At 52.3% G+C, this 550,647-nt stretch overlaps 25 protein-coding genes, 2 long non-coding RNA genes, 1 other non-coding gene and 1 pseudogene across 72 annotated transcripts; 11 read left to right on the plus strand and 18 right to left on the minus strand.

Annotated features, from left to right (window-relative positions):
- The first annotated feature begins 556 nt into the window (after window positions 1-556).
- Window positions 557-33,446, plus strand: MYO15B (myosin XVB). The gene is made up of 64 exons (XM_043582651.1): window positions 557-3,246; window positions 3,651-3,714; window positions 3,967-4,076; window positions 4,245-4,319; window positions 4,653-4,749; window positions 5,012-5,115; window positions 5,287-5,350; window positions 5,543-5,656; window positions 5,788-5,949; window positions 6,771-6,884; window positions 7,003-7,061; window positions 7,137-7,269; window positions 8,241-8,336; window positions 8,589-8,720; window positions 9,141-9,266; window positions 12,709-12,786; window positions 13,079-13,194; window positions 13,286-13,331; window positions 13,452-13,576; window positions 13,998-14,115; window positions 14,322-14,491; window positions 18,394-18,487; window positions 19,042-19,098; window positions 19,405-19,462; window positions 19,671-19,801; window positions 20,511-20,606; window positions 20,720-20,955; window positions 21,039-21,217; window positions 21,370-21,442; window positions 21,791-21,952; window positions 22,199-22,299; window positions 22,401-22,477; window positions 22,595-22,679; window positions 22,844-22,942; window positions 23,067-23,176; window positions 23,276-23,455; window positions 23,682-23,760; window positions 23,922-24,026; window positions 24,106-24,364; window positions 24,443-24,533; window positions 24,650-24,851; window positions 25,306-25,418; window positions 25,618-25,677; window positions 26,245-26,320; window positions 26,436-26,554; window positions 26,737-26,855; window positions 26,936-27,077; window positions 27,270-27,381; window positions 27,494-27,660; window positions 28,058-28,209; window positions 28,380-28,440; window positions 28,527-28,599; window positions 29,014-29,090; window positions 30,307-30,380; window positions 30,473-30,588; window positions 30,681-30,775; window positions 30,890-30,967; window positions 31,083-31,179; window positions 31,363-31,505; window positions 31,703-31,818; window positions 32,153-32,286; window positions 32,463-32,596; window positions 32,709-32,849; window positions 32,973-33,446. Exons 1-64 carry the CDS (start codon window positions 1,190-1,192, stop codon window positions 33,030-33,032), a joined length of 9,093 nt encoding a protein of 3,030 aa, XP_043438586.1. The 5' UTR covers window positions 557-1,189; the 3' UTR covers window positions 33,033-33,446.
- Window positions 33,447-33,449: 3 nt separating this feature from the next.
- Window positions 33,450-68,769, minus strand: RECQL5 (RecQ like helicase 5). Its single transcript, XM_043585293.1, has 20 exons — window positions 68,584-68,769; window positions 67,971-68,105; window positions 66,795-66,916; window positions 65,339-65,857; window positions 64,527-64,632; window positions 63,952-64,063; window positions 62,592-62,754; window positions 54,799-54,878; window positions 37,853-38,071; window positions 37,500-37,599; window positions 37,327-37,363; window positions 37,146-37,204; window positions 36,992-37,065; window positions 36,529-36,622; window positions 36,109-36,243; window positions 35,255-35,790; window positions 35,013-35,103; window positions 34,563-34,787; window positions 34,270-34,339; window positions 33,450-34,177 (listed from the first exon to the last, which is right to left on the minus strand). Exons 2-20 carry the CDS (start codon window positions 68,089-68,091, stop codon window positions 34,077-34,079), a joined length of 2,964 nt encoding a protein of 987 aa, XP_043441228.1. The 5' UTR covers window positions 68,092-68,105; window positions 68,584-68,769; the 3' UTR covers window positions 33,450-34,076.
- On the plus strand, window positions 39,927-49,426 carry SMIM5 (small integral membrane protein 5). 2 transcript variants are annotated; one of them, XR_006297975.1, is made up of 4 exons: window positions 39,927-40,521; window positions 46,381-46,574; window positions 47,034-47,542; window positions 48,557-49,426. XR_006297975.1 is itself a non-coding variant. In XM_043585298.1 (3 exons), exons 2-3 carry the CDS (start codon window positions 46,448-46,450, stop codon window positions 47,141-47,143), a joined length of 237 nt encoding a protein of 78 aa, XP_043441233.1. In that variant the 5' UTR covers window positions 39,927-40,521; window positions 46,381-46,447; the 3' UTR covers window positions 47,144-47,600. The 2 variants fall into 2 exon arrangements, 1 of the variants encoding a protein (XP_043441233.1); XM_043585298.1 differs by lacking the exon at window positions 48,557-49,426 and having other exon boundaries at window positions 47,034-47,600.
- Window positions 49,468-52,773, plus strand: SMIM6 (small integral membrane protein 6). Of its 2 annotated transcripts, none has more exons than XM_043585300.1 (2): window positions 49,468-51,681; window positions 52,278-52,773. In XM_043585300.1, exon 2 carries the CDS (start codon window positions 52,284-52,286, stop codon window positions 52,464-52,466), a length of 183 nt encoding a protein of 60 aa, XP_043441235.1. In that variant the 5' UTR covers window positions 49,468-51,681; window positions 52,278-52,283; the 3' UTR covers window positions 52,467-52,773. The 2 variants fall into 2 exon arrangements, with proteins under 2 accessions (XP_043441235.1, XP_043441234.1); XM_043585299.1 differs by lacking the exon at window positions 49,468-51,681 and adding an exon at window positions 51,723-51,916.
- Window positions 56,608-57,514, minus strand: LOC122485904 (annotated as a pseudogene).
- A 103-nt stretch (window positions 68,770-68,872) lies between the features above and the next one.
- Window positions 68,873-105,740, plus strand: LOC122485903 (SAP30 binding protein). 3 transcript variants are annotated; one of them, XM_043585295.1, is made up of 12 exons: window positions 68,873-69,031; window positions 70,899-71,008; window positions 73,262-73,309; window positions 91,183-91,305; window positions 91,912-91,954; window positions 98,032-98,120; window positions 100,372-100,463; window positions 101,244-101,304; window positions 101,779-101,830; window positions 102,695-102,753; window positions 103,746-103,830; window positions 104,082-105,740. In XM_043585295.1, the coding sequence occupies exons 1-12, from the start codon at window positions 68,926-68,928 to the stop codon at window positions 104,261-104,263; spliced, it is 1,050 nt and encodes a 349-aa protein (XP_043441230.1). In that variant the 5' UTR covers window positions 68,873-68,925; the 3' UTR covers window positions 104,264-105,740. The 3 variants fall into 3 exon arrangements, with proteins under 3 accessions (XP_043441230.1, XP_043441231.1, XP_043441232.1); XM_043585296.1 differs by lacking the exon at window positions 91,183-91,305 and having other exon boundaries at window positions 68,874-69,031; XM_043585297.1 differs by lacking the exons at window positions 73,262-73,309; window positions 91,183-91,305 and having other exon boundaries at window positions 68,874-69,031.
- A 7,525-nt stretch (window positions 105,741-113,265) lies between these two features.
- On the plus strand, window positions 113,266-144,064 carry ITGB4 (integrin subunit beta 4). 4 transcript variants are annotated; one of them, XM_043585301.1, is made up of 41 exons: window positions 113,266-113,548; window positions 116,991-117,079; window positions 117,956-118,038; window positions 118,286-118,387; window positions 118,541-118,745; window positions 119,321-119,417; window positions 119,594-119,765; window positions 120,779-121,042; window positions 121,379-121,468; window positions 121,781-121,903; window positions 122,479-122,643; window positions 122,832-122,908; window positions 123,749-123,951; window positions 125,976-126,079; window positions 126,199-126,297; window positions 126,400-126,529; window positions 127,134-127,256; window positions 127,352-127,458; window positions 128,578-128,611; window positions 128,789-128,980; window positions 129,267-129,370; window positions 129,673-129,731; window positions 129,869-129,892; window positions 130,563-130,711; window positions 130,807-130,986; window positions 131,833-131,981; window positions 134,525-134,729; window positions 135,562-135,719; window positions 136,113-136,293; window positions 136,434-136,571; window positions 138,457-138,639; window positions 138,730-138,861; window positions 140,092-140,310; window positions 140,934-141,179; window positions 141,328-141,486; window positions 141,913-142,062; window positions 142,615-142,803; window positions 142,888-143,043; window positions 143,127-143,291; window positions 143,386-143,496; window positions 143,604-143,866. In XM_043585301.1, the coding sequence occupies exons 2-41, from the start codon at window positions 117,001-117,003 to the stop codon at window positions 143,741-143,743; spliced, it is 5,646 nt and encodes a 1,881-aa protein (XP_043441236.1). In that variant the 5' UTR covers window positions 113,266-113,548; window positions 116,991-117,000; the 3' UTR covers window positions 143,744-143,866. The 4 variants fall into 4 exon arrangements, with proteins under 4 accessions (XP_043441236.1, XP_043441237.1, XP_043441238.1 ...); XM_043585302.1 differs by lacking the exon at window positions 141,328-141,486 and having other exon boundaries at window positions 113,269-113,548; XM_043585303.1 differs by lacking the exon at window positions 140,092-140,310 and having other exon boundaries at window positions 113,270-113,548.
- Window positions 144,065-144,178: 114 nt separating this feature from the next.
- On the minus strand, window positions 144,179-150,222 carry GALK1 (galactokinase 1). The gene is made up of 8 exons (XM_043585305.1): window positions 149,599-150,222; window positions 148,495-148,684; window positions 147,968-148,087; window positions 147,645-147,780; window positions 147,339-147,520; window positions 144,735-144,885; window positions 144,473-144,635; window positions 144,179-144,380 (listed from the first exon to the last, which is right to left on the minus strand). The coding sequence occupies exons 1-8, from the start codon at window positions 150,220-150,222 to the stop codon at window positions 144,309-144,311; spliced, it is 1,638 nt and encodes a 545-aa protein (XP_043441240.1). The 3' UTR covers window positions 144,179-144,308.
- A 285-nt stretch (window positions 150,223-150,507) lies between these two features.
- LOC122485910 lies at window positions 150,508-151,034 on the plus strand. The gene is made up of 2 exons (XR_006297977.1): window positions 150,508-150,618; window positions 150,915-151,034. It is a non-coding gene; the product is annotated as an uncharacterized LOC122485910 (long non-coding RNA).
- Window positions 151,035-159,729: 8,695 nt separating this feature from the next.
- Window positions 159,730-163,247, minus strand: LOC122485915 (histone H3.3A). The gene is made up of 4 exons (XM_043585317.1): window positions 162,960-163,247; window positions 162,367-162,504; window positions 162,110-162,263; window positions 159,730-162,015 (listed from the first exon to the last, which is right to left on the minus strand). The coding sequence occupies exons 2-4, from the start codon at window positions 162,492-162,494 to the stop codon at window positions 161,887-161,889; spliced, it is 411 nt and encodes a 136-aa protein (XP_043441252.1). The 5' UTR covers window positions 162,495-162,504; window positions 162,960-163,247; the 3' UTR covers window positions 159,730-161,886.
- Window positions 163,248-167,020: 3,773 nt separating this feature from the next.
- Window positions 167,021-199,997, plus strand: UNK (unk zinc finger). Of its 5 annotated transcripts, none has more exons than XM_043585309.1 (19): window positions 167,131-167,243; window positions 170,985-171,239; window positions 171,543-171,707; window positions 171,816-171,892; window positions 186,118-186,327; window positions 187,163-187,339; window positions 187,478-187,608; window positions 188,067-188,202; window positions 188,793-188,910; window positions 189,870-189,954; window positions 191,192-191,334; window positions 191,761-191,961; window positions 192,544-192,609; window positions 193,087-193,261; window positions 194,092-194,193; window positions 194,340-194,528; window positions 196,657-196,838; window positions 197,455-197,712; window positions 198,534-199,997. In XM_043585309.1, exons 3-19 carry the CDS (start codon window positions 171,699-171,701, stop codon window positions 198,687-198,689), a joined length of 2,415 nt encoding a protein of 804 aa, XP_043441244.1. In that variant the 5' UTR covers window positions 167,131-167,243; window positions 170,985-171,239; window positions 171,543-171,698; the 3' UTR covers window positions 198,690-199,997. The 5 variants fall into 5 exon arrangements, with proteins under 5 accessions (XP_043441247.1, XP_043441246.1, XP_043441244.1 ...); XM_043585308.1 differs by lacking the exon at window positions 167,131-167,243 and adding an exon at window positions 167,265-168,206; XM_043585310.1 differs by lacking the exons at window positions 167,131-167,243; window positions 171,816-171,892 and adding an exon at window positions 167,653-168,206.
- LOC122485916 lies at window positions 181,920-185,623 on the minus strand. The gene is made up of 2 exons (XR_006297979.1): window positions 184,862-185,623; window positions 181,920-182,944 (listed from the first exon to the last, which is right to left on the minus strand). It is a non-coding gene; the product is annotated as an uncharacterized LOC122485916 (long non-coding RNA).
- Window positions 199,998-201,061: 1,064 nt separating the features above from the next.
- On the minus strand, window positions 201,062-214,976 carry UNC13D (unc-13 homolog D). 3 transcript variants are annotated; one of them, XM_043585306.1, is made up of 33 exons: window positions 214,831-214,976; window positions 214,323-214,533; window positions 213,575-213,610; window positions 213,190-213,297; window positions 213,013-213,072; window positions 212,855-212,921; window positions 212,429-212,609; window positions 212,047-212,091; window positions 211,841-211,909; window positions 211,596-211,665; window positions 211,302-211,406; window positions 211,099-211,191; window positions 210,921-211,024; window positions 209,214-209,331; window positions 208,985-209,109; window positions 208,759-208,849; window positions 208,620-208,676; window positions 208,443-208,540; window positions 208,286-208,337; window positions 208,074-208,207; window positions 207,875-207,995; window positions 207,383-207,526; window positions 207,086-207,184; window positions 206,776-206,982; window positions 206,545-206,613; window positions 205,594-205,673; window positions 203,939-204,044; window positions 203,793-203,864; window positions 203,303-203,386; window positions 203,086-203,206; window positions 202,736-202,859; window positions 202,103-202,299; window positions 201,062-201,338 (listed from the first exon to the last, which is right to left on the minus strand). In XM_043585306.1, the coding sequence occupies exons 2-33, from the start codon at window positions 214,437-214,439 to the stop codon at window positions 201,217-201,219; spliced, it is 3,276 nt and encodes a 1,091-aa protein (XP_043441241.1). In that variant the 5' UTR covers window positions 214,440-214,533; window positions 214,831-214,976; the 3' UTR covers window positions 201,062-201,216. The 3 variants fall into 3 exon arrangements, 2 of the variants coding, with proteins under 2 accessions (XP_043441241.1, XP_043441242.1); XM_043585307.1 differs by lacking the exons at window positions 214,323-214,533; window positions 214,831-214,976 and adding an exon at window positions 213,746-214,312; XR_006297978.1 differs by lacking the exons at window positions 202,736-202,859; window positions 214,831-214,976 and having other exon boundaries at window positions 201,266-201,338; window positions 214,323-214,741.
- Window positions 214,977-215,613: 637 nt separating this feature from the next.
- Window positions 215,614-223,137, minus strand: WBP2 (WW domain binding protein 2). 3 transcript variants are annotated; one of them, XM_043585314.1, is made up of 8 exons: window positions 223,004-223,137; window positions 220,787-220,895; window positions 219,520-219,655; window positions 218,557-218,649; window positions 217,773-217,907; window positions 217,458-217,580; window positions 216,918-216,994; window positions 215,614-216,811 (listed from the first exon to the last, which is right to left on the minus strand). In XM_043585314.1, the coding sequence occupies exons 1-8, from the start codon at window positions 223,060-223,062 to the stop codon at window positions 216,758-216,760; spliced, it is 786 nt and encodes a 261-aa protein (XP_043441249.1). In that variant the 5' UTR covers window positions 223,063-223,137; the 3' UTR covers window positions 215,614-216,757. The 3 variants fall into 3 exon arrangements, with proteins under 3 accessions (XP_043441249.1, XP_043441250.1, XP_043441251.1); XM_043585315.1 differs by lacking the exon at window positions 223,004-223,137 and adding an exon at window positions 222,618-222,743; XM_043585316.1 differs by lacking the exon at window positions 217,773-217,907 and having other exon boundaries at window positions 223,004-223,136.
- Window positions 223,138-236,105: 12,968 nt separating this feature from the next.
- Window positions 236,106-240,710, minus strand: TRIM47 (tripartite motif containing 47). Its single transcript, XM_043585318.1, has 6 exons — window positions 239,947-240,710; window positions 238,743-238,838; window positions 238,227-238,457; window positions 237,873-238,041; window positions 237,322-237,396; window positions 236,106-237,068 (listed from the first exon to the last, which is right to left on the minus strand). Exons 1-6 carry the CDS (start codon window positions 240,631-240,633, stop codon window positions 236,428-236,430), a joined length of 1,899 nt encoding a protein of 632 aa, XP_043441253.1. The 5' UTR covers window positions 240,634-240,710; the 3' UTR covers window positions 236,106-236,427.
- Window positions 240,711-247,261: 6,551 nt separating this feature from the next.
- TRIM65 (tripartite motif containing 65) lies at window positions 247,262-251,569 on the minus strand. 6 transcript variants are annotated; one of them, XM_043585322.1, is made up of 6 exons: window positions 251,084-251,569; window positions 249,733-249,828; window positions 249,246-249,422; window positions 248,954-249,125; window positions 248,753-248,818; window positions 247,262-248,218 (listed from the first exon to the last, which is right to left on the minus strand). In XM_043585322.1, exons 1-6 carry the CDS (start codon window positions 251,525-251,527, stop codon window positions 247,644-247,646), a joined length of 1,530 nt encoding a protein of 509 aa, XP_043441257.1. In that variant the 5' UTR covers window positions 251,528-251,569; the 3' UTR covers window positions 247,262-247,643. The 6 variants fall into 6 exon arrangements, with proteins under 6 accessions (XP_043441257.1, XP_043441256.1, XP_043441255.1 ...); XM_043585321.1 differs by having other exon boundaries at window positions 249,246-249,479; XM_043585320.1 differs by having other exon boundaries at window positions 248,753-249,125.
- Window positions 251,570-253,102: 1,533 nt separating this feature from the next.
- Window positions 253,103-258,292, minus strand: MRPL38 (mitochondrial ribosomal protein L38). Of its 2 annotated transcripts, none has more exons than XM_043585614.1 (9): window positions 258,057-258,292; window positions 257,771-257,950; window positions 256,282-256,416; window positions 255,988-256,196; window positions 255,389-255,461; window positions 255,203-255,248; window positions 254,037-254,195; window positions 253,661-253,797; window positions 253,103-253,456 (listed from the first exon to the last, which is right to left on the minus strand). In XM_043585614.1, exons 1-9 carry the CDS (start codon window positions 258,121-258,123, stop codon window positions 253,320-253,322), a joined length of 1,143 nt encoding a protein of 380 aa, XP_043441549.1. In that variant the 5' UTR covers window positions 258,124-258,292; the 3' UTR covers window positions 253,103-253,319. The 2 variants fall into 2 exon arrangements, with proteins under 2 accessions (XP_043441549.1, XP_043441551.1); XM_043585616.1 differs by having other exon boundaries at window positions 253,103-253,404; window positions 258,057-258,192.
- Window positions 258,293-259,833: 1,541 nt separating this feature from the next.
- On the minus strand, window positions 259,834-283,085 carry FBF1 (Fas binding factor 1). 11 transcript variants are annotated; one of them, XM_043585610.1, is made up of 31 exons: window positions 282,792-283,083; window positions 282,334-282,389; window positions 281,729-281,814; window positions 281,149-281,176; window positions 279,967-280,008; window positions 278,593-278,686; window positions 277,765-277,825; window positions 276,760-276,810; window positions 275,100-275,241; window positions 274,544-274,621; window positions 273,866-273,985; window positions 273,375-273,513; window positions 273,105-273,238; window positions 271,697-271,796; window positions 270,187-270,645; window positions 268,790-268,888; window positions 268,342-268,430; window positions 268,120-268,178; window positions 267,165-267,320; window positions 266,941-267,041; window positions 266,610-266,816; window positions 265,730-265,837; window positions 265,511-265,650; window positions 265,301-265,419; window positions 264,166-264,288; window positions 263,895-264,080; window positions 263,072-263,248; window positions 262,844-262,981; window positions 262,636-262,753; window positions 261,622-261,731; window positions 259,834-261,030 (listed from the first exon to the last, which is right to left on the minus strand). In XM_043585610.1, exons 3-31 carry the CDS (start codon window positions 281,729-281,731, stop codon window positions 260,947-260,949), a joined length of 3,465 nt encoding a protein of 1,154 aa, XP_043441545.1. In that variant the 5' UTR covers window positions 281,732-281,814; window positions 282,334-282,389; window positions 282,792-283,083; the 3' UTR covers window positions 259,834-260,946. The 11 variants fall into 11 exon arrangements, 10 of the variants coding, with proteins under 10 accessions (XP_043441545.1, XP_043441536.1, XP_043441538.1 ...); XR_006298016.1 differs by lacking the exon at window positions 282,792-283,083 and having other exon boundaries at window positions 259,834-259,966; window positions 260,563-261,030; window positions 262,636-262,981; window positions 278,593-280,008; window positions 282,334-282,726; XM_043585601.1 differs by having other exon boundaries at window positions 262,636-262,981; window positions 278,593-280,008; window positions 282,792-283,085.
- A 382-nt stretch (window positions 283,086-283,467) lies between these two features.
- Window positions 283,468-308,475, minus strand: ACOX1 (acyl-CoA oxidase 1). 3 transcript variants are annotated; one of them, XM_043585611.1, is made up of 14 exons: window positions 308,208-308,475; window positions 307,756-307,915; window positions 296,054-296,214; window positions 293,747-293,854; window positions 292,590-292,709; window positions 292,328-292,443; window positions 291,772-291,941; window positions 290,475-290,637; window positions 289,844-290,034; window positions 289,404-289,583; window positions 289,162-289,267; window positions 288,844-288,987; window positions 288,491-288,697; window positions 283,468-287,379 (listed from the first exon to the last, which is right to left on the minus strand). In XM_043585611.1, the coding sequence occupies exons 1-14, from the start codon at window positions 308,314-308,316 to the stop codon at window positions 287,329-287,331; spliced, it is 1,986 nt and encodes a 661-aa protein (XP_043441546.1). In that variant the 5' UTR covers window positions 308,317-308,475; the 3' UTR covers window positions 283,468-287,328. The 3 variants fall into 3 exon arrangements, with proteins under 3 accessions (XP_043441546.1, XP_043441547.1, XP_043441548.1); XM_043585612.1 differs by lacking the exon at window positions 296,054-296,214 and adding an exon at window positions 303,434-303,594; XM_043585613.1 differs by lacking the exon at window positions 308,208-308,475 and adding an exon at window positions 303,434-303,594 and having other exon boundaries at window positions 307,756-307,869.
- Window positions 308,476-308,763: 288 nt separating this feature from the next.
- Window positions 308,764-330,385, plus strand: TEN1 (TEN1 subunit of CST complex). Of its 2 annotated transcripts, XM_043585618.1 has the most exons (5): window positions 308,764-308,876; window positions 314,079-314,183; window positions 315,817-315,937; window positions 320,638-320,792; window positions 329,971-330,385. In XM_043585618.1, exons 3-5 carry the CDS (start codon window positions 315,849-315,851, stop codon window positions 330,198-330,200), a joined length of 474 nt encoding a protein of 157 aa, XP_043441553.1. In that variant the 5' UTR covers window positions 308,764-308,876; window positions 314,079-314,183; window positions 315,817-315,848; the 3' UTR covers window positions 330,201-330,385. The 2 variants fall into 2 exon arrangements, with proteins under 2 accessions (XP_043441553.1, XP_043441554.1); XM_043585619.1 differs by lacking the exons at window positions 314,079-314,183; window positions 315,817-315,937 and having other exon boundaries at window positions 308,767-308,876; window positions 329,971-330,234.
- A 75-nt stretch (window positions 330,386-330,460) lies between these two features.
- CDK3 (cyclin dependent kinase 3) lies at window positions 330,461-334,436 on the plus strand. The gene is made up of 7 exons (XM_043585617.1): window positions 330,461-331,143; window positions 331,472-331,549; window positions 331,632-331,752; window positions 331,845-332,015; window positions 332,111-332,212; window positions 332,477-332,680; window positions 333,728-334,436. Exons 1-7 carry the CDS (start codon window positions 330,875-330,877, stop codon window positions 333,851-333,853), a joined length of 1,071 nt encoding a protein of 356 aa, XP_043441552.1. The 5' UTR covers window positions 330,461-330,874; the 3' UTR covers window positions 333,854-334,436.
- A 336-nt stretch (window positions 334,437-334,772) lies between these two features.
- EVPL (envoplakin) lies at window positions 334,773-352,774 on the minus strand. The gene is made up of 22 exons (XM_043585599.1): window positions 352,452-352,774; window positions 349,356-349,455; window positions 348,880-349,034; window positions 348,646-348,772; window positions 347,740-347,865; window positions 347,470-347,508; window positions 347,171-347,332; window positions 346,970-347,077; window positions 346,697-346,792; window positions 345,596-345,721; window positions 344,976-345,122; window positions 344,595-344,749; window positions 344,328-344,425; window positions 343,843-344,015; window positions 342,340-342,518; window positions 342,104-342,242; window positions 341,804-341,997; window positions 341,210-341,360; window positions 339,581-339,664; window positions 339,367-339,477; window positions 339,167-339,259; window positions 334,773-338,481 (listed from the first exon to the last, which is right to left on the minus strand). The coding sequence occupies exons 1-22, from the start codon at window positions 352,547-352,549 to the stop codon at window positions 335,035-335,037; spliced, it is 6,108 nt and encodes a 2,035-aa protein (XP_043441534.1). The 5' UTR covers window positions 352,550-352,774; the 3' UTR covers window positions 334,773-335,034.
- Window positions 341,507-341,651, minus strand: LOC122486286. The gene has a single exon (XR_006298124.1). It is a non-coding gene; the product is annotated as a U4 spliceosomal RNA (small nuclear RNA).
- An 8,190-nt stretch (window positions 352,775-360,964) lies between the features above and the next one.
- SRP68 (signal recognition particle 68) lies at window positions 360,965-407,303 on the minus strand. 2 transcript variants are annotated; one of them, XM_043585632.1, is made up of 17 exons: window positions 407,298-407,303; window positions 404,814-404,819; window positions 396,328-396,394; window positions 394,363-394,476; window positions 392,443-392,638; window positions 391,563-391,645; window positions 391,144-391,253; window positions 390,706-390,788; window positions 388,019-388,159; window positions 374,816-374,914; window positions 372,209-372,273; window positions 366,525-366,681; window positions 365,799-365,893; window positions 364,348-364,477; window positions 362,710-362,785; window positions 362,238-362,290; window positions 360,965-361,767 (listed from the first exon to the last, which is right to left on the minus strand). In XM_043585632.1, exons 4-17 carry the CDS (start codon window positions 394,422-394,424, stop codon window positions 361,540-361,542), a joined length of 1,578 nt encoding a protein of 525 aa, XP_043441567.1. In that variant the 5' UTR covers window positions 394,425-394,476; window positions 396,328-396,394; window positions 404,814-404,819; window positions 407,298-407,303; the 3' UTR covers window positions 360,965-361,539. The 2 variants fall into 2 exon arrangements, with proteins under 2 accessions (XP_043441567.1, XP_043441566.1); XM_043585631.1 differs by lacking the exons at window positions 404,814-404,819; window positions 407,298-407,303 and adding an exon at window positions 397,918-398,110.
- On the plus strand, window positions 402,646-405,255 carry GALR2 (galanin receptor 2). The gene is made up of 2 exons (XM_043585633.1): window positions 402,646-403,104; window positions 404,426-405,255. The coding sequence occupies exons 1-2, from the start codon at window positions 402,737-402,739 to the stop codon at window positions 405,222-405,224; spliced, it is 1,167 nt and encodes a 388-aa protein (XP_043441568.1). The 5' UTR covers window positions 402,646-402,736; the 3' UTR covers window positions 405,225-405,255.
- Window positions 406,017-409,667, plus strand: ZACN (zinc activated ion channel). The gene is made up of 9 exons (XM_043585634.1): window positions 406,017-406,696; window positions 406,782-406,906; window positions 407,035-407,079; window positions 407,222-407,328; window positions 407,554-407,723; window positions 408,260-408,384; window positions 408,524-408,734; window positions 408,849-409,019; window positions 409,480-409,667. Exons 1-9 carry the CDS (start codon window positions 406,585-406,587, stop codon window positions 409,665-409,667), a joined length of 1,254 nt encoding a protein of 417 aa, XP_043441569.1. The 5' UTR covers window positions 406,017-406,584.
- A 983-nt stretch (window positions 409,668-410,650) lies between these two features.
- Window positions 410,651-427,405, minus strand: EXOC7 (exocyst complex component 7). Of its 10 annotated transcripts, XM_043585620.1 has the most exons (21): window positions 427,252-427,386; window positions 426,992-427,057; window positions 425,695-425,879; window positions 425,399-425,504; window positions 423,029-423,251; window positions 420,783-420,950; window positions 418,253-418,345; window positions 417,265-417,333; window positions 416,192-416,337; window positions 415,773-415,925; window positions 415,434-415,532; window positions 415,064-415,126; window positions 414,740-414,806; window positions 414,034-414,072; window positions 413,266-413,331; window positions 412,851-412,971; window positions 412,524-412,619; window positions 411,557-411,620; window positions 411,307-411,348; window positions 411,065-411,198; window positions 410,651-410,825 (listed from the first exon to the last, which is right to left on the minus strand). In XM_043585620.1, exons 1-21 carry the CDS (start codon window positions 427,309-427,311, stop codon window positions 410,723-410,725), a joined length of 2,163 nt encoding a protein of 720 aa, XP_043441555.1. In that variant the 5' UTR covers window positions 427,312-427,386; the 3' UTR covers window positions 410,651-410,722. The 10 variants fall into 10 exon arrangements, with proteins under 10 accessions (XP_043441555.1, XP_043441559.1, XP_043441557.1 ...); XM_043585624.1 differs by lacking the exon at window positions 418,253-418,345 and having other exon boundaries at window positions 427,252-427,385; XM_043585622.1 differs by lacking the exon at window positions 417,265-417,333 and having other exon boundaries at window positions 427,252-427,385.
- Window positions 427,406-449,467: 22,062 nt separating this feature from the next.
- On the minus strand, window positions 449,468-454,001 carry FOXJ1 (forkhead box J1). The gene is made up of 3 exons (XM_043585636.1): window positions 453,923-454,001; window positions 452,725-453,390; window positions 449,468-450,917 (listed from the first exon to the last, which is right to left on the minus strand). Exons 2-3 carry the CDS (start codon window positions 453,220-453,222, stop codon window positions 450,162-450,164), a joined length of 1,254 nt encoding a protein of 417 aa, XP_043441571.1. The 5' UTR covers window positions 453,223-453,390; window positions 453,923-454,001; the 3' UTR covers window positions 449,468-450,161.
- Window positions 454,002-455,257: 1,256 nt separating this feature from the next.
- RNF157 (ring finger protein 157) lies at window positions 455,258-540,051 on the minus strand. The gene is given in 20 exon segments (XM_043585635.1): window positions 455,258-457,976; window positions 463,414-463,524; window positions 465,339-465,387; window positions 466,405-466,470; window positions 466,747-466,934; window positions 467,374-467,485; window positions 469,379-469,487; window positions 470,203-470,441; window positions 473,032-473,109; window positions 473,111-473,145; window positions 473,301-473,460; window positions 474,175-474,246; window positions 476,626-476,673; window positions 477,039-477,082; window positions 477,382-477,448; window positions 477,919-478,036; window positions 478,474-478,620; window positions 484,915-485,003; window positions 516,188-516,306; window positions 539,889-540,051. Coding segments are annotated over 20 exon segments (2,061 nt in total). The 5' UTR covers window positions 539,977-540,051; the 3' UTR covers window positions 455,258-457,854.
- Between the last annotated feature and the right edge of the window lie 10,596 nt (window positions 540,052-550,647).

Below are 550,647 nucleotides of genomic sequence, written 5' to 3' on the forward strand. Positions count from 1 at the left end.
GTGACCTTGGGCAGATGACCTCACTCTTGTGCTCTAGTTTACTTACCTATAAAACAGGGCATAATCATAGGGCCTGCCTCAGAGGGTGGTAAGGATTAAATGAGAGTCTGTAAAATCGCTCGGCACCTTAACACCCAACCAAAGGAGGTGAAAGTTACCAAGCTACGGTGGCTGGTGGTAGGGGCCAGGAGAGGAGGAGACGGTTCCCGAGGGAGGGAGGGAGAGTGGAGCATGGGCAGAGGAGGACTCACACAGACTGGAGGAGCAAAGCAGGTGAAGGAAAGAATGGGGAAAGTGGGAGCCAGAGGTGAAAGCTGGGCTTGGAGGGAGAGTCCCCTCTCCCTGGGAGGCTCTGGGAAGACAGCTGGCCACACCCACGCAACTGAGTGAGCTACAGGCCCCGGCCTGGATCAATAGGGCAGAGAGGAGGGCACCAGGAAGGCAAGAGATTGGAGATACATCAGATACGTTGTAATGGGCCAACGAAAGTCAAGTTTACTGCTGATGGTAGCCCCTCACACCTGTTCTCCAGCAGGCCTTGGGAGCCAGACTGCTCGGGTTGGCGTCCCACCTCTGACCACCACTGACACTTGGCTGTGTGCCTCAGTCGCATCGGCCATAAAACGGGAATCCTTAGGGCACCCACCTCTTAGCATGCTTCCAAGAATTAAACGACTCCATAGTAAAGTGTTTAAAACAGTGGCTGGCATATAATAAGCCCTGAAGTGTTAGCTCTTTGCTGATACTATTGAGGCCAAGGGGACGAAGGAAGGAGAGTGGGTATCCCTTAGAGTCCCCAGGATGATGGCCCAGACAGGCTCATTGAAAGGGGGGCAAGCGGTGAAAGGGGAGCAGAGCACGTGGGTCCCTGCAGCTTGGCACAGTGCCAGGCTGGCCTGGCTGGCAGTGCCTCCCAGGTGGCACAGTTGCCCCGTCCTCGGCCTTTGATGCTGAAGCGTCTCCTCTTTCCTGGGCGGCCTCCACTCCTTTGTTGGTCTAAGGGGTCAGGACCCCGCGGCCAACTGCATAATTAATGCTCTTGAGTAAGGCTGGAGCCCCCAGGGGGTAGACTGCCAGTAGAGCCAGAGCAGAACGGGTGTGGGCGCTGCCAAGAGCTGAGGGCACTGCGGGCTAAGGTCTTCAGGGCGAGGACAGAGACGCCGAGAAGCCCCTCTTCACTGGGCCCGCCATGGGTGGGAGCAAGGGCAAAGCGTCCCAGCGCCAGGAGGGCCCCAGGAGACCGGTCGCAGGGGAACAAGAGTCCCCGTCGGGCAGCGCCCACTGCGCGCCCAGCCAGGAAAGCGGACAGGGTCGCCGTAAGGCCCGAAGGACCAGACCGGTCTTGGAACCGGTCACTGCGGGAAGCCACAGGACCCACGCTGGCCGCGGGAAGCCCACCGCAGAGCAGAAGGGCGGCTGCAGACGGTCAGGGGCTGGGCCGCCAGCAGAGGCCCAGGGGAGACTAGGCAGTGCGCGGCGTCGGGGACGCGGATCTAAGGAGAGCCGGGAGCCCCGGGAGGACCGTGGCGGGCGCCTGGAGGAAGAGAGTCTCTCCCGAGAAGGGACAACGAGTGAGCTCTGCCGCCGCAGGAGGAGAGGAAAAGGGCGGGGACCCTCGGCTCGGCAGGGCTGCCGGGAGACTCGGAGCCCGCATGGGGACACGTCGGGTGGAGACGGGGGCAGCTCTTGCCCGGACAGCGAAGCCCGCGAGGCCCAGGAGAGCGACAGCCAGAGCACTGGGGCCCCAGAGCTGCGACCCAAGCCGGAACAAAAGGACACGGTCCCGGGAGACACCCAAACCGAGTCGGAGCCAGACCTGGAACCCGGCGAACGCCCCAGCAGCGACGGCGGGGGCAGCGCTGAACTCCGGAGCCGGGAAGGGTCGTCGGGGGTGGGACCCCAGGGAGAGAAGGAGGATTCCGGGACAGTCACGGAATCGAGTCTGGAGGGGGCCGGACCTGGAGGGGGCCCACGGACAGCCCCAGGAACGGCGAGCCAGGCCACCGAAGCCGAAGAGACTAGGCCGGGCAAAAAACCCAAGGCCCCCAGGCCCCTCGAGGGCAGCCCAGAGTGCGTCTCCCGGAGCTCGAGGGCTTCTCGGGACCCCAGGCTGGCCCGGGACACAAGAAACAGCGAGGCGCGGCCGGAGGCTGAGTCGCAGGGCGCCGAGCCGGGAAGAGCCGAGGCCTCCGGGACTCGGCGCCTCCAGGTCGGAAAGGCGGTGGGGGAGGTGCAAGTGGCGGCAGGTGAGAGCGAATCTGGGGCTGGAGGGGGAGACGGGCGCCGGGACCCAGCGCCGCTGGCCGCCCTCGTGGCGCTCCGCAGGCTCCGCGTGAAATCCCCGGCAGGCCCCGCTCCCCAGACCGCCGCTTCGGCTCCCCGCCGCGCCGGCCTTAAAGAGCGGCTGCGGCGCGTGGCGCGCGCCCTGGGTCTGCTGCGGTGGCTTTGGCTGCGGCTGCGGCGGCCGGAGGGCGAGGGCCGGGGGGCGGGGTCGCGGGCGGCCGGGGGGCGGGGCCGCAGGCCGGGACCCAGGCGCCGTCTCGCGCTGCGCCTGGCGGGCGTAGCGAGACTGGGGGCGCGGCCCAGGCCTCCCCCTGGCGGCGGCTCGAGCTCCCCACAGCCTTCGAAGAGCCCAGCTCCCGAGGGCCCTTCTGAGGATGAGGACCGGACTCCGGATCCCAAGTTCGCGGTCGTGTTCCCCAGGATGCACAGGACCGGGAGGGAGTCGAGCAGTCGGAGCTCAGAGGAAGCGTCCGCGGACGCCCCAGCCCGGGGGGGACGCGTTTGGCCTTGTGAAGGGGCTTCGGGGGACAGGGAGGGGCGCAGGGCGAGTGGAGAAAGTGTGGCCGGGCCCCGCCGGGGCTCTCTCCTCGGCCCTGCTCCCCGCGACGAGCCCCCACTGGACGAGAGCGGCTCCAGCAGTGAAGCGGGGCCGGAAACCTTGGAGGCCGAGGCTCCGGTCCACTGGACTCAGAGCTCAGAACCCCGCGAGGACCCCGGACTTGACACCGACGACGCGCTGCTGCCTCGACTCACCTTGGAGACGCACCTGCGGTGGGAGAGAAGCCCGGGCCCCTGCGGGCCTCCGAGGGGGCGGTGGGTGCCAGAAGATGAGGCTGAGGAGGCGCTGGAGAGGGACCTGGAGCTGAGCCTCGGGCCGGGCCTGGAGGTACCGCCCTCCCTGGGAGCGGAGGGCAGGAGCCTTGCGGAAGGCCTGGAAGACACGGACGACCTGGCTCGGCTGCGGTGAGCAGGCGCAATTCCAAACCTGTCCTGTCTGGGTCAGAGTTCCTCATATGTCACCCCTACCTCCATTTTTATAAATTGTATCCTCAGAGACGGTATTGTAACTCACAAAAGGTCTTCCCGCGGGAAGAGGCGGGTGAGGGGTGAAAATCAGGTGCCCCCGCCTGGGACTTTCTTCTCTAACTGGCACAAAGCTGCCCTCTGGGTCAGCGGCCTGGTCCTGCTTGTAGCCCCCATGGAGCGGGTAACTCACTGAGCGGCCACACCCCTGTGTTATGGTCGGGGGCTCAGGGAGGATGCACGACTTGCCCAAAGTATCTCTCCATCCGGTGACAGCGCTAACCTAAGACCTCCTTCTGCCCCCCCCCCCCATTCCCTGCCTCTCCCTCCTGCTGTCCCCACAGACCAGTGTGTAACAGCTCTGTGCTGCTATGCCTCAAGAAGAGGTTTCACCTGGGCCGAATCTACGTACGGGGGCACCTGGGGAGGGTGGGTGGGCTGGGATTGCCTGTCCCCTGGGATCAGAGGGCTCTCTGGCACTTCTAGAACTTCTCCTTCCTTCTCCTCCCTGGGCTGGGTGCTGAACCCTCTCTGGGGACCTGCAGAGTGGGGGGGGGGGGGGGGGCTGGGGGGCTGGGCTGGGGAACACAGCAGCCCCACTCCATTTGTAGCCCCTGCTTCCTCCATGCTGTGACGACAGCATCTGTTTTTTTTCCCCAGACATTTGGGGGACCCTTTCTGCTCTCCCTGAACCCCCGCCGGCCCCTGCCTCTCTTCTCAGCTGAGGTCCTGGCCAGCTACCACCCCAAGAAGGCCCTTAACACCACCCCGTACGTGCCTTTGCCCCCATCAACCCTCTGCTCACCCCCTGGGCGGCTAAGCCCCAGCATGTGCCACTGATTGAGATCCTGGGGACCGAGGGCATGTCCTGCCTACGTGTAGGAGGGCCCAAATGCCCATCTCTGGCAACCTCATTTGCTCCCACCCTCTTCCCTCAGACACATCTTCGCCATCGTGGCGTCAGCCTATCGCTTGTCTCAGAGCACTGGGCAGGGCACATGCATTCTCCTCGGGTGAGCGGTGGGGCCCTGCTGAACCTACGGGCCACTCTGAGGGCTGGGAGGCAGGGACGTGGGGTCTGCATTTGAAGCTGTTGGCCTGGTGCCCTGCTGGGTGGCACCGCTGGACTTTGTAAGGGCTGTGCTCCTGGCTGAAGTCACCGCACGTGCCCCTTGACTCTGGCCTCTTGGCATCATCCTTCTCCTTGGTCTCCATGCCCTGGGTCTACCTTTCCACATTTCCGGGGGTAGGAATCACTTTCAGGTGGGCATGCCCCAGTTCCTGGGCTCCATGGGGTGTCCTATGTGCCCCTTCCTGAAAACCCTGTCAGCCCCTCCCTCCCACAGTGGGCACAGTGGCTCAGGGAAGACAGAAGCTGCCAAAAAGATTGTGCAATTCCTAAGCAGCCTGGAGCAGGAGCAAACAAGGGACAGAAGATGTCAGGTGAGAGGCAGCTGGGCATTTCCCAGGGTCCAAGAGGAACCATCCTTCTCCTTTGGGCCAGGTGGGCGGTCTTCAGGCCTCTGGCTTCTCCTTGGAGGCAGCCCCAGGCATTGCCTCCTGGAGGGCAGGGTGAGGTGGGGTGGGACTGACCCTCTCCAAGGACGAGCACAGCCCCTAGGCACAAAGCATCCTCAGCTGGGATGCCTGATCATGGACGCGGCTACCACTCCTGGGGATACTTGAGTGCCCCTCCCCCATGCAGCTGGACGGTGTGCTGCTGATGCTTCGCAGCTTTGGCCACGCCAAAACAGTCCTCAATGCAAACGCCAGTCGCTTCGGCCAGGTCTTGCATCTCTGCCTGCAGCGGTGAGTTAAGGGGGTCCTGGTGGGCACAGGGGGGCACCCACGATCAGTTCCCTTTACTGGGAACCAGAGGCTGCTGCCCTTGGGTCCAGCCCATAGTGGGTCCCATTCTGAGCAGGGCCCCTGGGTCACATGCACCCTGGGCACCCCCCGCCCACTGTCCCGTGCCCACAGTGGGGTCATCGTGGGAGCTTCTGTGTCACATTATCTGCTGGAGGCCTCGAGGGTGGTGTTTCAGGTAAGACCCGTGCTGCTGCTCGCCTCTCTCCAGCTTCCCAGAGTAGGAGAGGGAGAGGGGCCATGCAGGGAGTGTGGTTGCTAACCCCCTTGCCCCCCACCCTGCATCCCTGCCTTTCCCAGGACTTGTCCTTGCTCCCCTGAGGCACAGGACCAGAGCCCTGCTCCCCCTAAGCCAGTCCTTCTCCCCAAGGCCCAGGCTGAGCGGAGCTTCCATGTTTTCTACGAGTTGCTGGCGGGGCTGGACCCTGTGGCACGGGAGCAGCTCTCCCTGCAGGGGCCGGAGACCTACTACTACCTGAACCAGGTGGGGGCGGGGCTTGCCTGGGGAAAGGTCTGGGAGCAGGGGTCTAAGGAGTGGCCGGAGTGGAGGGAAGCTATGGGCTGTCAGGCCCTGCCCCCTCACCCCTGCTCCCTCACCCCTGCTGTGCTCTCCAGGGCCAGGCCTGCAGGCTCCAGGGCAAGGATGATGCCCAGGACTTCAAAGGGCTTCTGAAGGCCCTGCAGGTGCTGGTCACGCGCCCTGAGGAGCTGACCGCCGCCTGGGCCATGCTGGCCGCCATCCTGCAGCTGGGCAACGTCTGCTTCTCCTCTTCAGAGGTGGGCTCCCGCTGTGGCCAGAGGCCAGTCTGGACGCGGCTTGTTTGCACGGTCAGGGCAGTCATGATACCGAATACCTGTGGGCCTCCCTCCAGGCCTCACGGCTGCCCTGGGAAGCAGGCGGGTTCGTTGTGTAGATGCGAGAACAGAGACCTGGGTCGTCTATGCCAGTGCCAGTGCCACCAAGCTGCCACCCTGGAAAGGGAGACCTGCACTAACTGAGTAGCTCCTATGTACCTGGCTCCGTCTAAATCATTTTATATATTTGTTTTCTTTTTCTATTGTTTTTAAATGCTTATTTATTTTAATATAATTTATTGATTAATAGACAGTGTGCTCTTGGTTTTAGGGGAATGTTTATTTTTGAGAGAGAGAGAGAAAGAGAGAGAGGGACAGACACAGTATGAGCAGGGGAGGGGCAGAGAGCGACGGAGACACAGAATCCAAAGCAGGCTCCAGGCTCCCAGCTGTCAGCACAGAGCCCCGCATGGGGCTCGAACCCATGGACCGTGAGATCGTGACCTGAGCTGAAGTCAGACGCTTAACTGACTGAGCCACCCAGGCGCCCCTCTATCTGTTTTCTAATTCGGTTCTCACGACAACGCTGGAACTTAGGGTCGTTGTTTCCCCTTTAACAATAAGACAGTGGAGGCTCGGAGAGGAAAAGTCTTGCCAGAGCCAGCCAGCTAGTGAGGAAGTAAAATTAGGACTCGCACTCAGGGTCCCAGGCTCCAGAGTCGGCTCCTACCTGCCCGGAGCTACCTGTGGGATGTGGCCATTCCCCCGCAGAGCTGTTCCTGTTCCCTCCCTTCTCTGTCCAGCGGGAGTCCCAGGAGGTGGCTGCTGTGTCCAGCTGGGCCGAGATCCACACGGCAGCCCGGCTGCTGCTGGTGCCACCAGAGCGCCTGGAGGGGGCTGTCACCAGGAAGGTCACGGTGAGCCCCGGGGCTCCTCAGGAGGCAGGGCCAACCCCCACCACCCGCAGGCTTGGTGTGGGCCCGTGTCAGCCTCAGACCTGATGTTCTGCATCTACGTACCTCCCCTGCTCTCCAGGAGACAGCCTATGGCTGGGTCTGCAGATCTCTGCCGGTGGAAAGCGCCATTGATGCCAGGTGGCCCCAGGGGTGGGAGAGAGCCATAGCCGGGCCCAGCTCGCTACTGCACTGGCTCACTCACCACGCCCACAGGGACGCCCTGGCCAAAGCCCTGTATTCACGGCTTTTCACTTGGCTTCTGGGGAGGACCAACGCGCAGCTGGCACCACCCGGGGAGGGAGAGAGCATGGACACCGTCACCGTCGTGGACGTCTATGGCTTTGAGGTCACCCCTTGGGGTGGGGCCCAGGACCGGGTGCCCACCTCATCCTGATCATTTCTGGGGTCAGCTCTCCCTGAGGGTGGCACTCGTGAGCTCTTGCCTGCCTCGCCACGAGACAGGACACAATCCATGGGTGTGGCCTTTCTGCCCTGCTCGGTCCAGCCCTGATATCGCTTCTGGAGAGTTCTGTCCTGCTCGGCCTTGCTGAGTCTCACAGGAGCCTCTAAGGCAGCCGGGAAGGCACAGGCCCTAGGATGGGTCTCACCTCCTGTGCACCAAGAGGAGCAGGAGAAGGGACAGTGCCCTGAATGGCCCTGAGTTTTCATAATCAGGGAGGAGGGGGCTTGGGCAAGAGGAGGTGGCCTCTTTCCCTGGTCGGGCACTGTTCACTGCTCCCTGCTCTCTCGTCTCCAGCGTGCCCTGGGGGACCATGCCCTCTCTGAGCAGGGGATGCTTGTGGCAAGTGTGGGTTCTTGTGTGTGTGTGTTAGAGCGTGGCAGGGCTCTCCGTACAAAGCTGCGTGGAGCGGGGGCTCTTCCGGGCTTATGAGTGAAGTGCTGGGGGGCACAGAGGAAGGAGCCTGTAATCCTTATGGGAGGAATGCTGGAAGGTTTCGGGAGGCAGCAGCCTGGGGCCCTGTTTATGAGGATGTGGGATTCTGAGAGCCAGCGAGCTACTGGGCCATAGGAAAAGGCACCTTCCAGGCCACAGGATGGCTGTGACCAGAGGCCTGGAGGCTCACAGTTGTGCTGAGGCAGAGGGAAGGGTGTGGACTGAGGCGTGGGCACTCTCTGTGCCTAGGCCTTTGGACTTGACCCTGGAGGTTGCAGCATCAGCCTCCGGGCACCACTCCTCCCTGAGTTCTGGGAGGAGAATGAAGGACACCAGGCCCACGTGCAGCACCGCCCCTCACGGCACCTGCCCCATGCCCCCACCTCGTGTGGGTGCCCACCTCACTGCCCACATGCCCCTAGGCCCTGCGGGTGAATGGCCTGGAACAGCTGTGCAATAACCTTGCCAGCGAGCGCCTGCAGCTCTTCACCAGGCAGACGCTGCTGGCCCAGGAGGAGGTAAGAGGAGCTGGGCCTGGCGGTGGAAGGGGGCACCCAGGCGTTCCCAGAGCAGAGGCCATCCTTGGGAAACCGAGGGCGCTGAACTGAGAGCCCTGCCCCTAAGCACCCCCTGCTGTGGGCCATCTCAGCCTTCCTGGGCCTCCTTTTACTCATCTGTACAACGGGAGAGCCCCCCCTGCTCTGGCTCCGATGAGCTCCCCCGTGAATGTGGGCATGCCCTGTGACTGGCCCAGTGCTGGCTGTTCCCAGGAGGCCTGTCAGCGAGAGTTGCTGCCCTGGGTGCCCGTTCCCCAGCCTGTGAGGGAGACCTGCCTGGACCTCTTCGTAGACCAGCCCCACAGCCTCCTGAGTATCCTGGATGCCCAGACGTGGCTGTCCCAGGTGAGCCCCCAGTGGTAAGGACGAGGTGGGGGCCCTAGTGGCCAGGCCAAGGCCATCAGGGTCTCCCAGAGGAGCAAAAAAGTGATGGGGTCCAGAAACCCTGCCTATAGCCTCTCAGCAGAGCTTGGGAAGGCAGTGGGCAAACTAGGTTCAAATCCTGTCTCTGGGTGACCTTGAGCAAGATACCTGACCTCTCTGGGGTTCTTCAAGTCCTTGCTGCAGAAGGGGCAGGGTGGTGGCGACTGCACAGGGCCTATGTGGGGCCTGTAGGGGTCCCTCAGGCCTCCAGCTAGTAGAGGGCAAGCCTCAGGGCTGGGGTACAGCCATTCCACAAATACTGATGGACCCGGAAGGGATGCACAGTCCAGGCAGGGTGACGTCACGTGCAAAGGCCTGAGGAAAGCTCATCTCTCTTATCAGGCCACAGACCACACCTTCCTCCAGAAGTGCCACTATCACCATGGCAGTCACCCCTGCTATGCCAAGCCCCAGCTGCCCCTTCCTATCTTCACCGTGAGGCATTACGCTGGGACCGTCACCTACCAGGTATCAGGGTAAATCAGAGACAGACTCCCGTGTGAATCAGTGGTGTCTGCTCCCCAGAACTGAGTCACCAGACAGGTAATAGGAGCAGGTGAGGGGAGGCCCCTTCGAGGGCTTGACTGTTAGGTTTCTACCTGTGCCCTTGGCGCTACGCAGTGTTTTCTTTTTTTAAAAAATATTTTTTGAAGTTTATTTATTCATTTATTTATTTAGACAGGGAGGGGCAGAGAGAAAGGGAAAGAGAATCCCAAGCCCGATGCAGGGCTTGAACTCACGGAACTCAGGAACCGCGAGATCGTTACCTGAGCCCAAACCAGAAGTCCAACAGTCAACTGACTGAGTCACCCAGGCGCCCCAATGCTACACAGTTCTCAGCGTGACTTACTTACCTCAGGCTGAGCACGATGGGGTAGAGGCAGTGGAGGCCTTGGGAACCTTAAGACCAGGAAGGGCAGAGCAGGCGTGTGGGACCTGGCTCTGATAACCTCAGGCTGTCTGTTCCTCCTTTTTTTTTTGTAATGTTTGTTTATTTTTGAGAGAGCACAAGCAGGGGAGGGGCAGAGAGGGAGGGAGACACAGAATCCGAAGGAGGCTCCAGGCTCTGAGCGGTCAGCACCAAGTCCAACGCAGGGCCTGAACCCATGAACTGTGATTTCAGGACCTGAGCTGAAGTGAGACACTTAACAGACTGAGCCGCCCAGGCGTCCCTCTGCTTCTCCTTCTGAGCCTTCATTCTCTCAACTGTGAAATGGGAGTGGGAATCTGTCCTATAACATTGTTGTGAGGATTGAATGCAATAATGTGGAAATGGTCAGGCAGCTGCTAGGTGCCCACCAAAGGCACCCTCCTTTCCCCCTTCTGAGTTTCACGGAGGCTGGGTAGGGGCCTGGTATATAAAAGGTAGGACCATGTGACTTGTTTGAAGTAGGGCAAGTCAGGGAAGGCTTCCTGGAGGAAGTGACATGCTTTGGTTGTAGAAGAAAACACAAACTATCCAAGAGTTACACAAACCCAAGGGACTTATGTCAATTATACCTCTCCCCGCCACCCCCCAAAAAGCCAATCATGTCTGGGAAAAAAAAAAAGAAACACAGGGAGATTGAATAGAGAAAAACCACAAACTATATTGAAACTCACAAAAGAAAATCTGAAAAAAGAGGGTCAAACCACATTGCTGGTGGGGAACCCTAATACCGTTCCTCCTTTCTCAGTTAATCTAGAAAAGCAATACAATTCCAGACAATACCCCAGTCGGGTTCTTATGGGAGGAGGAGGAACAAATTTTGACAAAATTATTCTGAAGTGTTACCTGAAAAAGCATTGCATGAGAATAGCCAATAAAATAATGAAAAACAGAAGGTTAGGGAGGAATTTGCTCTATCAGATATTAAAACATAGTCATTGAAAGAGTATGGTATTGATAAGGAACAGAGCCATCAATGGGACAGAATTGTTCCAGATAAGTGAGATCTTAGTGTGTGTGTGCATGCGCGTGCACACACACACACACACACACACAGTGCTTTTGTGTCTGACTTCTTGCACTAAGTATGATATTTTCCCAAGGTTCATCTATATTGTAGCACGTGTCTGATTTCCTTCCCTTCCATGGCTGAATAATAATCCGTTGTATGGATGGACCACATTTCATGTATCTGTTCATCAGTTGATGGATACTTGAGTTTCGGCTTTTTTGGCTTCTGTGAATAACGCACGGCTGTGCGAGTCTCTATTCGAGTCTCTGCTTCCAATTCTCTTGGAGTATGTACCTAGGAGTGGAAGACCTGGCTCAAAAGTAGTTCTAGGTTTACTTTTTTTCAAGGAGCCGCCAAACTGTCTTCCTCAATGGCTGCACCATTTCATATTCCCATGAGCAGCGCGTAAGAGCTTCAGTTTGTGTCCTTGCCAGCACTTGTTATGTTCCGTTTTTAAATTTTTTTTTTTTAAGTTTATTTATTTGTTTTGAAAGAGAGCGTGAGCTTGAGCTGGGGAGGGGCAGAGAGAGAGAGAGAGAGAGAGAGAGAGAGAGAGAGAGAGAGAATCCCAAGCGGGCTCCACACTGTCATCACAGAGCCGGACGCAGGACTCGAATTCACAAACTATGAGATCATGACCTGAGCTGAAATCAAGAGTCAGATGCTTAACCAACTGAGTCACCTGGTGCCCCCTTATTTTCCATTTTTTAAAATGATAGTCCTCCTAGTGGGTGTGAAATGGTGCCTCACTGTGGTTTTGATTCATGTTTCCCTAATGGCTCATGATGAGAATCTTTTCATGTGCTTCTTGGCCAGTGGTGTGTCTCATCTGGAGAAGTATCTATTCAAGTCCTTTGCCCATTTTCGAATTGAGCCGTTGTTGTTGTTGTTGGGTGTAGGAGTTCTTTATATAATCCGCATATTAATTCCTTATCTGATACATGATATTTTCCCCTACTCTGTGGGTTGTCTTTTTGTTCTGTTATCTTTTGAGGGGCACCTGGCTGTCTTAGTCCATTGAGCATCTGACTCTTGATTTCCACTCAGATCATGATCCCAGGGTCTTGAGATCAAGGCCTGCATCAGAGGTGCACTGATCGTGGAGCCTGCGTAAGAGTCTCTCTCTTTCCACCTCTGCCTCTTCTCCCTGCCTTGCACATGCATGTATGCACTCTGTCTCTCAAATAAGAATAAATAAAACAAAAATGTCTTTTGATGCACGAAAGTTTTAGTTTTTAAATTAATTAATTAACTTATTTAGTCGTCTCTAAACCCAACATGGGGCTCGAGCTCACAACCCCGAGATTAAGAGTCATATGCTCCACCGACTGAGCCAGCCAGGTGCCCCACAAAAGTTTTTAATTTTGATGAAATCCAGTGCATCTATTTTTTTTTTCTTGCCTGTGCTTTTGGTGTCCTATTGAGCAAATCATTGCCAAGTCCAATGTCAGGAAGCTTCTCCCTGTGTCTTCTTCTAAGAATTTTAGAGTTCTAGGAGTTCTAGGTCTTACATTTAGATCTTGTTTTTTTTTTTAATTTTATTTATTTATTTTGAGAGAGAGCAAGCAGGGGAAGGGGCAGAGAGAAAAGGAGAGAGAGAATCCCAAGCACGATCCACGCTGTCAGCACAGAGCCAGACGTGGGGCTCGAACTCACAAACCGTGAGATCATGACCTGAGCTGAAATCAAGAGTCCGGCGCTTAACCGACTGAGCCACCCAGGCTCCTCTTAAATTTAAGTCTTTGATCCATCCATTCATTTTGGGTTAATTTCTATATCTGGTGTGAGATAAAAGCCCAGGTCCATTCATTTGCCTGGGGATTTCCAGTTTTCCCAGAGGCTCTAGTTGAAGAGACAAAGGAGGCCCTTTAGCTCAGTGGGGAGAGGCTGGGTTACGTCACCAAGACCCCAGCCTCCACCCCAGCCTCCCTCCTTGGCTTCCCCTCTGCTCCCCACATTGTCTCTTACAGGTTCACAAGTTTGTGGACAGAAACCGGGATCATCTTGACCCTGCCGTGGTGGAAATGCTTGCTCAGAGCCAGCTCCAGGTGTCCCTGCCAGCCTTCTCTGGGCCCCCACCCCTCCACACTGTGGCCCCCACTCTGCCCCGGACACTCTTGCCCAAGGGGCAGCCCCTGGCACTTTGGACCATGGGCTGAGCTCTCCAGGGTCTGGATGCTACAGACTGCTCCCTGCCCCCAGTTCTGCAAAGACAGGGCTCAGGCCCACTCCAGTCCCGCAAGGGGCGCAGGCCCACCCCAGCTCCGCGGGGACGGGGCACGGGCAGGGCTATGGAGAGGCCTGGGGGGCAAGCCAGCTCAGCCTCCTCTTGCCCTGCAGCTGGTGGGCAGCCTGTTCCAGGAAGCAGAGTCCCGGTCCGGGGATGGGCGAGGCAAACCCACGCTGGCGTCTCGCTTCCAGCATTCTCTGGAGGACCTCCTAGCCCAGTTGGGCAGGTGAGAACAGTGCCCCCCCCATAGGAGACCCCAGGGAGTTGAATGGAGGGGGGCTGGTCTATGCCCAAATGACCCCCTTTCCTCCCATCAGGAGCCATGTCTATTTCATCCAGTGCCTCAACCCCAACCCGGGAAAGGTGAGCTCCCCTCCACCCCATGCATGGCCCTGGAGCCTTCCCATCCACCTGCCCCGCCTTTCTCAGTGGCCCCTGCAGCTTTAAGCCCCAGCTTTCATTGGCTCTTTCCCACGGCCACAGCTTCCGGGTCTCTTTGATGTAGAACACGTGGCAGAGCAGCTGCTCCAGGCAGGCATCCTGGAGGCAGTGTGTACCCGCAGTGCCAACTTTCCTGTGCGTGTGCCCTTCCAGGCTTTCTTGGCCAGGTAGGGCCCCAGGATGGGGGCGGCCAAGGGCCCGGGGACCTCCGGGCCCGGACCCACAGGGACGGCTGGCAGACCCGGGGTTCCTTTGGGGCGGAGATGGACCCACTTTCTTAGGGACCTTAGGCCTGGCTTCTATCTTCTTCCTTGAGCTGTTCTTTTTCCTTCTCTCCCTCCATCCCTCTCTCCTTCCCTGTTCATTACCCACCCCACCACCACCACCACCACCAAGCCTCCATCTGTCCCTCCTCCATACAGCAAAACCCTGCTGGGTGCCTGGCACAGAGTAGGTTGTTTCCCAATCGCTGTTGAATGACTTAGGGACTAAGTACACTCTGGGGGGGGGGAGGGGGATGGTGGAACAAGGGGGGAGGGAGGTCCTCGCTGTGCTTGTTCTGACCTCAGCTCTCCATCTGAGGGGCAGGTTCCGGGCCCTGGGGACAGAGGGGCAGGGAGAGTCCTCAGACCGGGAGAGGTGTGGCGCCATCCTGAGCCAGGTGCTGGGGGCTGAGTCGCCCCTCTGCCACCTGGGAGCCACCCAGGTGGGTGCACGTGTGCAGAGAGGCAGGCATGGCTGGAAAGGGAGAGGAGTGTTCGGGGACAAACTTGGGATTTGGAGTGGGCCTGGGTGGCAGGTGTCCTGGGCTCCCCACAAGAATGGGTTGTCCTGCTGGAAGGGAGGAGGCTGAGGCCTCAGGAGAAGAGCAGGGTGGGCCCTGGCTGCCCGAGCCCTCCCCTTTGCCCCCAGGTCCTGCTGCGGGAGTCCGGCTGGCGGCAGCTGGAGTGGCACTGGGCCCGGCGACGCTCCCAGGCCCTGCTCGCCCTGCACCGCAGCCTGCGCGCATGCATCTCTCGCCAGCGCCTCCGCCTCCTCCTCCTGCCGCGGATGCAGGCGCGCGTGCGAGGGCTCCAGGCCAGGTCTGCAGGGGTGGGATGAGCAGGGGGCAGGGGGGCTTCTCAGTTGGTGGGGCAGGGTGTGGGAGGGGTAGGGCCTCACGGCAAGTCTATCTGCCCCAGTGCGGTCCCCGCCCATACCCCTGCAACCTCTGCTTGAATGCCCCTACTCACAAGAAGCCCACTACCTGCTAAGGCCACCCAAAACTGCAGTCTTGACTCCTTGAGTGTTTTTTAGTCTGTTCTTCACTCCGCTGCAAAAATGCTCTTTTAAAAGCATGAATCAGGGGGCGCCTGGGTGGCGCAGTCGGTTAAGCGTCCGACTTCAGCCAGGTCACGATCTCGTGGTCTGTGAGTTCAAGCCCCGCGTCGGGCTCTGGGCTGATGGCTCGGAGCCTGGAGCCTGTTTCCGATTCTGTGTCTCCCTCTCTCTCTGCCCCTCCCCCGTTCATGCTGTGTTTCTCTCTGTCTCAAAAATAAATAAACGTTAAAAAAATTAAAAAAAAAATAAAAGCATGAATCGGGGGGCGCCTGGGGGACTCAGTCGGTTAAGCGTCCGACTTCAGCTCAGGTCATGATCTCACTGTTCATGGGTTCGAGCCCCACGTCGGGCTCTGTGCTGCCGGCTCGGAGCCTGGAGACTGCTTCAGATTCTGTGTCTTCCTCTGTCTCTCTCTGCCCCTCCCCTGCTCGCACTTTGTCTCTGTCTCTGCCTCTCTCTCAAAAATAAATAAATATTAAAAATTTTTTAAATAAAATAAAAGCACGAATCAGGCTGTGTGAGGCCCTGCCTGCCTCTCCAGCCTCTAGGTCAGAGTTTTATACTCCAGGCTCTTTGGGTTTCTTGATCCTATAACACTCCCTCCCCCTTCTCACATAATTAACTCTCATTCACTTTCACAGCGTGTCTTTGCTCTTCACCCAACAGCTGTTGGTTGACCTCCTCCATCACCACCCACCCCAGCCAGGCACGGGGACACAAGGATCAAGGCAGAGATAGTGCCTACCGGGCTCACTGGGGAATCAGGTGCAGAGGGCAAACCAGCCACCAGGCACCCCAAAGGTGGTGTGAAAGTGCTGAGACAAAGTAAGGGCAGTGTCGTGGACACCAGGGAAGCCTTCCGAGGCGGGGCACCCATCAGCGCTATCCGTTTCCAAAAATGTTTTCATCACCGACAGAAACTTTGCATCTCTTACGCAATTATTCCCCACTTGCCTTTCCCCCAGTCCCTAGTAACCTCCAGTCTACTTTCTGTCTCTACCAACTTGCCTGTTCTAGATATTACGTGGAAATTGACTCATACAGTATTTCCTTTTACACCTGGCTCACTGCTCTAACTATAATGTTTGCAAGGTTCATCCATGTCGTAGCCGGTATCAGAACTTCATGTTTTTTAAATCTTTAAAGAAGTTTTTATTTTTGAGAGAGAGAGCATGAGCAGGAAAGGGGCAGAGAGAGAGGGAGACGTAGAATCTGAAGCAGGCTCCAGGCTCTGAGCAGTCAGCACAGAGCCTGATGAGGGGCTTGAACTCACAGACTGTGAGATCATGACCTGAGCTGAAGTTGGACACTCAACCGACTAAGCCACCCAGGCACCCCTCATTTCGTTTTTTTTTCTTTTAAATTAATTTGTTTATTTTGAGAGAGAGAGTGTGTGAGCAGGGGAGGGGCAGAGAGGGAGGGAGAGAGAGGGGATCCCAAGCATGCTCCCCGCTTGTCAGTGTGGAGCCCAGTGTGGACCTTGAACCCACCAACAGTGAGAACACGACCTGAGCTGAAATCAAGAGTCAAGTCAGCTGCTTAACCGACTGAGCCACAAAACTTCGTTTCTTTTTTATGGACGAATAATGTTCTGTCATGTGCACAGACCACACCTTGTGTATCCGCTCATCCGTCAGTGGTCACTTGGACTGTTTCCACTTTTTGGCAACTGTGAGGAAGGCTGTTCGGAACGTGAGCGTGCGAGTATCTGTTCAGGTCTCTGCTTTCAATTCTTTGGGAATTGAAAGGAGTGGAATTGCCGGATCACGTGGTAATTCTCTGTTTCGTGTTTTGAGGAGCTGTTTTCCACGGTGGCTGCCCCGTTTCCTGTTCCACCAGCATGAGCCAGGGTTACGGTTTCTCTACAGCTTTGCTGATGTTTATTTCGCACTATTTATTTATAAAGTTTATTTATTTATTTTTGAGAGAGAAAGAGAGCACGAGCAGGGGAGGGGCAGAGGAGACGGAGACAGAATCCGAAGCAGGCTCCAGGCTCTGAGCTGTCAGCACAGAGCCCAGTGCGGGGTTCAAACCCATGAACCACGAGGTCATGACCTGAGCCGAAGTCGGACACTAAGCTGACTGAGCCACCCACGCGTCCCTATTTTCCACTTTTTAAATTAGAGCCATCCTACTGGGCGTGAAACGGTACCTCATTGTGGTTTTGATTTGCATTGCCCTAATGACGAACGAGGTTGAACATCTCGCTTTTCGGCCAGTTGTGTATCTTCTTGGAGAGATGTCTAGTCAAGTCTTCTGTCTGCCTTTTGATTGTACAGTTTGTCTTGCTGAGTTGTAGGAGTTCTTTATAAATCCTGGATATTAAACCCTTATCAAATCTGTGATTTGCAAACATTCCCCTGCCTGGTCTGTGGGTTGCCTTTTCACTCTCTTGATAGTGTTCTTTGAGGCCCCAAAACTATACATTTATTTTATTTATGTCTTAAGATTTTATTTTTAAGTAATCTCCACACCCAACATGGGGCTCGAACTCACAACTCTGAGATCAAGAGTCACACCCTCCACTGACTGAGCCAGCCAGGTGCCTCCTATTTTTTTTTTTTTAAGTAAACTCTACCCCCAACATGGGGCTTAAACTCATGACCCCAAGACGCTCTACCAGACTGAACCAGCCTGGCACCTCAAAACTGTACATTTTTTTTATTTACAAAGATTTTTTTAAATGTTTTATTTATTCTTGAGACAGAGAAAGACAGAGCATAAGCAGGGGAGGGGCAGAGAGAGAGAGAGGCACAGAATCCGAAGCAGGCTCCAGGCTCTGAGCTGTCGGCACAGAGCCCAATGCAGGGCTCGAACTCAACAAACCGCGAGATCATAACCTGAGCCGATGTCAGACGCTTAACCGACCGAGCCACCCAGGCACCCCACATTTTTTTACTTTTTAATGTTAATCCTGCTTGTGACTCCTTTAGTGAGGAGTCTGGTCTTATATCTGGAAAATTCTCAAAGACACAATCTCTTCTGCGATGTCTTATTGGATTTCCAGTGATGGTATTTTTTTTTTTCATTTTTAGAAGTTCTTAAATAAAAATATGTCAGGGGCGCCTGGGTGGCTCAGTCGGTTAAGCGTCCGACTTCGGCTCAGGTCACAATCTCGCGGTCTGTGGGTTCGAGCCCCGCGTCGGGCTCTGGGCTGATGACTCAGAGCCTGGAGCCTGCTTCCGATTCTGTGTCTCCCTCTCTCTCTGACCCTCCCCTGTTCATGCTCTGTCTCTCTCTGTCTCAAAAATAAATAAACTTAAAAAAAAAATTAAAAATATGTCAGACTCTTCTCAACATGTCGGTTGATTCAGTTAATCGTGTGGTGGGGCAGGTATTACACGAATCCTCATTTTGTAGATGGTAGGGATAAAACAGAGAGGGAAAGTAACTTCCTCATGACCGCGAGGACTAAACAGGAGGGAAGTGAGCCCAGTGGTCGGCTCTGCTAAGACCTTAATCTCCTTCGCTGAACACCTGCTCAATGCACCTGTCCTTTCAAAGTGTCCTGTCCCTTCCCTGCTGCTTCTGTTAAGCACCTGGGGTGGGGGGCCGCTGGCCCGGGGTCAGTGTTTACGTTCGTGTCTTGGCTGGGGGATTCAGGTACTGGACTAAGGTTGGACTCCTCACCACGCCCTCCTCCCCCACCCCCACCGGCCTCTAGGAAGCGGTACCTCCGGCGGCGGGCGGCTCTGGGACAGCTGAACACCATCCTGCTGGTGGCCCGTCCCCTGCTCTGGAGGTGGCAGAGACTGCAGGTGCAGCTTTTGGGTGGGGCAGCTCGCGGTAGAAGTTAGGCCGCCTTGCTGGTCCGGCTCTTCCCATTCCCCGCTGCCTGCTGTAGGCCAGTGCCTCCTGGAGGTCGCTTCCTTTATCCCTGCCCGTCCTCCAGAGTCTGACTCTCCCCTGTCCGTCTGGGGTGCCTTCCTATCCCCTCCAGGCCTTCCTTAGGGCCTGCCAGCTCCCCTCTTTTGCCTGATGATTCCAATGTGAGGGCCATAAAAAAGCTCAAAGGTCAGTGTCCACATACTGCTCCCCTGGGGCCCCTCCCTGGATGGACTTTGTCCCCTGGGATCATTTCTTCCTGCCCTCTCCTCAGTGCCCTGGCAGACGGGCAGCGACGCCCACAGCACTAAGGCTGGTGAGGGCCCTGGAGGGCCGGTGGCAGGTGGCCGGCCCCTTAGGGTCTGTGCTTGTTTCTCTGCTGGGGGCTGGCGGGGGCAGCTGAACTGCCGAGGCGGGGAGGAGCTGCTGGGAGGTTTGAGGAGACTCCTCCCTGGGACCCCAGCATCTCCTGCGTCTCCCCGAGCAGCTTGGGCGTTGGCGTGGTTGGCACAGCAGGAGGACCTCCGAGAAAGCGCCAAGCATGGTAGGTGGACTGGAAGCTTGAGGGCGTCCGCTGGGTTATGAACCCACTGAACCTGGCGTGGCTCAAGGGAGAGTGTGGGGTCCCAGCTGAGCCACCGTGGCTCCTAGCTCTCAGGGGCATCCTACGCACCCCCTAAGAAGAGCCCTGGGCTGCCCTATTTTCCCTCCTTGGGCTCCTGGGGTCTTATTTGTGTCCAGGATCAGAACCCTCGGTCTTTGGAGATGTTTATAGTCCTGGGGGTGAGGAGGGACGCTGGGTCCCCGTAGCCCCTCCCTTAGCACCTTGTCAATTGCTCCTCTGTGCCAGGAGCTGGGACGCTTGGAGATCCCGGCTGAGCTGGCCGTCATGCTGAAGGCGGCAGAAGGTGAGTTTTGATTAGTGTCACTCTTGCCGTGACCCCTCTCCCCACCCGGTCTGTCTGCAGTGTGGTGGCTCTGACCCCACGGTCCCTCCCTGTGATGCGTTTGGCTCCCCTGAGCTCCCTCTGCCCCGGGGGCTGGGGGCTGATGGTGAGTGGGGGAGGCGGTGCCACAGCCCGGTGCCTGACCTGGTATTTCCCGTGCTGTCCCCAGGCCGTCAACATGTTTTGGCTGATAGCATCACGGAGTCGATGCCCCCGGAAGTGCCTGTCCGGCCCAAGCTGACCCTCCCCCCCGACATTGACCAGTTTCCATTCTCCAGCTTCATATCCATTAGCTTTCAGGTGGGTTCCCAGCCCTCGGCTCTTCCCGGCTGACCCCCACGGCTCCCCTGATGTTAGCCCTGCCAGGCAGGGGCTGTGTCTCTTCTTCCTTCTCCCCTGCAACACACCCAACCTCTCCTGTCACGGGAGTGATGGGTGTGGCTGCACTTCTAGGAGACCATCCGTTGAACCTAAACGCCTAGCCCTCTAGTGTCACTTAGACCCACGATGCCTCACCTTTGTTACCCCTGTGGCCTCCCCCCGCCGCTCCCGTTGAGGTCCTCTGGTTAAAGCGTGTGTAATGACGAGGCAAACGTCTGGGCTGCAGTGTTGGATGCGAAACAGGATTCGAAACTGCACTTGGAGTATGATCCCAATCTTGTTGACAGTGATAACAGGTGTGGGAGGGTGATGTGTGTTATCTATGCATAGAAAGTAAGACTAGAGAGACTAAAATGTCAGCTGTGGTCACGACGGGCAGTGAAATATTAATGGTGTTTTTTTATTCTTTATCCTTTTCCATGTTTTCTGAGTTTCCTGCATGCACGGGTGTCAATTTTCTAGCCAGAAAGAACAATTAAGATGCACGTTGCAGGTGGTTTTCCTGCCTTCCTGCCGGGCCCCCTCCGCCCTGAGGGCGCTCGCTCCTGCGGGCTCTGCCGGGGGCTGTCTCCAGCAGGTCAGCACAGACCAGCACCTGCTCAGGCACTGTCACCCTCCTTGCTTGCAGGAGCCATCCCTGCCCCACCCTGGGCAGCCACTGACCAAGCCCCTGACCCAGCTGGTCGGGGAGAACCCTCAGCATGCCCTGGATATCAACAAGGTGGTGAGTGGCACATCGGGGAGGGGACGGGGTGAGCCGGGCCCTGGCTCCTAGGTGCTGGCTGAGCACAAGGGAGGTCTGCGCATCCTGCACTCGTCCCCGCTCTGTGTCTACAGCTGCTGCGGCTCCTGGGGGACGGGTCCCTGCCCTCCTGGCAGGAGCAGACCATGGGCGAATACCTGGTGCGACAGGGGCAGCGGCGACCAGGGCTGCGGGACGAGATCTTCAGCCAGCTCGTGGCCCAGATCTGGCGCAACCCGGACGAGCAGCAGAGCCAGCGCGGCTGGGCCCTCATGGCCATGCTGCTCAGCGCCTTTCCCCCAATGCCCACCCTGCAGAAGCCGCTGCTCAAGTAAGGGGCCTGCCACGCGGGGGCCCAGTGACCGGGGTCGGTGGGCTGCCCACCCCCACGGCAGCCGCGTGCTGTCCCCACAGGTTTGTGTCCGACCAGGCCCCCACAGGCATGGCAGCACTGTGCCAGCACAAGCTCCTGGGGGCCCTGGAGCAGACGCGGCTGGCCCCCGGGATGGCACGCGCTCACCCGCCCACCCAGCTCGAGTGGACAGCCGGACGGCGGCGGGGCCGCATGGCACTGGACGTCTTTACGTTCAATGGTGATGCTCACCTTCCGCTCTCCAGTGGCACCTCCTGTGACCCTGATCTCCCTTCTGTCCTGCTCCTGGAAGCCCCGTGGGGACAGCAGCCCCTTCCTGTCAGGGAGGACCTGCTGCCGCTCACGCGGGCCCCCCACCCCTTGTCCCTGCAGAGGAGTGCTACTCAGCCGAGGTGGAGTCCTGGACCACGGGGGAGCAGTTCGCTGGGTCTATTCTGCAGAGCAGGTACTGGGGCCCGGGGTGGGGAGTGTGGCCAACGCTGACCACTGTCCCATCCTCCTGTGTCCCGCCAGGGGCCTCCTGCAAACCCAGGGCCAGAGCCTGCTCCCCCGAGGAGTGAGGCTGGGCGGGGGTGGGGACATGGAGGGGTAAGTGGGCTCCATAAATAAACGAGCATGTCAGAGCCGATGTAGAGGTAGAAGGCTGTGAGGTGCAAATGAAGGAGAGCCGTCTGAGGAAACCCAGTTCCTAACCCAGGTTCCGCCAGCCACCTCCGCTTGGCCCGCACTCAGGTCCTTGCCCCTTCCCCGGGGGGTCGTCTTCCTGGCTGACCACTGCCTCTGTCCTTCCCAGAGGCCTGGAGGTGCCCCCCCGTGGCTGGTCCGTGTCACTGCACTCCAGGGATTCCTGGCAGGATTTGGCGGGCTGTGACTTCGTGCTGGACCTCATCGGCCAGACTGAGGACCTGGGGGACCCCGTCAGTCCTCACAGCTACCCCATTGCCCCCCGTGGCTTGTAGGTGCCGCCCAGCGCCCCTGTCCCCAGCCTGTTCCTGTCTCAGATCTGTCATAGGTGACCCCCCGTAGCTACCCCATCACACCCTGGGGTTCATAGGACCTGCTACAGGGCCAGCCCCCCTCCAACCTAACCTTCTCCCACGACACGGGGATGACCCCCCACAGCGGCTTCTATCCTTTGCCTCAGCTGGGGCACCACCCCCATCCGAGGCACCCCCTTAGCTGGGCCCTCTGTCTCCTGCAGACCTGAAGATATCCCCCCCGCCCCTGGCATCCAGGCCCCCTCACTGCCCCCAGATCCACCTCCGGGTCCGCCCCCGACACTGTCCAGCAGGAGCCACACAGGTAAGGCAAGAATGGACACGGTAAGGTTGGCACGTGATGGGAATGGGGGTGCAGGAAGCCCCATACCCTAGAGTGACACTAACCCGCCTCTGGCCCCACAGCCGAGTCTCAGGTCTCAGGGAGTCTGGACGGCTTCCTGGACCACCTCTTCGAGCCGGTCCTCTCCCCAGGCCACAGCGTGAGTGTTCTGCACACACACCCGACCCCCACCCGCCCCTGCCCCACTCCGCTGCCTCTCCCATCTCTCCCAGGGCTCCAGTTCTGACCCCACAGCCTATGGCCTTTGTCCCTTCAGGATCTGGAGCAAGGCTGGGCTCTGAGCAGCCGCATGAAGGGAGGGGGCGCCATTGGGCCCATGCAACAAGGCAGCTACCCCATGGGTGAGTGCAGGGCTGGGCACCTATCCGGGGTCTCCCCAGGCAAGCATGGCCTGGGACCCCGCAGGAAGCACCCGTGGCCCCTGCTCTTCTTGTTGTCTGGGGCTGGAGGGAGGTGGTCGTTGGGCCTAGATAGGAATCGACCTGGGAAGGCCCTGTGCCCTCAGTTTACCCAGGGATGATGCAGATGCCCGGATACCAGCCGGCCATGATGCCTGCAGCCATGCCCATGATGCCGGCGGTGGGCGCAGTCCCTGCCATGCCAGGTAAGGTGGAATCCCGGGTCCCTTCTCGGGTAGGAGCCGGAGGAAGGGAGGTCCGACCAGGGTCCCGGAGGGGACGGTGGGCGGAGGGCCGTGAGCAAGCTTGGCACTTGTATGCCACTTGCAGCCATGGTGGTGCCGCAGCAGCCGCAGCCGCAGCCCCTGCTTCCCGGTGTGGACCCGAGGCAGCTGGCGGCCCAGCAGCAGAACTTCATCAACCAGCAGGCGCTGATCCTGGTGAGGGTGGGCAGGGCCCGCAGATTGCCTCGTGGGGACAGGTCCGCGGGGCAGAGCCAGACCAGCTCTCACCGGGCCCACTGCCCCCTCCCTCTTCAGGCCCAGCAGATGACCACCCAGGCCATGACCCTGTCGCTGGAGCAGCAGACGCATCAGCATCAGCGCCAGGCAGAGGCCCAGACCCGTGGAGCTGCTGCCCCGACCTCACCCCCAGCCGTCACCCCCAAGCCCAAGAAGCCCCTGGTTCCACGGGAGGAGCCGGAGCAGGAGCTGGAATCGGTGGGTGCTCGTCTGAGGGTGAAGAGCTGAGGCCAGGCAGGTGGCATGGCCTGGGGTAGAGACAGCGGGCTCCAGGACTGAGTGGCCGGGAGACCCCACGGGAGCAGGAAGATGAGGAGAAGATGCCCGGGGCCCTGGCCCCAGAGATGGGGTGGGGGTGCAGGTGCTGGGAGAGTGGCGCCTTGGCTGGCCAGGCTGCTCCTTCACTCCCCCTTCCCACCCACAGGAGAACTCCCAGGAGCCCCGAGACAAGCCCCGGAGGCCCAAGAGCTTCCAGCAGAAACAGGACTTTTTCCAGAAACTGGGTGAGGGCGCTCGAGGTGGCAGGCCTGTGCAGAGACCCGTCCGCCCCAGCCGGTCCAGGGCATGTGGGGCACATTCTCCTCCCCTGCGTCAATGTAGCCTGTCCAGGAGGCCGATGGGCAGGCCAGGTGGAGAGTAATAGGGCCATCTGGGGCACTTTCAGGGCAGCAGCAGATCAAGGTGAAGACAGTGAAGCCGCCGGCCAAGATACAGATCCCCCAGGAGGAGGAGCAGGACGAGGAGCAGGACGAGGAGGAGCCCAGAGCAGGTGGTGGGGAACACGGGGGGTGGGCAGGGCCCGCCCTGTGGGTGTGCACAGGGTCTCACCTGTTCCTTCTCCTGGCCAGTGCCATCCCCTCCTCCTCCCCCTATAGTGAAGAAGCCACTGGCACGAGGGGGAGCCAAAGCCGCACGAGAGGCTGAGGCTGAGCCGGCCCAGGAGGCGGGGCCTGGTGCTGATCCAGAGCCCGCACAGGACAGAGACCTGGTCCGCAGCTCGGACCCCGCGCCCCGACGGCGGGCAGAGCCCAGCAGGGAGATCCGCAACATCATCCGCATGTACCAGAGCCGCCCGGGCCCTGTTCCTGTGCCAGTGCAGCCATCCAGGTGGGTCCTGGGGGTGACCAGGGCTGCCCACTCCCCAGGGAGTCACCCTGTGGACTCGTGACCTCTTCCTTCTCTCAGGAGGCCCCCAACGTCTTTCATGAAGAAAAACAACCCCAAGGATGAGGCTCTGGCTAAATTGGGGATCAGTGGTGCCCACACATCCACATCGGTGAGGCCCTATCCTGTCCAGGGCATGGCTTCTCACCTTGGGAGTCCAAGGCTCTCTGGGGCAAATTTAGCCTCACCCCTAGAGCCAGCTGTGCAAATTCTCTGTGCCTTCTCCAGGTGCTGTCCCCCAGCCCAAAGAAGGGCCCCCCGCCACCTGTGGCCCCTCGACCCAAGGTCCCAACACAGCTTGGGCCCTCCAACTCCATCAAGGAGGACCAGGGTCTGTTTGGCCAGACTCCGCCCACTGCCCATGCACCCCCACCTCCTCCAGCGCCCCCACTGCCTGGGGAACCAGGGACCCTTTCAGCGGAGCCCCGTGGTGAGGAACCTCTTGTCCCTCGGTGGTGGGCTTCGTTGAGACGGCTGGGTTCCGAGCGGCCTGTCAGCACTCAAGGCTGAGGTCGGCCGCTCGGGGTGCTCAGGCTTCGGGACTTTGGAGCCCCAGCTTCCTCATTCCCATCCAGGGCGGGGCCCGGGCACTCCTGGCGCCCATGTGGCCCTGAGGGACTGTCACAGGGTGGTGTCCTCAGTACAAACCTGGCAGCTCCATCAGGAATTTAGTGGCCCTGCTGACCTGGTGAAGGACAGCAGGGAAGATGAGGGCTGGAGACGGAGGCAGGAAATGGGACATGGGCAGGACGGAGGCAGCAGAGGTCGAGTGGGCAGAGCCCTCGCAGGGCCCCAGGGAGGTGAGGGTCTTCTGTCCCCATATCCCTGCCATTCGGGCTCTGGCAGCTCCTCGCCTGAAGCTCTCTGGCCCTTCCCTCTGCCAGGCTTGATGGAGCCCATGGGGGACCAGGGGGTCTCCACCCAGCTGCTCGTGCCCTCTGGCAGCGTGTGTTTCTCCTACGTCGGTGCGCCCTGGAGGCTGTTCCTACGCAAGGAGGTGGGCGCGGGGGGTGGGGCGTTGGCCGCCGCGGAGGGGTGGCAGGTGGTGGGCGGGGGCCCAGCACACGAACACTGGGGCTGCCTCCCCACAACCCACCTCCTCAGGCCTGGTTTTCCTTCTGGGTCTGAGAGGAAGTGGGGGGGGCCAAAGAGGGGCACCGTTGCCAACTCTTTTCCATCCCCATGCTCTCCGACAGGTGTTCTACCCCCGGGAAAACTTCAGCCATCCCTACTGCCTCCGGCTCCTCTGTGAGCAGGTGAGGGCCCGGGCCACCTGCAACATGGACAGACAGACTGCTCCTGCGTCTGGGCCAGGTTACCGTCAGTGCAAGAGGCAGGAGAGCAGCAGTACTAATGGGGCAGGTGCTGTGTTTCGAGCCCTGCCTTTATTTAACCTCCCTAAGAGTAAGGACCACTACTGGCTTGTAAGGAGGATGCAAAATCAAGCGTATACAGTCCCCAACATGGGCTCCGGCACCCGGCAGACGCTCCCCGATGCTTCTTTGCCACCGCTGAGTGCTCCCAGGACCCTAGCTCTTCCCCCAAATTCCAGAGCAGCCTCCCCCAGGTTCTGTTCCTTCAGGGGGAATTTATCTCAGGTGACTGAGGAACAGCAGCCCGCTCATGCAGGTGGCTCATGCAGGTGGCCGTGGGGAGGCGAGTGGGAGCTCCAGGTGGAGGTGGCCCTGGGCTCAGAAGTCCCACGTCCCTCCCTGCTCCACCCATGCCCATGGGGCTCTTTAGCTTTTCCTCCGCATGTGGCTGCTTCCACGGTGAGCTCTGGCTTTGGGATCTGGTGGTGACCACTTGGCTCTGCCCCCCAGATCCTGAGGGACACCTTTGCCGAGTCCTGCATCCGGATCTCCCAGGATGAGCGGCACAAAATGAGAGAGCTACTGGGTAGGGTCCAGGGACCCTGGAGTTGGGGAGCTGAAGAGCTGGGGGGGGGGGAGAAAACTCTGGGGTCCCCCTATGAAGGAGCCTGAGGACAGTCTGGGGCCGTTCCTGCCCACAGGAGACCTGGATGTGGGCCTAGATTCGCTCAGTACCACCGAGGACAACGTCAAGAAGCGCATCGTGGTGGCCGCTCGGGACAACTGGGCCAATTATTTCTCCCGAATCTTCCCTGTCTCGGTCAATGAGGCTGAACGTAGGGCTGGGGATGGCAGTACCACAATCTGGCTCCTAGCGTGGCCTGTGTGGGCCTCTGTGGCAGGGATGAGAGCTGGGGGTGGGGTGGGCACAATGGAAGGACCCCCCGGGGCATCTTGGATGGCGGTGGGGAACCGGGAGCCTGTCACCTTCCTTCCGGGCAGGATGAAAGTAGCAATGACGTGCAGCTGCTGGGCGTGTCCCACCGGGGGCTGAGGCTGCTCAAGGTGACCCAAGGCCCCAGCGTCCACCTCAACCAGCTGAAGACTCTCTGCTCATACAGGTGAACCTGGGCTGGGGGCGGGGCTGTGGATGGCCCCCGGGGTGAGAGGGCTCCCAGCTCATGCCTCCACCTGTGCACAGCTTTGCTGAGGTGCTGGGCGTGGAGTGCCTGGGCAGCTCCACTCTGGAGCTGTCACTAAGGGCTGAGCAGCTGGTGTTGCACACGGCCCGGGCAGGTGCCATCAAGGCCACGATTGAGCTGTTCCTGAGTAAGCTCAAGAAGGCAAGCACAAGCTGGGCAGGGGGCTGGGTGGGGGCAGGGGCTGGTCAGCGGAGCTCCCTCAAGCCACCAGGGGTCCTCGGAACTCTGGAGTGCCGGGTGGCGGGCGAGGCCAACAGGGGGAGCAGGTGAGGCGGGCAGGACCGGGGCTACAGGCAGCCTGGCTCCCTTACCTGCCCGCCCTCTTGCCTGCAGGACTCTGGCTATGTCATCGCCCTGCGAAGCTACATCACCGATGACCACAGCCTCCTCAGCTTCCACCGTGGGGACCTCATCAAGCTGCTGCCAGTGGCCACTCTGGAGCCCGGTATCCTTGGGGGGCAAGCAGGGTGGCTGGCTCAGGGAGGGCAGCCCCTGGCAGAGCCTCTGAGGGGCAGAGGGGCCAGGCGGGTGAGCCACCATCCTTGGGTGCCTTCCAGGCTGGCAGTTCGGCTCCACCGGGGGCCGTTCTGGACTCTTTCCCGCCAACATGGTTCAGCCAGCTGCTGCTCCAGACTTTTCCTTTTCGCCAGAGAGGAGTGGCCGGCACATGAGTCAGCTGCAGCACGGAGAGCCGGGGCTGGCTCGGTGGGAGAGGGCCACGGAGGTGAGGAAGATTGGGGGGAGGCGGCGGGGGGAAGGCGAGGCCTAACTAGGAGTCGAGGAAGCAAAGGGCTTGATTGCCCCTGAGTGGCCAGGTCCACCTGCCGCCTGGCAGGTGGTGCTTGGTCTGATGCTGCCCCTCTGCCCTCTCCCAATTTCTTGCCTGGTCTCCTCAGCAAGGCTGTGAGCTCCTTGCGGGCAGGGCCTGGGCCGTATGGCCTTTGTGTTCCCTCGCAGCGTTGGAGTGGTCCCCTAGAAGATGCTCAGTAAACACCTCTTGACCCTCCTGGTGGTGTGCTCCCTCCAGCTGCTCTCCCTGGGTTGGGCTGGGTGGGGGCTGGGCATGGCCTCTGGACAGGCCCGTGGGCACTCGGGTGGCATGAGACGCCCTGCGTTCCCAGCGCCATGCCCACCCCCGGAGCCGGACACACAGTGACAACTCCGAGGCCACCAGCTCGACCCAGTCTGCGGCCTACCTCTCTCTGTCCACGGAATCCCACAACTACACCATGCAGGAATTTGCCCTGAACCACTTCCGGAAGCCTCAGACCTTGTGAGTGTCCCGGGCCCACCCTTCTGCTTGCCCATCCTCAGTCTCCCGGAAGTAGGCCTTCCTGCTCAGAGCCACCAGGCCCGTGCTTTTAGCACTCTCCCTACACAGCCTGCGATGGGGGGGGGGGGGGGGACAAGCAAGCAGGGCTGTCTTCCCCTCTGCCCCCTCAGGCTGGACCAGACACATGGAGATGCTAAGAAGGCCATGGCCAGCCTGGTGCAATACACCAAGGTGAGGGAGACAGGTGGGGAGGAGGCGGGCCAGCGGATCTGCCCTCTGGCCCCCACAGACCCCCAACCCAGTCTCTTTGGCCGCAGGCTCCCATACAAGAGTCGCTCATCAGCCTCAGTGATGAGGATGCCAACAGGCAGGCTGTGGAAAGCTTCCAGGGTGAGTGGCCACAGCACCCTGTGTCCCCATATCCGTGGTGCCTTGGACCTAGGTGCCAGGTCTCCTTCCCTCCTCGAGTTTGTCGACTCAGGGAAGCTCGCTGGTGGTTACTGTACCTCAGAGCCCTCACCTCCTTCTGCACACACCCAAGGAGTGGCGGGTCGCGTATGGTCTGGACAGACAGGCAGCAGTATGTTCAGCGGGCTCTGGGCCGTATGCAGCCACAGGTGCCCACGGCACCCCTCTCTCTCAGAGCCCTGTCTCCTCATCGCTGATGTGGAGATTGCTCTGCTCTGCCTGGCTCCCGTGCATTTTCGAGAGCAAGGCAGGAGACGATGGGGAAAGCCCTGTCTGGTGACAGGAGCCAGGGCCAGGCCCCCCACCCAGCTCACCAGCTTCTCCTCCTGCCTGCAGTTCTGATGCAGTTCATGCAGGACCAGCCCAAGCCCCGGGGCAAGAATGAGTCGGAGCTCCTTTACGAGCTGCTGAGGGTAAGCTAAAGCTTGTGTGCTGAAAGCTGGTTGGGGGTCGGGGGCGGGTACCACGTGCCCAAGGGTCTGTTCCGGTCTTCATGCCCGGGCCTGAGTGAGTTCCCCTTTCCCTTGGCCACTAGTCTTTCAAATGATCCAAAATTTACTGAGTCCCCATTACATGCTGGGGGCATGGCCGTGAACCAAGCAGGCCAGGTCCTCGCAGAGCTTACAATCTGGTGAGAGAGGACAGTCGCAAAACCATGACACAATGTATCCAAGAGTTCAAAGTGCTGTGGGGAATGACACAGCAGGGAAGGGGCTGCTACAATGCAGAGGCTTGGTGACAAGGTGACACCGGAGCAGCGATCTGAGGGAAGCCGGGGAGAGAGGCACGTGTGCATCCGGGCAACACATGCAGGCGGAGAGAGGGGCAGGGGTGACGGTCCTGATCAGGGCGAGTCTCTAGCACCAGCAAGGCCAGCATGGCTGGAGCCCAGCGAGCCAGGTCAGGGTGGAGGATAAGGCCTGGGAGGGGTGGCAGGTCCAGGTCATGGCAGGCCATCGTAGGCTATTACTGGCACTCTGATTTCTCAAGAGGAGGAGCACTCGAGGAGGTTGCAGAGGGACTGGCTTACACTTTGAGGTGGCTCTGGCTGTTTGCCACCCCTCCCAGGGGGGTGTAAGGGCCAGAGGAGGTTATGGCCACGATCACCAGGTGAGGGCGGTGCTGCTGGCTGAGCCCACAGGTAGCAGCAGAGGGGAAAATGCTCAGAGCAACAGGGTTTGCTATGAATTATATGTGGGGTGTGACAGAGAGGGGCCAAGGGTGTCACCGAGGCCCTGGGCAGAGCCCGAGGGAGGAGCAGATCTGGGCTGGTGCAGGAATGTTTTGGGCATGTGAAATCTGGGGTCCACTCTTCCAAGCAGGGGGCCTGGGTTCAAGGGAGAAGTCTAGGCTGGAGGCAGGCACTGGCAGACAGCAGGTGGGAGCAGCTGAGATCATCAGGGCGCGTAGAGAGAGGCCCGAGGGCACGGTGTTCCCTAGAGGTCAAGGATAAGGGGAGCCAGCAGAGAAGACAGGGCCGAGCATAGCCCATAAGCAGACGAAAACAGTGATTTAGAAAGTGACCACTCGGGCACAAGCTGTGACAAAGACCAAGAGCTGGCCGCCTGCCCGTGGCCGTTAGCAGGATTTCTCCCTGACTTTAGACCCCATGCCACCCTGCCCCCACAGCTGTGTCGGGAGGAGAACCTCAGGGATGAGATTTACTGCCAAGTCATCAAACAGGTCACAGGACACCCTCAGCAGTGAGTATGCTGAGCCAGGGGGAGCAGGGAGGACAGCCCGGTGCTGAGGCCGGGATCTGGCCAGCCTGAAGCCCATGCTCTCTGCCCCGCAGGGAACACTGTGCTCGTGGCTGGAGCTTCCTCAGCCTCCTCGCAGGCTTCTTCCCCCCGTCAACCACGCTGATGCCCTATGTGACCAAGTTTCTGCAGGACTCAGGCCCAAGCCAAGGTGCCTATGGGAGGGACTTCCAGCCTGGGGTCTCAACAGCTTGGCGAGGGGTTTGGAGATGCCTGTGACCCCATCCTGCTTCCCCTCTGCAGAGCTGGCCCAGAAAAGCCAGGAGCACCTCCAGCACACAGTCAAATATGGGGGGCGCCGGCGGCTGCCCTCTCCGGCTGAAATTCAGGCTTTCCTGGTACTGGGGGGGAGGGGGGTACAGGTGGCTGGGCATTTTGGGACTCCCTGGTGGGGGATAGGAAGCTGGGGCCTCTGGCCACTGGAAGACTGACCCTGCAATCTGTCTTGGCAGAAAGGGCAAGCAGTCCGCTCACTTCTCATTCACTTGCCAGGGGGTCTGGATTACAAAACCAGTATCCAGACTTTCACGGTGAGCATGGGGCTGCTGAGGAAGAAGGGCTGGAGGAGATGGGAAAGCTGTGGCATCGGGACCGCCCCCCCCCCCCAAGTCCCCTGCCCCCCCATGGCCCTGTCTCTGTGCCCAGGTGGCAGCAGAAGTGCTGGAGGAGCTGTGCCGGCAGATGGGCATCACTGACCCCCAGGAAATACAGGAATTTGCCCTCTTCCTCATCAAAAAGGAAGGTGAGCCCCTTGCCTGGGGAGAAATCGGCGGGGGAGGGGGGGCAGGCTGGATTCCAGGAGGTGGCTTACCTGCCAGCTGTGTGCCCGTGAGCGAGGCAGGTTCCCACGCTGGGGCTGGCAGGCCTGCGGGCAGGGTTGACCCTGGACGGCAGGGCAAGCTGTGGACCTGGGTTCCCCACTCAGGCGAGCTGGTGCGGCCCCTGTGGCCCCACGAGTACCTCAACAGCGTGTTGGATCAGGACGTGAGCCTACACAGCCGGCGGCTCAGCTGGGAGACCCAGCTGCACTTCGATCACCCCACCTACATCACCACCCACTACAAGCAGGTCAGCTGCCACCCCTGGCCCCCACCCAGCCCCGGGCAGCAACTTGCAAGCAAGCCCCTGCCGGGGTGAGGGACCTCCAAGCCTCCCTCCCCTGGAGAAGAGATGGTGACAGGACCGAGCTCGAGCCCCAGGAGCCACCACCGAGTGGGGGCTTTGAGGCACAGCTGTCCCCTCCCCTCACTGCTGTCCCTCCTCAGGTGCTGCGGGACTATCTCCAGGGGAAGCTGTTGGTCAGTCCCCAGGCAAACGCCCAACTGGCCAGGCTGGCCGCCCTGCAGCACCGCAGCCAGACCCAAGAGGACCGGCTGTCAGAGTGAGTGTGAGGGTGGCCCCACACCTCCCGTCACCCCTCGTCCCTGCCGGTGCCGAGGCCCACCTCAGCATGCACCCAAGGGCCTCTCCTTCGGCCCCCCACCCGGTCCTCCAAGGCCAAGGCCGCTCAACTTGCACCTTCCTGGCCTCAGTGTGATGGGCCTGGAGTAGTGGAGGCTGTGTACACCTGACTTCCCCATCCCAAGCTCCTCAAGGGCAGGGCCCAGACGTCATTCGTAAGACCGGATTCCCAGCCTCACCTGCCTGTAGTAGCCTTGCTCGTTTATTTAGCACCTGCTGTACACCCAGCCTCGACTGACCAGTCTGTGTCGTAGGCAAGACCTGTTGGCTTACTTGCCAAAGCCGCTGCAACGGTTAGTGAGCACGTCAACCATAAAGAACCTGATGGAACAGGAGTTGAGGTGGATGCAAGCATGCAGCTCCCAAGAAGCACAGATCAGCTTCATTGGTGGGTCTGGGGCCCTGGGGGTTGCGAGGGCCGGAGCAGGAGACCGTGAAGGGAAGGGGTGAAGGTGCAGGGCAGCTTCTCTACCTGCCCTGCCTCGCTCATCCAACCTGGAGGCCGTCGGGCAGGTCCCAGGGCCACAGTGACCAGAACTCCTATCCCGGCCCCTCCCTTCCCAGAGGCTGTGAGCCAGCTGCCCCTCTTTGGCTACACCGTCTATGTGGTGTTGCGGGTCAGTCAGCTGGCCCTGCCCGGACCCAGCCTCCTGGGACTCAACCGCCAGCACCTCATCCTCATGGACCCCAGCTCCCAGGTGGGCCAGGCTCCTGCCCCGATGCTGGCCTGAGCACCTTGCGCCACTCTCCCACCATCCACGGTGACCCCTCCCGAGAGGGTCCAAGCTCTGCTGTCTCTACTGCCCCCAGAAACTGTACTGCTCCGTCGCCCTGAAGGACCTGCAGAGACTCCACCTGCTGAGCCCCCTGGAGAGTGATGGGCCCCCTGGCCTGGAACTCAACTACGGCTCTGCCGACAACCCCCGGACCATCTGGTTTGAGCTGGTGAAGGTGAGCGGCCAGGGCCTCCGATGACATCCTGGGAAGGCAGCGCACGCGTGACCCAGGCCTGGCGTGGGGGGGGGGGGGGTGCAGAGCGGGGAGCCCTGTCCTCATGTGCCTGTGCCCTGGCAGGCCCAGGAGCTGAAGCACACCATCGCCTTCCTGAAGGACAGCGGCACTGCTTCCCACTAACGGCTGGCCTCCCCCAAGAAGAGGGGGAGAGGGGAGGAGACGAGGAAGGGGCCCCTGCCACATCCAAGTCTGACTGGGAGGGTCTCCCTTGGGTGCCATCAGGCCATTTTGGTTTGGACTCCACTCCCCCCCCCTCCACCCCCGGCTGTTCTGGAACCTCCCACAGCACGGAGCTCCTGGCCCACGTGGAGGCCATGAGGCAGGAGCTACTACGGTGACATCAACTGGGAAAGAGAGTAGCAAGACTCCCCCCTGGGGGTTCCCGGAGTGGGGGCTGCAGGAACTCGCCTGGGCAGCTGATGCTGCCTACCCTGGGGGAGATGCCCGTATGGTGCCAGGCCCTGGCTCAACACCAGAACGATCCCAGGCCTGGGAGAAGCAAATGCTGAGGAAATAAAACTCCCAAGAGAAAAAGGCTGTGTTTGTGTTTGGCGGGGGAGGGGTGTCAAAACCAACAGGACTTTTATTTCTCAGGTACGTCTCAGTCCGGCCCGGCCTTCCTGACCAGGAACTGAGCAGAGCGCAGGGTGTGGAGGCTGCCCTTCTCCTGAGCTCTGCACCCAGGGCCAGCCTGGAAGCTGGCCTCGCAAGGGAAGGGGGGAGTGGCCCAGGACCTGAAGGGGCCAACGCCTCAGACGGGTGGGCTTCACCCGGGTGGGCTTCACCCGGGCTTACAACTTGTTAATAAGAGGTGGAGGGACCACGCCTTCCTCCTGTTCCCCTGGCAGCAGCGACACCGCCCCACTACCTCCTAACCTGGGGATCTGGCTCAGAAAACCCAGCCAAGAGAGGAAGGGAGGCTAGGAGGAAGAAGACCTCAGATTTTGCAAGCAGAAAGGTGACTGGCCTCTGGCCTCCGACCTTGATTTAGGAGGCATCTGGGGCCATCTCCAAAGCAAGCATGGTTGGAGGGGGGAGGGACCCTGAGCAAAGAGGATGCTCCTGATGGCTGCGGGCTTTCCACCTTCCCATTCCTGAGCGAGGCCCAGGTTGGCCCCCGGTTGAGGCCGGAGGAGCACTCTGGCCCTAGTGGGCAGCAGCCGGTCATCTCTGTGGGTCACACAGGCCGTGCCAATCAGCTTCACTCTCGCACCGGGCCCGGCCATGGAAAAACTGCTTGATGAAATGCTGGGCCTCTTCCTTTACTACAGATTTGAGAAGGGGAACATGAGGGCCAGTCCCCTCCCCACCACCGAGCCCCGCAAATGCTCCCTGGCCTGGTGATGCAGGCACTCACCGCTCTTTCCGGGAGGAGTCTTCTGAGTCAGCAAGTGTGAGAGGTGGCGGGCGAAGGCTTTAAACAATTCCTGGAGGCGGAGGGTGACAGGAGCAAAGGGTGCAGACCCCTGCCCTGCCCCCACCAGTGGCCCATAGCCATGACCCAAGGGCAAGGCGGACCCAGGGAAGCAGGCAGCCGGCCTTAGGACCTAGCCTGCTTCCGCCCCACTTTGTCCTGGCTATAGGTAGGACCTGTCCTGCGCCCAGGTATCCCAGGCCCAGGAGAGGGCAGAATCCACCCACCTACCCTACCTTGGATGCAAACTTGCCCTCCTTGTAGAAAGGGGTCAAGCATTTGACCACAACATTTGCAGCCTCTTTGAGGGAGATGCCAGGGACTGGGAGAGGACAGGAGCCTTGGGCTGTAGGGTTCAAGGTGTTCTGATCGCTGGCCGAGATGCTGTCCTCAGCTTCAGCTAAGATGCAGGCGTTGGCTGAGAGGCAAGGCCTCTTCTGAGCCTGGTTCTCTGGGCTCTCCTGTGCAGGACCCAAATGGAGCATCACTCTCGGGCTCCCTGTCACGGCCCCTCCCCTCCTTCTGGAAGACTGGGCCTCAGCATCCGCTGGCTCCCTCCAGCCCAGCCCATCTAACTCTGGGATGTAAAAAGAGGGAATTTTCCCCAAATCCCTAATCGGGAGAACAGAGCAGACACCAGCCTGGTCTGTAGGCCTCCTCCCCTGTGGTCTCATCCCTGTCAGTACCTGCTGGGTTCTGGGCCGCTTGCCCGTGTGCGTCTCCTTCGTGGGGGTGGGCTGGCCTTCAGGGGACCCCTGGTTTCTGGGTGGGCAGGACCTGGCCAGGGAGGAGAGCAGGCGTCAAGGGCTCCAGGCACCAGCTGCACCCTCAGCTCAGCTGGCCCAGCAGAGCACACCCTGGCCAGGGCTTCAGAGATCCAGTTAGCAAAAGAGATTCCAAAGAATTTCAGAACTATCAGAGCCCTTACCTTGACCTCTCACTGGTGCACTCCTTGGTCTGGGGGGATGCAGCCAAACACCCCAGGGCTCCATCCTCCCCTGCACACTTCTCTGGGACTGCTGGGGGTCCCCGCATTCCCTCACGGGAAAGGCTGGCACCTCCTGTCCCTGGTGCTGAGGTGAGGGGAGACGGGCTCTTGGCCCTTTGGCAGAAGCGGGCGATGTTCTGAGAATCTTTGAGGGCTGCTGCGGCTAGGAGCTGCTGCTTCTTGCTGGCCCGGGCCTTGGCAAGGGGACCGCCCTTAGAGGGACTTGTCGCCTTCCTCTCAGGGGAGGACCCCCCACAATGAGCACTGCTTCCAGGGGCCTCTCCTCTGGGCCTCGGGAGGCACTCACTGCAGTCCTCACTCTGGAGGCTGCGGGGCTGGCTGGGGAGCTCCCGCTCACCTCCCAGCACAGGCTGGGGGGCTTGCTTCTCGGCCCGCGTCTTCTCCATCAGCTCAGTGGCCGTCTGGAATGGGCAGGAGCCTTTGGGAAAACCAGCTCCCACTCGCTTGGGTTTCGGCTGTGAAGAAGAGGAGAGAGGGTTCTGACCACCAGGTCCTCGAGGACACTCACGGGCTGGTCTGGAATGGCTCTTGGGAGCGGAGGAGGGAGAAACCAGGCAGGACACTGCTAGGGGGTCAGGCTGATGAGAGAAGATCTGTGGGGGCTGCAGAGGTACAGCTGGGAGGGCAGGGAGGCTGGAGGGCCTGCCCCAGGGTGCCTAGGGCCGGGGCTACGGCGCCCAGAGAGGGCCAGTGGCCATACTGTGGCTGAGGACAAGGGGAAGTGATGCCTTTCCCAGACCCAGGTTTGGGGTGGATGCCAGGACACCACTCACCGAGTACACTTGGGAGGCCGGCCGGATGTCATACTCGGTGGGCTCTGGGGGCTGGGCCTGGGCATTGTGACTTCTGGTGTCGCCTCCCACGTCATAGAGCTGCCCCTCCTTGGAGGCTCTGTGGATCTCGGCCACCTGAGTCATGGACAGGTTGGGATGCCGTGGCACCCACTAGCTCCTGAAAGCCCCAACCCAGGCTTTCCACAGGTGGGATTCTGGGGCCTGTGGCTGAAGGTCACTGGACACTGGACAAGTTCTAGTCCTCAAGGGGTTGGCTAGAAACATCTTCAGCTGGCAAAGACGGGAGGTCAGGCTCCCCTGTGTATGTGGCTGCCTTGCAGGGGGCAGGCAGACAGCCTGGGAAGGTAGAGGGGCCGCCTCTCCCACCCTAGCCCATAAGCGTACCCTGCCTGGGCCCACCTTCTTTAGCACGCTGGCCTTGTACAGGTTGGCCACCTTGGCATTTCGGAACATCTCATATTCCAGCTCCACAGCCCTGGGCTGGAGATCGGGTCTGAGGGTAAGAATAAGCATAAGGCGTCAGGGGGGCCTGAGCCCTCTCTCTGTTGAGCTCCTGCTGGATTCCATCTGGGGACCCTGGAGATGGCTTCACGGCCTGGTGGGACTGGCCTTGGGCACAGGGATTCCAACCCGGACTCTGGGCACCCTGTGGCTTACTGCCCTTCAGCAGGCGCTAGCAGCCCCTTAGTCCTAGCTAAGCCTGCCCCCTGGTGGGGCAGTGAGACCTGCTGCCACTGGGAGCAGGATGCGTCACGATCCGGGGAGGGGGTAAGTAAGCCAGGAGGGATGGGGGCTCTTGTGGTCTGCAAAGGAACAAGGGCTCGGAGAAGCCTCCTAGGCCTCCGTGACCTGAGACACTCACCCATCGGCGGTCCCTGTGACCTGGCGATTACTGCTCAGAGCCTCTTCCAGAAGCCCCAGGCAGTGCTCACGGGCCTACACAGGGGAAGGAATTTTGTCACTCAAGCCTTAAGATTGGGGGAGGAGTCTGGGGGACAGAGTTGCCCACCTCTTACCTTCACAGTGAGCCTGGGGATCTTCTTGCTGGAAGCCTCTTTCAGGGGACAGTCCTCATCTGTGGGGAAGAGGGGTGGGTCACTGCACTCTACTTTCTGCTTTGTGGAGTCCCCAGCCCACCGTGAGGCATCTACACCCTGGGAACAGCCCCAAAGTCCCTGAGGACACTTCGGTACTGACCTGGAGGTACGAAGTCTTCTATCTTGGGGTCTTTGCCCTGGAAGGTGACATGAAGGGCCTATGAGGCATCTTGCTTGGCTGCAGGATGGCCCCCCATCCAGCACCAGGGTAGGGGCCGAAAGAGTGTGAACGGGGGGCCACTGGAGACCCCATCAGGCCCCCATCCCCTTCACCTTGCGTAGGCTCATCTGTCTCTGGTAGAAGAGATTCCATTCCCGCTTGTGGGCCTCGTCTCTGCCCTCGTCCCCACTGCCTCCAGACCCTTCGTCATACCTAGGGGACAGACTAGGCGTGAGCAGCCCTGGGCCTGGGCTCTGCCCTCCTGTCATGCCTCTCTAGCGGGGCACTGGTTGTCTCCGAGAGCCTGGCCTCCAGCAGCAGCATCAAGCTCCTGGCTCCACCACGGCCCCCAGGGGCAAGGGGTGAACTACGACATCGGGGCGCCTCTGGTCTGGCCTTGGCACGAGGAGGAGAATGCCAGCCTATCTGCAGTGGGTTGGGGGCCCCTGACTCCACGGCCCCTCACCTGCTGAAGCCCCCATAGCCCCGGCGGCCTCCCTCATACAGCTCAGGGTCAAAGCCATTCCCCTGGGAAGGCCCGATGCAAGTCTTGCTCCAGCTGCTTCTGTGCTCCAAGGCTTCCAGCTGCTTCCGCAGGGCCACAGGGTTCCGGCAGTGGTCACAGCCCTTGGTGCAGGCAGGAGGCGCATCCCCAAAGTACTTGGCGATGGCAGCATGGCGGCACCTGGCAGAGGCAGCACAACAGAGGCAAGGGGTGAGGGACCCAGACAGGCCAGTGTTCACTCGCCCGCTCCCTAAACTCTGTCTGAGGAGCGCTACGTGCTGGGCACCACACTCAGCATCTCGTACGCCTCCTCTTGTGCGAGCCTGACAAGCAAGGCACCATTTAGTTGCCCATTTTACGGATGAGGGCAATGAGGTGAAGTGTTCCCAAGGTCGTATAACATATGGGGGAATCCGGAGAAGACAGGGTGGGACCCCCACTCCGTCCTGCTTCTCTATGGCTTCCTCCCCTCGGTCCCGGCCTCCCGCTCTGTGCTCTGTCCTCTGGCAGTGGGGTGCCCCGGGAATAGCTCCAGCTCTGGGTACAGATGCTGACTCTGCTGCTGAGGCTGCCTCCTTAGGGAAGGCATTTGACTTCCCAAAGCCTACACGTCCTTGGCTGTGAGACGCGGCAAGAGCGCCGGCTCCATGGCCGGGGCGTGGGGCGTGGTGCCTGGCACACACAACAAGGGTTCTTTTTAGCACCTTCACCCTTGCCCGGAGGTGGGGGAGGGAGGGACCAGCACGAGGTAGCCCTACCCCAGCCTCAGCACTCGGCTCTGCCATCTCTTGACGGCCTCTTCCTTGTCCCCAAGAAGACTGTGCGTGCGTACGCAGTCTCGGGCCGGGGGACCGCCCAAGAGCTGGAACCAGCAGCACTGAGAGCTGCCAGCGTATGTTGGTCACTGCTGAGGGCAATGGGAGACCAGCCTTGGCAGGAGTCTCGTCACATCGCCCGGCACCTCAACTCCACTGCCACGGCCCCGCTGCTGGGGTACCAGACTCCAGCTGTCTCTGACTCCCAGGAGTGGGGCACAGTTGGTCCTTGAGACAGGTGCAGAGGCCCCCAGGGTGGGGGGTAGGGTGCAGATCTAATCATGGCCCTTGCAAAGGGCCAGTCTTGCCACAGGAATGTAGCAGGAGGTGGGAGAGCACGAGAGATTGGGCAGCAGAGGCAGGGCTGTCCAGGCGCCATGTCCCGAGGACAAGAATAGGTGGTGTCACCCTCCGGCCAGAATGCCTCTCGATGTGAGCACCGCCAAGAAACACTTTGAGGAGCTGAGACCCTAAGGGACAGGCACCAGGAATGAGAGCTGATGTTACACAGATCCTAGGAAGTGGGGTCTGGCTGCCTTGTTTAGAGAAGGCAGCTTTGAAGGCAGCAGATGGCAAGGAGGCCCAGGCAGCCACCAGGGGGCGCTGTTCCTGCCAATCCTAAAACCAACATGCGACACCTTCCACTGCCAGTCTGTGCATCTGCACAGTGGCCGCCTGTCCAGCCTCTGGGAGGCTCCGGCACCCAAGTGGTGTGGCTACACGGTTGGCTTCCTTCCCCCCCCCCCCCACCCTCCCTCAAGCCCAGATTCACTGGGGTTTTGTGCTCACACTCAAAGGGCTCCATTGAGAGCTCACAGATGCGGGCTGGGGTCAGCTCCTGTCCTGCTCCTGTCCTGCTCCGGGCACAGCCTGGTCTGCTGGGGTGGCACAACCAACCAAATGTCAAAGGGCCCTGCCAGCCACTGAGCTCTGGAGCCGGTCCCTGACGGCCAGGGCCAGGAATGAAGAGACAGCCCCAGCACTCTTTGGAAAGAAGGACATCGGCAGTGTCCTCCCTCCTGGGGTGGTGGAGCACCAGACACTTCCCCCGGCAAGCAGGCCATTCTCAAGTCACCCCTAAGTTCCTCCCCAAGGGCCTGGCCTCGTGGGTGGTCCGGCAGCTCCCCCAACTATTTACTTCCTAGGAGGGGCCAGAGGGCGGGACCAGCCAGGGAGTCTCGAGAGAGACAGGTTGGCTGGTCAGGCGGATGGGCTCAAACCCCTCCTGAGGGTAGGGAGGGAGCCAAAGAACTTGAGCGCTGTGGGGCGTCCCTCCCTCCTCACTCCACGGCTCAGGTGGAGCCTCCCAGAGGGCATCTTTGCCAGGGAAAAAGAGAGCCGACCTCTTTTATCAGCTCTCCGCCCAGGCCCAGCCCACGACGGCTTAGCACACACCCGCCAGGAGGGAGAGGAGAGGAAGAGGAGGCACAGAAGAGACGGGTTCGCCCTTGCAGACCTCCCAGGGGCAGGGCAGCCACAGAGGAGTCTGAAGACACCCGCGGAGGTCCCAGCAGGGATTCACTCGGCTGGGCAGGGGCAGCGGTGGCACTGGCTCCCCTGCTTCAGTGGCCGCCCCTTGTAATTTGACACTTGGATCTCCAGGACGACCAACAACAAAAAAGCTGAGGCCGAGACAGCAGCTGGCTGTCAGCAGCCAGGAGCTCCACTCCTCTGAGGAAGGCGCCCAGCAGCGGGTCAGGAAAGAGGCATCCGAGAAGGAAGGAAGAGGTGGTGGCCGGGCGAAGCCAGGCAAGGGAGGCTGCCGGGCTCCCCAGCATCCGCGGTTGCCCCTCAACCCAACACCTGAGCTCCCAGGTGAGTGGTGCCGGCCACAGATTTTGGGTGAGGGGGCCAGCCAGGGCCCCCTGCCCCAAGGGTGGAGAGCCACAATCTAGCACGATCACAGGGGCTCGTGGGGGTGCACTCGGTCAGTCTCCAGACAGCCCCATTTCAATCTGGGCTCTCCCTTCTTTTGTGGGGACCCAGCACTGGAGGGACACAGGCTGAGGCTGCAGCTCTCTGCTCAGAGTGCTTTCCTCCCTGCTTGCTGAGCAGGCAGAGGGGCCCCGAGTGCCTGCTTACTCTGCAAGTTAGTTTAAGCTTTTTCTATTCAGGGGGCTTAAACAAGGGATTTGGCTGTCCTGGCCTGGGAGAGAAGGGCTGTCTGCTCTCTGGGCCTCCCTTTTTCCCAGGATCAAGGCAGAGCCCTCTGTCCCTGCTTTCTCCCAGCAGAGGAGGCTCAGGGCAGGGTCTGCCCCGCCACTTCGTGCCCCTCAGGATGTGGCAGGACCCACAGCAGCTCTGCCCATCTGTGTCCTGCATCAGAGTGGCAGCTGCCACCCCTTGAGAGGGGCTTGGCCCGCTCATTACCAGGTGTTCCTAGCTCAGAGCCAAGCCTGGGTGCTCCTCCCTGGAGCACCATTTAGAATCTCCTCCATTTAGAATCCCACGACCCCCCAGGTCTCTCCAAATGCTGTGCCAGAAACATGAGGGCCTGACCCTGAACCCAAGGTGGGGTGGAGGAGGAGGCGATGGTGAAACTGAGGCCGGTGAAGGACGCACCCGGTATGTGGCCCTGCAACACGCCATTGGAATGCTGACCCCAGCATGGCTCTCTAGCAGCCCCGGGAGCAGCCCGCTTGGGCAGGGCCCCATGAACGGAGGCTGCCTGCTCCTCCTGCCTTCTTGTCCTCACACTAGGGCTAAAGTCTCCCTTCCCCGCCCCCCAGATGTTTCCCCCAAAGCAAACAAACTAGTATCTACTAGGAAAGAAAAACAACAATCCAGGGAAAAGTGGAAACCAAGAATCAGTCCAAGTGTTCTTGGCTCAGCAGAGTCTGTGAGATTTGGCCTGAGTCGGTGGCTGGAGAGGCTAATGCCCTGCAAAAACGGCCATGCAAGGCAGAGAGGGGACAGGCGCTGGCCTGTGTTGGAGGCAGCAGACAGGACTGGGTAAGGGACGGGCACAGTGGTGAGCCCAGGGCTACCCCTGCTGGCTCTGATCTGTAAGACGGCCCAGGCAGGCGTGCGGGCGGGGATCAGAGTCCCTGCGGCCACAGGACATACGTGGATGGGGTCCCCTGAACCCAGGCCCTGAGCTGGAACGGGAGGGTGATACCTAGCTTCTGGGGCTACGGGAACCATCGCTAGCAGCCGGAGGTGCCTCCTCCGGTCCTGGAAAGCAGGACTGCTCTGGGTTCAAGCAGCTACTTCCCAACTTGGAGCCAAGGCAGAAAGGGGCATCGTCTGAAGGCCTGATGTGGTCAGTGCACAGTGGACATCTCTGCCTTGCTGGTCAGGCCCCCAGACACCGAAAATCTGCCACAACTGTCAGTTTGCCTCATGACAGCTGTTTCTCAAACAAGACAATGCCCTGTGGAGCAAGGGTGGCTACAACTTTCCATGACAAAATGACAGGGGCAGAGCAAGAAACCCTTGGGGCCCTGAGCCACCGATACACCACTTATCAGTCACAAACACACCCGCCTGCCGCCTGTTCTCTTCCACAAGGGGCCTCTGGAATTGAAGTATCAGTTTTGCAAGGAGGAAACAGGGAAGCTTCAGTACCAAATGGCAGTTGTCTGGCCTGCATGTCACCCGCGTGCCCTGTCACAAGGCTCCCTGTGGCAGGAGATGCCACACAAAGGAATGTTTTCTGGTCCCTCCAGCCCCTCCAGCCTTCATCTCTGCCTGCTCACTTTCCCTCCTCCACTGGCTGCCATTCCAGCCACAGAGCACCCTTCACAGGCTCCAGGAAGGGCCATGCAGGCAGCCAAGGTTGCTCTCTCTTCCCGGGGCCGTGGGAAGTCACTTGCTTGGCTGCCTCTGACCAAAGTACTCCAGAGCACAGGGCCGGCAGGGACTAGGATTTCCCTGATTCACGGGCAGGAAGTACAGTTTTGGAAGGAGTCTGGCAGAGCGAGATAAACCAGAAAGATATATACAATATCAGTATATACGTACTGATACGTACAATTATCAGTACCCCTCTGGGCTTCCCTGCCTTCCTCCCTCCAAACCTGGGAAAGTAAAAGAGATAAGAGGCAGCCAGCCTCAGAGCACCCGCTTTCCCCAGACCACAGCTGGGAACACTCACTCCCCACAGGGCAATGGCCAAGGAACATGCCGCAGGGTCACCTGACGACTGCTGGTTATATTGGGCACCAGGCGTCAGGCACCCCCTGGGCCTCGCTTTAAATAGCCCACTGGGAAGAGCGCCTGGGACCTGCTGGAATGTGCCTCCTCCCTCTTAGGAGCACAAGGCCCCTCCAGCTCCCACGGGCCCCACTAAGGCTTCTTCTGCTCAAGCCCGAGCTGGAAATGGCAAAACATCAACTGGAAAACAAAGGGCGTTCCCCTTCAGCCTTTGGGGCAGAACATCAGCGCCCAGTGGCTCCATTCCAGTTCACAGACGGACGGAAGCAGTGGGCAGCCCTGGGTGAGACCCCAGGGCTGGTACAGCTTGCCAATTCAGCTCACCAGAGGCACCCTGGGTGCAGAAGCATGATGCCATCTGTCCGCAGCCATACGGCCTGCCTCTGTGTGGACGGGCACTCCTCCCGGAGCGGGGCCTGGGCCCCTGGGTGTGACTGCAGCATCCCCACTACACAACACCCGGAGGATGGCCGACTTCAGAGCCGAAGCTTCTGATCGACAAAGTCCACCTTTCCCGTACAGCAGAGCAACCTCGGCTCCACCTGCCTCCTCCCTGCTCTGGAGATCACACCCCTCAGACCGACAGGGTCCCCACACCACTTCTCGCTCACAAGTGGAGGCCTCCCCTCTATAACCCCTCCCCGGGGCTTTGGATGTGGAAGCACAAGTGACAAAGCTCCCGCTGCCCGGCTGGCCTCCGCCCGCTTCCTCTTTCAAGGAGTCTCTGCTGCTACATTAGGCAATGCAGGCACGGGGCCAAACAGGCTGAAAACGCCAGACCAAGTGTAGACGGGGAGGAGAAGAGGAGCCCAACTCCTGAGCCCTGTGCAGACTCTCCCCCAGGGCCTTGGCTGGCACTTCTGTTCCCTCCTCCAGGAATGCGGAGGAATATTCTCCTGGAAACGGGAAGTGGATGAGCAGAGAGGCTCCGGAACGAGAGGGGACTGCCCTCCTTGTGCAAGCCAGCTTCGTCGGTCAAAGAAGGGGGGCGCTGCTCCATGTGACCGGAGAAGAGGGGCACCATGCCCGGGAAGGAGTTTGGTGAACCTGAGACAGACACGTGCCATCTGTCCCTTTGGCAACAAGTCACATGTGGTTCCCAAAGAACAGGTGTGGCCCTGGCCTCGTGAGTGATGTGCCTGAATAAAGACAGTGCCCCAGACTCCTGAGCGTGGAATGGGGCTGATCGTGCAGAGCACACCTGAGTTCAAAGAGTTCCGGGGCCCTCGTCCCTGCACTGGGCCCACCGCGAGGGCAGTGTCCTCAGAAAGCTGCTCCGTGGGCTGACTTAACCTTGCGAGCCACAGAGCAGGCTGCCTGAGACAGGTCTCCATCAAGAGACAGCATGGGGAAGTAGGGGGAGCCTGGCTAGGCCCCCATCCTGCTGTGCAACCTCAGAGGAATCACTGTTTCCCATATGTAAAGGGAGGCAGGAATGAATGACGCATGGGATTCTAGGATCTCTTGCCTCTTTGTATACTTGAAAACTGGGATCTTGATCGCCTTTACAGAAATGTGCTAACCCCGGGATGGGGCATAAGAGAAGATAGAAGGCTCTAACAGGAGACTCCCACTTCTGACAGGAAGCCCTCTAATCCTCCATGGACCCATCATCTGCCGGCTACCCCCAACATTGCTTAAAATACAGCTCCCATCTCCAGCTTGCCCCCTCCCGCCCCCCCACCTTCCTTTACCTTACATACCACAAATATCCTGGGAATGAAAGACACAGACGAAACTCCCCAAGGTGTTTGGGGAGGGTCTTTGACGGTGTACAGGGTGGGGGTGTGACTGTCCCCAAAGGCTTCCTGTGGTGGCCAGACCCCCGTCTCCACAGACACACACCGCAAGAGGGGAAGCCCACCTGCTGGGCACAAACGTGTGCCAGGATCTGTGCTTCCTGCCGCTGTGCTTCCGGGTGTCAATCCTCCCAACAGCCTTGAAGGATGGCTATCTCATCTTATGTAAGATGAGGAAAAGAAACAGACTCAAAGAGACAAAGTGACGCGTCCACGTCATGAAAGCAGAAAGGGGCAGGCATTCAAATCCAGGATGACCCAATGTTCCACGGGGTGCAGGCGACCTCGTGGAAGAGGAGACATAGGAGGCACATGCCAGCTGCCATCCAGGTCCGGAAGGACTATGAGGCAGAAGGTGGGGTAGAAGCATCCTGTGTGACCACAGGCAGGACCAACGAGGTCAGGAGGGGGTTCCACCTTCCAACGATCAGCACTGCTCCAAGGAGGAACAGGGCAAGCTGCCGTAGCAGATGGGACTCCCCATCTCACCCGGAGGGGGCTCAAGCAAAGGCTGCACACCAGAGGGAGTGCAGAGAGCCAGGTACAGGGTAGGGGGTTCAAGCAGATGACCTTCAAAGCAGTTCTAAGACAGCTATACTGTGGCGATAGTACCAGGAGTGACCAGCTTCCAAAACTGCAGTCATCTCGGAAGAACCTGCCTGGCTGAGACCCAGGACAAGGCGGCAGTAATTAGATCCTGAGGTCTGGCACAAGACCTTGGCCACCTGTTACGCTCCCTTGGATTAGAGCTGCCTTGGTGAACAAGTTCAGGCTGGGTTGGCACCAGGCTGTCCCTGGTCCATCCCTGAAGAGGCACTGGCTCCCTCATGCCCACAGGGGAGGCAGAAGGGGAAAGAAACTCCTGATGTACAGCTGGCCCAACTCACAGACTCAGCCTGGACCTTCACCGTCAGCCTATTGGGCACCCTTAGACAGGAAGAGGCTCTCAGTCATCACCTGGAAGGCTGAGTTGCTACATACCTGGGGCGAGGGTGGGGACACAAGGGACTCTCCTGGTCAGGCCAGAGGAGCAGGTCTGAGCCAGCAGAGGAGGACCTGGTAAACCAGCCATGGGATGTGTGATCCCGTCCCGAGAGGCCTCCTTGGGGAAAAACTGCAGGGTACACAGCATCATCTCTGCCTCTTCAAAGAATACCATATGAGTAAAGAAACTGAGCTGGTGGGAGAAGTGGAGGGCCCTGGAGGGGCTCAGACCACCTCCCCCAGTTAGTTCTCACCCAGCTGACCCCTGCCAGGAGCCCCATGTGCCCACTCGAGGAAAAGCCTGACTCCTTCTGCCCCACATATGATGAAAGGCAAGAGCACCAGGCTGGAATCCTAAAGCCCGGTCTCCCCACTGGGAACCCAGGGGAGGCACCAAAGTCCTGAAGGACCCAGGAGTCACCAGGGGAGCCGTGCCAGCCCAAGGCGCTCAGCAAACCCAGGAGTAGGACAGTGAAGCCACCCCACCTCGAGGTCGGAAACCTTGGCCAACCGTGGCCAGCTGGCAGACCTCTCCTGTGTCTGGCAGTGCCACGCAGCCTCCGGCGGCAGGGCCTCAGGCTCCCTGCCATCACCAGCCTCCCTCAGTCCGGGTGGTGCCAGGTGGGTGGGGGCTGAGGGCCACCACTGGGTGGAGGGCCCTGATGGCTCCCTCCCCAGTCATGAGCCACCAGGGGTACAGGGGTGAGACCCGACTAACTCGTTCCACTGGCTGCAGGTGGGTGGGGACTCCCAGCCCCGTCCCGGTGAGGCCTGGCAGGAGCCCGGCAGGAGCCCGATGCACCATGGCAGCCGCCAACTTTGTGCAGGAGATGCGCTCCATGGGCGAGAAGCTGCTGCTCAAGCTGCAGAAGCTGCCCCAGGCCGAGCCTGTGGAGATCGCGGCCTTCTCGGTCATCCTCCTTTTCACAGGTAAGCTGAGGCTCTCACGTTCTCCCCAGCGCCCCTGGTTCTTCCTGGCATCCGGGAAAGGTGAGACCACAATGCTGGCCAGAGCGCTGGCCGAGGTGGCTGGGTGTCCCCCAGACAGAGGAGAGGCAGATGTCCCTGGGGGGGAGCCAGAGGATTTCCCGAATCCTTGACAATTTGCTGATGGGGTGCAGAGGCAACCCCAAATCCCAGCCAGGGGTGAAGGGAGAGAAGCTCAGGGCAGCAGAGGCGGCATGACAGGGAGGTCAGTGCCTAGTGGCTGGCACGGGGACGGTCGACACCTCTTGCCAGACTCTCAAGTATTTCTGACGAAGCCAGATCTCTGGCTAAAGGCCCTTCCCACACACCTCGGGAGGACTTTATTTAGAAGTAAGGCGTATGTTCTTTCTCTTCCCTGCCTGAGCTTCCCGTGCTCTCTGCTTCTCTCTCCTAACCCCCCAGCCACCGTGCTGGTGCTGCTGCTGATCGCCTGCTGCTGCTGCTGCAGGGACTGCTGCTGCCCTGAGCGCAGAGGCAGGAAGGTCCAAGTGCGGCCCATGAGCCCATCGTGAGGGACAGAGACGAGGAGGAGAAGCTGGAGAGGAGGCTGCCGAGCCATGATCCCACGTGCCAGCCTGGCCCCAGCCCTGGCCCTGCCCGGGAACCCGACACCTGCAGCCTTATCAAGGAAACAAGGGCTGGTACGGCCACCAAACTCTCACCTGCCAGCGAATACTGGGTGCCAAGGAGGAGTCACCTGTTTAAAACCCGAGGAAACAAAAACTGGGGATTCTTTCCCAACTTGCACTTTCTAACAAAACACAGAAGTGGGGGCCCCATACCTGGCAGGAGAACAGCCTGCAGCGGTGGGGAGCCAGCCCAGAGGAGCAGGCCAATCAGAGGGGCTCTGTGCAACAGCTACTGGACCCCAAGCTTCCCACCGGAGGGGAGCATGTCAGTATTCTATTCCGGTATTTGCCCGTTTCTATCTCAGTAAAAGCTTTCTGGTTGTGTTTCTGCGGCGCCAGACTCCCTGGCCTGGGCTCTGTGCTTCTGAAGGGCAAGGTGCCAGAATTCCAGGGGTGTGGCCAGTGACTGTCCTTGCCAGGCCTCTATTCTCCCTGTGCCCACGAACGCTGGAAAAACACAGGCAGGAATGCCACGCAAGAGGGAACCAGGGGAAGGAGAGGGTGAAAATCCATCAGCACTGGCTGCTACCAAACTCTGGCTACAGGTGCCCCCGCTACAGTGATGGGGCAGCGTTTGCCCAGGTGCTAGGCTCAGAAACGCCACTCAACAGCTTCGGCTGCCATTTACTTTAGCTGGAACACCCCACACCCACAGGCTCAGGCCCCTGGGTCTTTCCAAACTTCTAGAGTAAGAGAAGTCAGGCCCCTACTATTGCCTGCATATATATATAACCTGCGTCCCAACCCCTCTGTCCTTTCCCCCATTGTGTCCCAGGCTGTCTGGCCCCAAATCCTCACCCTGCCATTCACCAGCTGCATGAACATAGGTTAGTGACTCGACCTCCCAGAGCCACGTTTCCTCCCCTGTGGGTCGCAGCCAATCCCGGTAGCTGCCTCCTCGGGTGAGCTTATGAGGATAAACTAAGGTGACCTATAGGGAGTGCTTGGCACGGCACGGAGCGTATCCTACCTAGTCCTTATCTGCTCCTCTAAACAAGAGGGGCATGGACCCCAGGAATTAGGGTAGGGGAGGCAGAAAGCTCCCGTAGTACCTCCCCCTCCTTCCGCAGAGAGGTCTGCAGTTTTTACATGCCTCCGTCATCTTGCCCTGCCAGCCCGTGCTCTGGCTGCCTAGGGGCACGGCCTGGTCTACCCAAAACCCAGGGAGCGGAGAGGGGGATGCCAGGCTCTGCCCCTGCCCCTCCCCCCATCTCCAGCTGGCAGGCAGGTGAGAGAAACTGGCTGGCTGGTTTCACTTCCTGGTGTCCACTGACTTGTCTGACGGGTTTGGTTTAGGTTGAAGAAGCAGAGAGGAAGTTCTTCCATACAAAAGAAAAGAAATTCAAGAACCGGCTGTACCCTCCACCCCACACCACCCTACAAGAAGGGGATTCAGAATTACAATGATACCGTTGATAATGATGATGATGAAGGTGTGGTGAGGATCAAGTGAGTGGAAATTTACTGAGGGCTTCTGTGTGCTCCGCCACCACCTAAAGTGCTTCATGCAGGTGATTCCGTATAATCACCACAGCCTCAATGCCATAGATACCATCATTATCCCCATTTTGGAGATGGGGAAATTGAGCCCTAGCAACAATATGCAACTTGCCTAAGTTCAACCAGCTAAATACGGCAGAGCCAGCCTCTGGGCCCAGCCCAGCACAGCCCATCCAGCTGCAGAGCCCCTGCTCACCACACCGAGGGCTGCAGTGCAGATAAGGCGCTGATCCCATTATCCTCCATCAACCAATCCTAGATCCCACACCCTAAAGTGTGCTAAAATCATCTCCCGGTGAGTGGGTGGAGCCCAAGAGGTAAGAGCTAGGGTGGGGCCCAACTAGGTCTCCCTCCCAGAAGAAAAACAGGGAAGGCGGGAGGGACTGGATGGGAAACCACTGCCCTTTTCAATCCAGGCACCAATAGCTTAACAGCTGAGTCCAAATACGATGGATCCCAGTAGGCATCAAACTGGTTCACGCTGAGCCCTGCCACTAATGGCTCCCCACAGCAGTCCTGGGCAGGTTTCCATCCCATTCGGCTCAACAAACCACATCTGTTCCAGAGTGACAGCAGCCTGGCACCCTCCCAGCAGAGGTCTTCTCGGAAAGAGAGGCATGGAGAGGAAGCAGCAATCTTCCCATTGTGGGCAAGGACAGAGAGGTATAGCCATGGTGGCCACGGAACGGGAGGCCAGTAGGCTGTCTGAGCCCCAGAGAGCATCTGGCTATCACAGGTCTCCATTCCTGCTACGAGCCGCCCTGCAACGATCTCCCCTCGACGTCTGCCTGTGCTCACTGCCACACTGGTTTCCCAGCCTCTTCAGGCCTCCCCTCCACAGTAGTCTCTCAGTTCCTCCAAAGGTCTGCACTGGAGATCTGTGCATTTTACCGTCTGTATATTCTGCCTTATCAGAAACCACAGAACCGCCAGGGCAAGAATCTCATTAGCAAAAACTGGCAGAGAGCACATGAAACACTCTTCCCCTAAATCTGTTTTATCAAGCATTAACATTTGAGAGCAACCTACAATAAAAAGTCTTCAGGACATATTTGCATGCCGGTAACACAAATCCAGACCACACAAAACGGAAGACAAATTAATTTTGTTCTTAAAGGTTCCTCACCCTCCTCGGGACCCGCTGCCTGCCATGAAACACTGCGTCCTAATCCTACCTCTCATGTAGTCTTCACATCTTGACCTAAACCTCACTCCTATAGGGTTTCCTTCAGCCCCCCAGGTCAGGCTATGCCACATATACTCCAGCGCCCTCCACCTCTTTCCATATCATTCCCTTTGTGATACTCATTTCCGTAGAATCTTCCGATCAGGGCCAGCAATTGACTGAGTTGGCTAAAGCAACTTCTGTGTACGTGACACATACATTCCCCACACATCTCATTTTAAATAGAAACATATACATGCACATTCCTTGGCCAATCTTTTTGATGTAGGGCCAAGGTCTTTTCTCTGAGTGTGGGTTTGCCGGCCAGAGTTCTTAAGTTGTCTATTTGCTAACTGTGGTTACTGTAAAGCAGAACAAGAACTTAAAGACATCCACAAAGAAATCGGAGTGTGAAATCCTGGATTTTTACAAAACGTTTCCATTTGTCTTGCCACATCTGTTTTGACAGAAATACTGAGTGATTCCAAAGTCACTCCAAGTGGTCAAATAGGTGCTTTTAGAAATAACGCTCTCCCTCCACTCCCTTTGAGGTGCAGCACAGAGCTTCAGAGTACATTCTGCAGCAGAGCTGAACAGCTGGGTTTAAATCCCAACACAGTTACTTCTTAGCCGTATGACCTTGGGCATGTTGCTTAACCTCTGTGCCTGTTCCCCAGCGGTAAAACTGGGGTTTCAACTATTACTGTTGCTCCATTTTCTTGTTTTATGTAATGTTAAATGCAATTATGTAATATCAATAACAAGTACAAATGCCACAAACAGGTTTGGGAACAAACTACTGACTCCTGACAAGCATCCAACTTAACTGAAGGAGGAAGTACGTGGGTGTGCTAGCGACCAGCCTGCTGGCTGGGAGCGCTCAGCAGTCAAAGGCATTAGTCAGTAAGTTTTAAGGAGGGAAACTCGAAGCATCAGGTAGGACCATGATAGGTAAAAAGGACTTTACTGAACTTCCTTGTCATCTGTCTCCTCCAACCCTGGATGTACGTTAGAATCGCCTGGCAAGCTTTACAGAGACCGGGGCTCTGACGTGCCCACACGGAAAGAAGTGGTACCAGGGAGGGCCTGGGCACAGGTATTTAGAAAAGCTCCCAGATGATTCTAATGAGCAAGGCTGAGGACCCGTGTGCTAGAACGGAAATCTGGGCAGGCAGGACCTGCCTCCCTTGGTTCACAACTGACACGCGGTACCTGCCGCAGTTCCTGGCCACACCAGGCACTTCAAGCCTATCTTTTATGGAATGAATGGTGGCTACCAGCTTCCCATTCCCACTTTCTAGCTGCCCATGCAGCAGCTGAGGTCATGCCTGGGAGGCCAGCAAAGGCACTAGGGAGAAATTAAGCCTCCAGGACCCTGGGGCCTTAATGGTGGTAAACACCTCCACAAAAAAACTCGCTCCAGGAGGCACCAGCCGGAGGCTTGTTAATCATTCACCAGCACCCTAGCACCGCAGGGAAAAGCCTGTGTGCGGCTCCAGCCCAGGGCTTCCCGGAGTCCTGGGCTTCCTGCGCTCTGGTGGGGGCCTCCCGGTCTACAGGTCAGCAGCTGGACAGAGAGGAGAGAGAGGCAGGACCCAGCCACAGGTGAGGCGGACGGTGGCTTGAGGCAAAGGTCCTGGATCCAGTCTCCTTCCCCACCCTACCCCAAGCCTGACTTCTCTGAGGACGCCAGAACATAGGTACCCTGAGCAACCCCCAAAACGACATCACAAAAGAACAGAACGCAGCTGAAGAGGTAAGTATGGAAGGCAGAGGAACACAGTTGCTAGGCAACAGGCCCTGGCCCACCTTTGTTCGCTCTGGTGACTGCGATGAGGTCTGATCAGGGACACTCGACAATGCCAACACCTTTTCCTCCCAAGAGTTGCTTCTTTGAGTCAGGGCGTGGCTCGGCCCCCAAAGTGCAGGGCCTGAAGGATTACCCTGATCGGCCCACTCTTAGGACACAGGAGTGTTAACAGCAGAATCAGGTAGTGACGCCTGCCTTCTTGCCATTACTCCCTCCAACTGGCTATCGGCCTGCAGCCTGCCGACTTTAGCTGTTTCAAGATTAGCTGGTTCTGTTTCCACCTGACTCCAAGGGAGTTTACCGAGGCCTCAGCTGGAGTCAGTCCACCCCTCAACTCCTATGCCGATCTCTCAAATTTCTCCCCAAATGTTTGGCAATTGAGGCAGGGAAAACAGCAAGGATCTGCAGCGGTGCATTTTAGATCCTAGCTGAGTAGATCTCAGGGATGGTCAAGTTCTGGCTCACACCAGGGCTGTTCAAAATACAGAGGCAGTCTCTGGGAGAAGCCCCTGCACTCAAGGACTCTGTCCCCTCTTTTCCAGGTTCACATGGACAAACTGATGACAAAGCAGGACATCTGGAAAGATGAGTTCTGGCAGAACCCCTGGGACCAGGGAGGCCTGGTAGTGATCATTTTATTCATCACCACGATCCTGTTTCTCATTGTGTTTGCCATTGTATTTGGTTTTCTCCCTCCGCTTGAGAACATCAACCAGTGTGAAGAGTTGTGACCTGACTTTCTGGAGGCCAAGAAGGGGACCACCTGTTAGATACTCTCGAAACACCATGTATGTTTTCTTCAAAGCCTTTTCAGAGTCTGCAATTATACGCTTTTATTAATGTAATTAATTAATTTGTTAACTAATATTATCTGATAAGTGCCTGCCTTCCCCACTGGACTGAACACCACAAAAGCAGGTGATGGGTTTCTGCTCACCATTGTATGCCCATATCTGATGTGCCTCACATACAGTCCATTTCAAACAATATTTGCTGGTTGAATAAATGAATGAATGAATAAACGAGTAAACAAATGGATGAACAGAAGGGTGCTGGGCTGTTGGCTCCCCTAGACCACAGCCCCCAGATGGACAGAGCCCAATTCAACTGAGGCCTAAACACAAAGCTATTCTGTCTCAGACAAGGTACAGAAAGGCCTCTTAGCTGGAAGTTGCTTCAAACCTAATTACTGTTCATTTCAACACTAAAAGGTACAGGGCGCGGTCACGAAGGAACAGATATACCTCACGGCCACAGTGCAGACAAACTAGCTGCACGCAAAGAGAGGAAAACCGCTGGATGCCCCACCTTGACCCCATTCATACTGAGTGTCTTTTCTGTTGGTCCCAGAGCTGCCTGTGCACCCCAGACCCTACAACGGCACTTTTGTAGAAATGTACCTGCCTCCGCCAGAGCCACCATAGTGGCCTGCCCCTTGCTGCCAGGTGCCCTCCCTTAGCAAACAGCTGCTTCAACTTTAACCACACACCAGGACTATTCTTAGAAAAGGAGCGAATATGTGGTGGAGAAGGGGCGATACACCATTTATGTAGTAATGAAATGTTCCTTTTTACTCAAAGAGCAATTCCACATTCAGCTACACCAGCATTGTTTATGCCATCCTGGGAAGTCCTGGAATCAGGAACCCTCGCACATAGCAAACAAGGTAGGAGAAATGAGGCCGCACGTGACACAGCAGGAGGCGCACTGATGCCCAGACCCCCTGAGGCACTAAGGGGCCCCAACTCCCGAGTGTGACACAGGAGATATAAAGGCAGAGCCCCCAGGAGGACCTGTCCTGCTGTCTGGTGGGCTGCTGCAGCCCAGAGGGATACGGCAGAGCTGACCCTCCAGGCAGCCCTACAGAGCCTCCAACTCATCCCCAAAAAGAACCCAGCAGGGTTATTTCCAGCAGAAGGGACTCTGACAATTAGCAAGGACACTCGGCCCTTTCATTACGAGTGCTTTCTTCAAGGAGCCCGAGAGAGCCTAGTTTAACAACTCCCTGTACTAGTGCCTGAGAAGGACTCCGGTAGTAATCGCTGTGGGCAAGGGTGCCAACCACCTCTGCTGGGCACGGCTGTGCCACAGAGGCCCAACGAGAGACTCAGTCCGGGAGCCACCAACTCTTTGGTGAGTCGGAGGGGATGGGAATCAAAACATGTGGCCCAGCCAAGTACCTCTCTGATTTCCAGAGAAGAGCCCCAAACATCTGTTAGATACCAGTTCTATGTACCTAATCAGCTCCATGCTTCAAGAATCTAGTCTTGCAGAGACCAAGATGGGATTTGTATATGAAATGTGCATGTCACTAAAAATCAAATACCGGGATTAGTGGTATCTGTCTACTGTGAGCTCTATGACTGTGACCTCACTGGGTATTGGTCTGTTCATTTCAAAGTCTGAAGCAGTCCCTTCTGCCTCATCTACCTCACAGGATTTTCCAACAAGGTCTGACCAAAGGGCTGCACACATGCAAAGTGCTCCCAGCTTGTCCAGAATCTTCCTGGGTGTCCCTTGTGTCCAAAACCTGTCCTGCCACAACCTGCCTGTCACTGAGCAGCCATCAGGCTCTTTTATTCCTCCACCACTAGCACATACAGATAAAATACAGAAATGGATTCCAAGTGGGTGGGCTGGCATTACGACAGAAAAGCTGACTTCTATTCAAGCTTATTATCCACCTCCAAGACATAAGCTGGGCCATGCGGCTCTGTTTGGGTCCAGGATAAGAGTGACCCCTACTCAGTGGTCCAGTGGCAAATGGTGATCACATGCTAATGGCACAGGACCAGTCACATGATTCATGACTGAGCCACCCATGGGACCAGCCACTCCAGAAGTGGAACATAAGGTCGCCACACTGCCAGTTTCTGGGGCCTTCCTAGGAAGGGTACTGACTTCCAGGCTGCCTGATGGGCAACACCCCACACAGTCGCCTTCAGCAGGTAGAGGTGCCTTAGTCGCCCAAGAGCTGCCCTACATTAGCTGGTTAACTAGTAGGTGCTGGGGGAGGAAAGAGCTCACTAACACATGGCTCCACATATGAAATAAGTCACTCACCCCAATTCTTCACAGAAGGCCACCAGGGCATCAAAGGCCAAGACAGCAGCTTTATCAGATGCTTTGCTCCCTCTCTTTTCCTGGAGACAAGAAACGACCACTTAGCAAAAGTCTTACATAATTGACGTACCTTGCAGCCTAAAAGATGATGAGGGAGAAAAATATCAAATGACAGTAAAAAGGTCACTTATAACATGGTGTCCCCAAACCTGACCATGCATCAGAATCACCCAGGTAATTTTTCTTTTTAAACGTTTATTTATTTTTGAGAGAGACAAAGACAGAGCATGAATGGGGGAGGGGCAGAGAGAGAGGGAGACGCAGAATCCAAAGCAGGCTCCAGGCTCTGAGCTGTCGGCACAGAGCCTGACGTGGGGCTCAAACCCATGAACCGTTAGATCATGACCTGAGCCGAATGAAGCTGGATGCTTAACCGACTGAGCCACCCAGGTGCCCCTCATGTAGGGCCCACACCCAGACCTAAATTGAACTTTCTGAAACTGGAGCTTTTGGGAGTTTATTTTCAAAAACTGCTCAGGTGGTTCTCACGCAAACGGCCCAGAGACTGGCATTTGGAAACCACTGTGTAACATGATCTGAATTTAAACATTTTATTTTTAAGTAATCTCTACACCCAAAGGGGCTCGAACTCACATCCCCAAGATCAACAGTCACATGCTCTACGTACCTAAGTCAGCCAGGCGCCCCAATACAATCCAATATAATAGTAAATTTAGTAGTAAATACACACACGTGTGCGTACTTAGATTTGAAGGAACACACATCTATGTGTGTATGGAAGGATGAATACTACAGTGTTAGAAGTGATCTCTGGGCACCTGGTGGCTCAGTATGTTAAACATCCGACTTCAGCTCCAGTCATGATCTCACGGTTCGTGAGTTCAAGCCCCACGTCGGGCTCCATGCTGACAGCACAGAGCCTGGAGACGGCTTCGGATTCTGTGTCTCCCACTCTCTCTGCCCCTCCCCCATTCATGTGCGTGCGCGTGCACTCTCTCTCTGTCTCTCAAAAATAAACATTAAAAAAATTAAAAAGAAGTGATCTCTTGTGTTGGGATTGTGCATCATTTGCCTTTTTGTACATGTCTATTTGTCAAAGATTCCTTTCAAAAAAAATGTGAAATTTTTTATACTACAGAAAAAAAAAAAAAACCCAAAAAGTAAAGAAAATAAAACAGATACTGATATCTGAGATCTATTGACTCTCTGCTTCTGGAAGGTGGATCATCCCCACCTCCCAAATGCACACAAATACGTGTACTTCTTTCATTCTGCCAATCTGTTTATATCACAATTTCTTCTTAATTTTCCCTACAGTGAGGAAACTATGGCAACATTGATCAGAGCTAAACCATTTACATTTTTACATTTTCCATGATCACATATCCTTTCTTGTACAACTTTGTTCCCTAAAATTAATAGCTGTTTCATTTTTTACTTAGATTTTAGTATATTACTACTTCACCCCCAAATGTTGTGCCATCATGAAAACTGCATGTCGACAGGGTCAAAGATAGTAGGTTCCACTTTTATTTTTAAAAACTCCTCCCCTGGAGCCCTTTTGTCCCCCCTGATTCAACCCGAACTGCTGTCCTCTAGGTCTGGAGCACAACTGAGACTGCCCTTCAGTGTCGTTCCAGGACATTCCTCTTGACTCGCTGGGGGTCAGATCTCTATCTTTCCCTCTCCAATTACTGCCTCTGTGGTGGGGGACATCCTTCAGTAGCTTCTCCACAGGAGGGAGCTTCTTGAAATCTTGTGTCAGAAAATGTTTTTTTTTCCCCCTTAATCATAAAGTCTAATTATGGTTCAGAAAAAATTGAGCAAATAACTTTTTCTGAAAACATATACTGACTGTGTGTAGACTGCAGTTATTTGGGAGAAGGGAGCTGGTAAGTTAAACCACCCTATTTTCTATTCTGAAAATCATATAAAGTCCCAATTCCCATCTGCTTATAGAGATACATGTGTCCAAAATGGCTGAGAATAAATACAACAAGAAAGATAAAAGCTGCAAAGCTAAGAGCATGTAACGGGCTCCAAGAGAAAGTCTCAGAAATACCCAAAGTGGCAACAAGGAACGTTTGGCTGGAACCTGAAGTTCTTTTCAGTCATCCTTGTCTTTGGCTCCGTGTTTAACGATGGGCATGAACTCAGTGGAATTGGGATGTCCCTTCTTGTCCACAGCTGCTCCTCCGTGTAGCTACTCCACTTCCACACCTATAACCCAGCCTCCCAGCATTGTCTGCAGCCCTCAGGTAATTCCAGCTGGGGCCAGTCACTTCTTCATCAAAGCAAGCAAAAGCATTTCTTCTGGATCTGTGCCATTTAACTTTTCACCGAATACAGTGAGGAACGTGGTGAAATTTATGGGCCCTGGAACCTCATTCATCATGGCATCCAGATACTCATCAGTTGGATTCTTCCCCAGGGAGGCAAGCATATCATGCAAATCTTCCTTGACAATGAAACCATCTCTGCTCTGATCAATCACGTTGAAGGCCTCTTTGAATTTCTGAGTCTGTGACTGATCAGACGTGGCGAACATGTTGGATTTTGCACGCTGCGGATGCTTCTTGGTGGTCTTGGTGTTTGCCTTTCTGCTTGATATGGTGGCAGTTAAATCCCTGCACAGCCTTGAGAATCTGAGCACTTCCGTAACACCCCCCCCCCCCACCATTATCAACACCCTTCTATTCCCAGAGCTTCTAAAAACAAACACTTCCAGCCTCTGCTTAGCAAACCGGAAGTTGAAAATGTCTTTAACCTGCCTTCACACTAAACTGGCTGGCTGAGTAGGAAATTCTAGGTTGGAAACAGCTTATTTTCTAGGTTGGAAGACACTGCCTCATAGTTTCTCATTTCTGGTATTATGATGGAGAAAACTGGTGCTGTTCTGGCCCCCAGTCCTCCACATATCACCTCTCTGGGAGCTTTCTGATCTTCTCTTTGACTCAAATGTCTTAATAATGAGTCTAGTGTGAGTTCTTATAACTCACTGTATAAGTTTTAAATAAATACCTTATACCCAATCACCTTACTAAATCTTTTCCTTGTCTAATTTGAATTTCAGATAAAAGGGACAAGTTAATCACACCCCCTTTGTTCATGGCAAAGTATCATTCTTGGTCCTTGCAAAGCCCCTTCCTTCCCAATCCCTACTTGCATTCACCTTCCCTCCCCATTTATTCATTTATTTATCTATTCAAAAAACATTTATCATGCATTTACCATGTTCCCAGCACTGACCTGGGCATTACAGATACACAGGAAACTAAAGGTCCCTGCGCTCATGGAATTTACATTTCAACAGAGCAGATACAGAATAAGCAAATCTACAATGCCAAATCATAAACATGATTTACCTTAAGTGACTTTTTTTTTTTTTTGCTTTTTAATAGTAGTTTCAACATTTTACTATTATTTATAATAGGGTTTGTTTTCACAAATTTAAAAAAAATTTTATTTAAATCTAACTTACTTGACACAGAGTGTAATAATGGTTTCAGGAGTAGAATTTAGTGATTCATCACTAACATGTAACACCCAGCGCTCATCCCAAGTGCCCTCCTTAATGCCCATCTTCTATTTAGCCCATCCCCCCACCCAGCACCTCTCCAGCAACGCTGTTTTCCGTATTTAAGATTCTCATGGCCTCCCTCTCTCTTTTTATCTTATTTTTCCTTCCCTTCCCCTATGTTCATCTGTTGTATTTCTTAAATTCCACATGTGAGTGAAATCATATGGCATTTATCTTTCTCTGACTTATTTTGCTTAGCATAATACACTCTAGTTCCATCCACGTTGTTGTAAATGGCAAGATTTATTATTTTTGATTTCCGAGTAATATTCCACTGTATATAAATACCACATCTTCTGGGGCGCCTGGGTGGCTCAGTCAGTTAAGCGTCCGACTTCAGCTCAGGTCATGATCTCACGGTCCATGAGTTCGAGCCCTGCCCTGTCAGTTCAGAGCCTGGGGCTTGCTTCGGATTCTGTGTCTCCTTCTCTCTCTGTCCCTCCCCCACTCAAGCTCTATGTCTTTATCAAAAAATGAATAAACGTTAAAAAAAATTTTTTTAATAAAAAATAAAAAATACATCTTCTTTATCCATTCATCAGTCAGTGGACATTTGGGCCACACTTTGGCTATTGTTGACTGTAAACATTGCTGCTGTAAACACTGGGGTGCATGGGAAACGTTGTTGTTTTTTTTAAAGCAAGATACGAGCTCTCCTGGGCCCTCAGCTATGTCTATGGCCCCATAGTGAGCATGTACTATAATTTCATCACTGCTTGTGGCTGGGTATTTAATTTGTTCCCCAGCTGCAGTCCTCATGACCAATGCTACCACACGGGCCCTTGAGCCCATAAGCCTGTGCATTGCCACTTTTATTTCAGGTGATCTGATCCCAGAAACAGGGTATCTGGGGTCAAGTGTACCTGTATGCTTCCCCCAAGACTGCAAACACTTCCTTTTTCTCCTGGCAAAGTGCAGGCCCTCTCCTGCACATGCCCCAAGCAACAAGTGTTAGAGCCCTTTCACAAGTGTGAAAGGGCTTTAATTTGCATTTACCTGATTATTATTGAATTTGAACATCTCTGGACGTGCCGTTTGGCTGAGCTTTTCTGGGAACTTGCTTTCATACACTTTGCTTCTTCCTGTTAGTTGGTGAAAGCTCTCCATTTATCCTCAACTTCAACCTCTGGTATGGGTTTTACAGTAACTAGTTTTCCAGATCTGTTTATCTACGGGCTTTGTTTATGGTACCTTTTGCCACATACATTCTTTTTCATGGGTTGAGGATTTACAGAAGTTCAAGAACTTCAGTTGAAATACTTTTTTTTTAAGATAGATTTCTGAGTTTCTAATTTTCAGTACAAAACTATTTCAAGCCTAAGGTTACACACTGGAATAAAGTCTCTTGTAAAATATTGTTTATTTTTTACATGTAGGTCCTTAATCTGCCTTCTGTATAAGGTGCCAAATGGAGCACTTTTACTTTACTCCAGAGGGATGTCAGCACCACCCACTAGACAATCCCTTTGTTTTCCATTAAACTGAACTATCGGCTTCACCAAATATTAAACTCTCACATGTTTTGGGACTCATTTCTTTCATCTTTAACATTAATTTTTTTTTTTTTTTTTTTAGAGAGAGAGCGTGCACAAGTGGGGAAGAGGGGCAGAGGGAGTGAGAGAGAGAATCTTAAGCAGGCTTCGCACTCAGCACGGAGCCTGATGCAGGGCTTGATCCCACAACCCTTAGATCATGACCTGAACTGAAGTCGAGTCGGATGCAGGGTACCTGGGTGGCTTAGTTGGCTGAGCATGTGGCGGCTGATTTCAGCTCAGGTATGATCGTGGGACCAAGCCCTGCATCAGGCTCCACGCTGAGCATGGAGCTTGCTTAAGACTCTCTCTCCCTCTGCTCCTTTCCCCTGCTGGCTTGCTCTCTCTACAGAAAGGAAGGAAGGAAGGAAAACTGTATCAAACATAAAAGTAATTTTTTTTAAGTTTATTTATTTGAGAGACAGAGCATGTGAGTGGGGGAGGGGTAAAGAGAGAGGGAGAGAGAATCCCAAGCAAGCTCCGAACTGTCAGCACATGGGGTTCAAACCCACAAACTGTGAGATCACGACCTGAGCTGCAATCAAGACTCAGACGCTTAACCAACTGAGCCACCCGGGCGCCCCATTCTGGGACTTATGTCTAATTCTCTTGTCTGTGCTACCGCTTTAGTCTACTACATGGATTTGGTTATAGCCGCATCCCAGCATGTTCTGACACTGGGTTAAGCTCGTCGCCTTCACCATTCTTGCTCTTAAGACTTTTCCTGGCTGTTCTTGGGCTCTTATTCTTTCATACAAATTCTAAGATTCTACTTCCCAACAGAAGTCTTTTGGGATTTCAACTGGAACTTCATTTATATTAACTGTGAGGAGAACTGACAGTTTTATACTTCTCACTCACTTCTGGTACCTGCTCAGAGCTTGTTTTCTTTCAATGAGATACCAGTTTTCTTCAAATCAGTAGTCCTCCTCCCTAGCTATACATCAAAAGCACATGAGAAGCTTTAAAAAAAAAAAATGTCTCTTGTTAACGGCCTGTAACATTTACTTCTAGGTATTTTATAAGTTTCATTTTTGCAAACTAAATATTTTTTCATTTCCACTCCTAGATATTCATGGTAATGTGGAGAAAAGCTAGGCTTTTTAAAGTATTTCCCTTTCATTCAGCCACTTTGCCAGGTTTCCTTATGAATTCTAATAGATTTCCAGTAGAGTCTGGGGTTTTCTAGACAGACATCTGTTGATATTTCTACCTGCTGGTATCTTGTCTTTTGTTCCCCTCGTCCCTGTGGGTTTATATATATTTTTGTCCTCTTACTGTCATTTGGTAGACATCAGACAGAAGTACTTGGGTCCCACAGTTCTTATGAGGAAAGTCTACATGTAGCCATTTGTAGCCTCACAAATTATGCTTTGGGTGACTTTATCCATGTTGATTAATACAGATTTACTGTGTCATTTTCAACTGCTCTAGACTATTCCGCTGTGTGACTAAGCCTATTTATCCCATACCCTAAGGAGGAAGAAAGAGTTCATTATGCGGGAGTTGCAGTAAACGTCCCTGTATGGCCTTGTACACGTACATCCTTGTACACATGACAACTTGTCTACCTAGAAGTGGAATTACTGACTCACAGAGCACCAGTACCCTCTCGCTATATGTATCACCTCGTCTCTCTTCAAAGCAGCCATACCAGTTCATCTTCCTGACATCATGCGTTCCCCTTTCCCCACATCCTCGCCCGCAGTGATTATACAGATGTCGCACGTTTTTGCCAGTGTGACAGGCATAAAGCGACAGCCCATCTCCTTTGCATTTCTCTGATTCCTAAGGGAGGTTGAGCGAGTCTTTATACCTTTGTTAGATACCCTGGTTTCCTCTTTTTGTGAAATTCACACTTTTTGCTCTGCAGTTGTCTGCCTTTTACAGATTTACCTGTAGGACTTCTCTGTGTATTCAGTCAATTATGTACATTGCAAATCTCTTCCCCGACAATGGATCATTTTTTTTCACTTTGTTAGTGGTATCTCTCGTTACGTGGAAATTTTTAGTTTGAGTTGAGTCAGACAGATCACATCTTCCTTCATAGTCTCCACTTTTAAAATCTTGACATGCTCTTCCCTTTGTCAAAGGAACAAAGATATTTTCCCCCAATTTTACAGCTTTTTTTTGAATTCTTTAATCCACCCATAACTTATATGTGTATGGTAGAGGAAATAAGTATCTGATCTTCTCTTTTTCCAGCACCAATCATTCAACAGTTCATCCTTCTCCTGTTGATTTGTAATGCCACCTCTCATACATCGAGCTCACTTATGTACTTGGATCTATTTCTAGGCTCTGTGCAAAACGTGTACGACCCGTAAAACAAAACAAAACAACTGAGAACAAAAACAAAGAACTTTCAACAATATGGGAAAATGCTTGTGTGACAATGCTAATTAAAGCAGGATTGATCTTGACTATGTGAAATAACAGGCACACAAAAGGCTGCGCATATAAATGGAAAGGTCTAACCTAGCTGTTGCAAGCTGTCTATTCGCCAGTATACCATCCCCCCCCCCCCCCCCCGCTATACCTTCTAACCCCAGGAGCACCCCTGTAGCTTACACAAGCTCTACCTGGGTTCAAAAAAAAGCTACATCAAACTGGAGAGCGGGGGGTTTGGATGAAAAGGGTCCAGGCTGCCCAGGACCTACCTGGAGTTTTGCGACTTCCTTTCTGATCAGAAAACTGACTTGGTCCCTGTCATTCCTGGAGTAATAGAGACGGCACCAGGAAGGCTTCCCGTCCCTGCCAGCCCGGCCGGACTCTTGGTAGTACCCAGCCATAGACTTGGCAATATTCCAGTGGGCAACAAACCTGTAGGATCCAAAGGGATGAGCGGCATGAGCTGTGGCAGAAGAGATGAGGGGAAGAGGTCTCCACAGTGACCAGGAGCAGGGAGGCTAGCAGCTTCCAAGTAAATGTGGCCAAGACCCCTGCACCCCATCAGCAGGCCTCCCGGCCGTGGAACGGCTCAGGTTAGAGGCCACAGCAGAGTTAAGGGGGGCAATTCCAGCACATGAGAAACCAAAAACACTCACAGAGGCCCAGAGGCAAAAGCACTGGGCTTAAAGCAACAAGAGTAGGCCACTAATGAGCTGCCCAACCTCGAGTAATCCTTTAACCTCTTTGAAGAGAGAAAGGGATGACATTATTAAACACCTACTATGAGCCAGTTTACCCATTTGTCTCATTTAATTTTACAGTTACTACCAGGTGAGGTAACCCCGTTTTATAGACAATGAACTTGAGATTCAGGAAAATGTATACGAGGTGAAATAGCAAGGGGACAGCAGGGGTTAAGATTTGGGCCTAGGGGTGTCTGACTTCAAAGTTGGCCCCCAACAAGCCACCGCAGCCCCAGGGTCCAAACTCAGATTCCAAAGCCCGCGTTCTCTCAAATGTAAGCGCACAGACTCATTCCTCCACTGACCAACTCAGAGTCCCTGAGAGTCTTAATGAGATCATGTATGCCCAAGTGCTCTGTACATCATACAAAGCATTATTGTTGGTGTTAATGAGAGCAGACGGCTTTAGGCTGTAGCGCAAAATGTCTCTGGAAGGTTGGGGGGGCTAGAGATAAAGACTCCCCAAGAGTTGCCAGGGTGGGACTAGAAGGCTGGGTGGGGTGAGCCCCACCCATCTCTTCTAGACTGTCGAAAAGCAGTAGCAAGGAAGGCTGGGAATAAGACACTGACTTCGATATCCCACAGGGAGCAGCTTAAGCCAGTTCATTCCACCCCCTCACAGGGACCATGTGCTAGATGCACATGCTGCGTTACGGATGGGCCTGATGGCCTGTGTGCCGCCCTCTCCTGGGGGATGACAGAACCCTGCGATGCAGTCACCTGGGAGGAGGCTGCACAGCACCTGTCACCATGTGGGCTGTGCACCAGGGACTCTCTCCTGGGGCCCTAGAAGGAGCCTATGGACTTGCTCCTTGAGGCACAGCACCAGGCAACCCACCTGAGCCAGGGCCTTGACTGGGAAAGAAAGGCAAGAAGCATCACTCACCTGACATTGGCTTTATCCACTCCCATTCCAAAACTAATGGTTGCAACAATGACAGGAACCTTCTCCTCCATCCAGTCGTTCTGCACCAGTGTTCTCTCAGAAGGCTTCAGCCCTGTAAATGAGGGCAAGGTGTCAGAGGGAACCCACATCTTCCTTGGGATCTACCTTGGGCTTGACCCTGCCCTGGGTGCTGCACACACACCTTCAGTCCATCACTTACCAGCTGTGTGGCACACAGCGCTCAGTAAGTGTTAAGCCAAGATTCAAACCTCAGTCCACTGGCCTTTAAAACCTGTGCTCTCTCTACGACACCAATACCTAGACTTAGAAAAACTCATCACTTGCTGCTGGGAGGGCTCAGGGTGAGAAAAGGACTTCAGGAGTCACAGTCCTCATTTTAGATCTTATTTGTGTCTAGACTCCTTTTTGTGGACGTAAGTGAATTGCTTTAGCTCTGTCTGGGTATCTGGAAAAAGATGACGGACCATCTGATTATCCAGGATCTTTAAAGAACAAGAGACCCACTGAGAGGCCTCTGAGAGGGAAGAGGAGCACATGGCCCAGGCGCCCCTTACCTGCGTGGTATGCCTTGGCATTCACACCCCTGTGACTGAGCTCTGTTGCCAGCTGCTCGCAAGCCTCTCTGGTCCTGCAGTAGACAATGCCGCAGCCAGAGAGTGACTGAATGAGGAGACATGGGAAGACAGCATTGAGAAGAAAGAACAATCTGCCCATTATATTGTGGACTGCTTTAAAAGAAGCTTTTGCTCTGGAGTGCCTGGGTGACTCAGTTGGTTCAGCATCTGACTCTTGATTTCAGCTCAGGTCATGATCTCACAGTTCGTGAGTTCGAGCCCCTCAGAGCCTGCTTCACAGAGACTGCTTGGGATTCTCTTTCTCCCCTCTCTCTCTGTCCTTCCCCTTCTCTCTCTCTCTCAAAAGTAAATAAACATTAAAAAAAGAAGAAGAAGAAGGTTTCCCTCTTTCTCATGTCAGTCTCACAGGCTCCTCTGAGGCAGGCCACCAGCAGGGCTCTGCCACTTTGTAATCAAGCAGCTCAAAACCATAACCCATCTAACTCCTCTGCTTCTTGTCTTGAAGCCTTGGATACGTCTGCAAAGGCCTCACTCAGGGTTGGCTGCTCACCTCCCACAGGAGAATGTCAGGACAAGGGGACTCCATTAAGAGGAATAATGCCAGGAAACCAAGGAACAACTCTCAGAGTGCAAGTTTTAAGAGGCGGCAGCTAGTTCTGGCTAAAGCAGCGAGAAAAAGCAAAGGTCCTAGAAAACCAACATCCACCTCTACACTGCAAGATACCAGCTCGGGGCTCTCGAGGCATCTTGGCCCCCCCCTCTCCCCACCCCCCCGCCCTCAGGGCCCTCACCCCTTTAGCAGTCTTCTGTCCAAGAGCCTTAAGACAGAAGTCCTTCAGGTTTCCATAGGGATCAGAAAGCAGTTCTTTGAACTGCACATCATAGAAGAGGTTGGCCCGAAAGCAGGGAGTCTTGAAAGTGGCAACCGGCTGCTTCAGGTGCAGGGCAGCAAACACATCCTCTTGGACCTGCGGGGTGGCTGTGGCAGTCAGAGCCACACACGGGGCATGTGCCAGGCGGGAACGGAGGGTACCCAGACGCAAGTAGTCAGGACGGAAGTCATGCCCCCACTGGGAAACGCAATGAGCTTCATCCACCACCAGGTAGGAGAGCAGGTGGCGGGACAGCAGTGAGTTCAGGGTAGGCTGGAAGGAGGCTGAGGCCGCCATCTCCGGTGTGATGTACAGAAGTTTGGTCTGTGGCTTTTCTTGCTCCAGGTCCGAGAGCAGCTCCTTCTTTTCCTGTGCTGAGAGCTTTGAGTTCAGAGAACTCACTCGTACCTTCAGGGCCAGCAAGTGGTCCACCTGGTCCTGAGGGTAGAAGGGAAACAGGCCACAGAGCGGAGGACACAGTGGTAAATGTCATCTTGACTCACTGGGCATTTCCCAGCCATAAATGCCCTCCCCCCAACCTCCAAGGTCTTCTCTCTGCATACAAAAAGTTCAGAGGGTGAAGTGGGTGACAGCACAGGCTCTGGAGACAGACAGACCTGGCTCATTCCTGGCTCACATGCTCTTTGACTGGCTCTTAGCCTCTGACACTCAGTTCTCTCTCTCTCTCCCCATCCCTCCCTCTTGTAAAACTGGTAACTATCTAATAGGATAGTTGTTAGCATTAAGTGAAATTTTACACTGCAAAGGGGAAGTGAGTGCACCTAAGGCACTTAGCACAAAGCCTGAGACCTCGTGAAACTCACGAAGCACTGTTATTCCGTTTCTCTTCATGGTGGATGACTCTTAACCACACAGCCACACTTCCTCATTTCTGATTCTATCAGCCCATCTGCAAGCCTTAAACATAGCCAGAGGGGCAGAGCAGATGCTGACAACATCCCAATCAGTTTATATCATTTTAGCTCTCTACCCGTCTGCATCTTCTATCCTGTCAAGAGTGCCCATGTGTGTACACGACACAGTGTCTATGTGTATACAGATACATTTCCACACTCCTCTGGGTGAAAGGTAACAAAGGAGAGACTCTGGGCCATCAAAATACAGAAAACTCATTCATGACCTGCCAGAGTGATATGCACTAGTGGCGACGATGACACATTTGGACAATTCAGAAACCCGATACAGAAAGGGAAATAGGCAAATCAAAGGAAATAAGAGGCAAAAGACCAAACAAATGAGACATGACATTCCCAGCTGGAGAACAAAACAAAACCAAAACCAAAACCAAACAAACAAAAAGGCCCACCTTCCCCTAAACTTTCTGGGTTACTATCTTCATCCCCCTAAGGCTCACCTGAATCAAAGCAATGAGTGGAGAGATTACAATGGTGATGCCTTTGGCCAACACAGCAGGAAGCTGATAGCAGAGGGATTTTCCTGCCCCTGTGGGCATGCACACAAACACATCCTTGTCACCTGAAAAAATGCAAGATAATGATATCTAAACGCGTCCTGCCTTTTATCTTTTTCCTTGTCAAGGCTGCTGAACACTAAATGAGACTGTAGGGAAAGCGCCTAGCAGAGCGGCACATGTAAAGGTAATAACGCTAATTTCCTTCCCATCCTTCTTGTGCTAAGGGCAGAGATCCAGAGAGATTTGGAAATGGGCACAAACCATTTCTAGTAATGGCAACGACAACCATAAGGGTGAAAAGTCCGAGTCTGTTGGGAGATGGATGATTGAATTAAACAGCCATGAAAGCTGAATACTTCTAGATGGAGTGGGTATACCTGTGGAGACATGGAAGCCACATCACTTAGAAGACTTTTGCATAGGGACGCCTGGGTGGCTCAGTCAGTTAAGCGTCCAACTTTGGCTCAGGTCACAGTTTGTGGGTTCGAGCCCCGCATCAGGCTCTGTACTGACAGCTCAGAGCCTGGAACCTGCTTCAGATTCTGTGTCTCCCTCTTTCTCTGCCCCTCCCCCACTTGCTTGCGCTCTCTCTCTCTCTCTCTCTCTCTCTCAAAAATAAATAAAACGTTTTTAAAAATTAAAAAAAGACTTGCTTATAAATGTTACAATGTAACTAATGTTACATTGTTACTACCCTCTTGATAATCTCCATTGTCAATAGGTATCAGATTTATAATATTATTACTCCTTCCTTCCCTATTTGGGACGGAGACCACTCAATCTTCAACAAAGGGTTTAGAAGGTCAAAGACTGGATTAGGCCATTCCTGCCACTCCCACTACTGCCTACACACAAACGAACGTGAACTGAAATCTATGAACTGCTTTCAAAGACAATCTGCAGCTCTAGCTATGAAATGTAAGAACCAGAACAGCTGGGTGATTCTGCCAATAAAACCGCAAGTTTTAAGTGACAAATCTACAAGATTTCCAGCAATAATTATGGACCAAGAGTGGGGAGGTAGGAAGGGTCAGAAAGAGAGTGTTGGCACCCTCCATGGCAATGCTACAGTATAGCCAGCACAAATGTAAACACAGGTAGTTTTAGCAATGTTACCTTTCACTACAGCCATGGTCGCACTCTCCTGTAATGGTGTCTTAAAAGAGTCAAACCCAAAGACCTTCTTCAATGTGCTCCGGACTCGACGTTCAGGGTCAAAAGAAGGGTGGGTGCTCATCTTAGCGACAGACAGTGGCCAAAAGTTAAGGCATATGGTTGCGATGAAAACCCCCTGTTCTGCTTTTAAAATACTGCTTTTCTCTAAGTAAAATTTGCTTTATTACTCTCAAGCAGTATATTATTTCCAAGTAACATAGCTCCAGGTGAACACCCTCAAGCAACATATTCCTGGGCAATTAACATGTCCACTTCTATGCTGAGGAAAATAAAAAACATTGAACTATTCTATGCCGCGGTATGGCACGGAGCTAGAAATCAGATCACGAGAAGAAACACAAATGTCTTTGGAATCCTTTGGAGAAGATGGAATTGTTTTTCTAAAATCCACCTTCTGCTCCTTTTATAAGTGCTGCTATCACGGCCATTCTACCCCGACCCCTTCTTCCCACCTCCTGGAGGAGAGCTCATCGCTTTTCTTCCTCTGTTAAACCGCCGTTAGCTCTTTTCTCCCTTCCCCAGCCGAACCCTCCCTCTCTTCACCCCAAGATATCAGAGCTGGCGGTGGGCCACCCCGGAGCGAAGGACTCTTGCCGGGCCGCTGCTGCCCGCTGGTCGGGAACTACTCGAAGACCCCCATATACCACCCCAAACTCTGAGAAGCCAAAAGGCTGGGGATTCAGTGTCAGCTAAAACCCACACAACCTTACATCCGTCGCGCAGTGATGATGTCACGGCAGCCTGGCGGGAGGGGCGGGGCCAGGCCCAGAAACGGCCGTTTTGATTGGTTTCTGGTCAGGAACCGGCGCGGGTTCTCCTGGGATAGGAAAAAGTCGCCTTTCCGCACGGAAGTCGGCTTCTTTGAGTCATAAGACTGAGGCGCGCCGGGAGTAAGATGGCGGGGAAGAAGAATGTTCTGTCGTCTCTGGCAGTTTACGCGGAGGATTCAGAGCCCGAGTCCGACGGCGAGGCTGGCGTCGAAACAGCGGGCAGCGCGGCTGGTGAGGCCTGAGTAGGGAGCTGGAAGGGGAGAATCAGGTGTCTGCTCGGAAAGCTGCTCACCTAGCAGGGCGGGAGGGAAAGAGATGGTCGTTGTGCCCCAGGTATCGGGCCCCGGAGCCCCGAAGCGCGATCGAAACCCTGGTTGGGACAGAGTGGACGCCCTGGAGTAAGAATGGACCATCTCCTTCCGTTGATTCGGTTATTCTGCCGTAACTTAATGAAAGTCTTCTCCATGCCGGGCGTCGTGTTGGGCATAGGGATGGGCGAAAGATGGAGAGGATCCAAAGCTACGGATCCACCACCTGTTCCTTCTGGGCTCGTTGTGTAATGGGGGGAGCGATGCGTAGAACGTACGTGGAGGGTGGTAAAGGTTGTGTCTTGTTAAGTTTATAACTTTGCATTAGGAATGTGCCCTAGACTCATTGGAGCTTTTAAAAATCTGGTCTCGCTGGCAAGAGTAATTTGTAGATTTGGGGTAGAATCTGGGCATTTTGTAGCTTTTTAATACTCTTCAGTGATTCCAGTACTTTGTAGGCTGTTGAAGCCCATCAGTGATTTTGTTGCCCTACTCAGGTTGAGAATCACAATGTTAGGAAATGGGAACAGATTTCTTTGGCATCATAGAAAGGGCAGCAAGCTACCTAACATATCTGGGACTTCCTTTCCTCATCTGGAGGTTAGCTACTCTCAGTTTTGCATGCCCTCTTCCAGTCAAGAGGTTCTCTGGTGGTTTCCCAGTAATTGTAGCATTTTGTATTTTTCTTGTTGTTTGTTTTGGTTTAAACATAGAAGACTTTGCTTGTCAAGTAGGTATGATTGGGAACTCCTCTCAGTGCCCCCAGTTAAAATTCCTGTTCCTAAAGGAGAACACAAAAATGACGGCAACAGGGTCTTTATCTTGTATAAGAAGACAAGTTCTGGTGCCTCAGATACAAGGTAGAGATACACATATCAAAAGAGGTTTTCCAGGGGCACCTGGGTGGCTCAGTCGGTTAAGCACCCGACTTCGACTCAGGTCATGATCTCATGGTACATGGGTTCGAGCCCCACGTCGGGCTCTGTGCTGACAGCTCAGAGCCTGGAGCCTGCTTCGGATTCTGTGTCTCCCTCTCTCTGCCCCTCCCCTGCTCATGCTCTGTCTCTCTGCCTCAAAAATAAATAAAAACATTTAAAAAAAAATTTTTAATTAAAAAAAAAAAAAAAGGTTTTCCAGGCCCCTGAGTGGCTCAGTCGGTTAAGCATCTACTCTTGATTTCAGCTCAGGTCATGATATCAGGGTCATAAGCTCAAGCCCTGTGTAAGCTTAAGATTCTCTCTCCTTCTGCCCCTCCCTTGCTGTCTCTCACCCTAAAGAAAAAATAAATTAAAATTAAGATAAAGAGGTTTTTAAACAATGTGCAGTATTAGTTCAGAGAAGAGAAGCCTTCAGTTGGCATACGAGGTGGATTAGAAGCATGAGAGAAAGGGGGTGCCTGGGTGGCTCAGTCGGTTAAGGATCCAACTCTTGGTTTCAGCTCAGGTCACGATCTCACGGTTCATGAGCTTGAGCCCTGCATCAGGCTCTGCGCTGACAGCACAAAGCCTGCCTGGGGTTCTCTCCCTCTGCCCCTCCTCCACCCTGACTCTCAAAATAAATAAACTTAAAAAAAGAAAAGCATGAGAGAAAGGATTTAGTAGTTGGTTTTCTTCCATGTTCTTTTAATGACTTTATCTATTGTGCTCTTTCTGAAGGCAGTTTCTGGGCCTATTCACGGGAGATTTAGGCTCCCCTTTGATCTTCAGAGATAGTTCTGGCCATTCAAACCACTGAAAGGTTGTCTTTCATTTTTGTATGCATTTATTCATTTTTCTTTTTCCCTCTTTCAGAGGAAAAAGGTGGATTAGTATCTGAGGCCTATGGAGAGGATGACTTTTCTCGCCTTGGAGGTGATGAAGATGGTTATGAAGAAGAGGAGGATGAGAATAGCAAACAGTCGGTAAGTCAGTCTCTTCCCAAATCCAGAGTTGTTCAAAGCACCATTTCATTTGTCAGAAACTTTCTGAACTGTACCGACAGTGTTCCATTCCATGGCCAACGTCATTTCCCCCTCTTCCCCTCCCCCCCCCCTTTTTTTTTGTTTGGTATCAGTTGAAAACTGAAAACGAAATTTGTTTTCATCTGGACCATTTTGTATTAACTTTTGAATTGAAATTGGGGGGAAAAGACAGTGGACTATTCTGTTTAACCCAGATATCAAAGAATGTTTCATGTTCATTTTCTTTGCTAAGATAATTTATTCCATTTGTGACAACACATTCCTCCTAACCGATTTATTATGTATATCTGCAAAAACCTCTGTGTTATTTTTTAATCTTGGTTTAAATCTTTCAGCTTATTAAAAAGATTAGGAAGGAAAACTGTTTAGCTTTTTATTTTTGGTTTGATCCTTCTGAACTTCTTTCTTGACATCTTACCTGGCACTTTTTATCAGAGTGCCTTTGGTTCTTGAGCACAAATCTTGCCTGACATTTAATAATGTGCTGGCTACAAAGAAATCTGTCTTAATTAACTGGAAAGCCTGTTGATATACTATCACCTGAACCTCATGAGCCAGAATTTAAAAGGAGAGAGAAAACAAGGGTTCAAGCGGGGGCTTAGCACAAAGATACACTAAGTGAAATCTGGATATAGAGTCTGGCTCTTTAGCAACACCGTTAATTGAAACAGTGTACTTTATTATTTGTTTGAAAGCTTTCTTATGCATTGATATGTAATTGTTAGCGTTAAAATGCTTTCTAATGAAACAAAAATGCGTTTTGTATTTGATGCTCTTTTGGAAGATATTTTCGTGCCCTTAGCCCCACCATTAATGCTGATAATTCAGAATTGACTAAAATTGTTTAGAAAAGCTTTGCAAATTGTTTTCTTTTCCTGACTTTCTCACATGCACACATACTGGCTTAACACCATAACTGTTTTCTTCAATAATTTTGCATGATGTGTTTCTGAAGTGTTGTTCCACATTGGCTTTGCTTAGAATTTTCATCATATTTACACTTTATTTCATATCCTGGTAAAGTCCTCTCATCAAATTCCAATATAGACGTTCTAAAATGTGATTGTCTTTGGCTGAGCTGCTTCTCTGATTATTTGGTGTGACTGATTTCATTTTAAGGAGATCATGGAGATTGCATTTAAACCCTTGGACTCACTGGCACCTGACAGGACAATTCAGTCTCAAACTCATCAGTATAATCTGTTCGAGTCTCGCGGGTGATGTTTATGTTAACATCTGGGGCGCTATTTATGCTTGGGTTAAGGTGTAGCTCGACTGAAAAAAGGAATTTCAAATGAAACTTAATTTTTTTTCCTGGGTGTTAACTTAAAAGGCTTCTGTGCATTGGGGTGTTCTGGGAGCAGATGTGGATATAGCTACCTGATAGGGTAGCTGATCGTTGACCTTCACTGGCCTTCAGTGGAATGGTGGGCTAGCTTGTGTGAGGCCAGTGCACGCTTTGGAGAATGCCTTGTTCACATGGTGCTTTGTGTCAGGCAAGCTGTTTGGATCAGGAGCAAGACTGGGGAGAACGGGTCAGTGGCAGTTCTGTGAGAGCCTGGATGGAGGCAGGGTCTGCTCAGCTGAGACCCAGGAAAGGCTGGCTGTTGCTCTTTAGTCCTTCCCTGGGTCACTTGCCCTGGTCCTTTGATGCCTGTCTTCCTGCTGTTCATGTAGCTGTGAATGTTCCTGGGCTGGAGTGCCGGGGTGTAGTTATACGTGGGTCATGGCACTCCGACCGTGAACAGTGTCACGGTAGATCTGAGTCCAATGTATTTGTGTGTGTGAAAGTCAAAGAAGGAAGAAAGGTTCACGTTCCTGGTTTTAAATAATTGACACTTCATTGAAAACACTGTGCCCTTTTTATCCTGTGGGGCCTGGTCTTCTTTTCTGAAACATGACCGCCTTTTTCCATTTTTATATATGTGATTTTTAATCTCGGGCATTTTCATCGCTGTAGACTGTGACACTGCTGGAGTAACGACTTTGAGCTGCTAATGTCCTCCCTCCCCACCCCCGGAACATCTCCTTCTCCCCTGCTCTTTCTCTATCTAGTTCTGGGTCATAGGGCAGGGGAGGGGTTCTTGGTGGGATGGCCCAGGCTGGGTAAGTTACTCCAGCCCCTAGTTATGCATGTGAGAACCCTCAGGCCCACTCCTTTAAGCTTAATCCTCTAAATTCTTTGTCTTGTAGGAAGATGACGATTCAGAGACTGAAAAACCTGAGGCTGATGACCCAAAGGTATTTGGTGTTGGCTGTGGTGGGGTGGCTGGATGCGAACAAGGCATTGTAACATTATGTCTCAGTTCCTGTGTCTGGTCAAGATTGGCCCCACTAACACACCCTGCAACCACGTGTAAATATTCTGGGATGAAACTAGCTTTCTAAAGAAGCCTGGAGGTCACCATGGAATGAGGAAGTCCTGAGGCAGTTTGGATTTCCAGAAGCACAGATAGTGCCTTATCTCCAGACTAGAAAGGGGAGAGGCCTCGCTGAGTGTAGCCACCTGCCTGTGCTCTACAGCCAGGTGAGCTTGGTGGGGTCACTGTCCCTGCAGGTGGGTTAGACGTGGGACTATTTCTAGAATCAGGAAGCCCTAAGGGCTGCCATTTGTACTCTTTAGTCATCTAGGTCAAAGTGAGGTCTCCCCAGCTGTTGGAGAAGCTGCACCTAACTCTTACTTCCTCCGGCTGGTACCCATCCACTCTTGGGTAAACAGAATGGTCTTTCAGGTGTATCCTTCTGAGAGTTCCTTCCCAGTAGCAGCTGAGAGTAATTAAAGACATTTCCTGTCATGCTCCCTGACCTATTGTGATGATGGCTAAGATCTCATTCCCCGTCCCCTGCAAGTAGGCTTACTGTGCTATGCACTGGGCATCAGTATAACTGTGCTTGTTAAGAACGCCGTCTTTAGGAAACATTTCTCTTTCAAAGAGGAAGTCTTAATTCCATCACTCTAGGCCTGGGAAATATGGGCCGACTTTTGTGATTAAAAACTGCTTTGAAACCAACTGAAGCCTTCAAGGCAATGTAGTGAAACTCTAGAAAATGGTCCCAAATTGTAATCAAAATGGTAGTATGTCCAAAAATACAGTTCAAATTTGAACTGGTTCTGTGTTTGGATAGAACTGTGGCGACCATTGGAATAAAACCCGTGAAAAGTTGTGGATGATGCAGATAACACATTTCACCAGGAAAGGAAGTTTGGGCAGCAGCATGCAGAGAGAAGAGAATATTGAGCCCTAGGCACAGCAAATGTCAGTCCTTTCTGTGCCAAGTAAGGAACCCAGGCTTAACTCACGCAAGCACTACGAGCAGGAGGGTGAACGTGTGGCCTGGATCACAGGTGGCCATACCTCTGTTTGGGCTCGCAGAAGGAAATGGCCAGTAGTAGCAGGAATCTTCTGTCTTGGTAGTTGGGAGTGTGTGGGCCTTAGAGCCCACGCGTGAAGTGAACCCGAGGAGCTGCCAAGTGCTGGGGCTTCAGTGTGGAGGGAACGGAGACAAAAGGCTCAAAGGCCTCCTGGGGAAGTTGGCTGGAGAGGAAGGTGCAGGTACTTTACTGTCAGCCCTTCTGGAAAAAACAGCAAATCCCCTGGGAATGAGGAAGAACAGCCAGGGCTGGGGTAAGGTGGACAGAATTGGGAAGTTTGTTGATGTGTCTTCTGTTCAGTCTTTCTTGGAACCACATGAAGGTTGGAAAGACACGTTTATACTTAACCCCTTGACTGATGTGCTTTACTGTATTTCATTCAGTCATTTGAATTTTTAGTCTGGTTGTAGAATGAAAAGCTTTCTGAGACAGTTCTTGTTCTTAGGGAGCCCTTGGAGAACAGGACAGAACCTACTCTCACAGTAACTTGACATAGTTCTTTTGGAGGCTGAGTGTGGAAGGGGTCAGACAGAGCTCTCCTGCTCAGAGATCCTCAAGTCCAAAAATCATGAGTGTTAGTGGCATCTCCAAGGACTAGAAACAGTCCCCAGCATGAATCTTCTGTGCTCCCATGCCTTAGTCCTGGCGTTGGCTTCCTCTCTTGCCCTGAACTGGCATCAGACTATCTTGAGGTGGTGGCCTAGACCTCAAATGCCTCCCAACCCTCCCTCTACTCCGGATCTTTTCTGGCGCATTTAATTGGCTTTTAACAATATTTTTATCTTCCACATCTTGAATTTTGAGTATTTCTGCCTTCGGTATGTGAAATTTCTAACAATAAGAATATGTCACCAGGATGGATTAGGGGTGTCATTTATTTTGGTTGTGAATGGATTGATGTCATAACTGTCTTTTCCACCAGATGGCACTCCTTCCTGCCTTGGCCTTTTTTTTTTCTTTTTTCTTTTTTCTTTTTTCTTTACTTTGAGAGGGTGCAAGCGAGGGGGGCGGGGGCAAAGGGAGAAGGGGAGAGAGAATCCCAAGCAGATTCTGCACTCTCAGTGCGGAGCCCAGCAAGGCCTTAACTATGAACTGTGAGGTCATAACCTGAGCTGAAATCAAGATTCAGACGCTTAACCGACTGAGCCACCAGCCACCCCAACTGCCTTGGCTTTTTAAAATCTGCTTTTGATTTTTTACTATAGCAGTTCTCAAAACATTTTGGTGCCTTTACACAATTAAAAGCTGAGGATCCCAAAGAGTATCACTTCATTTAAAATTGAGAAACATTTGGGATCCCTGGGTGGCTCATTCGGTTAAGCGTCCAGCTTCGGCTCAGGTCATGATCTCGCGGTCCATGGGTTCAAGCCCCACATCAGGCTCTGTGACAACAGCTTGGAGCCTGGATGGTGCTTTGGATTCTGTTTCTGCCCCTGCCTCACTCGTGCTCTGTCTCTCTCTCTCTCTCTCTCTCTCAAAAATAACATTTTTTTAACGAGAAAAATTTTAAGTATTTTTAATGTTTATTTTTGAGAGATTAAATAACATTAAATTTTTTTTTAATTGAGAAAATTTTTAAATATTTTTTTAATGTTTATTTTTGAGAGAGACAGAGACAGAGCATGAGTGAGGCAGGGGCAGAGAGAGAGAGGCAGACACAGAATCCAAAGCAGCATCCAGGCTCCGAGCTGTCAGCACAGAGCCTGATGCGGGGCTCGAACTCACGGACCGTGAGATCATGACCTGAGCCGAAGTGGGACACTTAACCGAATGAGCCATCCAGGCGCCCCTTAAATATTTTTTTAAGGTTTATTTATTTATTTTGAGAGACATAGAGTGAGCAGGGAAGGGACAGAGAGGAAGAGAGAGAATCCCAAGCAGGTTCCACACTGTCAGCACAGAGCCGGATGTGGGGCTCGAACTCACAAATTGTGAGATCATGACTTGAGCCAAAACCAAGTCGGACACTTAACTGAGCCACCCAGGTGCCCCATATATTTATTATTTTAAAATAATTAAATCCATTACATGTTAATATAAGTCACATTTTAACAAAAAATATTGCTGAAACCAAAGAAACTGAAACTGAAAACACAAAGACAGGCATTGAGTCTCCTAAAGGTCTAACATCCAGTTTAACGGACAGCCAGCTAGGTTCTCTTAAGTGCTTCTGCATTCGGTCTATTGCAGTGCGTTGTTTTGGTTGAAGTAGTTGAAGAAAATCTGGCTTCACACACAGGGCATTAGAAAGAGGACTAGTATCTTAATAGCCCTTTAGGTGATTGTGAATCTTCTTCTTTGATACTAGATCAGAACTCAACAGGCAGTGGTTTCCTAAAAATTAGCCGCACTGTAGGATGTGAACCCTTCTCAGTGAACTTTCTGTAGTCTGCTTCATTAACCTCCACGGGTCTGCCTTGCACTGTCAGTGGCTCTTTTAGCCACACTGGTATTGCATCCTCCGGCACTGGTGACATGGAAAATGTTGGTTCACTGAGATCTCCAGTGATGCATTTTGTCTTGTAATATCCAAAAAATTATATTTGTTAATGACATTACCTATCTCATCGGACAAGCCATTAAGTATTGGAAAGCTGTCTGCTCCCAGTGGGGATGTATACATTTTCTAAGATGCTAGTTTTTACTTGAGATCTTGAATTGCTTCATTTTTTTAGGAACCGTCTGCCAGTTACTCAAATCTGACTAAGCACCGTCATTCTTTCAAGTAAAAATGGCATTCCGTGAAGAAAGCAACTAGATCAGCTTGTAACTCCCTCACTTAAGTGCTTTTCCTTGAGGTAACCATTGGACCTCAGTGAGCAGCAGAGGTGTTTATGTGACCTCTCATGTCATCACACAAAATGCAAAAAAAAAATAATAATTAAATTTGTACTCAAAGGTCAAGACTTAATAAGGCGAATCATTTTTACTGCTTCCCCAAGGCTACATATATATATATATATTTTTTTTTTTAAACTGTATTTATTTTGAGAGAGAGGGAGAGAACCAGCGGGGAAGGGGCAGAGAGAGAGGGGACAGAGAATCCGAGGCGGGCTCTGCCCTGACAGCACGGAGCCCGATGTGGGGCTTGAACTCAGGAACCCTGAGGTCATGACCTGAGCCGAAGTCAGAGGCTTAACCGACTAAGCCACCCAGGCACCCCAGCACCAACGATATTTTTAAGTGAAATTGGCTTTTTTGGTAACTGAGAGTGTCCCCACGGCCAAAACTCAGTGCAGCTGCCTTGATTTGTTCTAAAAGGCCAGCAGTTGCCCCCCATTGCTCCTGCCAGCGTAGAACAGTGAAAAAGGCAAGTGATGTCTTAGTACTAGGAAAGTAGTTTTGACCTTACAGACCTCCAGGGGTCCACAGATCAACTTTGAGAACCACTCTTCAGAAGCCAGAATCTTGGGTCAGTCATACTAAGTAGTTGTTTGGTGACTATTTCCACTGCTCTGTAAGTGTCCAGTGAGCTGTCAGCCCTGCGGGACCTTGAGCTGCCGTGAGGGGGGTAGCATATCCAGAGTAAGACAAGACAGCCCCTGTGGGGTGGAAGTTAAGGTTCTGGAGTCATAGACCTGAATCTGAATTCCAGCTCTCCTTGGAGAAGTCCCTTAACCTCAGAGTTTGCCACCTGGGAAATAGGCTTTTTTTTTTTTTTTTTTTAACATTTATTTTTGAGAGAGAGAGAGAGTGTGAGGGGGGGGCAGAGAGAGGAGACAGAGAATCCGAAGCAGGCTCTGCACTGTCTGCGCAAAGCCCAACACAGGGCTTGAACTCACAAACTGTGAGAGCGTGGCCTGAGCCGAAATCGAGAGTCAGTCGCTTAACCAACTGAGCCACGCAGGCGCCCCAAAAACAGGCATCTTAAGAAAATCTGCCTCATTCATTTTACGTGAGTTAACTGAGTAAACCTGAGTTGGTAATTAGCTTAATGGTGTCGGCATGTCCATGTTCAGGAGCATTCGTTGCAGTGACCTATGCTTGCTTGCCAGGCTGGTCACCCTGTCATTGGGCTTGTGTGGGAATATCGAATTCCACATTTGGAAACTGGAATGCACTCAGAGGAGAGCAATCATGAAGGTGAGGGGACTGGAAACCACATCACATGAAAGGTTTAGGAGCTGGGAGAGGCAACCAGGGAGGAGCCTGCAGTGTATCTGTTGTTTGGAGGTCTGCTAGAGGGGGAGGGGAGGTGGAAGCCACGTGCTGAACTTGAAGCAACATACAGAAGAATTACAGGGACCGCGTTTGTCTTCACATAACGAAGAACTTTTTGTCATCTCTGACCAAACGTGGGCTGAGCTGCTTTTTAAGGTAGTGAGCTCCCTGTTTCTGGACCTTTTTCAAGACAAATTTTTGGGGGGTTGAGTAAGAAGTGATAAGTTGAGTAAGAAGTGATAACTCCTTGGGTGCCTGGGTGGCTCAGTCTCAGGTAAGCATCCAGCTCTTGATCTCAGCTCAGGTCTTGATCTCAGGATCATGAGTTCAAGCCCCATGTTGGGCTCTGTGCTGGGTGTAAAGCCTACTTAAAGAAGAAAAGAAATGATAACTCCAGACCCACCTCTAGAGGAGAGCCTTTGGTCCTGATCCATCCACCTGAGGAGGAGGGATTGAGCTCTGGGTGGCTGAGTTTGCCCTTAACTAGAGAAAAGAAGGTGGCTGAGCATTCCACGGGAGGCAGAATGCTTCGACACTTCTGTTCCGTCATGTCTTTTCCTCTAACTTCAATTTTCTGGTCTTACCTCCTCAGTAAGCAACCCGACTCAGATCTGACTACTCAACAGAAGGTGGCACTGCTGTCCTAGAAAAAGTCAGAGTGGAAGTGGCAGACCTCTGGTCAGCTCTTTAATGCAGGGACAGGGGTGCCAGATGGCTTAAGTGTTTCCTCCATCTGTTTGCCCTTGGCATATGGGCTTCCTTTTCCCACTTTCCTTTGTCTGTGTTCTACCTTGGTTGCCCTGGAACGTTTTCCCTTGTTTATTTTTTTCCCCACTCCCACAGTTCCTGTGGATGAAGGTATTTCCACTGGCTTACTGTCTCTGACACACCCTTCCTTTGAAAACAAACACGGGCATTGATGACCTGGCACGGGAAAGCTGGAGCGGCCCATTGCCAGCTAACTGGGAGGGCTGGCTTCGCTATGTAGGGTGGGAATGCCGGCCTCCCTGAGGTGTTGCAGTCCCAGCTTTGACCCAGGGAAGGAATCCTCTTGGCCCAAAGAGCAAACATCTGTCAAAACAAAATAGCCTCTCTGGGTCAAGAAGGTGGCATCGGGTGGGGGAGAAATGGTTCCGGCATTTTTTAAAAGATGTGCATGCATAATCCTAGTTAAGACAAAACATTTTTAAGATTCTTGGACCCTGAAATTAGTGCAGAAATGTGAGTTCACACCTTCGAACCAGGCTAGTGGACTTGGACCCAGAAGACCTGGGTCGAGCACAGGCTTGGCTTCCCTCCAGCTGTGGGACCACAGGCACATAGCTTCGGCTGCCCTCGGCTCATCTCTGATGCCCGCTTTACCAGGTGATGTGATAGCTACAAGAAAGGATGCATAAGGCCGTGTTTTTCACAGTCTAAAATGCAGTTGTTGGCACTCCTTGGCCTTTTAGGCAAAACTGAGTCGGGTCAGATGTCCTCATCCTGTGTGTCAGAAGTTGCCACATTTTCTCAGTTCGTAGCACCCTTGGCGTCTCAGGAATTTTTCACAGAACTCCTAGGCCAGGGGTGCCCTGCTGGCTCAGTCAGTGGAGCGTGTGATTCTTGATCTCCGGTTTATGAGTTCAAGCCCCATGTTGGGTGTAGAGATTACTTATAAATAAATCTTTAAAAAAAAAAAAAAAAGAACGAACGAACTCATAGGCCAAAAGAAATACCTAACAATTAGCTCTAAAGAATCAACACGACAATCCTCAGAATTTGATAGCCACTTGAAAAAATACACATGAATTTGTGTGGTATCTGATAGATGTTGAATAATGCTGTGTTTTCCTTGAAATTTCATGTTGTGTGCACCTTTGTGAATTTGCTGTAGCTCCCTGGGGGTGCCTTGATGGCAGTTTAGGGACTGTGTTGGTAGATCGTCTCTGAGTTCCAGAGCAGAGGGACTTGATGAGTCCTCACTTACCCTCCCCAGAGACCTTGGCTCGGCCAAGTAAGTGGGTCTCACCTTTGGTGACTGTACATAACACACTTGAATTCCTTTAAGAAGGTCAAGTGTCTCAGTCGCCAAGTGTTATTAATTGGCTTGCGGTCTAGAGGAAGGATCTGCTTTGGGGTAGAGCTGACTCCGTAATCTCCCGCTGCTTCTCTTCTCCAGCCTCTCCCCCTACCCAGCATTGTTACTGATCTTTGCAAGTTTCAGAATGCTACGCCTGCGGACTGAAAACTGCCCAGGGAGCTTGTTTCCGACGAATTCGTTACAGACCACTGATTTTTTTCGGAGAACTTTCAGGAGCCTGCCGGCAGTTGCACGTGGGCAGCGCTTCCCGTTGAAACCCTCGATTCTCTGTATCAACCATGTAAGGAAAGAGGCTCTGGAACATGTGCCAGCTTCTTCAGGACTGCCGCAGCACACGTTTTCCCATTTGGGCTTTGAGCGTGTTCACTCAACCTCCAGGACTTTGAAATCAGAGAGGGAGATGCTCAGGCTTTTCATAAGCAAGCAGCATAGGGTTCTGTTCATCATGAAGGACACCCAGAGGGGCGGGTTGTATGGTGTGGTAAAGGATCCACGAGTCCCTTTGTAGCCTTCACGCGTGGGTCATCGTGTACCTTTGCTGGGTGAGCTCTGGGAGAACCCACACTTGTGGAATGGCCTACTGAGAATTATTTTTCAGGATGGTACACCGAAGGTTATCTGTTAGAGCATAAACTTGGGCTTTTTCTTAGAGTTCTTTGACTTGGAAAGAATTGCATGGTACTGTTTTTCTGGTGGTTACCTTATCAGGGGTTTGTTTTGATTTTATTGTCAAATTATTATAATAGCAAGAATTGAAGATTTTGAAAAAAATACCACCTAATTCCACAGTCCTCTAACAGGTGTCCCATTTTCCTTCTTCCATCTTTTTGTTTGTCCGTATGATAGCGTACATGTGTTTCTATCTGAATATTAAATGTTTTCTGTGTTGTTACAGTCTGAGCAATTATAATAACAGGACATAACTGAAAAATTAAAAGCTAAACACTTAGGGGTGCCTGCGTGGCTCAGGTGGTTGAGCGTCCAACTCACAGTTCAGCTCAGGTCATGATCTCATGGTTCCATGGGTTCGAGCCCTATGTCAGGCTCTGTGCTGACAGCTTGGAGCTTGCTTGAGATTCTCTCTTCCTCTCTGTCTCTGCCTCTCCCCTATTTGTGCTGTCTCTGTCTCTCCCAAATAAATACATACATACATACATACATAAATACTTTGAAAATTAAAAAAAAAAAAAAAACTAAACACTTAAAGGGTCACCTAGATGGCTCAATCAGTTAAGCTGCCGACTCTTGATTTTAGCTCAGGTCATGATCTCACAGTCAGTTTGTAAGTTTGAGCCCCCATGGGGCTATGCGCTCACAGCGTGGAGCTAGCTTCAGATCTTCTGTCTCCCTCTCTCTGCCCCTCCCCTGCTCATGTGCGCATGCTTTCTCTCTCAAAAATAAATATTTTTTAAAAAACCTTTTTTAAAAAAGCTAACCACTTAAAAATTGTGTGGGATGTGAGTTATATCTCAGTGAAACTGCTACAAGAGAAAGGTTTTTGTTTTTTTGTAATTTTCTAAATACCTTTAAACGGGAATAGTAAGGAAAGGTTGCGGTCCACCAACTTTTTTTCTAGAAGTGAGACCAGTCATTAAAACACTCTTTTTTTTTTTTTTTAAAGCTTATTTACTTCTGAGAGGGAGAGCAAGAGAGAGACAGAGTGTGAGTGGGTGAGGGGCAGAGAGAGAATCCGAAGCAGGCTCCATTCTCTGAGCTGTTAGCACAGAGCCCGATGCAGGGCTCGAACTCAAGAACCACAAGATCATGATCTGAGCCAAAGTCGGTAGCTTAACCGACTGAGCCACCCAGGCACCCCTACACTTTTTTTTTTTTTTTTATATGTTTACTTATTTATTTTGAGAGAGCACGAGCAGGGGAGGAGCAGAGAGGATCCCAAGCAGGCCCCACGCGGAGCCTGACATAGGGCTTGATTTCACGACTGAGATCACAACCCGATCCAATATCAAAAGTTGGACATTCAACTGACTGAGCCACCCAGGCACCCCATCAGCACACTTTTTCACATCAATTCCCGTGGAGCTAGATAGAATAAAACCAGAGTTAGTACATTACAGTAGCAATAAAAGTATTTGTAGCTACTATCGAATAAAATACCATGTAAGCAGTTTCTTTCCAGTTAGACTCTGGTGGACGGAATACACGCCGTGCTCTTTACGTGGGTCAGAAGGAATAATGAGTTCCCATTACAGTCATCACGATTGTTCACCCAGTACAAGATGAGGGCTTAGTGGTAGTCAGGATTTGGTAACATTCCTTCTGTCAGCACCCCGGAAGTCCCCAGGCTAAGGACAAGGGTGGTGGCACCCACTTGGTTGTATGATTAAGTTTTCAGGACCAGTTGTTCCATTCAGATCAACTCAGACATTACTCACTGGAGCAGTAGGGCCTCTGGAGCTGTTGGCCCTGATCATTATAGTTAAAAGGTAATAACTTCTGGCTGTCTTCCCCTTAAGTTGAGAGCTTAACACTTCGTTTGCCCTGTGACCTGCTACAGAGTCATCCCTGAAGAGGTATTTTTCCTTCTTGGTCTTTGATGTTGGCTTCCCCGGTGGTTGAACCAGAGGCTTCCTAGAAACTGTCATTATCTGCCGCCTCTTAGTCGAGAAGGAGATCAGAAGTTGGGGAGCAGTTATGACTAGGCTTTAGAGTCAGACAGACTTGGGTTTGGGTCCCAGCATTGCCACTTCCTGGGCAAGAAGCTGCTTTGTTGTGCTTTGCCTCGGTTTAGTCATCTGTAAGATGGGAATAATAACATCTGCCTCGTGAGGTTACTGAGAGATTTGGATAACGTATGTTAGTTTTCAGTGACTTCTCCTGTTTAGGGTGTGTGAGCGAGAATGTGTACTTGGTCCCTCCATCTTGGTTTTGTTATCCTACCTTCTCCCGTGTGCTGCTTCCCATATGTACCCCATAATGCTTTTGAGTGCTGATTAGAAAAAAAAGTTACAGCATGACTCACCCAGGACCAGAGAAGGAAATGGCCCTTGACCATTGCTGGATTGGGAGCCATCCACTCTTCTTGCTGGAAGTTGTAATGTGACCTTTGAACTGCTGAGAATGCTCAAGCCTTCTTAACATCTCACGTTTCCTCGTTCTCATCCCGATGAATGGCCAAATGGCCTTCTTTAATCAGGCTAGGGTCGCCCTTGCACAGGTGGGAGACAACAGAGTTTCCATGCTGAGGAGAACACCCCCCAGTACACGCTCCCGGCCGGGGTCTGTGGTTCTAAGTGGTGACCTGATAACAAGAAGCAGACACGACTGAGGTTGGGAGAGGAGGAGGGTGCACGCTATGGAAGTAGCCCTTTTGTTGTCCAGACTGAAAGGATTCCAGGCTAGGTCCTGTGTCGAGCTGCCTTCCAAAGAAGGCCTGGCTGCATCTTAAGCTGAACACTGCTGGCAGAAAGGGAATCGCTGCAAGTGGTCTCCGGCAGAGGGCAACGGCCATTGGTCTCCCTCTGCCCTCCCCTCTCGGCTCCACCGAACTGCCAGCAGGGCCCTCTGGACTGCACTCGCTCCTAGTCACCTGAGGATCAGACCCCCAGCAGCCTCACGCCGCTCCTTGTGGTTCTGCAGCCGGGGCCTGCGCATGCCCGGTCGGCCCGCCTTCGGCCATGCAAGCCCCAACATCGTTCTCCCCTTCGGGCCCACATGCCATGGATTACTAACCAAGGTGTGGCTGGCTGCCTCCTTCCCTAGTCAAGATTTATCTTTTTGAAAAATTCTCTGATGCAGAAAGCAAGCTGCCCGCCCTTCGGGATCCAGCACTTCCCACCTTCCTTCTGTGTTCTGATCCTTGTCTCCTGAAATACTGCTGTGCAATTTCTGGGTTCAGTGTTCAGTAGAATTTTGCTCATTTGCATTCCTAACTTTGGAGTTAGGTACATTTTTTCTAAGCAGTGCCTGAAAGATACTGGCTTTCCTTTTAGCCCCGTAGATGGTTCATTCCTGTTCCTGCCAGTGTGTGGATGGAGACCAGTTTGCATTTCTAATCTCCTGGCTTTCTGATATCTCAGTAACTTTTGCCTTATATCTTAATCTCACACCTCAGTTTGGTGGCTGACCTCTCAAGCAGGATAGTGCCGTTGTGATTTGGTGGCCGTGTTATGTGTCACAAAGACTTCACTTTTCTGTCCCCAGCCTCACAAAGCTGTTTCCCTTTGTCTTGGCTGGCTCCAAGTCCTCCCACCCCTGCCCCCAGATAACAACCTGAAGCACAGAGACACTGTTTTTGTGGAAAACCTTTCAGAAAAAAGTGCACCCTGGCCCACCACTGAAGGCTTAATTCAAAGTCTTGATGTGAGGTGACTTCTGTACCTAAGCACAAGCCTACCCAGACACGCTAGGTGTTAAGAGAGGAATGGAATGGCCCTCTCTGAACATCTTCTGCAACTTTCAACAAACCCAGAATCTTCACGTCTTGACTCAAATGTGAGATTACACTTGGGATAGTCAGATAACAAAGGCTCCCCTTTGGAGATGGCTGCTGGCCAGAGCCTCGCGTTGACATCGAAGTCTGGTTGGTTCCACGTGGCAGAGCGTCGCACCACACAGCAGTGTCGGCTTTGTTGAGCTCGATGTTTCAGAAGAAACCGTTCCCTCTTTTCTTCAGTCTACGAGGCCAGTTCTAGGGCTGGCTTCATTTGTCTGAGCGGGTGCCTCTTTCACCCTTTCCTGTAGAAACCTCTGCTAGGGGAACTGAGTCTTTCCCATCAGGGAGCTGGGGGTGAAGGTGAGTCTGTTGGACCCAAAGTGACCCCACCAACTTGCGCCCATTTTTCTGATAAATTGAGTGTCTCCATCCCCAGGTAGGCAGTGTGCCGTGGCAGTGACCCAGTCCTGGCCAATAGGATACACCTAAAGGAAACGTGCTGGCGACCGGCTTTCTCGAAGGCTCCCCTGTGTGGGGTGGGGGGTAAAACAGGGCACGGACGCTGGGCATCCGTGCCATGGAGGGCTGTCTCCTTGCAGCGTGGGGCTCGGTGACTTCTGCTGAGCCTGGGGATTACTGACAGCCCTCAGCACGCCCCACCCTTGTCTGTCAAACCACAGTAACTTTTTTTCCTGCAGCTTGGAGGTGTTTTGACAAAAGTTCCAGCGTTGCTGCTTTCTCGGCACCTGAGCTGACTCCCACGCGTGTGTCAGTTTGATGCCGTCAGGGGGGCTTCCTGGGCCCACTAGTCATATCTGAAGCCGCAGCGTTGTCCACTCACACTTCATGGGGCTGTGGTGACAGTGAAGTGATGTTTCGTTGAAGTACTTAGCGGAACACCCAGGATTTCTCCCCAAGATCGGGTTGTGTTCACATCGTATCCCCAGTGTTTGGCCCGTTGCCTGATACGTAATAAAGGCTCAATCGATTATTTGTGGAACAAATAAACGGACTAAATTCTGTCTTTTGTTTCAGGATTGGGAGCGACAAGCTAGATTTAAGGGTTTTTTAATTCAGTATTAACGCCCCCACCACCTTCTTCCTTCTGCCTGTCATTAGCCTTGTATCACACGTCTGGCCCCTTCTTAGTTCCTGTCCTGCTGCCTCCCTTTCCGACATTGAGTTGCACGTTGGAGCTGACTGGGGGCCTCACTGGAGTCTAGGGGGACAGCGCTGCAGCTGAAGGTGGCTGTGGAACACCTAACCTGGGCTGAAAAATGGACCACTGGCCACTTAGAAAGGAGAGTATGTCTTTGTACATTGTGTGTGTGTGTGTGTGTGTGTGTGTGTGTGTGTGTGTGTGCGCGCGCGCGTGCGCGCGCGCACGCACGCACGTTTCATCAGTGTTTGAGCACCTGTTGTGGGCAGGGCATTAACCTGCAGGTGCTAGGGACACAGTGATAACTAAGACAGTGAGTAAGAGCCCAGAATAGAGCAAGGTCCTCATTGGCCCGGTGCAGGTGGGGCAGATAAAGGCTTCCTTGAGCCGAGGACCGAGGTCTGAATAGGGCTTACTTTCAGCAACAGTGGGGAGGAGGTGTTCCAGGGAGGGCCTTTACCTGGGCCCTGCTCCTGCTCTGTGCTAGGAGGAGAAGGAGGCTGAAAGGGCCTGTTGGGAGTCTCCCAGGGCCTCCGGCCACAGTAAGGAAACTTTTTTTTTTTTTTTAAGTTTTATTTATTCTGAGACAGTGAGAGGCAGAGAAAGAGAAGGAAGGAGAAAGGTTCCCAAGCAGGCTCTGCACTCTCAGTGCAGAGCCTGACACGGGGCTCGAACTCGTGAACCATGAGATCATGACCTAACCCGAAATCAAGAGCCAGACTTAACTGACTGAACCACCCAGGCGCCCCAGTGAGGAGTCATTTTTAAGTGAGATCTCACTAAGACTTAATAACTACTTGGGAAGTGCCAGGTCTGAGAGAAGAGAAGATTTAGAAGGCGTTGTTTTATTAATCTGTCTCCCCAGCTGCCACCTGCTTTTAAGATGTAGGATTACATCGGGGCGCCTGGGTGGCGCAGTCGGTTAAGCGTCCGACTTCAGCCAGGTCACGATCTCGCGGTCCATGAGTTCGAGCCCCGCGTCGGGCTCTGGGCTGATGGCTCAGAGCCTGGAGCCTGTTTCCGATTCTGTGTCTCCCTCTCTCTCTGCCCCTCCCCCGTTCATGCTCTGTCTCTCTCTGTCCCAAAAATAAATAAACATTGAAAAAAATTAAAAAAAAAAAAAGATGTAGGATTACATCATCTATCAGAAAATGTAGTCCGTAGCGTTCTTCCCCCAGCAGCACGGAGAGACTGCCCTCTGCCCTCTGTTCAGAGTACTTCCTCTGTGCCTGATGCTTCCAAAGCTGGGGCAAAAAAAGCAACATTTAGATTTGGCAGAATCCAGCTGCTGGAGGCCGCATTGCTTTGTCTCCAGTTGGACGCTGGACCTTTGAGCGTGCTTTGTGGGGCTGGCTCGGGAAGGATTGACGAAGTGTTGTTGGCTGTAAATAAACCTCCATTCTCTCTACCAGGATCTGGTACTTCTCTGCTGAGCAAATCCTCCCAGCTCAAATGGCAGCTTATCCCGTGTCATGGAGCCATATTGTTTCTACTTCCTTCCTCTGCTCCAGTCATAGTTTCTGGATGGCTGGACTTTTTTGTATTCTCTGCAGGGGAACCACATTCCAGACTCTACAGTCCCTGAGAACGAGGCCCCTGTTGTGGCTGCTGCGTTCTTACAGGTCTCAGACATAATTGATTAAGGAACCAAAATTGGCAGGTTCAGATCATTGTTCTTCGGGGCCATCCCTGGCCGGTCAAGGCCACTTCATGTCCTGCACCGTAGTGAGGCTTTAGGCTCAGGTGAAGCCTGGGGAGGCTGGATGGGTGTGAACAGTCGGGAGGTGAGGCCTTGCCTCAGCATTTGTTTCTTTGACCAGCTCAGCCTTCCTTTCGTGCCTTTCCCGTGGTCTCACTTGGCTTCTTCAGAAGCTGTGCGTTTTGTTTCATTTTTCTTTTTGTCTTAATTGGACTTGAACTGGAGCGCTGAAGTGTTTACCTGGCCTTTTTTCCCAGGAGCTGCTAGGTGAGATGCTTTGTTTTTGCCTGCCTAGTGAACTGGGGGGAAACCTCTCGGCCTGCTGAGTCTGGGGGCCAAGCTCTCCTGTATACAGGTCTGTCCAGGTCTCTGGGCTGCAGGTTCCATGCCTCCCAGCTGACTCAGACTACAGTCTGGTGCATAGATCTGGCTGAGTTCATGACTTAAACCAACTGGGAATGTCCACCTGGAGGCCAGAGGGTTGGATTCATACAAGTCAAGACAGGCACCCCCTGTGCGTTCCAAAACACCGCTTTGGGGCAAGAAAAAGAACAGTGGTTTCTTGTTGCTTTTTACTTATATCCTAACTGTTCCCTTCCTGCCTCCTTAAGGGCATAGTGAGAACCTATAGCCAATTTTTTAAAACTGCTGTCTCGAACGGCTGGCAGTTTAATAATGTGGACCTTCCATCTCTCTCCTTAGCTCTGTCTTAAGTGCTTCATCAAATGGTTTTCTTGGCTGGCTGCCAGGGTAACTAGCATGGGTGTTTGGTTCGTTTTGTACTGAATTCCTGGTATCTGAGGCATGTCTGGTAGGAGGGTGCCTCTCTGGGTCTTCATCTCAAGTGTGGACCACCCTCTGCCCTCAGTCCTGTCTTCCCCTGAGGCTGCTTTGATTGGATGAAACTTGCTTCAGTGGACAGTTGAGCGTAAATGGTCCTGAAATTTATGCGTCTCTGGGGTATTTGACAGCCATCCTCCGTGGTCTCACCAGACACCCCAACTCTCCTTCCTTGCTGACCTTCCTTCAGCATTGTTTGAAGTCCTGGAATCATCCCCCTTTGAAGAACCCGTGAGACTGTGGCTCCAGGCCCTTTATTGTGGAACTTAATCAAGCCTCCTTCTCATGCTCAGGGCAGGATGTGGGGTTAAACTGCTTTAGGATCCAGAAGAACCTGGCTTGTTGGCTTTCTTCTTTGGGGGCACCTTTGCACAGTGACACGTGTCCGGGAGCTCAGCAGGCTCACAACCCAGCTTATTTGCGTCTGAGGAAAGAAGAATTATATTCTAAAGCCTAACAAGATGTGGCCACCAGGAGGCACAGATTCCCGTGGTCTCATCGTCCGGGGCCTTAGGAGTCCCACCAGTGTCTGTGACATGGAGGAGGGATCTGAACAACCACACTTTCCAAAGTCTTTCCAGGAGAACTTTGTGCAGAACTACATGGCTTCCAGTCCATGGTGGCTCGTTTATGTTGTCACTTTATAAACTTGATTCTCTTAAGGCCAGAGAATCTTGCACTCGAGTTAGATCGATGGTTCATAGGTTGGCACTTTGTTTGGAGGGATCATGGGGCTGAATTCCACTGCGGGGAGGGGGTTGTCCCTGGGGATGCTGAGTTTGGGATCGAGTAAGAGCCCATAGCTCCATGGGGCTCCAGGTACACTCTGGACACACCCCATCCGTGTATGTGTGTGCATGCGCACACGCGTGTTGTAACATTAAAAAAGCAAAAGACTAGACTAGTTAGCAAGTGGAAACCCACTATCAACTTTATTCCTTTTTGTATTTGTGTAAAATGATCGATTTGAGGAATGAGGAACTAAGCCAAAAAAGGAAAGTCTGAGAGACGAAGGGATACCTCCCCGCTGGTGACTTTGCTCCATCTTTGGTTTTCTCCCTGAGACCTGACTCAGCAGCCTCAGCTCAGCCAGGCAAGAACCTTGTGAAACGTGGGAATCCCCGTCCCTCCCATTGCTGGGGGCACAAGCTTTAGGAGGCCGCAGTGGCTGACAGCCTTTCACCCTGCCCAAGGAGCCTTTGGGTAAACAAGTATTTTCCTCTTACAAGAGATACTTCATGTTTGGTGACTAACTTCCTGTGCCTCTGGAGTAGCCCCGGTAGCATTCCCACGTGGATATCATGGATATCGTGCCTCCTTCCTCGGGCCGGGCTGGCTGAGGGGCTGGCGCCCTGCGGTGCTTTGGGAAGGAGCCCCCAGGGAGCCTTTGAATAGTTAACGGTCAGTCCTTGGATGACCAGCCAACTGGCCACGGAGGGGAGGTAGGATGTACCCAATTGATGTTTTCCCACAATTAGTACCCAGAAAGCTGTCCCCTAGAGGGAAAATTTAAGGACCTTTTACAGCCCCACGTTTTGTTGCTGCCACACTCTTTTAACATTGGTTCCTCCGGAGTCACTGCTACAAAGGGATTGTTGTGGGGCCCCTGGAGACGGGCACTCTCTGTAGAGCAGCTGATTGATGACCAACCTGAATTCGGCATGGCAGTCTTCCAGGCGGCCTCCCAACCCTTCTGTTCCCTAGCTCAGGCCTGCCTCCTCTTTGCCCACCTGACTGGCAGGGGGCGAGTAGCTGGAGGAGACAGGTTGCTAAGCAGCCTGGCCTGGACGCTATGCCTGTTTCGGTCGAATGAATAGCTGCAGTGTTCAGAAGAGCGAGGGGGTTTGGGCCTTTCCCAGAATCAGGAGACACTTTTTGGGGAAGGGGGCTAAGAACTACCATTCTTAGCACAGAGCCATTGCATAGGAGGGCTTCTGGCATCTTCCTTTCTGAAATGTTAACTTGCTGTAACATTTCTTCCCGGAAGTGAAGTATCCAGAGCCCTGCTGCTGACTCCATGTGCCCATTTTGTTCCAGAGTCGTTACTGTCTTAGACACCTCCTCCCCCACCAACCAAAGAGAAAAGAAATGAGGTCCAATAGCTTCCCCCAAGCGCAGTTTCTGCCACTGTGATCATTAGCATATCGTGCACTTGAGGCCCCTGATCTGAGCGTGTGTGAGGGGCCAGGTTTCCCCAGAGACGGGGAAGACAGGTATGTTGTTGCCGTTGGACATTTGGGGCAGTGGGATCAAGGGTCGGCCTTCCTCCCCACCCTGCCCAGGCTTGCTTCAGAGGCTGGGACCTTCACCTTCTCCAGGTTGATCAGGTTTAAATGAAGCACTTACTCTGAGCAGTGAAATACAGAGCAAGTCCAGCAAAACGTCTGATAAGAAACCTTTGCTCTTAAGTTTCTGCACTCGGCCAGCACTGAAGGACCTGTAGAAGTGGGCGTTGCAGGGCGGAAGTTTGCACTAAGGATCAGAGAATGCTTTTCTTTGGAGAGATACAAAGCCATTGTAAAGAGCCAAGAGGTGAGCCAAGAGAGAAGCTGCCTCCGTGCTAGGGCCTTTCTGGGGGCCTGGTTCAGTCACTTGTTAAAGGCGCAGTACATGCCTGCTCCAGGGTTCCACAAGCTAGCCCGTTATGATAAAGTCTCTCTTTTTTCCTTAGACTGAAAGTAAGAAAAATCTCTTGGGAGCAGGTAGTCTTTTGTGCTTTAGTCTTGGGATTCTCATGTTACAAAGTTGCCACCTCTTGCTTCCTCAGTACTGGGTAGGGGTAGCAGTGTTCTGGGATGGCTGACCAGGCCCCAGGGGAGACAGCGGGCAGGGTCCAGGTGTACAGGTGACAAAGGCTGGCATTGGCTCTGCTTGGCATTGGGGGATATTGGTCCCCACTGGGGGCCGCGGAGGAGAGCCTGAAGCAGGCATCCAAAGCATCTTGGCTGCTCTGATAAAGGGGGATTAGGAGGTTCAGGGGTCCCAGAAGGCCGCCAAAGCATCGGCTCACTCTTAGGTTCTTTGTGTTGCTTTTACCTTTTCTCCTCCCTTAAAATCCTGAGTGGTTTCAGTGAAGAAAGTAACTGTGTGGGTCAGGAGCCCCGGGCTTACCTCCTTGTATTTATTTCTCTTCTGCAGGATAACCCAGAAGTAGAAAAGCGAGATCCTCAGGAATTAGTTGGTGAGTACCCCAGGGGGAGCCTCGGAGGCGGATTTCTGAGCCTTGCCCGGAGCAAACTGGCTTCCAGCCATGCAGGGCCTACCCCTGCATGGGGCTTCTCTCTGCTTCAGCCAAGGCAGCCGTTCTGCTGAGAGCCTGGTCTCTTCATGTGCTCTCTCAGGGCCTTTGACATTTCCTAAGATGTCTGAGTAAGACGCCCAGGGAACAATTCTTCTTTGAAAAACATATTCATGGTGCATTTCACTGGGCTGTGGTCAGTTGCCAGTGTTTTCAAGATGGATTTAGGGCCCCTTTCAGCTGGGAGCTCGTTCCAGTTGTGCCCTAGGCTTGTCCTCTGTCCTTGTACGCCCCCTCCCCGCTTTGCTGGCATATTCATGTACTCAAGAAGCAAATATGTGGCCTCTGCTGGCACTTTGCTCTGTCCCCAGGAGGGAACATGCCTCGTAGCCCCAGAGTCCAAGACCCTTTTGGCTTGTGGGGCAGGGCAGTTCTGTTTCCGAAAAGTGGCATCCCAGTCCCTATGCTAACTCTGGTCTCTTAATCCTTTTTTAGAAAGTACCTCGACTCTGTCAGTTTGGTCACGGACTTTGTAACAGCTCTGCCAAAGCCTGTGCAAACGTCATGGAGAGGGCGACCCTCCCTCCGTGTGGTTAACTGTGACCGTCTCTCCCTGCCTGCTCTGTTAATCTTCACAAAGCAGGGGTTCTGCTTCAAAGGCAGCCTACGGAACCTTCCCCTGTGCTTCCAGATGGAGGCTTTGTGGCCTGCAGGCCCTCGAGCCCATCCTTTTTTTGGACAGGATCCTCTCACGGGATATGGGAGGTGGAAGCCTGTCCTGTGTTCCTAACTAAAAGGATGAAAATTACCCCATTACATTTGTTCTCTGAGCAAGGATTGGATAGGAAGGAACCCTCAATAAGCAGCCTCAACCCTCAGCAGGATTCTGCCTTTAGCGCTGAGTGTTGTGTGTGATGAACACAGTAGGAGTCTTTCAAATCCTATAAAACCCAGAATTTTCCTAGACCTCAGAGTTCACTGCTTAGAAAATGGCCGTGTAGGGGACGTGCCAGCTGGCTTTGCAAACAGGGGAAGCAGAGCACAGTGTCCTCCCAGTGGGTAATGCACGGGGGCATGTATGGATCAGAGTCTCAGTCTCCTGTTCCTTCCTGGCCTTACCAGTCCCTGCTGTAAACTACCGAGAAATGGGGGCTAGGGGTCTGTGGGGTCAGAGTAGCCAGGAGCCCGATGCAGCAGTGAGCTCTGCCCACAGTGCTCAGCAGTCAGTGGAACTGGGGAATCAGCCACCTCCGCCCCAACTTCCACCTTTTCTCTCCTTGCCGTTTTGTGAAAATAGTTTTGTTGAGGTGTAGCTTACATAGGGTGAGGTTTGCCAATTTTTAGGGTGCCATTTGGTCAACTTTGACAGATGCGTGTAGTCACCTATAAACTATCAACTCTAACACCTATAAACTGTAAAACACTTCTGTACAGGGGTGCCTGGGCAGCTCAGTCTGTTGAGCATCCAACTTTGACTCAGGCCATGATCTTGCTGTTTGTGAGTTCAAGCCCCACATTGGGCTCTGTGCTGACAGCGCAAAGCCTGGAGCCTGCTTCAGATTCTGTGTCTCCCTCTCTTCTCTGCCCCTCCCCTGTGTGCGTGCTCGCTCACGCGCTCTCTCTCTCTCTCAAAAATAAACATTAAGGGGCGCCTGGGTGGCTCAGTCGGTTAAGCGCCCGACTTCGGCTCAGGTCATGATCTCATAGTTCGTGAGTTCGAGCCCCGTGTCGGGCTCTGTGCTGACAGCTCAGAGCCTGAAGCCTCCTTCAGCTTCTGTGCCTCCCTCTCTCTCTGCCCCTCCCCTGCTCATGCTCTGTCTCTCTCTGTCTCAAAAATAAATAAACGTTAAAAAAAAAATTTTTTTTTTAAATAAACATTAAGAGAGTTTTTTAAGATCCACTTCTTTGTAAAGTTTTTTTTTTTTTTTTTTAATATTTGTTTTTGAGAGAGAAGAGTGCATGAGAGCAAGGGAGGGGCAGAGAGAGAGAAGGACAGAGGATCTGAAGCAGCTCTGCACTGACAGCAGAGAGCCCAATGTGGGGCTCGAACCCATGAACTATAAGATCATGACCTAAACTGAAGTCGGACTCTTAACCAACTGAGCCACCCAGAAGCCCCATGAAACACTTCTGTCGCTCCAGGGACGCCTGGCTGGATTGGTCAGTGGAGCGTACGACCCTTGATCTCTGAGTCATGACTTCAAGTCCCACACTAGGCCTAGAGCTTACTTAAAAATTCATTGATTAATTACTGTTTAAAACAATTAATTTCCTTCGCTCCAAAATGTTCCTTATACCTCTCCTCACAGACGATGTCCTCCCTGGGCCTCTGGCAAGCAGTGTTGTACCTTCTTCACTACAGTTTTGCCTTTTTTAGAATTTCATAAAGATCAGGATTTCTCAGCCTTAGCACTATTGATCTTTTGGACCGGATAATTCCTTGTTGTGGGGGCCTGGCCTGTGTTTTACACGGTGTTTTAGCATCCTCGGCCTTCTGGATGCCAGTGGCACTCCCCTCCCTCTGCCACATGTGACAAGGAAAAACGTTTCTAGACATTGCCTAATGTCCCCTCGGGGATTGGGGGGAACGTAATTGCCCCCAGTTGAGAACCACTGACAGAAATGAAAGTGCCATCTTATTTTTTGTCTGGCTTCCTTCGCTTCCCATATGGTTTTGAGATCCTTCTGTGTGATTGAGCGTATCCGTAATTTCGTTTTATTGCTGAATACGTTATTTTATTGTAGGATTACCGCCACAATTTAATCTGTGCACCACAGTAGGTATTGGAGCCTCGTAGTCTTGTTTGCTCCTACTGTTTCTCACTCAGGAGGTGGTACTTGAGGTCTGCCTGAACTCAGCTCCTTTTGTTAATAAAATACCTCTGGAGATAGGCCTCTCGGGTTGCTCCCCTGGTATGGGAAGCATTTTCCTATATGTAGGTGGCTCCAGGTTTTGTTTTCTTTTTTGCAATTAAAAACAAATTTTTATGTGTTTTATTTTCTATTTGAGAGAGACAGAGCACGAGCAGGGAAGGGGCAGAGAGACAGAGACAATCCGAAGCAGGCTCCAGGCTCCGAGCTGGTTAGCACAGAGTTCGATTCAGGGCTCGAACTCAAGAGCAGTGAGATCGTGACCTGAGCCGACGTCAGACGCTTAACTGACTGAGGCACCCAGGCACCCCTTTATTTTTTTATTATTATTATTTTTTTTAAGTGTATTTATCTATTTTGAGAGAGAGAGTGAGCAGGGGAGGGACAGAGAGAGGGAGAGAGAATCCCAAGCAAGCTGTGTGCCATCAGCCCAGAGCCCGATGCAGGGCTCAAACTCACGAACCGTGAGATCATGACCTGAGCCGAAACCAAGAGTCGGACACTTAACTGACTGAACCACCAAGGGGCCCCTAGGTGGCCCCCGTTTAATGGAGCAAATGAAAGCAGAGCAGCTGACTCGGGTTCCTCCGACACTGTGGCCGCTTGACAGCACTGAGCACGCGTGGCCAGTCTGTCCCCTCCAGGCAGCCAACGGATGCCCCCTCGTCTTGCCTGGAACTGTGGCCTGAGGCGGTAATCCAGTCGGCTTCTCCGTGTCTCTGGTGAACTAGAGCGCACTCCACTGCCTCCTCCCCTCCCCACAGTACCCCCCCCAGGCACTTCTCTCCCCACCGTTACGTAAGCCCAGTAAGCCCAGCCGACTAGCTGGTCCTGCTCAGGTTCGTACCTGGCCGTCACGGATACCATGACCGTTTTTGGCTTGGATGTGCACGGGGTGAGTCACCGAGGTAGACTTCTCAGATCCTGAGTACGGCTGCCCTTCTAGAATGCCCCCAGTAGACCCCAAGGGCAGCCACAGTACTGGGAGCTGCCCCCAAGGGCCTCGGCACCTTTCTCCATGGATTTCCTGGGAGGATGGTTTGAGGCCTTGTGGCCGCCCACATCACCATATGTAGGTGGGGTTGATGTTGTCTACTTTAGATCATCCTGGGCCTTAGGAAAGAATCGCTGAAGGATGGCTCCTGAAATCACTGAAGGAAGCTGTGGGAAAACTTTTATCTAATTTTCTGACTATACCCCTTCACTTGCCAGTTACTGCGGAGGAGTTCTTTTGTTCTAACCGGGGAGCTCAGGAGGGGCCCTGTCACACTATATACTGTTTGAGTCCTAGTGTGGTTGGGTTGCTGTGGCAACAGCGTCACACCCTGTTTTTCCAAAAGGCTTTCCTGGCAAATGCCAAAGGGCATTCTTTGTCTCTCCATCACATGCACACATACATTCTCCACCCCTTCTTGTGCCCAAAGCCTGCCCAGGCCCTCCTTGCTTTTGCCGTCCGGAAATAACGAGGGCCAGCTCACCCCAGCTCATTCCACTCTCGGCTGGCCTCTGCAGCCCGCGTGAGCCTCAGGCTGAGACGGAGGGAGAAGCCAGGACGAGACCTGAACTCTAGCCAGATAATGGGTGCCACCATCGCTGCAGGCGTCAGGAGACAGAGGTGCTGGGCAAAGAGGAGCACGTAGTCCCCTGGCGGAAACCGCTCCTAGGCCGCACCGGTGTCCCGGGTCCACAGCAGGACGTGTCACCCCATGTCGGTCCTCGGGCCTTCACCCAAAATGGCACGCCTAGCGCTCTGTTCTCGGGGCACATCCAGTGAGAACCCACTGCTGGCCATGGGAGTCTGCACGTGTAGTGCGTTACGAGACTCCGCCCCAGCCTCGGTGCAGGGTGTTTCGTAGCAGTTGAGACTGGCAAAGCCCGTGGAGCCATACCCTCAGCCCTTCTCAGCACTGAGTTCTTCGTAGTAACAGCACAACTCAGTGGAGATCGGAGCACCTTATCTGCTAAGAAAACATTAACCCAGCCCCGGTAGAAAAGAAGGCGAAGGCTGTGCTAGGCTCTCATCACGCCGTCCCGGCAGCCACTCAGGGCTAAGAGATAGTATAGCCCCGGGCCTGGCACACAGTGGGTACCCAGTATGTACTTGCTGGGTGTTCTTGGTGCTGGTTTGTTCATTCTTTCCCTTCATCCTGCCCCACCCCACTCCGCCTGCTGTTCTCTCATTGTATGCTCCTTTTCATGAGAGAATGTTTTCAAGAGCGCAGACAGAATCTTACAACAAACAGTGCATTGTCTGAGTGACCCAGAGCACACTCTGCGGGCCCAGGGTGGCCAGAGGCTACAGGGAAGGGAGCGGAGAGTGGGAAACTTGGGTGGGCAGTGGCCGATTGCTGAGGGAACTAGCCCTCGGGAGTTGTGGTTCTTCACATCAGAATCAGGCCCTTTGTTCCCGAGAACTAGGCAGACCAAAAGAGAGTTGATTGGTTTGTTTTTAAAAGACTAAGCTAATAAGCAGCAGGTAATGTTTGAAATATTTATGCACAGGGCGGTTTTGAATGCTTTGAATCCCACAGCCCAGGGAACCCCGAACTCTGTTTCTCCTGTATCTTGGGTTGGATGGCCTAAGGTGAGAAGGATGACATACCAAGCAACTCTGCGAGTTTCCAGAATCCTGGGATGGTGTTGTAGGAACACAACCGGGCGGGCTGGAGCTGGCTCACTCCGTGAGCCAGTGATGCGCCCCCCACCTGGGCCTCGGTCCAGCGACGAGAGAACGAATACCCCGGAATCTGGCAGACGCTGCAGATCACAGCTCTTCCCCTGCTCACCTCCCACCCCCCAGCTGGCTGTTAAACATTCACCAGCACACCCTGCACGTACCCTTTCCTTCAAAGTTAACTGCTGGACGTAGTAGCATGCATTCTTGACACTTGTCCCCTCTTCCCCCGGGTTGGCACATGCTGGTTCCTTCTGGTCATTTGATCTCAACTCAGATGACACCCGCGGAGAGGCCACTAGGAACACCATTGTACCGTTTCATAGCCTTTATCTCTCCCGGAAAACGTATGTGCCCTTTTTTTTTTTTCTTTTTTTCTTTTTAAACTTCATGTCTGGCCCTGATCCTTCCCCCGCCCGCAGTCATCCCCTGACATCCACACTCACAGAATTTTTCTCTCTCTGTCCTCCCACAGCCTCCTTTTCTGAAAGAGTCCGGAACATGTCGCCTGATGAAATCAAGATCCCACCTGAACCCCCTGGCAGATGTTCAAATCACTTACAAGTAAGTACAGAGCTCGGCTGATGAGGCCTGTGTAGATGAGAAAGCCTGGGTCACGTGTCTCGTTTGGTCCGACTTTAAGAGCCCTTCCGTAAAAGAAACAGCCAGGTGGGCAGGAGCGTGCAGTCCTGGTTACCTCTCTTAGCCTGCCATCAGGAGTTTGCTCTGTCCCCACCGCCACCCTCTGCCTCATCACCTGATGCTGTTCTAGCTGGGACCCCCTAGCTCGCCCTCAGGTCTGAAGCCGAGGCAGAGAAAATAAGGTACCTTCCATGCAACCCAGCTGAGCCAGTGGGGACCTTTGCCAAGAAACTGAGGGACCATTAAAATGTAAAATAAACAAGGTAGAAACACCAAAACACAAGCATTTCTGTGCCTGAGATTCCTGTGCTCCTATTCCTGACGTGGCAGTTCACTAGCTTGTCTGACAGAATCGCAGACAGACGTGGCCTGAAGTTCTGAAATCCCAAGGAGGTAGACTATTTCGTGCAGTTACTCCGTTGAGAGCAGGACCTCAGGGGGGGAGGGGGGGCGGGCCCTGGGGTTTGCACCTCCTTTTCAGCCCCTCTGATTGTTTCCCCTTGTCCTCTGGGGGTTCCCCTGTGTGTGGAACCTTGCGACAGACCATGGGGCGGACACCCAGGGCTGCCCACTAGTGGCATCGGGTCCACCTGCCCCACCTCTCATCCCACAGATTCTGCTGGTGCCTCTGGCCACACCACAGGCCCACAGCACCATCCTGACGGATAGATGACTAAGGGGACCCGGGGCTCTGGAATGCAGCTGGCTGGGCAGGGCCAGAGTCGGGGTTGGGGGCACAGTAAAGATTCTCTTCCTTTCCCAGAAGTCTCCTCCCTTTGCTGAGTTGTCCACCCCCCCCCCCCAGGATAGCATCTCCCCTCCCTGCCAGGCAACAAGCCGCAGCCTGTAAGGACAGTCTGGCGATCTACCAGACAGAGACAACCGGCTGGCTCAGCCTTCAAGTTCAGTGTATTTCTCATTTTTAGATTCTCCTAATCGTGGAAACCACGACATCAAGTGAACGCTTTAGTTGACTTGAAATGGGAGAACCCATCTGATGGCCCAGAAAACCCAGAAAAGTAATCTGTAAGATACAGGTCACCCTCCATTTGCCAGGTCTTCTGTGGAAAGCCTCCCTTTGCCCTCGAAGAGATAACGTTGAAGTTTGTGGCTCTTGGTTGTCTCTTCCGTGGTAAATGTATTACAAACCTCTCTCTGCACTTCAGTGCTTCCTCTGGCCAGTCTCGGCAGAAAGATTCAGCCTCCTGACAAAGGGAGTGGATCACCTCTCCTGATGTTCCCAAAGGGCGTCACACAGGACCTCCGGCCCTGCCCACCTCCTGTCGCAGGTGAAGAGTGCCCCAAATGTTTTCCTTCTGGAGAGTCTGTGCCTTTAGCCGCCACTAGTGGGGGAGGCTGCAGAGAGACCTTGCCCTGGGCCAGCACCAGCCTTGCTGGGTAAGACTGGTCCACCTCACAGGTGGCTCTGTCCTGAGACTCGGGTGTCTGGGGCCTCTTCACGCGCTGGAAAGTGTGGAGGCCATCTGCTGCAGGGATCATCTGTGGATCTTGAGATAACCTGTGGGACTGGTCTGCATTCCTGCCAGATGACCCTCCTATTGCCGGTTGAAAGCCAGAGAGCAGGGGTTTTGGGGGCGGGGGAGTTCTAATGAGATGAGCTCTTGACCCCTGACAGTGCCTCTTCATAAAGTGGTGGGGACTGGCCATCTGTGAGCCTCCCTACAAGGGACACCGTAGGAAGCTTATGAGACCAAATCCAAAAAACTCTACTCCTGCCTTCCTCCGCAAGAACTTAGCCTTCCCAGGTCTCCCACTGAGGACTTGACCCGGTGTTTAAATTCGAAACCAGCATGGAGCCCCTGCCCATCCACTCTTTGCCTGAATCCTCTTTGGATGATTCAGGAGCTGATTCACAGGTGGGGATACGTTCGTTGTCTTGTCCACGGTTTCTCTTCCTCGACCTTTTACCACCCCCTCTCCCAGCCATCCAGAGGGAGGAAGCAAAACGAAAACAGACTGATCTCAGTCTGTCTTATTTGTGCTCCGCGCCGGTCACAGGCTGGGTGGAGAAAGACAGTGTGGCTGGAGTAGGGCTGCGCATGGTTCTGTGGGTCTCCTGTGACCAAGTGTCCCCACACAGCACGTGTGACCACAGACTGGGATTGTTGGTGGTGGGGTGGCGTCATAAGTGCCCTTCTGTTTCTCCGCCTAGGACAAGATCCAGAAGCTTTATGAGCGGAAGATAAAGGAGGGAATGGATATGAATTACATTATCCAAAGGAAGAAAGAATTTCGGAACCCCAGGTGAGTTTCCCATGGGCCTGCAGGGTCAGTTGAGTCGCTGATGTTGGACTGGGGACTGGGATGCCCCCGTGGAGGTGGCAGGGTGAGGCTCGGCTAAGATCCCCCCTCTGTCCAAAGGGGCCATCGCCCAGACTGCAGTTAACACGGAAGCCAGGGTGTGGAGTGGATGCTGAGAGACCTGAGCTGGGCTGGAGGAGGCCTGGCCGGGTTCTCTTGCTCGCCCTACTCCTAAGGCACACAGCCTCACAACGTCTCAGTTTCCTCATCTCTATAATGAGGGAATTGGACTAGGCAATTCCCGTGGGTTCCTCTTTCACTTCCAGAATGTCACTGATTCTGCGTACAGGTGACAGGTTTTGCGAACAGAGCTGTGTCCAGGGTCTGAGCAGGTGGCGCACCTGGGAAAGTCTGGTATGGTGGTGACCTCAAGGACGTGCCCCGGCCCTTATGTGGGCCCAACCCGGCCACACAAACTGAGGGTCAGATGTCTAGATAAGACCAAAAACAAAAACAAAAAAAAAGCCCACGGCCCTTACCTGGACACCATACCCGTCCTGGCTAACGGTCCATCTCTCTGGGAGTGGGGAGGACGACGAGTGACTTCGTGTCAGGCCAGTGGACGTTTCCCGTTCTGTCGGGAAGCCTGTTTACAACAATTCAGCTGGGTTTAAAGGGTTCGTCTGGGCCCAGGAACTAGACCGTTCTGGCCTCTCAAAATCAGGTACCACACAGTCCACGGGACTAGGGCCTGCTCAGTGCCTTCTGGCATTTTTCTTTCAGCATCTATGAGAAGCTGATCCAGTTCTGTGCAATTGACGAGCTCGGCACCAACTACCCAAAGGTACGTCCCGTGTGCAGAGGCTGAGGGTTGAGGGGAGGGTACCCAGGGCCCTGTGCTCACCTCGCTGGATTCAGCCTGGAGCTGCTGAAAGGCCCGTGTAGCGGCAGTGCTGGCTGAAGAGCACAGTTCCCTGCTCCCTTGTCGGGAGTCCCCGCTGCTCTGGAATAGTCCGGGGAGAGATTGCGGTGACAGACCCGGCCCCAAGCCCCAACCGGTCAGTGAGGGTGGACTTGGCTGTGCTCTGATGGCACAGCCCGTCAACAGGCTCGTCCCTGCTTCATATTCCCAAGAGCAAATCGGCCACCACTTTGGCTAGAAACCCAGGATAACATCTGAGTCCCTATGCCCTTAGAGCAGGGGGAGTCCAGGCCAGGAAAATCCATGGAAAGATTCGGGGAGAAGGGACTTGAGTTTCTAAACCATTGGTCATCCAGTGACCCTTGCTGGCTGCAGCATTAACTCTTTATTTTTCAGGATATGTTTGACCCTCATGGCTGGTCCGAGGACTCCTACTACGAGGCATTAGGTAGGTGGCCATCCATCCATCTATCCTGTCTGTTCATCCAGTCAGTCAGCCAACATGTATTTCAGGGTCCCCACTGTGTCAGGCCGTGTCGGAGGAGGTAGGTACACAGTGTTGAACAAGACAGACCCGCTCTGACTCAGGAGGCTTATGATGCAGCACAGAAGGCAGAGCGGTCCTAGCAGTGAGCAGTGTTGGGGGAGAGCGCCCAGGCAGGGCCGTCTAGCCAGCCGAAGGGGTGGGACGGCCTTGCTGTGGGGGCCGTGTTCAAGACGAGGTTTGAAGACGTACAGAGGCCAGTCTGGCAGATGCAGACAGTGTCCCAGGCAGGGGGACGGAGTCTTCTGAGGCCGGTGAGAAAGCATTTTCTCAAGGGTCCCAGTAGGGAGGACTGGGAGGAATTACAGAGCCCAGGCCCTCAGATGGCAGACCTGAATCGGCAGCCCGTGGGCCAGGTCTGGCCTGAAAATGTGTTGTGTTTGGCCCACACGTCTTATCTTGTTTTAACTTGAATCAGTTGCCAACGTTTTACCTAAAATCCATAACGCAGCTGCTCTTGGTCAGTGGGAAGGTATTCCACCCTGGGCTTGCGTCCCCGTCCGCGCACAGTGACAGTCAGCTAGGGCTCAGGGGCAGCTCACCCCTCCAGACGAGGTCCTTTACATCTGAGGCCTCTGCTCTGTAGATCTAAGCCCGCTTCCCTTTGCTGGTCACAAAAGGACGGTGAAACTGTGCGGCCTCGAGGCCACCTGCGCGCGGGTGTGGGGGCGTGACAAGTGCTGTTGTGGGGTCCCTCCGCCTAGAGTGTCTCTTCACGCGGGAGCTGTCCCAGGGCTGCTTTTGTTACAACTTCTCTGGTCTCTGTAGCTAAAGCCCAGAAGATCGAGATGGACAAACTGGAAAAGGCCAAAAAGGAGCGAACCAAAGTAAGTGGTGGACAAGGGTCCTGAAGGAAAAGGCAGGTGTCTAGGGTGTCGTTTCCCACCACCCCCCACCTTCAGCTTGAAGGTGCCTCTCGGTTACTTCCATTTGGTTTCTTGGGGTCTTGTGGTTTGCTGCGCGATGTCCTCCTTGGCCTCCCCCTTCCAGCTGCAGAGCCCCGGTGGTCTCTCTTTAGTGTCACCAGTGTCCTCCCTGAGAGGTGTATTCCTTCCGAGAGTACTTACTTGGCCCCCAGATCTGATCTGCACAGTCCGCCTCGGAGCTTCCTTGTAGGTCCCATGTCTGGTGGCCGGGTGACCCCTCGTTTTAGGGCTCTGAGCACCACTTCTTCCCAAGCAGCATGTTCTGGATCCTTTGGGGAACGGAAATTTGGCTCTGAGACTAAATGAGACTTGTGCCCTTTGTGAGCAGTCTCCGAGACAGAACACTGGGCCTCGGGGCACCAGCTCTGCCCACCCTTGGTTTGGTCTGACCTCCTGCAGCAGCTGTGGCCTCCAGGATGTGCCCCTGACCCCTGAGCAGAAAGGCTGCCAGCCCTCTGGGAGCCGGTGCAGGGGCGATCGGGTCTTGTCGTTCTTAGCGCTTGGTGAACTGCCCCTCTCTCTCTTTCCCTCCCCATTCCAAACCCCAGGCTTAGTGTGGGACGTGTCTGCGGCCCCTGGGGACCAAAGCTGTGCTTCTCCCGTGCGGGTGGGTGCGCCTCCATCCCGGGTGCCGGGCGCAGTGGCGGGCCGGGGTGCCCTGCTCGTGCAGAAACTTGGAGACACCGGGAGCATTCCGTGTCAGTTTGGAGGGCTCTCCTCAAAATGGTAGAAGTCCCTCCAACGCCTCTCCCTCCCTCAGACAACACGACAGGGCTGCCTCCCAGTGCCTCCTGTGTATGGTGCCGGACTCTGCCGCCCGGGAGCAGACGCTGGCAGAGGATGCGGATAAACAGCTTGGCACAGGTTTTCTCTCTTTCCTCTTCCCCCTCCAGATCGAGTTTGTGACAGGCACCAAGAAAGGTACCACGACCAACGCCACGGCCACCACCACCACCACGGCCAGCACAGCGGTTGCAGGTAGCAGGCTGCCTCGTTTGGGGGAGCAGAGGCCATGGGGATCTGGGCCCAGGTTCCACCTTGCTGTGCTTCTTTCCTGACCCCAGAGTTTGTGAGGCATCTTGGGAGCCTGGGGTGGGGTCCCCGGTTCATCGGCTGCCCCTCGCACTTCCGTGGCAGGCGGCCCCGAAGCTCTGACCGCTGCCTGCTAGAAAAGGCAGCGTCGCTCTTTGGTCTGTCTTGATCCTGACTCATCCCTTGCCTTCCTCCAGATGCCCAGAAGAGAAAGAGCAAGTGGGATTCGGCCATTCCGGTGACAACGATAGCCCAGCCAACCATCCTCACCACCACGGCCACCCTGCCAGCTGTCGTCACGGTGACCACCAGTGCCAGCGGCTCCAAGACCACGGTGATCTCTGCCGTGGGCACCATCGTGAAAAAGGCCAAGCAGTGACCCGAAGGAGCAGCCCGGGTGGCTCGGACACTCTCCCTTCCATCGAGGGGAGGGGCCGCTCCAGGACTTGATGAGAGTGCGCGACCCGGGGACCGACGCGGCACAGAGGTGCCGCTTTGTGTGTTTCAGGACTGGGATCTGCTCCCGCGACGCCACCCCAAGAGGAGTCTCCGTGTGTCGTTCCGGCCAGGAAAAGGACATAGCCACAGAGGAGTCGGGTGCTCCGGAGAGCGTCCACACACCGCTTGGGGTCTGGTGCCCTATTAAAAGTGCTGTGTTCTTACATCTCAGCATCTTGGATGCAGTGGCCTCTGCTGTGGTCCGTTTTCAGGCACATGTGGAAGTTCCAAGTGTCCTCTCCTCTTCCCCGTTGGGGTTATTACCTCAGGGTAGGTAACGGAGTGGCCGAAGCCTGTGGCGCTAGGGGAGGCCCCGTGTCCCGGCTGTCTGCTGCCCTGATCCTGAAACCCAGCTGGTTATCAGATGAGAGCCGAGGCCTCTGCTCCCTTGGGGGCAACTGAGCCCTCTGGGACCACTTTTTGGACACACCCAGGCTTTTGAAGTCAGCCGGTTACCAGAAGGCCTGGGTTTGATCCCCAACCCACACAGCCAGAGGGGCCTCAGCGCCTGGCCAAGGTTGCCCCGGTCCTTCAGTGCCCGCCGAGTGCGGCCAGCAGGCTCCTCGCGGCGCGGGACATGACTCACCTCCTGCGCTGGCCGGCGGCAGCTCATTGTTTACGTGCGAGCCAGGCTCCTGGGAGGACCCTGCCACCCCACCTTTCCTGTGCCTGTTATCTCTGCCCCACAGCAGCATCTGGGCAGCGCCAGCGGCCGCCGGGCTCCTCTTGGGGCCAAAACAGATTTCCCAGCCGCTGTCGGCCCAAAAGCCGGGAGGAAATTCGCTTGCCTTTCTTGCTGTTTGGCAGCTCTCCGGTCCAGCGGAAGGGCTACGTGTCAGAGAGGGAAGCCGGGCCGTGAAGAGCCGGGTTGCTTCTGTGGCACGGGCAGAGCTTTAGAACGATGGTCCTCAAAGTGCACCTGGTAACTGTTGCATGACCAAAGGAGTGTGGTGATCCTGCCCTGCCGTCCCCGAAAGAAAAGGGGACTCACATTGGTCCCTTCCCCCGTCCCCCCAGCCACACACACTTGGGCACCAAGGGAGGTCCATTGTCCCCCTCCCCTCCTTTGCTGGGACTTCGCGGCCCCGGAGAGGAGCTGCTGTGCCCTGAGTCCCAAGAGGGTCTCTGAAGGCTGGCTGCCCTGCAGCCTCCAGCAGGGGCACCTCCGTAGTGTGGGGGCTCTGGGGCTTGCGCGGGAGGCTGTGTGGCACAATGGGAGTGGCACTGGACGCAGACTCGGCCCCTCTGCCCTGGATCCTGGGTTAAACTTGAAGTTGTGTGTTGGTTGGTGTGTCTTGGGCCATTGTCTCTGTGAGTCCCCTCTGTCAAATCACCGTAATAAAGCTTTGTAAGGTGGTTGTGAGGAGTCCGTGAGCTGATTCGCGCAAGAGCTTTATAAACTGTAAGGGACCCTGCAAGTGTGTGTCGCTGGCCTGTCCAGCGCCTTCTTGCTTTAGACCAAGGACAGAAACTCCACAGCTGATAAAAAAAAACTCCAAGGTCATGGCCCTTTGCTGTCCTCTGGGCACCCACTGCCCTCCCATTGAGCAGTAATGACCACTCACCCAATGAGTTGGGCAGCCCCAGGGTAGCCCCCCGGAAGCCTTGTGAGTTGGGTCAAGGTCTCTAATCCCTCTGAACTTTACTCTTTTTGTAAAACAAGATCAGTGCCTGCCCACCTTAGTCCCACTGAGGGTGGCCCGGGGTCAAATGACCAGTTTCTTTCCGTGGAAACGGTGTCACAGGCACGAGGCACCAAGTGGTTTCTGCCAGGTCAGCCGAGCCCTCCCACCCACCCGGGCATCCCTGCTTCTTCCTGTGCTTCTAGGAGCACGACCTTATGATCTGTCCTGGGCCAAGAGCTCCACACCTGAGATCCTGTGCCGTCCCCACATGTGGCGGGCCACTTCGGAAACCCCTCTCCGTCGCCATCACTCCTGCTTAGTTCCGGCCCTCGTCCCTCTTGTGGCAGATTGCTCCGACCTCGTCCGTGTGTTTTCTCGGTCTTTCCCGCTCCCACCCAGGTTCCATCTGGCCACCTCCTCCTACACCCCGTCATCACAGGACTCTCGCCAGGTCGCGTGGCCCCTGCTTTCCCCCTGAGAGTCCCCCTTCAGTGTGGCACGGGAAGGACACCAGTGGCCTCGTCACCACTCCCAGCCTCCCGAGGCCTCCAGCTCCTTTTCTCCACTGCCCTTTGACCATCCCCACCTCTGCACATGCGGCACTAACAGATGCGGCTCAGGCCTTCCTTCCCGGTCTCCCCTGGGCGTTCATCGCTCCTTTCTCCGTGCCTTGTAACGGCTGAGCACACGTTGGGGGCCAAGACCGCTCGTGTCTCCCTGTTCTCCTTGTGAGTGGAGACAGAGTGGTCAGCCACCCTGTGCCCCAAGTGCCCAGGTGACTCGAGGGACAGGGATGGAGGGAGAGGTGGTTCCTGCCCGCTCGGTCACTGGTCTGAAAGCTCCCAACCCTCATCCCACCCGCACGGCCTTCTGTTCTGGATTACCGGCACGTTGGCAATTGTTGAGGCCCAGTGATAGGCACAGAAAGGTTCATTCACTATCCCCTCCGAATTCTGTGTATGTTTAAAATCTGTTAAAGAAAAAAAAAAAAAAAAAATGAAAGGGCCGTTGAGCCAGAAAAGAAGAATGAGGAAGATCTCCATGGACAGATCTGGAGTGATCTCAAGGAAGGAGAAAATGACAGGGGCAGGGTGCAGAACACCGCGTGCCATACACTGCCTGTTGTGAAGAAAGAGAGCAAAGAGGTAAAAGAATAAACTCCCAAGAAATTAAGAAAATTCTCTAATGTTTGGGAAACATCAATATGAATTCATGACTCCAAAAAAAAAAAAAAATTTCCCAGCTATGTCCACTGGAAGGACCCGGAAGCAGTGGCCCGTAGGAGCAGTCAGTACAAGCAGCACCCAGATCTTGACCTCATAATGCGACTCCCCACAAAAAGGAATAGGGCTCCTTAGAGAAAGGGCTGATCCCGAAATCTAAGTGGGACTGGGGCAGTTTATTACAGGAAGCCAGGAAGACTGACAGGAGTGTTCCAAAGGTCAATTGAACCGGTTTTGAAGGGATCTCCCCCTGGCCAAATGGGATTAAATTTGAACCTTCAGAAAGAATGCAATTATTGGGGCGCCTGGGTGGCTCAGTCGGTTAAGCGTCCGACTTCAGCCCAGGTCATGATCTCGCGGTCTGTGGGTTCGAGCCCCGCGTCGGGCTCTGGGCTGTCAGCCCAGAGCCTGGAGCCTGTTTCAGATTCTGTGTCTCCCTCTCTCTCTGACCCTCCCCGTTCATGCTCTGTCTCTCTCTGCCTCAAAAATAAATAAATGTTTAAAAAATAAATAAATAAATACATAAATAAATAAATAAATAAATAAATGCAATTATTGTCAAAAAGGAAAAACTCTCGTTCCCTGCACACTACCACTCACAACACCCCCAGAACACTTCTGACACCAAATGTGTAGGCTTTTCACATCCTGTAATTTCTTAAGTTTATTTACTTAGTGGGGAGAGCGAGCACGTGAGCAGGGTATACCAGGCAGAGAGAGAAGGGAGAGAGAATCCCAAGCAGGCTCTGGGTTGTCAGCACAGAGTCTGATGTGGGGTTTCAACTCATGAATGGTGGGTGAGACCATGACCTCAGCTGAAATCAAGAGTCGGACACTTAACTGATTGAGCCATCCACGCAGCCCCCACATCGTGTAAGTCTGACACCAACTGCTTGTAGTTTGCGCAGACCCCAGGTTAAGAGCTTAGTACCACAAGACTGCCCCCTGCTCAAATGCTGATTGTAGGGCCAGGCCCCTGGCACTTCTGACCAACTGGTTATAAATTGGGAGTTCCCATGACCCCCTCTTCAGACTCAATAATTGGCTAGAATGGCTCACGGAACTCAGGAATAACAGTCGACTTATTAGACTAGCTTATGAAAGGGATACAACGCAGAAACAGCCAGATAAAAGAGATACATAGGGGGCTCAGTAGGGATTAAGGAGTATGGAGCTCCCACGCCTTCTTTGGGCACACCACCCTCCCAGCACACCAGGTGTTCAACAAGCTGGAAACTCTCTGAACCCCCTTTGGTTAGGATTTTGATGGCGGCTGATTCAGTACGAGGTATGGTGGATTAAATCACTGGCCATTGGGGATGGAACTCAATCTCCAGTCCATTCGCCCCACTCCCCAGAGGTCGGTGGGGGTGGGGTGGGGGTGGGGAAGGGTTGAGGCTTGAAAGTTCCAACTCTAATCATGCGGTTGGTTCCCCTGACAACCAGCACCCCCATCCTTAGTGGCTTTCCAAAAGTCACCTCATTAACATAAACTGGTGTGATTGAAAGGGACTTGTCATGAATAACAAAAGACACTCCTTTCACCTCTATGGCTCCAGAGCTGCTCTGGGAACCATGGACAATGACCATTTATAGATGTCTTACTATATCACAACATCACCATTGTACACTATTGAGTAAATACAAAATTATTCATGCAAAAAAAATTACTCATGCATAGTATTTGAAAAAAAAAATGTAGTCGTGGACCACTGGAATTGAATACCTTAACTCTTTACTCTGAAATTGATAGTTAAAAGAATTCACCCTTTGGGCATTCCTGATGGAATTCTAAAACGGCGCAATCATTCTGGAAAATAGTATGGCGGTCCTCAAAAAAGTAAACATGGGATTGATTACCACATGATCCATCAATCCCACTTTTGGGGATATATCCAAAAGAATTGAAAATAGGGTGGAGAAGATTTATTTGCACACCCCTGTTCATACAGCAGCATTATTCACAATCTCCAAGAAGTGGAAACAACCCAATGCCCATTGACGGAGGAATGGATAAACAAAATGTGGTATTTAGATACTAAGGAATATTATTCAATCTTAAAAAGGCAGAAAACCTTGCCTTATGACAAGTGAAATAAGTCAACCACAAAAGATAAATGCTGTTTTATTCCACTTATATAAGGTATCTAAACTAGTCAGATTCATTGAGGCAAAAATAGAATGGTAATTAACCAGGGACTAGAGGAGGAGGAAATGGGGAACTGTTTAAGGGGTACAGAGTTTCAATTGGCAACATGAAAAGTTCTGGAGACCTCTTGCCCAACAGTGTGAATATACTTGACACTATTTTTATGCCATGTTTTTACCCCAAGTGAAATCTGTTGGGTTGTTTGGTAATCTTAATAGTGATTTGGGGGCGCCTGGGTGGCTCAGTCGTTTAAGCATCCCACTTCGGCTCAGGTCATGATCTCACAGTGCGTGGGTTCAAGCCCTGCGTCGGGCTCTGTGGGATTCTATGTCTCCCTCTCTCTCTGCTTTTCCCCTGCTCATGTTCTCTCCCTGTCTCTCAAAAATAAATAAATGCTAAAAATTAAATATATGCTATATATGGATATATATATATATATATATATATATATATATAGGGATATACATATAGGGATATATAGAGAGAGAGGGATATATATATATATATATATATATATATACACACACACACATAAGGATATATATATAGGGATATATATATAAGGATATTTTAAAGGCTCTGTCTTGTTTGATTTTTTTAATATTAGAGAGAGAGCGAGTAGGAGAGGGGCAAAGAAACAGAGACAGAATCTGAAGCAGGCTCCAGGCTCCAAGCTGTCAACACAGAGCCCAATGCAGGGCTTGAACTCACAAACCGTGAGATCATGACCTGAGCTGAAGTCAGATGCTTAACCGACTGAGCCACCCAGGCGCCCCTCAGGGTTTTTTTTTAATTAATTTTTTTTAAGTAGGCTCCACACCCAATGTGGGGCTTGAACTCATGACCCTGAGATCAAGAGTCACACGCTCTACCAACGGAGTCAGCCATATCCTATATTTTTGGAGGCACATAGTTCATTCCCTGTTGATGAGCAGAACTGATTTTTTTTTTTTTAATCAGAGGATGCATTCTATTAATGTAGAAACAGGAAATCACCATTCTTCAATCCCAAAATTCAGGCAAAGATCAACAATGGATCTTTGATCCAAAAATGGATCCACAATCACCTTCACTAAAACCCTTCAGTGAAAGTTTGTGGGGAAGTGGGCAGGGTGACAAAGCATCATCACCCCGTCTAGATTACTTCTTAATCACAAAGTAAATAACGTATTTTTACAATGGGGAAAGATGGCAGTCGTTTCCTTAATAATTACTAACAGCCAGACAGCTGACATCATGTGCCACCCAATAAAACACACCCAACACCATCTATGATCAGCCTTGCCAAAAATGTTTCCCATAAATCTAATCAGGCCTTTATACATAACTTCCAGTTTACAGTAGACTAAAAAAAAAAAAAAAAAAAAAGTCCAATGACACCATGAGGAAGCAATCAGACAAATCTGTACAGTAGGACATTTTACAGATCTATTGACCCTTTGCCCTTTGTGGGTTGTTTTTGGTTTTTTTTTTTTTTTTAATGTTTATTTATTTCTGAGAGAAAGAGAACACAAGCAGGGGAGGGGCAGAGAGAGACACACACACAGAGTCCGAAGCAGGCTCCAGGCTCCGAGCTGTCAGCACAGAGCCCGACACAGGGCTCAAACCCCAGAATCGTGAGATCACGACCTGAGCTGAAGTCGGACGCTTAATCGACTCAGCCACCCAGGTGCCCCAATTGGCCTGTTTCTTTGAAAGGTCAGTGGTGTGGTGGGTGGGGGTGAAACTGTTTTAAAGCAGGAAAGAGATAAAACAGTCAAATGTAATGGGTGACGTGGATTGGACTCAAATTCAAAAGGAAACAATTTTTTAAAAGTCAAAAAAAAAAAAGGAAACAGTTATAACAGACATCTTTGGCACAATGAAGAAATTTTAATATGGACTGAATCATAGATAATAGGACATCCCTGTTCATTTTCGCTGGTGTGAAAAAGCTATTGTGGTTATGTGGGGGACTGATCTTGGGAGAGGCCTGCCTAGATGAAATGTCATGGTCTCTTCAACTTAAATTCAAATAAAAAGATATATAGGTGTTCCCGGGCGGCTCAGTAGGTTCAGCGTCCGACTTCGGCGCAGGTCATGATCTCGTGGTTCATGGGTTCGAGTCCTGCGTCGGGCTCTGTGCTGACAGCTCGGAGCCTGGAGCCTGTTTCGGATTCTGTGTCTCCCTCTCTCTCTGCCCCTCCCCTGCTCATGCTCTGTCTCTCTCTGTCTCTCAAAAATAAATGTAAAAAAAAAAAATTCAGATAAAAAGATATATAAATACATAAATAAAGCAAATATGGCAAACGTTAACTCTTGGGTTTAGGTGATCTTTGTACAATACAAGTCATCTTTATACTCTTTTTTTTTCAAACTTTTTTTGTATGTTTGCAAATATTCAACATAAAAAGTCGGGGGTGGTGCACCTGGGTGGCTCAGTTAGTTAAGCGTCCAACTCTTGATCTCAGCTCAGGTCTTGATCTCAGGGAACTTACTTAAAAGTAAAAAAACATTCTGGAGTAGCTCAGGTCCTCAGGGTGCTTGTGCTGGCCTGGAACACCCAGACCTGAGTGCCTCAACCAAACCGGGACTCCTGCCACAGTGCTTCCAAATCCAGGAGCCAGCCTCTCTGAGTTCCTGGCAGGTCCAGAGCAGCTCTCAAAGACGACTGGGCAAGCTGGCGGCAGTGACTGTGGCTCACACAGTTGCAGTGAGCACTCGTGTGTCCGTGGCACCTCCATACCCAGTGCCAGCTACTCCCACGATCACTCTGAGAGTTGCCAGTGTGCAAGCCTGTTTACACATGAGAGCACCGACGGTTGGGAGGCTTTGTGGCAGTCCCATCAGCTTCAGCCACACTTTCGCTGAGCACCTGCTCCGTGCCAGGCACTGCGCTAGGAGCTGGAGATAAAAAGGTGTGCTAGAGAGCGTTGGTCCTCAGGGTTCACAGTCCAATGGAGAAGAAAGACCCCTAAACGGATCATTTCAAACCCATGTGGCAAACGGCATGAAAAAGTCACGCCCTGGGGGGCCACAGGGACGCGTAACCCAACCGAGGGTGCAGGGAGGTCAGGGAGACTCTCTGGAGCAGGCCACATCAGCACAAGGCTTTCAAGTAAAAAAGGGATAAACCAGGCTGGTTGGGGGCAGGGATTGGGAAGGAGAACCGAGCTATCTGGAGCAGAGCCCAGCCTGGGGTTAAAGCGTGGTGGCTTGAAGCTGCCTGCTTTGGGCAGGGGGCGCTGCTGGCCATGGGTGTGGTCTGACATTGTTGGCAGGTGGGACTCGAGAAGTAGACCAAGTCCCGGGGACTTGAGAGGCTCCAGCTTGAGCACGTGTGGACCTTGAAGGACTGCAGGCAGAGGACTGGAGGGGTCAGATTCGTGAACCCGCTTGTCAAGAACAACTATAAGCACTTGAGTGCCTACTCCATGCCGGGTCGAGACTGGCCACTTGATGGGTATTACTCAGATTTTAAGGAGCTTTAAGTACCTTGCTTGAGGACACTCAGGGAAGCGGTCCTTCTCGGCATCTCCCTCTGGACACACGCGGAGGCCGAGGGTGGGGGAGGCTGAGAGGAGGACCCGGTGAATGACAGATCAGGCTTGGGTCATCCCTGGGCCCCTGCCTCGCGCAGGACAGAAGCCATGAGCACAGTCGATTGCCGTCGGGGCCGCGGGGCTGCTCACCGCCTAGCGCCCGCAGGTGGGAGAGCGGCGGCCGGGCAGGGGGTCTACGAGGCCACCCCGGGCCGGGCCCGACGCATCCGGGCAGCCGAGAGTCTGCAGGCTGGAGGGGTGGGGAGGCGCCGCGCCCGGGGCTGGACTGGAGAGAGAGAGGGGAGGCTCCTCCCCTGCCCCCGCCGCCGTCGGTCGGGACGAGGGGCCGGGCGCCGCGGGAACCGCAGCCTTTTCCGGGGGGCGGGCCCGGCGACGGCGGCGCCCCGGCTCCTGCCCCGACAGGTGTGCGCCGCGCGCAGGAATGCGGCCTGCCTGACTCACCAGCGCCTCCTTCCCACCTGCCGCCCGCCCCATAAAGCGGTCCCCTCCCCGCGGCCGCCGCCCGCCGCCCGCCCTCCCTGCCACCCGCCCTCCGGGCAGTCCCCGGACAGTCCCGGCTCGCCCGCGCGCTGCAGCCGGAGCGGCCCAGCGGAGCCCAGCGCGGGGAGGGCGCGCGTCCGCGCCAAGGTAGGTCTGGCCTCCGACCGCGGCGGGCGCCGGGGGGCCTGGGCACAGGGCGGGGGTGGGGGTGGGGGAGCCGGGGATCGCCGGGCTGCACCCCTCCTGCGCCTCCAGTGCCCCTGGCGGCCTGAGCTGGGCATCCATTCTGGGACTTTGGAGGAGAGGAGGAGAAAGTGAGTGCCCACCCCGCCCCGGCCAGCAACTCAGGGGACCCTGTTGGGAGGGCTGGGTGGCTTTTTGTTTCCTCAGCTCTTCCCTTCCTAAAGGCTGGCAGGCCTTGGCCCCATCCTGCCCCTGCCGGTGCCTGGCCTGCCAGGGTGTGCCCAGATGGCAGCTGGGGGCAGAGGGGCAGTGGAGCTGGAGGAGGCTCTTGCCTTCAGACCTCTGAGCTAGAAGAGGGAGCAAGGAGAGAGGCCTGGGAGTCCGGTGAATGTTTGAGAGAAGGGGGCAGAGGTTAGGCAGTGGCTGGCAGGCCTCCTGGGCTGGGCCCCTCTGGGGGTTGCAAAAAAAGTAGAGGGAGCAGCCACCCGGAGGCAGAGATCACCCTGTTCGCCTGGGCCGGGCCTGTTACGTGCGGCGCCATAGTCCTTGCGGAGTCTGGAGAGTCCCTGACTCTCCTCTTGGCCAAGCACATGCCTTCACTCCTCCCAAAGTCGCCTCAGGACACCCTTTCTCCAGGAAGCTCTCTTGACCTCATTCCGCAGCCCCGGGGGCTGTGCCCACCACTGAACCTCCTCCTGTGCTTGGCCCCTTCCTCACCTGCTCAGCCTCTGGGCGGCCCTCTGGCTGTGGTGCAGGGCCTTCCAAGGACTTCTGATAGCAGGGCTTGGGCTCTTCCTCACCTCACCGTGGCCTTGCCACACTCTGAAGCCAAGGATCTGACTGAGCTGGAAGTGAAGGCTGAGGGTCTCCATCCTGGGCGCTGAGAGAAGAGAGCGAGCTGGATGACAGCAGGGAAGGGGTGCCTGTCTCCTTGGCCCTGATTTCCGTGGGTGATAGAGCAGCCAAGGGGCCAGGAGATGGGAAAGCCGGAGGGGTGGGGGCTGTGGTGGGCAGGTGCATATGTGCTAAGCAGGGGTCCCGCGGGATGGGGTGAAGCGTGGGTTCTGGGAGAGCTCCCAGGACTGGGACGGTTCCTAAAAAGCCCCAGCAGTCTGGTGGGGCCCACGGTGTCCTGGAGGGTGCGTGTCCTGAGTGCCTGGCCCAGCCTGTGGTCGCAACTTCCGATAAGCCCACAGTCTTAACCTTTATGTGAGATTTCGTTGTGTTTAACATTGACAGCTAGTTTTACAACTTTTTAAATACAAGCTGAGTCAGACAAGACATTCTTTTTTTTTAAATTTTTTTAACGTTTTATTTATTTTTGAGACAGAGAGAGACAGAGTATGAACAGGGGAGGGTCAGAGAGAGGGAGACACAGAATCTGAAACAGGCTCCAGGCTCTGAGCGGTCAGCACAGAGCCCGACACGGGGCTCGAACTCACGGACCGCGAGATCATGACCTGAGCCGAAGTCGGCCCCTTAACCGACTGAGCCACCCAGGCGCCCCAGACAAGACATTCTTGAGTGCATAACTAACCCCCTAATGCCATCTTATGGCCTCTGAGGATAACGTGGAGGTTAAATGGGGTCTGGACTGCCCTGGTCCTGTGCGGGCTGCCTCCCTACTGACTATGGAGAGAGTAAGCCTTGCAGCCTTCTGCCTCATATCCATTCCTCCTCTGGGAAATGGGGGTAATGCCATCACCCCCCACTGGGTTCCTGCACAGATTAAGTAGCAATCATGTCTGTGAAGCGCTGGGCACATGCCCGCTATGTGCCCAGCCTGTGGGCACGGGAAGGTGAGTAAAAGCTGAGCTCAGCCCTTTAGTTCCTGGACCTGTATGTGTAATGGTGCCCCAGAGAGGTCCAAGTCTGCAGCCTGTATTCCGTAGCATGTGGGTGTGGTACCTATGCCCCAAGGCTGCAGGAAAGTCATTTTCCCCAGGGAGCCTCCCCTTGGCTGGCTCAGGGCTCCCCTACCTCAGGCCCCTCCCCAGCTCCCTCCGCCTGTGGATGTGTTGGGACTGCCCTGCTCGTGGCCTCCTGGGAGCTGCATGCGTTAGAGGGAGGGAGGCAGTGCCTTCCTGCCCCCTTCCACAAGCTTCCCCAGCCCTCGGGGGGGAAACTTGCAGGGGAGGCCTTAGCTCCCCACACCCTGGAGCTGCCCCTGCCCCACAAGCCAAGGACTGGGGAAAGGTCCCAGGAGAAAGGGCCAGTGGGCATGTGGACACTGGCCCTGGAGAAAGAAGCCAGGGCCCTAAGGTCTGTCCTCAGCTCTGCCCGGCTCCTTCTCTTCCCGAGGCAGCAGGCCACCTATCTTTTAAAAGGTCTCTTGGGGCGCCTGGGTGGCTCAGTCGGTTGGGCGTCCGACTTCGGCTCAGGTCATGATCTCGCGGTCCGTGAGTTCGAGCCCCACGTCGGGCTCTGTGCTGACCGCTCAGAGCCTGGAGCCTGTTTCAGATTCTGTGTCTCCCTCTCTCTCTGACCTTCCCCCATTCATGCTCTGTCTCTCTCTGTCTCAAAAATGAATAAACGTTAAAAAAAATTTTTTTAATAAAAAAAAAATTAAAAAAAAGGTCTCAGGGATGCCAGTGCCCACCCCGAAGTTCACTGGTGAGCTGAGACAGTGTAATAGTGAGCCAGAGGCAGGCGGATTCCTGGGGAGTCTGGCACACTGTGTGTGTGTGTGTGTTTGTGTGTGCATAAGTGAGTGCGCAGGAGAGGCTTGTAATCTACTCCGGGTTAACTTCTGAAGGGGTGATATGCTCAGGGACCCCAACAACCCAACTCTGGAGCAGGCGGAGGTAGGAGCTGGGGCAGGGGACCCCACTTCTGATGGGCCCGCAGTCATTACAGAGCCTAGCTGAGTGCCACAAGCTCTCTCCTCCCCTCCGCAGGCCCCAGATACTGGAAGGGGCCCCTCTCCTCGTGGCCACACCACCTTCATCAAAGGGCAAATAGGCCAAGACAGGGAGGGGGCAGGAAGGGAGGGCCAGGCCCTCAAGGGGTGGCGTCCCCGTTGGGTGAGACCAGACGCAGGCCCACTGGGATCTGAAAGCAAAGGCAGAGTAAACCCTGCCCTGCCCTCAATGAGATCAGCATAAGAGCCCGGGCCCTAGGGCAAGCTCGGAGCCCAGAGTCCTCAATGACGAGAGGATGGGCCCTCCCCGGGCAGGGTGCAGGCCGGCAGGCCATCTGGTCACTCCAGGGATGGCAAGGAAGAGGACAGTGGAAGAGAAGAGTTGGGGGCCCTGGACCAGTGGCCTTTAACATCACTGAAGGTCTCAGGGCCTCGGTTTCCACGCCGGTGCAGTGAGGATTCTAGACTTCCGACGGGAGCCCAGTGAGCTGATGGCCGCGACCTGGGCTGTGAAAGCGTCATATGTCAGTTGTGGTTGTTACGCAGGAGGAAGAGGATGGCAGGGCTGCGTCCCAGCCCATGGACCAGCCTGCTGCTGGCAGCCCTACTGAGTGTCAGCTTCCCCGGGCAAATGGGTGAGTCTGGCACACGTCTCCAGCAGCCTTCTGGGCACGGGCATCCCTTTCAAGGTTGTCTCCCCCCCGACACTCACTTGGCCACTCAACGAACAACCACGGCCCATTTCGAGGGCTGGGGAGCGGTGAGCCTGAGCCATGCGGCCCAGAACACGGAGGGAGGAAGACTTGCTCTAGAAGAGAGAGAAGATGCCCACTCAGAGAACTGAGGCACTTGTAGGGTGTTCTTTTTAGGAATCGGGAGGAGAGGGGGACTGGTGAGTCGTCACCTGCCCTCTCTGAGTGCCTGCGGTCTGGAACCAGCTCCTACCGATGAAATTTGGCCTGTCGGAGGAGGCTGTGTTGATAGCCTGAAATAGACCGTGGCGGGAATATGGGCAAATGCTGCAAGGCAGGGCTCCTGCCTCCCCAGAGCCCCTGTTAAACACTGACAGTGCACCTTTGCCCGGATCCCAGGAGGCCAGTCACTGTGTGCCCTGGGTGCACACAGTAGGTCCTCACTGCGACTTTTAACTGAACAGAACCCAAGGGAATGCCCATAACCTTTGAGAAAACTCGGCAGTTTTCCTTCATTCGTTTACGAACAATTTGCTGGTGTGCCAGGCTTGGGCTAGCCATGGGGGACACAGCGACAAACAAGACAGACACAGTCCCCTTTACCCTGGAGGAGCTGGAGAGGGACAGCCAGGCCGTCCCTGCCAGGTGTGAGATCTGGCTCTGCCCTAAACTGGGCAGATCGGCTACCGGCTGGCCTCCATTTCCTCCTCTGTAAGATGAGAGACAGTCCCATCTCTCTTCGTTGAGGATGCACGTTGGGAAAGGGCTCGGTCACCGGTGAGGTTCATCTCAGCGGGTCTGCTCCCCTCTGCCCTCCAGCGAACCGCTGCAAGAAAGCCCAGGTGAAGAGCTGCACCGAGTGCATCCGCGTGGACAGGAACTGTGCCTACTGCACCGATGAGGTGAGCTGCTGTCACCCGCCTGCCCTCCTGAGCCCAGCACCGGCCCAGCCCCGTTCCCCAAAGTGCGCGCCCCACCCCGCTGGGCCCCACCCCTGGGCTCTGGCTGAGTCCACACTTGCCACACCCTCAGCCCAGCCCCAGGCCGGGGGCGGGTGTGGAACAGGCAAGGGTCAGGATAAGTCCAGGGTTGGGACAGCCAGGGGAGGGGATGGGCACTGCCCCCCGTGACCTCATCTCCTTTGACCAGATCTTCAAGGAGCGGCGCTGCAACACCCAGGCAGAGCTGCTGGCTGCGGGGTGCCGGCAGGAGAGCGTGGTGGTCATGGAGAGCAGCTTCGAGATCACAGAGGTGCCCAGAGCGGGGGCTCAAGGGAGGTGGGCCCTCCATGCTCGAGGCGGGCTGTTCACAGGGGTCCGCTGTGTCCGCTGCTTGGGCTGAGAGGCTCCCCATCAGGTCTCCGGAGTGGCCCTCCAGCCAGCTGTCCCCCTCCCCTGGACACAGGAGACCCAGATCGACACCACCCTGCAGCGCAGCCAGGTGTCGCCCCAGAGGCTGCGGGTCCGGCTTCGGCCAGGCGGGGAGCAGCACTTTCAGCTGCTTGTGTTCGAGCCCAGCGAGAGCCCTGTGGACCTGTACATCCTCATGGACTTCTCTAACTCCATGTCTGATGATCTGGACAACCTCAAGCAGATGGGGGAGAAGCTGGGTATGGCTGGGCCAGTGTAGAGGACCGTGGGGCAGGGGAGAGAGAGGGTGGCCTCACCCAGCTGGCTGGGCACCTGCTCGGGAGGCCAGGGCTCAAGATAGCTGCTCCCACCCCACAAGGAAGGATAGGACATCTGAGCCCCCCGCCAGGAATTTCCTCCTTGCCCATTCTCGGGGCCGGGGGTCACCGCTAGACCCCACTAGCCAGTCGGGACTTCACAGAAGGCGCAGGCTGGGGGGGGCAGCAGAGCCCTCTGGCCCTGACAAGGAGCACACCCATGGCCGTGAGGCTCAGGCTCACGCCAGCTCCGCAGCCAACTGGTCCAGTTCCCCCGCCACCCCTTCCGGCTTGCTCCACGCTCGAGTCCGGGCCCCCCGAATCCCGTCTCCCCTATCTGTGAACAGGGACAAGGGCTACTGTGAACATGAACTGATGTTCACATGCAAGGTATTGACAGGGGGTCGTTCTCCCCTCTTCCTCCTTCCCGAGCCAGCCCCCCACCCCCGCCCGGCCCCCTGCACTGATGTGGGGGTGTTGGGGCTCAGCTGCCCCCTCTTTTTCCTGTTGACATCCAGCTGAGGTCCTGAGGAAGCTCACCAACGACTACACTATTGGATTTGGCAAGTTTGTGGACAAAGTCAGCGTCCCTCAGACGGACATGAGGCCCGAGAAGTGAGTGACCGAATGGGCGAGGGTCCTGGCCACGGGCCCCGCCTCCTCTCCACCAGGGCGCTCTCCAGTGTTCTGGTTGAAGCAAGCCAAAGGGGCACTTCCAGAGAGGGTGGGCCCAGGGATATATGGGGTCTTCGCCCCTGACTCTGTCTCTGTCTCCCTCCACCTCTGCCCAGGCTGAAGGAGCCATGGCCCAACAGTGACCCCCCCTTCTCCTTCAAGAACGTCATCAGCCTGACAGAAGACTTGGCTGAGTTCAGGAACAAACTCCTAAAAGAGCGGATCTCGGGCAACCTGGACGCTCCTGAAGGAGGTTTTGATGCCATCCTGCAGGCGGCCGTGTGCACGGTGAGTGCCAGGGAGAGACCCGCCTGCCTAGACCAGGGTCGTGTTCTTCTGCAAGGGCGTGAGCTGCCCACTGGCGTGCTCTGGTGCCAGGCGGAGACCCCCATGCGCGAAGACAAGCCCAGAGTCTCCGGGTGGCCCTCCATGACAAGCCGGGTGGAGATGTGCCGGGATCCAAGATCCCCCGGCCTAAGCAGTCATAGCCTGCTCTTGTATCAGCCAGCGAAGCAGACGTGAGTTCTGAGGTTCTGGAATCTTCCGTGCCCTGAAGCCAGCCTACCACCCATCTCCATGCGAATGCCAGTCTTCCAGGAGCCAGTCTCCAACTGCACTGGGCAGCTGAAGAGGGCAGTTTTTATGTGCATATCAGTTTTTTTTTTCATCTTAAAAATAATACACCCATCTTATAAACAATGTGGGAAACAAAGGACAGAAATTGCCTACAGTGTCACCACGGTTGGCCAGCCCGCCGGCCATGTGATATCTCACCGGCATATTTTGTTCCCTTTCCCTGATTTTATACAGCTGGAGTCGGTGTACTTATAATTCTGAAATTTGCTCTTTTTTTTTTTCTACTTCACGCTATCGTGAGCATTTCTGCTTGTAATACAGTTTTCCAAATCACCCCATATATTTTTCTAACAAACTGCCGTGCCCAGCTGTCATCTGTTTCGGCCGGCCTTTTCATGTAACATTGCGTGTGTACGTTTTCCGACGCAGTTGAAATTTTCTCGCCTGGTGGTTAGGAAGCTGGGAGAGCCGGCTGGATGAACCTGGCTCAGATCTTGCCTGGTGGCCGCTGTGTGGACAGACCCTGGCTGCATCTTTCTTGCTGTTTTCTGCTGCCCACCGCCGTCGCTCCTGTGCTGTCTGTCACGTGATGATGGCATGCCGTGAATCCCGTGGTTTAGCTGAGCTCCTGTCGGGACCCACTTTCTCAGGCACGCGTGATGTGGCAATGCATTATCTTCAGTAGGCAGCTTGCTCGAAGGGCCTCCCTTCTTTGTCCTTCCCAGAGGGACATCGGCTGGCGCCCCGACAGCACCCACCTGCTGGTGTTCTCCACGGAGTCTGCTTTCCACTATGAGGCTGACGGTGCTAATGTGCTGGCCGGCATCATGAGCCGCAATGACGAGGCATGCCACCTCGATGCCTCGGGTACCTATACCCAGTATAGGACGCAGGACTACCCGTCAGTGCCCACCCTGGTGCGCCTGCTTGCCAAACACAACATTATCCCCATCTTCGCCGTCACCAACTACTCCTACAGCTATTACGAGGTGCGGGGCCGAGGCCTCACTGGGCAAGAGGGGGGGCGGGAGGGGGGTCCACAGAACTTCTCAAACATTCCCTCCCCTCCCTCCCCCCTTCTCCTTCCTTCCCGAAACTTTTGCCCCTCCCAAAGGGCCAAATGCATCCTGATGGAAATGGGAGGTCCTGTGCCCACCCGCCAACCCAACTCCCAAACAGGCAGGGGTGGGGAGGGCAGGCTCTAGAATACCCCAGGCCTTGGTTTCCCCATCTGCGAGGTGAGGATAAGCTCAAAGCTGTGGTCCAGATGCAATGAGCCAATACTCGCTGAGGGCTTAGCCCCGGGCTGGCATTGTCTCCCACAGAGGCTGCGGACGTATTTCCCGGTCTCCTCGCTGGGGGTGCTTCAGGAGGACTCCTCCAACATCGTGGACCTGCTGCAGGAAGCCTTTCAAGTGAGGGGCAGTGTGGGCTCCAGTCTGAGTCCTTCTGGGGCAGGGCTGGAGAGGGGCAGAATGGGCAATGGATGTCCCAAGGAAACGCTGAGGAACAGGACAGGCCAGGGAGGAAGGGTCTCTGCTGTTCCCTGAGGACGCTGAGGAGCCCGCCTTAGCCCGGCCCCAGCTTCCTGAGGGCTCTGACACCCGGAGCACCCTCTCTTCCACCTCAGTCCTCCATGCACGGTGGGTGGAGCTCGGCCAGGCCTTCCAGAGTGGGTGAGCCCAGGGTCCCCCACCCAGACCGTTGATTGCTTGCTCCTCCTTTAGCGCATTCGCTCCGACCTGGACATCCGGGCCCTGGAAAGCCCCCGGGGCCTGCGGACAGAGGTCACCTCTGAGATGTTCGAAAAGACGAATACTGGGTCCTTTCACATCCAGCGGGGGAAAGTGGTACGCCTCTGTGGGGCTTCGGGGCAGGGGAGGGTGGGCACAGGGACCCGTACTGGAGGGAGTGGTCTGCCTGAGCAGAGGTCAAGGGCGTAACGTACAGGAGCACCTTGCTGGCCGTGTCGGTGGAGCATGCGGGGTCATGAGTTTGAGCCCCACGTTGGGCATAAAGATTACTGAGTAAAAAAAAAAAAAAGTTTTTTAATAATAAAAGAAAAAGAGCGTGGCCTTCAGAATCAGACAGGCCTAGGTTCGAAGTCCCCTGAGTCAGCCACTCGGATGACTTTGGCACCTTCCTCACCCCGTCCCCATCTGCGGAGTCGGGATTCATCAGTACTGAGCTCAGAGCGTTGGTCAGATGAGTGAGCGGGCCATCTGTGCCTCTTGTCATCTTTGGTGCTGTTGTTGTCCCGACTGTGCCTAGAAGGAGCAGGTTTTTAGTCGTGAGGAGGGGCAGCAGGGAGCCGGGTACCAAGGTTCCAGGCACATCCCTGAAACTTGAGGGCTAAGAATCTTGGCACAGCCACTCCCTGCTTGTCCAGCCGCGTCTCCTCTGGCTGACGGTGGGGTCTCTGCAGGGCACCTACCAGGTGCAGCTGCGGGCTCTGGAAGAGCTGGATGGGACCCACGTGTGCCAGCTGGGAGAAGAGGACCAGAAGGGCAACATCCATCTCAAGCCCTCCTTCTCGGATGGCCTCAGGATGGACGTGGGCATCATCTGTGATGTGTGCCCCTGTGAGCTGGTACGATGTGGCTCCCCCAGGCGGGAGGGAAGCGCTGGCCGACTGCCGTGGGGCCCTGAGGAACGAAGCAGAGCCTCCGGTGGCCATAGCTGCCTTGCGGGGCGCCCGGAGGGGCAGAGGCAGCAGAAGCGTCTAGTGGCCCCGTTTCCCCAGTGGCGCTGTCACGCCTTGCCACAATCTCGTTCCAGCAAAAAGAAGTGCGTTCAGCTCACTGCAGCTACCACGGAGACTTCATGTGTGGACACTGTGTGTGTAATGAGGGCTGGTGAGTGTGTGGGGGCCAAGATGGCACCCGGGATGCCCTGGCCGCTGCAAGGCTCTGATGGGGGCGGGGGGGGGGGGGACACACCGTGCATGCCCAGATGAAGAAGGTGGGATGGTGGGTCATAGAAAGGCTCAGAAAGGGGCAGGCCCGGTTGTGAAGTGGATTCAATCCAAAGCCCTTCAAAATGCATAGATACAAAGGACGTCTTTGCTTTTTTGGTTTTTTTTTTTTTTTAATCTTTTTTTTTTTAACGTTTATTTATTTTTGAGACAGAGAGAGACAGAGCATGAACGGGGGAGGGTCAGAGAGAGGGAGACACAGAATCTGAAACAGGCTCCAGGCTCTGAGCTGTCAGCACAGAGCCTGACGTGGGGCTCGAACTCACGGACCGTGAGATCATGACCTGAGCCGAAGTTGGCCGCTTAACCGACTGAGCCACCCAGGCGCCCCACAAAGGACGTCTTTGGGAAAAGATGCAAGGATCAGGACGGTGGTGGCCGGCAGGGCGTGGGGACTAGATGTTGGGGGACAGACACGAGGGGGACACTTTGTGCCTCTAGTATTCTGAACTACGCGCACGCATTACCTGATCAGAAACGAGCTCCTAAATAAGGGGTAGTGAGGGCTTTTAAGGCTTCAAGACACTGAACATGTCCATCGTGACTCAAGGAAGGGACACTGGGAGGGATTGAGACTGACATTTGAGTCTCAGCTGAGGTGCTGCTGTCTGTGCGTCTCTTAGGGCGTCAGTTTTCTCATCTGTAAAATGGGGGGGGGGGGGTAAAAGCCCCAGCCCTCCCTCCTCCCAGGCTGTGGGGAAGTGACTGAATCCTTCCTTAGGAGCGGCAACACGTGCAGCTGCCCCACCGGCTCACTGAGTGACATAAAGCCCTGTCTTCGCGAGGGCGAGGACAAGCCGTGCTCTGGGCGTGGCGAGTGCCAGTGCAGCCACTGCGTGTGCTACGGTGAAGGCCGCTATGAGGGTCCGTTTTGCGAGTATGACAACTTCCAGTGCCCCCGTGCCTCTGGGTTCCTCTGCAATGGTGAGCTCAGCAGCCCCGGCGGGGGGTTCGGGACAGCAAGGGTGACCTGGGTGCCTGGGCCCTGACCTGCCCCTCACTGGCTCTCCCACCCAGACCCAGGTGGGAGGGCCAGGCCAGGAGTCTGAATCCCCAAGTTTAGAGGCAGCCCCCCTCCGGGCTCTCTGAGTGCCTCCCCCAAGGCTACTCTCAACCTGGACCTCTCTCCCCTCTACAAACCCGATGCCCAAGGCCCCTGCCAGTGTGTTATCCCACTCATGGTCAAGACCACTCCCCCGAGGTCCTGTAGCCCATGCCCACCTCCATTCTCCACTCTCCCAACTCATGAGGGTGAGTCCCATCCAGCTGAATCCTCAGTGGTTGGCGGTACACGGCATGGGGGTCTTTCCTGTCTCGGAAGACAGAACATTTGTAGCGGGCAGGGCCGGGAGTTATGTGTCCAACATGGCCCCCCGAGGCTTCCAAGCAGGGGCCACAGAACCCAGACAGGGGCCACAGATAGGGTTGAGTGGTTGAATGGAGGAGGATCAATGAAAATCCAGGCACTAAATACTTTTTTTTCATATATATATACATTTTTTTCACATACATATATATATATATATTTTTTTTTTATGAGACAGAGAGAGAAAGGGAGGGGCAGAGAGAGAAAGAGAGTCTCAAGCAGGCCCCTCACCATCAGCGCAGAGCCCAATGCGGGGCTCAAACTCACAAACTGTGAGATCATGACCTGAGCCGAAATCAAGAGTCAGACGCTTAACCGACTGAGCCGCCCAGGCGCCCCATAGGCATCAAATACTTATTAAGCCTCAACTGTATACTTGTCACTGGGGGTCAAGCCCCTGCTTTTCTACCTTTGCTCCCTTTTTGCTTTCGTCTGCCATTTCTCCTCTTCAGCTGTCCATCCCAAAGTGTGCTCAGAGACGTGAAAGAACCCTGTACATCTGGAGAAAGGCAGACATTTGGCACAGGCAGAGATTAAGAGAGCTGCTGGAGAAGGAGGCAGGAACAGAATGCAGGGCTTTGGGGTCCAGTCCGGTCTAGTCCCAACTTTTTCTTAAAGGGCCAGAAAGTACATATTTTCAGTTCTGTGAGCCATTTGGTCTCCGTCACAACAACTGAGCTCTGCCACCGTAGCAGGAAGCAGTATAGACCATATGTAAGCACACGAATGTGGTGTATTCCAATAAAACTTTAGCAAAAACAGGTAATGAATGAGTTGGATTTGGCCTGCAGGCCGTAATTAATCACGACCCTTATTCTGGTCTAAGGGTTTTAGACTTTATCCTTTGGCAAAAGAAAGGCGAGATTTTGATTTCATTTTCTACCTATTTGCATATTGGCCTTGTATCCAGCCACTTTGCTAAAAGCACTTATGAAATCTAATAATTTATCTGAAGATTCTTTTTTTTTTTTTAATTTTTTTTTCAACGTTTATTTATTTCTGGGACAGAGAGAGACAGAGCATGAACGGGGGAGGGGCAGAGAGAGAGGGAGACACAGAATGGGAAACAGGCTCCAGGCTCTGAGCCATCAGCCCAGAGCCCAACGTGGGGCTCGAACTCACGGACCGTGAGATCGTGACCTGGCTGAAGTCGGACGCTTAACCGACTGCGCCACCCAGGCGCCCCTCTGAAGATTCTTTTTGATATTTTGTGACATGTTCCTAATACTTACAATAATGGCAGTCTTGTTTCTTACTTCCCAACGCTGACATGTTTTCTCTGTTTTTCTTACCTTACTGCTTTGGCCAGAACTCATTAGAGGTTCTTACGCCGGGGAGCCACATGATTGGATTTGTGTGTTAGGATAATGACTGTGGCTGCAGAGTGGAAACTAGAAGGCAGAATGGAATGGGAAAGAGACGGAGGGAGAGAGCTTCCAAAAAGTGGAGGAAATGGCTCTTTCCCTGGCTGGGGAAGTCCTAGTTCAGGCTCAGCAACCACAGGCCCTCCCTGGCAGATGTGGGCGGCCTGGGCGCAGGAGTGAATGTGGCTCTCCTCTCCCGTCCTTCTCCCTCTCTGCAGACCGGGGACGCTGTTCCATGGGCCAGTGTGTGTGTGAGCCTGGCTGGACAGGCTTGAGCTGTGACTGCCCTCTCAGCAATGCCACCTGCATTGACAGCAACGGGGTAGGCCTGGGCACGAGGAGGCAGTGCAGGGTGGTAGAAGGGACCCTAGCCAGGACCACCCGCCCTTTCAGGCAGGGCTGGGGTTACTGGTGGCTCACTGGTGCCTCCTCCCGCCCTAGGGCATCTGTAATGGCCGTGGCTACTGCGAGTGTGGCCGCTGCCACTGCAACCAGCAGTCGCTCTACACGGACACCATCTGTGAGATCAACTACTCGGCGGTGAGGCCAAGATCACTGGGCTGTGGGCGTGGGAACCCCAGGCACAGGGCGAAGCGGACAGCCACCCAACACAGTCCTGGTTTCCCCTCCTCTCCCACCCAGATCCGCCTGGGCCTCTGTGAGGACCTGCGCTCCTGTGTCCAGTGCCAAGCCTGGGGCACCGGGGAGAAGAAGGGGCGCATGTGTGACGGGTGCAACTTCAAGATCAAGATGGTGGACGAGCTTAAGAAAGGTGTGAGGCACCCCGCTGAGGACGGGGGGGTGCTAAGAACCCAGGCAGAGGGCCTCTGATGGGGAAGGGGGTGTCACTCACTGCAGCAGGACTATAGAGCTGGGCAGAGGGTTGATACTCCAGGTTGAGGTCATGCAGGCCAGAGAGAGGGGTTCTAGACCTGGGAGAGGTCCCAGAACCCAGACAGGGCACACAGACCCGGGCACAGGCACACGGTCTGGCCAGGACACAGAGACCCAGGCAGGAGGCACAGCTGAGTTGGGACCAAAGAGTCTGGGGAGGGGGCACCTGGCTTGGCCAGGGGGTAGATAGCTGGGCAGGGATATGAACACATTAGGGGCACATAATGGGGCCATGAGGGCACACAGCCTTCTCTCCTCTAGGTCAGGTAAATGTCCTAGGAGCCAAGTTCCTGAGTGCACCCGGGATGGGGTGCACAGAGGTGCAGCCTTTGATGCTCCTGGGCAGGGACAGGGCAGCTTCCCACCTCACCCTGGCCCTGTGCCAGGGTACTTGTGTCCTCCCCCAGGGAGGCGCCTGTGGGCCCCAGAGGAGGGGACACCTCCCAGGCGCAGGGTGCCCTGCTGACCATGTGTGGGTGCAGGAGGCGAGGTGCTGGAGCACTGCTCCTTCCGGGATGAGGACGATGACTGCACATACAGCTACACAGTGGAGGGTGACGGCACCCCTGGGCCCAACAGCACTGTCCTGGTGCACAGGAAGAAGGGTGAGTCGACGGACGGGGCAGATGGGCAGCCTGGCAGACCCTGGTGGAAAAATGGGCATCGCCTCCCTCCTTTTCTCCCTCCCCTTCCTCCGTAGACTGCCCGCCCGGCTCCTTCTGGTGGCTCATCCCTCTGCTCATCTTCCTCCTGCTGCTGCTGGCACTGCTGCTGTTGCTCTGCTGGAAATACTGTGCCTGTTGCAAGGTGGGAGCTTCCCCAGGTCCCCACCTACCCCAGGGCCCCACCCCCCCCAGGGCCCCACTTCCCACCAGGCCCCCACCTCTCAGGTCCTCACCCCCGCCAGGTCCCCACCCCTTCCAGGTCCTCACCCCCACCGATCCCCATCCTCCCCCAGGTCCCCACCCTCCCCAGGCCCTCACCCCCCCACCCCGGGTCCCCACCGCCACCAGGTCCCCCCCTCCTACCAGGTCCCCACCACCTACCAGGTCCCCAGCCCCCACCAGGTCCCCGCCTCCTACCAGGATCCCCAGCCCCCATCAGGGTCCCCAGCTCCCACCAGGGGCCCAGCTCCCACCAGGTCCCCAAATCTCACCAGGGTCCCCACACCCCCACCAAGGTCCTCATACGTGGAGAGGCCAGGTGAAGCCATGTCTTCTGTCCAGCTCTAGTGTCCTTCCTACCCCAGCCCTTCGCCTCTGCCAATCATCAGTGGCCTATACCTGAGACCACCTGCCCTCAGGTCAGGCACATGCAAAGGGCCATGGGAGCCAACAGAGAGAAGAAAGACCTTGCCCACCAGGAGCTGGTAGTCTCACTGGGAAGGAAAGATGAGAGGCAGGAAATCATGGGGGATGGTCTGGCATGGAATGCTGAATTGTCGGGGCAGAGGAGAAACTGCATAGTAATGCCAGTGTTAGGGGCTATTATTAGTGTGTGTTACAGAGAAAAAGAGGTCTGTGGTCAAATACATTTGAGAAACAGGCTTCTCTGCGGGACTTCTCAGAGCCTTTGATGTAATTGTATGCATAGTGAAACTGTGAGAAGGGCACAGGGAATGAAGTCAGTGCTTCTCAAATGGGTTTGATCACAGAACCAGTACTTTACAGGGCATCTTGCAGGACCAGGGTCCCATGGTACAAACTTTGGGAACCCTCTGCCCCCACCAACCTCTGTACTCACCATAGGTGCTCCACACCTAGATCCCTTCAACTTCCTTGATACCTTGGTGTCTGGGGAAGGCAGTGTTGCCGCTCTGGACCATTGGCGTGGGGGGGGAGGGGAGCAGGTGGCAGGTGGCCGGAGGGGCTTACCTGGGCTGGGGCAGTTGTCCCAGCCCTCATCCCCGCCCACCTTATCTCCTAGGCTTGCCTGGCACTTCTCCCTTGTTGCAACCGAGGTACGGGCCCAGCATGTGCGGGGTGGCAACGGCTCTGACCGCTCATTCCCCCAGATAGGGTGGAGGAGGAGTAGGGGTGTGTGTGGAACGGAGGCAGGAGGCCTAGGGTCCCACCCTGAGGGGGTGTGGCTGGGAGGGCCCAGGGTGGGGCCCCATGCTGAGCACCCTGTCACGCAGGGCACATGGTGGGCTTCAAGGAAGACCACTACATGTTGCGGGAGAACCTGATGGCCTCAGACCACCTGGACACGCCCATGCTACGCAGTGGGAACCTCAAGGGACGTGACATGGTCCGATGGAAGATCACCAACAACGTGCAGCGGCCTGGCTTTGCCACCCATGCCTCCAGCACCAACCCCATGGAGCTGGGTGAGGACTGGGGCTTGGCACGGTGGCTCTTGGGAGCGCCCATGGGGCCTGGGGCACATTCACCGCTGGCCCTGGGTTCAAATCACACCATTCCTGTTTTCTCTGGGCGTTGGGGGCAGACACAGGCTTGGCCACCTTCTGCCCTTCCTGATGGTGCTACAGGCCTCAGGGTCTTGGCCAGCAAGTTGCCCCGCCCCTGCCACCATCCTAGCATGGGTCTTGGAGGGGGCTTCTAGAGTGCCCGGTGTGCTGGAGGCTGATGACCCCCATCCCTGCCTGCCCCTAGTGCCCTATGGGCTGTCCCTGCGCCTCGCCCGCCTTTGCACTGAGAACCTGTTGAAGCCTGACACTCGAGAGTGTGACCAGCTGCGCCAGGAGGTGGAGGAGAATGTAAGGGCCAAAGAAGCTGACCCTGGGGCCCCCGGCATCCCTGGGCACGGGTGTGATCCAGGTAGGGGGAGAGCAAGGAGAAAGCAGCTGCGGAACCTGGATTTTTCCGAGTAGGAAAGAGGGGCTTCCTTGGACATGTGCCTGGTGTGGGGTCATCCTGTGAATGTTTCCAGAAGGGGACAAGGCAATGCACATGGATGGCCATGTGCTTGTCCCAGCCAACCATATCCTCTGGGTCTGGGTGGCTCTGGGTAGAGAGGCTTACCCAGGGTGCCAGCCTCACGCCTTTCCTTGCCTGGCAGCTGAATGAGGTGTACAGACAGATCACAGGTGCACACAAGCTCCAGCAGACTAAATTCCGGTGGGTCCTGGGTGCCCGGAGGTGGGGGCGGGAGCTGCCCCCACTACCCACTCTAGGGCCCCCCCCCCACACAAGCAGGTCCATGCTTCTATCCCAGAGACTGTGTGGCTCATGCTCCCTTCTTTGTCCCCCCACAGGCAGCAGCCCAACGCCGGGAAAAAGTGAGTTGAAGGCACACGGGGTGGGGCAGCCCTAGGTCAAGTATCTTGCCCAAGATTACCTAGTTACTAAGAGACAGAGCCAGGATTTGAACCCAGGCAGTTTGACCTCAGCACCCTTACCCTTAGCATCTTTTTTGTACGGCATCTATTGCTGGAATCCCACCTGAAGAGGTGTGGCTGGGAGGGTTTAGGGAGTGGCCCCATTTCATAGATGAGGTGGGCAGGGTAGCCCCATTTCATGCATGAGGACCCCGAGGCTCAAGGAGGCACAGTGGCTTGGCTGAGACTCAAGGTGAGGTGGGGGGGGGGGCAGCATGCCAGATGCTCTGTGAAGTAATGGTTCTGTGATCAAATCCATTTGAGAAGCACTGACTTCGTTCCCCACGCCCTTCTTACAGTTTCACTATGCATACAACTCCCTCAAAGGCTCTGAGAAGGCCCGCAGAGAAGAAGTCTATTTCTCAAATGGAGTTGATCACAGATCTCTTTTTCTCTATAACACACACGAACGGCCTGTAACACTGGGGCTACTTCATGGTGGCACTTTTTGCTGCCAGGCGTCTTGTCCCTTAATGGGGAGAGGACAGGCAGGAGGGTGGGGGCTGGGGGGACAAGTGCCAGCATCCGTGGCCAGCCTGACACATCCCCACCTACCCACCCCCCACCCCAGGCAGGACCACACCATTGTGGATACGGTGTTGATGGCGCCTCGCGCGGCCAAGCAGGCCCTGCTGAAGCTGACGGAGAAGCAGGTGGAACAGGGGGCCTTCCATGAGCTCAAGGTGGCCCCCGGCTACTACACCCTCACTGCAGACCAAGGTAGGTGGGCAGGCTCCCTGTGCCACTTCCTTATGCCCCCCACCCCTGGGCAGCCGCCTGAGCCACGTCTGCCTGCCCCCCCAACTCCCACCCAGATGCCCGGGGGATGGTGGAGTTCCAGGAGGGTGTGGAGCTGGTGGACGTGCGGGTGCCCCTCTTCATCCGGCCTGAGGACGATGATGAGAAGCAGCTGCTGGTGGAAGCCATCGATGTGCCCATGGGCACTGCCACCCTCGGTCGCCGCCTGGTAAACATCACCATCATCAAGGAGCAAGGTGGGTCAGGGCGGCGGGAGCAGGGGGGCATAAAGGGGGCTCCTCCTAGCATCTGAGGGCAGATGGGGCCTGGCCGTGTGGCCTAGGCAAGTCACTTAACCTCTCTGAGCCTTGGTTTCTCCATCTGTAAAATGGACGTCTGGCTCTCAAGAGGGGTATGTGGCTATGCATCTCAAGAGGGGTATGTGGCTATGCATCTCAAGAGGGGTATGTGGCTATGCATCGTTGCACAGTGCCTGGCGGTAAGCACTCAATGTGGGAGCTTCTGCTGTAATTATAGGGTGCCGTGTCCTCCTGAAATTGTCCCCCACGCCTCCCCTTCTTGCCCCTGTGGCCTTTGAACGTAGGAGATTGAATGGACCTCCCCGGGATGCCAGGACGTCAGAGCAGGAAGGGCATTGGGAGTTCATTTCACCCGAGCCTATTTAGAGGGGAAGCAAGGCATCGCACCACTGACACCCAAGTCGCCTTCCCTTCTGGGGACCCCCGAGTTGTTGATAAGCATCCTTTCTGCATCCGGAGGGTCTGTTGTGGTCCCTGAGCTCTCCTCCCCACCTGCCCCTGCACCACAGGCCTTTGTCCTGCTCTGTCCCAGCCCAGTCTGAAGCCCCCATCTCTGGTTCTGGCCCTACCTGGCCTCCTTTCTCTGCTCTGACACTTCCAGGATGTCAGCTGGACACTGTGCCAGCCCCTCCACCTTTTCTGGAAGAATTTTCCATCCCCTCCCTCGAGTGGGGTGAGGAATGACAGGCAGACTCCTGGAGGCGGGGGTGGGCCCAGAAAGAGGGTGCGTATTGCAAAAGGACTGAGGGCCGGCCGCCCTGACTGGTGCCTGGGTCCTTGCAGCCAGCGGGATAGTGTCATTTGAGAAGCCTGAGTACTTGGTCAGCGGCGGAGAGCAAGTGGCCCGCATTCCCGTCGTCCGGCGCATCCTGGACAACGGCAAGTCCCAAGTCTCCTACCGCACACAGGATAACACCGCACAGGGCAACCGGGTAAGGCTCTGCCATGAGGTCACAGGCACCTCCCAGGGGCCCAGCGAGAGCGGGACACGGCAGCTGCCGGAGTCGCTGGGATGCTGGTGGCGCCCCTGGCCAGCCTCCCAAGGACATGTCTGCCTGCTCCTGCCACTCATAATAGATGTGTCTCACCAAAAGTGCCGGTGGTGCCCTAGGTGAGGCCTCGTCGCTACCAGGGACATGTCCAGATCACTCATATCTCCCTTCCAACAACCCAGTATCTGCCAGGGCAGCCAAACCCTACGTAGTGAGATGGATTCCGTCTGCCCACGTCCAGGGGCTTTGGGCTTCTTGAGGTGGGAGCATAGGCCTCATGTCCCTGGGCAGACTCTCGAGAAAGGCTGTCACAGTTTGGCCCCCTGCCACGCCTGTGAGCCCACATCCCCTTCATCACTGGACCCCAGTCTCAGGGAAGAGCCACGTCCAGGTGTTGGATGTGCTTCTGAATTTATCAACATTTACAAACTAAAAATATTCATATCAGCAATTCAGCCGGAGTAATACAATCGAGTCTCACTGGGCCCACAGGCCAGTTTGGCGAATGCCGGCAGCCTGGCCACGGCGTGTTCTTCCCTTCCTTTTACTGGAAGGAACAGTTCTCATTACTGCTCCGGGGCCCCCGATAAAAGTTCCAAAGAAGAATTTGTATGTCCATAAATCTCACTGAACACACCGTATTATATAAGGGATTCCAGCTACCCTGTTATGCTTTTATATTTTGGTGTTTAAGTACTTTTTAAAACATTTTTATTATTTCCCAACTTTTTATTTTGAAAAACTTCAAGCCTACAGGAAAATGAAAAGACTAATGCCATTAACACCCATTTACCCTTAAATAATTTTTTCAGTGTTTATTTATTTTTGAGAGAGAGAGAGAGAGACAGAGTGTGAGCAGGGGAGGGGCAGAGAGAGAGGGAGACACAGAATCCGAAGCAGGCTCCGGGCTCTGAGCTGTCAGCACAGAGCCCGACGCGGGGCTCGAACTCCCAAACTGTGAGATGATGACCTGAGCTGAAGTCAGAGGCTTAACCGACTGAGCCACCCAGGTGCCCCAGCACCCATTTACCCTTTACACAGAGTCACCAATTAATAATAGTTTTCTTGTTCTCCTTCTATATAGATATAAGAAGAGATGCATCTATCTAAAGATATATATGCGTATCTGTATCTCTTTTCTAGAACTGTAGAAAGACAGGGTGGGGAGAGAGTTGTGTTTCATTTCATTGTGTTTGCTCAACAAAGTAAGTTATAAGACATCACATAGACCCTAAAGCTTCTGGAGGCACCTGCTGAGAACAAGGGTATTCTACATAACTACAGCATCATTACCAACCTTAAGAAACCTCACATTATAGGGGCACCTCGGTGGCTCAGTCGATTAATTAAGCATCCAACTCTTGATTTCGGCTCAGGTCATGATCTCACGGTTCATAAGTTCAAGCTTCACATCGGGCTCCACACTGACAGCACAGAGCCTATTTGGGATTCTCTCTCTCCCTGTCTCTCTGCCTCTCCCCTATATGGGTGAACACACACACACACACACTCTCTCTCTCTCTCTCTCTGTCTCGAAATAAATTCTAAAAAGCATTACCTAATAATTGGTTCATATTCAGATCTCCCCATGTTCACATGCCCCAATAGTGTCCTTTATAGCGGTTTTTTTGGTTTTTTGGTTTTTTGGTTTTTTTGCTCCAGTCCAAGAACCAATCCCGGATCTGGCATTGCATTTTGTTGTGTGCCTTAGGTGTCCTTTTATCTAGGACAACTCCCTGGCTTTGCCATTGGTGACTTTGACTTTTGGAAGAGTTCCCCCCCAGCTCAGTCTCAGTCGTCTAGTGGGTAACTCCTGCTTTTCTGACACTGACTGCAGTGTCTCTTTCTGGGTTTGTAAGCTGTTGGGTTTGCCCCCTGCTGGGCCTGAACTCGAAATGTTAGTGTGCATCGCCACCTAGTGGTCTCATGTGAGCACGCTACATGTATGTTGACACGGACACACTTCCCCCGGGTTGCTCGGGAGAGCCCTGGGGCACTGAAGTAAGAAAACTGGAGCTGATGGGGGCACCCTCCCTAGGAGGCAGGGCCTGGGGCCTGGTCGGATCCCAGACTTCAGAGCCGCAGTGTGGGGCACGGTTCTTCCCTCCCTGGATGGGGTCTGCTTGTGTGAGACTCTTCTGGATCTGCTATACATCCCCATCTCTGGGCCTTGGTTCAAACCTCAGCTCTATCACAACTGCCTGTGTGAATTTGGGCAAGTCTCTCCACCCCTCCGTGTGCCTCAGTTCCTCATCTGTAAAATGGGGACAGTAATAGCTCCACCTCACATTGCTGTGAGGGTCAAATGAGCTAGTAAGTGCAAAGTGCTTGATGCACGGGAGGTGCTGCGGAAACAGGAGCCATTTCGTGTGCAGGTGGGATGGTCTGGGTGTGGTGCTCTCTGCCGTATCCAAGAGGCTGGGGTGGAGCGGCATGATTCATCCTCCAGGCCTGGTCTGACCCTGAGCCCTCCTCCCTCCCAGGACTACATCCCTGCAGAGGGGGATCTGCTATTCCAACCTGGGGAGACCTGGAAGGAGCTGCAGGTGAAGCTCCTGGAGCCGCGGGAGATAGACTCCCTCCTGCGGGGCCGCCAGACCCGGCGCTTCCACATTCAACTCAGCAGCCCCAAGTTTGGGGCCCGCCTGGGCCAGCCCCACTCAGCCACCGTCGTCATTGGAGACCGAGGTGGGCAGAGCCCCTTCAGCAGGTGGGGAGGGAGGGCTGGGGGCCTCTCCACTAAGGCTGCAGTATGGGCAAATAAAATATAGGATTCCCTGTTAAATTTGGATTTCAGGTAAACGAAGAACAAGTTTTGTATAAGTATGTCCCACACCTCAGTGGGATATACTTATCCTATTTGTTATTCATCTTAAACTCTGGCTTAACTAGGGGTCCTGCATTTTATCCAGCAATCCTGCTCTCAGCCAAAGAGGGTGGAGTCACGCTGTGGCTACCCAGCCTGCTGGCGGCACCATGAACCCCACCGTTAGGTCTTAGCCCTTTGATTTCAGCTTCAGTTCCAACTAAAACGCAGGTGTTTCCTAGAGGGGCGAAACAGTTCTTACGGGTCCTTAACCTCCAGTATGGTGGTGTCTATGAGCCCACCCCAGAGAAGCCTTACCTGGAAGATAGGAGAGGAGGGGGGATTCTCAGAGTAGAGTGGGGAGCACGCTGGGGAGGGGGGCATAGAAACAAACGTTCTGACCTGGAACATTCCTTTGGCTGCCAAGGGAGAAAGAAGGGCAGACGATCTCCCTCCTCCTTCTCATTCCTCCAGACACCCCCTGCCTCCGGGTCCTCCACCAGGAGGGCAGGATGCCCTCTGTAGCACCAGTGGGGGCACCAGCCCCCCCAGAGTCCTGGGTGCTGAGTGCTGTCAGTTGTCAGCGGTCAGTTGAGGCGGGGAAGAGTTGGTAACTGAGTCTCTGGAGCCCCCTGGTGGTGAGGGTGGATCCCTGCTTCACTCAAAGAGGGGGTGTCTGAGCTGTCTGACCCGCGCTGACTCGGCCCACTGCAGATGAACTGGACCGGAACTTCACAAGCCCGACGCTGTCATCATTTCCACCTCACCCTGGTGACCTGGGTGCCCCACAGAACCCCAATGCCAAGGCCGCCGGGTCCCGGAAGATCCACTTCAACTGGCTGCCCCCTCCGGGCAAGCCAACGGGGTACAGGGTAAGGTGGGAGGCAAGGAGGGAGGTGGACGCGGAGGGCTGGTACCCACTGGGGAGACGGGCCACCTGAAGCCAAAGGGCCCCCGAGGGGGCAGAGAGGGCACGCTTGGCCCTGGGGAGCCAAGCACAAGTGGACAGGGGGCACCCCCATCTGTCTGGGGAAGAGCGAAGGCCCGTCCCTGAAGTTTTCAGACATTTGCCCTCCTTCCTGGAATGCGGCCCCTCCCCCCACCCAGAAGACACCCGAGTTCTGCCCCAGCCCTGCCGTGTGAACCTGGCAGGTCACCAACCCCTCCGTGTCTCATCGGTGCAAAGGGGACAATAAGGGCAGGAGGTCAACGAGCAGCTCTGGCGCTTGACGCCTCCCGCTGACCAGTTCCTCCCCTGGGAGCAGGTGAAGTACTGGATCCAGGGTGACTCGGAGTCCGAGGCCCACCTGCTCGACAGCAAGGTGCCCTCGGTGGAGCTCACGAACCTGTACCCATACTGCGACTATGAGATGAAGGTGTGCGCCTACGGGGCACAGGGCGAGGGTCCCTACAGCTCCCTGGTGTCCTGCCGCACCCAACAGGAAGGTGAGGCCTCCCCACACGTCGGTCCCGGAACCGCCCTGATGCCCCCGTGCCCAGCTCTGCCCGCTCTACTCCCAGAACCCTGCCCTCCACCTGCTGCTGCTGACAGCTTTCTTCCTACACTGCCCCCCCTCCTTCCCTAGTACCCAGTGAGCCGGGGCGTCTGGCCTTCAATGTCGTCTCCTCCACGGTGACCCAGCTGAGCTGGGCTGAGCCAGCTGAGACCAACGGAGAGATCACGGCCTACGAGGTCTGCTACGGCTTGGTCAACGAGGACAACCGTAAGGACGTGGGCCCCTCCTGCCCCTAGGACAGCAGGAAGGGGAGGGAGCAAAGCGCAGGAGGAAGGTCACATCGTCCCGGTTGGTGGACGTGTCCCATAGGTCTGGTTGCCCGAGGCATCATCAGGTTTGTGGTCAGGTTGGGGCTGGTTGCATCCCGAGACCAAGCCCAGAAGCTCACAGGGCAGGTGGGGATAGAAGGCATGAGAAGGCTTCCCATACAGCAAACCCGCACGGCTCACTCTCACGCGGTTCTCGTAGGGCCAAAGTAGAGTTGGTAGGATTAGCAAATAGGGGATGCCCTGAATTTCAGAGAAACCATTTTTTTTTTAAGTACATCGCAAATAACAGCCCAAAGCCGGAGTGCGTGGCAGCACTGTTACTTCTTTCCAGTCCTGGAAGGGAGGGAAGTGTGGGCACCCCTTGCCAATGGCCAAGATGAGGAAGTGAGGGAAATCGGTTCCACCTGCCGCCTGGTGCAGGGACCTCCTCCTTGTGCCCTCACTGCTGCTTGCTCCGTCCCGGGGTTGCAGAGCTCACCACCCCATATGACCCATGGACCTTAACGTGGGTCAGGCGCAGCGCTTCTGGGATGGCCCAAAAGGGCAGAGGGCCCCAAGATTATTCTAGACATCAGGCTCGTGGCTCTTTACCAGCCAAGCAGACCACATGCAACCTCAGCAGCTACATCACACCTTTGGCCTGTTCCAGGTTTATAACACCTAGTCTGCCCATGGACCACTGTTAGGAAGTGTCCTCTGATCCCGCCTTTCATCCCAGGAATGATACGTACTCTGTCCAAAGTTCATCCCTGATGATTTCGGGCATGGCTTCAGTCTGCTGAGGTCTCAGCTGTGTCCTGGAATGTGCTGGATGGCCCTCCTGGCGGAGGGCATCAGCACTTTGGTGGGTGTCCCTCTCCCCTGTTCCCACTAGCTGAAAGAGATGTGAGGGGTGGGCGGAGAACAGTGCCCACCTTGGCAGCTAGAGACCTCCCGCAGGCTGATGGGCCTCCACCAATCAATTCTTTTTAAGCATAGTGGTTGGCTGGGGGTAGACATCAAGCTTATCAGGTAGCACTTTCCAGAACCCTCCTTTGGACCTCTTCGGAAACTGGGACCTTTTCTGGCCTCCATCCTTCTGGGCCTTCTCTGGTTTCCCAGAAGCCTTCTAGCATGGCAGGGCACTTCTTGCTGTGTCTGGGCCCAGGTGCCGTCACTTGCTCAGAGCAACGAGGGTCACTTTCTCCTTTCTCCCAGGGCTGCATGTCTGCCCTTCTGGGTGTGAGTGGAGGAGAGCTGCCTGGCCTCTGCTCTCTGCTCACCTGTCACTGCTGGCCCTCTTCTCCACCCTTCTCCCCACCCCTTAGCTCTCCGAAGCCTCAGCCTGCCCGGAGGTGCAGCTTCCCTGAGCCCACCCCTCTATTCCAGTCCTTGCTCCGGTGACCACAGGGCAGCTGGGGTGGGTGTCTGGATATCTCCACTTTCACTTCCTCAACAGAGCACTTGGGGTCTGGTCGTGTGGACAATGAGACAGAGGCACCCTCACTGCCGGAGTGTGCCTCAGGTGGAGGCGCTCTGGACACAGGATCGTTTACCAATCCGTAGAGGTCACAGTGGGGCCACCTGGAGTCTAGTCCTGGCTTTGCCACTTAAGGATGAGCCAGCCCTTCGGAGAGTTGGTGACCCTTCCTTAAATGAGGCACACCCAGGTTCTCAGGGCGCGGCACGACACAGGAGTTCCGATAGCTGCTTGCTCTCTGCCTTGTCCCCTGCGCCCTCTCCGTGTAATTCAGAGACCACGCAGCGGTGCTGTTACATCAGAGGCGGGGCTGGGCCAGGCAGGAACGTAGAAGGACCCCTCTGAGGCACTCTCCCTGCCCCAGGACCCATCGGGCCCATGAAGAAGGTGTTGGTGGACACTCCTAAGAGGCGGATGCTGCTCATTGAGAACCTGCGGGAGTCCCAGCCATACCGCTACACAGTGAAGGCGCGCAACGGGGCAGGCTGGGGGCCCGAGCGGGAGGCCATCATCAACCTGGCCACCCAGCCCAAGCGGCCCATGTCCAGTGAGTGGGGGGTGGGGGTGGGGCAGGGCACAGGGTGGAGAGGGGAGGACAGGGGGCTGGGTCCCTGGCTCACCTCTCCCCCCCCTGCAGTCCCCATCATCCCGGACATCCCCATCGTGGACGCCCAGTGCGGGGAAGACTACGAGAGCTTCCTCATGTACAGCGACGACGTACTGCGCTCCCCGGCTGGCAGCCAGAGGCCTAGCGTCTCCGACGACACCGGTGAGTGGGCCTGGGATCCATGAGAGGAAGTCCTGGGTAGGAGGTGGGGCTGTCACTGGTGTCCAGAGAAAGCAAAGGGGCCGATGACCACTGGGCCTAGAGGTCAAGACCAGAAGTCCCTCTCAGCTCCAGGTGGATAGCTGCAGAGCCGACCATCTGGCAGGCATCATACTGGCACTGGGTACAGAGGGGACAAAGCCAACGTGGCCCACATGCAGTCGTGTGCACATCTGTGTATAAGCACAGGCAGAGACTTGCTTGGGAGCAGATGCACACAGAGTCATGTAGGCTCATGCACATGGGACCAGTGTGGAAACACAGCCTTGCTTCTGGAAGGCTCACCAGCTGTGCCATGGAGTCAGGGCATTCAGGCCACCTCCCAGGGACAAGGTGGGAGGAGGCAGGCATGACCCAGAAGCTCAGAGCAGCCACCTGCCCAGGGTCAGGGAGGCAGTGTCCCCTGTCCCGTCCACTGGTCCAGTGCTCCTCTTCCCTCCTGATTCCCTGCAGTGTGGTACAAAGGGTCCTTGGCTGGACTCCCTGGTTCTCAGTTTTAGCTTTGGCTCTGCTGTGGGACATCAGATGAACTGCTCGCCCTCTCTGTGCCTCAGTTTTCTGATCTGTAAAATAGGATGCCAGTCATACAATGCCACGAGTGAAGGTTCTCTGGATTTCTACTTTCTTCCACCCTTGCCTAAGCCTCAGGCCCCCTGTGAACACCTACGTGCCCTGACAGAGCTGAGCTTGGACTTCAGGAACCCCAGCCCAAGGGTCGCGGGGGTTTTGAGGGTATGAGAGAAAGCTCAGCTGTTAACACTATCTTGTGACGCGCTCTGTGGCTTCTGGAACTGTCCCTGGGAGGCAGGCAGGGGAGAGATTACTCTCTCCAGTGTACAGATGGGAAACCGAGGCTCAGACCAAGAGGCCTCACATCTGGTGCCAGAGCCAGGGCTACCCCTGGGGCCTGTCCTCCCCAGCTGCAGCCCGGCCAGCTCTGGCGCACACGGAAGGCCTCCTCTTCCGTCGTGCGGGCCGAGGGGCCCGCCTGTCGCCTGCTCCGCGACCAACCTCACCCCCCCCCCCCCGCCCCCTCCCCGCCCCGCCCCGACACACTTGGATTCCGGAGAGCCGAGGACGGGCTCACGTCGCTGGCCTCCGCCCCGCCGCGCCCCCTCCCGGAGCCGCCCGCGCCCGCCGGCGGTGCCAACGCGGCCCTTCGTTGTTCCCAAGGCGGCAGCTGGAAGTTCGAGCCCCTGCTGGGGGAGGAGCTGGACCTGCGGCGCGTCACGTGGCGGCTGCCCCCGGAGCTCATCCCGCGCCTGTCGGCCAGCAGCGGGCGCTCCTCCGACGGCGAGCCGCCCCGCGGCCCCCCGGAAGACAGCGCGGACGGGGGCGCGGGCGGGGAGGGTGGCGGCCTAGCCCGCGGCGCCACACCCAGGCCCCCCGGAGGTGACGGGCTTGCCCGGCGCGCCCCGACCCCGCACCCAGCCAGGCGCGCTCGTTTGCCGCCTGCGTCCAGCCTGAGCCCCCTGTGGTCAGGCTGCCCACTAATGGCCCCCTGCCCAACCTGGGGAGGTGCTACGGCGCGGAGGCGGACCCCCAGAGCCGAGGGACCCCCCGGGGCAGGCATTCGTGATCTCCTCAAAGCAGGACTGCCCGCAGGAGCATGCAACTTCAGAAGTTCGTCGTGCCCAGGGGCAGGCGCTAGTACCCAAGGAGACCTCCCCAGAGGTCTCAAGGGACACGAGGGCAGGCATCTGGGCTCTCCCCCAGGCAGGGCTGACGGCAAGGGCAGTAGGTCTCCCAGCTGGGGTCAGCGGTGCTCACACGGTCCACACTGGCATCTGCAGGACTGACAGACATGGGCTGCAGAAGCCTGTGTGGCCCCTTGGACTCCGCCAGGAACACTGAGCTGCTTTCCCTGGTGGGCCAAGAGAGGCTGGTTTTCTTTATGCCAAGCACCCCCCACCCCCTCCCCTCAGAGGGTAGGTAAACCTAGGAATTCCCAGGGCCACAGCCTGCGTCTGGGTCTGGCGCAGGCCTGTCCGAGTGACCCTGCTCTCCTCCCACAGAGCACCTGGTGGTGAACGGGCGGATGGACGTAGCCTTCCCAGGCAGCTCCAACTCTCTGAACAGGATGACCGTGGCCAACACCGCTTACGGCACCCACCTGAGCCCACACCTGCCCCACCGGGTGCTGAGCACATCTTCCACCCTCACGCGGGACTACCACTCGCTGACCCGCACGGAACACTCCCACTCTCACTCTGCCACGCTGCCCAGGGACTACTCCACCCTCACCTCCGTGTCCTCCCACAGTGAGTGTCCGCTCCCAGCCCTGCTTCTCCCACTGACCCTGCCTCTCCTCCAGCTCCAGGAGGCTGGGTTACTGGCCGGGCTGTGCCCCGCTTCCCATCCTCCAACACGCACACTTCCTGCCCTCACTCTTGTTTTGTCCTGCCCTAGGCCTCCCTCCCATCTGGGAAGAGGGGAGGAGCAGGCTTCCGCTGTCCTGGGCCCTCGGGTCCCTGAGTCGGGCTCAGATGAAAGGGTTCCCTCCCTCTGGGGACTCCCGAGACACTATAATCCTGGCTGGGCAGCCAGCGGCGCCCTTTCGGGGCCCAGGTAGTACAGGGGTGGCCATCTCGGGTCTCCACAGCTGTCCCGCTCCATCTGTCACCCATCTGTTCATCGCAGCCACTGCCCAAACCCAGCACTTCACCCTCCATTTTTCATCTCCATCAATGCTGATGCCTAATATAGCCTCTGCCCTTCCGGGGGTGATGGGCTGGGGGAAGAGGGGCGGCCAGACCAGCTGAGGGGGAGGGGGCGGCCAACTTCTGGTGCTCACCCTCTCCAGGCACAGGCAGGGCCCGCAGCCACTCTGAGTTGTCCAGGGAGGTGCTGGGTGGCCCGGCCAGGGTGTTGCAGGCTGAGTGAGCCGCGAGGCCAGCGGCCAGCAGAGATGAGACAGCCGCGGGAGGTCAGAGGGAGGGCTCCCGCCCAGAGACCCCCCCCTGCCAGAAACTGACTGTAGCCTCCCGTCTTCAGGCTCCCGCTTGGCTGCAGGTGTGCCCAACACACCCACCCGCCTGGTGTTCTCGGCTCTGGGCCCCACGTCTCTGAAAGTGAGCTGGCAGGAGCCACAGTGTGAGCAGGCGCTACAGGGCTACAGTGTGGAGTACCAGCTGCTGAACGGGGGTGAGGCACAGCTGCCGGCAGGCTGGGGGCTTGCAAGGCTCGGGCACCCAGCTGCACAGGAACCCACCCAAGTCCCTTCAACACTAATGATCCCCACCAGGCGTTCTGAGAGGGCCTCACTTGCATGCTCCTCGCTGCCCGTCACTGCCTCCTCTCCTCTGAGTCATCCAGCTCCCTGGGCCTCTCTCCAGGTCATTCCCTCTGCGAGACGTTGCCTAACAAGGCTTCACTGACCTAGGGACAGACCCAGGGCCTCCGCTGGCCTGCGAGATGCTTTTGTGGGAACCGGGAAGTGGTGCTTCCCTGGGAAGGCAAACTCGCAGCAGCAATGACCTGGGCCCGCAAACAGGCAGAACATAGGTGGGATTTTAGGCTCCACTCATCCCTCGTGTAGCATACCACCTAAACTACCAGCCACACCATACCAGGCTGATCCCCACCTGTACCCAAACCGCAGCGAATCCTGGGTGGGATGATCAGTGGCAGCCTAGGGCAGGGGTGGGATCAGGCCAGGGGTAGGAGTAACACTGACCCCCGGTCTGCCCTCCCCAGGGGAGCTGCATCGGCTCAACATCCCTAGCCCCAGCCAGACTTCGGTGGTGGTGGAAGACCTTCTGCCCAACCATTCCTATGTGTTCCGTGTGCGGGCCCAGAGTCAGGAAGGCTGGGGCCCAGAGCGTGAGGGTGTCATCACCATTGAGTCACAGGTGCACCCCCAGAGCCCACTCTGCCCCCTGCCAGGTGAGTTGACTCCCCACCCCGTGGCTGCCCCCATGTCGTCCCCTAGCCACCCACACGCTGACAGTCTTGCTCTGCTGCCCCCAGGCTCCACCTTCACTTTGAGCACACCCAGTGCCCCGGGCCCGCTGGTGTTTACTGCCCTGAGCCCAGACTCGCTGCAGTTGAGCTGGGAACGGCCACGCAGGCCCGATGGGGATATCCTCGGCTACCTGGTGACCTGTGAGATGGCCCATGGAGGAGGTGCTGCCCGTCCCCACCTCAGGGGTGGCCAGGGGAGGGGTGGAGAGGGAGCCACAGAGGCTAAAGGCATCTTCCCTGCTCAGAGCCAGCCACCACGTTCCTGGTGGATGGCGACAGCCCTGAGAGCCGGCTGACAGTGCCGGGCCTCAGTGAGAACGTGCCCTACAAGTTCAAGGTGCAGGCCAAGACCACCCAAGGCTATGGGCCGGAGCGTGAGGGTATCATCACCATCGAGTCCCAGGACGGAGGTGAGGTGGCTTGCCCGTTCTTCACCCCTACCCCTTCTCTGGCCACATCTTCCCCTGGCACCATCCCTGACTGGCGCTCATCTGCCCATGCCAGGCCCTTTCCCTCAACTGGGCAGCCACCCCGGGCTCTTCCAGCACCAGCTGCCAGGCGAGTACAGCAGCATCACCACCACCCACACCAGCACAACCGAGCCTTTCTTCTTGGGTGAGTTGCTGGGCAGGGGATCCTAGTTCTCGTGGGTGAGCACAGCGCTACCAGAGCAGGACAGACAGGGACCCAGGCAGGGTCCCTCAGTGCTTTTTTCCCTGCAGATGGACTGACCCTGGGGTCCCAACGCCTGGAAGCAGGTGGCTCCCTCACCCGCCATGTGACCCAGGAGTTTGTGAGCCGGACACTGACCACCAGTGGGACCCTCAGCACCCAGGTGGACCAACAGTTCTTCCAGACCTGAGCCCCCCACCCCTACCCGACAGTGTCCTGGAACCTGGGCCCCCACCCTGCCTCCCCCTCCTGGCTCTGCCTCAGCTACTCCATCCTCGGACCCCTCGCAGCCCAGCACACCCCCATGCTGATCACAGGGCCAGCACGTCTGGCTACGGAGCAGAGGGTAGGTGTCCTCTGGGAGGCGTGAAGGGAGCAGAGGTCCCAGATGGCCCTTCTGGCCACTACTCCCTTACCCCAGGCCCAACCCCGTTTGTGCGTAACCAAAGAGCTGGGACCAGCATGACAAGGACCCAGCTTTGCTCTGCACTTAATAAAAGATTTTGCTACCGCTTGGCTCTGCCCTGTCTGTTCTTCCAGGGAGTGCCAGCACAGAGCAGGCGAGCGGTTCTGACACACGCTTCTCTGATCCCCAAGCACACACCCACCTCTAGAGGCAGGCGGGTTATCGTGGTGGGAGGCACAAGTTTATTGAGCACCCAGATGCAGAGGGCAAGAGGCGCCAGAGGCCTGGAGCTTCGTGACGTGCTGCCTGGCAGGCCCCGTGCCCACCGGGTGCTGTCCCGGGGAGGGCCTCACCAGTGCAGCACCTTGGCACCGTCGGCCGCCTGAGAGAGGTAGAAGGTGGCGGTGCCGCTGTACTGCTCCTAGGGGAGAGGCAGGTGGGGTCTAAGCGTGGCAGGGCCCTGGGAAGCCCTTTCTCCATCCCTCCCACCCGCAGGCACCGGCACCCACCCACCTGTATGTGCTGCATGGCCTGAGGAACGGAGGCAGCCTCCAGCAGGGTCACGGTGCAGCCACCGAAGCCACCACCAGTCATGCGGCTGCCGTAAACCCCAGGTGCTGACAGCGCGGCCTCCACGAGCTGGTCGAGCTCGGGGCAGCTCACCTCATAGTCATCCCTGCGGAGAGGATACAGGAGAGGGCGGGCCTAGGCCTGGTCCCACCCTGCCCTGGGGACAGCCTGTGCCTGGGAGATACAGGCACCCAGGAGTCCTCACCTGAGCGAGTGGTGACTCTCTACCATGAGGCGGCCAAAGGCTCTGTAGTCTCCGCGGCTCAGGGCAGCCGCGGCCTGGGCCGTGCGCCGGATCTCGCCCACGACATGTCGTGCCCGCCGGAAACCCTCCTTGCTCACCAGCTCTCTGCCAGCTGGGAAGGGAAAGGGCTCAGCAGACCTGCCACCCCACCACCTCTGGGCCCGTGCAGATGGAGGGATGGGGGCACCAGGGTGATGAGGCTAGGGGGCAGGGGTAGGGGTGGAGGTGGCGGGGGGGGGGGGGAGGGAGGAGCCTCCAGTCTTAGACCTGGTTCTGACAGAGCTGTAAGCAGAACCTGGCATTGGTGACTAAAGTTTGGAGCCTTTCCTCCTCGACTATAAGATGGGATCCCTATGTCACTCTCTGGGACCCACTATGCACTGATTGGGCAACATGCCAGCAGAGTGCCCGGTGCACAGTGGGTGCTCAATAAACAACAGGGTAAGCCCCAGACTCTTGGTGCTTCCAAGGTGAGGGGGACACAGGAGTCCACAGTGGCACAAGAGGGAGAAGAAATCCTGCCGCTGTTTACGCTGGAGCATCAGTGGAGCCCCTGAGAGCTGGGGCTCCAGAGTTGGGGTATAGCCCAGGCAAAGATCAAGAGGCAGGGCACAGGGCCCACCAAGAGTAGGCTATCCTGCTGGCTAACGCTGAGGTGGGGAGAGCAAGCCGAGTCGGTAGCAGCAGCCCAGGGTACCGGGGGACTCTGCTACTTAATTCTGGATGCCACACAGGTTTTGGAGCAGGGAAGAGCTGGAGCTGAGCTCTGGTGGACAAAAGTGACTGCCTAGGGCAGAGGGCCCAAGCTGGGAGAAGCAGGAACCAGGAACCCAAATAGCAGTTGTTAAACAGTCAGAAACCAACGAGGGGCCTGATGTGGAGGAAGAAGGAATGGAGGGAACAGAGATTGGAGACTGGGGGTGGGGGGGTGGATAGTGAGGACACAGGGGACCGAGGTTTCAAACAGAAGTGACAAGGGTGAGGAAATCACAGATAAGGGGAGCTCAGCAGGAGAAGCCTATGGGGGACAAAGGATGATGAGTTCCCTTGGGAATCGGGTGGAGGCTCCAGGACTGCAGGTGGAAATGGGGCCGGGGGGGGGAGGGGGGGGCTCCAGGCAGGAAAGCAAGGGGCTGCAGGCTCCTGTCTGAGTCCTAAGCGGAGCAATGGTGGCTGGGGCTGTGCACTGAGGACAAAGCCTGGGGCAGGCACACACAACAGGACTGAGAGCGCGGCGGCCGCTGAGGGGGAGGGAATGCAGGCTGTGGGTGTGTGCGGGGAACCCCCCCGGGAGCACTGCTGTGTCCGGCGGCAGGAGCAAGGGGCAGGCCGACCGAGAGGACGGAGAAATGAGTGGAGATGAGAAAATGGGGGCCAAAAGCATTAGGTCTTCTTCCAAGATGAGCACAGGAAAAAGACTCAATTTTAGAAGGGAAGAAAACCGACCAGGTTTCCAAGCAAAAGGGGAAGAGCCAGGCAGAGGACAGGAAGGAGGGAAAACAGGGCTTCTGGAACAAGACTCTGGAGAAGGCGGAGGACAGCACTGTTTCCAAGGTTGGGGGAGACCCCCCCACACACACACCCCAGGAGTGGTGGGAAGGGATACGGTGGAGAGGAGGGACAGCCAAAGTGTCCAAGCGTGAACACCTCCAATAAGGTCACCTGCACAGAGCAGGTGGGGCAGGTGTGAACATGACAGGTCACCAAGAAGGACACGCTGGTCCCACCAGGCCGGCCACTGTCCTCCAAATGGGAACCCGCACGCTGCCAGAGAGGGCACAACTCCCAAAGCCAGCAGCCTGGCCCCGTGGCTGAGAGTACGGGCTATGGGGGGTTACCTGCCTGGTTTGAGTCTCACTCAGCACTGCCACTTACTCTAGCTTCCTCATCCAAAACGATGAACGGAATAAGACTATCTGCCCCACGGGTGTGACGGAGCGAGATGGAATTTGACCCTCAAACTATTACATATCCTCTCTTCCTGGCCACGTGTATCGTGAACCTTTAAAATACTTGCACCTTTTGACTCTGCGATCTTACGCCTAAGAATCTACTCCTAAGAAGATAACGAGAGAGACTCTCTTGCACGAAAACATTCACCGCCGCATCACGGGATTATTAGAAAATGATTAACTTACGACACACCTGTATGCTGCAGTGTTAGAAGCCTTGCTGATGAAGTTGCCCCTAATGGTACAGGAAAGGGCTCTAAGATGTAATGAAAGAGAAAGCCAGTGACCATATGGCCTATACTGAACTTGGTAAACGCAGACGTAGAGAAACACTGGCGGTGTTAGCGGTGGCTATCCCTGGGTGGTGGCCCTCTAGCTCACTGTTTTCCTCTGTGTGTTTTCCTACATCTTCCACAGCAGAAACGTAATCCTCCTCTTAGAAAGAACAATGTTAAGATTTCAGCAGCCCTGCCGAGGTTGGAGCCCTAGGTCTGCAGTCTTAGGGGGAGTGGGCAGAGCACAGCACAGGCCCCCGGAGAGGAGGGGGTAGACAGGAGGGTCAAGCCCACGTCAAGGGCCTGGCAGCCCCACCGGATGCCCAGCCAGCTCTCACCCTCCAGTTCCTCCAGCTGCACCTCTCGAAGGCTCTCCTTGCCCAGCGCCCGGGCCACTTCTTCACACTGGCGCCGCCGCAGAGGGTACTCGCTGGAGCCCAGCGAGTGGCGGACGTTGGAATTGGTGATGAGCACGGCCAGCTTGGGTTCTGACAGCGGCACCAGGCTTGTCTCCAGGGACCTGGCATGGAGTCGGAGTGGGGAGATGACAAGCCCAAGGGTCTGCTTGCCACACCAGGTGGTGGGCACGCTCCACCCAGAAGCTCCTCATGACGAGGTGGGAGGGTACAAGGGGAGCCCCTGACCTGCAGTCAATGAGCAGCGCGTGGCCTTTCTGCCCCAGCAGTGCGATGAGCTGGTCCATGATGCCACAGGGCACCCCTGCGAAGCTGTGTTCGGCCCGCTGACACACCTGAGCCCGGGCAGCTATGGACCCGGAGTCTGCGGCACAGGGGGAGGTGAGGAGGCTGGGGCCCAGGAGGGGGGCACGTGGGAGTGGGCGAATGGGAGCAGTGGGACCTTCGAGGACACGCCAGAGCGATTCCCCACCCTCCTCCGGAAGCCACAGTCGAGGAACAGTCTCTGACAAGGAAACCTCAGGGAAGGAAGGCTGGGGTCTAGGAAGTACCTGGGCAGAGCTGCTGCAGGAAAGTGTATGTGGCCACTTCCAGGGACGCCGAGCTGGACAGCCCGCCCCCCAGGGGCACTGAGCTGACCACCACTGCACTGAAGCCAGGGAGGGGAGCAGCTGGAAAGAAGGGGTGATGGTAAGATGGGCCATCTGGGAGGATGGGCCCACGAAGGGCATGAATTTTGTTATGCAGGGAGGCAATGCCTGATAGCTGCTTCCAGGGCTGTGTCTCCATCCTCCTACCCTGAGGTTCCTGGGACACAGTCTTCCCAACTCTCCTCCTGGTTTAGGGCTCTGGAGGCCAACAGGCTAGGGTTTGAATCCTGGCTCCGCTAATCATAAAATGGGCAGCTCAGGACAAGTTCTGGAACCTCTCAGGGTGTCAGTTTCATCATGTGTAAAACAGGGATACCCTCCCCTATACGTCACCCCATGGTGGATTAGACGAGCTAAGGGGCTTTGCAGCTGAGAGGTGGTGCTCCTATACTACCAGCATGAACTTGACTCAGCCCTAGTCCCCATACCTGGGTAGTGCTGAATCACTCCCTTGACATAGTTGGCCCAGCGGGGGGTCCCGGGCTCCAATGACCGCTGGGCTGTGGGCAGTGGAAATTGGAGCCGCCGGGGCTCATCAGCATCTTCGGAGGTGGTCAGGAGGGAGACGAGGCCGTCTGCCCGGGGGCTGCCCACCAGCACAGTCACAAGCTCCAGTGCCTGGCAGGAAAGACAGGGATTATGTAAAGCTTTTGCCAGGCGACCCATGGATGAGGCTTCTCTGATACTAAAGTTCTGAGAAATAAAAAGTTTCAGACAGATTCCTTTTAAGGCTCAACAGGAAGGAATTGGGGGGGGGGGGGTCTCAGGGAAGAACCTGAGTGCGGAGCTGGCCCTGGGGGCTTGGGTTCTGCCCTTGGGTCTTGGGGGGGGGGGGGGGGGGGGCGGGGGGCGCGCAGGGCCAGTGCTGCAGAAGTGTAGACCTGGACTCTGCCCTGAATATGGGCTCTCAGCTGTGGGGCACGGAGCAGGATAAGAGAGTAAGAGGAGCTCCAACTGACGCGTTCCCATTTTGGAGTGGTCTCAGGTGCACTGTACCCGCTCGCTTGCCAAGCCGCACCAGGTGGAAAGAGCTGAGAGGCCTGACTCCAGCCCCACCAAGAACCAGCTGTGTGACCTTAAGCAGATCACTGACCCTCTCTGGGCCTCAGTTTCCTCCCGAACGGGTAGGACCAGGAGGTCTGAGGCTAGTTCCCCCAGGTCTGCGTTTGGGGCCCCCGGAAGCCAAAGCCCGAAGCGCCCCCGTTCCGCAAGCCACACTGGAGCCGCACAAGTTGAGGTGGCTCCCAGCGTGATGGGGAGGATCACGTCCACAGAGGGCGGGCTTGAGCGAAGAGGCGCCGGCACACCCCCTCCTAGTCTACTTCCTCGCGGATCCCCCGCTTCCTCCCTTCCAACGTGGGAAATACCCCGTCCCCGGGTCTCTCCGACGTGCTCGTCCCCCAAACCCGGGGCAGGATGGCTAAAGTTTGGCGCGGCCGCCCAACATCCACGCAGGGACCAGGCACCTCCCCGCGCGCCTAAGGCCGGCCCTGCCGCTGGGGAGGCTCGAGGCTCCCCGCCCGGCCCCTCACCATGGGCAGCACCAGGCCCTGGTTGTAGTCCGTGTGCTCCCCGATCAGGTTGACGCGGCCCGGCGCCGACACCGCCAGCTCGGGCTCGGCCCCGAACTCCTCCCGGAACGCTCTACGGGCCTCGGCCAGCAGCTCCCCGGCCTGGGGCTGTCTCCAAGCGGCCATGATGCTCACCCTGCAGCGAGGCCAGGTCGGCGCGGGATGCCCGGGGCGGGGCCGCGCGGGGGCGGCGCGCATTCCTGCACGCGCCCCCCGCCCCCACCGCAGGCCTCCTCCCGCCCCCGCCGCGCCGGGCCCGCCCCGGCGCGCCTCGCGGCCCAAGCCACCTGCTGGGCGCTCGGGGTTGGGATCTCCCCTACACCCCCACCGCGGAAGGATCTGCCCCGCACCCCCACAGCGGCGGGCGGCGGACTTTGGAAGAGACCGGCGGGTGCCCACTCGAGTGGTATTGGCTGGACTGGAAGATCTGAGCTGCCCTTCCCTGGCCCTGGTGCCCCTTTCTCTGCTACCAACACCGGCCAGGCCATTCACCCACAGCCAGAGTAGCAGGGCTGGCATCCAGCCGACCTGAATTTCCCAAAGGGCTCTCCCAGGTCCTAGAGTCCTGCCGCCGTGAGAGGTCATCAGACCCTGATCTTGGGTCTCTGAGAGGGTGGCCTGGCACGATGCGTAAATTGAGATGAGGAAAGCCAAGTTTGGGTGGTGACCAGGGAGTCGCTTTCTACAGGCCCTTTTCTATAGTGGCCCCGCTATCATAACTGCTAGCAACGGAAGGAGGAAGGAGTGGCAGTTGGACAGCAGTGGGCCCAGCCTCCACTGGAAGGACCCACCGGGGCTGCCAAGGTAGGTGGGGCTGTTGGCCCCAGCAGGTGCTTCCTCAGTCCTGAGCCTTGGACGCAGCATCTGACACTCACCACCTCCTCTTTCACCAGACTGCGTCCTGAACCTTCAAGCTGTCCCTGCCTGGACGCCTGTCCACATTTGCATCTATATGAAACCGTGAGGCAGAAACGCTGAAATGTAAGCAGCCTATTTGGGACTAGGGTGGGGGGCTTTGTGGAGAGTTGTGTCCAGGTTTAGAGCTTGGGGTCTGCTGGGGGGGTTGCCCAAAGAGTGGAGTAGTGCATTTAAAATGCATCTCCGATACTCATGATGAGCCCAGAGTAATGTATAGAATTGTTGAATCATTATGTTGTACACCTGAAACTAATATAACACTGTATGTTATTTACACTTCAATTAAAAAAAAAAATGCAGCTCTGGGGGTGCCTGGGCGGCTCAGTGAGTTGAGCCTCCAACTCTTGATTTCCACTCAGGTTCTGATTCCAGGGTCGAGGGATCGAGCCTCCAAGCTCAGCGTGGAGCCTGCTTAACATTCTCTCTCTCCCTCCCCCCCTCTCCTGTTTGCGCGCTCTCTCTCTAAAATAAATTTATTTTAAGAAAAATTTTAAAAGGCACCTCTGAAAACTTCTAGAAATAAATATAGGGATAAATCTTTGGGACCTCGGCAGTGGCTTTTTTGATATGACACCAAAAGCACCAGAGATAAAAGGAAAATAGGTAAGTTGTACTTCATCAAAATAAGATACTTTCCTGCATCAAAGGACACAATGAAGAAAGTAAAAAAGACAACCCACAGAATGGGAGAAAATATTTGCAAATCATATATTTAAGGGCCTTGTATCAAGAACACATAAAGGACTCTTACAGCTCAAAAAAGACAAATAAATTTAAAATAGGCAAACGACTTGAACGTTTTCCCCGAGAAGATTACAAATGGCCAATAAGCACATGAAAAGGTGCTCAACATCATTAGCATTAAGGAAATGTAAACCAAAAGCACAATGAGGTGCTATTTCACACCCATTAGTCTGGCCAAAATGAAAGACAATAGCAATTACAGCAATGTTGCTGAGAATGTGGGGAAATCAGAACCCTCAGTCTCTGGTGGGAATGGAAAACAGTTAAGCATTTCCACCAAATGCTCAACACAGAGTGCCCCTGTGACCCAGGAATTTCACTCCTAAGTACGTACACAAGAGAATTGAAAACGTAGGTCCAGGGGCGCCTGGGTGTCTCTGTCAGTTGAGCGTCTGCCCTTCGGCTCAGGTCATGATCTCACGGTTCGTGGGTTCCAGCCTTGCATCCGACCCACTGCTGTCAACGTGGAACCTGCTTCAGATCCTCTGTCCCTCCCTCTCTGTCTCTGCCCCTCCCCCGCGCCTTTCAAAAATAAATAAACATTAAAAAAAAAAAAAAACAAACATAGGTCCACACAAAACTTCTACATTAATGCTCATGGTAGGACTATTCACATTAGCCAAAAGGTGGTAACAACTGAGGGCGCTTGGCTGGTTCAGTTGGAGGAGCATGCGACTCTTGACATTGGGGTCATGAGTTCGAGCTCCACATTGGGTGTAGAGATTACTAAAAAATAAATATAAAACTTAAAAAAAAAAAAAAAGATGTTAACAACCCAAAGGGATAAATGGATAAAGAGAATGTGGCATGTCCATAACAATGAATTTTGCTCAGGCATAAAAACAGTGAAGTGCTGATACACAGTATGGAACTACATGGTTGAGCCTTGAACGCATGGTAAATGCCGGAAGCTAGTCACAAAAGACCACAAGTTGTATGATTCCAGATACACACAATGTTCAGAGTAGGCAAATCTGCAGAGACAGAAAGGAGATTAGTTGTTGCTTAGGGCTGAGGGAAATGGAGGGGATAAAGAGTGATAACCAAGGGTACCAGTTCTCTTTGTGGTGTGGAAAGTATTCTAAAATTGCCCGTGGTGATGGTTGCACAGATCTTCAAATATACTAAAACCACTGAATTTTATACTTGGAATGGGTGAATTGTATGATATGTGTAATGTATCTCAATAAAGCTGTTTTTTTTATTTTTTTAATGTTTATTTTTGAGAGAGACAGAGACAGAGCACGAGCGGTGGAGGGGGGGGGGTGGGCAGAGACAGAGGGAGACACAGAATCCGAAGCAGGCTCCAGGCTCTGAGCTATCAGCACAGAACCCGACGTGGGGCTCGAACTCATGAACTGTGAGATCATGACCTGAGCCGAAGTCAGACGCTTAACCAACTGAGCCACCCAGGCACCCCTAAATTTATTTTTTCATTTAAGTAATCTCTACACCCAATGTGGGGCTTGAACTCACAATCCTTAGATCAAGAGTCGAGTGTTCTTTTGACTGAGTCAGCCAGGCACCCCTCAATAAAAGCTGCTTTTTAAAAAAAAAACCTTGGGGGGGGGGGCACCTGGGTGGTTCAGTCAGTTAAGCGTCTCTTTATTTAGGCTCAGGTCATGATCCGAGAGTCGTAGGATTGAGCCCCCACCTTGGGTGTAAAGATTACTTAAATGAATAATTAAATATCTAATTAAATAATCGCTTAAGTAGGCTCCACGCGAAGGCTGTATCTCTCCCTCTGCCCCTCTCCCCTGCTCTTGCTTGCTCTCTCTATTTAAAAAACAAAAACAACTTGGGAAATGAAACTATCCCAAATTCCATCTGATGGCCTGCTCCCTTTGAGCACTCCTCAGTAAAGCATTTTTTAGCCTAGGCAAAACAAAAGACAAGACAATGAGTGGCCCTTAGGGCTGGTTGAAATGGGATTAAACTCATAAACCATGCCTCCCATCCAGGCACCACTCTCAGAGACGCGTGGGACCAGGCAACCGCTTCTCTGTGAATGCTTTACCCACCTGAGCTCTGACACCCAACAATCCTGAGCCCAAATCTCTGCTCTTACGATCTCAGGCAGATGACTGCACCTGAGCCTCAGTTTCTCATCTGTACAATGGGGGGCTAGCGATTCCTCCCAACAAACGGTTATAAAAAGGAACTGAATGAGATCATTTTCATAAAGTGCCCAGGCTAGCACCTGGCACTGGTAAGCACAGAATAAATATTTGCTGTTATTATCAGTCATCCATTAATTCAACAGACATAAGTGGACTCTCCTGTGTGCAATTGGCCAGATAAAAGCCCCAGGCTCTCCTGCTCTGGGTGGGAGGCAGACACCATCCGGCCCCCTCTGGCTAAGTGCTGGGATGGAGGAGGAACGCTTTCTAAATAAGGAGAGAGAGAGCGGAGGGATCCCAATGCCTGCCAGGCCTACACCCTTGTTTTTATTTCCATTGTTTCATTTTGATTGAAAACATATCCATTTGCCCTATACTCGTCCTTTGTATTGTTTCAGTCTTAGAGAACCTGGATTTGATCTAAGGGCAAGTGTTCCTGTTTGTTAGGTGGAGGAACTCTGAAACATTGATTTTATTTGGAAGATGTGTTTACTCTGTTTCTGAAGCCCATCTAGCGGGTTACATGAAATTTGTTCAGAAGTCTGCCTCTGACCTCTGACCCTCGCTCCCACTTTCCTGGCCAGATGTCACAGGGTTGGCGGGAGCGGGGCGGGGTGGCACCCTTATTGGTCTGTCCTCTGCTCTACTGGCTGAAAAACTCACTCGTACCAGCACAGCCAGAGCCATCTGTCACACGGGACTGCGGTATTGTGACCAAATTGCCAGTGATACCCACCACAGTGATGGAAATACCACAGTACCAGCCAGATGCCCAGTGGCTGAGGCAGGCCTAGAGGCTGCTGACCCACATCTGTCCAGGCGATAGTGAGAACTGGCTCCTGACTGAAGACAGGCACTCTAGAGGTGCCTCTTCCCTACCAGAATCTGTGTCCTTCTCTGTGCTGTTCTTAGCCTTTGGGTCCTTCCTGCTAGACTCAGTTTTTCAGGGCGCCTGGGTGGCTCGATCGGTTAAGCATCCGACTTCGGTTTCCGGTCATGATCTCACGGTTCATGGGTTTGAGCCCAGTGTTGGGCTATGTGTTGACAGCTCAGAGCCTGGAGCCTGTTTCGGATTCCGTGTCTCCCTCTCTCTCTGCCCCTTCCTCTGCAAATGCTCTCTCTCTCTCTCTCTCTCTCTCTCAAAAATAAACAAACATTAAAACACACACACACACACACACACACACACACACACACACACACATTTATTTTTGAGAGACAGAGAAAGAGTACGAGCCAGGGAGGGGCAGAGAGAGGAAGACACAGAATCCCAAGCAGGCTCCAGGCTCTGAGCTGTCAGCACAGAACCTGACGCGGGGCTCAAACCCATGAACAGTGAGATCATGACCGGAGCCAAAGTCGGACGTTCAACTGACCAAGCCACCCAGGTGCCCCCAAAATAAATAAATGTTCAAAAAAGGTTTTTTTAGACTTGGTTTTTCTTCATGCGATTGAGGGGCTCTAAGCTCTGTGTAGCTCTCGCTTCTCTGCTGCAGTCACAGCCTGGACCCCTGATGGGATTTGGGTCCACATCTCCCATGCTGGTATCTACAGACAGCTTCTCTGAAAATGTTTGCTCTCGGCAGATGGCCACCCTCTCACTCATTCTGGGAGTTTCTCTTTGTGTTTGTTTCCAGAGGGCTAACCTATCTTCTGATTTGGACCCCCTTTGCCCTGCTGTAACATGAATGATAGCAGCTTCTGTAATATTGGTAATACTAACCCTGAGCTCGTGGTAAGCCCTGATATGGGGGCTGTACTCAGCCAGAGGGCAGTACTGGTTGTTTACTACTACCAGTCTGTGTTCTGATTGGTCAGTGCCCTTTACTTCTGCTGTCAAATATTTTTAGTCACCAGGCTTTGCACAGATTATGTCATTAAATCCTTTCAAGCCTATTAGACACTGCTTTTATTCCCGTTTTACAGATAGGGAAGCACAGATGGGTTCGGAAACTCATCCACATGGGGGAGCTGGGCCTTGAACCTGAGCCTGGCTGACCCTGAGCCTATCCTCTCAGCTACCACCCTGTCCCCAGCAGCATCCTGACCTGCTATAGCTTCTGCTTACTGAAGTGTCAAGACACAAAGCTCAGATTCTTTTTTTTTTTTTATTTAAAAAAAATTTTTTTTCAACGTTTATTTTATTTTTGGGACAGAGAGAGACAAAGCATGAACAGGGGAGGGACAGAGAGAGAGGGAGACACAGAATCGGAAACAGGTTCCAGGCTCTGAGCCATCAGCCCAGAGCCCGACACGGGGCTCGAACTCACGGACCGCGAGATCGTGACCTGGCTGAAGTCAGACGCTTAACCGACTGCGCCACCCAGGCGCCCCATAAAGCTCAGATTCTAATAAGGGACGGGAGGGGGCAGCTGTTCTCGGGGACCACTGGAGCCCCAGTTTCTACATGGAACACTCCCAGTTTGGAAGCCAGGCCGGTAACCAAAGCTCTTGGGACTTTGGGCTCATTCTTTGCCACCCATGCCAGGAGCAGATCCAGCCAGCTGTGCTGTGGGCTGCCAAGGCCATCCGGGCTGGTCAGCAAACACGTCTGGAGCGTCTGCTGTGCACCAGGCACAACTCCAAATACAAGCAAGTCTTAGGCCTTTCCTTCAAAGCACCAGGAGCTTCTTGTCCCTTCCTGGCCTTGGATGCTTCTGCCAAGAGGGGCCAGCTTTAGGCCTTATCTTTATTTGGTGCCCCCACCATGCCCCTGAAGTTCCTGTTCTCTAGGCTGATGACCGTCATGCCAATGGCCAGGGAGAAATCCAGACTCCCAAGATGCAGGGGACAGCTTAGGGCCGCAGGCCTCTCTTCTTAAGTTTTTAAGTTTGAGAAAGAGAAAGCAAGCACAAGCAGGGAAGGGTCAGAGAGGAGGAGAGACAGAATCCCGAGCAGGTTCTGCACCAACAGTGCAGGGGCCTAAACTCATGAACTGTGAGATCATGACCTGAGCCGAGATGAAGAATCTGATGCTTAACTGACTGTGCCACCCAGGCACCCTTTTCTTATTTTTTGATGTTTTTATTTTTTTAATGTTTGCTTTTAAGAGAGAGCAAGAGGCTGAGCAGGGGAGGGGCAGAGAGAGAGAGAGAGAGAGAGAGAAACAGCATCCAAAGCTGTCAGCACAGAGCCTGACACGGGCCTTGAACTCACAGACCGCGAGATCGTGACCTGGCTGAAGTCGGACGCTTAACCGACTGCGCCACCCAGGCGCCCCTAATGTTTGTTTTTGAGAGAGAGAGAGAGAGAGAGAGACAGCATCCAAAGCTGTCAGCACAGAGCCTGACACGAGCCTTGAACTCACAAACCGTGAGATCATGACCTGAGCCGAAGACCGCTGCACATCCAGACGCCCCACAGCAATCTGTTCTTGCACCTTGCACTGGGCACTGCCCACCCTCCATTCCACTGTATATATTCCTGAACTAGGGTTGGCAGCTACTGGATGGAGACAAGACCCCAGTCCCTGGCACCCTTCCAAGTCATGTGTGGCTTTATAGCCCCTCCAGGGACCACAGCCTCACCAAAGCCCCTGCCCTTGCTTCCCTGGTAGTGAGGGTGACTGCAGAACTCTGAGCTTCCTCTATGGAGAAGGGTGATGGTGTACGTGGGGTGGAGGAGGGTCCTCTGCTCAGGGCAGAAAGCTACATGCTTCTCCTGGGTGTGCCTGACCGACAGTCCTGGCCCCTGATGCTCAGGCAAGGGGCACATCCCAGAGAAGTTCCATGATCCTGCTTGGAACAATGGTAGTATCCAGGTGGGATCCCTCACCGCCAGGGGGCTGCTGGGCAATTAACAGAGCCACGGGGAGCAGACACCCCCCAGGGGGCAGGACACCAGGCCCTGGCTCCACCTCACGGCACAGCCTTCTTCTGTGTAAACTCCAAGCTGACCCAGCTGCATCACCTCAACCTACAACCTTGCTCATTCCCCACACGTGCTGACAAAGAGGTGACAAAGGGGTCAGGGAGCCAAAAGGCCAGCCATCTGGCCCAAGGGGGCATTTTTAGCCTTCTCCGTGGGGGTGCTGCGGGATTTGGGCTAGCAGCCTGGGCAGGGACTTGGCCCTTCCTTCCTTCCCCTAGCCTTGTCCTCAGGAAGGCAGCTAGACGGCCAGCTGCCTGTGCTGAAGTTGCTGACCAAAGCCAGGCCCAGCTGGACGGACTCCCCCTGAGGAATGCCCAACGGGGGCAGGTGGGACCACCACTGGGCCGAGGGAGGAAGAGGCTGTGGGGCCCAGGCACGGCACAGCCAGCTCAGTGGTGTTCTTCGGTCGGTGCCTCAGTGTCAGGGCTGAGGGAAAGCAGGCTGTGATGGCCACAGTGGGATGACGGTGAAGCACTCCCAACCCAAGGGATGGGGAGGCAGGGGTGGGGACCGGAGGCTCAGGGTGGGGGCTCAAGATTCTCATGCCCAGTAGACCACAGCACCACCAGTGAGACAACAGCTGCGGACGGGTGTGGTGAAAACCACACCTCGCCCTTCCCCGATGGCGGGCTGGGCTGGCCACAGGCCTGAGGTTCTGCTCTCTGGCCCCCTCTGCTGTTGCTCCCGGACACAGGCTGGCCCCGTCTTGTGGGAACCGAAGGGCGAGCCCAAGTTTCCTGCTGACCCACTGGCAGACAGCTGACTGGACTGTGTCGACCCTCTGCTACCCTACCTGAAAGTGATCCAGAAGGGGCCTGCTTTCCAAGTGCTGCACAGGCCCCAGCCCCCATGCCCACCACCAGGCAGGAGGCAGTGCTTGCAAGGAGCCAGCTACGGAGAGCCCCGGGGAGAAAGCTGAGGAATGACTGAGGAACCGAGTGGAAAAGAGTAAATTTCCAGTCCAGCCAGTTAGCTCAGAGCTTGCTTCCCTACACTCTGAGCCCCCCTGGCTGGGAAGCCCCCGCAAGGGGTATGGGGTGGCCATTGCTGGCCTCTCCCGGATCTGTCCTTCCTTCTCGCTGAAGTGTGAGGACGACCCAGTTAGCTATTTGACTAAGGGCACATCTCTGTAAATAAGTTGGGTTCGGGGCACCTGGGTAGCTCAGTGGCTTGAACATCCAATCCAGCTGGATTTCGGCTCAGGTCAGGATCTCACAGTTGTGGGTTTGAGTCCGTTGGCCAACAGTGCAGAGCCTGGTTGGGACTCTCTTTCCTCCCCCTCCTCTTTGTCCCTGGCCCACTTGCACGCTCTCAAAAAATAAATAAGGAAAAAAAAAAAAAAGGGGGGGTGGGAGGGGCAGAAAAAAAAAATAAACAAGGAAACTTAAGATATATTTAAGTAAGTTGGGTTTGAAGTGCTTGCCTCTGTTTTCATACTACCTTAAACTTTGCCGTTTTTATTTTGTTTTAATGTTTATTTTTGACAGAGCGAGCATGAGTGGGGGAGGAGCAGAGAGCGAGGGAGACAGAATTTGAAACAGGCTCCAGGCTCTGAGCTGTCAGCACAGAGCCCGATGTGGGGCTCGAACTCACCGACTGAGATCGTGACCTGAACTGAAGTCGGACGCTCAACTGATTGAGCCACCCAGGGGCCCATTTGTTTTTTTTTAACGTTTATTCATCTTTGAGAGACAGAGCACAAGAGGGGAAGGGGTAGAGAAAGGGAGACACAGAATCCCAAGCAGGCTCCAGGCTGTCAGCACAGAGCCTGATGCCGGGCTCGAACTCACGAACCTTGAGATCATGACCTGAGCCGAAGTTGGGACGCTCAACTGACTGAGCCACCCAGGCACCCCGCCACCTTAAATTTTGTAAATAGAGTGTAATTTCTACATGTTGAATAAATGATCTGGTTTTACACATACCAGTTTAAGGATGAAGCAGGGGTTATTTCAGACTAAGAAACAAGGGCCCACAGGTCCATAATCACTATTAGCCTAGCAGGGAAAAAGGGGAATGCAAGGACAAGCAGGTGTGGAGGAAAAGCAATGGGGGCTACCTCACCAGGGTGGACCTGGCTTTTGGCCAGGCTGAGGGCTTCAGGACAAGGGCAATAAACAGCTTGGTTCAAAATCTCCTGGTAGTCAGAGCCCGTGCAGGATGCAGACACTTCCGGCCCTCAACGGGTCTGGCCTAATCAAATCCATCGACAGTCAAGAAATGCACCATTAATCCACAGGCTCAACAGGCATAAATCTGCAGCCTTGAGCCAACTGTGACACCTTTCAAAAGGGGGTCTGCCTGTCCTTTCTGAATGCATTCCCCCCCCCCCCCCCTCAGCTGAGTCAGAAGGCAAACCTTTCCGGGCATTTCCCCACAAAAACTTTTATTTGTGAAATAGATGTTATCAATTCAAATGAAGACCATTAACAAGATGAGATAATCTCAACTTCAAAAAACTTTATTTTTGTCTCATCCATCAAGGGCACAGGATACCTTCATCAGCTCCAGCTTTTGCTTTTCTCCTTACAGATTCTGTTCCATCACCTAAAACCCAGGGTTATCCTGTGTGGGCAGCTTCCTAGAACCAAAAGATACTTTCGACTGCTGGGCTAAGTATGCTCACGCACACTGTGCAAGCACAAGCTGCACTATTTAAAGCAGCAAGATTCCAAGCTGCCCAATAAAACCCACAAACGTCTACATCAGGATGTACCCAAGTTGTACTGGGGGGAAAAGTCAAGTTTCACCCCACTTGGGTTATCACAACCAGTAAACTCAACAAACGGACATCACCATAGTTAAGTCTACTACTCAGACACTGCCAGGCACCCCACAGCACATTCCCATGTCCAAGATGGCAACGTCCTTCAGAAACAATGTTGAGATCATCAGAACTGGGAAGTCACTGCTCCAGAGCAGTTACTGGACTCCACCCTTCCACCTTCAGTGCCTCGTGAAGACTCATTAAGCTGCCAAGAATCAAGCCTATGTATCCTGATTTGCATCTCTTCATAAGCCCCTTGAATGTGAAAGAAACCCAAACTTTTTTTAAAAAGCTACTTTATCAGGGCACAACTATCTTTTCTATAGCTACTAGCTTCAAACACACAAAATGCTCATCTGATGACCAGTGGCCATTGTGCCCATGGTCTTGCTGACTAGATCTAGATACTAACAAGCTTACAGTGGACCATCACTGGTCAATTAAACTAGCTTCATACTGAAAAAGTGGCTTAAACCAAGGTACTCTGTACTTGTGGTGAAATGACTGGTCTTAAGGAAATTCGTCATTATTTTCGTATACAAATGGTTTGTCTACCAAGCAAAACCAGATATAGACCAAGCTCAAGCTTCAAGATACAAAGAACCTAAATAATGGATGTATTTCTCTGTATATTCAATGTAGGTTTTTGACACTTCGTTGAATAAACAAGTTTATTTGTAAATTTAGTCAACATACATAATTGACCTAAAGACTTCAATAGAAGGTTAGTTTTTAAAACCACTTGGAAGGCCACCTCTATAAAGTGATTTTTCCAGGACCATGGATCAGATGTAACCTAACCCGACACCACCTTAACTGGCAGAGGTTCAAGAAGCTGGAGTTGTGTGCCCCTCTCCCACAGCAAGTTTACTCTAAGGGTTATTATAATACAAACTCCACAAGGAAAAGAACTTCGGTATGGTTTCCTCTTTGTAGAGAAAAAACCTAGTTATGAGACCAATCACAACACAAAGAAAAGCTGCACTAACTAGTATAGAATATTAGTAACAGATGATGCTGGTGTGAATAACTTGTATTATATTCTAGAGCCCTTATAAATAAAATCCCCCCCTTAGTGTTTGCATTAATCAGCTAGAGGGTTAGTTAACATGTGGTAGAATGAGGACTTATGCAAGGTATAATTTGCAAAGCAGTTTACTCTCATGAAAACAAGTGCAGTCTAGTTAGGAGAAAACCAACTGGACTTTAAATTACACACACCTTAATGACAAGACTCCCCACCACATGTGAATGTAAAACATTTAATTTAAAAATGTTGACACTACAATATATAAAATAGCTATTATAAATGCACATAGTGTATTCTATAGCTGCCAGTTTTACTTTTTTTTTTTTTTTTTTTTTTTTAAGGAAACTGTAAGTTACACTGTGGTTAAGACTTGTATCTTCACCCTTGAAAAAGCCCACATTCTATCACAGTGATGTATGGTCAGACTTAACAGCCCCAATTGTTAAACACTTGGATCAAGTCATAACCAGTTTTATTGCAAAAGGACCCTGTACACATTTATCAATTCTAGTACCTTAATAGCTACCCAACAAGTCATTAACATACAGAAACATGCATCATGAGAAGCAAGAAAGATCACCCATCCCTTCTGCATATTAGCAACTTGTCACTCCTGAGCAACAGTGCTCACATCACTGAGGTCTGTGAACAGTCACTTTTCGCATTCATCCTGAGTGAAAGATGGAATGACTTAAGTACAAATGCAACATATTATAAACAATTTCTTACAAAAAAAGTCACAAATTAAACCAAAGTATTTTACAGAATTTACTACAAAACACCATAAAAACTGCCTTCACTTAAGCTCTCTCTCCCCGTATCCGGCGAGCCAACTGGATGTCTTTGGGCATGATGGTGACTCTCTTAGCGTGGATGGCACACAGATTAGTATCTTCAAATAAACCCACCAGGTACGCTTCACTGGCCTCCTGTGGAGCACAAGAGCCACACCATTAAACTGTCTCCGAGGACGAGAAGCCACGCAGAAGCCCTCCGACCCTACTCCAGCCACGCTCGTCTTACCTGCAGCGCACCAATGGCGGCACTCTGAAACCTCAGATCGGTTTTGAAATCCTGGGCGATCTCCCTCACCAACCTCTGGAAAGGCAGCTTCCGGATCAGAAGCTCGGTCGATTTCTGGTAACGACGGATCTCTCGAAGCGCAACGGTCCCGGGCCTGCAGCGGGCAGGAGAGTGTAAGCGGATCCCCGAGAGCGGACAGCGCTCCCGCTTGGGGGCCGCGCGCCGCCGGGTCATTGTTTTCCTTCCCACTCGCCTACCTGTAGCGATGAGGTTTTTTCACCCCGCCAGTAGAGGGAGCACTTTTCCTGGCGGCTTTAGTGGCCAGCTGCTTACGGGGCGCTTTCCCACCCGTAGATTTACGAGCAGTCTGCTTGGTTCGGGCCATTTTCTTTTACCTAAAGAAGACACCCGTGACTCTCGGGCCGTAGCGCTAGCCTCCCGGGGGCGGAGGATAGGACGGGCTCGGCGCCCCTGCCCTTCCGCCTCGTTGCCGCGGCAGATGGCCCGGGGCCGCCGCCTCCTCCCCCTCCCCTAATGACTCAGGCTGCGAGGAGCGGCGGCGGCGGCCTCCCCCGGGAGGGGGAGCGCGGGGAGGAGTCACTTCCCCTCCTCGACGGGCGGAGGCCCCGCTTGCCCGGAACCCGGCGTCGGGACCTCTGAATCACCACCGGGAAAGAGGCGGAGACGCGGTTCCGGAACGAAGCCCCAAGGGAAAACCTCCCGGCCCCCACACCCGACACCAGCGGCCCGAGCGGCCCGCACCGGCCAGCGCTCCGTTCCCAACGGCTGCGGCCCGCGGCATCAACGGCTGCCGGGGCCTCGAACAAAGAGTAAAACCGCCAACACTTACCCAACGCCGAAGTCTTAGGCCGCTTCTCCGATCGTCGCGCCGCTCCTGCTCCCCAATGAAGAGCCGCAGTCGCCGAGTAAAGAAAAGAGGACCCTCCAACGAACGACCAAACCGCTCTGTGCTCCAAGCCCCCCCTTTGCCTCCGCTTTTATACCCACGCTTCACGCTGCGTCTCTGCGTCATAGGGGCTTCATTTGCATACACCAACGACTTTTTCTATTGGCGGGAGCTTTCGCCGACGCGCTGACATCCCCGACACAAAGGCCGTGCTTCGGCCCCGCTCCCGGATTGGTGGGTATCTAGGCCGCTGATTGGCTGTTAAAGTGGCCTGATGATTGGATGAGTGCAAAGAGGAATGGGCGAATCAGAGGTTAGCACGAAGCGGCTCTTCTGATTGGATAAAATGAAGCTATGTTTGGATCCTTCCCTTGGTTCCAAAGCTCTACAATAGAAAGTCAATGCAAATGAATTGCATTGGTCTCTATCAGGGCTTAAGGGTACGGGATGGACAGGAGCCTAACCATAGATGCATCTCGCTAATAAAATGCAGGAGGAGAAGTTACTTTAAGGAAGTTTTTGCAAATATTTTCCATTGTAAAATAAAATGTGTTCCCTGTGATTATTTACTTTCACGTTTTGATAGTTATGTACACAGTGTAAAAACTTAGAATTCAGCAAATCATATTACATCACCAAGTATTTTAGACATCACGCGTATACATTTTAATCAAAAGGCAGTTCTTTTGTTTGGTGGTGTAGGCAGGAGTAAATAGTAGATACAAAGAAAAATGTCAATAAATGATTTTATGCTTCCTGTTCTGTATGTTCTCAGACCATCACAAATTACATTACATTGTAATTTCAACATGCTTAAGAAGTAGCCTACTAAGCAGCATATTTTGAATTACGTAATTCAACTGAATGAAACGACTACAGCCAGAATGGGAATAGTCCCAGAACAGCATTTGCATGTCCATAAAGAATAAAGAAAACTAAATTAAATATGTGTCCTTGTATTTAATGGTATATTCTGGTAGATATTTCAAGAAACGTGACAAATGTATAAAAATGGTAATCCCTACCTTTGCCTAAATAAATGCCTTTGATGCTTTGTAATACTCAGTTCTCCTGATGACACAGGTATATAAAATATCAAAGCAGGCTTAAGGTTAAGACCAGCCAAACAAAGCTCAGAAAATTGAAATAGAGCTTTGGGCATTTTACTCCATTGTTCCTACTCTGGCTTCACAGAATTTTTTTCACAAAGATTTTATTTTTAAGTCATCTCTACACCCAGCGTGGGGCTCGAATTCACTACCCTGAGATCAAGAATCACATGTTCCACTGACGGGGCTAGGTAGGCACCCCTGAATATTTTTAAATTTACCAAAATAAAAGGTAGCAAAACCAAGTATGTGTAGATGTTAACCAGATAATTAGTGTACATAAAGACAAATACCTCAAAATTTTACTTGTGACACTGAAGGTCTCCTCTCAGTATCAACAGTGAGGGGGAAAATGCACAATTTGAAACATCAGGTATGGCAAAAATGGCTTTGACCCAATCTCCGGTATCAAATCCCTCTCATTTCAGCCCTCTCAATCTTAACAGATACAATTTGTATTTAATTATCACATACCTAAACTTTTATGCGACAATTTGGTCAACCTTAATTTCTGCATTCTTCCCAAAATTTACAGTAGGGGAAAAATTAAGCTTTCTGTTTCATTCATGTGATGCTGAGAAACCAAGATGGAGGCTCTCGCCCTGTCCTCAGAACCTGTGTAAAGCCAAGAATCAAGGTACTGGTTAGATCCCACATAGAAAGCCGTCGAATGATCTGGGATGTAACCAGAAAAATACCCTGCAAGGGTTAACTTTTTTTGACCGCCCAAACGTACTGGAGAAGAAATGGGCTCTCAAGTTAACAATCCTTTTGTGTTCCAAGGATTTTCTAAAAGATCCAGAATCCTGTCTGTCCCAAGCCTCCAGAGGACAGACACTCCGGTTTTGTTTTTCTTTTTGCAGTTTTGTTAATTACCAAAGGAGAACTAAAATTGCTCCATGAGAAGCTAGGTATAGATTTACATTTATCCATTTAGAGGATGGTTAGTGAAAACAGTTTGTCTTTCTTCCTCGGGCGGTTATACAGATTTCTTTTTTTCCTAAATTGGTACCGGGGCAGAAAAGGCAACACAGGAAATGGGGAAGAACTGAAAATGTTTATACAATCAAAACAATGTACAAGTGATGCAGCGTGTAAGCTACTAACTTAGTTCTTGTTCTGCCATGTGCTTGCTGAGTAACTCTGTGCAAATTCTCTAAGTTTCGGTTTCCTCTTTTGTAAATAAAGCAGTTTGGATGATATCATCTCCCAATTTTACCAGTACCCACTCATTCTGAAGTTTATGGTATACACTTACTGAAAGCCTAGTGCTATGAACTGTATTTCTTCATTCAAATCACACTCGGGAATTTGGGGAATAACATACAAACCAATTACCTGGATTTAGTAACAGGGTTAAAGCAATACTACAACTTTTATTTGTCCTTTTGGAATTTTTTTTTTTTTTAATCTTCACACGCCCCTAGTGGTTAAACAGTTGATTTGGGCTGTTTGGGAAATACCAGTTTCTCAACTTTGTAGGCTGACAATTTGGCTTCTGATGTGAGGCTGTTCGGAACTAAATAAAATAAGTATGTGTCATTCTTAAGCATTAACAATTTTCCGTTCACCCCACCCTCCGTCACTCCCAAGATTACCGGGAATGTTTTCCTTTACGTGACAATCATTAGGTAACAAAATCCTATCTAATCATGTATAAATCGGTCTTAAAAACAATGGATTTAAATAGACTCAATACGGAAAACAAATTAATTAATGTATTTATTTTGAGGGAGAGAGAGAGAGAGAGAGAGAGCGAGAGCACACGAGATGCGGAGAGGCAGACAGGGGCTCCAGGCTCTGAGCTGTCAGCACAGAGCCAGACGACGCAGGGCTCGAACTCACTAGTTCTGAGATTATGACCTGAGCCAGAGTCGGATGCTTAACCGACTGAGCCACCCAGGTGCCCCTGGAAAACAAAGTTAAATGACAAGTGTCAATGCATCACGAAAAGCTTTGTAAAGCTCACAGAGTGCCTAAGTCAGAGAAATTGGATTATTTTACAAAATCCACGTTGTGAACTTCGCTGGACTAGCGGGAAGCAAGGACGAGAAACATAGAAAGCCTGCCAACCGGAGCACAAAACTGTAGTGGATTATTAATTGCCCCGCCCCTACTCAAACCCAAGATCTGCCTTTGGACCCTGTGTGACACTTCTCAACGCCCCTGCAACTTGCCAGTGTAACTGAGACTGTTCTAGACGGAGATTAAATTCGTCTTTGGCCCCTAATGTACTGGAAACAAGTTGGTCAGGCCAGGTGTCAAGTTGAGAAGGGACCCAAGTGGAGTTCCAGGTTTCAGGGCGGGTAAAGGTTTATGAAGCGCCTCAGCAAAGACGCGGGAATACTATGCCGTGTAGCGCTACTTTAGCAAAGATTTCTAAGACTGACTTCTAGTAGGCACACTTTCTTTCATGCCTCCCCAGCTAGGCCGGCCCCAAGAATAAGGATGTTGGAGAAATACTGCAGGTGCCTGCAGCACAAAGGCCCAGAGCTAAAAACGGACAGTACAGGTTCTTAAGCACACTGTTGGGGCCGGCATCAGAACTGAGCCCAAGCTCTACTAACTCCGGTGGCGAAGTAATCGTTACACTGTAGGCGATGAAATTATACTTGAGACTGTTTCACAGAAGTCGGTAGGGCCTCTGTAGCTCTGAGCGCCTTCTACTCCAGGAAGTCCAGTTTCGAGGAAAGCTCCTCTGAGAAACTGGAAACGCACTGGCAAAAAGAAGAAACGGCACGGGACTGCAATCCCCACAAGTCGTGGCGGGCCGTCAGCATCCGGGACACCGTCTGCAAAGATCCCTGGGTATTGTGGTCCATTCCTTTGGCAGCAACCCTCTGCCGACGGTAAAATTCCTACCGAACCGAGGACCACAACTCCCAGCAACCCTTGCTGCCGTGCGGGGGGTCTTCACGTTCTCGTGGCGCGGCGCAGGCGCACTAGGTCCTCGGCGCGGACCGCGCAGACTGAATAATAAAAGGGGAGCGGCGAAGAGGCAGGAAGACAGGACCATGTCGAAGGGCCCCGGGCCCGGCGGCTCCGCAGCTTCCTCGGCGCCCCCGGCCGCTACCGCTCAGGTGCTGCAGGCACAGCCCGAGAAACCGCAGCACTACACGTACGTAGAGCCCCCCCCGCCGCGCGCGCACGCCTGACGTCAGCGGCCAGCGTGAGTCACGCGCGCAGGGAGAGCGCGAGGCGGCCTCTCCCTCCCCCCCTTCCTCCTCCGGCCCGGCCCAGACCGGTTCCAACCTGCTGGGGCCGGTCCCAACCGCCTCTAACTGCCACCAACCCCTGGTCGGGCCGTGGGGCGGGAAGCTCGGTCCCCGCCGCTGAGTGGGGAAGGCGGGAGCGCGGGGTGCGGAGAGCACACATCTCAGGCCAGGCCTTTGAGGCCTAACTGTTCCTCAGACCGTAAAACCACAGTCTCAGGCACTCGCGGGGGCGATAAGAAGCCCAGGACACGGCCAGGACGAGTGCCCTGGGGGCCAGCCCTAGGGCCGCTGTGAATGTCGGTTGGCGCGAGGTCCTGTCAGGCGCCCCGCGCACTCTACCCCGGAGGCCTTTTGTGTCCCCGAAGCCCGTGTGTTGCGTACGGCGGCCCCTCTTGCTGGAACTCGCGGGGACAGCTGACCCGGCCTGAGTCCGGGGCCACGAGGGCGACGGGGTTCGAGCGTGTCCCCAGCCCCAGCACTCCCACCGCAGGAGTCCAGCGAGATGGGAACCTGCTGGTGTCTGAGCGGAGGTCCCCGTCTCCTCTTTATGTCCTTTCAAAGCACGCTCAGCGACCACCTAGCGCTAGGTGCCTCGGAAGAAAGAGCTACAGAGGCGGGCCCTCCTGTTTAGCAAAATGTTGGTTTCCAATTTCCCTGATGCTCTTCGAGTGCCTCCCAGGTGCTGTGTGTGTTTAGAAGGATCCCCAGGTGGACCTGAGGCTGGCTGGAGATTTGGAACCTGGGGGTCGAAAAACCCTTAAGAGCCACACAGTAATGCCGCCTGGTGAGCCGAGCGCAGGGAGCCCCTGTTGGAGTAGAAAGAATTAAAACTAGACAGGAGGAGCTCCTGTTTGTCACTCACAGAAGTAAGCCCCATTGGGAAACTGTTCTGGGATTGGGGGACATCGGCTTTAGAAAGTGTATTGGTTTCTTTGTGAGATTCCCTGCTATTGGTTGAAAGGAGTGGAAGCTTTTTCTTGGCTACAGTCCGACTCACGTTAACCATTACTTTTCTATTGAGGCCATTGCTTTGCTGGTCCTTTATTACTGGAGTTCTTTCGGCCATTCTTCCATTGGTTTTGGTGAAATGCTCTTACCTCCGAGCATACGGATCAAGTTGAGTGATGTGGTCAAGCAGCAGTATGGTTTTGATTTGAAAATCTGCAGATTTCACATAAACTGGAGCGTCTTTATATAATCTGTGGTTGCTTGGATCATATTTTTCCGTAGAATACGTATAATATCTTGAGTAAGGTTTCGGCAACCTCTGTATGTTGTTACTGAGTATGCTGTGGAATTTATATTGGAAGGGCTTTCTTATAATTTTGAGTTGACAGATGAAACAAGGTAACATCTGTGTAAGTGTTAATATCTGAGTTTTTGTCCTATAGACGCTCATTTGTTTAAAATCTGTCTTCCCATTCCTTGTTGGGTAAGTGCAGAGTAATCATCAGTCTTGGCTGTTGCGGTGGCTTAGTAATCAACAGAAGTAGATGAAACAAACGCCCAAGCCTGATTGGGTGGATTGGAGGTTGTAGGTGTTGCATCTTTTATTTCATGTTAACTGTTCATTTGTGTGTATGTTTGTTTTCATCACCAAAAATCAGAGGTGGACATCTGTTGTCTTCCTTGGTAGATTTATGGGCATTCAGAAGCTGTGATGATTTGGAAAACTTCATTCCCCTGTCATGCCAGGTCTGAGTTGCAGGGAGCTTGAGCATACAGATGATGGCACCTGTACCCTTACTGACACTGATTTTTTTTTTTTTTTAAGGTGAACCCATTTGTTATCCCTGGGGGTTAGAATACAGGAATATTTTTATTTTAATATTTGCTTTAAAAATTTGAGCTGGCCAGCATTTTTAAAAATTCTTCCTCATAAGCATGAACTTCCAGAATTTATACCAATCTGAATATGGCCTTATGTTGCATCGATCCCATTGTGGAATACAGATACAGACCCTTTGTTTTTTTAAATGTCTGTATTTAACTTTTTTTTACTTTTTCAAACTTGGACATAAAGTACACTAACTTTGTGTATTTTTTGTGCCTGATATTATTTGAGATTATGTGATATGCAATAATCTGGAAGAAATATGTGTTAAAATTGACTGCCACTCAGAACACCTGGCTGGCTCAGTTGGAAGAGCACGTGACTCGTGATCTCGAGGTCGAGAGTTCGAGCCCCATAATGGGTGTAGAGATTGCTTAAACATGAACAAACTTTAAAAATTTTTAAAAATTGAGTGCCATTCATCATAATGGCAGACAATCTTGGCAAACACAGTTGAATCCACCAAAAATAAATATTGCCTTTCCGTAGGCTTGTCTTCTTGCCCCCACAAAGTCCTGGAGTTTAAACTATCTTTTTCCTAAACCAAGAAGATTATTCGTGACATAGTTTGAAGAATAATTATTTTGTTGGTCTTTTTTTTTTCTCTAAATTTGTGAATAATCTTGCTTTACGAAAAACTTTGAAATAATTCTTTTAGCAAATTGGTGTGGTAGGCACTTGTGCTAGACTTGAGGAATCCTATCCTTTAGAAAATGCCTATATTAGTTAACTCTTTTGTACAGCTTCAAGCATTTGATTAGCATGCAGTAAAAGGATAATGTGCACGTAGTAGTCCTCTTCTACTTGACATCTTGCTAGGTAATTTGTTTTATTTTCAGAACAAGTCCATCTTGTATATTGTAGTAGAATTTTATAAAGGCAGATTTAAGAATGGGAAATTTCAGAGCAATTAGGTTCCAAAATGTATCTACTATTTACCTAACTTTGGACTTTTTGCTGTATAACAGTTACATTATTAAAAGTATATAGTTGAATAAAAAGGAAAAGTATACAGTTGAAAGATCACCAAAAAACCTGCCTTCCAAAATAACCGGGTTTCTGACTCATTATTCTGTCCCTGTAAGAGGTTGTAAGCCTTAAAGACATTAGATCGTTTTTGGATTCCTTCACCTGCAGTTGATTCTCAGACTTCTTAATACCTTTGGGGTAAAGGAAAATGAAATTCTAGTTCAGTGACAGTTTCTTGGAGTTTCTGGCCACTGGGTGATTTCTTCTAGGTAGACAGAGGATAAGTGCTTTATGACCTCATCTAGCCACGTGTCATTTTAACTTAGGACTGTTCCCTGGGCATCTTTAAACAAGGATAACATAGCAGTATTTCCATACATAACTATTTTGAGGCAAATTTGTTAATTTATACATTGTATAAATGTCATGACTTCACTTGATTGCATCTGACTGTGTTTTGGAAAATCCAGGAAATGAAATTGTATTTAAATCATTATTGCAAATTGCAATAAAATTGTAAATACATTAGGAGAGTGCGACTTGTTGTGCAACAGAAGTCACTGGAAGTGTTGCTAAGCAACCTCAGCAAGCATGAGTTAAATTACCAATAAATATTTCTGTATCTTGTTTACTTGTTTATCAAGTAGAACTAATTTCTTACAGGACAAAAATTAAGAGCTCGTTGTGGCCATCAGTCAAGCCCACAATATCCCCATTAAGAATTAAGTGCCCATGCTAAGGGTAGAGTCAAGCATAGCACCTAGTTGATATTTGCTATGATCTAAAGTAATGATTAAAGTGAAGATTTGCTTAATGGTTAAGTTTTTTTGTTTTAATCCAGCTATGTTAGATACTAAAGAAGGCTTCCCCACAATCCATTTGCATCTGCTTTGACTGGTGGTTTCTATCAACCTACAAAGACTGACTTATTGGTGAGGGCAGCTGGACAACTCTGAGAGCAACTTAGAGAAATCCATCTTGGGCACACTCTATAAAGGAGCTCCTTCTCTGGAAATAGCACCCCAGATAAGTGCACAAAAGCAAGACACCCTCGTGGACCTACTTCCTCCCGCTTTCAACACCCTGATGCCTGAAGGTGAGGTCTCCTTCCTGTGTGTCTTAGAAGCCATGAGCTCACTTAGGTAATAAGAGCCCTGCAGCAGCCTGAGCACCACACATCTGCAGGCTTTCCTGCCAGACCTTTGCCTAAAGGTTATTTTTCTCATTAGGAGAGGCTCTAGGTCACAAGAATGATAAAAGTAAGGTTGCATTTAAAGCTACATTACTTTAAATACTGGACTGGTGTAGGGATTATTTTCCCAAACGGGGCAGTATTTGCTTAATGATTAAGTTTTTCGTTTTGTTGTTGTTGTTTTTGTTTTGTTTTGTTTTGATCCAGCTATGCTTGATACTAAAGGAGGTTTTCCCACATTTGCATCTTCTGTATTTTGAAATTGCAACTATGGACAGTTGTGGCTAATCCTAGTAGATTGTCTTCCCTTCTTTTAACATCTTGGATGAATTTGGGGCACACTAATGTGTTATGTGAAGATGGATGTTGAATGTAAGTTTCTCTGCCATTCTTAGACAATATATAAAAATTACATTAGTCTGATTGCTAAAAATGCCAAGAATTTGGGTTCAGTAGCCTTTCTGTTTTCTTATCGTATAGATACTGTGTAGATTCACCCCAGCCTGCCATCTTAAAATACCTGCATGGGCCACAGAATATCTGCGGAGAAAGTTTGGGTAAAATCAGTGCATATGATGATAGGTATGGGGTTTATTTTGGGGGTGATGGAAATGTTCTAAAATTAGGTAGTGGTGGTAGTTCTACATTATGGTGAATATACTAAAATCCGCTGAGACATACACTTTAAAATGGTGAATTTTTAATGTTATGTAAATTACATCTCAATTATTTTTTAAAAAGGGTTAAAAACCAGCATATAAGAATCTATCAGGCTCATATGGCCTGTCAGGGCTTGGCAGCATCGTTTGGTATGGGAAAGCCTGCAGTTTGTGAAAAGCTCCTTGGTGCCCTTTTCCCAGCCATTCTAGGTGAATGCCCCCCTGTTCTGAGTCTGTGGAGAAGTGAATACTCAGCAAGTTTGAGACTCCTAGTTGTTGGTAGTTGTACTTCAAATTGGCTCTGAATTGACAGCCATTATAAGGAGCAAGCACGTTTTTCCCAGTGCCTTTGTAAAAATGAACAAAGTGGGTGGGAGGTAGAAGAGAAGGTTGCTCTTCTGCTGAAAAGTAATGAATAACGTTCTCAGGTACTTTATGGTTGTTTTAATGTTCACATAGACATTTCTTTAAGGACAGGCCATGTGTTTTAGGCATTTTTAATTGTATTAATAGCTATAATATTTTAGTTCAAATAATCACAAATTTTTTATTATTTCTCTATACAATCCCTCAACTTTCACCCCTTTTTTCTTTGCCAGTGTGTAGAATTTGACAGCAGTATCAAGAGCTGATGAGGAGGAGAAGATGGAAAGGAGTCTAGCGACTTAAAAATCTCATAGCATTCTCTGTGAGGTGATCTTTTTCCTGTCGGGGGCTCAATTTATTTAGGAGATAAAGAAGATACTCAGACCTGTGACAGTATCATCATGTCATATCTGAGCTTATTGAAATGTTTCTTCCCTTTCCTTAATCTTTATATCACCGTTTGCTTTTTGTGTTCTTAAGTGAACTCATTTGTTTCTCCTAGTATTTGAAACATTGTACGGCCACTGTAAGTTTTAACAAAATGACTTCTGACGAGGAGGGGAAAGGCCCACGTTCCCATCTTCCTCAGAAATTTTGGCCTACTCCCAAAACTACCCCCATTGAGGAGAGGTAGTCACACTTAGGAAAGAAGTGATGAAAACTTTTGGCTTTGTGTTTTGTGACTTAAAAGTTTTAAATACTAGTTTTTATACCTAAGTTTTTTGTTTTGTTTTGTTTTGTTTTGTTTTCATTTTGGTAAGAACATTACTATCTCTTTTTGATGTAACTTTCACCGCTTAGAAGTGCCAGGTATTTGGTAGCCTGCCATATTAGGATTTGTGTAAATTAGTCTGTCAAAACATGACAAATTAGAAAACCGTACCTGTATTTTCTTATCTAAAAAAATCTAAAGCTTAAATTTTATTATTGAACTAAGAGTACTTTATAATGGGGGCACCTGGGTGGCTTAGTCAGTTAGGCATCAGACTTTAGCTCAAGCCATGATCTCACATTTCATGGGTTTGAGCCCCACATCAGGCTCCGTGCTGTTAGTGTGGGATCCCATTTGGGATTCTTTCTATATCTTTCTCTCTCTGCCTTTCCTCCACTTGTGCACGCGTGCTCTCTCTCCCAATAAATAAACTTTAAAAAAAATTAAAAAGGTATTTTATAATGAATACATAAGGTAATTACTAAATATTTAGTAGAGCATGTTAAAGTTAACATTTTTGTTTTTTATTTTTATTTTTTTAATGTTTAAAAAAATTTTTTTGATGTTTATTTCTTTTTGACAGAGACAGAGTACGAGCAGGGAGGGTCAGAGTGGGAGACATAGAACACAAAGCAGGCTCTAGGCTCTGAGCTTCAGCACAGAGCCTGACGCGGGGCTCGAACCCACGGACTGCGAGATCATGACCTGAGCTGAAGTCGGATGCTTAACTGAGCCACCCAGGCACCCTGATTTTTATTTTTAGTAACTTATTTTTTGGTTATTATAATTATGGCCTGTCAAAATCTTCCTGACATATTTTGAACAGATTCTGGAGAGTCCACTTATGCATATTTGCTGTTACTCTTGTTTTTCTTTCTAGCTCATTTAAGGGAAGCAGAGTTAACAGCATGGTGTTTAAGAGTACTGACTCCAGGGCAAGACTGATTGGGTTTGAAGGCCAGCTCTGCCACTTACTAGCTGTGTCTTAGGCAAGTGAGTTCCCCTTTGTATGTCAGTTTCCTGAGGATACCAGTACCTGCCCTGTGGAGTTAAGGAGGTCTAAGTTAATATATGTAAAGTGCTTAAAATAGCGCATGGCATTTAGCACAGCATATGTACCATTCTTACCAACATTTGACAAGCCCAAGTTACTGCTTTCAGTTTCATTGCTACCTCCTTCAATAGCCTTAACCAAGTGCCATCTTTAGCTACATCTACACTAAAGTAGATTCTTCAGAGTGCCCCTAGGCGGCTCAGTAGGTTAAGCGTCCAACTTTGGCTCGTCGGATCACGATCTCACAGTTCGTGAGTTCAAGCCCTGCATTAGGCTCTCTGCTAACAGCTCAGAGCCTGGAGCCTGCTTCGGATTCTGTGTCTCCCTCTCTCTGCTTCTCCCTCGCTCATGCCCTGTCTCTCTCTTAAATAAATATACATTAAAAAAAATTTTTTTAAATAGGTTTTTCAGTTCTTAGGGCACATGTGGGTCATTGTTGTCTTCAGTATACTCCTGTTCTCCATATCCATTCAAATTTTACTTCAGTTGCTATTCTTCGTGTAGCCTTCATCAGGCTACCTGTATCTTACACAATGGATTTGTATTTAAAACTAAACAGATGTGCTCTTACAGGCCAAAGCCTTTGTTCCGCGGAAGTTTACAAAATAACACGTCAATTCAAACGTTTATGCTAGAACATTCATCAAATTGGAGGATTTTTTAGGCCAGCTGTGTACAGCAAAACTTTGAATCAAATCACAGTGTTCTCTTACTTAGGGAAGAATGATCCAGGGTTTCCAGTACTCCTCACATATATTCTACAAAATCAGTGATGTGAGTGAACCTTCTGTGAACTTTCTCTCCTCAGTTTTTTTTTTTTATCAGTTCCAAAATCTTCAGGCCAAGGAGACAATCATAGGAAGCAGGGACATGTAGGACTAGTTACACACCAACGTTGTATCATTCATGTTAGTTCTTGGGGCCAGGATGGCTCACTGGTGTCAGACCTTTCCCAATGAAGAATGCGCTGCAACTATTTACCTGTGAATGGTTCCCCCACCTGGGAACAAAGCGTTTGCTTGCTTAAGTGCCTGTAGCACTTGTATTGTAGGCTCCTGTGTATGTTTCTGTATGTTAGGACAGTTCTGTTGTATCTAGGAGGGGTCATACTGGCTCTGAGGTCCTACGATATCTGCTCTGGCTAAAAGCCAGGTATAGAATCAAAAGCCTACATTGAACGTTCAGACACACTCAGAAATTCATCAGACACTTTATTTGCCTGAATAATGTTTTAAACCAGGATCATTTCAGATTTGGAAACCAAATGTCTGTAGCCGTATAGTGCTTTTTCAGAATTGTCCAAATATTTGCCAACCAAGTTTTAGCTTTATTTGGTCTTGTTTTTTAAAAGCCATTTTCTGGCAGCTCCCACTGGTAAGGTTATTGTTACACGGTTGTATGGTTTCTGGGTTATGTTTGGTGTCAGAACAGAATGTGTATATATATCCTTATAAACACTTAATCTAGAACTGTTAGTACTTTATCTTAAGCTCTTCAAAAATTAAAGATTTGCAGCAAATTGTAAAATGTGTGTGTGTGTATGATCGTATGCATATTTGGATAGTAATTTAGGATTCTTAATCTGCTTAACAACTCTTAAGGTATTCACCTTGGAATTAAATATTTTATTTTCAAACTTAAAAATGAAGAATTCTGATAAGCCGTGGTCTATGACCTCTATGACTAAAATTGTTTAGGAATTTTGTATGGGTAGGGGTAATATTAATATGGAAACTAGATTACAGATGAGTATCATTTGAGGCTTTGCATACGACAGTGTACTATTTGACAATGACTGGCGATTTTTTTGTTTTTTCTTTCCTTTGTTAGTTGCAGAATCCTATCACTTTGTGGTTAGATTTCAGTAAAGAACGTTAAAGAACAAGGTGCCTGGCTGGCTTAGTCAGTAGAGCATGTGACTCTTGATCTCAGAGTCCTGAGTTTGAGCCCCACATTGGGCATAGAGCTTACTTGCAAACAATGGTCCTCTTCTTCAATATTTTTTTTTTTTTAAGAGTCTGTTTCTATGGTTGTTGTTGTTTCTATGTTTGAACATATGGTTGTTCTATGTTTCTATGGTATGTTGCTTGAAAAAGATGCAATTCGGGGCGCCTGGGTGGCTCAGTCGGTTAAGCGTCCGACTTCGGCTCAGGTCACGATCTCACTGTCCGTGGGTTCAAGCCCCGCGTCGGGCTCTGTGCTGACTGCTCAGAGCCTGGAGCCTGTTTCAGATTCTGTGTCTCCCTCTCTCTCTGACCCTCCCCCGTTCATGCTCTGTCTCTTTCTGTCTCAAAAATAAATAAATGTTAAAAAAAAAATTAAAAAAAAAAAAGAAAAAGATGCAATTCAGTGTTTAGGAGACTAGCTGTAATAAAGATGAATATTTGTGGCTCATTAGAAATGTGTGCATATCACATTCCCCATGTGAGGCTTATGAACAGTCATCTGACTGGCCAGGAGAGTAGTGGGCTCTCCAGGACCAAGTGCTTCCTCATGGCCCTCCAGGGTCATGACCTCCAGGTTGGGGGTGTGAGTGGCAGTGTCTGGAGTTTCTTCTGTTGGCTCAGTCTTTGGCTTGTTGCCCCCTTTTTGTTTGGCTCACATATTGTTGTTCACTATGGATATTGAGCTTTATCAAGTCTTTAGCAAATCTGGTCTCCCTGCACCATCTCCTCTATTGCTTCACTATTTTATTTGCAGTTTTACTCAAATCTAACCACTTTGTATATGTGTCCAAATCAGGTTCTTGCACATCATAAACTGGATGACATTCAAATAGTGATTTACTTTGCAAAAATACTTACCACAGTTCACTTTTAACTTAAAGGAACTCTTCTGGCTTATTAGCAACATCTTTCATTTAATTTGGGGTCAGGATAGATTCTCTGTCAAGTTGTCATTAATATGATGGGTTACGTTTCCAAAAGCTTTTTTTAAATTTTTTGTTCTAAAAGCAATCCCAATTCAATAAAGAGTCCAGGTAATCCTTAAAATCAATAATACTGGATGTATTTTTCCTTCTAGTTTTTTTCCCCCTGTTATAGTCTGGTGATCTACTTCTATTATTTTTCTGAGTAAATCTTTAGTTAAGTACCCAGTTTTTGCCAAATAGTCATCATAATACCCCTTAGTTTTTGGAGGAAACAAAAAAAGGATTTAATGCATCTCTAGCGAGCTCCACACATTCCTAGGAATTACAGGGCAAGCCATCCCACTGGTTGCTTTTCTAGTCTGCATGTGAGGCTGATCTCAAAATTAGTGTTCAGGGTGAAGAACAAGGCTGTACAGACATTGTGGGGAAGGTAGCTAGAGAAGTTACTGTTCCTTAATTGCCAGGAGAAGCATGTAAATCAGAGATTGGAATTGCTTCTCTTGGTTTTGTTGGGTTTAGAATATAGCTGCTATGGACCAAGCTTGTACCATTTGTGATGCTTTACAGCTTGGCTGTTTCTTGGATAGACAGACATATCTGGAACGCTTGCTGTGAGCCAGCTTGCAGAGGTGCAGAGATGAGTAGACATGGCTACAAACAACTATGGTGGGGGCTATATGGGCTGTATTCATACATTGCAGTGGAAACATGGAAGGAAGGTGATTAACACCTGTGGGCAGAGGCAGGGAACCCTCCTGACGTGAAGAAGCCAAAAAGGTGATCCAGACACCGGGAGTAATATGCTCAAAAGTATCGAGATGTGAGGGGAGGGTTATGGTGTGTTGGGGAATTCCAGCTCTTCAGAGCAGAGGTTGGCAAACTACGACTTGTTTGCCACATCCAGCCTGCCACCTGCCTTTGTATGGCCTGTGAGCTAAGAATGTGTTTTACATTTTTAATTGTTGAAAAAGAATATTTCATGACACATGAAAATTATATGAAATTCAAATTTCAGTGTCCATAAAGCTTTAATGGAACCCTCTCCTTATTGGTTTACGTATTGTTTATGGCTGCTTTTATGCTGCAAGATGCAGCAGTGTGACAGAGACCATATGTGGCACTCTCCTTGCTTGGCATTTCTGTTCCGTGTACTATAGGTTGCAGTGACAACAGTTATAACTTGACAGCGTTTCCAGTACTGGGTGTATCAGCATATCAAAATGTTTTATTTATTCTTTATTACCAGTGCCTACCAATTATGTCAGAACAAGAGAGGAAGAGAAAAATGGACTTTGAATGTCATGTCTTTAGGGCACAGTAGAGTGTGAATTATTTTGTTATCAAACTAGGTGGCAAAGCTGTCTTTAATAAAAGCTGTGCTGGGGTGCCTGGCTGGCTCAGTCAGTGGAGCATGCAACTCTTGATCTCCGGGTTGTGAGTTCGAGCCTCATGTTGGGTGTAGAAATTACTTTAAAAAAAAAAAAAAAAAAAAAGGCTGTGCTGAAAGGACCCATCCATTAACATTACCAGACTAAATAGTTGTCAAAATAATCCCAACTCATAGAAAGGCAATGGTCAGAAAAATTAGAAATTTTACACTTGATCTTAGCCAAAAGGCCGAGAAGCAATAGAAAAATTAGAAATTTTAAAGGGACTGAGTCACCTGGGTGGCTTAGTCAGCTAAGCATCTGGCTTCGGCTCAAGTCATGATCTCACAGTTTGTGAGTTTGAGCCCCACGTCAGGCTCTGTGCTGACAGCTTGGAGCCTGGAGCCTGCTTCAGATTCTGTGTCTTCCTCTATCTCTCCCTGCCCCTCCCCTGCTCACTCTGTCTCTCTCTCTGTCTCTCTCTCTCTCTCTCTCTCTGTCTCTCTCTCTCTCTCTCTCTCTCAAAAATAAACATTAAAAAAAGAAATTTTAAAGGGACTGTTTCATCACAGCAGCATTTCTTCACAAAAATGAAAATGAGGCTACAACTGAAGTAAGTTTCCCGAGTGGCTCATTTATTAGCTAAGCAAGGGAAGTCATTTACCAATATTGAATTAATTAAATTGTGTTTGATTGCAGCAGCTGAAGAAATATGTCTAGAGAAAACAAACTTGTTTAAAAGTGTTAGCCTTTCGACAAGAACAATTTCTCAAAATGTTGAAGTCCTTGGGAGCAGTATCAGTAGTCAAAAAACAAGGCAAATGATTTCACGTGGTTTTCCTTGGCTCTAGATGAGTCAACAGATCCTACTGTTACTCTTGGTTTCTTCATGGAGTCAATGTCTCGTTTGAAGTGACTGAAGAATTAGCATCAATGAATAGTCTATTTAAAACAACGACAGCTGAGAATATTTTCAAAAAACTGAGGACAACCTGAAGTATGATCTGCTGATATCTGTTACAACTGATGGTGGTAAGAATATTGTGGAGCAGAAAAAAACCTCACTGGACAAATTTGCAAAGCTTATGAAATTGTAAGGTGTTTAAAGCCTGTGGTTGGTTATTCATTATATTATTCATCAGGTTCTTTGGGGAAAAATACTTGAATCTATCATGTGTTACTGAACCATTAGAATCAGCAGTGAACTTCACTCCCTCTTGTGGACTTCACCATGATCAATTCCATGAATTTCTGTCAGAAAAAGAAACTGAATATTCTGATGCCCTACCACACAATAGTTTGATGGCTCAGCAGTGGTGAAGTTTTCTTGTAATTTTCTGAGTTCAGGGCTGACATCGAAACTTTCCTGAATGAGAAGAATCATTCTCAACTACTACTGAACACTGAATAGCTTTGGAAATTGGCTTTTGCTGCAGACTTGATAAGGTTTTTTAATGAATTCAACCTAAAATTACAGGGCAAACAGCTTGTTTGCAAACCTTAAATTGTAGTTCAGTCATTTCGACTACTAACGTTTGAGTCACGTCCAGTTACTTGGTATACTTCCTGTGTACTGTCAGAAGTTGAAACAAAGGCAAGATCTACATTCCTACACAAAGGTCCTGTGGATATGATTTCTAAAGAAAAACTACAGTTCTAACTGATTTTGCAGCTCGGTGTGAATGCAAAAGAAATTTCGTATTTCAAAATCCATTTACCTGTGCAACTAAGGAGTTTACACCAAACCTTCAAATGGAAGCGATTAAAAGGCAAATATCAAGACTCCAATATAATCCTACAAGTGTCTTCTAAGAGAAGGATATGCTCAATTAAAATCATGCTTGTGGAATGATAACGGCATTTGGCCATAACTATCTATGTGAAAAGACGTTTTCAAAGGTGAAATATATAAAATCTTGTTACAGAATCTGCATTAGCAGAGGAACATTTATAACCAATTTGATGCGAGGGACCCTTAACTTTACAAATATTATTCCACCCACCCCCCAAAATCTGGTCTCATTAGACCTTTATTGTAGCCAACTATTATATTTTGAATTTCATCAATAAAAATGGAAGTTTTGTTTTTTCTCTCGTTCCATTAGTTCATAATATCCTCGATTTGGCCTCTTGGCCTTCAGAGTCTAAAATACTTGCTATCTAGTCCTTTACAGAAAAAGTTCATTGATCCTGCTCTAGAGTCTGGTTTGTTGTTGGGGAAGGGAGCAGGTCAGTGGCAGTAGGCAGGTAGAGTCAGTGAGACCACAAACACACTGTTCTACAAGCAGTGGGGGACTAGATTTGGATTAGAACAGCAGCTCGTTTCTCCCCATTGCCTCTAAACTTATATTCTTTCTGTCACCTCTGATAGTTTTCGGTGTATTCAGATTAATTCTTCCTCACACTTCTCCCCAGAAGAGAGTGAAACACCCAAATTGATAAATCTATTAAATGAGAAAACTTGGAATAGGATTTAAAGTTTAGTTAGAAATTGAACTGGTAGCAGTTTAGCGCTTGATTCATCACCTCCTTTAGAGTGATATAACGTCTTGTTAATCCCTCATGTGCTATCACTTAGTGGGGCAAGTGATTAAATTTAGATTTCCAATAGCCTGCTTTTTTCTGTTATTTAGAATTTTGGAAAATGAAAATAATCCAGTAAGCCTTGGAAGTATTTGATTTTTAAAAAATTTTTAATGTTTATATTTGAGAGAGAGCACATGCACAAGTGGGGAAGGGGCAGAGAGGGAGACACAGAATCCGAAGCAGGCTCCAAACTCTGAGCTGTCAGCACAGAGCCCAGTGTGAGGCTCACATTCACTAACCAAGAGATTATGACCTGAGCCAAAGTCGGAGGCTTAACCGTCTGAGCCACTCGGGTACCCCAGTATTTAATTTTTTTTTTTAAGTGGATACACATATTTGATTTTAAAAGATTTTAGGGGCACCTGAATGGTTCAGTTGGTTGAGCATCTAACTCTTGATCTCAGGTCATGATCTCAGGGTCGTGAGTTCAAGCCCTGCATTGGGCTCCATGCTGGGCATGGAGCCTACTTAAAAAATAAAAATTGGGGTGCCTGGGTGGCTCAGTCAGTTGAGCGTCTGATTTTGTCTCAGGTCATGATCTCATGGTTTGTGAATTCAAGTCCCACATCGGGCTTGCAACTGTCAGCATGGATCCCACTTCAGATCCTCTGCCCTCTTCTCTCTTTGCCCCTTTCCCACTCATGCTCTCCCAAAGATGAATAGACACTAAAAAATAACAAAAGCAAAAAAAAAAAAAAAAGTTTTTTTTTTAAATGAAAGCTTTTAGAGAAAAGAATAGTTGTGTAAAGCAGTTTAACAATATGGTAGATACATAATGATTAAATCTGTAAAAATACTGAGAGAAAACTTATTACCAAAAGGCTAACATTTTTATTGATGGGATTAAGGGCAATTTTTGCCTTTTCTCCACTTTCCAAATTTTTTTGTAGGTGGGCATGTGACTTTCATCATATTTTTTTTTACATGTATAAATAAACCATAACTAGGATAATTTGATGTCCTGAAGAGAAGTGAAAGATAGCTTTTATTTAAGCTTAGTTCCCAATTGGGCACATAGGAAGGCACTGTTTAGGAAAGATGAAGCTCTGACCATTTGTGTGTCCCTCCAAGCTTTGTTGATCTTTCTACCAGTTGAAGGCATGACTTTGTCTCAGAGCTCTTACTTCCCCAAGGCCTGTGTGGTTTCTGGATTCATTCTGGCCATAGTAGCAGCTCGTTGAGGCCTTGCAGTTAGGAACTATTCTGTGTTACTGCTTTTACCCTTGAGTGGAGGTCTTCCTGGGAGGTGAGAGTGTGAAGAGTCTTGGGGGCCTTGTACCCTCCTCAGAGCTTGGATGGGAGTGGGGGGAGTGAGTAGTTGGTGTGTCTGCCTTCCTCCGTTAGACCCTAGGACTTCTTGGGTTTCCTGAGAACCGGTTGTATTAAAGAGTAAGTTTCAACATATTTCGTTTCTTAGATTTGTACTTTCAAACCTTTAAGATGAGATGGATTGGTACTTAACAGCGATAGTTATGCATTTCCACTGAAAATGTGTTTCATTTTAATCCATGAAAATAGAAAAGTGATCCCTAAGTGGTTTTCTCCTTGCTTTCTGGGTACTGCATTGGCGGTTAGCACAGGGTCAGAGTGGGAGAGGGAGAGTGGGACGTTCTGACCAAACGTTTTAGTTCTTAGGTAGCAGGTAGTACAGTTCCATTAATGACTTTAGCAAAAGGTTAAAAATTTCTCTCCTCTGATTGTAGTTGGTTGAAGGTGGGCTGTCTGCCTGCACTAAATCTTGTCACTCAGCCCCTTCTCACGAGGGGCTTTTCTGCAGGAAACTGCCCTATCTGCTGAGTTACGGGTTTCCTGCAGTGTGATACTTTTCACGAGGGCATAGGATTAGGCTTTCCGCTCTCAATGCTTTGCCTGCTGGCAGCATCCCAAAGCTGTTGCTGTTGTTTTGTGGGCTTTGCTCTTTCTGTGACCTCATTTCTTGTATTCATTCAGCAAACTGTACTTAGCTTTTACTTGCTGTCAAGGATTTTATAATCTAATAAAAGAAAAAAATAGGAGAGAAAAATACACACATTGTTAACATGCAATGCAGGATAAAGGCTACAAAAGTTTCTAGAGAAAATGTTGGCAAAACAGAGAGTATAACTTAGCTGGGGATATGGGCAGAATGGGGAGGATAGGTGGAAGTCAAGGAGGGTGTCATGGAGGTGGTGACATCAGGTTTCTTACCATTGAATTCAACCTTGAAAGATTTCTACAGGTAAGGAAGGACATGACCAAAGGCAGGGAAATTAAAGATCTATTTGCAAGACACCAAGGACTCCAGTTTTAGCAGGGGAATGGAGAGTAATCAAGGGAACTATGGCTGGGAAAAAATATTGGGCCAGATGTATAGAGCTTGGAATGCCAGGCTGAATAGTTGGTGTTTATCCAGGGCTACTGGGGGAAACTAAAGGCTTTTAACAAAGTGAGAATTAAGTTTGTGCTCTCTGAAGAATATAATGAGTGCTGTGTAGCTTAACTCGGACAGGGGAGAGGCTGGGAGCAAAGAGACTAGTTTATTAAAAGGTACCAAGTCCCTGGCCTATGACTTAAAAGGTTATTTGTTGCTTCCGTATCTGTCCTCTGTGGCATCCCTGCCAGGCTGAGAGCCCTTGTGGAGCCGTGGCTTCTGTGTGTGACACTGTGGACATGACTCCCCCAAGCAAGCAGCCTTGCCAGGACTCTTTTCTCAAAGAGGACAGACTATGCCCAAAGTCAGGGTGACCACATCTTAGAGTTCTTCCCCTGGCTGCCTCCCTGGTTTTTCGCTGAGGCACTGATATACCAAGCAGACAAGCACCACTCAGGGTTGCCAGATTAAGCAAATAAAAATACAGGATGTTAGACTGGAATTTCAGATAATGGTTACATTTTTAGTATAACTATGCCCTGTGAAATAATTTGGTTTATCTGAAATACGATTTAGATGGGTGTCCTGTGTTTAATCTGACACTCCTAACCACCTTCACTCTTCTCTGCTCCTGGCCCTAGACTCTGCTTCCTCCTCTCCCATTTTCCATCTGTCACCTCCACCTCCTGAGTTGGTCTCCTAGTGAGTCCAGAGTCAGATAGACTATGTGCTGTCCAGGAGGGATCAGCCTAGTCATTTGGAGGATGGGTGTCCCAACTTAGGGCCAGGTTTTGGGACATGTGTGCAGCATGAGGTGCCGCTTTCTGTCCAACCAGGCAGGAAGAAAGGTCTTGTGTTCCAATGCCAAAAGGGACAGGAGAACATCAGGCCCTCGGGAGACTTCCAGGTTTCTGCCTGGTGTCTCACAATGTCCCTGGGGCCCAGAGATGATGTCCCTGCAATTTGGCTCCTCTCACACCTCACCTTATCCTCCTTTCCCTTTTCCAGTTCCTGTCCCATCTACTCACATCCCACAAATGTGCCTGGAGCTCTTGGACCCAGACATCCTCTTTCTGAGCTCACTCTTAGCCCTTTGCCTAAAACGCCCTGCCCACATTCTTCATCTACCAACACCTCCCCGTTTCCCTTCCTCTGTCCCAGCCTGGGCCCCTGCTCTGGGCTCCCAAAGAACCCTCAGCAAACCTCCTTCATAACCTTTTCCACACTTGATTGATTCTGCCTGTTACTTGTATGTCTCTCCCATAAAAGTATGGGCTAACAAGGACCTGGTTCTTCATTGGTGTCCCCAGTGCCTACCAGCATGTCTGTAGCAACTGGATGCTCATTAGATATGTGCCAAATGAACAGCACACTCTATTCCGAATTTTTACTGCCCCTTAAATCCTTGTTTGTGTTCCTCAGGGAGTACCCAGTTCCAGCTTCCCCTGGCCCAATACGTACACCTGGACATATCACACTTCAAGGCTGAGTGGATTTTTCAGCACATTTCATTAAAGCATTAAAGAAAACCTATCTGGAAAATCTCAGCCCTCAACTTACCTGTCCCTACACCTTCCGTATGCCCAGACAAGGAAGGCCCCAGGTGTCCTGGCCTGAGCCAAAGACCTGGGCTGGACCCTCTCGCCTTCATCTGGTGCCTGCTAGCTTCAGGCGCTACTCCAGGCCTGGACAGTTGCTTCAGGTCAGGTTGTTCCTCACTCCATGCCCTCTTCTGCACACAGTCTTCTGTGCCTTCTGGAACCATCCTCTTCGCTGGCATCACGTGCCCCTTATCAGGTCATTTATTGCCTGCATTGTTAGGGCTTGAGGGAACGAATAAAGAAAACTGTGCTGTCTGCCCCCAGTGCCCCCCCCAGATAGAGGCCCCCAAGCCTAAGAAACCCTTCACCTGGATACATAGAGTGAGCAAAGCACAGATGGATGGCATGTTCTTTCTGTAAGGGGGTAAGTGGGTCTGGGGCCCTCCACTGGGTAGTGCCTGGGAGGGTGACGGGTTGGGATGTCTTGGCCATTACATGAAAAGCAGAAGAGAGGGACAAAGGTTGGAAGGAGGCCCAAAGGACAATGCCCCGGATCCCCAGGTTAGGACGTAAACAGCCCCATCTGCTGCAGGTGCTCAGGTATGAGAGTACTGGGGGCAGGCAAGGCTGAGAGGGGGAGTCTCTTCAGATGCTGCTGTAAAAAGGAGCTCTTTCACAGACACCTGTGTAGTGCTAGGAAGTGTCTCTGAGAGAAGGTAGGCAGACAGGACAGTAATTTTCTGACTCAGTAGTTTAGAGGGAACACTCCGTGACTTGGGCTTTCAGCTCCAAAGCATCAGCCCCCCCCCCCCCCAGCCCTCAACCTGGAGCCCCAGCCCCGCTCCTGGGACAGGTGAGACCTCCAGGGATCGGCAGGCAGACCTGGGCACAGAGGACCCTGCAGGAAGTTTGGGAGAGGCCCCCCTTGTTCTTGTTTGCAGCCCTTTGTCTGCGATCGGTGGTTTGGTCTTAGAAGCCTCAGAGAACTAAGCCACTGATTAAGCCCTCCGCTGGCAACCCGGCAGACAGCTAGCTGACTGCTGAGGGCCCTTGTAGCCTATGATTCCTGCTCTTCAGGCTGCCTTGGGACCTGGGTGCTGGGAAGGATCTGGATACTAAGGTCCACCCTTAGCTCTGGGCCTTTTTTTAGTGTCCTAATGGAACTAGCACCCCAGAGTAGGGCCCTCAGAGAACTTGGTGGCTAACTTGTTGCTCGGAAGCAGGGGTCTTAAGTCTCTGCTCCTGGCCCACCCTACGTGGGGGCTCTCCCTGCAGGTACCTGAAGGAATTCCGCACGGAGCAGTGCCCACTCTTTGTGCAACACAAATGCACTCAGCACCGACCCTACACCTGCTTCCACTGGCACTTCGTGAACCAGCGACGTCGCCGGTCCATCCGCCGTCGGGACGGCACCTTCAACTACAGCCCCGACGTCTACTGCACCAAGTACGACGAGGCTACGGGCCTCTGCCCGGAGGGCGACGAGTGAGTGTCCCCCGCCTCTTTCCCCCTCAGCCCTCCCCCCCCCCCCCGCCGCGTGCCCTCAGAGGAGCCGCATGTCTCCTGGGTCAGGTGCCCTCAGAATAGGCCAGGCAGAGTCTGAGAAGCCAGCCATTAGGCTGCTTCTGGGGAGACTGCTGCATCGTGGCACACCTTCCTGTGGCCTGGACCTGGGCTCAGACCTTGCCATCCCCTGGGGGAGGCCTCTTCTTTACCCACTTTTCAGAAACCCTACACAGGCTTCTCTTCTGCTAAGCAGAAGTATAGAAAGGGCAAACCTGAGGACCTCACAGAGGGAACGCTTGTTGACCCTGCTTGTTTGAACCTTGCAGAGGCGGTAACGGGAAGCACTGTCGGGGGTCTATGGGTACAAATCACTGAACTGCCCCTGCACTTCTCCCAGAGGTCCAGGTCTTGTTCTCCCTCCTCCGGCCCCGGCCTAATATAGCACTGGGGCAGGAGAGGGTGTGCCCATGCTGTGAGCAGACTGTTTCTCTGTGGACCTCTGCGGATCCAGCCAGCACTTGCTGTCCCAGGAGTGTCCCCCTCTGGAACTTCATTCAAGTCAGCCCAGGGCCCTGACCGTACTCAGTCTTTGGGAGGACTTGCTGAGCAGGCTGAAGTGGGAATTCTGGGCCCTGAGGGCTACAGCATCCAACAGATGGTGGGACGGTGGTTCTGTTACGTCAGCAGAGCTCACTGCTGCTGGCCTCCTCAACCTGCTATCCGTGCACCACCTGGGTGGTGGGGAAGGGCGGGGACTGATCTCCCAGGCTGTAGGGGCAAAGGTGAGTGAGCCCCCTCCCCCCCAACGTTTCAGGTGCCCATTCCTGCACAGGACCACAGGGGACACTGAGCGCAGGTACCACTTGCGTTACTACAAAACTGGAATCTGTATCCACGAGACAGACTCAAAAGGCAACTGCACCAAAAACGGCCTGCACTGCGCTTTCGCCCACGGGCCCCATGACCTCCGCTCCCCTGTCTACGACATCAGGTGGGCTGATAGCTGTGGGCTGGGGTGGGGGCCTGGCTGGAGGCCTGGCTGCTGACCCGATGAGTCCCACAGATGGAGGGCAGGGCTGGCACTCTGCTCTTCCCCTCATGCCTCGTCCCTGCTCGCCTTTCCTCCCAGAGAGCTCCAGGCCATGGAGGCCTTGCAGAACGGCCAGACCACAGTAGAGGGCAGCATAGAGGGCCAGACGGCTGGGGCTGCAAGCCACGCCATGATAGAAAAAATCCTCAGTGAGGAGCCTCGGTGGCAAGGTAAAGGTGGTCCCACAAGTGGCCATGCCTCCTCCTGTCCTCTCTTTTCTCCTGCCCATAGTTGCCCTAAGGATTTGGCCCACTACCGCCCTTTTATCCCACCTTATATCCAGCCACAGTCCAGTCACTTGGGGGCACTTCTGGAGAGTTTCCCTAGATATACCTTGCCTTCCTCTCATCACTTCAGTGCTCCCCAAATTCTTCAGGGGACTTTCCCATGTGTGTACTTATGAATATTTACATATACATACACACGTGTTCTTGACCCTCCTGAGAGTGCCCTTTTTTACCCTGTGTGCTGTATCTCCAGTAAGGGATGGTTCTTACCTCTCTCCTGGGTCTCAGTCTTGGTGTTGGCACATGAGGAGGTGGCCTGAGCTCCTGGACCCCTTCCCATGTGGCTTCTCCTTCCCCTTCTGCTACATCTGCCTGACCCCTGCCTCTGGCTCCCTGTGCAGAAACTGCCTATGTGCTGGGGAACTATAAGACGGAGCCGTGCAAGAAGCCCCCGCGGTTGTGCCGCCAGGGTTATGCCTGTCCCTACTACCACAACAGCAAGGACCGGCGGCGGAGCCCCCGGAAACACAAATACAGGTCCTTTGGCCCAAGCAGGCCAGCCATGGGAGGGAGGGGTGGTAGGGAAGGGATCATGGCGGGAGCTGCTTCCACTGTGTTCACAGCGAGGCAGGGAGACCAGCCCTAGGGATTACAGAATCGCAGGGCCCAGGTACAAAGGGAGGGAATAGTGAGGACAGCTGAATGATGGCGAGTCCACTGGGATCCTCTTTTGCCATAAAATGAGGTACTTGGGTCAGATGATCTCTGAGGCCCCTCCAGTTCTGATTCTGAGGGGTGATTTCTGGGGATAAGCCATGGTCTGGAGATTATGGTTCTGGCTATAGCCTGGCTCTCCTGGGGCTGCAGAATACCTGACACGAGGACCCAGCAGAAGGGGACCAAACAGTGTTCTTGCTGATATGGCCATACTGCTCCAGAGAAGCAGAGCCTGGCTTCTGGCCCCAGTAAGGTTCTCACTCTGGAGTTCCTCTTTTGTCTTTGTGAGCCTGGCCCTGTGAAGCAGGGAGACCAGAGAGGAGCCTTTAACAGGCATCTAGTTGGCATTCCCCAGATCCCAGTGTCTCCCTCTCTGGCATCACTCTGACCCCACCATCTCCTTGGACCAGGTCGTCTCCATGTCCGAACGTGAAACACGGGGATGAGTGGGGAGACCCCGGCAAGTGTGAGAATGGAGATGCCTGCCAGTACTGCCACACCCGCACGGAGCAGCAGTTCCACCCGGAGGTGTGCCTCGGAGCAGGGGCTGGGCCCTTTGAGAGCTGTGGGTGGCTTAACATACCCTCTTTGGGAAGCCAGGAAAAACGAAAAGAAGGTCTGGGCAGATGTGGGCAGATATCACGCTGACACCATCCAGGCCTCCCTAGGCAGTGCTTGAGGAGCCCTGAATCCTAATTGGGTAACTTGCCTTGTTCTGAGCCCACGGTCACCAAGCAGCCCCCTTGCTCCCAATTTTGTTTATTCCCCTCACCCCGGGCCTCCTGTCAGGGAGCGGCATGGACTGGGCATAGTTACCTGGCCATTCTGGACTTGGCACCACTCATGGTGCTTAGACTCCAATGACCTCAAGATTTAAAAAAATAAGAAAGCCCCTTCCAGCTGATGTGTTTCAGATCAGAGTCTCTGGTACCGGCAACCCAGCCCACTGGCCCCATGGTGTAGCCTTGAGCCATGTCAGTGTGCCAGGATCTGGAATAGGGTACATAGAGGCACATGCTGTCCCTGCCCATGGGTTCATGGAGGCATAGACATATGGGCAGAGGCCACCTTGTACGGGTTGCAGACAGCAAGGTGGAAAGTTAGATGTAGATCCCAACCCAGGGTACACGTAGGTAGAGGGATGCTGCCTCTGATCTTGGCTCCCTTAATGTCCCAAGAGACATTCGGAGGTCACAGCCCTGGCCAAGACCCTGAGTGGGGAAGCAGCATAGAGAAGATCCCTTTGTGAGGGCCTAAGCAGGGCTGGTTGAACCTGTGACCCCAGAAGGGGGGGCCGTCCTTAGCATGAGGGTGGTTGTATCTGCTTCAGGAGTTTGAGTAAGAAGTCAGTAGGGAAAGAGTTAGGGAAGTGGCGTGGAATGGGGAGGAGAAAAGAGATTACTAAGCTAACCCTCCCATGTTGAAGGCACCCATGCCTGCCTGTCCCTCTCTGCCTAAGCCTGATGTGCCTCTGCTCTGCCCTCCAGATCTATAAATCCACCAAGTGCAACGACATGCAGCAGTCGGGCAGCTGTCCCCGAGGACCTTTCTGCGCCTTTGCCCACGTAGAACGTATGCTGTTCCCATTCCCCTCTCCACCCTCTCCTCCCCTCACGCTCTGCTCAGGCTCAGTCAGAGGAGTGGCCTCTCATCTGCCAGCCAGCAACAGGCTCTGTCCTTGCTGGAGGTTCCAGTCCCCCCTGCACACACACCCCGGAACTGGCCTTAAAGCCCTGGAGCTTCCAAGGTCGTGAGACAGAGCAGGACCAGGTCCCTGGTCGGGCACTCACAATCACAGGCAGAATGAAGCACCCTTCCAGAGCCAACTAGGCAGATCTCAGCAGCCACCCCATGCCCCATCCATGGCAGACATCCCTAATTGAACATGGCACTCTGTCCTGCTGAGAGCAGGGCTGTCTGATCAAAATGTAATGCAGCCCTTCTTGTGTCATTTTAGATCTTCTAGTAACCATGTTAAAAAAAAAAAAAAAGGCAAAAGAAATAGGTTAAATTAATGTTAACATCCCTTTACTTAACCCAGTGTAAAATGTCATTTCAAAAATAATTACTGTAAAAAATCAAGATATTTTACTTTTTTTTTTTTTCGGTCCAAACTAAGTCTTTGAAATCTGTTGTGTAATTGAATAACTGCAGCACATTTCAGTTCAGCCCTGTTGTGAGTGCTTGCTAGCCACATGTGGCTCATAGCTACTGGATAGCGAGGTGCTCAGTTCTCGCACGGCAGTCTAGACCGCCAATACCCATCTTAGAGCTGGAGCTCAAGTCGGAACCCTTGTCAACCACAAACCGCTGCTCTGGTTGTCCTTAACGTCTTCTCAGGCTCAGGCCTTATCTCTGGGATTAGGGTCAAAAATAAGCTGAGGGCCCTAGGAAGGGGAATATTCTTGGCACAAAGATCGTCGCCAGCCATGGGCAACTGGGACCACCTATTGAGGCAACACAGGGAAATAATTAATGGCTCAGGCTTTGGAGTAGTACAGATCAGGGTACAAATCCCAACTCAGCTCCGTCACCTAGGGAGATTACTTCTATGAGCCTCAGTTTCCTTATCTGTGAAATGGAGACTCTGATGTTATTTGTATCTTCTAGTCATTGTGAAGATTCACGGTGAATACAAAGTGCTTGGCACAAAGTAAGCACACAGTACACAGTATTAATAGAAATAAGGGAGGAGCTTTCCCTTTATATACAGAGGGTGCATGGTCTCCTTTGAAAAAGATCCCAATGTGTGTTTGGAGGGACAGAGTTGGCAAGGAGCCTGCTGACAGCCTGACTCTGTCTCTTGCAGAGCCACCCCTCAGTGACGACCTGCAACCTTCCTCAACTGTGTCCAGCCCCACTCAGCCGGGTCCTGTCTTGTACATGCCATCTGCTGCCGGAGACTCCGTGCCCGTGAGCCCCTCCAGCCCGCATGCCCCTGACCTCAGCGCCGTACGTGCCTATCCAGGGAGTGGGTGGGCACCATGCCTAGCCAGGAGTCAACACCTGCCTCTAATGCTCCCAGTGCCCTCTCAGCCTGTGCTTGGAGGAGGGGGCCCTGGTATTTTGCCTCAGGCCAAGGAGTTCTGCCCTTTCTGCCCCAGGGTTTTTCTATCAAAAATCTAGTGGTGGGGTGGGGTCCCCAGAGCCTGTGTTGGTCAGCCTGGGTAGAGCTGGTAGAAGGGACAAAAGCCTTCGGTCACAGTTCCCCCATAACTTCCTCACGGAGACTACCCTGCGTGGTAGTTGCTGCCCACTGGCAGTTGAAAATAGAACTGAGCCCCTTGCTGAAGAATCTCCCTCTGTGGAGGGGACAGAGGATGGGCCATGGCCTAGCCCACATTTTGCCCACCAAGCCACTCCCTTTCTTCTCTGCAGCTCCTCTGTAGAAACAGCAACCTAGGCAGCCCATCTAACCTCTGTGGCTCCCCCCCGGGCTCCATCAGGAAGCCCCCGAACCTGGAAGGCATTGTCTTCCCTGGGGAGTCTGGCCTTGCCCCTGGCAGCTATAAGAAGGCTCCTGGCTTTGAGAGGGAAGACCAGGTGGGAGCCGAGTACCTGAAAAATTTCAAATGCCAGGTAAGGGACGCAAGGGGAAGTCCAGTGAGGTTAGCCTTCTGCAGGGGGCAGGAGAAGCCCTGGAGAGCTGTCCTGGCCTGGCTGTGGGGAACATGACTGGGAGCTGGGAAGCCCCTGTCCTCAGCCTCTTTGACCCTGAGCAGAGTGAGGGAGCCCATCCCATTTTACAGATGGAAACAGGAAAGTTAGTGTGGCCAGGCACCTGACCCTCTCACAGACCCAGTTAATAGAGGAGCAGGGACTCCACCCTCGGTCTCCTGTCCCACCATCTGGTCTTTTCCCTGGCTTATGCTGCCTTGATAGAGTGGCAGGGCCTTGGGGAACAGGCAAGAGTGTCCCTCCCTGGACTTATCTGAGGCTTGGAGTCACCAGGGAGGAGGGAAACAGCTCCCCTGGTTCCTAGAGTAGGGAATGGAGTAGGGGTGGGGAGGGAGAGCAGGGTATGTGTGTGGAGGGGGACTGTGTGACAGGTGCCTGCAGCCTCAGTGGGCCATGGCAGGTGGATGCTTGGGAAGACTCCTGTACTCAGGGGCCCTTCCTAGCACCACATGAATCCCGTGCTCCCTGACTTTTCTTTCTTAGGCCAAGTTAAAACCCCACTCACTAGAGCCCAGGAGCCAAGAGCAGCCTCTGCTTCAGCCCAAACAGGTATACAGCTCTCAGCCCCCTTCCTCCCCTTCTGGAACCCCTGCTGTTGACAGGATAGGCCCAGAACCCCAGGCTTTGGAGAAGGGGGCCGCTGCTTTCCCCATAACCTGAGGGCCGAACTAAGGTGGGGCCCCAGCCCTAAATCCAGAGAGGTAGGGGTCAGGCCCTGCAATCCCTTACCTCCTGGACTCACTCATGAGTTAGTCAAAAAAATATTTCTTGAGCGTCTGTACTGTGTCGGGCGCTGTACTCACTTCTGCCTTCCCCTACTGCAGGACTCTAGGGTGAGTGGGCCCTGCAGCCTGTAAGCCACAGCTGTCCCAACTCCAGCCTTGCAGCAAGGTGTTGAGTGGGTGGGGTCCCATCTGAGCTTGGGGGCAACTGGATGAGCCCTGGTTTGCACCATTTCCCTCCAGCCCGTGGCCATGGCTTCCATGAGCGGGCATCCCATTGTCTCTCCTCATTCTCTCGTTGCAGGACATGCTGGGCATCCTTCCCGTGGGCAGCCCCCTGACCTCAAGCATCTCTTCTAGTATCACCTCCAGCCTGGCAGCTACGCCCCCTAGCCCTGCTGGCACCAGCAGCGTCCCTGGCATGAATGCAAATGCTCTGCCCTTCTATCCCACCAGCGACACGGTAGAGTCAGTCATAGGTAATTAGGCCATTTCTATTGCCAAGATCTGGACTGGGTCTGGAGTCAGAGAAACTAGCTCTCGAGTGAGATCCAAACCAGGGTGCTTGTCACTGTAGACATTTACCTGGGAGAGTCAGAAGGTGGGCACTCTGAGCCCTTTGACCTAAAGGGAACATGAGCCCAGGGTGTAGGGCCCTTATAGCTCTTATAGCAAATTAGCTATTTCTCTGTTGTGGAAATTAGGAAGAGCCGCCTCTTCCCTTGGACCAGTGCAGCCTCATTCCACGATATAGGTCCCGTGGCCCTCATACTCTCACTAGGTACCCTTATGTAGCAGACAACCTACACAACTGCCCTTCTCTGTCAGCAGCCCTTTATGGGTGGCACTTTGTGGCAGGTCGTGTTTCAGGCACCAGGCTGGCAGAGATGCAGATAGGGTGTTCCTGCCCTCGAGGAGGGACATTGTTCCCAGCCTCCCAGCCTAGTTCAGCAGAGGGCAGTGGGTGTTTGTCAAGCACCTACTGTGCATTAGCCACTGAGGGTCCAAAGATCTGTTTCCTGCCCTTGAGAGCTCAAGGATGAGACATACAAGCTGTAACATCAGGAGAGGTATCAGAAGGCTTTGGAAGAGAGCCATCTGAGCCGGACATGGCAAGGCACACAGCACAGGGTGTCCATGTTGGCAAAGGAGCAGCCCGACAGGCAGAGGCTTGAGAGCCTGGGTCTAGTGGGGCCGAGCATGAATAGGAGGCAGTAGAGGTGGGTCCTGGAGACGAGGCCTGGAACCTCAGGGTTCTGTGGCCCCTTGGGAGGCAAGGAGGTTTACGCACCAATCTCTGTGTCCCCAGAGTCTGCCCTGGATGACCTGGACCTGAATGAGTTTGGGGTGGCTGCCCTAGAGAAGACTTTTGATAACAGCACGGTGCCCCACCCAGGCAACATCACAATTGGTACTGGGTAGTGGGTGGGCAGCGCATGAGGGAGGGCTCCTAGGGGTCCAGCCTGGCCCGGGCTGGGCAGGCGAGCCTTCCCCTGCTTACGTGGCTCTGTGTAGCTTGCCCCGCCTTCACTGGGCCCTCTGGGGCCTCTCTTCCAGGTGGCAGTTTGCTGCAGAGCTCTGCACCCGTGAATATCCCTGGCTCCTTGGGCAGTTCTGCTTCCTTCCACTCAGCATCCCCGTCCCCTCCTGTCAGCCTCTCCTCGCATTTCCTGCAGCAGCCCCAGGGCCACCTGAGCCAGTCCGAAAACACATTTTTGGGGACCTCAGCATCACATGGATCTTTGGGTAAGAGGGGGTGTGTCTCTCAGACCTGGGGCAACAGGGTCTGGGCTTTCAGAAGTGCTTTTGGCCACTTTGTCCATAGCCAGAGGCAGCGCAGAGTAGAGGTTGGAGCAGGGACTCAGAGCTTGGAGGTGGGTCAGGTCCCTGTCCCACGTTTCCCTTAGCTGGGTACACCTGGACAAGGTGGCTTAGCCTCTTTTAGTTTCCTGTGCTTTAAAGTTTGTAGAAATAATGGCATCCTCCTCCTCATAAGGAAGGTGCAAGGCTTAAACGAAATAATGTGAGGGAAAGAGACGAAGGGAGAAGTCTGCACAGGCTTGCCCCAGGCTCAAGGTGGCCTTCCTAGAAGAAGAGGCACCAGGCAGACCCGGCTGTGACCCCAAAGGCTGCTGAACATGAGAACCGGAATGGGATGGACTGGGGGGTTCTAGAGGGCACATCACATGACAGTGGCTAGAAGCAGGGCCTGGCGAGCTGCAGGCTCCACCGCGGGCAGGGTACCCTCTCGTGGGCAGGCTGGCATGAGTGTTTACTGAGGTAATGCGTAAAACAGCACAGTGCCCAGCTCGCTGCCTCTCAAACAGCAGCTGCTGCTCTTAGTCCCCCCCCCCCCCCCCCCCCAGCAGCTGTTTGAGAAGATCAAGAAATAACCTCTCCTGAGGGTGCTGGGCTTCCTGGTCACACTGAGTCTGAGCCTGTGAGCCAACCTTTGACATTCTGACCAGAGATCAGGGCAACACGTTGATCTCTAAGCATCTTTCCAGTTTTGAAGATGGCTGTTCCATTTTATGTTGGCTCTGTTAGCTTCAGATGCTTTGTGTCACATTTTTCTGGCTTGTTCATATTCTGGAAGCATCTTGACTGTACCCCTTCTTGCCACACACTCTTTCATTCCTTTCATTCCTCTCCGTGTAGTTATCAAGCAGGGTTTTATAGAGTGTGAGCTCAACAGTCCCTCCTGCCACAGAGCCGTGGTCTAGTCAGAGAGGCAGACCTTCATGGACACTAGAGCCTATTCAGAAACTGTCACTGTTGTGTGGAGTTAGAGGCCTGGCTTTGTGATTCAGAATAATAGAGGGAACCTGACCTGGACGTGGTCAAGAGAGAAAGTGCCACCTGAGTGCGGAGGGAGGTGCATGGGAAGAGCTCACTGCCAGGATGACATTTTGTTGGTCGTGAGTTCCCACCTCTGGGGACAGGGCAGATAGGCTCATCGATAGTGCACATCTCAGGATCTCTACATAGGATGACATCTGTCATAGTTTGGGTGTATGTGTTGCTTGGAGGAGAGAAAGAATCCTTTGATTTCTGGAAAATCCTTGCTGGATTAGTGGGAAGGGAGTGAGAAAGAAGTTATTCAAATGAGAAGTGTGGGCAGAATGAGGCCAGAGGTGGGCATGGGTCCCCCTCTAGAAGACAGGGGCTGCCCTGGTGGCCACAGAGCGAGGCACATGGTGTGAGCAAACATCTGTCAAAGGAGTAAACGAATACATGGCTGGGTGAGCACGCAGCCCAGCTAACTGGAGAAAGTAAGCCTTTGGAGTTAGATGCCCTGACTGTATATCGTCTCCACCGTTTACCGTTTGTGTGATTCTTAGTGACACCTTTTTTTTTTTTTTTTTTTTTTTTTCCTGTTTACTCATCATAAACCAAGGAGAATGAACCAGGGTTCCCTGAACTTTTCCTACTACAGTTCTGCCATCATCTGAGGCTCTGGGCCACATTTTTGCCCCCGAATTTCCTCCCTAGCCTCACAGCAGGTGTAAGGGGGTTCTCCCCTCTCTAGCCCAACAGTCAAGTCACAATCACAAATTGCCACCTTTACAGACTGCTGTCCCTCCAGTCCTTCCCAAGTCCCCTGAATCACTGTGAGGCAAGTGATGGGAACCTCACTTTACAGATGAGGTTGCTAAGCCTCAGAAGTTAAGTGCAAAGTGTTGAGTAGCAGGTGATGCTACGGTAGGTCTGATGCAGCTGCGGGGCCAACACATCCCTGTAAAATTCCCTGGCCTGATATTGCTGAAGCCTTGCACAGCTAGCCCCTGGAAGCCTCCAGGCAGGGGTGGATGGGGCCCAGGGTCTGGGTCTGAAGCCTTCCAGAACCCTGATGTTCTTCCATTTCCTGATGCAGGTCTGAACGGGATGAATAGCAGCATCTGGGAGCATTTTGCCTCTGGTAGCTTCTCCCCAGGCACTTCTCCTGCCTTCCTGTCAGGGCCAGGGGCTGCTGAGCTGGCCCGGCTGCGGCAAGAGCTCGAAGAAGCCAACAGCACCATCAAGCAGTGGGAGGAGTCCTGGAAGCAGGCTAAGCAGGTACTGGGCCCCCACACCCACTTGCCTTCCCAGGGCCTGATGGCATGCAGCCTTCGCCCATCTTACACAGAGGAGGCGCAGGGGTGGGAGGCCCAGGGTCCTGGAGGACAGAGCAGAAATTTAGTTTTGTTCACTTTCTTTCCCTGTGGAAACACTTGCCTTGCCAGTCAGGACCCTGGGCTGGCTGGTGTCCCGGGCCCGGAATTCCCACCATGAGTTGCTTATTTGGTTTGATCCCACAGGACTGCTTGACTCTCCCCAGAAACCCTGACTTTCCAGGGTGTTCTAGGCTCTGAGATGGTCCCTCTGTCCAGGTGCAGCCTGGCTGCTCCTGCAGGTGCTGGCCAACATGCCCAGCTCTGCCTAGCGCTCCTCTGCCGTGCTGGCTTCAGCCCCCTTCCTGACACACACAGGGTCTCTTGCAGATCTTGAAACCTCCCTTGTCTGCAGGCAGTGTCAGCCCCCTGCCTGTGCCCTCCCCAGACAGTTGACCCAGCTCTCCAGTAGGCCCCGCAGCCACGGTGGTCCCTGCAGGCTCCCAGAGATGTATTTGCAGGGGGGAGGGTTGCAGGGCCAGGGGGCCATCAAGATGAGGTGCTGTGTGTTGGGCCCACAGGCTTGTGATGCCTGGAAGAAGGAGGCAGAGGAGGCCGGTGAGCGGGCCAGCGCAGCAGGTGCTGAGTGCGAGCTGGCCCGGGAGCAGCGGGATGCACTGGAGGAGCAGGTTAAGAAGCTACAGGAAGAGCTGGAGCGGCTGCACTCAGGCCCCGACCCACAGGCCCTGCCCACCTTCTCCGACCTGGAGGCCCTCTCACTCTCCACCCTCTACTCCCTCCAGAAGCAGCTGCGGGCCCACCTGGAACAAGTGGACAAGGTCAGCCCAGGAGGTTAGGGGAGCGCTGGGTGGGGGTGTCCAGCAGCCTCAGCAGCGCTTGGACTCAGATGGGTCCACGCTGCCCCAGGGACAGCCACCCTTCTGGGAGCCTCTGCCCAGCTGCTGGGCTGACACAAAATGCTGCCCTCTCGGAGGAGAGGTAGGAGAAAATGTCACTTGCTGGGAGGTGAGAAAGCTGGAGACAGGGAGGCGTCAGTACCCACACTCCCCCCCCCCCCGCCCCCACCGCCCCAGCCCCCACAGTTCTGAGGGGGCTGCATTACTGCATTACTGCAGGCGTTACTAGGCTGCATTACTAGGCCTGGGCCTTCGGTTACATTGAGACGCTTCTCCTGTGAGCTTGCACATACCAGAAGACATTCCAGAACAGTTAGGTCCCCAGGGCTACTTTCTCTGCATTCCTAGGTGCCCCACTGATCCCCAGGGAGCATGGCACAGCAGAGAGTGCATTCTTTTTTTCACCAGGCATTTGCAGCCAGGCCCCATTGTTCTCGTTTGAGGACTGAGGGTCCCTGTGAGAGCGAGACAAGAGGCAGAGGCTTTGTGGGAGAAAGAGCCCGTCAGGGTGGGGGCTGCAGAGCAGCACTGGCCCTGCCCTCTCCCTCCGCACCCCTGGAAGCAGACATTGGGAGCCCTGAGGGCATCAGCCTGGACTCTGACTCTGCCCTCTCACTTGGCAGCCATGCTGCTGAGCTCTGTGCCTCTGGTTCCTCATCAAGGGAACCAAAGAGAATGTTGAGGAAAGCTCCTTGTCTAACTCCGGGCCAGGCTGGTGACCATGATGTCACTTTCTCCCGCAGGCCGTGTTCCACATGCAGTCGGTGAAATGCCTTAAGTGTCAGGAACAGAACCGAGCGGTGCTGCCGTGCCAACACGCCGTGCTGTGTGAGCTCTGTGCCGAGGGCAGCGAGTGCCCGGTCTGCCAGCCTGGCCGGGCCCACGCTCTCCAGTCGTGACCCCGCAGCCTGGCCCTGGCCTGGCTCAGATCTTCTTACCTAGGACTTTTTAAAGTATATATATATGTATGTATGTATGTATGTATGTATATGTATATGATTCTGTATATGTATACATTTCTGTATGTGTGTAGGTATGCGTGGGCGGCAGTGTGTGAACAGTGTCTGTGTGTATATCTGTACATAGATATAGACACACACTTTAAAACAGACTTACCAAGCACTTTTTAAAAGAAAAAACTATTTTGCAGCCCTCCCCTTGCCCACTCCCTCCTTTTCCACTGCAGAGACAAAGTCCCCTCTTCGCCCACTGGGCTTCAGCAGGGGATACGTTTCTGTCTCTTTTTAAATGTAGGGAAACTAACTAGTTTTAACTTCTTCCTGGGGCCTGAGCGGGAAGCTGGAAGGGGCTGAGGGGAGGGACCAAGCCTTCAGGGCAGGCTCTGTTCACTGCACCTCCCCAGGCCAGGGAGAGAGCCAGGGATGTGGACATCCCCAGGGCATACCTGGTTCCCAGCTGTGAGGCTTGAGGGGGATGTGCTGGGGTCGAAGCCAGCCTAGCTCCTAGGTTTACCAAATGTGTATTTAGTCTGGGGCTGGCAGGCCAAAGCTGCAGGGGCCAGCCCCATTCCCACCCCTGGGCCCTTGAAGCTCCTTGAGGGGCAAGGCCCAGGAGTTCTACCCCTCAGGTTCCTGAGGCCAGGGATCCACCTCAGTCCTCTCCCTCTGGGCTCCCAAAAGCAGCCTCCCTGGCCCCAGGGCCACCTACCAGACTGGCACTGCCCTCTTCATAACCCCCCAGCTGCTGTCAGCTTCCCCCACCCCCACCCCCATTTCCTCCCTTCCCACTGGCAGCTAGCAGGGCAATTGGTGGGGAGGAGCTACGGACTGAGGACCAAGGTAGGGCTCAGGCCCTGCCCTCCTCACCGGGAGGGGCTCCGTATGCATTCCTTGGTGCTCTCTGAGTGCAGCTGACGTCCTGCCCATTTGGAGCAGACGCCTGTGTACATGTGTGTGCGTGCCTGTCCGATGTATATTGTGTCTTAGCTTCCATTTTAAAAATTGTTCTGTACAGAAAGATGCAGTGGGTGCGGGAGGGCAGAGCGGGTGGAGGGAAGCCACCCTGCTCCCAGCGCTGGGGGTCTGGGGTGGGAGCAAGAGGGCTGTGAAGGGTCTGGCCTGGACCAGGCTCTCCTTGGGCTCAGCACGAAAGGGCTTTCAATGAATTAAGTGAAAACTTTTTTTTTTTTACGAAAATGCAAAAATCAACAAAGCTCCAAACCTATTGGAAATAAAATATGAACTTAACAGTGGTAGCTTGTTTACATGAGGGTGAGGGAGATCCAGCCCCACCTGGGCTATAGAAAGAGCTTATGCCCCATCAGCTGGGACCCATTCACTTACTGTTTTGCAAAAGACAACAGGGCCCCTAGTAGTTTCTCAGAGGAGGAGGACTGTCTTCTCTCAAAAGCACTAAAAGGAAGGTTGAGGGTCCCAGCCTTTGAGCCACCTCTTTCCTCCCCCTGCTCTTAGCTGGCCTAGTAGGTAGCTGTGAAGAAACACAGCTAATGGGCGCTCTGTATGGATCTCAGGTTCAGAGCTGAAAGGAGCCTTGCATGATCTCGACTGACCCCCTTCACCACCCTCCCCCATCATACTTGTGTGGGCTCAGAGAGGGTCACACAGCTAGATAGGACAACCCGGCCTTGGGCTCTCTCAGCATAGGGGCCACGTCCCCCCCAGGCCAGGCTGCAACTCCATTCCTCTCAGCCCTTGAATAGACACACAACTGAACTCCTGGGAGACCCCCACTTATGGTGCTCCCCTTGGGAGCATCAGGCCCTTGTGCTGACTGTAATCTCCTGGACCCCGATGCAGGGCAACAGCATAGTTCCTTAGAGGACAATGAATTGTTTTTGGTTTTTTATTTTTGCTAAGAAAGTTTCTAAGTGGCAGGTACTGTCCCAGGGAGGGGTCCGCAGTAGACACAGTTGACCAAGCTGTCCTTCCTGCTCCTCTATGCCAGCCCCACTGCCTGCCAGTTCTCACCTCTTCAGAGCCAGAAGGTTCCCAGTAGCCGCCTCAGGAGAGGAGCCAGGCTCCCTTCATTATAGCTGCCACCCTCCCTCTCAGGGCAGCGGTAGCCCCAGCCCCAGTGAACCAGGGAAGGAGAGCTAAAGAGCAGGCCCCAGGGAGCCTAGCCCCCCACCCCAGTGACTGGAATAGGCAGGCTAGAAACTCAGGGAGACAGCTCTGCCAGAGCAGGGCCCCCTCCCCCTGGTGCTGAAATTTGGTAGAGAATGCTGAGGCCAGGGCTGGAGGCAGGGGGAGGGAGTATAAATACCACAGGGGCCCCGGCCCCAGCACCCCGGGCCCCTCTGGTGGGAGGACCAGAGAGGATCCACACTCTGGGCCTTCTGCACACCGGGGTTCCCCAGACTTGCAGGGCCCTAGCGGACTGTTAGGCCAGGCTGGTGGGGAGAACCCAGATCTTGCAGGCACCCAGCCCCCTCCCCAACCTCCACTGCTACCGCCCTGGCTTTGGGGCATGCTGGGAGGCCTGCTTGGCTCGCTGCCTCCGCAGCCTCACAAACACCTGGGCCTCCCGATCACCCTTCCGGCTCTCCAGCAGCTGCAGGATAGGATCCCCTGCGAAGAGAGGCGTTTGGGGGTCAGCCTGTGGCGCCGGGGGTGGGGGTAAGCAGTGCCTGGCTAGTGGTGGGGGTCACAGCACTGACCCGTTCCCCAGCCATCCTGAAAACTAGTGATGGACACACACCAGCCAAGCTCACAAGACAGCCTGAGGTTATCCCCTAGCACAACTGCACTGGCACAGACACGGACCCAACTGCATTGGAAGAGGCTGAGGTGCGTTTCAGGCTGCAACTCTTGCCTTTTTGCATGAGAACCTTAGGCTAGGGAGTCGGCCTCTTTGTGCCTCAGTTTACTTATCTGTAAAACAGCAATACCACCTGCCACACTGGGTGGTTGTAGGATTGAGAGTTAATATGCGTCAGGTGCTTAAAAGTGGCTCATAAGTGCTTGGACATGTGACCTATTCTTACTATCCAGCCTGGAGGATGCTTGGGCTGTGCCCCCTGGTCAGAGACACTCAGGCCCTCTCCCCAAGTAAGCCTGTTAGTGACCTTCCTCCACTAGAGGGTCCCACCACACTTGGGCTAACAAATTTCCCTGGTCTCTTGATTAGACTGAGCTATCTACTCAGCACGAGCCACCACACAGACTCCACTGGCTTCCACATCCAAGGAGGGATTTCTCTGACCCCGACTTCATTTGCTTCCCTGGGGGCCACTGCCTGAGGTTTTACAGGCTGCCCTTCCCCTGCACCCCCAGTGCTGGGCCTGGCCCTGCACCCGAAGCCTCACAGCCTCTGCCCTGGGGCTCAGGCCTACCGTTGAGCGCAGGGTAGGTGAGGGGCAGACGGGTCTGAGGCACCTCGCCAGGCTCCTCCGTCCCAGTCAGGCCCGGCACTGAGCGTAGTGGCAGAAAGGCCTCCCCTTCCAAGTCATCAGCCCCCAGCGTGTCATGGTCCAGCACCGTGAGCAGGAGGCAAGCTCCGTCCTTCCGGCACGGCTCAGCAGGCACCAGGCTGAGTGGGGGACAGAGTGGGGCTCAGCTGCCGGCTCCCCCACCCCACGGTCACTGGCACCCACCCGCACACACAGTTCGCCCCTGGATCTTGAGGACAGGACAGGGCTGAGGGCAGACAGGTGGGAGTTAGGATCGCAAAGCCAGTTCTCAGCCTAGTATGTCCTAACTCCTCCTCTGTGGGCTGATACTTCAAAGCAAGGGCCTATGTCCCCAGACCTTCCCTGGAAGCAGAAGCCTCTCAGCCCAACAGGTGGGGGTCTTCCCCTCCAGTCCTGCTCCTCCTCCCGGGGTTCCAGCAAACCCCTGTGCCGGGTGCCCCTCCCTGGGACCCAAATGCGGTCATCTCAGGGGAGCCCATCGGCCTCAGGTGGGAGGAGCAGGCCCGAGGGAGGTCCGGGGCTAGGGAAGGGTGGCAGGTACAGGGACCCACTCACAATTCAAAGGTCTCATCAAACAGAGGGTGAAGGTCCTTCTTGTGCTTTTGGGTCTCCCGGGGGGCCAGCTCAGGGAACTCGTGCCTGGGCTCCAAGGTCAGTTGGACAAAGGGGTCGCTGGAGCCTGACAAGTGAGGAGGTCACCTGGGGAGGCCACGTTGCCAAGGATACCCCAGCTCCCCGCCTCGTCCAGGCCCCTGCAGCCGTGCCCTGTTCGGCAGCATTGCCCCCTCCTGGCGATCTGCAGAAACTGCACGCAGTGCTCCCGCTCGGGAGAGAACTGCCAGAGACGCGGGGGAAGGGGGCCTGAGCAAAGACTCGGGAGCGGCCAGTGGACAGCCTGCACTCACCATTGGAGTCCAGGGGCAGCAGGCTGGAGGCGCTGAGCAGTTCCACACGCAGCTTCTGCTCAGAGGCGCGGTAGGAGACTTTGACTGTGACCGCCCCTAGCTCCTCAGAAGCCGCTTCTGCCTAATAAGGGTGGGGCGCATGGGCAGTGTCGGCTGGGGCAGAGTGGAGGCGGGGCTCCAGGGACACAGGGAGTGCAAGGGAGGAAAAGAGCCTCACCTGCTGCTGGATCCGGCTGCAGAAGTACTTCTGGATGAGCTCCCTGCTAGAAGCGGCCTGCAGCTCCAGGTCTTTCTGCAGAGCCTGGGAACGGGGCACAGCTGAGAAGTCACCTGAACAGTCACACTCAACCGCAGCCCAGGGCTGCCCTTGGGGAACTTGCCACCAAGAGGGGATGTCAGTTTGATATGGAAAGCACTGGGCGTTCCAGAACCTCCGACCGCAGAACGCACCCTCAGGACAGACAGGGTGGGCTTCACAGGCGTGCTCCCCCTGCAGTGGCACAGCCACCCCCTCACCATGCTTAAAAAACCTGATGCTTGGTTTAAAACACCAAAGCTCTGCTGTGGCTGCCTTTAAATTTTCAATTTCTGAAAAGGGGGCTCACATTTTCTTTTCGTGCTGGGCCCCATCCGTGATGACACAGGTGAGCACAGAAAGGCAGGTGTCCCCCCCCCCCCACCCAACCAGCTCACCAAAAGACCCCTACCTGGAAGGTGGCTGTGTGCAGGGCCTCAGGTGGCAGGCCACAGCCCTCTGCGTAGAAGCAGATCTCCAGATTCTAGGGGGTGAGACATCAGAGGTGACCCCGGGCAGCCTCCCACCAGGATTATTTGTGGTCACTGCTATTATTACCTGAAGTGCAATCTTCAGCCTGCTAGAGGCCAGGGGGCAGCTCCGCTGGGAGGCGGCCACTTCCACCAGGACGGTGAGCGTGTGGGTCCAGAGCAGGGTCAGAAGGCTGGGGTGAGGTGCAGAGGGACATCAGTCACAGGATAGGAGGGTGGAAGGGCAGGAAGCAGAGACACTCTTGAGAAAGGGACCCAGACCCACCCCCAGCTCCTCCCCACCCCCACCCTCCACTTCTACCCTCTTCTCAGGTAGGGCTGGAGCCACAGGCAGGAGTGGGGCAGGGAGGACAAGGGGTGGGGGGGCAGGTGGGCGGGGCCAGTCCCAACCAATGTGTCTCATAACCTAGCAGAGAAGCCTGCTCAGTAGGATTATCAACCCCCAACAAACAAGGTGGGGAGGGGAGGCTGGTCCCCCAGTGACAGAATCAGGATTCAGTAGAGGAGTGGCCAGAATGAAGAAGATTCCAGCATGGATAAGGATGGATAAACTGTCAGGAGAAAAAAATAGCAACCAAGCCACAGTCCTACTAACTACCTGAAAGAACTGAATTTTGACACGCCAAAGTAGATTCAGGCAGTTAAGTACAAAAAAAAAAAAAAAAATTGGGTTGTGTAATTAAGAACGGGGAAGGTCATACTAATTAAAGGTAGTTAATGTAGTCAACATATTTGGGTGCTTATTATGCCCCCAGACAATGTTCTAATGGCTGTTGAGACAGCAGTGAGTGAAATCCCTGGAGTGGGGCTTTAACTCTGTTTCAGCTGAACAAATGGCATGTTGTGGCCTGAGAAATGAAGAAGGCGGGCTTCCCGGGGGCCGCTGCACCAGGAGTGGTACGCGGGGAGCAAGGGCAGCAGCCTCAGAGCCCGGATCCCATGGGGAGGACCCACGGTCATCGGTCTGCAGCGCGCCAACCACTTCCTTTGCACAGGCGCTACATTCGACACCCCACGTGACTCACTTGGTCCTCATTAAAGGCCAGAACTATGATCATGTGCACGGAAAACTTGAGTAATCTGTGCACTCTGCCCACCGAGCAACAGCAAAGCTAGAGTCTGAATTCAGGTGGGCTGGGGCCCACACCCTTGACTTCTAGCCATGCTGCCCAGGCCCCTGCTCGAAGAGAGACCCTAACTAGGGGCACCTGGGAGGCTCAGTCGGTTAAGTGCCCAATTTCGGCTTAGGTCATGATCTGATCTCACCATTCGTGGGTTCAAGCCCCACATCAGGCTCTGTGTGGAGAGCCTGGAGCCTGCTTTGGATACTGTCTCCCTCTCACTCGGCCCCTCCCCTGCTCACACTCTGTCTGTCTCTCTCTCTCTCCCTCTCTCAAAAATAAATAATTTAAAAAAAATTTTTTAAAGGCACCCTAACTAGAAGTTCCCCTGAATCATGGGAGAATACCCATTGCCTGTAACGTTAGGAGGGGAGATGAGCCAGCAAGGCCCACAGACAGCCCACGGCTAAAGGAGAAGGCAGCTTTCTGCTCAGCCTAAAGGGAAATGGGATAGTGTGTGAGGAAGTGAGCCCCCTGTCCCTGGAGGTGAGCCTTGAAGCAGAGGCTGGTTGCATCCTCCCCTGAGAATGGATGCTGAGGCCGGAAAAGAGGGGCTGGTGGGAGGCGGTGGGGTGCCGCAGGGTGGGAGGCTGCCGCAGACCTGTTGAAGTTCTCCTGTACCAAGTTGGTGTTCATGTAGCAGAGCTTCACTTCCAGAAACTTCATCAGGGGCAGAATGGCCTGGGGAGAGGGGTGGGCAGCACGTCTGGTTCTGGCCCATTCCCATGCCCTGACTCGGAAGGGCAAACAGGACCGGGAGCTTTTGTGCACTTGCTTTGGGACATCTGCAGGAGCTGACCCCTGCCCACAGCCGGCTCCAGCCTCACTGGCCTCCTGTACGCACGGTCCCGGCTCGGGGCCCTGGCCTTTGCCGTTCCCTCCCCTGGAAATCCTCATGGCTCCTTCTCTGGCTTCCTTTAGGTCTGGGCTCAGCTGTCACCCTTGAGGAAGGCTTTCCCCAGCCACTGTCTAAAAATATCTCCATTTTCTCTAGCACTTATTATCTAACATGCCATGTGTGTGCACGCACACACACACGTACGTATAGTTTTAGTTACATACATGTACTTGGCTCTTCCACCTCCCCTACCAGAATGTAAGCTCTAGGAAGGGCAGACTTTTCGTAAGTTTTGTTCATTGATATATAGCCCAGTGCCTAAATCAGTGCCTGGGACAGAGTGAGTGCTTCAATAGTTGATGACTTAATGAGTCAGCGTCTCCCAAACAACCAAAGGTACGCATCACTGTGCCCCCTGACACGTGAGGATGCTCGAATCGGCTGGCTTGTGCAAACAGGAGCTGAGAAGGATGCACGCCCAGATCTGTCTGGCTGCAAAGTCCAAGCTCTCCCCGACTGCAGTCCCCACACTGATGCTGGGAGAGTCTGTGGAATGACCCAACCCTGCCCCCTTAGCATCCAAGGAGGAAACCGAGGTCCAGGAGGGAACATTTCTGGCCCAAGTCTGGGGGACTCATCGCTGACATCCCACCGACTTCAGCTCCCTGCCACCCTAAACCCCTTTGGCAAAGCTGAGCAGGGAGGGCCACTCACATCCTCAGGCAGGACAGACTCCTTGACACTCACGAGCTTCTGGATGTGCTTGGCAATGCCCACCTCCAGCTGGGGACACAAAGCAGGAGGGAGACCAGGGCGTAAGTGTGGGGAGGACGGGGTGAGGCCACTTGGAGCCTGGGTTTAGGTTCGGGAAGGGGTAGGGGCCGGACGTCAGCCCAAGTCCGGTGGGGGGCGGGGGGGGGGCGCCCTGCGGATCAGACAAGGTACCTGCTCGGCCAGGGTGCGGACGCCAGTGCGGATCTCGTGGCCCAGCCCGGCCAGCGCGCCCTGCAGCTGGGCATACAGCGTGTTCTGCAGCTGCCCCTGCTCCAGCACAGCCCCTACCCGCTGTTCCAGCGCCTCCCATGCCAGCTGGGTGGGCAGCTTGCCGATCACCAGCCGCAGCTGCTCCATGTCGTTCACCACCACGCATAGCTGAGGGCAGGCACAGGCGCAGGAGGCAGAGCTTCCGGAGTTGTGCCGGGACTGGCAGCCCCTACCCCCACCCCGGTCCCCGACACCCAGGTCCGGCCCTTACCATGTTGGCCGCCTGGCCCTGGTCCTTCTGGCCTGCGGAGAGCTCCCGGGCCCGGGCTTTTATGAGGCTGCAGTACACCAGGGCCAGCCGACAGGTATCCTGGGGTGGGGAGAGGAGGATCAACGCGGGGGGAGCCCACGAGGGGGTCAATGTGGAGAGGCACGGAAATCTCGGTGACTTGGGGACTTAAGACACAGGCCTCGGAGGCTGCTGGGGCAGGAGGAGCTGGGGAGAAAGAGGGTGAGTGAAATGGGGCTGTCCTAGAAAGGAGGGGAAGGACCCACGAAGACGCCGCACCTCCACAAACTTGACGGTGATCATGAAGGCCTCCTCTGGGTCGGGCCAGTCCAGCTGCCGGGCAGTATGGCTGATCTGGGCGAAACAGGTGGACAGATCCACGGCTGATGTGCTGTGCTTGGTCAGTTCACCCAGGGGCACCAACTGGGGGATGGGAGAGGGTGCAGAAAGGAGGGCTCAGGCCTTGCCAGATTCCTGCTCCTCCCTCCCTCCTTCCTTCCGCAAGCATGCAGGATGGGGCGGGGCCGGGGGGGAGGGGGGCGGACTACCAGGGGTGCGAGCGAGGCTCCCCACCCAGGGACCCCCCGGCTGCACAGATCAGTCTGTGAAGGAAAGCCACGCTTTACACCAAGGATATCAGGAGGCGGCGTTTTGCACAACTGGCTCCAAGAGCCGGTTACCAGCTTCTGCACATCCTGGAGGTACAAGCAGAGCCCCAAGCCCCACCCCCAAGGCCGGGACCCCATCCGTGGTCTCGGGCCCCGCCCCCACCTCATCCATCTGCACAGCGCGCTGCACCCGCGCCAGGGCCACACTGTATGTCTTCTGCAGCCAGGAGGGGACGGCGGGCTGGAACCAGCGGTGAAAGCCATCCAGGGCCAGGACGCCATCCCTGGGGAGGGCCGGGGCTCAGCCTGGGAGCCTCTCCTCCGCCCTCCTCTCTCTTTTGTGCTGACCCGCCACTGCCCACCTCTCTGCGGGGACTGGGCCCAGCTGGCAGAGCTCCTTGAGGCTGACATAGAGCTGGAATAGACTCTCGCCCACCTCCGGGGACACGGGGCTGCCCGCCACCGCCGCCGTGTGGTCCTGTACCCGCTTGGCCACCTGCGGAGGGAAGGCGTGGGGACAGGGCTCCAGAGCCAGGGTAGAGGGCACGGCCCGGAGACGCGGGGCGAGACTCACCAGCCACTGAAGCTCCAGGAAAGCCATGGAGAAGAGGTTGACCTTGAGGGCACTGGAAGGAAGGCGACAAGTGTGACCTGGTGGCACACACAGGGGTCCTTCTGGTCCCTCTTCTGAGCCCCCGCCGCACTACCTCCCAACCCAGCCACCTGCTCACTTCTGGAAGATCTTGTTCCACGTGCGCTGGCACTGGTGTAGGTCGCCAATGATGTCCTGCACCAGGCTCAGCAAGGCCTTGCCTGCCTGCAGCATGCCCTGGCAGGGACAGAGGTGCGCTGAGCAGGGCTGCAAGGGGCGAGCACCCCACCCCGCCGCCCTGCCCGAGCCCCCTCACCTGCACCATGGGCTGATGGTGCTGCTGCTTCAGGTGGAACCATTCGACGGTGCCGGTCTGCGGGCAAAGAGGGGGTGAGCAGGGAGGGTCACTAGGCTCAGGCACGTGCCCTCCTCGTCCCCAGGGTGAGTACCCATACCCGCAGCGCCTCGGTCACCAGGCGGGGCAGGGGGGCGCTGTCGGGGCACAGCTCCCTAAAGGCCTTCATCTTGCACATCTGTACCAGGACCCTGTGGGGACAGACAGCTGGGTCCAGGACGCCCGCTGCCCCTGTACCCCCCCTCCCATCTCCAGCAGGCTGCCGCATCCCTGCAGGCACCCTCGTTCCTGGCCTCACTGAAGAAGGGGAAGGGGTAGCCGCTGACCTGAGAAGAGATTGCAGCCGGGCTGGGGAGTCGGGGACAGAGAGGGGGAAAACAGACCGGAACCTCCTGATGAGGGAGAGGCCGTAGGCCAGCAGGTTGCGGAACGAGGCAGCCAGCTCTTCTTGCTGCAGGGCCAGGCAGAGTCGGGAGCTGCTTTACGGGGCCCGGACCGCCATTCCCGCACCCTGAGCTCTGCCTGCCCAACACCCCTCATTCCACCCCAGCCCACCTGTTCTGCCTTGAGCCGGCCCTGGATCCACTGGTACTCGATGCTGGTGATGGGGTGCAGGAGGCAGCTGCTCGGGAACTCCAGGCTCTGGTAGAGACGACTATAGGCCAGCCACTGCCTGCAGCGGACAGGAAGCCCTCAGCCCCGCCAGGCGGGGCAGCGTCCCTCCCGCTGCTCACCGGCCCTGGGGAGGGACAGCGAGGTGCCCTGCCCCCGAGACCTCCTATGGACCCCCATCAACCTCATCAAGTTGTTTTTCAAACATGTAAATGAATCATCTGTTCCTCAAATTGGGATATCTGTGACTTAAAGATTCAGGATCTCTCGGGGCGCCTGGCTGGCTCAGTCTGTCAAGGGGCGGACTCTTGATTTCAGTTCAGGTCATGATCTCACGGTTGTGAGTTTGAGCCCCGCGTCGGGCTCTGCGCTCACAGTGCGGAGCCGGCCTTAGATTCTCCGTCTCTCTCTCTGCCCCTCCCCCTGCTCATGCGTGCTCTCTCTCTTTCTCAAAAATAAATAAACGTTTAAAAAAATTATTTAATATAAAAAAATAATAAGAATTCAGGATTTCTTGCTTCTTTCGAAAAAAAGATTTGGAGACTTGAGCCTTCATGCACACGTGCCAAACATCAGCTGGGACTGCCCCATACACAGTTTAGGGGACACTGCACAGAGGTGATGACCAAGCTGAAATGTGGCCCAAGCGGGACTGTGAAGGAGGACGGAAGAGAAGAGCAGCCCAGGGACAGGCCTCGTCCTGACCGGGACACCGCACTGCATGCTCGGGCCCCGCAGGACCCTGGGCCCTCGCTGTGGGTGCCCGTTCCCGGGCCCAGCCTCACCCACATCCCCTGTCCACCTATCTGGGAATACCCACCTGCCCAGGGTCCTACAAGCTGCCCTTCTCCCCCAGCCCCCTTCCGGCCCCTACTCAAGTGCCAAGTGTCAGCCGTGGCCCCGGGGCAGCCGGCACCGTCATTCCTCCTGGCCTGGCCAGCGCCCGGGGTGCCCCCAGTTCTGTACTCCTCACCCGCACAGGAACATCTGAGGACTCGCGCGTGCCCCTTCCCTCGTTCCCACAACCTCTTGGGGCACAGGGGATGGGACAGGCCCTCAACACAGATCTGGCAATGCTGGCGCGCAAGTCTGTTGACTCAAGGGTGGTGGTGCCGGAAGACGGGGCTGCCGATCTGGGGCAGGGGTGGCGAATTCAAATGCCAGGGAGTGACATGGGCCGATGGCAGCCGTGAGGGGCCGGGGAGGCCGTGCGCTCCGCCGTGGCCAGCTACAGCCCAGCAGAACGACAGCACTTAGGGTCCGTGGGATGCTGGACACGTGACTCCATGTGGAAAACCTCCAGACTTGTAAAAGTGGGCAACTGACTCAAAACTGAAAACACAGGGAGACCGCCTGGGCGGCTCAGCCGGAGAAGCGTCCAACTCCTGATTTCGGCTCAGGTCGTGATCTGAGTTCGAGCCCCGCATCAGGCTCTACGCCGACGGCAAGGAGCTTGCTCAGGCTTCTTTCTCTCTCTCTCTGTATGCCCAACCCGCGTCAATGAACCCGCGTAAATAAACTTAAAACAAAAACAACTTAGAACACACAGTTGGGGCCAAACAGAAATCTCCCGAGGGTTCGACTTTGAGCTGCCAGCCTGTAGGAGGACAGGTGACCCTTCCGGGTGCTCCGGCTGGGCCGTGCACTCACGCCATGGACTGGTGGAAGTCGGACAGGTCCTTCTGCGTGGCATGGAGAAAGAGGATGGTAGCAGCCTGGGGACTCAGCGACCCGTCCCAGGAGGTACTGCCCGCCTGCGGGGACAGGTGGAGGGGTGTCAGGACCCAGCAGGCGAGCCCCGTACCACCCGGCGCTGGGAGGGCAGTACCTGGTGCTGGGTGACCTCGTGGGACACGAGCTGCTGCAGCAGGTGGAGGTGCACCGTGTAGCTGGGCTGGGAGCGGCTGGCCGCGGTGGCTCTCTGCAACGGGGCCAGCACGGCGGTGAGTGGAGGGCCCCGCGGCCGGTGCGGCCCGTCCGGCCACCCCAGGCAGGCCCCTGGACGGTCCCTGTACCCGGCCCCCAACCTACCCGCTTGTGAATGAGCTGGAACTGGAGGTGGCACTGACCGCGGTCGGGGTAGGTCTCGGTGCAGGGCTCCAGAGGGTACCACTGATCCTCTTGGCAGCGTAGGTCCTGGCGGGAAGGGCGGGCAGGGGGTGCCCGTGCCCATGGGTGGCATGAATCTCACACAGTTGGGGGCAGAGGAGGCAAGAGGAGGGAGACCCCAGGCCCTGCTTGGTGTGGACCCGGTACCGCTCCCCTGAACTCCTCGTGAACCCCCGTTCGGTCTCTCTCCTGAGCCTCTTTCCTGACCCCACTCACCTGTAGCCTCAGAACCACGTTCCCCAGAAAATCATCCTGGCCTTTGTCCTTCCGGGCCTCCTTAAAGATCCTGTTCCAGACAGGGTCCATGAGGGGGATGGGCCAAGACACTGAGGGGTCAGGCTGGGATCCGTCCCCATCCTGGGCCCAGACACAGCCTGCAGCCCAGCAGACAACCCGCATGCACGGGGAGGGCAGAGGGGCCCACACGCCCTCCCCAGGAACCTGCTCCCCACGGCATTCACCTCCGCAGCCCATGCAGATCGGTGAGTTCCCCGAGCTTCTGTCTGACAGACTCCACGGTATCCAGGTCCCTGAGGGGGGCAAAGGTCTGAGCAAAAGGCAGGGAGGGTGTCCGGGGAGCCCCTGACCCCTTCGGGAGGAGGGCCTACCCCACCCCCACTCGCCCCCTTTCTCTCCCTGACCCCGCCAGGCAGGGGACGCCCCTCACCACATGTCCAGATGGAAGCTTGAGTTGCTTATGTCCTCAAACTCCCTACAGGGAGGAAAGGGCACGGCTGAGGGCCTTGGAGGGCCGGAGCCAACCGGAGCCTGTCCCTGGGAGCTCCCTCCCCCACTCCGCCACTGTCCAGTCCGACCCCTCCTAGCAAACTGCTCCTCCGTCCTCTAAGGCAAGGCTTCGGCCTACCCCCCAGACCAACCCTCCACACCCCGCCTGCACACATGGGCCACTGCTCTGTCCTGTCTGGCCTCCCGTCTATCTCTGGCCCAGGGAGCAGGCTCCTCCTCCGGTCAGGCCGAGTCACCTCCCCTGAGTCAGGAAGTCCTGCTGATCTCACTGAGGGAATAGGGGCTGGGGCCGGGCCACGTACAGGATGAAGGTCTCCTCCCAGACAGGGTTGAGGGTCTGGGTGATGACCTGGGTGCGGTGGGTCTGCTCCTCTGGGATGGTGTGCCTCACCACAGCCTTCTGCCGATGCCGGGACCCAGGGCTGCCTCCCGGCGCGCCCACCCCCTGCTCAATGCCCAGCAGGCAGTAGGGGTCACTGAATCCTGGGGAAGGGGGGGAAGGACGAGGCCACCAGGGTGCTGGCCAGGCTCCCTGGGAGACTCCCTCATCACCCCAGGGGCAAAGCCCCAGCCCATCCACAGACTCGAAGGGCCCGGGGTCAGCAGCACCCAGGTGAGCCCCGGGGGACGCCTGGGAGATGGGAGCTCCCTCCCAGTTCTGGGACAGCCTGATGGGGAGAAGGAGATGTTGGCAAGAAGGCCCTCAGGGACCCTCACCCTCTACTCACCACTGACGTCTTTGCCCAGAATGCCCTTGGCTTGTTTCACCGTTGCCTTCAGACAAAATATTGGCTTCTGGAAGGACGGGAGGGTGAGCCTGACTCCTGGAGGGAGCTGGGCTTCCCGGCCCCTGTCCTAGCCTAGGGCGGTCCTGGACCAGGGTTACCTCAAGCTTCTGGACCTTCTGCAGCAGCTGCTGGTGTTCCTCGGGCCCCATGTGGAAGGCCTGGTGGGATGGGAGCGTAAGAGACTTAGGGCACAGGGCGGGGACGGCCGGCGGGGAAGAGGACTCCTGCCTGAGTCCAGGCTGCAGGATGGCGGGCAGAGTGGGGGCTGGGCTCACCTCCTGCAGGTATCGAAGCAGCTCTGAGGCCTCCTTCACATGGTTGGGCTCGGGCTGACCCAGGCGGTGCAGGATGGTGTAGAGAGCTTCCTCGTAGAGTAGGGCCCGCTGAGGCACAGCACAGTCACCTCAGGGACCCCTGTCAGCCCACTGCAAGGCGAGCCCCCCCACCCGCCCCCCGCCATCCACCCCTGGCACCAGCACTGCACTCCCAAAGCTGGGACGAGGCACCCCCAACGTGTGGGGGATGGGGGGGGGTTAAGACCCAGAAGTCTCCCTCCCCTGCTGTTGCCATCAGCCTTGGCCAGTGGCCAAGGAGAGTGTTCTGAAGAATGTGGGGCTGCCTCCCACCACCTCACTGCCTCCCCAATACTCTGATTCTTACCTCTTCAGGGGAGAAGTGGTGGGATGGAGGCTCGATCTGGGGAGCAAGGTGAAAAGACAGATGTCCCCAAGGCCTGGACCAGGGCTCAGACAGCAGGAACGGCTCCTCACCAAGCAGGCCCAGGCCTAGGGCTGCGGGGTCCCCGGCCTCCAACCCACCAGGGCCGCACACCTGTTCCCACAGCAGGCCTCCCGGGAGTCCAGGCCCCGGACCGCCTTCCTCGTCCCCTGGCCGGCCGCGGCTGAAGTCCATTGGCGCTTGGCTGCCCCAGCAGGGTGAGCTCGCGGCACCCGTGGCCCCAACCTCCCTTCCTTCCCCAGAGGAAGCAGCACCGCTTATCGGGTCGGCCACGCTCACACCCTAGCGGCGGAAGTGAGGCCCAGCAGTGGAGGTGGGAGACTGGGGGACATGCCAAGCAGGCCTGGGGGCCACTCAGCTGGTCCCCACCCACCCCCCCCAGCACCCCAGCCCACGGCAGGGCCGCTCCCTAACAGCTGGTGACTTTGGAGCTGGAGGAGCAGAGGATGGGGTGGGTGGCCCCACCAAAGGCACAGGCTCAGAGAGCCTCAGACCCCAAGACCTGAGGCCCAGGATGGCCCAGAGAACACGCAGCAGCCCCCGGTCTGCCAACCCAGAAGGTCCTGCCCAGGTGCTGCGAAAGGCAGGGAAGGGACCACACCCTTAGCCCCAGCCCGTGAGAGGTGGAGCCCCGCACCCTGGCCACTCTCCTCACTGAGGTCAGTCCTACCTCCTGAGCCGTTCGGGGCAGGGGATCCTGCAGATCTCTGACCCTGCGGCGCCTTATCTTGATGGCCTGGCGTAAGAGGGGAGGGCGCCGCTGGGACTGGGAGAGGTGTGTCGCCATGGTGGCCCGTTCTGCCCTTCCCCTCTGCCGAGCCGCTGCCGCAGGGTGACGATCACGAAGCCACAGGATTATGCAAAGAGCACCGGGTGCCACCCTGCGCGAGGGAGGGGTGGGGGCCGCGGGCCGGGGGAGGTTCCGGTCAGGGTTTCACCACCTCTGAGGCCTGTACCTTCCTCCCTCCGGCCTGCTGGGGTCCTGGGAGGAACTCTCCCAAACTGGAGGCAGGTGGACCCGGTGGGCGGGTCCGGCTCCACCCCACCCTCCCACAGAGGCCGGGAGACGGGGGAGGGGGGGGGCGTCAGCGCCACCCTGCCCCCTCCCAGCTGTGCACCCAGCTGGGCCAGGGGCCGAGGGGAGCTGCCCCGTGTCGGTGGGGTTCTCACCCACAGACCTAGGGCGGAGCTGGGCAGGGCACAGGGTGGGGGCTCCAGAGAGGCATCTCCCCAGGGGGCAGCCAACTGCTCAGCCTGCTCCACTCCACAGGTGACATTCCACCAAGGTGACTGGGCCAAGCTGTGCTGGGCGGAGACGGCCCTGGGGCCCCTGCCCCCACAAGGACATCAAGAGGGTGCTCCCTTCACATGCCCTTGTAGGGGGTTAGCCAACCCCAGGGACTTCTGGGCGGGGCTGGCCAGAGGACGAGGCTGGAGAGACGGTGCAGCCCAGCAAGAAGGGACAGAAAAATAGGACACTTCAGTACTGGGCTTTCTGAGCTCCCAGAGGCACGGATGCCACACCCATGGCCTTCCTCCAGGCCAGGGCCCAGGGGGGTGCAGGCCTGGGCACGGAGGTTGGCTCTTCCCTGCTCCCAGGCACGGAGCTTCACAAGGAGAAGGCACCCGCAGGAGGGGCCACCTGACATGTCCCTCCCACAGGCACCCTTCCACGAGGTGGTGAGCACAGCAGCCCGGCCCCTGGTTCTAAAGCTCTAAAGCTCCCAGCCCAGGACAGCTGCTGGGCTGCCCCAGGCCCCAGGGGACCCCGTGGGTGGGCGAAGTTGCCGAGTAACCACCGTGGAATGGAGACGTGGGAAGCCGGAGTGGTCCTGGGCCCCCATGCGCTGTGGGAACAAGGGGCTCTCACACGGGGCGGGAACAGTCTCCCCAGGGCCCTTAGCAGCCAGTTCTCTTTTTCTAAGAGATCATGCTGGTCACCACACACAGAGCCAGACAGGTCCAGTCACTTCATTTTTACTACTTCACATTTTCAGCAAACAAATCAAGGTGCAAACAGGGTTTATTTCACGTTAATATATTAACTGGTTGTTGTCTTTCTCTTTCCTTTTTTTTTTTTGTCAAATAAATAGGGAATTCTCTTTAAATAACCATCTCCTCACTTCACGGCCAGTCCAGAAGCAAACGAGAGCAAATTTTAGTGCATCCAGGGGGCGTATCACCAATTAGGCATGAAGCTTAAAGGGAAGAGGGCAGGGTGAGGGGCTGGTGAGAGGTCACGGTCAGCACACAGGTTCAGGCCAGGCCCCAGGGGTCAGGGCCTTTGTTCCAGCCCACCCAGCAGCCCCCAAATGGCATGATGGGATGGATGAACACGCATCCAGTCTGAGAAGCCCCTTCTAGAGAGAAAAGAGAGAAGGCAAAGGGAAACAAATGCCAGGAACACTCGGGGGGGAAGCAGTGGGCTCCCTCCCCATCGCGGCGGCCTGGTCCTGAGGCGGCCCACCCCCTGGAAGCTCACGTTAAAGCTCCAAAAAGTCACAAAGCGGTGGCGACAGACAACAGACGACCGAGGACAGGACAGGACAGGGAGGGGAAGAAGAGTGTGACCGGGGCTGGAGGCTGGCTGGGATTGGAATGTGGGCTGACAGTCCGGTTTCCATGGGTAGGCACAGACCAGAGTGGAGGGAATGTGAGGGGGGCCTGGCAGGGGCCCTCAGGAAGACCCGAGGCTGGTCTGAGGGAGTTCACGAGGCCGAGTATAAAGTGGATTCCAAAACGAGGGAGCTGGACTGCGGTACAGGAGGTGGCCAGAGAGTCTCCGTGGGGAGAAACTACTAGAGCAAGACGGGAACGAGGTGGACGCTCACGCTCCTGAACAGAGCCCCAGGCGTGGCGGGAGGGAAGCACGACCGAGCGGCGCCGACTGAGCGGGCTCTGAGCTATAGCTTGAGAAGCTGCGAGGCACGGCTCCCGAGTCAGGGGGGCCCCCCCTTCCCTCAACACCAGTCCTTGGGAAGTGTTTTATAATCACACCTGGAGGAAGAACAAGGCCCTTCCATCACCCCCCCGAACCCCAGTCTCAGCCCCAAGAGGAAGGGAAGGGAAGAGTGACGAGGGGTGGGAAGCAGGGGTGGGAGGGGTCTACTGGGTCTTCTTATCTTCCGGGGGGTAGTAGGGAGGTGGCGGAGGCTGGGTCTGAGGAAGGAAGGAAGAAAGATCGCATTAGAAGGTTCACAACGAGACCAGATCTTCCCACCCCTAACCCCCTGCATCTGGCCGCCCGCGCATGGGCCCTGCTCACCGTGGGCATGTAGACGTTGTGTGGGTTGCCCGGGTTGTAATAGGCGCTGGCAGCCGCTTCTGCCGCCTTGGCTTCAGCTGCGAGAACAAACACGCTTGGGCTAAGTCCCAGCGACAAGCCCTCCCCTCTTCCAGCTGCCCCTGGAGCTGTACTGAGATAGATGCCCCCCGCCAGGCATCCTCCCCCCACAGCTAGTGCTGCCTGGTCCAGTTTGGTTCTGTCCAACTCCTTTACCCCTCTCTCCCCATGATCCCGCCAGGTGGTACCGCCACCATGCGGTTACAGAAGACAAGACGATACAGGGAGACCGTCCCAGCCCCCGGGCACAAGGCTAGTCGGGGAAGAGGCTGGAGGTGAGGGTGGAATGTAGACCCTCCCCAGGAGCAACCACACTGCTAGTCCCCGGGACTAGTCCAAGGCTCGGGGTCATTCACCAGGTGGAGCTCCCGGCCGACCTCTAACCGTTCTCTGAGGCTCTCCACACAGCCACGGAGAGGGGAGGGCTGGCCCCCCAGGACTGCTAGCAGCCCAGGGCCTCACCTGCAGGAGTAGAGGGGACATCAGGGCCGCTGACAGGAGGTTCCATGGGCCCAGGATAGGGCGGTGGTGGGGGCTGCACATATCCCATGGCCCCGTCCATCATGGGGGGTCCTGGATAGAACTCTGCTCGGCAAGAGAGGAACAGGGGCCAGTGAGCAGCCTAGCCCCTCAGCTGGCAGCTCCCGGGCCTCTCCACCTTCTCAATTAGTCCTGAAGCAGCTTGAAGAACAAGTCTCCCCTCTACAACCCCCTGGCCTGGGTGGGGTGGTTAGTGGGTGGGTGGGGTGAGGGGTGGGCAGCAAAGGACACACTCACCAGGTGGGGGCGGTGGATAGGGGTAGCCAGGAGGGCAGGGGTACATTCCATTGGCGACTGGCGGGGGAAAGACATAGGCCCCGCTGGGCATGTAAGAATACCCATAGGCTCCATTGGGGGCTTCACCTCGGGAGGCTATAAGTACAAGGGGAGAGAGAAATGAGTGTCGCCTACCGAGGGGAGCTGCAGGGTCCCTGGAATGTGCACAGCAGACATGCCCTACCCCGCCCCATTCCACTCCCCATCCACGCTGGAGCCAGCCTTGGTCAGGGAAGAAGTGAGGAGTCTGGATGGGGAGGCAGGTCAGAGCCAAGGCAGGGGAGGTCAAGGGCAGCGGGGAGGGGTGGGCAGAGGACAGATGGACAGAAAGAGGGAGGTTCGGGGATGGGGTACCAGCCGGAGCCGGGGTGAGGCTGGGGGCGACGGGAGGATGTCTGCCGAGCACAACCCTTGGGGATTTCAAGTGTTAATGGTAGCTTAAAGGTTGGGTTTCACGTTTGTTTTTATGAGGCCACAGTAAAATGTCCTTGGGTCCAAAGAGCTTTGTCAAGATGTCCTATACCTGCTCCAGACAGGGCAAACCCAGCCTTCGAGGTACAGGCCGGAGTGACGCTAATTACAAGCTTTCTTCTCAATTCCCAGCCCCGGCAGGCCCGGGGCCCAGAGACTTTCTCTCTCTAGTGCTTAAAAGATCAGAATAAAAAGTAAACCAAGTCAAATGCACAAACTAAACCCACGCGTGTCAGTGTGTCCTTCGCCCCGGGGGCTTTCAGAGCCTTGATACCTTGAGATGCCACCTGTAGCATCCGTTGTCCAAACTCGATGGCTCCCCCTGCCGTAAAGGTCAACTTGTATGGCGCAGAGCCTTCCCAGCCACCTGGGAGGGGAACATTGCGTCAACAGCTCAGGAAAAGAACACAGCCTCAAGAGCCTCAAGGGACGGCTCTCTGTTCTCTTGGGGTCTCTGGCCAGTGACCTGGTGGCCTGCGGGGCAAGGGTTGGCTCTGCAGTGCCCGCCTCCTGCCCGTGCCTGCTTCGCTCTTTGGAAGAGGCGGCTCTTCTTTCTTGGAACAAGCCTGTTACCCCACCCCCAGCCGTGGAAGTCCATCAGCCCTAGAGCCTCCCACCCCCACGAAGCAGCCTCCCTAGGGCAGGTTCACTCAGCAACAAGTGACATTCAAGTTCAGAGCAGATCTCCCCTCCTGAGGGGCCTAAGGATGGACCCCTGGCCCCTCGAACCTGGCTTCTGCCAGAGGGGAACTGTGAGCGCCTAGAGACCAAGCTTCCACTTGGCTGGGTGTGAGGGGAAGGCCAAGTTCGACAAAGAAGTCTCTGGTGTCTGCACAAAAGCCGGCCACCAAACAGGGCGTCTCTGGTGGCAGAGAGACAGCTGGCTCTTCCTGGCTCTAGGGAAAAGGCCCCTCCCGAGAACCTGACAGCTAAACTTTGCACACATTCCCCAGGTCACGATAAGCATTTTTTTTCTTAGTTTGCAGTGACATAGCTGATTTTGCTCTGAGAATGTGATCTGAGTTGCTACCTTTCACGCCAGCATCTCCTAGCCCTTGGCCAAAACCCACCTCTGCTGAACAACTGGCAGCCTGGGTGTTGGGCTTGGAAGCTAACCCAGAGCCAGGAAGAGGACAAGGCCCGGGGGTGATAAGGGTCCGAAGGGGACGTCTAGCAGGGGCGCGGCAGAGCACCTCTCTGGAAGCCCCATCCGTGGCCCGGAGCCTTCATCACCCACCTCCTGCTTCAGCCTTCACTGTTCCCTTGATGTAGTTCGCACCAAACACAGGTTGCTTGATCTCACAGTCCTTCATCAGATAAAAGGGCATCATGAAGGACTGCATGGCATCCTTTCCTTTGGACAGAAAGACAACCTGCAGGCAGAGAGGACGGGAGCCATCAGCGCCCACCCCACGGCCCGAAGCCCCCCTTAGCTAGCACCTCCCGTGCGTGAGGGGTCTGCTCCCCCGGCCAGGGCCCAGCAGCCCCAGGGCGCTCTGCACCCAGGAAGCTTCTGGAGAGCACTCTGAAAGTGAAAGGTCCCACGTGCAGCCTGGCTGGAGGCCGAACGTGGGTGTTTGTGAGAAAAAAGACGCCGTTCACAGCGTGTGTGAGAGGAACAGACCGCCCTGCCGTTTGAGTGGCGGTGAGGGGGTGGCGGATGTGGCACAAAAGTGCAGAGCGCTGGGGCAGAGAGGCAGGGGTAGGCAGCGCTGGCTTCCAGAGCGGGGAGGTGTAGCCCGACGGGGTGAGATCCTGGGAGAAGGGGGCTGCCCAAAGAGCAGCAAGAGCTTCCCGTCCCGCACTTGGGACAACCCTCTGTTTTAAACCCGTGACTTCCATCTGTGGCTGAAGATGACAGAAAAGGCGTTTTGAGGCTCCCTTGTCTCTCTGCCAAGGCCCGTTGATAAAAACTTGAAGCTACGCCCCACTTCCAACCGTCTTTAAATCTAACTCTTGGTAGCTACAGGCAGCGAACCTTTTTCAAGAATGGCCATTTGTCTTTCTCTGGAAGGCTCTCAGAGTCGGCCTGGGTAATTCTCAGGCCAAGGCCCATTCCGCAGTCTGGCACTTCTCGCTCTGCAGGGTTTTGCCGGGCTTTCTGCCCAGCTGGAGGCTGTGGCCCTGCTACTGTATCCTGTTTACCACATTTGTCACTTTGGATGTACACAAAGGCCTCGTGGGCTACTCTGACGGAAATCAAAGTAACAACAGCCTCTACTCCAGGCTGCAGTCATCCCAGCAGCGGGGACTGACCCAACAACACACAGATTTTACAGCAAAAGATCTGGAATTTGCATGGAGTCAACACCCAGGGGTCAGTTCAAGCTGCACAAGCAGTCTGATGGTTCTAGCACCCAAGAGCATGTGACAGAAACACGTGGAGTGAGGAACGAACATTCACCAGGTTCAGAGGCCACTGGACTCATGACGCTGACCTAAAACCCCCATCAGCGTCCAGGAAACACAAGCTTTCAAACCAACCATCACACTGTGCAACTCACCCGGTAAGGGGTAAGGTAGACGGTGCCTTTCTTGGTCCCTTTGAAGGCCTCGGGCACGTTCTTCATATCATTGAATGTAAGTTCCACATGGTCATAAGACATCAGGATGCTGTGATAAGAAAGCAGGAAAAGCCCTGATGAGCCAGTCTGGAGCCATGATCTGGTTTCCCCAGGGACTGCACGCCCCCGGTAGGCAGGTGTCCAGCATGTCGCATCTCTGTTTTGACATTGCTGCAAGGAAACCATTAATATAGCCCTGGAAGGGAGGAGCAAGGCAGAGGTCTGCAGAATTTCCCCAAGCCTCGCACACCCCCCCACACCCAGGTGACCACACCAGAGGAGCTGAGGGCTTTAAAGCCTTAACCCTGTAATCCCTCAAATCAGGTTAGATTACCTGGGTTAACTCTCCCATTTTCTTCTGAGTCCTTATTATAGGTGTTTTCTGTTTTCGCTGGTTTGTTTTTGAGTCCTAATACACAAACCCTTTAAGACGTGGCTCTATGCATCCCCAAAGGGCTTTACTTCAGGGCTCCTTTAAAGCTGGATTTCCAGACCTGGGTTGGCTGGGGTTTTAGGCCACGAAGCCCTTGAGATGATGGTGCACATGCATTTTTCTCGGAGAATCCGTGGCTTTGATCACTCTCAAAGGGATTCGTGGCTTAAAAGAGCAAGGCTATTTTACACATGAAATTTTAAACGTTAAACTTCAATTACTGTATACGCAATTTGGGGGGAAACGGGGCCAAAGCATTTTCTCAAACAAGGCACACTATTATTTAGCAAGCAGAATGGAGCCCTAAGCCAGGTAGGAGGCCCAAGCAGGATAGATACATTCTTGTCCCACAAAGTCCCACTGAGAAAGAAAGAAAAATAGTCCCAGGAGATGTTACCACATGGCATCGAAAGTGTTTTTCCAGGCCGGAGACTGGCTCTCACACAGACAGCTTACAAACTGGGAACAATGTGAGATTTCTCTGATTATAAGATAACAAGGTCCAAGTTCACATGGTTCCATTTGTCTTCCCCTTCCTCCCAAATACCACAACTTTTTTCACTGGGGAGGGCTAAGTGGGAGAGAGGACTAGTACCAGAAAAGAGAAGGACAACTCAGAGAAAAGAGGTCATTACTAGGAACAGGCTGGTCCAGCAGACCTGAGCACGTAAGATAGAGGGGAAGTCAGTATTCTGAGGCTGGGAGCACCCCAGGCTTTCTCCTGACTCATCAAACATTTCTGGGTGCTGGCCTTAGCAGGCTACAAAACTCTGATCGCACCAAGTCTCTTCTGGTGACTCAGACTCCTCCTAAACGCCTTCTGCCTTCAAGAAGCATTTCAGAGTCAGCATAGCTCAACCAAAGCTGGATGATCCAATTCTCAGTGCCCAAGGAGCCAGAGAGAAGCCACTGAGAGGTCCAGAGATGGGGAGAGAGACAGAACTGATGGGAGGGGTGGGAAGAAAGAACTCTTAAGTTGGGAGACCTCGGTTCTGGGAGTAAACCAAGTCAACATGCATTGGAAAGAAACAGACAAGGACGGACACCCTGCCGGGAACTGTGTTAGACATTTGACAAGCGCTACCTATTTAACGGCACCTCTGGGTCTCAGTTTCTCATCTGGAAACTCAGCAGTTCTGGAATATACTAAAAGGCTACATACTGATAGTTAAGCCTATCGACTTACAAACTGGGAACAATGTAAAGTCACCTTTCCTGGAATCCCATCTTGGTTATTTACAGCTCTGTGATCTCAGGCAAGTTACTCAACTTCCCCGTGCCTCACTTTCCCTACGTGTAAAACGTGTATAACAGTATGCTCTGCCGCGCAGTACTTACATATTAAATAAGATAGGAGAGAAGCAGGGCCTGACACGTACTAATGTAGTAAACGCCCAAGAAACGGCAATTATTTTTGTCTAAGGCTGTTCCCATCTCTTGAAGTCATCGACTCTGGGAAGGGGGCTCAAGAACGACCCCGGGGTCCTGTCTCCCCAAGCCCTGTCCCCGTCCAGCAGCCCCACCCCCACCCGACGGCTAATCGCAACCTCCTCCTCGACCAGCCCCCCTCCCGCCGGCCCCGCCTCCAGCCGTTACCCCCCCCACCACCGCACCCCATCAGTTTCCCCTCTTCACGGGCTTATCCCCCACCACCTCCCCGCCCCCCGCCCACGCCGCCCACTCCCTCCCTTCGTTCCTCTAGGATCCTTCCGCAATGTTGTCACCTCTCTGTGTTGTTGACGATCACTCCGCCGCCCTCCGAGTGATTCTTGTTGAGCGCCATAGTCTCTCGGAGAAGGGTCCCGAGACTCCCAACGCAGTGCGCTTGCGCCTCCCTAGCGCCCGCCCCTAGTGGCGTCGTTCGTATTAGAGTCAGCCAATCACAGCTCTTGCGCGGAGGCTGTCCCCACCACCTGATCTCGAGCGTCACGTGGTCATAGTTTACTCACACTCCCCCTCCCCTCCGAGCTTCGCCTGCATCACAAACAAGCTGAAGACTACAATTCCCAGAAGGCAATGCTCCTTCAATCGGCCTTTCTCTACGCTAGTGGAAGGATGTATTCTGGAGTTTGTAGTCTCCCAAAACGTAGGCCTGGGTTGACTCCTTTTATTGCTTGACTCAGCGGCCTGCGCGTTCCCCACTCTCCATCCCGTCTTCAAAGAGACCCAGAATGAACAGCTGAACACGTCACAGGGGAATTTATCATAAAGGCCCTGAGCTCAAAAGTGCATACTCACCTAATAGGGGTATAGGAACCTAAACCTGGTGTGGGGAATGCTGAACAGCCACTTGCTGGCGCATCTTTATTCACTCAACATTTATGGAGCCCTGAGTCTGACTTTGCCCCGGATTAGGGTAGTCCCTAGCCTCATAAATGAGTGCAGGACCCAGTTCCAGGACATGGTGGCGGGCTGGCAGAGAGGAGCCAGGAAAAACTTCCATCCATGTCTTGAAGTCAGACCCACACTCTCCGAGTTGGGGGTGAGAATGTCCGTGCGGGGGGAGGGCTCGATGCCCGGACCTGACGCCTCCGCCAAACCCACCTTCTGAGCGGTAGCCACCCCACCTCCTGGCCGCCTCCACTGAGCTGGCCTCGCGGTGGCGCTGCTACTCCTGGAATGTTCTAGCTTACAGTCGGGCCAGCCCAGCAGCGTCCCAGCTGGAAGATTTAAACAAGACAGTAATTAAATGGAACTAGGCATAAAGCGAGACCGGCAGCCCCATTATATGGCTTACAAAAGAGAGCTGACTCATCTCAGCTTAGGACCCAGCACTGGGCGGCGTCCACTGGGCAGCTGTAGTTATTATGTAAACTACCCCCACCTCTGAGTGGATCTTGAGGAGGAATCAGGGGGGTCTCACTCCTCACGTGGCGGTGCATCATTAATCTTACAGGATCAGAGTTTGATTTTATTTATTTTTTTTAAGGTTTATATTTGAGAGAGAGAGAGAGAGAGATAGAATCCCAAGCAGGCCCCGCGCTGTCAGCATAGAACCTGATTGCCAGGCTTGATGCCATGAATTGTGAGATCATGACCTGAGCCAAAATCAGGTGTTGGAAGCTCAACTGACTGAGCCACCGAGGTGCCCCTGGCCTTCTGTGAAGACTTGTGCAGAAGCAGGTGGGACTTTGCAGGACACGTGCATGAATCACTGCATGATGGACATGATATACTCTGCCCTAGTAGTTAAATTAATTTTGGCACATACAGTCTATGCAGCTGTTTGAAAAAAAAAATTGAAGACAAATTCCATGTGCAGATACAGAAAGAATGCCAGTTTGTTAAGTACAAACCGGTGTATAATCACTTCTCGGCCTTTTGGCTAAGATCAAGTGTAAGTACAAACTGGGTGTGTAAATATGCTTCAAAAAAAAAAAGCTTCTGCTTGTATTTAAATTAGGATCTAGATCTAGATCTAAAATTTCTGGAAAGAACCACTGGGCATTGTTTTTGGATTACCCCACTGAGGCGTGGGTCTGGGGAATTGGGCAGGCTGGTGACTCTGTGCATTTGTTGTCTACTTTCTTGTAATGTTTAATTGCTTGTTGTGCACATTCTAAATATTAATAACAAATTTCAAAAAGAAAGTGAAATCCACCCAGTAAAGGGTATGCAAGAATGGCAGCTTTGAGGACCATAAAAGGGAAGGTGGGGAACCAGTACAGTCCCATCCCCCGACCCTTTGCGGAACTTGATTGGTCACAGAGGCAATTGGAGGTTTTGTGGGGCCTAAAGCTTTTGGAGGCCTTGCTTAAAGAACTAAAATACACAATCCTGAAAACACAGTATGTGGCCATGGTTAGGCCTCTGGACAGGAGAGGAAATGTGTTGAAGAGGAAGTCAGAGTGGAGAAGAGATAGCAGGCTTAGTTGAGTCCAGCTTCAATGTTTGACTTTTCCAAATTTAATGAAAACATATGACCACGAGGCACCCAGCTGGCTGGGTCAGTAGCGCGTGCGACACTTGGTTCCCAGGGTTGTGAATTCGAGTCCCACGTTAGGTGTGGAGATTGCTTAGAAACAAAATCTTTAAACATAAACAAAATACTTAAAAATAATAATAATAAAATAAATGCATGACATATGAACATAGTGTTAGAATCTCCCAACTGTGAAAGGGGCCAGTGGTTTCCAGCACCCATGCTGGGGGGCTCGAGGGCAATTCATTGCTGAACCAAGTCAGCAGCAAAGTGCCCCGTGTCTGAGCCCAAGTCTCAGAACTCAGACTTCTGCCTTCGAGTCCACACAGGCTCTGCTTGTTTCCAGAAATGATCGCTCTTTGCTGAGCTGTAATCCCTCCTGATCTCCAGCGAGGAGGAGCTTTTTTTTCCCCCCAGAGGGAAGCTTCTTGAGTGGTGCGCTAAGCTAGGGCCCAAGTATGCCTGCCATACTGCTCCCTTCGCCCCAGGACAACCCCGTGGTGGCCGGTCACCTCTGAAGGCCCAGAAAGCATCATGCAGTTGCCCTAGTGAGCAGGACAGATCCTATTTGTTCTGAATAAATAATCATTCTCTATACGTGCCACGACATTACAAAGTTTGGGGAGCAGTTTACCAGATGATGATTTTCTTTTTCTTTCTTTTCTTTTCTTTTCTTTTCTTTTCTTTTTTCTTTTCTTTCTTTTCTTTCTTTCCTTTTTTTTTTTTTTTTTTTTTTTTTTTTTTTTACCCCCGACCCCATAGTAGGAAATACATCTTAGGAACATCTGGGTGGCTCGGTCGGTTGACTTTGGCCCAGGTCATGATCTCAAGGTTCACGAGTTCAAGCCCCTCATCAGACTCGCTGCTGTTAGCACAGAGCCTGCTTTGGAGCCTCGGTCCCCAACCCCCCACCCCCCTCCCTCCCTCTCTCGTGCTCTCTCTCAAAAATTAAAAAAAAAAAGAAATACATTTTATATCAGGACAGAAGTACACACAGATGTATATTTTATAAGTGCAGCTGGAAGAGGAAAAACCTGTTTGGGTCTGAAAGAGTAAAAATCAGTTCAGACTAAAACAGAAAAGAGTAGCCCAGCAGTCAGGCTGGGAGGAGAGACACAGATAAAGCCTACAGCAAAGCTAGCAGAAAGCATGGTTTTCGCCCAAGGTCATGCAGCTGTTATAAGACAGCTTGATGATCCCCCTCGGTGACTGCTGAATCCTTATCAGGGATACCCCTAGACAGGCTTTGCAATTTCCAACAATTAGTGGGTGTGCCCCAGATCTAAGCTGCAGGGGGAGCGGCAGAGAAAAGAGGAGAGAGAGAATCCCAAGTAGGATTCTCACCATCAGCCCATGGAACCCAGCTTACGTGGGACTTGATCCCCCGAACTGTGAGATCATGACCTGAGCTGAAAGCAAGAGCCAGACGCTCAACCAGCTGAGCCAGCCACGCACCCTCACTGGGCTCCTGACTGAAGACAGCTGGGTTGGGTAGGTGGGTAACCAATTTCCCAGAACAAATCTTAATGCTATTAAAATTTATCTAAAAATTGCTTAAGCATCTTATCATGAATGCTATCTCCCCCCTTCCCCCAGGAGACAGAATTACATCAGCTAAAAACAAAAAAACAAAAAGCAAAACTCTGATTTTCCCTAGACCAGCTTTGGGACAGTTTAAATTTGTATGATTTGATGTACTCTCAAACTTTCTATTTTATTTTGTAATTTTAAAAAATTGCTTGGCGCCTAGGTGGCTCAGTCCGTTAAACGCTGACTTTGACTCAGGTCATGATCTCACAGTTCCTGAGTTCGAGCCCTACATCGGGCTCTGTGCCAACAGCTCGGAGCCTGGAGCCTGCTTCAGATTCTGTGTCTCCCTCTTTCTCTGCCCCTCCCCTGCTTGTGCTCTGTCTCTTTCTCAAAAATAAATAAACGTTAAAAAATATGTTTTAGGGGTGCCTGGGTGGCTCAGTCGGCTGAGCATCGACTTCAGCTCAGGTCATGACCTTGCGGTCCGTGAGTTCGAGCCCCGCATTGGGCTCTGTGCTGACAGCTCAGAGCTTGGAGCCTGCTTCGGATTCTGTGTCTCCCTCTCTGTGCCCCCCCCTGCCCATGCTCTGTCTCTCTCTCTCTCTGTCTCTCTCTCTCTCTCTGAAAAATAAATAAACTTAAAAAAATTAAAAAAAAATTTAGGTTAAAAAAATGCTAATTGTTATGCATTAAATTGATTATGCAATCTTCAGCTTGAGAACCCCTGTTTCAGAAGAAAGGATGAGGGTGGGGGGGTGGGATGGGAGGAGGAGAGAAGGCAAAGGGAGCGTTGAAGTTGAGGATGGCAACCCCCACCCCCACCACCGTGGGGACCTGCATTCTCCCCACTCCTGAAGCTGATACTGTCTCATATTTAGGATTCCCAAATCAGTATGCTAAAGGTTGCATCGGGGTGATTTAGGTAAGTCTCAGCCTCTTTGTAAAGCTGAGCAGCTGTTTAGATATCACCTTGTTTCTTCACTCTTTGTGCGGTGGCTGACTCAGACTGAGAGGCATTTCTCCTCTCTCAGCCAAGAGGGTAGACAAGCCTTCTTGTTCCCAGGGTGGGTGGGCTTCTGGGTTCTCTAACAGATGTTCTCAGTGCTGGCTGAGCCCAGAAGTTCCCACATCCTTCTAAGAAAAAAAAGGCCCACTGTGTGCAGCTGGGGCCGGAAGGGCTGGAGGGCGAGAGAGGGTAAATGGCTGGACCCGCAGAGGGGACGGGGTACTTCCCAGAGCCCAGGGACAGAAGCAGAGTTTGGGGGATCCTCTAGCGGTAACCCACTTGCCTTGCTCCCGTTTGGCAGTCCCAAGAGGTGGGGCGTGGCTGCCGAGAGCAGGGGTGCTGGACGACGAGAACTGTGGTTTGGGTTGTGTCAAGGGGTCCAGTCCGGAGACGAGCCACAGCAGCTATGGGACCAGAGAGCGTTTACTGTGAAGAAGTAAAACAGGCATAAAGCTAGTCGTGTCGCTGGAGAGTTAGGTGGCGAGGTAACTGAAGAGGTTAAGCAAAGGATGCCAAGGTGTCCGGAAGTGCTCGAAGCTGCCACCGCTGGCGAAGAAGACTTCCCTTGATGTTGGGGTGCCCGGAGCCCCCAGCAAGTGCCGTTTCCCTCTCCTCCTAGAGCCCTGCAGGCCCTCTAGCGCCCCCTGTTGGCAGAGCCCCGCGAGGAGATGCCGGACAAATGTGGCCCCTAGAGCCCCAACCCCAGCATCGGGAAGCCCAATGTAGAGGGTGGGCGTCATGGGCTGAATTGTGTTCTCCCCAGATTCACGTGTTGAAATCTTAGCCCCTAGTACCGCAGAACGTGACCTTAAGTGGAGTGGAAGTAGGGTTGTTGCAGATGTAATTCGTTAAGATGAGGTAATTAGGGTGGGCTCTAATTCAGTATGACTCTTGTCCTTATAAAAAGGGGAAGTTTCTTCACAGGGAGAAGGCCATGTGAAGACAAAGGCTTCTACAAGCCAAGAATTGCCAAATAGTGTCAACAAACTGCCAGAAAACAGCGGCCTTGCTCATAGATTCTCCGTCACAGCCTCAGAGGGCACTAAATCTGCCAAGACCTTGGTTTCGAACGCCGGCCTTCAGACCGGTGAGACAACGGTTTCTGTCGGTTTTAAGCCACTTACTTTGTGGTACTTTGCTCTGGCAGACTACTACCGTGGGTTTGGAGCAGAAGGACAGCAACTGGGCACCATCCCCGACCCTCGCTTGGCCCAGGGGAGAGAAGGCTCGCCATGCAAGGACCACTTGGGCTCAGACAGTGGGCGTCTCAAGTGCCATCCGTGTGGAGTGAAGATTCCCACCCCACGGAGAAGCTCTCCTATCCAGCGGACAAAGGACCAAGGACAAAGACCACCACCATCCTTCCAAGCGTGCCTGAGGTTGGATATCTTACCCTCTTGGCAAAGGGCGGCTCATAATCAAATTTTATTTGATTTAGGAAAAATACTGACGGTTCTCGTACCTGAGTGTTATCGAATAAACCCATGCTTGATATGCCAGGTTTTTTTCACTCCGCCGGTTGTCATCTTTCAAACAAGCCAGTGAGAGAAAGACTCCTGGTGACCTTCAGCTTTCAGCCACCTGCTGCTGGTTGGGTGGCCACAATGTCGGAGTGGCAGGTGCCACATGAGGGGCTGGTGATGTGGAACCGAGCTATTCCGGGCGTGTCATTTTGCCTGTGGGTATTTCAGTAACACAAGCTCCTCCATCAGAAGGCAGAGCCAGGGCCTGGCTGGGGCTGTTTCTGGTTGCTATGGAGATGAGCCCCACCCCAGGTTCCCAGTCCAGACCTCCCTGCTCTGTCAAGTTCAGTCTCCCCAGACGCAGCTGTAAGGCCTATTCTGAGCAGTTCCTGCTATGGCAGTGTTTACCTAAGCCTCCCGCTGTCCGTTCCCACTTCTGTGCCTCCAAAGCCCTGGAAAGACATGGGCGTCACCTCTGAAGGTGTCCCCACCCCGGCAATGAGGAGCCACGCCTGGAGGGACCCCTCTGATGCGGGGGACTCAGGGAGAAGAGCGACCAAGAGAGGCTGTTGCAGATGTGGGCCCCTCCCTGCTATTCTGGGTGCTCTTTCCCAGAGCTGGCGAGGTTCCTCTCCTTCTTCCTGGAAAGATGCGAGGTGGGGCATTCGTAGTCCCTCTCGTCTGCTTTTCTCTCCTTAAGCCCACTTCTCATCTAAATAACAGAGTGATTTTATTTTATTTCATTATTAAAAAATAACTTTATTTTTAAATGTTTCTTTAGTTTTGAGAGACAGCGAGCATAAGCAGGGAAGGGGCAGAGAGAGACGGGGACAGAGGATCCGAAGTGGGCTCTGTGCTGACAGCAGAGAGCCCGATGCGGGGGTCAAACTCATAAGCTGTGAGATCCTGACCTGAGCCGAGGTTGGACGCTTAACCGACTGAACCACCCAGGCGCCCCATGAGTGATTTTAGACTTTCAAATCTGATTGCATCGTTTCTCAACGTGACACCCTGACTTGGCTTCCCATCGCTCCTAGCAAAATCTAGAATCCTCCTGACCAGGCTCTGCCATGTCAGACCTGGCTGGTCCACCTCATCCTGTTCCCTACCCTTATTACACTCCCTGACGGGGAGAGCTCAGGCCAGGCCCCGCCCACACCCGCCCTCTTTATCCTTGGCCCACAGGCCTCAGCTGTCCCTCGAGGAAGGTCATCCCTGGAAATGCCCCTCCCCAGCCCTATTAGGGTCCCTTCTCATGGCCACTGTCCTTTTCTTTCTTTCTTCTTTCTTTCCTTTTTTTTTTTTCTGTCTCTGGGAAAACGTGTTTTGTTCTGTTTTGTTTCATCGTGCTGTAGGGGAGACAGAACTTTCCCTCTGCCTTCGTAGGGTCTCTAGCCGGACCTGAGAATCAAGTTGACATCAGACAGATTAACAGGAGAAAAGGCAGCAGATTTGATTTTTCCATGTAGGCGGGAGCCTTCACAGGAAAAAGAAGACCCCAAAACTTAGGCCCGAGTGCTCATATACTAGGTTGAATGAAGAGGAGTAATTGTGGCAGAGAAGGCCAAAGGAAGTTACGAGTTATTTTAACAAGGCTGGTTTGTACAGATGTCTCTAGGCCTCAACATCCCCTCCCTGGTGATAAGCATGTTTTTTTTTCCTTCCTGGTTTGAGAGAGCATCTTTCACGTGGGAGTTTTATCTTCTCTTTTCAGGAAGAAAGGGGGAGGTCAGAATGCCTTTCCTGTGTCTGCTGTTTTTGGAGTCTCGTTAGCACAGGAGGCGTGTTCTGACCCCCGTCAGTGGTAAAATACACATAAACTGTACTGTTTGGGGGGGCGCCTGGCTGGCTCAGTTGGAAGAGCATGTGACTCTTGATCTCTGGGTCCTGAGTTCGAGCGCCACGTTGCGGGTAGAGTTTACTTTAAAAGAAATTTACTGTTTTAACCATTCTAGGGCGCGATTTGGTGGCGTTCAGTACATTGTTAGGCAGCCATCATCACCATCCATCTCCAGAACCTTGTCATCGTCCTGAACTGAAATTCTGTCCCCAGTAAACGCCGACTCCCTACTTCCCCTCCCCCGCCCCTTTCTGTCTCTGCGAATTTGCCTACTGTAGGAACCCCATATAAATAGAACCATATAAGATTTCTCCTTTTGCTTTTGGTTCATTTCACTTGATGTAACGTCTTCAAGTTTCATCCTTGTCGTAGCAAGTGTCAGAATTTCCTTCCTTTTGAAGGCTGAATAATAGTCCACTATATGTAAATACCGCATTTTGATTATCCATTCATCCCTCGGTGGACACTTGGATAGCTTCCACCATTCGGTTGTTGTGAAAAAGTGCTAGGAATATGGGTGTGTAAGTTCCTGGTCAAGTCCCTGTGTTCAGTTCTTTTGGGCGTCTCCTGAGAGGCGGGGCCGTGCCCTTGTATTCACAAACAATGATCGTTTGTGAGGTTCCTATGAGGACAGGGGCATCTCTGTTTAGGTCACTCACCCCTGTCTCCCTAGCACTGAGCACAGCGCCCCACACTGAATAAATACTGTTAAGTGAGCGAAAGTTTCCAATCTTAGCGACTGGGGCGTGATGTAGTGTCCTGGCAAACTTAGGTCTGGGCTAACCTTAGCTCCTGAGGAACAGATCTGGGGATCTCCCAAGGATTCACACATCTTCTAAGAACATTGATTTTATTTGGTTATACTGGGGAATAGTAACAACATTAACTATTACTACGACAACAACACTTACTGAAATCTCGCTGTGCTCGGACTTGTACCAAACGCTTTCCCTAAATTATCTCTTTTCATCTCCAACATAATGCTGCGCAGTTCTACTCTTATCCCTATGTTACAAGTGAGGAAACCCAGGCACGGAGGGGCTGAAGTACCTGCCCAATACCTACAGTTAAGAAATGGCTGAAGGAAAGTTTTTAGCCAAAACTTTCTGATTCCAAAACTCACGCCCAAAAACATTCTCACTGCTGGGGCAGAAAAGCATTGCTTTTGTGTGCTGAGTGTGTGTGTGTGTGTGTGTTTTGCTTTGTTTTGTTTTAAAGTTTAATTTATTTTGGGGCGCCTGGGTGGCTCAGTCGGTTAAACGTCTGACTTCAGCCCGGGGACGTGATCTCGTGGTTAATGGGTTCGAGCCCTGCATCAGGCTCTGTGCTGATAGCGCGGAGCCTGGAGGCTGCTTCGGATTCTGTTTCCATCACTCTGCCCCTCCCCTGCTCGTACTCTCTCTCTTTCTCTCTCAAATATAAAATAAAACAAAAATCAAAAAAAAAAAATAAAGTTTATTTTGAGAGAGAGGAAGACAGAGCATGAGCAGAGGAGGGGCAGAGAGACAGAATCCCAAGCAGGCTCCACACTGTCCGTGAAGAGCCTGAAGTGGGGATCAAACCCACCACCCGTGAGATCGTGACCTGAGCCAAAACCAAGATGCTTAACAGATGGAGCCACCCACGTACGCCTTGTTTTGTTTTTCATTTGTCTGTTTGTTTTAATTTTTTTAAATGTGTATTTATTTCTGAGAGAGACAGAGTGAGAGCGGGGGAGGGGCAGAGAGAGAGGGAGACAGAATCTGAAGCAGGCTCCAGGCTCTGAGCTGTCAGCACAGAGCCTGATGTGGGGCTCGAACTCACGAACTGAGAGATCATGACCTGAGGGGAAGTCGGGCACTTAACCGATTGAGCCGATTGAGCCATCCAGGCACCTCTGTTTGTTTGTTTGTTTGTTTGTTTAAGTAGGCTTTACACCCAGCTTACACACTAGCTAGACCTGAGCTGAGATCCAGTCGGATGCTTAACTGACTGAGCCACCCAGGCACCCCAAGCATTGTTTTTTATATTAAAGCAAAATAGGAGATCTTACGGAATAAAATTCAAAATTGGAATGTCTTTTAAAGATAAAGTACACAGAATACCAAAGCGGACTTCCTGCCTGCCTCAGTGCTCTGCTCCAAGTACCTCTGAGCCGTGTAACCCCAGCTCCTTCTCTGAGGGCCCTAGGGAAGAAGGTTGCGGGCTCCGCCCTGGGGGGAAGCCCCTGAGGACCTCCCAGGGCCTCCTGCAGTTCCTACGAATCTTCTGGAAGATGTGGCCCTGCAGCGGGTGAGTGTCCTCATGTTCCACGTTTTACGTGGTAGCATCAAATGAGAGTGTTTAGCCACAGTCCCCGTCCAGCCTCACCCGGGGCCTGGGAGGAGGGGAGGTGAAAGAAGGCACTTCTGTGAGTGTTCCTTGGGAGGAGGGGGATGAGAAAGGAGGGAAGAGGGTGGTGAGCCTCTCCCCTCCTGGACTGTGGGGAGGGGGCAGGAGACGAACACAAAGGAGTAAGGTTGCAAGGCGGCTGCCAAGACAGCGCGATGCTTAAGGCCACTGCTCAGTCGGTTGTTTGGAACTCCGGAGCTCATTTTCCCACAGAAACAAAGCTCAAGTGGAGCTCAAGGTTGGCTCCCCGCCTGGCCCAAAGGAGCCAAGATTCAGCTAATAGCAACACAGCCTCAGAAGACCCTTCACACTCTCTTCCAGCGCCGGTGACCAGCAGGGGCTCTGGCGGGAGCCTGGAGACCACAGGCCCTTGGGGAAGCTCTGCCAAGGGCTCTGGCAGCCATGGGAACTGGGGCACCGGGAGGGCAGTTCTTCAATAGGGGACAGTGCTGGGAAGCACGGTGTGTGTGTGTGTGTGTGCGCGTGTGTGTGTGTGTGTGTGTGTGTGTGAGGTGTGTGTGTGTGTGTGTGTGTGTTTACACATTTCTAAGCACAGGACATACCTAAACCATGGAACATGGAGCTGGTGACCTGGACTGGGTGGCCTTGGGCAGCGCCTGCCGGTCTCTGTGCCTCAGTTACTTTTCATCTGGGGAAAAAAAAAAAAGGTAGAAGGTTTGGACTAGATTGGTGGCTTTCTAACTTTTTTCTTTCTTTTGTGTTTAAGTTTATTTTGAGAGAAAGAGAAAAGAAAAGAATACGCAGGGAAGGAGCAGAGAGAGAGAGAGAGGGAGGGAGAGAGGGAGAGAGAATCCCAAGCAGGCTCCTCTCTGTCAGCACGGAGCCTAATGCAGGGCTTGAACTCATGAACCGTGAGATAATGACCTGAGCGGAAGTCAGACACTTAACCAACTGAGTCACCCAGGCACCCATATAACATTTTTTTTTTAAACGGGTTCCCTTTTTGAGCAAACTGGATGAAGTATGTACCATCTGCTCTGATTGAAGTGTTGGCAGGGACGGTGAGGGGCTGGCCCCCTGGCTTACTCCTCCTGCTCTGCCAGCCTGCCCTGCCTCAGTGTACCTCCTCGGAGCTCGAGATCTCAGAGAATCTCATGCAGGCGCCAGCCCTCCAGCGCGAGCATCACCCCAGAGTCTCGGAGGAAGTGCATGGTTGCAGATAACGCTCCAGATGGGATGACACTGAAACCTGGAGCCAGCCCCTTGCCAGCTGTGCAGTCCGGTGAGCCAATCCCCTGCTCTGAGCTGTAAAGCCGTAGATGCTGGGATTTGGCGTTAAGGTGCACAAAGTTCCATGAGTTGTGCAAGTTGGGAATCGCTTCGCAAGTGGCAGGGACTGCTGTGGCCGCGGACTTGGCTAGTCAGGCCCGAATTCCAACCAGGCAGCACCAGTCCTGTGCAGGGGCCTCCGCTGCGTAGCTCACAGTCTGTGACATGCCAGGGCCCTGCAACGTCAGGTACCCGAGGGGAGTGTGTGGGGAGGGAAGTGCCAAGCTGGGGGAGGAAGAACTGAGCGCACGGGGTGGGGGGTGGGGCTCTGTGAAAGGTGGGAGGCTTGCAGCTGGTAAGGGGACTGGAGCAGGCGGCCATCTGTCCATGTTTGTGACGGTGACAGGAGCAGCCTTCCCCATTCTGGTGAGCTGGGGGCCCTGGCTGCCAAGGAAACCGTTTGAGAACACAAAGCACCAGGAGCAAGGGGGCCCCACCCGGAAAAACAACATCCTGGCTGCTGGGGCAGAAGCAGAGCTCCGAAGGAGGGGCTATTTTTAGCTGCTGAGGGAGGCAGGCAGCAGACAGGACTTGTATGGCCTTGCTGTCTGGCTGCATAACTCACCCATTGTCCCGTCTGACCTTGGGCTAGCGCCGGAGAGGCCACAGTCTGCCCCTGTCCTCCAGGCATGGAGGTTCACCTGGACCAAGGAGAACCCAGGGAGGAGGGGCTGGCCTGGAGACACGCCTCCTCGCTCCAGGAACAAGCTGAACTCAAATATTCTCTGGGAGCTGGCTGAACTCGGAATGGATATCCAGGACCAGGCTGAAGGTCCTGGGGTAGCAGTGGGGCACTGGACCTTCCTGGGAGAGAAGCAAATAGTCTGCGGGGGCTTCGGGTCTGGGTCTCCCCAGCGCGGAGCCCTGTTCGGGCCACAGGGCTGGGTGGGTGTGGAGAGGTGAGGCGGATTCCGGAGGAGGACAGAGACCCCTTTATTGTAGAAGTTCTCGCCTCCAGCCACACCCTGGGGCCTTCTCAGCCACAAGCCTCCCCGACTGAGAAGGTGGGTGTGTGTGAAAGAGGCTCTAGGTCTCAAACGTTCTTGCCCACACCCAGGAGCGGTGCCCTGCTCTGGGCAGTGTGCTGTCTGTGTTTAACCCTGGGCACAGACACCACGGGCAGGGCCAGGATCGGGCTGTGGCTTCAAGGGATGAAAATAGCTGTCGAGAACCAGGCCACAAAGCCCTCAGGCAGCCAGAATGACTGGGGGGATCGGCCCCCCTCAGAAGAAGCCACCTCTAGCTGCCCCTGCCCAGAACTAGGGAGTCGGCTGCCCCTCCTGCTGGGCCAGGGCTCTCCCCACCAACAGGAACACTGGCCCCTTGCCATTCAAGACCAGCTCTCGAAAGATGAAAAGTCCTAGGAATTCTCGGTGGGTGGAGAGAAGGATAGAGAAAGGAGTCATTCATTCAACACATGTTTATTCAGCACCTATTATGTGCCAGGCACTGTCCTAGGAACGTGGAAAAAGAAGAGTTGGGGTGGCCTGGATCTGTCCCAGCTCTGGCTTTCTGTCCCAGAAACAAGGCCCATAGGGAGACAGGGTCTGAGGGCACTTCCAGGGGCCTGGGGGGAAGGCCAAGTATACTGAAGGTGAGGCCTCCAGGGAGGAGAAGCCTGGGGATGTGGGGGACCCCAAGGTGTGTTCACTGGGGCAAGATGGGGGTGCAGAGAAGCAAGCTTCCCAGGAGCTGGGACACGGCAGGAGGCCCCATGCCCCCCTGCATCACCTCCTCTTCAGCACAGATATGCAGGATTTCTTCAGGGGCCCCATCTGCAGATGGGCGTCCACACTCTCCAGGAAGAAGGCAGGCTTTAGCCTGCGAGTGAAGAGCCCTGCAAAATGGCTGTCCAGGCGGCTTTGGAAGGGGTCAATGGAGGAGGACAGGGAGCTGCTCCGGCGGGCCCGGGAGGCCTTCAACCTCCGAAGAAGGTTCATCTTGCCATCCCGCACAGCATAGAAGGCCAGGGCTCGGTCGGCATATTCTAGGCAGATCCCGACGGTGGGCGAGAACGGGTGGGGCAGGGGCGCCTCCAGCCCGTGGAACCAGACGGAGAAGCTGCGTCCGTTCCACTGCAGGCAGCAGGAGTGGGCATTGCGGCCGAGCCGGCCCCGGTCATAGGGCTCTTGTGGGGAGAAGTCTTCGGCCATGACCCCCACGCTGACCCAGCCTTCAATGATCTCTACCTCCCAATAGTAGGTGCCCCGGTCCAAGGCACCCTCACCCAGCACCTGCTCGCAGTGGGTGAAGCGAGTGGGTGACTCGGGGTAGTTGATGGGACACAGAACCCTCTTTACACCTTTGGTTCCGAACAGCTGCAGGTACTTGTCTGCCGTGTCGCTGTCCAGGTCCACGATGTAGGCAACTGCTCCCATGGATGGGAGAGAGACGCAGGCTCAGGGCCAGGCTCAGGTGGGACAGCCCCTCCCCTAGGTGCGCACCTCCCCTCCTTAGCAGCCAGCGCGACTCAGCCCTGCTACAGAGCACCGAGAGTGAGCTGACCTAGTTCACCCTAAGAATGAGGGAGGAGAGTCCAAGCCTTCCTGTGCTAGAGCCCAGCCCAGCAGCCTCGCGAGGGCCCAGTGTAAGCAGAGGGGAGAGCCCAGGTGTCTACTTACACTTGAGGAAGTAGTCCCTGGGAGCCTCACTTTCCAAGTGGTTGGTGCTATCGGGGTCTTGGGACTCAGCATCGGCTGCAGAAGAGGAGACAGTGGGGGAGGGGTTCTCCCCAGCTGTTGGTGGCTGGGCAGCTGTGCCAGGTGCTCCCCCTCTGAACCTGGGACCGAAATCCCTCTCCCTTTCCTTCCTCCCAGCATCCCAAGCTCCCTGGGGACAGGCACGCCCCCCAAATATGGCAGGCACTCTGTGTTCCCCGAGCAAGCCAGGTCCCCGGGGTCGGGCCCCCTGCTCCACCTCCTCCCTGCCCAGGCCTCAGCCACTAGAGGGCAGGCCAGGAGAAGCCCCCTCAACCCCCCAGGCTGTGTGTGGCCAAAGGGGCGGACTGGTCATCCCTGCGCGGTGGCCCCACTCACTGGTAGGAGTTGGGTCCCCACCCTGCACCAGGCACAACACTGTTTCCGTCCTCCACTCCTGAATGGGTACCAGGCCTGGGGGCCTGGGTGGGGACGCTGGGGCAGGGTGAATCACTCGGGGGGCGTGGGGCACCCACCTTCTGTGCCCAGCCCCCGCAGCTGCTCCCACTGGCTGGCACAGGTGGCCGTTAGCAGCTCTCTCACCGCCCGCACGGCTTGGGATGATCTGGTGAAGCTGAGCTCCCTCGGGGGGCCGGGCCCAGGGCCGCACCCCTCCTCCAGGGCCAGCCTGAGTGCCAGGAGCTCCTGCGGCAAATCCAAATCCGTGACTATTAAGGCCCTGCTGGCTACAGTGCCCCTGGCCGGGATGAGACAGCCCTGCCGGGAGGACGGCGCAGCCCTGGAAGCCTCTCTCTTAGCTTCTTGCTGACCCCCCCCCAACCCCCCCCCCCCCCCCCGTGCCCTCTCAGGCCCGGAAGAGCTGCGCTCACCTGCAGGAAGCTGACTGAGTCGGCTTCAGGGACCTGACTGAGGTTGTGGCGGGCCCGGCTGAGCCTGCTGCGCTGTTCCTCCTGCCGCCGCAGGTCCCCCTGGGAGCGGCCCAGCATGGTGGCCTCGCCCTCCTCGATGAAGCCCAGCACCTCCGTCTGGAACCCCTGCAGGATGGCTGCAGCCTCGGCGAACAGCCGGCTCACCCTCTCCCGCTCTGCTGCGGCGGCGCTCTGCACAGGGCCACACAGAGGCCAACGATGAGGGCGAGGAGAGCGTTATCCTGGCCCCATCCTTCCCGGACCCCACCTTCCCACCCTGCCCTCTAGTGGGGACAGAGGGACTGGCCGGAGCTGCCCTGGACCTATACTAGCTCAGGGGAGCGGCTCATGCTCAGCGGGGCCAGGCAAGTCCGCGAGCACAGGCTTGTTTGGAGAGGACCACCCCATGCCGCGAGCTCACACTGCCAGCAGCCTCCTTTAGGACTGCATGGGGACCGGGTTAGGGTGGGGGCTGACCTTGATGAGGGCCACCGTGCGCCGGGACTGTGCAATGCAGGCGCCCAGCTCATCCATGCGGTCCTCCACAGCACTCAGGACTTTGGACTGCTCGGCCTGTGGAAGACATCCTTAATTAGCACGCGGGCTGGCAGAGGCCACAGGCCCACACTGGGGCACCAGGCCTTACCAAGGGGGAGAAGAGGGATGACCCGAGAGTGGTATTTGTGCATGGGGGGGGGGGGGGAGGGGACGCTGAGAGTGGCTAGGATACCCCATAATAATGCCAGAGATGCCTCAAGCCCAAGCTGGTGCCATTCCCAAATGCCCGCGGGAGCACAGGCTGGCTGGCTTGTGTCCCCTCTTTGACCAGTGGGCAAGTACAGGGCCATCCGGGCTCCTCAGTGTCGCTCACACTCACTGGAGAACCTCCTTCAGTGAGGAAGGCACAGAGAAAGAGAGCAGGGTAGGTGCTGCAGGAGGTAGGTGCTGCAGGAGAGGGCATTCAGCTGTCTTGGGGATCACGATCCCCAAAGAGTCTGTGCCCCCAATCCAGGCCTAAAAGATGGGGATTCCGGGCAAGTCCCCTGGGTCTTATGAGTCACTGCTCCAGGCAGGAGAGACGGAAAATCCCAAGGCCAGAGGCGCCAAGACCGGGCTGGAAGCCAAAGGAAACTGGGGGCGGAGGTAGCGGACCCATCGCGGTGCACATGCTCACACCACGGGCCCCCGGAACAGCTGGACAAGAGCGGTCTGTGTGCTCGGTCCACCCTCCGCCACACTCCTGTCGCCTGCCACACCCATCTAAACCCGGTGCCTCAGCCCAGGGCAAATCTGAGCTCCGACCGGCAAGGACCCGGCCTGGCGCAACAGCCGCACTGCCAGAATCGGCCGGCCGGGACCGCGCGGGCCTGGCTCTGCTCCCTCCTGCCTTAGATCCCCATCGGCCCAGGCCCGGGCTTCAGGCCCCCTGCTTCCCCTTCGTGTTCTTTTCGCGTTCACACTGGGCCCCCACAACCCCCATTCCCGTCTCTAGCAGAGCGTTCCACTGCGACTGGACGGATGACAGTGTCAGTACTGGAAAAAGACAGCAAAGAGCCTCAGGTTAGAGGAGGACATTAAGACCCTACCGGGAAAAGGGGTGGGTGGGGGGTGGGATCCAGGGCCCTCGGCGGGCTCGCGCGGCCCTCACCCGCCCCGGCGCGCCCCCGGTGCCCGTGCCCACCTCCTGGAGCGCGCGCTCCTGCTCCAGCGGCACGAGCTCGTGGCCCTGGTGCTCCTGGGCGGCGCAGGCCTCGCACAGGCACACGCGCTCCGCGCGGCAGTAGCGCTCGAGCGGCCGCAGGTGGCGCGGGCACAGGCTCTCCTCCAGCCGGCGAAGCGGCGGCACTAGGCGGTGTCCGCGCAGCGCGGGGCTGCGCTCGTGCGGGCCCAAGTGCGCCGGGCAGAAGGAGGCGAGGCAGGAGAGGCAGGAGAGCGCGGCAGGCAGGGCGGCGCCCTCGGGGCACGCGTCGCAGCGCACCGGCTCTTCGCCCCCGGGCCAGGGCTCGGGCGCGCAGGGAGCCGAAGGCTCCGGGGCGCTGGGCGGGGCGCTGGGCGACGCGGGCTCCGGGGCCGAGGCCGAGGCCGGGGCCGGGCCGGAGCCGGGCCCGGGCGCGGAGCCCGAGCCCTGGCGGAGCTGCAGCAGCTCGGACAGCGTGTGGTTCTTGCGGAGCTGCAGGCCGTCGGGGAAGGGCTCCTGGCACAGCGGGCAGCGGGCCGCGCCTCCGGGCCCGCCGGCGCCACCCGCGCCGCGGTGCGGCCAGAGCGCGCCCAGGCAGGCGAGGCAGAAGTTGTGGCCGCAGGGCAGCGTCACCGGCTCCCGGAGCGGCTCCAGGCAGATGGGGCAGCTGAAGGGCCCGCTGCCGTCCATAGCTCCGCGGCCGCCCGGGCACCGCCTGTTCTGCTCCCGCCTGGGAGGGACCCGGCCGGTCCGCGCTGCGGCGCCGCCCCCTGGGACCCAGGCCAAGGGTCCAGCCCCCTCCCGTCCCGGGCTCGGACCGCCCCCCAACGCCGCAGACCCGCCCGCGGGTCCCCGGACACAGGGCCCTGGCCTAGACTGCGCGGGCGGTCTTCGGCCCCGTGTGACCCCGCGGGGCTCCTGGGCGATCGCCCCTCCTGGTCGGAAGGGAGGGCGGCGGCGGGCAGAGAATGCGAGGGGGGCACCCTGGAAGGAAGCGGGGAAGGAGTTCACTCCTCCATTACCCCTCAACTCCCCCCAGGGCCAGGCCCCCTGGCTCCAGAGGGGTCTGGCGTTCCCACCGGACCAGCCAGCCCCTTCCCGCCCCAGACCTTGTCCGAGGCACTTGTTAGCAAAATTTCTGAGCTGCTGACTACAGAGAAAATGAACTGCTGATGTGTGCGTGTATTTGCCCCTTAGCGACTCTATTTACCCCTTGTGGGGAACTTGGGCTTTTCTAAACCTGAAAGGGGAAGTTGAGGTGACCCTCCAAGTCGCTTGTCTGCGGGAATTCAGTTCCCCTCCAGGGGGCCCCCCGCGGGCAATCTGGTGTGCCTGGGATTAGGGGTGTCGGGACATTTGAGACTCATCCAGCCGTGCGCTTCATGGTGTTTTAAATAAAACGGCAACAAATTAAAGTAGCACTGGCTTATAACCCAAAGTATAAAATAAACATCCATGAGTTCATACTGATATAAATAAATGACTGGGTAAATGAATGGGGGAGCATAGACAGATTTCCCATTCAGAATTCTAAATAATTTTTGTAGATACTCCAACATGGAGTGTAGCTTCCCACTCAAGTGTGGGCTGGGCATAGTGACTTTTTTTCGAAGGGAGCAAAAGAGTCACTTTACAGTAGTGAAGCCTGGCGAGCGTGACCTCGTTAGGTGATCAAGGTCACCACCAATGGTGATAAGTCATAGTGATAGTAAGTACCCTTGATGATATGGTCTTTCTCCCCAAAACCCATAACCCAGTCCGATCGTGATTAAAACATCACACAAATCCCAGTGGAGGGACAGTCTACAGCATACCTAACCAATACTCCTCGAAACCTTCAAGATCATCAAAAAAGGGCAAAAACAAACCAAAAATGGGGAGAGGTCGAAGTCTGAGAAACTGTCCTAGCCATGAGGAGCCTAAGGAGATGTGATGAGTAAATATTATGTGTATTCTGGATGCACTCCTGAGAGACAAAAAGGACATTAGGGAAAACTTAAAGGCATTTGAATAAATTATGGAATATAGTTAATAAAATGTATCAATATTGGCTCTTAATTATGACAAATGCACCATAGTCATGTAAGATGTCAATAAAAGGGGAAATTGGGAGTGAGGTATTTGGGAACTCTGAGTTCAACCTTTGCAACTTTTTAGTAAACTTAACAACTATCCTAAAATTTAAAGTTCATTAAAAATAATTGAGGGTGCCTGTGGCTCAGTCGGTTAAGCATCTGACTCTTGATTTCGGCTCAGGTCATGATCTCACAGTTGTGGGATCGAGCTTTGGGCCAGGCTCTGTGCTGACAGTATGGTGCCTGCGTGGGATTCTCTCTCTCTCTCTGCCTCTCTCCCTCGACTTGTGCCCTCTCTCTCTCTCTCTCTCAAAAAAAAAAAATATATACATATATAATAATTGAGACAATTCTTCCTACTGTCCCACCAGGCTCCCTGTTGGCAAGAGTCCAAAGTGGAAGGAATAAAGGGGTGAGGGGCATTCCATTCAGAAGTGGGGCTTAACCTTTCTCATCATGCCAGGGCCCCTCTCGAAGCCTGGTGCAGCCCTTTCCAAACTAATGCTTAAAAAAAATTTTTTTTTAATGTTTATTCATTTTTGTGAGAGAGAGACACAGCGTGAGTGGGGGAGGAGCAGAGAGAGAGAGGAAGACACAGGATCTGAAGCAGGCTCCAGGCTCTGAGCTGTCAGCACAGAGCCCGATGCGGGGCTCGAACCCACGAACCGTGAGATCATGACCTGAGCAGGTGTCAGACGCTTAACTGACTGAACCACCCAGGCGCCCCTCCAAAGTAATGCTTTTAAAAATGCATAGGAGTTCATGGAAATCAATTACACTGAAGTATACGTACAATAAGAAAGTTAATTTGTGGGGCGCCTGGGTGGCTCAGTTGGCTAAGCGAACGACTCTTGATTTTGGCTCAAGTCATGATCTCACAGTTTTGTGAGTTTGAACCCCGCGTTGAACTCAGTGCTGACAGTGTGGAGCCTGCTTGGGATTCTCTCTCTCTCTCTCTCTCTCTCTCTCTCTCTCTGCCCCACCCCTGCTCATGCTGTCTCTCTCTCAAAATAAAAAAATAAACTAAAAAAAACCCCCAAACCCCAAATTTGTGTTAAAGTTGTATATGTGTTTCTTTAACACAATAAATGACAACATCTGATGGAGGCCTAACAATTAACATATATATTTCAAATAGTGATGAACAGAAGTGATATTTAAGGTTCTCTGCCGCCACATGATGTGCTACGAAAATATTTGCTGTTTCTATTGGTGGCAGGTCACAGACACTGTTAATTCCACTATGGTCTGTTCTCTCCATTCGTAATAGAAAGAAATGCTAAATTTCAGTTTAGAGAATGGTGAAAATACGGAGAATTTTCTCACCAAGACCCCCGGTTTATGAATGTCTAGTTTAGAAAGATGCTATGCAGAGCCTCCTTACATCTTTCCTGGAAGGAGAGAAGAAAACTAAGATCTATGAAATGTTCAAAGAGGGGTGCAATCCTGGGGGACTCACAGGAAGGCGGAGCTCACGGAGGCCCGTGTGGAGGAAGTGGCATCTGAGCTGGGCTTTCATGGGTCGCTAGGACTCGGCCGTGTGACAACTAGGGTGGGAAGAGATCTTCCAGCAGAGGAGTAGCAGAGGGAACCGGCCTGGGTGTGCCCAGTTTGGCAGGAAGGCGGGTAATGAGTTCCATACGTTGGTTTCCACACGGATCCCTACTTGATCATGACTGCCGCTTGTTTGCCAAGACCCAGGAACAGTTTGGAGGCTCAGGCATCCGCGCCACCCTGCTCCAGGGCTTGGCGGCCGGGCTGCCTGGGCTTGCCGAGTCCACAGACCCGCCTGGTTCTGGAGGAGTGAGGGGTGCCGCTGGGAGTGTTTATGGACAAGTCCCAGCTAACGTTCTGCTTCCCACCCCCGAGCCTGTTCAGGAAGATCTGCTTCCCTAGGAAAGCGGAGAGATGTGATTTGTCAAGATGGTGGTGTTTGAATATTTCATTTCCATTATTGAAGCTTTAAGTTTGCCCCACGTATTCATTCTTTTTGAAATGAATTGGCTCTTAAGGGGAAAAGGTAACTGGCACTTTTGAGGTCTGCAGGAGCATGTTCACACCTGCATCTCACTCTGCCTTTGCGAGAACTATGTCACGAAGAAGGGGAAATGGAATTCCGACAGGTTACACATCTTGCCAGAGGTCATATAGCCAGTCCCGTGGAGCAGGCAGGATTGAAACCCAGAAAGTGCAACCTGAAAATAATCCTAAACCTCGTATATGAACCCGTTTATCAGGCTGCAGTATTGCTTGGAAGGAAAAAAAAAAAGGTCAAACAGAAACAAAAACAAATGAGCAAAAGCAGTCATTACAAATGGGAGTAATTAGCTAGTCATTCCTAGCCTGGCTTTGCATCTATGAAATTGAAACGGGATCCACGCCATGTCCCACGGTTGCACTTAATGGTTCTGATGTACTTGAAAATGTTTAATTTGTATTTATTTCAAAATAGAGAAAATTTGACAAGCAATTTAATGAGGCTTATAACAAAAGCTGGGACTTCTGTGTCCCACCTGCTGCACATTCTTGCTCCCACAGACCACCAGTGTCAACTTTTACCTGTTACTTTTAGCATTTGCCTCCTCATCCCTAAAGCACATGCTCACAGGCCTTGAACATCTGCGTGCATGTTTGTGCTCCAGTTTCTGGAGACTTAAATTCTTTATCACTTCTCTTTTGTGTTGAATTCTTTGTTGCTTGGGTCCCAGGTCTTCTATCCCTTTCATTGATTTACCTCTTTATTTTTGGAAAGTACACGTCCTGGGGGCTTCCTGAGAATAGATGCGAAAGTGCCTGCTAAGGTCTTTGCTCAAGCTTTGACACTGACAGACAGTTTGGCTGGGTATGGAATTCTAGAATGGGAAATCCTTTGCCCTCAGAAAGCCTGGCTCCATTGTCTTCTAGCTGCCAATCCCATGTTACTATGCTGCTCTCTCCCATCCCTTCCTGCCTGGGGGTGAGCAGCCTCCAATCTGACTCCCTCAACTCTCCTGGCACCGAAGGCCCTGGTCTTTTAAAAATCTCTGCTGTCCCCCTGCCCTGCCCCTTTCTGCTTATGTGCCCATCCTCCTGATTCTGCCTCACAGGAGCCCAGAAACCGGAGGCGTGGGGCACATATGCTGGAAAAACCCACAGGCTAATCAAACGTGTCCCCTTTACAAACGTTACACCCCAAAGTCCGTGCTCTTTTCCCTCTCTCCCAATGCATTTTTCCTGGAGAGGAGACAGACTTCCGCCAGAATCACATGGACCAAGGGAACTCCATTGGAAGCAGCTTTCCAACAGATTCGTAAATGCTTGCCCCACACCTCCTAGGGAAGCACAGTCTTCAAAAATGGCAGCGGCAGCTCATTGTATGTAAATAAAGGTTAAGTCACAATAAAGAACACTCCCAAGGAACAACATGGAAAGAACTAACAACCTGATAAAAAGTAGTATCATAGAATAAAGACCCCAAACACTTCCTCCACAGAAACGGAAGGGGGCCGTTCTTCCTTTCTCTCACCTTCTCAGAGTGTGGACACAGCCCATCGACACACGTGCTGGGGCTTTTGGTTGTGGGGGTGGGGGTGGGGGGAGGATGGTTACAATCTGTACAAGGTAGGGGGACGGGGGGGGGGGGGGGCGCAGCAGCCGGTGATGCCAGCCACTTGGCCAGCCCAATCCTGCTTCCTCTTCTGCTGGGTCTCTTAGCATCTGTCAACCCCGCCGTACAGCAAGGTGACCGCCTGGTGTCATTCCTGTCAGGCTGCCCAGTGCGAAAGCGCCCCCCTCATGTTTGGCAAGTCCCCAACGTAGGAGTCTCACTAGAAGCCCCTTGCCCAGGTTGTACCAATCAGAAGCCTGGCCCTGCCCTTGAACAGGGAGCCACAGGCTGGGGAAGCAGCTGCACGATGGAGTGTGCGACCCTCGCAGCAGCTGGCCTCAGGTTACAAGGTAGGAGGGAGATCTAATTTTTACAAATACAGAAATATTTTGTATTTTTTTGGAGTATGTGTTTTGGCATGTGTTATCCTTAAAAAATTTTTATTGTGAAATATTTACACACGAGCATATGAAACATATATGCACAGCATAAGAAGTGAGAAAGCAAACATCCTTGTAACCACCACCCAGATCAAGAAGCAGAATGTTTTGAGTAATAAAATGACAGTTGCCTTAGGTCCCAGCAACCCTACTTCCAGAAACACAAACAAATAAATGTCCAGGGATCCTGCGGGGAAGCATCTTCTGAGTAGGAAAAACAGAAGCAAAGGAAGCCAGCACTGTTCTGTTGCCTATACTATCAGTGCGCTTAATCCCCACACCCTGTGTTGGGATGACGGGGGCTGAGGCTGCGCCCAGATGGCGGGGGCGAGGAGGGAATAGTCGGCCTGACTCCAGGTTGATACATTTTGGCCTTCTGTATAAACAGAAAATCTTCCAGTGCTAGTTATTTTTCCCTTGAGGAACTCCACTGAGAATTTAGCCTACATTCGTAGCCATGGATATGGACAAAGCTTCCTGCTCAAAAATATTCACCGTGGCCAAATTTTTACAGCCCCAAATAAAACAACATGAATGTCCCATACGGGTTCCCCGGGGCTACCCAAAAGCAGAGCATTCTCACGAAATTGTTCACGAGCGGAAACGGCACGCGGCAGACTACCCCTGGCTTTCGCAAACTTGAGGTTCTGCCACTTTGCTGTATGAAAAACCTACCTTAGTACCTGTTTTCAGGTAACTGAAGAAAGCCGAAACCATGCTAATATAGGTCTTTAATAAGAGAAGTGGAGGGGCACCTGGGTGGCTCCGTCGGTTGAGCATCCGACTTCGGCTCAGGTCATGATCTTGCAGATCACAGGCTCGAGCCCCGCGTTGGGCCCTGTGCTGACAGCTCGGAGACTGGAGGCTGCTTCGGATTCTGTGTCTCCCTCGCTCTCTGACCCTCCCCCGTTCATGCTCTGTCTCTGTCTCAAAAATAAATAAACATTAGGGGCGCCTGGGTGGCTCAGGCAGTTAAGCGTCCGACTTTGGCTCAGGTCATGATCTTGAGGTCCATGAGTTCAAGCCCTGCGTCAGGCTCTGTGCTGACACCTCAGAGCCTGGAGCCTGTTTCAGATTCTGTGTCTCTCTCTCTCTCTGACCCTCCCCCGTTCATGCTCTGTCTCTCTCTGTCTCAAAAATAAATAAACGCTAATAAATAAATAAACAAACAAACATTAAAAAATAAAATAAAATAGAAAAATTACAAAGACTGTTTATATGGTAATCATTCAGGGAAAAATTTTAATACCGTGAAAAATGCTTGTGCTGAGTAAAAAGGGCAAAAAAACACCCCACCCCAATTGTTTACAAAATGTAATCACAAGGATATACCAAAGAGACTAAGATATGCCAAAATGTTACGAGAAGAGAGAGAAGGAGGTAAAAATCGCTTTTCTCTAGGTTTTCTCCAGGAATTGGTTGTGCTTTGCTTCCCACCCCAGGCCCCGTCCCTTTGGTCTACATGACATTCAAGGGAGGTGAGCTGCAGCGAAGTGTGTTGTTGTGCCTCCTGTGCGGCGAGGTCCGGACCGCACACACTCTCCAGCAGGAACAGGGGCCCATGGGCGCCACACTAGCCTCTGAGGCCCGGGCAGCACCTCAGCTGGGCCCCGCGGCCTCTTCCTGGAGTCCCGGAGGGAGCTTGGCCTCAGGCCGGTGGCACAGGGTCAAAGTCCTACCCTCCAGGAGCCAGAAGACGGGGTAGAGGGGCTGGGTGAAAATGGCGTGGAAGGTATGTAGGGGCTGGGCCTTGGGCTCCAGGCTGTAGAAGGTGAGGCGGCCAGAGGCCAGGTCCAAATCCATGCCCAGGAGCCGCCCGGACACCCCTGGGAGGCGCCGGGCCTCCCCGTTGTGCCAGGCCTGGGCCCTGTCCTCCTGAACACAGAGCCCCCAGGAGCTAGGCCCACGCCCAATGTTGTCTGTGTGGGGCCCCTGCTTGTGCCGTGAAAGTTCTGGATAGGCGACGCCCAGCGTCACTGAGTGATTAGACGTGCGCACCTCCCAGTAGTGTCGACCGTTCTGGAAGCTCTGGGCACATTGCACCTGCCAGAGCTGGAAGCTGTGTGGCCCGGCCAGGTCCCGGGGCTTGTGACGGTGCTTTACCTGCTGGCCCTGCTGAGACAGGTAGAGGTGGCAATTGGCGCTGTCTGGGTCGAAGGTCAGATTGCGATAATCTGTCAGGGACAGATGGATGGGAGGTGAGCGGGTAGGTGTCTGTCTGCCATTCTGTCCCCGGAGGGAGAAATGGCAACTGAAGCTTCCCCAATGCACACCAAGCGTCTGCCAGGCACACAGCCAGCGGAGCAGGCACTGGGCACCAGAGCGGGAGTCTGTCTTCGCCACAGCCCTGGGTGGAAACTTCTATCCACCTCATTTCAAAGATGAAGAAACTGAGGCTCCCGGAAGTAACCTAACTTGGTAACAAGTGGAAGAATCATAACTGATCCCAGGTTTGCATGCCCAGAAATCTCTGTATCCCTGTATTGGCTCCACATGTAAGAAGTTTATATCCTACGACACGTGTGTGTGGTGGCCACAGACCCAAGGAAGGGCAGAGAACAGACACCCTGGACAGGGCAGTCACAGCACGTGCCCCCTCCACGTACTCACACAGACGTGCACACATGCTCGCGTGTACTCACGTGGTGTACACACGGTTGCACAACGCACACACGCCTATGCACACACACCCGTGCCGGTCTCCTTACTCTGCCAGAGTTTCCTCCTCAGTGGGCAAACCGGGCTTGGGACTGGTGCCAGGGGACCTGGGGCCTCTAGGAGGCAAAGAAGTGTTAGGGCAGTGACGGGGAGAGAGCTCATGGGGGGCAGGGTCCTGACCCCACTCCCACTGGCTGTAGGAGGGCCAGCTGGGCCCGGAGGGGTAGAGAGAGATCTGGGGTCAGCCTTACCCACGGGGCCCAAATCAGCAGCCTCAGCCGGTGCCCTGGGGTGGCTCCCCTCATCCAGGAGGAGACCATACAGCCGGCTCAGTGACTCCACGCCAGCCAGCTGCTGCTCTTCGTCCCACTGCAGAGGAGCCAGGGGCCTAAGAGGGCCTGGGGGTGCCAGGAGCTGTGATTCCTGAGCCCCAGGGACAGTTGCAGTAAGCCTGTGCACGAGGTGCAGGGTCGCTGGTCGACCTGTGCAGGGTCAGCCAGCAACCTGTACACGAGGTGCACCTGTCGCCCCGAGATCCGGTACCTGGAGGAAGGTCTGGTCATCCAACTGCTCCAGGAGGTCCCGGACGCTGCGGTCGTAGTGAGCCAGGGCTTCCAGGTGGCCCCGCAGTCGCCGTTCTTCATCCTGGGCCTGTGTTAGTGCCTGTGTCTTGGCCACCTCGATGTCCGTCAGTGCCAAGGTCCGCCGCATCTCCAGGGCCTGCAGCAGGCAGCTGAATTTGCTGGAGACCACGGAGGCCAGGGTGCAGGCCGAGCTCTGAGTGGGCAAAGGAGTCGCCTAGGGTGGCTGGGGCCAAGGCTGCCCCCTGGACTGCGGGGTGGTGTGGGGAGCCAGGGCCCCTGGAACCGTTCTTCCCCCCCCCACCCCCGCTCAGCCCCTCCCTCCCTGCTGCCAGGAGGCATTTCCAAGGTAGCTCGCACCTGCTACCCAGTGTCCCAGGGATCCATTGGTGGCTGCCTGAAGGGCACGGCATGAGGAGGTAGTGAGGTAGAACAGACGGGCCTCGTACCTGGATCTGGCTGCTTTGCTCTTGCAATTCCTTTAGCTGGCTCTCAGCCTCGGTGGCCTGCTGCTGGGTGACCTCCAGCATGGCTCTCAGCTGGGCCTGTGGTGCCCACAGTGGGAACAAGTGACAAGAAGAAGCCAGTTAGTCAACAAACATCTGTAGATGCGGGGCGTCCCCTCCCAGGGCCACCCCCAGCAAGGCAGACCAGTGGGCCAGCACACGGAGCACCAGCCTCGGTCTCAGCACCCCGGGTGAACTGGGTTAGTGTCCCAGGGAGATCTGGACAAAGCCCGTTCCCAACCTGGAACAGGGAGGTACACAGGCAGAGCAGAGGCCTTTGGCTTTACACCTGACCTCCAGTCCCTCTTGCAAGCTGAACAACCTGGGGCAGAGCACCCACTGTCTCTGGGCTGTAAACCTACCCCGCACTACCCCCAGGCAATAAATGGTGGGAGCGGTACTTCTGGCTTCGGCTCAAAGCACCAAAGCTAATTGGGAAGTGGGTGGTGTAGTGCATGCACGAGGCAGTTTCCTCCAAATACCGGCCAGTCCTCAGCCCCAGCTCTGGGCATGAGGGGAAGAGGGCACCCCTATTTGCGACTCCTCTGGTACCCTTGAGGTTAGAACATCGTGCTTTCATGGAAACGGGACAAAGCACCATTCCCTGCCCTTGCTCAAGAGCCTGTCTTGCTTCTCCTTCTCTTGGCCACACTTTATGAGGCAGGAACCATCATGATCCCCACTTCAAAGATGAGGAAATGGGACAGAGAAATTGATAATTTGGCCAAAGCCATCAGATCTTCCTAAGCCCGATGCCTGTGTCTTTGTCCAGGCCCCTTGGCCTCCAGCGTTCCATCATATGCTGCATGCAGAAAGGGGGGGGGGGGAACCTCTTCTGGTTCCACCTGAGTCTCCCCCAGGGACGGGCATCTGTCCTTCTCACACCCCGCATCACTTCCCTCTAGCAAAACACGGTCCCTTAGGCATGTGTGTGCCACCTGGTGGTACCACCTGCCACTCCCTCCTTGTTGTCATCTGCTGGCCTTCACTGCAAACTTCCGAGCTCAGAGCCTCAGCAGGAGCATTCTATTCTCTGTGACTTCAGCAGCCACAGGGTTTATCCTCCAACACTCCAGCGCTTGGACCCTTGGCGTCCTCACCACTTTCTTCACTCCGTTTCAGCCACTCAGTCCTGGGGCCTCACCCTGGGCCTGTCACCAGCTCCGAAATCTCTATTTCAAGCACCTGTTTTCTCCTTCTATCCGGGACCACAAACATCCCAAAGCCGCCTCCTGCTTAAGCTGTCCGCCCCAGCCTAGGCGCCTAAAGACAGGGCAGGGCACTCCGGTGTCACCTCGCGTTCCCGACGCTCAGTGTCCAGCAGCGCCCGCTCGTGGAGGCGACACTCGTTCACGGTGCATGCGCTGCACACGCAGCGACCCTCCGTGCGACAGAAGAGCTCGAGGGGCTGCCCGTGCCGGAGACAGCGCGCGCCCGGCCCGGAGCCGGGGGCCGGGGCGGGGTCGGGGCCGAGAGCCGGAGCGGGGTCGGGATCGGGAGCTGGGGCAGGCCCGGCGCGCATCAACTCGAGCACGCCGGTGAGGGCCACATTGCGGCGCAGCTCGGCGCCGTCGGGGAAGTGCTCCCGGCACTCGGGGCACGCCCTGTCGCGGCAGCCCCACCAGTCCCGGATGCAGTCCCCGCAGAAGTTGTGGCCGCAGGGCAGCGTCACCGGCTCCAGGTAGAGCTCCAGGCAGATGGCGCAGGTCAGCTTGTCTTCCAGCTTCTGGGCGTCCATGGCGGTGGCGGCGCCTCGTAGAGCCGGCAGGGGTGGGGCCTCGGCGAGGGGGCGGGGCCTCGGCGAGGGGGCGGGCAGCGCAGGGCGTGGGTGCGGCGGGGAGGAGCCGGGACGCGCCGCGACCGTCGCCTCCCGTGCCAGCCGCGCCTCGGCCGTCGCCGCACCGGCCTCCTCCCTTCTGTCGAGGCTCCGAGTCACCCCAGGTGGGAGTTGGGCTCCGGCTCCCGGTGGTTCCACCCTGGGAACTCCATCCCGTTGCTCCAAACCCTCGTTAAGCAGCTCCTGTGTGTGTGTGGGGGGGGGGGGGGGGGGTGTTGGGGAGCGGCCCCCACCTACAGAGACAAGAACTTTTGGGAACCCCGTTGGGCTTGGGACGCTCCTCCTGCCTGAGGGTCACCACGGAACCCCTTACGGGCCCATCTGAAAACCTGAACAGCAGCTACTTCCCAGCAGCTTTGGCGATTAAATGAGGCTGCGCGGGGTTGTGCCTGGCAGTAAGAGCACTGGGCACACAGGCTCTCTCCTGATGGGAGGTGCTCTGCTGCCCTTTTCCTTGGGCGGAGTTTCAGGCATTTGCCAGATTGGGGTATCTCCTTTCTCTAGGCCACGCCAAATTTTGGTTCTTTCAAAGTAAACAGCGAGGTGGAAATTTCTGGTCACCAACACAGACCAATCCACAGTGTTTTTTTCATACCCCCTTTTAGTGGAAACCCAAAGCAACCTTCAGCTGGCCTTGGAATCCTCTCTCCGTGTGGGTCCCCTGCTGGGGAGTTCCTTGTTTGCAGATGCAAGCTCTTCTGGAAGAAGAGCTCCCTTTTTATAGAGGTCCCCCTGCAGCTGAGCACAGGAGAGGGGTCCTGGCTCTGACCCACCTGCCCTGGGGCAGTGTGCTGGCCCAGCGTGAGCTGGAGGAGGATTACTTCTGGTTTCTCTAACCAACCTGGCTTAGTTTTGAGGCAGGATGCCCGCTCACCGCAATGCAGCAAGCATTAGGTCTTCTGTAATGGGTGAAGCTCCTCTTCCCGGAAAAGGTGCACTGGTGTCCTCCTGACTGGCTACTTAGGAGAAATAATACTGTAACCAGCCAGTGAGGCTGCACGGGCTTTCTGGGCCCCAAGCAGGGGTGTGCCAGAGTAGCCGATGCCAGGGTCTGCCCCTGTACTGTGAATTCAACGGCAAGGGGACAATGCTTGGGGCTGGCAAAGCTCTTTCAAGAGGCCTGTGGGAGCAACCAAGCCCCACTGCCTGCCTTCTGTACCTGTCTCTGGCCACTCGATCTCAGGGCCCGACACCCTCGGGAGGTGGAGGTGAGGGGCCACCTCGTGAGGCGGGAGGCGGTTCTCTTTCCATTCGTGAAGCATGACAAATCCATCGTGGGGTTGGAGGAGGGAGCGCTGGCTGCTCCCGAACACAGACTCAGATGAGCTATGGCAAAAATCATCTTTGGGGCACCTGGGGGGCTCAGCTGGTTAACAGTCTGACTCTTGATTTCAGCTTAGGTCATGATCTTACAGTTCGAGTTCGACGCCAGTGTTGGGCTCTGTGCCCCTCCCCCCTCAAAATAAATAAACAAACTTAAAAAAAAATCATCTTTATTCACATGTCCCACCCCTGCTACCATCTTCGGAGAGCTCTCTTCACTCCCAAACCCTGGGCCTGCTGGCAGGGCCACAGAGGAGCTGCCTCAAGCAGGACCCAGAAGCTGGCCCTGTGGCGCTGTGTCTTTATTGTTCCTGCTGGTGGAGCCTGAGAGGCTTAGTCCACTTTCTGGGGTGGGTGGCACTCTGATCACTTAGTAGATACCGTAGGTGGGTTCGTGACTGTCCCTGTACCGGTCCAGGTAGCGCAGGGGCTGCCGGTGGGGGAAGCGCTTCTGCTTGGGGTGGTAAGGGGGTGGCCGCACAAACTCAAACACCGGCTCCCGCATGTCTGCGGGAAGAGGGAGTGTGGGTGTGGACTGAGGCAAGCCTGAGCCCCTTCCCCTTGTCTGCTAACCCGGGACTGCCCAGCCAGCCCACCCAAGGTGGCCCTCCTGAAAGGCACTACTCCCTGGCAGGTCAGGAGAGGTCTGTGAGCTCAGGCCACCGCACCCCCCCCCCCCCAGCCCCCACCCCTAGCCCACTCTGGCCTTACCCAGAAGCCGGTGGAAGATGTGGGTGACGGAATCATCCCAGCGGCACTGGAAAAAGGCCAGGCCAGCCGGTGTCATGGCTTCCTGGTGTTTCTTGTAGAAATCAAAAGTGTGGAAGGTCCTTTGGGCAAGCTGATAGCTATAAGAAGATGGGGAGCATTTAAGAGCAGGGAATGAGGCATCAGAGCCCCACACCCCACCTCCAGCCCCACAGGCAATCCTGAGAAGCCCCTTATGGTCTGCACAACTACCCTTCTGCCCGTCTCAAGTGTAAGAGACAGGAGAACTGAGCAGGGCAGACCATTCCTGGGAAGGTGGCCTGAGGCCTGGGTGGCGAGAGGGAATGGGGCCGGGAGAGGGGCTGGACGTGTAGATTACCAGGGTGAGGGCCGGGTGTCCCCAGAGAAGTCAATTAGCCTGTCCTGCTTGAAGAGCAGGAAAGCAAAACGGTGGAAGCCGGAGCCTCGGGCAGGGAAGGGGGGCAGGTAGGGACACGTCTCCTGTCCTTCAGCCACCCTGTTGCCTGGGATGTTGGTTCTGGTGGGAGGAAAAGGATCCATTAACTGACACTCAAGAAAGGCGGCAGCTGGAGTGCTCCCTAGAGGTGCTATCACTCCCTGGGAGGACACCCCCTAACATGACCTTCATCGAACAGTGAAGCAGGAGGCATAGTTCTGTGAACCCGCGGACGGACCACTCACTTGGAAACAGTAGCGGTTCAGAGGCTGAGGACAAGAGTCCTAGAGATGGTCAACAAGAGGATGAGGTCTAGCGCCCTGTTTATAGGCCATGGGGAGCCGGTGGGGCCACCACGGCCTTTTGGGCTGGACAGCCACACTATCTTTGGGCTGCCCCTGTGTTTCCCGAAGGCTCTGGGGTCTGTCAGGCAGTGTGAGCCCGCTCTGGCACCACAATGGCTACTATACCTCCCCTAGATATAACTCCCTGGAGGGTCCTGCTGTACATGTTGGTAACTGCAGTTACCTGTTGGTAGCTGCAGTTACCAACTGCAGTTTCTACTAAAAATGGTAGAAACCAGCCTCCCAGGTACTGGTCCCAATTACCCATCAGTCCCAAAGCTGGGGTCAACTGCCTGACCTCTGCCCCCCTGGCTCCAGAGCCAAAGGCCACTGAGAAAACAAAAGGCAGCCCAGCTCGGGCAGCCCCAGCTGCCAGGGGTCTCTCACTGTCCTTTTCGCATCTGATTGTCACAGAACCCCTCAGGGAGGCTAAAGCATGGGGTGGCATCACCCTGGTTTTACACAGCAGGAAATGAGTTCAGGGAGACCAACAGGCCTGTTGGCAACAGCTAAGGCCTAATGCCTGCTTTTTCTTCTGGACCTGTCTTCAGCCAGTGAGTGGATCACAGGGCTCTTGGTGGCATCAGAGGGCAGAGGGGAGGGGCTGCCACCTGCGGTGGGAGGTTAATCCAAAGGTCCACAGTTAATCCTCGGTGGAGCCGAGACTAAAATTCAGGGGCAGCTCTTTCCAGGATCCAGGGCTCCCTCACATGCCTCTGACCATTCCCCCCCCCAGGTACTTACACCAGCCAGTGGATGTATTCAGCATCCGGCTCCAGCAGGTGTCCATCTGTACACAAACAGAGCCCACTGACTGAGGGGCCCCACGAGCACCCGGCCCCGCCCCTACTACCCCCCCCCCCCCCGCCCCGAGCCCTGGCCCATGGGAGGCGAGGGAGGCAGGAGGCCTGGTGAGCCCCAGACACCTACCCAAATTGGTGAGCAGCAGTGTCCATATGGAACCCTTGTCTGCCTCATAGGTCACCTCTGGGGCCTGGGCAGCCTGGCGGGGAGACAACAGGGAAGGTGTCACCCCCATCAGGGATAGACCAGCTGCGGTAAACAGGCCTTTCTGGAGGACAGGAGTCTGAGGGAGCTTGGGGGAAGGGAGAGCCCGCTCTGATTCAAACACCCTTGACAGTCCCTTGAGAGGCAGGTCAGCAGAGAAGCTTGTAGAAGGAACCCTGCAGAGTTGCCTATCCGCTCTCTATCCAAACCACAAGGCGGCCCTCACATCAACGGACAGAGGCTAGGAGGGCACTCCGAAGACAGGGGGCCAGGAGTCTGCCCAGACAGGGCTTCTTTTTCTTTCATTTTATATTCCTTCTCTGGTGATTATTGTGGTGTTTACCAGGGGATCGAAAGGGGGAAAAGAACAAAGCCCCAAATCAGCCTACGTAGATGGCATGCTTGTGCCCTTTACCACCATAAAAACTGCCTCTGCAAGTGCTTTCCGCAAGGAGCTGTCTGTGGTCCTGCGGTGGGCTGTCTGTCCACACGGTGCGGGGAGGGGCACAAGTAAGCAGTACCTCTGTTGGAGTAATCTCGTTGCCGTGGTATACAGGCATCAAGTCGTCCTCCCCCACGGCATAGGCCACGTGCAGGGGGACGCGGGGTACGAAGGTGGCACCATGGAACAGGTCTCGATAGAGGCCGTAGTACTCAGCCAGACGCTGCTTATGATAGGGGCCACAGGTCCTCTCCCACTCGGCCCGCACCGCCTCCAGTGGGATGCGAGCTGGTAAGGAATGATGCTGCTTAGGATGCAGGGCCGGGGGGGGGGGCACTCGGGGGGCCCCCCTACCCTCATGGGGGGAGCTTACCTGTGCGGAGGCGGGCGGCTCGCTCCTCCTCTGGGTTGGCCCGCAGCTCCCGGAGGACCCGTTTCCGCTCCAGCAGCTGTTGGGTCCGGCTGACCTTGGGTGGAGGGAGCCCGATGTCAACCTTGTCTTTGGGATCTGGGGAGGGAAGGTATACATACTGGAGAAAGTGGGAGCAAGTCTCAGTGAAGCTGCCTATCCCTGCCTAGTCTTCCAACTCGCCCAAGCTTTACCCTTTAATTCACGAAACTCAATCAATACTGTGCAGTCTGCTTCACAGGCCTGAACGGGGTCCAGGTGCTAAGCAAAGTGGGTTCAACTTGAGACTGCGTTTTCTGATCCCTAAACCAGGTCACACTGCCTGGGTCATGGGAAATGCAGGTGGATGATCATCCCAATTATGGCTGGGATGACCTTCAAGCCTGTTCACACCTGGACACAGACATGAACCTGAGTTCCTGGTAGGATAATGAGCTGAAGCCAGATAAAGCCTTAAAGAAGCACACTTCTCACGCTTTAATGGACACACCATCCAAGTCACCTGGGAAGTTTTGTTAAAATTCAGATTCTGAATCAGCAGGTCAATGTGAGGCCGGAGATTTCTCCTTTCCTAACAAGCACCTAGGTAGTGCCTAAGCTGCTGGTCTCAGAACACGCTTTGAAAAACACCGGCCCAAATGACTTTCAATTCAATACCTTTTTCCATTTACGTTAGACGGTAACAATAAGGAAGATGCACTGAACTCTCGTCAGAGATGGCATTTCTCTAAAAAAATTCCAATGGACTGCATCCTTTAATACAGCAATTTTGTGACACAGACACAACTTTTATTTTACACTGAGGAAAGCGAAGCTCAGGCAAGCCACTCTGAGATGGGGAAAATGAAGGGCTCCATAAAAATCTGCTTTTTGCTCCTTTCCCTGCCTCTTTTGAGTTTATTTATTTTGAGATAGAGACAGAGCGTGTGAGCAGGGGAGGGGCAGAGAGAGGGGAAGAGAGGATCCCAAGCAGGTTCCAAGCTGCCAGAGGAGAGTCCGACCTGGGGGTCGAACCCATGAACCATGAGATCACCTGAGCCGAAATCAAGAGTTGGGACGCTTAACCAACAGAACCAAGACATCCCTGCCTCCACCTCCCCACCCCCCCACCTCCCGCTTTTTAATGGAAACTCTACGGCCAACGTGAGGCTTGAACTCTAGACCCTGAGATCAAGAATGGCATGCTCTACCAACTGAGCCAGCCAGGCGCCCCTTCCTGCCTCTATTTTTGCTACGACCTGCATCTCCACTTTACAGATGCCTCTTAATATCCTTTGTAAGAGACATTTCTTTAGATGATATAACATCTAAAGAAGGACCAGGTGAGAATGACAAGATAAAGCCATCATCTATGTGTATTCCAGACCATCAGCGCTAGACATCTTGAAGCCAAGCTCCCCTGGCTCCAAGGAGTAGCGCTTGCGTCCTCATCTTGGTTCCGGCCGCCGCGCACCTGACTCCTCGCAGAAGTACTCCCGGTACGTCCGCCACCAGTGCGGGTTCCGCGCCTCCTGCTCCGCCCGGCGCCGGTAACGGTCGAAGCTTCGGTACTTCTCCAGCCGCTCCAGGTTGCTCACATCGATGTCCTCGTTGGGCATCGGCCCCAGAGGGGCGGTCCGGCGACTCAGGGCGGCTGCGGGCAGAGTGCGGGACGTGAGGCCAGGGGCGGACGCTGGCTCGAGCTCCGCGGTTTGGTCTTTACGGGGACCTCCAGGAGCCCCCCACCTCAGACCCCTCACCCGCAGTGCTGAAGCTCCGCCACCTCCGACTTCCATACAGCGCGGCTCGCCACCAGGGCGCCGCCATCTTCCCTGGGACCCGGCAGAGGTGGCCCGAGCAGTGCCTGAGCGCACGGCGGAGGCCCCGCCCCTGGGCTCGCGTCCTGGAAGCCACGCCCCCACCCGGGCCCCAGACTCCACCTTCCCGGAGGCAAGAGCTCCCTCCTCCGGTGCGGAGGTGGCGGCGGGCGCCCTGCGCCCTGACTCCGGAAGTGCCGGGTGGCCGGCGGGGCGGAGCTGCGCGCGGTCCGGACCCCTGCCCGCGGCCGGCCACCAGGGGGCGGCAGACCCATAGCTTGCCCCTCTGCGAATGCGGACACCCAGGGTCTCCAGGCCCTGAGGTTTGCGGCTTGCTGGTCGTTGCCCAGGCGGCCGGGATTTCTCCACTCGTTCTTACTTTTGAGAAACATGCATGTGGGTGCCCTAGAACCCACTAAGAATGGGGTCGCTTGTAAATTAACTGTTTGAAAGGCCTAGCACGGATTCCCACATGTATCGACCGCAAGCAGATAGTATCTTCTCTCATTGTCACTTTCCACCAGCATTTCTCTCTCTACAGGGAACGGAATTAAGCAACTGGGTTATGATCTTGAGAGGTTGTTTATAATTGTGAAGGGAAAAAGGACAGCAGATACACAGCTGTGTAGCCCTCTACTGTGACCTGCGGGGTGGCGGGGGAGGGGGCGGCGTTGACGTTAGGGGATAAGTGAGCTACCTGTCACACCTTAATGCCAGAGACAGTGATACAGAGCGTGTACAGGGACCGAGTAAAGTATCATTATAACCCAACGTCTGTGGAACATCTCTACTTGGCTGTTCCATGGACACTGGTGTCATCTGAACGACACCACCCACTTGCCCAGGCCAGAAACCTGGGGGTCCTCCTTGACACGTGAAGACCCTCCATGTCTGGCATCAGGTCCCGTGGGGTCACTTTTTTACGACCCCTCACTGTCATGCCTGGTAGTGCCATCCTCAGTCTCGCCCGCACCACTGCCAGTGGTTTTGACCCGCCCCTTCCAGTGAGTTCACCCCACAGGCACAATGCATTTTCTAAATGCAAATATAGTCCCACCCTGTTTACAACAGTTGAGTGCATACCCACTGCCCTGAAGATAAACAAGGCCATACAGACCTGTTTCCTAATTCTAAACTCATTTCTCTTGGTCTTGAAAGGCCAAGCTCGTCCCTATGGGTCTCCCTGCTGCGTGATCCTGTCAGGGGACTGAGGAAATGCCAGCTGCCCCCAGGCCAAGCCAGGGTTTACAACTCTGCAGGTGTTCACACCGGTGGCAATGTATTCGGCTGTTGAGAGGAAGACCCAATTCCAAGCTTCACTGAGGTTTCAAACGGGACCTCCTTGGGGCAGACTGACGCGTCCCTCCTTGGGGCAGAAGCAGCCTGGAGATCCCCACACCTCACAATAGCACTGTGTGTAGGGCGCTCTTCTAGAAGGAGGCGGCAGAGTGAGGTGGTTGACAGCCTGGGGCTTTGGAATGTGCCCAAGCAAAAGGTGCTACTTTCTGTCAGCTGGGGCAGACTATTTAATCTCCTTGAGCCTCTGTGCCTTCATGTGTGAGGTAGGGCTGGTCCTCATCCCCTTCTCCTGGTCACGACACAGCCGTCTGATGTGTGAACCCAGGCCAGAAGGTCCCAGTGCCAGCCAGCAAGTAACAGTGCTACAGAGCCAACACCTCTAAATCACTGACTCAGGAGTCACGGCACATCGTAAGAATGCTGTCGTTAAGAATATAGCAATTTAATGGGTCCAAGATGAAGGCTGTAAATTGTTGGTACACGGAGATCCTTCTGAAAGCCCGTATGCGCCTGCTCGTACCCGCTCCGCCTCGTCCTCCTCTGCCCTTTGTCCTCTAATGGAAGGTAACCAGTCACTGGCCGATGGAAGCCACTTCAGGATAACTGTGGTCACGTCAGTGGAGTCCCTCCATCCTCAGGTTTGCTGGGACAACTACCAAGCCTCCGCCCCTCTCCTGAGGCCCCTGCAGGGAAATGTGCCAAGGCGCCCTCCCCGGGGGGCAGCTTGGGTCCGGTCCGGGCCTGCACAGCTCCCCAGTGCTCTCTACCCTCCCAGGGCAGGGGCCCTCGCTCCCTTTCTTCTTTCCCATCTGCTGTGACTTCATAGCAGGTGAACAGGACAGAGAAGCCTCTCTACTGTTCCCTCCCCACACCCCACCCCACCGTCACCTGGGTCCTGCCTCTGGGAAGCCCTATCAGAAGAAGCCGACAGGCCAGTGTCTGCGCAAGGCTGGTCAGCTCCCCAGGCAGCTGGGAATGAGGCTGAGGCTGAGAGCCTGTCATACTGAGAGGCAAGACCTGGGTGGGCGACACCCTCCCTGTCCCCACAATACCGCCCGCTTCCTTGCCAGGAGGGTAGAAGGCCCTTCAGAATGTGCGCTCTGACCCCGTGTCCCAGTTTGGGAGGAGAGCCCGTGCAGGCTCTGCTGACCTCTCGGAGGGGGCAGGAGGCTGCTTGTGGAGTCATTCAAGACGACGCCCAGGTGAAAGTATCCTGCCTGCTGAGGAAGGGAGAGGTCCACAAGGCCCAGTCAGAGTCTCGGATCTGAGCTGCAGGTCGGGGGTGGAGAACCAGCGGCTGGCGGTGTGGTGTCGTAGGGCTGCTGTCAGCCCCACACCTCCCAGAGGCCGTTGCCCCTCAAGCCCTAGAGGCTCCAGGCATTGGCTGGAGGGCTCAGAGAGAACGCACTTGCACCCTGTTCCCGGGAAGAGCTGTAATCAGGCCCCGGGCACCCACTCCTCAGAGCTGGCAGCCGGTGGGGCGGTGGGAGAGACTTCCAGGGTTGGAGGCCTTGCTGAGGAGACAGCGGAGCCTTCAGGCTGAATGGGATGTCATATTGTAGGAGGCTTTCTTCAGGGTCTCCAGGAAGAACTGTTCATTCTCCAAGAAGTCACGGTCCTGAAAGGCAGAGCTGGCTGAGCGGTCCCCCTCTGGCTCCCTCCTGTACCCACTTCTGAGAACAGGGACACTGGCTTGCAGGACCGAGAGCAAGGTGGAGCCAGCCCTCACTCAGGGGCCCTCTCCCCACGCACTCCCTGGTTCGGGGATGCAGGGACATGGACGTGAGTGAGACAGACCAGGTCTTAGTCTGGCGAGGCCCCTCGTTAGCACATGGCTTCACCTCTCTAAGCCTGTTTATAGACCGGAGATAATAACATTACCTGCCCATAGGGCTGGGGGAGGGCAGAGGCCCAAACTGCACATACAGCTTTCCCACGGAGCCTGGCTTGCAGGAAGTGCTCCGTAAGTGATAGCTGCGATCTTTACGGTCGCAAGGTTACTGTGAGCTTCAACAGAGATGATGGATGCCAGTTACGTCCCACAGAACCAGGCCTGGAGAACGGGTCTCAGAGATGCTCACTAGGCAATCTGCACTATTATTCTGGGGTGAAGTGGGGGCTCCGCACCCCCCAGGGCCCAGGGCGTGCTCCTTCCTGCCTCCCACCAGGAGCCCTGGGCCCAGAGCCGGTGGCGGCTCAGGAGACTCACCTGCTCAGCTGTGTGTTTCAGCAGCATGAGCCTGGCGTGGAGGTGCGAGGGGCCCAGGCCGGTGGGTGGCCGGCTGCACCCGAGGGGGGTGGGGGCAGGAGCCACAGTGGCTGAAAAGGTGAAGGAGGAAGTCAGGGGCGCAGCCCAGGTGGGAGAACAGAACAGCCGCGGCTGGTTTCCTGGGGGCCTTCTCACCACCGTGGGAGGCTGCAACCTGGACAACCTTCTGGGCACTTCCACCAACTCTCCAGAGCCTTTGAGAATGTTCATGGGATCTTACCTGGCAAGTCCAATTCTAGGAATTTACTCGAGGGAAATAAGGCAGAGGTGCAGAGATGTATGTACAAACATCTCCGCTGTGTGTTTATCTTAGTGACAAAAAACAGCTCACTAAAAAACACGGAGCATAATGGACAATTCTGCTGAGTAAGAATTATGATCGGGGGCGCCTGGGTGGCTCAGTCGGTTATGCATCCGACTCTTGATTTCGACTCAGGTCATGATCTCACGGTTCGTGAAATCGAGTCCTGAGTTGGGCTCTACGCTGACAGTGTGGAGCTGGCCTGGGATTCTCTCCATCTCCCTCTCTGCTTCTCTCTCTTTCGTAATAAATACATAAATATTAAAAAGAGGAATTATGGTTAAATGTTTAATTACTGATAGGAAAACATGTTCTGTATGTACATTTCTGAATGAAAAAACTCAAGGCACAAAACATACGATGTCAAATTTTTTAAAAACATGCACAGTGTAGAACACTACACCCCAAATGTTCAAAGTGGTTTTCTCTAGAGAGGGATGTTTTATAAAACAGCGTTCCTCTCTCTTCTGTCTTACTTTGCTTTCTCTAACGGACGTGCGTTACTTGTGTAACAAGGGACTAGTGAGCGGACTCCCACGGGCCCCCCAACCCCAGCGGAGGGAGGCTGATCCTGGCAGCCGGGCCCGACCCCCAGCAGCCCAACCCAGCCCAGCCCAGCCCACTTCCGTCCTCGCCCTTTGGGAGCTACTCACCGCTCAGGCAGGACGCTGCCGGGCACTGGGTCCCAGGGAACAGCGCCGCGGGGCCGGAGGGCAGGTCCTGGCGGATGCGGTCCAGCCGCAGCCTCTGCTGGGCTAGACTCAGGTGCTCCTGTCCCCGACCCCAGAGAGAAGGACGTGGCTGTGAGGGTGGGTGACCAGAGGGGGCCGTGGGGGCCGCCGGAGCGGGGAGGAGCCTTGCCTCGTGCACGTGCTGCTCCTGCTGCCGCAGCCGCTCCTGCTGCCGCTGCACCAGCTGCAGCCGCGCCTGCTGCTCCTGCTGCACCTGCCGGGCCTCACGCAGCGCCCGCTGCCCCTCCTCAAACTTCTCCGAGGCTACCTGCGGGGAGACAGGCAGGGTCAGCCGTGCCGGGCGGGGGCGGGGGGGGGGGTGTCCCGGCTGTGCCCCCGGAGCCGAGCAGCTCAGCACCTGGCTCATGCTCTCCACCTCCTCGGCGCGGAGCCTGGTGCGCAGGGCAGCGGCGCTGACCCTCTCCTTCTCCAGCCGCAGCTCCTGCCGCTCCCGCTCCAGGGCCTCCCTCTCAGCCGCCAGCTGCTCCTCCTTGGCTCGGAGCTCACTGGCTCTGATCTTCAGCTCGGCTTGCTCCTGGAGACAGCAAAGCCTTTGCTGCCTTCTCCTCTCCAGAACCAACCGCCCCGGCCCACCCTGCATTGTTTCCTCGGCTCTGATCCACCCCGATTCTGGAGGAGGTGGTGGGGCAAGGGGTCCGAGAGGCTTGGGGTCAAGCCTCGGGGCCGCTCCTCACCGGGGGTCCAATTTCTCTGAACCCCAGCTTCCTCATTTCTAGAATATTTAAGTCATGGGGTGCCTGGCTGGCTTAGTCGGTCAAGTGTCCGACTTTGGCTCAGGTCATGATCTCACAGTTCGTGCGTTTGAGCCCCGCGTCAGGCTCCATGCAGATCGCTTGGGGCCTGCTTCGGATTCTATGTGTCCCTCTCTTTCTGCCCCTTCCCTGTTCCCATTCTGTCTCTCTCTCTAAAATAAATTAACCTTAAAAAAAAAAAATTTAGAGTATCTAACTCTTGGGAATGCAGTGAGGATTGAATAAGGGTATGTGTATAAAGCACCTAGGACCGTCAAAGGCAGTTTTTATCATATGATCATTGTTTTAATCCCGACACTCTAGGCTCTTTGCTTAGTGAATACATCCTGACGGAGGAGCAGGGAGGCCGGGGGAAGGAAAGGGCAGGGCTGCCGAGCTCCCCGCTGTCCCAGAGGCCCTGGGCCCTACCTTGGCCAGGCTGATGAGGGTGCCCTCCCGCTTGGTGTCCACCTGCAGCGCCCTCTCTGCCTCACGCTCGGCCCGCTCCTTACTCAGCTTCTGCTGCGCGAAGAAGTCGGCCCACTCGGCCGCTAGGCGCCGCCGCTCCTCCCCACACCTGTGCATGACGGACTTCTGCTCCTCCAGCAAGGCGCTCTGGGATGAGGGGGCAAGGGCACGGGGTGAGGGTCCGTGGGCTCATGGCAGGGATCACAGCGGAGCGTGGCGTGGCTACACTCACCTTGGCCTTCTCCAGCTCCTCCCGCTCCATGGCGATCTGCTGGACCATGACCTTCCTCTGCTCCTCTAGAGCGCGCTGCGTGGACTCAGCTTTGCACTGCTCGGCATTCACCCGCCATCGCTCCTGGGGGTGGGTGAGGTCTGAGGACACATGCCCCCTTGACCCTCCACCTGCCCCCACGTCTGGCCCGACTGCGCCCCCGGCAGCAGTGCAAACGCACCTGCCCCTCCCACACTATGCCACAAACACCTCGTTTCTGGAGAGGTACAGAAGGAGGGGGGCTGAGCAGGGCTCCCAGGGCCCAGCCGCTCGGATGAACCGTACCAAGGCCTGGTGGCTCAGGAACTGCCACTGAGAAGCACCGGGCCGCTCCACAGGGCCCGAGAACAGCCACGTCCCTGCTCCCTGAAATGTCAGCTACTCATGCTGCCTGCCCGTCTCCTGTCCACCGTGCAGGCGAGCGTGCCAGGGCGGGTGTGACACGGCATTCGCCGGGGCACCGGGGGCCACACAAGCACGAGCTCAGAAGCTTGACTGTGCCTGGCCCGAGGCAGGGGCTTAATCAAGTCACCAAATGGAGAACCGAATACGTATGGTTCACGCTACAAGAGCACCTATGTCTACATGTTGATGAGTCTACAGGATGCCCAGGACATCCTCAGGGGCCATCTCTGACTAGTGGGGAATTGACATTTTCTCCTTTATTGCTAACTGGACTTTTTTTTTTTTTTAATATTTATTTTTTGGGAGGGCACAAGTGGGGGAGGGGCAGAGAGAGAGGGACAGAGGATGTGAAGTGGGCTCTGTGCTGACAGGCTGACAGCAGTGAGCCCATGTGGGGCTCGAACTCACCAACCGTGGGATGATGACCTGAACCGAAATCGGATGCTCAACCGACTGCCACCCAGGTGCCCCTGCTAACTGGACTTTAATTTTTCAGTGTAACGTTCTCATGTTATAAGCTGGTACGAGATACGCAGGAGTTTGAAAACGCATCTGTTACGGCTCAGGAGGCACAGGCTTCAGTGGCCAGACAACCGTGACAGACCCAGGCGAGGTGGGCAGGCAGGGAGGCACTGCTGACACCCTGGGGTCAGCTGGGGACGCAGGCCCTGCCGGCGGGAGGGCGGCCCACCTGCTCCAGCAGCCGGCTCTGCTCCGTCAGGCGCGCCTCCGTCTTCCCCATGACCTCCTGGAGCCGGCTCCGCTCTTCCTCCATGTCCCGCTGCTGCCGGCCCAGTCTTTCCTGCAGCGCTGGGGGACCGCAGGGGGCTTAGCGCCCGCCCGCCGGCCCGGCGAGATGGGGGGGGGGGGCGGGAGGGGGGCCCCGCGGCCCACCCGGTACCTCGGAGCTGCTCGTCACGCTGCCGGAGCCCCAGCTCCCGCTCCTGGGCCGTGCTGAGGTGCGAGGCCTCCACGCGGGAGGACAGCTCGTGCAGGCTGCTGGAGAACTTCTCCATCTGCTCGATGACGCCATTCAGGGACCTGGGGGAGCACCGGGTCAGCCGGGCGCGGAGCCCCAGCACTGCCCCTCGGCTGGGCCGGGCCCGGACGGCGCACGTACCGCGTGTGGGAGGTGGCGCTGGTGACGGCATCAATCTCCCGGTCCTTCAGCAGCTTCAGCCGCTGCAGCTGCTCCTCGTGGTCCTTGCGCATCTCCAGGATGGAGGCCCTGAGGGGACCGTGGGGGCGGCACAGTGAGCACGGGGCAGCTCTGCGAGTGAGGGGGCTCGGCCATCAATGCTCCTGGGCTCTCCTCCTCCTCTGCTCCTCCAGGTGCTGCCTCTGCTTCCCTGGCTCCTTATCCTTATCTGTCCTGGGACCTCAATGCAACATCCACTCTAATGGGGAGATTCCTTCTGCTATTCAGCAAAGGACACTTTCCACAGAAAAAAAAAGACAGGTGCGTGCACAGCCTCTTCTTGTCTGGCCAATCTGAGATGTGTTAGAAGGCCTGCTCTGCCTGCATTGACTGGCTCCCCTAACGGACCCCTTCTTAGTTTGCTCTCATCGAGATCGGACATCTCATCAGCGGGATGGACACGGCAGGCACAACGCTGCAAACCCCCTCTAGACTCGAGAGCTCTGGCAGGTGAGGGGCTTGACCTGTGCTGAGTTAGGGCCTCAGGTTCTTGCTGCTGCCAGGACTTACCTAAACAGTCAGGGACCCCCCGGGCCTGCAGGGGCACCTGCCCCATTGCTGTAGGGGTGGTGGGCCCTCCCCTGAGAAGGGGCGATGGCTCACTGTGCGTGGCCTTGGTTCTCACATGGAAAAGAAAGGGTCAAGCCTGAGCTGCTATGCCTCTGCCAGGGGTCTCCACTTCCTCCGGCCGTCCTGGAAGCCGGCTCTCTCCCCGCCTGCCTGCCTGCCCGCCCCAGGTCTCTCCTTCACCGCTGCCCCTCACCGCTGTCTCTCACCGCTGCCCCTCATCGCTGTCCCTCACCGCTGCAGCTCCCGGAGCCGCTCCATCTCCTGGTCCTTCTCTTGTGCGGCGGCCGCCAAACGCCGCTGGTGCTGGGCCGTGAGCTCGGCACGGGCCTGCTCGGCTTCCTGGCACTGCGACAGATACCGGGCCGACAGCTCCTCGTGCTCCCTCCGCAGCCGCTCTTCCCGTTGCTGGTACGATGTTTCTAGCATCTTTACATGGCTTCTGCCAACAAAGCATGCAGCTGTGGGGCTTAGAGGGCGAGGGCAGATGCCCAAGACCTCTCTGAGTACATCAGCTCAGGCAGGCCTCGAGCCTCGGGATGCCCAGGTGGGAGGAGCACGGGTACCTGTGAGCACCCTCGAGGAGCTCCAGGTCTGCCTGGTGTCGCTGCTGCAAGCTCTCCAACAGCAGCTGGTGCTGGGTCCGCTCCAGCTCCAGCTTCCGCACCTGGAGATGGCGGGAGGGAGGGCGGTGGGCTCTCTGGGACACCGGGGGGAGCCTTCCAGCCCTCAGAGGGACACCCTTCCGCCCCAGCTTCGCCCCCCAGCCCGTGGCCCCTCTGCCCTTCACCTGGGCCTCCAGCTCTGCCAGCCGGGCCTGACTCTGCAGAAGGTCAGCCTGGAGCTCGGCAGTGCCACTCTGCAGCTGCACCTGTGCAGCCAGGAGCTGCCTCTGGTATTCTGTGCCCGGTACCAGGCTCCGTGCCAGGGACTCTGGCAACAGGGACTGTAGGAGAGGGCGGGAGATGTTTCTGGGGTTAGGCAGGGGACAGGGACTCAGGTGAGCCCAGCTACCTCTGGCTCTCAGCTTGCTAGGCCTCCTGGCCCCTGTGCCTGATCTGTGGCTGCAGACGGGGACGAAGACATGGCACCAAAAGGCCAAGGGCGAGGCCTTGGAGTCATCCAGTCACTGCACCTCCCCACTGGGTCTGGTTAGAACGGGTCTCCCCCCTCCCTCCGAACAACATCCTCCCAGCAGATGTTCCAGATTCCTAGACAGCCGGGAGAGCCCTGGCAGCACCTCAGCTGTGACAAAAGCTCCCGGCCCTGGCAACCTTCCGTGGGCCCGAAGTCCAAATGTTGGCTGCTACCCTGCTTCCTGCGGGTGGTCCACTACCCACCATCTCCAAAGGTGCTTCTGGGTTACTGGGGGAAATGTCTCTGTGGCCTCCTCGCAGCTGGGCTCAGAGGTGGCTGGGAAACAGGTGGCGCGGCAGCGGGACGGTGGCAGGTATGGAGGCGGCTTTCGAGACGGAACGACGGGATGCCTGCCGCCCTGCTTTCTGACCGGAGTATTCCCAGCTGCCCCTGCCTGGGTGCCATCTCTAATTCCCTCCCTGAGCCGGAAAATTAGTGCCCAACTCTGCCTGAGAGCGGCAAGGCTAGAAGCTGAGGAAAGTGCTGGCGGGGGTGGGGGGGGGTGTGCTGGTGAGCCGTCCGACATCCTGACACATGACTCCTGACAGGCTGCTGTGGCCCCTGCCCCGCGGGCCTGAGGCCTATTCCTGTTTGTCCGCCCTCCCTACCTGGACAGGCACAGAAGGCCCTGTGGTCTCCCGGGAGCTGGGGCAGCAGGCTGCAGCCTCTGAAAATCAACAGCGGAGAAATGAGCAGGAGGCCCAGAGAGACCGGAGGTCTTGCGTGTGCATTTGGGAGTCCAGCCCTGCTTGTCTCCCGGGCCCCGAAAGAAGCGCCAAGTGCCTCTGCCGCTTCCAGAGGTAACGCACCACACAGAGGAGAAAACAAACCGGTGCTGGAGAGGTCTCCACGGGCTGTTCCCCTCTGGGGGTCACCGACACGGGGGGCCAAGGCAGCCTGGTTCCAAGTCACGGGGGACCTGAGGACACAAGAGATTGGGGGGGGGGGGGTCAGTGGTGGCAAGATGAACAGCCTGCTGTGTAGGACGCAGAGAAGCACGAAGAGGGTTGGCGTGGGCAGTAAAGGAGAACATCAGGTGCAGACAGTTGACTGGAAAGGCCTGGTGGCTGGCAGTTTACTAAGAGTCAGTCTTGGTTGGGCAGAGGAGATGGGGACCTGGCTCTGAGTCCCCTTAGTCAGCGGGCCTGATATAAGGTATTAAATGCCATATGCCAAGCTGACCAACAGCCCAGCACGGCTGCCCATCATCTCTGAAGAAAGGGGCCCGTGCAGGCCCGACCCAGCCTCTCCCCCACCCTCAGCCCCCCGCAGACACACCCTGAGGTGGTGGGTCCTGCCGGTGGCTTGTGTGCCGCTGTTCCTGAGGACCCTCCAGCAGTCGCTTGCTTGACCCCTTGAGTGCTGGCAACAGGCTGGCTGAGGAAGCAAATGTTAAAGCAAAGGTGGCAGAAGGTTCAGGTTAGACTGGACGTGGCTGGGCGGGGACACGGCCTGAGCACGAAGCGGTTAGCCATTCCCTGAGCCCCAGTCTGAGCCCCTGGCCTTCTAGTCACCCTTTTTTCTTTCTTCAATTTGTTTTTGTTATGTTTACTTATTTTTTGAGAGACAAAGCACGAGGGGGGGGAGGAGCAGACAGAGAGGGAGACACAGAATCTGAAGCAGGCTCTAGCTGTCAGCATGGACCCCGATGAGGGGCTCGAACCCACGAACCATGAGATCATGACCTGAGCTGAAGTTGGACGCTTAACCGACTGAGCCATCCAGGCGCCCCGCCCCTCCAGTACCCCTTCTTGGCCCCAGTGCCTGCTAGGGCACAGTGAATGGCACTGACCATGTGTTGACAGTGCAAGTAGTGACAACCGAGGTGTTACAGACACCAGAGTTAAGTTCGAGTTCAAGCTCAAGACCTTTTTCTGGCCCATGTAGGTCTGCTGAGTTATACTGGGGCTCTGCTCACTCTCCTGCCAGGTTCAGCTCCCTTTGGGCTCCTCTCTTCTCTTGTCCGTGGTTCCCATCCACTTTGGCTCTCAGGGTCAGGGGAAAGCTTTCCTCTTGGTTTCAGATGGAGGCCAAAGCCACCCTCCTCGTTCACACCAACCCCAGGGTTGGGTTATGCTCCTGGCCTGTCACGCAACTGCCCACTTCACCTCTTCCTTGCTCTGGCCACACAGCATCTTGCTACTTCCTCTGCATGATCCCGGTCTTGCTGGTCCCTTTTACCCTCCTGCCCTCGGAGGTCGGTGGCTATCCTGCCCCCACAGACCTCCGCTCAGTGGGTTTCCTCAGGAGTTGCCCCTTAGCCACCGTCTTCTCTCACACTCCCCCAAAGCACCAGCACACGTCACGTATTTTAGCTCGGGGCAGCAGAGGCGCCAATAAATTTAGACACTGGGTTTTTTTTGGGAGCAGGGCCCTTACTCAGAGGCACCAGGATGGCCGTGCTTTCGTCACATCAGGGCACCCTCTTTCCCTGCCTGATCAAGTCAGCCCTTGTCCACACGGCAGTCAGGGTGCGTCAACGACCTCCTGGTCCCCTCATGTCTGCACCTGGGCAAGAGCGGGGAGCCGGACGCTCTCTCTGCCTCACCCAGGTAAGTAGAGAGGCACAGCTAAGAGGCGATGTGGGCTGGCACTTGTGACCGAGGCGCCGACATGGGCCCCCGCCCCCCCACCGCCCGGCCCTCCCTCCGCTAGGCAGCAGCCCAAGCCTGTACCTGCTGGAAGGGGGACTGCCCGCTGCCCCCACCAAGTGCTGGCCTCTGGAGGCCTCGGTGTGCTCCTCTCGGGCCAGACCTCGGGACTTCTTCCGACACAAGGCATAGCTCAGCCAGTCCTCTTCCTCTTTCTCCTTCGATGCTCCCAGCTGTGAAGGCTGGCCGGCTTTGGCAGGGAAACCCGCACCCTCTGGAGCCGGCTTGGCCCCCGGAGAGGAGGTGGGCAGTCCAGCTGGGGCAGAGTGCTGGCTCCTGGGAGGGGGCGCGGAAGGAGTGGAGAGCGCCTCCCCTCCCCTCTGAGCCTCTCTGGTGGGGGAGGGAGGGAACAGGTCCTCGTCCTTCAGGCCCAGCCAGTCAGCTCCTCCCTTCTTGGGGTGGGTGGGGCTGGCGGCCACTGGGGTGCTCCGTTTGGAGGCTGGTTCTCCCTTGGGGCCTGCGCCACCTTCTGCTGAGAACCTACTTCAAGACAGAGAGGAGGAGGTCTAAGGCAGGGCAAGCCGTCCATCCCGCGAGCCCCCTGACCAGCCTTTCCCTCCGCTGCTTGGGGGTGACTGTGAGTGAGAGGTTCCCCGGGGCTCTGTGCAGCCAGCCCGACACCCCGTTGAGCACAGTGCCCACGCCAGCTTGGGTGGCAGGGCAGTGGCCAGCTGAGTGCCATTACTAGAACACCATCAAACGCACGTCCTCAATTCCACGACGTGAACGGGGGACAGTTTCATTTGCAGCAAACAGGACCAAATCACAGCCGTGGGCACACTTGTCCAGAGAAAATGCAGTTGGGTCAAGTGGTTTTAGGTTTTCCATTAACATTTTATTACCTGTCCATTTATTTGGCCACTGCCTGGAAGTGTCACTGGCCAGTGGCAGCGGGTTGCGAGGTCTAAGAACACCCGGGGACTGAGAAAAATGTCAGTGTGTGTGGCGGGTTATTCAGATACAAAGAGGCTGAAAAGGCCAACATGGCATAACGCCAACATCTGCTGAGTCTGGGCGACGGATCGGCAGTGCTTTGTACCGGTCTTACAACTTTTCCGTCAGTTTGAAATCATTTCAAAGCATAAAGTTTAACATCTATATGGGGAGGAAAACCCCAAATTCAGAAAATTCTATCCACTAACTTAATGTTTTATGGCACACTGGGACGAGCCTGCGGCCAGGCATCGCGGCGGGCCCCAGAGCAGTTCCTGGGGAGCAGGGTGTGAGAAGCCACCGAAGGTTCTCGGTCTCGCTACCCCAGGGATTGGACATTCCTCGGGGAGATCTGCTGACATTAGCTGTTTGTGGCTTTAAGGGCTCCAGGCGGAGTTGGGGTCCCCTCTTGCTTTTCCTTCCAAGGAGGCTGGAAGGAAACGGGCCTGTGTGGGTGGGACGGGGCAACCCCCTCTTCTCCTTCAGCACCCACAGGGTGCCACCCCTCCGTCTTGTATGCCGTGGTTCCCAAACTGGGGCACTTCCTCCTTCCCAGTGGGCACCTGCCCCCAAAACCAAGCTCCCAGCAGGCCCTGCTTACCTGACCGACTGCCGGTGGGACTGTCGGCCCTCGCAGGAGCCCACAGTGGGCTGATAGGCCCCAAAGGTGAAGTCCTCATCACCCCAGGGATCTTCTTTGTCTGAAAATGAAGAGGCTTGTGATCTAGAGCAAGGGAGTCAGATTCTTTTGTGGCTGCAGAACACTGTTTAAGAAAAAAAAACAACAAAAACTGAACTGGCAGGGGCGCGTGGGTGGCTCAGTTGGTTGAGCGTCCCACTTGGGCTCAGGTCATGATATCTCACGGTCCGTGAGTTCGAGTCCTGCGTTGGGCTCCACACTGTCAGCTCAGAGCCTGGAGCCTGCTTCAAGTTCTGTGTCTCCCTCTCCCTCTGCCCCTCTCCTGCTCATGCTCTATCTGTTTCAAAATTAAATAAATGTTAAACAAAAAAAACAAAAAAAAACCTGAACCGGCAGCTTGATGTGTCAGGCAAGTGAGTAAAGAGGAGGCCGCTCTGGGGAAAGGCAGGGGTACAGCGCTGGGCGTGAGCCCAGCGTCTCGGGGTCTGGCACACAGGGCATCATCTGGGAGTGGTGACGGAGGCACTGGCGGGGTCCTGCCCCAGACAGCCTTTGGATGAGGCCCGGTAAGCCGCGTGTGTTTTGAGAATGACTCCCAACACACGGCCCATGGGCCAACGCTTTGAGAAACCGTGGTCTGGATGATGATTTTCAAACTGTGAGCTGCTATCCATCAGCCAGAGCCGATTTTTTTTTTTCAACATTTTTATTTACTTTTTTTTGGGACAGAGAGAGACAGAGCATGAATGGGGGAGGGGCAGAGAGAGAGGGAGACACAGAATCGGAAACAGGCTCCAGGCTCTGAGCCATCAGCCCAGAGCCCGACACGGGGCTCGAACTCACGGACCGCGAGATCGTGACCTGGCTGAAGTCGGACGCCTAACCGACTGCGCCACCCAGGCGCCCCAGCCAGAGCCGATTTAATGAGTCACAACCAATGTGTTTATAAATCAAGTAGTGCCCAGATAAAAAATAACAGAATGCTGAACACGGTAGTTGTTATTTCGTGACACTTTTGTCTTAGTCATAATAATGTGTGTGTGATGTAAAGCTTCTAAAAAAACCCTTTTTTTTTTAATGTTTATTCATTTTTGAGAGAGAGAGACAAAGAAAAGTGCATGTGGACAAGCAGGGAAAGGACACAGAGAGGGGGACAGAGGATTTGAAGCAGGCTCCACACTGACAGCAGAGAGCTGGATGCGGGGCTTGAACTTACAAACTGTGAGATCATGACTTGAGCCGAAGTCGGTTGCTTAACCGACTGAGCCACCCAGGCGCCCTGTAAAGCTTATCTGTTATTATGGGCTGTGGTAGAAATGTGGTCTAGGGGTCCCCCACCTCGCCTCCCCTACCCCACGAGCCTCCTCACCCTGTGGCCTCTGGAACTTCTTGTCCAGCTTGAACTCCCTGTGTTCCCCAGTGCCCGGGCGAGCCAGGAGTTTGGTGGCAGTCCCCCGACCCAGCAGCTCATCCAGTCTGGAGCGAGCAGGACGGGGCCCTTCCCTGCAGGACGGGACACACGCAGGAGCACGTGAACATGAGGGGCTCCTGGGGGTGGGGGGCGTCACTGGACCCACTCTCTAGCTTTTCCCAGGACCTGAAGTGTGGCCAGCGTTTCTCTACTTATAAGGACCCTTACTGGTCTCCCATCTGCTTCCTTTCTGCTGTGGGGCTGTCTGCAAAGCCCAGGGTGGCCATGATGTCATCCTCCTCATCAAATAGCACTTCTTCTTTCTTTCGGACCGGGGTGTCCCCAGGAGTTAGAGGAATAGAAGGACCTAGAACACAGAACACGGGGCGCAAGGCCCATGGCCCACCATGCCCTCAACCGTGCTGTCTGAATGGGTCGAGGGGGGTGTTTCTCTGTAACCCGGACCTCTGGGTGTGACAGCAGGCGTTGCACATGTCCGGTCTGCCCATAGGACCTGACTGCCCCCCCCCCCCCCCCCCCCCCCCAGCCCAGCATCACGCATCCCACCTCCCTGTTTGGAGAGACCGATAATCCCTTGGTCCAGCATCTGAGGGCTATGGTCCTGGCCTGGCAGAGTTCCGGCTCTGTACTGCAGACTCCAGCCAGCCTGCTGCCCACTGCATCTACCCCAGGACGTGTCACAAGCCCACCCTCCCTACCTTGATCTCTGACTGGGGCTGTGCCCTTTTCGGAAGCCAGTTTACTCTCTGTCCTGGGTGGCTTCTTGGTGGTTCCTTCCTCATCATCGGAGAGAAGTCCCGCCAATGGGTCTTCCAAGTCTCACGGCCAGAAGGGCAAGCACAAGTCAGACTGCACGCTTCGTTCAGAGAACAAGCCCTGCTAGATTTCTAGCTATTCCCACACACGAACAGGCCGCTCAGCACCCCAGAGGACACAGACCAGGCTCAGTAAGGAGACAGGGAGCTGGAGAGTGGGCTCAGCCTGCAGTCCAGCATGGCGGGCCCCGAACTGCCTGTGCGCCGCCCCAACTCTGCTGTCTGTACAGCCTTCTGGAAATGTCCCCAAGCACCAGAAGTGAGGTAAATACAATGTTTGTGCATTTGGAAAAGGAAAGGGAATTCTTATACTTTATAAAACCTTCAGTTTGATGTCTGGCTTCAAAGTCCTTGCAAATAAGTTACTCCAGTCTCCCAGCCACTACAACACAATCGGTCCCTCCCTGAATTCCTGAGGACTTGAACCAGTGGCACCGGCTGTCTGCTCCTCCTCTGACAAGCGTGGCAACCTGACCTTGGGCAAGCAAGTAGGCATTACCCAGGTTCCTCCACTCTTAAAACCAAAGTGACCCAGAAGCGTGACCACGGGGCCTGTGGTACCTTCGAAGGAAAACTTCCTGTACTGATGCCCAAAGTTGCTGGGAGAGGGAGGGGACTTCTTGGCAGGAATGGTGTCTCCTGCAAGAAGCAAACAGAAGGCAAGGTCACGGGCCTGGGCCTCTCCCAGCCAAGGTCCTGCCACACCGTGACAGGGACCCCGGGGTGGTGTGCGCTTCTCTCTGGGCGTGCTGAGGGCTCATGGCCGTGGAGACTGTTCTCCCACAGGATTCTGCCAGGGAAACGTGGTCCGAGGCCACCTCCCGCCCCTCCGTCACATGTCATCACTTCAAACAGAGTCACAGACTTGGGAGGTACACGGGCTACCACCAAATTCCCCAAATTAACTCAGGTGGTTTTTCCAGGAGCTGCCATGTTGCACTTAGAGGCACTGGAACCACAGGAGGCAGAAGGAAGCTGTCCCCCCACCCCCCACACCACAAACACTCAAATGCCCCCCCCCCCCCCCACAGAGAAAACCCACAGCAGTGACAGCTCCCTTCCGAGTATCTGCCAAGTCCCCAGAATGTCCAGACACCAGGCGCTCTCTCCCACTCGCCTTTCTCACTGGCTGTTAATAGGCCGGCAGATTTAGGATGACTAGGCAACTCTTCTTTCCCAGAGCCCTTTGCAGCTCTTTTGCTAGAGGCCGGATCGGACTTCTTCAGACCCAAGAGATCGGCATCCATGTCGTCCAGATCCTGGAAAAGCGGGAGGGAGGGAGGAATCCCCACGGGTGCTTGGCTAGTGGCCGCTAAACATCCCTGTGCTCTGCACAGCCTGGTGGTGACACTGCCGCCATATTGCACGGGGGACACACGGGGACTTGGTTTGGGGAACTGACCCCAACAGGGGTAGAGAACAAGGCCAGAGGCCAGGCCGAAGCACAAAGTCTCCACTGGCTCGGTCCCTGATAAGCCCCCTGGTCTCGGATGGTACCCCTACCACCATTTCGGCCAGGGGCACTAAAACCTGTTTGCTGGTGCTTCTCCCACAGGCTCAGTAAGCGGTGAAGCTCTATTTATGGTGGGAACAAAACTGCATGATCCTGGGGTTGGGCTGTGAAAAGGGGCCCCGGGGCAACATTCAAGGAGTCCTTAGCCCGCCTGGGTCAGAAGAGCCTGAGTCAGAAGAGGCAGAGCGTGATGAAGATGCTGTTCCGGGTCAGTGAAGGTTCTCTGGTGATGACACAAGCCACTAGGCACCCAGCCAAGCGTCTCCTGGCCACCACGGCCCCTGGTACAGACTCGCCAAATGCTGATCCTCTTAAGGGGACGAGGACTTCGATCTGGGAGGATGCTTGGCAGCCCGGGGGCAGAAGCGTGAGGGACAAAGGGGAACGAGAAAACTACGCAGGAACGAAGTGAGCTGGGAGAGAAAACTGAACCAAAGGTAAGCAGAGCAAGCTGGGGGACAGGGGCCCAGCTTGTGGTTCTGGCGTGAGACTCAAAGAGTCCCCGCCGGCAGCAGAGGCAGAGGACTTGGGGGTGGCCGCCAAGGGTGCCAGCCAGCTGGCCTCGGGGAAGAGAGATTTCAAGATGAGGTTAAAGAGGCTCACTATGGAGTCAAGAAGGGAGCAGACTCTGATTCTTCGGCCCCTCCCGCCCCCCCCCCCAAGGCTGAAAGCAAACGCTCGCCGGGGACGTGGGTTAACCAGAGGGGCAAGAGACTGCTGCTCGACGGAAGGGCAGGGGGGAGCAGAGGCGACCTAAGGTTTCAGACCCCAGCCAGGCCACCTGCACCTTGGAAGATTATCTTATAAACTGTACAGAATTTAGGTCTTAAAATTCCATTGCCAAGCTTAGCTTGGGGCTTGATCCAACGAGAGCACAGCCAGACTGAAGGGTATTTGGCAGGGGATGTGGAAAGAAATACAAACAGTTAAGAAGCAGCATTAGAGGAGTCTCTCCTCCTCTCCCCTCAGTGGTGGTGTTGGTACAGGGTCGCAGCCCGGAGTCTCTGGGAGGAAGCCAGCCCCACTGCACTAGGGGCCTATCGCATGAAGGTGTCTCTGGGTAGCGAATCTCTATAAACCAGGAAAACAGACTTCTATCCAGAGGGACAGGGAGGGCAGCAGCTCATAGATGAGCTCCATTCTTGACTAGAAAGGGCTCAGAAACACGAATTGCAGAGGGAGAACCACGAGGGAGAAGAAAGGCTTGGCATGGAACACCTGGGTCCTGCCCCGGGTCCCAGAGCTGTGCAAGCGGGTGCCTTACCTTCATGGTCTGGAGGAGAGCCTGCGGGTCTGCGTCTGAGATGTCTGAAATCTAAGTGCGCAGGACAGTAAGGATGTGTTAGTCGAGGACCACCAAAGCTCGGGGGTCTAGCTCCTTGTGGCCTTGCTTCTCTGAGGGCAGAGCTCGGCCGGTGCGGCACAGATAGGAGGTCCTGCCTTCACCTGGGACTTAAGGGTAGTCGGAAGCCAAACCTCCCCAGGTGTGGAGACCCAGAAAGTGCTGCCGCTTTCTGTCCCTCCCAACTGGAAAGAACCCTTTCATTAATGGGCTCAAATTATGCTACTTCCCAGGGGCACCTGGTTGGCTCAGTAGGTTAAGCGTTCAACTCTTGATTTCGGCTCAGGTCACGAGCTCATGGTTTGTGGGATTGAGCCCCGTGTCTGGCTCCGTGATGAACGTGGAGACTGCTTGGGATTCTCTCCCTTTCCCTCTCTCTCTCTGCCCCTGGCCTGCTCGCACACTCTCTCTCAATCTCTCTCAAAATAAATCAACTTATTGTGACAGGAGGCCCAGTTACAAAGGGCAACACAAGCTCTGCTCTCCAGTGCATCTCACTGGTAGGAAGGAGAAGCATGTTGGGTCCACAATGGGGTCCACTTGGCGGCCTTTGGGTATCATTTTAAAAAACACACCGGCGGGGCGCCTGGGTGGCTCAGTCGGTTAAGCGTCCGACTTCGGTTCAGGTCACGATCTCGCGGTATGTGAGTTCGAGCCCCGCGTCGGGCTCTGTGCTGACTGCTCAGAGCCTGGAGCCTGTTTCAGATTCTGTGTCTCCCTCTCTCTCTGACCCTCCCCCGTTCATGCTCTGTCTCTCTCTGTCGCAAAAATAAATAAACGTTAAAAACAAAACAAACAAACAAAAAAACCACACACCGGCTTTGCAGAAACTACTAAACCCTTCTGTGAGAAACCGCCCAGCCACCACCCATTTCGCTGCTTTTAGGGATAAGCAGAGAGGGTGGGGGTAGGGTGGGCCAGGCTCACCTCAGCATCAGGTCCTGTCAGGCCTGCTGTGGTGCTGAAGGCACAGTCTTCCAGGAGGAACCTGCAAAGATGCGGAATTGGGACCCACCTGCAACCCCAGGGCACTAACTGATTCCAAGAAAGGAAGGTAGCTTAGAGAGTAACCAGTGAACCCGTAAGACTTCTCCGGGAGAACAGGACAGAGCTGCTCAAAGGAATTTCACAGGCCACCTAAGGCAGAGATTTTCACTTTTTCTAAAGCAGGAGAGCCCCTTTAAAGACAATCCGGTAAACACTCGTGGTGAGCACAGGATAACTACAGACTTGTCCGACTGCTATGCGGTACATTTGAAAGTATTTTAACACTGTGTGTCAGCTGTACTTCAAAAAAAAAAAACAACAGCCACAAGATTGAAAAAATAAATAACCAAACTGTTCAAAGCAACAGATAAGAGAGAAAAACAGAATTGTTTGGCCAAGATGAAGGTGGAGGGTGGAGAACTCCTAAAACTCCCTCCCATCGCTCCATGGTCAGGAGCACTTTAGAAGAATAAGCAATCTGAAAGCCAATTCTTTTATTCTGGGGGAAAGAAAATTGAGGCTCAGAGAGGTTCAGCAATCACCCAAGACCACACAGTAAGTCGTACATGCAGGACTAGCAGCCAGGACTTCTGAGCCCTGGTCAGTTCTCTTTCTACCCTTCAGGCTTGTTCACGGACCGGGAACAGGGAGAAGGGAAGAAATCAGTGACAGCAGAAGTAGGGGAGAGAGGAAGTGGAAAGCGGGGTGAGGAGGCAAGAGCATTTGGACCGAAGGGGCCACAGCCACCCAAGCCAGTCCTGCACTTACTTTGTTCTAGCCCTTGAAGAAGGGAGCGCCTGGGTTACGGCCATGGCATCTCGGGCTCGGGAAGCTAGTTTCACAGGCTCCTCGGGTAGTATCACTGGAAACACACACACACACACACACCAGAAGAGGTGCCATTTGGCTAGGGAACTGGAGTCCAGATGAAAAGGACTGAGAGTTCCCCACCAAGCTCCCCAGAAAAACCTTCTTGCAGGAAGGTCAACCCTGAAAGCCAACTGGTGCCGGATGAAGAGCCCAACCCCACCACACTGCAGGGAAAGGCAGAGAGAGCGATGCCCTCCGCCACCCAAAGCTCTTGGCCGAACACAGGGCTTGGGATCCATGGCTTCTTCTGGGCTGGGTGCGGGGAGCCTCAGCCTGGCTGTCCCCGGTGAGCGTTCCAGGACCCTGAAGCCCTGCTCCTCAGGGCAGATGCGGACACACAGGATAAGGACCTCGTATCCAGAATATATAAGAAACTCCTACAACTCAACAGTCAACAGACAACCCAATTTCAAAAAGGAGCTGATTAGACCTTTCTCCAAAGAAATGCAAATGGCCAATCAACTCATAAAAAACAGATTCGGGATCATGAGTCATCAGGGAAATGGACATCAAACCCACAATGAGACACCACTGCACATGCACTAGGATGGGGATAACCAAAGAGACAAAGTAACAAGTCCTGTGTGAAGATATGGAGAAACTGGAACCTTCGTATCCTGCTGGCGGGAACGTAAGACGGAAAATGCTTTGGTGGCTCCTCAAAAGTTAAACATCGAATTACCATGCAAGTGATTCCATTCCTCAGTAGACACCCGAAAGAACTGAAAACACATGGCCACTCAAAAACGTGTACATGAATGTCCCTAAGAGCGTTATTCATCAGAGCCACGCTGGAACGTGGAAACCATCAGAATGTCCAGCACCTCAGGAGCGGATCAGCAAAACACGGTCCGTCCACACACCGAAATACCGTCCAGCCACAGGAAGGAATGGAGACAGGAACGGTGCAGGCGAACCTCGCGAACACCACGGTGGGTGAACGAAGCCACACGCAAAAGCCATGGGTGATGTGATTCCATGTTATACCACACGTCTCCAACAGGCGAGCCCATAGGGAAGGAAAGTGAATAAGTGGGGTTGAGGGAAGGGAGAGTAAGGAGTGACTGCTAATGGGCATGGGGTTTCTTTACGGGGTGATGAAAATGTTCTGCAATTAGACCGTGGTGATGGTTGTATAACTTTGTGAACACACTAAAAGCCAGTGAAATGTGTACTTAAAGGGAGTGAATTTTATGTGAATTAGATTTCAATTAAAAAAAAAAAAAAAAAGGATAAGCCTAAAGCAGGGGATTCTGGAAAAGGGGCACTTACTCTCATCCCCCAAGAGGTCCCCGAGGACATCATCAATGGAGCCTAGAACAGAAAAGGAGGCAGCAAGACTTCAGGAGGAAACAAGAACGTCCTCACAAGTTTCACATCTTGAGACCTCATCCCAGCTCCAGACTCCTCAACACCAGAGTGCTCAGATGCGGGGGCCTGGGCCCAGCTCTCTCTTCGCTGGCCACGAGGTGTTTCCTGATTCTCTGGCAACAGACCACAATGCCTTCTTGAAAGACCCCAGGGTAGAAATCAAAAATCACGTTCTCAAAGGACGATGCTGAAGATTTTCAGGAGAACCGACATCCTAGGGGACACACTGGCCAACGAGCCAGTCTTCCAGACCCTGAATAAAGCCCGGCGAGCTTCCTTGGAAAAGGTGTCCAAGATTTCTAGGCACACACGAGCTTCTTTCACACCAACAGCCTCCTTGTATCCTTCCACCTGAGACCTCCTCCTCCCCCCAGAACTGGTCTGGAGGCACACCTCCTCGGCCACTTTCCAAAGGAGGCACATGGGGGAAACCCAAAGTACAAACACTGAATTAGTTCTCGAATCCAGCTTAAATGCCTTTACCACCCTTAATCCCAGCTGTATACTTCTGGATACAGAGCCCAACAAGAAGTTTTTCCCAAGCCCCATCCCTTGTTTATTTCCGGATTACTCTGAGGGCCGACAGGCAGCACAGGGAGTTCCCTAGGCAGACCAGAGCCACCTGTGTAATTATGGCAAAATCAGCAAGTTACAGGCACGTCCAAGTTGTTTGTGGATGAAAGGTTGGGAAATTATTTTTGGCTTAAGGCTGATGTTCCATTTCTCCACTCACCTTCTTTTCTTTCTTTTTTTTTTTTTTTTTTATAACAAGGATTTTCTTCTCTTTTTCTTCTTCTTTTTTAAGTTTATTTATTTTGAGAGAGAGAGAGCACATGCAGGAGAGAGGCAGAGAGACAGGGAGAGGGAGAGGGAGAAGAAGAGAGAGAGGGAGAGGAGGGGGGGGAGAGAAAGAGAGAGAGAGAGAGAGAGAGAGAGAGAGAGAGAGAATCCCAAGCAGCTTCCACAGTGTCAGCACAGAGCCCAAAATGGGGCTCGAACTCAGAACTGTGGGATCATGACCTGAGCTGAAATCAAGAGTCGGACGCTTAACTGACTGAGCCACCCAGGCACCCCTCGACTCACCTTTCAATCCCTTTTTGGTTTTTGGTGCCTAAAATGGGGGAAAAAAAAAACCCTAAGTTAAACAGTGAACATGGCTGAAACTGAGAATACAGAATAAATTGCTTTTGCCAAGTCACCAGAGGAAAAGGAGCACCAATCGCATTTAGAGACAGAAGCTCTTTATACTTTCCTAGAGTTTCAGACGATAGACTCATTCGGAGCATGGAAACAGCCCCCACTAACCAGCAACGGATGCCCCTGTGGGTGCCATCTGGTGGGCAGAAGTCTCCCTCTTCCCTGATTTCCAGATGCCACGTGCAAACCCTCCCGGGCAGGATGTAACATAACTGGGAAGGGTTTCCCTTCTTCTGTGTCCCTGACTTCTCCACACCAGCAAGAGACACTTAAAAATGCTTCCAGCTGACCATGCAGAGGCTCAGAAGTCTTGCTCATTGTGTAAATCAGATATCAATTCTACTTCCCATCATTCTTCTCTTGGGACCATATCCTGGTCCTTGTCAGCCAGCCCCGAAAGTCCCCCATGCAGTCAAGATCTTGGGGGGGGGCGGGGAATGTAGGGTTGCGTCTGCATTCTGCCTACCATCTCAAGACTCTGGGAGCTGCTTGTAGCTTGTTCACAGTGCTGTCCAGCTCATTTGAATTCTGCCCACATCAGGCTCATCCTCCCTAATGAAGAAAATTCAAGTGGTTGCTTAAAAACAATGTAGTTTTAACAGGGCTTGGGCCCAAGGCCCATCAAGGCTTCTGTCTCTCTACTCATTTGAGAGGTCAAAACCTAGCTCGATAAATTAAGAATTCTTTACCGGGAGAGCAACTTAGATGAGAAGCAAAGTGCTCTGGATGACTTAATGAGCTGAGATTACTCACATAAGGTGGGGTGGTCCTCATGTCTCACCCTGAAGGAGGATGCAGGAGATGATGGGTACCCATCTCAGGAGGAAGGTGGGTGCCACTCACTGTGGCCACTAGGCATTCCCCGCCAACACCCATGACTACTTTCTCGGCAGCATTCAGCACAAAGAGTGGATGTGAGGCTGCTTACTCCCTAACACTATTTTCACCAATGGCAGAAATTTTCCCCTTCAGGCTAACTGTAAATCCGACTTAGCCCATTAATAGAGAAGTGTTTTACTCAGACTGTCACTCTCTCCTTCCCCATCCTGACCATTAATTACCAAGACAGACCTTCCCATGCCTTGGAAGAAAGGAGTCGGAGGGGGTCATCTCTGGTGTTGCCGGTCCTGTTAATAGAATGCAAAGTTCATCTAGGATTAGGTACAGGGGCCACTCTGAATGTTTGTGTTGCTCTTTCTTTGTGATGGCAGTTTTCACGACCTACAAGTCCAAGCACGTTTTGTCTCATAGATCACATCCAGGAGTTTCTTCCATCTCCTAGGGATCCTGTCCCAGCCTCCCAGACCGCGGGAATCTCTGAGAAGTTTGCAAAGGCCAAAGGGCCACAGAGTACCATCGCGTCATCGCCTCGGCTCAGCCAACTCCGTCCGTGTCTGGCATTTTAAAATCCCGAGCCCGCCCCTTAGCAAGGGCCCGCCGGGAGTCGCTCCACGGTCGGGAGACTCCGCGCCCCTCCCTGCTTCACCCCCTCCACGCGCCCACCCCAGCTCAACCCGAGCGCCACCTACTCTCCTCCCAGCCCCTGAAATCCCCCGGGTTACGCGCCGTTCCCCGCAGAGGCGCAGCCGCTGGGGCCTGTCCCAGCCATAGCCGCTGGTCAGGACCCCACTGGAGCCCAGCTCGCCCTGGTCTCTCGTCGGGAGCCCCGCGAACGCCAATCTCTCAGTTGCGCGGCCCTCGGAAGAAAAGTGAGCCTCGAGGCATCCTGGGAGTTGTAGTCCTAGGTCCGGAGCCAGAGGAGCAGGGGACGCCAAGATAAACTACATCTCCCAGAGTGCCCGTCGCGGCCGTTAGTCGAGGCCAGGCCTGTTTGCGGCCCGGCGCGTTGCTAGGAGCTGCCTCCACGCCACTTGTGGTCCTGTTAACAGAATGGAGGGCGCCCGCTCCAAGGCCGGTCGGATTCTTCCTCTGGTCCTCCTTCCAGGACTGCCGGGACCTGGGTTCCAAGACCGAACACTTATCCTTCAGCACTCATCCGAAGGCTGACTCGTGACCGGGTGAAGGACGTGAGAAATGTGCTAAGACTGGAAAATTGACGTGTGAAACCATCAACAATTATCTACGGATCCCACACCCCGAAACTTAGGGAAGTGTCTATGACCTCCCGGTTCAGTTGTGAAAATCAAGGGTGCGGAGCCAGAATAGAACCCAAACACGGCCACCCAAAAAGGGCACGTAACGCACTTTGTGTTAATTACAGGTTTTATTAAGGGTCTTGTCAAACTTTACAAAGGAAAAAGCGGTTTATGGTTTGGCTTACCCGCAGCCCAAGCCAAACAGGGCTGGCAGGGCACGGTTGTCTGATCGTGGTTCCCAAGCTCTGGACCCGTGCACCTCCTTGGTGCTACCACCTCTACCGACTGGCTCCGCCAGGGATGGGTAACAATACATGCTAACTAACTGCATCTTGTCAGGTAGGAACCAAACGCAAACCCTAACAGTAAAAGGGAAATAGGTAGCAGGTAATTATACGCTCTGAAGAACACAAGTAATTTCCTTGAATCCACAGCGATTGGAAATTAAATTGTTTACAAACAAATAGTCTGAACATTATGTGGCAGGTCATGTATTTGCTACCTAGTCTGTGAAACAGTTGACAGCATTGTGGCACAACAGCTTATTTTGGTTCAGAATTCTTCAAATCACTCCCCGGTTTTTCATGATCTTCCTAAGATAATCAATGGCCCAATTAATTGTAAAGCAAAGTAAGAATGAAACAAAAACCCCTGGAGATCCAGGAATTTGAAGGTTTGCAACAGCTAACACCTGATTACTCTAAAGGTTCCTCATGTTTCTATGTTTACAATCACGGAGCGCAGCAACAGGTAGTGAAAATTTTAGTGTACAGCTAAAAGCACAAGTCCAGGGGTATTTTAAAATATTAAGTCATTTTAGCAATGTACAGTGTGACTTGGTCAAATCCTCCAAGAATGGAGTAATAGTTAGTTGAAGTGACCTCTGTATTATTTCATGAAAATGATCAAAACCTTTATCCTGAGTAAGAATCAACAAAAGACTTTTTGTTGGTCTCACGTAGAAGAACCTATTTCCTGGCACTGCTTGGAGGCAACCAGTGACCCGGGGACACCTACCACATTTATAAAGATTAGCATGTGTGCAGACTGCATCTAATCTCTTCTTTCCAGCTCACAGGGACTGTGAGCTGCAGTCATCTAAAGAATTTCCGTTCCCGATGAATTTGAGCAGTTCTATTTCTCCAGCCAAAGCCCCGGACTGAAGAAAATCCAAAAAACAAGATCTAGCATGTTAACTTTAGAACTATAAAATGCCTCCAGGTATATGCGATCTGAAATCACAGGCGGGGAGTTCCCCGAGAGCATGTGAACATAGCTAATGTTGCAATTAAACCAATGTTCTGAAGAAAAGCTGATACTTAGCACTGCTTTGTTCTGAAGACCAGAACATGAAAGGCCCTGAAGGCTTTGGAACCAACTGTGCTGTGAGATCACTGATGTCCAAAGGCTGAAATACTCCTTGGTATATATATATCTAGTAGAGCTCCAAACACTTCAGGAAGAATCAACCTTCATCCGTTACAAATCGCAAAATCCTATTAAACCTCAATTTCCCAATTTTGAGTTCTGTTCACAGTACTTTTTCAAAAAGGCTTCCATCAGTATCTAACAGAAAAATCTTCCAGCCTCTCAGCATTTATCCATCAGTTTGGAGAAGAGGATGTATCTTTGTACTTTTTGTGAAAACGGCTCACCGAAGAACCAAACAGAACGAAACTTATCTGTAGCAAAGCGTGGCTTCTTAGGGAGGGCTAACTGGATATGCTGCTTCCAGAGCGGCCCGTAAGCACGAACTCGCGCACCAGCGGGATCCCGCGCAGCAGCTGCAGAACCACACCAGTGACGGGATTCAGAGCGATCTGCCCAGGCAGGCCTCACTCCTTCCCATTTTGTTCTGCTACTGAACCTAATAACCTCATAAAACCGTACCTTAAAATTTCATAATTTCAGCTTATGTTTAATTACGTGGCATTCTCTTTCCCTCATGACAGTACAAATTAGAGAGGTTTTACTATATTTAGATTACAGTGAATAAAGTTCAAGACAAAAATCCCAGCGTTAGTAAAAACAGTATCAAATATCAGATTTCGCGTTTAAGTAAACTCAACGTGCAGGACTGAAGTCGGCTGTTGTGTCTACAGCTTGCTCAGACCTGCTAAGATAGATCCCAGATCAATGCAGCTGGATCAGGTCCCAACTACAGATGATCATCTGTGAACAAGGTACTTAAATTAACCACTAAGACTGAGGCAATTTTACACGTAACAGGCTGATATTAAGCAATTTAAATCTATTTTATTTCCCAGAATCTGAACTACTGTCAAGATCTATTCCAATGAAATTAATAGACTGCTTACTTCAGTCTTACAATTCCCAAGCAGCTTTCCTGATGGAAGGATTAAGGCTTGTGTCAACAGCGTTTCTGTGGGACCTGAAAATCTCATATAACTGGTTCCACTGGGATAGTTTTTATGTTGGGTCCCAAGGTAGGGAGACATTTCCCTGAATTATCCTACATTCTCAAGACTGATTACAGAACAACTGGATTCATGAGGCAGAAGTTACAGATACAGTTAACAGGTAAAAGAAAAAACAAACACAACAAAACAAAACAAAAAATCAACTAATGTGTTCCTTTACATTGATTTTAAGAAAAAACTTCATTAGGAGGTCCATGTTTAACTTTTAAATGCAGAGTGATTGTGTAAATTAGATTTTGGCTCAAAGGACACTGTTGCAATTCAGATCAATCTCCTAGGAACAGACTGAAAATAAAGCCAATGTACAGTAAGAGAGAGATTCTGTGAAACTGGCATTTATCCATTAGCCATAGTTTCGATGATTATTTTGATTCGACGATTTACATCCAAAATCAGAAGCCATGGTTTGTCAAAGGGGTTTTCTGTGCTCGCCCTGGGTGGAAGAGGTGGCCTGAGTGATGCTTCTATTTTATAATGCCAAACACTGTAACCTCCAAGCACTGTAATAGACTATTGAAAAATCTAGATTGTTCCAGAATATCCAGTTAGTATGGACACTACAGTCAGAGTGACCATAACTGAGACAGCTCTCCCCATACTCATTCTACTATGAAGGAACTGTGACCCCTTCTTTTCCTTTCTTAGCATCTCTTTCGGGACAGAGAAAGGGGTGGGAGAGGAAACACCACACGGCCAGAGGTGCCATCAGTTGCTAGAAGTCAGATGCAGAGATGATTTTGCTTCTTGCCCTTTCCTAAGAAGTTTGGGACAAAGTGAATTGCAATGCTACTGCACAGACGATTTAGGGAATCCCTCGAATGGAAGGAAGAGTAACTCCTAATTATGCGGGACAGTGATCCTATTCTAGGCCTGTGCTGAAGTCGAAGAAGTCCTCATGCTGGAAAGGTGCTACCGTGAATAGTTAGGTGGAAATACCAGGTCGGCAAAGCGGGGCAAATGGGCACGTCGCGTCAATGTGTCGGGCACAAACTCACTCACACTAAATGTCTTGATTAGTTTCTTTCCCCGAATCCCTTTTCTTCAGTCCTGCTTCTTAGCCAGGGCCCATGACAGGAACGTTTAACAGAAAAGCTGGGAAGGGTTCTATCTACCCCGCTTAAAAAATACCTTTGCTTAAAAACACTTATATATCCAGTGATCAGCGATTAAGAGGTGAAAATAATTAACTACTCAGTAGTTGAATTCTACTAGTTATCAAAAGTCATGGCCTACTGGAACCAGCGGCACTACAAATGGAAGGCATGCTGCATTTCTTAAAGCTTCTTCTGATGCTCGATACGTCTCTTGCAGTGTTAATTGCACTTAAAACACATCTGTTTTTTTCATTTAATCTCTGAAATCTGTTCCTTTTTTTTCTTCATTTATAAAAAGAGGAAAGGGCTCAATTTATCATTTGCTCTATAGCTCTCTGAATTTGATAGAGATTCCAAGCAGATTTGTGTGATGAGTATAAGGGGAGCGGAGTACAGCTGCTTTCTGGAGCAAATGAAACTTCTCATCATGACCCTTCAGAGCTTGGACTGCAGGGGCTTCAAATACTTGCGGTAAGATTCATGGACCTGCAGGGAAGGGAGAGAGAAAAAAAATCACTGACAAGCAGCTGGCGATGTAAAACAGCATACTTTTAATTGAGAAATTATCTGGACCTTATGTGGACCCTGATTTGAAAAACTAAAGGGGAGGGGCGCCTGGGTGGCGCAGTCGGTGAAGCGTCCGACTTCAGCCAGGTCACGATCTCGCGGTCCGGGAGTTCGAGCCCCGCGTCAGGCTCTGGGCTGATGGCTCGGAGCCTGGAGCCTGCTTCCGATGCTGTGTCTCCCTCTCTCTCTGCCCCTCCCCCGTTCATGCTCTGTCTCTCTCTGTCCCAAAAAATAAATAAACGTTGAAAAAAAAAATTTTTTTTTTAAATAAAAAAAAAGAAAAACTAAAGGGGAAGAAAAAACGGAGTCAATTAGGGGATTTGGACATTGATTGGGTAGTTCATGAAATTATTCTTAATTTGTTTAGGTGGGAGAATGGTTCTGTGGTTACGTTTTCAAAACTCGTATCTTTTAGAGATACCTACTGAAATATCTATGGATACAGTTATCTGGTATCTTGGATTTGTTTCAAAATAATCCCAAGGGGAGAGGGTGGGGGGTTGGGGGGGTTCAGGTGAAACACATTGGCCGTGAGTGTGTCACTGAAGTGTGACCAAGGGTCCATAGGGGTGTACATGTATTCTGTTTTTTGCATATGGTTGAAAGTTTTCAGTTAGTTATTAAAAAGTCACGGAAATGAAAAACCTGCATACTGTGGGAACGACCCAGTTCCTTTCTGGATCTGTTACTCAAACAAAGTGACTAAGTGGCCACAGGAGCTTCCAAAGCTTTCACACAGGTGAGTCACTCTGAGGTCTTTCCTGCCTTAATTTTTTATTTTTATTTTTTTTTAATGCTTATTTATTTTGAGAAAGAGAGAGTGCGTGAGCTGGGGAGGGGCAGAGAGAGAGGGAAAGAATCCCAGGGAGGCTCCATTCTGACAGCAGAGAGCCTGATGTGGGGCTCAAACTCATGACCTGAGCTGAAATCAAGAGCCGTAAGCTTAACGGACTGAGCCACCCAGGCGCCTCTCCTGCCTTAATATTTAAATAAGGAGTTTCAAAAGGTGATAAAACATTGTTTTTGGTACCTCTGCTTTGTTCAGTGGGGACTTCTTGGCCCACTCAAATAAGTTTTCATACACGTTCCCATCATAACGGCCGAGCACAGAGCCGAGTGTCACATCCTGAAAGTCAAACGCATCAACCAAAGCAACAGCATCTGGGCGAATCACAGTCAGCAGCTCCTTAATGCGCTGATTTACTTGGGTAATTTGAGACTCCGTCATGATGCCTCCCTAAGAGGAACGGAACAGGCAAACGTTTAGACATATATTCACGTATGCCGACAGATATTCACATATACGTGCACATACGCAACTGTAAAGTAGACCACGACTATTTTTCTAGCAAAGAAAAGGACTTAAATTCAGCAAACACTGACCTGCAGAAAGTCCCCTGCCTTTTGACTGACTCCATACAGGCAGTACAAGAGACATAAATTCTTCAAGACAGTGTGGATGGACTTATCTTGGATTTTGAGGAGTTTTTCTGAAAAGAGCTTAACTACCACATAGTGGCAATGTGCCTAGATAAAAACACACCAGAAGGAGAGAACCTTTGAAAAAGATTCAATGCACAGCAATGAGGGTTTCTGCACTAAGAAAACGGGGTGGCATTGGGTGGGGTGAAGAATGGAGAGGGAGACAGGAAGGAGAGAGGGAGGGAGGGAGGGAGGGGGGAAGGGAGCATGACCACCGACCTCGCTTGCTCGAACAAGGTCAATGGAAGTTAGATTCCATGCTACCTCCTTGCTTTCTCTGTGAATCACTTCATTTTGAAGGTTTTTTGCAGCAATTTCTACTAATCTGTTAAGAAATGAAAGAAAACTGGAGCTTGCAGGAAATGATGAGCGGAACTCAGGCTTCCTGCTCTTCCATCGGGCCCCAGCCCCCAGAGCTCCCCCCACCAGCTGCCAATTCCAGCTCCTAAGGGTGGGCTCACCTGGCTGCGCGGAGTTTATAGGCTTCCGTTAGGCTGTCGGGGCTGTCGATGTCCACCACAGTCGGCCAGACCGCGACCTGCTGCGGCTGGATGCGCTGACTGGGCAGGTCATTCAAGTAGGACACCATACCACACATCAACTTTCCTGAGTGCACCTGGTCATAACTTTTCATCAGGAACCTACAAATCACCGGTACACATGCCTTCAGTACCTACACTCTCATGACACAGAGGCAAACTCTTGCAATGACTCTAAGCTGGATGACAGGTGTTTCCTACTCACTCGTCTGACCATGAGATAAAAACAGTGGGTCAGGATGGAAGGCAAAACCACAGACTACAGGAACAAATAGAACGTGAAGAGCAAACACGGGAACAGGAACCGATGAAGATGACGCAAACATTCTCGACAACGGCGAAATCGCAAATCAGGTTCTCACCTAGCCGTCTGCAGCATCATGACAGTGTTCTCTCCCTCAAAGGTGCAGGTGGGGGTAAAATTGACATAAATGTTTGGAAGGCCGCTGCAGTGAGAATAGCCATGCCCGCCACAAGCCATCCGACAAGCTTCGATGGCAGCATTAGTTGTCCAGGAGGTGAAAGCCTTCAACCCGGCGGTGAGGGCATGAAGCTGGAGGGGGAAAGCACAGGCCATCAGAACGTGGGTGACGCCAGCAGTCTGGTCCGGGATGCAGCGAGGAGCACTCTTCCTCACCTAGGTGCCAGTCACTTGCAACATCACACTGGCATGCGTGCGAACAGAAGCACGATCATTATCAGTGGCCTGAATTAGTGTTCCCACACTCCCAGTTCCCACTGCCAAACTGTTCCGCTTGGCAAAAAGTCACCAACTATGTTCCTTTGATCAACCAATGAGCAACATAGTACAGTACTTAAAAACAAAACCCACGTATCTTCATACGTGATCCACTTTCAATTAAAAAAAAAAAATTCTTTTGAGAATATATGGATTCTTTACCAGCAATCCCAACAATTAGTTCTCTCTGGACATTATCCAACAGGCAAATCTCAAACGGGAGGGTGCCCACAAGCGAATGAGTAAACACATACCTCGGGCAGTTCACTCAGGTCCCCTTGGCCAATGTCCTCATTAATCCGATGGTAGGTCTCCTTCATGTACGCGCCGACAAACTGGAAGGCGTAGGCAGTAGCCAGGAGTGGGAAGAGTTTATACTGCTGGGTCTGAAAATCCAAAATCTGTGGTTCTGGTTCACTAAAGGATACAGAAGAAAAAGAAGTAAACACTCACATGGAACTTACCAGGTGCCAGATTCTAGTCTAAACACTTTGATATATTGCAGCGGCTATTATTTTCTCTGTTACACAGAGGAGAAAACAAGAGGTGAAAAACCTGCCTGAGGTCACACAGCTAATACGTGGCAGATCCTCAATTTAAGTCTAGCTGTTTGGCTACAGAAGACCCTGTTCTCAACCGCCTTGTTGAACTGCCTAGGTCACAGAATTTTCTAGCTGTGAAGTTCATATCTAAGTCTTTGCAGTATGACTAAGGAAACTGTATCTCACAGCAACATACAAAATCAGAATCAACTTCGCAGAAGGAAGGCAATGATAAAAACATTTAACACTTAGATAGCTGAATAAACTATTTTAACCACAATTCTGGAGAAGTCTCAATGAACAGAATTAAGTATCTGGTGTCTAAGCAGGTCAGCTCTTACTGATTTCTTTATTCCTTCTGTAAGAGTTAAATAAAAAAGGTTATCGGGGGGGGGGGGGGGGGGGGGCGGTGCCTGGGTGGCTCAGTCGGTTGAGTGGACGTCCAACTTCAGCTCAGGTCATGATCTCACGGTTTGTGACTTCGAGCCCTGTGTCGGGCTCTGTGCTGATGGCTCAGAGCCTGGAGGCTGCTTCGGATTCTGTGTCTCCCTCTCTCTCTGCCCTCCCCTGCTCGCACTCTGTCTCTCTGTCTCTCAAACATGAATAAATGTTAAAAAAAAATTTTTTTTAATTAAAAAAAAAAAAAAAGGTTGTCGGGGAGTCACGTTCAAGTGAAAGGCAGCAGTAAGAACTATGGCCGGGAACACAAGAGGGAATCAAGTTTCACGCCACTTTCACCAAACCCAATTCATAGTTGTTAGTAGCAATTAAGGATTTTCAAATTGCCTTTAGTGCTCTGAACATTTCAATTGTAGAGCTCAGGTAATATTACTGTTTTTCTTAGAAGGCTAAAAATAACGTGACCAGTCTCATCTTTCCACTTAAGATCCGGCACGCTGCCATCTTAGCTAATTTTGCGTAGCCAGTGAGTATTCTCTGTATCACATTTGAAAATTTCGGTATGTGAATGGGGTCAAAGGTAGGTCTTCGGCACTGATGCCACCCTTACCCTGGCTTGAGTTCAGACTGGTGCCTCACAGCGCTGTATCTGATGGCAATGGTGCAAGCCTTGGATAGAGACCGAGCGGCTTCTCCTACGAGGAAGGACCTGACAAACACCATGGTCCCGTAGGTCAGCTTGTTACTCACGGGCTTCACGTACGTGCCATCAGGCTTCACCTGGACAAAGAACACGGGACTGATGCTTCCTTCTGTTAAACCCAACTGGCAGGTGGGGCTTGTGATTCTCCAAGTTTGGTCCCCAGACTGGCAGCATCTCCTGGGAACTTGCTTGAAATACAAAATCTCAGTCCCCATCCTGATCTACTTTAAACAGCCCTCCAGGTGATTCCGACACATGCTGAAGTCTGAGACCTGCTGGTTTAGCAAACTAGAATATGCTCTTCATACCCGCCAACTGCTTTTGATTTCATGGTCATTAATAAAAGAAGCATTGGGAATAAAACTCTATTATTCCCTTCTAAAAGAACAGACCCTTCTAACCCCGTGGTTATCAACAGCTGCCGAAACCCCAACGTTTGACGCCTCTGCTCCTCTAAATATACCTGGGCATACTTCATCAGCATGTTTTCTCTGGGAATACGATAATTGTCCATCTTCAGGTAGCCATTATCCATCTCATCATAGCCAAACTTGGGGCCGATATCGCCAACAGTAATACCTACCACAGAAGAAAGGAAAGTCACCAGATGTTTACGCTCTGCGATTCCTGGCTGGCACTGGCCTCTTCAGCTGTGTGTTCTACTTTCTGCAGAAGAAAGTGATCGGTTTAGCTCTTTACCTCAACACCAGATGAACAGTTCTAACCTGGCAAAGGCTTATGGGTCCCAATTTCACGAATCGGTACGATGAAGGCATGTAATCCATAGCACTTGCCCTTTGTGATGAGCTGGGCAAGAACTATCGCATGATTTGAGGTCTTTCCAACTGTAACATCAAAGAGAATGAGACAGAGAAGTGAGTGCAAGCATTCTTACACTTTCAAAGGATAGAAATGAGGCGGAAAAGCCATATGCTAAACACCATAAGCCGGGAACTCTCTGGGCGTCTTATGACGGCACCATACCCAGTTTTCAGAAAGAAATCCACTTAAGCGGATAGTTATGAAAATGTATTGAATTTTGGTAAAGCAATCCTTTGTTTTACATATATGTAAAAGCTTTTATACAAGTTTTATTGAGATATTATTAACCCATCATATTTATAAGTTTAAGGTGTACAGCCTCTTGGTTTGATAGTAATCCTCCATTTTAAAAAGACTTTGCTTTCTTTTCTACTTTTTTCTCATTTGTTTACATAAAAAAAATTTTTTTTTAAGATAACCATAAGACCACTATTCATTTCCTTTTTCTCTCTTACGGAACTGCTTTCCAGAACAGTGGCCACTAGCCACATGGGGCTCTTTACATTTAAATTAATTATAACCAAGCAGGGAATACTAAGTTACTTTAAATGACGACCAAGGAAACTGAGCTAACGATAGGAATGTTGGGAAGAGGGGCGCCTGGGCGGCTGAGTTGGTTGGGCAACTGACTTCGGCTCAGGTCATGATCTCACTGTCCGTGAGTTCAAGCCCCGCGTCGGGCTCTGTGCTGACAGCTCAGAGCCTGGAGCCTGCTTTGGATTCCGTGTCTCCCTCTCTCTCCCCCTTCCCTGCTCATGCTCTGTCTCTCTGTCTCTTGATAATAAATAAACGTTAAAAAAAAAAAATTAAAAAAAAAAAAAAAAGGAATGTTGGGAAGAAAAATTAAGAAAAGAGAGTAAGAGGCTGAACTCTCTATGTTGTAAATATAGACATATCTAGAACATGCACTGTAAGAGACTGTGAAACAGCTCAGAAGAGCTTAAGGCTGAAGAGTTCTCTCCAGACTTCAAAATGATATTCTTGGACAAGCTCTACATTCTACACACAATCTTGTAATGACTCTTTGAAACATTCAAGAAACGCTAAAAATGTCACATACGTCCACCCGGCCACCACTTGATGGAGGTCACGGTAGGGCTGTTGAGAATGAACTCCTGAGTTTCAGGGTCGTAAGTGGCTGTGGTTTCCAACCCTCGGAGATGAGTTCCTAAGGAAATAAGTTACATTCACTTCGGGTAAAATATGGGCAAAAAAAAAACACAACAAAACACAGGGTTAAATCTCCTGCCTCCTCCTTTCAGCTCTAGAAACAGCTCAGAGAACAACAAAATCTAAAGGCAACAAAACATTTGTATATGAGCTACAAATAGCTGATAACCAAGATACGTTAATTTCCTATCTTTTTTTTTTGTTTTTGTTTTTTTTTTACAGAAAACTCTATGGGGGTGCCTGGCTGGCTCAGCTGGTGAAGCCTGTGACTCCTGATCTCAGGGTCATGAGTTCAAGCCCCACACTGGGTGTGGAGTGTACTTAACATAAAAATTAAAACAAACAAACAAACAAACAAACTCTACATCTCAACATGGGGCTTGAATTCATAACCCCGTGATCAAGAGTCACGTGCTCCACTGACGGAGCCAGCCAGGCATCCCCATCATTTCCTATACTTAAACCAGACAACTCCTATTAGGTTGAAAATATGTCAAGCATGTTCTGTTTCTACACTTGAAATTGATTCACCTCTATGACAGTGGATTTGTAACATGACTTAAATCAACCAGAAGAAAATGTAAAGGCATTTTAGAATCATATTTTCAGAAGATCACAGGATATGAACATAACAGGGAAGCTAAACGTCTCTTTAACACCTCTAAGCTTTAGTATGCCAACGTCAACTCACGTTTTGTGTTTACCACACCAGTTCAACATTCTGGACTTCTCTATTTACGAAGACTAAGATAACAGGTGACAGAAAGAGACTCCAGCCAAAGTTCTTGTAAATTAAGGACTTATTTCAGAGGGATGGCTAGAATAGAAAATGAGACTTAAAAAAAAACTATAATCACTATGGGGAAAAAGAGCCAGAGCTGTGACTTTTGGATTTCTAAAGATCAAAGAATAAGGTGTGAGTTTTCCAATACCAGGCCTTTAACTTCCACCTGGCTGGTTCCTTAGCGTGACAAGGAAGAGCTCCCGGTTTCAGACGTTTATTGGAGACGGACAAGGGGTCATGCGTTAGATCCTAATATAAATGTGCCAAAATTCTTTGAAAACAGTTATGGAAAAATGTTCTAAGTGACACTCCCTCTAATAACACTACCCTGAAGCAAATGCTGAGGACCTTTTTACCAGACTGGTTTGATAATGACAGACCTCATTAAACACTTACACTTTGAACATTTAGAAACTTCCAAGTGGAGTTACAGAAACGGCCACTTTATGAGGGATCCACAACCTTCCCAAGTGTGAATCCAGGAACCAGATACTAAGACTCATTTCACCACAGAAGGTTTTTGGGTTTTTTTTAGCCAAAGAAGTTTTTATAGAAAAAGAAGTAATACAGTAACAGAACAGATAGTGACAAATTGTTTGCAAATGCACAGCCGAACCAAACAGTACTCCACTTTCAGTCTTGTGAAATATGACTCAGCACCAAGAGCCAAACTGGCTGTAAAATCAAGATGAAGTTGTACACACAGAAGGAGCAAGTGTGGCAAACATACATCAGACCAGTTGTTCTGAAACCTCTAAGTAGGAGCAGAGAAGACAGAAGGAAATGAATAGCAAACACAGATACCAATTCAGACCAGATAACAGGGACAGCCACCATCTCCCAGACCAATGGCCTAGAAGTGCGGCTTATCTTATTTTTGAAATAACCTTTGGCCAAGCCAACTTCAGAACTTTACTGAATCACGGCACAAAAAAAGTCAAAGTATAAAATGCTCACATTATGGTTATATGAAGCCACTCATTTCCCGGAAGCAAGTCAAAGAGCACATGTACTATTAAGCTGTGTTTCTTCTGGAATTTGTGCAAGTTCATTAAGCTATCAGTAGCAAAGGTAATGAGAGTAATAAAGAAAAAAAGATGGGTTCCGATTCCACATGCACACAAATCCTACGTAACTCCAGTGAACTTGAAAACCCACTCAGGAAACAAATCCTTGACCTACTGAAGGGGAACCATGAAAAAGAATAATCAGCCTATCTCTGTGCTAACATAACCTTTAATTTCCACTGACCAAGGCAATGTCTACGCCAAGACTTGTATACGCGAAAAGCCTGGACTCCGCAGAAAGATCACGGTAGGTGGCGATGCCATTGCTAACCTGTGGTGGGCTCTCCCTGTTTGCTAAGCTTGCAGAGTCCCACCCAACCCAGAAGGTAGACTGAATGCACCATACCATGGCCCATCTCTGTCTGGGCATAAGTGCCAATGATCTCCAAGTTCCAGGCGGGCATGAAGAAGCGCTCCTGTTGTTCCGCGGTTGCCTGGTGAAGTAAAGTAGGCAAGAACATGCCCAAGTGAAGATCCAGAGGCTCAGGCCGCCCTCGGTGCACAAAACTTCGAAGAAATACCAAGGACGGGCATTTGAGAGAAGAGTCATCAGGTGTGAGAGAATCAGCAATGTGAACAGAGTAAAGGGAAGGAGAAAAAAAAATTCTTTTAAGTATGGGTTAGCTGGGTAGACTTTATCATGGATAGGAGCACTGCCCCCTTTTGTATTACTTTCATAAACTCTTGGCAAATTCCATTTTCCTTAATTTGGCGAGAAGTTTTTTCTTAAGCGACTCAACCCTTGGATAATTAATCTGGGTTGAGGACTGGCTTCCGATTCCAAAGCCTGTGCAGCGCAGAAATATGCGAGTCGGGCAGAGGATTCCACCCTTGCAATTAAACCAAAGGAAATAAAAAACGTGAAGAGGTTGTATGGAATGGAGAATTCAAGTTGTACAATGATTTACCCTGATGAGAAGGTGAGACCGGAGAACTTCGGTCTCTCAGGCCGACAATACGCTCCCCCAGATAAAGTTTCTCCTAGATGCATTTTCAAGAACGCTTCCAGGCTGGAGTGCTTTGTGCCCATAAAACATCCAGCACAGATCCACACCCCTCACGTGAATCTGGTAATTTCATTCAGATTCATCACAAATATCCAGCCAGGCCCTACGGAAACAATTTAATACAAAAATGGGCAGTGCTCTGCATCTGGTAATTACGTGCAGAAATAAAAAGAGACATGCAATTTCTAGGAAAGACCATAATAATAATAATTACAAATAACAGATTCATGCATTACAAGGCGGTTAAACGTGATTTATCACTAATGATAATAAACATCTCAGGTTTAGTAATTTTGAATCCACTTAAAAAAAATGTATTTCATTTATTGTTTTTTTTTTTAAGTAGGCTCCACACCCAGCATGGGGCTTGAACTCATGGCACTGAGATCAAGAGTCACATGCTCTACCAACTCAGCCAGCCAAGTGGCCCCGGAATCCACTTTCTAAAGTCATTCTTTTCCATTTAAAATCTGCAGGTGCCTTAGACTTGTGTGAATTTATTTCCAATAGGAAGCAGATTGATACGCCTTTGTTCTTCTTCCACATGGCTGGCATTCTATTTAACTTCCAGCTCTAACTTCATCAACTATATACTGCTCTTGTTATTCTATTAGAAATGAACTGACACAACATTTCAGTTTTAAAATTTCTCAGTTTGTTCCGAAAGTAAGGAGGGACATGACCGGGGCACGCTGCCCAGGCAAGAGCCGATCAACTGTCTTCCAGTCGGGTGGCTGGGCTTTCAGCTATCCGATCACATAAAAATCAAAGAACGTGCAACCGATGTGCTCATTTCACAAAGAAATTAGATTGAGGTGAGTTAAGTGCCTTCAGATCAAGAAGATAATGGCAGAGTGAGGACAAGAATCCCACCACCTAATCACATCTTCTGATCGGGGCAGTTCTTATCCAAGTGCAATGAGGACCGAGCACAATGATGAGGACACCAGGAAACCTTGCCCAGATCAGAGCAGCCATCCTAGGAAGCAGCAAATGGAAATCCCGTAAGGTGTCAGCACTGGTGGAAAATGGGTGAAAGGTCCATGGGATCTCTCTCTGCTATTTCTGCAACTTCCTACGAATTGATCATCATTTTAAAATAAAAAGTTAAAAAAATAGTGGAAATCCTCAGATAAACACATTCATGTGATGAGAGAGAGTGCTTTCACTCACAAACAGGAATGCCACTGTCTCCAGTTTCGAAAAGGATGGTACCTAGGAAGAAAAATAAATGTACACCTAGGACGCAACAGAAGAAAACTCTTTGAACCAGGGCTGAAAACTGAGGCTTGGGACCAGCCACTTTTAGGGCTGAAAGACTACTATGCGTTACTAGAACCCAGGGCAACTGCTGGTAAAGGCAGGGCCACTCTGAAGCACCCATCAGACTCCTGGGGGGGGTCTGCATCAGGGTGCCGTATAATGGAGCAACAAATACCAAGGTTACACAAATACACTTAGCAGGGCAGGGGTAAACTATTGTAATCAGAAACCGTTTTGAGGGGCACCTGGGTGGCTCAGTGGGTTAAGCCTCAGGTCATGATCTCACAGCTCCTGAGCTCAGGCCTCGCACAGGGCTCTGTGCTGACAGCTCAGAGCCTGGAGCCTACTTCAGATTCGGTGTCCCTCTCTCTGCCCCTCCCTCTCTCACTCTCTGTCTCTCCAAAATAAATAAACATTAAAAAAAAAAAGAAAGAAAAAGAAACCGTTTTGAGACCAAAGAATGTTTTTAGGAGAAAAATGTCTCTTGTGACTAAGATAAGGACTATTCACAAGTGGATGAAATTTAGACACGTTGCAAGGAGAAAGTGACTGGATAGTTTTTGTTTTTATTTATTTATTTTTACTTAAATCAAGTATTTGTTGCATAAAGCTGGTTATGCATGATAAAGATTATATATTATTTTTAAATAATTTATTTTGAAATTATAAAGGACGAACATTTTGCTATGGTGAAGCGGTGCAGTCAATTCTTTTAAAACCATTAACACCTGGGGCGCCTGGGTGGCTCAGTCGGTTGAGCGTCTGACTTCGGCTCAGGTCATGATCTCACAGCTTGTGGGTTCGAGCTCCGCATCGGGCTCTGTGCTGACAGCTCGGAGCCTGGAGCCTGCTTTGAATTCTGTGTCTCCCTCTCTCTCTGCCCCTAACCCACTCGCATTCTGTCTCGGTCTCTCTCAAAAATAAATAAACTTAAAAAAACAAAACAAAACAGAAAAAAAAAACATTGACACCAAAAGGCCTGCCCAGTATCTGCTACGTGATACTGGGCTGGAAAGGCTGGTAGCCAATGCTGAGGACAAATTATTAGACTGATAATATATAAGAAAGAAAGAACTCAAAATAGCATCTCCATGGACAGCATGATTATAATGCCAGGGAATCAACAATAAAATACCATCAATAATAAGTGAACTTAGAAAAGCTGTAGGCTGTAAGGAAAAAAACCCACTGCATTATTATCCATTAGGACCATTAAAGGAGATATATCAGGAAAGAGAAAAACAATTTATAAAAGCAACAAAATGTTTAAAAATGTTTAAGTAACTTAGCTCAGGATATTAAAGATTTAATTAAGAAAAAAATATCAGGGGTGCCTGGGTGGCTCAGTCAGTTAAGCGGCTAACTTTGGCTCAGGTCATGATCTCGCTGTCCATGAGTTCGAGCCCCGCGTCGGGCTCTGTGCTGACAGCTCAGAGCCTGGAGCCTGTTTCAGATTCTGTGTCTCCCTCTCTCTGACCCTCCCCTGTTCATGCTTTGTCTCTCTCTGTCTCAAAAATACACGTTAAAAGAAAAAGAAAATTAAAAAAAAAAAATATCAGCACTAATGGGATGGATAAAAGATAAATAACAGAAAAGAAATTGCTAAATCCTGGTCAAGATGTCAGTCCTTTATTATAATAAAGATAATACTTCCAAGGAAATATAAGGATTTAATGTAACACAGATTTGAAATTCCTGTAGAATATAATTTAGATTTTGACAACTTAAGATCATAATTCTCCCAGAAGTATATAATAACACCAAATATGTAGGTCTTAAAATGTAACAATAGCAGGCTTATCTTACTAGATTTTTAAATATCTTACAAAACAATAATGAACCAGTGTATGACATTTATGAGAAAAATGGACAAATCAACGTAATATTTTTTTTAATTTTTTTTTAACGTTTTTATTTATTTTTGAGACAGAGAGAGACAGAGCATGAACGGGGGAGGGGCAGAGAGAGAGGGAGACACAGAATCGGAAACAGGCTCCAGGCTCTGAGCCATCAGCCAGAGCCTGACGCGGGGCTCGAACCCACGGACCGCGAGATCGTGACCTGGCTGAAGTCGGACGCTTAACCGACTGCGCCACCCAGGCGCCCCGTCAACGTAATATATTTTAAGGTTCCAGAAATAAATAGAAACTCGTAAAACTCTAAGAAGAACCGGAAAGAATTAACAATGAGAAAAAAAAAAAACCCACTAGTTAATAAAACATAAAATTAGTATGGGATTCATGCATCACTCTATACCATATACAAGTCAAAGCATTAAGCATCAATCAATCAAACAAAAAAAACCTGTTAGAAAATAGAGAATAATTATCCAAGCTATGGGGAAAAAATTTTATACCCACTCAGAGAAGGATGCATTAAATACAGAAAGCCAAAACGTTTAACAAAACAGACGGCAATAGAAAAAACCACTGGAAGGATACTATATAACCATGTAAGATCAACACACAGATTCTACTGAATCAATACTCAGAGAAAAGTCCAGTTCATACATAGGAAATGTATACAGTAAGCCAACACATGTAATAACATCCAGGCTCGCTGGCACTGGAAAATTAAAACTTCAACTCTTAGATATGAAAGTAGCAAAAGCATTTAAAGTAACCACGCTGACGGGGTGTATGGAGACACAGTATGCTAGCAAGTCCCTAAATACACTATAAAAAGGTTCTGTGTTAAACTATGAAATGGAGGCTATACAATGTTCCTTTCAATACAGTAATTCACATCTGAGAAAGATATTCTGAAGGCATAACTCCAAAGGACACAGTTTTTAATAAAGAAGTTTATATCATTATTAAAAACAATAGCGGGGAATTAGAACAGCCCAAAAACCACGGGAGCGTGTCTCACGAGAAGTTCAACAGGGAAGAGACTCCGAAGAAAGAGAACAGGAGACAGAGCAGTGAAAATACAAGTGGAGAAAAACTAGTGGCTTACACAATCAAGTTGACGATCTATTTCTCGAGTTTCAAAGGAAGAAAGGTGCTTTAGTTCATATTTGAGTATTAGAGATGGGAAGGTGCAGATATAGCCCATCAATATTCCAGGATGGTAACTACGTATTATATAAGCTCTATTTTCCTGAATAACAACAACAGAAAACAAAGCAAGAATTGCTGTAAAGTGGCCACAACTTGAAATGAACAAGTATCTGTCAAGACCAAACATACCACCTGCTTTGTGACCCGGAGAAATGTATGGCCAGGATGATTATCACTGGACCACGTTCCACAGACGGTCCCTTCAACACCAGAACCCCACGGTGCACCCCTCAGCCCACACCTCTGCCTTTGCTTAAGGGTACAGACCCAGAGACCAAATGTGCGTCCGGTTTTGTGCACCTACACAGACAGGTGAGTATTTAGAGGAGAGAAGACAGAAAACAGGTGATCGAGACTTCGTGCAAGGGACTGAATTTTAAGATTCTTGAGGATCCTGGGATGAGCCTGAGCAATACCATCTCCTCACTTCTCCGCAGCCACCTAGGGCTGAAAGAATCCCAAACTCAACGTGACCGTCAACTCTGTGACAATACTTTAGACAATTGTCATTAACCATTCAATGTTCCAGAGGCTCAGGATTTCCTCCCTCTGCACAATCTGCTCTATTTCCAGTCTCTTTGATGTTGAAGGACTTCTTATTCTGACCCAGTCACCGGACGCAAATGAACTGACAGCCTGGTGCTCCCGGAAAAGGACAGTAGCAGACACAGCACGACAAACACCAATATGAATGAACAAGATTCCAGCAAAGCAGCAAGACCCAATCTCACAACCCTGTTCTCTAAAATACAGAGATTAAGACAAAGCTGGTTCAAATACAAGAAAATATCCGAAAAATAAAGGCAGCAAAGGAAAGAAAACTAACAAATGCAAACTCACCCAGAACAACATAGGATCTCAGTCCAATTTCTGGGCTCCTCAAGCCGGTAAACTTCAAGTTCCAGTTTCTTCCTCTTTCAAAATTTAGGGCAAGTATACACTTACATTGTAGTTTACAGAGGCAGAAAGGTTAGACCGATATACATATCAGGCCTATTTAGCCTCAGAATAATTTACATCTTTATGCCTCCTATAAATAGCACCACTGTAAGTCAAATTCCACAATGATGCATACAAAAACAAAACAAAGGGCTCTGTACCACAAAACTATTTTAAGATTACAAAACTCTCCCTCTCTTTCTCTCCACCACCTCCCCGCACCAGGATGACTGTAAGAGTGTTACATTCCTGCCCTTAGGCAGGTTACTTTAGCGTTGGCCATCCCCGGAGCTCAAGTCCTGGGTGTCTTGGCCGGGTGTTCGAGTTCGTAAGACAACATCACGACAGAACCTGCAGCTCTCACAGGGATCATGATAAAGAACATCTTAAACCATTTCACAAATCAAAAAGCACCAAATCAAACACAAAAATGAAGGGTATCTCCGTCCCTTCCTCTTTTCCTTATTTACATAATGGAAGCATTATGGTAATTAAGGAATGAGACTCGGCAGCTCAAATTCAAAACCCCCAAACCTGCCAATGGCCTTGTCTATGAAAACAAACCTCTTTCACCTTAAGACCAAGCACAAAACTTTTTTGAGTAGGGCATTTATGAACAATTTAACCAATGACTGACAATACAAAGTCCAAAAACACGTAAAAGGAAAAGATATAATAAAAAGACTACTGTAGTCGGGGCGCCTGGGTGGCTCATTCGGTTGAGCGTCAGACTTCGGCTCAGGTCACCATCTCACAGCTCGTGAGTTCGAGCCCCCACATCCGGCTCTGTGCTGACAGCTCGAAGCCTGGAGCCTGCCTCGGATTCTGAGTCTCCCTCTCTCTCTAACCCTCCCCTGCTTGCATTCTGTCTCTCTCAAAAGTAAATAAACATTAAAAAAAAAAAAAAAAAAAAAAGAAAGAAAGAAAGACTACTGTAGTCAAATGCAGAGAATCCTGAACCTTTCCCCAAACTGCCCTACAGCCCAGCTAGCAGGCAATGGAAGAAAGATTAAGACACTTAAATGCTCCAACCCTCTGCCCCGCCCAGAAAATCAGCATCTTCAGCTTCATTAAAGCAGAGAGGCAACTTCCAGATGTTGCTGAGCCATTAACACTCACAAGAATTTGCAACAAAGTCATCTGTATAATAGACACCAACACAATTTTGCCATGTTTCAATCCTATCTTTCCAAACTGCTCAACAGTCATTAAAATGGGGTACATGTGAAGCAGGGGTAAAAAGGCTTTCAGAAGGAACAGTGGAGGATGAGAGTCCTGGGCACATTTATGGGGAAATGACCTATGAGAAAACAAGAAGCTGGATTTTATTTAAGGTTTGACATCTGAAAGACCAAATCCCAAAAGGGTAGCAGCAGGAAAAGACGAACACCAGGGGTCATTTGTCAATTTAAGTCCTGAGGTGGGTTACCCACGGACCCTCAAATGTGGACTAACCGTGGCCCATTTCCGTCTGGGCGTAGGTGCCAATTATCTCCAATCCTTTGCAGGAGAGCAGCCATTTCTCTTGCTGAGCAGTGGTGCCCTGATTCAGCAAGGTGGGAATAAACATGGAGTAATTGAGGCTCACAGGTTCCACAAAATTGACCAAATGTATTCTACAGGAGAGAAAAGAAAAGGGATCTCAGCCTTACTCTAGAAACTGCATTCTACTACCCATTCTTGTCAGACAGCCATGGCCCTCAGGGACTGAGGTTAGGACAATCTGAAGCCTTCTCTCAAGAAATTACATCAGAAGTTTACCATTTCCCCAGCAAAAAGGCCAAATCCAGTGGTATCTACTGCCTCCCCCTCAAGTCATTTCAGGGCCAGAAATCCTCTTTAATTCTACACTTCATCCAGGAAGCAAATTCTACCCATGTTTTATAGCTTAGAAACCCCTGTGTTTTTTGTTTTGTTGGTGTCATTTGTTGGTTTGATTGGTTGGATTCTTTGGAGTGTGTGTGTTTATTTTCAGATTTTACTTGTTCTGAAAATCAGAAGGAACCCCATAGGACATTTATTTGTAGGACTGTTAACAAAAGCAACTAAATAGTTTAATCTTTCCCTAGATAAATAAAGCAAACATCTAGGATAGTAAATATATACTATACCCCAGGGCCAAACCACAGATCTCTAAAAGTCTTCTGAGTTTACAGATGGGTAAGTAGGTAATGTGAGAATATTAAACGTTTACTGCTGATGATCTTTGATAACCACTCCAGATTAAAGGAATTCCAATCATACTAAAATTCAGTCTTCAACTATTTTCTCATAAAACAGAATCTGTGGGTGCACCCGAGTGGCTTAGTCGGTTGGGGATCTGACTCTTGATTTCGGCTCAGGTCACGATCTCACAGTCATGAGATTGAGGCCCTCGTTGGCTCCCCGATGATGCCTGCTTGAGATCCTCTCTCCCTCTCTGTCCCTCCCCTGCTTGTACACCTGCATGCTCTCTCAAATAAAATAAATAATAAAACAAACTGTGCAATAGTCAAAATACAATTTACATATGCCAGTCGGCTTGGTTATGCCATTAAAGATTTTACTGGGGTCTATTTTACTCTACCTACCTACCTACCTACCTATCTATCGATGTTAAAGGACAAAACAAGTGTCACCTAACTGCTTTTCACAACTCTGCAAGGAATGAATAGGAAGCAGTGTCACCGGTTTATCTTGGTCTGTCCAATGAGGACAGCATGAATTAAAAGAAAGAGGGAGAAGGCTATCAGTTCACTTTTGGGGATTGAATCCCAACCCCACCGCCTTTAGGTTGGAAGATCACCTTTAAGGGTGCTGTGGACAAGCTGAAACATCTAAGGAGTGCCTGGATCCGAGAAACATCAAAAATGCCCTTTTAACCCAGAGATTCGAGACTTTTTACACCAGTGTCAAATGTCAATTTAAACTAAGTGGAGAACAAGAGGAAAAAGGAGGGGTATGAATAGAAGAAGTGAATTGAGTTAGCTTCCCAGTAACTTGGATTAACAGGAGTTTCCTGCTGCTGGACTGTAGAGAAGCAACACCCCGCCTCACTGAAGTTGAGGGTCAAAAGCCTGAGGAGGTGGATAAATGTAGAAATTGTTCCCTCAAAGGTAAGAGCACCACCGCATTCCTTAACAATCATATTTTCCTAAAAGAGGAAACAGACTTAGGAGAGTTTCTGAGAAACAGAAGCAGTAATTTAGGTGCTAAAAATGGTGGCAAGATAAGACACTCCTATTCCCTGGAGGGAAGTGAGGAGCTGTGGGTTTATAAAATGACGATACTGACACAATATATAATTCTGGGAAACTCAGAGAGAAAAATACGTGACACAAAACAGACTGCCCAATGTTTATGTTAATAAACAGAGTGAGATTCTTTGGAAGATACTCGAAAACCAACTCATGAACAAAATCCCAGTGCTTGTTTTTCAATTGTTTAATTCCTCCTGAAAATGCTTTTCAAGGAATCAGCTGTAAAACCTAAAGAGAGTAACAGATACCACGGCTGATCTTCATCAGAATTTTAAACATTCTTAAGACCATTTTAGTTTTCATAGTAAACAGGACAGTTAATAGACAAAATTACAGGAGAGTAGATTAGGAAAACAACTTTTACATTCCCCAAACAGCAAGGTTTTTACCCCGAAGACTGGAGAGCACATTTCTTTTATTGCTCGAGTTGAGAAATCTCAGTAGTTTACTAATATTCCATCAACTTTAAAATATTCCCATATGTGAATTTTATTTTGAGATAGGAGAAATAATTGTAAAGAAACCAGTAAATGCTCAAAATCTCCAGAAAGAGAAATATTACTGTATTTCATCAGTTCTAGCATGTAATAAGTCAGGTGTATCTCACAACTAACAGGATGTCATAGTTAACTGGCTGCATTGCTTTCTTCTTAGCGCTACGTGAAACATGCGTGTTAGTTACAATGGATGGCAGGTTGAAACTCAATGGCATTCAGTAACTGCCAAAACTAATTTTCAATCCCCTTTTCTCGCAGAAGTTGATCTCCCTGTCCCATCCTAGAACCACTGGAAGGATATCAAAAGGTGTGTTAAATTTTGTACTCTACATTCCCTAAACAGCAAGGTGTATATCATGAAAAACGATAGACGAAACTGGCTTGTGTCCTCTGCTCTTTAACCCACATAAAGGAATTTGTTCTACTTCATTGTGACTTCACTCCACTCTGGTTACACCACTGATTATGAAATCTCCTAACCAACTCTGAAACACGTAGCATCAACCATTTAAAAGCAAAATGAAACAAACCTCTTCTTTTGGGTCGTTTCAAAAAAGAATAAAATCTTACTAAATTCTTAAATTTTACATAAAACCCAATTCAGGTAATTCAGACACATAACCATCTAGGAGTTACTCAACCTCAATACTCCCACAGCCATGATGAGTTACAAACTTCAAAAGTGAAAAAAGAACATTTGGAAGCGAGTAAGTACTCTGATTTGGACTACCAAAAATAAACAAATCCTAACTTTATGACTAAAATGGAAAGGAGTTCTCAGGCAGTCCTAAGGGCCAGAGTAAATGATTCCATCCTCCACAATAATAACCAGGTCAGACTGAAAATAATCAGACACCGAACATATTAGAGGCAGCAGAATAAGGGAGCATTTATATTACGACATAAACGCAGAACTTGTAACATGTTCCATTCTTCTTAGCTCTTGAATATACACCATTCCCGTCACTTAATCTTTACTGATAGAAAATACTGGAATCCTTCTAAAATGTGGAAACCTAAAAAACAAAGTGCCCAGGAATAAACAAGAAGCATAAGAGAGGCTACACGCCAAAGAAAGGACCTTGTGCTAAGGTCATGTAATTATAGTGTTTATTTAGATAAAGGCAAAAAAAAAAAAAAAGTGCTTGTTTCTAATTAAAAAACAAAACACAACAAAAAACAGATGGTCTGGAAAAAGTACATACTCTTTTCAGCATAAGGACCAAGGCGTTTTGAGGTCTCCTATGCCCAAGAGCCATTTAAATCACACTGCAACCAGATTCAAGAATGCTGGGTTCTTAGAATGCTTTATATTCAATTCTGAAATCTTCATCCAACCCACATTTTCCATTATTTTAAACTCAAGATCTACACTCTCATATGGAAAGACAATCTGCTATTGCTCCAAGATACTGTTTGGTCTTGCAACTAAAATTTGTCCCAGGGTGGGGGCGCCTGGGTGGCTCAGCTGTCTGACTTCTGCTCAGGTCATGATCTCGAGGTTCGTGGGTTGGAGCCCTTTTGTCCGGCTCTGTGCTGACAGCTCAGAGTCCGAACCTGCTTCTGATTCCGTGCCTCCCTCTCCCCCTGCCCCTCCCTGCTTGCACTCTCTCTCTCTCTCTGTCTCTCTCAAAAATAAATAACCATTAAAAAAAATTTTTTTTAATCATTCCAAATCCTGCCTCTAAATTTAACAAGCCTCCTTCTTACAAAGAGCAAAGTCATTTTGCAAGCAACTCAAATCACTCCAAGTTGAAATGTCTGAACCAAACAAATGGGTACTGATTCTTAAGAAGGGGAAAAAAATCCCAAAACCCTGCAGCATCTCCACTCATTATCGGCCTTCTACAAATGTCATCCTTTTAAAGGGCTTCCAGTACAAAAGCAGACACTGTTTTTCACACACATAACTTTAAAGTGGAGTGAAAATATGCAATCTGAGTCTTCAAACACCAAGTCCGATGGAAAAGGAAGCCACAGGCTGCGGGTTTAAATGTGAAGTTTGGGCTTGGGTACTTCATCTATGGGAAGGCATACCTACTTTTTAAACCACACGATTTCTTCAGGGTCTGCGATGCCAAACTCCCTCATCTTCTTCACCATGCTGGCGCTCTTCTTAACAGCCACCTCGTAACGCTGGCTGCGACTGAGGAAATTCATGTCCTCATGCTGGAAGTCTGGGTCATTCTGAATCAGGTTCTCTGCAAGGGAGTTAAAGGGCATCAAGAGGAAGACAGAAATTCAGGGCTCCGTGACACCTTGAATCCCAGCAGCTTTCAGGGTGCGGGCACAGGTCCCCTCTCGGGATGGACGACATCCGTCACTCAGCCCCGGGGGGGCCCCAGGGAGTGCGGGTCCCGGCTCCCCTACAGCTGAGCCCCGCGCGGCTCAGGCGCTGCGGCCTACTCTCCACAGCGCCCCCCCACGACTCCTCATCGAGGGAATCTCGAGCCGCGCTCGGGCAAGGAGGGAGGCCTCGTCTGCCGCCCTCACCGATCTCTCGGCGGCGCCGGGTGTTCTCGGGGCTGCCGTCCAAGACGTGCGTGAGCAGCTCCGGGTTGAAGCTGGCGGCTTCCCGCTCCCTGCGAAGATCCTGGTTCATGGTGGCGACCGGCAGCGGCGGTGGCAGCAGAAGCCAAGGTGGCGGCGGCGACAGCGACGACGGGTGTCCACGGCTCCAGCGCGGGCCCGGCCCTAAGAGCCGCCCCAGGACGGCGCGAGACCCCGCCCCTGCTCGCCTCGGCCCGCCCCGGCCCGCCCCTTTTCCTTTCCAGCCGCCCGTCTGCGCTCCGCCGACTGAGGCCCAGGCGGAGGCGGCGCCGGCGTGGACGCCGTGACCGCGGCCGGCCGGGGGGCGGACGAGCCCCCCGCTCTCGTCCAGGGAAGTCCTAGGGCGGCCCCCAGGGAAGGGGACCCCGGAAGACGAGCCAGAAATTGCCCTGGAGGAAGAAGCGCGGAGCTCCCGCTAACCCGCCCCTCCCTCGTCACGTGACCGCGCGGGGCGAAAAGAGGGAACCCAGGGCCGCTGCGACGCCCGGACAGGTTGGCGACGGGGTTGGGAAGGGGCGGGACGACGCGACTGAGGAGGAGTGCGCCTGCGCCGTAGCATTTGCCGGTCCCGCCGCTTCCGGGTCCGCCTGCAAAGGCCTCCCCAGAAATGAGGTGGGAAGGTGGACCCAAGGTTCCGGGCGGGGTTGAGTCTGTCGGCCGTGCGACGTTGTTGGGGTGGGTTGTCGTAGGATTTCCCCGAGCCCTTCCAGGTTGGAGGAAGAAAAAGGGACTAGAACAAAAGTCGCACTGGGAAGAGACTCCAGTTATCTTGTGTTAAGATAATGGCATCCTTGCTGCCTGAAGCTTCGGGGAGCTGAGTATGGGATTGCCGGCGCTGCTCCCTGTCTGTGGGGTGGGTGTGGACCAGATTGTGACCGAGCTGGCAGTTTAAAGGTCTTGGAATCCGGACTTTTTTGTTTTCCCAGTTATCATCGTCGTCATCAAAGTAACAGTTGCCCACGTTTAGGGTACCTAGTATCCGAGAATTTGTAATGAGAAAGCTCCCCATCCTCAGAGGCAGCCCCCTTCAACCAGTTGTGTTTTTAATTCTGATTGCTAAAAAAATTGCTAAACAAAATACTTACATGCTAGTTCCTGATTTCTTCTAGTTAACGTTTGACTTCATACCACGATAAATGAGGATCGAGCATAGTACACCATCCCCTTCTTTATCTCTCCCTAATTTACCCTTGTAACTTAAAGCAAGCTACTCATCCATTGGGTTTTAAAACTATGCACTCCGTTCTCTGTTACTTATTACATCAGTTTTTAGTAGTAATCCTGGGAATAGGTTAAGGTAAGTGAAGCATCCCCTTGGGACACAATTTAAGGGAGCACTAATCAAGATAGATAAAGGCAAGATAGTTATTACTGATCTTTCCTTTTGTCTCTGTTCCCCATATACCAGGACAGCCACTGTTGCTACGTTTTTAATCCCCCCAGACATTAAACTATTATTTAGTTTGGCTACTGTGTTTGGATTTTACTCCTCTTGTCAGAAGCTGGCTTTCCAAATACCACCAAGGTAACAATATAAGACAAAAGTGAGGTGATGGCTTACTCAGGTAAGGGAGAGCACTACTTGGCAGAGCTTTGGCAGGGCCTCAGGAGAAGGTAAGGCTAGAATTTATGGTGAGTTGGAAATTTGGTTTAAGGCATGTCGTTCACTTCAGGGTTGGGTAAGAACTGATGCACGACCGTGGAAAAATGGTGGAAACATCAAGGCAAGAGAATTCAGATCATCTCAGCGGGCAAACTGGCTATTGATGGTCAAACCATTTGCATAGGCTGGACATTCAGGAAAAGTATTTAAAGGAAAAAAAAATGCTAATGGAAGCGTAGGACCACAAAGTCCCGTTAATGTAGGCAGTAAGATGTGGTTTGGGTTCTCTGTGTCCAGGCTGAATGTGGAGGTAGATGGTCTTTTCTTCATGAATACATTCACCTGTTCAGTGAATATTTAATACTGTACCAGGTGCTGTGTTAGGCACAGGAGAGACTCTGAGGAATAGAGGAAACCCTGCCCTCCTGGAACTGGTAATCTAGTGGGAGACAGAGGCATTAAACAAGTAAACAAATCCCACTGTTTGAAATTGTATTATTCAGTAAACTGGAATGAAAGAAAATAAAGAAGCTAAGGGGATAGAGTGACTGGGGGTGGTGGAGAATGAGAATTTGGAGAGGGTCGACAGGGAAGGCCTCGCCGAGGAAGAGGAGGATGTGGTGGGGCCAAAGTAAGGAAAGAAAACCAGTTACGTGAAGGTCTGGGGAAGACTGCTCAAGTCTGAGGAAAAGCAAGTGTGCAGGTCCTGAGGGCGAGCTAGAGGAGGTGTGGTGGTAAACAAGGGCAGAAAGGTAGGCCAGGTGCCAACGCCATGTGGCATTGTGGGCCAACAAAAAGACTTTCAATTTTTTACTTTATTGATTTTTTGGAGACAGAGTGGGAGTGGGGGCGAAGGGCAGCGGGGGAGAGAGAGAGAGAGAGACAGAGATTGAGAATCTTAAGCAGGCTCACTGCTCAGCAAGGATCCTGATGAAAAACTCGATCCCACGATCCTGGGGTCATGACAGCCAAAATCAAGAGTCCGACAACTGACTCTTAGCCACCTAGATGCCCCAAGATCTTCAATTTTAACACGAGTTTATGATAGGAAGCTTTTAGATTTTCATTGGGGTTATGTGATCTGATTTACATTTTTAAACATTTTGTTGTGGAAAAGTTCAAACGTACAAAGGTAGAAGGAATAATACAACAAACCCCATATACTTTTCCCCCAGGTCCAATAATTTTCCACTATAATTCCATCCACTTCCCTACCACATTAATTTTAAGTAAATCCAATATCCTATCACCTATAAATACTTTTAGGATGTATCTTTAAACTATTTTTAACATGATCCTAATATCATCATCACACTTGGAAATATTAGCACAAATTTCTTGTCATCATTGCAATCAATTCAAATGTTTCTTAAAAAACTATCTACAGTAGGGGCACCTGGGTGGTTCAGTCAGTTAAGCATCTGACTTCAACTCAGGTCATGATCTCGTGGTTGATGAGTTTGGGCACCACGTTGGACTCTGTGGTTCCTCATCAGACTCTTACCCAGTACATGTAACATTCATTGATGATTCTTCTCTGGATACATTTTTACTCTGGTGATTGCAAAACTTTTAAAGACACGGTACACAATCCTTTTATTTTGTTTTTGTAAAATTCACTTCCTTGAGGTTACATTTAAAATTTGTAGCAATCCCCATGTGATAGAATCTTCTGAGGCCAAAGTTCAAACAACCTGATGCAATTTGAACTTTAAAGTTGAAGGTTCGTTCTGCAATATAAGCTAGCAAAGAATTGTAACTTTACAAACATTTATGAGTCAGGGTTGGTGATCAAGCCCAGGTGGGGGACATGTGGTGCTCTGAGACAACATGGGAGCACCACGCCCCTTCCCACATACCTTGCTCCACACGTCTCTTCCATCTGGCTGTTCCTGACTCTTATCTTTTTATAATAAACCGGGGATCTCTTCCAATTGTGGAGTAGTAAACATATACGATCAAGATTCTTATCCCCTAGAAGGAAACCCAAAGCTGATAAAAGCTGTAATGATCTTGGTTTTGGGTGTTACTTCTCTGTCCTTCAGTCCTACTGCAGAAATCTTAGCAATTGCTTCAGAAAAAAAAGGAAGAAGCAGTCACACTGGGTCACTATCCTTCCCATCCTTCCCGTATGGTATTTTCTAATTTCCCAGTTGTTTTTTAAAAAAGAAGAAGGGGCAGTTGGGTGGCGCAGTCGGTTAAGCGTCCGACTTCAGCCGGGTCACCATCTCGCGGTCCGTGAGTTCGAGCCCCGCGTCAGGCTCTGGGCTGATGGCTCGGAGCCTGGAGCCTGCTTCCGATTCTGTGTCTCCCTCTCTCTCTGCCCCTCCCCCGTTCATGCTCTGTCTCTCTCTGTCTCAAAAATAAATAAATGTTAAAAAAAAATTTTTTTTTTAAATAAAAAAGAAGAATAAGAAGATTTCTCTTGTTCATACCATGGATTTTTCTCCCAGAAGTGGGTATTTTGCCTTGGGCAATGAAAAGGGAAGGCTCTCAAGTACAGGTTATACCAGTACTCAGACTTCTAAAGACATTGAAATTTGAAATCCTGCTGAGCCACAAGAAAAGCCAGTCCTGACATACCTACTCAGAAACTCTCTTGAATGTCTGATGATACACAGATAATGATTTGGTGAGCCCGCTGTGCTTTGTAAATTAACAGACATGTCTTAATAAACACATAGCAACTTTTGTTGGAAAAAAAATCAATGAGGTTAAAGTTTACAAAAGCGCATGCCCCCTCCCCAGAGTCAATTCCACTGTACGACAATTCAAAAAATAATAATAAATTTAGTGATGTGGTTACTTACAGCGTATAGTATATGTGGTGTCTGAGAGCAGAAAAATTACTTTTTACAAGATTCTAAGTTTTCACCTTTTTGCTAGATTGGACAGAATTGTCCCCATTCTTCCAAAACAGAAACCACAACATTTTCCCCTTACGGCTGACTTTTGGTTTTTTTTGGTTTGTTTTTTTTTGCTTCTCTCTCATGCCAGAGATGATTAGGGGGCTCTCTCATTTCTGGGGACAGGAACGGCTCTGCTCCCTGGTCACAGTGATTAGAACATCGGCACTTAGGGCAAAATAGGATGGGGCCTTGGCCAGTTGCCCCTGTGCTGCTGTTCTGCACGCTGTCTTGAAATGACCTTAGAACATTGACCAACAACACTCCTGATGAACCCCACGTTAGAGGTCCTGAAACCAATTGTGCAAGTTTCTAGGTAACATAAACTTCTGCACTAAAGCTGTGTCCTCTGGTTTTTCCAAGAATCTTACTGGGGAAGATATAATTACAAATTTCTTTGTTTGTATGTCCATTGACGCATCCTGTCAAATAGCTGAAGCTGTCACCTTCAGGATTCCTTTGTCATTAATCCTCACGGTCCTCCGGTCATTGAACTCTGGAGTGTTCTTTTGCTCTCACATATGCAGATGTACATATTAGATGTAAACGCCTGCTCCTTACTTTTTTTCCTAATGATAGATCTTGGAGATCTTGCCATGCAAACGCGTATAATGTGTCATCCTAAGAAGCCTGCTGAATGTCCATAGTATCGTTATTACATCACTTATATAACTGGTCTTTTCTTTCTCTTTTTAAATTTTTTTTTATGTTTTTATTTATTTTTGAGTGACAGAGACAGAGCATGTATGGGGGAGGGGCAGAGAGAAAGGGAGTAGGCTCCAGGCTCTGAGCTGTCAGCACAGAGCCCCATGCAGGGCTCAAACTCGTGAACCGTGAGATCATGACCTGAGCCGAAGTCGGATGCTTAACCGACTGAGCCACCCCAGTGCCCCTTCCCTTTCTCTTTTTAAAATTACTAACAAAAACTCGTAACCCTAGTGTAACCATGAGAGACATTAGACAAAACCCAAACTGAAGGTCATAGTACAAAATACCTCAAAATTCTCAAGGTCAAAAGGCAAGGAGAGTCTGAGAAATTATCACAGCCTGGAAGAGTCTAAAGAGACATAACAACTGAATGTAATGCGGCATTCCGGAAGGGACTGTGGAACAGAAAAGGGACATTAGGGAAAAAACTAAGGAAATCCAAATAAAGTATGTTGTTGAGTTGTTAATAACATATTGATAGAGGTTCATTAATAGTGGCAAATGTGTCGTACTAATGTAAGATGTTAATTAGAGGGAAAACAGGGTATGATGTACTATCTTTACAGGGTTGCTGTTTTTTTTTTTTTCTTTCAATAGGCTCCACTCCCAGCACTGAGCCCAACGTGGAGCTCGAACTCGAGACCCTGAGATCCAGAAGTGAGCTGATAACGAGTTGGACGCTTACCCAACTGAGCCACCCAGGTGCCCCTACAGGTTTTTTTTTTTTTTATAAATTTTTTTTTAATATTTATTTTTGAGAGAGACAGAGACAGAGACAGAGTGTGAGCTGGGGAAGGGGCAGAGAGAGGGAGACACAGAATCCGAAGCAGGCTCCAGGTGCTGAGCTGTCAGCACAGAGCCGGACGTGGGGCTCGAACCCATGAACCACGAGATCATGACCTGAGCCGATGTCGGACACTTAGCTGACTGAGCCACCAGGCGCCCCCCCCCTTTTTTTTTTAAATATAAATCTAAAACTGTTCAAAAATAAACAGGTGATTTTTAAAAAGTGAAGACTCCCTTTATGTACACCTAGGAGAGAATGTCAAAATATATCAGGTGAAAAAAATCAAGATATGAGACAGCATGTATACTGGAGGGGGGAAATAAATATCTACTTATATTTACTTTTATTTGCATAATGCAACACTGGAAGGGTGCATAAGAAATGAGTAAAACTGTTTTTTTTTTTTTTTTTTTTTTTTCAACGTTTATTTATTTTGGGGACAGAGAGAGACAGAGCATGAACGGGGGAGGGGCAGAGAGAGAGGGAGACACAGAATCGGAAACAGGCTCCAGGCTCTGAGCCATCAGCCCAGAGCCCGACGCGGGGCTCGAACTCACGGACCGCGAGATCGTGACCTGGCCGAGGTCGGATGCCCAACCGACTGCGCCACCCAGGTGCCCCAAAAACTGGTTTTATTTAAGGGCCAGGGTTGGCAAACGTCAGCCCAGGCCAGATCCAGCTCACGGCATGTTTTTGTAAATAAAGTGGAAGGAACAAGCCATGCTCGTTTCTCTATGTATTGTTGTGATTGCCATACTACAATGGCAGGGTTCAGTAGTCACCACAGAGATTGTGTGTCACCCTCTGCCCTTTCACAGACCCCTCTTCAGGGGATCGGGGAGGGAGTGGGTTGCATAGGGATTTGGGTGGGACAACACTTTTCCACGTAGATCGTGTTTTATGTTGTTTTGTTTTTTAAAATTGGTGAATGCATAACCTATCAAAAATCTGATTTTTCACTTTTTTAAGTGTTAATTTTTTTTAAATGTGTTTATTCATTAAAAATTTTTTTAATGTTTATTTTTGAGAGAGAGACAGAGTGGGAGTAGGGGAGGAGCAGAGAGAGAGAGAGAGAGAGACACAGAATCTGAAGCAATCTCCAGGCTCCGAGCTGTCAGCACAGAGCCCGACGTGGGACTTCAACTCACAGACCACGAGATCATGACCTGAGCCGAAGTCAGACGCTTAACTGACTGAGACACCCAGGCGCCCTAAAGTGTTCTTATTTATTTTTGAGAGAGAGAGAGACAGAGAGACAGAGAGACAGAGACAGAGTGTGGGCGAGGGAGGGGCAGAGACAGAGGGAGGCACCGAATCTGAGGCAGGCTCCAGGCTCCGAGGTGTAGCAGAGCCCAAGGTGGGGCTCAGACCCACGAACTGTGTGATCGTGACCTGAGCTGAAGTCAGAAACTCAACCGACGGAGCCACCCGGGCACCCCGAAATATTTTGTTTTTTATTAAACTGCTACCCACTGGAACTAGCCTTTCCTGTGTGGCTGGTCTCGGGAACCTGCTAATCTCAGTCTTGTGTTCTGCTTGGTTTGTCAGGAATCCTCAGAAATCCACCTCTGGTCTTTGAGATGCTGCCCAAACCTGGGATCTATTACTTCCCCTGGGAAGTCAGTGCTGGCCAAGTTCCCGACGGGGGCACACTGAGAACATTCGGAAGGTCAGAATGGTTTTTTCACGTAGTCGGGGGAATGTTTCCATTCGTCACCCCCACCCCCGACAGAAAAACACTAATTAAAATAGTTTTATTATAATTTTGCCTAGTAATTTTTTTGATGTTTTTAGAAGTTTTACTTATTTAAGTAGTCTCTACACCTCACATGGGGCTCAGACTCACGACTTCAACATCAAGAGTTGTATGCTTCCCTGACTGAGCCAACCAGGCGCCCCTTGTTTAGTTATTTTATTTTTTTAATTTTTTAATGTTTGTTTGTTTATTTATTTTGAGAGAGGGAGAGATAGAGAGAAAGCAGGGAAGGGGCAGAGAGAAAGGGAGACAGAATCCGAAGCAGGCTCCAGGCTCTGAGCTGTCAGCACAGAGCCCGACATGGGGCTCGAACCCCCGAGCCGTGAGATCATGACCTGAGCTGAAGTCGGACACTCAACCGACTGAGCCACCCAGGCGCCCCTAAATGCTAAAAACCTAGCATATTTTCATTGTACAAAATGTAGACCATCCCTAAAAGTATAAAGAAAGCAAGCAAAAACACATGTAATGCCACTTACTGTCTGGACAGCCACTGCTAACCTTTTGGTGATTACTTGACACGTTTTCACGTGTATGTATGTACATGAATATGAGAATGGGTGTGTGTTCGCACAACATGTGTATAGCGTCATTAGGGAAATGCAAATTAAAACCCACGATGAAGGGCGCCTGGGTGGCTCAATCAGTTAAGCATCTGACTTTATTTTTAAAGGGATGTCTTGGGGCGCCTGGGTGGCGCAGTCGGTTAAGCGTCCGACTTCAGCCAGGTCACGATCTCGCGGTCCGTGAGTTCGAGCCCCGCGTCGGGCTCTGGGCTGATGGCTCAGAGCCTGGAGCCTGTTTCCGATTCTGTGTCTCCCTCTCTCTCTGCCCCTCCCCCGTTCATGCTCTGTCTCTCTCTGTCCCAAAAATAAATAAACGTTGAAAAAAAAAAATTTTTAAGGGATGTCTTTCTTTCTTTCTTTCTTTCTTTCTTTCTTTCTTTCTTTCTTTTTCTTTCTTTCTTTCTTTCTTTCTTTCTTTCTTTCTTTCTTTCTTTCTTTCTTTCTCTTTCTTTCTTTCTTTCTTTCTTTCTTTCTTTCTTTCTTTCTTTCTTTCTTTCTTTCTTATTTTGAGAGAGAGAGCAAGCAGGGGAGGGGCAGAGAGAGAGGGAGAGAGAGAATCCCGGGAAGGCCCCACACTGTCAGTGCAGAGCCTGATGCAGGGCTTAAACTCGCAGACCATGAGATCACAGCCTGAGCTGAAATCAAGAGTTGGACACTTAACTGACTGAGCCATCTAGGTGCCCCAAGTATCTGACTCTTGATTTCAGGTCAGGTCATAATCTCAAGGCTCATGAGTGTGAGCCCTGCATTGGGCTTGACACCAACAGTGTGGAGCCTGCTTGGCATTCTCTGTCTCTCTCTCTCTCTCTCTCTCTCTCTCACAAAACAAGTGAATAAACTTAAAAATATATTTAAGAAAAAGCCAATGAGATGCTCCTGTACACTCACTAGAGTGGCTACATTTAAAAAGACTAATAACATGGGGGTGCCTGGTGACTCAGTTGGTTAAGGGTCCAACTCTTGATTTCGGCTCAGGTCACGATCTCATGGTTCATGAGTTCAAGACCCACATTGGGCTGTTCGACGACAGTGTGGAGCCTGCTTGGGATTCCCTCTCTCTCCCCGGCTTCTCTCTGCCCCTCCCCTGCTCTCTCGCGCTCTCTCAAAAATAAATAAACTATTTAAAAAATTTTAAAAAGACTAACAAAACCAAATGCTGGAACTCCTGTACATACTCCTGGTAGGAATGTAAAATGGTACAACTGTTTTGGAAAACAGTTCGGCAGTTTCTTTAAAAGCTACACAGGGGCTCCTAAGTGGCTCAGTTGGTTGAGCGTCTGACTCTTTGATTTCAGCTCAGGTCATGATCCTGGGGTCATGGGATCGAGCCCCGCTTAGGGCTCCACACTGAGTGTGAAGCCTGCTTGAGATTCTCCCTCTCTCTCTCTCTCTCTCTCTCTCTCTCTCTCTTTAAAATAAAAGAAAAAGGGGCGCCTGGGTGGCTCAGTCGGTTAAGCCGCCGACTTCGGCTCAGGTCACGATCTCGCGGTCCGTGAGTTCAAGCCCCGCGTCGGGCTCTGTGCTGACAGCTCAGAGCCTGGAGCCCGTTTCAGATTCTGTGTCTCCCTCTCTCTGACCCTCCCCCGTTCATGCTCTGTCTCTCTCTGTCTCAAAAATAAATAAACGTTAAAAAAAAAAATTTTTTTTAAATAAATAAATAAATAAAATAAAAGAAAGAAAGAGAAAGAAAGAAAGAAAAAAGATTTAAAAGGTAAACATGTATCTCATGCGGTGCCTGACTGGCTGAGTCCATAGAGCATGAAACTCTTATGATCTCAGGGTTATGAGTTCGAGCCCCACATTGGGTATAAGAGATTAAATTAAAAAATATATATATGTATATATATATGTATTTATATTTATATATATATGTACACACATATATATACATATGTGTGTGTGTGTGTATATGAACATATATCTATCATGATCCAGCTATTCTCCTCCTAGGCATGTACTCAAGAGAAATGAAAACATGTCTGCACCAAGATTTGTGCACAATATTTTAATTTTTTAAAATGTTTTATTTATTTTTGAGAGAGACAGAGAGACAGAGCACGAGCAGGCGAGGGGCAGAGAGAGAGGGAGACACAGAATCTCAAGCAGGCTCCAGGCTCCGAGCTGTCAGCACAGAGCCCGACGCGGGGCTCGAACTCACAGACCGCGAGATCATGACCTGAACCGAAGTCGGACGCTTAACCTACTGAGCCACCCACACGCCCCTTGTGCACAGTTTATAGCAGCTTTCTTTGTAATAGCCAGAAACTAGAAGCATCCCGGATGTCCATTTGAGTGAATAAATAAATCGTGTATCCACACAATGGAATACTACTCAGAAGTAAAACGGAGTGAACTATTGTAACATGCACTGTTACGGATGAATCTCAAAATAAATATGCTGAAGTAAGGAAATCAGCCCACCCCCCCAAGTTACATGTTGTATGACTCCTTTTATAGAAAAGTCTAGAAAATGCAAAGTAATCTATCGTGGAAAAAAGGAGACCGGTTGCCTGCAGGAGTTCCCTGGGTGTGGCATGTAGGAAGGTTACAAAAAGGCAAGAGAACTTTTCAGGGAGATGAAAATGATACGTTCCTGTCTTCATTCTCAAGTGTGTACGATGTCAAATGTCAAATTTTGTCCCTTAAATGTGTATTGTTTATTGTATGTCAGTTATACCCAAGTAAAACTGGAAGGGAAGACCATATGTTATAGAGTGTTCAAACAGAGGAGGGCAAAAGGCTTGAAGAAGCACTTCCTAAAAGCAGATATACATAACAATTAGCAGTCCTACCAATAAGTGAACAATTTTGCATATGACGATTAAAAAATATATATGTATATACACTCAAATGGACAATAAGCACATGAAAAGATGCTCAACATCATTAGTCACCAGGGAGATGCAAATTAAAACCACAATGATATGGTATTTTCATGCCCAGTAGAATGGCTAATATTAAAAAGACTGACCATACCAAGTACTGGCAAGGATTCGGAGTGACTAGAATCCTCAGATGTTACGGGTGGGGTGCAAAATGGCACAACCATTTTGAAAAACAATTTGGCAGTTTCTTTTTTTTTTTTTTTTTATGATTATTTTTGAGAGAGAGACACACAGCACGAGTAGGGGAGGGGCAGAGAGAGAGGGAGACACAGAATCCGAAGCAGGATCCAGGCTCTGAGCTGTCAGCACAGAGCCCAATGCAGGGCTTGAACCCATGAGGCTTGCCAGATCATGACCTGAGCCGAAGTCAGACACTTAACCAACTGAGCCGCCCAGGCGCCCCTACACTTTTATTTTTTTTAAGAGAGGGAGAGAGAGAACGCATATGCGTGCAAGTGGGAGAAGGGCAGAGAGAGAGAGAGAGAGAGAGAGAGAGAGAGAGAGAGAGAATCTTAAGCAGGCTCCACACTTTATCCCATGACCCAGGGATCATGACCTGAGCTGAAATCAAGAGTTCGACGCTCAATTGACTGAGCTGCCCAGGCACCCCAAACAAATTATTTTTAATAATTTCAATGGTGTCCTACTGAGCAATAAAAGGAATAAACCACTGATTTACCCAACGGCATAAATGAATCTCAAAACCATTATGCTGACCGAAAGAAGCTAGACACAAAAGAATACATATTGTTCTGATTCTATTTATATGAGGTACTTGAGTAGAAAAATTCATCTGTAGAGACCAAAAGCAGATCAGTGGGTTGCCTGGGATGGGAGATGAGGAGATTGATTTCAGAGTGGCACAAGGGAACTTTTGGGGGTGATACAAATGTGCCAAAGCACCCTGAAATGTGGCAAATCTTAATTGGGGTGGTGGTTATATAAGTGTATACTTTTGCCAACACTCTTTAAACAAATGCCTCTTAATGCATGGAATTCGTATCTTAACAACGTAGACTGAAAACAATTTTCCGACTTGTTGCTGCCATTTTTATATCTCTGACCAGAGTCCCCTGGATTTATGGGGCTCCCGGAACCTCTTGAGCTTTTAGTGTTAGTTCTGTGTGTGGATACAAATGATCACGCTTTTCCTGACCTGCAGGTTGTGCCTCTATGACATGACTCAGTCCCGAGTCACCCTGAGGGCTCAGCATGGATCTGACGAGCACCAGATCCTGGTGTGTACCAAGCTGGTGGAGCCGTTCCAAGCCCAAGTGGACTCCATGTATCTTGTCCTTGGGGAGCTCGAGCACCAGGGTGAGTCGTGGCCTCACACACTCTTTTCACTGTGGGTCTCAAGTGGAACAGTCTTCAGTCAGGATGGGGCCTGGCTTCTGACCCAACAAGAGTCCCTCACCGGGGTTAACTTTCCTTCTAAACCAGCCCACCAGTTCAAGGACTCGTGGGAAACGGATGTGATCCAGCTCAGTGGACCTGCTCTCCGGAAGTGAGAGAGGAGAGAGCCCATTAATTTCTGAAGGCTTACCATGTGCTAGGCTTGGTACTAGGTAGTTTGCTTAAATCTTTGTGAATCTGCCCACCGGTATTCAACTGAGTCTTAACTGTTGCCGTTTCATAGGTGAGAACACCAAGGCTCAGAGAGGATGGGGCTAGAATAACAGGCCAAGAAGTCAGGGTATCAGCAACCTGGGAGAATCTCTCCCAGGCATCAAGTGTCGAAGGTTGCTCTTTTTTTTTTTTTTTTTTAATGTTTATTTTTGAAAGGGAGAGAGAGCGCGAGAGAGCGTGCGTGTGTGTGCACAAGAGCAGGGGAGGGGCAGAGAGAGGGGGACAGAGCATCCGAAGCGGGCTCTGTGCTGACAGCACAGAGCCTGATGTGGGGCTCAGACTCACAGACCGCGAGATCATGACCTGAGCTGAAGTTGGACGCTCAACCGACAGAGCCACTCAGGCTTGCCGAAGGTTGTTGTTTAAAACCTAGGTACTAGAATGAATTCTTTGCTTCGGTCTCTGGCCATTCCTGTGTCATCTTCCTTTACACAGCTGATATCATACTATGTAATGTCGTATCTGGTCATTTTGGCTTCATGTACATTGTAAACATTTCCCCAGGTTTTAAAAGTTTGTGTAGTGGCGCCTGGGTGGCTCAGTCGGTTAAGCGTCCGACTTCGGCTCAGGTCATGATCTCACGGTTCGTGAGTTCGAGCTCCGCATCAGGCTCTGTGCTGACAGCTCAGAGCCTGGAGCCTGCTTCAGATTCTGTGTCTCCCTCTCTCTCTCTGACCCTCCCCCGTTCATGCTCTGTCTCTCTCTGTCTCAAAAGTAAATAAACGTTAAAAAAAAAAAAAAGTTTGTGTAGACATAATGTTTTATAGCCATATAATATTTTATATGTACCTTGATTCACATGACCATTGCACGTGTATATTGTTTCCATTTTTTGCTCTTACAAAAATACTGTATGTTGACTGGTTAAAGAAATTATAGTATATTCAGTCAGTGGGATGTTATGCAGCCATTAAAAATGGTGTTGTAGGGGCACCTGGGTGGCTCAGTCGGTTAAGCGTCTGAGCTCAGCTCAGATCATGATCTCACAGTTTGTGAGTTCGAGCCCCACATTAGGTTCTGTGCTGACAGCTCAGAGCCTGGAGCCTGCTTCAGATTCCGAGTCTCCCTCTCTCTGCCCCTCCCCTACTCATGCTCTGTCTCTATCTCTCAAAAATGAATAAACATTAAAAAAAATTTTTTTTAAATGGTGTTGTAAATCTTTATCAGTTGACATGAAGATATGTTCATAATATCTTACTAAGAAAAAGCAGTTTACAGGGGCGCCTGGGTGGCTCAGTTGGCTGAGTGTCCGACTTCAGCTCAGGTCATGATCTCATGGTCCGTGAGTTCAAGTCCTGTGTCGGGCTCTGTGCTGATAGCTCAGAGCCTGGAGCCTGCTTCGGATTCTGTGTCTCCCTCTCTGACCCTCCCCCAGTCATGCTCTGTCTCTCTCTGTCTCAAAAATAAATAAACATTAAAAATTTTTTTAAATAAATTAAAAAAAAGAAAAAAAGAAAAAGTTTACAAAACAGTATGTATTGTAAGATCACATATTTTTAAGTAATCTTTATATCCAACGTGAGGCTCGAACTTACAACCCTGTAATGTATGTATTGTAAGATCACATATTTTTAAGTAATCTTTATATCCAACGTGAGGCTCGAACTTACAACCCTGAGATCAAGAGTCACCTACTATCCCAACTAAGCCAGCCAGGCACCCCTAATATACTTTTTTTTGCATACATCTATGTATATGAAAGATTATTCACCGAAATGTTAATAGAAGTTATTTCTGGTGGTGGGATTGTGGGATTCTTTGTATTTTTATTGGCATTTTACAGTGAAAACATATTGATTTTTTTAAATCTTTCCTTAAAAATGTTTTTAATTGATTATTTTGAGAGAGAGAAAGAGAGAGAGAGAGAGAGAGAGAGAGAGAGAGAGAGAGAGAGAGAGAATGAGAAAGGCAGAGAAAGAGAGAGAATCCCAAGCAGGTTATGTGATGTCAGCACAGAACCTGATGCAGGGCTCAAACCTGTGAACTTCGAGATCGTGACCTGAGCTGAAATCAAGAGTTGGGGGCACCTGGGTGGCTTAGTTGGTTAAGCATCCAACTTTAACTCAGGTCATGACCTCACTGTTCATGAGCTCGAGCCCCCCCATCGGGCTCTGTGCTGATAGTTCAGAGCCTGGAGCCTGCTTCAGATGTTGTGTCCCTCTCTCTGCCCCTAACCCACTCACACTGTGTCTCTCTTCCTCAAAAATAAACATTTCAAAAAATTTTTTAAATAAAAGAGTCAGAGACTTAACTGACAGAGCCACCCAGGTGCCCCGAAAATGTATGCTTTTATAGCCAGAGGGTAAAAATGTTAAAAAAAAAAAAATTGTCTACATTGAGATATATTAAAAATGCCACAGTTAATACCCTTCGGCACTAATCTCTGTCCATTTTCTGATTATTGCCTCAGGCTAGTTTCCTGAACATAGAATTGCTGTATCAGAGGATACAAACACATATGTTTCTTGCTTTACATCACCAACGTCCTTTCTAAAAGTCAGGGTGGTTTTTAACCCTGGATGAAATGTACTAGAAGAAATGTTAATGTTCATGTTTAATTACCTTTGATTTCATAATAGTTAATCTTTATTCAGGCTCAAGCCTTTGAGCTCACAGAGTTCCTGCCCTCCTGTTGATTTGAGAGAGGCATCAGGAGGGGGCTGCGAATGGGTACAATGGACTTTTGCACAAATGATTTCTACTTTGACTGCAGCCCCAGGTCACCTGAGGCTTTCTCCTGTACTCCCAGCCCTGCAGTGAATCCTGGGAGCTCTCGGGAGCCCACTGCACAGAGTCTGGGGTGCTAAGGCCTGCTTGCCAATACAGAGAGGGGTTGAAACTTAGGACGGCAGGCCAGGATGAGAGCAGGACCTGGCGTGGGTGTTCAGAATTACTTGTGGGAAGAAAAATGGAAAAAAACTTGTGTAAGTTCAACCCATGTAATTTTTTTAATTTAATATTTTCAAATCAAATGTGCGCGAGTGGAATGGTAGAATGGACCTCCCTGTCTGTACCCATCACCCAGACTCACCCGGGATCCATAGTCTACGGTTCCTGAGTCTCCACTGCCTGCATTTATTTATTTGTTTTATTGGTGTCTTTTAGAGCAAATCTGATATCATTTTGTTTACCCAGAAACACCTCGCAGGTCTCTAACATTACCACATCATACTCAAACACATTGACTGTTCTTGATATAATAGAATACATTTGTCCATGTTCACTCTCCTCCTCGCCATGACTTTTTTTTTTTTTTTTTTGAGAGAGAGAGACAGAGACAGACACAGAGACAGAGACGGAGAATATGAAGCCAGCTCCCCGCCGAGAGTGAAGAGCCCCGTGCGTGGCTTGAACTCATGAACCATGACATCTTGATCTGAGCCAAAGTCAGATGCTTTAACTGACTAAGCCACCCAGGTGCCCCTTCATGGCTGTTTAAAAATTGGTTAGTTCAGATCAAGATCCCAAGTCTATATATGGCATAAAGACTTGGGTTACAGGGGGCGCCTGGGTGGCGCAGTCGGTTAAGCGTCCGACTTCAGCCAGGTCACGATCTCGCGCTCCGTGAGTTCGAGCCCCGCGTCGGGCTCTGGGCTGATGGCTCAGAGCCTGGAGCCTGTTTCCGATTCTGTGTCTCCCTCTCTCTGCCCCTCCCCCATTCATGCTCTGTCTCTCTCTGTCCCAAAAATAAATAAACGTTGAAAAAAAAAAAAAAGACTTGGGTTACATACCCCAAGTCTCTTGTAATATTTCTGGTTTCTTTTTTTTTATTTTTTTTTAATTTTTGAAAGAGAGAGAGAGAGAGTGGGAGAGGGGTAGTGAGAGAGGGAGACACAGAATCCGAAGCAGGCTCCAGGCTCTGAGCTGTCAGCACAGAGCCCGACACGGGGCTCGAACTCATGAACTGCCTCGCGCGACTCATGACCTGAGCCGAAGTCGGACGCTCAACTAACTGAGCCACCTAGGCGCCCCATCTTTTTTTAAATGCCATTTATTAGAGAACTCGGGTCTGGAATTGGCCAATTGCTTCCTCCTGGTTGCGTTAAACCTTCTCCGTCCTGCCTTTTCCTGAGGGCAGTTCAGGGACAGCACAGGGTCGAAGAGAAGCAAAGGTTCTTTAGATAGGAATCACAGTCAATAAATGCAAGAAACTTCGAGAGGCACCTCTTTGAAAGCCCTGATGAAATAATGAATCTAGGCCAAGATTGATCTTATCACTGGCTGCTCCCATTGCTCCATGAAAGTATGACTGGAACGTTGCAAAGCCGGAGTCAGCCAGCAGCACCCACACCCGCCCGATAAGCCAGGCACCGCGGAAGTGGATCGATCAGTGTTGCACCTGCGCCGTGACTCACTTTGAAAGCACAGACAGCACCACTCTCAAGTGTCTTTGCGTCCCCGCTCCCCAAAACTGGACCTGAATAATCAAGCCTCAGATCAAGCAGCAGTCTCCCTAGGCTCTGGCTACGTTACTGCTTCTCCTTACTTTCATCACAGTCTATTTTTTTCTTTCTTAAAAAAATGTTTCAGAGCCCCCCCCCCCCCCCCAGTGGCTCAGTCGGTTAAACGTCCAACTTCGGCTCAGGTCATGATCTCATGGTTCGTGAGTTCGAGCCCCACGTCGGGCTCTGTGCTGGTGGCTCAGAGCCTGGAACCTGCTTCGGATTCTGTGTCTCCCTCTCTCTCTGCCCCTCCCCCACTCACACTCGGTCTCTCTCAAAAATTAATAAACACTAAAAAAAATTTTTTTAAGTTTCCCCCAAATTTCTAATTTCTGAATAACACATGCTCATCATTGGCAACTGACACGGGAGGAAAGACAACGATGGGGGGGGGAGGGGCAGAGTGTGGGCTGAACGTGGAGGTGGCCGCTGATCCATATAGACCAAGATGCTCCTGTGTGGCTGCTTTCAGACCTCCTCCGTATGTCCTGTCCCAGCCAGATTCCAAGTCCTTTGGGGCACAAAGGTCATCTAGACACAAGACAATGCCCTGTGGCAAGCTTAGCAGTTCTGATGACAGAAAACAGGCCACTTAAGGTCACTTTCCGAAATTTGTGCACACAGCTAGCCAGGAAGAACAAAAAGGTGAAGCTGTGTCAGAAACCTGCTGGCTGTGACACGTTCTTTGGGCACCATCTAAGGGCTCAAGGACTTCCTGCCCAGGGATTGAGGTTTGGGGACGTAGGCTTTCCCCCAGTGCTGCTCCAGAGTCCCTAGACTTCCTAGGCTGCAGGTGACCTTGCCTACAGCGAGAGGGCTGCCCTAGGGCCCTCGCCATAAATCCCATAAACCCCACCTGCCTGGTTTTCTTCCGGCTGACTGTTGTTCCCTTACAAGCCTTCCTGTTGTGTTCTCTAGAACCTTCCCTCCTCCCTGAAAGACTCCTTTTTATGCTCTCACCTTCGATGGGACTTGCCTGAAACCTGGCTCTTCCCCAGGACGACAGCTCCCCTCCTGTCCCCAAGTGGCACCCGGTCAGCTTCCCAGGCCACTGCCGCCGCCAGACCCAGAGAGGTGCCAGCAGCCAGCTGGCTCCTCAGGTCTGCCGTTGTGAATCCTTATCCTTCTCTGCGGCCGACCGGTTCTGCCTGCAGGCGCCTCTTGCCCCACCTCTGCGTCCCGTGGCCGCATCTCTGCCACCTGAAACTTGCCACCTCGTACCTACCTGTCTGCTGCTCTCTCCTCTGCAGCGCCCTGCAGGACCTGTGGACCTGAGACACTCCTTCCTTTTTCTCCCACCTTCTCTGCCCTTCGCTTTCCCCTCCTCTAGCCCCACCTCACTCTGAGGGCAGCCCCTTTGCTGGCAGAACTTTCACGCCCTCGTTTCCATCAACCCCCGACCTTCGCCCTCTTGGGTCCCACCTGTTGACGGAGAAGGCTCACATGCTCTGTGGATTCCCAGCATGATGGTTTCAAGGTGTCCTGCCGCACCGGGCCTTCTGCGTGTCCCCGTCAACCCACCCTCCCGTGGTCCACAACATCTTTTCAGCCACTCACCTGTCACACATATGCTTCATCACCTCCATGCTTTTGGCAGATGACCTTGCCTCCTATGTCCCGGGTGAAATCTTAAATGGCCTGCGTCCACACCCACCAGACGCTCCTTGCGTCTCGTCTGGGAGAGAGAAGGGTCCGACCTCCGTGCGGCTCAGCCCCTGTGCTGTGACGCACAGCCTGCCCTTCCGTGGGGACTTTGCTCTCCCAACCGAGTCCTTGACCTGTTCCCGCTGCTTCTTCCTTCTCAACACATAAATCCCTCAAGCTTCTTGCATATTAAAATAATCGTGTCCTGGGGCGCCTGGGTGGCTCAGTCGGTTAAGCGTGACTTTGGCTCAGGTCGTGATCTAGCGGTTTGTGGGTTCGAGCCCCGCGTCGGGCTCTGTGCTGACAGCTCGGCGCCTGGCGCCTGCTTCCGGTTCTGTGTCTCCTTCTCCCTCTGCCCCTCCCCCACTTGTGCTCTGTCTCTATCAAAACTAAAGAAACGTAAAATTAAAAAAATTTTTTTTAATAATAGTGTCCTCTTCTGTGTCCCTACCTCGCTGTGGCCCTCCTTCTCTGGGCAAACTTCCTAAAAGCAGGTCTGTTTTGGGGGCGCCTGGGTGGCTCCATCAGTTAAGCACCCGACTCTTGATTTCAGCTCAGGTCATGATCTCATGGTGCACGGGTTCGAGCCCCACAGCGCAGAGCCTGCTTGGAATTCTCTCTCTGCCCCTCCCCTGCTCAGGCTCACTCTCTCTCTCTCTCTCTCCCCAAATAAATACACTTAAAAGAAAGAAGGTCTGTTCTTCATATCACCCCTTCCTTCTCTCCTACCCACGCCTCTACCCACTGCCTTCCAACGTTGTCTTCATCCAGGCTCTGTTGCTCTGGGCTCGTTAAACTTCCAAGAACTTCCCCTAAATGACTCTCTCCTTGGCCGTCTTGTGTATAAACGCCGTTCTCCCCTCCCTACAGCATTTCTTCAAATGCTTTCAATCCCAGTTACAGAGACCTTCTGCAGACGGACTGACACAGATGGACTGATGGACTGACCCAGTTTGTCCCGTGTGGTAACCGTCTTTCTAAAGGTCACCTCCATGTTTAATACCATTTTTCATTCACAGGGAGAAACGTGTTCCTCAGTGTAAATAGAGAAGGGAGCGTTTCCCCAGGCTGGTGGGAGGGAAGGGCTGATAGGCATCATGTAAGGAAAGTCCTGCAAAATCAAGTCAATTAACTAATAAAATCTTCGTACAGGTGGTTTTAATTGCAAACGAGAGCTGTGATTTTGTTCTTGCTTGTCCCGTGTCACCCTGAACATGGGCAGCTGCTCTGTGACACCTGTGTGGGGCTACACGTGTCACAAGAAAAGGTCTAGCCTTTTGGTGCCGAGTGACATTTGCCAGGTATCCTGTTTGATTCATCAGTATCCATCACCCAGCTATTCCTGAAGTGGCCCAAGTGATGAGAATCAACCATCTACAGCGATGGAGAGATCCAGACAGTGCCACACGGCCACTGCTCTCCAGGCTGTGCCCTGTCTGCAGCCCAGAACTGGGACCAGTGGAAGCTGAGGACACACAGGCAGCCTCCTGTTCCAAACAAGTTTATCTGCCGGTGCTGAAGGCTGGAATCTAGACAGTCCAACATTCTGAATTGTGCCCCCAGGCTATGTTAAATCAAGAAAGTGGTCCAGGGGGCGCCTGGGTGGCTCAGCCCGTTAAGCATCCCACTTTGGCTCAGGTCATGATCTCGCGGTTCGTGGGTTCGAGCCCCGTGTCGGACTCTGTGCTGACAGCTCAGAGCCTGGAGCTTGTTTCGGATTCTGTGTCTCCCTCTCTCTCTGCTCCTCCCCTGCTAGCACTGTCTCTCTCTCTCTCTCTCTCTCTGCCTCAAAAATAAATAAACATAGGGGCGCCTGGGTGGCGCAGTCGGTTAAGCGACCGACTTCAGCCAGGTCACGATCTCGCGGTCCGTGAGTTCGAGCCCCGCGTCAGGCTCTGGGCTGATGGCTCAGAGCCTGGAGCCTGTTTCCGGTTCTGTGTCTCCCTCTCCCTCTGCCCCTCCCCCGTTCATGCTCTGTCTCTCTCTGTCCCAAAAATAAATAAACGTTGAAAAAAAATTAAAAAAAAAATAAATAAACATTAAAAAAAATTTTTTTTTAAATCGTCTAGGGGTACCTGGCTGGCTCAGTCAGTAGAGTGTGCAATTCTTGATCTCAGAATTGTGAGTTCAAGCCCCATATTGAGAGTAGAGCCTACTTAAAGAAAAAAAAAAAAAAGAAAGTAAAAGAAAAAAAAAGAAAGAAAGAAAGCGGTCTAGACTAGGAGGATGGTGATTGAGACCCTCTTCAACTCCAGGCACTTGGGACCTACAGAGCAGGTGGCAGGAATTAAGACGACAAAGGAGGGGCACCTGGGTGGCTTAGTCGGTGAAGCATCTGAATCTTGATCTCAGCTCAGCGCTTGATCTCAGGGTCCTGAGTTCGAGCCCCACGTTGGGCTCCACGCGGGGTGTGGTGCCTACTTTATGAGACTGACGCGCTGCCCCCTGCACTAAGAAGGCGACGGGTGGAGCCTACTGAAAAAAAAAAAAAAAGACAACAAAGGAGGGAAGTAGAGGGTACCTCGATCTGGCCCTTCCGCCATGCAGAAGTGGGATTTTCAGGCTATCGCCTCAGTTCCAGACATGTGCTAATTGTGGTGTGGCAGGGCCACAGTTCTGAAGCCCTAGAAAGAAAATTACGGGGACCCCACGTGCCATCCCTCCAACTCATCCTGTTAAAATTCAGTCCTGAGAGCAAGGCCAGGGGAAACAGCTGGCACGCGTCCGTAAGGTGACCCATGTGTCAGCCACTGCCAGTGCCTTGTGCTTGTGTCTTTCAGACGGAGGCTCCGTGGTGAAGGCCCGGGTGCTGACTTGTGTGGAAGGAATGAATCTGCCCTTGTTAGAACAAGCCGTCCGGGAGCAGAGGAGGTACCGGCAGGAGAGGGACAGCAGCCAGCAGCAAGCGACAGTGCCTGACAGCTGTCCCCCCCAAACCTTCCCTGAAGCCAAGCCCCCTGGAGATGCCAGAGCCACTGCAGGGAAGACGCAGGACCTTCCCCAGGAGTGACAGCCTTTGTCTGGAGCTGGAGAGAAGGGGTGGGGGTGGGGGTGGGGTGGGGTTACTAATTTGGATTGTCCCAGACACCCTGTGGGAGGCTGCACTGTGGGGTGCTGGGGCCTGAGCCTCGAGTGGGAATATGGAGGGTTCTGGAAAGTCCTCATGAATAAAAACCCCAGTGGGGGGAGACCTTGTGTTGTGTGCACGTGGTGCAGCGCCGGCGGGGACCAGGAGGGGGAGCCGGGGAGCCGGCAGCCTGTTAGCAGTGAAGCTCCAGGAGCACAGGGTTTCTGGTGAATTCTGGGCTGCGGTTACCAGGGGGGTGGTGCTGGGGGTCCCCAGGGCTCGGGTGGGGGTCCCAGGATGCAGGGGGGCTGTCCCCACCGAGGTTCTGCCCTCACAGGAGGCTGAGCGTCCCCAGACGGTTGAGGCCCAGCCCCTCACCCTGGCCTTGCGGCCTAGAGCACGACTGTGGCTTCAGAAACCCTTCCAGACCCCTGACCTCTGCCCTGAGCTGCCCTGATCTCTACCCCGGCCCCTCAGGCCACCCTTCTGGGTAGCCTTCGCCCCCAGAACCTGGGGCTGGCAGGGCAGAGGCGGGAGTTCCGCTGAGAAGTTTGGGCCCTCCTGCGCTCCGTAGCTGGGCACCTTCCTGACTGGGCTGGGGGAGGCCTGCGCTGGGGATGTGTTCTCTGGGGCTGAGTGGGGCAGAGGCGGACCTGGGCCCAGGCAGGCGCTGGCCTAGGTGTTCCGGGGGGGCTGGAGGGGCAGCGGGGGCGCTGGGTGTGCCAGTGAATGCCCCAGGCGCCCTCTGTTTCCTGGGCAGCCCTGCGGCTATGGATGTGTTCCAGAAGGTAGAGAAGATCGGAGAGGGCACCTATGGGGTGGTGTATAAGGCCAAGAACAAGGAGACGGGGCAGCTCGTGGCCCTCAAGAAGATCAGGCTGGATTTGTGAGTGCCCGGAGGGCCCCGGGACACATCAGCCCCAGGGGTGACCCCCATCCGTCCCACACCTCAGGGTGCACTTCTGAGTGTGCCCAGTTACAGCGGGGCGGGGGGGGGGGCGCGCAGAGGTGCAGCCCTCCTCGTTCCCTCCGCGCTTTGCCCGGGGCCCCTGGTGGTGCTCGTGTGTGCCTCATGAGGACCGCAGCGCCCCGTCGCTGGGGGCCGGGCCATCCTTCTGGAATACGGAACACACAGGTGACTCCCCCCCCACCGGGGGGGCAGAGGCACCCTTCTTGGCTCCCTGCCTCCACTGCCGTGCCCTCCTTTCCCGTAGGGAAACTGAGGGAGTCCCAAGCACTGCCATCAGGGAGATCTCCCTGCTCAAAGAGCTGAAGCACCCCAACATCGTCAGGTGAGGTGGGGAAGGAGGCGGGGAGGCTGGGCCCGTCTCCGTCCAGCCAGGAGCCGTGTTGTGACTGGTGGACCCCGGGCAGGCTGCTGGATGTGGTGCACAGCGAGAAGAAGCTTTACCTGGTGTTTGAGTTCCTCAGCCAGGACCTAAAGAAGTACATGGACTCCACGCCGGCCTCCGAGCTCCCCCTGCACTTGGTCAAGGTAGCGAGGGAAGGACGGGGAAGGCCAGCGAACGCCCCCCTCCGCCAGCCCCACTTCCGCTCATCCGGCCCCTTCCTTGCTCCCTGTGGCAGAGCTACCTCTTCCAGCTGCTGCAGGGGGTGAGTTTCTGCCACTCTCATCGGGTCATCCACCGAGACCTGAAGCCCCAGAATCTGCTCATCAATGAGTTGGGTGCCATCAAGCTGGCTGACTTCGGACTGGCTCGAGCCTTCGGGGTGCCCCTACGCACCTACACCCACGAGGTTCCGCAGGCCCGGCCCCGGGGGAGAGGACGGCTGAAGGGATGTCACCTGAACACTCAGCCACCCTGCATGATGCTGTTTTCTTGCTCCCACAGGTGGTGACACTTTGGTATCGCGCCCCTGAGATCCTCTTGGGCAGCAAGTTCTATTCCACGGCTGTGGATGTCTGGAGCATTGGCTGCATCTTTGCCGAGATGGTAAAGAGGGACAGACATGGCCACAGGGGGGGCTACAGGCAGGGTCCTGCTGGGGGCGGCGGGGGAGAGGGGGACAGTGCGACTCTGATGCACCTATTAGAGGTGGATTAAGGGGTGTTTGGGCCTGGTTGCGGGACTAAGGAAGTGGAGCTCATTCCAGAAAAGGCCGGGATTCTCAGCACAGCCCCGGGAAGGATATCTTGTCTGGTGTTGGATTCTGTATGACAAGGGAGTGGACCCCACACCCCATCTCCCTCATTGCAGGTGACCCGTAGAGCCCTGTTTCCTGGTGACTCTGAGATTGACCAGCTCTTCCGGATCTTTCGGACCCTGGGGACGCCCAGTGAAGCCATATGGCCAGGAGTCACCCAGCTGCCCGACTATAAGGGCAGTTTCCCCAAGTGGACCAGGAAGGGATTGGAGGAGATTGTGCCCGGCCTGGAACCAGAGGGCAAGGACCTGCTCATGGTAGGTACAGGTTGGGGGCAGGGGAGGGCCAGAAAGGCTGCTGCTCCCACCACAAGTGTCCTCTTTGTCAGCCAGCCCCTTGTGTCACCTCACCTCCTTCGGAGTCTCTTTTCTGACCCCTGATTGTCCCACACCCTGCACATACTGATTGTTCAATCTGGAGACCCCCCCTCCCCTGAGGAGTCGAGTGTTTGTGTTTCCTTTTAAAACTCCGATCTTCTAGTTAGTTAGCTTTGTTTTTATGCTGTGATACCTGCCCTTTCTCTGTAAGCTCTCCCAGGCAGGGAGCACGCCTCCTGCCATGGTGGTTACTCTCTGCACCAGGCTGTTCCCTGCCGTCTGGGCCCCTGCCACACAGCCTTCACTCACCTGTCCTGTTGTACCATCTTGACCCACTGGGCTGGGCCCAGGCCAGGCTGCTCGGGAGGCCCCAGGTAGAACCACCTCTTCTTGCCCACAAAGATTTGGGGCCACGTTTGTCTCTTTAATCTGGTCGTTGGGCCAGAGGAAGGCAGGGCCGTATTTTCATCTTTCCAGAGGCCTGCGTAGGTCTGTCTACCAACCCAGTGCCAGCAGGACGGCATAGACCTCCAGCCAAGTCGCTTACATTCCATCGGGATTACTCCTAGGCAAGGGGTCTGTCCGCAGCCTAGCCGGGCTCAGGGACTCCTACTTCCTGCCCCGCCCTCAAGCATGCGCCCTGGACAGCTTGGGCCCTCGCCTTCTCCATACATAGAAGTCTGTCTCAACCAGACACGGGCTGAGGCCTGGGGACCTCAGGCAGGGAGAAGACAGATGGTCTCAGCCTCTAGTCCGCAGGAGGCGGGGAAGGTTTCCCAGGGCCGGACTAGAGCTCATTCTTTGTCCCCAGATTCCGAGAGCATCCAGACCTGGCTTGCGAGCTGGGAGATGGTAGTTGCCTGCGGGTCTGGCTTGAAGGCAGCTGCTCCTGGGTTTGGGACCTGCCCCCTAGGGCCCGTGGGTAACTCCTCTCAGGGGCCCGGCCCAGCCCAGTGCTCAATCTCTTTTCTCCTCCTTCCTCCACAGCAACTCCTGCAGTACGACCCCAGCCAGCGGATCTCCGCCAAGGCCGCCCTCTCACATCCGTACTTCTTGTCCGCTGAGACCTCCCCGGCCCCCCCGCAGTGTGTGGTGGAGCGTTTCTGCCGCTGAGAGGGTGTGAGGTCCTCCGCCTCGGAGCCTCTCTCCGTTGCTGCCCCAGCTGCCTCCCCACCCATGTCCCAAGAAAGAGGACCTATCTGGGAGAGAGCAAAGTTCTGAGGAATTTGGCATCGGCTGCCGGAGAGCGGAGTTTGGGTTAGTCCTGCCCGCAGGTTAACGAGTTCCAGTGTTGTTTGTTGGGTTTGACAGTATCGGTTCAAGACGGGGGCACCGGAGCTCTGTGCGCAGGGGGTGTGTTAGAGGTTGGGCCCCCCCCGCCGCAGGAACAGCTGCTGAGATGAGGAGGAAGCCTGCCCCCGTGTGGCGGCGAGGCAGAGCCAGACAACGTTCCCCCCCCCCCCCCCAAGGGAAGGGGTGCCCCCTGCCGGTCTTTTTGGATTTAAAATGTTTGGGGGAAGAGTTGCATACCAGTTAAGAGTCCCAGTTTAACGGGAAGAGAGAGGACATTTTCCTGATCCCAGGGAACGTCTGGGATGTGTGTGGCTGTTCTAAGTACTTGTCTTATACTTAGGATATGCTTATGTTGTTTGCCTCTGGCTTTAAGAACAGTAAATAAAAGTGCTGTATTTCCTGAGTTTTCCAGTGTTTTTCTTGGGGGCGGGGCCGGGGGGGGGCGAAGGGCGTGTACCAAGGACTTGCTGACAAGGGGGAGGTTGACAGAAGGCTGGAGACTGTTCCTGGCCAGAAGTCAAAGTCCCGGAGCAGAGGCAGTGGGGACGGGAGGGGCTGTTCACGGTCTCTCCGGGGCCTGCCGGTGCACCCCTCCCAGAGTCAAGGGAGCCAAAGCCCTTGGAAGCATCCATTCCCTTGGCCAGGCTGGCTGGATGGGTCTGCTTCCCACCTGGGAAGGACCCCAGCAACTCTCCCTTGTGCTTATGGCTCAGACAAATCCATCCTGCATTCCCAAATGTGAACTAGACGCGGGGAGAACTCATTTATTGGAAGCACCGGGGCAGGGAGGAGGGAGGAGAGACAGATGTGCCGATGGCTGGGTCTGGGGATGGGCTGGGCAGCCAAAGTTGGGGGAGGGGTCCCACACCGCAAACTTCCGAGTAATAGCACAGGTATCAGAGGAAGGACCCACCCGCTTGGATGAGGCTGTTCCCCGGGGCGAGGAGTGCACGGGTCCCACCCTCCCCCTCACACCCGCTCCCCGGGACCGCCTGGCCCCCTCAGCGCAGGGGCAGGGAGCGCAGTACTGACGGGGAGGCGGCACGGTAGCAGCGGTACCCCTCCAGGGCAGCTGGGAGCAGCAGCAGGCCGCTCAGGGGGTCTCTCCGGCAGCGCCCCATGGCCTCCTTATAGCTCATCCGCTCCTTGGAGATGGGGTCTGTCAAATCCTTCTCATAGCCGGACTCATCCTGCAGAAGCTGGGCCAGCTCCTCGCTGATCATTCCAGAGAGCACCGCCTGCGGGACCGGGATGCGGCCGGTCCTCTTGGGGTCGATGAGCCCCCCAGTCAGGTACTGCACCTGCAGGTGTGGGAGCACGCTCTCCTGGGGCATCCAGCCCTTCTGGACGGCCTCGCCCACCGACAGCCTCTTCTTGGTGACGGGATCCTCGATGCCCGTGAAGGCCTTCTGGGCGTTGAGCAGCCTCTGCGTGGAGGTGTTCTCGATCAGCCCCCGCTCCATAGCCTTGTGCACGGAGTAGCGCTCCCGGCTGAGGAGGTCTATGATGCCCCCCGTGGCCGCCTGGGCCTCCAGCAGCTTCTGCCCGGTGATGGGGTCCAGCATGTTCTTGGCCACTGCCGTCTTGATGGTGCATTTGTTGTCCGTGGTTGTGTCGTAGATGCCGGCGATGGGGAAGCTGTCATCGCCGAGTCCGAGAGAGAGGCTGGGAGAGAAGAAACCGGTGCCCTGGGGCGCTGGGGAGGCCAGGGGGGACTTGGAGATGATGGAGCCGATGGAGAGTGAGGAGCAGGGCTTGGTCTCCCCCGCCACGAGCAGAGCGAACTCGGAGATGGGGAGGCGGCCGTCCTTGTAGAGATGGTACTCTTCCTTGGAGATGCGCCGGCAGCGCAGGGCGGCCTCGATGGAGTACTGCTTCCCGCTCTTGCGGTCCAGGAGCACGGACTCCTCCCCGCAGGGGCCCGAGGTGGTGACCTCCTCCCAGTCACACTCGAGCTCCTGTAGCTGAAGGTACTGGCCTCGATCGATGATGCCCCTCTTGTAGGCCTCATATGGGGACATGTCCTTCCCCGTCTCCGGTTCCAGGATGGAGATCTTGGTGGAAAGGTTGGTCTCTCGCGTCTGGGTCTCCTGGTTGAGCTCCTCCCTGCTCACCTTGGCGTGGAGGTCCCGGAGGGTCCTCTCCTTCTCGTGGATCTGGTCCTTCTCACGGAGGATGGCCGCCTCGAGCTGCGAGAGCTCCTGGCCCCGCTGGGCGGCCTTCTGCCGCTCGCTCTCCGTCCTCTGGCTGAGCAGCTGCGCCTCCTCCTGCAGATGCAGCACCGTCTGCTGCTTCTGCTTCTCCAGCTCCCGCAGCTCCTGCTGCAGCTGCCTTCGCTCCTGGGCCGCCTGGTCCCGGCCCTTCTGCAGCTCGGCCTCCTCCCGGGCCCGCGTCTTCCTCAGCGCCTCGGCCTTGTCGATGCGCTCCCGCAGGTGCCGCACCTCCTCCTCCCGGCTCTGCCGGGCCGAGCGCTCCCGGTTGAGCGCCTCCCACGCCCGGGACCGCTCACCCTCCAGCACCCGGTCCCTCTCCACCCGGATTACCTCCTTGTAGATGGTCTTCTCTTGCGCTTTGGTTGTCTGGAGGACGTCGATCTGGACCCTCAGGTTCTTGCACTCCCGCTGCAGCCCCGTCACCCGGGCTCTCTCCTGGTCCAGGTCCTGCCGCAGGGCTTCTGTGGACTTCTCCAGGTCCGGGTCCTTCTCCAGCTTGACCACCTCCTCCATGATGATCTTCTCTTGCGGCACAGGAGGCCGCTCCTCGAGCTCCCGGATCTTCAGGGTCAGCCGCCGCAGCTCCCTCTCCGCGGCCAGCTTCTTGCCCCGGTCCTCCTGGAAGCCGAGCAGGCCCTCCCTCTCCTGCACGCCAGCCTGCAGCTGCTGGACTTCCCGCTCCAGCTGCCGCCGCCGGCCCGCCTCCTCGTCCAGGCTCCGGCTCAGCCGGCTGTGCTCCTCGCGGAGCTTCGGGTCCTTCCGGGTGACCACCACCTCCTGCACCACCACCTTCTCCTCGGGCCGCCTCCTCTCCAGCAGCAGGTACTTACTCTGCAGCTCGGAGACCGCGTCCTCGGCCGCCCGCCTCTTCTGCGCGGCTTCTCGCACCTCCTGGCGCAGCCGCTCGGCCTCCTTCTCCAGGACGGGCTCCTTCTCGTGGCGCACCACCTCCTTGTTCACCGTCCTGGTCTCCACCTTGGAGCGCTCCCGCTTCCACTCGTCGCGCTCCCCCCGCAGGCGGATGAGCTGCTCCTGGGCCCGCCCGCTGCCGTTGACCAGCTCGTTGAGCTGCGCCTTCAGGTGGTCGATTTCCCGCAGCACCTCGGGGCTCCTCTCGTGTTTCACCACCTCCTGCGTCACCTCCTTGTACTCCACCGCGGGCTTCTGGGCGCGCAGGGCCGCCAGGTCGGGCAGCAGCGCCGCCACCTCCTGCTCCGCGCGGCTCCTCTTGCCGGCGGTCTCCTGCAGCTGGGCCCTGAGCCTCGCCATCTCCTGCTGCGTCTCCGGAGCCACCTGGAAGGTCTCGTGGACGCGCTCCTGGAGCTCCACTTTGGGCCTCTGCTTCTCCGCCGCGCCGTGCCTTCCCCGCAGCTCCTCCAGCTCCCGCGCCAGGGTCGCGTTCTCGCTCCGGGTCTCCTCGAGGAGGCTCCTCAGCCTCGCCGCCTCTTCGAGAAGGCCCGGGTCCCGCTCCACCTTCTTCACCTCCTTCACGATCACCTTGGGCTCCACGGCGCCGATTGCCCGCTCCAGCTCTTCGAGACGAGCCCGCAGCTTGGCCACGGCCTCCTCGGCGCCCTTCCTCCGCACGGTGTCCTCTTCCAGCTGCAGCCTCAGGGCCTGGGCCGCCTTGAGCATCTCCAGGTCCTTCTCCACCTTGACCACCTCTTTCACCACAACCTTCTCCTTCACGTTCGGCTCCTTCTTCTCCAGGGCCAGCAGCTCCTTCTTGAGCTCCTCCAGCCGGACCGAGACGGTGGCGTTCTGTCCCCGCAGGTGCTGGATCTCGCGGCCGAGCTGGGCCGCCTGGCTGTCCAGGTCAGGGTCCCTCTCGATCTGGGTGACCTCCTTGGTCAGCAGGTGGGGCTGCATGGCCCTCCTCTTGCTCTCCAGCTGGACCACCTGCTGGGCCACTGCCTCCAGGTCCGCCTGCAGGCTGGCCCGCTTCTTGCCCTCATCCTCCACCTGGGACTTCACCCTGGACAGGTCGCTCTCCAGCTGGGGGTCCCGGTAGAACTCCACCACTTCCTTCTCTTCCAGCCTCTCCAAGGGCCGCTGGGTCCTCAGCTGCAGCAGCCGGTTCCTCTGTTCCTCCAGCTCGTGCTGCACCTGAGCTACCCGCTTCCTCTCCTCCTCCAGCTGGGACTTCAGGGCCTCGGAACCCTTCCCTGCTCGGGCGGGGCCCTCAGACCCCTGCCGTGCATCACGGGCCACCTGGATATCCTCACTGAGCTCCTTCTGCAGAGGGAGAGGAGGAGGCAAAGAGTCCTGGAGGGGAGGTGGGCTGGGGGGGGGGGGAGGGATGAGCCCCATTTCTATCACCCCCACTGCACCCTGAGATCAGAGACCCCTCCCTGCTTCCTGAGGCTTCTGGTAGGTTCCGGGAGCAGGAGTCGCAGACGTTGGACGCAGGATTTTGAGAGGACCCCTCAGCCCCACGATGCAAGGCAGTGTTCGGGAGGAATTTGCACCAGAATGTGCAAACGGGACAGGGTCTCCTTTCCAAGCCTCTGCCCCTCCCCTTCCAGCCAGGCTCCCGGGTGTGGGCCCACGCTCCTCTGGGGGTGTCGGTGTAGGAGAAAGTTGGCGAGTTCCTCAGCCAGACACCAAGAGCCATGGAAGGCTTCTGTCTCCCAGGGATGGAGACTTAGGTGGCCTCTTGCCCCTTGCGGCTGGTCCTGAGCTAAAGACTTCGTGGGGATCTTCTCCTGTCCCCACTGGCAGACTGCCCAGTGGCTAAGCTGTGACTACACTGAATGACATCTCCAGGGCCTGACTCTGAGACGGTTACCAGCCTGGAAGAGCCGCTGGGGAGAGAACCAGGGAAGGTAGAGAGCTGTACCCCTCAGGCCGCCGAGCCTGCCATGTCCGTGACCAGCCCAGGCTGCCTCGCACAGGGACGGAGTGGGCGCTGTCCCCGTACCTTCTCGAGCATCCTTCTGGCAAACTCCAGCTGGCGCAGCTGCTGCTGGCATGCAGCTGCCACCTCCGTGTAGGCCTTTGTCAAGTTCTTCTCCTAGAGACGGGGAGCAGGGAGGGAGAGGGAGGACAGGGTCAGCTCCAGCTGTAGAGCTGGCAGGGCTGGCGCCGAGGGACACTGAGCCTCGCCGGGTCCCATCGCACCTGGGCCTGGATGCTCTCCTGCAGGGGAGCTACTCGGGGTCTCTTGGGGGCTGACCCTGCCTGAGTGGTCTCCAGGGAGCAGCTGTAGGTATCTGCCTGCAACGCGTAGTCCTGAACAGGGAGGGAAGGACAATAGGCCGATGGTCAGTGGGGGAGACAGGGGATGGGAGAGCAGAGGACTGGCAGAGGGAGGGGAGATAAGTGAAGTGCTTACCTGGAGGGCTGCCTGCAGGTCCTGGGAGAGGCGGGACGCCATGGCCCTGTCCTGCTCTCGGCCCTGGATCTCCTGCTGTAGCCTCTGCCAGGGAGAAAGCGGGAGTCGAGGGAGGTCGGCAAACACCATTCAGCCAGGCCCTCCTCTGGGGCCTCAGGCAGCCAGCACGCTCCAGGGGCCGCAGGGGCAGGAGTTCACCTGGGAAACTGCCCTTTCCGGGAATTCTTCCTTCCTCTTTTTGGGAGAATCCCTTCCTTCTGCCCAGTGCCCCTCAGAGTCACGTTCTAGCCCAGGGGCCTTCACCCTGTGACCCACCTAGAGAGCTTGTTGAAACAGAGATTGAAGGCCCCCCTCCAGAGGTCATGACTGAGCAGAGCTGGGCTGGGGCCTGAGAATTTGCACACCTAACTGTCTCCATGATGCCGGTGCTCCAGGTCCAGGGACCTGAGGACCACTGCTCCATCTGAATCGTTCCTAACCTTGGCCGCCCCTTTTCTTCACTTGGGGAACTTTTTAAAAAGTGCTGATGTGGGGCACCCGGGTGGCTCGGCCAGTTAATTGTCTGACTCTTGATTTCGGCTCAGGTCATGCAGGATCTCACGGTTCGTGAGATCAAGCCCCGAGTCTGGCTCACGTGCTGTCTGCTTGAGATTCCCTCTCTCTGTTCTTCCTTCCATGCACACACGCAGGCTCTCTCTCTCCCTCAAAATAAATAAATGAACTTAAAACAACAACAAAAAAGTACCGACGTTCTGGTCCCGGCGATTCCAATTTAATCAGTCTGGAGTGGGGTTCTGGGACAGGGATGTTTTAAAAGCCCCCTGGGGGGCGCCTGGGTGGCGCAGTCGGTTGGGCGTCCGACTTCAGCCAGGTCACGATCTCGCGGTCCGTGAGTTCGAGCCCCGCGTCAGGCTCTGGGCTGATGGCTCAGAGCCTGGAGCCTGTTTCCGATTCTGTGTCTCCCTCTCTCTCTGCCCCTCCCCCGTTCATGCTCTGTCTCTCTCTGTCCCAAAAATAAAATGAACGTTGAAAAAAAAATTAAAAAAAATAAAAATAAAAATAAAAGCCCCCTGGGTGATTCTAATCTCCAGCCAGGTCTAAGAATCTCTGTCCCAAGCCACCTGCCCGACCTTATACCCCTTTGCTTTCTCCCTAGACACTGTCATTCCTCCTGCAGCCCCAGGCCCTTGTCTTCCAGACCACTTGCCCTGACCCCCCTGTGTCCTGCCAGGGGCTCCCACGGGGCTCTGGCTCTCCACCAGAGCCCTCGCCAGCAAGGTGGTCTGCAAGGCACTGGCCTCCCCCACCAGACGGGCTGTGCCCGTCGCCTCTGGTTCATTGCCAGTGCGTAGCAGGGGACTGGCAAGTAGGAGGAAGAGGATGAGGGAGGAGCTGGAACCCCCAGGAGCGTAAAGCTCGCTGCCCACCTCGTACCAGATGGCGCTGGGCTTGCCGTTTCTGTGGGCCAGGCGGAGCGAGTGTTTAGGGTGGGGGTGACCCCAGCAGGGGCCTGAGCTCTGAGGTCTCTTAGAACGCTGGCCACTAGGGGGCCACACGCACGCGGGCGGCTCTCCCCGTGGGGAGGGCCCCCAGAGAGGCTGGAGGTGGCCTGCGGTCCCAGCTCCTCACCTTCTGTGCCTGCAGCTTGTAGGCCACCTGGCTGGGCCCATCGCTGGGCCGCACCTGGTTGTGGGGCAGGTGCTCCAGCCAGAAGCTCAGGTTGTCCCTGCAGTTCTTGAACTGCTGGTAGGTGAGGCTGGCGTCCTGCAACATCTTCTCCCTGCAGTGGGAGGAGGAGGAGGCCCGGAGCAGAGGTGACAGCTACCCTCTGGGGACAGGTGAGGGGTGCACAGAGGAGACTGGTGGGTGCCTTCCTCCCTGGGACGGGTCAGAAGGCCCTATTGTGGGCCTATGCTGGAGCTGGGCATTCAGGGAAGGCCCAGACAGTCTCTGCCAGGGAGGTAGGCAGGCTCGCCCTGGGAGACGGGTGCTGTTATTATCCCATTTTAATTAGCAATAATCGCGCCTCGGATAAACCTCATTGGCTACGATACTGCCACTGCGCAAAGCTGGTTATTATCCCGTTTTAGAGTTGAGGAAACCCAGCCTCAGAGAGGTGAAGTCACCAGTCCAAGGTCACACAGCTCGGTGGCAGCAGCCACTGCTGTGCACTGAGGGGGGAGGAGGAGGCGCGCCTCGAGCCCTAACAGCCCAGCCACTCACCGCAGGTCCAGCTGGTCCCCCACAGCGTGGTAGCGATCGGTGAGGGCCCTCGCCTGGCGCTGCTGGTGAGGCAGATCTTGGCAGAACTCACAGAAGCTGTTCTGCAGGGTGCTGCACGCATGCTCGGTGGCCTTCAGCTCGCGGTGCAGCCCCAGCACGCAGGCCTGCTGTTCCAGCAGCTCCCTCCGCAGGCTCTGGGGAGGACGGGACATGGCGCCATGCACCCTCGTGGCTCCATGAGTCACCACGCCCACCCCCCCACCGCCCGCAAATGCTCGGCAAGGCCACCCGGCCCCTCACCTGCAGCTCGCTGACCCTCTCCTGCAGCGCGCCTGGGCTGGCAGGGAGAGGGGCCTCCTGTGCCACAGAAGATTCCAAGCCTCGGATGACCCTCTCCGTGTCCTGGATCTGCCGCTCCAGACCCAGGGCAGCTCTGGCTCTGTGTCAAGGGGGCCCCATGTCAGGAGCTCCCAGGGCCACACGCACCCCAATGGTTCCACCCAGCGGTCCCCCTTCCCAGTCCCCGGAGCACTCACTTCTCCCCGTAGAGGTTGCAGAGAACCTGAACATCACTGTACTTGTTCTTGACGCTGTTGAGGACCACAGGCAGGTGCAGGGCCACGGGGCCCACGGGATGGCCAGACAGAAATGCTTCACACTCCTGCTGGGCTGCCTCCTTCTCTGCTCCCAGGCTCTGCAGCCGCTGGGCTGTGCCCTGGGGCGGGGCGGGACAGGGTCAGAGGTCTCCTTCCAGAAGGGCCCACCCAACCCTGCCCACAAGGCCTCAGAGCATGGTGGGTATGAGCCTGGGCTGAGGCCAGCGATCAGGGATCAGTCCTGGCCCCCAGAATCCCCCTGTGGATGACCTTGGGCCTGTCAACCTCCCTGAGCCCCAGTGTCTTCATCTGCAGAAAGACTGATGGGAGGAGGCAGCACGACCCTGTGGGTGTCACTGCGCCATTCACAAAACGGTTCCCTGCCCGGTCGCCCAGGTCAGGCGGCAAAGCCCTAGCTCTGTCCACATGGGTTATTCTGTTCCTCCTCAGCCACTCACTGTCTACCTTCAGGCCTAAGTGCGCTTCCTAGGGCCCCCAGCACCCCTAACGTGGCAGACGTGGTGGGTTCAGGACTTGAGGACCCAGTTGGGGGCTGCCATGTCCCCATGCAGTCATAACTGGTGACTCAGGTGTAAAGGCCCAGCCCCCTGTCAGCCCCAGAGCCTCAGGCGGCGGGGGGATCTGTGTTGAGGCTGCATTCTGCCCCCTGCCCGCTCTGCCGTTCCCCCATGACGTCCCCTCGGAGTCAAGACCCAGTCTTCAACACCTCCCTCGCATCCTGTCCCAGCCCTGGAGCCCTCCTGTCCCCACCGGCCCTCTGAGCATCTCACACCTCCGGTACAAGGTGGAGTGGAGACCAGCTGTTTGCATGGGGACATGGGCCAACGAGATTCAAAAATTTAGAAACCAAACCCCAGCACTGTATTGAACAGAAACTGGTCGGCAAGGACATAACTCAAACTGCCACCCCTTTCCTCCCTGCCCTGTGGGGAGGGGCTGCTTTTACTGTTAGCGCTCAGAGGACTGTCCTTTTGTGATGGAGTTTACACACTGCAACCTCTCCTGGGGAGGCTCTCCCACCTGCCTCCAGGAGGAAGCCCAGGCATCCTTGCTGCTCTCGGGACCCTCGCTGGAACACCTCCCAGGTGCAGGGTCCAGGGCCTTTACCCTGGGCCCTGCCCTTCTAGAACCTTCCTTGGGCCTGACGTCATCCCTGGGACAACCAGATGCATGGGTATCACTGTGTCTGTTTTCAGTAGCGATGAAATCAGAGCCCAGAGAGGTTAAGTGATTTGCCAAGATCACAAAGCTGGTCAGCGGAGGAGCCACAGTGGGAGTCAGCTTGTCTTGAACCCTGGACTGTCCGCTCCCTGCCTCTGCCTTGGGTCCCTGCGGCTGCGCGCACACTCGCCTCACCTTTAGTTCGTGCGCCCCCAGGGGAGGGGTTGTTCTTATCCCTGTTGTCCTCGCTCATCCACCCACCTTGTGGCTTTGGATGCGGCCCTCCAGGTCCTCCAGTGGTGCCGTGCGGCTCAGTGGGGCCCGGGCCCAGGCCAGCACCTGCCTCTCTATTTGCCCTAGGTCTCCATCCAGTCGGGTCATCTGTGTCAGGAGCTTCTGGGCCTGTGGGTCTTCTGGGGCTGGGCCAGTGGGAGCTGGGGGCATAGAGTTCCTGTAAGGGTCCAGGGCCTACCTGCCCTCTGCCCATCTGCCTGAGGAGCTCTTCCCTGGTGCCCCCATAGCATCCTGTGTGGGGAAGGGAGGGAGGCGGGTGGGTAGGGCCTAACTGGGGGAAGGATCATGCTCCCTCAGGGCTTGCCAACCCAAGAGATGGAACCCCCCAGCAGAAGTCCCTAATCCAGGGTCCCCCCCTTCCCATCACAACCCCCCCCCGCCGACAGCGACCAAAGTAGGGATCTACTCCTTCTCTCCCAACAATCCCCAAGTCTCTGGCCAGCCCTCAGTACCCTGCTGGCCAGTCTGTAAGGGCTGTGTAGTGCTGGCCGTCAGGTGGCTCTGGACTGTGGCCAATTTCTGCTTCAGGGCCTGCAGCTCCGAGGCCAGCCTAGAACAAGGGGGAGATCAGAGAGGGACGTCTCTCCTCTCTCTCTGAACGCCCCCCCCCCGCAACTCCGCCCCAGGAGTCACTGCTCCAGGTGAAGGGCAAACACCACAGGACCTGGTCTGGGCCCACAGCCTGCCTCCTGCCCCCGAGTATCCCCAGGCGGACCCACTTGGAGGCCCTGGCCACGGCTTCAGGGTCCGGAGCCGGGATGCAGAAGCAGGCGGCTGGGGCACGTTTGGTCTCCCCACCTGGGCCTTGCACGACCCAGGTGTACTGGTCGGTGTTGTCCATCAACACATACCGCTCACCCCGCAGCAGCTGCACCTGGGGGACAGGGCAGGTGGGGCTCGTGTTGGCTCAGGGGCAGGGGGACCTGAGGCCAAGATGGAGTCGGGGCTGGGTACACGAGCTGGGGTGGGGGCAGAGACAGGCCACAGGCAGAGCAGGGCTTGGAGGACAGAGGGCTGGGGCAGGGTGGGGATGGGTGGGAGCGGAGGCAATGGTGGGACTGGAGGAGGCAGGGCTGCGGCTGGGCGGGCAGAGCCTGTACTTCTTCTGAGTCCCAGTCGCAGATGCTGTCCACGTGCAGAGGCTGCTGGGGGGGGTTCCTGCGCTGCTGCAGAGGGGCCACCTGATGGCTCCGCCGCTGCAAGTCCCCAACGGTCTTCTCAGCGACAGCCAGCTGCTTCTTCTCTGCCTGTGGGGTCCCAGGCTGCACTTGAGGCCTGCCCCGTACTGCCCACCCCCACCATGAGAGCCAAGGGGCCTTCATGAAGACAGGGTCTCTAAGTCAGCAATGTAAAATGATGCCCTCCAAGGGGCCCAGGATCCTGGGGTCTGCTGGTTGGGGTGGGGCGGGGCGGGGTGGGGGGCTGCTCAGCGTCACCCAGGCCTCTAGAGTAGGGGCTGGGGGGGGCGGGGGGGGGGCGGCGCACAGATCTCTCCCAGGCGGTCTCTGCCGCATTGCAGGTGAGGAAACTGAGGCCCAGAGGTGGAAAGGGCTTGCTGGTAACAGACCAGCCCCTTCCTACTAGAGCAGACCGCCTTCTCCTCCCCACCCAGGGTGGGCTCAGGACGGGCATAAGTCCCCGGAGAAGGGTGAGACCTAGACGCAAGGGCCAGCCCCATCCCCTGGAGCGGGGTGCAGGTGGTCTGGTGGGGCTCGCTCACCTCCAGCTGTTGTAGCAGCTCTGTGGGGGCGCCAGGGGGCCCCCCAGGGGCAGGGCTGTACTGGGTGTCCAGGCTGGAGTTCAGCTTTGCCAGGGTTTGGCTGACGGAGTCGGCCTCTTCCTGGAACTGAGGTCGTGGGTGGTCAGGGGGAGAGCTCTGCCCACCAACCCTGCACTGGCCCCTGCACCGGCCCCTGCACCGTCGGCCTTTCTACCCAGGCCGTGCGGCTTTTTTAACCGGAGTGTTCTGCAAATGGGCGTTTCTGGCTCACTGGGCTTGTTTCGGGGTTATGAAACACCGTGGCTTCTGTGCTTCCTGCCCAGATGGAGTGGGGCTCTCCTGCTTACTCCAGTACCTGGTGTCGTCCTGGCTGGAACCTGGGGTGGGTGCCCCCAAGTGGAAGCTAGGAGTGTGCTTTACAAAGAAACTCCTGGGGGCACCTGGGTGCCTCTGTCGATTAAGCATCCGACTCTTGACTCCGGCTCAGGCCGTGATCTCACGGTTCGTGGGATCGAGCCCCGCTTCGGGCTCTGCACTCCCATCACGGAGCCTGCTTGGGATTCTCTCTTTCTCTCTCTCTCTCTCTCTGCCCCCCTCCCACTCATGCATGCTTGCTCTCTCTCTCTCAAAATAAGTAAACTTAAAAAAAAAAAAAGAAAAGAAACATCCTGCAGTTGGGTGATATTGTGGAATTCTTGTCCGTGTGATAATGGTATGGCAGTTACGTAGGAAAACATTTTTAAAAAGGAAGGAAAACCCCTTTGGCTTATGTCCCTCTTGAAGTATATGAAACATCACTTGTGATTTATGCAGAAGAGTAAGATTTTAACTAATTTATTTAGCTTGCCTTTGAGAACCAACCCCTTCCCCACCCCCCGGCCCCCAGGAGCCACCTCGCCCTGTTGTGAATGTTTGCGTGACCTCGTTTTCCCTCTGGGACCCAGTCACGATGACACAGCTCCGCCGTTTTTATGAGGTGCCTTGTCTCCCTCCGTGTGAGCGTGTCCTGTGGCGTTCTCCAGGCACCTCTGCGCCCAGGGCCCCGGTGGCCGCCCGCCCCTGTCTCCTCCGGCCCCCACCCAGCCCCGCGCACCGGCTCACCTGGCGATACGTCTCCACATGCTGCAGCTGGCTCTCCTGGCAAATGCACAGGTTCAGAAAGTTCTGCCACGCCATCTTCAGGGCCTCCTGGTGGGTCTGGGGACAGCAACACCCAGCCCTCGGACCGCGCCCGCCGCGCCCTGTGCCCCCATCCACTGCCCGCCCGGCCGGCCCCACCCTGGGCCGCGTCTCCCTCTCCCCAGCCTCCCTGGGGAGCCCCCGGATTGAGGGAGCGGGCGGCCCTGAGACCACGGCAGCCTCTGTCCCTCGCACCTGGATGGGCCCCACAGCCGGGTGCCCCAGCTCCACCATGCGCTCCCCGTCGTCCTCTAGCTGGTTCACGCTCTGCTCCTGGCTCAGCAGCTCGTGCTGCTTGAAGTGCTGGGGGAAGAGTCCGGAGCATCAGTGACGGGGGGAGGACGGGACGGGATGTCCGCGTGCCCCCCTCCCCCAGCCCCCCACTCTGCCGCCGACCTCGTACTCCCGCCGCACGCCCTCGGGGTCCGCCATGAGGTCGCTCCAGTCCTGCTGCAGGATGCCCTGCTGCTGCTGGGCCAGGGTGTTCAGCTGGCGCGTGCAGCCCTGCAGGTGCGTGTACAGGCTGCCCAGGCTCTGCCTGCGCCACGAGGCCGCCTTCTGTGCTCCGCGGGACGTGGCGGGGGAAGGGGGGTAGCAAGGGGCGCCGTCAGGCTGTGCCTGGAAACGCTGGCCCCGGGAAGGGTGCAGGGGGCCAGGCCCAGCCCTCTCCCTGTCCACCCAGCCCTTCCGCTCACCAGGAGGTCCCGGTATTGGCTCTGGATGGTAGCTGCGTCCTGCTTCACCAAGGGGGGAGACAGAGCAGGCTCAGCAAGAGGCGGCATGCAGGGGAGATTGTACCCCTTGTCCTGGGCCCACTGTGCCCCCCCCCACCTCCATCCCTTGCCCCAGAGGGCCCGCCAGGCCACTTAGGCTAGGATGGGAGAAAAGGGAGGGGAGGGGAGGGGAGGGGAGGGGAGGGGAGGGGAGGGGAGGGGAGGGGCCAGGCAGGGATGTACATCCCCCACCTGCCCGATGAGGTTCCGCAGCTGCTGCCCGTAGGCCTCGATCTCCTTCTGCAGGATGTTGTGCTCGGCAATCTGCTCTTCCAGCTGGGCCATGCCGGGCCCGTACCGGCCCTCGCGCACCTGCTTCTGCAGAAGGAGCTGGGGGTTCAGCTCAGCCGCAGGGCGCCAGCCCTCCCACGCCCTCCCCGCGTCCCCGTGCAGAGGAGCGGAGTCGGTCGTTTGGGCAGAGGGTGGACAGGCCCGCAGAGCAGCCCAGGTGAACGGCAGGCAGCTCACCCCGGGGGACATGCTGCCCTCTGGTGGCCCTGGCTGAGCGTCATCACGACTGCAGTCCCTGATGCCTACTGGTCCCCAGAATGCAGAGCTCGGCCGCTAAAATGTCTTCCTGCCCCTGCCTGCCTCCTTACCTGCCCTGGCCTCGGTACCTCCCGCCTACCCACCTGTCGCTAGGCTCTGGGACCCTGCGACACCTGCGACACCCGTGCCCTCCCCACTGTCCCTTCATTGTCATCAGGCACCGTTGTGTTGTGATATCAAGGCACGGTTCCCCACCCAATGCTCAGGGTGACACGCCCATGACCTGGCTCTGCCTGCCTCCCCAGAAGACCCCGCTTCCCACCCCACCCCAGGCTGGAGCCTCCCTTTCTTCTTTCTGGGATGTCCTCTCACCATTTCACCCCAACCTAACTGAACCGTCCCACCTCTTCACACACCCCTTCCTGCAGGAAGCCTCCCCTGGCTGTGCACGGTCCCCTGCGAGCTCTCCCTTCCCAGACCCTCCCAGGTGCAAGCACTCAGCAGGCCCCCCCACCGCCCCCCGATGACACAGAGCTCTGTGATTTCCGGTTGGGTCAGCTGTGATTTTGAGCTCCCTGAGGTGTCTCCGACATTGGGGATGACCCTGACCTGTTTCTGCTCCAGCACCCGTGCCCAGTCTACTCTGGGCCCCACGGCGGGGGGCAGCACCATCTTCTCGTACAGGGCGCGGTACTCGGCACACGCCTGGGTCACCCGCTCGTGCAGCTGCTTGATGCTAAGAAGGAGGGGGGCCGGCAGGTCAGGGCTGGGCCTGGGGCTCCCCTGGAGCCCCGACGCTTCCGTTCTCCAGCCCCGGCCCCGGCTGCCAGCCACCCCACTCACTCCTTCTCGATCTCCTCGGCCTGCGGGTGCTTGAGCCGCCGGGCCTTGTCCACGTCCAAGAAGAGGTCCTTCAGCAGCACCTCGGCCTCCTTCAGGCTGCGGCCCACCTCCTGCCGGTGCTTCAGGGCCTGGTCCTGCTCGCCGTGCACTCGGTCCTGCGGGCGTGGGACCACATCCTGGCTGCCCATCACCACCCCTGCCCCGAGCCCCACTCTCGCATTCCCATCTGCCGACCTCAGTGCCCACACCAGCGGAGGGCCAGGCCCAGGGCATCTGTGGGGCAGGTGCAGAGACTTGGGGGAGCCCCTTTGACCCTCCCAAGTTGGAAGGCCAACAGAGAAACAGAGCGGAGCCCTCTCTCCCACTGTGTTTGGGGAACGACCAGAGAAGGCCAAGGGTGGTCTGTCCCACCTTCACCGCCTGCACTCCAGATGCTCCAGGGAGCCTCCCTTGCCCCCTCACCCCTGCGGCCTTACCTGCTGCAGTTTCTTCTGGGTCTCCAGGATGTCCCTCTCCACCTGGTCAGCATTGGCCTGCATGCGGGAGATGAGCAGGGCCAGCTCCTGGGTGGCAGCCCTGGGGTGGGGTGGGGACAGAGAGCAGCCTGGTTGGAAAAGAGCCACCTGCATGGGGTCCACCTGTGTGGGGTCCCCTGTGTCCCTCGGACCTGTTCTTCTCTGCAGCCAGGCTCTCTGCCCAGAAGGGCGGCTTCCAAGATGTGGGGTCTCTGGTCTCTCTCTGCAGGAGGTTCTGGGAGATTCCCAGTCCTGAAGGTCGGAGAGCACTGTCCCCACATGAGGGTTCAGAGAATGGGGGTCTCCAATGTGTCTGGCACAAGGGAGCAGGCCACCATCACCGTCCTGGCAGTGAGTTCCTAACCCCACCCAGCTCCCTGCCTCTCACTTGGGAGTGAATCATGCCTCAGCCGCTAAGGCCCGAGACAGCATGGCTGGGCTTTGGGAGGGGCAGTGGGCTGGCTGGGGGTAGGGGAGCGGCGGCATGTCCCCCACCCCAACCTCCTCCCACCCCAGCCCTGTCTCCCCCTCACACCCTGGGCTTTGCCTATGCCCAGGCTAATAACCATCTGGAGGAGCCACACAGCACTGGGGCAGGGGGAGGCATAGAGATTGTGCGGACACTTCAACATCCCCAGATTAAGGGGATTTAAGCCTAGATTAGGACCTGACTTGCTCTAGGTCTCACAGCAAGGAGCAGAGTATAAGCCTGATCTGGCTCCCCAGAGTCCTTTGCACCGGGCACTTGCTGTGTGCCTGAGCTCACGCTCTGCGACCTAGAGGGTCAAGCAAACCTAGTAAAAGGTAGAGTCGTCCAAGCCTCATAAGCACAGCACCCTGTGAGGTCACGGCCCTGGGGAAGGGGAAGGCTTCAGGGAGCTGGGCCTTGAATTAGGGATCAAAGGATGAACCCCCACCCCTGGTTGCCCCAACAGAGGGATGGTGCCAGAAAGAACTCTGGGCAGGGGCAGCTGGGTGGCTCATTTGGCTAAGCATCCAACTCTTTCAAAAAAAAAAAAAAAGTTAATGTTTATTTTTGAGAGAGAGAGAGAGAGTGAATGGGGTAGGGGCAGAGAAAGAGGGAGACACAGAATCCAGAGCAGGCTCCAGGCTCCGAGCTGTCAGCACAGAGCCTGACGCGGGGCTCGAACCCACGAACCGTGAGATCATGACCCGAGCCAAAGTTGGACGCTTAACCAACTGGGCCACCCAAGCACCCCTAGTATCCAACTCTTGATTTTGGCTCAGGTCATGATCTCACGGTTCAGTTCCTAAGATTGAGCCCCGAGTTGGGCTCTGCACTGATCTCAAAGAACCTGCTTGGGATTCTCTCTCTCTGCCTCTCCCCTGCTCACGAGTGCTCTCTCTCAAAATAAACATTTTTATTTTTTTTTAATTTTTTTCAATGTTTTTATTTATTTTTGGGACAGAGAGAGACAGAGCATGAACGGGGGAGGGGCAGAGAGAGAGGGAGACACAGAATCGGAAACAGGCTCCAGGCTCCGAGCCATCAGCCCAGAGCCCGACGCGGGGCTCGAACCCACGGACCGCGAGATCGTGACCTGGCTGAAGTCGGACGCTTAACCGACTGCGCCACCCAGGCGCCCCAAACATTTTTAAAAAATGAAAGAACTGTGGACCAAACAGCCTGGGTATGATCACTTTCCAGAGCTATACTGCTGTGTGGCTTTGGGCAAGTTGCTTAAACTCTCTGTGCCCGAAGTGCCTCGTTTGTAAAGTGGGGCTTCGATACTATCTACATCACAGTGTTTCTGTGTTAGGAGGATGAATCCATCTGAAGCAGCCAGTGCGCAGCCTGTGTAGTCGGCATCCAGCTAGGTCTTATTCCACTAGAATATAGGCACCACAAAGTTAAGGACCTGTTGGTTCTGTGTAAGGTGGCATCCTCAGTGCCTAGAACAGTCCTGGCACACAGTAGGTGCTCAATAAACGTGTCAAAGGACTAGACTGCACATGAGGGGAACAATGAGCCCTGTGTGGGGCGACTGTAGCCAGAGCCAACTGAGCTGTGTAGACAGAGCCGCCAGCTGCCCCAGGCTAGGAAAGGGCTGCCCGGGAGCCTGGCTGGGGACAGGGGGCTGTGGGTCCTGCCTGAGCCCCGGGTCACCTGTCTTCAGGCCTGACCTCCTGGGAGGGCTGCTCCCATCGGGAGGAGCACACTCCACCCTGGGCAGGGCCCAGGAGCCCCAAAGGACAGGTCACTGCAGTGAGAGTCCTAACTGCCGTCTTTCCTGTCTGCCCAGAAGCCCAGCCTCAGTGTCATCACCCTGATCCCTATCAGGGTAATGAGCCTTTCATCTCCACTCCCATCTGCCACCTCCACCCTGCAGAGGGGGCTGACAGCCAGTGAGAGGAAAGAACGAGAAGGGAGCAGCCAAGTCTGTCTGCGGACCGCGGGGCTGTCGAGAGGCAGGCCGGGCCGGGCAGGGCAGGGAGCTGGGGCAGCAGAGGGAGGCTCTGAGGATGTCCCGGGCCTTCTGGCCCTCCCCTTTCCCTGCGGCACCCTCTCCTCACACCCCAACACTGTAACAAAACTCAAGGCCCCAGGTGAGAGCCTGGAGAGGAAAGCTACAGCTTGGACCCAGCAGCACAACAGCCCCGCCTCCCTGCGCCAGGCACCCAGCCTCCCTTCTCCGCCTCCGTCCCTCTGCCCACCCTGTACCCAGGTTCCAAGGGTCAGCCCAGCCCAAGCAGAGCCGTGAGGGCAGAGCCACGGACAGGGAGCCAGGCACTCCCGTCTCCCAGCACCCCCGGGGGCCCTCCTCATCCATCGTGTCTCCTGCAGAGCACCCCAGCCGTGGCCCTCAGGCCCCTTGGAGAATGTGGGAGCCCCAGGCCGTCCCTGGCCTCCTGCTAGGACTGGAGCTGTCTGGGCAAGGGAGAGAGTCCACCCCCGGGGCCCTTTGGCCTCGGGACGCTAAATGCCAGCACTGGGCTGGTCCTGAGCTCCAGGCGGGCTGCCATTTGCAGGTGGAAATGGGATCACCTGGGCCGGGCACCACCCCGCTCCAGCCCGCTGCCCCGGGCCCCACTTACCGGCTGTGCTTGCTGGGGGAGCCCTTGGGAGAGCCCTTGGCCGGGGAGCCCTTAGGGGACCCCTTTCCCTGGGAGCCTTTGTTCAGACCCTTGAACATGGTTGTAAAGGCAGGTGCCGCTCAGGCGGGGCTCGGCCGGTGCAGGCGGGTGGCAGGCAGCGGGCGTGTGTCCTCGCTGGCTGCTCAGCTGGGCTCTGGCGAGGTGGGGTGGCCAGGCACCGAGAAGGCAGTTTCTGGGAGGCCCCTCCCCGCAGGTGAGGCGGCGAGCGGGCGCCGGCCGGGGCTGCCACGCATGCACCCACACTGCCCACACTCAGCTGCTCCTGCACAACCAGTTTGGGAGGAAGAGGCACAGCCCAGAGGGCGGGGCGCCCGAGCCTGCCTGACTCCCAGAGAAGGTTTGGACTTGTTACACCCACACGCCCAGAGGGAAGCGGCAGAGATCGCATCCAGGCAGGCGGGGAAATAGCCGGGCCCAGGAGGGACAGGGTTGCGGACAGACAGAGGTTCGCGCATGCTCAAAGACAGAAGCCCGGCCTCACAGCTCAGGCTGGGGGTTGATAAACACCTCCAGGCAATACAGGGCACCTGGCTATCGGGCTATCGGGCACGCCCCACCCACAGCTCTTACCCCACCGGCCGGGGGCGGCTGGCCTCTGCTCTGTGCTCTCCACCACCATGATGGGGCAGCCAGGGGGCATTCACCCCAGACAACTGGCGCAAGGTACATTTTTAAAAGCGGGCACCACCCAGTTGGCTCCCCAGAGGACACCCCACAGTCCCGCTGCCCGGTCTTCCCGGCTGGCTCAGTGTCATCCTGTCTGTCCGTGGCCCTGGGGCCAGATGCAGTAGGACATAACATCGCTGGGATCCTCCAAAGAGTCCGAGACCAGCTCCAGAGGGGCTGGGGCGCCCCTCCCCCAAGAACCCCCAGCATTAGCCTTCAGGTGCTGTTGAGCCTAGGGTCCGGCTGAGCCCCTTGGGAAGCTACTAGACCTGGGTTTTCCTGACTACCTCTCCTCACCTGGTCCCCCAGAAGTGGTCCCTGGTGGCTTTTTCTCCAGACAGGTGGAGTGGCGGACAGCCGTACCAGTTTCGTGGCCTCTTCCTCACACTGAGTGCCAGGGAGGCCATCTCGGTGGCCGCCTTCTCCCACGGTGCCCCCTCTATTGCCAGCCACTCATTTCACTGGCCCGCCGAGAAGAACCCTTCCGTGGCTCTAGAGCCACTCCCTGGAACCATTACAGTTTCGGTGGAGGAAGGGCTGGGGCAGTAGCAAAAGGGAGGGAGGCAGTCGTGCTGGGTTTGGAGGCCTGGGACCTCCCGGCAGGCCCAGCTGAGGGCAGAAAACACCCAGAGAAGAAAGAAGGATCCCTCCGACTGGAGACGGCAGGGACAGAGCTGAGACCGCCCGTGTGCGCCGGGAGGACAAAAAAGGTTTGAGTCCCTTTGGGCAGCATCTCATGGACAAGCCACCGAACTTGGTCCTGGGGAGGGGACACAGCAGTCACCCATCCTGGAGGGGCAGGGGCTGAGGGGGGGCAGCAGGGGTGGGGAGGGCACCAAGGAGCCTTGACAGAGCAAGTAGCAGTAGGGGAGCAGAGTGGTCTGCAAAGTCCTGTTCCCAGTTGAACGTGATGGTGAGCGGAGCCAAGGATGGAAGGCCAGGCCCAGAGGGCACGTGGCCCCCGCCGCCCCAGCCCTCCCTCCCTGTTATTGCAGGGTGACAATTTTCTTCTAACCACAACTAGCAATCAACCGTTCTCAGAAAAGGGCCATTGTTTAAATGACTGCAAGGTCCAGCAGCCAGCCCTGAATGCCAACTTCGCGTATCCAACCAGAGAGCTCACTTCCTTATCTTCGAGATGGGGCAAGTGGCGGCAGCCCCTGGGAGAGCCGAGACAGGAAGGCTGCCTTCCCGAGAGCTCCAAGTCTCTTCCTGGGAGGTGGTGGGCAATGGAGGGAGGGGGCAGGGAGAAAAGAGGTCTAGACTCCAGCCCTGGGAACAGCTGGGGCCAGGGGAGGGCCCCTTAACCGTGGACAGGGGAGAGGGAAGCAGACCCCGGCTGGAGAAGGCAGGAGGCGGAGATTTGGAACATTTGAGCTTGGTCTCCTGTCTGCAGAAGCTCTCCCGGAAATAAACAAGCGCCACAGGAGGCCTGCACACGCCCCAGCGATTAAGGCTAACTGATTCACTGCAAGAAAACCAAGAGGTGAATTCCTGGCGTGACTGTCTAATGCCGAGTCAAATCAGCACCCAGCTCCCCAGACGGGGGCTGACACGCAGGCAGGAACAGCCTGATCTCGGAGATGTTCCTAGTCAGATGGCAGTGATCCTGACCCCCAAGACTAAAAGCACAGGAGAAAGGGAAGGGACAAAGAAAGAAAAGAAGTAGGGCTTTAAATATGTGAGCAAGCCAAGTGTCACTGAGAAGGCCGGGATGGGACAGAGCCTCCATGGAGACCTGTACCGTCCCACACGGCAGCCACTTGATTTCAAAGACTCAGTATGAAAAGATGTAAAATATCTCATTTTTTTTATATTGATTAAAGTCAAAATATTTTGGATACCCTGTGTTAAATGAAATGCATTAAAAAAATAGTTTTATGGGTTGCTTTTCACTTCGCTTTTAATGTGCGTTTCCCGAAAACTTAAAATTACAGATGTGGCTTGCATTTGTGGCTCACGGTAAGTTGACCCTTGAACAATGTGGGGGGTGCAGGGTGCCAGCCCCCCGTTAAGTTGAAAATCTCTGCATGACTTTTGACACCCCCCAAACTTAACTACTAACAACCTACTGTTGACTGCAAGTCTTACTGGTAACACCAATGGTCGATTAGCCCAGATTTTATATGTGATGTGTATTATATAGTCTCACAATGAAGAAAGCTGGAGAAGAAATATTAAGAAAGTCTTTAGGAAGAGAAAATCTGTTTATAGTACTGGACTGCATTTATTTTCTTTAAAAAAAATTTTTTTTTAACGTTTATTTTTGAGACAGAGAGAGACAGAGCATGAACGGGGGAGGGGCAGAGAGAGAGGGAGACACAGAATCGGAAGCAGGCTCCAGGCTCCGAGCCATCAGCCCAGAGCCCGATGCGGGGCTCGAACTCACGGACCGTGAGATCGTGACCTGAGCTGAAGTCGGAGGCTCAACCGACTGAGCCACCCAGGCGCCCCTGGACTGCATTTATTAAAAAAAAAAAAAAAAAAAAAAGCCCCAAATAAGTTGGCCTGCACAGTACACACCCATCTTTTTCAGGGGCCACCTGTACAATTCTACCAAACAGCTCTGACCTGGAAGCTGGACAGGGCGTCCCAACTTTCAGGCTTCCCAGGCCTGGCCCCTGCCACATCTCCTTCTGCAGCAGGCCGGCCGAGCTCCACCTGGCTCCTTGTCCTACCCCCAGGGCCTCCCCTCGCCTGGAGCTTGCGTCCTCCTCTGTGGCGTGAGCAGCTGAGGTGGACTAGTCCAAGGTCTCCCCCCAGCACTGTGCCAGCTACGACTTCAAGCGGTAGCTGCTTGCATCCCCCAGCCTGGAGCACGCAGGCCGAGTGACGTGGGCCACTCGCAGCTCGTGGGGCCGGAGCCCAGAGCAGGGCTGATCAGAACTGAAAGCCGCCCAGGTCCCAGTTCCAAGGCCGCCATGCACGCACGCAGCTGGGCAACAGGGTGGCAGCTGGGACCGTGTGCCAGGGCTTATGCGCCGCCCCCCCCCCCCCCCCCCCGGGCTCCTGCAGAGAGGGGCATTCTTCTCCCTGCTGAAGCAGATGGTGGCAATTGCTGACTTTGCCCCGGGAGCCATCACCTGCCAAACTCCCGTGTGGCCCTCGATCAGGCCAGACTTGCATCTCTGCAAATTGCCCTGTTTGAACAGAAGCTCTGCCACCAGGCCCGTGGAGCCGAGCTGACTGATAAGCTCTCCCGCCTCACGCTTCCTTGGCCCGCTGAGGAGCGAAGGTGCCTCCACCAGCTGGGCCTGGAGAGGTGAGGGCTGCCGGGGCAGGGCATTAGGGATGAGCCTCTCTCTGCCTGCAGGCGCCAGGGGAGGCAGACCTGTGGGCCCCAGAACCCAACAAGCCTGGAGGTCAGCCTGGAGACAAGCAGAAGGTGACCACGGCTGCCTAAGAGCAGAACAGGAGGAAAAGGAGCTCTTCCTTTTGGGCCTTTTACAGGAAGAGTCTAGCAATTCAAACCAGCCAACAAGCGAACCCCACCTATCGCGAGATTAGGGCCCCCCATACTGGATGGCGAGACAGAGAGTACAGGGTGACCTCAGGAGTCCTCAAGTCCCAAGTTGGCCTGAGAGGACAAGGTCAAGGCGGCCTTCTGATGTCTGTTCCCCTCTAGGAGTGACTTCCCTTCCCTAGCCTTGGGCCACAGAGGCCGGCCCAGTCCAGGTGCTGGACCAGTGCTGGGACGGCCCTGCCTCTGGGCCGCAGTGAAGCCTGCTATTGCACAAGCAACCCCTATGTTCCAGGAAGTTCCAGAAGTCTGCAGCTGCCCACTGTCACCCAGGAACTGCTGGGCCTCCAGGTCTCCCAGGGTGCCCAAGGGCTCCGGGCTGCCACCTTGAAGACCTGCGGCCCACCTGTGAAGTTCAGGTCTGGTGGAGGCGGCGAACCTGCACGGAGCCCCGGGCACTGGCCTGAGGAAGGACGAGGTTTACAGAACAAAACCGAAAGAGCTAGCAACAGTCTTCACAGCTGAGGAGCAGCCCTTCCTAATTAGTCTTCCCTGCCAGGAAATTGGAAGCACACAGGACAGGCAGCTCTGTGGACTCGGCTGGTTGTCCTGGTGACACCGTTTAGACCCAGCAGGGCCCAGCTCTGGAGGGAGGGCGGCAGAGAAAGGCCGTGGGGTGCGCTGAGGGAAGCCCACCCCGGCCAACTCCCTGCACGGCAGCCCCGCTTCCTGGACCCGGGGTTCACACTGTCCCAGGAGAGAGCCGCTTGCTGTTGGGCTACAGTGAGAAGAGACTTCTATGAACGGGTCCTAGCTGGGCAGGAGCTCCTCCCGCCAGGCCCCAGGTCAGAGCCCCGAAGGGGCACAGGTGCCAACGGGCTACAGGCAGCACTGGAGGGAGAAGCACGTGTTCTAATGCCAGCTGCGTCCACAGAGGAGCGAAGGGAGGGAAATTCCTCTCTGTCAAGTGGCTGTTGGGTACTAAGCCCTGTGCCTGCTGTCCTTCTCCATTAGAGACAGACGCCCCTCTTTTACAGGTGAGGACCTCCACACCCTCTCCACTCCACACGCGAGCCAGAGCGAGCTACCACCGCCAGCTTTCGGGGACCGGTTACCTGTCTGCCTCCTGCCAGATGTGGCTCTTTTCCACGTGTGAGGAGTCCTTCAACCACAGACTGAGCATGAGGACACACAGTGACAGTTAATGGAGGTGGAAAGAAAGGGGACCACAGAAGCCGGGCTCCCCCTCCAACACAACGCAGAGGGTGCGGCCGGGAGGAAAGCGGAGCCCCGCCTGCTTGGGGTTTTCTGCAGGTCCTGGCACCTGCCCAGAGCAGCTCGCCGGACGGACGGACGGGCTCTGATAGGGCCGTGGAGGCTGTCACAGTCCCGCCTTAAAGCAAAACTAAAAATCAAACCTTAGATCCTGAGATCAGTCCCTTAACAGTTCGAAATTGAAAAGGTCAGACAAAAGGTTCTCGGGAACATTCCATCGGTATTCATCATCCGAGATCCTATTTCCTCCAACTCCTACCAACTGGTAACCCCACTAACATTGCAGAGCGCTCACCGTGCTGGGTGGTGCTTGCCGCCGGGCCCGTCCTGCCCGTGCCCCGTGCAGGCTCCCTAACACCTGGTAGACCCACGGGCTAGATTCTTCCAGCTGGGGCTGTCAGGATGCAGGCAGCTTCCAATTTCTCTCTCGGCTTTGGAACATCGATAAATTTTACAGCTAAACCTGGTTTCCGTCTCTTCCGTAGCAACAAGTGTCTTAAAAATAAAACTAAAACCAACACATGTTTTTCCGATCTTTGGACATTTTCCTAGGCCTCTGAAGGTTCCAAGCTTGTGAAGGCTGTGGATGGCCATGTGCTGTTTAGAATTCCGCCATCAGCTAGCTTTTGGTACGAATGATGCCAGATGAGCCAAATCGGCATCACAGCATCACAGTGGCCAGGCGGAGCACAGCCCCTCCCGGGAAGTCCCAGGAGTCCATCGTCCTCTCCTAGAGGGGGTGAGGCCACCGTGGGGGGAGGGGTGCACTGCCACCACAGGCTGTCACCTCAGGGCCATGGTCAAAGGCTCAGGATGCCACCAGGAGATGGGACCCAGCCTGGCAGTGTTTCATTTCCAACAGGGAATCCAAGAATTCTCAGCTTAATGTAAAACCAGAGAGGCCCAGTACCCCAGAACAATCACAAGAAAGGAGGAAAAAACGTAGGAAACTGGTAAGGCAGGGCTTGTCTGACCCCAGGTGTCTCAACGCTCCTTTTTTCCAAACAGGACCAACAGATTCACGGGCAACAAACTTGGCCAAATTATGTCCCCTGGGAACTGAAGTTAGCTTTTCACTACTACCGCTTCTGCAAATCAAGACCGCCACCACTCAACAGACAAGCGAATAGAAACCATGAGCACAGCAGCTGTAGGTCATGTTCTAAAAGTGCAGAGACCATGGGCGCCCTGGGCGGCTCGGTCGGTTAAGCGTCTGACTTCAGCTCAGGGTTCGAGTTCCAGCCCCGTGTCGGGCTCTGTGCTGACAGCTCAGAGCCTGGAGCTGCTTTGGATTCTGTCGTCTCCCTCTCTCTCTGCCCACCACCCCGCCCCCCCACACCCCACTTGCACTGTCTCTCTCTCTCAAAAAATAAACATTAAAAAAAAAATTACAGTGCAGAGACCAAATTAAGCTTCCCCTACTCTCTGCAACTTGGGAGACTGAAGTTCTGGCAGGGTCCAAACCCGCTGACCAAGCGTAGCTCATCTGGGTGGAGGGAGGGGTGCCACAACTGCAGAACGAGGACAGGAAGCAAAGCGGGTGCCCGCACCCAAATCTTACACCCCGAGACCTCACTGCATCTCTCATTACCTGTGCAGAAAGGACTGAGTGGCCGCTGGCGTTCCATTCTGTGACTCTACCCAGCAAGTTGCGCCGGCCCAAGGAGCAGCCCAGGGCTCAAGTCTGAACCCATTCCCAAGAAGAGGGGAGAGCTGCTTCCTGGCCCGAGGACAGAATGGGGTCCTGCTTTTGGCCCTCCGTCTCCCGCGACAGGCTGTTTAATGTCAAGGGATCCTGTGTGAAGGGATGTACAAACTAACCGGAGACCTCGGCCCTGCCAGGTCTGTCTTCTTGTGTAAACATGTGCTCTTAATACTAAACATATCTTGTTACGGCCTCACTGGCCGACCACAGCCACCACTACAGAGCAGCTGCCAGGGACACTGGGACGAAGGGAATTTCTGGTGTCGCCACAAGAAAGGAAAAGCTTAGAGAAGGTCAATCAGAATGACTGACGCCAGCACTCTAAAGAGAGTGGGAGGGGCAGGAAGGGCCATCTGCAATACAAAGGGACACCTTCCCAGATGGGGGCAGGAGATGCAGGCTGGAGGGCTCCCTGCAGGTGGGTGCCCGGCCCAGCTGTGGCTGGAGGGTCAGCAGAGAATGTGGTGAGGGAAGTACAGAACCTAGACCACAGCCTGGTGCTGCTAAGCCGGGGAGCCAAGAAGAGGGAGAAGAGGGGGAGGAAAAGGATAAAGGCCCCCAGGGCTCCCTCAGACCATTAGAGACACTGCTCCAAGCCTCTGGGACCAAAACCCAAGACGTCAGGCTCAGGTCATCCGCGCAGTATCGTCAGAGTGGGGGAGGACACCCCTCGACTGCGTGGCACAGATGGGAAAACTTTCCATTTACAAACAAAATCCGCCTCCTAAGGCTCTCTGACCCAGAGCAGATCCTGAGGGGAGGAGAGCTCACAATCTGAGCACCTGGTGTCCTACACAACATTCAACTCTAACACAGGCGGCTGATTTGTCTTCCAGTCTCACTTCTGGCAACACCCACCCTCTGCAGTTTCCCCGGGAAAACACAAGGCACCGTGGGTTCCATCTTGAAAGAACAGTCTCAGGCCTTCATTAACTGCCCAACCTTCCCTTCAAGCCGCCCTAGTAGGCTCCAGGTCTGTGCCGCAGGGAAGCCAACACCGCCCGCAGTGGTTCTGCTTTCCTAAGGGGTGAGTGTGCGTCCCCGAAAGGGATTCAGTGGTTTCAGATACAGCTCATGTCTAAATCATTTTTATTCCTAGCTTTCTTACACTGCTTTTGGGACTTCTGCTATTGATGCTACGAAAGAAATAGAAAAGGGTCACTAAGGGAGAAAGTTTAAAAAGCATGGAAATTGATTCAAATATCATTTATGGCATCTAAAAATCTTGATGGGGGGCACCTTCTCGAACACTGCCCTATCTGGCCTCGGACACGGCCGAGTTGCCACAAGTCGGGGTACACTTGACAGGACGGGATGGGTGAGGACACGTAAAAAATGGGCACAGTCTCCAGCATCTTTGCCTTTTAATATAAGATTTGTTTTCATCATTTCTGAGTGTAACACATTTCTTCTAAAAATAGAGCTCTTTGCTTGTTCTGAAACTTAACTTCCACTAGGAGGTGACAGGGAATAAGGCTGACCGTAATTCCGGGGTGACGCTGCCAGTGTTTCCTGGTCACAGACCCCTCACGGACTCTGGATGCTCACAGCGAGGAGGAGTCCATTTCAAATCCATGGTACTGAAGAAACATGACAGAAAGTTCCGAGCTCCCATCCATGCCTGGCGTGGACCCACCCGAACGCGGCTGACACGTGGCCAGACGGCAACGGCCCTTCCTCCAGGAGGTGCGGACAGAGGGATCCCGCACACGTCCACCGGAAGACAGCAGGGTCCCCTTCTAGCACACCGGTTAAGAATGTGAGTGCACAAACACACGAGACACAGGGACGCAGCGCTGAGGATGTTACACTCCGGCCCTGGGCCGATGCAGACCTGGATTTAATATCATGGAACTCGCTGGGGTTTTCTCACAATACAGATGAAGAGGGAGATTCTCCCCCTGCCCCCAAGAAGAGCCTAGTTAGCTCCTGAATCCAAAGATGCCCTTGATGTATCCAGTGAGGCCACTCTTGGTCTTCTGCTCCAACTTGTCCTCGAGGGGTGGGAAAGCCACATGGTTGAGGGCCAGGTCAAAGAACAAAGGCTTGCAAGGGATGGGCTGGAATCCTGGCGGGAAGTGCACGAGGTTGGCTTGCTTGGTCACAAGGGAAGGGTCCAAGCAGAAAGTCTCAAACCGTTCGACCAGAGGCTGGAAGGCAAGTCAGAGGGAGGAATGCAGGCGTTAACCACAGGCCACCAGGGGAGCGTCATTCACTACGTGCTGAGCATCCAGTTCAGAGCCTACAGGGGCCCCCTCACTTGATCCCCACAAATCTCTTATGAGGGTGCCGTCATGTTCCCATTTCATAGCGGAGAGTCACTGAAGCCTAGAGAGGGTGAGCGAGGGGTGGGCCAGGACCGGGGCACAGGCCTACCGGACGTCCCAGGCAGAGCTCCCAGCCAGTGGAGCTGCTCTGCACAGTACACGTTCCTACACCACACTACACGCTCCTTATCTGGGCCCACCTAGCTGGCGTTAACCTCACCCAAGCAGCTCTGAGGTCTCTGAGTAAAAGAAGGGAGACAAGTATGGTGTTTACTTAGAAGTTAAGGGTCCTCTGCTCTGTAACTAGTGAGTTATGAATCCTACTCTTCATTCCTCAAAAGCCCCAGACGTACCTTGTTATCCTTTACTTGGGAGGAAGTCTCCGTTTGGTGGGAGTCACTTGCATCTGAAAGTTGCATAGGGACTCCGTAAGAAGAGACACTTAACACACCACAGTCACAAATGACACCTGTCACACGTATGGGTTCTAAATCCCAAGAGCCAACATGTGGGGAAGTTAGCCCTCTCCTTCCTGGGCCAAACTCTGCTAAGCACTGCAGACAAGCACATGATAAACCCAGAAGTAACGTCAGCCCGGTGGAGCTCCCACGGCCGTACGAAAATCACTAGGGAGAAGAGACGGCCTAACAGTTTCTCTAAATTCTTCTACACAGTTTGATGCCTTCATGTGGCAGATGTAACAGCAGAGAAAAAGAAAAATCTTACAGATTAACCAAAACAGTAGTGTACGGGGTGGCAGAGAGGAGGGATGGCAGCGAAGGAAATTCGGGAACACAGTCAGCAAAGCACAGGCAAGTGGCTCACCCAGGATCGCTGCCGCCTGCAGAGAACACTTCTCTGATCTCACTTGTGTGATGAGCTCTTGAACGTCAGGCAGGTCCTGTTAACGAGTCAGAAAACAGGTTCTCACGAGCCAGGGCCAGGTCAGAGACGGGCACCAAACTAACCTGACTGCGCTAAGTGATCCCACTGGTATTTTCGTAGGCTTGAGACTTTATAAATGGTTTGCCCTATTAGAAAACAAAACACTAGCTTGGGGTGCATGCCTGGCTCAGTCTGTGGAACGAGCAACTCAGTCTCAGGGTCGTGAGTTCAAGCCCCACTTAAAAAATGAAACAAAAACTAGCTTGTTTCAAACAGGAAAAGCTATGCCGTGGCTTAAGTAACATTGCCCGGAGAGAGTTGTGATGATAACAATAAATAAGCAGATCAGACGCTAAATGCACGATGGGCCAGGCTGTGCTGAGCAGTTCACATAACTGCTAATTCCATCTTTGCAATAATCCTGACATAACCTGCACTCCCCTTTACGGAGGAGGAGACTGAAGCATAGGGGGGCCACAGACCAGGCTGCGGTCTCATGCCCGGCAAAATTCGGAATGATCTGAATCCTCCCGCCTCCATTCCCTGACTTAGGTCAGATGGGCATTTGTAAATGCCTCTTCCTCCTGGGATAACTGTCCGCAGAGTCTGCTTCCACATCCCAAGGACATCCCATGGTTACACTGCCACCGTGCTGGTCACACGCCCTCCCCCCCACTCCTTCCTCTCTCTCCACCTTCACCGGAGGACCTGCTCCTTCCTGCTCGCCAGTCTGTGACTGCGACAAAACCACAAGCTCTCTGAAGGCAGAAGCCAGGTGTGCACGTTACCCTGGAACCCAGCACTGTTCTGAGGGAAGGGGCGGGCGCTTGGGGAGCAGTGGGTCCCGCCATGGGTAGTCCCGGCTTGCCTTTCCAAGTAGGCTCCACCAGGAAAATGTGCCTGGATTCCTTGGCCCGGCCAATGCTCTGATCTCCACCTCATCCCAGCAGTCCACAGCTTAAGAAGCTAGCTGTCATTCAACAAGCAGTAATACGAACCAAACCACCAGGTACTTTCCACAGGCAGGCAAGCTTCGAGGAGGTACACCCAGATTGCCCGGGGTTGTCGCTAAAATGCAGATTTAAACCAAGCAGGCTTGGAGTGGGGCCTCAGAGTCTGCATTTCTAGTAAGTTCCCAAATGCTGCTGCTGGCACAGGCACACTTTGTGTGGAAAGGCTTCGTCGGTGGTTCTCAACTTGGCTGCGTATCACGATCACCGAGGGGCTTTAAAAAATCCCGGTGCCCACCCTAAACACCACACTGATTAGAACCAGCATCTCTTGGGGTGGGACTCAGCCACCTTTTAACAATCTCCCCAGGTGACTGTAACATGTAGCTGAGTCTGAGAACTGTACTTCAGCTTTATTTTAACCAGGGAATGGCTTTCCTTGTTAGCACGTGAGTCCATGTGAGGCCTGGAACGCTGCCAGGAGTTACAGCCTGTGGCTCCCGGGCCCTCGGGGGCACACTACATCCCACGGCGGACCAGGCAGGACCAACCTGAGGAGGGGCCTCAGCCCCCACGGAGCCTCACAGCACAACTTCTCTGGGCCTGGAAACAAGGACCAACGACTCACCTTTAGGCTGTTCTTGAAGGCTCCGGCGTCAGAATTTACTTCATTTGCGTATTTCAGGACTCTGTCATACAGGACAAGGGCTTCGCTCCACTTCTTCACCAACACATAGGACTGAGCGATGAAAAAACACCTGAGGGGAACGGGAAAGAGCCAGAGCATCCTAGAGCAACAGTTACCTGAGATGAAGTCTTTCCTTCAAGTTAAGGCTAAATTTTACATTTGGAAACAGGTTTGTTTTTTTAATTTTTTAAATCTTTATTTATTTTTGAGACACAGAGAGAGAGAGAGAGAGAGAGAGAGAGAGAGAGAAACGAGTGGGGGAGAAACAGAGAGAGAGGGAGACACAGAATCTGAAGCAGCTCCAGGCTCCGAGCTGTGAGCACAGAGCCCGACATGGGGCTCGACTCACAAACCTTGAGATCATGACTTGAACTGAAGTCGGTTGCGTAACCAACTAAGCCACCCAGGCACCCCTGCAAACAGGTTTCTTAACCTCGGGATCACTGCACACAAGATCCCGACTCCTCATCACTGCATAGTGACCCCGACATCCTCCATCCGGGCTCGCCAGGCTAACCTAGCCTCTTCCCTGCCACCGCCGGTGACAGTGCAGGTCCTACTCTGTGAAAGACCCACTGTCTTTCATCTACTGTCTGACTCTGCCGCTCCCAAAGGCATGTGGCAGAAGCGGGGACAGGCACGAACGAGGAACGCTGCCTGGCTCAAATATGAAACCCACCCGCCACGCACACGTCCGGGCCAGCTCGTTCATCCCTGCTCATCTTTTTCAAAAACCAAACCCGAGAATCCTTTTCCGAATGGAAACTACTCCACTGGGGTCAACAGGGCCTGGGCTGCTGGTCCCCTAACAGAAGGGTCCACGTGGACCAGGAGGAGGGGTGACAAGTGCGACGACGAGGCACGCTAGAGAGTTAGCGCTAGGGCACGAGAGCCAAAAGGCGGGGCACAATTTCACAACCGACGCTATTCTGCCATCCTGTCCATGCCCATCTTGCTCCACACTGCCCACCTCCAAGTTATAAATAACATGATTCACTTAAAAACAAAACAAAACAAAACAAAACAAAACAAAAAACAAAACAAAACAGAGGCTTAGCTTTCTCCCAATCCAATTCAGGTTCCGCTCTGGTTCTGTTAACTAAACCCTTCCTACACTTGTCCCTTTTCCACTGGGAGGAAGGAGGGGAGAGGAGGGAGAAGACCTTTAGCAGGGGCTCCCCCATCCAAAGAGCAAACGAGGTACACTGGAAACTCCCAGCCACCACCTTCAGCAAAGACGTCCCCTGAGCACGCTGGGCTAACTGTTCTGACCGCAGGCCGGGTAGGCATACAGCCAACAACCCAATCTTCTCGAGTCTGCTCCACGCTCCCAAGGCTTCCAGAGACAGCACACGGCACAGGGGAGCGCCATCCACCTCACGGGACCTTACCTGTAAGCCTTGAACACCAGCGTCCTCAGGCCTATCTCCTTCTGGAAGGCTCTGTCCTCCTCTAAGCCAGGAAGCTGGAGCAATTCCACCAGATTCTGCACAAGAGAGGCAACAAGAGAACTCATCAAGGGCAGGCCTCTGACTGGGTTTTTGACAGGAAACCTTGTAAAAAACACACGTGGGCAAGGAAAGCCCGGGCCAGGAATGACGGGAAGGTCTGCAAGGGGAAGCTTGGCAGCAGCCACGCCCGGTGTCACCGCCGTCCCCTCTCTGCTACCGAAAGCCTGCTTGTCCTTTACGCCCCTGCTCGCATCTCCCCTCCTTCTGAGGCCTCCCGGACCAAGTCAGCTAGAGGAGGCCTCTTGCCTCCTTCATTTCAGAGCAGCTCTCCGTTTGGCATCTCCCACGGAGGCCTGGTTTGTGTGCACGTGTCTCTTGATCTTACTCACCAGCCAACTCCCAGGGGGCCAAGCCGGCGTGGCCTCAGGGGGTCCCACGGCCTGTGGGGGAGGACCTCGCACAGATAACACCTAAGAGGTCACTGGCCTCCACACATCAGCACGTGGCGTGTCGAGGCCCAGACTGCTGAGCTGGTAGAACGAGACCCTTTTTCCCGAGACACTAACAGCTGCTGCCTGTCACACCCCCTTCACTGTGCAAAGCCGAGTCGTTCTGTGTCCAACATGCAAAGGACGGGCCCTGGCTTCCCTAGTGCCCGTGGGTCACCTGCAGGATGATGTCATAGAGGCGGATCAGATCCTGGGGCCGCGGGGAGCGCTTGCTGTCGTCTTCCGGCTGCTGCTGCAGCAGTGCCTTCTGAAGACCTTCGGCCATGTTCTCGTTCCGCTTGATGGCCGTTGACAGCTTGATGTAAGTCAGGTAGCTGGAATGTACCACACGTCAGCTCAGGTTATGCTCAGAGAAGCTGGCGTTCTGAGAAGAGCACTGGACCACAAGTTGGGACTGACCTAGGGGAAGGGCGTGGGGCGAGGGCGTGTCCCACAGTAGGGCCATTTGGCCTGGGCCTCAAGCTCAAGGGCCCACGATTCTGGCTGCTATTCAGTGGCAAATCTGTGGCGAGCCAGTATGAGACCTTATGATGAAATCTGATTTTAGCTTGAATTATATCCCCTGTTTCTTTCTTAAAAAGCCACAAAGCTACTAACTTCAGGAGTCACTGTTAGTCCTTGAGATGATCCATGGACGGCAAGCTCGTCCCTGAAGCAAGGATTAATGACATGCTGGCCCACACTACGAGGACACTGAGCTTGCACGACAGCTGCTCCTACTCATCCGATGACCTTCTCTTCTCAGAAAATACTAAGGGACAACTTCTCTGGATGGTTATGTGTACTGAACACACATACACACTGGAGACTATGCCTGCTTATTGTAACTGGACCGTCTGGAAAATCTCTTTTAATACTTGGGGATATAAATGTGGTAACAAGCGAAGACTGTTTAAAATGTATTTAGAGGGGGAAAGTATTTGGGCCTCTAGATCTCTGTCTTACTCTGGCAGAAGACTGGAGGCATCCCTGGGAGAGGACACAGCCTGGGGACAGGCACACAGGCATAGCTGAGGTCAGGATTCCACAAAGAACCCTGGGGATTATGAGACTGTCAAATCCTAGGTGCTGCCCCCTAGCCTTCCCCTACTCGGCTTGTAGGACAAGAGCTGCTGGTACATTCTGGGGATCTGACCCACCCAAGAAAACACCCTCCGAGATTTTGGAGTCAGGGTCCCGGATGAAAAGGCAGAACCAGAACGTCTGTAGTGAAGCCCAAGCTGATGAGCCCCACGCACAAGTGGAGTTCCCACCAGACAAGGTACATTTTTTAACAGATGTCGAACACCACATAAAGAAAACATCTAATAAGGCAGAAGAGGCCAAAACCAAGGGGGAAAAACAGCAACTTGGAAGAATCAGACTTGGCAGGAAGAAGAGGGAGGGAAAACTTTCTGGTCATAAGCTTAGAAAGAGACATTAAGCTTATGGGACACCTGGGTGGCTCAGTTGGTTAAGCATCCAACTTGATTTCGGCTCAGGTCATGATCTCATGGTTTGTGGGATCAAGCCCCCATTGGGCTCTGTGCTGACAGCACAGAGGCTGCTTGGGATTCTCTCTCTCTCTGCCCCTCTCCCACTCGTACTCTCTCTCTCTCTCTCTCTCTCTCTAAATAAACAAATAAACATTAAAAAAAGAGAAAGAGACACTATTTAAAAAAATCAATATTCAGGGGCGCCTGGGTGGCGCAGTCGGTTAAGCGTCCGACTTCAGCCAGGTCATGATCTCGCGGTCCGTGAGTTCGAGCCCCGCGTCGGGCTCTGGGCTGATGGCTCAGAGCCTGGAGCCTGTTTCCGATTCTGTGTCTCCCTCTCTCTCTGCCCCTCCCTCGTTCATGCTCTGTCTCTCTCTGTCCCCCCCCCAAAAATAAATAAGTAAATAAATAAATAAATGTTGAAAAAAAAATCAATATTCAAACAATATACACAAGCTCTTAGAAATTAAAATGGTATGAGAAATGAGGAAACTTGTAAGGAAGCCAGCTTGTAAGGGAGGGACCAAAGGAAGAGCGCGGGCCATCATGGGAAGGGGTAGGAAATACCTAAATCCAACACACTCATGTCATTTAGAGACGTAGAGGTAAATACCAAGAGACTTTGTTTGAAGAATGATAAGGGGCAATCCCTATCAAAATAACACGAGCATTCTTCACAGAGCTAGAAAATCAATCCTAAAATTCTAATGGAACCAAAAAGACCCTCAACAGCAAAGCAATCTTGAAAAAGAAAACCAAAGCTGGAGCCATCACAATCTTGGACTTTAAGACATATTACAAAGCTGTAATCATCAAGACAGTATGGTACTGGCACAAAAACAGACACTCAGAACAATGGAACAGAACAGAAAACTCAGAAACGGACCTGCAAACATATGGCCAAGAAATCTATGAAAAAGCAGGAAAGAATATCCAATGGAATAAAGACAGTCTCTTCAGCAAATGGTGCTGGGAAAACCGGACAGCGACATGCAGAAGAATGAACCTGGACCACTTTCTTACACCACACACAAAAATAAATTCAAAATGGATAAAAGACCTAAACCAAGACAGGAAGCCATCAAAATCCTAGAGGAGAAGGCAGGCAAAGGCCTCTTTGACCTCAGCTGCAGCAACTTCTTACTCAACATGCTCCAGAGGCAAGGGAAACAAAAGCAAAAATGAACTATTGAGCTCTCCATCAAAATAAAAAGCTTCTGCACAGCGAAGGAAACAATCAGCAAAACTAAAAGGCAAGCAGCGGAATGGGAGAAGATATCTGCAAATGACATTATCAGATAAAGGGTTAGTATCTGAGATCTATAAAGAACTTATCAAACTTAACACCCAAAAACCAAATAATCCAGTGAAGAAACGGGCAAAAGACATGAATAGACACTTCTCCAAAGAAGACATCCAGATGGCCGACACATGAAAAAATGCTCCACATCACACATCATCTGGGAAATACAAATCAAAACCACAATGGAGGGGCGCCTGGGTGGCTCAGTCGGTTAAACGTCCGACTCCAGCTCAGGTCATGATCTCGTGGTCCGTGAGTTTGAGCCCCACATTGGGCTCTGTGCTGACCGCTCAGAGCCTGGACCCTGTTTCAGATTCTGTGTCTCCCTCTCTCTCTGACCCTCCCCCATTCATGCTCTGTCTCTGTCTCAAAAATAAATAAACGTTAAAAAAAAAAACAAAAAAAACCCCACAATGGATACCACCTCACTCACACCTGTCAGAATGGCTAGCATTAACAACTCAGGCAACAACAGATGTTGGCGAGGATGTGAAGAAGGAGGATCTCTCTTGCACTACTGGCGGGAATGCAAACTGGGGCAGCCACTCTGGAAAACAATATGAAGGTTCTCCAAAAAATTAAAAATAGAACTACCCTATGACCCAGCAATTGCTGCACTATGTATTTATCCACGGGATACAGGTGTGATGATGTTTCAAAAGGGCGCATGCACCCCAATGTTTCTAGCAGTGCTATTGACAATAGCCAAAGTATGGAAAGAGCTCAAATGTCCAACGATGGATGACCGGATAAAGAAGACGGGGCATACATGTACAATGGAGTATTACTCGGCAATCAAAAAGAATGAAATCTTGCCATTTGGAGCTACGTGGATGGAACTTGAGGGTATTATGTTAAATGAAATTAGAAAAAGAGAAATATCATACGACTTCACTCATATGAGGACTTTAAGATACAAAACAGATGAACATAAGGGAAGGGAAGCAAAAATAATATAAAAACAAGGAAGGGGGCAAAACATAAAAGACTTAAATATAGAGAACAGGGCTGCTGGAGGGGTTGTGGGAGGGGGGGATGGGCTAAATGGGCATTAAGGAATTCATCCCGAAATCACTGTTGCACTATATGCTAACTAACTTGGATGTAAATTTAAAAAAAAAAAAAAAGGACAAGTGGCTGCTTCTGAGAAATGGGAAAGATCATGAGATGGATTTTCCTAAAGCTTTTCAGAAAAATGAGATTCTCAAAACAAAGTATTATTCAGAGTGGTAAAGGAATTTAGATACATCTTTACAAAGTTTTATGAAAATACAACAGCTAATTGATTCCTGCTGTCAATTTACCCCAAAGCTGGCTAATTTAAATCCAGAGTCCTGGTACCAGCTAGTTAAAAAAAAAAATTTTTTTTTTAAATGTTTGTTTATTTTTGAGAGAGAGAGACAGAGTGCGAGTGGGGAAGGGCAGAGAGAGAGAGAGAGAGAGAGAGAGACAGACAGACAGACAGACAAACAGAATCCAAAGCAGGCTCCAGGTTTTGAGCTGTGAGCACAGAGCCTGACACGGGCTCAAACCCACGATCCGCAAGATCATGACCTGAGCCGAAGCTGGACACTTAACTGACTTAGTCACATAGGCACCCCATCCACGGTCCTGGTACCAGCTAGATATGCAAGTGGGAGAATGGATTCAAAGGCAGGGAGGCATCACAATTTGAAGGTTTTCTGAGTCCTGTTGAAGCTCAGGGTCTTTTCAAGGGTAGGAAGTTGGATCAACTCCTGACTCCCGACTCTCTGTGGCTGTTAACTACAAACGCGCTCCCTAACCTCCTGGGCCTTGGCTTTCTCACAGAACTGCTGCGATACAGGACATCAAAGAGACGTTCTTATTCGATACCCCTCCGAGTCATCTGGCACTCAATTTGACATTCACATAACATTGAATTCTCTAATGCAGACAGAGGGTGTTTGCACAGTTTTGTTTTCATAAAAAAAGGGAGGGGTTAGGGGAATGGCTGAAAATAGAGCCAAGTTCACTAAAAAAGTTACGAGCAACAACAAAGTAATTAAGATTTCAAGGTCACGTGGGGTAGAGAATCTGAGAAGTGCAGTGTTCCCAGGTCACTTTACTTCTCCCCACGAAGTTCCAAAAAGGTCACTCTTCCTTCCATCCTTCTGTGAAAGAAAATGAGCCATACCTTAAAAAAATTAACCCGACAAAGTGATTTAAAAACGTATTATGAAAAAGCAAAGGGACAGAAAGAGTCCAGCTACGTCTGAGGAAAAACCTGGCGGGGGACCTGCTCCACCAGACGCCAAGGCTTACTACAAAGGCACAGGAAATCACAGTACTGGTGCGAGTACAGAAAATAAATCAGCAGAGCAGAAGAGGGTCCAAAAAAGAGCACGTGAGGAGAAAACGGGATGCACGCCTGCCCGAGCTGGCACTGTAGGTCAGTGGGGGAAGGATGGCACAGTCAATAAATTGTAATGGAACAATCTATCATCCTAACGGAAAAAAGGTGAAGCAGATCCTTATGCTGCACTCAAAATAAACTCAATATAGAATTAAACTCAAGTTGAAATTGAACTCAAATGTAAACGGGATGATGGAAAACATTCAGAACACGGAGGAGAGTAACTTTAGGAGTCTGGCACGAGGAGGAGAGTGGTGACCTGTAGAAGAGAGGGAGGAATAACCAGGCTGGGGCCACAGGGAGCTTTGGAGTTACTAGCTGTGTTCTCGTTCTTAACATACGACGCTTAAAATTATACGGGTCACAGAATAACATACAAATGCAATATATATACTCTTTTCCTTTTCCTTTTTTTCCGAAGTAGGCTTCACACTCAGCGCAGAGCCCAATGCGAGGCTTGAACTCACAATCCTGAGATCAAGACCTGAGCTGAGATCAAGGGTTGGACACTTAATCAACTGAACCACCCAGGCGTCCCGGTATATATACTCTTATGATAAAACGTGCATACGTTTGTTAGTGTTATTTACTATATAATATTAAAATACGCAAACGTTATATATACTCTTTCATTCCAATGATATATTTTACTACATTGTGAAAAAGTAAAAAAAAATGACAGCCCTTACCTGTGCAGGTACTGAAGATTAGATACCTTCCCCGACTCCCCCTCAAGGGTGTAATCTCTCTGTTTCTGCGGAAAGCAATAAAGGTAAAGGTAAAACAGCCGACCCTGTCCTTGGCTCTGACCCCTCATTCCATGGTGTGGTCCCCAGAGTGCCGTGGAGCACAGGCACAAGCTCTAGTAAATTAGGGATCTTTAAATATCAAAGATCTCCTGGGCATATTCTAGAACAGCAGGGCCACTCGGTTGTCACCAGCACCTGAAAAACTGGACTTAAGTAAGAGAATTCAGAGTTATGGCCAGTCAGGCTTCCTGTCCACCGCTCCCAGTGTCCAGACCCAAAGCATGAACAACAGACAGTCCACAGCCCATGGCTCCATTTTAGGGTCTGCACCTCGGATGCGCGTTCTGAGATCCAAACTCTGGGCTATCAGCTCAGCCTTTCGTGGTTGGCTGAACAATGGCTCCTACAGATGTGAACATCCTAACTCCAGGACTTGTGAAGGTGTTACCTCACATGGTAAGAGATGTGAAGAAGTTAAGGATGTCTTAATCAGCCTGGATTATCCAGGTGGGCCCAGTGTAATTACAGGCTCCTTCTAAGAGGGAGCCAGGAGGGCCGGTGACAGAGACAAGGTATTGGGACTGAAGCAGAGGTCAGAGAGGAGTGAAGGGGCCAAGCTGCTGGCTTTGAGCATGGAGGAAGGGGCCACAATGCAAGAAATGTAGGTGGTCTCTAGAAGCTGAAAAACGCCTTCTCTGGAATGCTGAGAATGGATTCCTCCCCTAGAACTTCCAAAGGGATGCAGCCCTACGAACCAGTCTTACACTAAAGGCCATCTGAAGGCGGGAGAGAATTAGATGTGTGTTTTTCAAAACCACTAAGCTTGTGGTAATGTTACAGCAGCCACAGGAAACTAAGACACCTTGGTATCACCATATTCACCACACGCTGTGAGGGGTCCCTGCAACTGCTATGGGTTCAAGGTGAATGATGGAGGGCGGGGCTCTGTATATACCTATTAAGTGGATGAAGAGAAGTATAAAATACAAAGGTGGCTTAATGATAAAGGAAACAGGTCCACAGCCTAACAAATATTTATTAATGTTTTTTACTCAAAGCACCACGGCAGACGCTAAAAGATAAAGTTGCTTTTCATATGCTTATAATCTTGAAAAAACGTATTTAACAAAGTAAACATAAAACAATACGTAAGATGTTAAAAGGTAATTCTTGGCAAAGTACCAAACAAAAATTACAGCCACAAGTGCTAGATGTTTAGAACACGGGGAGACCTTTATGGGCCAGGACGGTGCAGGCAGGCTTCCCAGAAATGGTGAGCTCTGAGCTGGACACTGAACACCAGGGCGGGGTTTGGACAGGTGAAGAGGAAGAGGAGGGACAAGCCAGGTGTGAGCAGGGAAAGGAGAAAAGGGTAGGAATGCACGGAGGCGGGAAAGGCCTACTAACAAGATGGTGAATACAGCAGCTTGAGGCACAGGACCCAGAGGGGAGCAGCAAAGTACAATCTGGAAATGGGAGGCCCAGAATCCAGCTCACGGAGTTGGAACTGCACTTGCTAGACCAGTGAGCTCTCAAGCAGGGTGCACACAACCCAACGAGTGTGGTATAAGAAGAAAATGAGAACTTCTACTTATGTTTACCTCATTTCTATTAAATAATAAATTATATATTTACAAATAAGCGTATCAGAGGTACATGCTCAATTTTACTTACTGGGTGCACTATTACAAAAGTTTGGAGACCACTGCTCTAGAACTGGGAGTATCATTGGGTTTTTCAGTGAGACAGTGACATGGGATCAAGAAAGATCCCACTTTTTGCTACCAGCAGGAAAGACCTGGAGAACTGAACCCAGACCACGATGGTAAAGAACAGTCAGACCTCTATGGCAGTCTAAGACAAAAGGCTAATCAGAAACGGGGTCGGGGTGGGGGTGGGGGGGTGGACAAGTGGAGACAGAAGTCACAAAGAGAGTTAGCAGGGTTGCTGGTGATTTGTAGAGATAAAAATGGTTCCAAGGTTTTCAGCCCAGATGCCCAAAAGAATCACAGTGATATTAAAAAAAGGGAGCACTGGGGGCGCCTGGGTGGCGCAGTCGGTTAAGCGTCCGACTTCAGCCAGGTCACGATCTCGCGGTCCGTGAGTTTGAGCCCCGCGTCAGGCTCTGGGCTGATGGCTCGGAGCCTGGAGCCTGTTTCCGATTCTGTGTCTCCCTCTCTCTCTGCCCCTCCCCCGTTCATGCTCTGTCTCTCTCTGTCCCAAAAATAAATAAACGTTGAAAAAAAAAAATTTTAAAAAAAAAAAGGAGCACTGGAGAATTAATTACCTGGAGCTATGAACTTGAGACCAAAGGCTTACTATGAACCCATTAAGAGGAAGAGGATGGAGAGAAAAATCTCTCAATCTGATGGAGTTCACAGGCATCTGTTTGTCAGCAGACCACCATAGCTAAAAATACCATGGCTAAGAGTCCCTGCACTCAGACCACTGGACCCCCTGCCCCACTCCCACACTGAGAATGAGACACACAGACTGAGAAGGACCTCAGCCCCGAGCAAGAGCCTGGGGCCCAGATGAGAGTCCTACCTGATCTGGCTTGAGCTCTTCTCGAACGGCCTGGATAGCGTCCCGACACTCACTGAGCATGGATTCAAACAGACGCTCCTTGGTTTCTTCGCTTTCAGCCTACACGAAGACGGAATGAAGTAAAAGATTTTCTTCTGAGTAAGCCACAGTACTCTAATGGGAGGAGGGCATAACAGTGCCTTGATTCCCATTACACATTGAACACACACATCTAAAACACCCTAAATCACAGACCATTTCAATTGTCACTCTTCTCCACCATATAAGATTTTTCTTACAGTCTTTCTCATTATTCGCATGGAAATGGAATTTTATATATATTCACATATAAAGCGAACATACTGAGAAAGAATCTGCATAACTGATCTGAAACTGTCAAACGATAGATGCTTTAAATTTTTTCCTATCATAAAACTTTCCACCACTTTCCTCCCACACTCCTACCTCTGCTCAGGACCTGCGTCTGACATCCTTGAAGCACAGCACACCCCACACTGAAACACAGCACGCCAGAACAAATGGTCTGAAACTCTACTGTGCGCCAGCAGAATTGCCCTTACAAATGTAACCCCAAGACTCCCTGATTCTGGATTTCTATTAGGTCCAAGCAAGTGAGTAATAGTGCCAACCAATACCCAATTAAAAATAGATTTCTCTTAAGTATCATACGAAGCTCCCTTCACCACAGAAATCTTGTACCCTGATATTCCCTGTGGCTATGCTGAGGCCGACAAGCACTCCACGACAGTCTCTGTACAAGTTCAAGGGTGTGGTTACCCCTCTGCCAGCCAGCAGGGATAAGGGAAAAGTGATTCATGAACTGAGTACCTGCCAAACCACATTACCATTGTAAAGAATCTGATTGAGCAGATAGGAATGGATGAGAGGCAGAAAGGAGATGGACTGGTGTTACAGGCAGACCCACTGTGACTTTAAAACATCAACACTCCATTATTATATTTGACTTTCCACAGATACATCCAATCTAATCTCTTGACATTCGACTGACCTTTAAGCCCAAAAGAAAAAACCCAGTACTGCCCACTCCTTGAAGAGGCTGGTAGGGGCTTATAGAAAAACCTTTTCTTCTCTTGAGAACTCTTATGTTTTTCCTGGTTTCCCGTGAAAAAAAAAAGCCAACAAAAAACGTCCTTATGAATTACCCAATATAAATCAAACATACTTTTCTATTTATATTGACTTTCCTGTTGATCACTAACTTAGGAAAAAATCAAGGGCACATTCTATAAACCTATAAAGGCAAACATGGCCACCATTAATTTGCTGAACCCTGAAGAGCACTGTCCAAGAGAACTTTCTGTGAGGGGGCACCTGGCTGGCTCAGTCAGTAGAGCACATGACTCTCAATCTCGGAGCTGTTGAGTTCGAGCCCCATGTTGGGTGTAGAGATTATTTATTTTATTTTTTAAGTTTTTATTTATTATTTGTTTTAATCTTTATATTTGAGAGAGAGACACACACAGAATCCAAAGCAGGTTCCAGGCTCTGAGCTGTCAGCACAGAGCCCGACGCAGGGCTTGAACCACAAACTGTGAGATGGTGACCTGAGCCGAAGTCGGACACTTAACCGACTGAGCTACCCAGGCGCCCCAATAAAACACTCCTAAGCAGCACCTCAAGTTAGCAAGATCCTCTGCAATAACTGAATCAAACCTGCTGGCCAAAGGTTTTGAAGTGTGAACCCTGTGGGCTGGGGCGGCCACATAACGGTTAACAACCGGAGTAAGACCTGTAGACACACTTGCCACCAACCACGACCATGCACGAACCCCCAGCCACACTGTTAGCAGGCAGGGTGAGCCTGTGCGTCCAGCACCGTGTCGGGGGAGGGTTTCGCCTTTTCGGGCAAAAGGTATATGAAGTTAAGAGAAGAGCAAGCCTTGTTTCGCCAGCTACCTAGGAGCGGTCTGCCTTCCTGTAGAGAGAGCGTGGCTCAAGTAACTAAAACGATGCAAAATGCTCGGCCTCTTTACTGCCGTGGGTCACCCCGTTCCCTCTGAGTAAGGACACCTCGGCACCAAGGTGCTGAACACAAGCAAACTTTCCCACTGCTCCCACGAAAGCCTCCGTTCCAGCAGGAGTTTTACAGAAGCCTTAAACCACATTGCAGGAAAAAGCCCACGGCAAGGGAGGGCCCACGGTCACACAGCACAGTGACTCAGATCGCTAATCTCTGCAGCAGAGCTTCTCAGGGTTCGCCCGGGACTGGGCAAGAGGTCTCCAAACAGCAAGGCTGAAACGTACTTTGCTACTTTCACCCGTATTTATAAGCCTATCTGGGAGGCTAATAGCCCTGAAAAGACAATGGGACAAGATCCACCCTCCGTGGAGAGGCAGGATTCCTCAGGATCTACATGCAGACCCCTCACGTCTGCCACGGAACCAGCAAGAACGTGCTCCTGTACTCAAGTGGCAACCTCCCTGCCTGAGAATCTGTGGTACGCCTGCACCTTTTCCAGGTGTGCCTATGAGACAGAGAAACCTTAAGCCCAGAAGTAATGTGTTACTCGGACCTAATAAACTAAAAAATTCGGATCAGTTTTTTATAGAACTTGGGACAGCCCAGGATGTGTTTTTTGACAGCCTCAAGACATGTCTCAGGGCCATGTACACGTGCAGAGAAAAGGAGCTGCTGTGTATCCTGGGGTAGAGACCAGACCCCCTGCTATTCAAAAGGGCTTCCAGACTGTTTTCACTGGTCTACAAAGACTGCTGGAAGGTGGCGGTGTGACTAAGAGACTGACAAGACGAGTCTGACCACATTCTGCACTGCACCTGCAGGAGAACCAAGGGGATGGGACCAAGCCTTCCCCAGGCCACTAGGGGCCAGGAAACAACACATGGAAATCTGCTAAAGGAGGAGAACACAAACCTCCCTTAAGGGACAGATTAAAAAAAAAAAAAAAAAAAGAGAAGGGGACAAATGGTCTCCCTTCCACTCACACTTTAAAATATTAACCATGACCCGAGGATAAGACTCATCAAACCTGCCATCCTCCCCAAAAGAGCTGCCTGACAACATTTTCGCAATGCAACCACCAGTGACAATTCAGGTATGATCAAGTATTAACAAAACAAAACAGAAACAAATTATAGAGTAAGGCAATTATTTAGCACACGAAGACGTAAAGTCTGGCTCAGGAGACCAAGAATGTTGCAACTGGATTTTGGCAGTGGATTTATTCTCTGCTCCAGTCTTTTTGGTCTAACACTCTATCTCCCTGAATTATTTCTTCCTTCCAGGCTTTTCAGTGAACCGCTGTTCTAATATTTAAATGGCATAAAAGCTCTACAAGCAAACATCACTGGGCCTACCCAATTCTTGCATTCCAGTTCCTAGAGAGGGGCAACAGCAGTACTAGTTAAGAAATGCTCAAGACGTGCCTGGCCGGCTCAGTGGGTGGAGCACACAACTCTTGATCTCAGGGTTGTGGGTTCAAGCCCCACGATGGGTGTGGAGATTACTTAAAATCTTCAAGGGAAAAAACAAAAGAAAAGAAGCACTGAAGCAGTGAAATCAGGAGTCCGCCTCTCCAAGGCACAGCTCTTGGTTCCCAGGGCAAAGAACAACTCCACATAATGAGAATGGGCAAGGTGGACAGGGCCTGTGTGATATCCAGCCAAATAATCTGGCAGGGGCACAAAGGGGGAAGTGGTTCCTCTTGGGATCAACCTCAAATGGCCAAAGGGTATTTTCCATAGTTAATAACCCATGTTTGATTCAATTCAATAGACATGTAATCAGCTACAGTGCACGGCCTGACATCTAAGGATTTAACTAAACTTTATTTCATACTGTACTTGAATTATTTTATTTACCCGCCAGATTTGGTATATGTGTGGCATACGACATTAGGCACTGAACTCTTTCTAATGTTAAAACCTTACCAGGATTCTCTGGGATTGACACACTTTTGTTCGATCAAGATCTTTTACATCTACCACATTATTTGAAGATCTCTGATATTCAGAAGTGACCCTAATGCACTACTGTAAGGTCCTTAATACCCAGAGATCACTGTATTCACTGCAATCAGAACATCAACTAGGCACTTGACAGGGGCTAACAAACACTACACATCCTACAAACACTAAAATGATAAGGGAATATTATAAACTTAATGTCAATAAATTCAACACTGTACATGAAATTAATATACCCTTTTTAAAAATAAGATTCATCCAAAGGACACAAGATGAAACAAAATCTGAGTGCTTTATCTAATAAAAGAATTATATTTGTTGGGGCGCCTGGGTGGCTCAGTCGGTTGAGTGACCGACTTTGGCTCAGGTCATGATCTCACGGGTCGTGAGTTTGAGCCCCGCGTCGGGCTCTGTGCTGACAGCTCAGACCCTGCTTCAGATTCTGCGTCTCCCTCTCTCTCTGCCCCTCTTCCACTCATGCTCTGTCTCTACCTCAGAAATAAATTAACATTAAAAAAAAAAAAAAAAGAATTATATTTGTTTAAAACAAGCAAAAACAGGGGTGCCTGGGTAGCTCAGTTGGTTAAGTGCCTGACTTCGGCTCAGGTCATGATCTCGTGGTTTGTGAATTCGAGCCCCGCATCCGGCTGTGGTAACAGCCTGGAGCCTGCTTTGGATTCTGTGTCTCCCTCTCTCTCTCTGCTCCTCCCCTGCTTGTGCTCTTTCTCTCAAAAACAAACATAAAAAAAATTATTTTTATGGCACAAAAACACTCAGATCAATGGAACAATATAGAGAACCCAGAAATGGACCCATAAACGTATGGCCAACTGATCTTTGACAAAGCAGGAAAGAATATCCAATGGAATAAAGACAGTCTCTTCAGCAAGTGGTGCTAGGAAAACTGAACAACATGCAGAAAAATGAACCTGGACCACTTTCTTACACAATACACAAAAATAAACTCAAAGTGGATGAAAGACCTAAACGTTAAGACAGAAAGTCATCAAAATCCTAGAGGAGAAAGCAGGCAAAAGCCTCTTTGACCTCAGCCACAGCAACTTCTTATTCAATATGTCTCTGGAGGCCAGGGAAACCAAAGCAAAAATGAACTACTGGGACCTCATCAAAATAAAAAGCTTCTGCAGAGCGAAGGAAACAATCAGCAAAACTAAAAGGCAACTGACAGAATGGGAGAAGACATTTGCAAACGACCTATCAGATAAAGAGTATTTTAAGATTTATAAAGAACTTACCAAACTCAACATCCAAAAACCAAATAATCCAGTGAAGAAATGGGCAGAAGACATAAATAGACACTTCTCCAAAGAAGACATCTATATGGCCAACCAATACATGAAAAAATGCTCAACATCACTCGTCATCCAGGAAACGCAAATCAAAACCACAATGAGATACCACCTCACCTGTCAGAATGGCTAACATCAACAACTCAGGCCAACAACAGAGGATGCGGAGAAAGAGGATTTCTTGTACTGCTGATGGGAATGCAAGCTGGTGCGGCCATTCTGAAATGGAGGGTTCCCCAAAAAACTAAAAATAGAACTACCTTATGACCCAGCAACTGCACTACTGGGTATCTATCCAAAGGATACAGGTATGCTGTTTCGAAGGGACACATGCACCCCAATGTTTATAGCCGCACTATCAACAATAGCCAAAGTATGGAAAGAGCCCAAATGTCCATCAATGGATGAATGGATAAAGAAGATATGGTGTCGGGGCGCCTGGGTGGCTCAGTCGGTTGAGTGTCCGACTTCGGCTCAGGTCATGATCTCGTCAGCTCGAGGCCCGCGTCGGGCTCTGGGCTAACGGCTCAGAGCCTGGAGCCTGCTTCAGATTCTGTACCTCCCTCTCTCTCTGCCCCAACCCACTCGCATTCTGTCTCTGTCTCTCTCAAAAATAAATAAACATTAAAAAAAAAAAAAAAAAGGATGTGGTATGTACACAGACACACACAGACACACACAATGGAATATTACTTGGCAAACAAAAAGAATGAAATCTTGCCATTTGCAACTACGTGGATGAAACTAGAGGATATTATGCTAAGCGAAATTAGAGAAAGACAAACATATGACTTCACTCATATGAGGACTTTAAGATACAAAACAGACAAACATAAGGGAAGGGAAACAAAAATAATATAAAAACAGGGAAAGGGATAAAACATAAGAGACTCTTAAACATAGAGAACAAACAGAGGGTTGCTGGAGGCGTTGTGGGAGGGACGATGGGCTAAATGGGGCATTAAGGAATTTATCCCTGAAATCACTGTTGCACCATGTGCTAACTTGGATGTATGTTACGAAAAAACAAATTACAGAAAAAAAAATTTTTTTAAACAAGCAAAAACAAATTTTAAAAACCTTCCCACAAGTATCAGCTCGTTATGTTGTATACCTGAAAGTATATGTTTTATGTCAATTACATCCCATCCCAAAAAAGAAAACAAAAAACAAAAACTTCCTACAAAGAAAACTCCAGGCCCAATATTTTCACTAGTGAATTATAACAAGTATTTGAGAAAGAAAAATACTGATATTACATAAACTCTTTCAGAAACAAGGAAGGAAAATCTCCAAACTTGTTTTATGAAGTTGTGTGTAACCCTGATACCAAATTCTGAAAAAAGACATTATAAGCCACTATTCCTCATTAAAATAGATGCAAAATTCTTAAATACTACCAACTGAAATCCAGCAGTATGTAAAAAGTACAGTAATGTATCACAGCCAAGTGGGGTTACCTCAGATATACAAGATTGGTTTAACACTGAAAACTAACCAATGAAATTCACTATCTTAACATTCTTTTTTTTGTACAGTTTAACCATTAACTTTTTTTTAATGATTATTTAACTCTATTTTTTATTTTTTAAAATTTACATCCAAATTAGTTAGTATATAGTGAAGCAATGATTTCAGGAGTAGATTCCTTAATGCCCCTTACCCATTTAGCCCATGCCCCCTCCCACAACCCCTACTATCTTAACAATCTTATCTTCAGCCTTTACTCTCCCAAATTGAAATTTTGGTGTTGTTGTTGTTGTTGTTTTTTTTTGATGTTTAGAAAAAACATCCTCATATGGCTCCTTCTCTCCCTTTGATTTCTTACACCCTCCAACACTCCACCATATCCCACGGAATAGCAATTAAAAACCCATACGATCTTCCTGGTGTACCTGCACATTACAATTTTCACTGGCAGTGGGTCGAGCCTTATGTTAGGTTTTCTAATGACCCAACCTGACTGAGGTGCAGCTACATTTAGCAGTGAAAGCTTGCAGGAGCTGGGGCAAGAAACCTTGGCTACTTATCCTGACTTACTCTCAAAATAAAATCCTAGACCAGCTCTCTGTGGAACTGCATAAAACGTGTCCAGTGGGAAGGGCTCTTTCCCTTGTGTTAAGAAGCACCTGCATGTTCTTAAACTGAGTAACTTTAGGGGCACCCGGGTGGCTCAGTCAGTTAAGCGTCCGACTTTGGCTCACGTCATGATCTCGTGGTTTGTGGGTTTGAGCCTCACATAGGGCTGTCTGTTGTCAGCACAGAGACTGCTTCAGATCCTCTGTCTCCATCTCTCTCTGCCCCTCACCTGTTCTCGCTCTCAAAAAAAAAACGTTTAAAAATAAATAAATACATACATAAATAAATTGAGTAACTTCAGCAATGTAAGTAAGACACAAAGGATAATGGATAAATGAATGCTGGAGATCTTTAGAAAATGATAAAACACAACAATGCACCACCTTCACTATTGAGCCTTTATATTATCGCAAAGAGCTACTTACTGAAGGATACTCTTCTTCTTAAGGACTTCAAATACCAGTTAACAAAACATAGCTTATGAAGAAAACACCCAAACTATCAAATACACTGACCTTTTGCTATCCTTCCACTTCACTTTTTTGGGCACGCACTTACTAACAGAATTTTAAAACGAACATCACCTCCAGTACATCAAGATTGAAAATTCTTTGCTGTTTTTTAATGTTTATTTATTTTTTAAGAGAGAGAACAGGGGATGGGGAGAGATAAGAGGGGACAGAGGATCCAAAGCAGGCTCTGCGCTGACAGCAGAGGGCCCGATGCAGGGCTCGAATTCACGAACTGTGAAATCATGACCTGAGCCAAAGACAGATGCTTAACCGACTGAGCCACCCAGGTGCCGCAATTCTTTGTTGTTGTTTAAAAAAAATTTTTAATGTTTATTTATTTTTGAGAGAGAGAGACAGACAGAGTGCAAGTGGGGGAGGGGAAGAGAGAGAGGGAGACACAGAATCTGAAGCAGGCTCCAGGCTCTGAGCCATCAGCACAGAGTGAGTTCGATGCAGGGCTCAAACTCATGAACTGCGAGATCATGACCTGAGGCAAAGTTGCCACCTAGATGCCCCAAGATTGAAAATTCTTAACTTAGATAACTTCATTCAATAAAAAAAAGAGATTTTTTTTTATCTACATGGTAAGTCTACATGGTATTTTTCACTTTACACAATTTATCCTACAACAGTAATCCAAAATACAGAAAAGTCCATCTAGTTTTCACTGCACCATCGTTTACAGTGCTTAAAAACTGTACAGAATGCGAATGCCCAGTACATGTGCTTTGATTAAGCAGCATTTTAAAAAGCGCACTTGCCATTATCTGTGTATATTAAAACGGATATTAAGTAGAATACACTTAACTACACAAACGCAAACACTGGCAATGAGGTGAGAACACAGGACTAGCAGATGTACTGAGATGACGGACTCTGAATACAGCTGACCCTTGAACAATGTGGCAGTCAAGGGCGCAGGCCCATGAAGTCAAAAATCCCAGTAGAACTTCTGACTACACAAAAACCTAACTACTAAGAGTCTCCTGTTGACAGGAGCCTCACCAATAACATAAACAGTCTATGAACACCTATTTTCTGTGTCAGATGTATTAATACTACATTTTCCCCCTTTGTGCTTGCCAAAGCCTTTTAATTTTCCTTCGTCTTTTCACAAATATCTAACAAACAATTATAATTTGTAGAACTATTAAAAGCACGGTCCCTGGACCAGAAGAATTAGCACCACTTGGAGCTTATTAGAAAAACAAATTCTTGGGCCCCAACTCAGACTTACTAAATCAAAATCTCTGAGGGGTGGGGCCTTGAGTATGTTTTGGGTTTTTTAATCACTGTATTATTTTTTTCATCACGGTAAGTGTACTTTTTAATATTTATTTACTTAATCTCTACACCCAACATGGCACGTGAACTCACAACCCTGAGGTCAAGAGTCACAGGCTCCTCTGCCTGAGTCAGCCAGGCGCCCAGGTAAGTGTACTCGCTGATCCCTGTCCTCCTTTTCACCCATCCCACCCCCCACCACCTCCCCTCTGGTATATACTGCATTCTACATAGTACAGTCTCTGTTACATCCTATGTTCTTATAATAAAATAAGTCAGGGGAGAGAAAACATTAAGAAAATCGTACAGAAAATATGTTCAAAGCATTAGATTTATAAAAAAAAAAATCCACATTGGGGCGCCTGAGTGGCTCAGTCAGTTGGGCGTCCAACTTCGGCTCAGGTCATGATCTCGCGGTTTGTGAGTTCGAGCCCCGTGTCAGGCTCTGTGCTGACAGCTCAGCCTGGAGCCTGCTTCAGATTCTGTGTCTCCCTCTCTCTGCCCCTCCCCTGCTCACGCTCTGTCTCTCTCAATAATAAATAAATGTTAAAAAAAAATTTTTTTTTTTTAAATCCACGTATAGGTGGATCTGCGTGGTCAAACCTATATAGTTCAAGGATCACCTGTATCTTTTTTTTAACCTATTCGAGGCTGGAATAATGTTGTTATTTTCTTGTCAATACTATCAAACTTTTGGCCAATCTTGAACTGCTTTAAAAGGAGTGGCTACTGGGCACCTGAGTGGTTAACCATCCGAGTCTTGATTTCAGCTCAGGTCATGATCTCACAGTTCCGGAGTTCAAGCCCTATGTCTGGCTCCACATGGTCAGCGCCAAGCCTGCTTGGGATTCTCTGTCTTCCTCTCTCTCCGCCCCGACCCTGCTTACTCACTCACTCTCTCTCAAAATAAATAAATAAACTTAAAAAAAAAAAAAAAAGGACCAGCTATGATCTAAAGATCCAGAAGTCGACCCTTCACGTATACTAACACCTGAGTTTAAGAGTGGTCCTTTTAAACACATACACAAAGCTCAACTAATCATCACATGACTGAAATGATCTTCAATTTCAAAAGCAATGGCTTCACATGCAGTCATAAAATGCTTTTACTTCATCTAATTTAATTCAAGTTAATTTCACATATAAGGCAAAAAGATCTTCCCCCAGATGAATTTTTATCTTCTAATTATGTGTACAAAGCAGGAGAAAAGATAAATTCAGATAAAACACCACTATTCCTTCTCCTCCCACTAACTACTGAACTGGAGACGATTCCCCTGCCAAGGACTTTTTCTTTTTTTTTCTCCCGCTCTCCCTCTCTTTTTTTTTAAGTAGTCTCCATATCCAGCATGGAGTCCAACGTGGGGTTTGAACTTGTGACCCTGAGATCAAGAACTGAGCTAAGATCAAGAGTCAGATGTTTAAACGACTGAGCCACCCTAGCACCCCAAGGACTATTTGTTTCAGTGAAGGTTCTGCTCATTCAGTCTTTCCCAGGGAACCAGGACTCTGCTTGTATACTGCATTAAGTAAGATTACATTAGCTGTTCACCAAAGCCAAGTTAAATGATCCCGCTACTAGCCTTCCTGGTACGCGGGAAAGTTCAAGGAACATGAGCTTTGGAGTCAAAAGGGCAAGATTTTTTATTTTCTTTTTTAAGTTTATTATTTTGAGAGACACAGACAGCAGAGGAAGGGCAGAGAGAGAAGGAGAGAGAGAATCCCAGGCAGGATCCATGCTGTCAGCATGGAGCCCAATGTGGGACTTGAACTCACAAACTCTGAGGTCATGACTGAGCTGAAACCAAGAGTCAGATGTTTAACCTACTGAGCCACCCAGGTACCCCCCACCTTTTAAAAAAAATTTTTTTTAAGTTTGTTTATTTTGAGAGACCAAGAGAACAGAGGAGGGGCAGAGAGGGAGAGGGAGGGAGAGAAAAAATGGCATGGTTTTAAAGGCAAGCACTGTTTCCCCATCTGTAAAATGAGAGTATTACCCACTCCATAGAGTTAAAAAGGTAAAAACACGAAAGCTTTAGACAGTGTATCTGGGACATTAAGGAGGACGGTTCCCCTCCTTTGGTCATCTCTGTGGTGTGTCTGTCCAGGTGACCACTGTGTATTTTTACATTTTGTGGACTGATGTGTAAGACCATGGAAAATCCTTACAACACGCTAAGAAAAACAGGATATAAAACTGGATCTCAGTAGGATTTCAACAAGTAAAAATAATACTTGACATCTTTTATAAATATAAAAAAGACTAAAAGGAAGTACATTGTCCTTTTTATCAATATAATGCAACATCAATGAAGGTATATGGGAAGTGGGACTAAAGGTTGCTCTCTTAAAAAAACATTTTTCTTTTCTAAACATTAAACTAAATAACTTTTTAAAATTAACAAATGTTAGCTTTTCTTCTCATTTGCCTAATATACGTCTGTGGCCCTATTCCCAAGGAGCCCCCCACTTAACTCGCTCCTGGGCCACTCCCCACCCAGACTGCAGCCTGAACCCCCGCCCCATTACCAATGACGCAGCTCACCTCTTCCGGCACGTACCGCCTTGAAACAAAAGAATGAACCCAACTACATAATCTACAGGATTGCTACCAGAATCCTAGTCCAGAAGAGATACTACCACACAGCAGTGCCGATGAAATGCTCTCCAAAAAAATTTCTCGATCTTTTAAAAAAAAACAAATCAACTTACTGCTATCGTTCTAGTCTCCTGCTCTTCCAGCAAATGGAAGGGAAACAAGAAGGGCAATATACGACATAGAGACACAAAGAAATTCTTCCACTGTTGAAGGCTGCCCCCAGCCCAAAGTAGCTGTTTTGGAACAAGTCACCTAAAAGTCTGGATGCTTAAAACAACTCACGAGCACAACGAGCAAAGCACTCCTACGTACGAATCATTCAGGGTGCAACAGTTTTCTGCCACGTGGCAGGAAACGCCCCTGGTTCCTGGAGAGGCTGGAGACACATTCAGCAGCCTGTTTGTTTTTTTTTTAATGTTCTTCACCTCACACAGAGGAAGAGCTCCAAAAAGGGCCTTCCTCGTAATTGTCTACTTTGTAAAAACCCAGATCGCCAGGATGTCTCATCTTTTGGAACTTATTTGGTTGTTCACACCCATAAACAGGTGACAATCATGTCAGTAAGCACATCAAGTATACCGCTTTACGTGAACATTACGTAAACACCACACGTACAACAAGATATTCTGGCTTAGCTAGGTGCTCCTGAAAAGTCTCAGGAACAAGAGGTGGCCCCTTTAGGGACAGAAGGCTAGGACAAGAGGTCACAACAGCTAAGCTGCTGTACCACCTACTGGGCTAGACGGGACTCCTTGCATTAAAAGCCAGCCTTACTGCTCCCATTTCCACGTCGATAGCAGCTACTGCCAATTTCTGTGCCCTCTGTACCTAAGAACTCTTCTCCAAGCCCAGCCTTTACAAAAATTTGGTGACCAAATCCCAAATAGCATTAAGACGAATTTTTTGTTTTGTGAGAAATGAACACCAAGAAAACACTACACCTGGGGGCGTCTGGGTGGCTAAGTAGAGTGTATCCAACTCTTGATTTCGGCTCAGGTCATGATCTCACAGTTTCATGAGTTGGAGCTCCTTGCTGGGCTCTGTGCTGACAGCACAGAGCCTGCCTGGGATTCTCCCTCACACTCTGCCCCTCCCCTGCTCACGCTCTCTCTGTCTCTCTCAAAATAAATAAACAAATTTTGGGGCGCCTGGGTGGCGCAGTCGGTTAAGCGTCCGACTTCAGCCAGGTCACGATCTCGCGGTCCGTGAGTTCGAGCCCCGCGTCAGGCTCTGGGCTGATGGCTCAGAGCCTGGAGCCTGTTTCCGATTCTGTGTCTCCCTCTCTCTCTGCCCCTCCCCCGTTCATGCTCTGTCTCTCTCTGTCCCAAAAATAAATAAACGTTGAAAAAAAAATAATAAACAAAATAAATAAACAAATTTAAAACAAAACAAAACAAAACCAACCACTACACCTTAAGCATGCAAGGGCAACCTCAGACACATACAGAAGAGGGAACAGGCACTTCCTCCTCACCTGAGCAATGGCTGCTTCGTTATCAGCCAGTCCCAATAAAAAGATCCTCACTTTGTCGATCTTCACCGGAACCGTCCTCCCTCTCCACTCCACTTCACTCATGGTGGCTGCCTGTTTGGCTCGAGTCTGAGTGATCAACGCCTGGAAAGTAGTTTTAAAAAATTACAGTTTTAACTGGTGATGGTTAAAGTAAGTAGAAACTACTAGTTGTCTGTTTCTATAATCAACACTGTTCACTTTCTAAAGCAGAATATAAATTGTACTTAAATAATTCCTCCTTGGTTATCATCTATCTTAGCTTACAGAAACTCAAACATTAAAAGAACATAACTGAAGGGCCGCCTGGGGGGCTCAGTTGGTTAGGCGACCGACTTCGGCTCAGGTCATGATGTCACGGTTTGTGAGTTCAAGCCCCATGTCAGGCTCTGTGCTGACAGCTCAGAGCCTGGAGCCTACTTCGGATTCTGTGTCTCCCCCTGTCTCTACCCCTCCCCTGCTCATGCTCTGTGTCTCTCTGTCTCTCAATAACAAATAAACATTAAAAAAAAAAAAAAGAACAGAACAGAAGGTTAAAAAGAGCAACACTGGGGCGCCTGGCTGGCTCATTTGGTAGAGTCTGCAACTTTCGACCTCAGGGTTTTGAGTTGAAGCCCCATGTTGAGTGTGGAGCCTACTTTAAAAAACCATAATAAAAAAACCTTAAAAACTTAAAAAATAAAAACAGTGATACTAAGGGTGTAAGGAGAAAAGCATATCCATATATACTGCAAGCAAAAATGTAAATTAGTAGAAACTTAAAGATATTTGTCAAAATGAATCAAAAACTTGTATTCAATTCCGTTTTTAGGAATGTATCCTAAGGAAATAAGTGCTCAGTGAAGCAGACTTCAGCACAATGGAGCACAGCACCACGTGGCTTTCAAAAGATGACACTTTTGCTTACTAAAAATGTGTCAAAACAAAGATGTTTACTAAAGTGGGGAAAAAATGCTGGAGATATTTTATTTAAAAAGCATGTTACTGGGGCGCCTGGGTGGTTCAGTCGGTTGAGTGTCCGACTTCAGCTCAGGTCATGATCTCATGATCCGTGAGTTCGAGCCCCACGTCAGGCTCTGTGCTGACAGCTCAGAGCCTGGAGCCTATTTCAGATTGTGTCTCCATTTCTCTCTGCCCCTCCCCTGTTCATGCTCTGTCTCTGTCTCAAAAATAAATAAACGTTAAAAAATAAATAAATGAAAAGCATGTTACTAAACACTATACTGAGATCCCATTTAAAAAATATGTGCCTGGGGCGCCTGGGTGGTTCAGTCGGTTGGACGGCCGACTTCGGCTCAGGTCATGATCTTGCGGTCCGTGAGTTTGAGCCCCACGTCGGGCTCTGTGCTGACAGCTCGGAGCCTGGAGCCTGTTTCAGATTCTGTGTCTCCCTCTCTCTGACCCTCCCCCGTTCATGCTCTGTCTCTCTCTGTCTCAAAAAATAAATAAGCGTTAAAAAAAAATAACTTAAAAAAATATATATGTGCCTGTTTTTCCTATGTATATAAAACTCTTCACGTTATTTGTAGTGATTACCTCTGATTTTACCATGTGATTTTTAGTCTTCCCCCATCTTTGGTATTTCCTACTTTTCTATTCGCCTACGTTACTTGCTTAGAAAATAAATATGAGATAAAAAAATACTGAACACTTTTAAATATTCAACGAAAAAATTTTTGTTAAAAATACACAGCAGTCGTGGGGGGTGGGGGAGCCTGGATGGCTCAGTTGGCTAAGCATCCAACTTTTGATTTTGGCTCAGGTCATGATCTCAGGATAACAGGATAGAGCCCGACATTGGGCTCTGAGCTAAGCATGGAGCCCGTTTAGGATTCTCTCTCTCCCTCTGTCCCCCTCCCCCACTCACCCACTCTATCTAAAAAAAAGAGGGGTGACTGGGTGGCTCAGCTGGTTAAGTGTCTGACTTCGGCTCAGATCACAATCTCGTATTTCATGAGTTTGAGCCTCACATATGGCTCTCTGCTGTCAGTGCGGAGCCTGTTTCAGATCCTCTGTTTCTCTCTCTCTTTGCCCCTTCTCCACTCGCACTCTCTCTCTAAAATAAATTTTTAAAAATAAATAAAATAAAATAAAATAAAATAAAATAAAATAAAATAAAATAAAATAAAGTAAAATAGGGGCGCCTGGGTGGCTTAAGCATCCAACTCTTGGTTTCAGCTCAGGTCATGATCTTAGTTTCGTGGGTTCGAGCCCCACATCAGGCTCCACGCTGGATTCTCTATTCTTTCTCTGCTCCTCCCCCCACATCCACTGTCTCTTTCTCAAAATAAAACAAATAAACTTAAAAACATATATATTCTTAAGCATCCAACTTCAGCTCAGGTCATGATCTCACGGTTCACAGGTTCAAGCCCCACGTCGGGCTCTGTGCTGACCTCAGAGCCTGGAGCCTGCTTCAGATTCTCTCCCTCTCTCTGCCCCTCCCCCGCTCACACTGTCACTGCCTCCCTCTCTCTCTCTCTCTCAAAAATAAACATAAAATGTTAAATATATATATATTTTTTAAAATACACAAACACAAATCTACATATATTAATAGCAATTACACTAGATGATAAGAGTATAGCTTATTTCTTTCTTCTGGACTTTTTCAAACCAAAGGCTTCACAAAAATGTACGGGCCAGATTACCTCCAATTTTTCAGCCAGGAGACCCTCAGTGCCCCCAGACCTCAATCTCATCTGCATGAGTTCATTGATAGCCGACTGGTCCCCTGAAAAGAGAGAGAGGTGTTGAGTGGAAAATCCTGAAGGGTCTCTTCTCTTGAGAACCACTAGATTCCACTCCACGGTCTTCCCATTGCGTGAGCACATTTCAGTGAATCCCAAGTCCTTTGACAAAGCTCTGGAGGAGCACACACGTTGGCAGGGTGGAAACAAAGCACAGGAATTGCCTTCTGCAACTCTAAGCCGAGCTGATTTCAATAGCTCTACTTTTCTCATTAGCCAAAACCCATGCCACAGATGGATGCAAGGACAAGGGAAGAACGGAAGTTCAATAAATCCTCTAGGCTCTCCCGGATGAACCACCAATAACCCACCCGTCAAGACAGCTCAGCCCTTGCTCACCAATGTTATATGCACAGTAGCGGATGTTAGGCGAGATCTCCTCCACACGTTGGTTGTACAGCACGGCCTGCTCTTCTGTGAAAGCACTGGCTAGCTTCTCATAGATAGTTCTGCGAGGAAAGAAACATCTGGTTTCACAGCAGCCTTATTTAAGAAAATAAAAAGGAACAGTGGCTGAAAACAAAACACGGCACTTTGAGGTCCTTCTACCAACTATGAGAACTGGCGTATTCTAAAGATGAATGAGAATAATCAATGTTTCTAAAGGGAAGGGAAAAAAAATAAATAAATAAATAAAACAAAAGAAATAAAAATCAAAGAAACTGTACTTTCGTAGAAACAATCATTAAGTTATCTGCTGCTTGAACGGGACTATGTACAATCAAAACTGGCCATGGCTTCTGGGCCGGAGGACTTACTTGCATTTGTTAAAAGCCTCAATGGCAGCTTTCCATTCCTGATGTTCAAAACGCAGCATTCCTGAGAGGTAAGCCGTGTAAGCCTGGGAGGGTGGGAAAAGGGAAAGGCTTCAACACCCATGAGTCGATGCCACAGCTCAGCCTCCTCCACCTGCTTTCAGCTTTGACATCAGGAATATAGACATATTCGGGGTAATTTTAAAACAGGAAACTTATGAGCGCCTGTGTGATTCAGTCAGTTCAACATCCGACTCTTGATCTCAGCTGAGGTCATGATCTCACGGTTCATGAGATCAAGTCCCACACTGGGCTCTGCGCTGACAGCCTAGAGCCTGCCTGGGATTCTCTGTCTCCCTCTCTCTCCGTCTCTCCTCTCCCCCTCAAAATAAACAAATAAACATTTAAAAAAAAGAAAGAGAGAAAACTTATTTAATAAGATGTAACATACAGAAAATTCACTATGATTCATTTACTTCCCAGGAGAGAATTTCAAAATAAAGAAAATCTGTTTCCTTCATTTAACAACCAGCTTCCAGGCTATGACCTTCAGTATCAGAAGCTGAATGTATATGTTCAGTGTCTATCACTCTTTAAAAATTCATTTCAAAAGATTCTTATTTTGTGAACTTCCCAGATCTAAGATTCCAGCTTTCCATATCCATTTCAAGAGAAATATGAGCTTTTTTTAAAAAAAGTTAAAGCTAATTATTAAAAACCAAGAGTTCAAAAACAAAAATAAGAGATGCCAACTTCCCCTTGAAAAAGCAAGACCATGTTTTTGCCTCTCCTATCAATTTATAATATCGGGAAGCTGTTCTGTTTAACCATAAGGTCACGTCTCTAACCTCCACAATGAAGAAGCTGATGTAAAGACACTAACCTGAGCCTCTAACTTGGTCTTGGCATCCACGCGATTGCTCTCACACAAGCGTTCCAATTCCTCTGCGTGCTTCACGGCTTTGCGCAGGCGAGAGAGCAAATGGAACCGTTTTCGGGGTTCAGTATTGGCTTCCTGTTTAAGCTGCATGGCATAGCTCCAGGCTCGCTCAGCGTCCATCAGAACCAGAAGCAAATACCTAAACCAGAGAGAGAACAGGCAAACTGAAGAATGAAGGCCAGGAGCGTGAGACTCAGATACTCTTCAAGACACAATCTTCAGCCTCTCATCTTTTCTCCACATCCTCCTGGCCTTCTTCCTCAGAACTACTCTTCTCCTGGTATCACCTATGGCACTCAATCAGTATCTGACCAGGATCTGCCTCCACTTTCTAACCTCCTACCAAACAGGAGATCAAATCCCGCATCAGGCTCTGCACTGACAGCTCAGAGCCTGCTTGGGATTCTCTCTCTCCCTCTCTCTGTCACTCCCCAGCTCGTGCACACGCACGTGCACGCATCTCTCTCTCCCTCTCCCAAAATAAATAAACTTAAAGGCTCTAGAGTAGGTGTTGGCATCTCAGTGCCACCCCCACTAGCTATGTGACTTTGAGCAAAGTACTAATCTTTCTGTGCCTCCGTCTCCCATGCGGTAATACAGGTAACACATTTAAACCAGAGTCTGGCACTTACTAAGAACTCAGCAAGTTAGCTGATTTATTATGATGATGATGAATCTTTTGTTAAACTACTGCCTTGATTAAATATCCTTAAACATCAGCTTAATCTTGTCTCTTCAAAATAAAGAATCACACCATCATAAGAGACCCTTCCTAACTTGTTCTCAACGGATTTAACCAATACATCCTGCTGAATCCCACCGTGGTCTCGACGCTCTAGTTTTCTGTGTCTCCATACACCAAGCTCCCAGCCTTTCAACTGTCCAGAGCATTATAATTCCTATAGTGCATTCAGACACCATGGCCTGCCGTTTCTCCTCACACAATGTTCTTTCCTCTCACAAATCCCTCAAGGTCCAGCCTCCTCCATGCATGCTTCCTGGCTTCTCCATCAAAAACTCCCAACTAACATCTCTCCTCCAAGACTTCAGAATTCTTAAGAGTAAATGACACACAATATGGTAGTTTCCCTATCTCGCAGTGCTCTGTTTTGTACCTGACTGATATCACAGGCAACAAGGGTCAAGAACTATGCCTCCCCAACTCTTCTACATCTAAGATGGTGCCTCACTCTGTCTTGGCCATATATTAGACTAGGGCACAACAAACATTTTTTTGTAAAGGGCCCAATGGTGAATATTTTAGGTTTTGTAGGCCATATGGTCTCTGTCACACTCTGTTATTGTGCTACTGTAGCACAAAAGCAGCTGTAAACAATACCTGAATAAACGGTGTGGCTGTGTTCCAACCAAACTTTGTAAAAACAGGTGGCAAAAGGCATCTATTTGGCCCACAGGCTAAAATTTGAGAAACTGGCCTAGAGACCTCTAATACATACTGCTTGACAGATTGATCCTTCAACAAATATTAAGCATGGCTACATTCAGCACTGAAATATAAAACTTTTCTGGAATAACTCACACACAGCTTTAAGATATACTGGTTTAAGTTAGCCCGTACACACTGAAATTTGCATTCTAGAAACCCCACCTAATAACCACTTAGATTCTAATCACTGACTTTAACATTTAGCATTTCGCCCTAGTTCTTGAAAAAGTTACTGAACCTCTTTGAGCCTCAGTATCCTCATTTTATGGCACAAGAAAAGTAAAAATGCGCACCCCCACAGAGCTGCTAAAATAAATCACATCAGGTAATTAAAGAGTTTTGGCACACTAACATATAACTGTTCAATAAATGTGTTAGCCAGAAGTATTTAACAACTACCACTGAGGAGTCAATACCTGTTATCAGTCAGAAGATCTTCAGTTACTTTCTTCCCTGTGAATTTGTGTCTGTTCCCCATCTTGAAGTTGAGAGTTTTCCGAAGGCGTCTTTGTCTACGGGAACAGTAGCCCCTGAAAGAAAAAAACAAAAGTAATTCAGACAAGCTGGTAGGACACTCAATAGCAAATTCTATAATAAAGTCAAGTCAGAAGTTTGAGGTGTTCTACTTATGGTTACCACTGATACCACACTTCATCTTATAAACATTTAGTGAACTAAAACCTGCAGGGCGGTAGGACTGGTGTCACAGAAAACACATTTCAAAGCTAATCTAAGGTGTCAAAAGTCACAATTGTGGTGACCTCTGGGGAGGAATGGCTTGTGACTAGAAGGAGCAAAGGGGAACTTTAGAGATGCTGGTAATGTTGTGTCTTAATCTGGGTACTGGTTACAGGTTGTGAAAAACTCATCACTTTCTGTATACTTTTCTGTATATAAATTATACTTCAATAAAATGATTTAAAAATCCTTCAATAAAATATTTTCTTAAAAGGGGAAGGAACAGATGAAAACAAAAGGGCAAAACGCTGATCACTATAACTGATTTCCTTAGTAATTAAAAAACAAAAATAAAAACAAAAACTCAAGTCATAATAGTCTAGTTTAAAACTTTTTCGTGGCTTCCCACCATACCTAGATTAACACCTGACCGAGTTACCCTGGCTTACAGGACCCTACCCATTCTGGCCCTGCTTAGTTCTCCCCCTTTATCTCCTACCTCTCCCCACCTTGCTCAAGCTGCCCCAGCGCTGTTGACCCTTTACAGCACGGCTGACTCCTTAGAATCTGCAGAGTGTTTTGTTTCGAAGTAACTTTGAAAGTCTGGTAGTCAAAGCCTGTATCTATAATATAAAATAGTTAGATACTTCTGCTTCCAAAGTTCTGAACTGTACTGTACATTAGACATCTATTCTACTTTTTTAAGAGTCATATTAAATTTGTCTTCTAACTTGAAGACTGTTACAAAGTTTACCAATAAGTTGTAATGACATCACAGAATTCTCCATATATAGGAGTGCCTGGCTGACTCAGTCAGTGGAGCATGTGGCTCTTATCTCAGGATTTTGAGTTCAAGCCCCATACTGGGCACAGAACTTAAAAAGAAAAAGTAGGGGCGCCTGAGTGGCTCAGTCGGTTAAGCGTCCAACTTCGGCTCAGGTCATGATCTTGCATTCTAGGAGTCTGAGCCCTGCGACAGACTCTGTGCTGACAGCTCAGAGCCTGGAGCCTGTTTCAGATTGTGTCTCCCTTTCTCTCTGACCTTCCCCCACTCACATGCTCGGTCTATCTCTCAAAAATAAATAAACATTAGGGGCACCTGGGTGGCTCAGTTGGTTAGGCGGCCAGCTTCGGCTCAGGTCATGATCTCATGGTTCATAGGTTCAAGCCCCGCGTCAGGTTCTGTGCTGACAGTTTGTGGAGCCTGGAGCCTGCTTCAGAATCTGTGACTTCCCCCCTCTCTTCTGTCCCCTCCCCAGCTCATGCTCTGTCTCTCAAAAAATAAATAAACGTCAAAAAAAAAATTTTTTTTAAGAAATAAACATTAAAAAAAAAAAAGAAAGAAAATTTCCATATATAATGTTTAAAAAACTGAAAAGCTCTGTATTTAACCAAGACTCTACCGACACGGTTAAGTTAAAAAAAAAAAAAAAATGATTACCATAACTGCTTGCCATTTTCAGCAGAAGCCTCCAATGCATCTACAATATTGTGAGGCACAATGGATAAAAAGATTGGCTCCTTTTATTCATTATGAAATTTTGAATTTTACAAGTATATTCTGAGCACTCAATATACTAAGTTCAAAGTGAGACTTTCTAAGGATACTTTCTGATACAACAAAATAGGTAGGATATTAACAAAAGCAAACCAAATCTGAAAATTCCACAATAATTTCCATACATCTTGCCCATGATATTTACCTATACCTCTGAAAATCTCCATGCCGTAAACCATGCTGCTGCTGGGATTCCTTGATAATCTGAAGAACTAGAGCCAAGATTAAGGAAAAGCTTACAAGAGTAAGAATCCAAATAAATCAAAACCGGGTCCTGTCAGTTCATACTTGTACCAAACCATCAAACATTTCTGGAATACTTAGTACATTAGCTACTGAAACCTCTCATAATCATTTTCAAGAGCTATCTTGTCATAGGACAGGGCTAAGCATTAAAAAAAACCTGCCTGAACTGTTACCAACTTTCAAACTAAAAAAGAAGAGTATCATCGGCCACTGAGGATCACTGAAACCCAACAGCTTAAATAAAGTTGCTGGATTCTAACTGCTGATTGTAACTGGAGTGGTTCCCACTGATTTACACCTGGACCCAGTATTTTACTCATTCAAGCAGACTCAGGTTACAAATGACGTGTACGAGTCCTCTATTTGCATAACTTCCTACGTCTACCAAACCTGCCTTTCCTGAACAGCTGTAATGCTACACGAGCCCGTGGTTAGCACATACTAACCAACCCAGACGATAGCTTATATAAAGTCATCAGTTTTTCTTTTACAAGAAAAAAGCCCTGACCATACTCCTTTTATTTTTGTTTTCCTTTTTTAAGAATCTTAAAATATTTTAAGATTATGTACCAAACATTAGGAAGTCTAGTGACCTTTATCTACAGTTTCAATTCTTTTAGTCCTCAGTGCTTCTCTATAGACATACATTAAAATACTGACCACTAAGACTATCTCAACAACTAAAAAGGGAGAAGCCATAAGGTTCTTTAAAAAAAATCAAGGTATTCTAACATTCATTTGGAACTACACCAGTTCAAAAAGTAAAACCCCCAAACCCTTGAAAACTTCATGAGGATGTCAAGCTAAATGTGTTATTTCAGAAACTCACCTACATTTTCTCCATTTCTTATTCATTACAAAAAGCCACAAACTAGTGTCTCAGGCACTCAATTGTGATATTCTGATGGAAAATACAGACAGATTCCTCCAGCTCAACTGAACGACTCTCAACCAGATAAAATGCCTACAAGCCTATTAAGAAAGCTATACAAGCGATGTTAATCTACCTTCATATTCAACAAGTTTTTCCATAGAGCAATCAATCTTTGCCTCCATAGTCAGGACACGGGTCCCCACGGCTGTGGGACAGAAGTTTTAAGCCAAAAATGTCAACGCTGTAATTTTCCCTCCTCAGTTCAGTGACTCAAGGTGCCAGGACAGGAGCTCACTGGGGTGGCCAGAGTGTCATCCCTGTCACCAGCCCTCCAAGCAGGCAACTGAGGGGGGACACTGCAGAAATCTGCCCAACCTCCTGGGGCCACGAGAAAGAACCGGACGTTTCCCCAGCCTGGAAGGCGAATGAGATGCGAGAAAAGGCCGGTCGAAATACAGACCCTGGAACTCTGAGCGCCAGAAAGCAACGGCGAGAGAAACTGCAACCCTCGGCCGCTCCTGTCTGGGACGTGCCGGGACCCGCCGCGTCTCCCGCCCCCGGCCATGCATATCGACACGTAGTCATTGCGAGTTAGGCCCGATTACTCTAGGATACTCTCCAAACTCAGGCTATCCCCGAATTCTTTGTTTGCCTTCGATCCGGCTGAAGGCCGTTCGTTTTCCTTATTTTCGTCTCCTCCGGCACCGCGTCCACCGCCGCTACCACCACTACCGCCGCCGCCGCTGCCGCCACCGGGAACCTGTTTCTCAGCAGCCATCTTGCCCCTGCGCCGCAGAGCCAGACGGGATAGAGGAGGCGGGACGACGGAGGAGGAAAAGAGCGAGGCCTGCCCAGACGGCCTGACGGGATAGTGGCGGACTCCGCCGCCGACGTCCCGGGCCGCAGGCGAGACGCGCTTGTTGGGAGTGCGCCTGCGCGTCGGCTGGGGGGTGGGGCGGCCTGCCGTGATGGTGAGCGGGTTTGGGGCTCGTCCTTGCCGGGAGGCTAGGGAGGCTAGAGGCTTTGAGATCTTTTCGGAGCAAACCCTCCTCCCCTCCTCCACCTAAGGCTGAGGATCGGGAGATGGACCCCCGCCCTCAAGTCCCCGCTCCTGCCTCCCTGCACGGGGCATCGGGCTCACTTCTCAAGCACGGAGGGAGGGAGCGGTTAGCTAAGGACTGGATTTCGGGGTGTCCACCTCCCTGGATACTCGAGAGAGGGGGTTCCCACTCTACCCGAATGAAGCACTCTCCCTGTGAGGGAACCGCCTCTACGCTTTCCTCTGGGGCCGACCCTGAGAATGCCATGGCGCTGGTGGGGTCAGGGGGTCAGCAAGCGGCCACCAGGTGTAGGAACTTAGACTGCAGGGGACCTGTGTCTCTGGTCTTTGGAGCGAGCAATTCAAGCAGTTCAGGAGGAAGAAGTGTTGGGGCGAGGGACACTGCATCTTTGCTCTGCAGTATGGCATTGTGGGCTTTGGGGTCTGAGTCCTACGTCTCAGACCCTGTCTCCCCCATTCCTGGTCGGAAAATGTTGGGCAAATAACTTAGTCTCCCTCTAAATCTTTTCCCTCCCCTGTGAAATGGAGGTAACCAATTAGGACGGTTTTTATGAAGATAAAATGAAGCAATTTAAAGTAAGTCTCTACTCAGTGTCACTAATCGTTAGGGAAATGCAAATCAAAGCCACAATGAACTATCACCTCACACCCATTAGGATGATTACTATTTTTATTTATTTATTTTGGATGGTTACTAGTTTCTAAAAAAAAAATAACAGAAAATAACATGTATTAGCAAAGATATGGAGAAATCAGGACCCTGGTGCCCTTTTGGTGCCAACGTAAAGTGGTGTAAAACAGTATGACTGTTTTTTGGAAAATTAAAGAATTCCCATATGATCTGGCAATCCCACTTCTGGGTATATATTCAAAAGAATTACAAGCAAGGTCTCCAAGAGATATTTGTACATTCATGTTCATAGCGGCATTATTCACAAAAACGCAACAGGGAGAAGGAACCCAGCGGCCCTCAGGAATAAACTAAAAATGGTACATCCGTACAATGGAATAGTATTAAGCCACATGCTACAGCATGGGTGAAGCTTGAAAATAATTGTGCGAAGCAAGCCAGTCCAAAAAAGACTAGTATTCTATGATTCCACTTATATGGGGTATTTAGTGTAGTCAAATTCATAGAAAGTACACTGGTGGTTGCTGGGGGGGGGGAGGGGGGAGGGGAAGGAAAAACGGGGGATTATTGTTTAATAGATGCAGAGGTTCGATTCTGCAGGATTAAAAAGTCCTGGAGATTGGTTGCACAACAATTTACTTGTGCATTTACTTGATACTACTGAATCGTATACTTTAAAGTGTCTAAGAAGGCAAATTGTATGTTTTGTGCATTTTACCACAATTAAACATAAATCTTAAAAAAAATAAGTCTCAGGGCATCTGGCTGGCTCAGTCAGTGGAGCATGTGACTCTTGATATCAAGTTGTGGGTACAAGCCCCGCATTAGATGTAGAGAATACTAGAAAATGAAATAAAATCTTTTAAGAAAGTCTCCTGGGGTGCCTGGGTGACTCACTATGTTAAGCGTCCAACGCTTGATTTTGGCTCAGTTCGAGGTCTCATGGTTTGTGGGATCAGGCCCCAAGTCAGGCTCCACGCTGGCAGCTCAGAGCCTGCTTGGGATTTTCTCTCTCTCCATCTCTGCCCCTCCCCTGCAAGATAAGTAAATAAACTTTAAAAAATATGAAAAAATTTAAAAAATTAAAAAATATGTCTCCTAAATGTCCGTCGACAAATGAATGGGTAGAGAGAATTGATATGACCATACAATGGAATATTATTTGGCCCTAAAAAAGCAATGAAGCACTGATACATGCTACAATGCAGATGCATCTTTAAACTATTATGCTAAGTGAATAAAGTCACACAAAGGACCACATACTGTGTGATTCCATTTATATGAAATGTCCAGGGGTGCCCGGCCTAGTCAGGAGTTGTAACTGGCTGCCTACAGCTGAGGTGGGGGTGGAGATTGGAGGTTGATGGCTAAGGAGCAGGAATTTCTTTGGAGAACATTCTAAAACTGATTGTGGTGATGGCTGCAAAACTGTGACATGCTCAGTCAGCAGAGCATGTGATTCTTGATCTTGGGGTCATGGGTTTGAGCCCCACATTGGATGTAGAGATTAAATTTAGGGTTAGGGTTAGAGATTAAACAAATAAACCTTAAAAATAAAATAAATAAAAATAAGTTACATTTAAAAGTAAAACTATAATATATATACATGTATATATATGTATGTATATATACACACACACATTAATGTTCAGAAAAGGCAAATCTATAGAGACAAATCTGTAACTGGCTGCCTAGGGCTGAGGTGGGGGTGGAGATTGGAGGTTGATGGCTAAAGAGCAGGGATTTCTTTGGAGAACGTTCTAAAATTGATTGTGGTGATGGCTGCAAAACTGTGAATATATTAAAAACCAAATGCAAACTTTAAGTGGGCAAATGGCATGACATGAGGATTATATTTCAATAAAGTTCTTTTTAAAAAGTAAGTCGGATGATATTAATCCTCTAGCTAGCCGGAAGTCTGCAGTGGCCCCTCGTTCTGCTCAGACTGGAAGGCTCGTTCCTTGCAACCAAAAAAGCCCTACCTGTCACCTCCTCTCCTGTCAGTCTCCTTGTTTATCAACTCAAGCCGTAGCAGCCTCCTTATTTAGGGATACAGGCACACTCCTGCTTTGGGACCTTTGCACTGACTGCTGTCTCTGGAATGCTCTTCCCCCAGATATCTGCTACTCTAGCTCCCTCACCTCCTTCAAGTGTTTGTCTAAATGTCACCTTCCTAATGAGGTCTGCCCGCCCCCCCCCCATTTCAAAGCAAGCCACCTCTACCACTATGGTACTCCCAGTTCCCTTACCCTGACCTACTTTTCCTGCAGGAAAAAAATGACCTGTTACTGAAGGGGCACCTGGGTGATTCAGTTGGTTAAGCATCTGACTTTGGCTCAGGTCACGATATCATGGTTCATGAGTTCGAGCCCCGCATCAGGCTCTGTGCTGACAGTGCAGAGCCTGCTTGGGATTCTCTTTCTCTCCCTCTCTCTCTCTGACCACCCCCGGCTCAAGGGTGCGTGCACCTGTGGGCGCACATTCTCTCAAAATAAATAAATAGACTTAAAAAAAATTCATACTGAAAAACCGAATGGCAAGCATCTCATAAACATGAACTGTTAGTATCTTCCTATTCCATGAGTAGGCAGGCAGGGCAAGGGTCTGGATAACGTTTCCCTGCCCAAAGGTGTAGGAGTAGGGCTTTGGGGGCTGAGATCCTGGGGGGGGGGGGGGGGCGGGGAGTGGAGAGGAAAAAGAATGTTCCAGACTGGGACCCCATGAACAGGGCAGGGAAAGATGAAGCAGAAACCAAGCGACAGTGACAGAGGGTGGTAAATTTCAGACCCAGTGAACCGGAGAGGGGAGGTGGGTAATTCTATAGAAACAGTCATGATTCTGCATCACCAGCGCTTGATGCCTAATGTGTCAAAATTAGAAACAAATATTAAGTTTTATTGCAACCTAAACACTCTCCTGGCCTTGTAGGAAAATGCTCCTGGTGCATGGGACTCTGCTGTTTAGTATTTCCTTCATGTTTTCCCTTTTTGGATATCTGACTGGGGCAAGGAGACAGAGAGGAATTTGATTCACTGAGATTCAACGAACGGGCTTCAGTTCACACATCTCATTCCATGCTCACCAGAGCCCTCCCGGAAGGGACTATGATCCCATGTTACAGCTGAAGAAACTGAGGCACAGCGCCAAGGACAGAAACTGACACACAGAAGGGGGGCGGCAGTGCCGTTCCCCCTAACCGGATGGGGAAAGCCGAGTCCCCTCCGCCCACCTCCGCCTCTTGTCACCTCCTACCCACCCCTTAGGGGCCCCCGAGGACGTCCCCAGCCAGACCCGGGAGGCCTGGAGCGCCGGCGAGACTGCAGGGCGAGGTATGCGTGGTCCCAGGTGCGCGCTCCCGGCCCCACGGCGCGCCCGCAGGCCCCAGGGTCCGGTCCCCCCACCACTCCCGCGCACGGCCGGGAGGTCAGTTCCTCTCTCGGCGCGACACCGGCCGGCTGGGTGCTGGAGCGCGCCGACGGGGGAGCAGGCACCAGCGGCCCCTGTCCCCGGGGTGGGCCACCCGAGAGCCCTTCCCCCCCAGCGCGGGGCTCAACCCACCCCTCGGGCTGCTCGCTCCTCCCCCTGACCCCAGCGCACCTCCACCTCCCCGCCCCGGCCAGGCGAGGCTCACTCCGCCCGCAGCTCCGGCGACTCGCCTGCAGCGGCTGGAGCCGCGGGAGCTGCGCGCTCGCCAGAACTCAGACGGCGGCAGGAGCCCTGGCAGCCTCGGGGTCGGGGACGCCATGAATGGCTCGGGTGGCCCGCGGGCCGAGGACGCCAGTGAGGCGAATGGCAGGGACAGCTGGCAGCCCGAGGCGGTTATCGTGCCCATGTTGTTCGTGCTCATCTTCTTGGTGGGCACCGTGGGCAACGCGCTGGTGCTGGCCGTGCTGCTGCGCGGCGGCCAGGCGGTCAGCACCACCAACCTGTTCATCCTCAACCTGGGCGTGGCCGACCTGTGCTTCATCGTGTGCTGCGTGCCTTTCCAGGCCACCATCTACACCCTGGACGGCTGGGTGTTCGGCTCGCTGCTCTGCAAGGCCGTGCATTTCCTCATCTTCCTCACCATGTACGCCAGCAGCTTCACGCTGGCCGCTGTCTCCCTGGACAGGTGAGCGAGCGCCCTGGCGGCCCCCCCCCCGGGGGGGGGGAGGGTCAGACACCCAGGTGGGGGCCACAGGAGGGAGCGGGACTCTAGGAGGGACACACGGAGAGTAGACAAGGACACTAAGAAGGCAAAGGGACCGGTAGAGAGTGAAAGACAAACTAACGTGGAGAAGGAAAAAGGGGAATAAGAATGGGGGACCGCGGTGTCCCCTTAGGTGCGTCCTCAGCTCTCCAGCGCCACCGGCACTGGAGAGCGCAGCGTTTTCTGACACAGAGCGTTTTCCCGTGTCTCTTTTGAGCTCAGTGCCCCTGTGAAGTTGGGATGGGAGGGATTACCGTGCCCAATCTACAGATGAGATCGAGTTCAGAAGTGACTTGTTCAGAGTGGCCCATCCAGTAATCGTGTGCGTGGAACCAATGGTCTGTTTCCTGGAGTCAAACTCAGGCACCTCCACCTCGCTAGCCTCGAATCCACGGTTTGCTGGGCGCAGTCGACTCTAGTCCGGACTGAGGCATTTGAGTCCTTCCAAAGGGCCCAGGCCAAAGTTGAAGCTGGCACACCGGAGGGTCCCTAGACACCCTCCCACCACACACACACACACACACACACACACACCTCCAGGCCCAGGGTCAAAGGCAGAGAGAAGAGGGCGGCGGAGGGTCTCCCTCCTCTCCACTGGCCACCTGGATGGTTCCTGGGGAGGAAATCTGGGTCTGACTCCATGATTTCTCCAGGTCCCTCTACCCTCACGTCCTCCCGACCTCCCCTGGACAGGCAGGGAGGTGAGACCACCTCCCCCATATAGCTCCCACTTCCACTGAGCGCGGAGTGTGTCGATTCCGGTTCTGAGAGCTCTGGTGGGACCCATAGAGCGTCGGCTTCTCTAAGGAATTCCCTCCAGGTACCTCGCGGTGCCTCCAGGCTGTCCGCTAGAGCCTCAAGGCACCTGGGTCCTACCTCTCTGGGCACAGGCACTCTTGGGTAATGACAGCCTTCCGGAACCCCAAAGCCGGTTAAACCTTGGGGTGCCCTCCCTGGTGGACTCTGACGGTGGTTATAGTCCCGGGAAGACCAGATGAGTGACCTACACGCACTTTCCTGCTGCCGGTCCCGCCCCGCATCTCCAGGCAGCTGAGAGTGTCTGGGATGCTCTGGCCGGTGCGGTGCGACCGTGCGCTAGGGACCTTCTTTGAGAGAAGGTGAGGTCAAGGTTTAAAGGTCTGACCCTGCCCCCTTCCCCACCCCCTCCACCCCCACCCCCACCTCCACCCCCACCCCCGCGAATTCACCTATTCACCCTCTCTCTTCCGGGCCTGACGCACAGGTATCTGGCCATCCGCTACCCGCTGCACTCCCGAGAGCTGCGCACGCCTCGCAACGCGCTGGCTGCCATCGGGCTCATCTGGGGGCTGTCGCTGCTCTTCTCCGGGCCCTACCTGAGTTACTACCGCCAGTCGAAGTTGGCCAACCTGACTGTGTGCCACCCGGCGTGGAGCGCGCCTCGTCGCCGCGCCATGGACCTCTGCACCTTTGTCTTCAGCTACCTGCTTCCCGTGCTGGTGCTCGGCCTGACCTACGCGCGCACCCTGCGCTACCTGTGGCGAACGGTCGACCCGGTGGCCGCCGGTTCGAGCGCCCGGCGCGCCAAGCGCAAGGTGACGCGCATGATCATCATCGTGGCTGTGCTCTTCTGCCTCTGTTGGATGCCTCACCACGCGCTCATCCTCTGCGTGTGGTTCGGCCGCTTCCCGCTTACACCTGCCACCTACGCGCTGCGCATCCTCTCGCACCTGGTCTCCTACGCCAACTCCTGTGTCAACCCCATCGTCTACGCGCTCGTCTCCAAGCACTTCCGCAAGGGCTTCCGCAAGATCTGCGCAGGTCTGCTGCGCCGTGCCCCACGTAGAGCCTCGGGCCGCGTGTGCATCGCCGCACAGGGGACCCACCGCAGCAGCGTCCTAGAGCGTGAGTCCACCGACGGGACGCACGTGAGCGAGGCTGCCGGGCCCTCCTCCCCTGTGCTGGCACCTCTCAGCAGTCCCCCGGCCTTGAACCTGGTACCCGGGCCATCCTGGCGGGACCAAGATGCCCCCAACGGCATCCCGGCAGTGAATGCGACCTGAGGGCACTTATTGAGTATGCTTTGGTGTTAAAGGATTGGAGTCAGAGGTTGGGGGTGGGGGGGGAGGGGGAGGGAGCGGTGGTTAGGGGAGGGAATTAAATCTGTTAATAAAATACGCAAACCTTTTCACATGCGGTGTTGCGCTGTGTCTCCACACATCTCATGGTTACGAGGCTCCGGGTTGGAAGCCTCTGGGACTTCACAGGGGAGCTGTGGATGGATGGGTGCAACGTGCTTTAATGAACCACAGGGAAAGAGAGTGGCAAAGGCACCAGAGGCAGCCGAGTTAAAAGTCAGCATGGAAATCCCTAACTGAAGCCGGGAAGCACAGGAGGACCAAGGCTCTCCGCGCATGGCCAACCTGAGGCGCCAAGTATATATAGATCCGCCAACCAGCAGCCACCTAGGCGTGAGACAAAGGCAGGCAGAGCGTTTAAGCTGGCGAGATAAGTTGGTCGATGAGCGAGCGCAGACACTGTGTTCCTAGTAACGCTCCTAAGCCAGCAAGTGTGTGTGTGTGTGTGTGTGTGTGTGTGTGTGTGGCGGGGGTGGGGGAGGTCCCTCCCTACTCCCAGCCTTCTGGGGCTCCTTCCCAGTGTCCGCAGACTGATCAGTGTCTACTTTCAGCCTTGGGGTTTCCTTCTGTCTGGGGTCAAGTCTCCGGCAGCTAGGTATTTCTTCTGGGCCAGGGAAGGCGCCCCTCACCCGCCGTGCTCCAGGGTACCCAGGAGCAGTTCTAAGGCACTGCTGGGCTGGGGCAGGCTGAGAATTGCATGCTGGAGCGGGAATGCCACAGGGCTTTGCTGGGGATCTAACCTCTACCTGCCCAGGGTTTGCCCCTCTCTTGGAGTTCTTGAGCCTTTCGAGGCTTTTTACACGGAACCGGTTCAGTGTTTGAGGAGAGGCAAGAAAACTCCCAAGGATGTACGTATCTCATGGTGTTAATTGCAGGGCACTTTGGCAAAGGCTCGAATACTTAACCAGCCAGGCGCCCGCTTGCAAAAAGGCAGGGAAGACCCGTGGCGTCTGCCCGGATTGGAAGGACTAGGTCAAGGGGGAAGGCGGGAGGGGGAATCTGTGCTTGCCCACTCCCCTTGGCTATCTCTGAAGGGGACAGCTGATTCTAGGTGATGGAAATGGAGCGGGGCAGGGAAGCCGAGGCAGGTGCAGGATGGGTGGGGCTGGATCCTGTGCTTTGTCTTCAGGTGTTTGCGGAACCCCGGGTTGGGGGTGGGAGGGTGCTGACTCCAAGGCCCCAGAGTCCTTGCACAGAGCAGCTGCCTGCCTGACTGCCCAGTCCCCCAGCAAAGCAACTGAAATAGAGGCAGCAGTTTAGATCCCGTGGCTCCATCCAGCCTTCCATGCAGCCGCTGAAGATGGCCCTGCAGCTCCTGCTCCATGTGGCCTTCCTCAGGCTCAGCGCCACCGCCGGGCCCTCGGTCCAGGGGCGGGACTTTAGAACACCGGCAGTTGGTAGGTGGAGAGAGTAAAGTCGTTTAAGCTTTGGGATTTGAACCCCAGGGCACCCACCCAAATGACCTCCACCTCCGTTCTTCAGCCTGGCCATCCTACTCTGACCTCAGCTGGCCCCAGGAGGTTCAGGAAACCATCCAGATTCCGAACAACGGGAGCGCGCCCCTGCTCGTGGACGTGCGGGTGTTTGTGTCCAACGTGTTTAACGTGGTAAGTGTCCTCAGGCCACGGAGGGAGCAGGTGCTGGGTGCCCAGCGGGGCGATGGGTGGGGTCTCTTGCCTTCTTTTGTCCCATAGCGCCCAGCCCCAGGTGACACACTGCCCTGCCACTTCCTCAGGACATCCTGCGGTACACAGTGTCCTCCATGCTGCTGCTTCGGCTGGTGAGCGCCCAGGGGCTGGGAAGGTGGGATGGGAGGACCGTCTCTTCGTCCAGCTCAGGAGTACCAGCCTTCATCAAACTGCCCGGGGGCCTGTGTATCTATGGGAGCGGGAGCCTTAGTGGCTTCTTTGTGTCCCCCCCAGTCCTGGCTGGACACTCGCCTGGCCTGGAACGCGAGTGTGCGCCCACGGCGTGCAGTCACACTGCCCTGGGACTCACTCTGGACTCCAGGACTCACCATCCAGGAGGCGTAAGTGAGGTGGGAGTTCTTGTGCCAGGAAGCCCTCCTTAGGGACTATCCCCCTCCTGGTGGCTCTGCCAGGCCACAGGTGCACCTCACTGCCCCATGTCCCCCTCACCCTTCTGGAACCCAGATGGCAGCAGAGGGCAGCTGGGCTATGCTGGGGTCTCCCCCACGTCCCCCTTCTGAGAAGGGGCTGAGCCTCTGGCTGTGTGTCTTCCCCGTGCCCAACAGGCTCTGGGTGGACTGGCAGGATCAGAGCCCAAGGGCCCGAGTGGACCCCGACGGCCACGTTGACCTGTACTTGACCCTCACCACTGAGACCAACTGTGATTTTGAGCTCCTCCACTTCCCCAGGGACCAGAGTGACTGCAACCTCAGCTTCTACGCTCTCGGCAACACTGGTGCTGACGGGACAGGAGCTGGGGGGAGGGGGGAGGGGAGGGGGGAGCCTCTGGCCTTCTGCCGACATCCACCCGACACAGACACGGGGGCAGCCGGCCTGTGCTCACACCAGTCTAGGGGAGCTGAAGAGATCCTAGAACAGAGCATGCTTCTCGCCTGTACCTCCCAAGCGGCAGCCCACCTCCCAGCTCTCCCCTGCTCTGGCTGCAGCCCCCTTTAGTCTCCCCTCAGCTACCCCAGTGCAGCTGCCCTCAACGGCCAGGGCCAAACCGCAGTGTCTGGGCCACTCTGATGGAGCCTGGAGACCTAGGTTGCTGCAGCCTTATTCCTGGAAGCATTCCAAAGGCGAAGCCACCCAGTAAAATACCCCACGGACCCAAGGGTGACATCCAGCTTGGCCCAGAAACCCCACCCCTTGCCTCACCCCCCCCCGCCCCCCGACTCCAGCTAGTCCCTGCACCTTTACTCCCGAGAGAGATTCAGGGACAGGGGTACCTCCTTCCTACTTGGCCACTCTCACCCTCACCCCTTCCAGCCCTGGAGCTGGAGTTCCGGGCGCACGCGGTGAACGAGATTGTGAGCGTCAAGAGGGAATACGTAGTTCGGGATCTGAAAACCCAAGTCCCACCCCAGCAGCTGGTGCCCTGCTTCCAGGTGACGGTGAGTCGCGGCGCGGCTGACAGAGGGCTGATGGGGGCATCGTGCGTGCAGTCAGAGGCCATGGTGTCACCGTGCAAGTGCCCAGGCCCCCCTGTACACCCCCTCCTCCCCCCCAAAGCCCCAACTTCCTTCCTACCAGCTGCGCCTGCAGAACACAGCGCTGAAGGCCATCATAGCTCTGCTGGTACCCGGGGAGGCCCTGCTGTTGGCTGACATGTGCGGGGGGCTACTGCCCCTCCAGGCCACCGAGCGCATTGCCTACAAGGTGACCCTGCTGCTGGGCTACCTGGTCTTCCACTCCTCCCTGGTGCAGGCCCTGCCCAGCTCCTCCTCCTGCAACCCACTGCTCAGTAAGTCCCGCGCCCCTCCCCCGGCCCTGGGCTGCGGCGGGCCTCTGCTCAGCTCCCTGGGCGCAGAGGTGCAGGCCTGGCCTTGACCTGCCCACCCCGCCCTCCTGCCCCCAGTTTACTACTTCACTGTGCTGCTGCTGCTGCTTTTTGCCAGCACCATGGAGACCGTGCTGCTGGCCGCGCTGCTGGCCCGGGGCGACCTCAGGGCCAAGAGCGGCCCCAGCCCGACCCCTAGAGCGGAGCAGCACGGTCACAGTCACGGGGACTCAGAGCCAAATCCTGCAGGTGGGCAGGAGCCCCTTCCTGGAACGGGGTAGAGGGAGGAATAAGGGTAGGAGTGGGTGTGACAGGGCAGGGCCGGGAGGCCCCACACCCAGGGCTGAGGAGGGGGTCACTAGGCTGGCGGCTCCGCGCATTCACTCTGCTAGCTCCACGGTCCCTGGGCTCCACCGTGTCCGTCCTTAGAAGACGCGGGTCTGGAGCAGGGAGCCAGGTAGCTTCCGTAAGGGCCCAGGTGACTTCAAACTCCCGGAGATAGCCCTATGCCTCTAGGAGCTTGTCTATGAGGGTGTTTCTGCAGCTCAAGATGGCCTGGAATGGGCCAGACCCCAATATTCATTAGCTGTAAATCTAAGGAAGGCACAGATACAGGCGGACGGCCCCCAGGGCTCACTCTTCTGCTCTGAGCCGGCATGTTGGGCGAGCCCCGAAAAACACCGCCTTTTCCTGCATCTCCCCCCACCAGGAGCCCCCAGAGTGAAGGGGTCGAGAAGGAGCCAGGCCGAGGCTGCTGACCACGTCTTCTTCCTGGTGTATGTGGTGGGTGTAGTGTGCAGCCAGTTTTTCTTCATCGGGCTCTGGATGTGGGCGACGTGCAAGTCTGACCCAGCTCCCGGCAAGGCCATGCCCCATGGCGGGCAGCCCAGGCTGTGACAGCTCAGGGCCCGGGGCTGCGCACCCAGGGGAAGGGCCGTGACAGCGTCTCTGGAGAAAGGAAGAGGTCAACCCTTCTCCGAAGCCCGGCGGATCCCGGGCCACCCTGAGTTCTCCCTTCTGATAGCCGTGAAAGCAGAGCGTGAAATAAACCCGTCATCACCCAAGTGATGTGTGCACGTGCACCTCAAGCATCTGTCTTCCCTGAACTGGCTACTCATTCCTGCGCTATGCGGGTGGGGCCGACACCTGCACACAACCCCTACCATGCTCCTGAACTTCTCACCACTGTGTACCAGGCATCTGGCCCCCATTTCTGCGACTACTGCTGTTGGGCCTTGGGCCAGGAGGCCCTGGGCACCAGGAGACAGGGGCCTGAGTCAGGCCACATAGGGTAGCCAGGCTTCTCAGAACTCTTTCTGCAGGGTGCTGGACCCTAGAGACCACGGAGAGAGGGCACTCCCACTCCAGTCACCCGGGGGATGCCTAGGAGGCAGAACACCCCGACTTCCGGGCCGTGGGTGAGGGGGAATACGTTTTCTGCACCGAATGCACGAGTGGGTCGCTCCTGCTTGTTTTTTCGCCACGCCCTCTGGCTGCGCTGTGGCCTGCCCCTCACTGGGCCCTACCGACATTTCTGGGCTCAAGGGGGCGTTCTCCACCCCCAGCTCTGAACTGGGCCAGCGGTGGGCTATTCATATTCACTCTCCTGCTCTTGTACACATGAGGCAGCTGTGGCTATAGGCCTTGGTCTTTCTTCTTTGTCCTTTCCTGTCTGGAAGCTAGCATGCGGCCCAGGGAGGCTCAGGGTCACGAAACCTAAGGTGTGAGGGAACCCCAGGGTTCTGGGAGAGTGGTGGTCTGGGGGGCTCCAGGAAGAAATGCCAACCAGGACCCCAGGGCTCAGGGACAGGGCGCCGGGCTGGGGAAGGGGTGGAAAAAGGCCCCTGGCCCCAAGGATGTCAAAGTCACCAGGCCCAGAGGCAAGTTAACACTGGTTTATCTGTCCAATAACATGGCTGACCTGGCAGAGCCAGGCAGGAGCAGTAGCAGGCTCAGGCAGAGGTGTCAAAGAGGCGCTCGATCATGTCGCCCACCTGTTCCACGCGGTACTTGATGTACTTCTCAGGGTTCTTGGTGAAGGGCACGCTGCCATACCTGACCAGGCACTGAGGTCAGGAGGCAGGCTAGCAACCCCCCAGGTCGGTCTCAACCTTAGGCACTCCTGACAGGGCGCCCCTGAGTGACATCCCCGTCTGCCCCCCAGCAAAGCCCAGGGTGCCGGCTCTGCCACCCACACCCCCCAGCCCCTCCGTGGTTTTTTGGAAGGAGAGCAGAGACCCAGCGAGGGGGAGCGAGGGGCGTAGGGCTGGGAAGGTGGGGACCGGAGGGCTCACCTGTGCAGAAAGGCCCCATAGGTCTCCCTGACGATGTTTTTCTGAGCTTGGCGAATCTTGTCTCTCTGCTCCGTGTCAGGAATAGCCCAGGCCTTCTGGATTTTGCACAATTCTTCAAGGCCATCGTTGAAGCCCTGGCCAGCAAAAAGGTGGAAATAGAAGCGACCCAAACACAAAGACTCTGGGTCTGTGTCCCTGCCACAGCAGTGGGAAGCAGTGGAGAGGGGAGGACCCCAGCTCACCTTGAACCGCTCCTTGATCATCTGCCGCTCCTTGTCCCTCAGCTGGGGGTGGCGAGAGAGGGCAGAGAAAGCGTCCCTCAGAGCAGAGCCGCCCTGCCACTGGCTCCTTCCCCAGACACCTGAGCCTGGCCCTTTCTCCCGCTGCCCTTTGCTCGTCCCGGCGGGATGCTTGTCCGTTTTTCACCCAGAGACGTGACAACAAGTATCACATCTGCTGGACAAGCCTTCCCAGCCCGGGCCTTCCACCCACCTTGACTCCTGGTTGGAATACAGGTAGATTCTTCTCAGCGATGTAGTCAGTCACCTTTAACCAGCTGCCAGGAGGGGAGAGAAGCAGAAGGCAGAAAAGGGAGAGCTTCAGGCTGCTGCTGCTTCCCAGGGGCTGGTTTGGGGTGTGTGTGTGTGTGTGTGTGTGTGTGTTTAATGTTCATTCATATTTGAGAGACAGAGTGTAAGCTGTCAACACAGAGTCCGAGGCAGGGCTTGAACCCACGAGCCGTAAAATCATGACCTGAGCCGAAGTCGGACGCTTAACTGACTGAGCCACCCAGGCGCCCCTGGTTTGTTTTGCTTTTTAAATCTCTTGATCTACTGAGTGAGGGGGAGGTCAGCAATCAATTGGGGTCACAACTAAGCAGAACACAACTGAGATTTTTCCTTGGAAAGAGAAAACGTTCGAGCTGCTTGCTTTTAAGAACAAGAAACGGAATTCAATACGTTGAACAGATACAACCAGCTACGCTCACATCGATTTCACGGAGCATAAGGGTGGAGAAGCAGATGAGAAAGAAAGGAGGAAGCAGAGGACAAAGGAAGGAGGGAGACCGCTCACGGAAAGAAACGCGCAAAAGGAGACCCGCAAACCAAGAGGAGCAGGGAGGAGGAGCAGAAGGCGTGCCGCAGAGCGAGGCTCCGCCAGCTCAAGAGCTCTCGCGAACTCGCTCTTTGCCTGGCCTCACATCCCCTTTCGATCCTACTTAGCCTGCAGCCCTGGCAGCCCACCCTCCGGGGAGGCTGGCCACAGCAGCCCCGAGGACAAGGGCTGCGGTAGGGGAGGCGGCTTCCCTCTCCACCCTGCCAGTGTGGTTAAGTAGCAAGTGGCAGACTGGGACTGGGTCCACAGGGGAGCGCGTCCCCGTGACTGACCCCACTCTGCCTGAAGCTCGGATAGGAAAGAGGGGTAAGGGGAGGGCGTGGCGGGGGGGGGGGGGGCCCACCTGCGCTGGTAGGTCTGGATCTGCTGCTCGATGTGCTCCCGGTAGGAGCGCTCGGCTGTCTTCTGGGTCACGGCCACCAGCTGGATCAGCTCGGATCTGGGGCAGGAGCAGGGAGAGAGCAGAGGGGACGGGATCAGCTCTCAGGGCCCAAAGGTGGCCGGCCTCTGCGGCAGCACCGGTGGGGCGTGTCTCACACCACTCCAGGTCCTGGGGCCACAAGGGGTAAGGCCCTGCCTCCCCGCCTGTCCAGGCAGAGGGCACAGGCTGCCCCGCGAGGGTGGGCAGGGGACCGGGGAGAGATATACACCGGCACCTGCCGCCACTCACTTCTCCAGGGCCTTGAGGATGTAGTTGTAGTTGTTGTGCAGGAAGATGGCGCTCAGAGCCGGGTCCTCATACACCTTGGACTTGCTCAGCAAGTTCAACTGCAGGTTGCCCAGGACTTTACCTGCACAGGGAAGGACGTGGCTACATCCACCATGGCAGTGTGACCGAAACGACCCAACCCCTGGGACGCGAACCGGCTCCTACCCCTCGTCCTTGTCCCTCCCAACTCCAGACTCCACAAGCGTCGGGGGCCCCCTGCCCGCCCGGCCCCTCTGCCCCTAAATCGGAGGTTGGGTTACGATCCCAAAGGCCAAGGGTGCCCAGGAGCGGACCGGCAGTAGCAGGAGAGCAAGAAAGAAAGAAGAGGAGGCGGATATGGGGGCGGGGGGCTCCTGGCGGGCCAGACCGCACTCACAGATATACGTGCTCAGCAGGCGCTTGCTGAACTCAGAGCTGTAGCTGGTGGCTGAGGAACTGGTCTCTGGGAGAGGAGAAGGGCAGTTACTGCACTGGTGGCAGCAGCCAGGACCCTCTCCGGCCTTCCCTCGGCCCCAGGAGCCACTGTGGAAACCCTGGGAGGGGCCCCGAGCCTTCCTCGGGTAGACTGGGTGTGGAGGCGCTGGGGGCAGAGCTGGGTGTCTGCGCAGCCGCTGGGCTCCCGCCTGCTGCAGGGAGCCCTCCCTCAGACTCTTCCTGGAGCCCAGGGCCAGCCCCTCTGCGGTGACAGGGTGGCATGGTGAACGAGCCGGACTGTGATCAGCAGGAAGGCTGGCAGGACAGGAGTGGGACACCCCGTGCCCCCCCAGCCCCGACTCATGCTGGGTGCTGTCTACAAAGCCCACCTACCCCATTTGTGGGCTCCCCACGGCCTCTGCCCCTTCTCCCCCACTTCCCACAACCCCCTCTGCCCGGCCCCTCTGAACAAGCAGAAGGCCAAGGGGGAAGGGGGGGTGGGCAGGGAGGGAGGGGGCGCACAGGTGCTGGGCTAGCCTGGAGGGGGCACTCAGGGTGTCGCTTGAATAAGCTCAGGGACAGAAAGTGGCCCTGTGGGGAGCGGAGACCATTAGGAGTGCCCCGAAGACACCCATGTCCCCTCCGACCCCCGCTCCCCAGTAGGTCCTGAGTCTGTCCAGGGGCCTCTGTCCCCCATGGGGCTACACAGGGGCAGGATGGTGCTGCTTACCTCGGGGGTCTAAAGGAATATTGTATGTGTCCCCGAGAACTACGGAGTGAAAGGCAGTGCACTCAGAGGGGGAGGGGGAGAGACAAAGAAGGAAGAAAGACGCAAAGTGCAAACACAGGTTAGAAACCGTGTCCCCAAGTCAAGCAGACCCCTCCCCGTGACAGCCAGAACACAGACACTGGACCCCTGAAGGCAAGGGAGCATGCAGCGAAGTGGGGGTCCAGAGAACCGCAGGCCAGAGGCCGCTCCTGGCTCCTCGCCCCGAAAACGGACAGAGGGGGAGGGCCCGGGGGCCCCAACACATCGGGTTGGTTCTTGGTGCTCAGAAACGCCAACCTCCCCAGCTCCAGTGCCAGGGCAGTGATGAGCGGGTAGACACCAGGCCGGCCCTGGGACGCCAGCCCACGGAACGGTCAGCTGTGTGGGACTAACTGGGAGGACAGGCGAACACAAAAGCAGGTGGAGAAATGCGGAAGGAGGGGCGAGCCAGGCAGGGCATCTCCGACCCAGGGAGTGCCACTCTCCAGAGCCAGGAGGGCAGAAGGAGCAAGAAGGGGGGGAGGCTGGGACAGGAAAGGCACAGTCAAACCCCACTCCACAGGGCTGGAGGAAATCTCTTTCGGAGGTGGCCGGTAACCCCTGTGTTTCCAGACAGAGGGAGGAGTGGGGTATGGGGTAGGGGGCCCCACTGGGAGGTACCGAGTACCTTGGGAGGCCAGCATGGCACCAGCCGTCTCCTGGAAGTCCAGGAGCTGCTGTAGGAAGAGGATGGCCTGTTTGGGGAGGAAAGAAGGTCAAGGGCAGGACCTAAAGGTCAGATTACCTCCCAAACGCATCCCCTCTGACCATTCCAGGGCAAATGCAGGGCCAGGGGTCTGCCCAGGGAATAGGGTGATCGCAAGCCTCCTGCCCTGAATGAACTAGTCTACTGGGGACGCCAAGTACTTTGCCATGCATCCTGCCACCAGCATGCAGCTCTGGGCCACCCTAGGCCCCCTTCCCTCTCCAGGTGACCTGGGGCAGCACCTACATTGCTCGTGAGCTCATGCACGGTGCCATCCTTGGGCATGTTGTATTCCTTGTCCGGGTCATTCTGTGGAAAAAACAACTTCCAGAACCTGTTCCCAAAGCCTCGCCGCCCCCCCTTCCCCCCCGCTCCCAGGCCCCAGGCAGCCCGGTCTTGGTGCCACCTCCTGGCAGACAGGTGTCAGGACACCCATCAGACACAAAGGCGAGCAAGACGGGACAGGACAAGTGGGGCAGGAGCTTCACCCCTTGGGGGCTCAGGAGCCCCCTGGGAGAGAAAGGGAGGCCAGTGGGTGCTGACAGGAAGCAGGCCCCTGGTGGTCTTGCCCACAGTCCCTAGGGCAGCAGCAGCAGCAGCGGAGAGCAGAGAGCACCTTGATGTTGTCAGCAAAGTCTTCCAGTGCCTTGGCTCCCACGGTCTCCATGGAGGTGATGAGGCCGGCCAGCTTATTCTTGGTGCTGGCGGCCGTTCCCTAAGGACGCAAACACAGAGCAGTGGAACCCAGCTCCTTGCCAGCTGTTTCCCTGCCCCTCACCCCAGGGCCTCCCCTCTTGTCCGGTCACCCCGTACGTGCCCAGGGCCCCTCTGAAGCTGCTTCCACTCACCCTGCGAGCAGAGGTGTTAGGGCGGAGAAGGCGGCTCCCTCGGGAGACTGCGCCAGGCGGCAGGATCCCTCCTCCCCATGTCCCCAGGGGGTTTCCTACCCGCATACCTGGAGCACTTGGTCAAACTCGGGCTTGGTCTGCTTGAGGTGCCGCAGGATGGGGAAGACGGTGAGCACGGCAGAGAAGTCGTGCCGGATGATGGCTTTCCGGGCAGCAGACACGATGTTCTCTCCTTCCAGCATCAGCCCATCCAGCGCATCCTGAGAGAGTGGGGCGAGGGCACAGCTCACAGAGGCGCAGGGAGGTGAGAGCTGGCTCCCAGGTGTGGTAAGGGCTCCCGGAGGGGGGTGGGGGAAGACGGCATGCCCCGCAGAGGCAGCCGGCAACGGGGAGGCGCCCCAGACGCGGTGGTGGCTACGATGAAGGCTACGGACGACAGATCTGGCCCAAACTCAAGCTTCTGCAGTGACAGCTTTTGCTGGGGCATCTGGTCAGGCCCCGGGAGCAGGGTGGGGCGGGGCAGGACCTGGATCAGGGAGTCAAAGGTCTTTTTCTGATGGTGCTCGGGGATGATGTCCATCAGCAGCTGGTACTCGCTCTGGGCCAGCTTGACGAAGGCGCTGACGCAGTGAATGTAGGCGTCGGTCTCCACGTCCAGCGTGTCGTCTCTCCCTGGGGGGACAGCAGTGCCCCTGAGCGGCTGGTCTGGAGGCAGCCATTCTCCCTGCGGGGCGTGGGGGGGGCGGAATGGGTCTCCCCAGCTCCTGGCCTGTAGCCCAGGCCAGCAGCATATGGGAAAGAGGTAGACCGTTCTGGCAGAAAGCTGAGAGGGCTCTAGTGGGCCTGACCGGTTCAAGGGGAAAAACGGGGCTGAATCCAGCCTTTGTCCTGGCTTCACTTTCAGCTCTGCCGGACAGTATTTATGTCCCAGAGCATCAGGTACTCGAGGTGGCAGGGAGACGGATAAACGGATGCAGAGGCAAGAGCCCTAAATCAGCTTCCTGGCTAAGGTGCACCTGACCCCAGGACTGAGGATGGTACTAGAAAGCCACCCAGCCAGGGTGGGTGAGCAGCAGTGCCCACCCGTCTGAGAAAATGCTGGGCCACTGAAGGCAGTTATCAGCCCAGCCAGACCTTCTGGAATGTCTCAGGCAGCGGTGGGCCATGGGCTATGAGACTAGCCGGCATGGGGTCAACCTTTGAGAAAAGGTGATGTGAGTCCCAGAAAGGGAGGGCTCCCTGCCGGTCAGCTGCCCCAGCAGGAGACCCGGCCCCGCTATTGGAGGCTGGGACAGGGGCACCTGCAGGCAACCTGGTCCTATCAGCAAACGAACGGGCTCCGAGTCAGAGCTTTGGAGCTGTTGTTGGAGTCAGATGTCAGGGCTCCCTGCCCTGCGGGGAGCCACCTTCCAAGTAGCAGCAACTTCTCCCCTTGGCCCAGGCCCTGAGAGCCAGGCATGCACTCCCATCTGGAGGGAGGCAAGGAGACCTAGTGCCCAAAAGACAGACTTGAGAGAGAGACAGAGAGGCAGACAGGCCTGGCTCATCCTCAGAGCAGAGCCCTCCTCGGCTGCCCTCGGGCTGGGCTGCAGTACTCACCAGCCAGCGGCCCGTGCTTGTCGTTCAGGGCCTCCGACAGGTGCTTAACTCGGAAATCATGCTCGTGACCTAGCGAGATGTCGGCCACACAGACGCGAGCAGCGTTTATCCGGGGGTCGGGTGGGCTGCCCCTCGGGGCCAGGGAAGAAGCCCTCCATCTCCCGGGTGGGGTGTGAGATGGGGTGCAGGGGAAGGGGCGCCGGAGTGGGCTCTGAGCCCCTCCTCTGCCTGGGACCACGCTGGGAACAGCCGTTTCAAGCCTGACTTGCAGTGCCCCAGACAGTCCTTGAGAGCTGCTTCTCCAAGCCGCCCTGAGGCCAGAGAAAGCCCACGGGACCACCAAGCTCTGAAGAGCTTCTGACAGCTGCAGAGGGTCTGATGCTTGGCCCCAGGGGGTTTACCGACCTCACCCTATCAGGGAGAGAGACTCAGCTAGAGAAATGTCACTGCGGCGTGAACGGGCCAGCCTTCTTTTGTTTCCCAGGGTTATTCTTTCAAAGGAGGGTCAGGTCCACCAGGGCAGGGCTGTCCTTCCTCTGACAGGAGACAAGGAGGGACATGACCTACAGGCTGCCCATCCCCCTTGTGGCTCTCACTCCACTTTCTAAAGCTGGGGAAGGAGCGGGTGGCCCGGAGGCCTAGGCCAGCTTGGTCCTGCCGCTGCTGGTCTGAGCGTGAAAGGGCTGCCCACGACAAAGAACTTGCTCTGAGTTCAAATAGGAGACAAGGACAGAGACAGGGAGGGGAGGGAGTAGGAAGCCTCAGGGAGGGCAGAGCTGCCGGCAGCCAGACAGGACCAGGCCGAGGCCGTGAAAGCTGCCCCTGGGCCAGCTGGAACAAGAGGCACCAGGGACTTGCTGTTCCCGCCCCTGCTTCCCTCTCCAGGACTCTCCCGCGGCCCTCCTGGGGGCTTGGAGGCTCTGCCCTGCCACGAGAGTGGACACATGGTGGAGGAGGAGGGAACAGGGGAGGAACACAGAGTGATTACCTTCCAGAGGAATGAGGTTAGAGCCCCCCTTTTTCCCATCTAGACCATGCTGGGAATACTGTTTCAGAAGGTTCTGAGCCTTACGGATCGTCCCTGTCACCAGAGCCACACAGAGAGGAGATAAGAGGACCTAGGAAATGAGTGAGAGAAAACAGCAGCGGCCCTCCACCTGCCCCCCGCCCTGAGCCCCACACCCGGACCCCCCGACAGTGAGCATGCCCACACGCCATCTCTCCAGCAGGCCCCTTCCCAGGACCACCGGAGACGCTGCAGATGGGCAGGAAGGAACAGACACGGGTCGCTCTCCACACGGGGCTCCTGATTCTGCTACTACTGACCCTCATCGTTCTGGATCGAGTGCTTTTTAGAAAGTGCAGCGGGTGAAGGAGAGGAGATGGGCAAAGATCCATCAGGGGAAGCCAAAAATAAAAAACACTACTGAGTGGCATTTAAGTCAGAATAAACCAGGGCTCAGGACGGAGGAGTTGGTGACAAGGCTCTCACACCCAGAGGGCACAGCCAGGTTGGCAAAGCCTGGGGACCCCTGGAGGCCAGCAGGCCCAAGGCCCGGCCTGAAACCCCAGGCAGAGTCCCCGGCCCCAGGCATGCTCAGTGTTGGGATGTGGCTAAACAGAGGTCAACAGAAAACAGAACCCGGGGGTTGGTGAGACAGCACTGAGCTTCCTGGGACAGCAATCCCCAAGACGGAAGGCTTGGAGACCCTGAGGCAGCCTGGCCCCGTGCACCAAAGCCACCTGAACCCCCAAAGCAATGGGAAAAAAACTCAGAAGCTAGGATGGGGGGGCGGTTAACAGAAGCCACGGCACAGAGCCAGAGGGAGGGCAGTAGAAAGGGTGCATGCTCTCGGCATGGGGGGAAAAAACAACAGTTAGTATCACAAGTGAAAACAACAACGAAAACAAAACTGCAGTGCCTACAGCCTCCAGGGTCAGCCACCTCTGCGGGAATGAGACATCTCAGGGCAGAAAATGCGGGCAAATGAAATAGCTTTTAAAATGGACGAGGACAGCTCCCTCGATAATGAAATGCACTGGGAGGGGGGACGAGGTCCTCGTAGCTAACTCTGGTCCATCTTCCCTGGAGACTCCTGTGTCCCCCCACCCCCTCCCATGTCTCTGATCAGAGTGAGGCGGCTTGGGTCCTGGCAGCCCCCTCCCCAAAAAAGCTGGGGGAAAAGGAGCCAGGTCTGGAGTGGCTCATTTCTTTCTGTTTGTACCACATCACAATTAGCTACTAATGACCAGGTTCAGGGCCTCAGCTCAGCACCTGTCTCCCTGTGCTCTCCCCATTCGCCAAGCGGTCCTGCTAATGAGCGAATCAGATTCCTGCCCCACAACAGACCAGGAACAGATGGGCTTGCAGACAGGCCTCGAGGAGCCTAGATAGCACGCTGCCATGGGTGTGGACGGGGGACGCTGATCGGGCAGCCGCCAAACCCATCAGGCACCCAATTACCACAGAGACGCTGAGGCTGGTATTAAATTACCGACCAACTGAGGCCTCCCTGCTCCTCTCCTCTGAGCCAGGAATTGACGTCCCAGAGGCCCGATTCCCTAGTTTCCAACATGGGTCCTAACCTACTGGCAGCTGACAAGTCTGGAAACCCCACAGCAACTGCAGGGATCCTCACAGCCAGAGTTTGCTTCTGGGGCCCATAAGCCAAGGACAGATTAGGCCCACTGTGAGCCCCGGCATGGCCAGCCAGCACTCTTGGGCCACTGCAGACCGGGTCCCGCGGCCCCCCCGACGTGGGCCTGTCAGAGAAGAGACAGGGGAAGAGAGCACAGACTGGCCGAGGCAGGCAGCCTCAGAGCCTCGAGGCCCCTGCCCAACCCACAAAGGCACGGGGATAGATTGAATGTGTGCAGGCAGCTGCAGCCCAGCGGGCTGGCTTAGCACAGTCACTGTTTGGAGCCGGTTTTCTAGGTGACCGCCGGGACAGTCACCCTGGCGGGGAGAAGGCGGTGCACTTCCTGCGCCGGGGCCACCAGGCCCAGCTTCCCCAGCCCTCTGCTCACTTGGGCCCTGAGGGGCATGGGCAGGTCGGGAAGGAACGCCCTACACACAGCCTGCTGTCACGAGGCGGGGGGGGGGGGTCCCCCAGGTCCCCCAGGCCACACAGGGCACGTGCCTGCCGCCGCAGCTCGGCAGTGTGGGCTAAGGTGGAAGAGGCCCCTGGTTTCACGAGCTTTCTCTCCCTGGTGCTGGTCACGGCAGCCCCTCGCCCTGCGATATCCTAGCCTCTCTTTCAGCCGAGGGCTGCAGCTCTCGGCAGCCTGACACAGCCAGGCTTGCCAAGCTGCGGCTGGCACGTGGGGACGTTTCACCTGGAGCACGGAGCCTCGGTGGACGGGGCTCGCTAGGTGGGTAGACACCTGCTCTCTGCCCTGGGTACCTACGGTCAGGGGTCACCGTGAAGACAGGCTCTGGAGGACCAACACTGCTAACCCCAGGGCGGCCGAAAGCAAGGCAGGTCCCACGCAGCCTTCCGGCTGGGGCGGGGGCTCACCTGGCCTCTTGGTGGGCTTCTTGGTGGGCGTGTCTTTCCTCTTGTTGGGGATAGCAGGGGAGTAGGGCACCCCAGAGGAACAACTGCTCTTCCGGAAGTGTTCCTTCAGGCCCTTGAGGGAGCGGTCTAGCTGGCTGGAGCGAATTTGGTAGTAGACATTCATGAAATCTGGGGAGAGACGGGGTGACAGCGCTGTGGCAGGTCCCTGCCTCTGCCCTGCCATGGGACCCTCTCTCCCCACTCCGTGCAGCGTGCAGGGCAACAACAGAGCTCACTGTTTCTGCCCGCTAACCCGTTTGTAGCACCTGCTGTGGCTCCCAGCCACCCCCATAGCCTGATCCCAAATCAGGCTGTTTTTAATTTTTTTTTTTTTTTTAACGTTTATTTATTTTTGAAGGGGAGAGAGACAGAGCGTGAGTGGGGGAGGGGCAGAGAGAGAGGGAGACACAGAATCCGAAGCAGGCTCCGGGCTCTGAGCTGTCAGCACAGAGCCCGATGCAGGGCTCGAACTCACGAACCATGAGATCAACACCTGAGCCGAAGTCGGACGCCCAGCCGACTGAGCCACCCAGGCACCCCATCAGGCTGTCTTTAGAAAAGGAAAATATCCCCCAGAAAAACCGATGATTACGTTTCAAAGCTACGTTTTTTTTAGATAAAAAAAATAGAAAACTAACATCCAGATTCACCTTGGTAAGGGGACAAAGGACGTGAGCAATTGACAGGAGGCAAAGAGACAACGGAATGTCTTGGTGAAGGAAAAACACGCTCTATCTTTAGCTGTTAATGAGGTGCAAATTAAAAAAAAAAAAAAAAAAGGACTGTGACAGCCCTAGATGAGATAAATGAAGTTAATGAAGACGAAAGAGCCATGGGACCGTCGTGGGACTGTCAACTGGCCCCACTGACCTGGAGAGGAGCTCACAATGGCACAAGGTTACAGATCTGTTTGGGCACTTCTATCCAATAATTGCATCTTTGAGAAAACGCCCAACGACTCCCTACGTAAGAAAAGCAATCCACACAAGTATGCTTACTGCAGCACTATTCATCAATACCAGAAAACTGGCACATCCAAAAACTCGAGTGAGCAAGGAAACACGCCATGGTACATTTCAGTAGGTCCCAACAAATGGGTCACGAGGAGCCCCGATGTAAAAAATGGGCCAAAGCACAGAGGCTCTGGCTGAAGGGTGCTGAGGGGTCTGGAGGCTATGCACTGGCCTCCCTCTTCTCCCCAGAGAGCCCCTAAAAATGCCCCGCCGACCCCGAGGCCCCCCAAAGTGCAGCTTATGAGCCATGATGGGTTCACAAGGTAACCACCTGTAGCCCTGAGACCTGTCACCACGCAGTCCGTGAAGGAAGGAGAGGGTAACAGTAATGCACACTGACAGCGTGTGTGTATATGCTAACAAATAGAAGGAGGGCTTGGGGGGGCTAAAAAACCTTAAAATTGAATATTCGTTGGAGTTTTTGTTTTCTAAAATTTTTGCTTGACTCAAGATTTTTTTTTTTTTTTAAATTCTAGGACCGGCTAAAGAAATGATGTTACCACCATACCGCAGAACATATGCAACTGTTAAAAAGCACAAAGGCTTTCTGCACTACTTGAAGTCTTTGTGACTGGGGGCACCTGGGTGGCTTAGTCAGTTAAACGTCCGACTTCGGCTCAGGTCATGATCTTGCAATTCACGGGTTCGAGCCTCGCACTGGGCTCTGCACTGACCGTGTGGTGGAGCCTGCCTCAGCTCCTGTCTCCCTCTCTCTCAAAAATAAATAAACATCGGGGCGCCTGGGTGGCGCAATCGGTTGAGTGTCCGACCCTTGGTTTCGGCTCAGGTCATGATCTCGCGGTTCATGAGCTCAAGTCCCGTGTCAGGCTCTGTGCTGACAGGGCAGACCCTGCTTGGGATTCTCTCCCTCTCTCTGCCCCTACACCACTTGCTTTCTCTCTCTCTCTCTCTCTCTCTCTTTGAATAAATAAGTAAACTTTAAAAAAATAAGCATCGGAGTCTTCATAACTAATCAAAAAAGTAAAGAAATAGGAGATTAAGATATATAAAGAAAAGCCTAAATTCGGCCACATTCACAATTTGACACGTAAACTGTAGATCATTGCTCATGTGTGATTTCCTACTAACCTCCTTTTTATTAAAAAAACAACAAAATCCAGATGGATTAAAGAAATAAACGGGGAAAAAAAAAAAATCCCACTCCGTCTGGCCTTGTCACCTGGGCCCTCTCACCTTGGTTGCGGCCGTATTCCACCAGCCAGCGGGAGATGCGGATCACATCCTGGAGCACTCCCTCGGGCAGGTGCTCCAGGGGCACCTCCTCCTGGACCTCCAGCTCATCCTCACCGCTGATCAGATCCAGGATGAGCACAGGGGAGACAACCTTACTGTGCCTGGTCATCAGGCTGCGGAACTCGGACTCCAGAGACTCCTTTCCCCGCTCAAACAGCAGTTTCTAGGGGGACAAGGGAAGGAAGGAAGGGAGAGGGTTTGAGGCTGCTTCGGCATTCAGCTGGCCCCTCCTCTGCCTTCACTTCCTTTAACCCCGAGAAAAAAAGACCATGAAGCCCCCCTTGCTATGTCTTTGCCTCGTGTTCTCTCAAAGTGTAATTTCACGGGTGAAACTCAAAGTTTTTTAAGATGCAGGTGCTTCATAAATATTGGCTGACTGTTTTCTCACTGAGCCATTAATGTGTCCTCTTGTCAGAAAATGGTTTGCAGGGGCGCCTGGGTGGCTTAGCCGGTTAAGCATCCAACTCTGAATCTCGGCTCAGGTCATGATCTCACAGGTTCACGAGTTCGAGCCCTGCATCGGGCTACGCACTGTCAGTGCAGAGCCTGTTTGGGACTCTCTCTCCTCCCTCTCTCTTTGGCCCTCCCCCGCTTGCGTTCTCTCAGAATAATAAAAAAAAAAAAAAAAAAAAGAAGAAGAAAATGGTTTGCAAAAGAAAAAAATAGATCAATTGAACAATGTCAAACGAAAAACTTCTGGGCTGCAAAGGACACCATCAAAAAAGTGGAAAAACAGGGGTGCCTGGGTGGCTCAGTCAGTTGGGCGTCCGACTTCGGCTCAGGTCATGATCTCGCAGTCTGTGAGTTCGAGCCCCGCATCGGGCTCTGGGCTGACAGCTCAGAGCCTGGAGCCTGTTTCGGATTCTGTGTCTCCCTCTCTCTCTGACCCTCCCCTGCTCATGCTCTGTCTCTCTCTGTCTCAAAAATAAATAAATGTTAAAAAAAATTTAAAAAAAAAGTGGAAAAACAACCCACAGGATGAGAGAAAACATCTGCAAATTGTATATCTGATAAGGAACAGATATCCAGAACATCCAAGAGAAGAGAAAACATGTGTCCACGCAAAGAGTGTACATGAGGGTTCACAGCAATGCTACTCATAATGGCCAAAAAATGGAGAGTCCATCAAGTGGAGAACGGAGAACCAGAAGAATGTGGGCCATCCACACAATTCGGTATTATTCAGCCATACCCAGGACTGAACACTGACATACAACACTATGTGCATGAACCTTGAAAACATTATGCTAAGTGAAAGGCAGACACAAAAGGTCACATATTATACGACCCTATTCACATCAGAAGCCTGGAAGAGACAAATCTGGGGAAAGAGAGCACAGACCAGTGACTCGCAGAAGCTGGGTGAACGGGAAGAGGGGTGGAGGGGCATGGCCGCCAGTGGGTTCGGGGTTCCTGTTCGGGTGATCAAAGTGTTCTCAAATCGGTCCCAGGGACGTCGTGCGACTCTGTGATTATACTAGAACCAGTGAACTGCATACTTTAAGTGAGCAAACGTTATGGTATGTGAACTGTATCTCAATAAAGATGTTTCAAAAACGAGAGAGGAGGGGCACCTAGGTGGCTCAGTCGGGTGGGCATCCGACTTTGGCTCAGGTCATAATCTCGCGGTTTGTGGGTTCAAGCCCTGCATTGGGCTCTGTACTGACAGCTCAGAGCCTGGAGCCTGCTTCGGATTCTGTGTCTCCCTCTCTCTCTGCCCTTCCCCTGCTCATGCTCTGTCTCTCTCTCAAAAATAAGAAACATTAAAAAAAAATTTAATGGCAAATTTTATATTATGTATTTTTTTTTTTTTTTTACCATAGCAGAAAAAACACAAATCCATGTATAAAGATCAAATGTTAAATTTATGGGACGCCTGGGTGGCTCTGTTGGTTGAACACCCGACTCTTGATTTTGGCTCAGGTCATGATCCCAAGGTCGTGGCATCGAGCCCTGCATTGGGCTCCTTGCTGAGCAGGGAGCCTGCTTAAGATTCTGTCTCCCCCTCTCCTTCTCCCCCTCTCCCCAACTTGCGTTTGTGCACTCTCTCTCTCTAGTAAAAAAATAAGTATAAGAATAAAACATATTTATATTTGATATGTAGTTTATAGTTCAAATTATAAAGATGTACTAAAAATGTGTTATCTATAATTCCTGATGCAGAAATCTTAATGCCTACAGTATGCATATTGTATTACCTACCACTCTTTCTTCCATATGTTCTCTTTTAAGCTGGTCCAGTGTCCCTCATGAGACCAGGACAGGGGCTGGTGTCCCCAAACCTCCCACATCAGCCCGCGGGCCCCTCACCACTTTGTTGAGCTCTGGGCTGTCTGGGCTATTGTCCTGGAAATACTCCACCGCCTTCTGAATCTTGGCCATGCTCCCCAGATACTCTTCCAGCCTGCCTGTGGGGCTGTGAAGGAGAAGAGGTGCATTAGCTCGGGCAGTGGAAGATGAAAAGGAACGACCATGTGAACGGTATTTGGAAGAGAAGAGAATTAGCACAGAGAATTCTAGGCTCAAATATTCAAGCCCTCCTTTCGAAAGCCTAGGGTCACTGGCCCGAGAGGTGTTAGCCATGGGACCCTCTGGCCCTAGCTCACCCCTCCCTGATGATTTTCTCAGTGTCACTGGCCACATGGTAGTAGCTGATGACGTGGTCCAGGCAGGATAGAGTCTTCTCAACATTCTCCTGCAGCCGCTGCAGGTTCTCTGTCTGCTTGTGCACAGGGATGATGGAATTCTCCAGTTTCATAAGGCGGCTCTCAAAGGAGGACAGGATAGACACCTGCGGAGGGCAGCCCAGTCTCAGGACTCAGGGTTGTCCCCGGACCGCTTCTACCCACCCACGGGGTCTTTGGCATTTGCTGCCTTTTCTCTGGCTTTCTAGATAATAAAGTCCATGAGGGAAGGGAGAGGGTGTACTTGTTCACCACTGTACCCCCAGCACCCCCCATGTGCAGAGCACAGAGGAGGCGGTCCAGATAAACTGGATGAAGTTTGATTTGAGGGCAGGCCAAGCATCAAATGAACTCCTTCTAAGGTAATCACCCCAGGATGGCTTCCCTTCCGCCCTCTGAAGCCAAATCTCAATTTCACCTTCTCTCTGAAGCTTTCCTAGATTGAACGGGAAGTGGTTTCATACAGAGTAGCCTCCAATGCATTGCTCGTACCTTCAAAACCCTCTCTCTCTAAGGGCGAATCTCATTAAATAAGGACTAGAACTTTATGATTGTGGTACTTAACACATAGCCAAGTTTGTATCTACTCAATTTGAGCTTTCCCAGTCTCTTCTAGAAATAAGGAAGGAAACTCGTATTTGTTGAACACCTATTGTAGACCAGGTACTATGCAAGATGCATTCCCATTGGCTCCTATGACCTTCACAGCCACTTTGGGAGGCTGGCATCGTCTCTTAGCAGACGAGTTAACTAAAGGTCAGAGTTACCTGTCAGGAGCCACACACACATAAGACGATCTGTCTGATTTCAAAGCTCCATCTACCCCTAAAGCCCTCTGAGGTGAAGGCTGAGTTTACTCTGCCTCCGAATCTCAGGCTAACCTGGTCCTCTGATCATCACTTGAATTGAGGATGAGACAGGACCAGTACTACCTAGCCCACGTAAATCAGTCTCGCTAAATGACTGAGGAAGGGGGGAAGGAAGAATGGAGAGCTTGGACAGAAAGCCGAAAAGTCTGCGCCAGCAGGGGCTACGGCATCCCCAGTGAAGGGGCGGAAAAGGGGAAGAGAGCTAGATAAGACACCCACACTGTTGCTAGAGAAACCCTCACATTACCACCATCACAACCCCTGGCCTTCTGTACCGTTACCGCCAGGAAAAGGGCTCTCCCCCAGGGTCTGGAGACCTGTCTGGCCCTCCCACCCGAGGGGTTACTCACCATGTTCTTGGTGAGCTGGTCGCTCTTCTCCAGGCTGTCTCTGATGAAGGACAGCGTCTCTTCCTCCTGGGGGAAGCGGGGGAAGGACATCTCAAGAAGCCGGAGGCTAAAGCAGACCATCGCGTCCAACCTCACGGCCTCGCCCCCAACCCCTTCTCCTCGCAGGGTGTGCTCCCTCCTAGCCCTGTCTCCTCCCTGAGTAGAAGCTCTGGCCCGGATCTCGGCCCCTTCCCTCACCTGCTTCCCAGCCCCAGCCTCACCTGCTTCAGCTTGTCCTCGATCTCCCGCCGCCGGGCGGACGCCTCCTGCGGGGGGATCATCGCCTCGGCCCAGCAGCTCCCACTCCCTTGTGCCTGGCCTCTGCGAGCCTTCTCGGCTCCCGTCTGTGCCACACCCACTTCCGCCTTTGGTCCCTCCCCGGGGCGCGCTGGTGGTGCCATGTTGGGAGTGGCAGTCGGAACTGAGCTTGCGCGGAACTAAGTAAAAGGCGGGTGCAGGTGGCCATCTTGGGTGTGGCAAGGGCGGGTTCCCTGCCTCGTCCGAAAAGGTTCACAAGTGGCGTTGTATTGCGCGGCCGGCAGGACGGTGACAGCTCGTTTGCCGTCTTCGTATGCATGCTGACCCTTTGGACAAAGGCCGCTGGGGAAGACCACAAATTTGTTTCCCTAGATCGCATTTTGTGTCCAGGCACCGATAATCGCGTTCCCCGCAGACCGCAGCACGAAGCGTGTCACACCGTAGGCCCCGAATGTGTGGCCATTTAATGAACTAGGGGCTTGCGTAGTGGCTTCTTCTTTCCTACAGTACGCAAAACTTTATGGAGCGGGCCGTGTGTGCAAGCCCCGGACCGGGAGCTGGGGACAGAGTGATCGCTCATGACCCGGGTGTCAGCCATAACCATCATCCTGGCTTGTGTGGGGCCGGCCAAATTCCCGGGGCTGGCGGAGTCCTCGGAGCATCCATCCGGGGGCTTGGAGCTTGCAGTCCAAGCCGCACCCTACAGCAGCAGTTTTGGAGAGAGCTCTGGTTTTATTTGTTGGGGGCGGGGGGGAGGGGGTTAGGGAGGAACCAGGCTGCGGGTAGAGAAGGGTCTTCTGCTGGGAGCTTACCTAGATCGGGAAAAGGTACAAGGCGGAAGGCTGAACGATCCGAAACCTGCCTGAGGGATTGAGGCCCAGCATCTTAACTATTATCAGTTAGGGAAAGATGGGCGCCTGTCTGTCTGCAGGGATTCAGACCCACAGGGAGCATTTTTCACAGAGGCTTTGGGGCAATGAGATAAGGCTTGGAAGGCTGGCAGGGCCCCTTCTCCAGAGTTCCAAAACATCCTAACTCCTCTGCCCAGAACTTCCACTGACCACAGCTGCAGGGGCCCTGCGTTCAAGGTCCCTGCAGAGCGCTGGATGTTCTGTATTCACAAGACTCAGCTCCTGCAAAACCTAATGTCACTCCTTCCTCCATCCCTTCCCTGCCCACCCTCCCCTAATCCTTGGGGAGGTAAATGGCTGTGTGGTTTTCCTGCGTTCCTCTACGGACTCAGCATCCAGGCGGAAGGGGACAGGCAACAAGGCATGTACTGGTGGGTGAGACTATTTCAGGATACCAAGCCATAGCATCCCCAAGGTCACCCCAGGACCCACCACATCAAAGAGGAGGGAGGACAAGATGGGACCAAGAGCCCAGAGAGGGATTGGGCAGCACTTCCACTGGGGCAGGAGGACAGTTACAAAAGTGGCATTGAAGGAAATCCCCATGAAGCACAGCCCCCTTGCAGATGGGGCAGATAAGAAAACAGATTCATTGTGGAAGGGCACCTGGGATGATTTCACTGAGGTAGTCGTCATGCAATCCTAAGAACTACGTAACGGGGAAAGTTTAAACAGTGAGGTGCCACGGTACAGAATGAAGGCCAGGAGGGCTACCGTGGAAAAGGCTTTGAGCTCAGCGGAGCAGCCCAGAGGGGCTCCTTCAGCACCTACTTCTCTGAACAGTTCCTAGCCCACAGGAGATGCTCCAGAAAAGTATTGATAACCTCATGCTCTGGAAGTCTTAAGATCCCTGTGGTGGCGGACAAATACCTTGAACTTTGTACAGTACCATTGCATTTTTGCAAATAAGTTACAGGTGTATATGCTTTTTTGTATTTTCTCAGATCTCCCTAAGTGTACTTTGGTAGCCAGCTATCCTGTACTGAGAGCCCTCTGTTTGCCCATCTCTGTGACAAATACCATCCTGACTCCTTATCTCATCTAATCCTCACAATAAACTTACAAGTCAGGCACAGCTGTTGTCTCCCTTCTGCAGATGAGAGAGGTCAGGTGCACTAAGTCAACACAGCTGGCTGGGAGCGGGGGCAGCTGAGGCGGCTCCCTGCCTCTGCACCGCTGGGTGGCTCAGGAGTGTTGTTTGTTGCCATGCAAAACCGCCAATCTGATTTTCGAGAAAATCCATTGTAAAAAGGAGGTTATGTTTATGACAACCATATCTAGTAAAAGTAGACAGAATGAAAGACGAGTTTAAATCATTCTCAGCCCAATGTCAGGCGTGTGTTGACAAGCAAACAGTGATTCAGTGAAAGCTGTAATTCACCAGCTATAGTCGGCATGAGCTGCTTTGGCAAAAGGAGCGAGTGGTGTTTTGTTTGGTTACAGACTCAGAAGCCTTGCTTTTCATTCGGAAATTTGTGCGGAACACAAAGGGGGCGATCACAGCCAAGCCCCCCCGCCCCCGCCCCCCCCCCCCCCCCCGTCCACTCAGAGACTCTCTTTCCAGAAGGAAGGAGGGTGGAAGAGCCCTCTCTCCCCCAACAGTGTGTTCTTTAGTTTGGTAGCTTCCTAATTCCAGACTTTGTGCTCTCCCTGAGGAACCAAGTATAGAATTCCTCCAAACCAATGTTTCCTGGCCCTGTAGTGATACTGAACTTGTGTGTGCCAGGAAATACATGGCTGGCCTTACAGACATTGAAAATATGGTTGACGAGCGGCAAGAAAGACTTCAGGAAAACACAAAGTACTGAAATGGTAAGCAGAGTAGATGGGTGATTCCGTTTCTCCAGTTTCGAAACACAATGAGTTTAAGTTACTTTTCTATTAAAACACTTCTAAGAAAACAAATTTTCCTTTTTTCAGTAATGATCAAAAATAGCCTGTCTCAGGGTGCCTGGCTGGCTCAGTCAGGAGAGCATAGGACTCTTGATCTCAGGTTGTAAGTTTGAGCCCCACGGTGGGTATGGAACCTACTTTAAAAAAAAAGGGAGGGGGGCGCCTGGGTGGCTCAGTCGGTTGAGCGTCCGACTTCGGCTCAGGTCATGATCTCACAGCTCGTGGGTTCGAGCCCTGCGTCGGGCTCTGTGCTGACAGCTCGGAGCCTGGAGCCTGCTTCCGATTCTGTGTCTCCCTCTCTCTCTGCCCCTTTTCTGCTCACACTGTGTCTCTCTCTCTCTTTCTCTCTCTCAAAAACAAATAGGGGCACCTGGGTGGCTCAGTCGGTTAAGTGTCCGACTTCAACTCAGGTCACGATTTCACGGTCCATGAATTCGAGCCCCACGTCAGGCTCTGGGCTGATGGCTCAGAGCCTGAAGCCTGCTTCAGATTCTGTGTCTCCCTCTCTCTCTGCCCCTCCCCCGTTCATGCTCTGTCTCTCTCTGTCTCAAAAATAAATAAACGTTAAAAAAAATGTTTTAAAAACCAAATAAACATTAAAAAAAATTAGAAGTCAGTGAAATTGAAGACAGAAAAGTAATAGAGAAAATCAAGGAAGTCAAAAGTTGGTTCTTTCAAAAGAAAATCAATAAAATTGATAACTTCTACTCAAATTAATCAAGGAAAAAAAAGGGAGGACACAAATTACTAACATCAGAAATGAAACAGGGGTCATCGTTACTGAGCCCATGGACATTAAGAGGATAATAAGCAATATGATGAACAACTCTATGTTCTGAAATTTAACTTAGTGGAAACAGACCAATTTACCGAAAGACACAATCTACCAAAACTCACGCAAAGAGAAAGAAATAATCTGAATAGGGCTATATCTGTTAAAGATGTTTAATGAATAATTAAGAAACTTCCAAAACAGAAAGCACCAAGGCCAGATGGGTTCACTGATGAAGTCAACCAAAGATTTAAGGAAGAAATGATACCAATTCTCTACACTCTCTTTCCGAAAATGGAAGCAGAAGAAATACTTCCAAACCCATTCTGGGAGGTCAGCATTACCCTAAAACTAAAACCAGTTAAAGGCATTACAAGAAAGAAAAATTGCAGGGGCATCTGGGCGGCTCAGTTGGGTAAGTGTCCAGCTCTTGATTTTGGTAATGTCATGATCTTGCGGTTCGTGGGTTCGAGCCCCATTTGGGGCTCCACGCTGACAGCACGGGGCCTGCCTTGGGACACTGTCTCCCTCTCTCTCTGCCCCTTGCTCGCTTGCCTGCTATTTTTCTCTCAAAAATAAATAAACATTAAAAAAAACCTGCAGGGGCGCCTGGGTGGCGCAGTCGGTGAAGCGTCCGACTTCAGCCAGGTCACGATCTCACGGTCCGTGAGTTCGAGCCCCGCGACGGGCTCTGGGCTGATGGCTCGGAGCCTGGAGCCTGTTTCCGATTCTGTGTCTCCCTCTCTCTCTGCCCCTGCCCCATTCACGCTCTGTCTCTCTCTGTCCCAAAAAATAAATAAACGTTGGGAAAAAAAAAAAAAAGAATGTTACTTCTTTAAAAAAAAAATTAAATTAAATTTAAAAAATAAAAAATAAATTAAAAAAACCTGCAGAACAGTATCTCTCATGAATACAGATGCAACAATACTCAAAATATTAGCAAATCAAATCCAACAATGTATAAAAAGAATTATAACACCACGACTAGGTGGGATTTATTCCAGGTATGAAAGGCTGGTTCAACATTTGAAAGCCAATTGAAGTAATTCATGATATTAAACATATCAAAAGATACAAAAAAAGCATTTGACAAAATCTAACATCCATTTGTGAGAAAAAATTTTTCATCAAAAACCTAGGAATGAAGGCGCTTGGGTGGCTCAGTCGGTTAAGCATCCGACTTCAGCTCAGGTCATGATCTCAAGGTTCAGTTTATGAGTTCAAGCCCCACACTGGGCTCTCTGCTGTGAGCGAGGAACCCACTTCTGATCCTCTGTCCCCCTTTCTCTCTGCCCCTCCCCCCTCAAAAATAAATAAGCATTAAAAAAAAAATAAAACAAAACCAGGGGCTCAGTCAGTTAATCCACTGACTTCAGCTCAGGTCATGATCTCGCAGTTCGTGACTTCGAGTCCTGCGTCGGGCTCTGTGCTGACAGCTCAGAGCCTGGAGCCTGTTTCGGATTCTGTGTCTCCCTCTCTCTCTGCTCCTCCCCTGCTCATACTCTGAGCCTGTCTCTCTCTCTCAAAAATAAACAAACATTAAAAAAAATTTTTTTAAAGCAACACAACTCTATTGTTCAATACATTCAATACATGTAATGTTTCATATTTCCTTTGGGTCTTTTTTGGTCTTCTCAGAAAAACTTCCTAGGTAGTCTCCATTTTATTTTTAGTTCATTTATTTTAAAATGAACTTTAAAATCATTTTCACAATTGCCCACTGAATGTCCCCTGAGTAAACTGGTTGAATGGAGGTCTTCAAAGAGGCTGGGAGGTCACAAGGGGACCTATGCCCACTTGAGGGCTGCAGGCAAAGTGTGACCTTGGAAAGGGGGTCTGGACCAGAGCTGGGACCAGAGAATTCCTGGTGGAGCCCGTGAAGCGGCCGGCAGAGAGCGAGACCCACCACCAGGAAGAGCCCCACAGGCAAGAGCGAGGGCTGAGGAGTGGCCAGGCCCCAGGGAGTCCCGTGGAGGGCAGCTCAAAGGCAGGCAAGAATCAACTGGTCCTCACAGTTGAGTGACAAAAGCCAGAGGGAAGCTCGGCCTCCGGGGCTGGTGTCAGGCATGTGACAGGAAGGCCTGGGCTGGTCTTCTAATGGACCCAGCACCCAGCCTTGGTCAGACACGGGGACATATCTATGCTAAACAAATAAACAAGTGGACCATGGCTAAATCCAAGAGGACAAGGGCGGAGCAGGGCATGGAGGGAGCAACAAAGGGGGGGAGATAAGCTCGTGGGTGAGTGTCTGGGAGTGGAGAATGGGGGGGGGGGGAAGAGTCAGGTGTGCCTGGTGAGGCAACAGTGAACCTCTGTGCCCTGGAAATCACAGCCACCTACGAGGAGCAGAAACACTGGCAGAGACGCGGCTGAGACGAATCCCTACCCCCTCCTGCCCTTTTCTGGACCCACACTGCCTTCCCACTCCCCCTTGTCACCTTACCCAGAGCAGGTCTTGGGAGAGGTCCGTGCAGAAGGTGGGAGTCTGGCTTTGGACGCATCAAAGGAGTATGTTCCATGCGGTGGTTGACTCCGGTTGACATCACCGCCAGACCTACGGTGCCGCAGAGTGGGAAGTGAGAGCCCTTCATTGGGGGCAGACAGGCCTAGCCTGCTCCTGGCCCCGCCAGCCACTAGCTGTGCTGCTTAAAGCTAAAGTCCCTTCTGAATAACACGCCGCTCGAATTAAGTGACACGGCATATATAAAGGGCCTGGCATACAACAGGTGCTCAAGAAACGTTCAGCGGTGTCCACCGGGCTCTTCGCTGGCCTTTCTGGCTATCAACGGAGCATATTAGGAATTAAATAGGTTTCTACAGCTACCACTGCTTAGACATGTGTTCTAAATCTCCATACAGCTGGGGTAGGGGTGGGGGGCAGGAATGTGTTCTGAGTTCCAAATTGTTGGCTTATCCAGAACCTTTAGAACGCCCTACCTCCTTCTGTCTGCCCCAAACCCGTCCTGAATCACCGCCAGCACCCGGAACAGTCTGGCTGGTGCCATCCGGTGAGGTCATTCTTGAAGATCAAGGAGGCGAAATCAACCAGGCCGTGAGTGCCAAACATTGGACGGGTTGTTTAAAGAGCAGAAGCCACCAGGTGCTGGCTAAGGGGACATGGGAGTGACATTTCCCACATTTCCAGGCCAGGGAGGAGGCCTGTGATATGAGAGGACCACCATGTGTCTAGCACCATGCTGAGCCCTTGCAATGGCTACGCCTGGAGTCCTCACAACAAACTGTGGGGGGGAGAAGGGGTGGTAATTAGTGCCCCTGCAGAAGAGGAAACCAAGCTTCTAGAAGGTGACAGACCCAGACCCGGAAAGCAGATGCTGCACTTTCTGCTCAAGATTTTGCGGGCTGGCTCACACACAGACACGTGAATGACCTTCCTGGGACTAGCCGGACGCTCCGGGGCCACGACCGGAGGCCCACATCCCGGCAAGATAGTGCACCTGGAGGTGATAAGTCAGGGTTACTGGGGAGATCCGGAAGTCAGCTTGGCCAGGAGCCTTTCAGGTCCCAAAGTGGGATAGTGGGTCAAAGAGGCACCCGGCTATCACCCTGCTGCCGGCCGCCCATGCCACAGCCCCTGTGCTGTTCCCGGGGCCTGGAGAACTTTTGCCTCCCGGACAAGGGAGAGTCCTGGCCACCGGCATGACACTGGCCACCAGACAAGAGGCTCTCCACTGTGTGGATCTGGAGGATGACCAGCCCTTGAGGGAAATTCACCTGTTCGCTTTTCAAACTCAAGCTCCGGGTCAGCTCGGCTTAGAGGACCAGCAGGGATTTGCTTCTGATCCCAGGGTCAAGGCCTAGCAGGGAGCCAGCTGAGGAGGCCAGTCCCTAAAGGCCAGATGATTCTTCATGGCTCCAGGGCCTCCAAGGTCAGGGGGCCACTCCGCATCCCTTTACTCCTGATTCAATTCCCCATTCCTGCCCCTGGCACAACTCTCACTCCTTTACCCTCCGCTTCATTTCAGACCATACTTCCCATCACGTCCCCGCGCAGGCTCTACGGAAAAACACGTGAGGAAATTCAAGAGGCATTGCTTCCCTCTCTCTCTGCTTGTAGCAACACCTGCCCCTTCCCCAGCCTGTTCTCCCTGGGGCATCTTCTGTCTCAAGGTCCCTTTCTGGGGACGCCGCCTTCAGCTTTCCGGAACCATGTGCGCGGGGGCCGCTGGGGGGCGTGCGACCCCCGCCAACCCAGGAGTTGCACCTCCGCCTCCCGCCGAGAGGGGACCTGGGGGGCGAGTGCCAGGTCTCCCCCCACCCTCGAGGCCGGGCGCAGGGGGTCGCCAGGGGGCGCCCGACACCCATGGACATCTCCGCGGCTCCGGGGAGCGGGGGGTGTGTGTGCCTGGAACCTGCGAGAATGTCCAGGGAAGGCACAGAAAGGGAGGAGAGAGGCCAAGGGCAGGTGGATGGGTGGAAATGGAGAAGAGGCGGCGAGAGGGGCCACTGAGGACAGCAACGTGGAGTCCGGGAGAACGCCAACAAATGAGGAAGGCTCCGGAAGGCACGGGGGCGGGGGGCGGTAGGGGCAGAAACGGGGCGGCCGGGGCAGGGGTTCGGGGCCTCCCCTCCCCCTATCCCCCAGACCGGTCCGCGGAGCGGGGTCGGGGCCACCGGCACCCGCCGCATTTCGGTCCCACGGCCCCTGGCAACCGAGGACGCCGGTGGCGGGGCTGCTCTGGGCGGGGGCGCCGGGCGGCCCCTCCCCGACGGCCCGTGATCCCCCGCCCCCTCGGGCGCGCCCCCGCAGCCCCAATCCCCGCGCGGCCCGCGCGCTCCCGCAGCCACGCGCCCGGAAGGCCGGGCTCCCCCGGGGCCACGTGCCCTGAACGTGACTCAGCGCTTTCCGGCGCCTCCCCGGCCGCCCGCCCGCGAGCTGGGCGGAGCAGAGACCCCAGTCGAGTGGTGGGACCCGGCCTCTTGCCATCTGGAGCGAGGGCCCCCCCCCCCCCCCCCCGGAAGCGCCCCCCGCCGAGCCCTCCCTGCAGGCAGGGTGGATCTTTCCCTGCAGGCAGGGTGGGTCATTCCGGTTGGAGGACAGCTTCAATCATTTGTGCGTTAACTCAAGGGCGGTGACCGAACCTACCGGAGGCAGCAGACCCGAAAGGACAGCCTGCCTCAAGGCGCTGACAGCCTGCCCAGGGTGCATCCAGTCCCTCTTGCTGGCTAAATCTGTAGATAAAAAGATAGTCCTCTTGGACGCCTATGGGCACTTAGGGTACAGGGCAAGCCTGTGGGAAACAGGCCACAGGAAGGACCAAGGGCTCTGGGCCTGGGCTGTCCCGGCAGGGGAAGCAGCATCACAGCCACCTGGGTAGATCAGGCAGGCCTCGGGAGGCACATTGGTATGGCCTGGAATTTGAAGTTGAGAAGAAGGACCCCAGAAAGAGGGTCGAACTAGCCTTATAGAAGCTGGGAAGTAGGGAAGGGGTGTCCAGAGAGGACAGTTGAGTTTGAGTTTGGCGGGGAGTGGCCTTGGGGACCATCAATCAGCTAAGGGTGGACTGGATTTGGTGAGAAGCTTCTGCGGGGTGGCCTGAGGCAGGGACACGAGGGAGCAGGCCACCGGACCCATCTGGGGGATAACTAGAGTGCACGCGGGAGAAGGCAATGAGAGAAAGTGGCCTGGTTCGTGTGGTGGAACACAGAGGGGACTCTACAGCTGTTAGCCAGGGCACAGGGGACCCAGAGGATGCCTGCCTGGAGCTGGCTAAGGGCCAGATCTTTCCCTGAGGCTGACGACTGACTGATGGATCCTGCCTCTGTGGTGGGAAACCAGGAGGTCTTCCTCCCTAACCCTATGCTGCCTTGAGGCAGGGGATTGAATGAGGTGACCCTGCCTTGGGGGGGTCCCCGGTGCACTCTTGGGACCCACTTGCTCTTGCTCTGAGCATTTGGTCTTCTGTATGTACGTGTCCTTCACACCCAGGGAAGGGTCTTCCCATCTGAGATCCACTGAATGAATGAATGAGCAGAGAGAAGCCAGTGACAGATGCACCTGTTTCTCGGTGCGCATGGCCTGCCAGACACCACACACAACCACGTCCTCAGCGGGGGCTTTTTAACAAGGTCAAGGAGGGGGGCTAGGGTGGGAGACAAGGCCCCGGGTTCCCGAGGGCAGGCAGGACAGACCCGAGCTGTCTGTCCCCTGGCTCCCCACTGTCTCCCCAGCTCAGCGCTCTGACTGCTGGATCTGGCAGAATTGGAGAACTGGGGCACCGCCCGGCCGCCCCCTCCATCCATGCCGCTACACTCTGCTGAGCACACGCCATGTGCCACTCCCGACTCTTGGCGGGTGCCGTGGAGAACCGGGCACTGCCCCTGCACTCCCTGGAGCCCCCCTCCCCCCCGCCCCTTGCAGCAGGAGAGGCACACATGCTGTCAACATGGTGAAATAAAGGGGGCACTCCGGCGCCGCCGCGAATGGAGAGGTGGCAAATGTCCCCTAGCTAACAGAGCCCAAGAGAGAAGCCAACCTTAGCTGTGCGGACATCCTCAGAACTGCTGCTCTCTCTGTGCCTCAGTTTCCTTACCTGTAGGTGGCACTTGAAGGCTCCTAAGGTCTCCCGGGGACTAAAGGTACGTGCGTCTATGACTGAGGACCATTCCAGCTGCCCCCCAGCCTCCACAGAGAGGGCAAACAGACCAGACTCGCCCTCTACGCCCTCTCTCCAAGAGTCAGGGCCTGCAGATCCCTCAGACCAGACTCAGAACCTTGAGTCTGCCAGAGGCCCAGCCAGCCGATGTGGGCCACCTTCCCCAACCTTCAGCCCAAGACCTTCCCCAACAAATCTGAACTCCGGACGGCAGCCAGGAGCACCGAGGTGGGCAGTCTATGCTGAGAGCGGGGAAAAGGCGGGAGTATGAGGCAGGAAGTGGACAGATCCCCTGATACTTGTCCTGACTTTGAGTCACGCGACAACCTGCAGAAGTGAAGCAGAGAAAGGGGTCGCGTTGGAGGCCATCCCCCAAACAGAGTTCTAGACCCACCAGTTAAAAGGGCTCCAGGTCAGGGGTGGCCTCCAGAACGCTGGCCAGCTGGAGTCACAGTAAGTTCCAGGGACGCTCGGTCCTGATGCTGTTCCGGCCGCCCCTCCCTTAAGGATGTGGCAGTGCTGGTGCTGTCATTGGTTTGGGTACCAGCCCGGGGGCCCTGACATGTGCAACCAACTGCCTTTTCAAGCAGAGGTGCAGAAAGGATTGGTGTGAGTTCTCCCAGGAAGTTGTTCTACCAGATGGGGTGGGGGGGGGGGGTGGGGGGCAGCACCGTTGGGGACTCAGACCGTGGGAGCCTGAAACTAAGTCATGTCGGGAGTTACCCAGGTGAAGGGGGAGAGAGGGAAGGGGTTCATTCAGGGCGGGGGTAGGTGGTAGGGTGGGGATAGTGACTGTGAGTAACAGTGTGACTGGTCCCAGAAGGAGGGACAGATGGGAAGATGAGTGGGAGGAGGGGCCGATCTTGGTCATACTTAGAGGGCCTGCAGGTGAGGGGAGTCACTGCAGTGTCCTCAAGGAGAAGTGACATGGCCAGAAGTGCTCCTGAGAAGAGCAGAAGAACCCTGGCTGCTCACCCTCCCCTGTACTGAGCAAGCCAGGCTGGTTCCCTCCTCCTCCCATTCTGCATGTAACTCCTTTCCTCTCTGATTCCTGCAGAATCCCCAGGACTACCCTTAAGGCGCGCCTCAGTGGCTCAGGCAGTTAAGCATCGAGTCTTGATTTCGGCTCAGGGCATGATCTCACCATCGTGATCGCGAGCCCCCTGTCAGGCTCTGGGCTGAGCATGGAGCCTGCTTGGGTTTCTCTCCTTCTCTCTCCTTCTGTCCCTCCTCCGCTTGCTCTCTCTCTCTCTCTTTAAAAAAAAAAAAAAGGGGGGCGCCTGGGTGGCACAGTCGGTTAAGCATCCAACTTCAGCCAGGTCACGATTTCGCGGTCAGTGAGTTCGAGCCCCGCGTCGGGCTCTGGGCTGATGGCTCAGAGCCTGGAGCCTGTTTCCGATTCCGTATCTCACTCTCTCTCTGCCCCTCCCCCGTTCATGCTCTGTCTCTCTTTGTCCCCAAAATAAATAAAAAACGTTGAAAAAAAATTAAAAAAAAAAAAAGAATTAACTCAGGACAGACCAGTTGAGCATGACAAGTGGACCGCATGTGTTTCTCTTTCTTCCTGAGCCCTATCCAAATGAAAGGAGATTAAAAAAAAAAAAAGCTATACTACAAAAACTCTGTCCAAGAACGTTCATAGCAGCTGTAATCACAATAGCCCGGCCCTGGAAACAGCCCAGACAGTCATCAGGAGGAGACTGGATAAAAAAAGCTTCTAGGGGCATCCAATGGAATACTACTCCCCTGTAAAAAGGAACAAACTGTTGACGCCTGCAACAATATAAATTTCAAAAATTACACGCTGAGTCAAAGAAGCCAAACACAAAGTATAAACTGTTTGAGGTCATTTATATGAAATTCTAGAAGAGGCAAAACTTACCTAAGGTGACAGAGATCAAATTAGTGGTTGGGCGCCTGGGTGGCTCCGTTGGTTAAGCATCCTACTCTTGATCTCAGGTCAGGGCTTTTTTTTTTTTTTTTAAATGTTTACTTATTTATTCTCAGAGAGAGAGAGGGCATGTACACACTTACGTGAGTGGAGGAGGGACAGAGAGAGAGAATCCCAAACAGGTTCCTCACTGTCAGCCCGACATGGGGCTCAGTCTCACAAACCATAAGATCACGACCTGAGCTAAAAGCAAGAGTTGGACACTTAAGTGACTGAGCCACCCAGGTGCCCCTTGATCTCATCTCAGGTCTTGATCTCAGGGTCATGAGTTCAAGCTCTGCGCTGGGCTTTGTACTGGGTGTGAAGCCTACTTAATAAATGGAAGGAAGGGAGGGAGGGAGGAGAAAAAAGAGAGAGAGAAAGAAAGAAAGAAAAAGAGAGAAAGAAAGAAAGAAAGAAAGAAAGAAAGAAAGAAAGAAAGAAAGAAAGAAAAAGAAACGAAAGAAGGAAGGATGAAAATTAGTGATTGTTGTTTGGGAGGGGAGGAGTGGAGGGGCCAGTAAGGGTTGACTAAAAAAAGGGGCATGAGGCAAAAAGATAAAGCGATAGAAGGTAAGAGAAAAAGGACGGTGCAATTTAATGTTTAATGTCTGAAAATAGTTGTCTCAGAAAAAGAAATCGGGGCACCTGAGTGGCTCAGTCAGTTAAGTGGCTCAGTCAGGTGGTGATCTCGTGGTTCATGAGTTCAAGCCTCACATCCGGCTTCATGCTGTCAGTGGGGAGCCTGCCTGGAATTCTCTCTTTCTCCCTTTCTCTCTGCCTCTCCCCTGCTTGTACTCTCTCTCTCTTTCAAAATAAATATATAAAAACTTAAAAAAAAAAAAGAAAAAGAAATCAAAGGGAAAGAAATGATCACAGAAAGACTTTGAGACATTGTCACAGATTAAAAGGCTTCAATGGTGCACTGCAGGTGAATGAAGAAACGGCCCACAATGAGGGCCACCATCATGGACTTTCAGCACACCAGGTATAAAGCACAGACCCTAAGCACTTTCTAAGAGAGATAAATCAAATGCCAAGGTTTAAGATTCAAGGGGTAGCAGATTTCATAGCCACAGCCATGATCATGGCTTCAAGTTTCTGAGAGCAATTTTATACCCAGCCCAACAGGCAATCAGATATGAGAATTGGCTAAAGATATGCATACATATTCAAGATCTCTTTTTGAGATCTTGCACTTCCTGTGCACCCTTTCCAGAAGCTTCTGGAAATAAATCAAACAAAGGGTAGAAGTAGAAACAGGGAATCCAGTACAGGAGAGAAGCAAAGAGAAGCCATAGGATAAGTTTGATTGCAGCTGAGTGGGAAGACAGTGTCTGGGAGGGATGCCTGCAAAAAAGAAAGAAAAGTAAAACTGAGATTCTCTGTTGCAGCTAAAATTTCATATTGATACTTATATGCTTGTATAGGTGTAAAATATGCCTGGAAGTCTTCAGGAGGAACTAGTAACTGTGATTGCCTCAGAGGAGAGCTGGGTGGCTTGGGGTTAGGACAGAAGGGACATTTGCTTTTCACTTGTCACTGAAGCTCCTTTTTGTATCTTTCTACAATTTTATAGCATGGGTATTTACGGATTATTTGAAAAGGTATTCACAGGAGGTGCCTGGATGGCTCAGTCAGTTGGTTAAGCATCTGACTTCAGTTCAGGTCATGATATCATTGTTTGTGAGTTCAAGCCCTGCCTCAGGCTCCTGGCTGTCAGCACAGAACCTGCTTCGGATCCTCTGTCCCCGTCTCTCTCTGCCTTTCCCCCACTCACACTCTCTCCCCCCAAAAAAATAAACATTATAAAAAATAATAAAAATAAAAATTAGGGATACCTGGGTGGCTTAGTTGGTTAAGCATCCGACTTTGGCTCAGGTCATGATCTCGAAGTTTGTGAGTTTGAGCCCTGCGTCAGGCTCTGTGCTGACAACTTCGAGCCTGGAGCCTGCTTCGGATTCTGTGTCTCCGTCTCTCTCTGCCCCTCCCCCACTTGTGCTGTTTCTATCAAAAATAAATAAAATGTAAAATAAATAAGTATAAAAATTTAAAAAAGGAATGCACAGAACCATTATTACACTAGATGTTAACTTAGATTTAAATAATAAATAAATAAATAAATAAATAAATAAATAAATAAATAAATAAAATCTTCACAGGAGCGCCTGACAGGCTCAGTTGAAAGAGGCTCAGTCGAAAGAGTGTGTGACTCTTGATCTCGGGGTTGTGAGTTTGAGCCCCATGTTGGGTGTGGAGATTACTTAAAGATAAAATCTTTTTTTTTTTTAATTTTTTTTTCAACGTTTATTTATTTTTGGGACAGAGAGAGACAGAGCATGAACGGGGGAAGGGCAGAGAGAGAGGGAGACACAGAATCGGAAACAGGCTCCAGGCTCTGAGCCATCAGCCCAGAGCCCGACGCGGGGCTCGAACTCACGGACCGCGAGATTGTGACCTGGCTGAAGTCGGACGCTTAACCGACTGCGCCACCCAGGCGCCCCTAAAGATAAAATCTTTTTAAAAAATGGAACAAAAGGGCACTTGACTGGCTCATTTGGTTGGCCATCCGACTCCTAATCTCAGGGTCGTGAGTTCAAGTCCCCCCCCCCCACCACCACCGCTAGCTGTGGAGTGTACTTAAAGTAAATGAATCCATTTTTAAAAAGGTGTTAACAGAGAAAAGAATAGTATTGATAAGGATTTGTAAGACCTTCTGGAACGTTTGTTGAAGATTTAGCCATAAGGGAACAGAAAACTAAGTGACGAGAAATGAGGCACTTAGGACCACCTACATCCTACATGAAAAGGACTTAGAGCACACTCTTGGCTCAGCAGGGAGCAGGGTGAGGGACCTTGTAACATCACGTGATCTCTGGCTGCTGAACCCCACACCTGACCACGTGGGCGAATGGAGATGAGCTACATAAGAAGCCAGGACATAATGTCTAGATAAGCTGAAAACCCGGTGCTGGAAGTATTAATTAGAAAGATGGCAAGGCGTATTCTGAACAAGTGGAAGGATTAAAAGCGGTCACGGTTACTTCTGGGGATTTGCTTGAAGGGCAGGAGATTTCTTTGTACGTATGTATGTATGTACGACTATAGGCTTCAATGCTCTGTGCGGAGCCCTGCGTGGGGCTTGAACTCACCACCCTGAGATCAAGACCTGAGCTGAGATCAAGAGTCAGATGCTTCACGGACTGAGCCACCTGGGAGCCCCTGTTGTTTTTACATAGTAAGTCGGGTTTTTTTTTTTTTTTTCAGTTTTATTGTGATATAATTGACATATCCAAATCTTTTTTTAACAAAGAGAGAATCCTTTTTTAAAATTATCTTATTTTATTTTTTAAATGTATTTGTGTGTGTGTGAGAGAGAGAAAGAGAGAGAGAGAGAGTGTAGGGAGGGGCAGAGAGAGAGGGAGACAGAAGATCTGAAGCCAGCGCCGGCCCAGTGCGGGGCTTGAACTCATGAACTGTGAGATCATGACCTGAGCTGATGTCAGACGCTTAACCGGCTGAGCCACCCAGGCACCCCAAGACAGAGAATCTTAAACAGACTCCACACTCAGTGCAGAGCCTGACACGGGGCTTGATCCTACAACCCTGCGTTCTTAACCTGAGTCGAAATCAAGAGTTAGATACTAACCGACTGAGCCACCCAAGTGCCCCCCAAATCTTTTTTTTTAATTAAAAAAAATTTTTTTAAGTATTGGCTCCATGCCCAATGTGAAGCTTGAACTCACAACCCTGAGATCAGGAGTTGCATGCTCTATAACTCTTCTCTTTTTGAAAATATTTTTTAATGTTTATTTTTGAGAGAGAGCGAGACAGAGTGCAAACGAGGAGGGACAGAGAGAGGGTTAGAGAGAGAATCCCAAGCAGGTTCCACGCCGTCACCTCAGAGCCCAGTGCAGGGCTTGAACTCATGAGCCGTGAGATCACGACCTGCCGAAGTCAGACGCCCGACCGACTGAGCCACCCAGGGGCCCCACTCTGTAAATAACTCTTTTTAAAACTGTTTTTTTTAAGGGGTGCCTGACTGGCTCAGTCCATAGAGCATGTGGGTTTTGATCTTGGGGATGTGAGTTCAAGCTCAGTGTTGGGTGTGGAAATGACTTAAAAATAAAATCTTTGGGGCGCCTGGGTGGCCCAGTCGGTTGAGCGTCCGACTTCGGCTCAGGTCATGATCTCGCGGTCTGTGAGTTCGAGCCCCGCATCGGGCTCTGTGCTGACAGCTCAGAGCCTGGAGCCTGCTTCACATTCTGTGTCTCCCTCTCTCTCTCTGACCCTCCCCCGTTCATGCTCTGTCTCTCTCTGTCTCAAAAATAAATAAACGTTAAAAAATAAATAAATAAATAAATAAATAAAATAATAAAATCTTTAAAAAAATGTATAAAACTGATTTTTTAATAGAAGCACATGTATCGTTATGGTAAAAAATTAAAACTTATGTAAAAAGAAAAAAAAGAAAGATCCACTGGCTATTAGTTGGAGAACATGCTGGAATGAAATGGCCACACCAGGAGTTCCAGTGAGAGGGGAGGTGGGCTTGGTGCCATCGTTCCCAGAGTGGGGAATGTGGCAGGAAGGGAGACTTTCAGGGAAGGTGGGGACTCAGGCGGGGGGGTATGGAGACTTTGAGGTGCCCATGGCACAGGTGAGGGGTGCTTGAGAGGCTTCTGGGTAAGGAAGGAGGGTTTCAGGAGCGCCCTCTCAGAAAGGGAACCATACCCTGTGAGCAAAGCTCTGAGAATAAAATTCTCATCCTGAAACAGATGACTGGGGTCCGGAGAAAACGACTCTGCCTGCCTCTCGGAGTGAAATCAGAGGTCACGGCAACAAGGCCACCCTGCTCCCCAAATCAGTGGGTCAGAAAGAGTTAGGGAGACAATCAGTTTGGGGAGGAAGCGTGGGGGAAGGGACACAATGGCCACTGACACCTGCAGTATCAGCCTGGTTCTAAACACCCCCCCCACCCCACGCTTGGCTCCCCAAGGTCACAGGGCCAGTCAACTCCAGAGTCAGGGATGAGAACGCAGAAGTCAGTTTTCTCCTCTGTAAAAAGAAGGCCCTGAGCCCGCTCAATGTCCGTGCCACATGGAACACTTTCCCCCTCCCTTCCCTCTCCTCCCCCATCTGATTTTCTCCCGAACTCTTCCTTCAGACAAGAGCTCCCTAGGCCAGAGGGGCGGAGTCTTTGAGGAGCCTTTGAGGGGTGGGGACTGACCTCCCTTAATGACCCACTTCTTTCTGTGTGGAGGGGGTCAGACCTAGTTGATTCGGATTCCTTCCTGGGCTGGGAGACCCTCAAGGTCCCTCGCTCTCAATAAAACCCACACGGGAAGTAGGGAGCCTAGAGAGACCCGGGCAACGTGGATGGGGGTTGAGTCCTGGCCCTCTGTGAGGTCCACCCTCTCACACCCCCGACACCCCACCCCTTCTCTCCAAAACTGACCTTGAACTGGTGGTCCTGACTTTGCCTGGCCTTGTGGGACAGTGCCTGCCCCTGCCCAGCTGCCCAGGCAGTTCCCGCCAGGCCAAGGTTAATCTTTAACCAAACACCAGGCTCTGGGGGCTCCTGGGATCCAGGGGTGTCTGGCTCAGCGGCCCCAGGACCCCGTCCTGGTGCACCGGGACAGCTGGGACAGCTGAGCTGGGCACTGCTCTGTCCTGGTGACCTTGTAGCTGGGGCGCGAACAGGCAAGAGGCCCGTTTGCCCACCACGCGGGTTTAGATGGGGTAATAACAGGTGTGGGGGAGCCCTGAATGCCAGGATGTCCACACCAGCCCCGTCTCTGGGCTTCCTGTGATTCTCATTCCCGGGACCTGGGCCCCCGGTGAGGGAGGGGCTGAGCAGAGGAGAAGGAGGAAGCCAAGGCCTCTTCTGCCTCCTGCTCCTTCCTCCTACCAGGGTCCCCTCTCCCTCACCTGGCTCACAGCTGCCACACACCCCACTCAGCTTCAGGGCCCCGCCTCTTTTACTACCCCACCCCTACCCACAGGCTCAACAAAGGAGCCTCTTCCTTGTGTCCAGAAGAGGGTGGCATGGGGCTTTTCTCAAAGATCCCCCTGGCCTGAGGGCTCTCCCCCTGCTATCTCTGTACCCTGGGGGCCTCAGGAGCCTCTTCACCCCCAGCCACTGAAGAACCCCTAGGTGGGCGTTGTCTGCAGTGAATATTTTCGCCCAGGCTCCTGGCGTGTTTTTTTTTTTTTTTTTTTAATTTTTTTTTTCAACATTTATTTATTTTTGGGACAGAGAGAGACAGAGCATGAACGGGGGAGGGGCAGAGAGAGAGGGAGACACAGAATCGGAAACAGGCTCCAGGCTCTGAGCCATCAGCCCAGAGCCCGACGCGGGGCTCGAACTCACGAACCGCGAGATCGTGACCTGGCTGAAGTCGGACGCTTAACCGACTGCGCCACCCAGGCGCCCCTCCTGGCGTGTTTTTCTACCTTTTATCCATCTGCCTTGCCAGTACTTTCACTCAGTACTTGAGAAGTTGGGCACTGTCCTTGATCTTGCAAATGTAGGAATGAGCAAGACAGGTTATCTGCCCAGAGGGGTCCAGACGTATGGGTTCTGAGGCTGAAAGCGGAGGCAGGGCCTGGGTCCCACTCCGCCCCCCCCCCCCTTGCCTGCCCTGCCAACACAGGGCCACGGTTCACGGTAAGCAAGTTAGAGGGACGAGGGATGCCTTGTGGGGTGAGGAGGGGCTTAGTGCCCCAGTGAGGCATGAAGGGGGGCAGGGGGACTGGGGGTGGGAATAGGCCCACGGACAGAGCGGCGGTGGCTTGGCCGCGGGCAAAGGAGACTGGGCAGCCTCTGGGCCTCAGCTCCGCTCCCTGCGCAAACAGTAGGTGGGAGCTCCCCTCCCCCTGCCCCTCCCCCCCATACCTGGGGGAGCCTATGTGGGGGAGGCTGGGCGGGTGGGTAGGCACACTGCCTGCCCTCCCCACTTCCTGGGGCTCTGACTTTCCCCAGAGCTCCGCCTCCTTCCTTCGAAGGGAAAGAGGGTCTGGGGCTCAGCCCCAAGCTGCCGCCCTGGCTTCACGACAGCCTTAGGGTGACGGGGCTGGGCTGGGGGTGGGGGCAGCAGTGAGACCTTGGGCCCCGTCACTCCCCCTGGTTACTGTGCACCTTCCTCTCCCTGCCCTGCCACTCAGGCTGGTTGGCTTCTGGGGGACAGTGCCTTCCAGCTGGGCCCTGCCTGCTCTGGACACTCAGGGAAAGTCCAGGTCCCAGCACTCCCATCGGAGCGGCTCTGACCTGTCCCACCTGGGAGCCACAGACGGGGACAGACGCGTGTGCCTCCAGAGGAAGGTGACCCCCTCACCCCCAGGGGCTCCTCGCATGTCTCTGGCTCGCACTGTTCAGGGCACCCCCAGCATGGGTGGCCTCACACAGCCCCGGGCCCTTCCCCAGGGTCCTCCCCTTCCTTGTCACCTGTATTTTCCTCCTCATCACACAAGACCGTGTCAGCAGGACCTGGGGCCACTCTGCCACCCCATTGTTAATGCAGGCCTCCCCGCCACATCCCCACCCCCGACAGGCCCGGGCCTGCCCCGCGGGCCAGCCCACTGCCCCCTGCCAGGAGTCCAAATACACCTGTTTACCTTTGGGCCTCAGCCCGGGATGGAAGTGTGCCTGACTCATGACCACCTCTCCCCCAGCCCTCTCTCCCCTCCCTACCTTCCAGCCCTCCGGCTGTCTTCCTTCCGCGGGTGTGGGTCCCCGGAGCGCGGATGGGGGTGGCGTAGACAGTCCTGCCCTCAGCTCTGCAGGGGGCCCGGCCCATTTGCTCCAGGACTGCAAGGTGCTCCGGAATCCCCGGGACCTTCCAGACACTAGAGAGTCACTGGAGGGGGTGGGGGTGGGGGTGGGGGCTGTCCTGTGGAACAGGATGTGCTGGAGCCGGGACGGGAGGGCCCCCAAGGTCTGAGCTCCTGCCTGCCCCCCTCCCCATCACATTCCTGGCTGGGGGACCCATGGGGGAAGGAGAGCAGGGGAAGGTGGTGCCTCTGGAGACCGAACGCTGGCTCCCTGCTTCGGGAAGGCGCTGTCCCCACAGTCGGGCACGAAGTGGTTCAGGGGCTTCTCACCTCAAAGGTGGGGATCAGAGGAGATAAGGAGCCTGCTGGGAGAGCTTGAGTCAAGGGCGCCAAGCCACACAGCCCGAAAGAGAGAGAACCACGCAGTGCAACGTGTGAGCCTGGCAGGGGGGCAATCTGCAAATCTGAATAGAGTCTGTGGTTCGAGGGATCACCCGTGAGCGCTGGTTTCCTGGCCGTGGGCGCGGCGCTAGGCCTCCATGGGAGCGTCCTTGTTCTAAGGAAATACACGCTGAAGTATTCAGTGCTGACAGGGCATCATGTCTGTAACTTACTGGCACATGGCGCGAAATCTATTTAGATTGGGATTGCATTGAATTTATATATAAATAGGAGGTCAATGAACATGGTTAAAAACCCACCCAGCCAAGGGCCAGAGCAGGGATGGACCGGGCTCTCCCCACAGCCTGTTGCCCCGGGGGAGAGTTTGTGAAGCTCAGCGGCCCAGCCCCTCTATTGGAAACATCTGGAGACCCTTAAAATCGCTGATGCCTTGGTCCGACCCCACCTGCCAATCCAGAGTGTACTCCCTTTTGGCCAGGACTGGAGGCTGATCCTGGGGGTCAATGAGAAGGCTGGGGCCCCCTTGCTCCCCTCTACTGGGGACCGTGGCTAGGAAGGCTGGTGGGGGTGGTGGGGAGAGAGAGGGAGGGCTGAAGGGAGTCTCAGTGGAGGCAGCCGCCTCAGCCTGCTGTGGGGCCGGGGTGGGCTGGCTTCTGGGCTCAGGAAGGCCCCAACCCCCTGGCCCAACAGTGTGTGCGCCCTCCCGAAATATTTGGAATAATTAGCAAGTGAAAGCCGCAAGTTAGCACAGGGAATGCCAGGTTGGCCTAGAGCCAGACTGGAGAGAAGGGAAAGAAAGGGGCTTCGGGAGAAAGGGGTCTGTGGAGGCTGGGCAGGGTTGTGCGAGACAGTGCTCGTTTGTGCCCCGGGTGTGGGAGGGGGCTGGGTGGAGAGGTGGGCCCCAGACAAAGCTGGGGGGAGGGACTGAAAGGTGCCGCTGTGCGTCACCCAAACACACATTTCCCGTGCCTCAGTTTCCCCATTAGGACTCCGGTAGGCTGGTCCCTCGTGGGGGACCCCCCTGGTGGCCTTTTCCTCCTCCGGCCTGCGTTGGGCCCGGGAGGGAAGGCGCCTGGCTGGGTGAGCACACGCCGCGCCGGGGCCCTCTGGCCTCACACCCTGTCCCTCCAGGAGAGGACCCAGGGAGGGTGATGCTGGAGACAGGCCCAGGCCAGGACCGCAGACTCAGGCCGGCGAGCCCAGGCAGGCCCTCGCGGTCAGGGACATGTGAGCGTGTCCCTGGGCATGCTTGGCCCTTGTGAGTCCCCAGGGCCAGGGAGGGGGCTGCGTCTCCTTTGTCGCCCTTTCCCCGGGGACTATGGGTGCAATTCTCCCCATTGTGCAGACGGAGGTGCTGAGGCCCAGGCTGGAGGGGACCCCTGAGGACTGCTTCTCAGCCCCTTCCTCCCAGGGGACACAGAGGTCACGGAGAGTTCATCAAGGGGCACTCTGGAGGCCTCAGCGCCCCCACATCTTCCTCCCAGCCATTCCCCTCCTCCCAAACTGGCCCTTGCCTTCTCCTAAAGTTGCAAGCAGGTCCATTTTCAGATTTTTAAAAATTTTATTTTTAAAAATGTTTTATTGTAAATAACTTTCCATGAAAAAGGTTAGGTTGCCCCACAGGGCAGGAGGGTGGATGTGGGAAGCAGACTGAGGGGCTCCGGGGAGAGCGGAACACTCCCCCCTTCAGCAAGCGCGGGCAGGGATGCGGGCGATCCGTCCCCCCACCCCCCCCCAACCATTCCTGGTCCCAGAGGTTCTAGCAAGCTCCATCCCTCCCAGTTAAGTCTCAGCTATAGCTACACTCACTACATTAGTCTGTCTGTCCCCTCCCCACCGCAGCTCAGCTGCCCCTGCCCCCAACCCCCAGAACCCCAACTCCCCCACTGCTCTCTGCCTCAAAGATTAGGGATTTACACTCTTTGCCCCCACCTCTAGGGATGGGGCCAGGCAAAGACCCCAGAGGCCTTAGAAAACCTCCTCGCCCACCAGGCTCCCCGACCTCATTCTGTCTCTGCCTTCTGTCCCCTCCCCCCTCCTTCCCCAGGCCCAGGGGGAAGGCTTTGCCCGGAGGGGCCTCCAGGGGGTTAATTTGCTGTCACCTAATTAGCATTTGTTGTACCTGGGATCTTTCTCTGGATAGAGACCTGGGGAGGACAGAGGGAGAGGAGGGAGAGGTGTCGTAGCTGAGGCACCCAGGGGCGGGCCCTGTACTGTCGCTCCCCAGCTCGGGCCAGCGCCCCTCCACGTGCAGCCCCCACTGTGCGGGGCCGGAGCCCGTCCCTGGGGCAGGAAAGAGGAGGATCAATGAAACACTGTGTGTGCGGCCGGCGGGGGGGGGGGGGGCCGGGGAGGCAGCAGTTCTGGTCCTGGGCCTCGGCTCTCAGCCTCCTGGGCTGGAATCTGAAGGCAGCCGGGGCTGGGGGCCGCAGGGCCTCGTGGGGCCAGCCTCGGGAGACCTGGCCCAGCCCCTGCCCGGGGCGGTAGGGTGTCCGTGGGCTTGTGCCGGGTGTGGGGGGGGGTGCATTCTGGGCCCTGACGCGGGCACTGTCCGGAGCTGGGGGCGAGGCCTGGCCTCTTACAAGAAGGCGCCCACGCTGGCCCAGTCTTGCAGGTCGGCGGCCAGGGTGGCGTCCCCGGCCTCGAAGAGGGGCTCCGGGGGCAGGCAGCCACTGCCGCTCTCGTCCCAGGGGTGCTGCAGGAAGGACGTGGCCAGGAAAGTCTCGTCGAAATCCAGGCTGTCGGCCGCCTGCTCCACCGGAGGCCCCCAGGTCGCGGGGCAGTCGATGTGGCGGCCGTGGACGGTGAGGTCCACGTCCCCGTGCGAGGCGGGGCTGAGCGGCGGGCTCAGCTCCAGGGCCTCCAGGGTGCCCAGCTCGCCGCCCAGAGCGCCGGCCTCGAAGATGGCCTCCCAGTCAAAGTTGCCCTTGAGGGGCTCCAGCTCGCCCTGCTCCTCCTGGGTCAGCAGCAGGGTGCTGGGGGCCCGCGGGACCTTGGCCACCCGCTTGGGCAGCGGCTGCTTGCGCTTGTGCCCCAGCCTGCCCTCGCCCGCCTCCCCGGTGGCCTCCTCAAACTCCCGCAGCAGCTGCTGGGCCTCGGTGTTCACGGTCAGCGGCCCGGCCCACGGGGCGGCGCCGGGCTCCTGCGAGGCCTGGCGGGCGAAGGCCGGGTGGATGTGGACCGGGGGCAGCCGCCTCTTCTTGAAGGCCCCGCTCAGCAGCCGCTCGGCGTACTGGGGGTCGATGCGCCAGAAGCCCCCCTTGCCGGGCTCGTCCTTCTCCCGAGGCACTTTGATGAAGCACTTGTTCAGGGACAGGTTGTGGCGGATGGAATTCTGGGCACGGGGAAGGGAGGGGGAGAGGAGAGAAAGAGGTCGGCTGGGTGAGCCGGAAGGGCCGGCGATGGGGGGGGGGGGGGGCGACTCGTGCTCCTGCCCGCAGGGGAGGAGGGAGGGACACAGCGCTCTGACCGGTGGCTCTGGGACACAGGCCACAGGGCACCGGCGGCCAGGAGTGCGGCCGGGGGGCTTTTGTTCCCTGTTGCCGGGATATCCGCCTGCTCAGTCATCCGAGCCCTGAGCCGCAGGGTGGCTCTCAGGGCCACCCCGGCCTGCCCTCCCTCCCTTACCCCACCGCTTGCGGTCTCTGGCCAAAGGCTTCAGCTCCCCCAGGGCCTGGACGGCCATCTCCCTCCGCCTGGGCCTGGGCCTGGGCCTGGGCTTGGCGGGCCCTGTTTGTGAAGAGTGGGTGGGTTGAAAGGTGGGGGTGGGGAGTGCTGGGCCGTAGAGGGTGTGAGGGTGTGTGCTCTGAGCGTGTGTAGGGATGAAGTGGGGGGGGATCTGATGCCTTGCCCTGTTTGTTGAGTCCCTGCTGGCCTGCCCTTCTCGCTCCGCCCCCCGGACCCCCCCCCCCCCATCCACAGGCTATGAGGCCTCAGTTGATTATTACCCAGCCTGGAGCACAGCACTCATCCCTGACGCCCAAGTCCCGAGGCCTAAGCTTCACGGGCTTGGGGGAGGAGAGAAGGGGGGGGGGTCTCTGCTTTCTCATCGAGGGTACAAATGACACTTGCCCCAGTCAGGGCCCCAGCAAGTGTGGAATGGCCTGGGACTGGGATTCTGCAGCCTGCTCCCGGTGGGTGCCCCACGGAAGAGTCTGGGCGTTCTGGGGCCTCTCTCTCCAACTAGACCCTGATCTAAAGTGGAAGGCTCATATCTGCTTGGCCTCAAATCACCACTCTGCCTTGTTCATTCCTAGGTGCACAGTCTTGTCCAAACCACGCCAGGGGACAGGGGTTTAGGGCCCAGAAGGCAGAGCAGGTGGGTGGGTAGTGGCCCCCCAGTAAGGCTGGGATGTTTACATGGAGGCTCGGGCCCCTTGGCTGCTCTGTGCCAGGTTCCGGAGACTTGGAACATGAAGCCAGTGAGTGCGGCAGGGAGAGCCCCTGTGGAAAGCACCTGGCCCAGGTAATTGTCCCCCCGGGGAGGTTGACTGAGAAGAGGGGGAGGACAGGAGGCAGGAAACTGAGGAGGAGTTGGGTGAGGGGCTGGGGCAGCAACGTTACTTTAGGAAGGCCCCACAGTCCCTCCAGGGGGACACAGCTGGCCTTCACATGCCATGTCCCCCCACCCCCAGCCCACCTCCACTGGCCAACTGCAACAAGACAGAATGCAGAGCCTGGCAGGGGCCACGCTCCAGCATCCCATTCTGAGTCGGGCCTTGACAGACTGTCCTTGGGCAGGGCGGTGTCTAGGAATTCTAGGACTTGGGACAAAAATGTGTCCCTGAGTCCATCATCCTCTCTTAGAGGACCATGTCCGCGCATAATCCGGCCCTGGTCTTTGGGCTGGGTCTACTGGATGAGCGACAGGTGCTTTCCCCATGAATTTTGGGGTCTGCATCCTTTCTAAAGCCCTTTCAACCTCCTCCCTCCTCTCTCTCTGAAGTCAAAGGGAGGGGCACTTCCAAGCACTGGGCTCCCTTGAGGTCCTTCCTCGACGGCCTTCCTCCCTTGGGGCCCTGCCTGCACAGCGAGCCTACTCGGGGCGTGCGGACCTGGGACCTAAATCCAGTCAGTCCGCCCCGCGTGGGGAGAAAGGAGGTGAGTGGGGAGGGAGCGGCCGCCACCTGCACCTCCCCTACCTGCCAGGTGGGATCAGCGTGGCGGAAGTAGCAGAAGTTGTCCGTGATCCACTTGTAGATGGCCGACAGGGTGATCTTGGTGGCCTTGCTGGCCTGCATGGCCATGCAGATGAGCGTGGCGTAAGAGTAGGGCGGCTTCACACTCGGGTTGGTGGCGTAGTCCACGTCGTCGGGGGGCGGGGCCTGCAGCCCCGGGGGAGCGCTCCGCGACGTGCATGACGACGTGGGCTTACCCGGAGTGTGCGGCTGCCCCAGGCAGGCGGGATCGGCCGCCAGGGGCGACCCCGGCGCGACCGAGCCTGGCACCTGGTGATAGCCGTGGGGGTCGGTGCCCCCCGGCGGCAGGGCGGGGGCCTTGGCGTTGAGAATGGAGAATTCCTGCAGCCACTGCAGGCTGGTCAGGCTGTCGTCCAGGGCGTCGGGCTCCTCCAGGCCGCCCTCCGGCCCCGCCTCCTCCGCCGCCCCTGCACCCGAGAGGCGTAGCCAGCTCTCCGCCATGTCTGCGGGGACCCTCCGAGGGGGCGGTCAACATCCACGGCTGAGCCGGGGATAGCCCGCCGCGCTCTCCGGCCCGCTGACTCCCGCGGCTCCAGTTACAGGGCCTCCCGGACGCGCGCTTCCATCCCGCGACCAGGGGGTCGCCTCCTCGGAAGACCAGTGTGGTTCCTGCGAAGGACCACGGCGGGAGCTGAGCACTTTCCCCACCCTCGATGGGAGAGTGTGTGCGAGGAGGGGGAGGCTCCTCTAAAATCGTCCCCGCTGCTGGGGAGGATCTTTGCTGGCCGAGGTCTGGGAAACAGAACCAGTGCCCTGGGGTCCGACCCCCCGCTGTGTCCATCTCACTCTTTTCCTCTCCGAGCTTTTAGAGGAGACTTTCTTTACTGGGTATCCGAGGCTATCACCTTCTCCCCCAGAGCGGGAGATCAACCCTCTCACAACAAATGGAAACGGGGCGAGGGAGCCCAGGAGGGCAGAGGCCAGAGACGCGGAAGTCGTCTGATTTTTGAAAAGAGATATTAGGATGGGGGGTAACGGGGAAGGAAGGAAACAGGATAGGAATTACAGGGGGCGAGAAGTAAGTGTCCCCCAAACTCAGATGTCATTCCCGGGTCCACCAATTCACTCGAGGACGGATGGGAGACCGGGCTGGTACAGACACCCTCCCTTCCCGCGGCCAGCAGCCGTCTCAGTCCCTTACCTGGCTCAGAGCGCAGCCCGGGCCAAAGGAAGGTTCTGGAAGAAGTTCCTCCCACCCCCCCGCGGCTCTCTGTACCCAGCTCGAGTGCCCCGCCAGCGCCCCTTGTCGCCCCCCCGCCCGACGGCGCCTCTCTGAGCGCTAGTGGCCCCCGGACCGGCATTAAGTAGCCGCTGCAAAGGCTTCTTCTGCTGCCATGGCGACGCTCCGCCCCCGTAAACAGCTTCCGCTGCTGCTATTGGCCAGTGCGTTTCTAAGGAGATCGCGGGCTCTAGCCACTCTCTCTGGCGGTAACTCTCCTCGAACTCCCTCCTTCTGCCGCCCTCTCCCGCGCCACCCAGCCCCCCTACCCGCCACCGCGTCCCGGCTCCGCGCATTCCCGCTCGAGGGCCCCGCGCAGGACTCGGAGAAGCGCGCGGCTCTCGCCCGAGGCCCCCGGCACGCCCGCGAGCCGTCCGCCGGGGCAGCCGCACTCCCGCCCTCGCTCCCTTCCTGTCCCGGCTGCTCCGGGCGTCCACGGCTCCGCGGACGGAGCCAGGGGCGCGGGGGCCAAGGCTGGGAAGGCTGGGAGCCGGCTCAGGCTCGGGAATCGTGTGCTTGGGGTTTCCTTTCCTCTCCTCTGGGCTCACGTTTCTGTGCCCTTTCCCACCCTCCCGACCCTGGGTGTCGTCTGGGTGCCCGCGGGCAGGTCTGACTCTCCGATGCCACCTGCCGCTCAGGCCCGCAGCAATGGCTGCACCGATCCCAGGCACACCAAGGCGAGCAGGGTTTCCCGGTAAGCGGCTCCCTCCCCACCCCTGCATTCGGCGAGGTTCCCGGAAGCTGACTTTCCAGAGGCTTCTGCGGAAGCGCTCTCCCTCCTTTTCAGACAGCTGAGGGAACAAAGCCGGTGAGTGAAACTCACCGAGGTCACAGACTTGCGGCATTCTCCTAGCAGGGTCATTCGCCCCGTTCGTTTCACCAACTTTCTAGTGGCATGGACTAAAGGTAGGGGGACACCAGGGGCTGCTTCCTCCCCTCCTCCTGGTCTCTGGCCGGTCACCAGCTTTCCTGCTCTTCAATTATTGAGGAGCTGCAGTGACGGAAGTTCTCCGGTTTAAGGGTGAGGGTGGGGTGAGGGCTCCTTACTCAGGCCTCTGCCCAGAAGCTGGAGGGCAGGGAGTGGGAAGCCCGTGTCCTCAGGGTGGCCCCTCAACTCCCACCTCCCACGCGGAGCAGGTCTTTCCCTACCTTCTGCCTCCCCCACTCCGCCATCTGGAGATTCTCTTGAGGAAAAATGTTTGAGTGCTGGAGAAAGTCGGACAGAAACTTTCACAAATGAGCCAAGGACACAGTTAATAGCTCTCCTTCCCTTGTAAACAGTTTTATTCGTTTTAAAGAATCATGCAGCAGTCCATAAATATTGCATCCTTGATGTCCCCACTGTAGTGTGCCCACGAGTGTACTCCAAGGAGTGAGGGGTACACAGATGGCACAAACAGTACACACACACACACACACACACGCACACACCAGGTGTGCAGGTCCTAAAGCAAAGTGATCAACCAGCATGCCAAGATCAGGTGGACAGGACACCAACTCTCCCCAGGTGAGACAGCTCAAAGTGTGCGGCTCTATGCCCAGGAGATGCCCCAGTGCGGGCATAAACTCCAATGGGTGGAGCTGGGTGGGGAAGGAAGGAAGGCTCCACGCGGCCGGGATCAGCACACCACCTGGAGGCCACAGGGACCTCGGGCCAGAGTTGGCAGGAGAAGCCACAGGCCTCCAGAAGTCTGTGCCCTTGTGCGAGAGGCCAGGCCCCATCCCATCCTCACTGGGCCAACTGCTCATAACACAACTGTCTCCAGATGATGGACTGGGTGCGGCAGGGTCAGGAGCTGCCCTGTTCCCTGACCAAGCTGACTAAAGACCAGCTCCTTTGGATGGGATGTTTCTGCTTGCCTCAGAGCCAAATGAGAACAAAGAGGTAGGAGAGACAGAGTGACAGAGACACAGAGGGATCGGTCCGAGGAACAGGAGCGAAAGGGCCATTTCTGACCTGGGCATGTCTTGATTATGGAACCAAGACCTTAAAGAATCTTTCTGAGCCTCTTGCTGGGAGAGGACCCAGCCTGTGCTGTAAGGAAGGACACAGACCCTCCAGGAGGGGTGATGATAATGCTTTTCTCTCAGGGCTCCTGGCCACTGTGGCAACTGTTTACCTACATCTCCTTCATTTTGGGTAACACCACACGGTGAATACTACCTGCCGAGAGGGGAGGGAGGCTGTGGGCCGCCACCCCCGGCTGAGGGAAGATCCCCATTCCCTGGGGCTTAAACTTCAAGGAAATCAGGCAGTGGGGTTATTGCTCTGACCTCAACCGCAGAAGGGGCCCGTAAGGATGTTGGGGGAAAGGACAGGAGTCGGGCCTGAAGCAGCAGGGTCCAGAAGCCCCGGCAGGGCCTCAGAGAGGGGGACATGGGGACTCAAGACAGAAGCTTAGATTCAGGCATGACTCACATATCATGTCTGTTGGGACAGCAGGCCTTCCCCCCACCAGGGCAGGATCTGAGCCATAACCACTAGGCCGGGCAAGGGTCACCACCGCCTGGCAGTGCAAAGAAGCCACACGGAAGGGGTGAAGGATTCCCTGGGCACGGGGCTCACTTTGGGGTGTTGGAGACGACCCTGAAAGGCTCTTCCAGGGTAACAGTTCCAAATACAAAGACAGGCCATCCTGATGGTCAGAGCCTAAAGGCTCTGTGGTCTCTGGGCCTCATAAATTGCTGTATCTAACTCTGCTTCCCTATCTCATGCTCCACTAAAAGACCACCTTTTCCCAAAGCCAACAGACACATCTGTGCAAGAACTGTGTGGAGCCACCGATGACAACACTGTCCAGAGAGGAGGAACTCCCAGCAGCTTACAGCCTGGCCTCGCTGTTTTAGACTTTTGTTGACATGCCTCGCACGGGGCTGAGGAGAGGTGGCGGGGGTGGGGGTGGGGGTGGTGCATATGATCTGAACCACAGAATCTCTGAATCTCTAAAGAGCCTGTGGGAGGAGTGCCTCCCCCTCCCCTGCTCAGGCTCAGCAGGTCTGGAAGGCAGGGAAGGGTAACACTTGGGGTGGGGAGGCCCCGGCTCCACGTGTGCCACTTCCTGTGGGACTCCTGGGCACCGACTTGAGAATCACTGTTCCGCCCCTCTCTCAGCCTATTTCTTCAACTATTGACAAAAAGGGGGGGGGGGACAGGGACAACAGATAGAAGACCACCACCGGACCGGGCTGTGGTGAGGGAATGTGAGAACATCCGACAGCTCCTAACACAGGTGCCTGGCACACAGAGGTGGTCAAAAATGTGTTTTCTGGAAGGTCACCTTAGGATGGAGTCCCAGGCCTTCATGAACGCACCTGCTCCTAAATAACCCTCCCGAGGGTCATCATGTAACTGGGGGATTCTCAGATTCGAGGCCTCCTTCCTAAGCACACAGATGCACGAGGCACAGGGGACCAGCTCTGTGACCAGACCAGATGTTCCAGAGACCAGAAAATGCCAGAGGGGTGTTTGTAATGAAGCTGCCAAGACTCCAGGTCTTCTTGGTTGTGCCCCCTAAGGAGAAAAAGATGCATGAGGAGCAACCAGCCCGTGGACCTGAAGGTCAAGGTGGGTACCTTCCAGAGAGTCTCTGCAAGAGGTCTCATGAGCTGCAGTTCACTGAGAGGCTTTGGCCCACGAGGAGAGAGGAGGCTGCCAGTTCCTTCTGGGTGGGGAAGGGTGGGGATTACGGAGGACACCGGGCCGGGAGCGGGGGCAGGCTGACCTCCATGTCTAGCTTGCATCTGGGTGTAGAGAGTCTTCGAGGTTTCGCTGAGGATGCCGAGGAGGCCAGCAGTCCAGTGAGGCCGGGATGGAACGTGAGGGTGGCAGGGAGCCCAGGGACGGGCTGGGGCTCTCACACGGCCAAAGGACCCCACACGCAAGGCCTGTCCTGGGGGTCCTCCAGGCTGCCGGATGGTAAGCGCGGGCGCTGTGTGTGCCGACGACTGACAACGTTGTCATCGGCCTGCCAGGTGCCTGGAGAAGAGAAAAGAAGGGGATAGGAGCCAGACCCCCGGCCAGGTCCGGATGGCATCTCCAGCAGGACAGCCCAGGAGTTCGGCACGGAAGCTAGCAGGATGCGTGTTACCTGAGACCCCCATGTGTGTGCAGGCCACAGCGAAGGAGAGAGAATCGGGCGAGGTGGGCACCCAGGGGGCAGGGGGCTGTCCCTGTCCTAATGGGCTAGGGACAGTCACGGCCACCATGGACTGCAGAGAAGAACATACAGGGTATTTCTCGTTCTGTGCACCTGCCCTGCAATCCACTTCTGTGTCTTTGTTTTGAAGTTTGCCTAGATGTTATGGGGGGTCGGGCTGAGGTTTTCCCCAGGGCAGGAAGCAGTGGAGGGGAGTGAGAAGAGCGTGTTAATTTGGGCTCGGTGTCAGTGTTTGCCGTGGGAGCCGGGAGGGGCAGGACGGGGCTGGTTGCTCAGCAGGGTGCCAGGGACAGAAAGGTGGGGGGGGGCGCAGGTGTGACGGGCCCACCTGCTGCTCTTCATCTCTGTCCACCCGAGCAGCCCTCTGGGGTCACCATCAACCCCGGGAGACACCAGCCCGAGAGCCTTGGGGTCGCCCAGGCGGCACCCACAAAACTCTTGTCCTCCCCCAAACCCGCCACGGCTCCTGCACAAGGAGCACCGGCTGCCTGGTCTAGAAGCCTATTCTTGGCTCCTCCGCCCTTCGTGCTCTGTATTTCATCCGTCACTACCTCCTGTCTGTCATCAGAAAACCCGGGCTTCCCTCCTGGCTCATGACTGACGGACTGACCGCGTGCTCCTGGGCGGAAGCCTTGATTCACCCACCCATCGAATGGGAGCAGAGTGCTCTCCTCACAGGGCTGCTGGGACGACAAAACAAGGTGACATGGGAGTGTGCTGAGCAGGGCGTGCCTTGTCCAGGCCGCCCTCTTCTCTCCCGGGGTCTCCCCTCAACTCTCGTGCTGGCCCCGACTGCCTTTTCCCAGTGGCGCCCTCCAGCGCAGTGCGAAGCTCCCTGTGACACAGAGGCTCCCGGGGAAGACCTGACTCCAACGGGGCCCGCTGACCTCCAGGCTGCGCCCCCCAGGTGGTGCCCCCAGCCCGACTGCGGCCACAGTGTGCACCTCAGACGGCAAGGGAACCGCCAGGCCCTTGGCCTCCTCCGTCAGACTGCAAGCTCTTCTGGGCAGGCCTGGCCCTCAGAGGACTCATGCAGGGGACAGGCCGGGCTGAGCCGGTGCAGACGGAGGGCCCGAGGCTCACTGTGCTCGTGTTTGAGGGGCTCAGCCTCATGCCAGGGCCCGCCCAAGACCCTTTCACGGCCCGCACACTAGGACTGAGTAGCTATAAACTGCGTATCTCCCGGAAGTGCCCTGGTGTGATCATCCATCTAAAGGCTCTGGCGGCAGTGTGCGGAGGGGGGGGCCCTGGGGCAGAGAAGTGAGTGGAACAGAAAATTCGCGCTGTCTCTCGAATCTAGATGGAAGCTGGAGATTTCGATTCCCTGGAGTCTAGGACATGGGCCAAAGTGCATTCTCCTCTAAGGGAGGCTCTCTTCAGTGTGACAGGATGGACAGAAGGCAAGATTGCCCTTTAAGTCAGGAACCCCCAAATACAATGAGTTGTTTGTTCACTTATATAATTTGGTAGATCTCATACCTATTCCTCAATGTTTATGGGGCAGGACTCCGGAACAGCGGCTGTTCGGTAGGAAAGACCAAAAGCAAACGGTGAACGAGAGAGAAGACACACGTGCATGCACAAAATAAAATCCACGCCACCGCCGCCGCCAACCAGCACGCCACGAAACACCGGACCGACAGGCCGCCCTCACTCTGAATTCACACGAGTGCCTGCTACAGACTCCACCGCTCTAGAACCCTGAGCCAGGGCCTGGAACCGATCCTGCCGGAATAGACTCAGCACTCAGACCTGAAGGATCTGTTCTCGCCGGCTTCTTAATTCACTCCGTGGCGAGGGGAGGGTTAGCAGCAATCACGTGGTGCCCTTCCTGCTTCCCCCCTCCCCCCCGAAAGGACTCCGAGGGGCCCTCAGCAGAACCCTGCTGCTGCTCCCGGGTCACATGTGCAAAGGGGGAGCCTGGCTGCAGAGGGCAACCGGCTCGCAGACGGGGCTTCCCGAACACATGCTCCCACTGGGTCCGGCCCTTCAGCCAGAAACTGGAGCTTGTTGACTGAAAATCTGTCGTGGCGACAGATCAAGGCGCCTTTCCATTTAGAGGATGGGAAACAGGAGGGCAGAGAGACCTCTAGAGGTAGATTTGGGGAGCACATTTAGGGGAATTCCGCACACCCCTTTCCCAGCTCTACCAAGCCCCTGATTAAATAAATGTAGGCGCTCTGACAGTTTGATTGTCTCATGGAGTTTCCAGGGGAAAGAGAAACCTAATTCAGATTTCTCCTTCACGTCTAGGAGATATGAACTCTCCTAGGTGCATCTCAGCCTCGGGTTATGAGGCTTGAAGACAGGAGGAAACTGGATTTCAGGTTTTTGCCGGTATTGCTGTGCTTCGCTGGATATGTCCCCTCCTGCACACTGCGGTCATTTAACAATGTATCTCTATTTCCACTAACAAACCCAAATTATGTTGGCTTTTTTTCCCCCCTATCACCTACACTACCCAGAACCTTATCACTTACTCTACCCAGACTTGTCACTGGTCCTCTGGCCACTATGTTGCCACCTGCGTGGTATTTCATCCAATTCCTTGGAGCCACATCCACTCAGCATGGCTTCACGGTCCCAACCTGCTCACCACCTGCACCAGTCAACTTAGGCTCCCTCCCCTTGAGACCTTTTAGAACACTCTCAGAACACACCACCCCCTTGGTCTTGGAGCCCAAGAAGGCCCAGAAGCTTCTTAGGGGAAGAAGGGCTGGAAGGCCACGAGTGCCCTCTCAGTGACACTCCCACAAGTGGGACAGGAGTGGTGAGGACGGGGACCTGCGTGGTCTTCGTCACGGGCCGGGTCTCCCGGCAGAGCACGCATGAGCACGGGGAGCGTGGCATGTGGGGCGGGGAGAGCGCGGGATGCTCCCCTTGGCTCTGCTTCTCATCAGCCCTCCGCGACGGGAGTGGCGCCACCCGGAGAGGGAAACCGACTCGAGCAGAGACCAAGCGCCTGAGAAGCTGTCCTGGTGGCCGCAGAACACGGAGCCGAGCCAGCCTGTGGGTATCCCAGAGGATGGTTTGGACTTAACAGCTGAGCGCGAAGAGGCCTATTTATTCCACTGGACCTACCAAAGCGGATGCTCCTGTTAGTAATCCAACAGATGCTTCCAGAGAGTTCCCCGGCAGGCTGCTACCAGTGTGATGCTAACGGTAGAACCAGAGGAACATTTGGCCGAGAAAGCAGATGCGCCTTCCCTCTTCTAAGAGCCCTTGAGACCTGTGGTGAGAGGGCACAAGGGGCCACCTCAAGTGCTTCTACCTGAGTCGCTCTCCCGACAGGCGTCACAGGCATTTGGCTGCACGTCTGGCTTGGACTGTGCACCTAGCTTAATCCCAGCGCGCTGGCTCTTGAGAGCACCATAAGGAACCCCGGGGGTCCTTTCGTCTTCCCGCGGTCCCGCAAGTGGAATAAATATCAACAAGCAGGTTGGCCAGAGAGAGTCAGGAGGCGGAGGGAGCGGAAGGAACAAAGTCAGTTTCCAGCAGCATGGTTGGCTAAAACCGTTCCTGGCAGCCCCCTCTGCCAGAAAACGGGGGTGAGGGGGAGCCCCTCGAGGGAGACAGGAGCCTAGCAGAAGGACGGCTGCTAGTGAGCTGCCACAGACACAGGGCAGAGAGGACAGAGATGTCATCATTCCCGACTCATGCCCCAGGATGCCAATTCAAAACGACTCGTCCTCATAATGCTTGCCACAGAAGCATCCCCATTTTTTGTGGAACAGGGACTCATCTATTTTGACAAATATTTTTTTCTCAGAAAATCTCCTCTTGAGTGCAGGCCCTCGCCAGTTAGGACCGGAGACCTAGGCAGAAGCCTCTGGCATGTGCACACGCCCAGCAAGCTTGGTGTCGGGCACAGCATGGCTGGCGGGGGGGAGGGGGGCGCGGGGACAGTGCTGGCGCAGAGTGAACATGAACTTCCATACGAGGTCTACATAACATAAATGAGCTTCAAAAGAAACAAACCAGACAGACAGATTTACATTTGGCAAAAAGACGTGAAAAACAAATGGACAGACGGAAGCAAGATACGGAGTGGGAAGGCAGGAAGTGAAGTGTGCCTGGGCCCCACAGCTCCAGTCCAGGCCTGACACGGCATCTTTTGTCCTCACTGAACGTGAAGAGTCCTGGGCAGGATCTTCAGGACAAACTAAATAGAAAACAACCGGAGAGGCCTTTGAAAGGCTGGAGAAAGCGCCTTCTGGGGATTACGGCTTCCCCGCCACAAGCCTGTGTGGGGCAGGGCGTGCGAGTCCCCGTGTCTCTCCCAGGCTGACGGAGAGCGGCCACCACAGGAGGCTGTGCTGTTCCGACGCCTCTAGCTGCTTCGCTGAGCGAGTAAAGCACTGGACCCATGATGTGACGTGGCTGTTCTGAAGTTCAAATAAGTCTCCATTTCAGGGGATGTTGAAGAGATTTACAGACACCACAACGTGGATGACCATCTCTGCTGTGAAACCAGGAGGGCGGTTTTGACCTAGTCTACCTGGCCGTGACTCGGCTTCAGAGGAGGGGTTCGTGGAGCCCTTGAACGAGCACATGGAATAGAAGGGGGTGGGTGCTTAGCGTGATTAACGCGGTTCCCGTATAGGAAGTTATCCCAGGTTCGGCTTAGTATCATGAGAGGGAAAAAGGGGGCCTATCGATAGTCCTGACTCAACTTAAAGTCAGGGCTCCGGGGAGCATAGTCACCCTCGACCCCTGACTTCTCCTCTGGAATCCAAGTCTAGTAAGTACAATGCAAATGTAACCCAAAGCTCACTGGATCGCAGAGCCATTTGCTAGTCTAAAAAATGTCGGCTTTCAAATTCCTCCCTGTTCCTCTGAAGAGCTATGGATCCCCTTTCCAAAGGCTCAGGCTATCTTTCCAAGACCTTCTTAGAGAGGCGGGGTCTGCCTCAAACTTCCTGTTGATGAAAACAAGACCAGGCTACCTGCCACGGGGCCTGCAGGATGGGGGTGGAAGGCTGCTTGGTCAGGCCAATTCGGAAGAAGGGGGGTTTTTTACTCCTGTCGTCCTGTCCTCATATTCTTGCTCAGGGCAGGGTGTGCTCTCTGCACAAGTTCAAGGACTCTCCCGAGGCCTCCTCACTTCCTTTCAGCATCTGGCTTCCAGCAGCCTAGCACAGCCCATGCCTTCTTGCAGGAAGGCCGGGGCAGGAGACAGGTGTCCCAGGGTGAGAGCAGGGGTGCGAGCAGGGGAGCATCTCCCACCAAGTTCATGTTCAGCAGACTGCCACTCACCGGGTAAGCAGACCTCAGGGCACAGCTTATTGTCCAGTGCTTTCACGCTTGCGATGCCAAAGTCATTGTTATTGTCACACTCCATACCTAGAAATGCGCGTGTCCTCTGGCCTGTAAGGGAGTTAACGCAGTTAGAGAGGGGCTGGCGGTATTTTTTCTCTGCTTTGCTGTCCTTAAAAAAAAAAAAAAAAAATCTTAAGGATGGAGACAAAAAAAATCAAATCATATGTTTTAAAAAAAGACAGTAATTAAGTGGGTAAAGAGTGGACAATAAAGGAATCAAATTGTGTGAGGCTGCCTGTGTGCCTGCCCTGTCCTGCCCTGTCTCCCTAACTGGCTGCTTCCCAGCAGGTGCTCAACCTGCTGGAGGCCGCGGGGCACCGGCTCATGCAGAACCGCACTGGTGTGGACTGCGGCGGGGAAAGCTAGGGAGAGCATCTGCTGAAGCTACCCCTGCTCCTGCCTGGGTCTGGTGTGTGTGTGTGTGTGTGTGTGTGTGTGTGTGTGGTATGCACGCACGTGCGTGTTTATGACCACAAGGCTCTGTAAGATGATAAATACATACAACAGACACTAAAAGTCTCAGTTTCCATAATTTTGCATATAAAATCAGAATCACCACATTCACAAAATTATGTTTTGTTTTCCTATGAAACTTGTTATTTTGAGGCTGCCTTAAGGGTCTGACCAGAAACCTACAGACATGTGAGGGGAAGGGGAGAGTTTCAGAAGTTATTTTTTCTAGCTCCCCCTGTGCCGCCGTTTTTCTCTTGGTGAAAGGGAGAGGAAAAAACGTAAAACCACCGTGCGGGCCGTGGGATGTCAGGCAGAAACCGCTCGCCACCCTGCAGTTTTCAGAAGCGAGTATTCTATGGGCGGGAAGCAATCACAAAGGGCAACTCAGGGACCTTGAGCGCTGAAGGCATCCACCGAGCAGACGACGCGCCGGGCCCTGTCTTGGGCTGGCGTGCGAGCGTGGCAGGGGCACAGCCTTGGCGGCCGTCCCCTCCTCCTTCAGGGCTTCCTGGTCAGGGGAGAGTGGTCAGGCCAGCATGCACACCCCTGAACTCCCCAAGCAATGGCCAGCGCTAAAGCAGAAGCAGGTAGGATGACATCTGCGTCCGGGCTGCGGCCCGGGTCTGCTCTGGAGGTGCCCTTCCGAGGGAGGAAAGAGACGCTGGCCCCTGGAGCACGTGGCAGTCCATTCCCCGGGGGGATTCTCCCAGTACCCCCCACCCCCCGACTCTTCTCACTTCCCTGATCTGAAGATCATTCCTTCTCTCCCAGCCTTGCTAGAAACAAAACTCTTCCATCTGAAGATATAATGGGGGCGTGAGCTACAGTAAAGAAAATTGTGATGATAGCCTACAAACGCTCGTCTACATGGAGCAGCTGGCGTCTGTCGCCTTCTCACCCCTGCTCTGCGCCTACGGGCTCCGAAGGTCCCTCCACTAGCCAAACGTCAGCCACCTTCTTCACCAAAGCAAAACCAGACCAACTGCCTGATGGTCCTTTCTCCCACGTGGAGGAAACTGTTCTGCTGCTGTTCCTAATCATTGGGGCTGCCAGAGCAGCTCTGGGGGGGCGGGGGGAGGGCTCAGCTGCAAAGCGGAAGCGGGAAGGAAGGAAGGTGATGAGGGTCGCCCAAGAAGCTTCAGAACTTAGTCCACGCGAATTTAGAGCTCCCCGTGCGCTTTGTGAAGCAGCTCCGTCCTGATGTCCTCGGCCCTGGGGCCTCCAAAAAGCCAGGAAGATCGCTGCGGCCCTCAGACTCCCTGCTTGCCTTGATACTCCATCAAGAAGGCCGCCTTTCCCCACCAGGCACACTGGTGCCACCGAGTCATCCCGGTGTCCCTTTCTGTACCCTTTGAAGAATCCCAAGAGGGGAAATCTAATAAGAGGGAGCGAAAGACCAGGCCTTTTACCATCTTCTTGTGGGGGGGATCCGTCCTCTTCCTCCATAACATCATTTCCCTAGGACAGAAGGAAGGCGCTATGAGTCTGTAAAAGCAGTAAAATGAATCTGTTGATCAGCTGAAGACAGAAGTAATTGGCCTAATGGTATCTCACTCCAGGGCCTACGTCAACGGCATACATCTCCCGTCGTGTCTGAGGGGCCCGGGAGGCTGAGCAGAGACAGATTTTCCTTGGTGAGGCATGGTCTGCCCGCAGGGACCGCGTCTGAGGCCCGTCACAGATGTGCCCGGGGAATGTCAAGAATAGCCTTGGTAACAGTTTAGCTCATACTGTCTCTGTCTCTTGAAGGTGGAAATAAAAGTTGTCAAATGAAAAGGTAAATAGTAAGATCATGGAACTTTCAGAAATTCCTTTGGGATCCCAGACCCCAACGGGCTCTACTCCCGTGAGAGTATCTGGCTCAAGAAAGAGTGCTAGTGCCCTCACTGTGACCTGGGTCTGTCACGTACTTCCCGAATACCTTCATCAGGGCATTCTCATACTGAATTGTAATCCTGTCCGCACCATCTGCCATGGGGCTTCTAGACGAACAGGACATTTAGTGACTCTACACACAACATGGGGCTCGAACTTACGACCCTGAGATCAAGAGTTGCAAGCTCTTGTGACTGAGCCAGCCGGGCGCCTCTGCATGAGTCTGTCTATACAGTCAGGGTCGGGGGGGAGGCCAACACCAGGTCACTGGGGTCTTTGTGTCGTCCCGTGCCAGGAGGTGCCTGAGACAGTCATTCTGTGTAAATACTGAGCGAACGAAGGACACACACGCTCAGGTGGAGGGTCCGACCCAGAACAGTTCCCTCTAGGACCCACTCCACACCTGCTACGCTGGGACTGGCGCACGGTGCCGTGGGACAGTCCACCGACCGGAGTGCGTGGCCACTCTCCCCTGCACACCACACCCCACCCCCAACTGAGCCAAGCCTGCCACCTTAGGAGGCCTCTTCCAGAACAGCACCCATCCTACCGCGCCCCCCCCACCTCCGCCAGCGCCAACAGCCCCACCATCGGCGTTACCTCTGCGTCCTGCTCCTCGGCGGCGAGGCCGACGAAGTTGCTGTCCGGAGATGCTGCCGGCATCACCTGCCACAGAGCAACAGAGATCAAGGCACAGACAGACCCAGCTCGCAGGGCTGCAAAACCGACCCGAGCCCTCGGCACGGAAGTGGCACCAAAGAGAAGGGTCAGAGGTGAGGGGTGTTTGATGCAACGACCCCACCTCGTCTGCCAGGCCCTCCTTCCGAGCCCGGTGGGCACTCGGCAGCTGTCCCCCCGGCAGACTGTGGGGCGAGCTGCCCTGGCCGCGTGTGCCGAGTCACGGCAGCAAGGACCGTCCCCAACCCCGGGCTCCTCCCTCACCTCTCCTTCTTCTGAGGGGGCCCTGCTGGCGGCCCGGGGCGAAGGGAGCGCCTCTCCCTCTTCTTCAGTGCCGGGGGCGATGTAAGAGCCGGACATGGAGGAGACCGTGTCGGTGCTGATCTGGGAGTGGCGGCTCTGGGAGGACACCATGGACATGACGGACTGGGCCAGACTGCTGCTGGCAGGGTCTGGGGAGGCCGGAGCGGAAGGAAGGAGACGGGAGGTCAGGCTTCGGCGAGCGGACTGAGGAGCGGACCCACCTCCCTGTGCTCATGCAGTGAGGACCACAGCGGCCACACCGCACCCTTACCTAAAAAGCTTCGGGTTCAAGGTTTTCCAAGGTTCTGCCCCTTTGCATTTTAGAGCTCAGGACTCTACCCCGGGAGCCAGGGTTTGCTCGTCTCTGACTTAATGTTACAGGAACCGCTGACGGCAGGCCGGGAAACAGACGAGGACTCCTGCCCCCCTGCCTGGCTGTCAGCAGGACCCCCTTGCTTCTGACTTTGGCCTCGTTAGTCACGCAACTTAGGTATCAACCTGCTGGCCCAAGTCCATCCTGGAGGAACTGTCAGGGGTGCTGAGCGCTGGGCTGAGGGGCCGAGCGTGCAGTCCCCCTCCCTCATGTACCTTCTGGGGAGGAGATTGTGGAAGAGAGAGGCGTCCCCGTGCAAGACGACTGGTCAATAGCTCCCGACGATGACATGGTAAGATTCTCACTTTCTGGAGTTATGCCACATTCCTGGAGGGAAACAGTTAAGTGCAAAGGGAAGGGTGTAAGGGCAGGGGGCTGGCTACGGAGGGTGAGGGGGGCATCGGGGGCGCTGAGGGCCCCTCCATCAGGGGGCTACGTGCGGAGGAGGGGCGGTTTCTCTTGTCCTCACTTCTCTGCCGCCCTGGCCTGGAATGGCTGTCTCCCAGGGGAGGTGCAAACTTCAGTCAGCACATCCTGCCTGAGGCACAGCATCTGCTAGGGCCATACAAAGACTGCAGCTCAGGTGACACAGGTCACCCAGCAGCTGTGACACGGGAACACCCCAGGTTTCCCCAGGATTATAAACCACTTTCCTTCTGAAGGAGAACACAAAACCAGCAGAGGCCTCACTGCCTGCCAGGCACCTCCGCTTGGATATCGGGTTGGTTCCAGCTCAGTCGACCCAACACAAACACTACCTTTGCCTCCCCGCCCACTCCCGACACCCCAGCTATCGGTCACCTGGGCCAGTACCCTCACCCCATCCCAGGCAGATGGGGATTCTGCCCCTATAACCTTTTCTCCAGGAGTTTTGTTTGGTTTTAAGTAGTCTCCACACCCAACGTGGGGCTTCAGCTCATGACTCTGAGATCCGGAGTCACGTGCTCTGCTGACTGAGCCAGTGGGTGCCCAAGGAGCCCTGTGTTTATCGTAGCTCAAGGATTCCCTCCCGCCTGGGCCAGTGGAGTCATCCTGACGGCCTGCTGGAATCTGGGCGGCCACTGTGTGCCTCCGTCAGGCAGGCCTTCCTACAGCAAAGCTCTCCCAGACAGCGGGCCTGCTCAGAGCCCCGGCCTCCGCCCTACACCTCTGCGTGCCCTGCCCTGGCCATCTCAGAGGCTTCTGTCGCCTTTCTCTAGGAGTCTAAAACATGCTGAGAGTCAGCTCAAACGCTACTCCTCCACTCTGCTCCCCTGGTTTATAACTGCTCCTGTCTCTGCCACAGCACTTTACTGTCCCTTCTTCTCTGTCGTTAAAATTCACTCAACGGGGCACCGGCGTGGCTCAGTTGGTTGAGCGTCCGACTTCAGCTCACGTCACAATCTCTCCGTTCAGGAGCCTGAGCCCTATGTCGGGTTCGCTGCTGGCAGCGCAGAGCCTGTTCTGGATCCTCTGCCCCTCTATCTGCCCCCCCCCCATAAATAAAACATTAAAAAAGATTCATCTATTCATCCATTCAGCAAACAGCGCTAGGCACAGCACTGATACCTGTGTGCGTGTCCTGTCCCCAACCAGACACTGAGCTCCCAAGGTCAGGAACCACTTCATCAGGTTTGCCTGTTCACTCTCCCTAGCTCACCGCCGTACAGAGAGCGGGGGTAATGAACCTGTTCAATGAAGCCTGTTGGGGGCACGGGTGGCAAGCCCCGCCCTCTTCCACCGGCCTCCCAACGCACCTCTGCTGGGCCTTCCTGCTGCCTGTTCCCACGCCCGCTACCTGCTCCCCTCAGACATCTGCATCGTTCACTCTCTCACCTCCTTCCGTCTTGGTTCACAGACTACTTTTTACAGACGGCAGCCCCCACCTCTGGCCTTGAACTCCCTTGTCTGACGAGCCAATCCACAGCACGGTCTGACACACCCCTTTTCTCCTGTCTTTGCGTCCATCCTAGCCCCGATGGCAAGAATATCAGCGCCACCAGGGCAAGGACTTTTGTAGTTTCCTTACTGCTACTGTTCTCAGCATACGGAACAGTGCCTGGTAGAGAACACGGGCTCAATATATTGTTGAAAAGATGGACGTAATGAAATCTTTGCTGCTGTCTCAAAGGGTGTTCCAAGGTGCCCGAGGAACGAACGAAGGCAGACGGACCTGGAGAGGCCTGCGGGACGGAAGAACCTGTGGTCCAACGTCCGAGAAACGGAGGGGAATGAAATTACCTCTTCGAGATGCTGAGCTGAGGGTCTCTGAGAGAGCGGTGTCTCTGACTCGCTGCAAGAACGCTCGTCTTCCTCTTCACGCAACACAGAAGAGTTCTGGGAAACAGACCTGTAACAGTCCGGAGGGGAAAGCATCTGGTGCCACAATCCACACGAAGAGGGGGACTGACTTGTACTCTCACGAGCCGGACTCCATGGGAAGAAGAGGCCCGAGAGGGGACGGAAAGGAAGCCCAGGTCTTGAGGAGGAGGACGGAGGTGGGAAAGAGCCCTAGGGGTAGCCTGAGCGCTTTTCGGGGTGTCAGAAAATCTGGGCTTTACCTTTAACTCCTTTAGTAACTTGTGTCTGTACCTGGGGAAAAGTCACTGACATTTTTAGGGTCTCAACATTTTCATCTATAAAATACGCTCCTTAACTCTGCCACAGAAAGCTTATCATGACTTGTGCCTAGTTGGATTTAAATGCTTATGAGGTACAGATCACAAGGTTCCTTCAGTCTTTAGACTGAGCGACGCTCCCCACAGGCGTCAATGACCCTAGGGATGTCCTTTTCCCCCCCAAAACACACGAGATTTGCCTGTCTGGATTCTCCTAAGTACCCACAGGTACCATAAGTATCTTCCTCACCTACGGAATGGGGTAACCTTCTGCCAGAGTGTTCACCCCAGGTCTTAAGTGGGACAAAAAAGCTCCGGGAACAGCCCAGAAGGTCTACGCTGCCCTGGGAACCCAGGACGTGAGCCAGCACTGAGGAGGTGAGAGAAGCAGTGAGAGCCTATCATCAGGGCCTTGAGGGGCAACACTGTCGAGCACCAACCACTCACTTGGAGAGACTCTTTTTGAGCTCAATTCCTTGGCTGCTACAGTCGGACAGGCGGTCGAGTGGGGAGAGCGTCCTGACAGGAGGCAGGTGGCCATCACTGCCGTACGAGGGGAGCATTCCCGAGAGGTGGCCGTCTCCAAGCACGTGAAGGGCAGGGGCCGCTGGGGATGGGGTGAGGGGCCCATTGAGGGCCTCCAGAAGAGACACAACTTCATAACCTGGTGGAATGTTCTCTGAGGACTAGGGGAATCAGAGACAGGTTGAAAAATTAATTAAGTACTCTTTGTTTTATGACACGATCATGTTTCTCACTCTACACTGAAAAAAAAAATGTTTTCTTTTACAGCTGGTCTGGCAAGAAAAGCTTCTGCAAAGGAGGCCAAAGAAAGACACAATGTCAGGGAACCTGCATATTCCTACATTCTGCTTACAGGCGAACATCTTCTCAGCAATGTTTATTTTTCTGATTGTAATGGAAATACAGGTTCGTTACAGGGAATACGTGCTCATTACCGCGAGATCATAACCTAAGCAGAAATCAAGAGTCAGAAGTTAACTGACGGAGCCCCCAGGCGCCCCTATCTGTAAATCACAATTTTATATCCTGCTTTATTTTAGCAAATGTAAGTATTTTCCTTCATACATGTCCCCTTGTCACAGATTCCATGTTCCCTACCTGTTCTCTGCCTGGGATTTAGCTGCATCCACCATTTCCTACTGTAAGCAACATTTTCAGGAACATCCTTGTGTACAGATCTTTTATTGTTTTTGGAGATTTAATTGGCTTCATTAAGCAATTCGTGAAGCGGGCAACATCCCATCTAGCAAGGAGAGAAATGCTACCACAAATCTTTTTTTTTTTTTTCCACATTGTTTTCTTGGTATTAAATTCTTAGATCTTCGATGACCAGATACAGATGTTTTTAAGGCGCTTGATGTATACAGCTATATGGTTTTGTTTCTTCAAAGAGCCTTCTAGTCACACTCCTATAAGCAGCACAGAAAACCTATTTCAACTGCTTCTCTGACAGCATGGAGTAGCTTTAAGAAGCTTTCGAATCTAGGGGCGGCTGGGTGGCTTAGTCGGTTGAGTGTCTGACTCTTGGTTTCAGCTCAGGTCATGATCTCATGATTGGTGGGTTTGAGCCCTGTGTGCAGACAGCGTGGAGTCTGCTTGGGATTCTCTCTCTCCCTCTCTCTGCCCCTTCCCTGCTCATGTTCTCTCTCTTTCTCTCAAACTAAATATATAAAACTTAAACAAAAAAAAAGCTTTCGAATCTGAAAGGTGAAAAATGGTACCTCATTTTATTTTTTTTAATTATTATTTTTTTGTTTGAGAGAGAGAGAGAGAGAGAGAGAATGACAGAGGGGCAGAGAAAGAGAGGGACAGAGGATCTGAAGTGGGCTCTGTGCTGACAGCAGCCAAGTCCAATGTGGGACTTGAACTCACAAACCAATGAGATCATGACGTGAGCCTAAGTTGGATGTTCAATGGACTGAGCCACCCAGGCGCCCTGGAACCTCATTCTAATTGATTGGTATATGGTGGATCTCTAATGTGGTTGACTTAAAAAAAAAAAAAAAAGATTGTTAACCAGTTAAGCATTCTCTTCTGAGAATTAAAAAAAAAATATTCTGGGGTGCCTGGGTGGCTCAGTCGGTTAAGCATCCGACTTTGGCTCAGGTCATGATCTCACAGTATGTGAGTTCGAGCCCCGCGTTGGGCTCTGTGCTCACAGCTCAGAGCCTGGAGCCTGCTTTGGATTCTGTGTCTCCTCGTCTCTCTGCCCCTCCCATGCTCATGCTCTGTCTCTGTCTCTTAATAATAAGTAAAAGTTAAAAAAAAATTAAAAAAAAAATCCTTTGTCCATTTATCTACTGTTTTATCATATGAGCCATGGCAAAGACATTGTCTTTCCTCTGATATAAATGCTGAAGACATTTTTTTCTTTAAATGATTTGTTGTTTACCTATTTTAATTTTTTACACATATGAACTTTCACATTTTTTATATGGTAAAATCTACCCTTCTTTTTTTTTTTTTTGTAGTGTTCCTCTGCTTTTAAGCTTAGAGAGTCCTCTCCCATGCCAAGTCAATTAAAGAATCACCTATAATTTATTCTCAGTCTTTAATATTTGGTTTGGTTTCGTTCGCTTTAATATAGTTACTCTATCTGGAATTTTAGTTGTTAATCTGGCAAGGAGTAAAGTGCTAGGCTGATTTCTCCTCCCTAAATAGCTAACTAATTATCCTAATACCATGTACTGAACAATGGCTCTCTTCTACTGGTGTATGAATCTGAAGACGGTCTCTGCTACGAAAGCACAGCTTCGAGGCTGCGTTCTAACGCCATCACTTATGCTGTGAAACCGAGGTGAAATATTTCATCCACTCGGGTCGCAGTTGCTAAAGCCATGAAATGGGATAAAGAAAACAGTTACCTCCTTCGAGGACTCGGATAAAGACAGTAAACTGTATTCAAATCCAAAACAATCATCCCCTTGTTCCTGCTTGGGGGGAGTTCCAGAGCTGGACCCCACTGGGAGGAGGCTGCACGCAGACAGCTCTAGGCGTCGTAAATATTAACTGGACGCCCAGTTCCCAGGGAGGAAAAGGGGGATTTAATGATCAGTATCCAATTTTCCGTGGTAATACCGGTCGGTTTTAACACAATGTGACCTCAGCCAGCTTACCAAATACTGCAGCATGCCAGGGTTTAATTACTTGTTGCAAAGTCAGGTAAAGAAGGGTGAGAGGTGAAAAAAAAAAACCAGCAAGGAGAGCAGAACGCCTGCCTCACAAACGGTCACGGTGCCCAGCCCAACTTACTGAATGCTCTTCCGAGTCAGACGTCTGAGACGAGATGATGGGGTTAAAGCCGGTTGGGGACAAGGGGCCCAGTTTTTTTCCTCATGGCCCGGATCTGAAGCAGTGCCCGGAAGGCTGGAAGAAGGAAACAGGCCATCGGGCCATCCTGATGCAGGAGTCAGGCTACACGAAAGCCCGGGCAGAAACCACAGTCCCCCCCCCCCCCACCCCAGTGTCGGTCAGTTCGCAGACCCCGCTGTCGGGTCCCGGCCTGCGGTTCTGGCGCTTACGCAGTCGGCAGATGGGGCAGTTGTTGGCCTGGTAGCGCAGGGTGTCCGCACACGTGTTACACAGGCAGAGGTGGCGACAGGGCAGAATCAAGGTGTCGCGGACATCCGAGAGACATACCACGCACTCAGCGCTGTTATCGCTCACTTCATCCTCAGCCACCTGTCCCAGGAGACAGAAATTCAGCCGGTGACACAAAGCCCTTCGTGTCCTCCATTTTCTTCACAAGCAGCTTTGCCTGAAGAGCTGAGACAAGTGGTAAGAACAAAACCTTACATTTGCTTTGGACTTAAAAAAAAAAAAAAGTTTATTTATTTTTGAGGAAAAGAAAGGCAGAGAGACAGAGAATCCCAAGCAGGCCCTGTCAGCACAGAGCCTGACGCTCTGTGCTGGGGCTCGATCCCATGAACTGTGAGATCATGAACTGAGCCCAAATTAAGAGCCGGATGCTCAATGGACTGAGCCACCCAGGCGCCCCTGCTTTGACTTGACTTTACCATTCAGCAAGCGCGTTCACATACTGGTCAGTATCACTTCTTCTGGGAACTATTTATCTCAAGCTCGTCCTATGGGGCTCAGATCTGTCCTCTCCGACAGATCTGGCGGGGCCCTAGGAGACCACACCAGGAAGGGCAGGGGCCAGGTAACTGGGTGACCAGAACTCTGCAGAACAACTGATCCCTGCCTGCCTGTGTTTTTCATTTTGGAAGTGATGTAAGCATAAGCATCTGAAATAAGGAACAAGAGAACACCCTCCTAGGACCAAACTGATTCCAGAGTTGGTCATGCTAAACCCTGAGATCCCACCTTCATCAGAGCATTTCTTACTCCGTCCCCAGGGAAAAAAGTACATTCAGAATTTTGGATGGAACTTGCCTTAGAATCCTGGGTGTTGTACTTGTTTTCAATTCCATAGATCTCCTGAAGGAGGTAGCTGACCCCATCTACCTGAAGAGCAAACAGAGAAGTTCAAGGGCAGGCTGACTCAACAGAGATAAGTAGGAACTTGCCCCTCAACCTTCTCTGGTAACCAAGGACTACTGATGCACAATGAAAAAAAGCAAAGGCCTAGACAAGTAAGGATGCTTTTTTTTTTAATTAAAAAAAAAATTTTTTTGGTGGGGGGCGCCTGGGTGGCTCAGTCGGTTAAGCGGCCGACTTCAGCTCAGGTCATGATCTCGCGGTCCGTGAGTTCGAGCCCCGCGTCGGGCTCTGTGCTGACAGCTCAGAGCCTGGAGCCTGTTTCAGATTCTGTGTCTCCCTCTCTCTGCCCCTCCCCCGTTCATGCTCTGTCTCTCTCTGTCTCAAAAATAAATAAACGTTAAAAAAAAAATTTTTTTTTTAAGTGTTTATTTGCTTTTGAGACAATGCGAGAGACAGAGTGTAAGCAGTGGAGGGGCAGACAGAGGGAGAAACAGAATCCGAAGCGGGCTCCAGGTTCTGAGCTGTCAGCACAGAGCCCGACGCGGGGCTGGAACTCACGAACTGTGAGATCATGACCTGAGCTGAAGTCGGATGCTCAACTCACTGAGCCACTCGGGCACCCCAAGGATGCTTTTATTTACTTATGTTTTCTCTTTGACAGAGAAAAGGAAATCCAATGTTTGATTCACCCACCATTATACCCAACAGGGAACATGAAAGTTCACAAATACAACACTAATCTGTGTACTGCAGCTCACTATTCCAGACAGTTAAGAAGGGATAGACTAAGCAAATGGAAGAATGTGCATCAAAACAGAAGCATCAGCTATGTAACCAAAGTTAAGTATAGACATTACAAAACCAAAGGAATGGAAAAGAGAAAGGAAGAAAGAAAGAAAGAAAGAAAGAAAGAAAGAAAGAAAGAAAGAAGTGGGCAAGGGAAAGAGGGGAAAGGAAAACATCTGAAGCAAAGAGAGACAGTAAGACCTTGAAGGGGAGGCCAATGGAGCCCCCCCACCTGCACGAGCCACCGTCACCCACAGAGCCAAGGACCCCTCTTGGCCCTGTTCCTCAAAACCCCAAGTTCGGGGCGCCTGGGTGGCGCAGTCGGTTAAGCGACCGACTTCAGCCAGGTCACGATCTCGCGGTCCGGGAGTTCGAGCCCCGCGTCGGGCTCTGGGCGGATGGCTCAGAGCCTGGAGCCTGTTTCCGATTCTGTGTCTCCCTCTCTCTCTGCCCCTCCCCCGTTCATGCTCTGTCTCTCTCTGTCCCAAAAATAAATAAACGTTGAAAAAAAAAAAAAAAACCCCAAGTTCAATGCCCACTCCCACTAGCCTAGCCACCTCAGAGCCAAAGCAGGCCCTTTTCTTGTTTCTTTACATGAGCCCACTCCTCCCTCGGCTTCACCTCTGTCCCACTGATCCCCTCCCCTCAGACCTAGACGGTCACTGATTTTATACCTCACTCTCCGGTGTGACAGAGTCAGTTGCTAATGCCAAGCTAGCAATAGGAAAATAGACCATTTACCTTGAGCTACCCTGGCCTTTCCATCCTATCTAGGCATTCTGGGAAATGAGGCCTCCCCACGAGACAACTCACCAAAGCCTGGCCGTGGCAGGCGGTACTCTGGGCCCAGGATCTGTTTCCTCCTGTGCCTCTTAAAACTTGTTTTGACCTACTGATTCTAACGGAAAGGATATTATCAACAGATTTAGACTAAGGTGTTATTGACTACTATTGGCCTCATTAATGAATAACTCAGAAGTTCAGACACCTGCCACCCATCTGCAGGGGAGGCTGGCCAGTGCCACTGGCACCACTCTCCAGGACTCTCCGCTCACCGTTGCAAGAGTGGAAAAAAAAGTGCTGGCACACAGCAGGGGTTAGGCCTTTGAGCAGACATATGCGTGACTTGCTGGTCATCCCGGAAGACGGCAGATGGCCAGGAAACTTGGAATTTTAGAAAAACACTTGGTGGGATAAATTAAGCCAAGGGCCCTGACTGGCTCTGAATTGGACCCCGACATTTTATCCTTTAGCTCGGAATGTTTCTCGCCCTGGCATTTTCAATGAAAAGAGTTCTCCCTAAACCTAATGTCAAGAGACAAATCCTGTTCTTTCCTTTCTCAAGACCTTTGCTCAGATAATGGCTGCCTCCACGCCAACAATTCTGGAACAAGAAAGACACCAAAGTCAGTATTCTTTTCAGGCCACCCAAGGAGTTTCTAACACACAAAAGGACTCCTTTTTTTTTTTTATTTTATTTTAACTTTTCTTGGATTAAAAAAAAGGGGGGGAGTGGAAGAGAAAGAAGCATGCTTAGCAAAAGAGAAAAAGAGAGAGATGAAAAGAAAGAAGTCTGGGGCGGGGGTGGGCAACGATCCCCGGCCCTCAGATACCTACCACTTGTTTCTGTTTGAGGGGCTTGACACAGAATGACCCATCGGTGTGCTGGAATGAAACACGACCATTAGGACCAGGAAGCAGGGGCAGGAACCGGGCGTTCTCGGGCACTCCTCTCAATGACACCTGCGTGTGATGGCACACTCCTCACGCCGCGGGGCCTCATGAGCATCTAGTCTGACCCTTCCGTCTCGGGAAGAGGAGACTGCGGCCTCGAGAGCTGCAGGTCGCGCAGCATGCGGGCGGCAGAGCTGGACCGAGGCCCGAGGGCGGCCCCCAGTGTGGTGCTCCTCCCGCTCCGTGGGGAGCTGGGCCTGTCCTGCCGCGCTCAGGGAGCCGGCCAACAGGCCGCACACATCCCCGCACGAAAGACAGCTAAAGAGAACCGAGTGAGGCCCTGTGAAGCTACTCACCTTTTCAAAAGTGCCCAGCAGTACATGGCAATGGCCAAAATACTCTGAAAAAAATAAAGGCACGCGGATGAAGGAGAAAGCCAAACAGCACACCTTGCCACCCATCTATCTTCCCCGATTCCCCCCAACCCGGAAGACCAGACGCTCTGGGCCGTCAGGAGAAGGGGCCCGTCCCCTCACCCAGGGCTGTTCTCATCAGCCTAGGGAGTGCAAGGGGCATGGAAACCGGCTGCCTGATCCCCACGGAGGGGGCGTGTTGTTCCCGAGGCCACAGCGACTGCCCGGCCTGTGCACCACAAAAGGGCAGCGCGTAGAGCAAAAGAAGACAGAGAACGCCCATTACCGTCTCCTTCATCCACCACGGCGTGGACCACTAAAGGGTAAACCTCTCGGTCCAGATCAAAGCCAAGCTGAAGGGAAAGAAAAGGGGGGGGGGGAGGGGAGGAAAGACTTAACACGTTTAAATGGCCCAGTAGTCCATCAGAAAGGGAGACATCGTCAAGAAGCATTAACTTCATCTCTGCTCTCATTCGTCAACTTCGTGACCACCTGAGTCTGTTTAACTGGAGGCCACCGTTGCTTTCTAAAGTCTCATGGCTGTGAAGCCCTCTAACTGGCAGGTTCTTCTCTTTGAACGTGACTTTCTCAAAACACCCGGGGTGAACGTGCTACTTTGGAACAGAAAAGCTATCGACATGAGGTGTGTTTTAAGGGCAAGGAGAAGTTACAGCGCTGAAGAACATGGCGTCCCAGCATCTGGGCGGTCCGGGCACTGCCGGCCGGAGTCCTGACTAGGTCCTAGGCCCATCTGGGTCCACGTGAGGGACCTGCCCCCACGCTTTCTCCCAGCAGCCTGTCACCGCCCCCGGAGGCAGCTCACCTCCTCTTCTGCCCACTCTGAGGGGTCCACGGTGTGGGAGGGCAGGCAGAACTGCTGGCCGACCCCTCGCTTGTAGTGCACCGTCTCCGACTGGAGGCTGTTGTCCTTGGGGATGTAGCTGTCCATCAGAGAGAGAGACAAAGCAAAAGTCAGTATCTAGCCCGGAAGGATCTGACCGCTTCCTCCGTCCCACTCCTGGTCTCGGTATCAACGGGCTCTAGGTACAGAAAAGGAAAGGAAATATTTCCTTCTAATGTGTCCTTTGCTCTTGCTTGGGAACGCCGTTAAGATTGTATGTCCAACCCACACATCCGCACAAAGGTGGCTTAACAGATTTTTAGCAGCATCTTGATGAAATGAAAGCTTGTGCCACCATCTGCCCCTGCACAAGCTGGCCCAGATTGAAGGGAAAAGGCAAAGAGGTGGGGCTCTGCAGAAGAAAGTCCAGGCTCAGGAACCCGATCTCACCCGGTCCGTAGGTTTTTTTCCCACAGGTGAGCGCGGAAGGCTCGCCTGTCTGGGAGGGATGTGGCTCACCTGGCCTCTCGTTCTTACCTGGCAATCCCGTTCTGGAACTCTTCCGTGGCCTGATAGTAGATGGTGATGGCCACCCGAGCGTCAGTGTCAAAGGTGAACTCCACATTGTAGTGGACTTTAGCTCTGCCCGCCTCTTCTCCCAGGGTCTTCACTTCCTCGGCACACCTAGAAAACCAGAAAGACGTGGCATTTGGGAGCTCGCAAACCAGTTTTCAATTTATCTTTTACAAATTTTTACACTTCATACATCGTGAGCTTCTCTCCAGGGTCGGAAACGTAGGCCCACACCTTCATTTCGAGTGATGGCTGAACACCCCGTGAGCACTGCTGTTGGGCATTTAGGTGACTTCTGATGTTTTGCGGTGCTATAATGGACATTTGTGCATTTGCCAGACCTTTTTTTTTTTTTTATTTCTTTAGTTTTGTCGTAATCGAAGTTACTAATCACATAGCTTCGTTTCCACGGGGCTTGTTACTATCAGAGCGGGCCCTCCCCCCTCCTTTCCCCCTCTTCAGAGACAATCTTTACCTCGTTTAGCTGATCGTTGTCGCATTTACCTATTTTCTATACAACATGCTTAGATTATCATTTTTTTAAATGTTTTTATTTTTACTTTTGAGACAGAGACCGACACAGACACAGAGCACAAACAGGGAAGGGACAGAGAGAGAGGGAGACACAGAATCCAAAGCAGACTCCAGGCTTTAAGCTGTCAGCACAGAGCCTGACGAGGGGCTCGAACCCATGAACGGTGAGATGGTGACTTGAGCCGAAGTCGGACACTTAACCGACTGAGCCACCCAGGCACCCCACGTGGATCATTCCGGACTCTTCAGTTCCAGGTGCTAGCCACTGACTTCGTACTATGGGAACCAGGATTTCTTTCTCTTTCCTCGCGCGGCCCCATATGTAGTACCCACCCCCCACCCCCCAGTACGCTCTATCTCGATTCTGCTAGTTCAGCACATCCGCGTCTGTCTTACTGTGATTATATGGACGTGGTTCCCGGCTTAGCCACAGAGTAATCTCTGAGTATTTTTCTTTCCCTTTTTCTTAAGAGTTTGTGCTCATTTCTCTTTCAGTCGCTCGGTTTCCTAGGTACTTTCTCACTAATTCAGACCCTAGCCCTCTGCTGGCCATCCGTCTAAATCTCTCCATGTCCAGAAGTGCCGGGTGTTCCATGCATCTTGTCTTCTTGAGGGGGGTCCTACCTGGACCCCAGGCCCTCTGTGCCTGGGTGCAACCACCCGGAGCCACCCCCCCCACCCCCCCGTTATCCCGGGAAGTCCCCTCCACCTCTTTCTTGCATCTCCAGGCTTCTTCTTCCTTGGGCCACGCTTTCACTGTGGCAGAGCACCTCTTCCACTAGCCTCCTGAAAAAGGACGTGTTGGAGGGATCACCTTTTTGAGAGATTTTATTCCACAGCCACACCACACTAAAAGTTTGGTTGAGGGGCGCCTGGGCGGGGCAGTCGGTGAAGCGTCCGACTCTTGATCTCGGCTCAGGTCATGATCTCACAGTTTGTGAATTTGAGCCCCGCATTGGGCTCTGCACTGATGGCGCGGAGCCTGCAGCTTGGGATTCTGCCTCTCCTTCTCTCTGCCCCTTCCCTGCTTGTGTGCTCTCTCTCTCTCAAAATAAATAAATACACTTAAAAATGAAAAGATTATTTGGTTGAACAAAGAGTGCTGGGTCATAAATACTTCTAAAAAGCCATTTGAAAACATTGCTGCATCACCCTCCGGCGTCTAGCACCGCCTCCAGAAGCCATTCCGACTGCTGGCCCTTTGCCCTCTGATATATAATCTCTGCCTTATCATCCATTGAACTCAACACTCCAGTAGTCCTTTTTTTTTTTTTTAATTTTTTCAAATGTTTATTTTTGAGAAAGAGAGAGAGAGACAGAACATGAGTGGGGGAAGGGCAGAGATGGGGAAACACAAAATCGGAAGCCGGATCCAGGTTCTGAGCTGTCAGCACAGAGCCTGCTGACACGGGGCTTGAACCTGTGAATGGTGAGATCAAGACCTGAGCTGAAGTCAGACCCTTAATCGATTGAGCCCACCCAGGCGCCCCTCCAGTGGTCCGTTCAATTTAGAAACTCGTGCCCTCTGGTTCTGGGAAATTTTCTTAAATTAGTTATGCCATTAATGATGATTTCCTTCCTTCTATAGTCTCTGTTCTCTTCCTAGAACCATTATTGGATATGACACCTCGTAAACTGGCACTCTATGCTTTGATCTTTCTTCTTTTTTTTTAATTTTTTTAAACATTTTTTTTTAATTTTTTTTTCAACGTTTATTTATTTTTGGGACAGAGAGAGACAGAGCATGAACGGGGGAGGGGCAGAGAGAGAGGGAGACACAGAATCCAAAACAGGCTCCAGGCTCTGAGCCATCAGCCCAGAGCCTGACGTGGGGCTCGAACTCACGGACCGCGAGATCGTGACCTGGCTGAAGTCAGACGCTTCACCGACTGTGCCACCCAGGCGCCCCTGATCTTTCTTCTTCTATTTGCTGTATCGCAACCTTTTTGGCCCACTTTCTAGAAAATTTCAACTTTTCTTCCTCCATTCTATTGACATTTTCATTTCTGCTGTTTTTGAGTCTTGTTTATTTCCTAAATGGCCTGTGTCATTGCGTCCATGAAATAAGACAGCATCTACTGTCTCTGAGGCTACAAATGAGCTTTTTCTCTTCCTGTAGTTTTTATTTCCACTTAGTTATATTTTTTCCTGTTGGTTTGTTTGGCCCCTATATTTTGTATTTTTTTAATGTTTATTTATTTTTGAGACAGAAACAGAGCATGAGTGGGGTAGGAGCAGAGTGAGAGAGAGACACAGAATCTGAGGCAGGCTCCAGGCTCCAAGCTGTCAGCACAGAGCCCGAGGCGGGGCTTGAACCCACCAACCGTGAGATCATGACCTGAGCCGAAGTTGGATGCCTAACTGACTGAGCCACCCAGGCGCCCCTCTTTTGTCTTTAAGTAGGCTCCACGCTGGGTGTGGAGCCTAACTCGGGGCTTGAACTTAGGACCGTGAGATCAAGATTGGAGCTGAGTTCGAGAGTCGCACACTTAACCGACTGAGCCCCCCAGGCGCCCCTTGCCACCGTCTTTCATATTATAGGCACTCCCTATGCATCTAGGAATCTTTGGTTGTCTGCTCATATTTAAGAAATTAAATCTCCGGTTGGAAGTCTGAATGCATGGTGGGGTTTGGGGACCCTGGGCTTCCCAGGGACCAATCCGGGTCTTTGGAGGAATCTCCAAGGCCAGTCTCTTTGGTCTTCCCATCTGGGAGGGTCCTGCTCCTCAGAGACAGTGTTCCTCTCTTTGGACAAGGGCCTGGCGGCCAGCATTCTGGGGGCAGACAGTGCTGGGTGGTGGGCAGGCTGCAGGGTTCAGCTTCCAGTGTGCCCAAATTCCCTTAACCCCCATCTTTAGTACTGCGTCCAACTTCAGCCGTCCCTGGGCCTCCCAAGTCCACAGAGTCTCTGTTTTAACTTTTCACTGAGAATCGCCTGCCGGCCTTCTGCCAGGGTGTGCAGAGGGCAGCTCTGGCCGTGTGGCAAAGAGAGGATCCGACCGCCTCTCGAGCAGGCTTCCCACCGATGCTCTTCATGTTAGCCTTGCACCTCGATATCCAGAGGTCCTGGTACTGCCATTTCCTGAGCCTTTGGGGGGGGGGGGGTCACGGTTCCACTGGGTGATTCTCAGCTTTTCCTTCGGCTCACTTGGGATCCTGACTTCACAGGCCTGCTGCATTATTTAACTCTTACCATTTGTCCCAGCCTCTAAACCGAGAGGTTTACTTTTTGCAGTTACTCCTCTCCCATTCCCCCACTTCTTCTGGATTTATGCTTTTTTAAAATTGCTTTTTTTATTAAAAAAAATTTAACGTTTATTTTTTTTTTTGGAAAAAAAAATTTTTTTTTCAACGTTTATTTATTTTTTGGGGGACAGAGAGAGACAGAGCATGAACGGGGGAGGGGCAGAGAGAGAGGGAGACACAGAATCGGAAACAGGCTCCAGGCTCCGAGCCATCAGCCCAGAGCCCGACGCGGGGCTCGAACTCCCGGACCGCGAGATCGTGACCTGGCTGGAGTCGGACGCTTAACCGACTGTGCCACCCAGGTGCCCCAAACGTTTATTTTTGAGAGACAGAGTGCAAGCCGGGGAGGGGCAGGGGGAGAGGGAGACACAGAATCTGAGGCAGGCTCCAGGCTCCGAGCTGTCAGCACGGAGCCCGATGCAGGGCTCGAACTCACACATCACAAGATCACGACCTGAGCCGAAGTCAGACACTTGACCGACTGAACCACCCAGGCGCCCCAGGATTTATGCTTTTGAAAAAAATGTTTGTTTATTTATTTATTCTGAGAGGGAAAGAGAGAGCATGAGCAGGGGTGGGGCAGAGAGAGAGTCAAAGAGAAGGAATCCCAAGCAGGCTCTGCGCTGTCAGCACAGAGCCCATGCGGGGCTCCATCCCACAAACCGTGAGATCATGACTTGAGCTGAAACCAAGAGTCGGAAGCTTAACGGACTGAGCCGCCCAAGCGCCACTGGATTTATGCTTTTGAAAATACTCTTATTAGTGGGTTTTGACAGCAAGCGAAAGATGTTCAATCCTCCATTTTTACCTGGAAATCTGTGAATCAGTATTTACCCTATTCTCATAATCTCAGAAAAACAGACCCCAAACACCCTTCACCTTAATATTTCTTGAACAGCAGGTGTTTTCTTCCTATTATCTTGCTGAATTCTGACAAGAGCCATTAAAGGTAAAGTGTGGTGTCGCTCTCTACATTACGGACGGACGGGAAAGGACTTATAGGGTGAGAGAAAGAGGAGAGAGCGGCCGACAGCCGCTGGCTCCCGAGGGCTCACGGGCCGCGATCCACTCTGCTGCGGCGGGAGCTGCCCCACGGAGGGTGAGCACCCGCCTGCAGGCTGCTCCGCGCACAGAGCGAGCACCTCCTTGGCTGCCTGGTCCCCAGAGTTGACTCCAGGGCTGGGGAAATCGTTGGGGAAGCAGTCGGAACTTCAGGGACAAATGAAATACTGTATACAAATCAGGAGAGAAACACAGAAGTAAATTAGTGGCTGCTTAGGCCTGAAAGAGGGGTTTCAGGAGAAATGTGGAGTTACCACCAGTGAGTTCAGGGTCTCTTTTGGAGGTGATGAAAATGTGCTAAAATTAGATGGTGGTGATGACTGCACAACCCCGAATATACTAAAAACCACTGAACTGCACACTTTAAATGGGCGAATTGTACAGCATATGAGTTACATCTTAAAAACAATGATCAGAAATAAAACTTCCTACTGCTAACAGGACTGACCTATACGGGCATAAAATGGACTCATGAGTCATCTTCCTTGTCCGTTCAGAAAAACCTGAGATCTGCGATTTGCCCTAGCCAAAGCTGTCTTCCCAGGGGACCAGTGGGCATCAGATTAGCATGCTACCTGGAGGGCAGCATCAGTGTAAAAGTTACACTATCTTACGGACTGTACAGAGAAGGTAAATGTTGAAGATACTTAATAACGATAATGATGATTAACCAACCAGACAAGGACACAAGGAGTTCCTCTGAGGAAGGACACATGAGATGAAGAATAAATTGAAAAGTAAATACAAGCAATAAAATAATGCTTTTATATTCCAACTGCAAATATCCCATTTTTCCACAAGATTGCTGAGGTAGCTGCAAGATTCACTTTTTCCCCTCAATAATTTTATTTATTTGTTTGTTTTGAGAGAGATAGGGGCGCCTGGGTGGCTCAGTCGGTTAAGCGTCCGACCGGCTCAGGTCATGATCTCACGGTTCATGGGTTCGAGCCCCACGTCGGCTTCTGTGCTCGCAGTTCAGAGCCTGGAGCCTGCTTCGGATTCTGGGTTTCCCTCTCTCTCTGCCCCTACCCCGCTTGTGCTCTGTCTCTTCCTCTCCCTCAAAAATAAATAAGCATTAAAAAAAAAAAAACTAAGAGACAGCGAGCACGAGTGGGGTAGAGGCAGAGAGAGAGGGAGAGAGAATTCCAGACAGGCTCTTTGCTGTCAGGAGCTCAAACTCATGAACCACGAGATCATGACCTGAGCCGAGATAAGAGGCTCCGGACACTTAACCGACTGAGCCACCCAGGCGCTCCAATATATATATATATATATATATTTTTTAATCATAAGACAAGAATAAAGACTGCTTCTGGGAAAGGGGAAAGTCTTTCATAAACACAGACTCTCACATAAAGTTCTGAACAATCTGGACGCGGGAAGACCTAATCTACGTGGACAGGGGCTGCTCGATCACCGCCAGGGCAGTTCACATCCTTGAGGCCAGGGGAATGAGACTCTGGGTCTGGCAGCAAACTGCTCTGCTAGTCTCTTGAGAAGTGGGGGAGGGGAGCTGCTCCGCACCCAGAACCGGGCCTGAGCCCCAGCCCCAGGGGAACTTACTTTACAAGTCTTAGTGTGTCCTTTCGGATGTTGATCAGGCTTCTCAGAGTCTTCACAGGTTCTTGGGGAGGTGGGGCGGCATAAGGAAACTGTCGGAAGCAAAGTGAGAAGGCAGCATGTTTATAGAGACCAGTCACTGTCCCGGGCTGGTACACAGCTTCAAGGCTGTCAAACAACAGCTTTGGGAGGTGAGATGGGAAGGCGCCACTCTCCTAACTAAGTGAGGACACCCAGACCTGACATGTTAAGCGAACTTGCCCAAGGTCACAGCTAGAACGGGGATTCGATTTGGCGTCAAAAGGGCGAAGTTTCTCTGCTTTTTCCATTAGATGCAGTTCATTTGAGTCAGGATTCAAAATGTGAGTAACTAATAAAAACTCTCACCGAAGTTCCAAATACCAAAGGACATACTGTGGCCGAGTTAATCACAAAAGGCTTTTCCATCTGACCTGAGACGACAGGGAGCCAGACCTGCAAGGTTTTTCCTTCAGTGAAGCCACATGGTGTCTTCGGGATTTAGGGACCGTAAATAAAAGAGAAGCCCATCCTGTGTACAGAGCTGAGGCTGCAAACAGTGAAGAACAAATTTTCCCTGCAGCTGGTTATATAAAGCAGACTCCTTTAAAATGTGAGCCAAGAGCTATTTTGGGGTCCTAAGAGGTCTGTGCTTGCCCGTCATTTACCTTATGCTTTCACTCTTGCCCCATTTAGAGGGCTGGATTTGGAGTTCTGTATGATGACAATGTGATAAGAAAGGGAAAACAGTAGAAACGTCAAGCGAGACTTGCTTTCAGACAGTTAAGAATGACTGTTCTAGTGTTACCTGGACCATATACGTTTTTTACATATCATTCACAGAAAACCCACCAGTCTCTGTAGCTTGGCCAAACTGTGGTACTCCTAGGCTCTAAGAGTCGACCTCCTAGTGCTGGGATCAGAAAATAGGATACCCACATTATACTCTAATTGTGCCTTCACAGATTTTTGCTGAATGTGGCTCTTTTTCTTGGGAAACATAATTTAACCCGCGGTACGTGTGATTTTATGTATTCAGTATGACTGCTGATAATTCACTTGTAGGAAATGGGACCCTTAAGAAAACACATTCAGTCTACAATCATGCGCCTTCAGATTACCCACCTTGTGGGTGTTAGATAGCAACATTTTACTTTTTCATGGATACATTAAACATGTATTCTTTTAAAATACAGGGTGGTTGGCTTTTCTAATTATAAAGCAATACGTGTTCATGCAGAAAATCTGAAAAACACACAAAAACTACAAAATCAGCCATAATTTCAGCACTCAGCAACACCAAAGTTAACGCTGCAGAATATGTGTCTCCAGACAGGCATCTATCCCCTCACTCATCCATCGGTCCAGCTCTCTGTCTACTTACCCACCCATCTCTGTATCTCTGCACTGTTTCTGTGCAGAGATATCTATGCAGCCGTGCCCACTAATTTTTTCCGTTTTTCATTTAGAAAGATGCGGTAACCCTAACCCTAACCCTAACCCTATAGACTTTTAAAGTCTATGGGGCGCCTGGGTGGCGCAGTCGGTGAAGCGTCCGACTTCAGCCAGGTCACGTTCTCGCGGTCCGGGAGTTCGAGCCCCGCGTCGGGCTCTGGGCTGATGGCTCGGAGCCTGGAGCCTGTTTCCGATTCTGTGTCTCCCTCTCTCTCTGCCCCTCCCCGTTCATGCTCTGTCTCTCTCTGTCCCCAAAATAAATAAACGTTGAAAAAAATAATTTAAAGTCTATAATCAATCTGCCAACGTGGCTACACACATCAGAGACAGCACCGTACTTTCTTTGACCAATTCCATATTATTCAGTGCTTTCCATTGGCTTTACTTTTTCTTCTTCTTTTTTGTTTTTGCCGATACAAATGTTGTGGCGAGTGCCTTGTCCCTACATTGCTGCATGCTTGTTTGATTGCTTCTTTAGGACAAATTCCTAGAAGTGGAATTACTGGATCAAAGAGTAAGCATATTTTGAAGACTTTAAAAAATATTTTGCCAAATTGTTTTCCAGAGGGCTGATTCCAGTTTTGCTCTCCCACTGGCAGCGTATGAGGGGGCTTTTCTATAGGAAAGCTTCAATTCTGGTTCAGATCCTCTCTGTGGCCTGTTCCCCTCCCCCCCCCCCCCCACTTCCCTAGGCTGTCACACTAAAGGAATTTAAAACAATTTTAAAACAAGCTTAAGCAAAAAGTAATTAGGCGAGAAAATCCGACACAAGTGCTAGTCTATTCTAAAGCCAAAATAAATGACTTTGGGATTAAAATTTTTTTCTGGAGTAGCAAAGTTAATCATATTCATTTGCACAGGTACTTGGGAGTTATCCATAACTCCTGAGTTTAAAAAAAAGAAAAAAAAAAGGCGATTCTTCCTTCTTTCTTCACCCTTTACCCTCTATACCCCCCAAAAAAGAAAAACAAAAGGAAAGTGAAAAAGAAAAACTAGTGCTCTTTGTCCTCCACCTCGAATAATCCCTGAGCCTCAATTCTCGGTCATAAAGGTACTGACCTCAGAGGTTTTGTCCGTCAGTCCCTGACCAGACCAAACTTAATTCTTTGTCCACTAGTCTTTACCTGAACCCTGTCTTCGTTACGAAAAGTGAAGCAGAATCCCAGAAACTGCACTTAGGCGTCCTTCGTGAGGCTGTTCAGTTGATGTACTCCAGGATGACGCCTGAGGAACAGGAAGGCATTCCATACGCCCATCTTGAGCTTGAGGCAAGAAGGCAGGATATGCCCCGCAGAGGCTCGACAGTCTTCCTCCATCGGTGGGCCTGGTGGCATGCTTTGTCCAAGACAGAAAAGGCCACTTCTTCCCACTGACTGGGCTAATTGTGCCAGGGTACTTGTATCTAGTGGTCTTCCTTGTCCCCACTCACTCCCGAACTCAATGGATGGTCACCGAGTGGATCCTGAGTCTACTATGTGCCAGGATCATGCTGGGTTCTTTGGATATTTTGTTTTTCATTTGACTTTACTTAATTGTGGTAAAATACACATAACATGAAAAATTTTCACCTTCACCTTTCTAAGTACACGGTTTGGTGGCCTCCAGTACATTCACATGCCGTGCTTCCATCGCCACCATCCGTCCCCAGTTTAAATACATTTTTATTCAATAGGCTCAACACTGGGAGACGTGTTTGCCATGCACACCAGATTGTAAAGTCCCGGAGGAACTCAAAAATTATGCTGGTTGATGGGATAAATGAAGAAAGTCAGTATTAACATCCTCACTTTGCAGATAAAGAAACTGAGATTCAAAAGACTGTATGATCACTGAAGATCCAGGCCTAATAGCAGAATCAGGATTTGAACCCAGAACCAAGAGTTCTGGTTCCTTCTCTTGTAGCTGCCTCAGCTAGTGCAGGGCAAATCTATGGGTTGTTCTGATCCCGGGAGTATTCTAGGAACCTGAGCAGAGTGTAGAGAGCCTGACAGTTAAACACTCATTGCAGAAGGTACTGCATCCTGTTCAGGTTCTGCAAGTTAGAGTCGAAACCCTGGATTACATCCTTACGCTTACTTAGCCAGCAGTACATACAAAAGCATACCTAATGCCATACTCCTTTTAAATTCTAACAGGAGTATCTAAGGTCTTCTCAGAGAAAAGCTTTCTTGGAGCACAGCATGACAAACTCCTTTTGTTTGTAAGATCTAACAGCACCTGCAGGAGACACAAATGTACATTCAGGGTATGGCGGCCACAGCAGAGGCAGTCACTGCTCCTCTCCTGCCCGAGGTGCTCAGACGCATGGCACTGGGAGATATTTCTAGAGCACAGTGGGTTCCTCTAAACTATTTTCAAAGCACAAAGATGGGTACCCATCCATTCAACACTCTCGCTTCATCCTGAGTACTCCGTGCTAGGCCTGGGATTCAATGAGGGACCCGGCACACCTCTCCTGGTCCTGCTTGTAAGGGGCCCAGAGCTGTGACAGCTTTTGTTGGGCCACTGCGCTCACTGGCCTGCTGCTTCTGCACTGAAATAAGACCAAATCTCAGAATAATTTAAATCCCAAACACCTCATGTCCAGGATAGGAGTATGGTACAGTCTCAGCCAAATGAACCCTTTCAATGAGCCCCAGGGGACTGCCAATCAGGGTTCCCTGTGAATACTGAGCAAGTTCCTCTTTGCCCTTTTATCCTGGTGTTCATCAGTTTCCTTTTACGTTAGCCTTACGCTGGCCAAGTGCCACCTAGTGACCAAAGGTGGAACTGCCAGTTTAGACTCAACAGAAGCATGCGTTGCTGGGTGTGTGAGTGTGTGTGTGTGTGTGTGTGTGTGTGTATACGTACAAAGTATACACACGTATATATGTGTGTGTGTATCAACCATATATCCTAGACTTCTAAACCATTCTAATTTTCAAGTATTTTGTTAAACCACCCCAACGGATGCACACATTTTGTCGTAGAAAATATGGTCACAAGGCATATAAGGTAATAGAATATCTTATTTTAGTTGTAAATTATTAGGCAATTCCCAGTAGTCTATAAAAAGGGCTATAGCCATTCATAAAAATAAGTAATTAACTTCAATAAAAAAGTTTTTAAGTACATAATTTGCTAACGTTTACTATTAGATTTAGGCCTGATCAGATGCATACAGCCTCCCAGATTTGGCTGTGGGGGGCTCCTTCAAGGTGGTTACTGTGTGCTTTGACATGCCCCCATTGTTTTCTGAGCATTTCCTTACTTTCTGGTACCACAAGATATTCCAGGTTAATCTTGAGTTTTTCTCTGATCCCCGGAATTGTTCCAAGGGGCCCTGGGGTTCTTTGAGAGAAGTCTACCTCATGCCATGACTTAGTCACTAATCGTTCACTAATGAACACTTGGTCTGTTTCTAGTTTTCACTATTACAAACAGTGATGCCATGAACATTCCTTGGAAGGAATCTTAATAGAAAAAAGAAAAAAATAGGGAAGAAAAAAAGTGGGGGAGAAAAGCAAATTAAAATGCACTAATGCAGTTTTTATTTAGGAAAGCAAAGGCCCCAAATGCCAAAAACCTGCTTCCAAAGAGAGAGGATATTATTTTAGCCAATCTTCTATGATTAAAATAGAAAAGAACTCATTTAATATATTAGCAGTCTTGTAATATTTGTACTAAAGGATCAAGTAATAGTTACTATGGAAACCGACATCTGGGGTCAGACGAATAACTCATTTACAGCACTACAGAAACCCTGTCTTTTATAGATTTTTTGGATTTTTTATATGTAAATGTCACCTCCTTTTTATTTGATGTCTGCTTATGTTCTCAGCTTTCGCTATTTCCCCTCTTCTCAGATGTGTAGTGTGTCCTAGACTCACCAGTGGGTATTTTTAGAATTGCGATGCTTTAGAACATTTTCTTAGATCGGTGTCAGGGGAGAACAGTTTAGTCTCGGCTTGAGTGCTCTGAAATGAATTTGCCTATTTACCAGCTGCAGCGCTGAGACAGACTGTATTGTCCCTGCTATAGACCAGAGCATCAAATAAGCTATACTCACAGCTGTTAAACACCCCTTTTCACGAATCTCCCATCCAACCCTCGTGGGGAGTCAATCACCAGTGTAGAAAGACTGGCGATCACAAAGCTGACAACATACAAGACACTCTTTTCGCTTATATCAGAAATGTGAGGGACACACCAAGAGGGTGTCACACGATGACCTTAACACAAAGATGCTCTGTGTTCAGGGTTGGTTACCAAAGGAATCAGTCCAAGAAGGCAGCCTATTTATAGTCCGTTAACTCTTTTGCAAGGTCTCCTGGCAGGAAGCACACAGGACCAATGGCATGGCCATGTGACATCACATCTTCTGTTGACCTTTCCCAAAATATTTAAACCCTAGTATGAGTGTGCCCAATTAACCACGTCTCTCCAATCCCTCTAACCGGTGATAAGAAAAACATGGAAAATCCACTGCAGAGTAAAGCATCCACCATGAAACCACACGGATCTAGGTCAGTGACCATTGCTATGTACTGCTTTGGTGACAAATGAAACCTACTCGACTTTCAGTTCCCCACTGGCAGAAAGCCCTCGCCAAAACCAGGCCCCTCCCGGGAAGGATCAGGATAAAGCACAACCCAATCCTACTGTGCTCCTAAAATAAAAGTACCTTCCTGAGGATGAGCTGTTTTTAGATATACAGGGTTTTGCCGAACACCAGCTCATTTTAAGGGGGGTTAAAAGGGAAGTAGGAGTGCTTTTATTAAAGCAGACACAGTCATCTTTTCCCTCCAGGCAAGTTGGTAAATAATGACTAATGGCCAGAGAAACTACTTTCAGACAAGCACTCCATTCCAGACGCCTGACTTCCCGATTGCATCTGGTCAGAAGACTCATAACCCAGCTCACAAATAAGAATCCACTTTTAAGCAAGAGATTTTGAGATGCCTGACACTGTACGTGAAGAATGTGTCCAAAGAGACAAGCAGCAGTATTAGCTGAAATAGGTATTTTAATATACAACACCTATTTCTCCCCCAATGAAGCATACGAATGTTCTAATGCCACCAAATGCTAGTTTTCTGGTCATTTTTAAAAAATGTTTACTTCCATTATTTTTAGAGACAGCATGTGCACGTGGGTAAGAGGCAGAGAGAGAGGGAGACAGAATCCCAAGCAGGCTCCTCACTCTCAGCACAGAGCCTGATGCGGGGCTTAAACTCCCCAATTGTGAGATCATGACCTGAGCCGAACTTGGGACGCTTAACGGACTGAGCCACCCAGGCTCTTCGTTTTCCAGTTGTTTTGAAACAGGCATTTTCAAGAGGCCAATCCCTAAGAAGGGCAAGAGGAACCAAAGCCTTCTTCATTCCATATTTCAAAAAACAAAAAACTGGGGCGCCTGGGTGGCTCAGTTAGCTAAGTGTCTGACTTTGGCTCAGGTCATGATCTCATGTTTCTTGAGTTCGAGCCCTGCATCAGACTCTCTGCTGTCAGTGTGGAGCCCGCTTCGGATCCTCTGTCCCCCTCTCTCTCTGCCCCTCCCCCGTGCTCTCTCTCAAATGAATGAATGAATGAATGAATGAATGAATAAAAAATAAACATAAAAAAAAAAGCAAAACCAAAAAACTGTAAACTGCTCTGCTGTCTTTCTGTGCCCCCACTGAAATATACTGACTCTAAATCTATATAAATGAGGTCCAAGGTTAATCACAAGAGTTGTCAAGTCTCTTCTCACATTCCTGGAAAGAAAATATGCTCTTGCTTGAAAAAATAACAGTATGAAATACGGAAATAGTTAAGTTTATAAGCCAATCAGTTACAGGATTCTCATCCCCGGTGCGGTCTGGAGACTTTGGCGAGGCTATCTATTCACAGATAGAGCCCTAGGAAGAACGCCATTACTCTGAATCGGTGACCCTAATGAGATTTTATTTTCTTTAGCTAACCACAAGATACGGAAACCCCATATAATTAGAACAAAATAGCATGCAATAAAAATCTATAGCTCATGTCTGATGGTTTTAATTTGTAAGTTATTAACATTACGATCTGTAGTCTGCAGCTAATTTAACAAGGTGATGAGCTCCATGTTGCCCTGCTAAAGTTCCAGAAGTTGTGAGAGCTCTGATTATTCTTCAGTCACTCCTTAGTAGCAGTGAATACCCAAGGTTCCATAACCCAACTGAACTACTTTATTTGGCTCATATGAAAGTCTAAGCTCATTTAAGTACTGTATATAGTGAAATCTAGCAGTTAGAACCGTAACTATTGTCCTGGATGGTGAGTCTCAGAGACAAAATGCACATATTACAATAAACCATGTTCAGAGTCCGGCCTAAAGTTCGATTCTTGTCACTGGCTTCCCTCTCTTCGTGGGATCCGTCCCCATCCCTTCCTTGGCCTCCTACCTGAGATCTCTGCACCTCTCCGTGTCTGTCATCTCTCAGCCTATTCTTGCAAATCTCCACTTCGTCAGCCACACGCTTTAACATCTCCGATTTTCCTATTCCCAGCAACCGTGTCTCTATGGCTCTTCCTCTTTTCACCGATTTCCTGCATGCTGTGAAGACCCTGAGCTTCTGATTGTATTTCAGGGCTTGTCAGAGGTGATTCCAGTTCATCAAGAATAAATAGGTGTCCCAGTGTTAACCAAAAGCTTCCTGAGACTAAAGACGGCCAAGTTCCAAGTTGAACCATGGTGGGACAGAAAGATGGACACAACGGATAATAATTCCCCAAGAAGCACCACGCCATCGCATCTCCCAACACCACGAATCTGACTCCTAGGTTTGTAATTCGCGGCCATGAACAGAGATCCTTTAAGCGCCGGATAATCTGTTCGGAAAGCACAGCCCCATAATTAAGTGAGCAGTCAAACGTACAGCACGAGGATTTAGTGGCTGGCTTCTAACCAATAAATTATGGAAAAGGAAAGGCGTATGGTGGGTAAACCTGACAGATCCCACTTGGACCAAGTGATCAAGGCCACCATCACCAGTAGTAAGTCATGAGCTATCAGGTACCTCTGAGGTGATGCGATCAGAGGAGCACTTCCCTCTGTGGTACTCTTCCCCCAAATCTGCAGCCTTGGTCTAATTACCAGAAAACCCAAACCAAGGGAAGTTCTAGAGAATATCTAACGGTACATCTCAAAATTGTCACGGCCGTGAGAAATAAGGAAACACTAAGACGCTGTCACAGATGAGAGGTGACAACCAAAGGTGATGTGGGATCCCGGATTAGATTTGGGAACGGAAAAGAGACATGGAAAAACTGGGGTGGTCCTAATAAAGTCTGTAGGGTTTTTTGTTTTGTGTTTTTTTTTATGTGTGTGAAAAGAAAGCTGGGTAAAGTCTGTAGTTTAAAATAGTAACGTACCTATGCTAATTTTTAGTTGGGATAAATGCACCGTGGTGTGTAAGAGGTTAACAGTAGCAGAAGCCGGAGGAAGGGTATTATGGGAATTCTCCACTACCTTTACAATTCTTCTGTAAACATAAAATTATTTCTTGAACAAATGTTTATTTTTGAGAGAGCGAGTGGGGGAGAGACAGGCAGAGAGAGGAAGAGACAGAGGATCCCAAGCAGGCTCCACACTGATGGCACCAAGCCCGGTGCGGGGCTTGAACTCGCGAACCGTACGATTATGACCTGAGCCAAAGTCGGACACGTAACTGACTAAGCCACCCAGACACCCCAAGATAAAATTATTTTTTTTTAATAAGTTCGGGTGGCACCTGGGTGGCTCAGTCAGTTAAGCATCTGCCTTCAGCTCAGGTCATGATCTCACGGTTTGAGTTTGAGCCCCACATCAGGGTCTCTGCTGTCAGTGGAGAGCCTGCTTTGGATCCTCTGTCCCCTTCTTTCTCAGTCCCTCCTCCGCTCAGGTGCGCATGTGCTCTCTCTCTCTCTCTCTCTCTCTCAAAAATAAATAAATACATACATACATACATACATACATACATACGCAAATGGAAAGCAGAGGATCTCAGAGTGGAAGGTGCAGGTCCTGGCTCGTGTACTACTGGTTGTGTACTTTCAGATAAATCACTGTACTTTACTTAAGTAAGTCTCCATCCCTCACCAGTAAAATACGCCTCACAATTTGTGACATTAAAGGCTGTATTCATCAAGGGCAGATTAGGAAAACAGAAACCACACTGGTTACTTTAACAGAGAGAATCTATTCTAAGGCACGGGTTAAACAGGCACTGGAGAACTAAAACACGAGAAGGGGACCCTGAGCTGACAGAGGGTGACCTCAGGAAGCAGCTACCTCCCCTAAGGGCTGGGAGAACAGAGGAGAGAGTGGGGGTTATCAGATCCCAGAGGCCCTGTGAAGCTGGGCTCAGACTGCTTCTTCTTTTTGGATATAGCTGACAGAAAGAAATTGAAGATGACACAGACCGAAAGACAAATATTCCATGCTCATGGATCGGAAGAATTAATATCGTTAAAAAGTCCACGTTACCCAAAGCAATCTGCAGATTCAACGCAATCCCTACTAGACTTTTGAGGTGGGCCCTTCTCTTCCTCCAGCCCTTCCAGCGCTCCCTGTTGGTAGAGCCTGGCAGGGAGCAGCGGGTAACGGAGAAACATGACCCCTGGACGCCAGTTCCAGCCTCTGGGGTGGTTAGGGGCCAGGAGACAATAGCTTAGCTATTAACTGTGAGATAGTTTTGTAGACAGTAAACTCTGCCCACAGGTATTTATTATTATCATTACTTCTATGAAGTGCTTAGGCTCACTGCGTGTTCTCTTTCTTTTAAAAAATATTTATTTTGGGGGGCGCCTGGGTGGCTCAGTCAGTTGAGTGTCCGACTTCGGCTCAGGTCATGGTCTCGTGGTTCGTGAGTTCAAGCCCCGCACCAGGTTCTGTGCTGACGGCTCAGAGCCTGGAGCCTGCTTCGGATTCTGTGTCTCCCTCTCTCTCTGCCCCTCCCCTGCTGGTGCTCTCTTTTTCTCTCTCCAAAATAAATAAACGTTAAAAAACATTAATAAACATTAAATAAATACTATTTTTTATTTTTAAGGCTGACAATATACACTTCTAGTGTTTATAGCATTTAACATTTTATTTATTTATTTTTATTTATTTATTTTTTCAATGTTTATTTATTTTTGGGACAGAGAGAGACAGAGCATGAACGGGGGAGGGGCAGAGAGAGAGGGAGACACAGAATCGGAGGCAGGCTCCAGGCTCTGAGCCATCAGCCCAGAGCCCGACGCGGGGCTCGAACTCACGGATCGTGAGATCATGACCTGAGCTGAAGTCGGACGCTTAACCGACTGAGCCACCTAGGCGCCCCCCCCTTTTTTTTTTTTTTTTTTTTTTTTTTTTTGCATTTAACATTTTAGGAAGTAGAATATATGGCTAGGAACTACATTCTATTCTATTCTTAGAGCAACCTTTACTGCAAAGCTTGCTTATCAGTGTTCCTTCTATAGATAAAGCCTATGTCTGATTGACTTCTGTAATAATCAGGGCTATTTTATGTGATTGACCTGGTAAGGCCACTTGAGAGAATGCAGAGAGCGTGCTCCTTAGGGATGCTGGTATGTACGTGTAACCAACTGTTGTTTGACTCAGAAGCCTTTGACTTTTATAGAATTTGTGGAACAGCTTCATGACAAAATAAGGCCACTGTGCATCCCTTTAAAAGCTGAAAAAATTAACCAAATTTTTCTTTGAAATGCAACAACAAGAAGCATAGTTTCCCGTAAGGTGGGGTGGACGATGACAACAGGAAACAGAGGTGAGAGTGTGTACGCTTGGCTTCAGTAGGTTTCAAAGAAATTTCGAGGAAATTCCTCCAACACAGAGGCTTTAGTTTCACTGCCGAATACCACAGCAGTTCTTAGCACTCTGGTTTGTCAAGAAACAGCATTAAACAACAAACCACAAGTTCAAGCGCTTTAGTGGCACTTTCCAAGTCTGCAACACTGATGTCATAAAGCGCCTTTCTCAGGGCTTCTGTGAAACTGTACAATTCACGATCACGTCCTCTCTGTGTGGTCTGTGTCTGCTCTTCCTGCGAGATTATAAACTGGAGGGAAAAATCCATGTTAGAGTTGTCTTTGTATGGCCCAGAGTGATTAGACCAGAACACGGACAAGACAGGAGGCCGAATACAAGAGTAAGATCTTCAGAAAAGCATGTGTCCACGGTGGCTCTCAGGATTCTGAACATTTGCCCCTCAGGCTACGTGGCAGGCTGGCACAAACAGTGTTCACAAAACAACTGGACAACGTGCACTGCCACGTGTTTTTTTAATAAAGGTTTGTGGGGCAACATTTATTAAGTTTAATGAGGCGTTAAGACCCTCCGGTCCTGCCAGTGAACTGTGTGCAAGACTGGAGAAGGAAAATGAAATTATTTAACGAACTGATGGCAACACCAGGAGCTGGAAGACCCGGTTTTGTGCCTCGGTTCTTGCACTTATCGATAAGTGAGACCTCGGGTGAGTAATTTATCATCTCGGCCTCAGTTTCCTCGTCTGTAAAATGGGATTTACAGCCCTGTCCATCTCCTAGGGTGATTAAAATCAAATAAGAAATGTTTTAAAAACCATACAGTGCTATGAAAAGACTGGTGATCATTAGCGATCACTGTTAGTGATAATACTGTCTCTTTTTTTTTTTTATTTTTTTTTAACATTTATTTCTTTTTGAGACAGAGAGAGACAGAGCATGAATGGGGGAGGGGCAGAGAGAGAAGGAGACACAGAATCGGAAGCAGGCTCCAGGCTCTGAGCCATCAGCCCAGAGCCTGACGCGGCGCTCGAACTCACAGACCGCGAGATCATGACCTGAGCCGAAGTCGGACGCTCAACCGACTGAGCCACCCAGGCGCCCCAATACTGTCTCTTCTTTAAAGAATTCTACCTGTAATGCAATTGTGGACACAGGCATACTTCGGAGAGATTGTGGGTTCGGGTCCAGAATGCTGCAATAAAGCAAGTCAAATGAATATTTTGGTTTCCCAGTGCATATAAAAAAGATGTTCACACTATGCTGTAGTCTCTTAAACATGGAATAGCATTCTGTGTAAAAAAACAAAAACAGGGGCGCCTGGGTGGCTCAGTCGGTTAAGCGGCCGACTTCGGCTCAGGTCATGATCTCACGGTCCGTGAGTTTGAGCCCCGCGTCGGGCTCTGTGCTGACAGCTCAGAGCCTGGAGCCTGTTTCAGATTCTGTGTCTCCCTCTCTCTCTGACCCTACCCCGTTCATGCTCTGTCTCTCTCTGTCTCAAAAATAAATATAAAAAAAAACGTTAAAAAAAAATAAAAAATAAAAATAAAAAAACAAAAACAAAAAACAAAAACAAAAACAAATGATGTACATACCTTAATTTAAAAGTATTTTATTGCTAAAGAATGGTAACCATCTTCTGAGCTTTCGGTAAGTCATAAAATCACTTATCCCAGATCACCACAGCAAATACAATAATGGAAAAGTTTGGAATATTGTAAGAATTACCAAAATGTGACAGAGACATAAAGTGAACAAATGCTGTTGGAATGTGCTCGATGCGGTGTTGCCATAAACCTTCAATTTATTTATAAAAAACTCAACGTGTGCCAAGTGCAATAAAGAAGCACAATAAAACGAGGTACGCTTGTGCTTAGAAAAAAGAACGTACAGGGGCACCTGGGTGGCTCAGTCAGTTAAGCGGCCGACTTCAGCTCAGGTCATGATCTCACGGTCCGTGAGTTCGAGCCCCGCGTCAGGCTCTGTGCTAACAGCTCAGAGCCTGGAGCCTGTTTCAGATTCTGTGTCTCCCTCTCTCTGACCCTCCCCCGTTCATGCTCTGTCTCTGTCTCAAAAATAAATAAACGTTAAAAAAATAAAAAAAGAAAAAGAAAAAAGAACGTACAAATGAAACGTCAGCAACTCGATCTCCCTCTCTTAACTGTGAATCCCGAAGCACTCGGAGTAAATACAGTTAGGATGCATCTCACTTTGTTGTGACCCAGGAGAATTATTCTAAATGTGCCACTTACTCTATTGGAATTCTCACTCCTGGGAAGAGCAAACTCCCAGGGAGGTACGGAAGTTCCTACCACAGTGACTGGTAGGCTCTTTGAGGTTCTCAGCTTGTGATTAGACGGAAATGGAAGAAGACCCGGGCTCAAGTAAACTGAGAGTTAGGCAAGCTCTCCTCTTGCTGTGGCCCTGGCGGCCGAACACACAGGACTTCTGCAGCATGACCCCAGACAGCCATGAACCAATGAAGAAAACAAAGCACAGGTCTGGGACGAACAGACTCTGTCCTGCAGCGAGACACATGCACCCGTTGCTGGGGAGCTGGGATTAATGGCTGTGACCGAGGGCCGCCCGTGACCGAGGGCTGCCCATGCAAAAGCCAGGCTGATCTCCCACCTCTCCCACCACCACACTGGGATCTGTGCCTCTCCAATGGTGCCTGTCCACAAACAGGGGCTCCCTGAGCTACGTGGAGACCAGGCCTCAGAGAGAATGCTGGCCTATCAATGAACCCCCGCTCCCTTCCAAGATATATTCTTTTTTAAAGTCAGGCTTATTGGGGCGCCAAGGTGGCTGAGTCAGTTAAGCTCAGGTCATGATCTCGCGGTCTGTGAGTTCAAGCCCCTCATCGGGCTCCATGCTGACAGCTGGGAGCCTGGAGCCTGCTTCGGATTCTGTGTCTCCCCCTCTCTCTGCCCCTCCCCCGCTTATGCTCTGTCTTTGTCTCTCAATAATAAATAAATGTTAAAAAAAAAAAAAGTCAGGCTTATTGAGACATGATTTACATCAAAAGTAAAATTCACCCTTTTCAGTATGCAGTTCTATGAATTTTGACAAACACATACAGTTGTGTAACCACCATCATAATCAAGATACAGAACATTTCCACCACCCCTAAATGTTTCTTCATGCCCTTCTGTGGGCACCCCCTCCCTGCACCCCCAGGCCCTGGCAACCACTGATCTGTTTTCTATCCCTATAGTTTTGCCCTTTCCAGAATGACAAGACATATTCTTTACAACACTTACATAAAATAGCCAAAGGCCTCTTCCAACTCGCACACAACGCTGTGTGTTCAGTTGCCTTATGACCCTCTTGCGTATGCTAGGAGGGAGAACCCAGGGTCTGAGGCTTACAAAGGGCAAGAAAATTCACTGCAGCTTGAGAAGCCTACACATGGTCTCCTGAGAGCAGGACACATCCTGGTGGGAGGGGGAGCCGCTCTTTAAAGTCCAAAAACAAAGGCCTCATTTTAAACTGTCCCTGTGTAAACCTCCCAGCTTCCTCTTCCCTGACTGCACAGCATTAGACACAACTAGGTTTCCTTCCGGTTTAGATGAATTTCTGGGTTAAAGGAAAACGTGAATTACTGTGGCTGGAACTGGATAGAGATGAGTAAGAAAATTCTGCTAGGCTAAGAAGCTTGAGTTTCAGTAGAATATTCTTCCTGTCAGATCTGGCTTGACCTCACACTGAGTTATTTGGGCCTTGCAAAAGACTGAAGGTTTACTGAATTCTGCAGGAAGCGCTCAAGACCTAGGCTGGTCTTGGGTTAGGGTTGAGGTTAGGGTTCTTTGCACACAAAGGAAATAATTATGTGACCTGATAGAGATATTAGCTAAAGCTACAATCATACTGCAATGTAAAAATATATCAGATCAACACACTGCATACCTTAAACTTACACAATGTCATACGTCAATTATATCTCAGTTAAAATACATAAATTAAAAGAAAGGGAGAATGAAAGGCAAGCAGAGACTTTGTAAATATAAACATATATTTACATATATCTATCTGAGAAAGGACTCCTATTTTCTTAGTATTTCCTTACCAAGAAAGAAAAAGCAGATGATCTCGTAGAGAAATCAGGTAACCTAATGGAAAAGATTTGAACGGACACTTCACAAAGGAGGAATCCAAATGGCCAATAAACAAACATAAAGGTGCCCGTCCTCATGAGTCATCAGGAAAATGAAAATTAATTCTTGGGGCACGTGGGTGGCTCAGTTGGTTAAGTGTCCAACTCTTGATTTCAGCTCAAGACATGATCTCTCAGTTCATGAGATGAAGCCCCACTCTGGGCTCCGTGCTGACAGCATGGAGGCTGCTTGGGATTCTCTCTCTCTCTCTCTCTCTCTCTCTCTCTCTCCCTCTCTCTCTCTGAGCCCCTCCCCCCCCCCACTGTCTACCAATTTGTGCTTTCTCTCTCTCTCTCTCAAAATAAATAAATAAACATTTAAAAGAAAAAAGAAAAACAAAATTAATTCTACACACCCACCAGAATGAGAAAGAGAAAATACGAGGTGCTGGAGATTTCCAAACCATGCTGGTTGGAGTAAAATTGGTGTCAAAACAGCTTTGGGAAACGGTTCAGCAGTTATCCACAACAGCGTCCTCCCGTGCCCTGGCAATGCCCATCCCAGGTATACTCGGAACAGACGTGGGTCCACGCGCGCAACAAAATACACACAATGGGATGGTCACAACGGCACTATTTCGCGACAGCCCAGAACAGACGGCCGAATGCTGTAAACCGTAGGGTGGATAAACTGTGGTGTACTCACACAGGAAACACACATGCAACAAGCATAATCGCTACATGCGATGAGGTGAGCAAATCTCACAAACATTGAGTGAAAGGAAGCAGACATAAAAGGGCCATATGCACGGTTCCACGGACATAAAGATCAAATCAGGAAAGAAGAGAGGACAGTGGCCAGGCTCAGTTACAGGTAGTGATAGGAAGGGGTATCAGGGCAGCTTCTGGGAGGCTGGCCCTGTTCTAGTTCTTGATCTGGATGCTGGTCATAGAGGTGTGTGGGCTTGTGAAAATCAGGTGTACATACGATGTTACCTTTCAGTGTATCCGTTATACTTCAGGAAGCATAATTTTTACTTTTATTTAAAAAAAAATTTTTTTTTTTAAATTTTTTTTTCAACGTTTATTTATTTTTGGGACAGAGAGAGACAGAGCATGAACGGGGGAGGGGCAGAGAGAGAGGGAGACACAGAATCGGAAACAGGCTCCAGGCTCTGAGCCATCAGCCCAGAGCCCGACGCGGGGCTCGAACTCCCGGACCGCGAGATCGTGACCTGGCTGAAGTCGGACGCTTAACCGACTGCGCCACCCAGGCGCCCCTAAAAATTTTTTTTAATCTTTATTTTTGAGAGAGAGACAGTGTGTGAGCAGGGGAGGAGCAGAGAGAGAGGGAGACACAGAAACTGAAACAGGCTCCAGGCCCTGAGCTGTCAGCACAGAGCCCGACGTGGGGCTCGAACTCACAAACCGTGAGATCATGACCTGAGCGGAAGTCGGACGCTCAACCGACTGAGCCACCCGGACGCCCCCAGAAGCATAATTTTAAAAGGACAAACCAGCCTCATGTAAATAGATCCAGAATGATCTCCAAGATGTGCTATTCGATTAAGAAGCGAGAAAAAAAAAAACAACCAAGGGCTGAAGTGGGAATGGGGTGTGCAGTGACGCTCTAACACCCGCCTCCACTCCCTCCCGTCATTCCCACTCTCCAGCTGCTGAGAATGTTGGCCACTGACAGCCCACTGCGGCTCCTTCGCCAGGAATCAGGAACCAGAGCCTCCTGGTCCAAGAAAGTGCCCTGGACTTCCCCTTCATCAGACCACCACAGGGCAGTCAGCAACCAGCGAGACCTGGGCAGGGCATACGAAAGGCCAGGCCCCTTGCCTCAAGGTAGGGCGACGCTGTGACCCAAGTTGTCCAAAGCTTCCCAAGGAACCAGGCCGAAGCGAGTGTCTACCAAGACCCCACCGTTGTTCAGTTTTGCTCCCCTGCCCCATCTGGCTTCTGCTGTCCCCGTTCTCAGGACAGCCTTCCTTCAATAAACAGATTTCACAAAGGTCTCCGTCTCACGTTTGTTTCCAGAGAACCTGGTATCAGCAGCTGCCTAAGGAAGCGGACTCTGCGGGTGCAAGTTGGGGGTAGGTTACCTACCAGCCAGATGGCAAGGAGGACCCATCCCCCGACACGGTCCCTGGCGTGTTATGGTAAGTGTACCACTGGCTGGCTTACGGGAAATGCAAGTGAAATTGTTTCCATAAAACTGTAGAAGTGGGTGGCTATTATTAAGATCCATCCATTCACCAAAACGGGAAAAAGTCTCGGACACAGCAGTCAACAATTTAAAGCCAAGTAGGACAGGCAGTCAGCCTCCTTTGGCAAATTTTAAAGACCGCCATTTCCTGCAGCCACAGGGACCTAACTTTAAGGAGTGGAGGACAAAAAGAAGGCTGTGCTCTTAGCCCAGGTAAGTCTATGAAGGCAAAGTCAGGGCTCTGATGGCGAAAGAGTGGCCTCTAAGGCTTGAGAAGGGGATATCTATGTACACTCACTGGAGAACCATGAACCCCAGAGTCCCTCGACTCCCTCTCCTTGGAAGACAGGCGACGCGGCGCTCTCACACAAGACGAGCTCCTTACAAGACAATGCTTGCCCTGCAAAGGACCTGCCCATCTTCCGTCTTCCCTCATGGCCATAGACCATAATTAGGGTCAAATCTCAGCATCATTCACTTGGGGCCCGCTAGGCCTGCTAAGGGTGGGGCGGGGGGGGAGGGGGGGTGGCACGCGGATTTTTATGCCAAAGATGTGCAGGCCCGGGCTAACACGGACACAGATAGGACTAGAAGCATACGTGGGAGTGGTCCGAGGGCACTGGGGCAAGGGTGTGGAATATAAAGCTGGATGAGGGACAGCCCACTGGTTACGGGGACATTCTCTCGTGACGCAGAATTAGCACCTTGGCAAGCTCCCTGGGTCTAACGTGCTGGGGAAGGTGGCCTCTTGGGAGCTTAGAAAAGCAACGGACCATACTAAATGATACCAGAACTGGTGCAGCAGTCGCCGGAAGAAAAGATCAAAGGCTTGCAGGAGCAGGTACACTAGGATGGGCCTGCCACACAGGAAAACCCACCAGCTGGCCATGTCCTGTGGGGGAGCCTAGAAGAGTCCAGTTACCAAAGCCTAGACGCTGCCGCTCACACTGGTTGCCAACGTGAATCCTGCCTCACGTATCAGGGCCTTCCTCTTCCTTGGCCCTGCGACCCGAGACGAGACCTCCATCAAATCTCATTTGGACAACCGGCTCTCCTTTACCTGTCCCCACAACCCCCTAAATCATCTTCTACACTGTCATCTGAGTGATCTTTCAAAATGTATATTATATGACACCCAGTTTAAAACCCATTAGTTGGGACACCTGGGTGGTCAGTTGGTTGAGCATCCCCACTCTTGATTTCGGTTCAGGTCATGACCCCAGGGGTTGTGGGGTTGAGCCCCAAATTGGGCTCATGCTGAATGTGGAGGCTGCTTAAGGTTTCTCTCTCTCTCCTTCTGCCCCTTCCTCCCACTCATACTCTCTCTCCAAAAAAAAAAAAAAAAAAATTTTTTTTAAACCCATAAAACCCATTAGAGGTTCCCCATGGCTACCGGAGAAAAGTCCGAAGCCTGCAGAAAAGCATACAAGGTCCCTCCGTCTAGGCCTGGCTCCACAGCCCTCTGGATGCTACACTTCAGTTAGATGGAATCATCTGGAACACACAAACCACCTTCCCTTCTTTAGATGCCTTTCTGCCTTTGCTCATCAGCCCCTCCTCCGACACGTTCAGGTTTCCTGGCTCGTGGATAAGTTCCTTAGGGCAGGGACTGCATTTGCTCTGCCTTTGTGTCTCTCGTGTTCAACATTAGTCTGGAATGTCACAAGTGTTCAATAAAATGTTAAACGAAGGAAGGAATGATTGAGTCAGTCAATCAACGATTTGTGTCACGGGGAGGGGAGGAAAAGATCAACGGCATGCTGTAATGATTAGTAAAGAAAACTGTATTCTCAACCAGTACAGACACCAAATTAAGGCAAGAACAGAAAAGAAACTATTTCTTCCTCTTCCTTCTCTACTTCTCCCTTTTATAATTCTCTTCCATTTATAATCCAACCTGATTTTGAAATACTTTTTTTTTTAAGCTTTATTTATTTATTTTGAGAAAGAGAGAGAGAGAGAAAGCACGTGAGAGACAGCAGGGAAGGGGCAGAGAGAGAGAACTCCTAACAGTTCTCTTGGGGCTCGAACTCACCAACCATGAGATCATTCATCTGAGCCAAAATCAAGAGTAGGATGCTTAACTGACTGAGCCACCCAGGAGCCCCTTGAATATAGAGAAGGTAACCCACTAGCAGTCAACAGCTACTAAAAACTACTGTTCCTCATTCATCTCCAGCCAAGTTTCTTCTCCAGAGAATTTCTCTCCTTTCTCTCATAATCTCAGGTTACGCTACAACTGCCTTCTATAGCTTCTCTTCATATTACTATACCCTGAAGTCCGCACACCAGACAGATAAAACCACGATCCCTGTCTTCCATCTCAAAGCAAGGCAGTACGTCTAACATGGAACATCCTGTTTCACTAACCTTGGCCAATGCAGAAAATGTAGCTAAAGGAAGGAGCAAATGTAGTTGATGTTTTTTTGCATTAAAAAAAAAAAAAAAAATCCAGGCAGTAGTTGCAAACTATCTTCCCCAAGATACTTATCATTTATCTGCACAAAGCTGTTATTTAACAAAGTAATACAGATGCAATCAGGGTTAGGCACGGGGAGGTGGTGCCGGCAACATTCCACTTTTTGATCCGGGTGGTGGGTACAAGGGCGTCTGTTTACGGTTTCTTTAAACTGTAGGCATATGATTTATATACTTATGAATATTTCACAAGTCACAATAAAAAAGCGAGAAGAAAACTCATAGGAAGTAAATTAAAAGGAGTTGTTTTCTTAAAAAAAAAAAAGAAAAGAAAGTAAGGGGTACCTGGGTGGCTCAGTGGGTTGAGTGTCTGACTTCAGCTCAGGTCGTGGTCTCGCAGTTCATGAGTATGAGCCCCGCATCAGGCTCGTTGCTGTCAGCATGGAGCTTGCTTGGGATTCTCTCTCTCTCCCCCCCTTCTCTTTCTGCCTCTACCCCGCTCACAAGCTCTCTCTCAAAAAGAAATAAGCTTTGTCCATCTGGGTGACTCAGTCGGTTAAGCATCCGACTTCAGCTTGGGTCACGTTCTCACTGCTTGTGAGTTCGAGCCCTGCTTCGGGCTCTGTCCCGGCAGCTCAGAGCCTGGAGCCTGCTTCAGATTCTGTGTCTCCCTCCCTCTCTGCCCCTCCCCTGCTCACAATCTCTCTCTCTCTCTCTCCTTCTCTCTCTCTCAAAAAATAAACGTTAAAAAATTTTTAAAAACAAGGAAATTCTGACACCTGCTACAACATGGATGAACCTTGCAGACATCATGCTAAAGCCAGACACAAAAGGACAAATACTGTAAGATTCTACTTATATGAGGTAGCTAGTCAGATTCAGAGACAGAAAGTGAAGCGTGGACGCCAGGGGCTGGGGGTTGGGGAGAATGGGGTGTTAGCGTTCAGTGGGTACAAAGTTTCAGTTTTACAAGATGGAAAGTGTTCTGGAGATCGGTTGCACAACAAGTTTACCGCTGAACTGTAGGCTTCAAATAATTAACATGCTATGCTTTATGTTATGTGTATTTTGTCACAATTTTTTTAAAAAAACTATTAAAGCTCACTTATTGAACTGAGCAGTATGGTCACCTCTGGGAGGAAACTAGGAACAGGGAATTAATAAGGAAGCAGGAATATTAATAAGGAAGCTATTTTTTTAAATACTTAAGTAAGGGGTGCCTGGATGGCTCAGTCAGTTGAGAGACCGACTTCGGCTCAGGTCATGATCTCACGGTCTGTGAGTTCAAGCCCCACGTCAGGCTCTGTGCTGACAGCTCAGAGCCTGGAGCCTGCTTCGGATTCTGTGTCTCCCTCTCTCTGTCCCACCCCCACTCATGCTTTGTCTCTCTCTGTTGCAGAAATAAACATTAAAAATAAACAAACAAACAAATAAATAAATAAATAAAATATTTAAGTAATACTGTCTATAAAGCCCTAAACCATATTTAAAAAACGGGATTTTTCATTCTCCAGTTCAGGCGTTTCATAGTCTGGATTTTCTTTTACTCTCAGATTATTAAAAACTAGGCTGTATCCATCATGAATCAAATGGTTCTAACAGTGAATCATTGCACACTGGCACCAAGAGGATGAAGCCACCTGATTCCATATTCCTCTTCATGCTTATTCTGATCTTGTTACTGTTCTCCACAAGCCCCCAACCCCACTCGGCAAGCCACACCCTTTCTGTAGTTCACTAAACAATTAAACCATTATTTTATTAATTTCCTTAATTTTCCCACTCTATGTATTTTCCTAGAACTGTCTCCTTTCCTGCTCAGCAGTGGGCCCTTTTCCTATTTTTTTTTTTAATGTTTATTTATTTTTGAGAGACAGAGAGTGAGCAAGGGAGAAGCAGAGAGGGAGACAACAGACTCCGAAGCAGGCTCTAGGCTCTGAGCTGTCAGCACAGAGCCCGACGCGGGGCTCGAACCCCACGAACCGTGGGATCACGACCGGAGCCTAAGTCGGATGCTTAACCGACTAAGCCACCCAGGCGCCATCCCCGGTTTTTTTTTTAATGTTTATTTATTTTTGAGAGAGAGTGAGCAGGGGAGAAGCAGAGAGAGAGGGAGCCCTTTTGCTATTTTTACAAAAAAATTTAAATGCTTCTATTTTTAAAAAAATTTCAAATTCAAATATATATTCACACAGAAAAATACAAAGTCAGGAGTATGTACCTCCCCTCACTGATGTAGCCCGATTGTTACCACTGTTAACGGGTAAAATGCATTATTCTCTTATGTATTTTATGCACCTACAAATATAAATACACAAAAAAGCACACAAATACACATATATTGTTATGCACCGTAATTTTTATCAGAAATGAAACTGGATTCTATAGGATACATAACAACTTGCTTTTTTCAGCACACCATGTGGTCACAGACGTATTTTTATCTCAGTGGGGTACAAATCTACTTTATTTTTGGTTGAATACCAGTTCTTAGTGTAGACACACTATAATTTCTTTAACAACTCCTGCCTGATGTGTGCGAAGCCCACGTGTCTGGTGTCAAAAACGAGTTAGCATCGTGGCAGAATATTGAGAGAAGAGGAGTAAGTTGCTCCTTTACTCAGAGATTCAGAGAAATGAAACAGGTTGGCTAAAGGGTATGCAGAACTGGAAATGTAATAAATATGGCCAAACCAAATGCCAAAGACAGCTGTAGTACAATTTATAAGGGAAGGAGGAAGGAAAGACAAGAGCATGCAAAAGGCAAGTAACTCAATCTACAACACACACCCACATACACACAGAAAAGAGGCACGTTCCTGTCATGGACTCTCATATCAAAATTCTTATGTTAAAGCCCTAACCCTCAATGTGACTATATTTGGAGGGGAGGCTTTTGGGAGGTGATTAGGGTTAGGTGAGGTCATAACGGTGGGCCTCTCAAGATGGGATTAGTGCCCTTATAAGGAGGGAAGAGAGAGAGCACTTTCTTTCTGCCATGTGGGGACACAGCAAGAAGACAGTCACTTGCAAGAAACCCTCACCAGAATGAAATCTGCCAGCACCTTGATCTCGGCCTTCTTGCCTCCAGAACCTTGAGTGATGGATACCTGTTGTTTAGCCCCCTAATTTATGGCATTTTGTTTTAGTAGCCTGGGTAGACCAATCCAGGCTCTAAGGCAACGCATGCCAGGGTACCTGTATTGTGACCCACCTGTCTGATTACACTGGGGCCAGGGCACAAACGAAACTGCAGATAGGGGGCGCCTGGGTGGCTCAGTCAGTCTGACTCTTGATTCCGGCTCAGGTCACGATCTTGCAGTTTTAAGATCAAGCCCCAAGTGGGGCTCTGCACTGAGCATGAACCTGCTTGGGACTCTCTCTCTGCCCTTCTCCCACTTACGTGGGCTCCCCCCCTCCCCGCCCCAACAAAATAAATAAAGAAATTTTTTTAATGTTTATTTATTTTTGAGACAGAGAGAGACAGAGCATGAACGGGGGAGGGGCAGAGAGAGAGGGAGACACAGAATCGGGAGCAGGCTCCAGGCCCTGAGCCATTAGCCCAGAGCCCGACGCGGGGCTCGAACTCACGGACCGCGAGATCGTGACCTGAGCTGAAGTCGGACGCTCAACCGACTGAGCCACCCAGGCGCCCCGAAATATTTTTTAAAAAGAGTAAAACTGCAGGGGCTCCTGGGTGGCTCAGTCAGTTGAGCCTCCAACTTTGGCTCAGGTCATGATCTCACGGTTCATGGGTTTGAGCCCCATGTCGGGCTCTGTGCTGACAGCTCAGAGCCTGGATCTTGTTTCAGATTCTGTCTCCCTCTGTCTCTGCCCCTCCCCCACCCATACCTGTCTCAAAAATAAATAAAGATTTTTAAAAAATTAAAAAGGAGTAAAACTGCAGATAAAACCAACACATGGTATCCAGTTGAAGTGCTAGCTGTCCCACAGAGGCTGTTCCTCGTGTCCTTAACTACGCCCTGCCTTCGGTTCAGACTGCCCACTGTCCTGGAGTCTGAACCATCTTTACCGTTAACGCCACTGTTCTAGTTCAGGCACCGTGTATCTTCCTTCCTATCTAAAACAAATCACGACCTAACTGGCTCCTTATCTCTTGTCTTTCCAATTCACTCTCTACACCATGAGATGATTTAAAGAATTAATTTTCTGGGGGCACCTGGGTGCTCAGTCAGGTAAGCGTCCAACTTCGACTCAGGTCGCGATCTCGCAGTTTGTGGGTTTGAGCCCTGGGTCGGGCTCTGTGCTGATAGCTCGGAGCCTTGGAGCCTGCTTCGGATTCTGTGTCTCCCCTCTCTCTGCCCCTCCCCTGCTCACACTCTTTCTTTCCTTCAAAAATAAATAAACATTTTTAAAAATGTAAAGAAATTCAGTAACAGTAGGGTGCCTGGGTGGCTCAGTCGGTTAAGTGTCTGACTTCAGCTCAGGTCTTGATCTCAAGGTCCATGAGTTCGAGCTCCGCATCAGGCTCTGTGCTCACAGCTAAGAGCCTGGAGCCTGCTTTGGATTCTGTGTTCTCTCTGCCCCTCCCCCCAAATAAATAAACATTAACAAAAAAATTAACTTTCTGGGGGTACTTGGGTGGCTCAGTCAGTTAAGCATCCGACTCTTGATTTCGGCTCCAGTCATGATGTCAGTTATAAGATTGAGCCCCAAGTCGGGAGCCTGCTTAAGACTCTCTCTCTCCCTCTCCTCCTGCCCCTCCCCAGCTCATACACACGCATGCTTTCTCTCTGTCTCTCAACAACGAAAAAGAATTAACTTTCTGAAAGGCAAATCAAATCATAATAGCTGTCATTTTTGGAAAACTTAAAATATATCTGCAAGATAGGTATTTTTATAGATGGGGAAACTGAGGCTCACTGATGGCTAATATGTTAACCAACACCAAGAAGCTACTCAGTGGCAAAGCAACTCATGTCTATGACCTTCTTTACTGCCTTAGAAAGAAAGGCATAAACTTCTCAATATGACCCTCATCGCCCTTCCAACATGGGCCCAGTCTGTCTTTCCAGCCTCACCTCCCACCAACATACCTCATGACCCAATCCTTACAGCCTGCTCACCCTTCTGGAAACCCAATCTTAGTCGCTTCCTCACGTTGCTTGTTAATTCTGCCTTAGTGACCTTCCTGACACCCACTAGGGAAATCCTGCTCATCCCACCCGGTTCAAGGAGTCGTCTCTCAGAGCCAGCGCCCTGGGTGGAAATCATCCTCACTCCCCTCTGCTCCCAGAGCACTCTGGCCCTGTCTCTCACACAGTCACACAGGACTTACCGGAACACATCACAGTCGGGAGCAACCTGTCTACCCCATCATACCGCGAGCTCCTCGGGGCAGGGGCAAGCCTTCTTCGTCTTTGCACTCCCAGCTGCTAGCGCAGTATATGACCCACAGATATTTACTGAACAAATGAATGACCGTGACGGACACAACGCTCTGTATGGCCCAAACTCTACTTTGTAAATGGATACATTGCCAAGTTGTGTTAAATAGCTTGCATTCCCTGCACACCTGTGGATAAAAGGGCTGAATTTACAGAGACTTGACGGAAGTACAGCTTTTAGGTGTATCTCTGTTGGGGGGGAATAAAGACCCACCTGTGCCTACCTTGATTCTTACGGCCAGCTGTGCAGCCCTGGCTGCAGGGAGCAGGACACAGAACCCGTGTCAAGGGGGTCTGGTGACACAACACGCGAGATGGCGCATCAGAGGCCGGACTGGAACTCAGCTGCTTTCCTCTAAGGCGAGATGATAGATCTGAACTCAGGTAGGGTCGAGGTATCACTTGATTCTTGGACAACCCTGAGGTCACCACGCCTCTAAATAACTTAGAGTTTTAGCAGTAATCTGCCTCAACAAAAGAAGCCCTCGCTCAGTAAAGGAGCAAAAAATCAGCACCAGCTCTTCCACCCCGTAGGAAGGCGAAGGATGGTCTTTATTTAACATTTTACAATGGTGATGTACAAACACAGGGATCTCAGCTCCTCTATATATGGGGACCAGAACAGAAAGACCATCAGAAGCCCTGTTGACCGCTTAAGACAATTACTTAAAAACCAGTGACTATTCTCTCCACGCAAAACTATCAGTAGCTGCAGAAATAACCAACCTGAAAGGGTAGCAGTACAGCCAACATTGTTTTTACCCTGGCTTCTTTTTACCCAGCAATCCCCAGACATTCTTCAAGCATCACATTCCCATAAAGTCAGAACTATCCCCCTTTACCAGTGGGTAATCTGAGAGCCTCAGTGATAGATTTGCCAAGGTTGCAAAGAGTCTAGTGGTTAAGATGTAAACAAAACCTGAAATCTTGACTCCAGCCTCTCTTCAACCATCCATGTCTATGCACGCTCTAGTTCATTAAATCTGACCCCTGGGACTTGATACTAAATTTGACGTTGACGGATTATCCCAAGTGGGAGATCGGTAGGGCTCCAGTAAAAACTACAGGCTGAGTGGTGCGTTTGCAAGCAGTATTCTTTTTAGTTTGACCATTCAGGAATGACAGGAAATACCACAAGTCCCACAAGCCAGGAAGTCTATGGCACTTATATTTTATGTAACAATTTATTTCAACATCTTCCACTCCTTATCTTCATTCTCCCTCGAAGGAGGAGCTGCTCGGTGGCTTTAAAAGGTTGTTCTCGGGGTGCCTGGGTGGCTCAGTCGGTTGGGCGTCCGACTTCGGCTCAGGTCATGACCTCGCAGTCCGTGAGTTCGAGCCCCGCATCAGGCTCTGGGCTGACAGCTCAGAGCCTGGAACCTGTTTCGGATTCTGTGTCTCCCTCTCTCTCTGACCCTCCTCTGCTCATGCTCTGTCTCTCTCTATCTCAAAAATAAGTAAATGTTAAAAAAAAAATTTTTTTTAAATAAAAGGTTGTTCCCTTTCCTCCGCAACCGGATGCCCACGTACTGACCCTGGGGGACATGTTGCTAGAGAGTAGAAGTCAAGTCCTCAGAACTCAAGCTACAAGTCCATGTTCAATCTCTGGGCCGTCCCCCAAACAGGTATGATGTGCAGTAACGACAAAACACAGAGGTCAGACCAGCAGATGGAATATACACCAAACAGCAGCTCTCTCAAGGGACACTCAGAGAGAACATGTCCCTGCCACTGGGTCTACTTTTAGATCTCTGTCTGCATCTCACAAATTACACTTGATGATCTACTAGGACAGACTCACAGACAGGATATGCACAGAGTTCCTGAGCACACGTGCTCTGAATATCAGAAACCGGAGTGCTTCAGGCTCTGGGGCTGGACGGCTAGGTTCAAATCCCAATTCAACCACGTACAGGCTTAGTGATCCTTGTTTAAATTCTTTGCGTCCATGTTCCTCATCTGTCAAATAAGGACCTTCCTCACCAGGGTGTGAGGACAAAATGACCTAACATATATGAAGAGCTTAGAGCAACCAGGCCTGACAAACAGTAAGTGTTCAATGAATGTTAGCCATGATCATTATGAAATAACGTGTGGGGAAAGAAAAGGAAATGTGCCACGTTTGTTCTGTATACCTTCTTTTTTTTTTTAATTTTTTTATTAATGTTTTATTTTTATTATTTTTGAGACAGAGAGAGAGTGAGCCAGGGAGGGGCAGAGAGGGAGGGAGACACAGAATCCAAAGCAGGCTCCAGGCTCTAAGCTTTCAGCACAGAGCCCGAAGCAGGGCTCAAATTCATGAACCGTGAGATCATGACCTGAGCCGAAGTCCGATGCTTAAACCATTGAGGCCCACAGACGCCCCCTGTATACATTATTTCTATATATATCTGAAGTTACTCCAATTTGCTTTATTAACCTGAAATGATGATATCTCCTGAAAACATCTGCTCTTACAACATTAAGCATATTTAATGATGACTACATAGAAACAACAACCAAAATGTCAATACTCCTTTAGAAAAAGCCTCAAACTTCAGGTCAGGGCTGCTCTTTAGGGCTTCAGGAAGACCTCAGTCCTTCACAGGCTCACAGAGAAGCATAAACAGGGCAGCTGAACCAGGAGTCTGCCAGCCAGAAAAAACCTCAGTAGGAACCAAAAGAAGTATTTATTTGTTTTAAAATAATCTTTATGGGGCGCCTGGGTGGCTCAGTCGGTTAAGCGTCCGACTTCAGCTCAGGTCATGATCTCACGGTTTGTGAGTTTGAGCCCCACGTCGGGCTCTGTGTCAACAGCTCAGAGCCTGGAGCCTGCTTCAGATTCTGTGTCTCCCTCTCTCTCTGCCCCTCCTCCACTCGCATTCTATCTCAAAAATAAATAAAAACATTAAAAAAAAATCTTTATGGTCTGAAAAGGTCAAAATTAAAAAAAAAAAAAAACTATTCTCACACAAGAAGAAAGACGAAAAGAAAGGAAGTAATTGACGTAAAAAGAAAGGGCCATTTTTCAAGCACGAATTGACTCCCAGGGGGGGAGGCACAATTCTTACCTGTCTCTGTCAAAACAAAACAAAATAAAACAAAACACCAAAGGGGCGCCTGGGTGGCGCAGTCGGTTAAGCGTCCGACTTCAGCTCAGGTCACGATCTGGCGGTCCGTGAGTTCGAGCCCCGCATCAGGCTCTGGGCTGATGGCTCAGAGCCTGGAGCCTGTTTCCGATTCTGTGTCTCCTCTCTCTCTGCCCCTCCCCCGTTCATGCTCTGTCTCTCTCTGTCCCAAAAATAAATAAAAACGTTAAAAAAAATTAAAAAAAACAAAACAAAACAAAACACCAAAGATTCTTCTACTCTAATTGCTAAGGCACCAGTAACAAAATCGGAGAGCGGACATTTGGTGAGCATGAGCTGGCATGACTGAATACGAAGCAAGAAGGATGTGGTATTTTGAAAGCACTCCTGGTCTGCGAATTAGGGGAGGGGGTCACTCCAGATAGAAAGGGAGAAACCAGTGAAAACCCATCATCAAAATACGTTTTTTAATTAAAGCTCAAGATGGGAGACAGTCACTGGATGAATCTCCCTAAAGGAAAAAAAAAAAAAAATTCTCCAGGTCACTTATCTACCTAAAAGTCTTCAATATTCCCCACCGCCTACAGGTAAGAGTCAAAAGCCTTCGGGGTAATGCAGCCCCCACCTACCTTTCCAATCATGTCTCACCATCAGGGAATGTCTGCTCCTGCCAGCCTGGCCTCCTTATTTGTTCCCGGGAGGAACAGACCATGCTCATTTCAGCTTGGTGTCCCCAGGGCCCATCACAGTACCTGGCACACAGCAGTCGCTGGGTAAAGGTTTGCTGATTTGACAACAACGGGAAAACATTCGGGCCTGTGCTCTGCACCCGCTCCTGGAAAGCCCCTTCCCCACCCGTCTGGTAAAAGCCTAGGCCTCTCCAAAGGCTCGCTCAACACCCTCCGCCTCTTCTCAACACGAGCATGAGGGGGTCGGGCCTGCCGTTCTCCTCTCCTGCTTGCAAGCCCCACAGCATCCAATCACTTCGGACCTCTCCAGCTATTTACGCATCTCCTGTTCCTGTGTTTCATCGGCCCCACTGACCCAGGAGTTTCTGGAGGAAGGCAGGGCTTTTTGAAGCAATGAGAAGCAGTGGAAAGGTCATCGACCTGTGGCCAGGCAGACCTAGTTATTAGAGTTTGGGAAAACTTTATGTAAATAAACACTTAGAACAGTGCCTGCAACAGAGCATGCACTTATCATTGGTCATTTCTTGGAACCTCAGTTCTCTTGCTTATGAAACGGGATTAATAATTGGGGCACCTGGGTGGCTCAGTCGGTAAAGCGTCCGACTTCTCAGGTCACGATCTCACGGTCCAGGAGTTTGAGCCCCCGCTTCGGGCTCTGTGCTGACAGCTCGGAGCCTGGAGCCTGCTTCAGAGTCTGTGTCTCCCTCTCTCTCTGCCCTCCCCAACTCACGCTGTCTCTCTTGGTCTCTCTCAAAAATAAATAAACATTAAAAAAAATTTTTTAATAGGATTAATAATAAATCTTCTGGTGCCCCTGGCTGGATCAGTCAGCAGAGCATCAACTCTTGATCTTGAGATCGTGAGTTCAAGCCTCACATATTAGGTATAGAGCTTACTTAAAAATTAATAACAATAAATCTTCTGTCAGGTGGGTCTTACGAAGATCAGGAATAATGTCTGAAAAGTCTCTAGGACCTTCCTTAGCCACTCACTAGCCATATGGCAGGCTATTCTCCCAAAGCCTCGGGCTGGGTGCGGAGAGGATGCTACATACGTTTATGGAATGAGCTGAATGAACAGAGACATAGCATCAATTCAGTATCAATTCAGATATGAAGGGAAACCTTTTCAGTCATTCATTCAACAGCTCTTTAAGGGCTTGTCAGTATGTATCAGGCTTTGTTCTAGGTGCTAGGACGCAACAGTAAAAATAGTCCTGACCTGTGAAATATACATTCTAAATTTTTTTTTTTTAATGTTTATTTATTTTTGAGAGAGACAGAGACAGAACGCAAGTGGGTTAGGGGCAGAGAGAAAGAGGGAGACAGAGTCCGAAGCAGCTCCAGGCTCCGAGCTGTCAGCCCAGAGCACGACGCAGGGCTTGAACTCACGAGCTGTGAGATCATGACCTGAGCCCAAGTCGGACGCTCAACCGACTGAGCCACCCAGGTGCCACCCCCCCCTTTTATTTTAATTTTTTTTTTTATGTTTATTTATTTTTGAGAGAGACAGAGACAGGATGCGAGTGGGTTAGGGGCAGAGAGAAAGAGGGAGACAAAGTCCGAAGCAGCTCCAGGCTCCGAGCTGTCAGCCCAGAGCCCGACGCAGGGCTTGAACTCACGAGCTGTGAGATCATGACCTGAGCCCAAGTCGGACGCTCAACCGACTGAGCCACCCAGGTGCCACCCCCCCCTTTTATTTTAATTTTTTTTTTTATGTTTATTTATTTTTGAGAGAGACAGAGACAGGATGCGAGTGGGTTAGGGGCAGAGAGAGGGAGACACAGTGAAATTTACGTCCTACAAGGAAGGGCAGATAAAAAACAGAGGGTGAGACAGAGAAATACAAGCTTATATGGTATTAAGTGCTATGAAGAAGAGAAAAAGAGGTGGCATTTAGCAGAGACAGGAATCTTTCGGACATCCAGACATCGGGAACCTGTGAGATGTCTTCCCCCTTAGGCAGACTCCCACAGTCTTTCCAGGGGTCAGCCTCTAGTGACTGGAGACCCAACGCCAGCCAAGGGGCTGTGGCCTGGCTCCCAGGGACCCTCTCAACTCACACCGAGCTACAGACACCTCTGAACCAATGATTACAAACTTATTTTTATAAGACTGTATTGGCCACTGAAGCCCCACGTGGAAATAAACAGGTCATAACCATACCGCTACTGGTCTGTTCCCCAGAAAGTTCAGATCACTGTTCTCTCCAAATAGGTAACCTTCGGGGTGCGTGGAGTCAAACTTCTCTCCTCCCATAATGAAGTGGCTGGCAAAATAGCTTCCTAGACAGGGAGACACAGAGACATCAAACAGAAACCAGTCAAACTAAACCAGGTAAAAAAAACTGACTCGAAAAAACGTTAATCCTTCCAACAAATAATCAGTGCAACAGTTAATAACTGTTAGGGATTTCCTCTTGATTTGGGACAATGGCACAAAGTACGCCAAACCATAGCAGCGAAAACCCAAGCTACCAACCATAAATAGATGAATTTTCCTTTTAATGTTGTTAATCGAATCCTTATTATGACCTGTCTGTAATACCATCAGCCAAAAGACCAGAAGGCCCCACAATGCACATTAATGAACACATGTACGTATTTTGTCCCTGTTTTTTTCCCTTAAACTTGAAGTGGTTATTTTCTATCCCCTGTATATTCAGGGATCTTAACTATAGGTACCAGCATGTATACACACACACACATTTCTCTGCCTGGATCTTCCTAAGCCAGTTCATACCTAAACACACACGTCTCAGTACCTGCCCACTGCTACATATGTAATTCCATAACCCTCTACAATGAAGGCTCTTTCCTTTTCACATTTGCTTCAAAATGGTTGTTGTTGTTGTTTTTATTGAGAGAGAGAGAGAGAGAGAGAGAGAGAGAGAGAGGACACATAAAGGCGGAGACAGAGAGGAAGAGAGAGAGAGAGAGGGAGAAGCAGGGCTCGTGCCCATCCCACGTGGGATTCGAACTCACTCACTGTGAGATCATGACCTGAGCCAAAGTCACATGCTTAACCGACTGAGCCACCCAAGTGCCCCAAGATGATTATTAAAATGAATTTATATAATACAACTGTCCTTGGGGGCACCTGCGTGGCTCAGGCGGGTAAGTGTCCGACTCTCGATTTCGGTTGAGATCATGATCTTGCAGTTCATGGGACTGCGTCAGGCTCTAAGCTGACAGCACAGAGCCTGCTTGGGATTCTCTCTCACCCCCCCTCCCTGCCCCTCCCCTGCTCTTGCACTCACACTCTTACTCTCTCTCAAAATAAATAAATAAACATTTTTTTAAAACATAGCTGTCCTTGGGGCTCCTGGGGGGCTCAGTCGGTTGAGCGTCCGACTTCAGCTCAGGTCATGATCTCACACTCCATGAGTTCGAGCCCCACACAGGGCTCCGTGCTGACAGCTCAAGAGCCTGGAGCCCACTTCAGATTCTGTGTCTCCCCCTCTCTCTGCCCCTCCCCTTCTCATGCTCTGTCTCTCTCTGTCTCAAAAATAAATAAAAACATTTTAAAAAAATGAAAAAAAAATATATAGCTGTCATTGACTTTACCTACCAATTACCACACAGATTATGGAGTTCGACAGGACAATAGTTTAGAACTATGAAAAGACACATGTGCGCACACACACACACACAAAACACACACCCTCAGTCCCAAATTCACTAACAGTGTGAATGGCCAGGGTTTCAGAGACATCAGTCATGTCTTGGCCCCACCTTGACTCACGAGGAAGCAGGGATATTTTTAACACTACAGTAACTAGAGGCAATCAGTACTCAGGGGTCAGAATCCCCATCTGCCTCATCCAGACAAACTGAGGAACTGTACCAGGACGTGAGGGCACTGATAAGTCACCAAGGGAGGCTTAGGTAACACTGCAAATTCCACCTGGGAATACTTTCCAACCTAGACTTAAATGAATGCCTCTTAACATAAATTTCTTTTTTTTTTTTTAAGTTTATTTATTTTGAGAGAGAGGGAAAGTGGGAGGGAGGAGCGGGGCGGGAGAATCCTAAGCAGGCTCCGCGCACTGTCAGCGAGGAGCCCGATGTGGGGCTTGAACTCACAAACCGTGAGATCACACCCTGAGCTAAAATCAAGAGTTGGACGCTTAACCGATTGAGCCAGGCAGGCACCCCAACCCAAATTTCCATAATCTAATTATCCCATGAAGATAAGCCATCCGAAGGAAAGGATTTATCCCCCAACACGCCTTCTCACTGCTCTCCTCACGTACCCCAATTCCTGGATGAATTCAAAAAACGTATGAAATGGTGAGAGGCTTCGTCGTTATCTGTCACACAGCAAGAGTACAGATACATTTTCTAAACCAGTTTCAATTTTAGTATAGATACATTTTCTAAACCAGTTTCAATTTTTGTCGAAGGTTTATAGCACACTAAACACAGTGAGATTCAGCACTTTCAGCTGTGAAAAAGCCATAGGAAGGAAGACAGAGAAGCAAATTCCAACAGAAAAACTGAACCACACGTTCATTCACGGGTGTTCTTCCCATGCAGCTTTACAAACACTTATTACACGAGGCAATGTGGATAAAAATCACTCACCACAAAGTGAGGCGATTCTTTAATTGAACAACAAGTAGGAAAACATTATTTGAGAGAAAAAGCGGCCAAAATCAAAGCATCACTGAGGAACTCGCGAGAGTTACCCACCCAAACCGAAAAATACAAAGTGTATGTATCTGCGGTGACAGTGCAATTCATCATTTGGGAAAGCTTAATTATCAATTATTTATGTCTCGCACTTGCAAGCCCTATTTTCCAAGTGCATAATTTATAGAGGGGGGAGGTGCCGAGTTGCCCTAAGTAGAAGCTGCCTTCTCAAACAGTGGAAGTCATTTGTTGTTGAACCTTTAGCAAAATATATTTTCTATACGTTAGAGACTATATAGTTATCATCCATTCGCTGACATTTTAGAAGTTAAAGATTTTGGGGCGCCTGGCTGGCTCGATCGGTGGAGTGTGCGAGTCTTGATCTCTGGTCAGGAGTTCGAACCCCACGTTGGGGAAAGAAATGACTTAAATAAATAAATACCATAAGATAAATAAAAAGTTAAAGGTTTCACGCTGAGGGGATGGCTTGCCCAAGTCATGAATAAAGAATGGAGAGAGGAAGGTTTGGTGTCTGAACTGTACTGTTGAGTTCAGTATGGGACACGCTGAGTTTCCAGTACCTGTGAACAGTCAGGTGAGGGATGTAGGGACAAAGAGATCCAGATAACCAACTTACCGATGGTAGTGATTATCCTAGCAAGAGAAGAGCACTGATGTCTTGGGGGGTAAAGGGCTAAAGATGGTGACAGTGTTCTTTTTTTTTTTTTTTTTGCCATAACATTAAAAGAGAAGAAATTACCAAGAAAGTAGGGTACAGCTAGCTGTACCTTTGCCTTACATTAAAAATCAAGAGCACAAATACACACAGATTTAACATTAGGGTCAATATATCACAGGTGAAAAAAGGACTTCTGCGTTTCAGTAGAAGAGTCGATGTAAAGTTCCTTTAAAAAGATGATCTCCGGGGGCGCCTGGGTGGCTCAGTGAATTGAGTGTCCGACTCTCGGTTTTGGCTCAGGTCATGATCTCACAGTTTGTGGGACTGAGCCCCGCACTGGACTCTGTGCTGACAGTACTCTCTCCCTCTCTGCTCCTCCCCCCAACCCGTGTGCATACATACGCGTGCGCGCTTTCTCTCTCTCAAAAATAAATAAACTTAAAAAAAAAAAAGATGATCTCCCTTGGTGCACTTAACATACAAATAGCTTCTCTGTTAAAAAATAATAATAATAAGCTTAAAGCAACCAAAACTTTGCTCGTTCCTTTCTTTCAAACGGACCCCTGTAATAACTTGCCCTAATTAGACTGGCAAGAAAGAGCAAATCTGCCTCTGCGGCCTGGATAAAGCTTTCTGTCTGTGTGCCCAGCTGTCTAAAGGGACAGATCAGCGCACAGTCATGTGCCGCTACCGCATCAGCAGACGGTAACGCCGAACACACTAACGGTCTCTGAAAACGATGCCTTTTGGCATATTTGTGCACAGTTTCACTTTTCAGCATGAACTACACTCTAAAATCAGAAATGGTAGGGGGGAAAGAACTGTACTCAAATACTTTGCCTGTTTGCTAACAGGAACACACATGACTAATGGATAAACTGCAAGCTTTTCATTATGAGTTAGCTAGAATTTCTTAATCAGAATTCGTATTCAAATTCTTTGTGGGCTTGAAGAAGGTATATCTTGTGGTAATCATTTTACGAGACAGACGGGTGTCATCTCATCGCTTTGTACACCTTAAACTTATACGACGTTTTATGTCAATTATGTCTCAGTAAAGGGGGAAAAAGAAGACACATCATACACGGATCTCCAACATTATATTTAAAACACAGCACGAGTGGGAGGGAGAAGGGGGAAATGGTGTTTAATGGGTATAGAGTTTCTGTTTTGTAAGAAGAAAAAGTTCTAGAGATCTTAACACTACTGAATTGTACACTTGAAAGTGGTTGAGATAATAAATTTAACGCTACATGATTTTCACTACAGTAAAGAAAAAAAATAATAATAAGGTTTGGTCCAGAATGGCCAACACTAATTCAAGTTCAGGATTAAAGGAAAAAAATATTAAAGAAAAAAAGGCATCCAGGCAAAAAAGTAAAACTATTTCTAAGGGAAGAAAATTACACTAGCACTGTTCCTCCAGATCAGGGCTGTCCAATAAAAATATAACACAAGCCAAAAGTGCAAGCCCCCTACGTAATTTTTAAATTATCTAATAGCCGCATTTTTTAAAAAGCAAAATTAATTTTAATATATTTTATCTATCCCAATATTGGATATCCCAATATCCCAATAGATCCAAAATGTTTTATCAACATGCAAATCAGTGTAAAAATTATTAACAAGCTATTTACATTCTTTTTTTTTTTTAAGTATGGAGTCTTCAAAATCTGGCACATATTTCCTACTGTTTACAGTGCACCTCATTTTGGACTGGCCAGGTTTGGGTTTTTTTAATGTTTATTTATGCGTTTTGAGAGAGTGAACGAACAAGCAGGGGAGGTGCAGAGAGAGGGAGAGAGAGAGAGAGAATTCCAAGCAGGCTCCACACCAGCAGCTGACATGGGGTCGTGAGATGATGACCGGAGCTGAAACCAAGAGTCAGACGCTCAACCAACCGAGTCACTCAGGCGCCCTTGAACTTGCCACATTTCAAGTGTTCTACGGCTACATGAAGCCAGTGGCCGCCACAGTAGAGAGCACAGCTCCAGACACTATTCCTCATCCTCCGATTTAATCTTTGTCACTATCAACACTTTCTGGCTCTACAAAAACTTCAGAGTAATTCCAAAGGAACTTGTATAGTACCGAAGGAATCCTACCCTATCAAAGACAACTTTTGAACCAAGAGCTCAAATCAGTATATTGACTTCAACTGTCCACAAAGAAAAACACAACTATTTGTTCCTTATGTGAAGAAGAGAAAAACCTCAGTTTTTCTGAGAAAACTGGTTTTCTGGTTTTCAGAAAAACCAAAGACAAACACCTCAGTTACAATTCACTATCTTAAACAATTTGCCCAATGAATTTAAGCTATTGGGCCATATTCCGAACATCACAGTGAAATTAAATATTGCTCAATTGATTCCATAATTTACATCTGATCCAATGAGACATTCTGATATATGCCACCAAACTGCTATGAACTATAGCATCACACAATAAAGAACAATTAGACCCACTTCCCATTTTCCTGCAACTCTGTATGCCTTTTATAAGATATATATATATCAAATCATCACATTGTTCACCTTAATCATTATGGGTACCCTATATATTAACAAAAACTCTAATTTAAAAAAAAAGGTGGGGGGGGGGGAGCTGGCTGGCTCAGTCCCTAGAGTATGTGACTCTTGAGTCAGGGTTGTAAATTTGAGCCCACGTTGGGGGTAGAGATTAATGAAAACTAAAATGTAAAAAAATAAAAACTGAGCCCGGGTGGCTCAGTCTGTTAAGTGTCGGACTTCGGCTGAGGTCATGATCTCACAGTTTGGCAATTCAAGCCCCGCATCGGGCTCTGTGCTGACAGCTCAGAGCCTGGAGCCTGTTTAGGATTCTCCCTCTCTCTCTGCTCCTCCCCCACTTGTGCACAATGTCTCTGTCTCTGTCTCTCTCTCAAAAATAAAAAATAAACATTAATAAAAAAGATTTCAAAAAATAAATAAGAACTTTTCTTTCCAAATCCATGAAATTACTGAAATGTCTGCCTACAGAAACCAGGCATAGGAAAAAAACCCCAACTGTTTAGGCCTCTAAGTAATGGCACATTGCAAATCAAAGATTTTAAACTCAAGTCATGGAAACTTTATATTTTACAAAACACACAAAACTCAAAGATGAGCAAGCAAAAAATTTTGATAATTTATGTGGAGTAAATGATAAAGTAAAATGTATTTGGGATTTTAGCCCCTATCTTAGGCTAAGTGGGAGTTTTTACTGCAAGATTTATAAACAATCTTCCCTTCTTTTTGCATTTTGAACAATGTCACATAAAACAACTATTCTGCCTATAAGTGAAAAAATATTAATCTTCAACTTAATGGAGGTGTATGCTTGATTATTGCAAAAAAATGGAATTATATTTAAAAATAACTTTAGGTGCGCCTGGGTGGCTCAAGGTTAAGCATCAGATTTCGACTCAGGTCACGATCTCCCAGTTCATGAGTACAAACTCCTCATCCGGCTCTCTACTGTCAGTGCAAAGCTGGCTTAAGATCCTCTGTCCTCCTCTCTCTGCCCCTCCCCCATTCTCTCTCTCTCTCTCTCTCTCTCTCTCTCTTTCAAAAATGAATAAACATTTAAAAAAGTAAATAAAGGGTGCCTGGGTGGCTCAGTCAGTTAAGTGCCCGACTTCGGCTCAGGTCATGATCTCAGGTTTGTGAGTTTGAGCCCCACATCTGGCTCTGTGCTGACAGCTCAGAGCCTGGAGCCTGCTTCGGATTCTGTGTCTCTCTCTGCCCCTCCCCTGCTCGCTCCCTGTCTGTCTCTCTCTCTCAAAAATAAATAAACATTAAAATTAAATAAATAAATAAAATAAAAATAAAAAAGTAAATAAAATAAATTAAAATAACTTTAAAAATAAAATAATAACTTTATACAAAATTTAAATATGAGAAAATTGGGGGCGCCTGGGTGGCGCAGTCGGTTAAGCGTCCGACTTCAGCCAGGTCACGATCTCGCGGTCCGGGAGTTCGAGCCCCGAGTCAGGCTCTGGGCTGACGGCTCGGAGCCTGGAGCCTGTTTCCGATTCTGTGTCTCCCTCTCTCTCTGCCCCTCCCCCGTTCATGCTCTGTCTCTCTCTGTCCCAAAAATAAATAAACGTTGAAAAAAAATTAAAAATAAATAAATAAATAAATAAATAAATAAATAAGAGAAAATTGGCTATAGGAATCCTATTAGGTTTCCATGTATTTGAAAAAGCTTCATCTACACAATATTTAAATAATATACTTTAAGCTTTTGGTCACAAAAATGAAAAAACAGTAACAAAAGTTTTCAAACATCTTAACTATTCGACTCAATTCTTTAAAAAAAATTTTTTTTTTAATGTTTATTTATTTTTGAGAGAGAGAGAGAGAGAGAGAGAGAGAGAGAGATTGTGAGCAGGGGAGGGGCAGAGAGAGAGGGAGACACGGAACCCGAAGCAGGCTCAGGGGTCGGAACTGTCAGCACAGAGCCTGATGCGCTGCGAGCCGTGAGATCATGACCTGAGCCGACTAATGCTGTTCACTCAATTCTAATGCACAGCACTACTTTTGTTATTTATGCTTTTATTCACTTAAAAAATTTCAAAGGGCACCTGGCTGGCTTAGTAGGTGGAACGCAGTGACTCTGGATCTTGGGGTTAGGAGTTCGAGCTCCATGTTTGGTGTAGAGATTACTTAAAATAAAGCCTTTTTATTTTTTTTATTATTTTTTTTTTAATTTTTTTTTCAACGTTTATTTATTTTTGGGACAGAGAGAGACAGAGCATGAACGGGGGAGGGGCAGAGAGAGAGGGAGACACAGAATCGGAAACAGGCTCTAGGCTCCGAGCCGTCAGCCCAGAGCCCGACGCGGGGCTCGAACTCCCGGACCGCGAGATCGTGACCTGGCTGAAGTTGGACGCTTAACCGACTGCGCCACCCAGGCGCCCCTAAATAAAGCCTTTTTAAAAATTACACAAATAAAACATATCCTTTGCAAAAATAAAAAACAAAAATACACAGAAGCGCGTAATTTAAAAAGTGATAATCCAACCCGATTATCCGTTCTGTGAGATGTAACTCTATTAAGAATTGGTTTGTGGCCTTCCAGGTTTTCCTACACAGATATAAACACATTCGGATTTTCTGTTTTACTTTGTCTTTTAATTTAATTGGAATATACACATATCGATCTGCAAGGGTTTTTTTTGTTTTTTGGGGTTTTTTTGCCTATCGCACTCTATGCATCTTTCCATGTCTGCCACTCGTGGGGCGCCTGGGTGGCTCAGTCGGTTAAGTGTCCGACTTCAGCTTAGGCCATGATCTTGCGGTTTGTGAGTTCGAGCCCCGCATCGGGCTCTGTGCTGATGGCTCAGAGCCTGGAGCCTGCTTCGGATTCTGTGTCTCTCTCTCTCTCTCTGCCCCTCCCATGTTCATGCTCTGTCTCTCTGTGTCTCTCAATAATAAATAAACGTTAAAAAAAAATTTTTTTTAAATCAAACTCATTATTATTATGACCACATAATACCTCATAATAACCTCAATGTAACAACCCCATATCGAGGACTCACTCTATACCAGCACAGTACTAACAAGTACCACATAGGTTATTCCTCACAACAACCATATAAGGTAGGCGGTACAAATTTTTTTATTTTGCAGAAGAGATGGTAAATGCACAGACAGGGTAAGTAATTTGTCCAGGATCACACAGCTAGTAAGAGGCAGTGTCAGGTCCCAAACCCAGCTATTTTTGTTACAGAGTTCCTATGTGTACTCTTAACCATTGTACTGTATTCCCATTGAATGCCCAGATTTAATGAACTGGTTCCCTACTGATAAACATTCCCTACTTTCTAGTTTACATTGTTTGCATGCTTTTTTTTCCCCTCCTGGGTATTGTTGTTGTTGCTATTTGATCTGGAATTTGTCCTTATAGACTGTGTGGGATAAGGGGTTAGTCTTTTTTTTTTTTTTTTTTCCAAACGGGAAGCTTTACTAACACCATTTATTGAATATTCCATTACCCCCACTAAACTGAAAATCTATTTTTATCATGCTATATATACATACCTAGCTCCAGACTCTATTCTATTCTGAATGAGCACAATGAAGTGTTTTTGTTTGAGTACAATATAGTTTTGTTTTGTTTTTTAGTAGGCTCCATGCCCAACGTGGGGCCCAAACTCACAACCCTGAGATTCAGAGTCACATACTCTACTGACGGAGCAGGCCAGATGCCCCTGAGTACAATACAGTTTTAACAACTGTAGCTTTCCAATATTTAGAGCAAGGCGCACATCGACAGAGCCAAGCCTTCCCCCCATTTTCAAGGTACCAAACCTGCCTCTTCCACTTTGCGACATCCCCTCAAAATCCTTCAGCGTCACAAAAGCTTCACCACCTCGGGGTGCCGGGGTGGCTCAGTGGGTTAATCATGTAACTCTTAACTTTGAGTCAGATCACGATCTCACAGTTCTTGAGTCTGAGCCCCACGTCTGGCTCTGTGCTGACAGTGCAGAGCCTACTTGGGATTCTCTCTCTCTCCCCCTCTCTCTCAAAATCAATCAATAAAAAAATCCTTAAAGAAAAAAACAAAAACAAAAAGCCAAAGTTTCAACACCTTCCAACTTCCCTATATTTCTATCCATACGTTCTTCCGATCTCAAGAAGGTAGCGCTTTCCCCATTCCAAGGTTAACTTTTCCGCTTGAGTTCCCATTCCCAACTGCCTCTCCCTCCTCGAGACCTCATCAGCAACCTCCCTCTTTCTCAATATTGCTATTCCTCTGTCCACCATCTTTTTACTTGCCTTGCGCTGAAAGCATATTCTGGTCTCCCCAACTTAAAAAGCAAATACAAAAAGAGTTTCACCTGCCATGCCTTAAAATCCGCCCCCTGGGCCCCCATCCCTCATTCCCGCCTGCTCCCACCCATGGCCAGTAACTCCGCAGCTCTTCCAGTGGTTTCCGCCGCTCTGAATTCTCCCCTGCAACACCAGCGGGCCAAGTCTGTTCTCACACTTCCTTCACCCTTATGAGCGCTCAGAAGACTCCCACACTCATTTCTGAGGCTCCTTGTCCCTTGGCTCCCCAAACCCTCCCGGTCCTGAATCTCTTCTTACCTACCACTTGTTCCACGCTTTTGTGCAGCCCACAAACGCGGAAGTGTCTCTAAGAGCTCAGGTCCCTCCTTTCCTTTCATTCTTTCTCCCTCTCTCTTCCTCATAGAATCAAAGCAGAGGCTCTGACTTAAGGCACACGTGAATTTGCTCCTGGTGCCACCTCCTACCACTGTATGACCTAGGACAACTCATTTAACTTTTTTGAGCTGCGGTTTCTTTATTTGTAAAACGGATAGTAACACCTCTTTCAAAGGACTGTTGTCAGGCCCAGGGAGCAATCAATACACACCGGCTCCTCCTTTCCCATAACTCGACTCCCAAACATTTTCTTCTGATCCTTCTTTGGAGTTTCAGCCCAAATCTTTAACCACCTGCTGCATCTTTTCATCCGGGTAACCCCTCTTTGCTTCAAGTTCACCTTTATTGCCGGGAGGAGGGGGAATAAAGAGCATTTTATCTCAAGAGCTGTCAGCACAACTCCTCTGGGTGAAGGCATAATCTTTTTTTTTTTTTTTTGGAATATACCTTAATGAGCTTCTGAGAAGGAAGAACAACACACCAAGGGTCCATGTCCTTTTGTTACTGGTTGCAACTCAAACTGTCTTGTAACTTTTCTTCTCAGGAGAAAGGGTGAGAAGAAGAGTCAAAAAGGCAGAGAAATGACAGGATGAGAAAGGCTGGGGCTGGGGAACCTAAGAGCCAGTAAAACTCCGTAGCTGAAGTTCAGTTTAGGGCGATGCTGCTTGCTACTCCTTTGTATTTCTGCAATGTAAACCCCAACTTCATTGCCCTCCACAGACCTTTAGCAGAATCTATACTTTGTTGGGGGGTTTTTATGTTTATTAATTTATCTTTGAGAGAGAGAGAGCGAGTGCTCGTGAGCACAAACATGCATGTGAGCAGGGGAGGGGCAGAGAGGAGCGAAAATCCCAAGCAGCAACAAGTTGCCAGCGCAGAGCCTGACTCGGGAGGGATCGATCCCACACGACCCGGGAGATCATGACCTGAGCAGAGACAAAGGGTCCGGTGCTTAACCGACTGAGCCACCCAGGCGCCCCAGAATCTACGCTTTCAGGGTTTTCTGTGAATGGAATTTTTTTGGAGAAACTGAAGAATGGACCGAAGTCACATTTACTGTGGGGCAAAGACAGCAAGCTGGAGCTCAGGAGCCAACATGACTATACCACGGGACATGCAGGAATTCGCAGAAATCTTGGAAGTGGCATTAGAAGTCTACACTCTATGATTTGGGGGGATTGGGGGGGGGTTCTAATTCTTCTAGATTCTAAGGGGCAGTAAAGCCCTGGATGACATTTGGAACTCACTTTAAAATTCTTTTTTTATTTTTCATTTTTGAGAGAGACAGAGAGGCAGAGAGAAAGGGAGACACAGAATCCAAAGCAGGCTCCAGGGGCTCGAACTCATATCATGACGTGAGCTGAAGTTGGACATCTAACCGACTGAGCCACCCAGGCGGCCCGTTTGGGACTCACTTGAAAAGCAGTTTCTTCCCCAGATTCTCAATTTCCGTCAATGGTGCTCACTTCTCTGGTCACCCAGCCTAAAAATGTCATAGTCATCAAAACCACAAAAACACTCAACGTGTGCTTTGTGCCAAGCATCCTTGTCAAGACCTCAGCCCTTTCCAAGTTCGGTTACAGTGGATTATCAGGTTATACTTCCCTAGCAAATCTCCATGCTTCTAGGTCTTTTTCTCCCTACAACCTATACCTCTAAGAGATAAATCTTCCTAAGAACATCACCTGGTTCCTCTCTCTTTTGGCTCCTACCCACCTCCCAAATTTTATTTCACGCTATCTTTCTACTAGAATTTCCTGCCTCAACCAACTTACCTATTCGCTATTCTCTAAATCCATCAAGAATACTGGCAAGTACACCTGAAACTGATACAACACTAGATGTTAACTGACATTAAAATAAAAACTTATAAAGGCCAAAACAAAACAAAACAAAAACAAAGCACACCAGCAAACTTCCAGGCCATTACTAATACTATTCTCCCTCTTGGGCTATTTGAGCGTTCTACCCTGCCTTCGATGTGTTCGGAACCATTGCTTTCTAGAACTCTACCCTTACTGATCAAGCTCTTTTCTGTATTTTACTCACTTGGCAGAAACCCCTGTGTAGTTACTTTTAACAGCTTTACTGAGGTATACTATACATCACATAAAATTCACCCATCATGGGGCACCTGGGTGGCTCAGTCGGTTAAGCGTCCGACTTCGGCTCAGGTCATGATCTCACGGTTCGTGGGTTCGAGCCCCGGGTCGGGCTCTGTGCTGACGGCTCGGAGCCTGGAGCCTCCTTCGGATTCTGTGTCTCCTTCTCTCTCTGCCCCTCCCCAATTTGTGCCCTGTCTCTATCAAAAATAAATAAATGGAAAAAATAATTTTTTTTTTAATTCACCCATCATACATTTTAATGACTTTGGTAACTATCACCACCATCCACTTGAAAACATTTCCACCACCCCCAAAATGTTCCCTCGTGCCCGTTTACAACGAATTCCCACTCCCTTCCCCGGGCTTAGGCAAACACTGCTGTTTTCTAGCTCTATAAATTTGCCTTTTCTAGCCATTTCGTATAAATGGACTCACACAATATACAGTCTTAAATCTGGTTTCTAGCACTTAGCACAATGTTTTCGAGGTTAATCCGTGTAGTGCAGCATATATCACTAGTTCATTCCTTTAAATCGCTGAATAGCATTTCATTGTATGAATTTACCTCATTTTATTAATCCATTCACCAGCTGATGAACATTTGGATTACTTCCCATTTCTTGCCTATTCATAGATACAATGCTGCTATGGACATGCACATACGTGTCTGTGTGTGAATCTTCTGGACACATTCGTTGAGAGTGGAATTCTAGATCATAAGGTAACTTTATGTTTAATTTTTTTTTTTTCAACGTTTATTTATTTTTGGGACAGAGAGAGACAGAGTATGAACGGGGGAGGGGCAGAGAGAGAGGGAGACACAGAATCGGAAACAGGCTCCAGGCTCTGAGCCATCAGCCCAGAGCCTGACGCGGGGCTCGAACTCACGGGCCGCGAGATCGTGACCTGGCTGAAGTCGGACGCTTAACCGACTGCGCCACCCAGGCGCCCCAATGTGTTTAATTTTTTAAGACACTCCCAAACTCTTCCAAAGTGGCTGCTACCATGTTACATTCCTTTCAGAGACGTACTAGGATTCCATTTCCATGCATTCCCACTAGCACTTGAGATCTTTTTCTTTTTTTTGACATCGTCTTTCTTATTGTAGCTCTCCTAGTGGTTGTGAACTGCTATCTCCTTGTGGTGTTTGTTTGTTTGTTTGTTTGTTTATTTATTTTTGAGAAAGAGACAGAGAAAATGAGTGGAGGAGCGGCAGAGAGAGAGGGAAAGAGAGAATCCCAAGCAGGCTCCGCACTGTCAGCACGGAGCCCAATGTGAGGCTTGAACTCACAAACCTTGAGATCATGACTTGAGCGGAAAGCAAGAGTCAGAGGCTTAATCGGTTGAGCCACCCAGGTGCCCCTCATTGTGGTTTTGACTGTATTTTCCTAACGACTACTGGTAGTGAGCATCATTCTATGGGTTTATTTGCCATTCCTTTATCTTCTTTGGGGACATACCTATTCAACTCATTTGTCCATTTTTAAATTGGGTTGTCTTAACACTGTTGTTAGGGACGCCTGGATGGCTCGGTTGGTTGAGTGTATGACTCCAGCTCAGGTCATGATCTCACCGTTTGTGAGTTGGAGACCCGCATCAGTCTCTGTGCTGACGGCTTGGAGCCTGGAGCCTGTTTCAGGTTCTGTGTCTCCCTCTCTCTCCATCCCTCCCTCACCCACGCTCTGTCTCTCTCAAAAATAAACATTATAAATAAACAAACAAACAAACAAACAAACAAACAAATAAAGACTGAGTTGTTAAAGTTCTTGGTATATTCTAGATGCAAATCCTTTATCCATGTGTTTTGCAAATATTTTCATTCAGAAGATGGCTTGTCTTTTCATCTATCTTAATGTTTTCTGAAACAGAAACATGTTTAATTTTGGAGAAATCCAATTTATCAGTTTTTTCTCTTCTGGATAGTGTTTTTGGTGCTGTATCAAAGAACTCTTTCCCTAATCTGAGTCAAATAAATAATCTCTCCTGTATCTAGATCTTCTTTTAGGGGTTTTACAGCTTTAGTTCTTACATTTAGGTCCATTTTTTTAAACAGCTTTATTGACACATAATTCATACACCTTACAATTCACCTATTTAAAGTACACTATCCAGTGGCTTTTTAGTATATTCACAGAGTTATGCAACTATTCACCATGATCGTATTAGTGGACATTTTCACGATACCAAAAAGAAACCCATTAGCAGTCACTCCCCATTTTCCCCTCCCCCAGTCACTGACACTCACTAATCTACTTTCTGTCTCAATGGATTTGTCTTTTGCAGACATTACGAATAAATGGGATTATTCGATGTATACCATTTTGCACCTGGCTTTTCACTTAACATGAATGTTTTCAAGGTTCATCATGGTGTAGCAAATACCCTGTTATTGCCAAATAAAGTCCCATTGTGTGGACTTGTCACATGTTATCAGTTGTTCCATTTGCCAGTTGACGGACATTTGGGTTATTTCCACCTTTTAGCTATTACGAAAAATGCTGTCACAAACATTCATGTACATATTTTGGTGTGGATTTTCCCCATTTTTCTTGGGCATATATATACCTACGAATGGAATTGCCGAGTCATTTAAGGAACTGTCAAACCGTTTTCCAAAGCAACTGTGCTATTTTACATTTCTACCAGGAGGGTACCAGAATTTTAATTTCTCTACATCCTCACCAACACTTATTATTTCTTATATTGATTATAGCCACCCTAGTGGTTGTGAAGTGGTATCTAACTGTAGCTTTGATTTGCATTTCCCTAATGGCTAATGATGCTGTTTTCATGTGCTTATTTTCCATTTATGTATCCTTTTTTGGAGGAATGTCTATCAAGACCTTTGTTGCTTTTTTAAGGTTTGTCTTTTTCTTTTTTTCTGATTTTTTTTAATGTTTTATTTATTTTTGAGAGAGAGACAGAGCATGAGCAGGGGAGGGGCAGGGGAGAGGGAGACAGAATCCACAAAGCAGGCTCCAGGCTCTGAGCTGTCAGCACAGAGCCTGACATGGGGCTTGAGCTCACAAACCGCGAGATCATGACCTGAGCCAAAGTCAGAATGCTTAACCAACTGAGCCACCCAGGCGCCCCAGGTTCTTTTTCTTATTGAATTGTACAAGTTCTTTATATATTCTTGATACAAATCCCTTAACATATATATGAATTGCAAATATTTTCTCCCATTCTGTGACTTGTGTCTTCATTCTATGATCCATTCTGAGTTAATTTTTGGTGAGGTAAGAAAGAGTTTAAGTTTATTGTTACTATTATTTTTTGCTTGTCATTATCCAAATGTCCCAGCACCATTTGTTGAAAAAAACTATTCTTTTCCTGTTGATAGGTCTTGGTACTTTTGTCAAAATCAACTGACCATGAACATAAGGTTTTATTTCTGCCTTAAAATTCTGTTCCATTGATCTATTATGACTTTTGTTGTGCCAATACCACACTGTGGTTTTATAGTAATTTTTTAAATTGGGTAGTGCAAGTCCTTTAACTTCGTTAGTCTCTTTCTTTCTCTTTCTCTCTTTCTCTCTCTCTCTCTCCCTCCCTCCCTCCCTTCCTCTCTTCCTCCCTTCCTTTTTTAAAGATTTTTCAGGGCACCTGGGTGGCTCAGTTGGTTGAGCATCCAACTCTTGATTTTGGCTCAGGTCATGATCCCAGAGTCATGGGATCGAGCCCTGCATCAGGCTCTGTGCTGAGTGTAGAGTCTACTTAAGACTCTATGTCTCCCTCTGTCTCTGCCCCTACTCCACTCGTGCTCGGCCTCCCTCTATCTCTCAAAAAGAAATGTTAAACAAAAAAAATTAAAAAGAGAAAAAGAATCAGTTGGTCAATTTCTTTAGAAAAAGTTTGTTGGGAATTTGACTAAATTTTTAGATCAATTTGGAGAATATTGGCATCTTGACAATACTGAGTTTTCCAACATGAAGTGTTTAATTACTTAGATCTATTAAAACTTCTTTAGTTAAAGCATCAATCTCGGTAACATTGTAGAATTTTCAGTGTACAACTTTTATACTTTTTTTTTAAAGTTTATTTATTTATTTTGAGCCACAGTGTGTGCAAAAGCACAAGAGTGAGCAGGGGAGGGGCAGAGAGGGAGAGAGAATTCCAAGCAAGCTCTGCACTGCCAGCACAGAGCCTGAACCAGGGCTCAAACTCATGAAACCCTGAGATTATAACCTGAACCAAAACCAAGAGTCAGACACTTAACTGAATGAGCCACCCAGAAACTCGAGGATGAATTGCTTTCTTTCTTTCTTTAAAAAAAAAATTTTTTTTTTAATGTTTATTTATTTTTGAGAGAGAGACGGAGTGCAAGATGGGCAGAGGCAGAGAGAGAGGCACAGAATCTAAAGCAGGCTCCAGGCTCTAAGCTGTCAGCACAGAGCCTGATGCTGGGCTCAAACCCACAAACCACAAGATCAGGACCTGAGCCAAAATCCGACACTCAACCAACTGAGCCAGCCAGGTGCCCCAGCTTTCTTAATTTCATTTTCAGATTATTCCTTGTGTGTAAAAATGCAATTGATTTTTATATATTGATCTTGTATGTATAATCTTCCTAACTCATTTATTGATTGTAGTAGTGTTGTGTGTGTGTGTGTAATCCTTGGTACTTTCTCATACAGGATCGTGTCACCTGTGAACAGAGTTTTACTTCTTCCTTTACACTCTGGGTGCCTTAAAAAAATTTTTTTTTAATATGTACCTGTGTTTATTTTGCCGTACTAGTCCGAATCTCCAATCAACACTAAATGACAAAAGCAGACATCCTTGCCTTGTTCCTGATCTTAGCAGGAAAGCATTCTGTATTTCATCATTAAGTATGATATGAGCTGCGGGCTTTTCAGAGATGCCCTTTATCAAATCGAGGAAGTTCCCTTCTATTCCCAGTTGGCTGAGTGTTCCTCATCTTGAAAAGGTTGGATTTGTCGCGTTTTATCTCCATTTATTGAAATAATCATGTAGTTTTTATTTTTTATTCTACTAATGTGATATATTAACATTAACTGATTTTCAGATATTAAACTAACCCTGCATTCCTGGGATATACCTCAGTTGGTGACGGTAGTCTGTATTCTTACTTACCTCTGTATGCCTGCATTCCACTTCTGACACTAGATTATAAGCACTGAAATTCTAGAAGATGCATAATTTTTAAATAATGATTTCTAAAGGTTATAACTTTTAGATTTTTTTTTTTTTTTTTAAATAGGTTTTGGGGCACCTGGGTGGCTCAGTCAGTTAAGCCTCCAACTCTTAGTTTTCAGAGGCTTGGTTTCGGGTCAGGTCATGATCTTGCAGTCTGTGAGTTCGAGCCACATCTGCACTGTCAGCACAGAGCCTGCTTGGGATTCTCTCTCTCTTCTTCTCTCTGACCCTTCCCTGCTCATGCTCACTCTCGCTCTCTCTCTCAAAATAAATAAATAAACTTAAAGAAAAAATTTTTTTAAAAAAGAGGTTTTCACAGCACAAGTACTCTTTCATCAACTAAAACCTCGAGCTTAGCACCTACTTCACAAGAATAATTAGTTAAAATAGGAAGCCACTATAGTTGTAAATTTTATGTGTCTTGGGTGGGCTATCATGCCCAGCTGTTTATCCAAACGTTAATCTAGATGTTGCTGTGATGGTATTTTGTAGATGTAATCAACATTTACAATTAGTTGACTTTAAAGAAAAGAAATTACCTTGATAATGTGGATGGGCCTCATCCAATCAGTGGAGGACTGTAAGAGCAAAAACCGAGGTTCCCCAGAGAAGAAGGAATTCTGTCTTAAGACTGAAAGAGAAATCCTGCCGGAGTTTCCAGTCTGCTAGCTTGCTCTACAGATTTCAGACTCATGACTACATCAATTCCTGTCTGTTTCCAGCTCGCTGACGGGCCTTATAAATTTTAGACTTGCCAGCTCCCACAATCACAGAAGACAATTCCTTAAAATAAAAAGTAAACATAAAAAAATAAATCTTTTTATTTTAAGGAACATACATATATTTTTTAAATATACATATATCTCCTATTGGTCCCGTTTCTTTGGAGAATCCTGACTGATACTGCCACCAAATAGCTTGTGTTGTTAATACTCCCTTCTGTGACCCATATCATGAATTACAAAGTTGATTTGAGAGCTATCCTGCTGCTTGCCAAAGGAATCCAAATCACTGAGCACAAGGATCAGAATCTATATACTGGTGCACAGTACAATGCATGATACATAGCAGGTGCTCAGTAAAGGTACATAAATGGTAATAAACAGAAAGAGAAAACATGCTAAAGAACAAAAGGATACAACCACCATCATATAAGGAAATCAAAGGCCCTAAATCTTAGAACAAAATCAAGAAGTAAAAGAAATCGGTCTGCTTTTAATGAAGTATAAATAAAACAAAAACACTGGAGGTTTCAGGGGCACCTGGGTGGCTCAACTGAGGGTCTGTCTGACTCTTGATTTCAGCTCAGGTCATGATCCTACAGTCGGGGGATTCTCTCCATCTTTCCCTCTGCCCCTCTCTCATACTCTTTCTCTCTATCTCTCAAATAAAAAATAGAAAATTGAAAAAATTAACAATAAATACTGGAGGTTTCAAGAGGAAAATCACTACATTTTAAGTGTTTGAAAAATAATGCTGGCATTTGAACTCTTCACCTTGATGACCATCATTAAATGGAGGAACGTTTAGGTTTTTTATGGTATTCAGTGTATTTACTATGAATTTCAGATTACTTTCTTTTTTTAATGTTTATTGCAGGGGAGGGGCAAAGAGAGAGAGAGCCTATCAGAAGTGGCCTCTATGCTGACAGAGTTCATGACCTGAGCTGAAGTCAGTTGCTTAACCGACTGAGCCACCAGGCACCCCAAGGAACTTACTTAATTTTAAAGTTATCAAACTGTCCCAGAACTGAACAGTTCTTTATTTTGTAGTGAGTTACAGATTTTAAACTCCTTGGCTTCGAAACTAATATTAAATTGATGTTCCTAAAAACTAAGAGAAATTGTTGTAACTATTTCACAGACAAGAGATGTTATCCATGCTTAAAAAACTGCTCTTGGGGCACCTGCGTGGCTCAGTCGGTTGAGCATCTGACTTGATTTTGGCTGAGGTCGGGATCACAGGGTTGTGGGACTGAGCGCTGTTTCTGGTTCCACACTCAGTGTGGAGCCTGCTTGGGATTCTCTCTCTCTCTCTCTCTCTCTCTCTCTCTCTGTCTGCCTCTCCCCTGCCCACACTTGCATGCTCTCTCTCTAGCTCAAAATAAATAAACATTTAAAAAATAAAATCTTTGGGGTGTCTGGGTGGCTCGGTTGGTTAAGCATCTGACTTTGGCTCAGGTCATGATTTCACGGTTTATGGGTTCAAGCCCCACATCCAGCCCTGCACTGACAGCAAGCAGTCTGGAGCCTGCTTCAGATTCTGTGTCTTCCTCTCTCTCTCTGCTCCTCCCCCTCTTGTGCTCTTTCTTTCCAAAATAAATAAATAAACAAACATTAAAAATGTATACAAAATAAATAATAAATAAAATCTCTACAAAAAAAAAGGTTTTAAAAAAAAGGTGCAGAACAGCCTAAATAGCATGTTATGCTTGTATTCGCACAAGAAACTGGAAGAATTCCAAAGAAACCAAAAGTGGTTACACAGGGATGGGAGGAGGTGTATGGGGAGAAACTGGGTGATGACCAGAGCAGTGAGAACAAGACTTTCACTTTATGGCTTTTCATTCTTTTAAACTTTGAATCATGTAACTTAGATTACTTATTCAAAAAATAAATAATTATAAAACAATTTAGGCTATCTCTCTCTAAAAAAAGAAGCCTAATTTTTTAAAGAAACTTCAGTTTCAACATGAAATCAGCTGTTTTCAGTAATTTCTAAAAAAAATTTTTAGGGGCACCTGGGTGCCTCAGTTGGTTAAGCGACCGACTTCCGCTCAGGTCATGATCTCGCAGTTTGTGAGTTCGAGCCCCGCGTCGGGCTCTGTGCTGACAGCTCAGAGCCTGGAGCCTACTTCAGATTCTGTGTTTCCCCCTGTCTCTACCCTTCCCCTGCTCACGCTCTGTGTCTCTGTCTCTCAATAATAAACGCTAAAAAAAATTTTTTTAAATTATTTTAATATTTACTTTTGAGACAGAGAGCGAGAGACACAGAGCACAAGGGGAGGGGGGGCAGAGAGAGGGAGACGCAGAATCCGAAGCAGCTCCAGGCTCTGAGCTGTCAGCACAGAGCCCAACACGGTGCTCAAACCCACAATCATGACCTGCGCTGAAGTCGGATGCTTAACCGACTGAGCCGCCCAAGTGCCCCTGTTCTCAGTAATTTCTAAATGTTTCCATTTCAATGAGCATACAAAACTAAGGGGTTCCTCTAAAGACACAAACAAAAGAAAGCAATTTCTGCCAGGCACTGTAACTATCATCACAGGGCCAGATGACAGAGTTGCTTTCTGAAACTCTTCCACGGGCAGCAGAGTCTGAGACTTTCCAGGGAGTCAGGGCACGGTCTCAGTTTAGCTGGTCACCTGGCGAAAGCTGACTCTGTTATCTGCTTTGTCCTACTATCAGTACTGAAGATAAGAAGGCTTAAAATCAACCCAGTCTGATTCCTCAACAAGGACAGGCCTTTGAGTTCTGTTTCAGTCCTGATGCAGAGCAGCCTCCTTTCCACAAGTCAATTTCTTTGCGAAAGGCAGAGGCTGATGGCTTAGAAAGAAGTGCCCTAACTTGATGGGTGACCTGGCCGGACTAATTTTCGTCTCTGGACTTCCACTTTCTTACCACCGACATGAGTGGGTCTTGGGCCAAATTCTCTCAAAGGTCCCTTTCAGGTCTACAATACTATCATCCCCATAAAAAGCCAAGTCGGTTTAAAGATCAGATGAAGGAAGGGGCACCTGGGTGGCTCAGTCGGTTAAGCGGCTAACTTCGGCTCAGGTCATGATCTCGCGGTCAGTGAGTTCGGGCCCCGCGTCGGGCTCTGTGCTGACAGCTCAGAGCCTGGAGCCTGTTTCGGATTCTGTGTCTCCCTCTCTCTGACCCTCCCCCTTTCATGCTCTGTCTCTCTCTGTCTCAAGAATAAATAAACGTTAAAAAATAAAAAAATAAAATAAAGATCAGATGAAGGGTGGGAAATGTCTCCAGACTAGAGCATATATGCACGTTCATAGAAATTCTCAAGTACACAAAGATGTGCTGGCTGGGACATGAATGTTCTGGTTCTTATCTTCTGTGTTTTATCTTCAACACAAATAATTTGGCCCTTTGCTGTAAAGATTTCTCACATATAGAACTTCCAATTAGAAATGAGCTACGACTACTTAGCACTTTTAAAAGACTGGTGGAGTGGAGAGGATTACGTCAGACTGTCAGCACAAAGTGTGTTGCATAAGGAAAGTTTTAGTTTGGGGATACCTAGGTGGCTCAACTGGCTGAGGGCCTGACTTCGGCTCAGGCCATGATCTCCCAGTTCATGAGATCGAGTCCCGAGACGGGCTCTTCACTGACAATGTGGAGCCTGCTTGGGATTCTCTCTCTGCTCCTCCCCCAGCCTCTCTCTCTAAATAAATAAGTAGACATGGGGCGCCTGGGTGGCTCAGTCGGTTGAGCGTCCGACTTCAGCTCAGGTCACGATCTCACGGTTCGTGAGTTCGAGCCCCGCGTCAGGCTCTGGGCTGATGGCTCAGAGCCTGGAGCCTGCTTCTGATTCTGTGTCTCCCTCTCTCCCTGCCCCTCCCCCATTCATGCTCTGTCTCTCTCTGTCTCAAAAATAAATAAACATTAAAAAAATTTTAAATAAATAAGTAGACTTAATAAACAAATCTTTTTAAAAAGTTTTAGTTTGGTCCATTTTCCTTTTATGATCATCACCCAAGGCTCATACTTGTATTAATATCCTTTGGGGAACCGCCTTCTAGAGATTTACCCATGCTAATTCCCACACGTGAAGGGAGGGTGAATCCTCTTCTGAGACTGCAAACTCTACTGAAAACTCCAAGCTCAGCAAAACATGTTCCATACTCTGATCAATAAAAGCTAAGTGATTTCGGGGGGGGGGGAATCCCCCACAAATACTTGTGCATATTTCTGTCCATTAAAAAGCAAAGTGCACGCTTCTATGGGCATTTTTTCATACAGTCCTAATTAGCTAGGGTTTTATTAAAACACTAGAGATCCTGCAGCTTTATCTTAGACTGTTCTAAAACGGCTCTTAATCATATTCAGCAAGGATTCATTCTTTGGCACAGCAGCAGCAAGACACAGCGCTGGCAGACAGTCTGCAGGGCGCAGGTTCATTGTCTGGTCCCTGCTTCCACCTGGCACACACTGGACACACTGCTGAGAAACCAGCTCATCTCATTAGCATGTCTTTACCCTGAGGCTCCCATCCTGACACCTCTCCAAGATCGCCCAAATCCTCATTAGGTCCCAGGCCAAAGAGAAGATGGTAGCCATCCGTCCCCCAGAAGTCTTGGGAAAAAGCAACGAAAAATCGCGAGCAAAGAGGTCATGCAGCAAGCAGTTCAGAACTGGCCGGTGCTCAATCCACTTGGGACCCTCTCCCCCTCCCTGGCAAAACCCTCCTCCACCTCCAACGCTTAGGCCACAACCCAGGGGCTGCAGACATCGCTCTTTTCAATGATTCTGACCACACACATAGTAACTTCTAGACATTCTAAATGCCTGTGCTCTGTCCCCTAGCTCTCCCCATTCCAAAAGCCAGGCCTGCCGCTACTCTGGCAAAGGGACAACCCGGGTGACTCTGATACTCAGATGCCCAAACGTTTCTGTGAAACACTTCTTTCTGCTTCTGACAGCTTCCTGAAAAGCGCCAGCCCGCAAACGCATTCTGGGCCTCCATCCTCCCGCAGGCAATGGAAGCTTTCCGCGCCCCCCCCCGCCACTCCACCCCTCCCCGAGAAACCTACTTCAAACCTTGCGTCCGCGCCTCCCTCTCCAGAGGCCTGGATGCGCGGGCCCCGGCCCTCGGCCCCCGTTTCGGACGCCAGGCCCGCCCCACCTAGCCCTCAGCACCCCCCGGCGGAAAGGGCGCACCGGGCGCCAAGAAGGGCCCCGCGGGCACCCCGCCCCTCCGGAGCCGCAGTCCCCGCCGCTCGCGTCTCTGTCACCGGGCAGACGGCCTGCAGGGCCGCTCGCGTCCTCGGGCGGCGGGCCGGCCGGCCACCGCGGCTACCCCGCCAACGGCCCCGCCGCACCGGCCCGCAGACCTCCCCACCCCCCGGCCCCGGGGCGCGCCCAGCCCGCGCCCGCCGGCCCTCACCGGACTTGGGCGGGTAGCGGTACACGGAATTGGACGGGATGTCCACCTCCTCCACGCCCGCGTGCTGCCGGCTCGTCAGGGCCCCCATGGCGCTGCGCCCGCGCCGCCCTCTCGCCTCACCGCGGCCGCTCGCCCCGCGCGCGGTGCGGGGGTCGGCTGTCCGCCGCAGCCGGCTCCGCCTCGGCGCTGCGGCTCTGGCGGCGGGGAGCCCCCGGCGCGCCGCGCACCATCCTCCGCCGGGCCCCGCGGCGGCGCCTCTGCCGAGGGGGGTCTGCGCGCTGGGCCGGGGGCGCAGCCGCCGCCGCCGCCGCCGCCGCCGCCTCGGGCCGCGTGATGTCAGCGGCAGCTGGAGCAGGGGGCCCGAGGCGGCCGCGGCCAATGGCGGGGCGGGGCGGGACGGGGCGGGGCGGGGCGGCGGCGCGCCAGCCAATGGGCGGGGGGATGCGGCGCGAGCGGCTGCCATCGGGGCGCGGGGAGACGGCCGGGGGCTCGCGGCCGCGGGCTGGGGCTGTGGGCTGCGGATCCGGCTCCTCCGACCGCCCGGCCCGGAGCCTGCTCGCCGTCGACCCAGACACCTGAAGGCGGCGCAAGGCCGCCGGGCGGTGGAAAGGCCGCTCCAGCCCCGCCCCCGACACGAGCGAGCCGGCGGCCAGAACCCCGCAGAGGGGCGTCCCCAGCCGCAGCGGTCCGAGCGCGCTCCAAGCAGAGGACTGCGTGGCATCGGCGTCAATCTCGCCGCCCCCCACGCTCACCGCGCCTCTGCTCTAAAGTGCCCTGCTAATCCCATCTCCCAGGGGCCGGGGAGATTACTCAAGGCTGGAGACCCGCTATCCCTGGGTCGCCAGGGGTATCGCCATCCCTCTCACGTAGCTCCTTTCGGAGCGCCCAACTCTATACATGCTCCCTGTGGGTCCCTGGGGCGGCTCCTGCAGCTTCGAAGTTCGGAGAGCATCAACCCACGTTAAGATCAAGACATCCAAGCTCTGATTGCACCTTTTGGGGGCTCTTGAGAACTGCGTGTGCGAAGAGTCAACGCAGGGGAAGGCGAATGGGGCCAGGCAGAGCAAGGGGCCTCTCTTGATGAAAACACTTAAGACAGTGAGAAGCTGGGCAGAAGGCGTCATTCTAAAAACTTAATTATAGACACTTGTATTTTAAACCTTTTATTTTATTTGTGGGTCGGGTGTTTTGTTATGTTTTTCTGAAAAGGTGGGCTGATCAGCAGAAATTTCAACTGCCAAAATAGGACTTCAACAACTTTTCACAATGTTTAAAGTACTGTGTGGAGTGTCCAGTTCCCTTGATTAGGTTTGCAAAGGCTTTTTATAGTCTTTCCTGGTTATGTTTTGCGTTGTTCATTGCCCTCTTTTGGCGCTAAAGGCACCTAGGACAAGTTGCCTTGGTTTTCTCCAAGGTCCCCAGGATGGCAGGAACATGTCTCTGTTATTTATGTTGACTGATGCTATGAGGAGGGCTGGAGCTACAGGGCAAGTCCCTGGCCCAGACATGTTGGTGGGCAGCCTTCTCCCAAGCTCCAAGGCTCCCTGGCAGAGTCCAGAGCCTTCCCTCCAGCCCCTGGCCCCAACCACTAGTAGGCTCGCGGACATATCTCTGGGAGGGAACTGGTGTCCTAGATACTCCATTCCCCACATGCAGGTCCTACCTTATAGTAATAATAAGGTAAAATACGAGTCATGAAGAATCTACAACCACCTCAAAATGGGCCTTCAGCACATCGCAGAGTAGAATTTAGCCTTATAATCTTGGGCTCCATTCAGAAACTTTTGTTCTTCCTGCTCTCAGCATTTTGTAAAGGGGTAAAGGGGGTACTGTCCTTTTTATGAGTTTCTCTGCATCTAAGGGTTTCAGTCAGAGCCGGGGGGGGGGGGGCAGATGTGTCTCAATAGGGCAGCTCAGGGGCACCCGGATAGTTCAATCATTAAGCATCTGACTCTTGGTTTTGGCTCAGGTCAAAATCTTGAGATTCGTGAGTTCAATCCCCAGGTTGGGGTCTGCACCGGCAGCACAGAGCATGGTTGGGATCCTATCTCTCCTTCTCTCTCTGCCCCTCCCCTGCTTGTTCTCTCTCTCTCTCTCTCTCTCTCTCTCTCTCTCAAAAATAAATAAACTTAAAAAAAAAAAAAAAGGACAGCTCAGTTCTGTTGCTTGCAAGGATCTGTTCTGGTCCCACCTCAGCCTGCGCCGAGTCTGGGAAACAGGTTCATTCCTCATCTCGGATAACACTCTACAAGCCTGTAACCTGCTTCCTGCTCCCGTGAATAGTCAGGAATCCAATGCTTGGAAGAGTGAAGAAAAACAGGGCATAGCACAAGAACATTAGCAGACATTAACTGAACACTTTCTATGTGCCATGCCCTATTTTAAGTGTTTTTACATATTAAAACATTCATCCCGCCACGGCAACCCTACGAAGTACGTGCTATTAACCCTTTGGTTTTACAATTGAAGAAACGGAAGCAGAGGAAAAGCACTGACTTTCAGTTGGACAAATCGAGACCCTAGCCAGTTACGTAACTTTGGACTAGGCTCTAATCAAGTCTGTTTCCTTGTCTGTAGAATAGCCCGGTCTTCATTGGTTATAAAAGAACCAATGAGTGAATTGAGAGGCAGTTGAAAAGAAACCGTAGGGGCGCCTGGGTGGCGCAGTCGGTTAAGCGTCCGACTTCAGCCAGGTCACGATCTCGCGGTCCGTGAGTTCGAGCCCCGCGTCGGGCTCTGGGCTGATGGCTCAGAGCCTGGAGCCTGTTTCCGATTCTGTGTCTCCCTCTCTCTCTGTCCCTCCCCCGTTCATGTTCTGTCTCTCTCTGTCCCAAAAATAAATAAAAAAACGTTGAAAAAATTAAAAAAAAAAAAAAAAAAAAAGAAACCGTAGAGGTGGTGCCTGGGTGGTTCGGTCGGTGGGGCATCTGACCCTTGATTTTGGCCGGAGCCATGCTCTTACAGTTTGTAAGTTCGAGCCCCATGTTGGGCTCTCTGCTGACAGTGTGGAACCTCCTTGGGATTCTTTCTCTCCTTCTCTCTCTGCCCTTCCCCCCACCTCAAAAATAAATACACAAACTTTAAAACTAAACAACAACAAAAAAGAGAAGCAATAAGAAAAAAGTAAACATAAATAAATAATTAAAAAGCATCAATAAGGGTGCTTAGCTGGCTCAGTTGGTAAAGCATATTAACTCTTGATCTCAGGGTCATGAGTTCAGGCCCCACATTGGGTGTGGAACCTACTAAAAAAAATGTTTTTTAATTAATTACTGTTTTCACAAAAGGGGTAAAGGAGCCTCAGATCAGCCTTTCATCAATTCAGATCAGTTTGTACCACCAAATTTAGGGTTTTCTGAATGTCTGGGGTTTTAGGAGTTGCAGATAAAAAAAAAAAAAATAGTGGAGATCGGGGCGCCTGGGTAGCTCAGTTGGTTAAGTGTCTGACTCTTGGCTCAGGTCAAGATCTCACAGTTCATGAGTTCCAGCCCCAAGTCAGGCTCTGTGCTGGCAGCCCAGAGCCGGCTTGGGATTCTCTCTCTCCCTCTCTCTCTCTGCTCCTGCCCTAAGCACTGTCTCTGTCTCTCTCAAAATAAATAAATAAACTTAAAAAAAGAGATACTTCCTGTGAATTAATTGGGTTAAAGTCCCACTTTCTACAACATAATCACATAATGTTATGGTTTGGGAAAAGAGAACTTCAGCCAGTGCCCAGGGGCAAAGGAGAGAAAGCTACGCAACCAAGCCTTGGAGCAGCCACCTCTGGGGGGGCCAGTCCTGCATTCCTCTCTGGTCCTTCCTTGGCGCCACTTGGCTCCCTCGCCAGAGATCTGGGCCAGGGAAAGGGCCCGAGGGAGAAGACGGCACAGACCAGAGGAAAAATCCAGAAGTGATTGCCATCAAGAGAGCCATAAAAATGCTTTTAACTTGAATAAACGGTCTGGTGAGGGGTGGCAGAGCAGTGAGTGGGGAAATTACACGCAAATACCATGCATCCTTTGTGTAAATAGCCTCACAGCATCCTCTCTATTTGCATGCTACAGATGCAGCCCTTGGGAAAATCCCCGCAGAGAACCCAGCATTTAAGGGTCTCAGGGGCTTCCTCTAAGCATCCACTCAAGGCTGGGAGGTAAAAGCCACATATTTTATCACGTCCCACCCCTTCTCAACCTTGGGTCTAAGGGAGAAAGGAGAAGCAGGGAGAGGGAGCACAGGGATGAGTAATTTCGAGGTCAGCCGGTCCCTTAGAGCTTTCAATTTTGTTCATTTGGGCTGTCCTGATTTCAGCTCAGATGTTCATTTTCCACCTTTGTAACACATCCACTCGTTTGAACGATTCTCACAGATTCCTGTAATGGGAAGGAGAGAGAGCCTGCCAGTGAGAAGCTGACAGATGCTGGTCTGTTTGTAGCACAGCATTCCCATGATAGCAGGGGAAAGGGGCGGGGGTGGGGGTGGGGGATGCCTCCTGGGAGCCAGAGGAGCTAAGACAGGCCCCTTATTGGCTGTTGGCTTGGCCCTTCCGCCCCTGGTAGGGCGATAGGAAGAATAGCCCTCTGGCTGTTCTGAGCCAGTGCAAGGTCTCTCCAAAAATGGGGCCCAAGCAGCAATATATGGCCCCCATGGTTTCAGTGGGTTAAAGCTAAAGCAACCAGAAGAAAATTTCACATGCTACCCCAGATCAGCCGACTAGGCTGACACTGACAGAGGGGTCCGATCCTAAATGCTTTGGGACCCTGCAGATGGTTCCTTCGGCAACCTTAAGGCTCTCCGTTGAGGAAAAGAACCTTGTCCGTTAGGAAATCAGCGATCAGGCTTTCATATTTTGCTTCTTGCCAAATGTGAATTCCTCATTGTTAATTTCCTCCTCAGCTGCGAGCCGCGGCTCAGAAAGGAAAGCTGTTCAAATGGCCCCGAACTTCGGTTGGGGTTCGTAGCTTCTTAATCTACTTTTCCATTCCAGACTGTAACCGAAGACGATGCTTGCACTGCCCAGTGTGGCCGAGCCCAGGATGGGGAGAATAAGGTGTTAGGGTGCATGATCCTTACGTGGCGCTCACACTCACCGCCACGCGGGTGCCTCTGCTGCCTCTCCCTAGTTTTAGCCCTGCTGCCTGGGCATCTGGCATTTGCAGAAATGAGGCACCTAGGACATGAATCCCGTTCAAGAAATTAGGAGAGTCCATTCTACGGCACTTTATTATTATTTTTTTTAACGTTCATTTTATTTTTGAGACAGGGAGAGACAGCATGGACGGGGGAGGGTCAGAGAGAGAGGGAGACACAGAATCTGAAGCAGGCTCCAGGCTCTGAGCGGTCAGCACAGAGCCTGACGCGGGGCTCGAACTCACGGACCGCAAGATCATGACCTGAGCCGAAGTCAGATGCTTGACCAACTGAGCCACCCAGGCGCCCCTATTGCACTTTATTTTAGTTTACTTCCTGACTGTTCTACCAAAATACCAGACCCTATGTAAGCTTGTTCAGTACAGTCACTGCTGCCTTCATTCGGTCTGGCCCTGCTTTTGTATTTGAGCTCAACCCCACCTGAGGCTGCACATTCTACACGATGAAGTCAGGGAAAAAAAAGAATGCACCTCTAACATTTCAGCCCAGTATCCACTCAACTACCTCTTCTGCCCTTCTCAGGTAAACACATCTACACCGGGCAGACAAAAAGCCCAGCATCTGTCACCTGCGACACAGAGAAGCCGGAATGTGAAAGAGGCAGGGAGGCAACAGCCCTCAGACCTCCCTTTAACAAATGTTCCCCTGTGGTTACTGAGACAAATCAAAGGAAGAAAGTAAGAACAAAGGCTCTTCCTTCTCCTAGCGCTTCTTGACAATGTGTGTCCTGGCTGGAGCATCAGCTCTGGAAGAAGTCTAAAGGTCATCTAGTCCAGCCCCCTCCCCTGACAGATGAGGCAGGTGCAGCCTGGAAAGGAAAAGAGGGACTGGCCCAAGGCCACACAAGTGGCAGCACGGCTCAGAACTCAGGGATCCCAGGCTCTATGCACTGGGCCCGGCAAAGGGAAACCCATACTGCTGGTTTGGTTTCTATTTATTGCAGGGTAGGCTGTCTTCTAGAGCCAGTATACGAGGACAAATCAACTCAAGGAAAAAGCTCAGACACCCAACGCAAACACAGTACCAGTATGGACGCGGATGTGATGTGCATTTGCCTGGAAGCTATCCATAACCATGCTCAAGTTGGAATAAGAAAGCCCTGGAGACTCTCTCACCCGGAGTCTCCCCACACTCCCCCTCTACTCCTTGGAAACTGGAACGGAGGTCAGATCTGTCACCTAACTCCTTGCAGGCAAAGGAAGCAAAGCTCAGATGAGAAAAGGGAGGGAGAGCAGCCACCGAAGGGATCAGATTCTTATCAAGCGGGTTAAAAGTGTCCTATCCCACTGATGTTGTGTCTCTGCTAGAGCCTGAGCTAAAGTCCAACACAGGCCAGGGATTCAATGACTTCATTTACAATGACACATTCATTCCTGAGCTAATTGCTTATTTATTTAAGTGATAACTACTGTCCTCATTAGGGCACTTCAAAGACTGTGCTGAGCTGAAGAGTAATCAACAGAGATCCTACCTACTGTTGTGGTTCTCACAGTTACTGTTGCAAACCCTAGATCTTTTTTATGCACCATGAGGTGCATATTTATTATATCTCTTGGTTGTATATACTCTTGTCTTTTATATTGCAAGATGAAATCTGCGCATGAAAAGAGGTCTGGCAACTTCATTGGCTTCCTCTCTGGTCTTCCTGCCTCTTGATCCTGCCCCTAAAAATCACTCTCAGGGGGCGCCTGGGTGGCTCAGTCGGTTAAAAGCATCTGACTTCGGCTCAGGGTCATGATCTGACGATTTGTGAATTTGAGCCCCGCATCAGGCTCAGCATTGACAGTGTGGAGCCTGGAACCTGTTTCAGATTCTGTGTGTGTGTCTCTCTCTCTGCCCTTCCCCGCTTGCGTGTGTGAGCCCTCTCGCTCTCTCCCAAAAACAAATAAATAAATAAACTTTAAAAAATAAAAATAAAAATAAATTGGGGTGCCCGGGTGGCTCAGTCAGTTAAACATCTGACTTCGGCTCGGGTCATGATCTCACCATTCCTGGGTTCAAGTCCCGCATAGGGCTCTGTGCCGACAGCTCAGAGCCTGGAGCCTGCTTTGGATTCTGTGTCTCCCTCTCTCTCTCCCTCTGTGTCCCTCCCCTGCTCATGATCTGTCTCTCTCTCTCTGTCTCAAAAATAAATACACATTTAAAAACATCGGGGGAGCGGGGGAGGGCACTTGGGTGGCTCAGTTAAGTGTCCAACCTCAGCTCAGGTCATGATCTCACAGTTCATGTGTTCGAGTCCCACATCCGGCTCTGTGCTGACAGCTCAGAGCCTGGAGCCAGCTTCATATTCTGTGTCTCCCTCTCTTTCTGCCCCTCCCTGACTCTCACTTTGTCTTTCTCTGTCTCTCAAAAAACGAATAAGTGTTAAAAAAAAATTTTTTTTTAAATTAAGTTAGCATTCTAAAAATGGTGGGGGGGGAGGGCGTGCCTTGGTGGGTCAGTGGGTTGAACATGAGACTCTTGATTTCAGATCAGGTCATGATTTCACAGCTCGTGGACGGAGCCCCGAGTCAGGCTCCTCACTGAGCTTAGAGCCTGCTTGGGATTCTCTCTCTCCCTCTTTCCATTCCCAGCTTGAGTGTGTGTGTACTCGATCTCTGTCTCTCTCTCTCTCAATCTCTCTCTCTCTCAAAAAAAAAAAAAAAAAAAAGTTAGCATTTATTGAGAACATGCTCTATGCCAGGAACTGTGCTAGGGCTTTTTTTTCTTTCCAAGATTTTATTTAAATTCAAGTTAGTTAACATATCATGTAGTACTGGTTTCAGGAGCAGAATGTAGTGATTCATCACTTACATATAACACCCAGTGCTCATCACAAGTGCCCTGCTTAAGCCCATCCCCCTGCCCACTCCCCTCCAGCAACCATCATCAGTTTGTCCTCTATGGTTAAGAGTCTCTTGACGGTTTTTGTCCCTCTCTGTTTTTGTTGTGGAGTGGTTGCATTTTAAAGGTATTTTTTATGTCAGAAGTCAGGATTTCTGAGCCAGGATGTGCATTCCAGACCCTGCCTTCAGTATGCATGTGATAAAACTGAGGTTGGCATCCCCCTTGGCTGAAGGCAGAGCCCAGGGGTTGGATCCCCTGAGATACCGTCTTCCCGTGCCCATTGGAACTCCAAACGCCAGGGACACATCTCCCCCATCACGCTGCTGAATGGCCAGAGAAAAAGCCAGGTTTTTTCCTCCTCAAAATGCAGCAGCCTGAGTCCCTACAACTCAGCGATTGCCACCCTAAATAGCCCTGTAGCTCCTACAATCTGGATCAGCCCTCTGTGGACAGGCAGGGGGAGGGTGTATCCGTGAGTCTCTAATGTTAACTTTTCACTTATGTGTCATTTGCTAACTGGAGAGAAAGCTCGTTGGGTTGGGGCCTGCTCTCTAGAGCTGATTGTTCAGTTTTGCCAGCCAGTTGTTAAACTGTCAGTAGCTTGAAATTGGCCGTAATGAGACTATTTAAACCACAGAAACCATCAAATGCTGTGTATCAGGGCTTCGCCCACTCCCTGCACCCGTTTACCGCCCACTCCTGGTCTTAGGTTTCTTCGAATTCACCCCCTCTACATACACACAAGGACTGGACACATTGTTTCCCATATATAAGTACTCATTACATACATAGCTATTGAAATACATATGAAGAATAATCTTTTTTTTTTTTCAAGAAAAATTTTTTTTTTTTTACTTGTAAGGAATCTCTGCACCTAATGTGGGGCTCCAACTCACAACCCTGAGATCAAGAGTTGCATGCTCTACGGGTGGAGCCAGCCAAGAGCCCTAAAGAATAACCATTTTTTAATTTTTTTAAAATTTTTTTAACGTTTATTTATTTATTTATTTTTATTTATTTTTTTGGGGACAGAGAGAGACAGAGCATGAACGGGGGAGGGGCAGAGAGAGAGGGAGACACAGAATTGGAAACAGTCTCCAGGCTCTGAGCCATCAGCCCAGAGCCTGACGCGGGGCTCGAACTCACGGACCGCGAGATAGTGACCTGGCTGAAGTCGGACGCTCAACCGACTGCGCCACCCAGGCGCCCCTAACCATTTTTTTTCATGTTTATTTTTAATTTACTTTGTGAGAGAGAGTGATAGAAAGCGAGCAGGGAGGGGCAGAGAAAGAGGGAGACAGAGAATCCCAAGCAGGCTCCGTACTGTCGGCGCAGAGCCCAATGTGGGGCTTGAACTCATGAACCTGACCTAAAATCAAGAGTCGGCACCACCCAGGCGCCCCAGAATAATCATTTTTGAGCAATCACTCCATCTAAGCATTTATTGAATAGATTATTTTATTTAATCTTTAAACCAAAACTAAGAGATAATATTCCCATATCCCAGATGGGGAAACTGAAGCTCCCTCAACTACAGGTAGGGAGCAAGAACTTGCCTGAGGCTCATCTGAGTCCAAAGTCCCCAGTCTTCCCCACATATTGCCTGTCCTACCAGCTTCCATGGGTACCCTGGTCCAGGGCCAGGCCTGCTGGTCACCAAGCCAGCAGAGTGGCTCTCTCTGCAGTGGCACCAGTAATAAAAGACGATGCATGGGGACTTCCCTCCCTCCAGCCCCACCTTCCCACCTTGCCTCTCTCCATATTTAACCTGCTTCCTTATCCTACCTACTTCCTTCTGCATCATCGCCTTATCTGAATTAGGATGCTTTGTATTTTTTAGGACCATTTTTCAACAAGCTTGATGCTCCAAACCTATAGAAATCCTTTTGGGCCTTCAACTTCTCTCCAAGAGCTCCGGCAGACGAATAACCTCCTATAAACTCTGTGGACCCTGTGCTTTGTAACTGTCTCCAGGCCTGGACAGACGCCCTGTCTTCTTAAGGAATCCCTTCTGATGGCTGGGCTCCATACACAATGCGGTCAGTGGGGCAGCTCTGGTCTGGAGGCTCCTGAAGTGCAAGGACATGGCATTTTCCCTGACTGCTCTCAGGCCCCAGGGGCATGCTAGGCATGGATGCTGCTGATGATGAGGAACATTCTGGTGGTTTCCCAATTCTGCTGTGTACAACCCAGTGCTCTCGTTCTCAGCAAATACTTCCTTCCTCTTTATGCAGAAGACTGTCCTGTGTTTATTTACAGCACCCATGCTTGGTCCAAAAAAAATGATCTGTGTGGCCTGGGCTTTTGGGGTCAGGAAATAGCATGAGTGTATCCTTTGCCCCAAGGTGCCCTGCGTTCCTGAAGAAGGGCACCTATCATTGCCAAATTTGCAAAAAAAAAAAAAAAAAAAAAAAAATCAGGGTATTTATTTCAATCAAATGCTTCTCTTCCAGGACTTGCTAGCTTTTTTTTTTTTTCGTGTACCCTGACTTCCTGTGTTCCTGAAAATTTCTGAAACCTCAAGCCACATCTCATCAGAAATTCCAGACCTCTTCAACATTGCCCTCCGCTCTGCTGAGTCCTCTGCAATTTAAAATCCCTCTGCAGCTCTGGGATTTGGAGATAAACAGGTAAAAATAGGCTCATCCTCACTGCCCAACAGTCTGGTGCCTGTGGAAGAAGAGCCTCATGGTAGTTGTTTCGACTAATGCTCATCAGTACTCTGGGCTCCCCTACTTTTTGCTTCCCCCTGAGTTAAGAGAGGCCGTGTGATTCTTCTGGACAAGGAACCATGAACAGAGGCATG

Source organism: Prionailurus bengalensis, chromosome E1 (genome assembly GCF_016509475.1).
Source record: "Prionailurus bengalensis isolate Pbe53 chromosome E1, Fcat_Pben_1.1_paternal_pri, whole genome shotgun sequence".
NCBI classification, from domain to species: domain Eukaryota; kingdom Metazoa; phylum Chordata; class Mammalia; order Carnivora; family Felidae; genus Prionailurus; species Prionailurus bengalensis.

Bases quoted from the DNA above. Each gene is read 5' to 3' on its own strand.
- MYO15B (XM_043582651.1), top strand. From the start codon at position 1,190: ATGGGTGGGAGCAAGGGCAAAGCGTCCCAGCGCCAGGAGGGCCCCAGG. The intron at 20,607-20,719 runs GTGAGTGGCACA...CTGTGTCTACAG, and splicing joins CCCTGGATATCAACAAGGTG to CTGCTGCGGCTCCTGGGGGA. The intron at 23,177-23,275 runs GTGAGGGTGGGC...CTCCCTCTTCAG, and splicing joins ACCAGCAGGCGCTGATCCTG to GCCCAGCAGATGACCACCCA.
- SMIM5 (XM_043585298.1), top strand. From the start codon at position 46,448: ATGGCAGCCGCCAACTTTGTGCAGGAGATGCGCTCCATGGGCGAGAAG. The intron at 46,575-47,033 runs GTAAGCTGAGGC...CTAACCCCCCAG, and splicing joins GGTCATCCTCCTTTTCACAG to CCACCGTGCTGGTGCTGCTG.
- SMIM6 (XM_043585300.1), top strand. From the start codon at position 52,284: ATGGACAAACTGATGACAAAGCAGGACATCTGGAAAGATGAGTTCTGG.
- RECQL5 (XM_043585293.1), bottom strand. From the start codon at position 68,091: ATGAGCACCCACCCTTCTTTTGACCCTGAACGTCGAGTCCGGAGCACA. The intron at 36,244-36,528 runs GTGGGCCCAGGC...TCCATGACTCAG, and splicing joins AGGCCAGCGTGCTAAAGAAG to GTGGCCGAGATCCACAGAGC. The intron at 35,791-36,108 runs GTGAGTGGTGTC...TCTTCTTCACAG, and splicing joins CGGCCTCCCAAGTGTACTCG to CCGAAACCCAAGCGAGTGGG.
- LOC122485903 (XM_043585295.1), top strand. From the start codon at position 68,926: ATGGCGGGGAAGAAGAATGTTCTGTCGTCTCTGGCAGTTTACGCGGAG. The intron at 101,831-102,694 runs GTAGGTGGCCAT...TGGTCTCTGTAG, and splicing joins CTCCTACTACGAGGCATTAG to CTAAAGCCCAGAAGATCGAG. The intron at 103,831-104,081 runs GTAGCAGGCTGC...GCCTTCCTCCAG, and splicing joins GGCCAGCACAGCGGTTGCAG to ATGCCCAGAAGAGAAAGAGC.
- ITGB4 (XM_043585301.1), top strand. From the start codon at position 117,001: ATGGCAGGGCTGCGTCCCAGCCCATGGACCAGCCTGCTGCTGGCAGCC. The intron at 123,952-125,975 runs GTGAGCTCAGCA...CCCTCTCTGCAG, and splicing joins CTCTGGGTTCCTCTGCAATG to ACCGGGGACGCTGTTCCATG. The intron at 126,298-126,399 runs GTGAGGCCAAGA...TCTCCCACCCAG, and splicing joins GTGAGATCAACTACTCGGCG to ATCCGCCTGGGCCTCTGTGA.
- GALK1 (XM_043585305.1), bottom strand. From the start codon at position 150,222: ATGACCTCTCACGGCGGCAGGACTCTAGGACCTGGGAGAGCCCTTTGG. The intron at 148,088-148,494 runs GTATGGGGACTA...CCTTCTTTCCAG, and splicing joins AGTGATTCAGCACTACCCAG to CTGCTCCCCTCCCTGGCTTC. The intron at 144,636-144,734 runs GTGAGGACTCCT...TCCTCTCCGCAG, and splicing joins GAGAGTCACCACTCGCTCAG to GGATGACTATGAGGTGAGCT.
- LOC122485915 (XM_043585317.1), bottom strand. From the start codon at position 162,494: ATGGCCCGAACCAAGCAGACTGCTCGTAAATCTACGGGTGGGAAAGCG. The intron at 162,264-162,366 runs GTAGGCGAGTGG...TGCCCGCTGCAG, and splicing joins AAAAAACCTCATCGCTACAG to GCCCGGGACCGTTGCGCTTC. The intron at 162,016-162,109 runs GTAAGACGAGCG...TGTGCTCCACAG, and splicing joins CCGCCATTGGTGCGCTGCAG to GAGGCCAGTGAAGCGTACCT.
- UNK (XM_043585312.1), top strand. From the start codon at position 167,140: ATGTCGAAGGGCCCCGGGCCCGGCGGCTCCGCAGCTTCCTCGGCGCCC. The intron at 188,911-189,869 runs GTGTGCCTCGGA...TCTGCCCTCCAG, and splicing joins AGCAGCAGTTCCACCCGGAG to ATCTATAAATCCACCAAGTG. The intron at 189,955-191,191 runs GTATGCTGTTCC...TGTCTCTTGCAG, and splicing joins CGCCTTTGCCCACGTAGAAC to AGCCACCCCTCAGTGACGAC.
- UNC13D (XM_043585306.1), bottom strand. From the start codon at position 214,439: ATGGCGACACACCTCTCCCAGTCCCAGCGGCGCCCTCCCCTCTTACGC. The intron at 209,332-210,920 runs GTGAGTGCACGG...TGTCCGCTGCAG, and splicing joins GACTTCCACCAGTCCATGGC to GCAGTGGCTGGCCTATAGTC. The intron at 203,865-203,938 runs GTAATAATAGCA...CTCACCCCCTAG, and splicing joins GGCTGAAGATTGCACTTCAG to AATCTGGAGATCTGCTTCTA.
- WBP2 (XM_043585314.1), bottom strand. From the start codon at position 223,062: ATGGCGCTCAACAAGAATCACTCGGAGGGCGGCGGAGTGATCGTCAAC. The intron at 218,650-219,519 runs GTGGGTGATGAA...TTCCCCTCCCAG, and splicing joins AGTGAAGGCTGAAGCAGGAG to GTGGCTGGGAAGGCTCTGCG. The intron at 216,812-216,917 runs GTGAGCAGGGCC...TTCCTTCCTCAG, and splicing joins ACAACGTCTACATGCCCACG to ACCCAGCCTCCGCCACCTCC.
- TRIM47 (XM_043585318.1), bottom strand. From the start codon at position 240,633: ATGGACGGCAGCGGGCCCTTCAGCTGCCCCATCTGCCTGGAGCCGCTC. The intron at 238,042-238,226 runs GTGAGCGCAGCT...GATTTGCCGCAG, and splicing joins ACTCAGTCAGCTTCCTGCAG to GAGCTCCTGGCACTCAGGCT. The intron at 237,397-237,872 runs GTGGGTGCCCCA...CCTCTTCTGCAG, and splicing joins GCGGGGGCTGGGCACAGAAG to CCGATGCTGAGTCCCAAGAC.
- TRIM65 (XM_043585319.1), bottom strand. From the start codon at position 251,527: ATGGACGCCCAGAAGCTGGAAGACAAGCTGACCTGCGCCATCTGCCTG. The intron at 249,480-249,732 runs GTACGAGGCCCG...TTGCCCACTCAG, and splicing joins AGCAAAGCAGCCAGATCCAG to AGCTCGGCCTGCACCCTGGC. The intron at 249,126-249,245 runs GTACCGGATCTC...CCTGGGGCTCAG, and splicing joins ATGACCAGACCTTCCTCCAG to GAATCACAGCTCCTGGCACC.
- MRPL38 (XM_043585614.1), bottom strand. From the start codon at position 258,123: ATGGCGGCGCCCTGGTGGCGAGCCGCGCTGTATGGAAGTCGGAGGTGG. The intron at 256,197-256,281 runs GTAAGCTCCCCC...ATTCCTTACCAG, and splicing joins AGCCGCCCGCCTCCGCACAG to CTCGCATCCCACTGGAGGCG. The intron at 253,457-253,660 runs GTAAGGCCAGAG...CTCTTCCCGCAG, and splicing joins CATCTTCCACCGGCTTCTGG to ACATGCGGGAGCCGGTGTTT.
- FBF1 (XM_043585601.1), bottom strand. From the start codon at position 278,933: ATGGATCCCAAGCCCTGTGTTCGGCCAAGAGCTTTGGGTGGCGGAGGG. The intron at 265,420-265,510 runs GTACCGGGTGGG...GCGGTCCCCCAG, and splicing joins GCGTGACGAGCAGCTCCGAG to CGCTGCAGGAAAGACTGGGC. The intron at 264,289-265,300 runs GTGGGCCGCCCT...ACCCACCCCCAG, and splicing joins AGAGCCGGCTGCTGGAGCAG to GAGCGATGGCGGGTGAATGC.
- ACOX1 (XM_043585611.1), bottom strand. From the start codon at position 308,316: ATGAACCAGGATCTTCGCAGGGAGCGGGAAGCCGCCAGCTTCAACCCG. The intron at 296,215-307,755 runs GTAGGTATGCCT...ATTTCTTCGAAG, and splicing joins GAAATCGTGTGGTTTAAAAA to TTTTGTGCACCGAGGGCGGC. The intron at 293,855-296,053 runs GTATGGTGCATT...TTATTTCCTTAG, and splicing joins CCAGACAGAGATGGGCCATG to GAACTCATCTCCGAGGGTTG.
- TEN1 (XM_043585618.1), top strand. From the start codon at position 315,849: ATGCTGCCCAAACCTGGGATCTATTACTTCCCCTGGGAAGTCAGTGCT. The intron at 315,938-320,637 runs GTCAGAATGGTT...CCTGACCTGCAG, and splicing joins ACACTGAGAACATTCGGAAG to GTTGTGCCTCTATGACATGA. The intron at 320,793-329,970 runs GTGAGTCGTGGC...TGTGTCTTTCAG, and splicing joins TGGGGAGCTCGAGCACCAGG to ACGGAGGCTCCGTGGTGAAG.
- CDK3 (XM_043585617.1), top strand. From the start codon at position 330,875: ATGTGTTCTCTGGGGCTGAGTGGGGCAGAGGCGGACCTGGGCCCAGGC. The intron at 331,753-331,844 runs GTAGCGAGGGAA...TCCCTGTGGCAG, and splicing joins TCCCCCTGCACTTGGTCAAG to AGCTACCTCTTCCAGCTGCT. The intron at 332,213-332,476 runs GTAAAGAGGGAC...CCCTCATTGCAG, and splicing joins GCTGCATCTTTGCCGAGATG to GTGACCCGTAGAGCCCTGTT.
- EVPL (XM_043585599.1), bottom strand. From the start codon at position 352,549: ATGTTCAAGGGTCTGAACAAAGGCTCCCAGGGAAAGGGGTCCCCTAAG. The intron at 347,866-348,645 runs GTCAGGGTCATC...CTCCTTCTGCAG, and splicing joins GGGTGCTGGAGCAGAAACAG to AAGCAGGTGCGCGAGGGCCG. The intron at 338,482-339,166 runs GTACGGGGACAG...CTCCCTCTGCAG, and splicing joins CCAGAAGGATGCTCGAGAAG to AAGGAGCTCAGTGAGGATAT.
- SRP68 (XM_043585631.1), bottom strand. From the start codon at position 398,080: ATGGCTGCTGAGAAACAGGTTCCCGGTGGCGGCAGCGGCGGCGGCGGT. The intron at 396,395-397,917 runs GTATCCTAGAGT...TCTTGGCTCTAG, and splicing joins GGATAGCCTGAGTTTGGAGA to TTCTTCAGATTATCAAGGAA. The intron at 361,768-362,237 runs GTACGTCTGGGG...CTTGCCTTCCAG, and splicing joins CCCAAGTAAAGGATAACAAG to CCTCTGGTCGAACGGTTTGA.
- GALR2 (XM_043585633.1), top strand. From the start codon at position 402,737: ATGAATGGCTCGGGTGGCCCGCGGGCCGAGGACGCCAGTGAGGCGAAT. The intron at 403,105-404,425 runs GTGAGCGAGCGC...CCTGACGCACAG, and splicing joins GCCGCTGTCTCCCTGGACAG to GTATCTGGCCATCCGCTACC.
- ZACN (XM_043585634.1), top strand. From the start codon at position 406,585: ATGCAGCCGCTGAAGATGGCCCTGCAGCTCCTGCTCCATGTGGCCTTC. The intron at 406,697-406,781 runs GTAGGTGGAGAG...TCCGTTCTTCAG, and splicing joins CTTTAGAACACCGGCAGTTG to CCTGGCCATCCTACTCTGAC. The intron at 407,080-407,221 runs GTGAGCGCCCAG...TGTCCCCCCCAG, and splicing joins CCATGCTGCTGCTTCGGCTG to TCCTGGCTGGACACTCGCCT.
- EXOC7 (XM_043585620.1), bottom strand. From the start codon at position 427,311: ATGATCCCCCCGCAGGAGGCGTCCGCCCGGCGGCGGGAGATCGAGGAC. The intron at 412,972-413,265 runs GTGAGTGCGGTC...TTCCCTGTGCAG, and splicing joins CCTGCTGAGCACGTATATCT to GTAAAGTCCTGGGCAACCTG. The intron at 412,620-412,850 runs GTGAGTGGCGGC...CTCCTGCCCCAG, and splicing joins ATCCTCAAGGCCCTGGAGAA to ATCCGAGCTGATCCAGCTGG.
- FOXJ1 (XM_043585636.1), bottom strand. From the start codon at position 453,222: ATGGCGGAGAGCTGGCTACGCCTCTCGGGTGCAGGGGCGGCGGAGGAG. The intron at 450,918-452,724 runs GTAGGGGAGGTG...CCCCGTGCCCAG, and splicing joins ACGCTGATCCCACCTGGCAG to AATTCCATCCGCCACAACCT.